Genomic DNA, 524,241 nt, shown 5'->3' on the forward strand with positions numbered 1-524,241 from the left:
CATGTCCCTGGCCGCCGCCCACTCGCTGCCACAGCACCCCCTTCCCAGCACCACCGCCGCGTGTCTGGATACCACCAACTCCCCCGGGGAGCGCCTGGCATGGGGGGCCGCTCTGCCCGCTCTCGCCCCCTCCCAACCCTCCCCGCCGCTCTGCTGCGCTTCCCAAGTCCCCTGCCCCCCCAAGTGTCCTTGTCACCCGAATGCCCACCCCGATGTCGCCACACTCTCGGGGCCTCTCCGCTGGGAGGGGCGTCCCCAGGAACGCTCGACGGGCCTGAAGTCACCCACAACTCGTTCAGAATAACTAGAGACAAAAGCGCCGGCCCCCAGAAAATACCGGCACTTCTTCAGACTCACCCCAAAAGGAGCTGTGGCCCAGGAGCGCCCCAGAGAACGGAGCCCTGGGCCTGCTAAGCATGGAAAGGGGCTCCAGGTCTCAGGGGCAAACGCCTAACGACGCGGTTCCAGGACGCTAGTGGGAGCGGCGGGGAAGGGCAGTGCAGGGAAAGGGCACTCGGGGCGCCCGGCTCCCTCGCGGGGTGCTCCATGCAGGACAGGGTGCCCATCCACGGCACCCACTGCCAGATCCCAGCTCAGCAAACACCCTGCAACTGGGGTGCGGGGAGTGCCTCAGGGCACAGGGAGGGGGGCGGGCAGAGGCCCCTGGAAGCCGGACAGCCCAGTGGGAGGAGCCGCCTGCACGGACTGAACTGGAAAACATGACAGCGGACAGCGGCTGACCATCCCGGCTGACCGCTCTGCTGACCACCCTGCTGACCATCCTGGCTGACCGCCCTGCTGACCACCCTGCTGACCATCCCGGCTGACCGCCCTGCTGACCACCCTGCTGACCATCCTGGCTGACCATCCCGGCTGACCGCCCTGCTGACCGCCCTGCTGGCCATCCCGGCTGACCGCCCTGCTGGCCATCCCGGCTGACCACCCCGGCCGACCGTCCCGGCTGTCCATCCCTGCTGACCACCTGGTTGGGGCGCGGCAGGCCCACCGTCTGCTGAGCAGCAAGGACCCTGGGTGCGATGGGACGAGGGTGACGGGAGTGGGGTCATTTCCCAGACACAGACTATGGAGGCGCTTGGGGCCAGGCTGGGCCCCCAGGTCATGGGGAGATGGGGGTACTGGGTGACCCCAGAGGAACTTCAACCTCATCTCTCTGAAAGGAAAAAAACACTTGAAGTCAACGTACCGGGTGGCCCCGTGAGAACGGAGCAGCAGCCGGAACGTCCCAGACAGCACGCGGGCCCGGGACACGGGGCGGGATCCTGACGCGCGGCGCTGGGGACGCCGCCCTCGGGTCGGTCACGGAGGGGCACGGTGACCCCACTCCTGGGAGGGCCCCAGAGGGGCTGGGTGGCCCCGGGAGGGCATGGGGAGCCCCAGAAGAGCCGGGGGCCCCAGAGGGCCTGGGGGCCCATGGGGACAGGGCCTCCTGTGGAGGCCGCAGAGCTCGGGAGACGCGGGGCAGGCGGAGGGGAGGCGCCCGCACAGCCTCGGGGGCGCACTGAGCCACGGAGACAAGCGTTTAAAGTGGTAAATTGAGTCACCTGCATGTCACCACCACATTCCCTCCATCGCCAGTTGACGGAAGGCCTCGGGGCATGTCATAATGTTCTCGAGCTCTCTGCGCCTCTCATGCTTCCCCCTAAATCCCGAGCTGACGGGGGAGGTTCCCTGAATCAGGCGCCTGGACAGGCTCTGGGGCGGGGACTCGGCCGACTCAGCAGCACCGCCTGGTCCCCGGCAGGGAGGGTGACCTCAGTGTCCCTTGCTGTGCCCAGACCAGGGGGCCCAAGATGGGCTGGCGACCCCCACCCGGTCTCGGGGTGCCCTACCCGTGCCATCAGCCTATGTCCAGTTGCCTCCGTGGCTGTTCGCTCCTCTGCGCGCTTTGTCCCAGGCCCAGAGCGACCCAGCACCACTGCCCACAGGGCTCCAAGCCTCCACCGGGCCCCAGCCAGCCTCACGGGCGCCTCAGCCCAGCCCGCCCGAGGCTGCTGGGGCCCTCGACCTCCACTGGGCTGCCTGCTCAGAGAGGCTTCGCTCCTGGCACTCAGCCTGCGCGAGGCTTCCACGTCACCAAAACCCCCTTCCAGTTGCTTTCCAAAAACGCAAAAGCCATTCTCGGCTCACGCGCTTACAGAATGGGGGATGCCTGGGGGGCTGCGACCGCTCTCAGGATTCTTCGCCACGCCCCGGACACTCTCACGGGGACTCCCCCAGAGCCCTGGACACACGGCCGCTGTCACCTGCATGGAGGAGGCGGCAGTCACTGCGGCCGCACCTAGGAAGTTCTTCCAGCCGTGAGCCTGGAGTCCAGAACTCCACACTGCTGGTCCCCGGGAGGAGGAGCTGGGACCCGCGCTGCCGGGAGAAACACCGGCCCGGCGCCTGCACGCTTCCCAGAGTCCGGTTATAAGGTTCAGAAGGAGCAGGTTCGCCCCCATGTGGGACATCAACCTGCCCCTGCACCCCCAGAGCCACGGCAGCACGAACCCCGTGGGGCAGCGTTTGCAGCCAGGGGGGCAAACTTAGGGCTCCAAAGCCGGGGTGCACCAGGGCCAAGGCACCTCCCAGAGGGCGCTGCCCTCCTCCCTGCCCCCCGCTTCCACAGTTCCACCGTCCAGGCCCCCCTGCCATCACCCCTCCCCGGATTCCAAACACCCCAGGGCTGGCCCGGCTGAGCATTCGAGGGAGTGGGCTGGGAGACTGCAGGGGTCCAACTGCAGCTCGCATCCCAGGTCGGGGGGGGGGGGTGCAACCCAGAGGCTCAACTTGCAGGGGCAGAACAGGTCCAGGGCAGCAAAGCCCTCAGGGAGGAGCCACAGTGGAGAAGCCACAGGGAGGAGCCATGGGGGAGGAGCCACAGGGAGGAGCCATGGGGAGGAGCCATGGGGGAGGAACCACAAGGGAGGAGCCACAGGGAGCAGCCACCCAGCAAGTCCAGAACTGGAGACCTTTGCTCCCCGGGCAGAGTTCTGGCTCCAGCCCCAGCCCAACCCCCTGGCCAGCGGGATGTCCCATGTGGCTCCACCTGCCCCCCCACAGTTGTTCCCAGATGACAATGAGGCTTTGTCTGGGTAAACGTAAAAGACATTTACTCTTCTCAGGCGATGCTCCTGTATTAGGTGCTTGTCCCTCTGTGACCCCCGTCTCCTAAGTCAAGCCCTCCCGACCTCTGGGCTCTGCCAAACTAAAGTGGGGGCCGGGACCCCTTTCCAAGCTTTTTTAATGTTGAACTATGAGGCACGCTGAGAAGAGCAGAGACTGCCCGGCCTCGGGTGACACGACTCAAGGCGTGTGCTCCTGCTCCGACTCCAGTCTGCCCGACACCACCCACAGGGCCCCACAGATGCCGTCTCCTCGGGGCTAGGGGCGGAATCTCGTCCTCCCAAATCGCTGCGTTGAAACGCTCACCCCGTGTGTCAGAACGCGAGCTCACCTGACAGTCTCACGTGGTGACGAGTCAGACACGGGGGGGCTAAGCCGGCAGCCGGCGCCCTTTACAAAAAGGCGGTCCCCACACAGGTCCGTTGAAGCCCGAACATCGGGACGTGGGGCCGCCTGCCGCAAGCGGGGCCGGGACAGGGACCCCTCCGCGGCCTACAAGGAAGCAGCCCTGCTCCCCGGACTCCACCTTCCGGAACCAAGACCCACCGACGTCTGCGGCTCAAACCCCAGTGCGGGGCCTTCGCTGTGGCCGCCTTGGGAGACCCACAGGTTTTGCTACTAACAAATTCTCAGCTCCGCTGCGCCGACCGTGTCGTAACAGCTGTGGGCGCAACCTGTGGGTACAGGGCGCCAACCGGGTCTCCAGAGGCCCACCCTCGGCCGGCAGGTGACACTCCCCTCCCTTCCTGAGCCGGGGCTGCTGGCAGCCAGGGGCGGAGCGGAGCCGCCAGGGGACCTGAAAGACAGGGAGCAAGGCGACACCCCCACCCTGTGCCACAGGCGCCCCCGAAAGGCCCGGGCTCTGCTCAGCAGACACCTGGGCCGGGCGGCTCACACCAGGCCACGTGCCAGCCAACACATTTTTTTCTCTCGCCCTCTCTTCCTCACCCCCTATGCAAATAAGCCCCTTTTGCGTGTGTGGTTCGGGGTCTTGCTCTGCTTCTGAAGGTGAGGACTCACCACCAGCCCCTCGGGGTTGCCCCGTAAGAAAGTCAGCCACCGCCGCCAGGCAGACCCCAAGGACACGGAGGCCATTTAAACCATAAACTCTGTTTCCGCACATCTCTCCGTCTGTCCTCACCGCCCCAGGATGCCTTCCGGGACCCTTGTCTGCTTCCTGGGGAGGAGCACTCAGACCCTGACCCGCCGTCCAGTGGGCCCCAAGGGCACCGGCATGCCCGGGGGCTTGATTCGCTGCCAGTTTGGAAGCTGAAACCGGTTTCCAATGACCAAGCCGCGGCTCAGGTTGTCCAGCCCGGACCCGGCGTCCGCGCTAGCCCAGGCGCCGCGCTCTGCAGGGCTGCGAGCTGGACGTCGGGAATCTAACCAGCGCGGAAGCGCCCGTTCCAGAGCCGAGATCATGGTCCGGACGTCACCGCTGCGTGTGTTTTCCCGAACCTGTGTTTGTCTTTTCATTTATTATCTTGAAGAACAAACATTTTAAACTTCTGTGCAAACTGGCCGTGACCTTCCTTCCTGGCTTCCTCTTACTTCCTCTACGCTTCACACGCCCATCCCCAGGACAAAGCCGGGCACCGGCGGCCTCTCTGTTCTAGGTCCCCACGGCGTCGACTCCTGGTCTCTACGGCGTGCTCAGTTGTTTGTCTGATGTGAACAGGGACCCCAACTATAGCTGGGGTGCCTTTTGGGAAGATTAAAGAGGGGAGCCCTCAGCTGGGACCCCAAGACTTGCCTGGCCCGGGCTCTCAGTCCCCGCACTGCACGCGTGACGGACGTGTGGTAAGCGCGTCCTCACTCCCGCCACACGCAGGCCTCCGAGAGGCTGGAGCGCCATGGATAACACGGCTCACGCGCCCACATCCAGCAGCCAGCCGCTGGATGGGGGACAGTGTCCAGCCACCTGCCCTCCTGAGACCCAGCAGGTCCAGGCTCCCACATTAGGGCCACAGGGACGGGACCCCCAGTCCCTCAGCCGCCTCCCTCCCCGCCATGTCTGCTTGGCTTCTGTTTATCGAGAGGCGAGGCCCGGGGTCCAGGGGCTCACCCCCTCCCAGCCGGGACCCCACAGCCTCCTGTCCACTCTACCTGTGGGCCCATCAAGCTCCTGGCCCTGTGTGTGGGCCCGGGGGGCCTGCTCCCCAGGCCCCGGCCCCCGCTGTGAGAGTCCCGCCCCCTCACCCCATGTCCCGTGGCGCCCCCCAGTGGGGAAGGCTGGGGACCCTCACTCGTGGTGAATGCAGCCTCCGTCTCCCCGGCTGGCAGCGCCCTCCCCTGGCTGTCCTGCCGGTCCTCCAGCTGCGGAGCATGCACCTGAGTTGACCCCCCGCCCCTCGGCCCCGTCAGGAGAGGAAGGGGCGGACGAGGCACCCGGCAAGGCCACCTCCCATGGGGAGGGCGGGGCATAGCCCACCTGCCGCAGACGCCCCCAAATCCAGGGCTTCAAGGCACCCCAGGCCAACAGGGTCACCCCGCATTCCCTGCCCCTGTTCACCACCCACATTCAGCCCGCAGGGTCACACGGGGCTGCAGGGCGGTGCCTGCCGCGGGGTGACCAGGACCGCGCCCGCCGGCGGCAGCAAGTGCCCCACATCTTTGCCCACCCTGCAGGACCCCGGCCGGCTCTGGGGCTCTGGGGCCCAGGTATGGCGTCGGCCTGGCTCATCCGGGACTGCTCCGTGCTTCAAGGCCCCTCCTGTCCAGCAGGGTCCCTGGGACTGGGCTGGGGGCGGGGGCAGTCATGGCCACAGGAGACAGCGGGCAGCTCCCGGAGGGTCCGAGGCCCACCGGCCGGAGCGAGAGGGTCCCTGTGGCCCTGCCAGGGCTCGCGTTCCCTCCACCAGCCCGGCCCTGCGGGTGGGTGGGCTGCTCCCTGCGGGCTCGCAGCTCCTCAGCCTGCCCTCTCCCTCCACCTGCGCCCCTCCCTAACAGCTTTGGGGTCACCCACTTGGTGTCCCATGGAGCCCTGCCCCAGGCATTGGCAGGACAGACCTCCCGGGCCTGCAGGCCACGTTCACGTGACAGCTGCCTCCACAGGGGCGCTGCGGGACGGGACGCAGCCCACGGGGGCAACCCCCGCCTGAGCTGCCGCGTGCGGCTGGCAAACCCCAGTCCATCGGCTTTGCCCTCGGCCCAATGAACAAAATCGAGTGGGCACGGCGATGCCACATAGGACACCAGCCAGACCGCAGACACCTGCTGCAGCACCGGGAAGCACAGTTCCCGCCACCTGCCCGGAACCCAACGCCCACCTGGTCTTCACGGAAACCCAGACTTTGCAGTGAAAAGGATGGTAACAGCAGCTTGCGCCCGCGCCCTGTGGGCTTTGACTGCAGCCGGGTCCCAAAGACCACGGTGCCCGCGGTTTGCGCGCCACCCCACACAGGCCCGGAGGACTCGCCACCCAGGCTAGCCAGACGGGGGTGCCTTTCAGGGCCCTTCCCTGGCGCTGCGGCCACCGAGGCGTCGGCACTCGCCTGCAGAGGCTGTCTTCCCACTTGGGGACCCCCGTGAGCTCGGGAGGGAAGGACATGCTCTCGGCTCCGAGCTGTGACCCCGACGGGCAGCCATGGGGACGCACAGGCCCAACAGCACCACCCGGCCCAGGGCTGGCGCGCGCGCGCATGGGCAGACTGGGGGGATGCCCCGTATTCCCCAGCAGCGGGGAGGGGTGCACACTGGGTTCAGTGGTCTCCGCCTTGGCCTCACCAGCACCATCAGAATAATACAATGTACCCCCGAGGCCCACGACACGACGCAGGCCCACGCTACAACACAACGCGGCACCTGCGGTACAGCACAACGGACGCCTGTGATGCAACAGCGCACGGCCCCGCAAATCCAACCAACCGGTCTTTCCAGCGGGGAGTCAGGTCAGTGAAAAATTCAGGGTCCCTCCGCCGGAAGGGGTGGACCTGCTAATCTCTCTACTGGAGATCTGTGCTGCCAGGCAACGGGGTGGTGTCCCTGGAACGGCAGGCAGGGACCCAAAGTCACCAAGACAAAAGTGCAAACACACCTGGCGCCACGTTCACCGGGGCGGCGCCCACCTGGCCAGCCACACGCCTGGAAGCGAAAACCGACCCAGCGCGTTTTCACCAATCTAGCTACATGCAGAAATTCCAAAGGCTTTTATTTCATTCGTAATTGGGAAAAGTGACAAGAGCCGAGGGTGTGCCGGGCACCAGCTGCTTCTGACAACCTGCGCAGCGAGGGGGCGGGTGGCTCCTTCTTACAGGCGGGGAAACCGAGGCAGGGGGAGTGAGCCATACCGTGGCCAGTGGGGCTGGGCGAGCGCGGGCGGCTCTGCGGACCCGGCCGTGCTAGTGGACGGGGCGACAGCCGGTGGGGGGGAGGGGGTGCCTGTGAGTGGGGGGCCAGTGCAGGGGAGGCAGGTGGCACAGCGGCTTTCCAGGGCTGGACCAGCAGGACCTGACCCCCGGCTGCGTGTGCTCGGGCAACCCCTTCTCCGAGTTCACGTCTGTGAAATGGACACAGTCCGCCCGGGCCTCCGCGGGCTGCGTGCCGGCGGATCAGCACACGTATTTACACAACCGCGCTGGGGCAGCGTTACGGGCACACCCGCGAGGACCTCAGGGTGTGCGAGACCCCCGGCCCGGAGCACCGGCACCAGCACCGCCGCGTCCAGCAGGACACAGCCCCAGCAGCTGTTCTGGGCTGGACAGCCAGACTAACGGGTGCTGCCCGCCTCACCGTGTTTCTCCCCAAAGTCTCGGATTCAGAGGGTCTCACCTTCACTGACCAATTTCCACACCAGCACCATCAGACGTCCCCAGCGGGGAGCTTCCAGAAGGCACACGCGGATGCTTTCACGATCCCTGATCAATCGGTGCCCCCCACAGCCCCACCTGGGGGGCACAAGCGCCATCGCGACACTCTCCAGAAGCGGCCCCCCTCGCCCCCCTCGGCCAGGGAAGGGCCCACGTGGCCGGCAGCGGCGACACCAGGCAGGATCCGGGCTAGACGGTGGCCCCTGACCCGGTCCGGCGGGGCGGGGTGACAGGGTTTCAAGATTCAGGGGGGCGGCTCCTCGGGTTATATTTAGAAGCGTAAGTCGCCTTTTTCTCTTTCTGGTTTTTTCTTTTTTTCCTTTTTTTTAAAGTAAAGAGCCAGGGGAGCGGCCGGGCCTAGAGGAAGTGAGTTGGGGGGCCCGCGGCTCGACCAGCCGGCCCCCCCAGGCCGGGCGCGCAGAGGGTGCGGCTGCTGGGGTGCAGAGCGCACTTGGGGGGCCCACGCTGGCCCGCGCGACCCCCCGCGAGTCCTCATCCGCGTGCTCCGCGCAGCAGCCAGACAAAGACCGCGAGTTCTCGGCCCGCGGCTCCCGACCGGCGAGCCCCGGCCTCCCCGGCGAGGCCGCCCCGCCCGGGACCCCGCCCCGCGGAGGGGGCCGGAGGGGGCCCGGGGCCGGAGGAGCCCCCGCGCCGCGCCCGCCCCTCCGGAGCAGCGCCCGGGCCTCGGCCCGGCTGCGGCCCTCGCGCCCGCGCGCCCCCGCCCCGCGCCCCGCGCCCCGCGCCCCGCCCGGCCCGATACCCACCCGGGTCCGCAGCCGGGCCGGACGCGCGCCCCGGCTCCGCGCGCCCCAGCTCCGCGCCGCTGCAGCCCGGAGGCCGGGGCGGGGACAGCGCCGAGCCCGCCCCGCGCCCGCCCCGCGCCCCGGCCCCGCCCGCCCGCCCCGCCCGCGCCCGCGCCCCGCACCCCGGAGCGAAGGCCGGAGCCGGGTCTCCCCGAGTGCGCGCGCGCTCGGCCCCCCGAAGCACGTCGCCCGAGCATGTATTTCGCGTCTGCCTAGGAAGGGGCGACCCCTCCTGGGCACCCCTCCTCCACCAACGAATCTTCGCGGGGCCCCCGGGGAGGGGGTGCCGAGCCCCCCAAGGCCGGGGAGGGGGAGGGGTGGGGGCACCGCAGGTGGCTGCGCGGCGCCCCCGCCCCCGCGGACCGGCCGCTGCTGTGGCGACGCGGGGGGCGGGGGCGGGGGCGGGGGGCGGGGCCCCCCCGGCCGTGGCGGCGCCGTGACGCCCGAGCGCGCTCGCACGCGGGGGCCCCGCCCGAGCCGCGGGGTCCCGCCCCCGCCCCGCCCGCCCCGCCCGCCCCGCGCGGCCCCCCCGGATGTTGACGCGTCGCCCAGCGACCCGGGATGGCGGGGCCGGGCGGCCGCGCCCGCAGGTGAGGGGCCGGGGCGGCGGGGCCCAGCACCCCGCGTCTCCCCGCGTCTCCCCGCGTCTCCCCGCGTCTCCCCGCGTCTCCCCGCGTCTCCCCGCGTCTCCCCGCGTCTCCCCTGCCCACGGCCCGCGCGCCCCTCCCCGCCAGGCCCCCCCGCCCCGACCCCGCACCCCTCCCCGGCTCCCCCGCCCCCTTGTGGCGCCTCCCCGGCCCCCCTGGAGGCGCTGGCTCCCCAAAACCACGGCTCGGCTCGGGCTCCGGCGCTGGTAACCATGGCGACCACCCGCTGCCCGCGCGGCCTCCCGCAGAGGCGGCTCGACGGGGGGGGGGGGGGGGGGGGGGGGGACAGCCCCCCGCGTCCCGAAGGGCGGCCGGTCCGGCCGGGCTGGGCTGGGCGCCCCGCTCCGGCCCCGCAGCCCTGGCCCCCGGACCCCGGGACCCAGCGGGCAGCGGGGCTCGCCCCCTGCGGGCTCGTGCTGGGGAAGGGGTGAGGCGCCGGGAGGGGACGTGACCCTTTACCTCTGACCCCGCTTGGTTTTTAAAAAAGCTTGTGGGGCCTGTGCCGGCCGGGGGGCGGGGCCTGTGCCGGCCGGGGGCGGGGCCTGTGCTGACAGGGGGCGGGGCCGTGTTGACCGGGAGGCGGGGCCTGTGCTGACAGAGGCGGGGCCGTGCTGACAGGGAGGCGGGGCCTGTGCTGACAGGGGCGGGGCCGTGCTGACCGGGAGGCGGGGCCTGTGCTGACCGGGGCGGGGCCTGTTGACCGGGAGGCGGGGCCTGTGCTGACAGAGGAGGGGCCGTGCTGACAGGGAGGCGGGGCCTGTGCTGACAGGGGCGGGACCGTGCTGACCGGGAGGCGGGGCCTGTGCTGACCGGGGCGGGGCCTGTTGACCGGGAGGCGGGGCCTGTGCTGACCGAGAGGCAGGGCCTGTGCGGACAGGGGGCGGGGCCTGTGCGGACAGGGGCGGGGCCTGTGCGGACGGGGGCGGGGCCTGCAGTCAATGCGCGCTGACTGCAACTGGGGGGTGTGTGTGGAAATGCTTGGAAAGACACTTGAAAGGACGTCCCCTAAATCTCAGCGTCCCCTGGTTGTCTTGAGAAGGGGGAGTCCCTGGGCGTTTCACCGCCTGACCACACACGTCTGCACCCGTTTGCTTAAAGAAATGAGCTTGTATTTCTTTTTTTTTCTTAAAGATTTATTTATTTATGTAAGAACCGGGGTGCAGGCGAGAGGGGCAGGGGGTGAGAGGACTCACCGGAAACAGCGGGGAACACAACAGGCAGACTGACCGACGTGCACTGCTGAGGGGAGCAGTGGGCACGGCAGGAGAGGTCTCCGCCATGTGGGTTGCTCTCTGGCCGGCCAGGGATGGAACTCGTGCCGCAGAGGCTGCGGATGGCCTCCTAGTGCGGTGCTTAACCCCTTGCGCCCCCAGGGAGGCCCAAGCCTGTATTTCTAATTAGAAAAAAATAAAAGAAGACCCAAGTGAAGCGGGTAAACCAGGCTGTTCTTGGACACCCAGCTCAGGGCGAAGCTGGCGGTGCCCGATCTGTCCTTCCGCGGCCCCTTCCCTCCGCGTTGGTTTCCCAGTCTGGTCTGCCCCAGACTCGGGCGGGTCTCGCGGCGTCCGCACTGCCCCAAGGGTCCAGGGACCACAGTTTCCTCTTCCACCTCTGGGGCGCCCCGATGCGGTGGTCCATCGTGGGGGTGGTGCCAGGTGAGGCCCACAGCCTAGAGGGGCACAGGTAGCTCATGGGGAGATGGGGCCCTGCAGCTGAGAAATGACGAGAAAAGCAGCGTGAGTTGGGCCTGTGGGCCGCGTCCAGGTCTCAGCTGGAAGATGATGCCCCCCCGGAGAGGGACCAGGAGGAGGAGGTGGAGGAGCCGGACCAGGTGCCAGACCAGGACCAGGACCAGAAGCTGGAGCTGGAGCTGGAGCCAGACCAGGACCAGGAGCTGGACCAGGACCAGGAGCTGGAGCCAGACCAGGACCAGGAGGTGGAGCCAGACCAGGACCAGGAGCTAGAGCCAGACCAGGACCAGGAGCTGGAGCCAGACCAGGACCAGGAGGTGGAGCCAGACCAGGACCAGGAGCTAGAGCCAGACCAGGACCAGGAGCTGGACCAGGACCAGGACCAGGAGCCAGAGCCAGACCAGGACCTGGAGCTGGAGCCGGAGCAGGAAGGCGACAGGGTAACCTCCCCGGGCCTTTCTGGGCGTAGCCACGAGGAACTCGTGTTGGGCGAAGATCCGTCACCTGCACTGGGGCGCACGGTCCCCGCAGAGACGTCCCGCCCTTCCCAGGCGCTGGGGCGGCCCCGGAGCACCCCACGGCCCAGGGCACATGCCTGAACTTTTCATAATTCACTTCCTATAATGAAGGAAGACACACGCTCACGCACGCGTGCACACACACACAGAGCAGCTACATGAACGCATGAGACAGCCCCTCACTGAGGCCCGAGCGTGAGGCCATCCCCCCAGCGTGGGCGAGTGAAGCGAGGGCCCCCCCCAGGCCTGTCACACTTTGTCTCCTGGTCCCCCCATGCACTGTAGGGCCTGCCCCCTGCGCAGAGCCTGGACCCAATCCACGAAGAAGCTCTCGGTGCTCCAGAACATTCCGAAGGGGAGATGGCAACCAGTGGGGAATTCGGATCGGAAGGCGGCTTCGAAATGGAAGAGGAATTCAAATGGGAAGGAGAATTTGAATCCATTATGGACACCTTGTCCCCGGAAAGGAAGATGAGTTCGACAAACTTGAGTTACTCGGATGCCAGCCCCGAGGCCCTGCTCGCAGAAGAGCCGGCCCTGGGGGACGCGGGCCTCACAGACAGGCGGCAGATCCAGCCGTCAGAATGGGAAGAGGTGGTCACAGCCACGGAGTTCCCACCGCAGGCGCCAGGGCTACCCGAGCCCCCGGGCCTGGAAGCCCCAGCACCCGGGGCTGGCAAGCTGGTGAGTAGCCCCGGCCTTGGCCTGGCCCATCCTTGCCCGTGCCCCCGCCAGGGACTCAGGACACGCTGCAGTTCCCTGGGAAGGAGCTGAGCCAGGCAGGACTCTGGGTCCATGTGGAAACCAAGGGGCCCGGCCCCGCCCTCCCAGTCCCCAAGCCCAGGTCGGTGGTGTCCAGGATGTAGCCTCAGGCTCAGGGCCACCCAAGGGGCTTCCCGGGAGGGGGTGCTGCTTCCCTGCCCGCAGACACCACTGGGTCGTGGCCACAGAGCTCATGAACTGTGGCCTGGGAGGCGGAGAGGCCGACCTGTCCCTTTTAAAGATGAAGATTTCAGTGAATCTGGGTGTTTGTGCCACACTGGACGCCCGCCCCAGTGATGCGTGAGGACAGCAGTCTTGGTTTTTATTTTTAAACAATCACAGGCTTGCAAAAAAAAATGCAAGTGTAATGAGGAGGTTTTTTCGTTCAAGCACTCACGTGTGAGCTTTGATCTGACGCACCACTGTTCCCGAAGCTTCCATGAGTGCTCCCCACAAACAGCCTCCTGCCGTTAGCAAACCAGGTGGTGGCTTTGGGATGTTCCCAAATAACCCTCAGGCTCAGGCACCCCACCCCCACCCCACCAGTCCCGCCTGGGGGAGGGAATGGTGCTTTCTATTTTAACCACAGGCAGCAGCCAAACAATCTTCCTTTCCACGTGGTTTCCTATTGCTTTAAGGGTTGCGCTGAATTCTGAAGCTGTAACGAATCAAAGCAGAGCGCACCCCGCCCCCCCTCCTGACCGGGCCCCCTGACCGGGTGGGGGGGGCTGCTTGTTCTTGCTCTAGACAAAAGCCCAGGGCGAGGCGCCCCTGCTCCGGGGCCGGCACCACCTCCGCCTGAGCCTGTCGAGCAGCACCTCCTCTGGGGCAGAGGGCAGCCTCCTCAACGTGGACGACGAGCCCTCCTCGCGGGAGCCAGGTACACCGGCAGGCCTCGGCGTCCCCCCCGCGGGCACCCAGCACCCCGCGGCCTCGCTCCGGGCGCTGGCGGCCTAAGCCCATGCGGGTGGGCGCTGGCTCGGTCCTCGCCCATCTCGCTGCAACCCCGCAGCGGGCTCCGTGTCAGAGACCCTGGGTGCCCCCCCCAACCCGTGGCCACGCCCTTGCCTTCCCCTGGGCGGGAGCGCTGGCGGAGGCTCGTCCCTGCCAACTCCGGCACCGCTTGGTGTCTCCCCAGGGGAGGCAGATGCCCTCACCTGGGGCGGCTCCATGTCTGCCACGTTCCTGGGCCGGCTGCAGCAGCTGAGCCCAGAGGAGGCCCGGGCGGAGAGGCCGGAGTCTGAGGGCAGCGACGAGGCGGAGGAGGGGTCCCAGCTGGTGGTTCTGGACCCAGACCACGTAAGAACACTCCCCGGTCCTGCCACTGCCCCGCGCAGACAGAGAACCGCAGAGATACCCCTCGCGGGCCTGGCCTGGCCTGGCCGGGCCCCAGACCCCACACCCGTCTTGCACGGTGTGGCCTGCCCGAGGGACCAGCACCACGCTCGTAGGTTCAGCGCCCCAAGGCGGCATTCCCACCAGCACCACGCAAGTGTGGGGCGCCCTGCGCACCGCTGGCCATCGGGCAGCACCCCCGGCTTCTCCCCACCCTTATCCCAGCTAACTCTAACAGCCAAAAGACCTCTGGTCTTGGCCAAGTGTGGGCGGGGCAGGTCGCTGCCCTCTGCACACAGCAGGGGCATGAACGCCATCTCCACCCACCTGGCAGACGCAGAAGGCAAGTCTGGTCAGGTGGACCCGCGCGGGGAGCCACGGAGCCCCCTCTGGCTGCAGCAAGGCTGGAGGCTGCCCTGGGCACTCGCCAGGCACTGGCATCCCTTCGCGGGCTCAGCCCTGCCCCGGCCCCGGGGCTGCCACCCCATTCACTGTCCATGCCAAAGCAGGCTCGCGGGTCGTGGCGCCTTGGAGCCACAACCTGTGCCTTTCACGCGTGGCTTCCAGCTCCAGAATTCCAGGAAGAAGTGGGGCCACCCGGGTGGAAGTCACGTCCCCCCTGCTCAGGCCTGCAGGGGTGGCGACAGGTGGGACAGGCCGTGACCTGTCTGCGTCTTTGTTGCTTCAGCCCCTGATGATAAGATTCCAGGCTGCCTTGAAAACCTACCTCAGCCGACAGACAGAAAAGCTGAAGCTGGAGCTGCAAGAGCTGGTGCGTATCTGCCGGCGTCGCGCCTGCTTCCCGGTCTCCGCGTCCCGTGACCCGGCTGCTCTCTCTGGCGCAGACCTCGGCCACCAAGCAGAGCCGCCTGCAGCGGCAGGAGCTGGGTGTGGAGCTCTACGGGGCACAGCAACACCTGGCCCGCCTGCAGATGCAGCTGGAGAAGAGCCACGACCGCCACGCAGTGGCCGCGTGCACCCGGCGGCGGCGGGAGGAGGAGCTGCAGGGCGTGCGCCTGCGCTACACCCGCATCTTCCAGGCAGCCAACGAGGAACGCAAGAAGCGTAAGGCGGCCCCCCGGGGGCTTGAGGGCCCACCCCCCACCTGCAGCCCTGGGCAACCTCCCCCCGCCCCCCGTGCCCACTTGCCCCCGGAGCCCCCTGGCCACCCCATCCCTGCTGGTGTCCCCAAGCGTGATTCTCCACGTGATTCTCCCGTGGACGTTTGTGTCTTGGGAGGGGCCTCCTCAGGGGCCTCCTGAAGGCACCTCAGGGGCAAAACAGCAAACACCAAAGCCAGAGCAGTCGGGTGTCCCGTGTCAGAGAGGGGGTGCAGGCCGCAGAGCCCCTGGCAGCTGTCAGGGAAGAGGCACCTGCAACACGTGGGTGAGGCCCCCCCTGGCCAGGGCTTGAGCTCGGTCTAGGGGCCGCGACGCCTGAGTGGGGCAGCCGGGGGTGGCTATGGTGCAGACGGGAAGAGGCCGCAGGTGCCCGTGGGAGGCGGCCGGCTTCCTCCTGCAGCTGTCCCTTTCAGCCTCTGCTGGTTGTATTCCCGCGGCCAGCGGTGGCCTCATCTCTCCCACATGTCCCTAAGCCGCCTCGAGGTTGGCGTCCTGCCCGGAGGGCCTGGCCTCCGGGGGGATGGGTCTGAAGCCCATGGCGGCGGCTTCCAGGGACACTGCGTCCACCCACCCTGGCTCGGGAAGCGTGGGCAGCCATTCCGCAGGCTGGTCTGTCCGGCCAGACTGCGCGGCCAAGCTGGAGGCTGACGCTGCCCATGCTGATGCTGCTCGGCCCCCAGTGGCCTCCCTGCAGGCTGAGCTGGAGGGCCTGTCCCTGCAGCTCTTCTACATGCAGAATGTGGACCAGGACGTGCGTGACGACATCCTGGTGATGAAGCAGGTGGTGAGGAAGGCGGAGGCCCAGCGCTCCCGAGCGGAGATGGACAAGAAGAAGCAGGTGCGCCCAGCACTGGGGACTCCCACGGCCCCTTGCTTTATGGCCAGGGGCCCCCAGGGGAGAGGCGGATGCGTCGGGCAGCCCCATGGGGTCAGGGCAGCAGAGCTTGTCCCCCAGGCGCCCATGTGCCCACCGAGCGTCCTGTCTCCTCCAGGACCTGTATGTGGACCAGCTCACCAGCCAGGCCAAGCAGCTGGAGGAGCAGAGTGCGCTGCTGGAGGCCCAGCACTGCGCCCAGGCCGAGGACACCCGTGCACTCCGGAAGGCGGTGAGCGAGGTAAGCGCCGCCGCGGGCAGGGGGCAGGCGCGCCCCAGCAGGCAGCCAGCCCCCCAGCATCTCGAGTGCCTGTGTCCATGACGGGCACTGGGCCCTGTCGGGCAGCACAGCATGATGGGCACCCAGTTCCTCAGGAACTGTGGGCTTGGGGGGAGCGAGGGAGCAGTGGGGACAGCCCGAGGCCGGGGTCTGTGGCTTCCTTTTCTCTGCGCTGTGGTCTGCGTCCAGCCTGCAGGGACACGAGGGGAGCCGAGCTCTCCCCTGCGGGGGGAGGGCCAAGCCAAGCACACTCGGGCCACATGGGAAGCTGCCCGGCCCCTCCGCCCGTGAACATGCTGGCCTAGAGCTCGCCAGCCTGCGGCCCAGAGAGGCCTCACGTTCACCAGAAAGGTCACTTCCTGGGACTGACCAAGTCTTGGCTAGAGGGATGGGGGCATCCCAGCTGCCCCAAGCTGAGGGGCTGCCTGAGATGTGGGACCCCCGTGTGAAGTCTGGGGAGCTGGGACCTCAGCAGGAGCTCTGAAGCCAGAGGCAGGGGGTGTCGCCTCCAGAGCTGGTGACCAAGCCAGGAGCAGCCAAGGCGCGGGCAGGATGTCGGGGGGCAGGGGGCACAGGCCCAATGGTGTTGGGGCATCTGGTTAAACATTTGGGGAGAAGAGATTAAATCTTTTCCTCGTACCACACACTAAGACACTTTCCAGATGGGATCAAGTCTTTCAATGGGAAAATGTATCTGAAGAAAAAGAATGTGCGTGAAACCCTGTGTTGGGGGGACCTCTGTGCCCAAACCAGAAACCCAGCACCAAACACTGGGGGTGTACCTGGCCCAAGCCCCAGCAGGATGGCTCTGGCACTCACCAGGGCCTGGGGGATTCTGAGAGCGGATCAGAAGGCCCCGGCGGGCTCCCTGCTGTAGGGGGATGACGAGGGGCCGTCGCCCCTCCCCCCTTGTCCTTCCACCCCTCCCTGCAGGACGGGGACCACGCTCAGGACCCCCGGGCATTGGCTGAATGAGTGAATGAGGCACCATGACGGTGGGGAGGGGACAGATGGGGGCGTCTACCCAGTGGGCAGAGACAAGCCGAGGCTGAGCAGTGCCCCCGTCTCGGAGTGCTCCTGACCCTCCCCCCGGCCTCCAGGGAGCGTGTCACCCCAGGGCCCTCTTGCAGGATGGATCGGGAAAGGAGCGTCCCTGCCACCCCCAAGTCCCCGTACCCCCCAGAATATCCCCACTTGTGCCTCACTCCAAGAAAACTACTGCAGATGAGCTCAGGCAGAGCCCTGGACACAGACGCCGCGCAGGCATGAAGAGGGGGTGCAGAGTGCGTGGCGAGCAGAGAGGAGCCGCAGCCGCCCCCAGCACTGGACAGAACAGCCCCGTGGTGGACAGAACAGCAGCACCCACACACGCACACGCACGCACGCCCAGGAGGAGGCTCGAGGCCCCAAAATGGCGAGCTCCGGGGGCAGAGATCGGGGCTTCGTCTGCTTATTCTCATTCTGGGTTACAGGGATCGAAGGCTTGTTTTGTTTTTTTAATTGAGGAGCATTTAAAACATTAGAGGTTGGGTTCAGCTTGCTTCTCAGCTCACATCTCAGCAGCAAGCCCTGTCCAGCAGCCCGGGGCCCTCGGAGGCACCCCCTCTGGTCGCACCCCCACGCAGAGCTGGCAGGTCTCGGTTCCGGCTGCCTCTGCCGGCTCCTCTGCCTGGCAGGCGACTCCCGCACGCAGCGGCTGTTGTCCCCGGGAGCAGCCCCGGGCCGCTGACCCCAGACGAGCCCCGCTGGCCCTCGGAGTAGATGCCTGCGCCCTCTGCCTGGGGTCAGAGCCCTCCTCCGTGGGCCAGCATCCCCCTGCTGCCCCGCCTCGGAGCCCTCCCAACCCCACACACACTGTCCACCCTGCCGCCCCTCCAGCCCCTCCTGCCCGCACCCACTCGCGTGGGCCACCTCCTCATTCCAGAGGCACCCCTGCCACCTGCACGGGACGGGTGGGTGGGCACCATGCCCCTCCTGGGTGACCCAACCCAAGCCCACGGGCAAGAGTCCTCCGGACAGTCTCTGGCCCCGCCACCTGAGTGTGGGGTCTGGCCTGGGGGTCTGCCGGGCAGTGTCCTCCAGGCACCCCTCCCCCTCCTGCTCCCCCTCCATGTCCCGGCGGGCCCCTGAGTAGGCCTGGGCCTGGGTCCCATGTCCACCCTTTGCTGCGCCTGATGGGGAGGCGACCTTAGGCCAGCTGGGCTTAGGCGCGCTCTTGGGCTTTGCGTGGAGTAAAATAAGTCAGACCCCGCGTCGTCCCCCGGCCCTCCGCAGGCCTGCACGGAGATCGACGCCATCAACGTGGAGAAGAAGCACATCCTGCAGCAGTGGGCTGCCAGCCTGGTGGGCATGCGGAACCGCGACGAGGCCCACAGGACCGTCCAGGAGGCGCTCAGGTTGTGGGGGGCACTTTCCGGGACTAGCCAAGACTTGGCTGGGAGGGCAGGGGGAGCCCTCAGGGCAGCCAGTGCTGAGAGCCAGAGGTGCGGGAGAGCCTCGAGGTCCCCACCTGCTCCCAGGTGCGCAGCACCCCTCCCGCCGGGCCCGCAGGACAAAGGGGTGCACCTGCAGCCCCGCTTCCGGCCTGAAAGCCCCTTATTGTTCACCAAGATTTCGACATCTCTTAAATCCTCTCAGACTTCCCGTGGCACAGGAGCTGCAAAGCTTTCATGCTCAGATTTCCTGGGGGGATTAAGGGGGAACCGTGAGGGAGAGAAAGAGAAAGGGGTGCTGAGCGTTGGAGGTAAAGGTGGCCCTTTGATTTGCTGTTTCACCACCTGTGCTGGAAACGCCATCCGTCCGACCGTCCTGCCAGGGCCATGTTCCAACCGAGCCTCTGCTTTCATCTCCCAGAGCAGGGAGGGGTGAGCCCCTGCCCCGAGGCCTCCAGCTGGGTGGGCTGCCCCAGGCTGGTGTGGAAGGCCCCACCCGTGACCCTGGCTCGCTGGGGGGGCCCAGGGGCCATCACCTCTCTGCTGGCGTGGGGCTCACCGCCACCCAGGAGGCCTCCCGGCTGTCTCTGCACCTCTGCTCCAGCCCAGGGCCCTGCAGGGGCCCCGAGGGACGCCAAGAGTGAGGGGGCATGGCCTCTGGTCCTGCACGGCAGGAGAGAGCTGCTCCCTGTCCTGTGACCCCCAAAATGCCTACACAATGGCGTTAAAGTGAGACGTTGTACATGAATAATGTCTGGTTAAAACCCTGTTCGGAGTCCACAATATAGCGACACCAGGCTGCCCGGCGAGTCCTGGTTAAGGAAGATGTAGGTGTGGGCACCGGGGCCAAGAGGACGGGGGCGGGGCGGCCAGGGCCCGCGTGCTGCAAACATGGGGCCGCGAGGGCCTGGTCTAGAGAGCACCAGCCGGGCCTTGTGCAGGCAGCTTCTTGTGCTCCATGCTGACCTTGAGCAAGGTCAAGGTGGAGGTTCTCAAGGCCTTGCTGCCCCAGAGGGTCCCGCAGCACGGGCACCCCTGCCCGGTGTCCAGCGCTGCCCCTGCCCCCTCCCCACCTCAACCGACTGTCCCTCCGACTGTCCCTCGTGTCCCCGGCGACACCTGCCGACCCCCTGAACAGATAACGTGGTGGGTGGTTGAGCTTATCTGTCACAGGCCCTCCTGTGTCACCCAGCGCCCTCCCCGGGTTTCCTCCCTGAGGAGTTGATGGGATGGGGGGACGTGGGCACAGCAGCCCGGGGCCTCCCCTCCCGCCCGTGGGCATGCGCTGGGGCCGCTCTGGCCTGGAGAGCTTCCCGGCCACAGCAAAAGGAGCTGATGCCCGCCACCGTCCCGCCTCGGCAGGGAGTGCCAGCATCAGGTCAGGTCCGCGCAGGGGGAGCTGGAGGCCTACAAGAAGTCGATCGTCAAGGAGGAAGAGAGGAACGAGAAGCTGGCCAGTGTCCTCCACCGCACGGAGACGGCGGCCAGCCTGCTGCAGAAGCTCACGGCGCAGTGCCGGGCCAAGCAGGAGGCGCTGAGGAATGAGTTCAACACCTACCAGCTGGCCCTGCAGGAGACGGAGGACACGCTGGAGAAGGCCCGAGTGGTAGGCCCGCCGCCCGCAGCCCCCCCACGCGCTGCCCCCGACGCTGCCCAGGACGCTGGCCCCGACGCTGCCCCCAACGCTACCCCTGACAACACGGGCCGGGCCCAGGCCCTCGCTCACGGCGCCTCCCCCTCTCCCCCGCAGGAGCACACGGTGACCTTCAACGAACTGCAGACCCTCCGCCAGGGCATCCAGAGCGAGCTGGAGCTGCGGAGGAAGATGGACGCCTCGATGGCGGAGAAGCTGCAGGAGCACATGACCTCCAACAAGATGACCAAGTACTTCCGCCAGCTCATCCTGAAGCTGCAGAAGGAGAAGACCAACCTGGTGAGTGGGCGCGGGCCGGGGGCGTCCGCGGGAGGCCGCCCTGTCCATCCTTTCTAGAGGCAGCAGCAAAGCCTCTGACTGCAGAGAACCCGGGCTGGGCAGCAGGGCTGGGTGATGGGCCCCGGAGCCGCCAGCCAGGGCACCCGCCTCCCGCATTCTGGCGCATTTCCTCGTGGAAATGCCTTGAAACACACACTCACACTCACGTGCAAACAGCCCCTGTGCACACAAGAGCCAACCGTGCAAGCCGGCACTATCACGTGAACACTCACTCACACTTACGCCTTGGCCGGCTCCCTCAGGGGACCCCATGGAGGCTTCCACAGCCTGCACCCAGCCAGGCGCACCCCTGTGAAGGGGCTGCCCCACGGTGTCCCCCGTTCTCAGCCCGGGAGGCAGTGCCCCAGCTTCCCCTTCCTGCAGCAGCTGCCACATGCCTGCCAGGCCACAGAAGGTGCCGCCTCAGCGGCTCCAGCCAGGTGGATGACGAGGGGCCCCGCCCCTTGGCCTTCACCCTCTGACCTGGGCCACCCCTCGCAGGTCTCAGGGACTAACCACCTGGGTACACTGAGCGGCGCCTGGGGGGCCAGTGGCGGGGCTCTCAGCATCAGCCCTTGTCCCGTCATGCGGGTCCTGGCCAGGATGCCCAGCTGGGCTGAGTGACCCGCCGCCCCGCCGGGGGGCCGGCCTGCCCCAGGGAGCGCTGAGTACCGGGTGCCCAGACCCCGGGAGGGCTGTTCGCTCCCGGCCTGCTCGTGGCAGGGGAGAGGAAGGCGGGCGGACCTCTGGCCGGCCGTGCACAGCTGGGTCTCCTGGGGGCATCCTGGCCAGCTCGGGTATCGCTGATGTCCCCCAGAGCCCAAGGCGGGCGAGCGCCCCGGCCACAAGCCCCCAGCCGGGCCCCATGAGCATGAGGACTCTGGTCCCATGAGCACCCGGAGCGCTGGGTCGTGCTGGCACCGCCATCAGGGTCAGGAAGGCGGCTGCGGCCCTGGCCACCGGCTGGGCCTGTTCTTTCCCACGCCACGGCGGCCCCGGCCACCGGGAGGGGAGTCACAGTGTCACAATGAGGCAGCAGGGCCGCTGGCAGAGAGGCCACAGGAGATCAGGGCCAGACTCCCCCAGGACAGAGCAGCTTGCACAGCTGCGTCCATGGGGGCAGGGGAGGCCCCTACAGTGGGAGAGGGGAGACCCCAAGGGCAGGGAGAGGGGAGGCCCCTGGAAGGGAGGGAAGGCCCAAGGGGCGGTCCTCTGGCGGCCTCCTGGGCTGGTGCTCAGACCCTGGCCGTGCCCGGCCGTCCAGGAGGGGCGCTGACCGCCAGCGTGGGGCTCGACGGGGCATTCAACGGCTCTCCTTTGCCCACCCAGGTGACGCATCTTTCCAAAATCGACGGCGAGATTGCCCAGGGCACCCTGGACATCACCAACACCAGCTGCCGGCTGGACGCGCACCGAAAGGTGCTGGCGGAGCTGGACAAGGAGGTGAAGAAAGTGAACGACCTCATCACCAACAGCGAGAACGAGATCGCGCGGCGCGCCATCCTCATCGAGAGGAAGCAGGGCCTCATCAACCTCCTCAACAAGCAGCTGGAGCAGATGCTGTCGGAGCTGGGGGTGAGCCCGGCGGGGGGCTGCCCAGACACCCCCGCCGCGCCCCCGCCCACGGACCAGGCCCCGTGTGAGCGTGCGCCTGTGTACGTGCCTGTGCACGTGTGTGTGTGCCTGTGTGTGCACCTGTGCACATGTGTGTGCCCGTGCACGTGTTTGCGTGTGCCGGGTGTGTCTCCCTGGGTGGGGTCGGCCGCCATGCCTGCACTGAGGGCCGCAGTGTCTGTGTCCACCTCTCCCCACGCAAGTGTCCAGTAATGTGGTCTTAGGGACCCTGGAGTCTGACCCCGGGGCGTCTGCACCCTGTGGGCCCCCCCATGTTCCCCTGGCCGCGGGCCATGCAGACACAGGTAGGACCCACTCGCCACTGCTCCGCACAGAGGGGCCCTTGACCCCAAGGCGTGAAGTCCTCCAGGGAACCCGGTAGCTGCAGGTTGCACCACAGCCCCAGCCCTGGAGTAGGTAGGGGCGCCCTCAGCCAGGTGCCAACCCCGGAGGCCTGAGCCGCTGGCTCCTGAGGGGGCAGAGGCCTTCTCGTGGCTGCGGTCACAGGCAGCAGTGGGGACCGAGGCCCTGCCTGCACCCACTGGGCAGTGGCGGCCCACCCAGAGGGAGGCAGGGCCACTGCCGCCACTCCCAGGGGGGTCCCCAGCCGCACCCCCATAAATGCCCATGGTCCCGGGCGCCTCCATGATGGGGAGGAAGGCTCCTCTAGCTCAGTGCCCACTGTGGCCTCCAGGGGGAAGAGGTGGGGCCCCTGGAGCTGGAAATCAAGAGGCTGACGAAGCTGATTGAAGAGCATGAAGGCAGCGTGGTCCAGGCCCAGGTGACGTGGCTGCGGCTGCAGCAGGACATGGTGGCCGCCACGCAGGAGCGGGAGGAGCAGCTGAGCGCGCTGCTCATGTTCCGGAAGGAGCTGCACATCCTGGAGCAGAAGAAGCTGCGCATCCAGAGTGAGCCCCCAGGCCCCAGCCGGCCCCGCCCCCCAGGCGTCCTGGTGCGCCTCGGCCTCCCCCCGCCAGGGCCTGCTCGGCCTGGACACCAGCCCCCCAGACATCCCGCCCTCCTTCCCGCCCTCAGGTCTGTGGCCTGCCTCCTGCCCTGAGCTGGGTCAGCACGGAGGGGGCCGAGCTGCCCGCCCCGCAGGACGGGCTCACCTCCACAGTCCCGGCCACCCCACCCTGCTCGTCCAGGAAGCCCCTTGAGGCCCCCCACGGGGAAGGGCCCTCCTCTCCTCCGGTCCAGCAGGGCTGGGGCTCGCGGGGGTGCCCGGGACAGCGGGGGCGGGGGTATCGGGCCTTCAGCCGGGCCCTGTGGCCCTCTGGGCAGGCCGCCCGCGCAGGGGCCTGACCATGGTGCTCCCGGGCCCAGGCAAGATCGAGCTGGAGAAGCGGGAGCACAAGGAGATCGAGCGGCACGCGCGGGGCCTGGACGGCGACCTCAAGAAGCTGAACGTGCTGATGAGCCGGCAGCGGAGCAGCGCGCAGCAGCTGCAGCAGGGCGCCCGCCTGGCCGAGGGCGAGCTCCTGCGCGCACTCAAGGTGGGCCCGGCGCGGGGAGCGGGGGCTGGGGGGAGGGGGCGGCGCGGGGCGGGGCGCAGGGGGCGCTTGTCCCCGGGCAGGCGTCCAGCGCCGCTCTCCACACCCCCGCAGGCCTCCGAGAGGGAGACACTGGAGATGCAGGAGAAGCTGAGCCAGCTGGACGAAGAGAAGGCCGCCATCCTCAACAGCCTGGTGGAGGCGGAGTGAGTGCCCCGCGGGCCCGCCCTCGGGCGGCCCCTCACCAAGCCGGCACTGGAAGTGGGGCGCAGACTTTGGGGTGAACTCAGCTACACGGCGAGGGAGGGACCCACACCAGCTCTCAGCGTTCTCGGCTAAAACGTGTGCAGAGTGGGAGGGGGGCTCCCGCCTGCCCCCCGCCCCCCGGCTGCGCTTCCCCACAGGACCCCATGGCCCAGGCGACCTTGGAGACCCGGGCGGGACCCCTTGTCCTGGGCCGGCAGGGTCGGCAGGCGCTGGAGGAAGGATGGAGGATGGGGCCGTGGGGCCAAGCTCCCCCTGGGCCCAGGAGGGGGATATTTATTTCCGCGTAACAGCGAGCCGGTCACCAGCCTGGGGACGGTGGCCGCGGCGTCCCGGAGGGGGTCCCTCCCCCCACAGAGGCCTGGCCCCACTGTACCCCGCCCTCACGCCGCCCCCTCTCCCCGGCAGACACCAGATCATGATCTGGGAGAAAAAAATCCAACTGGCCAAGGAGATGCGCGCCTCGGTGGACTCGGAGACCGGCCAGATGGAGATCCGGGCCATGAGGGCCGAGATCCACCGCATGAAGGTGGGGGGTGGGGGGTGGGGGGTGGGGAGGGCGGGGGGCACCCCATTAGCGAGGGGTACCCTCTCTCAGAGCCCCCCCGCTTGACCCCTGAGCCACCCCCGTGGGTCTCATCACTTGTCTGAGGGCTGGCGCGAGGCCACACGCTGCCCTGCAGCCCAGTCAGCCACCCACGAGAGCGGCCGGTATAAATAAACCCGCCTGCGGAGGCCGGGGCCAGGCGCAGCTGCACAGACACGTCTGTGGAGTCCTCCGCAGCTGGCTTCCCAAGCCCCCGCCCCCGCGGCCCCCCCACGGCCGGCAGCGCCTGGCCGTCCTCCCCAAGCCGCAGGGCCCTCCGGGGGCTGTGCCACGACCCGCAGGCCGGGGGTTCCTGCTCATGGTGGGCGGCCGCGCTCTGCGGGCCCAGGGCCGCCCCTCCCTTAGCAGCTCTGTTCTGCGCCCAGGCTGGGCCCGGGAGCGGCGCCGGCCGGGGACCGCAGCTCCGCGGCACTGCCCCAGGACGCCGCACGCCCCCAGCCTCCGCTCGGGGCTGAGTGTCCAGTCCAGCCGCCCCTTCGCCCACACAGACCTGCGGGGGTGACTGCACCTCCTCAGACTCCCGGTGCCTGCGGCCTGCCCTCCCGCGCCCCAGGCGCTGGTCACCTGTCACGCCAGACCCCCAGCTCAGGCTTTTCCAGAGCGTCCCGTGAAGGGCGGAAGCACAGGGGGCCTGTCCAGTCTGGCTTGCCTGAGGGTTGGGGTGAGTCTGGCGGCCCTGTCTGTCCTTTGGCGCCGCTTTCCGAGTGTGCCGAGGCCGACCGGGCCCGTCTCTCTGGCTCCCCGCCGGCTGGCGAGGGCGCTGTTGCCACCCAGACGCCGCGGACTGCGAGTCGCCTTGTTTCTGCGATTTTGCTAAACCCGGCTGCGTGGGTGTTTGCAGCATCTGGGCGGGCCTGGGTGGGCCTGGCGCCGGCTTCCGAGCACCTTGGCACGGGCCCGGCATGCCCCCACCTCCCCCCATCTCCCGTGTCCCCCCGCATGCCCCATGGGCCCGCGTGCGTGAGCATCTTCGCCTTTGTGTTGCCTCAATTTCTTCGCGGGCCAGTTCCGTATTCCCTAACACCTTCTAGGGGGTCTTTCCACACTGGGGTGACCGGCTCCGCCTTCAAGGCCTGTCGGCGGCATCACCCGACCGCTCCCCGTACATTCTCGATGGCGGCGCGTTCCCCACGCAGCGGCCTGGGCGTCCAGCCTCGTATTCAACGCCGTCTTACTTATGACTCCGCCTGCTGGGAAGCTCAGGGGGCCCCGCGCCCCTGCTGAGGCCACACCAGTGCACCCCAAGGTCTTGTCTCCACCGCGGCGCTATTTCATCTCGGGTCCACCTGGCATCTGCCTGGGCCGGCTGTGGCGCCGGCTTCCATCTCCGCTTCCTCCCGGCTGCCCCGGCCCACAGCCTGCTCCTCTCGCTGGGGCTGTCCGCCTGCAGCCCGAGCGCCAGCCTCACGCCGCGGCTGGCCGCGGTCACTCTGTGGTCGGCTCTGACCCCGGGCGGCCGCCTCCGCTCCCCTCGGCTTACCTCGCAGGTTCCCGCCTGTTGATGGTGGCGGGCGGCATGAGGCCGAGGGGCCCTGACTCAGATTAGTGTAAAACACCGCTGGCCCTTGACGCCGCCCCCGCCCCCGTCACACCCCTCACGCTTGGCCTTCCAGAAAGTTCCCTCCTGCCCCTTGTGGTCCGTCTCCCGCTGCGCTGCCCCCACCCCACCCCCACGGCCCTGCCCCCTGCGTGGCCACCTTGCATGGCCACCGGGCCCCACCCAGCGGCTCACCCCACACAGTGGGCTTCCTTCCCTGCCCGGCTCAGCCCGATGCGAGTGCGCGTCCTCTGGAACCGACCATCTCCAGCCCAGCCGAGGCCCAGAGTCCTGGCTGCTCAGCGCCGTTGGGGCGAGGTGTGGGCCCACATCCGTGGCACGGCCCCACCAGCCTCTGCCCTGCACCCCCAGGCCAGGCACAAGCAGCTGCTGCAGCAGCAGGAGAAGCTGATCCACGACATGGAGCTGGCGGTGGCGCGCAGGGAGACCATCTCCACGCAGGCCGAGGGCCAGCGCAGGGGGGACCGGAGGCTGCTCACACGGACGGACTTCCACCACAGGCAGGCGGAGCTGCGGCGCAGGATCCGGGACACACACAAGGTGGGGCGCGGACACTGCCGGCTTCCCCCTCCATCCTGTGCACACGGCCAGAGCATCCCCCACCTCCTGCCCCGTAGGTGTCCCCCTGTCCTGCCCGTGTCCTGGGGGGTGCAGCTGCTTTGTCAGAGGGGTGACTCTGGAGGGGGAGGGGTGGATGCTAGGGGAGGGGTAATATTGGGGGGAGAGGGACATGGGAGGGGGTGACACAGGTGAGGGGTGATGCTGGGGGGTGAGGGGGTGATGCTGGGGGAATGCCCCTGGGGGTGGATGACGCCATGGGGGAGCCCTGCCTTGACCCAGAAAGCCGACTTTCTCATCCCCTGGGCCCTGGATGGGTGCCCATATGCTGCTTTGGGTGCCACGCGGGCTGTGGGTGCCCTTGGGGTCGGGAGGTGCTGCCAGGAGCTCTGTGTTCTGGGCCTTTCCTCTGTGTCCTGGGCTCTCCAGAGACCGCACAGGGGAGTGCGGCATGGGGGGGTCAAGTGTGAGGGGACTGCAGAGGCAGACCAAGCGTGGAGTGTGGATGACGGGTGTAAGCCCCTCGTCACTGGCCCTGAATGGTGCTGGGGGCACCCCCAGGAGTGCTCCAGGCCATGGAGTGGGAGCACGTGGAGTGGGAGAAGCCCTGGGAATGGCCAGGCCGGGGCCGGAGCTCGGGCTCCCTGGGCCCACGTGTGGCCTTGGCAGCCTGTCCAGGCATGGCGGCCTCGAGGCCAGGTGGGCCTCTGTGCCCTGGCCCCTCCAGGGTGGACAGAACCCAGCCTTGGTCAGCTCCACGCAGGCATGGCTTGGGCACGTGGCCAGACCTGTGTGCCTCAACTTCCCGACCTGCGATGGGCACTCGCCCAGAGGAGTCATGGGGGGGAGCTCAGCACAGTGGCAGGAATGGCCCCCCGGGTTCCTCCTGGCTAAGCATGGACCCAAGTGGTTGCTGGGGGCGGCCGAGCTGCAGAGCAGCCCTGTTGGGTCCTGTTTCCAGCCTCCTCAGGACGCGGCCACTCCTGAGGTCCACTCTTCTCCCCGGCCCCAGTGTCTGCTCTTCCTGACAGAGGGTCTCCCCAGCACCCCCACTCCCAATAACAGGACAGTGGTGCCCGTGTCCTCTGCCCTGCGCACCCCGCAGCCCAGGTCCCTGTGCACAAGCCCGCCCCCACCCGCCAGCCCCGCACACCGGCCACGTCCCTGGCAGTCGCTCTCGGCGCGCCTCCCGTTGGAGTCACCCCCCAGACCCTCCAGCCGCCAGTGCTTCCAGAGTTTTCTCTTTCTCGATGGCTCTGCTGCCCTGAGAGCCACTCCCACCCCACGGTGGTGAGGTCCAGCCTCGTCGTCCATCTCCGCAGACCCTCCGGAGCCCGTGTCCCCCCGTGACTACTGCCTGTCACTCCCCCCCACCACCCCAGCCCACGCTCTGCCCCCGGGGTCCCCACGCCCCTGGACGAGCCACCCAGCCCTGCCCCCACACCCGCCTGCGGCAGGCGTCTCAGCTTGGCCCCCCACACCTGCTGGCCACTGGGCCTCAGCACCCGGTTCCCCAGACGCGGGCCGCCGTCCACCTAGGCCGCGCGCCCTCGCCAGCCAGGAGCCGCGCCGCAGGGTGGTACTCTGTCCCCCAGGCCACCGAGGAGTGCTCCAGGACCATCTCTGAGCTGGAAGAAACACAGAAGCTCGTGAGCGACGCCCTCGTGGAGAAGCAGGAGGCGCTGTCCAAGATGCAGGCCGACACGGACGAGCTGGACACCAGCGTGAAGCAGCTCGTGGCCCTCAAGCGGCAGGTGGGCAGGCCTGGCCCCCTGCCCCATCCGGGGGGCCAGGCACGCCCTTCCTGGCAGGGCTGGGCCTGGGCCTGGGCCTCTGCCCTCAGGGCCGCCTTTGTGGGGAGACAGATGATGTAAGGGATGCAGGCGTGGAGACGGCGCCTGGGGAGACGGCCGAGGAGGCACAGGGTGGGCGGCCGGTCGGGCTGGAGGGGGGAGTTGGCCAGCGGTGGGCTGGGCAGCAGTGGAGGCAGCAGCGGAGCCAGGGAGGGTCCCGTCGGGCTGAGCAGGGGTATCGCCCTGGCTCCGTGGCCTCAGGGTGCCCCGAGACCGGCCATGGTGCCAGCAGGGGTGGCGTGAGCCGGTGGAGGTAGCTAAGGGAAGGCGCCGGCACTAGGCCTGGCCCCGGCAGCCCCAGGTCTCTTAGGGGTGAAGGAGAAGCCCCACCCCAGCACGTGTCCGCCTGGACCTGGTGACCCGGCCTCCTCACTGCAGCCCGTTCCCTGCTAGCCCTCGGGTCTGGGCGGGAGACAGTCAGTGTCCTCACGTGGTCTGCGCTGGCTGACGTGAGCCTCTTGTCACCCAAGAACCTGTCGGAGCTGGTGGCCCTGCAGACGCGCCTGAAGCACCTCCAGGCCGTGAAGGAAGGGCGCTACACGCTTCTCTTCCGCTCCAAGCAGGCGCTGAAGGTGGAGCAGAAGCGCCTGGACGACCGGCTGGCCGCGCTGGGCACCATCCTGGACCATGTGAAAGAGGAGTACCCCCAGTTCCAGGAGGCCCTGCTCAGGGTCAGCCAGGCCGTCGCCAGCAAGCTGGAGGCGCCCGGGCCCTCCTAGCAGGCAGCCTGCACCCCAGCGGCCCCGTGTCCCTGAAGGCCATGTCTGCCCCCAGAGGACATCCCCCTGAGGAGAAAGACCCGAGTCACACTGCAGGGGGGCCGTCTCCACCCAGGCAGACCTGGGCAGATGCCAGCGCTCCGGGCTGCCTTCCGCGGCGTCCGCCACCTGCAAATGCCGTGGGTCGAGCACTGGCTCACGGCCAAGTGACCCGGCCTGGGGAGGTGCCATGTCTCCAGGTGGGGGTGGGGCTCCAGGTCTCCCCCAACCAGCGCAGGTGCCGATTCCCATCTGGGGTGAGTACAGAGAACACCGCCCGCTGGAAGCAGAAGCATGGGTGGGCTTGGCCAGGCACCCCCTAAAGTCACCCACAGCCCCCTGAGCCCCCACGGTGTCCCCACCCTCCCCAGGAGAGCCGCGCGCTTCTGCCTCTCCACCCATCGCTGCCCCACCCGCTGGGGCTCGCTGGAGCGGGTGGGGCGAGTGTCCCCAGGACCCGCCGCTGACTCCCGGCCCCCCAGTCACCCCAGGCTTCTCTGCAGCTTAAAAGGAAAAAGGCCTAATAAAGAACCCCCCGCTCAAACTTCAGCAGAAAAATAAAGAGGCTCCTCTGAGCGCGAGAAGGGCCAGCTTACTCGGGACACTTCAGAACCGGCCCCCGCGAGGAGGGGCTCTGGGTCCCCAGACCCCGCTTGGGGGCTGCTCCCTGTGCAGCTGCTTTCAGGCGGGGAGTCAGCAAAGGCCCCTCCCGCGCCCCCGGGGTTGGGGGGACAGTGTCCTGCACCGGGAGCTTGACCTCCCTCCAGATCTTGCCCTCGGGCGGGCAGGCGGGGCTGGACCAAGGCCAGGCCCCAGGGGGAGGCGGCCGCGGCACCCCTGGGGCGGCTCGTGCCCCGCGCCCCTCCCAGCGACTCCGCAGCCCGGGGGCGCCGGGGCTCGAGGGCCCCGAGGTCGCCGCGCATCCAGGGCGGCCGGTGAGGGGCCCCGGCGCGCCGGCTCCAGCGAGGACGCGCCCCGTGCGCGCGCCCCGGCCCCGGGGCCAGGCCCCCCCCCCCGCGCTCCCCGGCCCCGGGGCCAGGCCCCCCCCGCCCCCGCGCTCCCCGGCCCCGGGGCCAGGCCCCCCCCCCCGCCCCCGCGCTCCCCGGCCCCGGGGCCAGGCCCCCCCCCCGCCCCCGCGCTCCCCGGCCCCGGGGCCAGGCCCCCCCCCCCCCCGCCCCCGCGCTCCCCGGCCCCGGGGCCAGGCCCCCCCCCCCGCCCCCGCGCTCCCCGGCCCCGGGGCCAGGCCCCCCCCCCCCGCCCCCGCGCTCCCCGGCCCCGGGGCCAGGCCCCCCCCCCGCCCCCGCGCTCCCCGGCCCCGGGGCCAGGCCCCCCCCCCCGCCCCCGCGCTCCCCGGCCCCGGGGCCAGGCCCCCCCCCCGCCCCCGCGCTCCCCGGCCCCGGGGCCAGGCCCCCCCCCCCCCGCGCTCCCCGGCCCCGGGGCCAGGCCCCCCCCGCCCCCCCCCCCGCGCGCCCCGGCCCCGGGGCCAGCCCCCCCCCGCCCCCGCGCGCCCCGCCCCCCCCGCCCCCCCCCCGCGCTCCCCGGCCCCGGGGCCAGGCCCCCCCCCCGCCCCCGCGCTCCCCGGCCCCGGGGCCAGGCCCCCCCCGCCCCCGCGCTCCCCGGCCCCGGGGCCAGGCCCCCCCCGCCCCCGCGCTCCCCGGCCCCGGGGCCAGGCCCCCCCCCCCCCGCGCTCCCCGGCCCCGGGGCCAGGCGCCCCCCCGCGCGCCCGGCCGAGCCCCCGCCAGGGGGCGCCCGCCGCAGGAAGGCGCCCTCGCCCCGGCGCCTGCGCAGACGCGCTGTCAGGTGACCCGCCGCGGCCCCGCCCCGCGCGCGCCCGAGCTCGACCCCGCGGCCGCCGGCGGGGACGCGCGCGGAGCTGAGGCGCGCGAGGTGAGCCCTGGGGGCCGCGGCCGGGGTGCGGGGCGCCCCGGCTCGGGCGCTGCGGAGGCGCCGGGGTCCCCCGCGGCTGGCCTCCGGGAGGGCGGCGGGCCCGGGCCCGGCCGGGAGGCGGCGGTGAAGGCGGTGGCCCGTGACTTCAGGGCCCCCGACGCGCCGCAGGGTGCTGCCCCCCAGTTGACGGGCGAGAGCGAGGCGCCCGGAGGTTAGCGCGGGGTTCCCCGCCCTGGCCGCGGGCCGCTTCCTGAAGGCCAGCGCGACCCCCAGGACACCCCCGCCCCCCAGGCCCTCTCTGCGGACCGCCCCTGCCTGAGCGGGGCCCCGGGGTGCCCCGGGCCGCACTCCCACGCGCCCGCCTGGCCTGCGCCCAGGCCCCGGCTCTTGTCCACCCGGCAGGCGGGGCTCGCTGGTGTGGACAGACAAGTGTCTGACCTTTGTCCCCGCGCCTGGCGCAGCTCAGGCCCCCTCCAGATTTGGGGCGATGAGAAAGTCTCTCTGCCCGGTAGGTGCCCCAGAGAGCTGAGGGAGGGGGCAGCCCCCAAAGAACTGCACCCTGGACAGTGTGGCGGCCAGAGGGCCTCCTGGTGGTTGGGTGGTTTGCTGGACAGTCAGTGGGGAGCCCAGCCTGGCGGCCTGCGAGGGCCCCCCACGCCAGCATGTTCACGGGAGGAGAGCACTGAGCACCGCCCGGGTCGTGACTCCGGGCCTGGCTGTTGTGGCGGGAGACGGATGCGGGTGCCGGAAGGCAGGGCAGGACCCAGTGTCCCCCTCCCCGGAGGAGGCCCTGCAGAGAGCTGCTGCCTGGTGAGCATCCTGGTGCTGGGGGCATCCCCGAGGGCAAGGAAGCCCCCCGCCCCGCTGCCCCCAGAGGGTCCTTTCCAGTGGACACATCGCAGGAGGACACTTTCCTGGCTCTGTTGCTGTTCCGGCCAGTGACTGACCCGAGGGGCTGGGGTGAGCCCCGGAACCGATAGCACGTGGGTCAGAGGAGCGGGACAGGGCCGGCACGCTCAGCTGTGCCTGGAGTGGGGACGGCTGACAGGTGGGGGGCAGCCAGGGAGCCCCCTGGGAGCCCCAGCCTCCAGGGACCAGCTTTGGCTCCAGGGCTTCAGCCCTGCCTCACTGCCGCCTCCTTAGCCTGCAGGGCAGCCCCGCACCCTGGGGACCTTCCTCTCCGCCCGGTCTGCGTGCGCGGCTCCTTGGAGAGACCAGGCCGCTGCTGTTCCGGGCAGAGTGTTTAGAACAAGTAGCTGGGCTGAAAGAAGAGCATGCCAGGCCTCAGTAATCTCGCCCCGGGGAATCCGGCCAACGCACCCACGTGCCTCCGGCAGCAGGCTCTTGGCGTGGTGGCCGTGTCAGTGACCGAGCGTCCCCCAGCCCCTGACCGTTGGCAGAGGTGCCCGCAGCGGCAGGCCGGGCAGGCCGCCTGTGCCCCGCGTGCACCCCAGGCGTCGGTGTGCCTGTGTCCGGCAGGCGGGAAGGCACAGAGGGACAGCGACAGGCCCCGTGGGCGCCACCACCCACCAGCCACTCCGTGCTCGGGCTCTGGGACTGTGCCCGCTCCGCCGCCTGTGGAGCGCCCGGCCCTGGGCGCCGTTGCTCATTGTCGGCGCCTCGACGCCGGATTCCTCTGTGGCTTTTTGAGGAGTCACAGTGCCCCTGTGTGCCCCACGTCCAGGGCGCTCTGTCCTTGCTCCTTCTCTGCCCCCATCTGCGCCGGCAGCCCGTCTCCCGGCCTAGGTGTGAGAGCCGCGGGAGACGCCTGCGGTGTGAGGGGCGGCGGGAAAGTGGGTGCTCTGGTGCCAAATGCACAGCTCGCTGGGCCAGAGAAGCGGGGCGGGGCAGGGCGGATTCGCTCAAGCACACCCGGCCCCCGCGGTGACGTGCCCGCTGTAGGACCAGGGTGCCCGCAGGGGCCGCTGTTTGCTCCCCGAGTAGACGGTCGTTCCGTTGTGGAATAACACGCTGCTGAGAAGAAGCCCGGGTGGGCCTGCGCAGGGGACGCCGGCTTCAGGCCAGGCGAAGAGCCGTGCAGAGGGCTTGCTGGGGTGCGCGGGGTGCAGACCGCGGAGGTTACCGTGACCGCCCCCAGGAGGCCGACTGTGCGCCCCTCCTCGGTGCCCGGGGGCCTCGCCCTGGGTGCACCGGGCCAGCAAGCTGGAGGCCGCCCCCTGCCTCCCGCCGCCCCGGCTGAGTCCTGCTCTCCTCTCTGCAGGCCTCCAGGACCCGCAGCCGCACCCCGTCATGGGCGCCCGGAAGCCCCCCTGCTCCGGCCCACTGCTGGTGGTCTGCGCCCTCCTGTCCTTTGCCACGGCCGCCTTCCTGGGGTGCACCCTGCTCCAGCACACCAAGGCGGCCCCCCGGGAGTGGCGTGGCTTCTCCCGGGTCTCGGGGGAGAACCGCCCTGGGCGCCTGCCTGCCCCAGAGGACCATGGCCACCCCGGCACCGCACCCACGCAGTGCGACGTGCCCCCCAACAGCCGCTTCGACTGTGCCCCTGATAAGGGCATCACCCGGGAGCAGTGCGAGGCCCGGGGCTGCTGCTACGCGCCTGCCAGGCAACGCCAGGCCCCCAGGATGGGGCAGCCCTGGTGCTTCTTCCCCCCCAGCTACCCGAGCTACGTGCTGGGGAACCTGAGCAGCACAGACACGGGCTACACGGCCACGCTGACCCGCGCCACCCCCACCTTCTTCCCCAAGGACGTCCTGACCTTGCGGCTGGACGTGCTGATGGAGACTGAGAGCCGGCTGCATGTCACGGTGGGCGGGGCGCGTGGGCCGGGCCGGAGGGGGGTGGGGGCGTCTCCCTGGGAGGCCAGCGTGGGCCTGTGCGGTGCCTGCGCCCCGGGAGTGGTAGGGCGGAGACGGTGGCCAGAGGTCCTGGAGCATGCCGCGGCGGGCTCGGGAGCAGGGCGGTCAGCCTCACCCACGGGGGCCCGAGTCCTGCGGGTACCTGCAGGGAAGAGGGGCAGAGGGCGGCCGGGCTCGCCTGCCCGGTGTGGGGTCCCCCACTCCAGGGCAAGGCCTCAGTCAGCCCAGCGGTCTCCCAGCCCCTGGCCTCTGGGCTTCCCAGCACACACGGGCCGGGTCGTCTGCCCCCCCGGACTGCTGCGTGCCCCACGGAGCCGGGTGCCCCTCGCCACCTCACGCCATGACGGGGGTCCTGGGGGCAGAGCCTCGCCAGCGCCAGCAAATACAAACGCAGGGCGCAGTCCATTTGGGTCCCAGAGAACCCGGAGGAGCTGGTGGCTAGGCGGCGCGAGCCGCGCGGGGTGGGCGCTCGCTGGTCCGAAGCGCGGGCGAGCCCCGGCCCCCAGAGGGGTTCTCCGGGCCACAGCAGGTGGGGGAGGGCTGCCCGGCCCCTGCGCAGCCTGACGGCCTCCGCGCTCCTCCTAGATCAAAGACCCCGCCAACAGGCGCTACGAGGTGCCGCTGCGGACCCCGCGCGCCCGCCGCCGGGCCCGGGCCCCGCTCTACAGCGTGGAGTTCTCGCGGGAGCCCTTCGGGCTGGTCGTGCGCCGGAGGCTGGACGGTCGGGTGTTGTGAGTGTCCCCTGGCGGCTTCCCCTCGGCCCTGGGAGGGCCCGGCCGCCCGGCGGGGCCCAGCGGGGGTGGCTGCCCCGGGGACACGCCACAGCAGCTGGAGATGCGGTTGCCACAGCGGGCAGGGGCTGCCGGCGTCCCGCGACTGCTCAGCACCCGGGGGGGTGGGGTGCTGGACGCCCCACATCACAGTGACCCAGCCCAAAGGCCAGCGGCGCCTGCTGAAAACCAGGCAGTGTCGTCCTATTTATTTGTCCTTCCAACGCGATCTTGCTGCATGTCGCTCCGGGGGCAGCCGGGGGTGGGTCTGTGACTTCCCCACTTTACGGGGAAGGGCGGGGGCCCCGCCAAGCCGTGCTGGCAGCGCCGTGCCGGGGCCCTCCTCAGCGCCAGGCTGCTTGGTTCTCTGCTGCGCCCCCGCGGGGCAGGAGCCTCTCCCCCGCCCGCCTCCCTGCCCAGAGCGCCTGACCCTGCAGGAGCGGGAGCAGCTCCGAGGCGCCCGAGCAGCCTGGTCCTCCAGGGACCTGGATGCACCAGGGCGCCTGGGTCCCCAGCGTGTGGCTGCACCTCGAGTGTCCCCCACGGCCCCCTCCTGGCTGAATGGCTGCGGCGCCCCCTCCCCGCCTAGCCATCGGAGGGCCCCGCCCCCCGTGCGTGAGGTCTCTGCGGGGGCCGCGTGTCGTGACACGTAGTTCCCTGTGCGCATCGCTCGGAGCTGGCCGGCACCGCTCTGCCCCGGACCGCAGCCTCACGCTCGGGAGCGAGGCCGCTCGGAGCCGCCCCCATCCGCAGAGAAGGCACCGTCTGGAAGGCAGTGTACCCCCTCACGTGCGGGCTGGGTTACCCCCTGCTCTAGGCTAGCAGCCAGGCATGAGCCAGTCCGTAAAAGCAGTGTTGGGAGCCGTGTGGCTAGAAGGTTCTAGAAACAGGCGGTAGCTGTGGAGGGCAGGGCTAGAAGAGGCCTCAGGAGTGGCCCTTCGGCGGAGAGCCGAGCCAGGGCGGTGCTCTCTGCTGGACAGCAGGAGCCTGCCCGGCGGCCAGCACTTGCAGTGGGCGCGCCCCGACGAGGCTGGCCCTGTGGTGTTAGCCTTACCCTTGACCCCGTGTGACCTCGGGCATACCGTGGCTCTGGGCTGGGCAGCTTGGGCCTGCCGGGGAGGTGGGGGGCAGGGGCCTCTACTCCTAGGCCTTCTCGGGCGGCCTTGCCCGGCCCCAGCTCTCAGGCAGGGCTCGTGGGGCACTCCGGTCCCCTGCCCACCATGGCCAATGTGGGTGCTGCCAGCCCCTCCTCCGAATATGCTCCATGCTCCCCATGCCCGTGCGGGGGGACCTGGCTGGCTGCTTCTGCCCAGGTCAGTACGTCCCGGAGCTGGCCAGGCCCATCCCACCCTCCTTAGAGGGCACCAGGCCCTGACTCGTGGGCTCTGGGAGGGTCCACCTCGGGCATCAGCTGCCCCAGGTGTGAGGCCTGGTCTGTGCCCCGCAGGCTGAACACCACGGTGGCCCCCCTGTTCTTCGCCGACCAGTTCCTGCAGCTGTCCACCTCCCTGCCCACCCAGCACATCACCGGCCTCGCGGAGCGCCTGGGGTCCCTGATGCTCAGCACCGACTGGACCAGGGTCACCCTCTGGAACCGGGACATGGCCCCTGCGGTACGGAGGGTGGGGGCTTGGGGGGGAGGAGTGGGGGACGGCACAGGGGAGCGAGAGTGCCCTACCAGCCTGTCCCGGGTCCCAGCACGACGCGAACCTGTACGGCTCTCACCCTTTCTACCTGGCGCTGGAGGACGGCGGGTCGGCGCACGGGGTCTTCCTGCTCAACAGCAACGCCATGGGTGAGCAGTAGCCGCAGGCCCCGCGGCTCTGGGCCCCGGCCCCAGCCAGGTCTGCCTCCGAGCCCCCCCCGGGGCTCCTCTGGGTACAGCCTCAGCCCCATCCTTCATGGGCAGAGTGTGGGGCTCTTGAGCTGCCCCCACAGGCTGAAGGTGTCCCTAGATCGCTACCCCGAGGATAAGCCCAGTGGTTTCTTCCTCTGCCAGCTGTGCCGGGGCATCTCAAGCAGCATCTCCAGGACCCCCACTCGGCGAGAGAGGCCAGATGGGGGGCTTCCGGGGTCCAGCTGCTCTCCCCATCCTGCTCCAGGGCCCCAGCCGCTCAGCTCAGGGTCACTGCGCCCCCACCCCCATCAGGGAGGACCCGCCGGCGCCGGCGGTCCCTGGGATGTGGTGTCCGTCCCTGAGCCTGGCCACTCCCACCAGATGTGGTCCTGCAGCCCAGCCCGGCCCTCAGCTGGCGGACGACAGGAGGGATCCTGGACGTGTATGTCTTCCTGGGCCCGGAGCCCAAGAGTGTGGTGCGGCAGTACCTGGACGTCGTGGGTACGCTCCGCCCTGCCCCGCACCTCCGCACCCAGCCCTCCGCCGCGCCCCGGCCTGGCCCCGCCCCGCCCCATGTCCCGGCCGCGCCTTCCGCCCCGCCCCCTGCCCTCGCCCCGCCTCCGGTCCCGCCCCGCCCGGTCCCACCCCCTGTCCTTGCCACGCCTTCTGCCCTGCCCTCGCCCCGCCTCCTGTCCCTCCCCGCCCGGCCCCGCCCCCGTCCTCGCCACGCCTTCTACCCTCGCCCCGCCTCCGGCCCCGCCCCCTATCCTTGCCACGCCTTTTGCCCCGCCCCCTGCCCTGCCCTTGCCCCGCCTCCTGTCCCGCCCCGTCCTTGCCGCGCCTTCTGCCCCGCCCAGTCCCGGCCCCGCCCACCGCAAGCCCTGCCCTCGCCCCGCCTCCGGCCGGCCCCGCCCACCGCGCCCCGCCCACCGCAGGCCGCCCGTCCATGCCGCCCTACTGGGGCCTGGGCTTCCACCTGAGCCGCTGGGGCTACTCCTCCGCCGCCCTCACGCGCCAGGCCGCGGAGAACATGACCCGCGCCGGCTTCCCCCTGGTGAGCGCGGGCGGCGGGCGCGGGCTGCGGTGCCCGCAGGGTGGTGGGTGCCCGCAGGGCGGGGGTGCCCGCAGGGCGGCAGTGCCCGCAGGGTGGTGGGTGCCCGCAGGGTGGGGGTGACCGCAGGGCGGCGGTGCCCGCAGGGTGGGGGTGCCCGCAGGGCTGCGGGGCCCGCAGGGTGGTGGGTGCCCGCAGGGCGGGGGGCGCCCGCAGGGCGGGGGTACCCGCAGGGCTGCGGGGCCCACAGAGTGGTGGGTGCCCGCAGGGTGGTGGGTACCCACAGGGCGGTGGTGCCCGCAGGGTGGTGGGTGCCCGCAGGGCGGGGGTACCCGCAGGGCGGGGGGTGCCCGCAGGGTCGGGGGTGCCCGCAGGGTGGCGGTGCCCGCAGGGCGGGGGTGCCCGCAGGGCGGGGCGTGCCCGCAGGGCGGCGGGGCCCACAGGGCGGTCACCGCGGGGCGTCCGTCCACCAGGACGCGCAGTGGAACGACCTGGACTACATGGACGCGCGCCGCGACTTCACCTTCGGCGCAGGCGGCTTCGGCGACCTCCCGGGCCTGGTGCGCGAGCTGCACCGCGGCGGCCGGCGCTACGTGGTGCTCGTGGTGCGTGTACGGGCCGCAGAGGGCAGGGGGTGGGCGCCCCGGGACGCGCGCTCTCGGCAGCCCTCGTGGGGCGTCCTGGCCCGGATGAGAGCCGCAGTCGACGGCCGCCCCGAGGGCGGGTGCCGGGCTTCTCCGTCTCTCGCTGGGGAGAGACGCCCCAGGCCGGCCGGGGAGCTCGAAGGACAAGCGAGACTCGGGCCGCCCGCGCGCGGCCTGCGCCTCCCGACAGTGTCCTCCGCAGGACCCTGCCATCAGCAGCGCGGGCCCCCCGGGGAGCTACAGGCCCTACGACGAGGGGCTGCGGAGGGGCGTCTTCATCACCAACGCCACGGGGCAGCCGCTCGTTGGGAAGGTAGCGCGGGCAGGGCCGCTGTGGGGCGAGGCGCTGGTGCCCTGGGACGGCGGGGCGGGCCGCCGGGGCCTCGAGTCACCTCCTCGGGTGCTTCCTCCAGAGCCCCCGGCTCCTGGGCAGCGGGCCCGGCCTGGGCAGCTCTGCACCCTTGGCCAGAGCTTGGGGCCCCTGGGGATTCCTGAGAGCCCCAGGCCCCCTGTGGGCACCCCACCGAGTTTCTGCCCTCCTGATCCGGGGCTTGCCCAGAACCAGCTCAAGGTGCTCAGCTCAGGGGACGCCCCTGGAGGGCAGATTCCAGGGCCCCAGGCCTAAGTCTGCAAGTGGGGCCAGAGGGGAGTTTTTCCCATGGTCCTGTCACCAATGCTGTACCCACCCCCCCAGGCTGGGACTCTCAGGGCCTGGTACAGGCTGGGGGGCTCCCTCTCAGGCCTCTCTTCCAGGTGTGGCCGGGCCCCTGCGCCTTCCCTGACTTCACCAACCCCGAGGCCCTGGACTGGTGGCAGGACATGGTGGTCGAGTTCCACGCCCAGGTGCCCTTCGACGGCATGTGGATTGTGAGTGGGGGGCCCCCTGGGCCATGGGCGGCACCCCCCACCCTGCCCAGCTGGGCACCCACCACGGGCCTCTCTTGCAGGACATGAACGAGCCGTCCAACTTCGTGAAGGGCTCAGTGGACGGCTGCCCCGACAACGACCTGGAGAGCCCACCCTACGTGCCCGGTGCGCCGCCCGCCCACCCGTGGGGGTCTAGTACTTCCATCGGTGGTTTTTCTTCTCTGGTTTGGGGGACTCCAAGCTCTTGTTCCCGAGAAGAGGGTGGCTGGGGCGGGGGGGGGACACCAGCCCCCCAAGGTGGCACCCTGAACGTAGGGCCCCGCTCTCTCCTCCAGGGGTGGTCGGCGGGACCCTCCGGGCGGCCACCATCTGTGCCTCCAGCCGCCAGTTCCTCTCCACGCACTACAACCTGCACAACCTCTACGGCCTCACAGAAGCCTTTGCCTCCCACCGGTGAGGGCCAGCTTGGGACTTCGAGGGTGCGGGAGGAAGCCCAGGCACTCCAGCCCGCACCCATGCTGGCCCCGGGTGGCTAGACACGGAGTGGGGTGGCCGAGGCTAAGGGCTCTCCTCCGGGACACCATGGCGGTCAGGCGGCCAGACAGGGCCCCCGGCCCAGGTGGTGGCCCCAGCCCGGCCCCGCTGCACCCCGGGCAGGAGGAGGTGCTGCCACGTGGTGACTGGCCCTCCGCGCCTCCCCGCCAGGGCCCTGGTGAAGGCCCGGGGGACTCGCCCCTTCGTGATCTCTCGCTCGACCTTCGCCGGCCACGGCCGCTACGGCGGCCACTGGACCGGGGACGTGTGGAGCAGCTGGGAGCAGCTCTCGGACTCCGTGCCAGGTGAGAGCCGGGCGGGAGGCGCAGCCTGCGGGGTTTGCCTGGAGCGCCGGTGCGGCCGTCGTCCGCGCAGTTCTCTCTGGTGTCTGCGAGGAGACGATGGCCGCTGCCTGCAGACCCCTTCTCCTCGTGCCCTCGCCCCGCGCGGGGGAGACCGTGGCTCAGGCCCACAGCCCGCCCCCCACCCCCACCCCAGTTCACCTCCCAGGGGGAGCGGACTGGTCTGTGGGCTCCTTGGCCACAAGCGGGTCCAGCTGGGCAGCCCGGGACTTAGTCTTCCTCCGCTCTCCCAGATGTCTTGCTCTTCAACCTGCTGGGGGTGCCCCTGGTGGGGGCCGACATCTGCGGTTTCCTGGGCAACACGTCGGAAGAACTGTGCGTGCGCTGGACGCAGCTGGGGGCCTTCTACCCCTTCATGCGGAACCACAACGACCTCAGCAGCCTGGTAGGGCGGGCAGCCTGGAGGGGGGCGGGCAGCCTGGGGGGGGCGGGCAGCCTGGAGGGCCTCACCAGCCCTCTGGCGCGGCGGGCAGGCCGGAAGGCTCCTCCCCGGTGGTCTCCTGCCCATGCGCCAGGCACAGGCTGGCCGGCCAGGAAGCTGGCTCTCCGGCAGGGCCCACAGGGTGGGGGCCCAGAGCCCAGCCCTCCATCCCTCTCCGGGCCCAGCCGCAGGAGCCGTACCGGTTCAGCGATTCGGCGCAGGCTGCCATGAGGAGGGCCTTCGGGCTGCGCTACGCCCTGCTGCCCCACCTCTACACGCTGTTCCACCGCGCCCACGTCGCCGGGGAGACCGTGGCCCGGCCCCTCTTCCTGGAGTGAGCACCCAGGGGAGGGAGGCTCTCACCACAGGGGCAGGGCACCCGGCCAGGAGTTGAGCAGGGAGCGTGTCGCCGCTGAGTGGGTCAGGACCTGGGCCCTCCGTGCTGGGGTGCCCCTGCACCCCCGGTTCCCACCCCTTACTTTCCAGCTCAGGATGGGGGCAGTCAGAGTACGGAAGGACCCGGGTGAAGCACACAGAGGGGGACCCCGAGGGGGCTGTTCTGCTGTGGTCAGACTCGCCTGGTCTGGAGGGCGCAGGGCCGAGGACGCCCGCCGGCCCCGCCCGGGAGGACGCCTCGGGGTTCCCTGGATAAAATGGCGCCGGGAGGGGCGAGCCAGCGGGCGGCTGGCCGCTTGCACGGCGCAGACACACGATCCAGAGGAGCGTCCGGTGTCACCAATGACACTTAGGAAGTTGCACGGGACAGGGCCGCGCTCGCCAGGCCCGGGGCAGCGTGACGCCAAGGGCGGGTTGGGCTGGGGGGAGAAGGCGGCCCTTCCACAAACACGCGGAAGCGGCAGCGTCCGGGCCGGAGCGGCGAAGGATTCAAGGGGGCGCCCGGCCGAAGGGCTCAGGCTCCCTGGGGTGCGAAGCGCCCCCAGGACCAGTGTTCGCGCCCAGTGGGGCGGCAGGAGCAGCCTCGGGCCTGGGCCCTGTGCCGTCCGGCGCGTCAGCTGGCCCCGGTGCCGCCCGCTCAGTGGAGCCCCAGGGAGCAGCGTCTGCCCCTCCTGGGCCTCCTCGGCCCTGCCCGCTGACCCGGGCCCCCCGCAGATTCCCTGAGGACCCCCGCACCTGGACCGTGGACCGCCAGCTGCTGTGGGGCGAGGCCCTGCTCATCACCCCGGTGCTGGAGGCCGGCCAGGCCGAGGTGACCGGCTACTTCCCTGCCGGCACGTGGTACGACCTGCAGACGGTGAGTGCCGGGCGGGGCGGCCTGGGTGTGGCCTGGGGGAGCAGGAACAGGTCTGCTACGTCCTGGCTGCAAGCAGCCGGCGCCCCCCGTGCGGGCCCAGGGCCTGGACAGCCCCTGTTCCGGACGGGAGGCCGAGGGGTGGCGGGCCAGGGCCCCGCGGAGCTGAGTGGGGTCTCTGTGCTCCACGTCCCAAGTCCTGCCCCTGCCCTGGACCTGGGGTCCCCACTCAGTGGCCGGGTCCCTGCTCTGAGCCCCAAGTCCGTGTGCTGAGGGCGGCGGCCCCCAGGTGACAGGACGCCCCCTCCAGGTGCCCATGGAGGCCCTCGGCAGCCTCCCGCTTCCGTCCCGCGCCCCCCGCGAGCCTGCCATCCGCAGCAAGGGGCAGTGGGTGACGCTGCCGGCGCCCCTGGACACCATCAACCTCCATCTGCGGGCCGGGCACCTCCTCCCCCTGCAGGTACTGGGGCCCACGCCCATCACTAAGTTGGGGCCCCCCAGGTTCCCCAGCAGAGCGGACAGTGCCTGCGGGTGGAGGACAGTCTGGACGCGGCGGGAGGGGCACCGCTTCATCTTTCCGGCTACCAACACCCGCAGGCCCTCTGTCCCGCGGGGGTCCGCCCAGCGCCGCGTGGGGTGTGGACGGAGGGCTGAGGAGAGACCCCTGGGGGTGGGGGGACCCTGGGGCGGCCTTCAAGGCAGGGATGCAGAAGCCTCGGGCGCAGCTGGTCTGTGTGTGGCCGGGGCCCGCCCTGGAAGCGGGAGGGACTGGCCCCCCTGGCCGGGGCCACCTCAGCATCCAGGCTGCTCGGCTCTGGGCCGTCCGGCCTCTCGCAGCTGGGCTGTCCAGCAGTCCTGGACCTGGAGGCCGGGCTTGGGACACGACCCGCGCGCCCTCCTGCAGGGCCCCGGCCTTACCACCACCGAGACCCGCGGGCAGCCCATGGCCCTGGTCGTGGCCCTGACCGCGAGTGGGGAGGCCCGCGGGGAGCTGTTCTGGGACGACGGGGAGAGCCTGGACGTGCTGGAGCGAGGGGCCTACACGCACGTGGTCTTCCTGGCCGGGAACGTGAGTCCTGGGCCGGGGGTGGGGGGGTGGGCAAGCGCAGAGACGGCAGTCCTGGCCTGCCGGGCTGGGGAGACCGTACGGCGGCCAGGAGGTGTGTCCTGGCCTTCTCCAGGCGCCCCGGGGTGCAGGGGTGTGGTGTGGACCTGCCCGGCGCCGCCGCCGCTCACGCGGCCCCTCTGTGGACAGAACACCGTCAGGAGCGAGCTGGTGCACGTGGCCAGCGAGGGGGCGGGCCTGCAGCTGAGGAGGGTGACCGTCCTGGGGGTGGCCGCGGCCCCCCGGCAGGTTCTGTCCGACGGCGTCCCCGTGTCCTTCACCTACAGCCCCGAGAACAAGGCAAGCGCCCGGGGCTGGACCCGGGTGGGCGAGGCTTGGGGGTGCCTGGGGGGGGCACGCTGCCCGGGGCCTGGCAGGAGCAGGGGCGTCTGCCCCCCTCCCCCACGTTGGCTCGTGGGCCGCGTCTGGACAGCACCGTGTCCCAGGGCTGAGCGCGCCCGGCCCCCCACCAGCGTCCACCCCCACTGCGTCTGGCTCCTGCCCCTGCCGGCCGGGCTTCGCTGGTTGACTCTTCTCATCTCCAGACCCTGGACGTCCCTGTCTCGCTGACCGTGGGTGTGCGGTTTCTCCTCAGCTGGTCCTGACCAGCGGCCCAGGGCCCTGTGCTCGGCCTGTGGGCTCAGGGTCAGCGCCACGACCTCCCCCAACACCCACATCTGCTGACGTGTCTACCTCCTGGTCCAGGGAGCCCCCGGACCCCACAGCGGGGCCGGCCCCCACCGGCCTCAGTCGGGGGTGGCGATGGTCATGCTGCTACCAGAGCCGCACGTGGACAGGGTGCCCGCACCAAGGCCACGACCTCGAGGCCCCTGCTGCCCTGGCCCGTGGGAGGGACAGAGCCAGCAGCCGCTGCAAACGCCGCCCGGGCCTGCCAGGGGAGGTGTGGCCCGTCCACGAGCGGCTTGATCTCAGGGGAGTTGGCGGGAGCTGGGGCGCTTAATCCCAAGTGCAATGGTTTTAATAATAAAAGGGCATTTGCAACGAAGCATCTGGTCCTTCAGCGTTCAGGGCAGGGAGGACTCGTCCAGCCGCGGACGTGGCCACCCCACCTGTGTCTGGACGTCCCAGGCTGTGCACTCCGAACAGCCCCTCGCCCCCGGCGCGCCGCTCACCCCAAACCTCTCGTGGCCTGATGTCTTCAGTGGTGCAAAACTCACCTTGTACCCCATCACCTGAGCCCCCATATCCCCTCTGCTCCCCCCACCCCCACATCGCGGATCCCAGCAGCTCACACCTGACAGCTCCGCCCATCAGACAGCCCCTCACCCCACCTCACCCCTGCGTCGTCCCACAGCCGGTGACTGTGGTGACTGGTGTCCAGCTGGGCCTGGTGAGAGAGGACCATGGCGGGGGGGACGCCCCCCCAGGGCCGTGTGGATGGCGCTGCCCCGGCCCCAGCGGCCGACAGAGGCAGTCCCTGGCCGAGAGGCCCACGTTCATCTTCTAGGACGTTGTGCAGCTGGACGCTCCCAGCGCGCTTTGTGCCCACTGGCCAATTTAATCACCTTGAGGTCACCCCGCTGCGTCCCCCTCGTGCCTTCCTGCCGCTGGCTTCCCCCTGTGGGTGGCCGCCGCTCACCCACCTTCAGCGACAGCGGGAGGTCTGGGGCGTCGGGTGCGGTGAGGAGCCGCGGGCGCCATGGCGGTCAGCTCTTCGGACGGACGTGTTCCCGCTGCTGTGGGCAGCGCCGCGGTGGGCGAGCGCCTCCGGGAGTGCCGGACGGGTCGCGCCCCCAGCGGGCCCCCTTGCCAGGGCGCTTGTATCAGTCATGCTGGTGATTGTGATGCGCGCATCCCGGGGGACCCCAAAGTCCAGCCTCTTCCCAGGAGTACCCCCCTCGCTGCCGAACCACTGACCGGCCCGCACGCCCTCACCTGTGGCTCACGCAGCCGGGGCCCGGCCAGCGCGTCCTCGTCTGTCCCCGAGTAGGGCCTTCGCTCCCCGTCAGCGCCTGCGGTGCCCGTGATCAGCCTGACACGCTCGGCTTAGGCGGCCCGGCCATGTCCTCCCTCCGTGTCCTTTGTAAGTGTGACGTCAGAGACCCGTGTTGTGTCGCCAGCACTGAGGCTTCAGCTCACGCCACACGCGCCTTTACACGCCGTGGTGCTCGGTGCCATCGCGCTAACCCCAGGGCACCTTCTCCCCGCAAGAGACCCCGTGCCTATTGGCAGCTGCTCCCACACCCACCCCAGCCCCCGGGCGCCCGGCTGCTCTGCCGAGGCTTTGCCGTCTGGGCGCCCCTCAGCGGGTCAGCGCTCCCGCTCCTGCCCGCGGCCTCTGGACGCGGCGTCTCTTCCCGGGCAGCGGGCGGCGACGCGGGCACACCGTGGGCTCAGCGAAGCCGCAGGCTTTCCTGCCCAGCTCCTGCGTACAGTGGCTGGGTCAGGAGCCCCTGAACCACCTTGCAGGCAGGGCCCCGACCCCCCTCGTCACCACCCACACCGCACAGATGGGCAGGGACCCGGACGCCTCCCCCACGCCCGGCCCCGGCCCCGGGGCTCTCGGGAAGCAGGTATCGCTCTTCTCAAAACGTGGGCTCCTGCGCGCAGCTCGCCATGCGATCGGGCGGAGTCAGCTTCCCGCGGGGTGCTGGTCGCGGGGCAGAGGCCGCCACCCTCCTCACCACGCGCCGACCCAACCTGCCGCGTGGACGTCTCCACGAGGCCCGCCATTGCATCTCCACCCCGATGCCGTCCTGGCCTCCCTGGCCGGCTGCTCTGGGACGAAGCTGAAGGCCGAGGGGCCGTGGCCATCCCCGTCCCTCACCCCTACCTTGGGGGGGGCGCCACCCACCTTAAGCAGCTGTGAGCTAGGTGCCCCCAGATGCTGCTCGCCAGGCTGAGGTCTGCCTGGCTGGCAGGTGGCGGGTGACCCAGTGCCTCCTCTCACCTGCTGAGGGAGCCGCAGCAACAGGCCTGGGTGCTCTTGGGTGTGTGTCCCCCCACGGCCGGGCCTGTCTGGCGGGGGGTGCCCCGCTCATGCGCGTGGCACACACTGGTCCTGTGATGCCTTTGCTTTGGTAACAGGCATTTGGCTTTTTAGGGTTCACGTACAGCGAGTCGGTGTCCCCCCCGGAGCGCTCGCGCGCCTGGAACAGGCTGCATCCTCCCGCCCGTCACAGCGGCCGCTGCAGGGCAGGTAAGGATGTGGCAGGACGCCCCCCTCCCCAGGCCTCCAGGCGCCCGAGCTGTGCGGGTACTGCTCCCGCGCACCGAGCGCCTGCTCAGGCTGGGCCCACCGCTGCCAGCGGCGGCTGAATCTCTGTGGAAGGCAGGGGCAGGGGCAGGGGCAGCGCCCGCACACGGGAGAGCTGTGCCTGCGCAGAGGCGGTTCTGCGCTCTTGAAACCTCCCTGCGCTGCTTCTCCTACGACAGCGTACGCCGAAAGGCTAATTGTTTTGAAAAGCAAAAAACAGCAGCATCCCTCACCGGCCACCCTCTGCTCGCGCCGGGGCTGCCGGCTGCGCCAAGCACCGGGAACGAAGGCCCTGCCAGCAGAGCCCCCTGGAGGGCGTGGGGCCTGAGGGTGCTGTGCGTGCCAGGGCCGTCCAGGGGAGCCCCGGCCGGGCCACCTCCGCGAGGGCAGCCGGAGAGGACCTGCCTGGGGGGAGTGTCTGTCCGCGTAGAAGCTTCTGCCTCAAGGGGCACATGTCCGGCCCCTGCACCTGACAAACCCGCAGCCGTGGAAGCTGCCCCTCCCGCGGGCACCGGGCCTGTGCTCGCTACTGGTGTAGATGGACGTCGCCCGACACCAGCTTCCTCCCTCGTTTTCCCTTCAGCTATAACTAAAAAGCCTTTCTGCCAGCAAGAGAAGCCCCAGCTGCTGAGCGGACGCCCACAGCCACTGTCCTCCAGGTCCAGGCCCAGCGCTGCCCCGTGAGGCCCAGGCGGTCCCTGCCGCCCGCACACCCGGCAGCTCGGCCTCACCAGCGCGCCCAGACTGACCGCTCTGCCATCACCTGGGGCCTGCACAGCCCCATCCCGACCCCAGGCCGCCGGCCCACCAGCCACCCCCGAGGAACAAGGCCCTGCGACAGCTGGACGGGACGTTCCTTGCACAGACCCACGGCTTCACGGGCCTCGAGTCCGGATCATCTGACTCACTTCAAAGACCCCCCTGCGCTCCCCGCAATCTGCAGCTCAGGCTGCACAGTTCGCGGCCTGGGGCGAGGCGCTGGCGCGTGGCCACACCCAAGAGGAGGCCCCCAGGTGGGCCCCAGGAGAGCGGGAGGCGCCCTAGCAAACAGTCGGCGTTTAATGGAATAGAGTGAGCACAGGGCACTATTTACAGGAGGTGGGCCCCGGGGGCGCCCGGGGCACCGGGTGGTTCGTGTTTCGTCCAGCAGCGCAGACAGTGTAGGGTCCAATCGGGGTCAGATCAGGTCGGCAACTGCAGAGAGAGGAGGGTGGTGCTGAGGGAGCGGGCGGGCGGGGCGCCCGGGGCGGGGGCGGGGGCGGGGCGGGGCGGGGCGCCCGGGGCGGGGGCGGGGCGGGGGCGGGGCGGGCGGCGGGCTCACCGTTCATGGGCATCTCGTCGATCTGCGTGGAGTAGTACTGCTCGATGTCCCGGAGGATGCGGATGTCGTCGTTCTTCACAAAGTTGATGGCCACGCCCTTGCGCCCGTAGCGGCCCGACCGCCCGATCCTTGGGGGGCGGAGGGTGTCGGTGAGCGGCCGGGACGCGGCGGGGGGACGCGGCGGGCAGGGGCGCGGCGCCTACCTGTGGATGTACAGCTCCCGGTTGTTGGGCAGGTCGTAGTTGATGATGAGGGACACCTGAGGGACGTCCAGCCCCCGGGCCCAGACGTCGGTGGAGATGAGCACCCGGCTGCGGGAGAGCAGCGGGTGAGGCGCCCAGGGCAGGAGGTAGCGGGGCCTGCCCCGAGGGCGCTCGCCCCTGCCTCACCCGCGTCCCCAGCCACCCGGCCCTCCCCAAGTCCGACTGCAGCCCCCAGCCCTCGCCCAGCCCTGCGGCACCGGCCCAAAGCGCGTGGGAGATGCACCCCAACCTCCAGCACTGGAGCCCGACCGGCGCCAGGAGGGGAACGGAAACACCTGTGAGCCAGCACCTGCTCCGCGCAGCCCGGAGCCACCTCCACGCCCACCGCGGCGGTCACAGCCCGGGACGCGGGGTCGCCGTGTGCGGCTGGAGGACGGGTCAGGGGGACGGGGTCGGGGACTGGCTGTCCACACCGCGGGACGTGGCTCGGCCGTAAGGAAGGACAGAGGCCGCGCTGACAGCCAGGGAGGAGCCCGGGGGACGGCGTGAGCAAAGTGGGTGGGGACAGAGGCCGACGCTGGACGCTCACGTGGCCGGTGGCTCCAGAGTCGGACCGGCGTAAAAACCAGCGGCCGCTAATACAGGCTGCTGGGGTGGGGGGGGTGCGGGGAGTCAGAGGGCGCAAGGGATCAGGCAACAAAACCAAACCACACGCCGACTGCTTTCATGAAGACACCCATGAGCTACGCTCGCATGAACGCCCCAGGTCGAGCGGGGTTTGACCAAGCAGGAGAAAGCAGCCCCAAGATGCCTCGCAGGTAACTGGCCCGAGGGGCGGGAGAGCGAGGCGGGGCCGCTGCGGCGTGAAGGCCGAGGGCACCGAGGGGGCCCGCGTGACAGCCCCGCCGAGACACGGCTTTCACAAGGGCAGCGATGGGACAGCGACGGCTCCCCAGGCCCGGGGGGCCCGCCTCGGCCAACACTCCTCCCGGACAACGCAGGTGGCAACTGCAGACCGACTCAGACAGACGCCGTCCCGGGCAGCGGGCCCGGCCCTGAGCAAGAGGAACGAGGAGGCAAGCGCCGGCCAAGGTGGAGGCGCGGCCGCGGGGAACGGCACAGGGAGACGCAGCGCCCGCACAGCCAGCACCCCCGTGGGGAGGAAGGGCTCCGCTTCTCTGATCCAAACGAAGAGAAGGAAGCGACACCCCAGCCCCAGCCAACTGGACCCGCCGCCCGGCCCGGTGGCCGCCACCACGCTGAAGGGAGCACAAAGGAGCCCACCACGCCACCCGGACGGCCGGTCTTGGGCCGGAGAGGCCAGCCATGCCGCGCCCCTAGCCGGCCCCTCTGCCGCAGCCTCGGCGCGGAGCACGGGCCAGGGGTGCTCAGAGGATGTGCCCCTACACCCCACACCGATCTCTGGCCCTCTGAAGAGAACAGAGGCCACAGGTGTCGAGGAGCACCGCCCCAGGAGTGACCGCAGCCCATGGGCACAGCGGGGCAGGCCCTGGCGCTCAGCCCCCGCAGGCAGACGAGGAGGAAGGCGGCGCCCACCTGGCGCCCGAGCGGAACTCCTTCATGATGGACTCGCGCTCCTTCTGCGGCATGTCCCCGTGCATGGACGAGACGGTGAAGTTGGCTTCTCGCATCTTCTCCGTCAACCAGTCGACCTGGACGACACACGACGCCCGTCAGCCTGCAGACCGAACAGGCCGCGCCCGGCGAGTGACCTGAGCACGCGCGGCAGCAGCCTGGGCGCTCCGGGGCAAGCGCTCTAAGGTCCCTGCTGCGGCCAGCAACCCTCATGTGGCTGTCACACGGGCCATATAGGATGGCGTCCAATTCCGCCTCGGTCCAGAAGTACGTGAGGCCTCAGCTCTGCATGCAGCCCAGCACCCTGGGGCCCAGAACTGCTCCTGGACGCGCCTCCTACTGCTCACAGGTGGCCAGGGCGGCCTCTGTGCCCAAGGTAGAGCCCGCAGGTGGGCCTATCCCACCGACCTGCCCAGGAGCCTGGACCCCGGCTCTCCCGAGCCCTGCGCCCGAGGAGCCGGCAGGAGGGCCGCCCACCTTCCTCTTGGTGTTGCAGAAGATGACCGCCTGCGTGATGGTCAGCGTGTCGTAGAGGTCGCACAGGGTGTCGAACTTCCACTCCTCTCGCTCCACCGCCACGAAAAACTGCTTGATGCCTTCTAGGGTCAACTCATCACTGGGGACACAGACGCACCGTGACCACGGCGCCTCCAAACAACGGGCGCAGGTGCTTCCTGGGCCCCACCGTTCCCCCAGCGTCCAGCCAGACAGCAGATGGCTCAGCGCAACACAGTTCGCCCAAACCCAGCCCCACGGCACCATCAGCCAACGCCCTGTTCAGGACCACCAGGCCAGGCCGAGGGAGCGTCCTGCAAAAGCCAGCGCGGGGCGTCGGCATCTTGGCCCCACATGGCCACGCAGGAGCCGGCCGCAGGCACTCACCGCTTCACCAGGATGCGGATGGGGTCGGTCATGAACTTGTTGGTCATCTCCAGGATCTCGTGCGGCAGCGTGGCGCTGATGAGGACCACCTGCGTGGCCGGCGGCAGATACCTGTACACGTCGTAAATCTGCTCTTTGAAACCTGGGGTGCAGAGAGGACACAGGGAGACCATGAGCCCCACACACGGGGCCGGCGTCACCTGTCCACGCCCCACCCTCAGAGGCCGGACCGGGAGTGCACGGGACCAGACTCCCCGCCCCAGGCCGGGTCCTGAGCGCCAGCAGCTGCTGCAATGGACACCCAGCCCAGGGGCAGCCGCTCTGGCCCTCGGCCCCCGCGCCCCTGGAACACGCCCCTACCCTGGTGACGCTCACGCCACCCTGGCCACGCAGGACCTCGGCTACTCTGCCTTCGGCGGGGAGCGCTCCTACATCACCCAAATTCTTTTTTGGAATTTGGGCGCACCGCGGCCCCGTGCCCGCGTCTTGGACAGGCCAGCTGTGCCAGAAGCGCTTTGTCCTCAGGCCTGAGCCGGGGCAGGCTGCTGCTGCAGCTCTGGCGACCAGCCCCAGGCCCCCAGAAGGGTCGTGGTGAGAACGGGAGTCGCCTTGCAACCGGCTCCCCTCAGAACACCTGCACTGGCGTCGCACTTAGGCAATTTTTAAGATGGAGAAGAAAGTCCTCGCCGACTCACACCTTTGTTCAGCATCTCGTCGGCCTCGTCCAAAACCAGCATCTTGATGGCGCGCGTCCTCAAGCTCCTGCGACGGATCATGTCTACAGAGATCCCCGCAGTCAGCGTGACACATCCCGTGGCCCCCCACGCACACCGAGGGCAGGCCTGGCTGCCCGCAGCTGGCCGCCCCCTGGGTCCTCAGCGCAAGCTCACCAAAGACACGGCCGGGCGTGCCGGCCACGACGTGCTGGCCGTAGTCCAGCTTCCGGATGTCCTCGCCCACGTTGGTGCCCCCGATGCAGGCGTGGCACTGCACGTTCATGTAGTCGCCCAAAGCCAGCAGGCCCTGCATGGGAAAGCAGCGTCAAGGCCAGGGCCCACGTCAAGTGAGACGCACCGCAGCCCTCCAGAGCAGAGGCCACCCCGGATCAGTGAGAACTGAATTTCACAACCTAGTCTCTCAGGGGCGTTAGTGACCCCTTAACACGTGTTCCTCCAAAACTTCTATGATATTTAAATATAAAATACCCGTAATGGTCTTCTTAAAAATACTGTATTTTCTAGGGAAAAATTACAATTTTAAGACTAAGAAACTCTCAGGGGCCACAGGCTACACTGAAAGTGGAACTCCTGCAGCACAGCGGCCTCAGGCGCGACGCTGGACACCGAGCACAGGGAGCAGGGGCAGGTGGACCCGGCCAGCCAGTCACAGCCCAACGTCAACACACGACGTGCACACCCGACACAGCCCCCAGCGTCTCACCTTCTGGATCTGCACGGCCAGCTCCCGCGTGGGGGCCAAGATCAAAGCCTGGGTTTCCCGAACCTAGAGAGGTAATTGGTCAGAAACAAACCCCCCAGCACATCACAGCCAGCCGTGCTACCGCAGGCCGGACCTACGTTAACCACCTCGTCTCACGGCGCTGTGGACGAACTGGAGCCCCCCCCACCCCCCAGAGTGAAGCTGGCTTGGCTGGTTTCTCGTCGCACCAGCAGCACGCTACTTTCAAGAGACTTAAGCGACAATGAGTAGGGCTTCAACACCAAATCGGGGGGGGGGGGGGGCGGGGGCGGCGCTGCAATGTGTGTGTGTGTGTGTGCACAGATCAGGATTCTCGCAGACAAGATTTTCCACTAGTTACAAAAAAAATCTCCGAAACAAAAGCCCCCGTGGTGGGGCACTGCTAACTCAGCTGTGTGGAGACCAGCACCCGACAGCACACATAAGAGTCTCAGAAGAGCGCTGCGTCAGGACGACCAGAGGGACGTGAGAAATGCACTTCACAGCACCGCACGGCGCAGAAGGTGGGCCCAGGGGGGGAGGCCCGGCCCCCAAGCCGCTCACCTGAATGTCCAGACACTGCAGCACGGAGATGCTGAAGGTGGCTGTTTTCCCGGTGCCAGACTGAGACCTAGTGACAACCACAGATGCGGGGTTCAGGGCACAGCCCACCCCATCACACCATGGCTCCAGAGGCAGCCCCACCCGGACATCCTAACTGCGGGGACGTGGAGGGCACAGGTGACGACAGCAGATGTGCCTTGAGCTTCGGGGGCTGATGGCGTGTAGCCAGGTATCCCCACAGCTCTCCCAGGTAGAAGGGACTCCCCTTCTGAGACGCTGAACTCAACCACCCTCCAAGTGGACGCGCATTTACATACACGTGCACAAGCACGCACGTGTGCGTACACACGCGTATACATGTGTTTATACTTTTGCACGTTTGAGTCTTTTCAACATGGAGCCATCAGGAGCATTCTGCGCAGCTCCACAGCTGATTGCCAGGTAGTGCTGACCAAGAGGCGAAAGTGCTCAAGACGTGGACGCAAAAATAAAAACGGTGCCATCAGCCTGCCCAAGCGACGCGTCAGGAGAGCCTAGGCAGCGCCCCCCGCGCCCGCATCCCCCCCCAAGCGGTGACTCACTGTGCGATGACGTCTCTCCCCTTGATGATCTGCTTGATGGCCCGCTGCTGGATGGCCGACGGCTTCTCAAAACCTGTAGATCAAAACAGAAAAAATGAGTGCTGACCCGCAGGACACCGGCGGACACCACGGCAGGGGCTTGTGAGTGGCGGGGCCACCCCTCTGCGAAGACCCGGCGCCTTGCTGGCTCTCGGGTGACGGCGAGTGAGCTGGGCAGAAGGGAATGCCGGCTCCCGGCCCTCGTTTACACAGAGAGAATCTCTGTGAAGGACTTCGAGGGCGGGATAGAGGCCCCGGGTGTTCTGAAAAATCTGCGTGTACAAGATCTGGAGCACGGAATGGGGTGGCGGCCCCCCGTTACGCTGTGCCCTTCCACCCTGTGGGTCCGCGTCACAAACAGGTCCAGAAGCGCTGCCGCCGCTGCCCAGCCTACTGACACAAGGCTTGGGCTGCCCTGCGGGACTCCAGTGCTGCCCTCCCTCCCACCCGGAGGCAGCCCCCTCTCCAGTAACCCCAGCCAACGCACAGAAGGAGCAGAGGTAGTTTCCAAGTACAAATACTTCAGCCTGTTGCAGTCTTTAAAATTAGTCCCATGTTACACAAAAGCAATCTTAACAGGGGTGTGAAACCCCCACCATCAAGCATGTGGATGGAAAACCACACTGCGCATTGCAGGAAGCGCACCCTGGGGCCAAGAGGGCAGGCGGGGCTGCCAGCCTGAGGCAGGTGCCTCTCACTCCCCCACCTCTGCGGGAACCTGAGGATAAAGGCGGCCAGGCACCAGACAGGTATCTGCACCCCCACCCCATCTCTTCCAGGGCTCCCACCTGCCTCCCCAACACCTCCACCTGGAGGCCACAGGGCTCTCCAGCCCACAGCAGCTCCCCCAGGCCTCCCTCCTAAGCCAAGGCAGCCTCGCCCACTGTCTCCCCGCACGCCCCGCTGCGGCTCACCGGGGCGACGCTGTCTCCACCGCCCCGGCCAGCCCTCCCAAGGCAGCCCCTGCTTCCTCCCGCCTCACGGGCCCCGGGACCCCAGACACCCAGGTCAACCTCCATCACGGCGAGCCCGGCGCGGCCCCTCCCTGCCGACACCTCCCCACGCTCCGCTGCTCTCACGGCCAAACCGACCTCTCCGCCCCCAAGCGCGGGCCGGCGCCTGCGGCTCCCCCTGCCCAGCAGCCTCCCACCGGCTCCTCCAGCGGGGCGCAGCGCCCGGGAGGCCCTTCCCGGGACCCCGCGGCCGCTCTGCTCTCCACCCCCTTCCCCGCCACAGGCGCCAGCCCGACCCCGCCGGCAGCCCAGGCTGCCCGCGCTCCCCCCGCGGGGGCTGACGCCTCGGGGCGCGCCGTGGGGCCCCGCGAGCCCCCGGGCCGGGGCGGCGCGCCGCCCGCCGCCGCTGGGCGCAAAACGTTGCCGGGACGGCCAGGCGCGGGGGGCGGCTGCGGGGGGCGGCGCCCGCCAGACCCGCCCCCCCGCGCCAGGCCCGGCCCGCGAGGCCCGCGCCCAGACCCGCCCGCCGCCCCGCCGGAGCCCCGGCCGCGGACCGTAGGCGTAGATGCCGCGCAGCAGGTCCTCCCGCAGGCCCATGGTGTCGAAGGTGGGGGTCACGTCCACCTCCTCGCTGGTCTCGAACTCCACCTTGGTCATGTCTTCCTCCTTGAGCAGCCGCTTCCGCGCCGGCCCCGAGGCCGCCATCGTGGCCGTGGCCGCCATGTTCCCGACTCGGCTGCGAGCAGAGCGCGCGCCGCGGCAGAAGGCGGAAGCAGGCCGGCGCCGCCACGGGAACTGACGTCGCCGCGCCTGCGTGCGTGCGTGCGTGCGTGCGTGCGTGCCTGCGTCGGGAGGCTCCGCGAGAGGCCCAGGGGAGGGGCTCCGGCTCGCGCACCGGAACTCCCGCGGGGTCTCGCGAGGGGCGGGGCCCGCCCACCCGTATAAATGGGGCGCCGCGGCGGCGGCGCGGGCGGAGCCAGGCCCCCGGGAGCTGCGGGCCGGGCCGGGCCGGGCGCCCGGGGTCTCGCCGCGGCGGGGAAGCCGAGCCGGGGCCCAGGCCCGTCCGCCCCCGTCCCGCTGCGACGCGCCCCGCCTGCTCCGTGAGTTCACACGGCGTCGCTGCCGCTGGCGGGCGCGGGCCCAGGGGCAGGGGAGGGCCGCGGCCGCGCGTTTGCGGGGCGGCCCCCACAGGCCCCCGGCCCCCCGGCCCCCCGGCCCCCCCAGGCCCCCGGCCCCCCGGCCCCCCCGCGCTGGGGGCGTCCGCAGCGCCTGCCGCGGGGGCCGGCCCGGCGCGGGCTACCCCCAGGGCGCGGCGGACTCCCGGGCCCCTGCGCGGGGGCTGCGGCCAGGCGGCCTGTCCGCTCCCGCCCTGTCTCGGGGACCCGCCCACCCCGCACCCCGGGCGGGACCCCCGCTCCCGTGTAAAAATAAATAAATCTTTTTTTAAAATGCCAATTCGGAACTATTAAAAAGGATTGAACTATTGAAAAAGACCGGGGTGGGCGGAGGCTCCAATCCCGTGGGATGCCGCTGCTGCGCGAGGAGGGGGGCACGGCCCGCGTGGACAGCCTGGCAGGGGGGCATGGGGCCTCCCCTCCGGTGCCCGCTGCGGGCAGAGGCCGCCGCCTTTGCCTCCTGCCTCCTGTGCGTGTGTTCAGATGTTCCCGCTGCAGATGCCCGCCACCCGGCCCTGGGCCTTGGCACCGTGGCGCGCGATGCCGCTTTCCTGGAGTGCCCCCTCGCCGCCCCCTCGCTGCCCCCTCGCCGCCTGGCCTCGTGGCGGGGAGGCCTGTTCTTTTAGTTCCACCCCGGGCGGGGGAAGGTGGGCAGCGCTGCGGGTGGGTTGCGGGGTGGCCCACGCTCTCCGGGACCAAGCCGACTAGGTCTTAGCCCCCGCTTGAGACTAGTCTCATCAGGTGGGGTGCCCCCCCCAGCACAGCCTGGGAAGAGGGGTGCCAGAGACAGGGTGATAAACCCAAAATTAACAGGCAGCCCAGGAGCCGGCCTCCCTGTCCCGGCTTGGACTTGGGGTAGAGACGACGGTAGGGTGGCCCGCCTGGTCGTGGTGCGGGAGGGGCCGGGGCATGATGTGGCTGTGTCCCGTGAGTCATCACGGTCAGAGCTGGTGTCCTGGACGCATGGGGCTGTCCCCGCAGAGGGTCTTCCAGTCGGAGGTCTCTGTGCATCACCTGGTATGAAAGGGGAGGCCATTTCTTTCTGGATGTGGTCCTCTCTACCCCACCCAGCAGGGCGGGACGCCGGAACAGGTGCCTGAACCCTTGGCCGGGGCCCTGGAGCCCTCACTGGTGGCATCTGGCCTTCAGCTCCAGAAGTGCCCAGGCACTGGACGGGCCACGAGCAGGACAGACCGCCCTCGCAGAGCTCGCTAGCCCAGACACCACAAAGCCAGATAACCACAGGCCTTGAAAATAAAGTGAGTAAAGTGGAGGAGACTGGATGGCTGACTTACCAGGTGGCTGGAGGAAGATGCCGCCTGAGTCAGGTCAGTGGCCAGGTCACAACCAGGGAGAAGTGTTCCCAGCAGAAGGGACAGTGGGTGCAGAGACCCCTGATGAGAAGGGCACTGACGAGATCAAGGGACAGAAAGCCAGAGTGTTTGTGGCACCTAGAATGAAAGCAGGGCCAGGAATGGGAGAAGAGATGAGCAAGGTCAGGTCATAAAAGGCCTTAACGAGTAAGGAATGGAGTTTAAGTGTAGGTCGCTATGGGAGCCACTTCCATGTGGCCTCCGGCGGGAGAGGATTGCCTTCTGATAACGCATTTAGAAATGGCACCTGGCTGCAGAGAGGTCGCTGGGATGTGTGGCTGCCAAAGCTCACGGTGCAGGTGGTGACAGGAGGGACGTAGGACCGGCCGTTGGACAGGATGGACAGGCTGCTAGGGTGGGAGAGTGCAGAGGTCGACTTGGCTCCTGGTGTGAGCGTGGGGTGGCCTCGGGGCAGCAGCATCTTGGAGGACAGACAGCAAAACCAACAGACCCAAAAACTGTGAATGGCTGAGCCACGTGGCATGTCTGTCACGCTGAGGACAACGGACTCGCCCTGCGGCCTCCTGCAAGGTCCATGGAACAGAGCAGGCTCGTGGGGGCCAGGGGAGCCCTGGGCTGCTGGGGTGGGGTGCCTGGGCTGCTTTCTGCAGGGACGGGTGTGCGGGAACCGGGCAGCGCGTGTGCCAGGTGTACGGACTGCGTGGCGGCAGGGCTGGACATCAGTTGTGTGACCTTCACCTTGATCAAGACGCATCTTTAAGGAGCAGATCTGACCTCGCCGGGTTGAGTGCGGATGCCTGACATCAAGTGGCGCGGTCCACAGCAGTTACACACGAGGCTGCGAAAGGCAGCAGGGACTGACCAGTCTGACCTGCTCCCATGGAAATAGCCACTTTCTGCCACCCCTGCCCACTCCCCGCTCCTCAAGCCAGAGGTGGGTGTGGGATCCACCCCAGGCTGCGGAGGAGCCCCGCCCAGCCCCACCCAGAAACGCTCACTCAGTTCTCCAGCTGGGTGGTCCAAAGCCTGTTTAGAATGTGCTAGAAGTTCTGGAATCCTCCCAGGCATGAACTGAAGTGAAGACCCTGGTCCTGAGCAGGGTCCTGGGCAATGGCCCTTCCTGAGCTGTTCTCGAGTTTCCCGGCAGAGGCTGACTATTCTCACAGGCCTTCCTCTTACCTGGCTCCTGTGCCATCCCCATGCCAATGCTCCACTTCAGAGCCAAGCACCCACCTGCCCCCTCCCTAAATTTCACGGGTGAATGGTGGGGCACAGAGGGGCTCCATGGCCGCCTGGGTCTAGCTCACGGCCTTGGGAGTGGCCACAGGTAGTGCTGGCCTGCTACCAGCTTCCCCCGCAATGACCCCCACCCCTGGCCCGGGGTTTCTCCAGGAGATGCTCTTGTACCCCGGCAAGCTCCCCAAAAAGCCCAGCCCTGAGGGGGGTGCAGCTGGTCCTGGGTGTCGCTGAACAAGTGTCCGTGGGGTCGTCCCAAGGACAAGGACACTGGTGGCCAAGCGACAGGTTTGCCCTCAGGAAGTGGTCAGGCCCTGGGAATGGACTCCCCCGGCTCCTCTGTCTATTGCCCAGAGCAGAGGCTCAGGGGGCCCCCCGCCTTCAGCTCAGCCTGCGGACAGCATTTCCTTAAGGTTTCGTGACTAGCTAGGAACTCTCTGTGTCCCAGGCAAAGTGAGAAGGGCAGGCCTCACCCCCGGGCTTCAGAGGACAGTCCCTCAGACAGGCCATGGAGCTGTGGACTCCCGCGGCCAGCGCCTGCCTCTGTGGGAAGCAGATGCCCAACCCGCATGATTCATGCACCCACCGGTGCCTCCTTGCTGGGATGGGGACATAGCGGAGAACGAGAAAGACAAGAATTCTTGGCACCGGGGGGTGGGGAGGCAGGCAGGCAAGCAGCAAGTCCTTAGAACGCGCTCTATGCCAGGGGCCGTGAGCCCAGCAGAGGAACATGAAACGGGAGGGCGAGGGAGTCCGGGGTGGGAGTCTGTGATTTTGAACAGACCCACCTGGAACGGCCTCTCGGGAAGGTGCCCCTCGAGCAAAGCGCTGCAGGGGACAGAAGAGTCCCGGGGGCGTGAGCTGCAGGTGCCAAGGCCCTGGGTGGGCGCATGCCCGGAACCGGCGAGGAGAGCTGTGTCCCTGGCGCAGGTGGGCAGAGGTGGCGCCGGCCGTGCTCAGTCAGCAGCGCCTCGGGGTGAGGGGGCTCGAGGACCGTAGACCGCAGGGGACGCGTGGCCGGCCTCGCGTCTGGCGCGCTGTCCCTGCCTGCTGCTGCCGGCGGGCCTGGGGCAGGCTGGAAGGCGTTTGCGGAGGCCCCGGCAGCAGGCGGCGGGGCACAGCAAGCGGGGGGCAGGCTCTGAATGCGTCTGCGGTGGAGGAACTCAGCTTCCCGCCCGAGCGGAAACATTCGGGAGTCGTCAAGGTGGCCTGGGCTGGCTCGCGGGATCGTCTCCACACGGCCCACAGGGAGCGGCCGGAAGCAAAGGCTCCAGAGCTCGGCCGCCGGCCTGGGCCTTTCCTGGGGTGTCTCCGGGGAGCTGCACTGGCCTCGCAGATGGGGGTCGGGCCCGCCCACGGGGACTGTGACCTGCGCCGTGGCCACCTGCTGGCGGTGGACCGGCCGCCCGGCGGCTCCCAGGCCCCGGCGCTGCCGCGGAGGCCCGTGTTGGCTCTCTGCTCACGTCACAGGCTCGGGGCCGCCCCGGAGCCCCGGGACACGTGGAGGCCCGCGAGGCGCTGCCGTGGGCAGGGCCCACACGCCTGGCCCGTCCGACCTGCTGGTCCGCGGCCGTCCCGCCCCAGCGCGGCCTCACTCTCGCGGAGGAGGCGGCCGGCGCAGCTGCCCGGACAGCAGGTCAGCGCGGAGGCCGGGCTCCGGGAGCGGGCCGGGGCCCTGGGGGCCGGGGGGCCGGCCCCGCGGTGCGAGTGGAGGGTGGGGTGTGTGGACAGGAGCAGAGCGGCGTCTGCCTTGCTGGGGCAAGTTTCCAGACGGCCCCGCCGCGAGCCCCACCCAGGCCTGGCGGAGTCGGGGAGCCTCCGCGGTGCCCCGCGCCTCTGCATCTGCTGCGGGCGGGCGAGGCCGGGCTCCGCGTGAGTCTGACCCGCGCCTGCGGGGCGGGACATTTTAAATGTACTTGGGGCCGGACTCGCTGAGGGCGCAGGGCCAGCCTCTGCCCTCCGTGCTGAGGGGAGGCCGGGCCGGGCGGGTCTCTGGGAGGACCACGATGCTGGGGCTCGGGGACCTGGCCCCCCAAAGCTGCCGCCGGTGGCAGCTGCCAGTCCTGGGTCTGGGCCGGCTGCCAGGCCTGGCCCCTGTTGAATATGGGGCTGAGCTGCCAAGACTCTCCCACATGTTTTAATCACCGTGCAGGGACCTGTTGTGAGCGACCACGCAGGGAACAAGACCTGAGCGAGGCCATCAGGCTGCACCCCAAGACCCAACCCCAGGGTGACTTGGGGGGCCAGGAGCAGGCCAGTGGCCATGGCTGGCCTGGCAAGGCAGCTCTCAGCTTTAGCTGTCCCCTGCTTTTTGGGTCCACTTTGATGGGAGGGGGTCTCTGAAGAACAGGTCCTCCCCCACCCCACTTTCCTGGAAATTTCCTCCCTTAAGCAGCACCCATCACCTGGGGCCTGCTCCCACCCTCTCACGGGCCCAGCTGTCCTTCAGGCAGATCCAGGGAGACCAGCAGAGGAGCCGCCTCTGCCCGTGACCCCGAGGGGCGTTGGGGACCCCGAGGGGCCGTGGGGACTGTCAGCCCCATGTCCTCCTCCTCCATCCATCAATGGAGCAAATTGTATCATTTTCTGACTTTATGGGGTTTTTTGAACCATGCTTATGCATTTTAAAAAGCTTATTTAATACCCAAAGGAGAAGAAAGCAACAGACTTTGTAAAATGACACCACAGATACAGGTGTCAGCATTAGAGCCGCGCTCTAGAAACTTCCTGTCCCCTCCCCTCCTGTGTGTGTACAGACGCTGGATGACGGAGGCAGGTGGGGGTAGGTGACTAGGTTGAAGAGAGATGCTGATGCCATTTTATAAAAAGGATCAAGTTCTACGTTATTTAAGTAAAATTTTAATCTTATTTAGACTTAAATGATCTAAAAAAATAAGGATGGAATCCTCAGATGCAGCATAAATGCTTCTGGACGACAAGAATTATTCCTTCCATCAAGGCTGGTTTCTACGTTGAACTTGACCCAGCCCCTGGAGCTGGATACCTGAGTCGGGGGTGGGGCTCAGCGGGCCTGCAGTGGAGCGGGGTGCCAGGCCTCCCCTCTGCGGCTCCCGCCGGGAGGGGTGGGGCGCTAGGCCCACATGGCCTGGTCCTGGACAAGCCCCTCGCTCGGGCCTGGCACAGGGCCGGGCACGGGGCAGACTGACTCTACTCCTTACGCCTGCCTTTCCCAGAAGGCCCGGCAGGGGCAGGCAAACCAAACCACAGCTCGCCCTGACATAGGTGCTGCCCTCGGCCCAGTTAGAGTCCTCCACAGCGGAGGCCAGAGGCTGAGCCCCCAGCCGGCTCTGGGCCACCAGCCAGCAGCCTGGGAGCCGGCGGGTCCCCGCAGGCCCTCCCCAGCAGGGCTCCCAGACGGGACGAGCCCCCAGCCAGGGTGCTGAGAAGCATCAGGAGAACCACATAGAGGGCAACGTTGTTGCCAAAGAATCTCTTGGTGGAGCTGGAAGTTCAGGTGCTAGACACTGGGCTGGAGCCCTGGGTGCCACAGGGCAGGGCCGGCCAAGGCACCCGTGGCTCAGGGCGCGCCCGTCTGTCTCGGAACTCTGAGTCGTCCTTTAACCTGCCACAGTTTCCGTTTTGTGCGGCCCCGTGTCGTCTCGTTCAGAAGGTCACGCTCCAGGGACGCTCCTGCAGGCCTCAGCCAGGGCCTTGTGCCCAGTGTGTGGGCCAACGGATCGTGGGGGGCGGGGCACAGACCCAGCCCGTGAGGGGTTCCTGCAGTGAGCCCTGTCTCCAGGAGCACGCACTGAACGCAGCTCCCCGGTGGGTGAGGGGCTGCCCTTGGAGACAGGGCCTCCGGGCACCACTGCCCGCTTTCCTTAGACCCCAAGGGCTGGTTTGCTCTGGTTTGCAAACATTCCAGCACACAGACCTCTTCAAGAGGCCCTGGACTCCAGCCAGTCCCGCTTGTCACCCCCACGGAGAGAATGAGATGAAGGGCGCTTGAGGGGTGAGCTGGGCTCCCGCTGTGCCCAGAGGTGCCCGCTCCGCTCGTTGCAGCTCTAGGGTGATGGAGAAAAAGTAGAAACCCCGTTGTGCTGACCTCCCTGAGCCCAGGCGACTCGAGACAGAACAGGACGTCCAGTGGGGGGCCTGTGACCGGGCCTGCTGAGGGTGGAGATGGCCCGCCGGACACTGTTGCGGAGGCGTTGTGTCCATAGCTACTGCTGACGTTGGCACCCTGCAGCAGGTGCGTGCGCAGGGCAGGTGCGCACAGAGGCGCGTGCGCGGGGGCAGGTGCGCACACAGGCGGTGCTGGCCTCCCTGCTGGGCAGGGGGTGAGGCTGCAAGGCCAAGTGGGGCGCTAAGGATGCACCTGCTTGCAGAGGAATCTGAGGCACAGGTGCTAAGACAGGTTGAGTCTGCGTGGTCTTGGCGCCATCATTTGCAGGACGCTTTGGAGACGCGTGAAACGGCCGCAGTTGGAGGACATCTTAGAGTCAGCTCCATGGGCTCGTGAGCTCAGCCCTGGTTCAGGGATAGAGGGAGGAGGGAGGCTGAGGTGGGACAACCTCAGAGGCAGCCCCTCAGGGCTGGGCCTCAGGCCGCGTTCCATGGGTAGGAGATGGGCAGGTGGCCCCTGAGGCCCTCCGGAGAACAACTGTAGATTCCAGATGGGTCCTCGCGCCTCCTTCCCAGGGCCTTTCCTTTCACCGGAGCCCAGGGCTGCTCGGGCCACCTGGCTCAGTCCCCAGAGACCCGGACACCTGCTGGCAGCTCGGCCGCTACAGCCCGCGAGCCCCACAGCAGTGCGGTCCTCTGCAGGTCTGGGGCGAGGCCTCGCACTTCCCCAGGCACCACTGCCCGTGGCACGCCGGGCTTGTAGCTGGTCCCTCTGGTCACCGTCCCGCCATCACGTCCTCCTTCCCCGCGTGTGCTGTGTCCTCTCCCCCACGGACCCCAGGATTCCATCTGGGGCCACCCTAATCAGCCAAGACCCCATTCCCGACGTAGTCACCATCTGAGTCTTGAATCTGGGGTGGTGACTGAGCAACGGGCTCACCACCCACCGGGCAGACGCCAAACACGACGTCCGGTTCAGGAAAAGAAACAAGCTTTATTGCCAGTCGACGTGCCAGGAGGTAGGAGAGAAACTCAAATCTGCCTCCCCAGTTAAAAATGGAATGAGGTCGGATAGGTGTGGGGCTGAGAATTTTAAAAAGTTTAACAAATATTTAAAATTTGTAAAGGAAACGAGACTGGGCCCCAGGGCACGACCCCACGCTGCACTGAGGCCTGGCTTAAGGCGGCGGCTCTGGGGACGCTGGCTGTGACAGAAGCCACAAGCTGTTCTCAATGGCGGGCGCTAAGGGGAGCCTGTGTGGGCCTCCGCTGTCCCTCCGGCTCCCCCATCGCCTGCGAAGCTTCCTGTAGTAAGAGTCCGTGCGGTGTGGCCTGGCCTCTGCGTCCCGCGCCCTGAGCCTTCCCCTCCTGCCCCGCAGTCGGGATTCTGGCTCTAGGCAGCCATGCTCACCTGGGCAGGTGCTCCTACCTGGGCAGGCACGCTCACCTGGGCAGGAGCTTGGCATCCCTGCTGCCGGGAACAGAGAGGGAATGTCTGCCCACTCCAGCCACTGACCAGAAAGTAGGGCCCACAGCGCCTCCTAAAGGGGCATCCTCGCCAGGTGTGGCAAAGTGAAAGCAGAGTGTTTTCTGGGCGCCAGCTGACAGCCACCCGGCCCCTCACCGGAGAGCGTGGACGCCACCTGGGCTGCCCGGTCACCCTCCAAACCCTCGCGCTGCCTCTCAGGTGGTGTTTCTTTACCCGTCTGTCACCGTAGCCCTGAGGAGCCCTGTAGACCCTCCCCGCAGTGCTGCCATCACAGGTGGGCTTTGCTCCCCACACCTGTGCTCCAAGTGCAGACGGGTCAGGCTGTTTGCTCACAAGCCAGCGTGGGCCCTCTGGGGCTGCACCACCGTGGAGCAGGCCTCTCCAGACCCATCTCGTCCTAGCGCCGCCCTCGCCTGCTCAGTCTGTTCCAGGCCCCCGGCGCTCCCTGCGTTTGAAAGGCAAGTCCTGCCTCTTGGGGGTGAAGGACTCGACTGGCCTTCAACAGTGTGGATGGACGACCCCGACCCCTTGCACCCCCGGGCCCGGGCTGGCAGGGGAGGGACGGTTCTGTCCAGATGGGTCAGCGCCTCCACAGTGACACGGGGCCAGGGCATGAGCGGAAAGGCCGCGGCTGACGCCCCGGCCCCCTCTCGTCAGGCCGCCGCCATGGGGGAGCTGTGCCGCACGGAGTCCTCCCTGACGGCGCTGGGCGAGGAGGAGCTGTGGGACATGATGGACGGCCACCGCCACCGCATCGTGCGCAGCGTCTGCCCCAGCCGCCTCACCCCCTACCTGCGCCAGGCCAAGGTGCTGGGCCAGCTGGACGAGGAAGAGGTGCTGCACAGCCCCCGGCTCACCAACTCCGCCATGCGTGTGGGTGAGGCGCCCGCCGGGCCGCGGGGCCCCGGGGAGGGCGGGCCCGAGGGAGGACTGTCCCAGCAGGGGCCTGGGCTCCGGCGAGGGGCACCTCGTCACCCCGGGTGGCCTGACCAGTGACCACAGCTGGGAGGCTAAAGTAGCAGAAATGTGCTCTCGGTCCGGGCCCGAAGCGGCTGCCCGAGCATCCAGGCTGTGCTCCCCAAGGCTCTTGGGGGGCTCCTTCCTGCCTCCTCCAGCCCCTGGGCCCGGGGCTCCCTCCACCTCTGCCCCCTGCCAGGATATTTGTCACTGGATTTACTCCCCCCCCCCAGATGCACAGGATGAGCTGATCTCAAGGTCCCTCATTTAGTGACACCTGCAAAGACAGTTTCCAAACACGGGCCCAAACACCGCTGGGCCCGGTGCTCGTGCTTGGGGGCTGCAACCCACCCACCGGGACGGCTTTGGAATCGAATCAGACGGACCAGCTGGTTGGTCTGTCCTGAGACAGGGAAGCTAAGCTCACGTCTGGCGCCCGAAGCGGTTGGCTTAGGGGCTCGTCTCCAAGAGGGCCTGAGAGGGCACAGCATGAGGTCACCAGAGAAGGGGCGCTGTGACTGTCATTGGGGGCCCCGCCCATGGCAGCAGTGGGCCCACCCGCCCCGGGGGCCAGCAGGGTGGGGCCGGGGGGGTCTCCTGCCGGGGCGGCTGCTTGGCCCCCTGTGTTTTGCCCACCAAGACACTGGAAGGTCTCGAGAGCCAAGGCCACCTTCCTCACTCCTTTATCCCCAGCCCTCGCCGGGCAGCTGAGACTGACCGCCACACCGGAGACCGTATGCGTGTGCGCGTTAAATAGATTGCTCAGCGTGTGAGATAAGTGAAGTCCAGGGCTGGCATGAGAGGAGCTAAAGAGCAGCACCCCAGTTCTGCAGAGCTGCCCCCGCCCCAACATGCCAGGCCCCCCCGGGGACCGCCCACCCCCAGTGCTGCAGCTGCGCGGTCTCTCTCAAGGGCACCTGCTGGACCTGCTGCGGGCCCGAGGCAAGAACGGGGCGGTCGCCTTCCTGGAGAGCCTGAAGTTCCACAACCCGGACGTGTACACGCTGGTCACCGGGCTGCAGCCCGACCTGGACCTCAGCAGCTTCAGCGGTGACTGCGCGATCCTCGTTCGGGGGGTGGCCTGGGCTTTGGAGGACCCCCATGGTCTTGGGGTCCTGCCTCCCCCACTGGCAGTGCCAGGCAGCCTCCCTGCTTCCCTCCCGGCAGGCACAGCGCCTGCCCCTAGGCCCAGCACCCCAGGGGTCAGGAGAGCCCGCCACCATGGCGTGGCAGGGGCTGGGGGGGCAGGGAAGGACCCGCCTTGGGCTCTAAGGAAAGGTGTGTCCCTAACCCTCAGGGTGCAGGCAAAGGGGGGCCGGCCCTACCCCAGAAAAGCGTGAGCCTCTTTCCCCGGGGGTCTGGGAGGGCAGCCCAGGCCGCAGGCTGGCGGGAGGGAGGTGGGGAGGGAGGGAGGCGGGCCGGGAGCGTGTCCATCCGGGAGTGGGTTCAGGCGGGGCACTCGCCTTGCTCGGCCTTGGGGGTGGCATTACCTGAGCTGGACGGAGCAGGTCTCGGCTGACGGGGCCTGGGTCTGACAGAGGGTCCCCCGGGGAGCTGCAAGCAGCCAGTCCTTGCAGCCAAACCGTCAGTCCCGCTGTGTGTTCAGCCAGAATAGCGAGTCCAGTTGGGGCCACTGGTCAGGACCTGGCAGACGGCCCCTGCTGGGAGCCAGGGGTTGACTCGAGTCCGCAGGAGGCTAAGGAGCGCTGCCCTGCCTCCCGCCCGGCCTGCAGGCCTCATGGAGACGTCCAAGCTGACCGCCTGCCTGGCGGGGGCCATCGGCAGCCTGCAGGAGGAGCTGAGCCAGGAGAAGGGGCAGAAGGAGGCGCTGCTGCAGCAGTGCCGGCGGCTACAGGAGCGCCTGGGCCTGGCCGAGGCCCGCGCCGAGGGGCTGAGCCAGCTGGAGGCTGACCACGGCCGCATGAAGCGCGAGGTCAGCGCCCACTTCCACGAGGCGCTCAAGCTCAAGGACGAGATGCTCAGCCTGTCGCTGCGCTACAGCAACGCGCTGCAGGAGAAGGAGCTGGCCACCTCGCGCTGCCGCGGCCTGCAGGAGGAGGTGGGCGGTGGGGCCGTGGGGGGGGGGGACGGGGGCGCCCCCCCACACCACCGGCCCACCCGGCTGGGAATCTGCCCCCGTGGGAAGCCGGCCCCTGCCTCCGCCAGCCTCTGCCAGCTCCGCCAGCCTCCATAGCCCAAGGGCCTGCCCTGTGCTTGCCCATGGACTGGCCTGTGAGGGCCACCTTGCCTGTGTCTACACCGCCCACCCGTCTGAGGCCGAGGGCTACGGCTACCTCTGCCTCCCCAGCTCCCGCAGCCCCCACCTCAGCTTCACTTCCTGCCCCTCTGCCTCCTCCTCGGTGGCTCTGGGGCGTGCTTGCAATAGAATCGGGTTCATTTGTCCCCCGTTACTTCCAGCTCGGTCCCCCTCCCAGATCTCCGTGATCTAACTTTCGCTTTTGAACGTGTGGAAGACGAGGCGCCTGGCCCAGCGGCAGGCTCAGGGCTGCAGGCGCCAGTGTCAGGAGGGGACGTCAAGCAGAAGTGTCCCTCCTTCTCTCTGGACCTCAGCCCCGGTGCAAGCTGGGAAAGGCCCTCTCCCCAGACACCATGCCCTGAGGGGAGAGGCCAGGCCGCTCACTGAGGTCCAAGCTCCTCTGGGCCCACTAGCCAGCAGGACGGGCCAGCAGGGCCTGGCCTGGTCGTGTCTGGAAGGCGCCCCGGGCAGAGGCAGTGTCCACACACCATGTCCAGCGTGCGCTGTCCAAGGCCCTGCCCTCAGACCCGATCTGGGTCCTCCTTTTTACTTACTGGTTTCCCCAACCCCAACCCCCTTGATCCAGTGCAGTGAGCAGAACGTGAGGGGTAGGAGCCAGGTTGCACGCCGGCGGGCACTCACTCTCCGGCCTTGCGTGGCTGGCTGCTGGCGCCCCTGAGGTTTGCAGGAACAGTCAAAGATCTGGCCTCCAGGGCCCCTGTCCTGCCCTGGGGATCACTGTCCAGGGGGGCGTCTCTCTGCCTCTCCAATGAAACCAAGCTGAGCGCTCTCTCTGCCCCAGGGGGCCGGGCTGCCCTCAGGTGGGACACTGGTGGGGTGGCCTGGGCTTCGGAAGACCCCCCGCGGCTTCGGGGTCCCACCTCCCCCCGCGCCTCTGGGGGGGACGCCTGGGGCGTGGACGCTCCTGAGGCCTCGCCCGCCTGCCGCCCACAGCTGTACCTGGTGAAGCAGGAGCTGCAGAGGGAGCAGCTGTCGTCCTCCTGTGAGCGGGAGTTCCGGGAGCGGTCCCTGCTGACAGCCGGCAGCCTGGAGCCGGGCGGCGCGGAGCTGGCCCGCCTGAAGACGGAGAACCAGCGGCTGCGGTCCCTGACGTTCAGCCTGGTAGGCCCGTCCCGCAGGGCCGCCTCTGCCCTGAGCGGTGGGGACACGCACACGTGGGGGACAGGCCTGCTTCCTCCCGACTCTCTCCGCCCCGCTGCTCCCCAGTCCCCGACAACAGCTGGGGTCACAGCCCCGACACACACTGGGACGCGGCTCAGCTGGCCGGGCTGCCGCACTCATGACTGATGGGGTCGGCCCTGGGGGCTCTCCTGCCCGCGGAGTGTTCTCCCGTCCAGCCCAGGCTCACGCGGGGACAGAGGGACTATGGGAAACAGAGACTGAGTGACCCCAACCCTGGAACTGCACAAACGTGTTGTTTCTCCCCGCGATGCCTTTCAGTCAGCCGATGTCTCTGTGGAGACGCCACTCTACAGGCGCCCGCGGGGCTCGGGCTCTGCTTTGTTCGCCGCCCAGGTTTTCCCTCCATGCAGAGCTTTGTTAAAGGAACAGCCTGGAGCTCTCCCTGGGGGGCTGCTGTCCTGAGAGGCCCCCTGTGTCCTTGACTCTGCCTCCTGGCCTCGCTAAGCATGTGCGGCCCGTGACATACATCAGGGCGGCGCCCCCGGCCCACACCTGCGCTTGCTGGGGTGCTGGTGCTGGGGAGCCTCGCCAGGGCAGGCCTTTGGGGCGACTGGGCCCTCGTGCTGACTCTCTCTCTGCACCAGGCAGAGAAGGACATTCTGGAGCAGAACCTGGACGAGGCTCTGGAGAGCAAGCAGGAGCTGGTGGACCGCATCCACTCGCTGCGGGAGCGGGCCGCGCACGCCGAGAGGCAGCGGAAGCAGGTGACCGTCGAGGCCGCGCGGCTGCGCTGGGGACCGCGGGCGGCGCCTGCCTGTGTTGAGGCCAGCCGGGCCTGCCAATGTGCCGGCCTCCCCTGCCCCCATCACAGCCAGTCAGGGCACAGCTCAGGCGAGACGGGGTCCCGTCCACAGCAGGCCTGGACACTTGTCTGCGGCGGTACAACCTGAGCGTGAGGCCGAGGGGCCCGGGCGCAGGTGAGGGACGAGAGCGCAGGGGTTTCAGGTGCGGGGGCCAAGGGGAGAGCTGGGGCTGGTTTGGTTGCTACAAAAAACAAGAAGCCACGGAGCAGGATGAGGCAGCGTACTCGGGTCACGGAATAAGGAACACAAGTGTCCCGGCAGCAGCCGCGCCTGCTTGGGAGAGCAGCCAGCTCGGGGGCTGCAGCCGCCCGGCCGCCCACGCTCCCGAAACCAGCCGGCGCATCTGCTGCCCAGCAGCGGCCACTGCCCCGCGCGCCGAGACGCTGCCGAGCACGGCACCAGGTTTCGAGAAGAGAAGAGACGTGCCGGTGCCCTGGCGCGACGCAGGAGGCAGGCGCTGGCGTACTCCCCACCCCGTGAAGAGGGGGCTGTACTGATTTGGGGGAGTGGGGTGGAGAACGAAGCAGTGACATTTTATTGGTTAAAGGGAGGTGGGGCAAAGAATCGTGGACTTGGCTGAAGGTCGCCGCCAGCCACGGGGCCGTTCCCGCGTGGGGAAGCCCGACGAGGCTTTTCTCCGTGTGACTGGGGTTCTGTACCTGGCGCCGCTGACGGCGCCTCACCTCTGGGCGGGCCCCGGCTCTGCCATGCTCCGTCGGCAGCCCGCGGCCTGCACGCGCTCAGCTCGCAACAGCCAGACAAGGGCCGGGCTCTGCTGTGTCTGTGAAAGCAGGTCTCCGGGAAAAGTAAGACAGGTCTCGCCTCGCCCAGGAAATGGTCAGTCTGGCCTCAAATTCACCTGAATTCACCCCTAGAACCAACCCTCTCTCTCTCTCTCTGAGGCCACCCCACCCCACCCCACCCTGACCGCAGCCTGACCTGCCTGGGCTGACCAGGCCACTCGTCCCCTCTGTCCAGTACTGGGAGGAGAAGGAGCAGACCCTGCTGCAGCTGCAGAGGGCGCAGGTGGACTGTGAGATCTTCAGGGAGAAGATGAGCGCCCTGCAGGGCCAGGTGGCGGAGCTGCAGAAGGAGCGGGACCAGGTGAGCGGGAGCGGCCCGCGGTGGGCGCTCAGACGATGCCGTGGGGTCTGGGTGCGCGCAGCTCACGCCGCCCTCAGAGGCAGCTGGCTCCAGAATCAGGGTCTCCTGGGTGCACACCAGGAGTCTGACCTCCCCCACCCCAACGTGCTTGCGGGTAGCATCCTCCCTCCTTTTACTCCTGGCACAAGATGCCTGAAAAAGAGCAGCTGTGTTTTAAGTACCCCCATACTGGCCTGCAGTAAGGCCCCCGCGATTAGTGAACTGTAAACCAGCGACACGCCACGTGTCTCGGAGCAAGCACGAGTCGGGAGCCCCTGGGCGGGGCCGGGATCGAGGCGCACCAGAGACAGGGGCCTCTGCGCCCACAGGCCTACTCGGCGCGAGACGGAGCCCAGATGGAGATTTCGCAGCGCCTCACGGAGAAGGACGCGCTCCGCAGGAAGGTGTTCGGGCTGACCCACGAGCTCTGCGAGCTCCGCCAGCAGCTCCACGGCCTGCGGATCGCGGCGGCGCGCGGGGTGAGCTGCGGCCTGGTGGGAGACGGAGGCGGGGCGCAGGGCCCCGGACCAGCTGTGCGTGGTGGGGGCACGCCGGCCACTCACGGCCACTGGGGTGTGGGGTTTCCCTGCTCCGACCCGCGCCGCCTCCCACGCGGCTCCCATGCGGAACCCTGAGGATGCAGAGCGGGGCATGCTCAGGCCGCTGCTGCGGCGCCTCGTAGGAGGCCGGTCATGGGAGGGGGGCCGAGAGGAGCTCGGGACCTGCAAGGTGAGTATCGTGTGAGGACAGACAGCAGCGAAGCCGTCCGCAGCCGCCTGCGCAGTGGACCGCATGCCCCTGAGGTGTCCGCACCACGGCCCGGCTCTGCACGCCCTCGGCGGTCAGCTCCTGCGAGCGGGGCCTGGGCCGGGAGCAGGGAATGCGATTGCTTCCCCTGGAGGCTGATGGAGGAAGCCTCCGGAAGGGGTGGGGTGGCTCGGCCGGGCCCCGAGAGCCTCTCCTGAGTGGACCCGCCGTCTCCTGGGCAGCCCGAGCCGGAGGCAGGGCCCCGGGAGCCCTGCCCGAAGGGGAAGCAGCGGCTGGTGCGCATGTTTGCTCTTTGCCCGCCCGAGGACGGCAGCTGCCCCGGCGCCTTGGAGGTACGCCCCCCACATCCCGGGAGAGCCCGGCTGCCCCCCCACTATCAGAACAGAGAAGTCCTGGCGGGGGGCCTGCCTACGGAGCCACAGAGCAGCAGGCATCCTCCAGTCACGCGGGAGCACCCATGGGTGCCCGCCTCACTGGCCCTGGCCTCACTGGCCCTGGCCTCTCTGGGCTTCAGTTGCTTTGTCTGGGGAATGGGCCATACGGCCCGCCACACAGGTTTAGCGTGAAAACTGAGCCTCAGGAAACACGGGGAGCAGCCAACGGGGCCTGTGCAGAGTGGGGCTCAGTGACGGGGCCTCCCACGTTCCCCGTGGACCCCCCCCCCGCCTCTGCCCTGACAGCGCAGTCGCTGCTGATTCCCGCCCTCTCCTTACACAGTGCGGGGTGGGGCGGTGTCGGGGCCCCCGAGGCAGCCACGCTGAGCCCCGTCCTCCTTCAGGCTCAGCTCTGGTGCGACCTGAGCGCCACGTCCAGCCGCGAGCTGGGGGACAGCTTCCGCTCCAGCAGCCCCCTGCCGCCCAGCCAGCAGTCGCTGTGCAGGCGGGCCACGGCCGAGCTCTGGGAGGGGCCCTGGGCCTCCAGGTAGGGTCCCGCTGGCAGCTCCCGGGACACCGGTCTGGGCCTCGGCTGGCGGTGCTGGGCTCTGGGGCTGAGCTGGCTTCTCCTTCTGCTTGGCAGCGGCTCCTCGGAGGCCCTGGAGGTGGACCTGGGCGCCTCCCTGGGGGCAACGGCAGGCGATGTAGACCTGGATTTCGAGATCGTGGACAGGGCGGGTGAGTCCACCCCGCTCCCCTGCAGCTGCCCGACCCCCTGGACTGGGCCCCAGAGCTGAGGGAGGGGAGGGCGGGGTGTGCAGGGAGAAGGTGGGTCTCTCCCGGGATGGGGGAGAGGAAGGAGCCCGGCGCCCTGGCTGGAATTCACCCCACAGCCACCAGGGGGCGCGCGGCCCGCGCTGGGGCGAGCCAGGGCGCCAGAGTCCCCGGGGAGCTGCTGTGTGTGCTGACCGCAAGCTCGGGACAGGGACGCCGGAGCCCCACATCTTCCTTCTGCCGGGGCACTGCCCACTCCCCGGATCCGTGCCCTTCTGGTGGAAGCGAGCCACGCACCTCGGCGTCCCGGGCTCAGCGGTCAGGCCGTGACTCGCTGGGCTCAGCCCGTGAGCTGCCACCCGACTTCCCCCTTCAGGGGGACTGAGCTGCATGGGCCCCCCACTTCCCCCTTCACAAGCCGCGTGTTAGCACATGGGGGGCTGGGTGCATCTGGTCCTGCCTGCCCTGGGCACAGCCGGCCTGCCGGCAGGAGGCCACCATGGCCAGTGCTGGTGCCTGCTGCGCTGGGAGGGCAGGCCGGGCAGAAGGGTGGACCCTGCGGACAGGTGGGTCCCTGCAGAAATTCCAGCCCGGGTTCTGGATCCCTGCCCTGTAAAGTGTCGGCGGCTCATTCAAAGGCCGGAGGACACGGTGCGGGCCTCTCGCCACGCCTGTCTCGGCGCCTCGGCAGGGGCTAAGCAGTGGGCGGGGGCCTGAGGCTGGGGCTGGAGCTGAGCTGGTCAGGAGCTGGGGGACAGGAGGGCCGGCCCTGCCCGGGGTCCGAGCTCTCGGTTTCCGCCTAGACCTTCCTGAGTCTGTGGACAGCAGCCTGCAGCCGTTGTCCGGGGGCCCGGCGGTCTCAGCCAGGTGAGCCAGGGGCACCCCCTGTGCTGTGCGGGGGTGAGGCCGGCGGGGGCAGGGCCATCGGAGCCCGGGTGCCAGGGCAGGGCTGGGCCGGCGGGGCAGGTGAGGCGGGTGTCCTACCACTGTGGCAGGGCAGGGTTCGGCCTTTCTGGTGGGGGCTCGCGGGGGACGACCCCAATGTGCTGGGGCCCCGCCTGGGCGCCACACGAGTGTGTCACCTCCCGCCCGCAGCAGCGCCCCGGTGCGGCGCAGGCCAGCCCGCAAGGTCTCGAGCCCCGTCACGGTGCTGGCCTTCCAGGGGCGCGCGCTGCTGGAGCAGATACATGTCATTGGGGGGAACCTCACGGGCATCTTCATTCACCGGGTCACCCCGGGCTCGGCGGCGGATCAGATGGCCTTGCGGCCGGGCACCCAGATCGTGATGGTGAGTGGGGGGGGCTCCGCGGCCTGGGGAGCGCTCGCAGATGAGCCGACGCCCCCTCCTTGGGCGGGCGTGCAGCACGCCCCTCGTCTCGAGTGTCGGGGACCCTCCCCTACCCCTGATATTCCGGTACCCTGCATGAGCCCGGGCTGACCCTGGAACTGGACCACGCCCTGCTGCAGAAGGGAGGAGGGGCTGTGCCCCGAGGCAGGAGCCTGAGAACCCCCTGGCCCCTGGTCCCGGCAGCCAAGGAGAGGCCTTGTAGGTCTGGAATGAAGGCGCCTGAGGTGACCGCCCGTCCCGCTGGCCCAGCTAGCCTCTGAGTCTCAGTCACCAGCCCGTAGCCCAGCCCTCAACGTCTCGGGGCCAACCCTGACTCTGAACGGGGCCAACTCAGCATTCAAACTTGGCTTTTGCCCCACGGTACAAACACATGCCCCCTTGGTGTCCAGCCCGGACGGAAGGAACAGGACGGGGGTGCACCTGTGTGGGAGGGGAGGGGCTGGGGTCGGGCCAGGCCCTCAGTGGGCAGAGCTCAGGGCTCTGCCGAGCACCGTGCCCGAGAGGGACGGCCCCCAGCGCAGCGCCGTCATCCGCCCAGATGTCTGGAGTCCCATCTAGAATGTTCCAGAGCGAAGGCCTGTTTTCAAGAGCGGACACTTCTTTGGTGGACCCTGTCAGGGCGGGTGTGTGTGGCCTGCAGGGCTGGCCGGGGCTGCAGTCCAGGTGGGTGGCGTGGTGGCATAGGGGCTCACCGGCGACTTGCCCTCAGGTGGACTGCGAGGCCACAGAGCCCCTGTTCAAGGCGGTGCTGGAGGACACGACCCTGGAGCAGGCCCTGGCGCTTCTCCGCAGGGTGAGCGGCTTCTGCTGCTTGTCCGTGAAGATGAACATGGAAGGTCTGCACGGCCCCGCCCGCCCCAGGCCGCCCCTGGCTCGCTCAGCTGCCCCGTGTCTCCCGGGCCCTGGGCCCTGGCCATGGAGGCCAGCCCCACCCCGGGGCCCCCTCCAGGCTGGGCCCCAAGTCTGCAGAGGCCCCCAGGGCCCCTCGGTGTCTGGCGGGGTCATGGCTGCCCAAGGCTTTGGCGTTCCGGGGCCCCCCACGCGGGGCCGGCTCTCCATCATGTCCCCTCCCCCAGGCTACAGGAGGCTGGTCCAGGACCTGGAGGCCAAAGTGGTGACCTCGGGGGACTCGTTCTACATCCGGGCAAACCTGGCCGTGGAGGGGCGGGCGGAGGGCGCGCTGCAGGTGCGCTGCGGGGACGTGATGCACGTCACAGACACCGTCTTTCAGGGCGGCAGCTGCTGGCATGCCCGCCGCCTGGGCCCCTACAGCACCGCGGGCGCCGAGCAGGGCACCATCCCCACCTACTCACAGTGAGCTGCGCGCGCCCCCACCGCCCCCTGCTCGGAGAGGCCCCGCCTGGGTGGGTGGAGGGTGGGGCGAGGAGGTGCCCGGCCGCCCCCAGCCCGGCACCCTGTGTGCAAGTGGACGGCCCACGGGGGGTCGCCCCAGCACCTGGGTCCCCCAGGCGCGCGGGGGCAGCCTCTGGGGTGTTGGGGGAGGCCCGGGGAGAGGGAGCCGGGCAGGCGCGCCAGCTGTCCTCTCCGCGCAGGGCCCAGCGGCTGCTCGTCGCCCTCCTTCAGGACCTGGCCCAGCAGACCCCCAGCGCCCGCAAGGTGCGCAGCCTGCTCGCGGCCGCCCGCCCCTCGCCTGGCCGCCCCTCCCGCCTGAGGGCCCGGCCTCACCCGGGGAGGGCCCCGCTCCGAGGGGGTGACCAGGCGTGTCTCCCGTGGACCTCACCAAGCCCTGGCGTCCGCCCAGCCCGCAGGCCCTGTGTGCAAATCCTGGGGCGCGCGCCTGCTGTCGTCTTCACGCCCCTGCCCTGGGGTGGGCTTTGTGCTCTGCAGGCAGCACTCCCTGCCCCGGGACGGCCTCGGCCACGGGGTCCCGGCTCCCCGCTGCCTTGCGCATCCCGGCCCTGCAGGCTCCTGCCTGGTCGGGCTCTGCCTGGGGCCCGCTCCTGTCCCCCGGGGGGCCCAGCCCGAAGGCCCAGGAGTGGGTGCGTCGTGGGTGACCCTTCCTCCCCCTCCCCAGCCGTCCTCCGGGGGGCCCCAGAAGCTGGTCCGTATTGTCAGCGCGGACAAAGCCCAGACCGGCCCTCTGTGCTCGCCCCTCGAGCGTGCCCGGCCGGACCCCAGCAGGGTGGAAGGTGAGTCCTGGGAGGGGCTGCGGGCGCCAGGCAGGTGGGCCTTTGGGGGGCCGCGGCTGGTCAGCGAGGCCAACGCCTGTCTGAGGATGGCCGCTGGCCTGCCCTCCGGGGACATGGCCCAAGCCCTGGCCGGCCTGCGGTGGCCGGGAGGCGGTCCAGGCCGTGGCTGGGCCGGCACAGGCAGTCCCGGGGGCGGGGGGGGGGGAGCTTGAGAACCACCAGCACCTCGCTGGGGCAGCGGGCCCCTCGGTGGGCACCGAGTCGGGGGCCCAAAGGGGGTGTCGCAGTGGGGAGAGCAGAGGGAGGGAGGACAGATGGGGGCGCAGGTTGTGGGAAGGAAGGGGGTTAGTTGGCTGTGCCCCAGATGACGGCAGGTGCCGGGGCACAGCGGGGGCAAACACGGCCCTGCTGGGGGGTGAAGAGGGCCCTGCGGATAGGGGGTGGGGTGGGGATGGTGGACCCCTGTGGGCAGAGGCGGCTCCTGCGGGCGCCCCGCCCCCGCCCACACCCCGCTCCCTCCCGCAGACTCCAGCACGCGCTTCTGGGCAGAGAGCTGCTTCACCCTGGCGCCCTACACCCTGGTGCACCCCCACAGGCCCAGCCGGCCGCGGCCTGTGCTCTTCGTGCCCAGGCTGGTGGGGCGGGTCCTGAGCGAGAAGCTGGGCCTCCTCCACGGCTTCAGCAAGTGCCCGGCAGGTGCGCGGCGGCTCCCTGCAGGCAGACGGGTGGAGCAGGCCCCCTCCTTGCCCTCCTGGTTCTGGGGCGGGCCCCTCGCTGTGACGGCAGCCACCCCGCCCCGCCATTCCTTCCCCGCGCCTCCACGCTCCTCTACTGAGGCCCGAGCTCGGGTCCAGGCCTGCCTCCCGGGCTCGGGGACACGCAGGGTGGATAGGGGGTCCAGGCAGGTGGGCCTTTGGGGTGCAGCGCGGCCAGCGAGACCCTGCTGGGCGGCAGGCTCTGGTGGGGAGATGGAGATTTGGGGTCCAAGAGCCTCTCAGGCCCTTCCCCTCACCACAGACGTGAGGCAGGTTCTGGGAGGCCAGAGAGGAACACCGGAGCCTCGGCGCGGGCCAGGGTGGGGCTCGTCAGGCGACGGCAGAGCTTGTGTGTCCTCATGTCTGTCCACCCACGCCTGCTCCCCTGCCTCTCCCTGGCATCACCCCGAGGATGCCCCAGGCCAGCTGTGCAGGGCAGGCCGGGTTTGTAGAGGCCATGGGGGGGTGTGGGGAGCTTCCTCCAGAGCTGGGGGGCCCCGGGGTGGGGGTCAGCACAGGGTCCCTCAGGCCCCACGCGGCTGTGACGCCCGCCCGCCGCCCCCCGCAGAGCACCTGAGCCAGGAGGAGTACGCCGCCTTGAGCCAGCGGGGGGACGTCGTGCAGGAGCAGGGGGCTGCGGGGGGCCGCCGCTGGCTGACCCGCCGGGCTGTTGAGGCCCTCATGGAAAAGGTAAGGGGTGCGGGGCTGCCGGGGCTCGGGGGCTCCTTCTCCCCGATGAGGGACCAAAGCAGGCGGGCAGGACTGACGGGGCCTCTGGCTCCTCGGGCCTCACACGCCCCTCGGTCTCCAGGGCCCGCGGCGTCTAGATTTCCCAGGTGATGCTCCTCAAGCGCGTGAGCCCTGGCAGGCAGGGAGTCCCTGAGCCACCCCCGACCCCTTGACAAAGTCCAGTGCTTCCCGCCCCCGGCTTCCTCCCGGCGCGCCCTGACTCGCCTCCCTCCCGCCCAGGACACCCACGCCCTCCTGGACGCGGGGCTGGAGAGCGTGCGCGCCCTGCACGGGATGGAGATCTTCCCCATCATCGTCCACGTCGCCGTCAACGAGAAGGCGGCCAGGAGACTCAGGTGGGCGCTCCCTCGGGCTGGGCGGCTGGAAGGGGCCCGCGATCTGGGGGGCCGTAGCACGCGTCCCGGCGCCAGCAGTTGGGAGGGCCGCGGGGCAACCCCACGCCTCTGGGCTCAAGGGGGAGGGCCGGGACCATCTCAACTCAGGCCACAGGTTGGGGGGACCCGCCAGCCTGTGCGGTCAGCTGAGGACACGGACGCCAGCACTGGCCTCAAGGCAGGGGACCAGCCTGGACGTCCTGCTGCCTTCCTTAGACTCTAAGCGAGACCCCAGCCCCTGACGCTGTTAGAGGGGCCACCTTCACCCCGGGCCTCCTTCACTTGGTGCTGTCGCCTGCCCATTAAGCAGGGCCCTCGCAGCCGAGCTGAGGCCTCTCCCCAGCCTGCGCCTCTTCACCCCGTAGGAAGGCCCTGCAGCGGCTCGGCTCCTCGGAGGAGCAGCTCCTGGAGGCCGGCAGGCAGGAGGAGGGCAAGCTGGACAAGGCGCCCTGTCTGTACTGCAGCCTGGCGCCCGACGGCTGGGGCGACCAGGACACCCTGCTCAGCTGTGTCCGCCTGGCCGTCGCGGATGAGCAGAAGAAGGTTGTGTGGACAGAGCAGAGCCCCCGCTGACTTCGAGTCCCTCCCCGGGCTGCAGGGACCTTGGCGCCGGTGAGCGTACGCCTGTCCTCTGAGCCCGGGCCTGAGGGCACTGACTCCCCCGCCTCGCCGGGGCCGGGCTGTGAACCCCACCACGTGCAGGCCACAATCGGCATTCCTGAGATGCAAGTGCCCCCCGAGGTCATGGTCACTCCTGCCCAGAGCACAGGCCCAAGTGGCCGACCTCGGCCGATGGCAGTGATGCCTCCTGACTGCGGACTGGCGCCTGCACCTCCGCATGGTCTCCCTGGTGGCCTGTGCCTGGGTGCCACGGCAGGGCTGCGCCTGAGCCCAGATGGCCCCTGGGACAGCCTCACCACCCCAGGGTCCGCCCAGCCAGCCCGGCCCCCACCCCCGCACAGCACAGGGTCAGCTGACACCTGGCCCAGATCCAGCAGCTCAACAATTCGGGTGAGCGACTTCACTAGGAGGCCAGAGAACGGCCTTGTGTTTTACTGAGATAAAAGGCTCTCGCGGCACCCTGGCCTGCGCTCCCTTCCCCCCCTCCCCCCGCACGCCTGGGGGTGGCTGCTGTCCCCCTTGGAAAGTCGCAATGGAGGCGCGCTCCCCCATGGAGACCACGGCGGGGGTCCTCAGTGGGGGCTGCTGACTCACCAGTCAGGGGAACCCGACCTGGGGCAAAGACCTGACTGGATGCAGCCGAGGGAGCAGCCACAGTCCTCAGGTGTGCAGGCCCCGAGACCTGGGGTGTGTGGCTGCAAAGTACGAAGAGTTCCAGCTCTTCCACCTGCGTGTCCCCGAGCCCAGGCAGGTGGCTGTAGCAGGCGGGGGACGCTGCTGCGGCCGGGGACCCTGGATCCTGTGCCAGGAGCCGGCTCGGACACGGGCTGGCCCGGGCAGGGGCGGGCGGCTCACAGCCCGTTGTGCAGCGGCCGGCACTGCGGGGTGGGCCTGTCCTCCAGCACCCCGCCGGGCGCGCACACCCAGGGGTCCTGTGTGTCCCACTGCCACTTGGCCAGCTGGTCCCGCAGCAGCGCCAGCGCCTGGGCATAGCGCGGGTCGGCCGCCAGGTTCTGGGTCTCGTGGGGGTCGCAGGCGTGGTCGTACAGCTCCCAGCGCGCCCGGTAGTAGTAGCGGCCGAGGGTCTTGTACCAGCCGGTGGGCCGGCCGGCCGCGGTGCGGTTCAGCAGGTCCTGGAAGGTGGGCGAGACGTACAGGTCCTGGTCGATGGGGAAGGGCGCCTGGAAGAGCAGGTTGTGCACGAGCCGCAGGCCCCGCCGCTGCACGGAGCGCATGGGGTAGGCCATGGTGACCTCGTGCAGGCTCTGGCTGCCGAAGACGGTGCTCCAGGGCGGCTCCGCCTCCAGCGCTGGCAGCAGCGACCGCCCCGTCAGGCGCACGGGCTTCGTGCCAAAGATGGTGTAGCTGGGGTAGGGGATGGAGAACCAGTCCAGGATGGTAGGCGTGAGATCTGGAGAGAAGCGGCGTCTCAGGGGCGGGGTCCCCCCCAGGAGCCCCCCCCCACAGGCCCAGCCCAGGAGCCCATCTGCTTGGAGAGCCGCCGGCTGCCCCGGCCGCTGCTGAGCCAGCACAGCCCTGACCGCATGAGCCCCAGTGGCGGCCCCTGGCCCTTCAAGAGTCTCCGGAACCATGGGGGCCCCCGTGGGGGCTCAGGCTCATGTCCTGTGCCATGGCCACTGCGTGCCCCATCGTTCTTTGGGACCAATAGGAGGTGCTGGTCCCGAGCCGCAGGGGCCCCAGTGCATGCTGCCCCGACCCCCCAAAGCAGGGTCCCCAGACCCCCGGGAACTGGCCAGGAATGAAGGCCCAGCCCCCAGACCTGTGCTGCTTGCCCTGGGGGGACGCCTGCACAGGGCCACTCACTCTCTGACCCCATTTTCACCTCTGGAGCATGGGGTGTCCCTCCCTCCTGAGAGGTGGGGGCAGCGCAAGGAGCGGATGTGCAGCAGCCCCTGGAGCTCCCCCGCCCCGCGCGCCCCGCAGGGCCTTACCCAGGAGGCTCACGTAGGCCTCGCTGACCTGGCCCCAGCGCTTCCGGTGCTCTGGGGACGACACCAGCAAGGGCTCCGCGGTGCCCGGCCAGTATAGGTTGGTCCTGCCGCTGGGGAAGGGCACCCCATTGTCGGACGTGAAGATGACCAGGGTGTCGTTCAGGACACCCGCCCCTCGCAGCTCCTGCAGCACGAGTCCGATGCCTGGGGGCGGGGGTGGGCAAAGCTCAGGGGGGCGAGGGGAGATACACGCACAACAGCCGCCTTCCCCGCCCAGGCCTCAGGCCGCGCCGTCCCCAGGGCCAGCCCTGCTCCCTGCCTCCCTATCTCTGGGGTTCCCGTAGTCTCCTCTCTGCTCCATGGAGCCCCGGGCAGGGGTGTGGCCACTCTGCACCCCTCCTGTCACCGTGGGCTGGCAGCACCAAGAGAAAGCGATAGAGGCCCCCACCTCCTGTGTGGGGCAAATGGGGCTCCCCCAAAAGACACGTCCATGCAGGACCTGCGACATGGCCTTACTCAGAAAGTGGGTCCCAAAGCTGGGGCACCTGGGCCCCCAGGTGTGCCTAAACCCTCCTAAGAGGAGAACACACCAAGGCACGGCCACGGGGACCCCAGAAGCGGGAAGGGCAGGAAGGACTCTCCCAGGCCCCAGAGGGAACGCGGCACCCGCAGCAGGATGTCAGACCCTGGCCCAGCGCAGGGGCCCGGCCGGGGCCCAGCCCCCCGCCCGCCCCAAGCCCACCTTGGTCCATGCGCCCGATGGTGGTGTACTGGGCAGCGAGGTCGGCCCGGGCAGCCGGGGTATCAGGGACGAAGTAAGGCACCTGGGGCGGGCGGTGGGCAGAAGGTCCTGTTAGAATACACGCAGACAGGGCGGGTGGCGGGTGATCTGACCCCCTGCCCCCCCCCCGCCCCGGCGGCTGCCCCCCAGGAGGCCAGGACGGGACACCGGAGCTTCCGGGGGCGTCTCTACGCTTCTTTCCCTGTCCACACCTGGGGCCTGGGGCAGCCATGGGGCGCGCGGACCACTGGATTTCTGGGGTGGAGGAAGGGCGGGCGGCTCATGGGCCGCAGGGCGGGGTCCCTACCAGGACGTCCTGCGGGTCGTAGGTCTGGGGCGTCCAGTCTGGGATGTGCCCCATGCCGCTCTGCCCGTTGCCGAACTTCTCGCAGAAGGACCCGTACTGGGGCTGCGAGTGCCCGCAGCGGTGGGGGTCGTGGAAGGCCACGTAGAGGAAGAAGGGCCTGAGTGCGGGGAGCGGGTGTGAGGCCACAGGCGCCAGAGCCCCCCCGGGGAGCCCCTGCTCAGGAGGGAGCCCGCTTGGCTCTGCCTGCTCCCCTACAGCCGGAAATCTCTCCGCGATGCCCACAGTCTCAGCGCCCCAGGTGCTCTTCCCCCGTAACCCAAGTCGTTGCTGGAACCTGCCCCCGCCAGCCCAGGAGCCCCCGCCCCAGGGCTGCTGCGTGTCAGGCTCCACCGCCCAGTCCGGCACGCGGGAGCGGGGGCGGCCGTGGGTACCTGGCGTCCTGGGTCTGCAGAAACTTCCGGACCAGCAGCTTGATCCTGGTGATGTTCCGCCCGACCTGCAGGACCGAGCCGTTCTCCTCCGTGTAGGCGAAGTCGAAGGGGTACACGGCCTCGGGCCCCACATGCTTCTTCCCGATGATGCCTGCAGGCAGGAGGCCCCTGGTCTCCCTCCTCGGCCCCAGGCCCCAGCTGCCTCTGCCGGGCCACCCTGCTTCTCATGGAGCCACCAGGAGGCCCGGTCGTGGGGATGAGTACCCGGGAGGGCAGGAGGGTGGGTGGGGGTGGCTCAGGACCAGCCTTGCCCTCGGGAAGTGGCCCCCCACCTCGGCGTCCCCCACCCCGCGCCTCCCCCTCTGGGGCGCCCCCCAACCTGTGCGCACGCCGGCCTGGCGCAGCAGCAGCGGCAGGCTCTGCACCCGGTCAAAGGAGTTGAAGTGGTGCTCGCCCTGGTGCAGCCCGTACATCCCATTCTGGTGCTGCGGGAGACCACGCTGTGGGTGCGCACGCTCGGGGTCCCGCCGCGCCCCCCGCCGCTCAGCAGCCGCCTCGTTGGGCAGGCAGCACCTGTGGGGCTCTCCTGCCACCCACCCCCCCGCTCGCCCGCCTGGCCCATGCAGCAGACAAGGGGCACACCCCAAAGGGGGCTCGGCTTCCTTCCCTCCACTGGGAGGCCCTCCCAGTCCCTGCCACGGACACTCGCCGGAGTGAAAACACAGCGGGGCCCATCTCGCCGACCAGCTTTTACAGGGAAAGAGACACCGCCGCGCCTGCTCACGGGGCTAAGGACGGGGGCCCCGGGGTCTGCAGCCCAGCAGGGAGCACAGCAGCCGCCACCGGCCCTGGATGTCTGGGTGCCTCCCCCAGGGGCCCCTGCCCCCGCCAGTGCACGCCTCTCGCCCGCCGCCGCTGCCGGCGGACGGAGCACCCGGGCTCCAGCGCCTCCACCCAGTGGCCAGAGCTGGAGGCCAGTGTCACCACGAGCTGCGGCCCAGGCTGCATCGCACAAGGCAGGACGGCAGCCCGGGAGGCTAGTCCTCGGTGCCGTCCTCGCCGGGGCCGCCAGAGGGCGCGCTCGCTCGCTGGACGTGCTGCCCGGGGTCTGGGACATGGACAACCAGAGTCCTTAAGGGGGGGGTGACTGCACCCCACGGAGAATTACTCAGCCCCAAAGGACGTCCCACTCCGCAACCTCATGATGGCCCCAAAAGCTGGAACACCGCGGGACCCACCCCAGGGGGCCTGGGGGCCTCAGATCCGTGGGGGTGGACGGCAGGATGGGCCGGGCAGGGAGGGACTGGCGTGAGTGCTTAATGGGGAGCGAGCTTCAGTTCGGGGGACAGGACCCTGGAGATGGAGGCAGGGACGCGGCGACTGGGCAGTTCAGATGGTCAGTGTTAGCTACGCGCGTCTCAGCGCAGAGCAGCCACCCCGGCTTGGGGGGTGGGGGGGCATCCTGCTGGGAGACTGTGCCAGACGCCACCCTCCCGCTTTGCGGACAAAGTTCGGGCCCGGCCAGTGCAGCGAGGCAGGCACTGTGACCCCACAGGGCCAGTGGGCAGGCGTCACACGGGCCGGGGTCAGCACCTGGAGGAGGGGCGCCAGCGCCCTGGCCACACCTGCGCGTCAGCGGGCCGGGAAGAGGGCAGCGCCTCCCCAAGGCCCGCAGGGGCGTGCCCTCCGGCCTCCTCCACCCGCCTGGGCCTCACCTGGGGCAGGCCGGTGAGGAGGCTGGCCCGGCTGGGCGAGCAGCTGCTGACAGAGGTGAAGGCGTGGCGGAAGGTCAGGCTGCGGCGTGCCAAGGCGTCCAGGTGAGGGGTGGCGATGGCGCTGTTGTTGTAGACACCGCTCTCGAAGCCCCCATCGTCCGCTGGGGAGGCAAGACACAGAGGGCGCGTGGGCTGGGCGGGGGGCCTGCGTGGGGGGCAGTGGGACCAGGGGTCCTGCCGGGCCGGGGTGCCAGGGCAGAGGCTGGGCAGGTCTGATGCCTGGTGGCAGTGCCGGTGGCGGCATGAGCCCGGGGGGCATGACGCCCATGAGGCTGCGCTGTTGGAGCGGGCAGGGCGTCCAGGGGGCTACGTGCTCAGGCAGGCGTGTCAGCTCCGGGGCATGAGGCCCGGCGGCTCTACCCCTGGGAAGGCTCGAGGGCCAGCAGGCGCTGGCAGGTGGTGGCGGAGTGCGGGCCCACAGTGCTACTGGGCAGTGGCGACCCCAGGGTCCGCCCAAGGCAGCGTCTGGGGGAGATGAGCTGGGTGCCGTGAGGCCCGAACGTGGGTGGGTGTGCGCAGCTAGGTGTGTGCTTGGGGGTGGGTGTGTGCACGTGTGTGGGTGTACGTGCCACCGGCACAACCCGCTGGGTAACCCTTCCCTTTAGGGAGGCAAGTGAGGCGGTAGAGGTGTGGGCAGTGCCCAGGCCACATGGCAGAGTAGGGGTGCAGCGGGAGGCCAGATGTCAGGGGCACTCAGAAGGGCCATGGGGCCGGCACCTGCCCGACCCCAGGTGCAATGGGGGAGGGGCCGTAAGGGGGTGGCGGCCCCTGCTGAGCTAGCATCCTCTACCTCTGCAGCCAACCGAGGGGGCTGAGGGCAGCCGAGCAGGTTGGGGGGACAGGAGGAGTGCCAGGTCTCCTGGGTGAGGTCGGGGAGGGAAGCTATGCCCCCCCAAACCCAGGCATCCCGGCACATGGCTGCGGACCCCACAAATGGGGCCCCTGCAAGTTGGTACCGGAGGACCCACCTGGAGCTGCGTTGGGGACCAGTCTTTTTTTTTTTTTTTTAAAGATTTATTTAATTATTTATACAAGCACTGGGTACAGTCAGAAACGCGGGAGGGTGACAGGATTCACCAGAGCCAGAGCAGGGAGCACAACAGGCAGACTGAGGAAATACACTGCTGAGGGGAGCAGCGGGCGCAGCAGGAGAGGTCTGTCGTGCCATGTGGGACCCTCGCTGGCAGCTGGGGATTGAACCTGCGCTGCAGAGGCTGCGGGCAGCTTCACAACCCAGCGCTCAACCGCTGCGCCACCAGGGGAGGCCCTGGGGAAGGGTCTTGATCAAGGCTGTGTGGGGTCACGAGGGCGGGTGGGGCCGTTCTGAGGGGGTCGTGTCTCACAAAAGAGACAATCACGCTTTCTCTCCCCGGTGAGAGCTCAGGGAGCCTCTGTGGGCCAGGAAGGGGGTCCCCCCAGCACCGGACGCTGACCCTGGGCCTCTAGGCCCAGAGGGTGAGGCGAACGTGCCATCTAGGTCCAGCCCTCGGGTCTCTGACCGCGCCTGCGCCCGAGGAAAGTGGGCCTGAGCCGGGGCTGTGCCGGAAGGTTCCCGGGCTGGGCAGGTTGTCCACCCGGGTTCTCCACCGTGCCCCGGGCCCGGCCGGGGCGGCGTCCAGCAAGGGCTGCTTGCGCGCAGTCAGCCGAAGGTCCCGGCCTGGAGCTCAGCAAGGGGGAAGCTGGCCGACGGCCAGACCTCACCGGAAGGAATCAGGGCGCTGGTGACAGCCGCCGCCCCGGCAGGAAGTCCGTGAGCAGCTGGGCGCTGGCGCAACTAGGGGTTTCTGGGGAGGCCGGGGTGAGGAGCGGGGGGCTGGGTCCCCCAGGAGATGGGGTGCTCGGACAGGGCTCTCTGGGGTCTGGACAGGGGAACGGCAGCCACAGGAGGGTGTCACCACTGGGAGGGCGGGAGGGCCCGCACCCCCACATCGCTGGAGACGTGGGTGCAGCCCCTGCTCTGACATCTCGCTGGGGCCTGGGGCCCCACCTCTGGAAAGCAGCCCCGCCTTGCAGCGGCGCCCGCCGCGTTACCCCTGGCTGTTCTGGGGGGACACCGGGTGCAGGCTGCGCAGGGCGCAGGCAGGCCCGGGGCTGGCCCAGGACGCCGGCACCGGCCCCTGCAGACCCCACCCGGGCGAGGCCGCGCGCCCTCCGGGGAGCAGCTCACCAGGAGCGCGGGGCCCGAGGGGGCCGGCGGGGGCGCGGGGCGCGGGCTGACCGCGGCGGGGGGGGGCGGCCGCTCCGGGGGGCGCGGGGCGCGGGGCGCACTCACCGAGGAGCAGCAGCACGTTCCGGGGGCGCGCCCGCGGGGCCCCGCACAGCGCCAGCCCCAGCGCCAGCGCCAGCGCCAGCCCGAGCGCCCCGCAGCCCGGCCCCGCGCGGCGCATGGCGACGGCCGCCGGCCCGACCACGTGACCCGCGCCCGCCCGTCACGTGACCCGCCCGGCCCCGCCCCCGCGGCGCCCCGCCCCGCTGCGGACCCCGCTGCGGACCCCGCCGCCGACGCCGCCCCGGACCCCGCGCTGCGGACCCGGCGCTGCGGACCCGGCGCTGCGGACCCCGCTGCGGACCCCGCGCTGCGGACCCCGCTGCGGACCCCGCGCTGCGGAGCGGGTGAGCGGGGGGCGGGCGCGGCGCGGGGGGCCGGGGCGCGGGGCCGGGGCGCGGGGGCGGCCGACGCGGGGCGCCGCGGGGCCGAGGCCCCCCGCCCCCGCGCCCTCTCCGCCCGCCGCCGGCGCCCGCGGCGTGGGGTCCCCCCCCGGCCCCCGGGGCCCCCCGCGGCTCGCGGCGGGGGCGGGTCCTGCGCGAGCGGCCCCGTCGGGCCGGGTGGGGGGCTGGGAGCTGCTCTGCGCAGAAGCTGCTGCGCGCCCCGATTTAGTGGGGGCGCCTCTGACGTTTCCCAGAGGCAGCTGGACCCGTTGGGGACCCGCAGCCACAGGTGGGGCCCGGGGTGGGGCGCGGTCTCTGCTGGGGAGACCCACCCCCCCCCCGCAGTCCGCGCGGGTGGGGGGCGCGGCCGGCCCGAGTGGGGTGCGCTCCGAGCAATGCAGGGCCCCCCCCCAGCGCCTGCCCCGCCTGCTCCCAGCACGTTCGGGGGGGACAGGGGGGGTGAGTCCCCCGCGGCGATAAGCCTGAGGAGCTTGGGCGCCTCCTGCTGAAATGCGGGGTGCTGTGGGGAGAGGAGGGCGGGAGCGCGGGGGTTGGGATGCGGGGGAGGGGGGGGCCGGCGCTGGCGCGGGGAGCCCTCTGCGCGCTTGCTTTTTTCTCAGACCGGCCTTGGGGGGCAGGAGATTCAACGGCTCAGACGCCCCGGGGAGCCAGCCCGGGCCTCTCTGGGTGGGGGGCGGCCCTGCGCCCCGTCGCTGTCCTGGGGGGGGGGGCTGGGCCCTGACCCGGTCTCTGGCCTGCCCCCCACAGCATGCCCTCCTCCGTGAGCGCCCTGGGGGCGCCCCGGCGCCCGCCCCCCGAGGGGTGCTGCTCCCCCGCGGCCGTGCAGAGGCGGCTGCCCCTCCTGGCCTGGCTGCCCGACTACTCGGCGCGGCAGCTGCGCATGGACCTCATCGCCGGGCTCTCCGTGGGCCTCACCGTCATCCCCCAGGCGCTGGCCTACGCCGAGGTGGCTGGACTCCCGCCCCAGGTGAGGTGTCGGCCTCCCCGTGTGCGGTCACGCCCTGGCCGCAGCCCTGTGCCGTAGAGACCCCTCCAGACGGGGCCCCGGCTCTTGACCCCGGAGCCCAGGGGACCCCGAGGACGGTCCCCAGCACGTGCTGCCTTGGGCAGACCCCGCAGCGCCCCGTCACACCCCCCCGCCAGGACACCAGGCTGGCCCGGGTCCCCATGGGCCCTGGCCACAGACCCGCACACGGGCTCCCAGGCCTCCGTGGGGCGCTGCGGGCGGTGGGGGCGGCCCCCCAGGGGCGCCACTGGCTGGACACGTGCGCGCAGGAGCCGGGCGGGAGACGGCAGCCCGGCCAGTGCCTCACGGCGCCCCTGCCCCCGCAGTACGGCCTCTACTCGGCCTTCATGGGCTGCTTCGTGTACTTCTTCCTGGGCACGTCCCGGGACGTGACCCTGGGCCCCACGGCCATCATGTCCCTCCTGGTCTCCTTCTACACGTTCCGCGAGCCCGCGTACGCCGTGCTGCTGGCCTTCCTGACGGGCTGCATCCAGCTGGCCATGGGCTTCCTGCGTCTGGGTGAGCCCGGGGCCTCCCTGCTGGGGCGGGCCGGGGTTTGTGGCTCCCGGGAGACCCCAAGCACCTGCCCCCAGGGGCGCCCCGTCCCCACTTTGCTTTGTTCACCTCGCAGGGTCTGTTCCTTTGTGCATGTGTGTGATGGGGGTGCTGGGACAGAGACACCTTCAGCTCAGGCTCTAGCTCCCTCTTCTGTTCCCCGAAACCACCCCGGACGGGGTGCGTTGCCCAGCAGCACCTAGCCCCAGTTCACCCGCAGCGCCCTGTCCACCCGCAGTGTCCTGCGGGGTCAGCTCGCTTTCCCTCTTGGCGACAGGGTTCCTGCTGGACTTCATCTCCTGTCCGGTCATTAAAGGCTTCACCTCCGCTGCGGCCATCACCATAGGCTTTGGGCAGGTCAAGGTAGGCCCCGCCCTTGGCCCCAGCTGAGTGTGGGCACCTGCCAGGGCAGGACCAAGGCTGGGGTGTAGCCAGGTGATCTCTTGCCTTGTTCTTCCTGAAGCTCGAAGCGCGTGGTGCTCACGGGGGTCCTTGCTAGGATAGGGGGCCTTGGGGGAGATGGTAGGTGGTGGCCAGACTCTGCAGTGGGCCGCTGGGGGCCAGTGATGACACCCCAAGCTCGTGGGAGCCTGCCCGCCAGCTGGTTCGCCTTGCGGGTGGCCCTGCCCCAGGGTGGCCCCACCGTGCCCCCTCCCCGTCGACCTGCAGGCGTTCATAGCTCAAGCTGACCCCCAAAACCCACGTCCACACTGGTTTAGCTGGAGGATTTCGGGTCTCTGGATTTTCACAGATGGGCTCTTCCGCCCCACTGCTTCGACTGTCCGCGAGGACAAGGGGCGCTAGCGCGGGTCCCCCAGCTTGCCGCCGTGGCAGCTCGGCCTCCTTTGGGTGGACAGCCCTCCTGCAGCTGGGCCCTGGAGCAGGGTTGCCCCCGCCCTGCCTGGTGCCTGGGGTCCTCCCCCGCCCTTCTGGCCGGTGCCCAGCCAGGTCCTGCCCCGGGCTGGCCCGAGACCTCCATGGAGAAGGGCGAGGAGACCTGGGGCGGGGCGGCGTCTTGCCCTCTGGGCAGGGGGACGGTCTCCCTGTGTTTGGTTCTCCTGCCGGCCCCGGAGGGGAGTTTATCGCCGAGGGAAGATGGGGCAGCGGGACAGCGCGCATGGCCGGCACGGCTTGCCCCTGCCACGGTCTGACCTTTGCTCTGAGCACAGCAGCCATATGGGACGGCGGTTCACGTCCCAACGCAGAGGGTGGCGTCTCCAGGCTGGGCTTGCGGCCACCAAGGGCTCCCCAAGTCCTTAACACCCCGATGAGGTCCTCGCCATCCGCGAGCCCCTGGCTGGGCTGGGGCAGCCTCCTGGCCTGCCCGCTCAGCAGAAACAGCCCCAGAATTCACCCTTTCCACCCTCCGCTTCCCTGGCAGGTTTTGGGGCCAGGAATTGGGCCTAGACTTGCCCCTGACGCGCCCCACGGTGTTGCCAGCGGGATAAAGATCTGAGCACAGAGCAGAGCCCCTCGTCCCTCCCAAGGACCCCCTGTGGCCGGCGCCCTCACCCCCTTCCCTGGCGCCCGAGCCGAGCCGTCTGCGCCCTGTGATTTGTCCTTGCCAGGGCTGGTGGGCGGGACCGTGGGTGACGGACGCAGCTTCCGGCCAGTGTTGGCGGGGCCTGGAGGGGGAGGCGGGGGGCCTCTGATGGACAGACGCGCTGGCCGCCCGCGGCCGCAGGGCCCCCCCAGAGGTGGGGGTGGACGCAGGACCCTCCCTGCCTCGGCAGCGCCCAGGCTGATTTTTCTCACAAGTGACAATGGTTTCCGGGAGCCCTAAACGTGGTGAAACGCCTCTCACCCTGGAGTTACCGTGGATGTGTCTTCGGGGTCTGGGGAAGAGCCGGGAGGGGCCCTGGGGCAGGGGCTGTGGGGTGAAAGGAGGGGCGGTGCTCAGGGCCCGGGGAGGGCTGGGGCCTACGTTTCTGGCTGGGTCTGATCGGAACCTCTGTTTGCGCAGAACCTCCTGGGCCTGCAGGGCGTCCCCAGGGAGTTCTTCCTGCAGGTGTACCACACCTTCCGCAAGGTCGGGGAGACCAGGTACCGGCTGTGTGTCTCCCTCCAGGCCCCTCTCCCGCCCCTCCACCCCACGTGTCTGCAGCCAGCACTTGCGGGGGCTCTAGGCGAAGCCCCCGGACACCTCTCTGACTGGGGGCGGGGGTGGTCTGGGGGAGCTGTGCTGGGGGCGGGGTCCTCTCCTCCCTCCTGATGGCTGCTCGCCGTTCCCCAGCCTGGGAGGTGCAGCGGTGGGGGGCAGCCTCCTGGGGCGCAGCAGAAATGGACACTGACGGTCGGCCTTCCAGACAGCCCTGCCGTGGCGGCCTGTGCGGCCTGTGTCTGCCAAGCTGGGCGCGGTTGTGAGGCAGCCGGGGAAGGTTTCTTAGGGGAAAGCCCGAGGGGAGCCTGCGGGCGGAGCAGCCACGCAGGCGGGAGCATGGCCGCCGGGCTGCGCTGAGCGCCGTCTGTCTTCAGGGTGGGCGACACGGTGCTGGGGCTGGTCTGCATGGCGCTGCTGCTGGTGCTGAAGCTGATGCGGGACCACATCCCTCCCGTCCACCCCGAGATGCCCCCCGGGGTGCGGCTCAGCCACAGCCTGGTCTGGACGGCCACCACAGGTGAGGGGCCTCTTCCATGGCTGCCCTGCAGGCCCGAGCTCTGGGCCCGCCCCCTGCGGCCTCCTGCCGCCCGACTGCTGGCGTGACTGGCTCTGGGACAGTCAGCCCCCTGGGCGGTCCTGCTGGGCAATGCCGGGAACGTGGCAGCAAGGCCTCGGCCAGGGGCGACCCCTAGGACCACTCTTGGTGGTGTTTGGGCACGTCCTGGTTGACGCTGCGGGAGGCTACTGTGGGCCTCCCCTGGGCAGAGACAGGCATGCGCTGGCCACCCCACGGCACACCGCCCACTGGGGCCCGGCTGCCTCAGCCCGCAAAAGCCAGATTGCGGCTCAGGCCAGAAAAACCAGATCCCCCGGAACCAATGGGTCCTGTTCTGCCGGGCCGCCCACGGGAGCAGGCATGTTTCTGACGTGGGTGAACTGGCTGGGCTGCAGCAAGTGGGAGGGGCTGTGTGGCCATCGGCCTGGGGACGGGCCATTCTCCCCAGGAGCCTTGAGGCTGAGCTGCCAGCCCCCACCCCAGAGAGGAAAGCAGGTGTGGAGAGCGACCCCGCCCTGGCCCTGCAGCGGGGGGCGTGAAACCCAGCCAGCCGTGGAGGCGTGGGTGGATCGGTTGAGCCCTGGGGTCACCTCCAGCTGTGTGGGTGGTCACCAGTTCCTGGCCTCGCTCCCCAGACCCCAGGCTGCAGGCTGAGGCGGAGGTGAGGGGTGGGCTGGGTGTGCAGGGCAGTGCCTGCTTCCCCGCTGCCCGCCACTCGCCCGCGGGTCGCAGCATCTGAGCTTTAAGTCAGCAAAGTCGCGAGACGGGTCTTGGGCTGCTTGCTAAGGCCTGGAGGTGCTGAGTGTGGCCTCCGGCTGGCCGCCAGCCCCCGGTGGGGGAAACGCAGGCCTCGGGCCCCTGCCCGTCCCACCTTGGCAGACTGGCGTGGGCACCTGACGCCTCAGAGCACATGGCAGCACCGGGAGGTGACCAATGACCTGGCCGCAGGGGGATGGCGGACTGTAGCTCCCTTGCGAGCGTTAAGCAAATTGCAGGACCCTTGTTGAGGGGTTTGTGTGTCCCTGGACCCCGTAACACGCTGACGGGGCCCGTAGAAGCGGCATCGTTCGCCACGTCCGGACATGGTGGCCCGACAGTGGGCGGCTGCCCAGACGCCTCATGCTGCTGTCGCTGAGGGTCCGTCATGGCCTCGCTCATCTCTGCCTTTTTGCCTGCGAAGAAAGTGAGAGTGGAAGAGGTCAGACAGACAGACAGACGGAACAGGACGTGGCGGGGCAGCCCCGCACCCAGCGCTGCCTTCTGCTCAGCTGGGAGCGCATGGCCTGCTGGCCCGGCTCCTGCCTCTCACTCTGCTCTCCGCGCGCCGTCCTGCGGCCCCCGCCGTGTCCGGCTCCCGCTTTGCTCTGGAGGCTGCCCCGTCCTCGTTGGGCCCAGCAGAGCCGCCGCCTCCCGTCCGCTGCCTCCCTGGGGACGCCGTGGCGAGTCCGCCACCGCCTGCCCCTGCACCCGTTCTGTCTCCCTGGGACGTCCCCTCGCACCGGGGCTCACCCGGCGGTGGAGGGCGGTTCCCCCTTTGAGCCAAGGACCGTTGAGGACACAGCTTCCAGTGCCGGGGGGCTGTCAGGCCGTGTTTGGCTACTGGCACGGGGCCCGGAGCGTGTACCTGCGCGCGTGCACACGGAACGTGCCCTCGAGGGGCCTCCGCGCACCCCCCCCCCCCCGCCATGTCTGGCGCGGGCAGCGCTGCTCTGGCTTGCTTTTGACTCCATCAGCGCCGCTTCCCCGCCTCTCGCGTCTTCAGGGCCGTGTGTTTGTGGGGGGCACCTGGGTGGTTCTCAGTGCGGTCTGACGCCTGGGCCCTTCTCTCGGCAGCGCCACCTGCACCCGGTGGTTGTGGGCTTCTTCCATCTCAGATGTCCCGGTTCTCGGGGTCACCTGTGGTTCCCCAGCCCTTAGGTGCCGCCAGCCACTCTGGCCCCCGCTGTGCTCTGAAGCGGGGCCGTTGGGTCCCGCCTGTCTCCCAGCTGTGACGCCGACCGCGGGGTCTCCCGACCGCGCCGTGCCCACCGCCCCGCGCTCCCTGTCGTGTGCACACACGTGTCCGTGCAGGGTCCCAGGCTGGACTTGGGGTGGGGGGTCCTCTGCCTCAGCTGCGGTGCCCCGTGCCCCGGGCGCCGGCCTCACCGGGGCCTCCCTGTCCTGCTCCAGCTCGCAACGCCCTGGTGGTCTCCTTCGCCGCCCTGGTGGCGTACTCCTTCGAGGTGACCGGATACCAGCCGTTCGTGCTGACCGGGGAGACGGCCGAGGGGCTCCCTCCTGTGCGGGTCCCGCCCTTCTCAGTGCCGACCGCCAACGGGACGATCTCCTTCACCGAGATGGTACAGGTGGGCAGAGATGGGGCGCCAGGCCGGGGGGCCCCCGGGCCTCTGCTCAGAGATGGGAGAGGGCGCAGCGGCCGGCTGAGTCCTGGTGGGGGGGCGGGGGCGAAGATGGACATGAGAGACCCCAGGCTGGGTGATCCTTGGGGGCCCCGTGTTTGCTTTCTGCCTCACGCCCGGGGTGTCCTCCCTTGGTGGACGCTGCAGACGGGACTGTGTCCTCCTCTTGTCGTTTGCCCTGGGGAGGAGGAGACGCTGCCTCTCGGCCCGCGGCTGCCCGTGTGGGCTCCATCAGAGGACAGGAGCCAGTCTGGGGGGCCAGCTCCTGCCCACGGGCCCCACGATCCTCTCTCCTCCTGCAGGACATGGGCGTGGGGCTGGCTGTGGTGCCCCTGATAGGCATCCTGGAGAGCATCGCGGTGGCCAAGTCCTTTGGTAAGACCCTGGCCGCCCAGGCCCACCTGCCCGCCTCACCCGCCCTGCGGCCGGGACACCCCCCGCGCCTGGGGTCAGTGGCCCCAAAGGTTGAAGCCAGGGAGCGGCAGGTGTGCAGAGGGCTGCAGGCCGCCGACCGCCCGGCCAGGTGGGACGGGTCCCGTCCTCCTGCAGAGCCGTCTTCGTGTCCCAGGAGCCCCCCAGCCCCCCTGCTGGGCTCCCTTCCCGCCAGGCCTGCTCGAGGTCACGCGCCTGCCGTGACCGCCACGTCCTCCTGCCCAGTTTCTGGCTCTCTGACGCTGTTTGTGGTCGAGCCTGGGTCCTGGGGCTCGCGGCTCATGGGGTCCCGCGGCTTGCACGGTCCCCTTGGCTTGTGAGGCAGGGCCCCAGCCGTGCCCGTCCAGTGTTGCCTCTTGCATTTTTAAACGTTTTGGGGGAGAAACCCTAAAAGTGAGCGTGCGGGGACGCGCACAGAGGGCGCACAGCTCAGGTGCTGGAGCACGGCCGGGCCTCGCTCCCCACCGTCCACGGCCCCAAGCTGCCCCCCCAGTGCCCGGCTGCGCCCGTCTCAGAGCCGCCTCCCCCCAGTCTTGCCTGCTTGTCTCTGGGACGGGCCCCGTGGCCTCCAGTCAGCGAGGCCTTAGTCTGCAGCTCCCTGGACGGCAGAAGCCGCCGTTGCTGTTGCGGGAACGTCGTGGAGAGCATGGATGCGGGCCAGGGGGAGCGGTGGCCGCGGCCCCCCGCTGCTGCCCCTGCCGCTCCCCCGCCTCACATGCTGAAACACGTAGCTCACAGAGGCGGCCGGCGCTCCGCCTCACGCCAGGGCGCCGCGGCCTGTGCCCTCCCTCCTCACCACCCCTTCTCCGCAGCGTCCCAGAACGACTACCGCGTGGACGCCAACCAGGAGCTGCTGGCCATCGGTGAGGCTGCGCCGCGGGGCTGGCACGCGCGAGGTCCCGGGGCCTGGGCTGGTGCTCCAGGTGCCGGCCCGGGACCCGCTCGCTCTCCAGGGCTCAGTTTGATCAGGCGTAGGGCGCAGGCGTGGGCCCTGGGTCCTACCGTGCACCCCGCTCCAGGCCCAGGCCCCTGGCCGTTGACCTGGGGGAGGGGCCGGTGCTGCAGTGTGAGGCCAGGTGCGGCCTTCGGCCTGGTGGGACTCCTGCTGCCTCGTCCCCGCCCTGGGCCTCCCCCAGGCAAGGTGGGTGTGATTGTGAGGCTCAGGCAGAGTCAGGTAGACCCAGGTAGGCCCAGGAGAACGCAGGTGGGCAGGTGTGCCAGGGCTCTGCCAGCTGACGCGTCACATATCTGTCCCCGTCAGCCTTCTCTGACTGTTGGCGCTGAGAACACGCCGTGGCTGCATTTGGTTGCGTTACTGGTGTTTGACGCTCTGTAGAGGGGGGTTTGGTTTGCAGCACGCGGGTCCTGGCACACGGCGCCGTCACATCTGGGCGTAGAGTGTCGTGCCCCGCATGGACTGCGCTGCTGCGTCCCTGGCAGCAGGGCTGGCATCTGGGGGTCACTGGCGGCGCGGGTGCCTCTGCAGCCCCCCGGGGTGGGGCCTCGTCACAGGTGGACGTGGGCGTCTAGGGCCCACTGGTGCCAGGCAGAGCACGTCTGTGGCCTCCCGTGGGCACAGTAGATGTCCCTGTGTCCCGTACCCGCACTCTGGTCCAGGCAGCAGTGGCCAGTGGGGCAGGCGCAGAGCGCTGACCACGGGGGCTGCTGTGCTCGCGGCACGGGAGGGGCCAGGCAGCGCTCAGTGGACACAGCAGCTGAGGGGTCCCCATCTCTGGCCAGCACGAGGCCCGGGTGGCCACGGTGGCCACGGCCTCTGCTGTGCCCTGAGTCTGGCTGTGCTCTTGGCGCGAGCTGGGTGAGTGACCCTGGCAGGCTGGTGCTGAGCAGCTCTCACCCCACCCTGTCTCAGGCCAGTGACCCTCTGGGGTTTACAGGGTGGCACCCATGGTCTGAGGCCATGCTGGTGGCAGATGGGCTCCTTGTCTCGGCCCTGGGGTCCCGGCAGGGGGAGGCGGGGCCCTCCAGGACTTCCAGCGTGACCGCTGCTCCTCGCCTCACCGGCCACTGCAGGGAGTAGGGGCTGGAGGATCCGGGCTGGGGCAGGTCGCCGCAACCCCAGGCCCTGGCCAGTGCACCTGGCTGTCTCGCTGCCCTCCGCTCTGGGCGGTGGGCTCCTCCCTGTTATGGGGGGTGCATGTTTCACTCACACAAGGGCTCGGCTGAGTTGCCTATGACCCCCCGATGTGGAGTGGCTGGCACGGGGCACCCCGTGTGATGGCCCACCCCTGCCCTGTGGGTTCTGTCCCCCACCATCTCGTGTCCCCTCTGCTTTGTGCCCCCTCCTTCCCGGTCACTCTGTCCACCCCTGCTCTCTGCAGGCCTCACCAACTTGCTGGGCTCCCTCGTGTCCGCCTACCCGGTCACCGGCAGCTTCGGACGGTGAGTCGGCCTTTGCTGTGCTCGGCACCTCCCAGCCCCCGGGTCCTTGCTGGCCGTGCTGGGCCTCTGCCCACCCTGACACCGATTACTCTGCCACTGGTCGGAAGTCCGGCCACCCCAGGGCGGCCCCCGGGGGTGGACTCGCGCTGTCACAGTCTTTCTGGCCTCTCCTGCACCTGTGCGGCCTGGCGTGGAGGATGAAGAGTCCCCGCATGTCCGAGGGTCCCCAGCTCGCGGAGCCGGTGGACCCAGGCTGCAGAGCGCCTCTGGAAGGCGGGAGGGCAGGTGCGAGAGGCCTGGGTCTGCCCAGCACTGCATGCCCGTGGGACTCCCCAGCAGCTATGAGCACCCACCCGGGCAGGGCACCCAGCCGCCTCTGGCCCTGTGTGGTGGGATCAGCTGGGGCCTCCTTTGTGGCGTCGCTTGAGGCCATGGGCGAAGGTGCTGGAGTGCCGTGGGTGCTGTGGACGGAGCACCAGCGCAGCTTCCATGGAACCCCCCTGCTCCTGGCTTGCCGGCTGGGCCGTGAGCCCTGTTGTGGGGGGCAAGCACCATGCACCAGGGGTACAGGCTCAATCTGCCAGCCTCCACCCGCCACCCGGGGGGGGCCTGAGAAGGGGCCAGGTGCCAGCAGCACCCGGTGGGCGTGGCTCCGGCTGTGGGGGCTTGGGAGGTGCCTGGGAGGCACCACGGTCCCTGCGGGCTCCAAGTCGGGGTTCCTTGTCTTGCTGGTGGCCGAGCGTGTTCAGGGCCCGGGCTCTGGTTCTCTGGCAGAGGCTTCTGTTGCCTTAGCCGGCGTGCGGGGCGGGTGGCGCTGCTGGGGCCGCGGGCTTCTCCGCTCTGCTCCCTGCTGTGAGCCGGATGCACTGCGCAGCCCACGCGCAGGCCGCGGGAGGTGTGTTTTTGGAATCCTGGTGGATGCCAAGTGGACACCGGGAAGACAAGCTCTAAACCGGGTGATGTGCTGACGGGCCTCGGTTTATTTGGAAAACCCAGGCCCCTTTTGGTGAGAAGGCCCGTGGGGGCCCCGAGCCTCCCCCACTCCTGGAGCCTTGTCGGCAGGGCCAGGTCTGCCCCCGGGCACCCAGCCCCAGAGGAGCCACCGCCATGGACACTCCTAGGGCCGCACGCTGATGGGTCTGTGTTGCTTTCCAGGACGGCGGTGAACGCCCAGTCGGGGGTGTGCACCCCAGCAGGGGGCCTGGTGACCGGTGAGAACCCCACACGCTGTTCCCCTCGGGTCTGCCGCAGAGAGAGGGCCCCGTGCTGCAGGGCTGAGGCGGGGCTCCTGGGGAGACTGCTGCCCGTGGGGGTGGCCGTGCGTGATCGCCCTCCCAGCAGAAGCACTGGTGCTGCCCCGGGGTGGGCCCAAGGGACCGCCCCGCCCGCAGGCGCGCTGGTGCTGCCAGGGAGTGGCACCGAGTGACCACCCCTCCCGTAGGCACGCTGGTGCTGCTGTCACTGAGCTACCTGACCTCGCTGTTCTACTACATCCCCAAGTCCGCGCTGGCCGCCGTCATCATCATGGCCGTGGCTCCCCTGTTTGACACCAAGATCTTCCAGACACTCTGGCGCGTCAAGAGTACGTGTGTTCTGGGCAGGGCGGGAGGACGGGGGGCTCTGCAGCACCCAGGTGTCCACCCTGACCCCCATGGGCTGGCGGGGTGGCCGGCCCAGCTAGGGGGAGGGGCTTCCTCAGGCCTCCAGGGTGCCCGGACGGTCCGCTGCTGCGGAGCGGATGTACGGGGGTGTTCTCCGGAGCTGCCCCCCATGTCCTAACCACAGCTCAGCAGCAGGGAGAAGGGGGTACTCAGGATGACCCGCAGTCTTCGGGGACCCCCGCCCCACCAGCCTCAGGCTCAGGACCCCTCACGGCTCCTCCTCGAACACGGCTGGTGCACGTTTGCTTTTGTTCTGGAGAGTGGGGGTTGGCCTGAGTGACGGGTCCTTGGCTCGGCGGACGGAGGGGCCGAGCTGTCCACAGCCCCAGGCCTGAGTCTCCAGAACAGGGGTTCCTCGGGGCTGCTGAGGTTCGCGGCCCCTTCACCCTGGTGGTCTGCCGGTCAGTGGGCGGGGGCAGCCAGGTGCCAGGCTGAGAGGCGCCCCGCTGGTACAGCCTCTCCTCTCCCTCCCCAGGGCTGGACCTGCTGCCCCTGTGCGCGACCTTCCTGCTGTGCTTCTGGGAGGTGCAGTACGGCATCCTGGCCGGGGCCCTGGTGTCCGTGCTGCTGCTGCTGCACGCCGCGGCCAGACCCAGGATGCAGGTACCGCGTGGGGGACGGGGGGCTTCTGCAGCGTCCCCTGGCACTTGGGAGGAGGTGGCGTGGCACTGCCCAGTGACCTTTCCCTCGGCGACGGCCCTGACCCTCCTGGGAGAGCTGCATGCTCCGGGGGCACGTGGGGAGGGGTTGGTGCCCGGCCACCCCTGCCTCCCAGCACCGGGCCCCCCTGGATGCCCACACCAGGCACAGCTGCCCATGGGACTCACCCCCGGACTCACGGGCTTCCCACCGTCCCCAGGTGACCGAGGGGCCAGTGCTGGTCCTGCAGCCAGCCAGCGGCCTGTACTTCCCCGCCGTGGAGACGCTCCGGGAGGCGATCCTGAGCCGGGCCCTGGAAGGTAGGTGTGTGGCCGGTGGGGGGGGGCTGCAGTCACCCCTGCTCCCCGCCACCCTGTGCACCCATCTCGGGCGCCTCCTGGTGGCCACCGCCTGCGTGCGCGCTGAGCCGCTCCTCCTTGGGGACGTGTTCACAGGGTGGGGGCTGTCTGTCCCCTGGGGGGGTCTGCATGCATGTCGCTGGCCTGACAGCCGTACTGGCATAACCACTCGTGCTGTCTCCCCAGCGTCCCCCCCACGCCACGTGGTCCTGGACTGCGCCCATGTCTGCAGCGTCGACTACACCGTGGTGCTGGGGCTCCGGGAGCTCCTGGGTGACCTCCAGAAACGGGGCGCCAGCCTGGCCTTTGTGGGCCTGCAGGTGGGTGCCCCTGGGCGAAGGCAGTGCTGTGCCCCTGAGAGAGGGAGCCTGATCGCTGGGTGCGCCTGTTGCGGGGGGAGACTGCCCCTGGGGTGCCCAGTCCAGCAGCTGCTGCCCTCCGCCCGCCCCTGGCCCGGCCCGGAGCACAGAGATAGGTAAGTGCTGGTGTTCATGGAAAGTGCACTGCGGGCGGCGGCTTCCCAGGCCGGGGACAGCTGGTCTCGGGGAGGGGGGGTCTGTATGGGGGTGACGGGTAAAAGCCGCCGTGAGAGTTGTTAGAGTCACGTTCTCAGCGCCGGGAGCGCCAGGGGCTGTTCTCACAGTGTTCCCGGTCACCACCTTTGTGCTGAAGGGCCTGTGCGTGCGAGGCGGTGCCCCCCTGGGCATGGGCCCCCCAGGTGTGTGGGGGCTCCCGTGGCCAGCAGAGTGCTGGCTGGGCTGTGGGGCCGGTGCCCTGGCTGTATCGTGGCCCAGTGTCCTCCCTGCCACGGTGCAGGCCTGGTCACGTGGGGCGTGTCCCGTACCTTTGGGAGACGCGTCTACGAAGTCCTCATGGCACAGGACACCAGCAGGCCCAGGGCTGTGAGTGTGGGGCTCACGCACCCCCAAACAACCTTCAGGTTGGCATCCCCTGCGGTGGCCCGGGGCAGCTCGGTAGCCCGCTGAGGTCACCCAGCGAGGAGGGGGCCTGGCTCCCGACTCCATCCACTCTGGTCTTCGCGCGGGAGCTGTGGGCCCGGCCTCTGCAGCGCTGGCCCTGCGGCACCCCGGGGCAGGCCTTCTCCCCGCTGCTGGCGGAGTGCGGGGGGACCCAATCAACGTCCTTGCCCCACAGGTGCCCGTCCTCCGCATCCTGCTTTCCGCTGACCTGAAGGGCGTCCAGTACTTCTCCAGCTTGGAAGAAGCAGGTGGGAGCAGGCGAGTCCCCGACAGCAGGGTGGCCCGAGGGCCGCTCTCCTGGGGTCTGAAACGCTGGTCTTTCCTGCAGAGAAGCTCCTGCAGCAAGAGCCGGGGGCCCAGCCCTACAGCGTCGGCGAGGAGCCCCTGCCGGAGCACAAGGTCGCCCTGCTGCGGGCCTGACCGGGCGCTTGGAGGCCTGCGGCGCGTTCCAGACGCGCCAGTGGACGGACGCTCAGCCTGGCGGGCCCCAGGGACGCGGGCTGCTCCTGGATTGACTGAAAAATCACCTCCCCCTCCCGGCACGCTCCGGCTTTGTAATGGTTGGGAGAGAACCTTCTAGAAGGCCAGCAGGGCAGAAGGAAGGAGCAGGAGATTCCCGCCCGGGCGGGGCCTTGCACACAGCGCCTGTCTGGCTGCAGCGCCCCCGGTTCCGGCCGGTGGGGCGGGGGGCGCGGGCCTGGGACTTGGGTTGGGCCCTCAGTGGCCGGGAAGGCCTCGGCGGCCGGGTGACCGCGTGTCTGTGAGAAGTGATTCTTCTGTGTGTGTCGAGCTCCGTGTCGTTCGTGTGTGTGTTTGTCCAGCTGTTCTGTGACGTCGTCAGTGCTTGTTGTGAAAACGAGACGCCCCCCCACCCGTGACTGGCCCTCGTGCCCGCGGCGGGCGGCCCCTGCGTGTGCGCCACCCCCGTTGATGGGCCTCCCTCGCGCTGCCTGACCCCCGCTCACGCGTCTCGCCGTGCCCTCCCGTGACAATAAACAAGGCGTGCCTGTGACTGCGAGCACTCGTCCCGCGCCACGCGGCTCACGTGGGGGCGTCTGCGCGGCTGTGGCCCCGTCAGCCCGCGCCGGGTCCCGCTCCGCTCTGGGGGGACGCCCTGCTGGGCGGGCGGGGACGGGGGTGCCGGGACGTGGGGTGCCGGGACAAGCTGCCCTCCTCTCCGGGTGAGGCTTCGTTTCCTGACGGAGTCGGGGTCCTGCCGTGCCGGGCTGAGCGACTCCCCGGTGTCCTGGGGGTCACTCCCACCCTGGACACTGTCCAAGTGCGGGGGGGGGGCAGCCCGGCCGGGGAGGCGCGCGGTCTGGACGGGGTGGCGGGGCGGCGGGTGGGACCTGGGGGCTCCCCACCCCTCCCGGCCACCCCGGAGAGCAGCTGGCCGCGCCCGCCCGCCGGAGGGCGCCCCAGCAGGAGTTCCGGCGGCGCCCGGGGGGGGGGGGGGGGGCAGGGCCAGGGGACGGGAGGGCCGGAGGCCGGAGGGCGGCGGCGCCAGGGGACGGGAGGGCCGGAGGCCGGAGGGCGGCGGCGCCGGGAGCGGCAGGTGCGCGGCGCGGGTCTCTGCGCTCGGCGCGGCCGGGGTGGGGGCCCCGCGGGGCAGGGACTGGGGCGCGGGGTCCCGAGGCCGGCCCGGGTCCGTGCGGGGGCGCAGAGCCGTGGGTGCCGCGCGCGTCGGCTGCGGCGGGGGCCCGGGCCGCGGGGGGCCTCGGGGGGGCCGCGGGGGGCTCCGAGCGGGCTCTGGAAGGCCGGGGCGCGGGGGGCGGGCGCGGGGCGGGCCGGGGCTGCGGCGCCGCCTCTTCCTGCGGCTGGTTTCGGTTTCCCGCCCCGCCCCGGAGCCGGGCAGGGGAAGGGCGGGGTCCGCACTGGACGGCGGGGAGGGGGTGTCAGCCCTGCGAGCCCCGCCGCCACCGGCCGGCCAGGGAGGGGGGCGGGGGAGCGGGGGAGCGGGGGCCCAGCTTGGACCCGCGCCTGGCCCGGCCCTGCGCTGCCCCGCCCCGGGCTGCACCCCCTGCGTCCCGCCCCGCGCGTGGACGGGGAGCCCGGCCGCCCCCGCGCGCGCCCGGCTGGCAGGAGGCCCCGGCGCCACCCCGGGCGGCCAGCAGCGGGGCGGGCAGGCGGGGGTGCCCCGGAGCCCGGTGCGCCCGGGAGCCTGAGGCCGGAGACCCCTGAAGGGTCGGGGCGCTGAAGACAAGGAGCGGGGAGCCGGGCCGCTTTCTCAAGGGAGGGAGGATTTACTGCGCCCCCGGCGGCCCGCACGGGCCAGGCGGTCCCTGCGGCGCAGGCCGGGGGAGGCGGCTCGGCGGGCGAGGGGCGTCAGGCGGGAGCCCGGTTCCTACGCGGGGAAAGCTCCAGGGCGGGGAGTTTCTTTGTCTGAGTTCCCGCCGCCCTCCCGCCCCAGGCGGCTGCCCGGCTCTGCACTGGCCTCCCGCAGGCCCCGCCGCTGGCTCCGGTCAGTGGTCAGTGCTGCGGTTGGCGTCCAGGGACGTGCAGAGAAAACACAGAGACCTTCATGATAACGGGGCCTGTAGGCACCGAGGGTCCCTGGCCCCCCCTTAACTAGCTTTCGCTGAAGGCGAGGGCTGGGTGGGCTGCGAGGGGCCCCAGGAAGGAGCTGCCCACGACTCTCGCCCCCCTGACTGTTCAGACACCCCCCATAACCCCGCGCCAGGCCCTGGGCGGGCTGGGCTGTCTGCCCCCCACCCCCGAGGGTATGTAAGGGCCAGTGGGCCCCGAGAAGTCAGGGCCTGTTACTGGGAACCCCATTCCGCCAGTGGCTGCGGGCATCCTTGCAGCACCGATCCGCAGGTCACCTGAGAGCCAGGTACCGTGCCCCGCGCACCCCACCCCTGCCCAGAGCGGCTGAGTGCCTTCCTGGGGGCACTTGTCTCTCTGCCTGCCTGAGCCCCTGCACCCCCCTCCCCCCAGGCCCCAGGCCCCAGCCCCTGGGCTCAGCAGGGGGTGGGGGGGTTTGCACTGCAGAGCGAGGGCATGGGCTGAGCCTGGCCGGGGCAGTGGTGCCCGCCTCCCGGCTGGGGGCTGCAGGAGGACACTGGGCAGAGGCAGGGCTGGCAGTGGCCCAGAAGGGTTTCCTTTCATAGGGACTTTCATTGCAGCCGCTATTTCATTTTCCCAGAAAATGAAACTGAAGCTTCTGTGGTCACATGACAGGTGCTGTGTATATAACGGCGGCTCGCAGGCCGGCCAGCTCGGCTCCAGCTTCCGGACCTGCGGGGCTGGCCGGCTCCTCGGCCCCGGGAGCCATGCAGTGTCCCCGCTGCCAGTTCGTCTCCAAAGAGGAAGCTCCCAATTTCTGCAGTAGCTGTGGGCAGAAGCTGCTCCCTGCAGCCCCCGCTGCAGGTACAACCAAGGGGGGAGCCGAGGGGCAAAGTGGACCCTGTGGTGGGTGGACAGTGCGTCAGGCGCACCTCCCTCTCCAGCGCGGAGACTGCGGTCAGCGGCAGCCTGGTGGGGCCGGAGGACGGTCCTCCAGGATAAAGAAGTCTCTGGAGGAAGCACTGGTTAGAGCATTTTCGTCCCTGCAGGAAGTGCTGCCTCCTGAACCACTTTCATTTCTTAGAGAGCACTTGGGGTGCCCTTCTCCTCGGGAATGAGGAGTGCCAGGCTGAGCCGGGGGCCTGTGAGGGGCTCTGAGGATGCTGCAGGGTGCTGGGGCGAGGGGTCCCCCAGCCTGCACCAGCTCCTCCTGGCGAGGGCAGGTGCCATGGTGCAGGAGCTTGGGGTGGGGCAAGGAGCCCGGTCAGGTGCCTCCCAGCTGAGCGGGGTCCCCGGGCTGGGGCCTTCTGTCCTGCGGCGACTGCGGCAACTCCCTGGTTTTGTTTTTATTATTTTTTAAAAAGATTTATTTTATATATTCATAGAAGAACTGGGGTGCAGGCCAGAGGTGCGGGGATGAGAGGACTCCCCAGAGACAGAGTGGGGAGCAGAACAGGCAGATCCACTGACCTACACTGCTGAGGGGGCAGCAGGAGACAGGAGAGGGCTGCTGCGCCCTGTGGGTCCCTCCCTGGCCGGGGATCGAACTCAGGCCGCAGTGGCTGCTGACAGCTTCATGGTGCTAAGACGCAACCCCTTGCACCCCCAGGGAGGTCCCTCCTTGGTTTTATTTTTTTTATTTATTTATTTTTATTTATTTATTTATTTATTTTAATAGAGGCATGCTTTATTTATTTGTTTGCTGGTTTGTTTGCTTGTTTTGTTTATACAAGCACTGGGTACAGTCAGAAGGCGGGAGGGAGGGTGAGAGAATTCACCAGAGCCAGAGCGGGGAGCAGAGCAGGCAGAAGGACCGAAGGACACTGCTGAGGGGAGCAGCGGGCGGCAGGAGAGGTCTGCGCGCCATGTGGGACCCTCCTCCGGTGGCCGGGGAGCAGCCGGGGATTGAACCGGCGCTGCAGAGGCCGCGCGCAGTTTCGCAACCCAGCGCTCAACCGCTGCACCACCGGGGAGGCCCCCTCCTTGGTTTTAAATGCCACCCATGTCTGCCACCTCCCAGTGACCCCTTGGTCCTGGGTCCCTCCCCTGACAACCACCACAGGTGCCTCCCCGCCAGAGGTGTGCGGCCCCCGCACCCCCTGGACCTGCCCTCTGCTTTCACCTCCACTCGCAGGGCAGCTTGTCCTTTCAGCAGATGGGCCCAGACCCTGGCACTGACCTCACTCTCCCCCTTCACCCCTCACATCCAACTCCCAGGAGACCCCGCTGGCTACACGGACAGAAGCGCGAGAACTGACCACTCCCCCAGGCGGCCAGCGCCTCTCCCTCCAGGATGACAGTGAGGCCCTGTGCTCTCCCTGCCTCCACCTGCCCTCAGGACAGGGCCAAGGGGCCTTCTGAGACTGTGGGGAAGCCCTTCCCTCCCCAGCTGCCCCCTTGGGCTCTCCCTGCCTCCACCTGCCCTCAGGACAGGGCCAAGGGGCCTTCTGAGACTGTGGGGAAGCCCTTCCCTCCCCAGCTGCCCCCTTGGGCCTGCTGGGCCCGCTCTGACCGCAGGGCCTTTGCACTGCCTGCTCCCGCTTCCCAGCACATCGCTGACCTCAGGGGGCAACGAGGCTTCCTCTTTCCTGACTTTGCTCAACCGTGTCCTTCCTTAGCGAGGCCCTGGTCACCCCACTGGAAACTGCCATCTGTCCCCCCTCTTTGCACTTCCCAGCTGTTCCCCAGCTGGTGGAGCACACGAGCCTGTGGCTTCAGAGAGGACTTCTGCCTTCCTGGTCACTACTTCACCCCAGGCCCCTGACACCGCCTGGCACCCGCAGGTGCGGGCGTACAACTGCTGAGGGCATCAAGGAGGGTGTGCAGGACCCGTGTGTTCTCTAAATTTGCACCACCGGTGTGCACACACGTGCACGCGCGTGGGTGTGTGTGTGTGCGCTCGCAGGTGTGTGCCTGCCTCCCAGGCTGGGAGCGCCCGCCCTCGCCGCCCTGCTGCTGTCTCACCAGGTGCTCCCATCGCGCAGGCGTCAGCTGAGCTGCAGGCCGGGGATGGGGGGCCCTTCTGGTTTGATTTATTTATCTCTCGATCGCTGACTCGGGGAGGAAGTCTGGCTCCCGGGCGAACCCAGCCAGAGGGCCCCAACTTCTCTTCTGCAGACACAGGCCTAGGGGCCCCAGTACGGGCGGCCGCAGCCTCTGCCTTGGCGGGGATCTTGGGAAGGGAGGGTTTTTGGGGCCCCAGAGATGAAATAACCAAATAAAGCCATCAGCTGTCTTTCCATCAAGGGAGGGGGTCACCCTAAGCCCCCTCGGCTCTTCGCAGCTGCCGGGGCAAGGTGCAGAGGTTAGGGGCCTGGCCGCGGCCACACAGAGGGCGGCTGGAGGGACGGGACGTGGGGTGAGGCAGGGGCTGTGCAAGGAGAAGGTAGGGGAGCCCCTGCGGGCCTCCTGCAGGGGGAGAGGCTGACCAGGCACCTGCTCCACCTGCAGAACACCTGCCAGTGTTGGAGGCCAGGCGGGCTGGGGCCTCGCTGGCCCCAGGCAGAACAGGGTGTTCCTGGCTGGCGGGAGGGCCCGGGAGCCGGAACCTCCCGCTCCCCTGCCCTGCCCGCTCCCCAGGCAGGGCTCTGAGTCCAGGAACAGAAACTGAAACCGTGAGGTGGGGCTGCAGCTGGGAGGCCTCATCTCTGACCCATGCTGGGGGGGGGGGCGGGGGGGGGCGGGGGGGGGGGACAGGCGGGCGCTGGGTGCCTGGGTGTGGGTGGCGCCCTGGAGTGAGGGTTGAGCTGAGAGCGTGGATGCCCGCTGTGGGCAGATGTGGCCTGATGCGGTGCTAGCTCTGCAGCGCCCGGCTGCCCTCTTGGGAGGGTTTCGTCCAGTCACAGAGCCCAGGGGGCTGGGGGTGGGGGTCGGCCCCAGGGCAGCTTCACCAGGGAAGGCGGAGGGAGGAGGTCCCTGCGCTGTTCCAGAGGGGGGCGGGCTCAGCCGCCTGATTATCATTGAATGTCTCTTCTGGGGTGTGGCTGGGTTAAATTCTGGGGGGGGGGGCTCCGTAGCCCCTCCCTTGCCCCAGGGCGTCCGTTCCTGGGTTAAGGCCTGTGTCAACCTCCTCCACCCCCTGCAGCCCGATTCCCTGCTCTGCGCCAGCAGGGGCAGCGTGCGGAGGGGTCCAGGCTGTCCCGGCCGCCGTGGTGGGGGCAGTGGCCGAAGGCAGAGCCGGCTGGTCCTGGACACAGGCCAGCTCTCCTCTGACCCAGGGTGGGGCCTTCGGGCGCTGGAGGAGGGTCGCGGTCTAACCTCTTCCTTGCCGGTCTGCCCGGCGGAGGGGCGGGGCCCGGCCCTCCTTAAGTCTTTATCACGAGGCTGCGGCCTTTGGGGAGGAGGTTTCTGCATCCAAGGTGGGGCTGAGTCCACGGTTATTTGCTTCCCAGGCCAGGTGAGGGGTCCCCAGGAAACTTCACCTTATGTTCGCAGGAGGCAGGCCCCCGCCCCCGCTGCTGTCCACTCTCGGAGGGGGCGCAGGTGAGGCACCCCACCACCACCCTGCTTGCTGGGAGGTGATGCTGGGCGAGGAGGCGCAGGCAGCATGTTCCTTTCTGTGCTCTCCGCCCCGGCTGTGTTTTCTTGTAGCGTCTGTGATGGGGGTGGAGGTCAGCAGCCCGGACGCCGCGTCCGGCATGCTGTGGGTCGGTCAGTCATCAGAGTCCTGCCTCGGGGGACAGCGGATCTGGGGTTCAGCCGGGCCCTTGGTGTGGGGGTGGCGGAGTGAGCTGGTGAGCGGCCAGCTCTCGTGGGCCCTCCCTGGAGGGCAGGCTGGGTGTGAGCTGGCCCGGTGTGGGAGTGGCCGCCAGTGGCACGAATGTGAGTGGAGACGCTGTGACTCCAGCCCCACGCCTGGGGCTTCCTGACCGCTGCCTGCCGGTCAGGGCGGGGCGGACCCCACCTCCGCCACCCCCCACGGGAGAGGGCCCAGTGACCAGGACAGGGACAGCGGCTTCGCAGCACCCCAAAGGATGGGGTGGAGACTGCAGGGTAGGTGAACCCATGGAGACTTGGGGGTCAAGGCGCCTGCAGGGCCAGGAAGCGCTAAGCCCCTCCCCCACCCCGCGCGCCTCTTCCCTCGATCCTGAATTCACGGCAGCGAAGTGTCTGTTCTCTGAGCTCTGATCTGGCGACTAACCGGAGCTGAGGGGCCATGAGGCAGCCGTGGCCCAGTGGTGCCCCAGGAACGCGGTGCTGTGGGGACCGGGAGCCTCCCAAGGGGCTTTCTGCAACCCCCACCAGGCTCGCTCAGCAGGAGGCGCCCTGGCCACTTAGACTCAGTCCAGGCTGGGGGCTCTAGTCCTGCTCCAGCCACCCCCTCCACCAGCCACTCTCTCTGCCCCCTGGGCCCTTGGAGGCCACCGGGCCCCGCTGACCCCGCGCGGGGTGCCTATGGCTGGGAGCAGACCCCAGTGTGGGGACCTGAGGCCCGGCCCCTCGCCCCACGCTGGCCTGGAGGGTGCCCCGAGGGCCGTCGCGTCACTCCTGGGCAGGGCCTGCCCTGTCCCTCCCCGGTGACCATCCCCCGCTGGTCCTGTGCCTCTGCAGCTCCTGCCGACAGCAGCCCCCAGGCGCCGCCCGTGCCGGAGGGCCACGCGGAGAGTGGGCAAGCGCTGAAGGATGGCGGCGCCTCCTTGCCCCCGGGCTCAGGCGAGGAACGGGAAGGCCCAGATGACGCCGAGGGCCCCTGGATGACCCAGCAAGTGAGTGGCAGCCCGGGAGGGCTCTGGACTCCTGTCCCGCCCGTGCCGCCTGCCCCAGGAGCGGCCTCCTGCCGTGCCGTCACCTCCGCGTCCCGTCCTCCAGGATGGCTCGGTGCTGCCCAGGCCTCTGCGCGCCTGCCGGGCCTGGCCGAGCGGCCCCTCGGGCAGGTCTCCACTCCTGGCCCCCTGGGATCCTCGGCCTCCTCTCCCGCTGGGCTGGGGCCGGGCTGCGGGCTGCGGGCACCGGCTCTGCTCTGGCCACTCACACCATGGCGCCAGCGGGGTGCCTGGATCTCTGGCCGGCAGGTGCTGGTGGGGGACGCCCTTCTCCAGGGGGAGGCCGAGTGGCCCCGTGTCCCGTGAGGGGCAGGCCCTGAGAGTGCTGGCTGAGGAAGGGACCCCTCGGGCCCCGGGGGGCTTGCAAGGGTGTCCCGGCCAGCGAGGGCGTGGGAGGGGGAGGGGTACGCTGCGGAGTCAGCCTGCTCAGGCCGACGCCTGGTCCCAGCTGCTGGCCCCAGCCGCTGGCCCCGGTGGTTCCTCTAATGCCGGGAGGGTGGGGGCGGCAGCCTTGGCTGTGGCCCGCAGCAGGGGAGGGTGAGGGACCACATGGGGATGCGCATGGGGGTGTGGGGTGTGATGTGTGTGGACACCGCTGTCTGTCTCAGGTCTGCGAGGGGTCCCCCGACTCCAGATGGGTGACAGGGTGCTCAGCACCGGGGCCCCCGCTGCACCTGAAACAAGGCTGGGGGACTCTGGCTGTCCAGGACAGCGCCCCTTGGAGGACAGGTCACCGTGGGCTCTCACCCGCGCTGGACCAGACAGCACAGAGGCTGCCGTGCGGGGAGGCGGTGCTGGACGACCAGGGTTGGGCTCCAGAGGCTCCTGCTCTCGGAGGTGACCGGGACATGGCACCGGTCCCCAGTCAGCAGCGCTGGGCAGCACTGGCCAGTGGTGTTGGTCAGCAGAAGTGGTGTCAGAAACGCCAGGCTTCCAGCTCCTGGGGGGCGCCTGGCCCGCACCAACAGCAGCTCTGAGATGCCGGCTGGTCGACTGAGGGGTCTGAGCCGACAATGAGATGAAGGGGGTGTCTAGGGAGAAGGGGGTTCAAGACAAATAACTGCCAGGAGGTGTCCTTTCTGCCCAGGGGATGTAATTGAGGTAACTGAGGCAACACAAGGGGGTGCCTTTGAAGGTGGCTTATGACTCGCAAGAAGAGGGGCACAGCCACATGGGGAGGCGGTGGCTGGAGGGTCGAGGGGAGCCGGACACTGGGCTGCTGACCTTTGTCTCCATGAAGAGCATGGAGTGGGGCTGGCCCCCCGGCAGGCATGGGGTGCACAGGAGGTGCTGTGCAAGGACGCCTGAGGGTGCTCCTGAGGGTCAGAACACCCAGCGGGGCGTCCAGGCGGCGGGGGGATTCCTGAAGGGGCTCAGCCCCTCTCTGCGGAGCCCAGTGCGAGGCACCGGCCCCTGCCTCAGCCTCCTTTCCCAGGTAGAGAAACGCAGGGGCACGCGCCGGCGCGCTGGACGCTCAGCTCAAGTGCCTGAAAAAGCCGGAGGGAGCGCTGTGCAGGGCGGGCAGCCTGAGCGGTGACACTCGTGTCTCTTTCTGTCCAGAAAAAAAGGAGGTCGAAGAAGAAGAAGAACCAGAACACTGCGGGGGGCCAGGAGCCCCTGTCCCTCTCCGGGCCCTGTAGTCTGAAATCACTAGTGAGCCTGGACCCAGCGCCACCCCAAAGCCAAGCTCAGCAGGGTGGGCCCTCCAGCCAGCCCCCAGGCACAGGCAGGATGCCGCTGGAGGACGGGCGCCCCCTCGGGCACCCACCAGCTGGCCCTCTGCGGGGCCAGGTGTCTGGAGGAGTGGAGACAGCCATGGAAGTGGAGCCTGGGAGCAGCCCAGCCGCCCCAAGTCACCCCACGGAGCCTGGGAGCATCCTGGCCCCCCCGGGTCACCCCACAGAGCTGGGGAGCAGCCTGGCCCCCCCAAGCCACCCCACAGAGCCAGAGAGCAGCCCGGCCCCCACAGGTCACCCCATGGTGCTGGGGAGCAGCTCAGCTCCCCCAAGTCACCCCACGGAGCCAGGGAGCAACCCAGTCCCCCCAAGTCACCCCACAGAGCCTGGGAGCAGCCCGGCCCCGCCGGGTCACGCCATGGAGCTGGGGAACAGCCCGGTGCCCCCGGGTCACCCCATGGAGCCGGGGAGCAGCCCGGCCCCCCTGGGTCAGATTCCCGGAGGTGCCCTCCAAGAAGGGAAGGCTCAGGCCCCACCTGACCACTCCGAGGGCAAAGGGCTCTCCCGGAAGGGCGTCGCCACTGATGCCTCTGCTGGTGAAGCCCGTCCTGGGGGGAGAGGAGCTTCCCAGGACCTCCCGCTGCCTGAGCCGAAGGGGGGCAACTCTGCGCCCAGGAAAGAGCCACAGACCGCTGGGCAACAGGCCGGGAGCCCCGGTCCTGGGGTGAGTTGTTGGGGTGATGACCAGGTTGGCGCCTCCCTGGGCCTCGCTGTTCTGCCGTCACCTCCCTGTCTGGGAAGCTGGCCTCGGGGACTGGCCTTGGAGGCAGCGGTGGAAGGGCCCCTCGGCTCCAGCTGCTGCCCGGTCACTGGTGTGGGGCGCCGCCGACCCCGACGCTGCCCAGTCAACCGCCTGTCCGGCGCGTCCCCGTCCCCTGATGTTTGGGGTCTTGATTCTTCCAGCCGGTTGTGGCAGCGCCAGCTGGCCCAGTGACAGAGGCTGCGAAAGGCGGGAAGAGCAAGACTCAGACAACGAAACAGCCTCCAGCAAGCGGCCCTGCTTCCCAAGTAAGCCGGCAGGGGGCGCCCTGCGCCGGCCCCTGAGCGCCCACCCTGCCCTCTGCGCCCGGGCTCCCGGGCCGCTCCCTCCCGTCGCTGCCTGTGTCAGTGTTGGGGAGAGCTGCGGATGAGACCCCGCTCCTGCCTGCAGAAAGCAGAGCGTGGAGGCTTTCGAGGAAAGGTGGGTGGGGGGTGGAGGTGCCGGAGGCGCCGGGGTGACCTGGCCAGGCAGGGTCCGGGAGGACTTCTTGCAGAGCAGGCTGGGAAGAGCCAGGGGAAGCCGTGGATATCTGGGGACACAACACGAGCAAAACTGGCACGTGCAAAGGCCCTGAGGTAGAGGGTGGTGGCCTGTTCCAGGAGCAGCAAGGACGTAGGTGCCCAGGGATCGAGTTGAGGGGATGAGGGGTAGCTGGAGGGGGCCTCTGGAGGCAGAGGTGAGTGGACCAGAGGCTCTCGAAGCTTCCGGCGGGGAAGGCATGTGGCTGCTCAGTGGCGTGGAAGCTGGTCTTACAGCCGCGGCTGGGCTGCTTGTTCCAGGAAACTAAGTGCAAGGACAAGGGGGCTGTTCCTGGAGAGAAGGCAGGTGGGAGGGAGAAACCCAAGCCAGAGGTCCCGAAGAGGCCAGAAAGGAGCCCCGTGACCCATCCTGCTGCTGCGAAGAAGGAGCAAGGAAACCAGAGGGCGGCCACCCAGGACGCCGAGAAGAGGTGGGGTGCAGCCTGGCCGGGGCTGGGGTGTGCGGCGGGGACCCCCCCGAAGGTGGTGGGAGAGGGTGGCACCGGCCTTCCTGACGCAGGAGAGCCTGTTGCACTTCAGGGTGCGCACTGGCCCTTCCAGCCACGCGGGGCCCGTCCCCTCCCTGCACTCACTTTCCTCGTCGGCTGTGCAGGGCGAGACGGGCCCTCTTGGAGGCTCTGTCCCCAGGTGGGCGTGTGCCTGGCGGGGTGCCCCTGCCCGGGAGGGGCCTGTGGGGCAGGTGGGGTGCGGCGGGGCGGGCCTGCCCTGACCCAGCGTGTCCCCCTGTGCCGCCCCAGCACGCTGAGCCCCGAGCAAGGAGTCACCGTGTACTTCCATGCCATCATCTCTAAACATTTCAACTTCGACCCCCACCGCCATGAAGTGGTCGTCAGGGGAGCAGAGCAGCTCGGGAAGGCCGCATGGAGAGGGGACGTCTGCACGATGCATAGCACGCAGTGAGTGCGCAGGGCCTGGGGTCTCCCGGGCAGCCTGCTGGGCCTCAGTCTCAGGACTAGGCGGCCCTCCTTCTCCTCCCGCCAGGGCCACCTCAGCCTTGGGAACAGCCGCCTCGCACGGCGTCCCCAGGGCGCCTCTCTGGCCGTAGTTCACCGGAACCGTGGCTCGTTCTGGAAGCATCCTCTTGACCAGTGCCCTGAGGCTCCGGGTCTGGCTGCCGCTGGGCGGGAGTCCATTCCCAGACGGGCTGTCGTGGTGACCCCCGGCCTCCTTGTGTGTTCGCAGGGACTTGGGCGACAGCGGGTTCCTGCTGGAAGGCAGCGCTGTCATTCCCCGGCGGTGCCTGGACAAGCCCCTCCCTTACAAGTACGTGGTCGTGTACAAGCCGAGCTCCACAGCCCACGAGTACGAGTTCATCTACAAGGCCCAGGAGAAGCAGGGCGAGCACGTCAACCGCTGTCTGTGGCTGAAGCCGCATCTCCTGCACGAGGAAGGTGAGCCAGGCCCGGCCGCAGGCGCCCGCTGCTCTGCCCGCGGCCTGCCCTCGGAAGGCCTTCTGGTCCCGCTCCGCGCCCGCTCACTTGCCGAGCAAAGAAGGGCACGGATTTTGATGAAGGGACAGGAGAGGAGATGGCGTCGCTGGGCCAGGAGCCGGGGCGGGGGCCGGGGCCAGCGGGCGCTCAGGGGCTCAGGACGCCCCGCCCGGGACTCTTCCCGCCTTCCTCTCGTCCGGGTCTAGTTTTCCTTTTCTTTCTTTGATTTGCTTTGCATTCAGTGCGTGTGACGTGGTGGTGAGTTTGTGTAACTGACGTGCAGGTGTGCGTGTGTGTGCAGGAATGTGGGCAGGTGGGCCTGTGCATGCGTGTGCATGTGTGTGTGCGTGCAGCTGTGCGTGCGTGTGCAGGTGCGCATGCGTGCAGGTGTGTGTGCGTGTGCTCTACAGAGTCGCTACTCTCCTTTGGGAAACGGGCCGCCCTTCCTGGGGACCTGGCTCCCTGAGGGGTGGGGAGACACGTAAACTCCACGGGATTCAAACCCCGACACGTGCCTTTTAGCGAAAGCCACCGACTATCCCGACGCTTCTCACAGCAGGGTCCTTCAGCGCTGGGCACTGTTACCTCAGACTCGTCACCCTAGTGGTGATTCTCTGGGGTTGACCTTCGGCGTGTGGTCAGTTGGCCGCGCAGGAAGGCCGAGCCTCTGGGGGAGCAGAGGGCTGACGGGACCCCCAGGGCACCTGGCCGGGGTCTGCACAGCTCTGCTCGGGCCGGGGAGGACCCGGTGGCTGACGCCTGCGTGGCTGCTGGCTTGGGCGCATTTCTGGAAGGTGCTGGAGGAGTCCTGTGCTTTGCTAGTGTGGATGGTCCAGGCTCCTGCTGTAGAGGCAGGGGCGCTTCTAAAGAGACACCCCAGAAACAGAGAGGCAGGGGAATGGCTCCCGGCTCCCTCCCTGCAGCTCCCGCCAGTGCCTCTAGGAGCCATAGCAGAAAGGGGGTTCCAGGCTGCACCCTGTGAGGTGGGGGGCAAAGAGGGCCGGCATAGCCGTCTGCCATGCCCTGGCCCCTTGGGGTGCTGTGTCTGCTCAGCCCCAGCCTCTGGCGTCCGTCCAGCACCTCTTGCGTGGTCTCTGGCAGGCAGGCTGTCTCGCTGCCTTCTGCTGTCTCACTTCACTTTTTTTTTTTTTAAAGATTTATGTATTTATTTACACAAGCACTGGGCACAGTCAGAAGCGCGGGAGGGTGAGAGGATTCACCGGAGCCAGAGCGGGGAGCAGAGCAGGCAGAAGGACCGAAGGACACTGCTGAGGGGAGCAGCGGGTGGCAGGAGAGGTCTGCGCGCCATGCAGGACCCTCCTCCGGGGAGCAGCCGGGGATCGAACTGGTGCCTCAGAGGCTGCGGGCAGCTTCGCAACCCAGCGCTCAACCGCTGCGCCACCGGGGAGGCCCTCACTTCACTCTTTCCGTCCATCCTGGGGTGTCCCTGGCGTGGACGTGACGTCAGGCCTGCTCTGCGCCCGCGGTCTTTCCTGCCCTGTCTTGCTCCTGTCCATCGCGTCACGTCCGGCCTTCTCCCCGACCTCGCGTCTCTGCTTCATGGTCGGTTTCCCTGGGTTTAGTGCCAACTAGCTCCAGCTACCCGGCCACAGCTGCGGTCCAGGAGTGGCCGTGGGGCTCGCCCCCGCCCCATGCCGGCCGTGTGCACAGGGCTCTGTCCATGCCCTGGCAGCCGCACTGCTCTCCTGGGCCAGCGCCCCAGCACAGAGCCCGCTGGCCCTCGCCCTGGGCCTGGGGTCGGCTCCGTCCACAAGCTGACCGCGTGCCCGGGACGGGCCATGTCCAGGTGTGCTGAGCGCCCTGGCTGGGCAGAGACAAGTACTTTCAGGCCAGCTGGATGGCGTCAGCTCAAGTCACCCCATCACGGGGTCTGGGACTCCCGTCCCGAGCGCTCTGTCCCCCGGGGCCCACGCTGCCTGTCGGGGCTGGGTCCGGGTTGGGGGGAGGCTGGTGCCTGCCCTCCAGGCGCCCGGCTTCCTCCCTCCCCGGCTCCTTCGTGTGCTCCTGCCTTCAAGACCAGCGTGCAGGCCGGTCCAGGCCATCCCAAGGACGCTGCTTCTTCCCTCCAGGCTGGCACCAGTACGACGACATAATCTGCAAGAGGGCTGCTGCTGGAACGTTTCAGAAGTTCATGGATTTCATGACAGACAGTACCAGGAAGGACCTGGTGAAGGGGAAGAAGTTTGCTGCAGTGGTTATGCTGGACCAAATCTTCCAGACCCTGCGGCCCTGGAACGCCGTCACCATCGAGAGCTTCTTCGCCAGGTTCCGGCAGTTCTACGACAAGGCCCGCGAGCCCATGGTGTATGAGGGCCGGGCCCAGCCATGGCACGCTCTGAAGTATGGGGAGCAGGAGGTACTCGCGCCCCTGGCTCCCTGGACACTTGGCACCGGCCACTTCCTAGTGCAGAGGACACTCCTGGGCCCCTACTGGCCAGATGGGGACAGTAAACAGCGCCCTCAGGAGTCCTCCTACCCCAACCCCCACATTCTCCCCCAGCCTGGAAGGGGGTGGCAGGAACCCCCCTCCGCTCCTCTGCCTGCCCTGGAGTGGCCTGGCAGGGTGTGGGGGCCGTGGGGGACAGACCCGCCACCCTTCTGGGATGTTCTGCCCCCAGGGCCCATACTGGAGGCGTCAGGAGGCGAGGGGGCCACCTGAGCCCCCATGTCGGCCCCAGGGGTCCTGCTGCTCTGGCCTGGGGTGGTCGCCAGCGAGGCGTCTGGGTTGTGCAGGGCAGCAGGACGACCCCCGGGGGCTCTCTCCGCCCTTGGGGACCTGGCCCCCGCTCATGCGGACGTGAGGGCGGCAGGCGCTTCGGGGCCACACCTGGGTCTTTCTCCTGTGACCAGGTGAAGACACACCTGTGGGAGTATCTGAAGGAGAAAATGGCGCCGTTTCTGAGTGAGAGCAGGGGCGCTCTGCCCGAAGACTTCCCGGTGACGAGCCCGCTGAGAATGGGCCTGATCGTCCTCTGCTTGCTGGACATGGTCCACCTGCCCTTGGCGAATGGCGACCTGTCCATGCTGTGTCAGCTGCTGAGCCCTGGCGCCATGGCCCCCAGCACCCTGCACGACGACCTGGCCACCCTCCTCGGGACGCCCTACAGGCGAGTGTGTCCAAGGTCTTGTGGAAACGGGCAGCGAGTCCATCTGAGCTGTGCGCTGGCCGTGCGGGGCTGCCACCCTGGTGGTGTCCCACGGCCTCATGTCTGCGTCTCCCACCCTGCCCGGCTTCCCGCAGGGCACGTGCAACCCCACGCGTGTGCACTGGGGCCGGGCACGGGGCAGGCCCACAGTGGGACTCATGGGAATCTCGTGGGTGCTGTCCCCGCGGCCGCCGCCTCTGCCGGGCAGCCCTGTGCCCAGTGGGCGCCTCGGGCCCTGTGTGAGGCCTGCCCAGAGCCAGCAGGCTCAGGGTCCGCGTGGGCGCTGGCCTGGAGGAGGACGTCGGGCCACACAACCTGATGGTCTCCACCCCAGGGGGGTCTCTGGGGCCCCTACCCCCTGGTTTTATGGATTTTAGACCGCCACGACATGCCAGGCATTTTCGAAGAGAGGCGGGTCGGGGCAAGGAAAAGCGGGTGACGCGCGAGTGTTTCTGTGAGGCAGGGAGGGCGCCGTGTCCAGCTGCGGCCCCCCATCAGCCGACCGCCGCGGCGGGGGCACGCTCCAGGCTGGCGTGGGGACCGGGAGGCCGCGCGGTCTCGCTCCTCCATGTCCCTGGCTGTCCAAGGACGGACGGAGCTCCGTGCGGGCCGTTTGCACTGCAGCTAGGGTTGCTCGGTGCCCAGCATCCTCGGGTGCTGAGGGCGCCCCGGCTCCATATCACCACAGTGCTCCTGGGTCCAGTGACCCCCTCCTGGGGGTCAGCCCTGCCAGGCATACATGACCCGGTGTCCTCGGCCCCCTGGGCACCGTGTCCCCGCGTGCCATGCCACCCTCCCGGCCAGGCAGCTTCACGGTCAGTTCTGGCAGCCGGGAGGAGGATCCCGGAGCCTTTGGTGGACTCTGCAGGCCTTTGATGCTGAGTCGGGACGGTGTCCACGGGCAGGCGGGTCTGCGAGAGATGCCAGCTCTGGGCAGATCGGCCGCCGAGCTCCTGTGCAGAGCAACGAGCCCGTGGCCGCGCGGGCGGTGTCCGAGGGGCAGGAACAGCCTATTTCAACTCCTTGCCCTTCACCCCGCAGGTGGCGGGAGCTCCTGGTCCACTTGTGCCAGGACTGCATGGTCAGGCAGGTGGACTGGTGGGTGTGCGTCCTGCCCGTGCTGCACCTGTGTGCACAGCCGCCCCCGTGGGGCACAGCCACCAGCCTCCCGCCCGAGGACACCTGGGCGGCCCTCGAAGGGCTCCCCTTCGCAGAGTTCCGGGAAGACAGATATGAGAAGTAAGTGGCGGCCGTGGCCCTGACCCGGTTCTCAGGACCTCACCCCGCTCAGGGGGTGCGGGGGGCAGAGCTGTGGCTGCTGCTTTGAACGTGCAGAGAAGCACAAAGGAGCAGGAGGGCGGCCGGGGAGGTCTTTGCTGCCCACCGCACGCTTGCCAGGCGGCCTCGGGGCTGGAGGGCAGCGCCTCACAGGCCTCTTGTCCTGGCTGTGGGCGCTGTCAGCGGACAAACCCGCACTGTGCCGCCTGCCTGGCAGGTGCCGCAGGCGAGCTGGGTCCCTGGGGCCGCCCCGGAGGCTGGTGCCCGCCCTGCAGGGCTGTTTCCTGGAGGCACCCCGCACCCTTGCTCCCGGGGGACTGAGGGGCTCTGAGGTCAGCTGCAGCTTCTTAGAGCAGACGCTGGAGCTCTCGTCCTGTAAGGACAATGGGAGCTCGATTTAGATACAAATCAAAGACCAGAAATGGCCCCAGCGCCCATCTGCAAGCAGAGAAAGCGTCTCCCTCGCCTTTCCTTGGTGGGGTCCCTCCCCCAGCCCTCCCCTCCCCACAGCGTCCGGCCTGGAACAGGGCGCCCATGAAGTCAGTGTTTTTTCACTGTGCTTTTTCTCCTTTAAAGGTTTGTTTTATTTATAAACCTGTATCTATGCATACAAGAGCTGGGGTGCAGGCCAGAGGTGCAAGGGGTGGGGACGGTAAGAAGATTCCCCAGGGACAGGGTGGGGAGCAGAGCAGGCGGATCCTCTGAAATCCACTGCTGAGGGGAGCAGCGGGGAGACAGGCGAGGTCTGCTGTGCCCTGTGGGTAGCTCCCGGGCCGGGGATCGCAACCTGCTGCAGCGGTGACAGCCTGAGACGGACCTCCAGGCTGCCGGGCGCCTCCCTCTGGCCAGTTTGTGTTCTCATGACTCGGCCTGCTGGTCGGGTCTCTGCGAGCGCCTGGCACCTTTTCTCTTCAACAGGAAACTGCTGCTTCAGCTGATGGAAGAAAGGCGGCACCTGCTGGGTGTGGACAGCGTCCTGTTCCAGTCCTGGTTCAGCCTGATGACGCTGCACGACCTGGTCCCCTACATGGAGGAGGCCACGGAGTACCTGAGCCGCTTCCCCGCGCGGGTCCTGGACTGCCTGCTGGGCACCCACTACCGGCTCTGCGGGCTCCGGGAGGCCACCCTCTTGAACCACGAGGTTTGTGGCCGGGAACGGGCTCGGGAAGGCGGGTTTGTCGGCCAAACCAGACAGACAATGAACCATCCGGAACGTGTCGTTCTTGTGGGGCTGACAGAACGGCGAGGCCACGAGGGCTGCGCTCAGAGGGACGGGGCCGGCGCCGCCTCCACGACCCTGAGTTTTGGGTGGAGAAATGCTGTTTGAAATCCTGAAAAATGAACCAAAAATTTTAAGTCCTGAATTTTATTCGTGAAAGAGGGAAGGTTAGTCTTGGAGCATTTAAAACATTTCGCAGAGAGAAACGGAGGTCAGCCTGGAGTGGGCTCGCCAGCCTGGCTCTGTGGGGCAGAGTGGCTCCATCGTGAGGTCCCCTCTCCGCTCTTTCTCCACTCAGACTATCGAGAAGATTCTGAGGATGCTGCTGCACCTCCTGGACATCTACCGGGGCCAGTAAGTGGGGGCGCCCGCCTGCCGCCCCGGGCTGGCCGGCCCAGACCCACCTCTCCTCTCCCGTCCACGGCCGCCCTCTGTTGTTCAAGACAGAGAATGTGGCGACTGTGGACAGCCAGCCTCCGCCTCTCCCGCCTCCTTCCCGTGGCCCCCCGCGGCCGGCTCCGTCACGCTCGGTCTTTCTGCGGCGGTCATGGCGCAGGCCCCGGGAGAGAAGGGGGACATTGCCGTGTGGCGGCCGCTGTGCGGTGGCCCTGAGGACGCCGGGGCCGGACAGAGACGCACGCACGGCTCCGGTGTCTCGGTGCTTTGTGGGGCGTTTCCATGGTGACCTTGTGTGGTTCTTAGGGTCTGCAGGATGGGGTCATATCTTGGCTAATGTCAATCACCTGGACATCAGGGACCCCCTGACTGCCCCAGACCTTCCTCCCACACCTGGACATCAAGGACCCCTTCCAACCCTTCAGATCTTCCCCACACCTGGACATCAGGGACCTCCTGACCCCCCAGACCTTCCCCTGCACCTGGACATCAGGGACCCCCTGACCCCCACAGACCTTCCCCTGCACCTGGACATCAGGGACCCCCTGACCCCCACAGACCTTCCCCTGCACCTGGACATCAGGGTCCCCCCCACGGCCCCCAGACCTTCCCCCGCACCTGGACATCAGGGACCCCCTGACTCCCCTAGACTTACCCGCCCCCCACCTTCTAAGCTCTGATGGCAACTCCCAGCCAGGCCTGTCCCCATGCCCGTGAGACCTGGTGCGCGGGAGCGCGGGGTCCATGCGTGGCACACGACCTGCCACTTCTCACCTGCCTCTTCACCCAGCTCTGCTGACAGGAGGGAGCAGCCTGGGGAGTGTCGCTCGCTTCGGCAGAACCGTCCAGGACGCAGGCGGCCGGAACTCACTATCCGCCGCAGTGGCACGCCCCGGGCGGTCTGACGCCGTGTGGGGTCCAGCCAGCGCCCACGAGTGGGCTTCGAGGGCAGTGGCATGACGTCTACACTCCCCGGGCAGCCCTGGTGATTGTCCCAACCCTGCCACAGGGTCCTCGAGGCGCCCCTGGGACAGTCCCACCTGACCCTGTGCCAGAAGTTCCACAAAACCGTCTGCAGCATCACATGGGAGTACAAGAGGTTCGAGCTGCCCGCCCTGTCCGCGGAGCTCATGTGCAGGATTGCCTCCCTGGAGCCCCGCGCGGTAAGTGGGTGCAGCCGTGCCCAGGGCTGGCCTGGAGCCCCAGGTGGCCGCAGAGGTGGGTGGATTCTCAGCAGCGGCCCTGAGTGATTCTGTCCCCATATCTGTAGGGGCCTGGCCGCCGCCGCTTCTGTTCTGGGGGGTGGGGGGCTTCAGAGCCTGCCCCAGGCTCTCACTAGAGGGAGGTGGGGGCAGCGCAGGTGCCCGGGGGTGTCCTGGGGAGCAGGAGGCCAGTCGGCCGGCCCCCAAGTGCACGTCCAACCCGGGGAGTCCCCGCCTCGGTGCCCTCGCACACAGGAGTTGGCTGGTCCTGCCCGTGCCAGGCTCCCCTCCCCTCCCCAAGGTGGCCCCACCGTGGGGTCCCTCTGCCATCTTTGAACTGGCACCTTTTGCACCCGCGCCTCGGGGCTCCGTCCACACCGCTCACCGGCGCCCCTTGCCACGGGCCCCGCGCGAGGTGAAGGTGCTGGGAGATTTTCTTAGACCAACCGTTTGTTCATGAACCTTCCCCAAATCAGAACCTCAGTGATGGAAACGAGAAATCAAGTAAGCTTTAGTCTCTTAGTTTTTCCTTAAAACACCACAGACGCGTGTGGATAGAAACGTGCCAGGGGGGAGGTGGCCTTTCCTGAGCTGGGCACGGCTTAGACCGGAGGGCCGTGCCCTCTGTCAGCCTGGCAGGCTGTGCTGGAGGGGTGTCCCCGAGACCCTCTGTCCTGCCGGAGCGGTGGGGACCGTACCTGGGACCGGGAGGCCAGACCCTCCCCTGGGCGCCAGCAGGACACTGTGCAGAACCAGGTCAAACACAGGCCCGTGGCCTGCTGCCCACTCTGCTGGCCCCGGGCAGGGTCCCTGGAGCGGGCGCAGGAGGGGCCCCCAGGGGAAGTTACGGCGGTCCCGGGATGGAGGGGCGCTGGGCGCGGGCCTCATGGTGACGTCGGGGCTTCGAGAGAGGCTGCGCCCCCGGGAGAGCAGTCCCTGCGGGCTCGGGGAGAGGGGGCAGGAGATGAGCCACATTGCAGGCGAGACCACCCCGCGTGGCGTCACTGCAGGCTGGAGCTTCTGGGTTGTTCTAGAAGGGAGGGTGGGAGGAGGGAGCTTGCGTCCTTGACCCGGAGGGAAAGGGATTACTCTGGAGCGGCGTGGAGACCAGGAGGCAGGAGCTAGGAGCGAGGAGCAGGGCTTCACCTCAGGGCCACGGCTTGGGGTCCCCGCAGCCGGAGGCTCTGCCGTGGGGGCGCGTCCTTCCCCACCCAGCCCAGGGCTGTGTCCTGCTGTCCGGGGCCCTGTCAGGCGTGGGGCCTTCGTGCCTCTCCCCACACTGTTCCCTCCCCCACCTACTCTCAGCAAACCTTGAAGGAGCCGGAGAATAAGGTGCTTTTGGGGCCTCCCGTGGTCGGTCTCAGGCTGTCACCTGCGGCCTGAGCTCTGTCCCCGGCCAGGGAGTGACCCACAGGCCGCAGCAGACCTCTCCTGTCTCCCCACTGCTCCCCTCGGCAGCGGATTTCAGTCAGTCCGCCTGTTCTGCTCCCCGCTCTGTCTCTGGTGACTCCTCTCACCCGCGCCCCACCTCTGGCCTGCACCCCAGCTTTTCTACTTAAAAAACAGCGTGTTGCTGGAGCAGGCTGCTCGCGAGGCCAGTGTGTTTGAGCCTCAGCCACGAAGGTCGGTGCGGGCGTGGCTGGTCCCCCGAGCTCTGACTCTCTCCCCCTCACAGGGCCCGGCAGCTGGGAGGGGAGAGGAAACTCGGGAGGAGAACTCAGGAGAAGCAATCTTCCGGGAGACTCTGGAAGCCACCAGAGCGTGGCTCCGGAAAGTCTTCATGCGGCGCATGTACACCGTCGGCTACTCATCAGCCTGGTTCTCCTACGAGGAGGAGATCAAGGTGAGCGCGGCGAGAAGCGCTGCTACCGGGCCTGGCCCCTCCACAGCTCCACACCCAGGCCGTCCCCCACCCAGGCCGTCCCCCACCCAGGCCGTCCCCCGCCCAGGCCGTCCCCTGCCCAGGCCGTCCCCCGCCCAGGCCGTCCCCCGCCCAGGCCGTCCCCCGCCCAGGCCATCCCCCGCCCAGGCCGTCCCCCGCCCAGGCCATCCCCCGCCCAGGCCGACCCCTGCCCAGGCCATCCCCTGCCCAGGCCGTCCCCCGCCCAGCCCGTCCCCCGCCGGCACCAGCCTGCAGGCCGCACTCCCCACCAGGCAGCGAGCAGGGCGGGGGCGCCCGTCTGAGGCGCGGCTGCGGGGAGAGGCGCTGGCCCGGCGCCCAGGCTGTGTGAGGTTCAGGTGGCAGCAGGGCGGGAGGTGGTCCTGGTGCCAGGGCCCTGAACTGAGGGGCGGGTCAGCCTGGAAGGGCGGGCGGTGGGGATGGGTCCAGCGGGAGGGAGGTGCCGCTGCAGGGAGCTGGCCCGGGCTCGGGCGGGCGCTGGGCCTGGCTGGGGCTCCGTGCTGGAGACGCCCAGGCCCTCCCGCCGCCTCCCGGGTCCTCGCCGTGACCCGGCCCCTGTCACCAGCCGTGTCTTTGGGGTCTCGCGGGCGTCTCCCTGTCGCGTCACTGCCCCTGCCCGTGCCCCCAGGTCTGGAGGCGGCTGGTGGAGATGGACGTCCCCGCGGAGCTCGGCTGGAAAGAGGCCTTGCTGAGGGACATGGAAGGGAGGATCAAGCAGGTACCTGGCGGGGCGGGCTGGACGGTGCCAGACTGCAGTGAGAGGCAGTGGACGGGGGTGGCCTGAGGGCACGGGGCAGGGCACGTCATGGCACCGGAGGACGCGCCGGTGCTCCTACCTCCATCCCATGGAGCAGCCGCCTGGCCCAGAGGCCCCTCCAGAGGCGCCGGAGGACTGGCCGGCCTCCGCGTGGGCCCGTCTCGGGCCAATGTGCCCAGCGGCTGCTGGTGACGGGAGCTGGTTAAGCTGACAAACAGAAAACCCTAAATGCCCCTTTTTTTAAATTTATTTTTTACTATTTTTAAAATTTTATACATTTTTTTACATCATATTTCATTTTTGCACAATGTAGGCCTTTTCATCTTGACTATCGTCCCTGTGCAGTTCCCACCCCCCTTGTTTTGATCCTACTCCCTTCTCCCCCCGTAGTCTCTAGTTTATAGTTGCTGTTGATTTTAATTTTTTACTTTATTATAATTAGTCTTTTCCTGGTCCCTTATTTAGGTTTTCTAGACTCCTGCTATGAGTGAGACCATCCGGTATTTTTCTTTTTCTTTCTGGCTTATTTCGCTGAGCATGATCCCTTCCAGCGCCATCCATGTTGCTGCCAGTTGCATGTGTTTATCTTTTTTGAATGCTGAGTAATATTCCATGGTGTATATGTCCCACATCTTCTTGATCCAGGCATCTATTTTGGGGCATTTGGGCTGTTTCCAGAGCTTAGCTATTGTAAACAGGGCTGCTGTAAACATAGGGGTGCAGGTGCTCTTTGGAATGGATGTTTCTGTGTCCTGTGGGTAAATCCCTAGGAGTGGAATTGCTGGATCCTATGGAAGCTCCATCTTTAGCAGGTTGAGGAATCTCCATCAGCTCTCCCTAGTGGTTGCTCCCACCAGCAGCGCAAAATGCCCTTTTTTAATTAAGGACTTCAGGACGACGAGGGTGTTTTCCTGTTAGCCTGGCAGGAGGGCATTGGGCGTGACTGTTGCTGCTGAACAGACCAGGTGGAAACAAGGGACAGGAGCCCCTTCTGCTCTCCAGAGGCCCTGGCCCTGCAGGCGGTTGGCGGTGCTTATCTGCAGAGGGGACAGGAGGCTGAATCTGAACCTGGTGGCCTCATGGGGGGTGGGTGGACTCTGCGCGGGTGGGAACATGGTTAAAGTAATGGGAACCGATGACATCACGGGAAAGTGGACATAATGTCCACCCAGAATGTCGGGGTGCAGCACCCAGGATCCCCAACCCCCTTCTTGCAGGAGCCGCCTCATGTCCAGATCACCATGTTCTGCCGCGTGCACCGCGCCACCACCCACTTGGGAGACAGCGTGTCCAAGTGCTTTGAGAAATGTGCCCTCGAGGCCGTGGGCATGGTCTGCCAGGTGACCGCTGGGCTCTTTGGGGAGGGGCTGGCTGGGGCCACACTGATGGCTGAGGGACAGTTCTGACCCCAGAAGTGTCCCTCAGCGTCCTGCTCCGATGGGTTCCCCCCTCCGGGAATTGCAGCCCCCCGCATGGGCAGGCGCGAAGCGAAAGACACCAGGGGGTGCCGGGGACCAGCCTCCGGCAAAATGTCGTGTCAGGGGTTCATGAAAGGATGGACAGCCTCGGCGACACGTTAAGGGCTGAAGGGAAGGGGATGGAGGAGACGCTGACACTGGATGGGGTGCAAGTATTTTCTGCCGAGAGACTCAGCAGGTCTTGATTTATTCATTTTTATTTATTTATTTTTTTTTATATATTTTTTTTTAAGATTTTATTTATTTATTTATTTATATAAGCACTGGGTACAGTCAGAAGCGCGGGAGGGTGAGAGAATTCACCAGAGCCAGAGCGGGGAGCAGAGCAGGCAGAAGGACCGAAGGACACTGCTGAGGGGAGCAGCGGGCGGCAGGAGAGGTCTGCGCACCATGCGGGACCCTCCTCCGGTGGCCAGGGAGCAGCCGGGGAATTGAACCGGCGCTGCAGAGGCCGCGGGCAGCTTCGCAACCCAGCGCTCAACCGCTGCGCCACCGGGGAGGCCCTATTCATTTTTAGTAATCAGAAAAATTACATCATCATGGGCAAAGCAGAAACAATGAGTGTATTTTCTTTCCATGGGCTACTGGCTCCTGCAGGTCTCAGCTAGACGGTGGCCTTCAAGGTTAATAGATAAAAAACCAAACCTAATACTAAAACTTATTATTCCCGCTGGCCAATGACCTAAGACAGTGGAGAGCCGCCAGGGCACCCCTATCCGCCAAAGCCTCAGCATCCAAAGACTCTTCTATTCTTATGGCCTTCAGCCGGGGACCAGCTGCTGCTCAGCTCTCAGAGCTTTTTCTACCTAGAAACTCCTTAACACAGTCAACTTCATTTAAAAACTTTCCTAAGAAACTTCTAAAAAAGCAAAAGAAGGACTTACTATAATAGTTGTGCTGGATGACTTGTCAGATGTGGACAATAAATCGTCCCCCATTGTCAAGTGGGCCAAATTGTTTAATAACTAATTTTCTAAACAGGCAATTTCCCGTGCCATGTACTTACAGTCTGCGGATGCGTGTCATCTATTGCCTAATGTACTTTCCAATAAATTTTTCTCCTTTTATGACCAAGAACCAAAAATGAAGGGATGTTAAATCTTCAGCCCCACAGGGTGAGGCACAAGGAATCTTCGGCCCCGCGGTGTGAGGCCCTTTAGCTTTGCTGCTTGCCGGTGTCTTCTCTGGCTGGGGCATCAAGGCCCCCTGCAGCAAGGGGGCGGACAGAACATTTGAGGAGGGTTGGGGAGGAGGTTCTGCCAATTCATGTAGGGCTTTTCCGCAAGGGGGGGCTTGCCCTGGCGGCCCCTGGGCAGGGGCCGCCCGCTCTGTGTCCCTGGGGGCGGGGGGGCTGGCTCGTCCTCCCCACCCGGCTGCCTTTCCCTCGTCTGACCACCTGGCTGGACCCGGCGCCGGCTGAACCGCTGAACCGCGCGCTGCGGGCCAACAGCCTCATCTCGGTTCTGGTCTGAGGGAGTTTCAGTGTCGCCCCGAGGGCGCTGTCAGCCGGGCCCTCCATGGGCCTGGCGGGGACAGTCCTCGCTGGTCGGTGTTTTCCTCTTCAAGGGCTGTTGCGTTTTGTCCGATGCTTTCTCTGTGCCTATTGAGGAGATTCTGTGATCTTATTTTTATTCCCGACTTACACGAAGTGATTTTGGAAATCGTGGAGGCAGTCTCCCCTCCCTGGGCGAGCCCACTTGGTTCCGGTGTGGGATCCTCTTGGCTGTCGCTGGGGAAGGCGCGCTTCCGTCCTTCTATCCACAAGCCTCTCTTGGGAACCCCCCTGGCTGCATTTGTTGCTAGGAACTGAAACGCCTTGTCAGCGCGCTGGCCGTGAGGAAGCAAAGCCTCCCGTGTCTTGGAGGGATCCAGAGAGAGTCCTAACGTGGGTGGTGGTTGCAGTAGCCCGGCGGAGGCCTGCAGCTCGGGACCAGAGCGCCTCGTGCCTTAGATGTTGGCTTCTGGGACACGGAGGGCCGGGCCGGGCCGTGCAGGGGGCGCCCAGTCGGCTGGCGTTGAGGGGCGCGTCCGAGCGCTGGCCTGGCTCCGCCCCTGAGTTCGTTTCTAAGGGACACGTGACCCCAGGGATCGGGAATGCCCCAGGAAAAATAAGTGTTTTACTCTTGCTTTTTTTTGAGGCTGGGAAACTTATTCCCAAAGACTTCTGAAAGCCTAGTGGGTGATTTATCGAAAGGCAAGCCGGTCTCTAAGAAAGTCGCTGAGACCGCCCTCTGCCCCCCAGTCTCAGGCCAGCGTGCTGGAGGGGCTCTCCGACTCCGACCTGAGGCACTTCGGCACGCTCGTGTCCGCCGTGGTCTCCCAGGCCTGGCCCCGGCGCCGCGGGGCCGCCGTGGACGACGAGGAGGAGGTCCTCGAGCACCTGCTCACGGGCCCGGACATCAAGCACATCTTCAAGTTGTGCGGTACGTGCCGGGTCTGCCCGCTCGGTCCTGTCCTGCCCGCTCGGCAACCGAGAGCCTCCCCGTGCGGGCGCATGCGGACCCGAGCGGGGGTGCTCCTGGCTGGCGGGCCCGGAGGACGCGCTGTGGGCAAGGAGGCCGTGTGGGAGATGCCAGGGCCGGCGCGGAGGGACACCCGCCCGGGCGGGCTGGGGCTTATGTGGACGAGGGCCAAGCAGCGAGGTGTCCCTGGCCGTCTCGGGCCTCAGATGGGGCAGGAGTGACCCTACTGTCCTGGCCCTCTGCTTCGCCCGCGCAGGAAGCGATGAGAAAGTGCTGGCCGGCATCACCGAGGAGAGCAGGAGGCTGCTGGACGTGGCTGACTCCGTGTTCACCAGAGTGGCCAGCGACCTCCACAGTGGGGCGGTGCGCGTGGGGCAGCTGGAGCTGATCCTGAGGCACCGGGGCCAGTTTCTCGACATCTGGAAGATAAGTAGGTGGCCGGCGGGCGTGACTCAGTGACCAGGAGGGGGCACTATCCCCGCGCCCCGCAGCGTGGACATGGCTGCCAGGGAGGGGCGAGGTGGTGCTGGTTCTACCGGGACATTCTTTTTTTCAGAGAGAAGCAGCCTCCCGCCGCAGCGGGGGCAGTGTGAGATGACGGACGTGCTGGCGGGCCGAAGCCGCGAGCTGTCGTTTCTCAGGACAGAGCAGAGTTACGTCGACAGTCTGCTGAAGACGTGCGGGAAGGTGCAGGACGTGCTCGAAGGTGAGGGCCTGGGCGGGAAGCATTCGGGAGCCGTGGGGAGACGGTCAGCGGGGGCAGCAGGACGTGGGCGCCTGACCGCAAGGGGGGGCTTTTTAAGTGCAGGATGTTCTAGAAAGTGCTGTGGGTCCCGCAGCGGGCAGGCCTCTGCCTAGAGCCCCCGTCAAGACCCCCCGCCCCGCCATGCCCAGGAACCTCGGAGCTGGCCCTTGGCCCCGCTGGACTGACGGCCATGCTGACTGTCGGGCACCCTGGAGACAGCCTAGGTTCTCTGTAGCGTCAGTGTCCGTCTTGTCCTAGGCTTTGCTTTTGATATGCTGATCTCAGGTCCGGTTCCCGACTCTGACAGCTGTTTGTGTCCTGGTGACACAGTCAGTTGGAGACTTCAGGAGCCCCGGGGCCGCAGCCCCAGGCCCCTTCCATCCCGCGTTCTCCTCCGGCTCTAGGAGCGGCCTGTCCCGGCACCGGGTGGCAGGGGCGCGGGTGGACGCTTCCCAGCTGTGTCCTCTCCGCCCGAAGTGCCCGTCTGTCTGGGCGTCGGCGCACGAGCCCGTCTAGGGAAGTAAAGGCAGCGTTTGCTGACGGCTGGTTTGGCGCTGACATTCTTTTTTTTTTTTTTTTGGTTTCAAAAGTGGATTTTGGAGACATTGAAAACAGACATCTGGAAGACCTCGCGAGTCAAAGACTAAGCGACGTCATGGCGGTGGGTGCGCCGGGCGCGTCCTCTGAGCCGCAGGGCACGCGGCTCTACAGCCTGAGCCCCCAGCTGCGGGAGATGGCCCGCACTATGCACCTGCTCCGGGACAGCCTCGTCTTCCAGGCCTTCTGGCGGGAGGAGGCGGTGGCACACGGCTCGCCCGGGGACGTGTCCACGAGGCCTGTTGTCCTGCTCGAGGAGGTCCAAGAGAACGTGTTTTCTCCTTGCTTCCGTTCCTTCATGGAGGTGTACGAGAATGTGGAGTCGGGAGAGGTCACCTTCGAGGACATCGATAACATCTTCAAGGACTTTGTGGACAGATACAACGACCTGACCCATGAGCTCCAGCTCATGTGCCGCCTGAGCGCCGGGGACCCGGGGGACTGGATCCCAGAGCGTGTGCAGCAGATCCAGGAATACCACCGCCTGCACCTGGCGGCCGAGTCCGCCAGGGCCATCTTGACGGTCAAAGAGAATTTGGGCCTCACCGGTGACTTCAGCGTTCTCCAAATGTTGTTAAACTTTGTAAGTGATTTGGCAGAGACCCCTGGGTGGGGCCGGAACCCCAGCTCATACTCCCGGGGACCCGTGGCTTTCTGGTTCTGAAATGCTGGTTGGGTGATTTACAGCTTCTGCCAGGAATTCTCGTAGGGATTTTACCCGGTGCCTAGGGTGCCAAGGGCTTCGTTATAAATACCACGACTGCTTCTGGCTGGGTGTTTCCTGGGTCGTGACGAGCGCCGAGCATTTGGGGCAGGCCCGCGACCCTCTTGTGGCGTCCGATATTTGCGAGAAGGTGTCTGACCCCATTAAATTGTGGCCGGGCTCTGTGTCGTCCACTCCCACGCTGGGGCTGGCGGGAGCCGTAAGCCCCATGGACGCGTGCACAGGGAGCCGCCCTTGTGCTGGCCTGGAGAGCCCATCGGGCACCTGCGTGCCCCGGTCAGGCATGTGCACACCTGGGCCCATGCGCTTAGCTGGGATCCGGCAGCTGTCCTGCCTGGGCTTGGACCTTTGTTTCTTTTGTTTCCCCCTGAGATTTATTTATTTATGTGAACAAGAACTGGAGTACAGGCCAGAGATGCGGGGGGCAAGAGGATTCCCCAGAGACAGAGTGGGGAGCAGAACAGGCGGATCCACTGAAACCCACTGCTGAGGGGAGCAGCGGGGAGACAGGAGAGGTCTGCAGCGCCATGTGGGTTGCTCCCTGGCCGGGGATCAAACTCGTGCTGCAGAGGCTGCGGACAGCTCCATAGTGCTGTGCTTAACCCCTGGGCCACCAGAGAGGCTCCCGGACCTCCCTTTCTTTAAAATACACAAACAAGAACCCCTTCCTGGCAGGCTCCCGTGGCAGCGGCTCCATGGCGCGTCGGTACAGGCGTGGCCATCACTGGCGTGGTGGGGCAGCATCTGGGTCGTGGGGAGCTTCAGAGCGTGTCGCTGCTCAGCCTCCAGGGTGGAGCTGGTTCTGGTCTGCAGGGGAGTCTCTTCTTGCAGACGGACAACTTCAAGGAGTTTTGCCATGAAAAACTGGGCCGGATCAGCCGGCAGCTTATCAAGGCCAGGAAGCTCCTGCAGGACATCTCCGGGGCCCGGCTCGAGTTCCTAGAGGAGCTGGCCAGGCGGCGGGAGTTCATCTGCTGGGCCCAGAAGGCTCTCAGAGGTGCGCCCATCCTGAGGCTGTGGGGGTGGGGGTCCCCCGGGCGGCATGCTGTGTGGAGGACAGGGGAGCGCTGCCTTCTTGATTAGCTTATGCACAGCTGCAGACTGTGGGCTGACAATACTTGTCACATCCTGGCGTGGGAAGGCTTTCCTTGACCACTCCCCGGCCCCACACGCTGGGCAGCGACTGGGCGGGCGGCTTCTTGAAGACCTTGTTCCCTTTGGTTCTTTCCTCTGCCTGATCCTCATGGGTGACGGGGACAGCATTTGCCCACGAGCCTGTGTCCCCATGTCCCGGCTGGCGGCATCTCTGTGCCAGCCAAGGGCCTTGACGTCCGCTCACGGAGGGAGGGGCTGGGTGGGCAGGCCTGCGGGCAGCGGGTTTTTCCACCTTCCCACCCTGGGGTCACCCTGACACCCGTTGGCAAGGGAGTTGCCTGGAGAGAGTTGACTCCGTTCCTGACGTGGCTGCTCTCCACCACGCCTGTTTCACCTTGAGTGAAAGGGAGATGTGTGGGGACAAGGCTAAACCCCGTGGGCCTGCTCAGCCGCCGCCTGCGGCTCCGGCCGGGCTCTCGTCCCGGGGCCCTGCTCACTGCCGCCCCCGCAGGCATCACGGAGCTGAAGGTGTTCGTGGACCTGGCCTCCATCTTGGCGGGCGAGAACGACATGGACGTGGACCGCGTGGCCTGCTTCCACGACGCCGTGCAGGGCTGCGCCTCGCTGCTCTACGACCTCCCCATCACCGCCGGCTTCCGCGAGTTCATGGAGTACCTGGGAGAGCTGTGGAAGGCTCTGGAAAATGACCAGCACCTGCCCAGTAAACTGGTAGGGTGTGTTCCTGGCCCCGGTGCCAACGGCGTTTGATAACCCCGGCCCAGGGCCTCTGGGGGTGAGGGCCAGCGGCCGCAGGCACACAGGGCAGGTGGCACAGCCAGGAGCTGAGGCGGCAGCTCTTCCTTGGTTCTCCTGGCTGTGCTTGGGGCCCCCAAAGGACCTCAAGGACGAGGGGTTCCACGGCACCCCAGTTCTGAGCACCTCTCCCAGCTGGGCTCCCGCAGACGCGAGGCCTTCCCCCGGGCTGGGCCTGGCCTGGCCACCATCTGTCCTCCCGAGTCTCAGCCGGGTGCCTCCTGCACTGGCAGGGCTGGGCGGTGGGGCCGGGACCAGCCCCTTGCAGCACAGCAGCCCACACGGGGACTGAGCAGGGCACTTGGGTCACAGCTGCGGAGGGAGGCCTGCCCTGGGGGTGGATGCCCCGGGGGAGGGCTAGTGGGGCGGCAGGAGGAGGTGGCTGTGCAGGGGGCGGGGAGGGAGGTGGCAGGTGCCAGGAGGAAGACGACCATGGCCACGGCCTCCTCTCCTGTCCACAGCGGGACTCCGCCAGGAACCTGGAGTGGCTGCAGACGGTGAGGGAGAGCCACGGGTCCGTGGAGCTGTCCTCCCTGTCCCTGGCCACCACCATCAATAGCAAGGGCGTCTACGTGATCCAGGCCCCCCCACGTGGCCAAAAGGTGAGCCCCGCAGGCCGCCAGGGCACTCCAGGCTGGGGTCACCAACAGAGAACACCCCCTAAGCGCGAGCTGTTCCCAGATCTCCCCAGACGCGGTCCTGCACCTGCTGCTTCCCGAGAGCCACAGGGACCCCGGGCAGGAGCGGCGCTACTCCCTGGAGGAGCTGAAGGAGCTGCTCAACAAGCTCATGCTGATGTCCGGCAAGAGAGAGCGCAGCGCCACGGAAGTCGAGGCCTTCTCCGAGGTGAGAGCCAGTGCTTCTGAGGCATGTGGGGGCCGCACTGACACCTGGCGTCCACGGGCAGCGCGCCCCAGTGCTCGCTCCTTCTTAAAGCCTGTGCTGTGGGCGAGGTGGTCAGCCGGAGCCCTCCTCAGTGACCCGGCAGGACACTGACGACGTAGCAGCCCGTCCCAGGCACAGGGTCGCTGCAGCCCGGGTTTCGCCTGCATGGCCACGGCCCCTCCCACAGTTTGCTCCAGGCATGGTGCCCATGACTGGGGCAGGCTCAGGGGCGTGGGGGCGTATCCCGTCCTCCTGGCCCACCCGCATGCTGTCATGGACACAGGCCTCACACGGTGTCTCCCCTGGCCCGTCCACAGGTTTTCTGTGGTGTGCAGAACCTGGTGCAGGCCTTCATCGACCTCTACTCGGCCGGGAACATGCTGTTCAGGTCCTGGGCGGCCCGGGTGATCTGCGCCCCCCAGGAGGGCTCCATCATCATGGACTTCCACTTGGGGCCAGTGAAGCAGCTGGCGGGGCGCGGGCCACTGGCTGGCCTGCTGATGGACGTCTGCAGGGAGCTGGAGGCCTTCCTGGCGCACTGGCAGGGCTCCGTGGCCCAGGCGCGGGCCGAGCACATCTACCTGAACTACTACACGGCCGAGCAGCTGGTGTACCTGAGCGTGGAGCTCGGGGAGGGGGTCCCCAGCAAGGCCGCTCTCACCATGCTGTCCTTCCTCAAGGGCGGCTGCACCCCCAGGGATGTGGCGGACGCCTGCAGGGGAGCCAAGAGCCAGGCCGCCAGGCAGCAGAGGCGGGAGCTGGGGGAGCTGCAGGCACTGGTGACCTCCGAGCCCAGCCTGGTGGGCAGTCTGAGGGTGTTCCTGGAGCAGTCTATGCAGTGCATGGGCACCTTCCTGCCCGCCTACCTGGACCTGGACAGCCTCGGCCGCTGTCTGGCTCGCCTGGCTGAGGCGGCTGGGCCTCTGGTGGAGCGACAGCTGCCCAAGGGCCTGCAGGGCGGCCAGCCCAACCTTGTGGTCTGCCCCCAGGCTGAGGTGCTGCCGGCCACCCTGGCCATCTACATGCAGAGCCCAGAGCAGCCACTGCCCAGCTACGACGAGGTGCTGCTCTGTGGCCCAGGCACCACGTTCGAGGAGGTGGCGCTGCTCCTGCGCCGCTGCCTGGCCCCTGGTGCCCGCGGCCGCCGGCTCTACAGCCTGCTATTCGCCGACCGGCTCAGCTATGAGGTGGGCTGCCAGGCTGAGGAGCTGCTCCGGCACCTGAGCTCCCGGCCCCGCCGCGAGGACTACCAGCTGGTGCTGGTCTGCGACTCTGAGCGGGAGCACTGCGGTCTACCCTCCGCCTTCAGCCAGCACAAGGTCCTGGTCACTCCCCAGCAACCCCTGGAGGCCATCCAGGCCTACCTGCTGCACCATCTCCAGGCCCCGACTCAGGCCCCGGCGGCAGGGGCTGTGTTCCAAGACCAGGCGTGCGTCGGGATCGTGGCCTCGGAAAGAGCAGGCGTTGGTAATGATTGCTGTGGGGCAGGCAGGCCCCCTGTGTCCCCAGGCCCTGTCAGCCAGGCCTCTGGAAAGCCCTCCCGCAGGTGGGGAGGCTGAGCCGGGAGGCTTGTGGGAACTGGACTCACAGGGCCCCACTTGGGCGGCTCCCAGCTGGCCCCCCTATCCAGGGACCTCCTCACAGGCTCCTTCTTGGCCCCCTCAGCCACTCAGGTGGCATTGGTGGGGTGACCAGTGGAGGTCGCTTTGAGAAGCCAGCCCCTCGGGACCGGACTGTGGGGCCTGATGTGCCCCTCCCCACCCGAGCCTGGGCCCCATCCTGGCCCTGGGGTGGCATGGAGAAGCCACTGTGAATTGGGGATTCAGAGGTGATGGGGCCCTGTGGGGAGGGGTTGGCGGGGGAGCTCCTGAGGCCCCTGCCCTTGGTGCTCGCAACCCCTGACCCCACGTTCCCGGCAGGGAAGTCGCTCTACGTGAGGAGGCTGCATGACAAGCTGAAGCGGCGGTTGAACAAGGTGGATGTGCCTCTGAAGGTCATTCGCCTGACTGACCCCCAGGTGGACGAGCAGCAGGTCCTGGATGCCCTGCTGCCCTTCCTGGACGCCCACTATCAGGGGCACCCCATGATCGTCCACCTGGACGTGACCTCCACGGTGAGTGCTGCCTGCCTCCCCTGCGCGTGCTGGCGTCAGGCCCCCGGGGCGGGCCGGCTGGGGCTGTGGGCAGGCGGCCGCATGAGTGTGTGTGGCCCACAGGTGCGCACCGGCGTCCCGGAGTTCCTGTTCAAGCTGCTCGTGCTGCGGCACTTGATGGATGCGAACGGGAAAATGTGGCTCCGGAACCCGCGCCACTTATACATCGTTGAGATCCTGGAGGGCTCCTCGGCGGTGCCAGAGAGGGCTGCGAGGCAGGTGAGCGGCTGGCAGGGGCCCCTCACAGGTCAGGTGGACTCGCCTCCAGAGCCCCCCGTTTTGTCCTCGAGAAGCCACTGGGTGGTGTTAGGAAACATCCCTCTCCAAGCTGACTCTCTGAGGCCTGGACTGAAGGTCCTCCCGTGAGATCGTAGTGTCTTGGGTTGATGCTGGATCCGGGCGGCAGGGCTCCGAGGCGCAGCTTGTGTGGAGGGAAGCGCTGAGTCTCGGTGCAGCTGGGACCCGGCGCCATCCTGGGATACTTCTAGCCACAGGGACTTTCTTGCACACGCCCGTGCTCACACCCACACGTGTCCGCACGTATCACACGTGCACACGCATGCATGCACATTTCATGGGAACATTCGTTTCGGAAGACTCACCAGGAATAGGCCTCCCGGCTGCACTGCCCGCCCGTGCGCCTGGACGTGCAAAGCAGGACCACAGCCCCTGGGAGGCGGCCCCACAGAAGTGCCCCCAGAAAGCGATTCTCCGTAAAGGTCTGCAGGCAGAAGGCCTGGGCATGATGCAGAAGTGTTTTTACAAAATCCTGTTGTGACCCTTTTATTTGCTCCCCTTTCCAGAGCGCACGTGTCCCCCAGTTCGGCATCCTGGAGATCTTCCCCAAAGTCACCTGCAGGCCCCCCAAAGAAGTGATCAGCCTGGAGCTGAGCCCCACGCAGCGCCTCAGGGACCCGGGAATGGACGAGCAGGAGTTCTGCAGCGAGACCTTCCAGCGGCCTTACCAGTACCTGAAGCGCTTCTATCAGAAGCAGGACCTGGACAGCTTCCAGTACAAAGACGGCTCCGTGGAGGACACCCCCAGGGAGTGCCTGCAGCTTCTGCTCATCTACTGCGGGGTCCTCGACCCGTCCTGGTCGGAGATGCGCAACTTCGCGGGCTTCCTCAACTACCAGCTCCGGGATTGCGAGGCCTCCCTCTTCTGCCAGGCCAGTGCCACAGGAGACGTGCTCAGCGGCTTCAAGACCTTCGTGGTCACCTTCATGATATGCATGGCCAGGGACTTTGCCACCCCGACCCTGCACATGTCCGACCAGAGCCCTGGGCAGCCCACGGTCAGCATGCGTGGGGTCCGGGAGGAAGATCTGGCCCCTTTCTCGCTCCGCAAGAGGTGGGAGTCGGAACCTCACCCCTACGTGTTCTTCAACGATGACCACACGACCATGACCTTCATAGGCTTCCACCTGCAGCCCAACCAGCAGGGTGGTGTGGACGCTGTGGACCCCGCACACGGGGAGGTGATCAAGAGGAACGTGATGACCAGCAGGCTGTGCCGTGACCTCCAGTGGCAGCGCGTGCCCTTCAACATCAACTTTGACGAGCTGCCCCGGCACGAGAAGCTCGAGCGGCTTTGCCTGGCCCTGGGGGTGCAGTGGCCCTTCGACCCCGATGACACATATGAGCTGACCACGGACAACATGCTGAAGATCCTGGCCATCGAGATGCGCTTCCGCTGCGGCATCCCCGTGGTCATCATGGGGGAGACGGGCTGCGGCAAGACCCGGCTCGTCCGCTTCCTCAGCGAGCTGCGGCGGGGGAGCGCCGACGCCCAGACCCTGCTGCTGGTCAAGGTCCACGGAGGGACCACGGCGGACATGATCTATGCCAAGGTCAGGGAGGCGCAGGAGCTGGCACTCTTCAATAGGGACCAGCACCAGCTGGACACCATCCTGTTCCTGGACGAGGCCAACACCACGGAGGCCATAAGCTGCATCAAGGAGGTGCTGTGCGATCGGACGGTGGACGGCCAGCCCCTGGTCGAGGACTCCGGCCTGCACATCGTGGCCGCCTGCAACCCATACCGCAAGCACTCCCAGGAGATGATCTGCCGGCTGGAGGCGGCCGGCTTGGGGTACAGGGTCCGTGCGGAGGAGACGGCCGACAGGCTGGGCGCCATTCCCCTGAGGCAGCTGGTGTACCGCGTGCACGCCCTCCCCCCCAGCCTGGTGCCCCTGGTGTGGGACTTTGGGCAGCTGGACGCCGCGGTGGAGAAACGCTATATCCAGCAGATCGTGCAGAGGCTGGTGGGCCCCCTGGGGCTGGCCGCGGACAGGGTGCACGTGGTCGCGGAGGTGTTGGCTGCCTCGCAGGCCTTCATGCGGGCCAGCGAGGGTGAGTGCAGCTTTGTCAGCCTCCGGGACGTGGAGCGCTGCACCAGGGTGTTCCGCTGGTTCTACGACCACAGCCCCATGCTGCTGGGGCAGCTGCGGGCCTTCCTGGGTGTGGCGGACGCCCACCAACCCGAGCGAGACCCCGCACTCTGGTCCCTTGTGCTGGCCATCGGGGTGTGCTACCACGCCCCTCTGGAGGACAAGGAGCAGTACCGGGCGGCCGTGTGCGGCTTCTTCCCCGCGCCGTTCAACGACGCCAAGGCCATTCTGGAGGAGATCACGCTGGTCCAGGACCTGTTCCTGGCGGGCGTGTCCCTGAGGAAAGCCATCGCCAGGAACTCGGCCTTGAAGGAGAACGTCTTCATGATGGTCGTCTGCATCGAGCTCAAGATCCCGCTCTTCGTGGTGGGGAAGCCCGGCAGCTCCAAGTCGCTGGCCAAGACCATTGTGGCCGACGCCATGCAAGGCCAGTCTGCGCACTCGGAGCTCTTCCGGCACCTGAAGCAGGTGCACCTGGTGTCCTTCCAGTGCAGCCCGCACTCCACCCCGCAGGGCATCATCGGCACCTTCCGGCAGTGCGCGCGCTTCCAGCAGGCCAAGGACCTGCAGCGGTACGTGTCCGTAGTGGTGCTGGACGAGGTTGGGCTGGCTGAGGACTCACCCAAGATGCCCCTGAAGACGCTGCACCCGCTGCTGGAGGACGGCTGCATTGAGGACGCCCCTGCCCCCCACAAGAAGGTGGGCTTCGTGGGCATCTCCAACTGGGCTCTGGACCCCGCCAAGATGAACCGGGGCATCTTCGTGTCCCGCAGCACCCCCAACCAGCGGGAGCTCGTGGAGAGCGCCAGTGGCATCTGCTCCTCCGAGCCCCTGGTGCAGAAGAGGGTGCAGGGCTACTTTGCGCCCTTCGCCAGGGCCTATGAGGACGTGCTCCGGTGCCAGAGCAAGGAGTTCTTCGGGCTCCGGGACTTCTACAGCCTCATCAAGATGGTCTTCGCCACAGCGAGGGTGTCCAGCCGCGAGCCCTCCCCCCAGGACATCACCAGGGCCATCCTTCGGAACTTCAGCGGCAAGGACGACGTGCACGCCCTGGACATCTTCGCCGCCCACCTGCCCGAGGCCAGGTGCTTGGCAGAGGTCAGCACCATGCAGCTGATCGAGCAGAACCTGCTGGGCAACAGGTCGGCGCTGCCGGACGGCGAGCTGGACGGGGCCGAGTCCCGCTACCTGCTGGTGCTGACCAGGAACTACGTGGCTCTGCAGATCCTGCAGCAGACGCTCTTCAGCAAGGGCCAGCAGCCGGAGATCATTTTCGGCTCCAGCTTCCCCAGAGACCAAGAGTACACCCAGGTCTGCCGGGACATCAACCGGGTGAAGGTCTGCATGGAGACGGGCAGGATGGCGGTGCTGCTCAACCTGCAGAGCCTGTACGAGAGCCTCTACGATGCCCTCAACCAGTACTACGTCTACCTGGGGGGGCAGAAGTACGTGGACCTGGGCCTGGGCACCCACCGGGTCAAGTGCCGTGTGCACCCCGACTTCCGCCTGGTGGTCATCGAGGACAAGGACGTGGTCTACCGGCACTTCCCTGTGCCCCTCATCAACCGGCTGGAGAAGCACTACCTGGACATCGACACGGTGCTGGATGCCCCACAGCGGGCGGTGGCCGAAGAGCTGCGGCGCTGGGTCGAGCGATTCGTGGCCGTGGAGCCGGGCCCCTTCCAGGCCAGGCCCACGTACAGCCCGGCCGACGTGTTTGTGGGCTTCCACGCCGACGCCTGCGCCTCCGTGGTGCTGCAGGTGGCTGAGCGCTTGGGCCGCGGCCCCCCGGTGGACGACCTCTTCTCCGCGGTGTTGGAGGAGGCCAAGCTGGCCCTGCTGGACTGTGCCACGCCCGACGCCATGGTCCGGCTGCGGGGCTGTGCCCTGGACAGCTTCACGGCGCAGGCCCTGGCGCGCACCTACTACAAGGAGCAGCAGCACGACTCCTTCGCGGACTTCCTGGGCGCCCACCTGGGCGCCCACCTGGGCGCCGCGGACTGGGGCCAGCACGCCGTCTTCACGGAGGTGAGACCCTGCGCCCGGGCCCGGCCCCAAGGGATCTTCCCCGGTGTGAGCGGGAGCCGTGGCGTGCGAGTGGCGGACCAGACCCTCGCAAGTGGGTGGCGGAGCCAGGGCCAGTGCCCCTCCTGGGGACATGGGGCAGTGGGCGCAGGCAGGTCTCAGGTGGGCGAGCCCGTGGGGGGTCGGGCAGACCATGAGGGGCCGCGGGGTTGAAGGGACGCCCTCGAGAGGCGGGCAGGTGCCGCTTGCACGGCGGCCGAGCAGAGAGCCAAGGAGGAAACCGCAGTCTGGGCAGGACACGGAACTGAGCCTCGATCATTGGGCTGAGGGCCGGTGGGGGTGCCGGGGGCCCGTCAGCAGCCGAGCAGCTTGGTCTCCCTGCGAGGGGTGTGTGCCGAGTTGTGCCACTGCCCGGAGGCGGGTGCACGGTCTGGAAAAGGACTGCCCTCGCAGAGCCACGCACACGCTGCGGTCACGGGAGGGGAGCTCGGGCGCGGTGGTCATCTGCATGCTGGCTCTGCGATGGCGGTGTCCCGGCTGCCTTGGGTCCTCCCCTGGGCACCCTGGGGTGTGGGAGTCTCAGCCGAGAACCCTGGAGCCAGCGGCATGCCGGGGGTAGAGTGGTCAGCGCCACCTGGCAGGGTCCTGATGCCCCGAGCCAGCCAGGTGGAGGGGCTTGTCTGGCGGGACGCTCGGTGGTCAGGCCCGTCTGGGGCAGGATTCGGCAGCTGTGACAGCCGGGTGCCCGCAGCGGTGCTGGGCAGTGGACAGCGGGGGTCAGGGGCAAACTCGGTTCCAAGTGTGAAGCTAGGCTGGGAGGGGAAGTGGCGTGAGGTTGAGCCCCGGGCATCAAGGAAGCCCTGCCGGAAGAGCCTGGGGTGCTGGGGGGAGGGCCAGAGCCGCCTGCGCGCTCCCTCCTCGGCCTCTCGGGCGCACTGGGTGTGCACCCCTGCTGACTCTGGGCCCAGGAGGCGGCTCTTGAAATGACCGGCTGGCTCTGGGATCTAAACTGGCCTACGCGCCCCCGACCCCGGCCCCACCCCTGTGCCTGTCCCGACCCCGGCCTCTCCCCTGTGGCTGCCCCCGGCCCCAGCCTCAGCCACACTCCTGCCCTTGCAGGTCACCACTTTCTCCCGCCTGCTGACCAACCAGGACTGTGAGGCCCTGGAGGCGGAGGTGAGGGGCAGGGCCCTGAGGCCCATGATCCTGTTCCTGCAGAAGTTCGACACCGAAGTCTCCTTCCTCAAGAAAGTCCGGTGAGGCCCCGCCCGGGCCCCCCGCAGCGTCCACCCTGCAGCCCGCGGGTCTGGCACCTCGGCGGCCCCCAGCACCCAGCAGGGTTGCCTTGCTCCCCTGGGGGTCTATCTCCTCCCTCAGAGAATCCCACCGAAGCCTCGCTTTTCCCGTCACCGAGGGGCCTGCCGCCCTTCCGTGGGGACCGAGGACTCCCTGCTTCCCTCGCAGGAGCTGCCTGACGGGCGCCGCCGGGAGCAAGATCCTCATCATCCAGACGGACTTCGAGGACAGTCCTCGCAGCGCGCAGCTCGTCGCCTCGGCCAAGTATGTTGTGCTTTTGGGAAACCCCGACTTTTATCCAGCACCTCCTCTGGAATTTCTTCCCTGAGAGCGGTGCCCGCCCTGATAGGCGCAGAAGTAAAAATCAGCGGAGCCCTGCCGCGCCCTTCCCCGAGGGTGCCGAGCAGCAGACGAGGCGGGCACAGGCCAGGGGCAGCGGACAAGTCCCGCCCCCCAGGGCTGGGGGTGCACCTGGGGCTGGGGGGGCTGGGGCAGGAGGGGCGCCTGGGGCTGGAGGGGCCGGGGCGGGGGAGGGCCCAGGACTAGGGGACCTGGGGCTGGGGGTGCCTAGGGCTGGGGGGCACCCGCGGCTGGGGGGGCCCGTCTCATTACACAATTTGAATTTATTGCAAGTTCGAGGGCGGTGCGGCGTGGCAATGCCTTTTATAGTCTTCACAGGGGACACAGCACGGGCCGTGCTCCCTCGTTGCTTAGTGTCCGGCCAGAGCGGCTCTGGGCTCCAGCCCGTTGGAAACCACTTTCCACGCGACGGTGGCGTTATTGCCAGACCGTTTCTTGAAGGCTCCGTGGTCTCACCCGTGGTGGTTTGGGCCCAGCCCACGGAGGCCCGCAGGCCGGGCCGGGTCAGGCTTGCCACGCCGCTCGACGGCGGAGGGACTCAGGGACGGAAATTCCACCCCCCGCCCCGCCCCGCCCCGCAGACGCAGACGGCCCCGCGCTCGGGGGAGGGTTCCCGTCACGAGGCCGTGGCATCCGGTCCAGGATACAAACCCGGGCTCGTGAGATTGGACTCGACAGTTCCCGGGACCCTCCTCAGCCCGTCGCGACTTTGGTGGCGCTTATTAGCCTTTGCCTCATGGCGCTTTGTCTTCCTTGCTTTAAATTAGATATTCGACCATCAACGAGGTCAACAAGCTGCCGAGAAGCCAGGACTGTGTCTTCGTCTACTTCATCGCAAAATTGCCCCGGCTGGGGAGCGGCTCGGGCTACGTGGGCTTCCACGGAGGTAGGCCCCAGGCTGGCGGCACATCTGTTCCCCGTGCCCGGCCTGTCCAACGGGGGCCTCGGGACCCCGACGCTCATCCCAGCAGCCCCTGCCTGCCATGGCCGGGCACTGGTCACGCCGGGGGCGGCCAGCGGGCATCTCCCCCTCCGGCACCCGCCAAGCCCAGCCCCTCCCCTCCCATGGCCACGAAGCCCTGGGCACTCGGGCGACTCTGGGGGACGTTGCCTCCTGCCCCCCTCCCCGTTTTGGGGAATGGATCACAACTATTCACGCCACAAGGAGGTCGCTGTCCTAACACAGAAGTCACGGTTTAAATAACGTCATCGATAAGCGGAGGCAAAGCTCTCCAGGGACGGGTCCTCCCACCCATCACCTGCTCTGGGGTCCAGGGGGGTCCCACGTGCACATTAGACCACAGTGCCCCAGGCCTCACAGAGTGGAGGCCTTGCAGAGTGTGGGACCCTCAAAGAGTGGGGGCCTCACAGTGTAGGAGTCTTGCAGAGTGGGGGACCCTCGCAGAGTGGGGGCCTCGCAGGGTGGGAGACCACAGAGTGGGGGACCCTCACAGAGTGGGGCCTCGCAGAGTGGGGGTCCTCGCAGAGTGGGGGCCCTTGCAGAGTGGGGGCCCTTACAGAGTGGGGGTCCTCACAGAGTGGGGGTCCTCGCAGAGTGGAGTGCTTCAAGGCGAGGCTGCGTGTGAGCAGCCGGTGTTGGCAGTTTCTGCCACAGTCGGGGCTTGTCCAGGCCTGGCCGGGCCCAGGCTGGGCTGCGCTGGGGGGACCAGAGTTGCAGCCAGTGTCCCCGCAGGGCTTTGGCGGGCCGTGCACATCGACGACCTGCGGCGGTCCCCTGTCATGGACTCGGACGTGACGCGGCTGCAGAATGTGGCCATCAGCCAGCTGTTCAGGCCAGACGAAACACACACACGTATGTCGTGGGGGGTGGGGGGCATTGGGATGCAGGCGGGGCTGGCCGTGAATGGGGTGGTCAGAGGCCGGGGCTGCCGCAGGTGGACACAGAGGGCCAGGCGGGGCAGCGGTGCTGGAGCCCACATGGCCGGCGCCCCAGTCTGGCTCCAGAAGGAAGCTGGTCCTGTCTGCCCCTCACAGCGGAGACGGGCCCCGGGGCAGGAGGCGTGGAGGAGCCCATGGAGGTGGAGGCAGAGCATCCTGAGGCCGAGCAGGGCGGATGCCACGTGAGTGCCAGCCCCCCGGAGCTGCACCCCCACACCCGAGCCCCAGCGGCTCGGCCTGGCGCCTCCCTCCCCGTGCAGGTGGGGGCGGCTCCCAGGTCCTGGGTCACCGTCCCTTCCTGACGCCCCTGGCCGATCTGTCCCTGGAACCCTGCGGGGTGTCCTGCAGTGGCCCCCCAGGACGTAGAGGGCGCGGGGCGGGCGCAGGCTCCGCAGGGCAGGGAGCAGGCCCACAGCTGGCGCGGACTGTTCCCCTGGCGCGGTGGTAAGCGCGCTGGCCTGGCAGGCACAGGTGCTGGACACCACCAGCCTGCTGAGGAGCTGCATCCAGGGCGCCGTGGGGCTGCTCCGAGACCAGCGGGAGGGTGCCTGGCGCAGCGTGCGGCGCGTGGAGCTGCTCCTGGGCCTCCTGAATGAAGACAGCCCAGCTGCAGGTGGGCCCCCCGGCCAGCCCGCCCCTCACACCCGTGCCGCCTGAGCCCCGGCCAGCTGCTAAGCGCCCACCTCTCCTCTGCCTCGCAGCTGCTTTCCTGCGGGTGGTCAAGATGCGCCTCTGTGACCTGCTGCGGCGGCAGGAGGAGCAGCACCTGCGCCAGATGCAGGAGTGGGTGGTCAGGGCCGCCTGGAACCAGGACGCCCTCCAGGAGGCCGGCACCTTCAGGTACGCCCGGTGTCGCCCCCGCTCCCCCCCCCCCACAGCCTGCTCTGACTCGCCCTGGCACCGGGCCGGGAGGGACCCATGGGAAGCCGGGTGGGTGGCCTGGGCCCCGGTGACGCTGTGTGTCCTCGGTCTCCCTCCCAGCCACCTGGGCGAGGGGACGCCCGGACGGGGTGGGCAGCCTCGCTTCTCACGGTGGCTCCTGAGCCCCTCTCAGTAGTTTGACAAGAGTCCTTCTCCGTCTGTATCTGCAGTTCCCGCTTCCCGCCCCCTTTACCCTGAGTTTGCCAGGTGTTTAGAGGGGCCCGGGGACCCCGCTTTTCTCTGCTGTGCTGACGGGTTGGGGGCTCTGGTGTCAGGCGCCGGGTGTGCTCGGGCCTCGCCCGCCTTTCAGGACTCGCTGTTCACGGCCCCAAGTCTAGGGTTCCCGGAGTCCACACCTCGATGTCAGTTACGGGACGCTACGAGGTGTCCACTAAGCCCCAGTTCAGGGCTGCGTCCAGTCTTGGCCCCTCGCTGCAGGTCCTCCTTGCACTGCAACCCCAGGGGCTGCGTTGCCCATGGAGCTGGCCTGGGCTGGGGCTGCAGGGGGGCCAGGGTGGGGCGGGGCCGGGCCATGCTGCTGACGGCGCTGCCCCCATGGCAGGCACACCCTGTGGCGGCGCATCCAGGCCACCGTGACCCCCCTGCTTGCCAGCCTCGTGGCCACCGTCGACCGGGACGACAACCTGGAGCTGCTGGCCAGGCCGGGGTCACCCCGCTGGGTGGGGCAGCTCTGGATGCTTGTGTTCAGCGACACGAAGCTCCTGGACATCCCCCTGGTGACAGGCGCCACGCGGTGAGCAGAACATCCTCCTCCCGTGGGAGGGAGCGCCCAGTGTGGCAGCAGCCGCGGCCCGAACCTGGGGCCAAATGCGAGGTCCCCACTGCAGCCTGGTGTCTCCCAGCTCATGGCCAGAGCCCCCAGCTATTCCAGGCCGCGGCCGCCTGCAGGCCAGTTTCTTCATGCCAGCCCTCCCTGCCTTGTGTCCACGGCGGGGACCTGTGGCCCCCGAGGCCGGATCTCCTGTGTGGCTGCCCCTGCGAGCTTCTTGTCTGCGCTCAGGGCTCCGGTTCTGGGCTGCACGCGTGCTAGTGACAGACGCAGTGAAAGTTTCTGAATTGCTTGGAGACACTTATGTGGAAGCCAGACGCCGTGATGGACAGCTGGTCCCCGGCCGCTCCACGTGGAGGGTCCGATGGCCATGCGCCGCAGACCCTGGCCGAGACCGTGGGTGCTGGCCGGACACCCCGCTGGGGCTCAGCTGTCCTTGCCTGTGAAGCCTTCCAGACAGCTGTCTGGGATGGCGGAGAGCGGCTTACAGGGGCCCGTGGGAGGGTGCCGCAGGACCGGCCCTCGGGCCCGGTCCTCTGGAGGCCACGTCACCGACACGCCCTGCCCTCCTGCCCACCCGCAGGCCCGGAGGCGAGGCGTCCCCCGTGGTGGTGCAGAGCTTCATGAGCCGGCCGCAGCATGTCTCCTGCCGCGTCCCTTTCAGCTGGAGGATCAGGGACTACCTGGAGGAGCTGAGCATGCAAGCCCAGTACACCACCGGCCACGAAGGTGACCGCCCGTCGGGCCCGGACAGAGCCCAAGCTCACTGGGCCTCGCCCGGAGGTTCCGCAGCAGCGGCTGCCCGCCCGGCAGAGCCGCCAGTCCATGCGGCGGTCCTGCTCCTCGGCCGTGCCCTGCTCTGCTGTCGCCCCAAGACAGCAGCCAGGGAGACAGGGACAGCCCGGGAAACAGTCGTCCCAGCCCACGCGGCGCGCTGGCCCAGTCTGGCCCAGCGGGAGGGCATCTGCCCCTTCCTGTCTCCCGAGGGCTCGGTCTCCGGTCCTCCTGGCAGTGCTCCCTCTGTAAAGTGAGTTTGGGGCCGGCCACATGGGATCCCAACCCCAAGGGCAGCCCCTCTGGCTTGCGACCTTGGTCCGTCTCATGGCAGGCTGGGCTGGCGGGGCTGCTTGTGACCGAGACATCATGTCAATTCTGCCGTGGCCTGTGTGTCCACTGGACAAAGCTAAAGTGTCTGAGCTGACCGTGAAAGCAGGCAGCCTGTCCACAGGCCCCTTGGCCAGGAGCACCTCCCCCGGGGTCGCCACCAGAACACTCCTGGGCAGTGGGCCCGGGGAGGCCGTGGTGCAGCGTTGCAGAGGCAGGCTGGCCGCTCACCTGCGCTGGTTCCCCAGGGCTGCCCAGGAAGCTAGTGGAGATCTTCCAGCAGACCCCACTGGGCGGCTTCCTGGCCCAGCTCCCGGAGCAGGAGTGGCAAGAGCTTCTGAAGTCCTACCTGAAGGACTTCCTCCTCCTGACCATGCGCGTGTCCACCTGGGAAGAATTGCGGGTGAGCACACCCCCGGGGCCCGCGGCACCCGCACAGTGCGGAGGTAAATGCCAGGCTTGTCCCAGCCCCCAGCCCGCCGGTGCTGTCTGCGCAGCGAGGGGTGGGGCGCCCTGGTACCTGGATGCTGCCTGTGCCCCCCACGTTGCCCGGCTGGACCCCAGACCCAGCCACACGGTTGCCCGCACATGAGGGTCCACGTCTGTGGTGGCTCCCCTGCATGCGTTTGGCTCCTCTTGAAAATTGGGTGAGCACCCCCGTCCGTGGTGGCTTGACCTGAAGACTCCAAACGGGACACAGAGGAAAGTGCAAGTGGGAGGTGTCCTGGCACCCATGGGCGCGAGGTCGCCAGGGCCATCTTAGGAGGCAGCAGGAAAACACCACAGTTGTTAAAAGTGGACGGCATGTGGCCAGGTGTCCAGCCCGGGCAAAGCTGGGGTCCCCAGCTGGCCGGGCACACCTGCAGCTTGGTTCTTCCTGTCCTTGTGGCCAAGGGGCTTCTGGAAGTTGCGAGTGCCCTCCCCCCCCCCCGCCGGCAGAGGTGTGCCCGGTTTCTTACAGATGCCGGCAGGGCGGCCACGAGCCCGCCGGCCTATGGCCGAGGCGGCCATCGGAGGTGTGGACGAGGCTCTCCCGCGGCCACTCCTCTCAGTTGTGTTTCTAGAAAACGGGAGATTGGAGACGACTAGTCGTCCGGTGGGAGGCCGGTTGCGGGGCTCGCTGCACCAGGATGCGGCAGGGTCTGCGAGGAGTGTCCGGTGCGCGGGGTCTGGGATGGGCTGCAGCCCCGGGGATCGAACTCAGGCCGCAGCGGCTGCAGATAGCATCATAGTGCTGGGACCTAACCCCTGTGCCCCCCAGGGAGGCCCAGTTTTAATTTTCTTTACTGCTGCCTGAGCAGTTTGGCTTTCCAGAGGGAACGGGTTGTTTGGGGGCAGTTCGCAGGCCGCACTCACGGCTTCTTCCTCCCCCAGTTTCTGCACATGGCTCTGCGGTCCTGCATCCGTGAGCTGTGGGCAGAGAGGCCCGAGGAGGACCTGTCCTTGCCGTGGGTCCACCTTGCCTACCAGCATTTCCGGAGCCGCCTGCACAACTTCCTCAGAATCCTGACCGTCCACCCCCAAGTCCTGGGCAGGCTACAGGAGGGTGTCCAGAAGCACCCCTTGACTGCACGTGAGATGGTACGCCCCCCCCCGTGGGTGTGTGGGGCTCACAGATGGTGTGGCCTCCCCGAGTGAGTGGGGGGCTCCCAGACCCCCTGGGGAGACGCTAGGGGCCCGCCAGGGGACTTGTGCACGTGCCCTGGACAGTGACTTGGGGTGTCAGAGAGATGTGACGGGCGGCCCCTGGCAGGACGTGCTGGGGATATGGCCTCTGGACAGAGGACTTAGCCCCAGGGAAGGGTTGGCTGTCCACGCCCCCCCTGCAGCCTGCTCTCCCCTGCCCAGGCTCTGGATGCATTTGCAGCGCTGGCCTGTGCTGAGATGCTGACCACGGACTTGCTGAAGCCCAGCCCCCAGGCGTGGCTGCAGGCAGTGAAGAGCCTCTCCGTGCCCCTGGAGCTGCTCTGCTCGGACGCGCACATGGGCAGCGCCGGGCCCTTGACCCACAAGGTCATCCAGGAAGTCAGGTGAGACCTTGCAGCACCTCCCCGCTCCCAGGGCTGGCAGAGCCCTGCCTCCTGCCCCCAAAGGGCTGTCACGCACTGCCTGAACACCTGTCCGGCCTCTTAAAGCCGCATCCCGTCCTAGAGACAGAGGAGGCAGGGGCAGGGAGCTGGCTGACCACTGCGTTCCCGTGGGAGAGGCGGTGACAGACGGAGGCTGTAGGGCTCCCGGTGGGAGAGCGGGCAGGGAGCGCAGGGCGGGCGGGGTGGGGCAGGGGGCCGGTGCTGGCTGGAGAGCGAGGCAGCTCAGCAGGGGAGGGCTGTGGGCGGGGCTGCGCGTGTGCCCCTGCCATCCCCCTCCTGGACCCCGGCCTCCTGCCCTCCACCGGCGCTCAGGCTGCCATCCCCTGGGCATGTGGCCCCCGTCTTGCAGGGTCCAGTGGAACCGCGTCTTCTCCATCTCGCTCTTTGTGGAGCACGTTCTCCTGGGTACCCTGAACCAGATCCCCGAGCTGGGCCAGCTGGTGACCAGGCACGTCTCCCTACTCAGCAAGGTGAGTCCCGGCCGTGCCACGCGGGTCCCCGGCTCTCCAGGCGCAGTCGGGACGGGGTGCAGCCTTGGCCTGGCAGCACAAGCGTGGAGGATCGGCTCGGTCCCAGCGCTGGTGTCAGGGTCTGGTGCTGATCCGCCCTCCTGAGTGCTGGCCAGGGCCCGTCATTCTGTAGACTGTCGGTGCATGGGCGAACTCGGCAGGCACAGGAGGCAGGAGCAGAGCCCTGGCCTGGGGGCGTCCCCACCTGAGCCTGGAGGGTGATGCCAGCCCCGCCCCACCCCATCCAGCCTCGCCCACCCTCATCCCAGAAGCCCCTGGCATCTGCCATCGTGGCCGATACGCAGCCCCTAAACCCCAGGGCCACAGAGCAGCCAGCGCTTTGAGGTGATGACCATCTGCTGAGCCAGCGGGCACCAGGCAGCCGGGTACCCTGGACCTCCTGAAGCCCCGCCCCGGGGCAAGTGTGCGCCCCACGCGGGCTGAGCGGGCCTCCGGGGTCACAGGAGTCATGCCGTGCCTGTCCCCTCTTGGGTTTTTTGAAACGGCCCAAGGCGAACACTGTGCCAACAGCCTGTCCTATTACCACCTCAGTGGGGGAGGCGTGAGTGGACCCTAAGCCAGGAGGGCAGGAAGATGAGTGGAGAACTAGCCGCCTCTCCTGGGGGCAGCACCATCCCAGGGAACCGGCCCTGGCCAAGCCCTGCGGCGGGCGGCAGAGTGGATGCTAGGCAGGGCCTGGCCGGCCTGGACCCACGCTCCCACCTCTAACCCCGCCTTCTGCTCCAGTGTCTGCAGGAGGACTCGGATGTCAAGACCCACAGGCCCTTCCTGGCGGTGATGAACGTGCTCCGGGGCTGCAAGGATGAGGCCAGCAGGGCCCTGTCCAGGCGAGCTCTGGGGCCTCCAGGAGGGTGTGAACTGGTATTTGCCCCTCCGCTGCCTCGGAACTGACCGCGCGCCTCTGACTCCTAGGTGTGGGGTGCGGCCATGCCCCGTGTGCCTGGGAGACACACAGGACCCTGTCCGCCTGCCCTGTGACCACGTCTTCTGCCTGCGCTGCATCCAGGGCAGGCTCACCCCCGGGCAGATGATGTGCCCCTTGTGCCGGACCGACCTGCCCGACGGCTTCTCGCCACGGGCTTCCAAGGAGCACAGGTAGATCTACCCTTCTCCCAAGAAACTTCCCTTTTAGCAGATGAAGAATTCAGAAAGGTGCCCTGTTCGCCTTGGGAAGCTGGCGCCAGGCCTCACGGGAGACGCCACGCGCGTCCCTCCCAACACCTGTCCCCGCACAGACAGGCACACGGGTCGGGAGGCAGCAGAGGGAGCGGACGTGAGCCAGCATGTCATGAATCAGTGACACTGTCTGGAGACACCCCCATTGGGGCGGCCCGGCTCCCCCATCTGTGTCGACGCCCCGCGCCCTGTGCTGTCCGCAGCAGGGTTAGTTGCGCCCAGCCTGTGAGCTCCACGCCCTGTGGGTCGTCCCGGCCCCTCCCTCCCCTCTGACGCCTCCTAAACGGCCAGCGGGTTTAGGACCTCAGGGCCCACTGGTGCTGGCTGGTCTGCGGCCGAGGGCCTGGGGGCGCGTGCGCAGGTCTGTTGCCTCAAACCTGCTCTCATCGAGGCGCGGAGACGGGCGCCCCTCCCTTCACTGGTAGCACGCGGGGCTCAGGGCGGGACCCCAGCCGCTGACCCGCGGGTCCGCCCCCCAGGGTAGCCGTGCAGAAGCACGCGCGCTTCCGCCAGCTGTGCGATGGCTTCTTCCTGGACCTGGTGTCGGCCGTGTGCTTCAAGGACAGCGCCCCGCCGCAGAGCAGCGTGGTCCGGGAGCTGCTGGCTCTGCTCTTCGCGCGGAAGGAGCTTGTCAAGGACACCCCGCAGCGTGAGTTTCCCCGCGGCCCCGGGCCGGCGCCCTCCCCCGCCCCCGCCCGCCACGCTGACCCCAGCCCGCCTGCTCGTTGCAGGGCACCGCGAGCACACCAAGTGCCTCTCCCCATTCGACGACGTCGTGGACAAGAGCCCCGTGATCCGCTCCGTGGTCCTGAAGCTGCTGCTGCAGTACAGGTGTGGGCGCCGGGGGGACGCCTCCCGAGAGCTCCGCGGCCCTCCCCGTCCAGGCCAGAGGCCCGCCCGGGGCATCCCCTCCTGCGCACGGGCCGGAGCGCGGAGTGGCCGGGTGGTGTCCTGCCGGGGGCCGCAGCCCCAGTTCTGCAGGTTTGGGGTGGGGAGTCCAGAGCCCCCGCGCTCCCCAGGCCGGTTTCAGCAATTCGGTTTCTCTGACTCTATTGACGGAAGGAGGAGCCGCAGGGCCAGAGGCCCGAGGTCTCGTCAGACTCCATCGCTTGGAAAACCCTTTGAGGGCAACCTCTGGTCAGAGGGGCTCTCCAGGGACACCTGGTGAAGACAGGCGAGGTGTAGATGGTCCGAGTAGGGGCTTGAAGTGGACGCTCTGTCCTGAGATACTTCAAGACTGGCCACGACCAACAGATTTTAAGATAAAAACCTGAGACGTGGACCACCCCCACCCCCACCGCCCTTCTGTGGGCCGAGCACACTGGCGTGTGGCCTCCCTGCTTCACCAACGCCCCCAGCGGCCTTCCACGCTTGTTGGACATGTGGGCTCAGCCCTCAGGGCAAAGCGGAGACCACCTCTGAGGCCCCGGCGGCCCCCCCACCCCGCTGTTTGGGTGTGGAAGGCTGAGGTGGCTCAGTCACCCACGGGCCGGCTCCCATCTGCTCTCTCCGCCGCTGCGTCGGCCCAGGGGTGTGGTTCTCGCTGCACCCCGAGGGCAACACCACTGAAGGGCAGGGTGGTGGGTGCCCACCAGGGTGTTCCGAGACAGGCCGGGAGGCAGAGGACAGCCCTTGTCTGAAGGGACCAGTGAGCCTTCTCCCTCGCCAGCCACGTAATGTCTACGTTTTTCCACACGCTGTGGATGTTGGCAGCCGTGCCCCTCGTCAGCCAAGGCTCTTTGGAGAGCTCCGTGGTTTTCAGGAACGCGAAGGACGCCTGAGACCCAAAAGTTAGGCTGCAGCTCCTCTAAAATGCTGGGTTTACACTCCTCTTGCTTGAGCCAAAGTGTTTTCAGTACAGTCAGGGCGAGCCACGTACATGCAAGGAGCACCCCCAGAACAGCGATGGCGGAAGTGGGCGGACAGCTGCTCTGGGGAGACGCTGCCCGAGCCCCGAGACAACAGCCGGGACATCTCTCCCCACAGCTTCCATGAGGTGCGGGAGTATATCCAGGACTACTTGTCCATGTTGGAGGAGAAAGCCTTCGTGATGGAAGATAAAACGGACCTGTACATGCTGTTTTGCAACTGCCTGGAGGTGAGGGGCGCGCTGCGTTTCCCTGAGCCACTGAGACATGTCCCTCACATGCTGGACATTGGCTCTTAAAAAAAAAAAGATTTATTTGTATTTATTTATGCACACAAGAGCTGGGGTGCAGGCCAGAGGTGTGGGGAGTGAGAGGACTCCCCAGAGACAAAGTGGGGAGCAGAACAGGCAGATGGACCGAAAACACTGCTGAGGGGAGCGGCGGGGAGACAGGGGAGGTCTGCTGCGCCCTGGGGGGTTGCTCCCTGACTGGGGATGGACTCGTGCTGCAGAGGCTGCGGACAGCTCCATAGCGTGAGACTCAGCCTCTGCTCCCCAGGGAGGCCCTGGACATTGGCTCTTTTTTTTTATATATGTATAAAGATTTTATTTTATTTATTCATACAAGCACTGGGTACAGTCAGAAGCGCGGGAGGGTGAGAGGATTCACCAGAGCCAGAGCAGGCAGACGGACGAGGTACACTGCTGAGGGGAGCAGCGGGCGGCAGGAGAGGTCTGCGCGCCGTGTGGGACCCTCGCCCTGTGGCCGGGGATCAAACAGGCGCTGCAGAGCCTCGCAACCCAGCCCTCAACCGCTGCACCACCGGAGAGGCCCAACATTGGGTCTTAAAGTTCACAAACATCATTGTAGTCAACAGGACTCGGGTGCACGGGGGGAAGCAAGTTTCAGACACGCGTGTTAGCATTAGCGTGTGCAGCAAGCCCCCCCGCCCTAAAAGCAGCCCAGAGGAATCTACCAGCAGACCCCACAGGGGTTTCCAGGCAGGGAGTTCTTATTTGCCTCATTTCTTATTTGCTTCCAAAATTTATATGATGCCCATGGACACATGAGATCACGCAGCGATTTCGTCACAAGTTCTCTCGTCCCCTCCTTGCCCCTAAAATAAAAAAGATGTGTTGTCCATGACTCAAAAGACTGGGCCTCAGACCTCCCGCGGGGTCCTCTCTCCTGGGGTCCCCCGTCTCGCTGTGACACGCTGGGTGGTGGCCCTGGCGGTCTCAGCCTCGCCTGCCCGTCCTCCGTGCCTAGGACTCCCTGCACGAGAAGGCGAGCGCTCTGTCCCCCGGCGACCGGCGGGCGTTCCTCCGCGAGGAGACGCACTTCCTCACCACGTACGTGCCCGCCCGAGACGGCCCCACGGCCACCGTCGACCACCTGCAGGAGGTGGCCCGCATCCGCCTGTGTCTGGACAGGGCTGCCGACTGCCTGGCCGAGCTGCAGGACGGCTCCGGCAAGTGTCCTCCCGCGCCGTCCTCTGCTCGGGTCTGGGCGCCGTGGCTGTCGGGGGAGTGTGGGAACTGCTTCTAGAAGCTTCTGCCGTGGGCACGCCCCTTCTTCCGCGGTAGCTTTGCCGGGCTCCTTGCGAGGGGCCCCCACCCCTGCCTGGCGTCCAGGCAGCTGACCGGAGCGTCCCTGCACCCGCAGCGCTGGCCGAGGAACAGCGGCACTACCTGCGGCAGGTGGAGCGCTTCTGCGCGCGGGCGGACAACGGCTGGTTCCAGGTGTACCTGGTGCGGAAGCTCAGCAGCCAGGGCGGCATGGAGTTCGCGCAGCGCCTCTCCAGGGAGGGCAGCCCGGCCCAGTGGGTGTTTCCCGGGGAAGTGCTGGCGCAGCAGGTGAGAAGCAGGCCCGGGCCTCCCTCAGCCCATGAGGGACGACGCGCCTGTCTGCTCTGGGCCTTTCCCCCGGTCAGCTGGTCTGACCAGCGCGGTGTCCTGCCTCAGGGGCCCCCGGTAGGCCGAGCATGACTGGCCGCCTGCGGTGGCCTAGGCTTGCCCCGCCCACCAGCCCGCGTGACTCAGCCTGTCTCTCCGGGCGCAGAGGGATCACCCCAGCCAGATGGACCGGTACCTGGTGTACGGGGAGGAGTACAAGACCCTGCGTGAAGCCGTGGGCCAGACCATCCTCGAGTGCAAGCCCGCCGAGGTCGCGCTGGAGGTAGAGCCGGGCCGCAGGGGCGCACCTCAGAGGCCTGCACCCCTGCAGCGGAGCCGACACCCCGAGGAGGCTGGGGAGGGTGGCCGGGAGGCAGCTTGCCACAGATGAGCCCCCGCAAGCCTGTACAGCGCTGGGGCTCTGTCCAGGGCTCCCGCGGAGCCCCTGGCGCACCCACTGCCTCCGGGAGGACTGGCCGGAGCCGCCGGGTCACCGCCAGGTCCCGTCTGGTAGACGCGTGGCTCCTGTCGCTCGCGCGCCTGTTTCGGAAGGAGGGAGGACCCTTAGCGCGTGGTCTGAGGAGCTCTGCCCCGCTGTTCTCCTCCATCGCCTTTTACCTGGCCTCGTGCCGGGAGAAGAGGGGCTGCAAGCCCCCCGGCCCCATGACCCCCCGGCCCCACGACCCCGTCCCTGCTCAGGAAAAGCCCCAGTTCCCGAGCAACGTGGGCTCTGTCACTTCTGCCAGAAGCTTCGAGGCAGATCCGCACCGCGCTGGCGCGAGAACACCCCCGGAGCTGTGTCCAGCGTCCCGGGGCGCCCCTCCTGCTCCCCGTGGGGCCGGGCAGACCCGCTCCACCTCCATGCGCCAGTCCCTGGCTCCCGGCGGGCCCTTGACTCACGCCTTTCCCTGCCTCCACCTCCAGGCCCTCGGGGGCACAGAGCCTCAGCGCGCCGTCCACTTGCTGCTGGCCCTCTTCAGAGAGGTCTCCACCCTGTACAGGTCCCCCAACGCCAGCCTCCACCCCAAGCCAGAGGTGAGTCAGCGCCGGCTGCCGTGGCCTCGTTCCCGGGGAATTTTTTTGGACAGAAGGAAACACAGATCTCGCCCCGACAGCCTGCCCGTTGGGGCTTTCTGCCTCTCAGGGAGGGGGGCTTCTCCTCGCCCGAAGCTCTTAGAATTCGTGCAAAGAAACGGGAACCCCATGTTCCAGCGCAGCGTGTTGGCGCTGGCCGCGGCGTCTGGCCGCTGCGTTTGCAGGAAGACTCCCCGGGGAATCTCGGTGCTGACAGGGGCGGTGGCCGCGCGTCCCCTGGTCTCGGACGCCAGGTGGCGGCAGGCCGCCCTCCTGCCCCTGCGCGCCTCTGGTCCTCGCAGCCTCCCTGGCCGAGCTGAGCTTTCACCTTTCCCTCGTCAGCAATGCGAAGCCGTGAACAAGCTGATCGACGAGGGCCCGAGTCTGCCTTCTCCCGACGTCCGGCAGTTTGCCAAGTCCCTGGTGACCAACTCGCTCCCGCTGCTGGGGATGGACCTGGGTCAGGGCGGCCTGGAGGGCACCATGAGCGAGCTGGCCGTCCACACCGCCGCCGTGCTCCTGTGTGGGCAGAGCGCCGTCCTGCAGCCCCTGAGGAGCCTGGCCTTCTCCCCGGCCAGCATGGAGGTGAGCTGCTGCCTGTGCCCGGGCACAGCCCGACTGGGCCACGGGACTGTGTGCCCCGACCCCCCTGCGGCCTCATGTCCCTGGGCTCTCAGCCCTCGAGGATGATGCTTCCCCCCGCCTCTCCGCCGTTACCCCTTCCTCCTGGAAGGCTTTCGAGGCCGGAGGTGGGACGCGGGAAGGCCCTGCTTTTCAGTCCTCGTGCTGGGTGTGGACGGTGGCCGGGCCTCTGCTTGCTCCCGAAGCTCCGCCTGTGTGTTTTCCCAGAGGTCTTTTCTCCCCACGATGCCTGAGGACCTGATGGCTCAAGCCAGGACCTGGAAGGGCCTGGAAGGAGTCCGCTGGTACAGTAAGTGCTGCTGCCCGCTGGGGGGTGCCCCCCCCCCCCCCGCCTAGGAGAGCGCCCTGGGGCCACACGGGCCTCAGCCTGCAGCGCACCCTCTGCTGTCCTCGCACCTTTGGGGAGCGCGGCCACCCCCTGGACAGGGCCTCTGTGCCCGCTGACCTGGGCCATTCCTCTGCATGGCCGGGGCAGGGCGTTTGCCACACACTGGGCTCCAGCCCCAGGGCTCTCCCCAGGACAGAACAGGACTGTGCCAGCTCCGCCAATAAGCAAGCCTGGTGTCTAGTTTTAAAAGTTGTTATAAAACAAGTTTATGGCAAAAAAATCAAATCCAACCAAATGGAGGGTGTGAAACACCCCACTCTGCTCCCGGAGGCCAGCGTGAGCCTGCAGCTGGCGAGTCACACTCGGGGCCCCTGCTCTCCCGGCCGCGCCTGTGCTGGCCCCTGCTGTGGCGGCGGCCCCGTGCCTGGTCTCTGCAGCCCAGGCATCCGGCTGCGTCCCCGGGGTGACCGGGGCAGGGCCGTGGCTGTGCCTGCGGGACCCTGGGTGAGACTCACTGACCCGCGTGTCCTCTCCTCTCTCACCAGCGTGTCCCAACGGTCACCCATGCTCCGTGGGAGAGGTGAGTCTTGGTGTTTGGGGTGGGGCTTGGGGACCTCAAATCACAGGGTGCTCCGGGCCTGAAGAGAGGCCCAGAGGAGGATAGTAAGGAGGGGCGACCCCCCAGGAGAACACAGACTCTTGAGGGGGCTGCTCCAGGTGTCCAGTCCCTGCAGCTCCACACACTTGACCCTTTCTGGGGGACTGCCCTGTGCAGCACTCCAGCCCCACTCAGCGGATGCCAGGGCGCCTGAACCCCACTCGGCGTACCAGCCAGCAGCGCCTTCAGATGGCCCCGTCTGGAGGCCCCAGGGGACACGGCTGCTGGCTGGGAGGGGCCCCTGTAGCCACCTTGCTGCACCCCCAGCTGGGATGCGAGATGCGGGACTCGAACAGACGAACCTCGGACACCCTGGGTCACCAGCCCAGAGGCGGCGGGGTCTCCATCGCTGGAGAGGAAGGGGCCCCTGGATTAAGACCCATGGGGGAGCTGAGCCGTGAACCCCGGCATCTGGCTGGGCCTCGTCTCTGCTCAGGCTTGTGGGGCCTGCGCCTTATTTAACAAAGGGCACGTGGGACGAGGAGGCAGAGGTCGGCTGTTCGCACTGCTGCCTCCCGTCCGTGAAACGGCCTCACCCAAGCACGCACTCCCCCGACCCCCACGCCCGGCTCCGAGGCTGTGGGCGGCCCGAGCTGTGGCTGCAGAGCCCTGGACTCACCTCTGCTCTTCGCACACGAGCCCGGGCTGGGAGCAGATCACACGGCACAGCCTTTTAGGTTAAAGGTGCCAGCGGGTTGCAGAAAGCAAGGTTGCCCTGGCCCCAGAGCGTGGAGCCCCGACACCGCGTCCTCAGCGTGTGCGGGGCACGGGGGGGCGGGGGGCTGCGCCCTGCCTGTCTGCTGAGAAGTGTCTGTTTGCCTCCCTGTTTAAAAAAAAAACTAGCCCAAGTGTGCCCACGCACCACACAAGCCATGCGGGCCGCGGCCCTCCCGGATGGCCACGGAGCACGGGAGCCCGGCCGGGCGAGAGTGGCGAGCCCACGAGCCGTGTTCTCTGTCCCCAGTGCGGCATGCCCATGGAGCAGAGCGTGTGCGTGGACTGTGGCGCGCCCGTCGGCGGGGAGCAGCATAAGCCCGTGGCTGGATTCCATGTCATCACGTACGTGAGCACTCGGCCCTGCCCGGCCAGCCCTGGCCTAGGATGGGGCTTTTGTCCCAGCTGGCCCGGGCGGGGGGAGGAGAGGGGTCAGGTGCTGGGCGCCTCTGGGCCCGTGTCATGGTGGGGTCGACGCCAGGTGCCCGTTGGCCTGCAGCTGCAGCCTGTGCCCTAGCATTGGCTGACCCCATGGAGCACTTCCCAGAGCCTGCCCCTGTGGCCGCCGTGGACACAGCTGGCCAAGTTCAGAGGACATCTAAGTCCACAAAACCACACGTGGGCATGTGTCTGAGAAGCAGTCTCACGTGGAAACGCTCAGCTTCCTCCTCTCCTGAGCAGTGTGAGGGAGACGTACCCCGTGCCTCCAGATATCTGAGGGTGGCGTGGCACCTGCTTCGGCCAGCCTGGCCCTCAAGGTGGGGGAGGGGGTCAGCTGCCCTCGGATGGGAGGGGCCTCTCGCCCAACACCTGGCTGCACTGGCCTCTTGTGCACGGCGCAGTGGGGAGCAGCTGCCTCTTCCACGCGCCCTTGGCCAGGGCATGTCCATCCTATGTCAGCCCACGGACCCTGTTTTCAGTGTGAGGCAGTGAGAGCAGGGAGCACACCCCACTCAGGGGGAGCGCCCCAGGCCTGCTCCCCCTCTCTGCGACTCTAGAGGCAGCAGCGTCTGCGCCCGTCCTGACGCACTTAGAGCAGACGCTGCCTGGCTCAGGCGCTGTCACAAGCCCGCGGGCTCCAGACCAGCCAGAGACCGAGGCAGGAGGACGAGGCGTGCCTGCTTCTTGCCGGCCGCTCCGCCTCTGCTGTGCGGCTGCTGCGCCTCTGCTCCACAGCTGCTGCGCTCCTGGGGCTGAGGCGAGCGTGTCCAGCCTCACCTGCGGCCTCTCGACCCTCCAGAAATGAAGCCGACCGGACTCAGACGGGCCATGTGCTAGGGCGGCCGCCTGCGCGGGGCGAGGCAGTGGCGTGTGACCGAGGCCTGTCCCCGGTGGCTGTGGTGCTGCTCCAGCTGCTCACCCACCTGGCGATGCTTCTGGGGGCAGCCCATTGGCCCCAGGTGAGCCTCTTCCGGCATCCCCTGCTCCCGTGTGAGGGTGTCCGGGCCTCACCCATGCGCAGGGGCTGAGGCAGCCCCAGGCCATGTGCACGTGAAATCCCAGGTTGGGACGGCGAGGCCCAGGCCTCGGCAGCTCCCCTCCTTGGTGGTAAGTCGAGGCCATGGTGTTCAGGGCATTTGCGGGTCTCCCACCCCCTTCCTGGGCCTGTGCAGCGTGGCCCCTGGAGACCAGCTCCCGCTCAGGCGCTCCCTCCTTGTGGCCTCTGCCGTGCAACGCCCGTCTCCCGCACAAACCAGAGCTTGGTCCTTCCACCGCAGGCTCTGAGGAACATCATCAAGCCCCGGGTGAGCGACCCTGCAAGCTTCCTGCAGCTGCACATCCAGAGGAACCTGGAACAGCTGACCACTATGCTGGCCAAGAGCGCCGACGAGGCGGCCAGCGTGGTCCACCTGGTGCTGCGACGCCTGCTCTCCGACCAGAGTGAGGGGCGGGCGTGGGGAGGGCGGGCAGGGCCCCCGGGGCCAGGCCACCTCCCCACCCACCGTGGTGCGGGACACAGGCAGGGGCCCTCGGGCTCGGGCTTCTGATTGAAAGTCCCGTCCAGGCGGGGTCCACAGAGGCGTCACCAGCTCCGGGGTGGGCTCCGAGACGTCAGAGATGGACGTGTGTCCCCACCCGAGGTGCACATCTCGGGGTAACACGTCGGGGGCCCTCGTGAGTGGGTGGCTTTCTCACCTCGCACGTCCAATGGGTCCTTACAGGCCCTTTCCATTCCGATCCACAACTGCTGACCAAGGAAGTGAGAAACGAGTGGGAAAAGCTGGTCGAGAAACTTCTCCTCCCTGAGCTGAAGGTGAGCGGGGAGGGCGCGGCCCCTGGGGAGATGGGTCCGGTGTTGGTGAGCGCTGGGCATAGCCCCAGCCAGTGCCTGCGCGCCTCCCCCGGCTCCCAGACCCCCAGACCCGGGCTCTCCTCCGGCCACCCCACTCCTGTCCCGAGGCCCCTCCCCTCCTGAGGCCTTCGCGAGGCGGCGGAGCAGCTGCTGTGAGTGCAGGGAGGGCGGCGTGGGGTTTCTCCCAGCCCCGTGCAGCCTTCGGGCGCCAGGGCTCGCCCCCTGCAGGGGGAGTGTGGCTGGGTCACCCGGCCCACCAGACTCGGGAGTGCCCGGTGGAGGAAGGGGCAGGAATCCAGGTCTGCGTCTCACTCTGTTGGGAGAGAAGGAAACCCGGGGCGGGAGCGAGCAGGCGGCGACAGAAGCCAACAGCGCATCCCTGCGCCGCGCAGAGTGCTCGGCCCCAACTGGTCCCGGCCCCGACCGGACCCCGGGCAGGGCGCCCTGCTCCAGCCTTTCGGGTCTCCCCCAGCAACTGGACCACTCCCTCCTGACGGTGCACACCCGGATCAGCCAGGACGAGCGGATCAGCTCCAACCCCGTGGCCAAGATCATCTTCGGAGACCCGGCGTCCTTCCTGCCCCGCCTGCCGCGGCACGGCCCGCTGCACTGCTCCAGGGCGTGGGGCTGCCGGAGGAGGCTGACCCTGGAGCACCTCCGGCATGTGGTGGAGCAGAGGCGCGGCCGGGACAGCGTGCCCGTGCTCTGGCGGTTCCTGCAGAAGGTGGGGGGCCTCCAGCAGCCCGTGTCCGCGCTCTGCTTGTGGCTAGAATGCGGGCGGGGGACACGCGCCAGGCTGCCGGGAAGCTGGAAGCGCAGTCCCGGGGGAATGAGCAGGACTCTGCAAAGATCCTGAGGGCGGGGGTTCCCCAACCTGGTCAGAGGGGGCAGCCCCTCCTGGCCGTGTCCACTCGTGCGGGGCAGCACTCGGGCAGCATGGTGTGGACAGCGAGAGACGTGTCACCAGCACCTCTGGCAAGTGGAAGAGTGCCCACCCTCGGGGCGGGCTTGGAGGGGGGGCAGGAAGCGGGTGTCCGTCAGAGCCAGAAACACCCGATCCCTGCGGGGCTTCACCTTCTGCATTTGACCTGCGGCCTTGCCCCGAGAGCCAGTGCTCGCGGTCAGCCAGAAGTGACCTGGGAGACCTGTTGGGGGCTGACGGCGGGAGGGCTCCACCATCGCGCAGACGGGCGCAGTGACCGGGCTGCCTGCAGGTGCACACCCTGGCTGCCCGGGTCTGTCCCCCCAGACACTGGCGCGGTCTCTTTAGCGGTGGTCCTGGGTGGGTGGCCTTCTTGTCTCCAGGAAGCAGAACTGAGGCTGGTGAAATTCTTGCCTGAGATTTTGGCCCTGCAGCGGAGTCTAGTGAAACGGTTCCAGAACGTTCCAGAAGTGGAATACAACTCCCTCCGAGGTTTTATCAACAGCCAGCACTCAGGTGTGGCCACCCTGCGAGGCGGTCAGGCCCCTCCGTGGGGCTGGGTGATCAGGGCCCCTTGGGCGGGCAGCTCAGGCCCCTCCTCTCCGGGCCGGAGGCCAGCGGGTTGGTCCGAGGACGCGGAGGCCTGCGGCAGCTTGCACACCCTCCCTCGCGACTCCCGCTTGCCTCCTCGGCACCCGAAGGAGGCGTGGAGTGGGCACATGGAGGTGCCGGGCGGGGGCGTCTCCCAAGGAGCGCGGGGCCCCGCGGATTTGGCCTCGGCGAGGTGGGCATCCTGGCTGCGGTGTGAACGGGCGTCTTGTCGGCAGAGGGGCTGAGGCAGCAGTACTTCGGCAGGATCAACACCTTCCTGGCCACGTGGAACAGGCTGCGGAGGTCGCTGGAGACCCACGGTGAGCCCCCGCCCGCCCCGCGCGGCCTCTCTGGGCTCTGGCGCGCCGTCCTGCGCAGCGCTGTGTGTCCAGCGTCCAGCCGTGGGTCTTACTCGGGTGGAGGACGGCAGGAAAAGCAAGTCCTTGGCCCTCTGGCCCCTCTAACTGCGGGCTCATAAGGGGCTCTCGGCATTGAGAGGGGTCAGACGTGAGAGGCGGGAGGAGGGGCCGAGTGTCCCTCGCCCCACCTGCAGGTGGCTCCCGTGCCCGGCCTGGCGCCCCCGTCTCTGCTGAGGGCCACCCTGCCCTTTCCAGGGGAGATCAAGCTGCCTAAAGAGTACTGCAGCGCCGACCTGGACCTGGACAGTGCATTCGAGGTCGTCCTGCCACGCCGCCAGGGCCTGGGCCTCTGCTCCACCGCCTTAGCCAGCTACCTGATGAGCTTGCACAACGAGATGGTCTATGCCGTGGAGACGTTCTCCCCGGAAAACGGCAGGTAGGCACAGGCCGTGGGGCTGGCGTCTCCAGCGGGACACCCCAGAGCCGGCCCGGGAAAAGCATGCCACCCGCTCAGACCGTGGCCAGCGCCCCGGGACCCGCTTCAGGCCCCGGGGTCCCGGCCGTGTGTACGCCCAGTAGCCGAGCCCCACGCCTCTGTCCTCAGCTATTCCGTGGACGCCCCCGACATCACTGACCTGCACGTCATCAGCTACGAGGTGGAGCGGGACCTGGCCCCCCTCATCTTCTCCAACTGCCAGTACCAGGTGGCACAGGACGGGGAGACCGAGCAGGACTTTGACCTGGAGAAGATCCAGCGCCAGGTCACCAGCCGCTTCCTCCAGGGCAAGCCCAGGCTCACCCTCAAGGTTAGGGCCCTGCTGTCCAGCTCGCATGTGTCCAGGGGAGGCCGGACATCGCAGGTCTTTGGTGGCAGTGACTTGGGTGCCAGGAGCACTGCCAGAGGCACCCCCACCCGCCTCCCGCTGCCCGACCCGCCCAGCACCCCTCTCCCCAGCTCTCCTCCTGCCCCAGAGCCCGGGTCCTGCCGCCCAGCCCACCTTGCTGCCCCTGTCCTGCTCCGGCTCAGGCCGTTAGAGGAGCCCCCCACCAACCCCTGTCCAGCGTGAGTGGCCTTGGGCGGTGCCCAACCCCATCCCAGCTGCGTGACCCGCTGCCCACGGGGTATCCACACACCGGCAGCCCTCAGTGTCCTCCCACACGGTCTCTGCTTGGCCCCCGAAGCGAGTGCAGGTCCCTGTGCTGCTGTCCCCTGGCGGACAGGTGGCCAAGGGCTGCGGGCCAGTGGCATGGGACAGCAGGGCCTGCCAAGCTCCCGCCCGGAGCACGCCTAGGGCCGGTGCAGCCCCCGACACATTTCCAAGGCCGCCTCTCTGTTCAGGGAATCCCCACCCTGGTGTACCGGCGGGACTGGAACTACGAGCACCTCTTTGCGGACATCAGGAGCAAAGTGGAGCAGGTGAGCCGGGGACCCTCGCCCTGCCCGCCCTGGTGTCACAGCGCCTGGTCCCCGGCCGGCCCCGAGATCCCGCCCGCGCCTCCCCAGCCAGCGCTCCTGCCGAAGGGCCAGCGGGACGCCCCGTTCAGGGCAGCAGCCTCCTGTCCAGCAGGAGTGGGTGGACATCTTGGTGCGGACGCCCTGGCCACGGGCGCCGACCAGAGGGCCCTGTCTGTGGGGTGTGCGGGGTGTGTGTTGGGGGGTGTACATGGTAGGGGGCCTGCGCGTTGCCCTGTGTGTCACCTCACAGAGCTGTTCTCAGGACTCGGCGCGCTCACAAAAGTTTCTGTGACGCGTCTGAAATGCTTTCGGCCGCGCTGGCCAGTTGTGGCGGCCCCTGTCCCAGCCCCGGCAGTGGCCCCACTCCTGTCCCCGGCCGGCAGCAGGGCCCGTGCGCAGCACAGCCCGAGCCGTCCTGCTCTCGGTTCCCCAGGAGCCCCTGCCCAGGGCGGTGGCCAGCGCACTCGGGGGGCAGCTGCAGTCCTACAGCGACGCCTGCGAGGCCCTGTCTGCGCTGGAGGTTGCGCTCAAGTTCCTGAGCACGGGCGGCGGGGATGCGAACATGGCCCTGAACACGTACGTGCAGGACATGCTGCGCATGGAGGATCAGACGGTGCTGGTGCTGACGGTGGGTCTTCCGGGGACGGGGCGGCTGCCGGGGCACCCCGCAGGGAGCGCAGTCTGGGCGGCCCCTGGAATGCCAGGCGAGCGCACCCCCGCCCAGCGGCAGAGAGCAGCGGGCTGAGGGTGGACGCCCGCCTGGGCGGTGGGACAGGCCTTTCCCGGCTTCTTGGAGGAGCCGCGGGGGCGGGCGGGCACGGGCCTGCCGGGAGGGCGAGCGAGCCGGGCCGGCCCTCAGGAGCCCCCTGTCCCCAGGCCCTGAGCAAGTGTCAGCTGCGCCACGCCGTGGCCCTCTGGCAGTTCCTGTCTGCACACAAGTCTGAGCAGCAGCTGCGCCTGAGGAAGGTGAGTGCCGGCTCCTCCCGGGAGGGGGGGGTGCCCCCCGGGGGTTCCCCCAGCGGCTGCCACGGGTCGTCTTCCCTCCGCTGTGCTTCAGGAGCCGTTCGCAGACATCAGCGACGCCTATAAAGACGAACTCAGCCCGGAGGACACGAAGCGCCTCCGCGCGTTCCTGAACCAGACCGACCTGGACGCCTTCCTCCTGGAGCTGCACGAGCTGATGGTCCTGAAGCTGAAGGGCCCCCGCGCCCCGGCCGACTTCAACCCCAAGTGGAGGTAGGGAGCCGCGCGCTCGCGGCTGGACGTGCAGCCTGGGGCCCCAGCAGCGGGAGCCGGAGGAGCTGCTCCGGGGCCCTCTCAGGTCTTGCGCACGGGCACGTGTTGGCCAATGAAGGTCAAGACACGTCGTCTTACGTGTTCCCGTTCACTGATGAGGCGGAGACCTTTTCGTGCCCATCAGCTATGTTGTCGCCTCTGAAGGACCACGGGACGGCCTTCGTTTTTCTTGGGGGCTGTGTATCATTGGCTTCATCTTAAAAGAGGGTTAGTCTTTAATCTGTTGGGTTGCAAATGTCCGATCTCAGTCTTCAATTTTATGGGGCTAAATCGGATAGAATTTTCCTGCAAAGCCTCCCTAGACATAACCCAGGAGGCTCTTACGGATGAGGTTAGACCGCACCCCCTCGCTTTCTTCTGCGTTCTTACGCTTTTATTTTGTGCAGTTGTCTTGTTAAACAGATTATTTGTGTGTGTGGTGTGCGTAGGGATTTAACTTGGCTTTTGCTAGATAGATAAAGTCTAGCTGTCCTCGCCAGCACAGCGGCCACTCCTATTTTCTTCCATCGTGCTACACGGCCCACGTCTAGGTATTTGTAGTCTTTGAGCCTATTCAGCACATCCTGATGAAAAAGCAGCCCCTCCCGCGAGGGGCGATGCGATCTGTTCATTCAGAGCGCGAGGTCAGAGCCCGGGTGCGGTCCCCCGCGGCCGGCAGCCATGTGGGCGGGCCCGGCTCCGCGTGCAGGAGCAGCGGGCAGGCGCTCGAACCCAGGGCCGGTCGGGCAGTCTACGGGGGGCTGCCGTGAAGCTGAGCGATCTGGGGTCTTCACGACGGGGCTGGTTCCGCCGGCAACTCCAAGAAGTGAGAGCTGCTGGGCCTCGCGGCCGCACGCACAAACAGACCTAATGCCCGCTTGTCCTTGCGTTCCAGTCTGCGGGACACGCTGCTGAGTTACCTGGACACCAAAGAGTGTGAGGCCCCCCCCGGGGTGGAGTCACAGTTCCCGGAAGAGCTCCCCCTCTCCAGCTGCGTGTGCGTGTGGAAGACGGCCGCCGAGCTGAAGCGGGACTGGCAGATGAGATAGGGGGTGCCCAGCGGCCTCTGCGCGCCCTGGCACCCTTCCGGACCGGCGCCGTGGCGGGCTCCCGGAGGGACGCCCTTGGCCCAGCACTGACCACAGGGCCGTGGACACTCTCCGAGAGTCTCGCCGACTGCAGGACGTTCCCGGCACCCTCGACCGTGTGTGTCGAGAGGCGATGACCACAGGCACCGCCGTCGTCCTGGCCAGCCAGGGCTGCCTGGAAACCGCCTGGCCCTGCGGGCCTGTGCCTGGGCCTCAGCCGCCGCCTCCTCGTCCTCCCACCTTGACGTGGTGGGGACGGAACACGGGTTCACCGATTTTGTCTTTTTGTCTTACTCTGCACGCAGAGAAGAGAATGTGGCCTTCTGCTTTCTTTCACTCCTTTAAATTCTGAATGTTTTACAAAGATTTCTAGGTTTGTAAGATGTGAAAAAGTGCCTCTCTTTTTTGCCTTCCCCCTAATACTCTGCAAGTGCCTTTCGCCCAAGCGATGCCCCTTCCCGACTCACTGCCAGCCTCGGGGAGGCTCAGAAAGTTGTTCTCAAGAGCACCGGGCGGAGCAGCACCTGTTGTCTTACTTACCTCATCTATGCAATGAGACGGCTGGGTTGATGGCAGTTCCTGTCCGCAGCGGACAGCCTTCGACGGGGGCCCAAGGTGCCAGGGGCGTGGGCATCTCCGCGACAGGGCTCTGAGCGACCAGCCGCCGAGGGAGCCGGGACGTGCTCCGTGCGGTGTTTCCCCGACGTGAAGCCAGCGCCTCCTTTTTTGGGGTCTCAGCCAAGGCACAAAACCAGATGCAACAGAACAGAAAACCAGTGACGTCCTGAAGAAAAGAGGCTCCTGGCCCTGGCTTTGGGCTTCTTTTCTCATAAACATGTTGAATCTTTTTTTTTTTTTTAAATCAAAATTCCCTTGGGCACTGAGCACCTCTCTGGGCTGTTCCCGCCCCCTCCAGGGTAGCTCAGCTCCCGTTAGCACTGAGAAGACAACTGTTTACAGGCAGAGGCCACCTGCCTGTCACACACATTCTAGATGGGTTAACGAGCCCATCGAGTTGAAGTCGGGCCTCGGGTGGGAGCCCCAGGGGCCCGCGGTGGGGCTGCCGAGGCAGCGGCTGCCTCCCTCTGCCCGTTCCCGGCGGTCCAGCCCTCCCACTGCTCCCGGACGCCTTGGCTACCTCAGCGCTGGAGCGGAGCCGCCCGGCCGGCGCGTCTGCTCTGCCCCGCGCGTCCGCAGATGCCCCGGCACAGCACAAGCAACCGCACGCCTCGTTGTACGTGTCCGCCTGTCTTAATAAACGAGTTTTGCTGCCAAAGAATCCTGTGTCGGGACTGAGTTTCTCTTTAAGGCAAAGAGACATGAAGGAGGCCTTTGTGAATGGTTGTGTTTGGGTAGAAATGCTCCTGTAGACGTGTCCTAAAGCAGAAGGTTCTGGACAGAAAGTGCACCTGGCCTACGAGGTGCTCGGGCAGACGGCGGGGCTTCCCCTGCCACAGCCACCGCTGCCAGGGCGCAGGTGGTGTCAGGCCCGCCCGAGCCCGGGGGCAGCAGCCGTCCTCCAAGCTGCTGCCCGAATACCTTCCCTGGAGAAGAGCAGGCCTGGCTGGCGGCGAGTGCATGGCGGGAACAGGCTCTTCGGTAAAAGGAGCTAAAGGCAGGTGAGAGACCTAAGACCCCAAACCCGGGTGTAGGGTGAGGTAGAGCATCAGGCTTTCCTGCTCTCCCGCCATTAGGATGGATGACAGATCCCTGCAGTCCTGAATGCCTGATGGCGGCACCTGGAGTGGGGTGTGGGCCTATGTTGATGGGATTCACCTGGGCTAAGACTGGGCCTATAAGGGCGTCGTCACGGGGATGCCAACAGAAGCCGAGAGAAGAGAGGCAGGAGGGCAGAGAAACAGAGACAACCAGAGAGCCCGGACAGAGTCAAGACTTGTTGGGGGCTGGGAGGCCTGCCAGCCTCCCGGCCCCCCGGCCCCCTTGCCGGCCGTGTGCCTGGTAAATCCAAATAAAAGCCTGAAAAGTCACCGAGGGCTCCAGGCCTCTTTCCTCTAACCCGTCTGCATGGGATCATAGAAAACCTGCTCCGTGCCCTTCCTGCCCCTTACACCGGGGAACTGCACCTGCCGCCTGGCCCCCCACCTTTCCCCTGGCTTCACCTTTAGGTCCACGCATCCTGAATCCTTCCCCTCCATCTAGTCGGTCCCTCCTCATTCCATCCTTGAAACCTTCCCAGCTGGCCGCTGCCCTCTGGGGTGATGCCCATGCGCCCCGCCATGGCTCTGCCATCTTGTCTTCCCACTGAACCAGTCAGGAGCCGCTGCAGCTGTGCCCAGGCCCAGACAGCGCCAACCTAGAAACAAGCCTCACTGCAGGTTGTATAGGTGGAGCCTCGGGGCTAGAGGGCGCGGCTGGGGTCTAGGAGGGCCACAAGTGGGAAGGGGGTGTGGGGGGCCTTCGCAGGGGAGGGGCCTGAGCCCAGAGCTGCACATGGAGCTGCCCTCACCACCTTCTTTCTGCCCACTGCCACCGGCGCCGCGCCCTGGACAGGCAGCCTCCAGAAAGGCGCTTTGCCCCAGACAGCAAATGCAGGTGACACTCAGCTCACCCCCTCAATAGAAGGGTGCGGGACAGCAGGACCCCGCTTCCTCGGAGGCAGTGGTGGAGTTCAGGACACCGTCTGGGGCTGGTGAAACCGGAGCCCCCGCCAGGACCTGGGGCGCCCTCCCCACCTGATTGGAGATTTCAAGGCTGACGCTCCTCCCGGCTGGCCCCATGCGCGAGCTCCAGGACCCCCGCCAGCCCCTCACCCCTGCCGCAACCTCCTTTCCGGGGAAGCACTTCAATGCGGTGGCGCAAGGACTGGCCCACCCCCCACCTGGGGTGCATGGGGGCTCACCTAGAGCACTCACCCCCCCAGGCCCTGCCACTTGCCAAACGGGCCCATGAAGCCTTCCCCGAACCCCAAGTCCACTGCTACCTCGGCACTTTCCTCTACATTCCGACTGCAGCCCTTACCCCATCAGCACCCCTAGGAGAACACACAGCACAGTTAAAACGGCGCTCGGGCCTCAGGGGCTACCCGCGGCGGCAGGCCCCGCCCCCACGGCGGCCGGCTCCTCCCCTCCCGGCGGCAGGCCCCGCCCCGGCGGCAGGCCCCTCCCGGCGGCAGGCCCCTCCGATGCCCGTCAGACAGCGCCGTCGGGGCCAGGGGCAGCACGGCGCCTGCGCGGGGCGCCGCCGGAAGTGACGCCACGGAAGGCGCCGGCGCCGCGACATGGCGGAGGAGGCGTCGGGACGGCCGCCCCAGGAGACACTGTCGCTCTGGAAACGGTAACGGGGCTGGCGGGTGCGCAAGATCCGGAGACGGGGGCGGTGCGGCCCGGCGCGGGCCTCCGACCTCGCCCCGCTCCGGCTGTGGCGCGGCGGGCCCGCGTCCGCTTCCGGCGCGGAGGCGAAGGGGCCTTCGGGAGTCGTAGTCCGCGGGGTGGCGCGCCCGCTGCCGGCTCCGCGCGGGGGCGCGGGCGGGGGGGCCGGGGGGCCGGGGGGCGCCCCGCGACCCGGGGGAGGCCGCGCGGGGCCCTCAGACGCGTGTCTGCCGCAGGGAGCAGGCCCGGCTGCGGGCGCGCGTGGTGGCCCGGGACACCGAGGCGTGGCAGCGGGCCCCCGCCTTCGCGGGGCTGCGCAGGGTCGGGGGCCTGGACGTGTCCTTCGCGCGCGGCGACCGCGCCCGCGCCTGCGCCTCGCTCGTGGTGCTCAGCTTCCCCGCGCTCGAGGTACCGCGGGCGCGCGAGGCCGCGACTGCCGTCCCGGGGTGGCCCCGGCCCCCGCCGTCGGCTCCGGGCTCCCCGGCGCCGTGGCGCCCCCCGCCGCCCAGCCCGGAGCCCGGAGCGCGGGCGCGGCGGCTCCGCCTCGGGCTTGCCCGGCCCCTGCCGGCTGCGCCTCCCGGCCCTGGGGGGACCGCGCTGCGCCCCGCGCCCGGGGTGGCCCCAGCGCCGTCCCTTCTGCTTGGTCCCGACAGCGAATGTGGCCTTGTCACCGCCGGGTCCGCTCACGACGCTTGACCTCGCGGTCGGCGGGTGCCCGGAGGAGCCCGAAGACCCTTGGGGCTCTGTTCCTGCGCCGGGCGGGGGGGCTCCGCGCTCCCCAGCTGCTCGCGCTCTGCGCCCGGCGGGCGGGGATGGGTCCGCCCCGGCCGGAGAGCCTGGCCGCCCCGCCCCTGTAGGTCCTCCGCTGACCGGCCTGGTCGGGGAGCGGGAGCTGCTCTCAGGCCTCTCCTCCTCGCCCGGGCTGGCGCCGTCGTCTCCCTGCTGCCGTGCCCTCCCCCCGGGCAGGAGCCCGTCTTCCTGCCGCAGGTCAGCCCTGCCCGGTGCCTGGCGCGTGGAAGGCTCCGGAATAGACAGGCGACCTATGGCAGCCGGAGTCAGCCAGCAGCTCCTGAGGCCTTGGCGCTCCTCACCCGCCGCCCCCGCCAGGCCCTGCGGCGGGTCACAGGCGTCCCTCTGCGCCCATCCACGCGGAGTCCGCTCCTGGGGTGTGGTCAGCATTGGGCTCAGACGGTCTGGTACGGGGTCCCCACGTGCCCAGCCGCACGTCTGCGCCCCAGAATCTCCTGGAGCATGTCTAGAAGTGGGTTCCGCAGGCCCTTTCCCGGAGGCAGGACCTGGGGTCCTGGCTGCCCAGGGCTCAGAGGCGCAGTCAGGTGTGCGGGGGGTGCAGGTGAGGGGTATCTTAGGGTGTTATGTTCTGGGTCAGGTCGTGGCGGCGGTTGCTGCTCCGGAGCCCTGCACCTCAGACAGGTGACCGGCGGTGAAAGGGACCCCTCAATAAAGTTATCTTTCAAGAGGTGACTTCAGAGCCCCCCACTCACCAGAGAAGGTTCCCCAGAGCACGACCAGGACATCGGCCTGATGAACAGTCCCCTGGATCCCGCAGCACGGGCGGGCCAGGCGCTGATCCTGAGGACGGGTCCGCCCTCTGACCAGGAATCCTTGGCCCGCGCCCCTCCCGCAGCCCCCACGCAGCCTCCAGGGCACCGCCGGGTGTTCTGTTCCAGTGGCCAGGGAGTCCCTGGGGCTGCCTGCGGCCATCGAGGCCTTGGGTGGCAGAACACGGCCCCGCCGAGCCCCCGCTGGCGCGCACCCGCTCCCCCAGCCACTCCGTGCAGGAGTTTCCACGGAGGCGGCCCGGCTGGGGAGCTGGAGCGCATCCTTCACGGCTGCAGGCGCTTGAGGGGCCTGCAGGCCGGGGCCAGCCCGGAGGTGCTACTCGCGGAGGAGACACAGGGGCTTCCTTCCCTCCCGGGAGACTCCATGAGTGTGGCCACGCTGCCCCGGGAGCCTTGGTCCATGGGGGCTACTTCATCGCCTGCCCCTGTCGGTGGGGGCGTGTGTGGGCAGCTCCCCTCGGCCCCCAAGCGCGACCTCTGTGGGCTCATGGTGGTAGCACAGCTAAGGCCATACCCCGCCTGGCCCTGCGCCCTGGGTCAGCCCTGGGTCTCGCGGCCTGGGGGCGGGGCGGCTCCCTCTTGGTTTCGCGCGAGCTTCTCTTTCCTTCTGTTTCTCTGTCAGCTCATTCATGGCCTCCAGCTCTTGGACCGTTTCTGTCCGGAGTTCGAGTTCAAGGCCAGAGTGGGGACTGCGGGCCGCGGGGGGGGGGGGGGGGGGGGGGCATTCACCTTCCTCGCCTGTGTTCAGCCCGCCAGAGGGCGGGGCTGCTTCCCCTGCAGCCGCGTCCCCTGGAGGCAGAGACGCTGGTGCTCTGCAGAAGCAGCGTCTTCCCCGAGGCCGCTTTGGCCCCGCCGAGTCCCGGCCGGGTCCCCCGTGGCCCAGCGCAGCGCACAGGGCTCGGTGCCCCTGGCGAGAGATGGGCCCCCGGCCCGGCCCCTTGTCATCGCCACTTCCTGGGGCTGGACGTCCAGACAGAAGTGGCCGCCACCATCCCGGACACCCCGGCCATGCCGGGCCTTCCCCTGCTGGTCGGCCGCCCTGGGGTCACGGGCCCGGGGTTCCGTGGCTTGTGGAAGGGGAGCCCCCCCGAGGCAGGGCCGCTGGAGACCCGAAAGCCCCCATCCGGGCGAAGACCCGCCGGGCCTGCGCTCTGAGCCGGCCCCTTCAGTGCCTCACGGGCGCGCGCGGGGCCGACCCCGCCACGCTGCCAGGGCTGTGCAGTTTGGGGAGCAACCGGCCAGGGAGGCCCCAGAGAGGGAGCTGTCTTGGCAGCTCTGGGGTCTAGCTCCTGGCCGTGTGGGCTCCCCGACCCGCCCAGGCCGGCCTCCTCCAGTTCCCACAGGGCCTCCCTGAGCAGCTGCAGCCCCAGCGCCGCCTTTCTCCCTCGGCGCCCTCGCGGGGCCCGCCTTGCCCTCCCGGCCCTGTCAGTGCCCATCCGGGTCCCCGGGCGGGCGTGAGGCCACTGCTGGAGCTTTGTCCTCCCCGGTCCCCAGGCGGAGCCCTGCTGTGCTCCAGGGCAGGCGGCCCTCGCCTTGCTCTTCCTGCCAGACCCCCGTGCTGGCCCCGGGGGCGGAGGCGGGGAGGGGAGCCGGGGCTCAGGGGGCCGCAGCGAGGGCGTTGACAGCGGAAGGGCTGGCGGGTGCTGGCGGGTGCGGGGCGAGGGCCGCGCCACCGTGACCTGGCGCCTGGTGGCAGGTGGTGTATGAGGACTGCCGCATGGTCAGCCTGACGGCCCCCTACGTGTCGGGCTTCCTGGCCTTCAGAGAGGTGCCCTTCCTGGTGGACGCCGTGCAGCGGCTGCGGGAGAAGGAGCCCCACCTCATGCCCCAGGCAGGTACCGGCTGGGCTGGAGCAGCCAGGAGCCAGCCCAGGGGTGGGGCGCACACGCGCGTGACGTCGCTGTGGTCCTTCCAGGTTCTTCTTGTGGATGGAAACGGGGTGCTCCACCACCGAGGTGATTCTGCCCCCGAGATGGCCTGTGGGCCGGGCCGGAGTGCTTGCTGCCCGCTGTCACCGCGCCCTGCCTGGCCCTCCGCCTCAGCCCAGCCCCCCGCCTCCCGGGCCTTTCCTTGCCAGCACCCCACTCAGTAAAGCCCCCCGCTCCTCCTCGCCCATCTCTCCTGCCTGCCCCGGCCCCAGCAGGCGCTGGCCCATCTCTGAGTGCCGCATCCAGCACCATGCCCAGTGGGCCTTCCCCCCCATGCGCGTCCGCATCCTGCAGCCCTGCCCAGGCCGGCGGGCCAAGGACACTGTACCCCCTACCCCAGCCTTGGGTGGGAGGGCTGAGGGACACAGGCTGTTCCCCTCAGACAGGCCGGGGTGGGGGCGGCTGGGAGGAGCATGTGGCCCCAAGCTGAAGAGGGCAGGTGCAGTGTGGGCCGCCTGGCGGGAGCCCCAGCATGTGGGCATTTGGAAGCAGAGGCCGGACAGTGGCCCCACGGGGGACGGAGAGTGGAAGGTGCCAGAAAACAGAAGCGGTATCGGAGCTCCCTCGAGTTTCTTAGTTGCCGGGGAAGGCCGTGTCCTCTTGGTGCAGTGAGCTCCAGGGCCCCGGCCGAAGCAGGGCCGGCCCTCCGAAGCCTGTCCCCAGCCCTCCTGCCCAGGGCGAGGTCCCGCGTGCCCCACCCCTCCCCTCCACATTGCCAGCTTGCGCCCCGCCTCACCCTTTGTCCCTGCAGGTTTTGGGGTCGCCTGCCACCTGGGCATCCTCACGGACCTACCCTGCATTGGGGTGGCCAAGAAGCTCCTGCAGGTGGACGGGCTGGAGAACAACGCCCAGCACAAGGAGCGGGTAGGGCCGTCCGCGCAGCCTGGGACTCGAGGGCACCAGGCGCAGATGGCCTGGCTGGGTGCTGTCCGTGGGCTCCTCAGTGGGCTGGGCGCTGCCTGTTCACCCCGTCCTGGGGGCCGCTGAGAAGGACCCTCCTCTGTGTGCCCCTCCCTCCTGGATTCCTGCTGGCTTCAGCTTCCCGCCGCCTGCGCGTTCCCAGCCCTCGGGTTCTGTGCCCTCCCGCCCGGCCTCCAGGCCCTGCTGGGCTCCCCACGTCCTGGCACCTGCCTCTTAGGGTGGGCACTGAGGGCGCAGCAGCCACCTTCCCTGAAGCAGGCCCCCGAGCCAGCTCTCCCATCAGCTAGTCTCTGTGCCCACAGCCCCCTGGGCCCTGGCCACCCCTCCCAGGCCCACCATCCATGAGCAGGGGGAGCAGCGCGCTCAGTGGACAGGGTGGGAGTGCTGCCAGGCTCCTGCGGGCCGGGCAGCCATGTCCTGCCGGGGGGTTGAGCTTCAAAGACCTGCCGGCCTGGCGTCCCCAGGAGACATCCCCGAGGCTGTTCCTCTTTGCAGATTCGCCACCTGCGGGCGGGAGGAGACACATTCACGCTCACGGGTGGCTCTGGGGCCGTCCTGGGCATGGTGAGTGGCCTGCCGTGCCCCCCGCATGTGCCGCACGCATGAACCGCGCCAGCCCCCACCACCCCTCCTCCTGCGGCCGAGAGGCGACTGCCCCTTCATTTTCTCCACCGCAGCCCCAGGGGGCTCCTGTGGAACTCACCCACTGCCCCCACTCCCTTCGGCCACCCCAAGACACCCTGTAGGCTCCAGCTGCTGCCCCATCCTGGCCCCCACCCCCGCTGACCCGGTGGCTGGGCCTCAGGCGCGTCCCCCCAGCGCCCTGACCCGGCCTTCCTTGTCCCAGGCCCTGAGGAGCCACGACCACAGCACTAAGCCCCTCTACGTCTCGGTGGGCCACAAGATGAGCCTGGAGGCGGCCGTGCGGCTGACCCACGGCTGCTGCAGGTTCCGGATCCCGGAGCCCGTGCGCCAGGTGGGTGGGCCGCCGGCAGGGGGTGGGCATCCCGGCCATGGGGTCTGGCCCTGCTGCCCCTCCGCGCCTCCCGGGCTGCTGTGCCGTGGACGGCCACCAGGTGGCGGCAGCGGCCTGAGGCTGCGGAGCTCTCCGGGCCCGTCCTGCTCCCGCCAGCCTCAGCCTCCCGCTCCCCTCTCGGGCCTCTGCGGCGTGCGCGGGCACCCTGTGGGACCCGCCCGGGCCCGGGCCCGGGCCCTCGCCCAGCCTCCCTCTGTCGTGCGGGCCGGCGAGGCTGGTCTGTCCCCTCCTTGCGGTGGGGCGGCCTCCGAGGGCCTCGAGCTCTGGCCGGGGCAGGACTGGCCGGCCCCGGAGAAGGGGCTGTGACTCCCCCGGTCGGTGCCCCCGCCCCCATCGTTCCTGGAAGTGGGGTGCAGGCCCGTCCGGCGGCATTGGCCGTTTTCTTCCTGGGCCCGCGCTCCTGCCCACATGCCTCTGACTTCACGCCCAGACTCTGCTGGAAACTTGGAGAGGCGGGTGGCGCCTGCCTTCTCCCAGGCCTTTGGGCCAAGGAGGCTGCCCCTGGTGCCAGGCCTGGGCTTGCTCCTGCCGGGAGGGCGGCCGCGGGGGGCAGGGGGTGTGGCATCGCCTCCCAGGGCGCCACCCCCCAGAGCACCCCTGCCCACCCTGTGCACGCACCTGTTTTCTGAAGGGGGGACCATCAGGAGCTTCCCGTGCCGTGGTCCTGAGGCTGCGGCCGGTGTGGGGAGTCCAGGCAGCACCGTCCTGGGTCAGCCCAGTCCCACCCGCGGCCCACAGGCGCACTTCCTCTCCCAGACCGGGGATGGGGTGGTGGCTGACGCTACTCGGGAGACAGATGACGAGCCCCAAGTGGCAACACATGGCTGGGCTGGGAGGCTTCTGGGAGGAGGAGGATTCAGCAGAGAAACGCTGGACCCAAGCAAAACCTTAAGGCTGAGGAGTGCCGGCGGCTCCAGCTGAAGGGCGGGGCGGGACCCCCAGCCCGTGCCCTCAAGCTGGAGCCAGAGGGGCTGCCTCCCGCCCACACGGCTCCCTGGGCATTCTGGGGGACAGGGACAGTCCACCCCACAGGGGCTTGTCCAGAGGCCGGCTGGGGTCCGGCCACCACATCTCACTGAGCCCTCCCTCAGGCTGACATCCGCTCCCGAGACTACATCCGCAGGACCCTGGGTGCCCCCGCGCCGGCCCTGGAGAGGTGAGGCTTGGCAGGGCCACTTCTGGGGCTCAGTCTCTCCATACTGAAGCCGCAGGCTGGTGGGGGGGGACTGCAGACCCCCTAGAGGGCGGACATTTGAGCCAGGAGGATGCAGGACACCCGGGGCCCACCTCCCCCCAGAGCTGCCCCCATGAGGCACCCCCCCCCTGCCACGAGACTGGCCACGGGCTCTGGAGAGGGGTATCCAGATCAGCTGGGGCTTCAGCCCCCAGCCTTGCACCGCTCACTGTGTTGTGTGCTCCGTGCCTCAGTTTCCCCTTCTGTGCGGCAGGTGCAGTAATTGTCCCACAGCCTTCATGTGGCAGGAGCCCGGCACAGTGGCATAGGGCCAGGCTGTGGTGGGCCTTGATCCTCACACTCCTGCCAGGGACAGCCCCTCGGCTGCAGACAGGTCTTCCGTGGCCCTTTTGGCAGAGGAGGCTGGGGCACAGGGCTGGGCCGTGGCATGTGGAATCCCAGCCCAGCCTTCGCACCTGCCCACACCCTAGCAGGGCACCCAGGCCAGAGCTGCCCAGCCCTGCCCAAGCTGCTCCTCCAGGCCCTGCTGCTTGAGACCCTGGGGAGTTGTGGCCGGGACCCTCACCGCTCCTGGGCGGTGCGACCTGGCTAGCCGGAGGGACCCCTGCTCCACCAGCGGCCTGAGGGTCCAGGGCAGCTGTGGCTCCCAGGGCCCCCAGGGGAATCGCCGGGGCTGCTGGTGCTGGGCTGGCTCTGACCTTTCCCGCTGACCCTGCCCCTTGTCATCAGCAGGAGCCAGAAGCCACAGAAACCAAAAGTGAGCCCCAAGGGAGGCTCAGGAGAGCCAGCAGGTGAAGGGAGGCCCCCCCAGCCCGCTGTCGAGGCCCCAGGCTGGACCGGAGAGCCGCAGACCCAGGCGCCCAGCAGCAGGAGGGCGAGGGCGGCAGGCCTGGAGCAGAGCCAACCCCCTGAAGACCCTCGGCCACCCCCCACTGGGACAATGACCCACCCTCCGGAGGGGCAGGGCCCCCACAGCTAGTGGAGCCCAGGCCCTGGGGCACAGCCTGCCACACCCTCCTCGGGTGAAGCAGGCACCACACTGCCCTCGGGCGCCCCGGGGCAGCTCCGGGTTGCCGGCAGCCGGCTCTGGACTCCAGGGCGTGTGCCGGGCCCGCGTGTGCGCCGTGGCCCACCCCACCCCCCCCCCACCCCCCGCCGCAGTTGAACACACGCTGCTGCACCTCCTGTGCTTTGGCCTATTGTCAATTTTATACCCGCCCAGCCGCACCGGTCACTTCCGTTCTCCTCGGTGTCGAGAAGGAGCGGGGTGCGCGACCCTGCCCCCAACACGCTCTGGCTCGCCTCGCCCCTGGTGCCCCAGCGCTGCCCGGGGCCACACCCCTGCTTTGTCAGGTTTGGGGAAATTTGCCGGAAGGTGGGGGGGGCCTCATCTGCCAAGCTGGGCTTCACACCCTGAACCCCAGGATGCAGGCCGGGCAAGGGCTGGGCAGACCGGGCCGTGCCAAGCGTCCAGGTCCTGGAGACTCGGGGATGTCCACAGCACCCCCGGCCCTCGCGGGAGCGGAATCACGGGCGCCGCGGCTTCTCCCGCCCCGCGTCAAGGTCGTCCGGCCCCGGCGAGGTTCGGCCCGGCAGCTCCCGGCTGAGTCACACGCATCGTCTGGGGGCCCCCGTCGCCTCCGCCCGCTCCCCTGGGGGGGGTCGTCTGACAGGGCCGCCGTGATAGCGCTGCCGTGGGCCCCGAGTTCTGCGTGGGTTTCTGCCCCGGTGCCCGGGTATACAGCTCGGCGTGGAATTGCTGGGTCTTTGGTGATTCTGGGCTTGACTTTCAGGGGAGCAGCCAGACTCTTCACGGGGGCCGAGCCATCCGGTGTCCCCACAGGGCACAGCGCGCAGGGTCTGCGCCCCTCGCCGGCACCTGCCTCCCCGCACCCCTGCTGGCTGCTTGCGCCCTCCCCTAAGAAGTGTCTGCTCGGGCCTCTGCCCGGCCAGCACCGGGTTGTCCGCCCTGTCGGGGCGCTCGCGTGCGTCCTGGCGCCAGCCCCTGCCAGCTGCGGAACTGACAGACACCCCCGCGTGTCGCGTCTTTGCGCCCCCTTGATGTGGTCCCTTGACTCACGGGAGCTTAGCGCGGTGGGGCCGCTCTTGCCTTTCCGGAGGGCACCCGACGCGGCCTGCGCTGGCCTCCCGGGGCCCTGGGCGCGCCTGGAGCAGGGCCTCCGTCTGCTGGCGCCGCTGCGGTCTCCCCGGGCCCCGGGGATGTGGGTCGGAGCTCGCCCCTGCCCACCTCTGACCGTGTGATGCTGGCCCCGGCGGGGTGGGGAGCACCTCCCCTGGGCGGCTTCCCCAGCTCTGTCTGCGCTGACCCCCCGCCCCCCCGCCTTGTGTGCTGGGAGCCTCCATCTCGTCCGCGGCGCCCGGGTGGCCACAGTTACTCCTGATCCTTCCTCTTTCTGCCAAGCGGAGGGCGGTGGGCCCACTCCCACCCCGACGTTCGTCAACCGGGTTTCCGTTTTTCCGGCTCAGCCTGGTCCTGAGTGGCTTCCAAGGCGGCCTCGCGCCTCCCCCGAGGCCCCAGCCGTGACCGCTTGGTGAGCAGCTGGGGGCGCAGTCCCAGGGATGGCGGAAGGGGCATGTCACCCTCTTGACGTGCTTCTGACCCTCCCCAAGCAGACAGGCCCCCAGGGGTGCGAATCCCATCCCACCCCTTGATCCAGGCCCACCGGGGCCTTGGCTGAGGGCCTGCCTCAGGGTGGTGGGTTGGGGGCAGAGGTGGGTGCGAGCCTCCAGCCCAGCCAGGTCGGGGTGAGGAGGAGAGCCCAGCGTCCACACTGCAGGCATCGGGGTGCAGCCCACGGCTTCTAGACGGTGGGGGCGGGGGTGCAGGGGCCAGGGTGGAGACAGGGCCAGATGGGGACTGGGTGGGCACGGTGGCCACTCAAAGGAGACCCGGAAAGTGGGGCGGGGGGGCTGAGCGGGTGGGAAGGAGCAGCCTAAGCTCCCCCACCCCTGGGGCCCTGCCCCACTCCCTCGCTCAGGCGCAGGAGGGCACGGGAGCCCTAAGTGTGCTGGCTTCTCGGCTCCTTCCCACAGAACCTTAAAAATAGGGCTAAGATGACGTCCGTCTCCGCTGGCCACAGCCCGCCCCAGGGCCGAGAACAGGGCTGGAGCCGCTCAATAATTCACGTCGGCAGAGACTCCCTGTGCACGGCCCCTGCGCCTGCCCGGGGCCGCCGTCAGGTGGGGAGAGGCTGCCGATGCAGGCCCACAGCCTCGGGGCTCCCCCTCAGGACCCCGCCGGTCCGCCCTTCGCTCTCCTTCCCAGGCAACCAGGAGCGAGCGGGAAACCACCGGGATTGGGAGTGGCCAGGGCCAGACCCCAAGGAGGAGGCCCAGGCTGGCCCGAGGACCCCACTGCTCCGCTCGTCGGGCCTCCGCCTGATCCTGCTCCTTGGGCCCTTCAGCCACGCTCCTGGGTCCCAGCTGCTCAGGTCCCGGTGGGAGCTGTGGCTCCCGGGGGCGCAGCCTGACCTTGGGGCCCAGTCACCGCGCACACGGCGCTCGGGCTCTGTCTCCCCGCCGCCTCCGCGAGGGCCCAGAGGGGCTTCCAGGGCTCCCTGACCTGTGGGAGGGGCTCGGGCGAGGATGCCGAGCCCCGGGTTCCAGCCCAAGGCCTCCGGCCGCGCAGGCTCTGTGTGCCGGGGTGAGCCCCTCACCGCTGCGCCTCTCTCCTGGCGCTGGGATTGGAGGGCCGGTGTCTCGGGGAAGCGGTGGTGCCTGGGGCAGGAGGGAGGTGTCCGCTGCGGTGCCCAGCAGCCTGGCCCACGCTCCCCTGTCCCAGCTGCACACACCCTTCCCCCACCCGGCCGGCCCCAGGCTGGTGCCCCGTCGGGAGGCAGCGGGGTGCTGTAGGGACCCTTGGGGGAGCCTGCACTTGCTGGGGCGGGGGCCACCCAGCCAGGGATGGCTCAGCCCAGCAGCCACCCCGCTGCACTGCCCTGGCCAGGCCCCGTGTGGAGTTTTACCAAATCGTTAATTAAAAGCACAGACAGGCGTGCGGCAGCGCCGACCCCCAAATGAACGGCGCGATGACCAGGCGAGGTGTCCGGGAATGATGGAGCGAGGCCCGCGGTCCCCAGCTCGCCGCCGGAGCCCGGGGCCACTGCTCAGTGTCCCGTCACGTGGTTGCCGGCGGCGGCGGCTGCGGGGCCGGCCGTGGGGCAGCGTGGGCATCAGGCGGAGGCCGGGGCACAGCTGTCACTGGATGGGGCTGGGCCCTCTCTCCGTGCCCTCCCCGCCCGACAGGGGAATCCCAGGGGCAGGGAGGGCTTTCCTGGCCTTAATGGCCTTGTGTTTGGGGTTTGGTTTATTTTCTTTGTGCTCATTACTTACTTTCCCCCGAGCCCTGCCCTGGAAAGCGAAATCTTTTGGTCGATGAAAACATCAGGCCGCTACAGATGGCGTTTTCTCCGGGCCCGTGGCCGCCAGCCTCCAGGATGGCCCCCGTGACCCGGGTCCGTTGACCACACGGAGCCCGGTGGGCCTGGACAGCCTGTGCAGGTGCAGATTTGGGGGGGGTCACTTCCGACACGAGGCCTTGATGGCCCCCGCCTCCTCCCTTCACACAGTCCCCTCTTGGGCAGCACCCGCCCCTGCCCCCGACGGGCTGGTGAGGCCGTCCACCACCAGCTCGGCACACCCTGGCTCACACCGCGCTCCAGACGGCCGTGAGTCCTGATCTGTGGGTGTCTGAAGCGAGAACTCTCCAGTCACCCGGGATGAACCAGTTCACACCACCCTACCCCACGGCAGGTGTGTGTCCACTCCCCAGGGGCAGAGCTGGCTGGTGGCTGCGCTCACCCGCCCGCCCTCTCTGCGGCAGGTCCCAGGAGCCTCCCTGTCCCCAAGGCCCTGCTGACACCCCGGGACCACACCCGGCTCTGCCCAGGCTTCAGCCACAGGCCCCAGGCATCACTGACGGGGGGCTGGAGTGGGGACGTGTCCAACCTGGAGCCCGAGGGGGAGTCGGCCCCCACCCACTGTATGGGGAGGGGGTGCCTCAGTGGAAAGCCAGCCCCGTGCCGGGAAGGCACACCCACCTGGGGCACCGAGGTGGGCACTGGTGGCTGTGGCGGCTCTCCGGGTGGCTCCGGTCTCGGACACGGCTCCCAAGGCCCGTCGGGCCTCCTGGCCGCCGCCTCGGTGCCGGCGGGGCTCGGCGACCAGGCGTCTGCTGGTCACCTGCAGCTCTCTCTGGGCACGAGCACCGGCAGCCGGGCGGGCGGGCACACCAGGGTCTCCACAGCAGCCCACTCGGGACTGAGCTTGGGAAACGCCAGCTGAATCCATCCCACGACAGCCGGGGCGGCCAGTCGTCCCCAAGCTTCATCCCTCCGCCCCGGCCTCCAGCGGGGCCCGGGCGTCCTCGGACGCCCATCCGTCTCCCCGACGCCCATCCCGGCAGCGCCTGCCTGTGCGGACGTTCGCGGTCACCCGCTGGGTGAGGCTGAGCCAGGCACTGCTGGTTGGGGTGGGGCCGCCGGGCGGGGGAGGAGAGACCAGTGCCCACGACTGGGCGGTCTCTGGAGGACACAAGGTGGGCGAGGGCGCCCTCGGGGGCAGAGAAGCGGGTCACTTCTGGGGAGGGGCGCGTGGGGGAGGGTGCAGGGACAGGTCTCGGGAAGAGGGTGCGGCAGGCACCAGGCACCAGCCTGGACTCGGAGCAGCTCCTGGGCCCAGTGCTCGGCGCCCCTGGCCAAGAACCGCCGGCTGCGCAGATGGTGGCCGCACGCAGCTGAGGGCGTGGGGTGGCTTCTGCAAGCCCCTGAGCCTCGGCGTCCTTGCCTGTAAACAGGGGTGGGGGCCCTTGTTCCCGGGAGGGTCGTGAGGAGGAGCGAGCAGCCCAGAGGGGCACTGGCTGAGTCACCCCCTCCACAGGTTGAGGCCTGGGCCCCGACCCACCAACGGTGGTCCGTGGAGCCTGTGCTGGAGGAGGGAGCAGGGCGAGGCTGCGGCCCGGCAGGAGAAGGGTGTCCTGAGGAGGTGGCACCGGCAGGCCGGGGCACCTGGGCAGCGAGAGGCTGCGGGCAGGTGGGGGCTCTGGCCACGCCCAGGGTCACCTGCCCGCCCGTGGGTTCTGCCTCTTGTCAGGCAAGCCCTGGTGCCTGGGGAGCGTCCCTCCCGATGAGGCCCCGCGCTGCCCCCGCCCCGCCTGTGCTCGGCCCCCGGCCCGCTGCTGTGGTGGGTGGCCCTGCACCCGTGGGTGCCCCACACTCTGAGGATGATTGACAGCTGCCACTTCCCAGCCCCCAGCCCGAGCCTCGTGCTTATTCATGACACTGACATATGGCATCTCGGGGGGTGGGGGTCGGAGGAAGCTGCCAATTGTGAGAGCAGCGTGTCCCCATTCGAGCCCTGCTGAAGCAAAACATGCAAGACGAGGGAGCAGAGGCGGCCGGAGGCGTGTGCACACGGGAGTGTGTGTACGCGGGGGCCGCGGGGGCGCTGGCGGGGAGGAGCCGGCCGGGGTGACCCGTGGGCAGGACTTGGCAGTGAGCTTGAGTCCCCGTGGCTCTGGGGTCTCAGCTAAAGGGACCCTCAGGGGTCACGCCATCTGTCCCCTGCCTGGGCGGCCCGCTCCCACTAGCCCCGCACCTCCCCAAGCTCTCCCGGGGATGCCAGGCGGAAGGCCACGGGCAAGGCAGGCCGGGCAGTCCCCGCGCAGGCCGTGGGGAGGTCCCGTCCCTTCCGGAACCAGGAGGTTCTGCTGAAAGCAAGTCGGAGCCCCAGGCTCCAGGCTCCGCTGATCTCTTCTGTTTCTGTGGGGGATGGAGGAGGCCGTGTGCACCCCATCGGTGGGGGGGGGCTGCAGCCCAGAGCACAGCTGGACTCCCCTTCAGTGCTCTGCAGGGCCCCCGGGAGCTCCTCTGCGCTCCTGGAGCCCGGGGACAGACCAGAGCCCGGCCCTGCCCTCGCAGCCCTCCGCCCGCGCCTCCTCCCGGCCCCGGGCTGCTGCCGTGCACACGAGGCTGCCCGCCCAGGCACCCCGGAGAGAGTCGGTGGTTCAGGGTTGGAAGCCGGGCCCCAGGGCCCCTGGCCTGCCCTGCGCCCTGCCCCCATCCACGGTGGAAGGCCGAGGGGACCAGGTGGACTGAGGGGCCCCGTGGAGAAGCCTGCGGCCGGGAGGCCAGGGCGGGCCTGGGTGGCCGAGAGGGGAGAGCTTGCCGGAGCGTGGCTGCAGGTCCCCGGGGAGAGCTCTGGGCCCCCTTCCCAGGCTTTGTCCGGGGGGCAGGTCCTCAGGAGTCACCCGCGGCTTCCACCTGCCTCCGTGAGGAAGGGCACGCGCGGCCTTCCAGCCTTCCCCGGGCAGTCGGGGAGCGCAGCACCCCGGCCCTCGAGGGGCAGCCATGGGCTCCCTCCCAGCAGCTGGAGCCTGACAGGGGAGGCTCGGAGGCTGCGAGGGCAGCGCTGCCTCCCGGCCCTGGCCCTCGCGCTCAGCCTGGTGGGTGTGGGGCAGGGCGGGCTCCCCTGACCTGGCCTTGGCTGAGGGCCCCGCCCCGCCAGGAGCAGTTGCCGCAGCCCGGCCCGCTGGCAGCTTGCTTCGGGCACCGCTGTGCCTGCAGGCGCCTGCTGCTGCCCGTCTGGGGCAGATGGGCTGCCAGTGAGCTAAGTGTGTGCGGGGGAAGGGGTGCCATAGGAACCCCTTCCCGCCAGGAGCGTGGGGGCGGGAGAGGCAGGCGCCCGCCAGTGGAGGAGCCGGGGAGGGAGGGGGGCTGGGATCACGTGGGCTCCTGTTCAGGGCGCGGCCCATGGTGCCCAGGCCTGGGCGAGGGGCTCACGGAATCCTGGCCCTAGGGCCGTGGGCAGGGCCGGGCAGGTGCCTCCAGGACCACTGGGCGGGGCCTTCAGCAACCCCTTGGCACGGGGGGGGGGCGGGGGGGGCCCGAAGCAACGAGGCTGGGTGTCTTCGGGGCGCCTTCAGGCAGCTCCTAAGCCCTGAGCCCCGCCAGGACGGGGGTGTCCTCAGCAAACAGATGCCTGCCATCTGCAGGGGCCTCCCGCCAGGCCCCGAGGGTGGGGCGGTGCCACACGCCCAGCCAGGCCACCCTGGCCGAGGGCAGCACCCCGAGCTGCAGGGCGCGGCTCAGAGGTCAGGGTCCCACCTGCGGGCAAGGTCCCTGCGGCCACTCTGGCAGCTTCCGTAGCCCCGTCCCGGCCTGCCCGTGGCACCTCATGGCAAGAGGCGGGGGCCGCCCCAGTGCAGCGCCCCAAAGCCCGACCCTCTGGGCTCCCACCTGCAGGGTTCTGGGGCCTCAAAGGGGAGGAGGAGTGTCGAGGTGGCAAGGAAGCGCCTAAGGCCACCCGCAGCCCCAGCTGCCCCAGCTGCCCACTCAGGTGCCCGAGGCTGCAGTCCCCGCGGGAGCCTGTGAGCAGAGCCGCGGCCCAGGCCTCTGTGCGGCCGCCCCTCGCCCTCCGGCACGCCGGCCCCAGACCGCGCCCCCGCATGGGCCCTGACCTGCACCCCGGCTTGCTCCCCCCCACACCCCTTGGGAGGGCCGCCCTCCACCGCTCAGGCCCAGGGGCCCTGCCCCCTCCCAGGGCGGCCGCCCCGCCCCCGCCCCCGCCCGCCGCCCCCCCCCCCCCAGTGACTCAGCGCCTGTGACTCAGCGTCCTCGGTGCGCCGGAGCCGGTGCCCGATCCTTCTTCCCTTCCCCAACGTGTGACATCGCCGCAGGCCCGGCCGGGCTGGGGTCACGGTCTCGGCCCAGGGGCGCCTGTGGGTGGCCACGGCCTGAGGCGCGGGGGCGGCCAGGTGGCGGGACTCTGGCCCGGGCAGACCGTCACCTCCGCGCAGGGGCACCCGCCTGGCTCCGCCCGGCCCGGCCGAGTCACCCTCCGCAGCCGCTCTCCCCTGGGGCCCGCGCCCCGCGTGTCGGCGGCACCCGGGCCGGGCAGTCCTGGGCAGGGCGGCCTGGAGGGCCAGAGCCGCGGTGTTCAAGGGAGCGGGAGACGGAGACGCGGCCTGTGGCCTGAGCCGTGCGGGCGAGGCGCCCCGGGCAGGGCCCCCGGAAGGCGCGTCCTGACACGCGGCCGTGCCGGAGCTCAGTGGCCGGGGCTGAGCTCCCGTCCCTGGGGAGCCAGACCCCGCCGTGGACCAGTCCAGGGTGGCGGCCGGGAGGGCACCCGGGGTCGTCTCAGGCTCGCCTGTGTGGCCTGGGGGGGGGGGGAGCCCGCGCCGCTCGCCCTCCGGCTCCGACCGGGCCTCTCAGGCTCCGTGTGGACACGCGTCAATGTCACCAGGGCGCGTCGGGAGCAGAAAAGGAGACACTTCTGGGTTGCAGGGAGTTGGAGGCCTGGGGGAAGGGGTCCCCCCCGGGTGCTTGGGACCCAACAGGCTGCGGAGCTGCTCCTGGGCTGGGAGGCGCCAGGTGCTCGTGGCTCCTGGGGCTGGGGCAGCCCCGGCCTCGGGAAGACCCAGCAGGGCAGCAGCTGACCCCGGGCTTGGGGAGCGAGCACCGTGGGTGCCGGGCTGGGGGTCACCGGCTTCTCCCCTCTGCCACCCCCCGCCTTCCCTCCTCCCCCCGCCTGCCCCGTGTCCACCTGCCATAGACGGACTGGAAGGCGGCCCCGGGAGCTTCACCGGGGCTCAGAATGTGAAGACCTGGAGGCGTCTTTGCGGGTGGTCAGGCCAGGGCTCTTGAGAGGCCGACATGGTGGATCGAGGTGGCCCCAAGTCCAGGGTCGTGCGGAGGTAGAAGGGCGGAGGGAGAGTCCAGACTTGGGCCTGCAGCGGGCCGGGACCAGGGGGGCAGACCCCCGTGCGGGGCCACCAGCCGCGGGGCCAAGGGTGCAGGCGGCCTGGGCAACAGAGGCCTGGGCTCGGGTGTCCCTCTGGGCTCCGCAGCTGCTGGAGACGGGTAGACACGCCCTCGGCCAGCGGTGTGGTCTCGGGGGGCTGCACCCAGCTGGGCCCGCCTCTTGTGCCCCTCCCGCTTTGGGCAGAGGTCAGCTGAGGGGCGTGCAGGGGAGCTGCCCCTCCAGTGTCGGGGGCGGGACAGCGAGGCCACACCAGCCCTGTCCCTCGAGGGCGTGTGACGGGCCCTGGCTTTGGGGACGCGGGGATGTGAACCCCGGTCCCGTGAAGCTGGCCGGAGCAGGCTGTGTGGGGCCCAGCAGTCTGTGGGCACAGAAACGTCGCCGTGATGCCTCCCAGCTCAGTGCTGGGCAGGAGGTCGTGCCAGGGAGAGGGTCCAGGAAACCTTCCCCTGGACGTGCCCGGCCCGACGAGAGCCGGCCTCCGCCCCGGGCCGTGGAAGTGGGGCCGGCCCGGCCGCCAGGTGGGGTCAGACGAGGGAGGCTCACAGCTGGCCGACCCCCGGGGCAGGACACGCCCCACTGGCCCAAGGGTGGCGACGTCCTCCGTCCCCCACCCCCCCCACCCGCTGCTCCTCGGGGCTCCCTCCCTCTGTCCTCCTTCCTCCCCTACACCCTTCTTAGAAATGAAGTCATCTAGAAAAATAATCCAAAATAGAAAGGAAAAAAGTGAAGAAAATGGGCTTTTTCCCCTTCAAACATTTGGTGAGGCACCTCCCACGCGCATGAGTGGCCACGGGCCTGTTTTTCTAGGAGGGAGACTCAGGCTGTGCCTCTGGGGCTGAGAGCCGGCTGGGCGCCCCCTCCTCCACGGGGGGCCTGCACGGCCGCCCCTGCAGCCCGACCGGGCCCGCCCCCCAAAGCTAGAGACCCCAGACGGATGCCCTCAGCTGGAAACCCGCCGGGCCTCCGAGGAGGCCGGGGCAGCAGGGGGTGGTGGGTTCAGGCCCCGGGGGACCCTGGCTCCCGAGTGAGGCCTCCAGTCTCTCCCCCTTCCCGCCGGCCCACGCCCGGCTGCAGAGTTCTCGTTTGTTTATTTATAATTTATACTCAGCCCGCTTCCAAGAAGGCGCCCGGGCACTTGCTGAAAAGCTGCTTCCGCCTGCTCAGCCTCGGGCCGGGCGCTCTGGCGCCCCTCCCGCGGCTCCCAGCCCCCCCAGCCGGCCTCTCCCGCCATTCCCTGTGTACCCCGGCTTCCAGACACCCCACCCGGCCAGAAGCTTGCTTGGGATGTTCCGTGCCCTCCCCCCACGATGCCGCCTCCTGCCGATGGAAAGGGCCTGGGCGCCGGCCGCACCCCCTGGCCCCGGCTGTCTGTCTCCTGTCACGCCAGGCCGGGCCTAACCCTGTGCGGGCAGCCGCGCCCTTGACGGTGTCGTGACACCTTCGTCACCAGGGCGCCCTCGGCCCCTGGGATGGGGCTCGGGTCTGAAGGGGGTCTCGGGCACAGGTTTCCCACGTGACCGGGAGGGGCTGCAGAGGGGCTCCTGGTGAGCCCCCGCCCCAGGCCAGGGCACCGCCTTTCTGCCCTACTTTGGGGCGCTGCTGGCCAAGTGCGGCCCATCAACCAAGGCGGGCGGGGAGCCGGTGCTGCGCATGAGGAGGTAGGCGCGCCGAGGGCATTCCCTGCCAGCTCAGCTGGGCAGCCTGGAGATGCCCCTGGGGGAGGGACAGGGAGGTGACCCTCCCAGGGAGAAGAGCTCCCGTCCCCACAAGACCCGGGGCCCAGCGCGGCTCGGGCTCAGCGGATGTGGGGTACACCTGGGAGGCAGCTCCCGCGCAGGCGTCTGTCAGAGGCTCCAGGCGTGAGGGCTCCAGTCCCCACGGGCTGGCCCTGCTGGGTCCCCACCTTGTGCTTCTCCTGTGAGCCTTGCCTTTGGCCCTGCCCAGCCTCACGCAGGCCCGTGCGGCTCCAGCCAGGCCACCGGCTCTGCCAGGCCAGCAGATGCCCTTCGCCCCTCCCCTGTGAAGCGCTGCTAGCCACGCCCGCCCGGCCTGTGCTGGGAGCACAGAGGACGCCCCAGGAGCATCCCGGTTCCCGACCCTGGGGGCCTGTCTGGCCAGGAGGCTTCTCCCTCTGCCCAGTCTGGGGCTCCGGCGGACTGCCCGAAGGAGCAGGGGCTGCCCACTGCTGCCACCATCCGTGGGCTCGAGGCCGCTGGCATCACCAGGCACGGCCCAGGCCCGCCCCGGCCCTCAGCCTGCCCGGCCACAGGAAGCCGCAGTGGCAGGCGATGCCAGGCAGCCGTGCCAGGGACGCTGTGCCACTTGGCGGGCACCCAGCCATGCGTGGCCTTTCCCGGTTCCGGCTCACCTCGCCTCCGGGTTCCAGGGGACCACAGAGGCCCTGCTGTGCTCGAGGCAGACCAGATGTCCGTTCCAGGCCTGGCTGCCCGTGCCAGGAGGGCAGTGCCAGGAGGGCAGTGCCAGGAGGGCAGTGCCAGGAGGGCAGTGCCAGGAGGGCAGTGCCCGCGGCCGCTGCTGACACAGCCTGGACGGCGGCTTGGGGGAGAGGCGGGGAAGGTCAGGAGAGGAGCCGGGGACTCTGGAAAGAAGCGCCTGGAGAGCCCCGACGCCCGGGCACCCGGCTGCCTGGCCTGCGCCCCACGAGGTCGGCACCACGTGTCCGTCCGACTCGTCCGGGCCGCACACCCATGAGGAGCGGCCCCTGCCTGACCGTCGGCGGGGAGCGCTGCTGGCCCGCAAGGGCGCCCGGCCCAGCGGCCCAGGGACAGGCCGGACCCCAGGGGCAGCGGGAGGCGTCGGTCCCGCGGCTCTCCTGGGGGGGGACCCTCGAGGACGCCCGCGTGGCGGGAGGAGGGGGCGCAGGGCGGGCCCCGGGAGCCCTCGCCCAGGCCGGGCGGGCGCAGCCCTCGACGGGGCCTCCGCGGCCCGGGGCGCCCTGGGCGGGGGTCGGGCTGGAGAGGCCGCGGGGCGGAGGGCGTGGGGGGGGGAGGGGAGGGCGTCCCGGGACGGGGGAGGGGGCGCGGGGGGCGTGGGGGGGGGTCTGCGGCCGCGTCCAGGTCTCGCGAGAGCGCTGGAGGCGCTCGGCCAATCACACCGGATGCGTTGCCGTGGCAAACCCCCCCCCCCCCCACCCCCGAGCCGGGCGCGTAGCCCCGGAGGCCTCCCCGGCGCCCGCGCCCCCCGCCGGCCCCTCCCTGGCTGCGGGCGGCGGGAGCCGGGCCGAGGATGGACGGCGGCGGGGAGCGCCCGGACGGCGCGGCCGGCGCAAGAGCCCGTCCCGAGGGCGCCGCTTCCTCACGCGCGGTGGGGGCGCCCCGTGCTCCGGGGTCGGGGAGCCCCCGCGGACCCCTCCCTGGCCGGCGCCCCCGCGTCCGCCCCCGCGCCCCCGCCCCGGCCCCGCGCTCGCGGGTCGTGTCCTCTGGGTTCTGGGGCCCGGGGCGGCCCGACCCTGCGGGAGAGCCCCCCCCCCGCCCCTCCCGCCCCTCCCGCCCCCGGCCTGGACCCCGCCGGCCACGCCCTGGTTCGCCTCCCCACGGCCGGGCCTGCGTCGCCCCCTGAGCCCCCTTCTCAGGACCCCCGCCCGGTGACCTCGTGTCCACGACATCCGCAAAGACCCTATTTCCAAATATGGCCAGATTCACAGGTTTGGGGTGAATATCCATTTGAATGTTGGGAGACACCAAGATTCAACCCAGGGTAGCCCCTTCCTTTCATGGGGGGAGCCCCGCCGGCCGACCCCAGGCCTCTGGCAGTCCAGCGTCAGGCTGCGCCCCCGGCCCCCCACAGGTGCCCAGCTCTGCTGGCCCAGCCGGGCAGGTGTGGGCGGCCCGCTGGCGGCTCTGGGCGGCGGATCCCACTGGGGAGCCGCGTCACTGGGGAGCCGCGTCACGGGGCAGCACGGGGCTCGCCCTCCCAGCCCGTGCCCGCCACCTCGCCGGGCTGGGCGCCAGCTCCTTCCCTTCTTCTCTCCCAGGATCTGGGAAAGCCACAGTCCCCGCCCCCTTCCGCCCTGCCCGGCTGCTCAGGACCCCGAGCGGCTGCTCAGGACCCCGAGCGCAGCAGGGGAGCCAGGAGCAGGCCCAGGTCAGGCCAGCCAGAGCCTCGGGCATCCTGCAGCCGACCCCAGCTCGCGCTCCCCCGCAGGAAAGCACCAGTGCTTGTTTCAAGGAGCGCGTCTGTTTTTCTTCTTTCTACATCTGCGCTGACATCCTGCGATTCTTAGAGAACCACGCTTCTGAAGAGCAGAGCCCAGGGCCAAGAACGTCGGGGCCAGCAGAGGCTTCTCCGAGGAAACCAACAAGCAGGGCCTTGGCCTGGCTCACAGGCTGGGTGGGGAGAGGCCGGCAGGCCCAGGGGAAGGGAGCGGTCACAGTGGCCGGGGACTGTGTTTGCTGGGGAGGCAGCCGTGACTAGGACTGAGGCAGGCAAGCGAATTCTCGGATGTGACACCGAAAGGCACTGGGCTTCATTCAGATGGACTGTTGTACCTCAAAGGGCGTGACCGAGAGAGCGGAGACAGTCCGCGGAAGAAGTCTCTGTAGCCAGTAAGGGGACACGCGCCAGCATATGTAAACAGCATCTACGGCTCAACGACCAAAAACCACCTGATTTTAAAATGGGAGAAGGACCTGAACAGGTTTTCTCAAGAAGATATAAAATGATTAATAAGCGATTGGAAAGATCATTCCTCATCAGGGAAGTGCGGTGAGATGCCGTCTCACGCCCTTCGACGGCCACTGTCAGAGCAAACAGAAATGACAAGCCTCGGTGAAGAGATTGGCGCCCTAGCGCCTTGCCGGTGGGCATGTGAGTGGCACAGCCGCTGCAGAGAGACACACTGATTGGTAGTTCCTCAAAAAGCTGAAGGTAGAGCTCTCACGAGATTCCTCTCATAAGGACGCATCCGGAAGCTCTGAAAGCAAGGACTGGCAGGGGTCGTGTGCGCCCGTGTTCTCAGCTACACTATTCCCAATAGCCAGAAAGCGGAAAAACTCGAGTGCTCACCTGATGCACGCTTTGGCAAACGAAGCGTGGTGTGTCCAGGCTGCGGAATGTTACTCAGCCATGAAAGAGAGCGAGCACTGCCGAGCGTACACCATGGACGAAGCTCGAAAACATGAAGCTAGAGAGAAGCCAGACAGGGAGGGGCAGAGGTGGCACAGCTGCACGTCGGTGAGCTCCCTCGACTAGGCAAATCCATTAAGACGAAGCAGGCCAGCCGGGCGGGACTCTGGGCCGCGCGTGGGGAATCAGTCTCCAGTGGGGACGGTTTCTGTTCGGGACCTTGGGAAGGCTTGGGTGGCGGTGGTGCTCGCCCAGCGTGGTAACCGTAGCCAGCTGCACTGGGGGCTCCCAAGGGGCCCCGAAGGCCAGCGTCGCGGGGGTTCACTGCCGCTTAATAACTCACCTGGTTATTACTGTGCCAGAAGCCACTGAATCGCACGCTCGAAGTGTGCGCGTCGTGCAGCATGTGGATTGAATCTCAGTAAGGCATTCCCACAGGGGGAGCCCCCAGCCCCTGCACACAGGCCCCTCTATTTCAAAAAGGGACTTGATGCCTCCGAGGCTCTGGGTGGTGAGCCTGGAGCACAGCGGGGATTGGGGCGGCCAGCTTGGAGGGACCCTCTCCCCTGTGCTCGTCCTGCCCGTGCCTCCCGGCACCCGCGGCACAGCCCAGGCCGTGGGCCGCTCCCGGCTGGCTCTGTGTGAGCACACGGCCTCCCCTCGGAAGCCAATTTTCTGCACAGCGAAGATGTTTCCTCTGTGCCCACTTCAGCAGATGGCCCCCACCTTGGCCTGGATTGAGAAGCACAGGAAGCAAACAGGGACAGCCGGCTTCCTTGGCAGTGTCCTAGGCCTCCAGGCACGCGCCGCTCCGCTCCCCCACCCCCCCCTTTGGTCTCGTGTTTCTGCAGCCTGGAGCCCTGCCAGGGCCCAGCAGAGCTCCAGGGGGCGGGGGGGGGGGGCCTGCTGCCCCCAGGAGGAGCCTCTCCTGGCCCATCCTCTCTGCCCTTCCCCAAAGCCACTCAAGCCCCAGCTCGTGAGGGGTCGTGGCAAGGCTCAGCCCTCGGTGCGGGCACCCTGCCCGAGTGCCCACATCTCCTGATTCATCTGGAAGCTGAGAAATGGTAACGGGATTTCCTGGGCCCTGGCTCCGGTTGCCAGGGCTCGAGACAAGAGTTGGTGGAAGAAAACCAGGTTCAGTCAGGGGCCAGACCCCGAGGACAGGCCGTCTCTGTCTCGGGCCATCCCCGACCGTGAAGCAGCAGGGACGGACGCGCGGGGGCCCGGGAGGGGGGAGGTCTGGTCAGCAGGGATGCCCCCGCCGAGGCTGCATGCTCAGGCCGGCTCCGCCCTCGCCTTCCTCCGTGGGCTCGGCGGCGTGCCTGGTTTGGTCCGCAAGAAAAGATAAACAGGAGCAGGCACAGGCAAGGACCAGGCCAGTGACCGGCTGGTGGGGGCACGACGGAGCCGGTCGCCAAGGCCATGGCCTCCTGTGTGGTCGAGGGCAGGGGTCTGGCCAGCTTTGCGGGAGGCCAGAGAGGCGGGTGCCCACAGTGGCCGGGCCGGTGCTCCGCACCCAGAGCTGGGGGCGCCAGGTGTCCTCGCAGGGGGCTTCGCCGGAGCCCACGGGGTGGGGAAAGCCCAAAGGGACAGTGGAGGCCTTTGGTCCTACCCTGTCATCCCCAAGGCCCCGGGGATGGCTGTCCCCTTCCTGGAGTGACCACGCCAGTCTCGGGACGCGCAAGAGCTGACCCTCCGGGGAGAACCCAGACACACGGGGCTTTCTGGCCGGAGGCTGGGCTGCCGGGACCGCGGCCGGCACGGCAGGGAGAAGGCAGGTCCTGCCTCCACAGCAGGCCCATTTCGTGGAGCCCCAGGGGCTGAGCTGGGCCTCCCCTGGGCACATGACCACCCCCAGGGGCGAGCGTGACCGAGCAGCCAAGCAGGGTGACCGGTGGCAGGGCAGATTGGAGGGCATGGGTGGGGCTGGGCCCCTGTGAGCTGCAGCTGGCCTCTGGGCCATGGCCACCAGCCCTCCCAGGGCCGGCCCCGGCCCCGCCCCCAAGACCCCATCTCTGTGGTTCTGCCTCCTCGAGGTGATTCTGCTTGGACGCTCTGCGCTGAGCCCTCCCCAGCCCCGGGGGCTCTGGCCTGCTGTCTGACCGCCTGGCTGGGGCTTGGGGCACGGAGGAAGCGGGGTGGAGAGCTGGGTGGGGGAGCCCGGAGACCTGGGCGGCCCAGGGTTTTGGAAAGCCAGACCAGGGCCGGAGCCCAGGGCCAGCACCTGCCGTGGCGGGGCGAGGGGCTGTGGGCTCCAGGAGGCCCCGCCCGGGAGGCTGGCCACGCCAAGCCCCACAGGAAGCAGGCTGTGCTCCGGCACCTTCCCAGCGGCTCCTGCTTCTGAAACGCTGCGCTCGGAGCCACGGGCCTGCGGGGAGTGCTGGGCTCTCTGTAACGCCTGTGGCCACCATTTTTACTTCTGCTGGTTGGTTTCTTGGGCCTGGTGGGCAGTGGACTCTGGTCAGAGCCATGGGAGCTCGGTGGTCCCTGGAGGCCAGCAGAGAGGGCCGGCAGTGGCGGGCACCCCAGCCTCTGGACCTGGCACCTCGGAGGCCCGGGGCGGGACCCGCTCCTGAGGGCAGGATGCACTTGCCTTGCAGTTTAAGACACATGCATGCGCTGGCCCTTCCGGCCACGTCCAGGCCCTCCAGGCTTGGTCCCACCTCTGCTGCCCTTCAGGGGCCATCTGATGAGGCCAGGGCCAGCCAGCCAGGTGGTGCTGGCCAGACACAGGATGGAACCCCTGGGTTCCAGGGGGCAGGGCAGGGGGCAGCCACCCAGAGCCCAGCAGGAGCTGAGAACTGGCCTCAAGGCTTCCGCGCTCCCCCGTACTGACTGGCTGCCGGGGGCAGTCACTGCAGCCTGGGGTGGGGGGGGGGTCGACAGTTCGGCCTCAGGAGAAGCCCCGCCCAGCTCCTCGTGGGGTCTTGGCGCCCTCGGAGGGAGCGTCGTGAGAGGGGGCTGCCCCCAGAGGCATCCGTGGAAGGGTCTCAGTGATGCAGGAAGAGGAGCGAGCCCGCCTGGCCCGTCGGCCCCGCATACCCACCTGCCCCATCCCAAGCCGGGCCGGGCCGCAGCCACGCAGCGTCCGCCAGAGCAGGGGTAAAGGCCGTGGCCGTGGGTCGTGGTCGGCGCTAATGTGGTTGAAATGCCCTGACGAGCCCCTCCATGGAGTCACGGGGAGAGCGGCCCGCGGCCTTGGGGCCTGCTCCCCCGAGCGAGGCCTGTGTGGGGGCTGCTGGGCGGTACAGGCACTGCCGGGCAGGGGCTCTGGTGTGTGGCTGGCCTCTGGGGCTCCAGCCTGGTGCCCCCCCCCCCAAGCCCGGCCTCAGCCACGCACAGGCGGGCAGCCCCAGGTGGGCCGGTCACAGCGTCCCTGGGAAGGGGCAGCTCGTGCACCCCGAGCTGGGGTCTGGCTCGGCCCCGAGCAGTCGGGGAGCGAGATCTTCCTGGTCACCCACCCCCCCGCGCGAATCTGGGGCCACTGTCTTCCTGGAGTGCAGGGATGGCCCGGGAGGCCCAGAGGACAGGCGCGGCCAAGGACGGGCTGGGGGAGACAGGAAGAGCAGGGCAGTTTGGGCCACAGGAACTTGGGCCTGGGCCTGGGCGTCGGGGGGCTCCCCCGGTGGGCGGGGCTGTGGGGTGGTGCTCTACACCCCAAGCCTGGTGTGGCCTCGCTGCCTGGGGGGTCACTTTGTCTTTCTGCGTCAGCCCAGCAGCCCGGCGGAGGGGCGGCCGCGGGCCCCAGAGGGGACCTGCGAGTCCAGGCAGCTCCAGCCCCCTTCGGGGGACGCCCCCCAGCGGGCAGGGCGGGGACACCCCCAGCTCAGAAAAGACACTCCAAGGAGACCCCAGTCTTTCTTCACTCTTTACTGTGTAAAAATAAACTCAGCAGTTCATGTCGTTTCAGCAAGAAAATGAGGAGGAGAAAGCAAGAATACCGGTGGGAGTAGAGCACGTCCAGACTGCGGCGGGGCTGGCGGGGCCCTGGTCCCGGCCCGCGGACACCCCAAAGGCTGCAGCTCGTGTGAAAAATGTACAGCTTTGGTAGCAAATAATGGAAAAGTAAGACGCACCGGCTCCTCGTATGGTACAGTATGTACAGCGCGACAGGGCCCACCGCGGGGCTGCTGCTTTGTTTTTTTGTTTTTTGTGTTTTTTGGCAAATGAGACAAACTTGGGACTCTAAGTATTGGGCTTTGTTCCCCTCAACGCCTCGTCCCTCTAACGAGCTGCACCGCGCCCACCTTCCCCACGGCGCCGCCCCGGCCTCCCGGCGCGCATCCCGCACCGTGTTTGCGATGGGGCCGGGCCGGGGCCCCAGGGGCCTCGCCTCCGGGGTCGACTGCCAGCGCCCGGCGTCCCCCGCCGGGGTCGGGGCTGCTAAGCCTCAGCCACGCTGAACAAGGCAGCTCCGAGACACGGGGGACGCCGGCGACGTCCTGGCCCCCAACACGCCTTTGAGAACATGTGGCCCCTCTGGAGCTCCGTGGGATGAATGCGCCCGTGCCGCCCCCCTCGCCGCCCCCACGCCGCCCCCCGACCTCAGGTCCCAGGGCTGGTGATATTCGCAGTCTCAGAAAATAAACGGGGCATCTACGAAAGGAAAAGAAAGCATACAAAATGTGCCTCTTTCTTCCAAAATACACGCTTTCGGTCCTGTTTTGACGGCGCCTGAAAGTATTTTCGAGGGAGATACAGGTTGAATTAATTTATGTTTGTCCTTTTCTTTCATAAAAATACTCTGGTTTGGTAATAAACTTTTTCTTCTACAGTAAGAGAAATAATACTGTGGTATCAAAAGCGAGAAGGCTTACGATTCCAGTGGGATCTAGGCCCCGGGGTCCGCAGGCCGCGCTCCTGCCTCGGACACGCGGGGGGCCGGGGGCCACCAGCTCGGCGGGACACGCGCTGCGGCCACAGCGCTTCCGGCTTCCTGTTCTGTGAACGGCTGACCTGAGATAGGCAGGTGTTACTCAGTGCAAGAGGGAACGTCAACCCGCTGGGGAGTGGATGGCGGCCGCGGCCTGCCGCCGGCGGTCCTCGGGGCCAGCACAGGGCCGCGTGGCAACACAGTGAGGGCGGGGCCCGTGGGGCGCCGCGGGGGTGTGAGCTCAACGTCAGCCTCCGGCCCAGGCGCGCGGGCGCCGGCAGGGCAGGAAGGGGACGGACACGGGCTAAGCGTCTGGGTGAGCTCTGCCCCTCCGGCGGGGGCAGAGAATGGCTTGTGGTCCTGAACGGACGGCTCCCGCGCGCCTGGGCGGCGGGTCCGCGCGCAGGGCGGGTGGCGGCCAGGGACGCCCGCCTGCCCACGCACGGCTCCGAGATGGCTGGAGTGAGGGGTGGGCCTGTCTGCTCCGGAGGGCCGAGCCCAGGCTCGCCCCTCCCAGCCCGAGGGTTCTAGGCTTGTTCTCACGACGGTGGAGTGTACTTCTGGGCGTGTTTGGGGAGCGGGCGGGGAGAGGGGACGCGCGCTCGGACCCCTCCGGCGCCCTCAGCTCGCTCGCCCGGCCATTCGCGGCAGCTACATGGCGGTCACAGGACAACGGCACGTAACAGAACTGGGGGAGTCCATGCAGGCGAGGGGGACACACGGTGACCGGGAGTCGGGGACAGGCCCCCTGAGGAGCATGCACACAGGAGACCCTGCACACCCAGAGGGGCCGCGACCCGACGGCTCTGACGAAGCACAAGGTCTCGGGAAAGCCGCCGCCGGACGGGGGAACCGTGCAGACACCCACGGGACACCCACGGAGACACCAGCACAGACACACACAGACACACCGGTTCCCAACAGCAGGGCGTGCGCACGGGGACGGGCGCCCCCGGGGGGCAGGAGACGGAGCACCTGCTCCTCCGAAGAAATGTCTGCAGCTGCGGTGAGCCAGGCAGCGCAGGAGGGTTTCTAGAAAGGCCGGCCAGCCTGCTGCTGATCAGACTCCTGCTGAGGAGTCCAGGGCGCCCTCGGGGCATGCGGCCCCAGGCAACTAAGCAGGGAGCTTGCCCCACCTACCCTGGCTGATCCACAGGCGTGCACGCGCGCGCACACACACACACACACACACACACACTCCTCTCCTCGAGGACCAGAAGGAAATACCCATGAATGTTTCTCATGGGAAAAGGAAATCAAGGGCCCTGGACGCTGGTCAGGGCTCGGTGTCACCAGCTGGTGACAGGCTTGGGGTCTGTGAAGTCGGCCCCGGCCTCAGGGGGAGGCTTGCCCCCCCCCGGGGCCCCAGGACATGCCCCAGGCTATGTGCCAGGAGGTGGGGGGGCTGCCTCCCAGTCACTGGCGTTTCCAGTCTCAGAAGTTGGTTCTCCATCAAAATGTGGGTTTCTTGGTCTAAACGTCCCCCCCGAGCTGGCCCACTGGAGCCCTGGTCACCCACAGCCAGAGGCAGAAGAGGGCCCTCGGGGGTCTTGGGCTGCGGCAGGTGCCCTGTCTCAGAAGCACCAGCTGGCCACTGAAAGGGAGGGGCAGGGCCCAGTCTTGCTGGGCGCAGGGAGGCGGGAAGGCTGTGCCAGGCACGATCCTGGGCCGGAGCTGGCAGGGCTGGGCATGCAGGCTAGCCTCCCGGGCCCAGCGCTGCCCTCCAGTGCAGGATCTGGCACGGTGCTGGGGGCGAGGGGCTGCGGGCGGGCTGCGGGCTGCTGACCGGCCTGCTCCCGGCCTGCCCCTCCTGACGGGACAGCGGGGCTGGCCCCCAGGACACTGTGCATCTCCGGCCCTTCAGAGAGAATCACTCTCCACAAGATGGCAATTCTCTGGGGAGCACCCCCCGGCCTTGAACGTACCCCAAGAGACGCTTATTTGATCCGCGTAGAGCTGTGTCGCTGGCGAGGCCTCGCAACCCGAGACGGGTGTGTCTGGGAGCCGCAGCGGCCCCAGCGGCAACCGCGCAGACTTGGCAAGCACAGACCTCGGCCCGCCTCGCGTTCCCGCAGCCGCAGAGAGGAAGGAAACGAAATACCTCGCTCCGCTCCGAGGGAGAAGCTGCCCCGACGCACACACGCGGCCAGCCCGGCCTCACTCGCTTCGCGCCGGGGCGCCGGATGTGGGGGCCGGGGCGGGGCAGGGCCGAGCCGGGCCAGCAGCGGGGCGCTCCTGGGGCGGGAGGCCTGGGCCGTCCCTGGAGGAGAGGAGAGGGCAGGGCGCGCGCACACGTGCACACGCACACACATACACACACACGCGCGCAGGGCAGGCGGGCAGGGCGGCCGGCCTCAGTTGATCTGGCGGCAGGCCTCGAATGTCCACTTGGTGGCCCCGCCGTAGATCTCGATGTGGCTCTCGGCCCAGGCGATGACGTTGCCGGAGAGGGCCTTGGCGCTGCAGGTGGCCAGGCTGTACACCTCCCCCGGGGTCAGCTTGCGGTCCCAGATGTTGAAGTGGGCCAGCTCGCCCACGAACGCCTGGGTGGCATCGAACCCGCCGCCCAGAGTGTCCTTCAGGGAAAAGCAGGGGAGGAAGGTGGACGGATCAGGGGGGCGGGGAGAGCGGGGCCAGTCTCCCTGCCCTTCCTGCCTCGGGTACCACTGTCCGTCTCTGCGATCCGCCCCCGCCCTCCGCCCCACAGGAGGCCCCCTGCCCTGCACCAGAGCACGCGGGGACAGCCATGGGGGCACCACCCCTGCTCCCAGGCCAAGAGCTCAGACCCCTCTGCCAGCACCAGATGCCCAGCAGGCGCAGGGCCGGCCCCTCCTCCCTGGAGCCGCACGGGGGACCCACCACTCCAGGAAACAGGCTGTACCCCAAAAGGCAGCTGAGCCTTCCCATACCAAAGCAAGAGCTGCTGCAGTCACCCCGCCTTCCAGGAGCGCCCCGGGAGCAGGCCACGCGCCCTCTCAGAGGGGACTCTCCCCACAGCCCTCACTGTCCCCCTGCACCCCACTCCCCTCTCCTCGCCGGGTCTCTGGTTCTGGGTGCCCCTGCCAGTCTCCCCGGCGCCCCCAGTACCTGCTCCTGGCCCAGCACCAGCACGCCTTGGGGCTTGATGGGGTGGTAGGGAGCCAGGTTCTCGCCACTGCCACCCTGCGTGCCGTCCTGGTAGGCCTCCCAGACCCCGTCCCGGGTGGTCCAGGTGACGCAGATGTGGTGCCACTTGCCGTCATTGATCACGAAGGGCAGCTTGGCCACCTGGGGAGGGCACAGGGCACGTCGGCCCGGTCACCAGGCCAGCTGGTCCGAGGGTCCCCGGAGCACTTGCTGAATGCCCCGGCGCCGGCCCCGGCCCGGTCTGTCCGTCTGCCCCTCCTCCTTCCCCCGCCCCGGCCGCCTTCCCTTGTGCACCCCACCTCTCGCTGCCAGGTCCCCCAGGCACGGCCACCCGCCCTGCGGGGAATGAGCGGCCAGGGAGAGGCGCCGGCAGCTCAGGCTCAGGTCAGCCTCTGGCCGGGGGTTCCACGCACCCTCTAACATTCCGGGGGGGCAGCCCGCCCCGTGAGCCCAGGGAGGTGGGACCCGGGAGGGCCCACCCTTTCATGCAAGGCGTCCAGAACAGGGTTTGGAATCCAACTCCAAATCGGGTGTCAGGCATTTGCTGCCAAGGCTGGCCCAGGCGAGGGAGTGTGGGTGCTGGTGGCTGACGCCCCGACTGACAGCAGGCTGAGGTGGGGAGTGGCTGGGGGGGAAGGTGCGGCATGGCGTCCTCTGGGGCAGGGCCCGCTGGACTGGGGCCTCCACCACCCCAGGGCACCTATGGCCCTGGAGTCTGCAGGAGCAGAGCCTGGCCCAGGCCCTCTGGGGGGAGCCCGGGGCTAGCGTGGGGGTGAGGGAGCGAGGACGGCCCAGCTCCCCCCTCCCCCTCCAGCCTCAGGGCAGGGACCTGCCCCACCCTGGGGTGGGGGCACATAAAGGAGGGCCTCTCGGTGTGTCAGGATCCCCCCTCTGCATCCCCACTACCAGCAGGCCCTCTTCTGGGGCCCCCCGGGCATCCGGGCCTCAGGGCCTACCTTGTCGTTGATGAGGATCTCCATGGGGTTGTTGCCCCACTCGATGAGGACCAGCTCATTGGCCTGGCCGGGCACGGCGTAGGAGAAGGGTGTGCCCACGCCGGGGGCGGCGCTGGACTTGAGCCACATGCACACGGAGAAGGAGTACATCTCGGGCAGGCTCCGCCTCACCTTGGCGTACATGTAGTTGGTGCGCAGCGGGAAGGTGAGCTGGAACTTGTCCCCGGGCCGGGTGTCCTTCTGGCCTGGGAGGACAGGACAGCGCCTCACTGTGCCCGCCTGCGCCCGCTGAGCTCCGGGACACGGGCGGCGCCCTCGTACGGGGCGGGGCGCCAAATGTGTCGCCCCAGGGCCCAGGGCCAGAAGGAAGAGCTGACAGCACCACGGCATCCTCAGGGGCGCCTGGGTGTGGGGGGGTGCCCAGGCGAGGGCAGGGAGCGGCTGTGCACCCGGGTGAACTGACTCTGGAAGGGAAGGCTGCAAGGTGGAGGCACCCTCCCCGAAGGAGGCCCCCTCAGAGCCGTGCCCTGGGCCTGACCCCTGCCTGTGGCTTGCCCCAAGCAGTTCCCCATCCAGATGGCCAGGCCTGTCGCTGCCCCAGCACATGAAGGTCACTCATCTGACCCAGCACCTCCCCCAGAGGGCTCCGGTGCTCCCAGGATCCCACCTACCCACCACAGGAGGGGGCGTTCCTGCAGGCGTTCCGGTGGGTCTGGGCCATGGAGGGAGCCCAGCTCCACAGGGTCAGCAGGTCACTGGAGCCAGTGCCCCCAACGTGATTGCCAAAGGGCCCTGCCACTCAGCCACAGGGGCAGCTTCTGTGAGTTCCCTGGAATGCCAGGCCCCCGGCCTGATAGCCTATGCCTGGGCACGCTGTCTGCCCGGGGCATCTCCAGGGCATACTCTCTGCCCCGCCTGTGCCCATGTGGCGCTGGCTGTGGCTGGGCCTGGTGTGACCTGCTCCAGACCAAACGTGCCACCCTGGCAGTGGGCGTGGGCACCAGCCTGAGCCCAGGAACACACATCTGCCAGGAGCACACACCTGCCGGGAGCACACACCTGCCGGGAGCACACACCTGCCGGGAGCACACACCTGCCAGTCCTGAGCCTGCACAGGATCTGCTGGGCCCACCACTGGCCCCGGCCAAGAATCATTTCTAGAAAGTGTTCCTGCTTGGCCAGCGCCACCCCTTTGACTCCAGGCCAGGTGTCAGGGAACAGAGCGGGGTGCCCTCTGCACCCCCCCCAGCCCGCAGCCCCGCCCCCCGCCCCCGGAGCACAGTCGGCCCCTGGCCTCTGGGTGTTTTTCATTCCCGAGTCTCCCTCCTCCCCCCTTGCTCCTCGCGCCATCCCTCCTTCCCCATCCGTGTTCAGTTACATAACGAGCCTTAAGATGGCACTGTTTAAATCCATCCGGCACATCTTGCAGTCCAAGAAGGGTCACGTGGCCGCGCTCTGAGCCCAGCACCCCCCCTTTTTACAACCTTGTTTGATTTCTGCGACTTCAAGGCTGAGCCGCCTGAGCTCATCCGTGCACCGCAGGCGTGAGCCGGGCGCTGGCTGCGGCCGCTGACCCGGGAATGTGGCCCTCAGGATGCCCAGGCTCGGGAGAGAGCGCCTTGGGGAGGGGGCCGGAGGGGCGGCCCAGAAACCCCGAGAGGACAGCAGGGGTGCCAGTCCGGGAGCGAGCCGCTGCTGGCTCTGCCAGGGACCTGGGGGACCAGCCCCGAGTGAGGCGCTCTCCGCCGGGGCGGGAGGGGCTGCGCCCCGCTGGAGCCGGTGTCCCCTTGGGGGGCTGGGGCCGGCCACACGGCCGCCCAAGTTACCAACGATGAAGCAGATCGGACTTGGGAGAACCCCGCGGGCGGCCGTGTCCCCGGCGGGAGGGCCCCCCACGCAGTCCCTCCCTGTCTTCCCTCGCGTCCCCGCCAGGCCCCCGCCCCGGAGCCGCCGGAGCCGGCCGGGCGGCGGGGGTGAGCGCGCAGGGAGGGAGCCGGGCGGCGGGTCCGGGTCCGCGCCCCGCGGCGCCCCGGGTACCTTTCTCCAGCTCGCTGATGCGCTGGTGCAGCGAGGTCAGCGCGCTCTCGATCCGGCCCCGCTCCTCCGAGTCGTTGCGCGGCCCGCCCGCGCCCTCCTCCAGCGTGTTCACGCGGGACAGCACCTGCCGCTCCAGGTCATCGATCTTGCTCTGCAGCAGCTCCCGGAGGCTGTCGGCCTGGCCCGAGGCGTTGAGGCGGCTGTGCTGCTGCGGGGAAGGGCGGGGGACCGAGCGTTACGCGCGGGGCGCGCGGCCGGGCCGGGGCCGGGGGGCGCGGGGGCCGCGGGCGGGGCCGGGCCGGCGGGGGGGCGCGGGGCGGGGGGCGCGCGGGCCGCGGGGGGCGCGCGGACCTCGAGGCTCTCCAGGCGGGCTTTGAGCGACTGCAAAGTTTGCCCGAGCTGGCTGAGCGTCTCGGCGGCCGGCGTCCGGGACAGGTCGCCCATGGTGTTCTTGGCCGAGCCCGGCTTGCGGCCGCCGCCCGGCCGGGCCTCGCCGGCGCCGGCGTCGGCGTCCAGCGTGCTCTGGCTCTCGCAGCGGCCCAGCTTGGTGGTCAGCTCGCGGATGGTCTCCTTCTGGCTCAGGATGGTCTCCCGCTGCTGCAGCACGGTCTCGCGGAGCTGCAGCACGCTGCTCCGGAGCTCCTCGGCGCCGCCGGCGGCCACGGACGCGGCGCACATGTCGGCGTCCACGGGCACCGAGGTGCAGATGAAGCGCGTCGGCCCGAAATCCTGGGCCGCGCTGCCCAGGAGGCAGAGGGCGAGCAGCGCCCAGGGGCGCGCGGCGCGGCGGGCGGGCATGGCGGGGCGCGCGGGGCTGGGCTCGGCCGCGGTCCGGGGTCCGGCGCTCCGGCCGCGCTGTCCGCTGGCCGCGCTGTCCGGCCCCCACTGCCGCCCGCGCTGCGGAGCCCGCGCCTTTTATGCCGCCGCGGGAGGGGCCGCGCCGACGTCAGCGGGGGAGGAATCCCGCTTTAATCGCCGCGCGGGCCGGACGCGGGGGACAGCCCCCCGCCCCCGCGCCCCCCGCGCCCCCCGCGCCCCGCGCTTCCCCGAAAGCACCGCGCGCGGCCGGGGGGGAGGGGAGGGGAGGGGTGGAGGGGAGGGGAAGGGAGGGGAGGGGCGGGGGGGCGGGAGAGGAGGGGAGGGGCGGGGGGGCGGGGCGAGGGGCGCCGGCGGCGGCTGGGGCGAGCCCCCCCCGCGTGCCGTCCGGATCTCACCGAGCCCGGGCGGGGGGCCTCGCGGGCCGCGAGCGTCGTCTCAGCTGCGCTGAACCCCGCGGGGCCGGGGCGGGTCCCCAGGGCTCAAACCCTGGCGCTTGCTGGGGAGCGCCGGGGAGCGCAGCCTCGAGGCCCCCTCCCCCCGCGAAGCCCAGAGGGGGGGCCGCGCCCACCCCATGCTCCTTAGATGTGCGAGATTGAGAAGCCGCCACGCAGATCTGGGGGGCTGGGGGGCTCCCCGCGCCTCTTGCTTAGCTCTTCTGCCCCCCCGCCCCCCCAGCTCCGGCCAGACGCGCCCCGGGGAATGACACCCTCCTGCCCAGGCGCCCCGGGACCTCTGCGAGCACCCCGCGGAAGGAGCCTTTTCCGCCAGGAGCCAATTCCCGGAGCGGGGGCCGAGCCCCCCCAGGAACCTCGGCCGGGCTCCCCTCCCGGGAGGCCGAGCCCCTCCCTGCTCCCCGTCTGTGTCCGCCGAGCTGTCCCTGCTGCCTGCCTGGGGGCGCTGCGGGTCTGGGGCCCCTCCCGGGGTGATGGCAGCGGGGGTGGTCCCGGCCCGGCCCTCCGCCCTGTGGGGCGCAGGGTGGCACCTTACTCGGCACAGCCCCCCACGCCCCGCCCCGCCCCCCCTTCACGGCCAGCGACCGAGGCGGGTGGGGGCGGCTTGGCCCCGGCCCTGCTCCACCTGTGGAGCAGCCGACGTCCGGAACCGCGCTGGGCCCAGCGCCCCGCCCGAGCGCCAGGCAGCCGCTCCCCAAGCTCCCGGGGAGGGGGACACCGAGGCCCGGGGCACGCAGGTTCCAGCGCACCGAGCCCCAGCCCCAGCCCTCGCAGGAGCCACCCCCTCCCCAAGCCGAGAGGCAGCAGGGGCGGGCCCGTCTCAGAGGCCCCGGCGGGCGCTGGGGGCAGCCCGGGCGGCAAGTGTGGGCTCCGGGGGGGGGGAACCTGTCCCCGAACCCACGGCCGCCGCCCCTCCGGGCTCTTCCCGCAGCCCTGCCCGGCCCCCGCCGCCTCGAGCAGCCCCCGGGCCCGGCGGCCAGCCCGGCCCTGCACACCCCAGGCCGGAGCCGGCGGGGCTTCCCCGCGCCAGAGGGACCCCGCGGCCCGCACGCGGTGGTCCCCGACTCTGCGCCCGGGGCGCTCGCCCAGCACGGAAACCTCCAGGCTCACCCGGACCGGACCGGGGCGGGCGGGCAGCCGGGAGCCTCCCCGCGCGAGGTCTGCGCTGGGCCGAGCTAGCGCCCGACGCCGCCTGCGCCCCAAGTCCCCCCAGGCCGCGCGCGGCCCCAGCCTCGCCCCCGCGCTGCCTCTGGCCCGGCCGCTCCTCGCCGTCTGGGCTCGGCTGGGGGCCCGGAGGGGCCGGCGGGCGGGCAGGGCCGTCCTGGCCCCCGAGTGGCCCGGGGGTGGCGGGATGAGCTTTGCCGGCTGGGGCAGACCTCGGAGGGGCCAACGGGCGGGACGCCCCTCCCAGGCGACGGAGCAGCGGGCGGGGAGCACCCCGGGCAGCGTGGGGGCTGCTGGGGCTGCTGCGGGGGCTGCTGCGGGGGCTGCGGGTCCCCGCGGAGTGCGGAGCCGGAGCCGGGTGGGAGCCCGCGGCCAGGGGCCGGGCCTTCCCCGCAGGGGCCACCTGTGTGGCCGCTCTGCCTGCAGGAAGGGTCCTGCGGCCACAGCAGTGGGGGGAACCCCTGCCTCCCCCCACCCCCACCCGGGACCGGTTCTCACCGGGACACCAGCCCCGGGGGGAGGCGAAAGCCAGTCCTGGGGGTGTTGGGGGGGGGCACCGCTACAGGGTCTCCCAGCCCCAACCCCAGGGCACCTGGCTGCTTGGCCGGGGTCTCCGCCTGCGGTGACCCTGCCCATGCCCTCAAATATGGGCACCCGGTTTTGCCCCCCTGGCCTGGCCCCGTGCCCCAGAACCACCAGTGGGGTGGGGAGGACGTCCAGGTCCTCACCGGCTGGACGCCGGGCGGGCCGTGCTGTGTGGGACGCAGCGCCCAGCCTGCGCGCCCCTTGTTTTTAGTATCGTTTATTTAATTGTAGGTTTTATGATTTAAATTTTAGCGATGGCCGTTTAACAACCAGCTCGCAGGTTCCTGGAAGTGCAGCTGTCAGCTGGCGGGCGGGGTCGCTGGCAGAGAGAGAGCCAGGGGGCTGTCAGGGCCCAGGAGAGGCAGGGGTGGGGTCTGGGCCCAGGAGAGGGAGGGGTGGGGCCTGGGCCCAGGAGGGGGGGGCGGGGCTGGGCTCCACTGGCCCCCACTGGCCCTGGAAAAGGCCGCAGGAGAAAGCTGAGCGCAGAGGCCAGGCCTGTCCTGAGGGTCCTGACCCAGCAGGCCGGGGTCACTGAGACTCTCCCCCACCCTGTGGCTTCCAGGAGGTCTGTCCTCCTCTAGGGCTTGAGCCTGTCTAGAGTCTCTCGCTGAGCAGAAATGAGGCCCCCTTGGGTGGACAATGGGGAGACCCTGGGGGGAGCTGGGAGGGTATCCTGAGGGCCTGGGAAGAGCTGGCTGGGGTGGCACAAAAAGGATTTGGGGGATCTGGGAGGGCTTGGGAGGATCTGGGGAGTCGGGAGTGGAGGGGTCGGGAGGAAGAGGAGCAGCAGGAAGAGGAGCAGCAGCCCTCGCGGACCGGGTGCTGGTGCTTGGCGCGTGCTGGGTGGAGCGCGGGCCCCTGGGCTGGAGGTCGCCTGCCGTGGGGCGCTGCTGGGGGCCCAGGGCCTGGCCCAGGAGGGAGGACTCTCCGCAGGAGCCTGGCAGAGGGTGCTCCAGGCCCACGGGGACCCTGTGCACTGCTCCTGAGTCGTCTCTGTGTCAGCAGCCCCCACCCGGGCCGGCTGCCCTGTCTGAGGGGCCTTTGGGACAGCCGCAGGCTGCCCGCAGCTGGCCGGCCTTGTGCCTCACACGGTGTCACACACCTCGCGTCGTGGGGCCACGGCACAGCCCGCTCTGGACCCCAGGACACGGGCTTCCGGCCGCCCCCAGGAGAACAGGCCCTGTGGGTGCAGCCAGACTGCCAGAGACGGCCCGCCCTGGGCTCTGGCCTCCTGACAGGTCCCACCCGCCGCATGGGCTGCACACCTGCACACACACCACGCTCTAACATGCAGGGCACACACGTGTACACACGCACACATGCTCACACAGCACACCCAGTGCATACCTGCAGGCACACAAATACATGTGCATACAACTGGCACATGTGCACAGGCTCACACGTGTACACAACCTGTACACATACCACGTACACGGTAAAGGCAGAGAGCGGGGTCCTGCCCGGAGCCCTAGTGCAGGACACACCCCACCCCTGCAGGTGAGACAACTGGACCCAGGGCTGCAGGTGGACAACTGGACCCCTGCCCAGACTTGGCATGGGCATGTCCCTGCCACGGGGCCCCTCGCCGCGGGTCTGCCGGCCCCAGCCACGTGCAGATCCCCTGACGCTCGCAGCAGCCATGGGGGACGGGGCTCCGGGGCCTCTGGGCAGGGAGCATCTCCCACCCCCGAAACCACAAGAGGCCGCTGGCCCCATCTGGCCGGGGACTCGGTCCTGGTGGTTCCCTCCCAGCCTGGCCCTCCCGGGACCGGCCCGGAGCTGGCCACCGGGGTGGGCACAGCACGTCTCCCAGTTACAGGCAGTGCGAGCCCTTCTGGGACAGACTGGCCTCGCTGTCCTCCAAGCAGGTTTCTGCGTGGGGCAACCTGGGGCCTGGGACAAAGACCAAGTGCTCGTGGGTTTGCCCGGCTCAGCACGTGTTTCCAGAGCTGCTGCTGCCGGCAGGCGGGGCCGGGGCCAGGGCTGGGCAAGACGGCTCCTGCCAAGAGTGCCAGGGGGTGTGACCACACCTCAGTGCAGCCCATGAATCCACGGGAGGGGCCAGGGATGCCTGGGGGGCCGACAGGGTGCAGCAGTCAGGGGCTCTCCTGAGGGCCTGGGTGAGCGCGTGGGGCAGGGCGGGCTCACTGGAGCACTGCCTGGGGGAGGGCCCTCGTCTCCCAGAGTGCAGTGCCAGTCCGGGAACCCCGGGCGCGGGTGGTGCGCCGGGTCAGGAGGCCTGGCACCTGAGGCAGGCCCCGTAGGCCCCCTGAGGGGAGCAGGCTGCAGGGAGGCCGGCGCAGAGGGCTGCGGGGAGACAGGAGGCTGGGCTGGCGGCTGTGGAGGAGACAGGACGGCTGAGAACACGGAGGAGATGAAGTGTCAGGACAAGGCGGGGACGTGTCTGCCAAGGGAAGCAGGAGGAACGCCAGGGAGGGAGTGCGTCTGGGGGTTCACCCTGGGTCAGGCCCTGCGAGTGGCTGTCAGAGCCAGGGGCGAGACTGACCGGTGAAGTCCGAGTTCTGGTCTCCCAGCCCAGGACCTCAGTGCTGTCTGACAGGAGATGGTCCTGGGCCGAGCTGAGCCTGTGGGGCCTTGGGGTCAGGAGGAGCGTGGCGGCCACTGGACCCCTAGAGCCCATGGGCAGGGAGACCGCCAGGGAGGGCCGGGGAGGGGCACTCCCTGTGCTCAGCCTCGGGCGGGGTGTCCGGTCTCTGAGTCTGGCCACGGTGACCAGGGCCAGCGCTGGCCTCTGCTGCCTGCCAGGGGCCGTCTAGACTCCAAGGACCACCGCACACTTGCCCGCCCTCCCCGGGCACTGCCGGCCGCCCCCAGGCCCGGCTTGGATGAAAGTGCTTGCTCCTTCAAGTTAATGGCATCTGGCTGGCGCGGTGGGTGCCAGCGCGGGTCCTCGCGCATCAGTTTCACCATCTGCCAAACCCCAGGCGAGAGCACATGAAATATAAAATGAGTCGAGGCATAAAAGTGTTTCGGGATAAAAATGGCACCTGCCGGCGAGGGATTACAGTTATTACAGGCCCGGGGGCCAGGCCATCGCTCACACCTGAGCGGCGCGCGGCCTCCAGCTCTGGCCCCGCCGGGAGAAGCGGGGCGGCGCCGGGAGGGTGGTGGCTGCACAGGCGTCTGGGGTCCAGGGCGGACAGAAGCCATGCGTGCTGGCCTCATCTGGCCGCTGAGCCGGGGCTCCTCGCCGGGGCGCGGCCTTCTGCCCTCCACGTCCCGCACCTCGCGGGCCATGAGCGCTCGCCTGCCGGTGCCTCCTGGACCGTGAGGGAAGTTTTCCCACGGAGCTCTCCCTCAGTCGAAGTTTGGAATTTTCTTGGTTTTAGGTTTCACTGTCAGGCACTTCCCTAAATCGGTGGCATCTGGTCGCTGCTGCGGAGCTATATTAAGATCCCACCGGCTGGCGTCTGGCTGGGTCGGGAGCAGCAGCACCGGGTGACCTGCCATTTCCCGGCAGGAGCTCGGGGGTCTCACTGCGTGCCCCGGGCGCCCATCCTGAGTAACGCGTCACCCCTGCGGTTGGAGCCCTGCAGAGGGCCGGTGGCCGCGGGGGAGGTGGCTCTGGGCGGAGGGCCTCGCGGGCTGACGTCAGACGCTGTGTTGTGGGCTGCTCTCAGATGCTGTGACGTGAGCTGACCTCACACTGTGACGCGAGGCTGACATCAGACGGCCCGGCGGCACCGTGGAGGCCTGGCAGGTGGCTGCCGTGGGGCCAGCTGTTCTGTGACCTCGGCGATGTGGCCGGGCAGTTGGTGGGCTCGGACCCGTCCGGGAAGGCGCCCGTCAGAGGGGCACGCACGGGCCGGGAGGCGGGGGCCTGGCGCTGCGTCTCAGCCAGGCTGCACACAGCCCTCTGGCCGGCTGCGGACAGCAGGAAGCTCTCAGGCCCTGCAGGGTGCGTGGCCCCTGGGAGCAGCGCCGGTTGTGCGCGCATGCACGCGTGAGGGAAGCCTCAAACAACACACGTGGCTGGGAGCCAGTGGAAGGAGGAGGTGGCAAAGCCCCCTTTCTGGCAGGTGCTGGCTTCCTGCGCGCCTTCTGCCCAGGCCAGAGCCTTCGAGGCAGGGCTGCGGCAGGGCGATGCGGCCACACCAGCCATCAGTGACCGTTGCTCAGGCTGGTCCCCCACGCTAGCAGCAGCCCGATCTTAGCTCCACTGGCCCTGCCGACCTCCAGGAAGGGCCTGGGGCCAGGTGAGGTTTGCTTCAAGCTCCGTGACGACCCTCTGATCGCCTGCTACGGTGTCTGGGGAGTACCCTGAAGGGCCCTGGCTCAGGCTGGGGGCCCAGCAGGGTCTCCTAGAGGGAGTGACATTTAAGCTGAGCACTGAAGCAGAAGGGGGAGTTGCCAGGCGGACGTGTCCTGGGGAGTAAAAGCAGCCGTGCAAAGGCCCTGAGGCACAAGGTAGTGGGGACACCCGTCTCTGGGCGAGGGCCCCCCAGAGGGGTGGGTGTGGGTCGGCGCCTCCTGCGTCGCCCTTGCTAAGGCTCCAGCTTGCGCCGGGGTCATGGGACGTGACAGGCAGGTGAGGAGCAGGTGACTATTTTATACCCACTCTGCGGCACTTGGTGGAGACCGGGCCAGGGCTGGCACCAAAGGAAGCAGGAAGACCGGTCGGGAGGCCGCCCTGGTGACCGGGGAGCGCGACCCGCCGGCGCTGGGCAGGAGCAGGCACAGCTGGGAGACCCTGGAGGGGGGAGCTGGCCCAGAAACCCCCTCCCGACGGTGCCGCCTGGACAGCCCCTCCGGGCCGAGGCACCATCCGGGAGCCGCGGGGGCAGCGGAGCGCGGGAGCCGGGGCCGGGGTGGGCACCGGCCTCTGCATCCAGCCGCGGCGCAGCAGCCAGCGTGGGCGGCAGCTGGGGGGGGGCCCTGCCCCCCTCCGTCTCGCACTCGGGCCTCCCCCGCGCTCGCCGGGGCGTGGGGCGTAGTATTGGGGTGCGCGGAGTCAGGCTCCTCCCGCCGCGCGCACAGCAGCAGTAATGGGGAGCCCGCGCCCCAGCAGCCCCAGAGGCGCGCGCCCCTTTGTTCCAAGTAATTAATTCGGCTCCTCGAAGCCCGGGCGGCCCCGCTGGCCCCTGACGCGCCGGGCGCTCCTGTTATGCGGGTTCATTAAAAATTTAATTTGAGGTTTGAAATCTGCGTGTTTCCTTTAAAAGGACGGCAGAGATGCTGGGGAGGGAGCCCGGGGATGGGGGCGCGGATCTGGGGGAGGGGGATCCCCCGAGGGCGGGGCCTTCCCAGAGCCTCTCTGATTGGCCTGTCGCGCCGTGCTGGGGGCAGGGCGCGGGGTTCCGGCTGCTCCCCCACCCCAGCGGGCTGCCCCTCCCAGCCGCTGCGGGGAGGCTGCTCCGGGGACGGGGGACAGCCAGGGTGCGGGGGGCTTCCCGACACCCCCTCCCGCCGGTGGCCTTCCCGCTCCCTGTCGCCAGGTGGTTGGTGCCACGACCCCCCAGGAGCGTGAAAGAAGGCGCCCCACCTGCGATCACCTGCGTGGCCGGGGGCAGTGATGGGATGGGGGGCAGTGCACGACACCCCAGGGAATCACTGGTACCCCAAAGAGTGCAGTTGGTCCTGCTTCTTCATCTGGACGCCCCCTCCCAGCGCCCCCTCCCAGCGCGCAGCGCCCACAGCCCCCCCACAGGAGGGCGGGTCCAGCGCTGGGGGATGGGGGGGTAGGAGGCAGCGCCGCCCCCTTTCCTGGGAGGGGGAGGGGCGTGGAGAGAGGGGTGGGGGGGAGGGGCGGGGGTCCCGGGAGGGAGCTCGGGAAGGCTCTGGCCGGCCACCTCTCCCGCAGGCCCGCGAGGCCTGGGCGCTGGGCGGGCCGGGCTTGTGCGTCCCCGCGGCCCCACGTCCTTCCAGAGTGATGAAGGCCAGCGCCTGCGGCCAGCTGGGGAGAGAGGACAAATTGCTTGCAAAATTGATCTGCTGCCCCGGCAGTTACAGCCCGCCGGGCTCACGGGGGGCTCGCGGGCCTGGCCAGGTCTGGCCGCGTCCATGCGTGTGGCGGACCTGGGGACTGGCCGCGGCAGCACCGCGGGGCACTCACGGGGCCCACGGCGAGTCCCTCGGGGGCCTGGTCACCACCTCCCCAAGCTGCCCCTGCCCAGCGGCCGGCGGTCCCGTCCCCTGGTGAGCCGCAGACTCTGAGGACTGAGATGGGCACACTCCCGAAGACGGGCTGGGCCTGCAGCGCCTCCCGGGGCTCCCGCACTGTGCCCGGCCCCCAAGCCTGGAAGGAGGATGGAGCCGGCTGCCCTGGCACACCAGGTTTGCAGAGGGTGCAGGCGCTCAGGGGACCACGGCGAGGCGCGTGGACCGGCCCATGGGCAGAGGGGTCTGCCTGGGAAAAGAGGGTGCGCCCCCAGGAGAGAACACCGGCAGCCCCCACCCCCAGCCCACCCCAGGTGCGCTCCTGGCTGGGAGAAGCCGGCCCACCGCAGCCCCGGGGCACCGCTCTCTTCCCGCCTCCAGGCGCTCCTGGCTCTGGTGCCCTCTGCACATGGCTGGGCAGCAAGAGGAGGCCAGGGCGGCCGGCGGTGAGAGCTGTGGCTTCAGGCCCCTCCTGGGCCAGGCTGACCTCCCGCTTGCCCTCTGCGTGACCTCCTGCTGCAACTTGGCCTCTGCGGCCCTGTCGAGGAGTGCGTCACCCCACAGAAGGCGCTGGCCCAAGGGGCCTTAGTAAGTGCTGAGGTTTGTTGTGTCCCCCAAGATGCTCAGGTACCGGCTGTGATAGGGAGCGATACAGGAGTGATATGGGGGCTGGTTGGTGCCAAGCCAGGACACAGGAAGGAACCCGGGCCTCTGGGCAGCACTGCAGGCTGGGCCCTCCCCCCTTAAATTACAAAAAAAAAAAAAAAAAAAAAGGGATTTGTGGTGAAACAGATCCAGCATAAGATCTACCATTCTGACGGTTTCTAAGTGCACTAAGCACGTCCATGGCTGTGCGGCGTCTGCCCTGTCTCGTCTCCAGAGCTCTCTAGTCCTCCTGAATGAAGCTCGGTCCCCAGGGGACCCCACTTTCCTGCCCTCCCCCAGCCCTGTGCCCCCACTCTCTGGATCTGAGGACATTACATCTCCCCAGTGAGTGGATCCTCCAGGGGGTGTCCTTGTGTCCGGCTTATCTGACTCAGCACCATGTCTCAAACTTCCATCATGGTGTCACGTTCGTCTTTCCTGTTTAAGGCTGTATACTATTCCCCCACATGGCCAGACCACACCTTGCATGTCCGTTCTCCCGACGATGGACACTTTCGTGAGTGTGACTAACCTGCCATGAACAATTGTCTCTTCACCTGCTTTACCTTGCGGGGGTACATACCAGAAGTGGGGCTGCTGGGTCGTGTGCCACCCTGGCCCAAACGCAGAAACAGAGCTGCCCAGAGGCTCCCAAGGGCTTGCTGGGTCCTCGCTCCTGGGTGGGAGGCAGCATCCTCTAATCCCAGCTTGCTTGCTGAAGCCAGGCCTCCTCCACCCACTCCCAGGGCCTATTCCCAGGCTTCTGGAAGGTTCTCCAAAGGGGTGATGCCTGCACCCCGGCATTTATCACAGGAGGAGGCACGCTGGGCCAGGCGCAGTTCTCCTCAGCCTCAGCTCGCCCCCGTCCTTGGTGCTGGGAACCAGCGGGCATGGGCCAATGAGGGCTTCCGGGGATGGACAGATGGAACTGTCAGGAAACAGCAGTGCCTGGGCGCAGGCTTGTCACCCAGACGGGGCGCCACCCTGACCCTCAGCTGCTGCTGCATGTTGGGCGTCCTCGTTTCTGGCTTGGGTGGCCTACATGGCTCCCTCTGCCCCGGCCTGCCCGGCCTGGGGTGGGATGAGGACTCTGCCCTCCCAGGAGCCAGGTGCTGGCCAGGGGCCTCAGCTGGCCACAGCGCCTGCAGATGGGCATGCTGGCCCTGGGGTCAGGGAGCAGACACTGGCAGGGCCTGTCATGCCCAGCCCGTACTCTTCTGCCCTGAAACAGAAGCTGGTCCCTGAGTGACGGGGAGGAAGGCAGCCTCTGCCCACCATGTGATGTCCGGGGCCGGGGCAGGTAGGAGGGCCTGTGGCTCGTCCCCGAGGCCTGCGTGGTAGCTACCGGGCCTGCTGTCCTGCCATGGCTGCAACCTGGGCTCACACTGGGTCCTGCCCAAGCCCCTGCTGTGTCCCCTTGGAGGCCACCACAGCCCTTGCTGCCACCTCCTTTCGCTGATTTTGGCCTTCGCCAGCCTCTGCCCTGTGCAGGCACCGGCCCGGTGGAGGGGGCTGCTCAGGGCGCCTCCAACCCGCACCGCCCCGGACCTCTGGCTGGCCAGGGGTGGAGAGGGGCTGGGCTGTGGAAGCAAGAGTCACGGGAGGGGGGAGATGGGCCGGGCGTGTGCGCATGCGTGCTGGGGACGCCCCGAGCCCGCTGCACAGGCTGCTGCCGTGGCTGTCAGCGCACGTCACTGCGGACGCAGCAGGCACCTGCGTGAAGGCCGGCTGGGCACCTGGACTGCTGGGCGGGAGGAGAGGAGCGTGCGCGGGAGCGGCGTCCACACGACAGACTCTAGATTCACCTCATGGCGCTGTCCGTGGGGCCACGCACCCTGGCCATGTCCTCTCCTCGCTGCTGGCTGGGCTCTGGATGCCCTTGCTCACGCCCGCCCTCCCTCCACAGGAGAGCCGGCAGCCCTCCTGGCCCCCCAGTTCCTCCCCAAGTCATCCTTGGCCTCCCCAGGTCCTTCCCAGGTCCTTATCGGCCCCCCCAGTTCCTCCCTGTCCTCCCCAGATCCTCTCCGGCTTCCCCAGACCTCCCCAGGTCCTCCCAAGTCCTTCCCAGGTCCTCCCTGTCCTCCCCAGGTCCCCCCAGCCCCCCAGGTCCTCCCTTGCCTCCCAGTTCCTTCCCAGGTCCTCCCTGTCTTCCCCAGATCCTCCTCAGTGCCCCCCAGTCCTCCCTGGCCCCCCAGGTCCTCCCTGGCCCCCCAGGTCCTCTCTGGCCCACACCCCGGAGGCTGACCCCGAGCACAGTGCCAGCTCTGGACCCCCGAGCTTGGCTCCCTGAGCTCCCTCCGCTGTTGTTGAAGTATTTTGCTTTGGGGGGGGGGTCTTGAGCGTCTCCAGAGACATAAATCAAGGTGATGACTGGACCTTAGGAGGCTGCTGTGGGTGTCCACCCTGGGGCGCCCCAGGGAGCTGAAAGTGGGGAGGGGCGCTTTCACATTCTCCCTTTCTGGGTCAAATACCTCTTGCCTATGGAGTGGGGTGGGCACAGCAAATGCACCCCCCGGCAGGACGGCACGGGAGGGGAGGCACCTGTCCCCAGGTGGAGCACAGCAGCCCCGGGAGGAGGGGGAGAGGGCACCTTCTCCGGGGGCCACCCCCCGCGGCCCCCAGCTCCCTGCAGCTGGATGTAGGCGGCAGATGGGGCGCCCAGCTCACAGCCAGGAGCCGGAGGGGGCAGCGCACGAGGTGAGGGCACAGACAGCGCCAGCCTGGGCTGCACAGACCCCCCAGCCCTCTAAGTCCGGGTCCCCAGGAGCCAGCCCAGAGCCACGGCACCAGCCACACGCCCCCTGCCACCCGGCCTGGATTAAGCATGCAGGCAGCCTGCCCGTGGGGCCCCTCCACCCCCGCCCCAGCGCAGAGGGGCCCACCGGGGGCGTGTCCGACCCCCCCCGAGGCCAGAGATGGGACTAGACTAGACGAGGGCTGGCGGCGAAGCCCCCGGGAGAGAGCCTGCAGCCCCAAGGGCGGAGGGGGTCCTGGCACAGTCGGGAGGGTCTTGGGTGCTGGATAGACCCAGCGGGCTGAGTCTGAGGGCACAGAGGGCCGGGCTGCCCCGAGGCCTGGCCTGCGCCCTCCCTACGTCACACGTTCTGAAAGCTCAGCAGCGTTTCTGCCCCCGCGATGACCAGGCTGCGCCCAGTTACCGTGCAGGGCCCTGAGGCCCAGAGCCAGCGGCCAGGGGAGGGCGGGAGCCTGGGCGGGGGGGTCTCCCGGGCCTGAGAAAGGGGCCTGGAAGTCTGAGAGGAAAGTTCGAGATGCGGGGGGCGCGGGCACAGGGGACAGGAATTCACTCGGGGCTGGGCCATCCCAGGGCCCCGGGCAGGGAAGTGGGGGGCTGGGGCTGAGTTAGGGAGGGAGGTGAGGCCGCAGAGGGGACGACCTCTCATCTGTGGGTTCGCTTGAGCCCGGAGCCCCCAGGAGTGAAAGCGGGGGGGAGGCAACCCCACACCCAACCGTGTCCCCCACCCCTTCCCGCAGGAGGCGGTCGGTTGGGTCTGCATTCCCGTCCCCCCACCCCAGTGGGGCGGGGCAGCATGGAGCGTGCCCGGAGCCAGCGCAGGCCCGGGAGGCCGCCGACCGGGACCTTCCCCAGGCCCCGCCGCGCCTCTCGGCACACGCGGTAACTGGGTCTTCCGGGGCCTCGGGCCCTGACCTAGTTGTCCGTCCCCGCCTCCCTCTGTCCCGAGTGTTTGCCCCTGGGTCCCGGCCATGTGCCCGCTCTCTCCCTGTCTCAGCCTCCACCCTGCGCCGCCGAGTGGGCCAGCCTGGCACCAGAGCCCGGAGCCGGGGTTCGGGGTGCCTGGCAAGGTATGTGCTTCTCAAGCGTGTGAGGGCAGATCCCCGCCCTGCTCCAGGAGCACCCTACGCCAAGGAGGCCCTGTCCACGCCCAGGCAGCCGAGCAGCAGGCACGCCGGCCCCGCCCCTGCCCCCACCAGCATCCTCCTGCTCCTCGCAGGGCGGCCCAGGGGACGGGGGCGTCAGCAGACCGGCCACAGCGACACAACACAGCGTGCAGGGCGGGGCCGGGGGCTGGTGCGTCACAGCACTGAGCACAGGGCAGCTTCGAGAGGGAATGTCCACCTGTCCGTCTGTCCATCTCCCCCTCTGTCGCTGCCGCCTCTGATGGGTGGAGGGACGGGGCAGTCCAGGGAGACCGTGTCCACTGTTGGGCACTGACGGGGTGGCTGCCACGAGCTGGCTCCTGGCAGCATCTTCTTCAAAGGCGGGCACCCCAGGGAGAGGGGCTCCGTCTGGGAATGGCTCGGGCTGGTCCACGACCCTGGCCCCCCACACCTGCCCCCAGCCCAGCGCCCGATTCCTCGCTGCTCGGCAGTGGGCACAGCTGCTTCCCGCAGCGGCGACCAGCCTGAGACGGGACGGGGGTGCCTGGGGCATGGGTACCTTGTCATCCGCGGGTCACTACCCCGGTGCTGCCCCGCACCCACAGGCTGACAGGCGGCTCCTCGGGACCTCGCGGGCAGGGCCGCGCGGGCACGGGGCCGGCCTCCGGCAGCGACGTCTGCCCAGGACCCCCCAGCTGACACCCTCCATGTTGGATGATCTGCACCGCCGAGGGGGACCCCAAAGGATTGGGGAACACGGGTGACTTTTGAGTTTAAAACGGGCCGCAGCCTCACCAGCACCTGCAGACGGGCTTCCTGTGTGCGGAGGTTTGTCTGACACGAGGTGGGCGACACCAGCGGCTGCTCCCCTCGCGCCGGGATCCCCCGCCGCCCGCCCCCAGGCCCGTCTCTGAATTCAGACTTTGCTCTGCCGTCTCACCGCCTGCCAGCCGCGCGGAGCTGCCCTCCCGGGCTGCATGAATAATAGAACTGAACTCATCCCTGGTTAAAAATAGATACGCTTCTTAATAAATATTTCACCTACTGTCTTCGGGACACGCAGATTCTCTGACGGGAGCTAGAGCAGACCCTGGGGTCGCGGCCCGGGGCGGTGGGGAGGGCCCGGCCGGCTCTGGCCCTCCTGTGGCCACGGTCCCGCGTGGGTCCGCCCGGGCTGGTGACGTCTGCGCCGGCCCACGCGGGGAGGCCGGAACCCGCACCGGGGCGGCTCGGGAGCTCTGGGCGTCTTAGTCACCTCTGAGTTTTATGAAGGCAAGTTCGCGGTGAACTGCCTGGGGCCCAGCGAGCCTCGGTGCCCAGGAAAGCTGGGAGCAAGCGCTTGTGCCCGCCGCACGGGCCTTCCCGTGAGCAGAGCCAGGCGCCCAGGGGCGCCTCGCGAGGGAGCGGGCGTTCGGGGTGGGGCGGCAGAAGTAGCTGGCCCATTTCAGACAACTTTGCAAATGCAGCACCGCCTGAGTCCGCGCTAATTAGGACACGCGCGACCCAGATACGGGAATGATCTTCAGGAGTGACTCGCAGCCTGCACCCCTGCGTGGGCTCCCTGGGCCGGCACAGAGGCCAGCTCAAGGTGCCCCCCACCCTCCAGGCTGCGAGAGCATGCGGGAGGGTCCTGCTGACAGGCAGGAAACTGGGCACCGGGGGCGGGGTGCACTGGGGCTGGGCCCCAGGGGCCCCAGAGACGGGGGACCCTGCTGGAATGGCACCCACCCTACCCACTCTCCTTGGACTGAACCATGGGCCCTTCTCTGCGAGCCCTGCCTGCCCCAGGATGCCCCACCCTCTCCCTTATGCCCAGCGAAACTTGTGGGCATTTTGGCTCAGCACCCAGCACCCAAGATCACATGTAGGGTTCCAGGTCTGTCTCCCTTCAGAGAATGACCTTGAGCACCTGACTTTTAGAGCTTGGCAGAGGTCACGGTAGATGTTATTTCATGGATGTGTGGACGAATAGGTGGACACAGCGGTGGGCGGATGGATGATGGAAGGATGGATGGAAAGATGGGCAAACAGACAGGTAAAGGGGGGTGGGTGGATGATGGATGCGTGGGTGGGTGGGTGGGTGGGTGCGTGGATGAACGCATGGATGGGAAAAAACGTTTTATCAGAGTTTAAAGGTGTAGTGATCACAGGGAGAAAATGGGAGCGCTGTCGCCTCCCTCCAGGGTGATCACGTGGGCGCTGACACGCTCCACCCTGCTCCTCTCCGCTGCCCGCAGCGCTCAGCTCCTCAGTCGTCGACCGAAACGACGGGCACGGGGCAGGGGAGGAGGGCCCAGCCCCTCCTGCGGAGGACGAACAGTGAAATTTCAAGGCCTAGCAGCTTCCCACGAGGCCCACTCGCGCTGGGGGCGAGGGACAGGCCCGCCCGCCCGGCCACAACAAGCCAGGACCCTCGGGGCCTCATGCTGGCCCTCGCAGGGCAGAGCTGGCCGGGGAGGTGGGGGGGGGGGTCCCGGCCTCATGTGGGCCAGCCCCGTGCGAAGACCGAGACGTCAGGCATGAAGACACCAGGTATTTTAAGAGAGAGGGGTTTTTCGAGCCCCGCGCCTCTGTGCCCACCCCACTGTGCCCACCCTGGTTTAGGGCTTGTGCTTGGACGACGCAGGGGAACTCGTGAAATGTTTTCACTTCTCTGTGGCTGAGCAAACTCTTGAAATATTAAACTATTGCTTAATAATTGATTAAAACTAACCTCAGGGGAGCCAACCACCCATTTGGCAGGATCGCCTTCAACTTTTAGGGGCTTTTAGCCCGGCCGCGCCTCTCCCACTGACTCCCTGCGCCGCAGCCGGGCGTCCTGCGCTGCTGCCCAGGGCTGCGGGAAGCAGGCTCAGGCCCATTCAGGGAAGCGAAGTCTGGGGGATGAGTGTCTATGAGGCTGCGTGGGGCGGCGGAAGGGAGTCAGGCGCCGTGGGCATCTACGCCAAGTCCCGGGCCTCAGCAACCGGCGTCAGAGCAGCCTCGGAGCCGCTAGCTGCCAGGTCTTGGTTTCCGGCAGGATGACGGCCGTGCCCGCCTCTGCGGCTTTCACGCCAACACGGAAGCCATCAGCAAGCGGTTCAGAGCTGGGCTCAGGAGGACCGGGAGCCAGGACTCCCCCGCAGGCCCTGCCTTGCGCCCCGGAGCCTGTCCTGCCCTCCCTCGGCCGCCTGCTCGGTTTTCCCCAGGCCGGGGAGGACTGGGTAGCTCATCAGCTGGGAGACTGGCTTCCAAGCGGCTCTGAATTCTGCGAGCAGAGGGGTCCACTCTCCCCAGCGGCCCGCGGCTCTGCTGTGGACACAGGTGTGCACCTAAGCACACCTGCACCTAAGCACACCTCCCGCGGTGCGTGCCAGGTGGACAGGAGCACAGATGCCGGGCAGGGCCTCTCACTGGCCCTGGAGGGAGGGTCCCACTAAGCGTGGCTGAGCCTCGAGGGGACGGAATGAAACGGGCCAGCAGGGAGGGGCCAGCGCTGGGGTCCCCCTCTGGGAGGGCCGGGGAAGGGACACAGAGACACAGACGGGGTGTCCAGTGGTGGGTGAGCTTAGTGCCGCTGAAGTGAGCTCTTAAAAATGGTCAAGATGGGGCCTCCCCAGTGGCGCACGGGTTGAGCGCCGCGCTGTGAAGCTGTCCACAGCCTCTGCAGTGCGGGTTCGATCCCTGCCAGCCGGCGAGAATCCCACATGGCGTAGCAGACCTCTCCTGTGGTGCCCGCTGCTCCCCTCAGCAGTGGATTTCTGTCGTCTGCTCCCCACTCTGTCTCTGGTGAGTCCTCTCACCCTCCTGCGCCTCTGGCCTGTACCCCAGCTCTTGTATAAAAATAAACAAATCTTTAAAAAAAAAAGGTCAAGATGGTAAATTTTGTGTTGTATATTTTACCGCAGCTAAAAATATTAACGAAAAACAAAACAAAGCTACCAGCCCCCCAACCTGTGTCACAGTGCATCCCCTCTTGCCCGGCCGCGGCTCCTTGGCTCTCTGTGGGATGCTGTGGGGGGACTCCCAAGGGTCAGTGGGGCTGCGGACGCCCCTCCCCACCTGCAGGGCGGGTGGGTGGATTGATGGATAAACACACTCATCAAGCTGGGCCAGGTCAGAAGCCACCAGAGTATCATTTTCTGGGTTTTATGGAATCTGACCTGGACCTCGGCTCAGCCTGCTCTCCGTCCCCACGGCCAGTCTCATCCTGCAAGGCCTGTCCCTCCGCTCTCCTTGCTCCGAGGGCACCAGCTGCCATGGTGTGAGCTGGAGAGAGGCAGCAGCCAGCAGTAGGTGGAGGGGGGGTGCCCAGCCAGCAACCAGGGGGGCTCAGCCAGCAGCCGGGGGGACTCAGCCAGCAGCAAGGGGGCTTGGCCAGCAGCCAGGGGGCCTCAGCCAGCAGCTAGCAGAGAAGTGAGGCCCGCAGCCCGCAGCCCACGCAGCCCATCCAGCCCACACGGGAGTGAGCTGGCGAGTGAGCAATTGTCGCCCTGATCTCAGCCTGGTCCAAGCCTGTGGGCCCGTGGGGGGACCTGGGGCTGAGGGCCAGGGGAGCCTGAGCTCAGGCGTGCTCCCCCACAGGAAGCAGGAGCTAAATGAAGTCTGTTGTTTTCAGCCTCTTAAAAAAGAGAAACTATAGACCCTTCGCCTTGTAATTCCCTTTCCAGGGCTGTGTTACGAGGAGACAGAAATACTGGAAAGCGCGTAGGAATCATGGTGTTCGGAACGCGGCAGCGACCGACTGACCGACTGACGGAGGGGTGGGTGAGATCGGGCGCGCCTGCAAGGCTGCGCTCCTCGTGGGGAGTTAGAGCAAACGAGCGCGTGTGTTTGACAACGGGGCACAGACAGCGAGTCCCCGGGCGCGAGGTCCACCCGCGAGAAGGCACCAGAATTTTGCTGTGGCAGTTCTGTGTGGAGAATTTCCCTCCTGCTTAGAAAAGTCTAACCCTCCCACGACGACCACGAGGGCCTCGGGGTGTCCCCCCAGCACACGCGGGGCACACGCATGTCTGACGCGCTCCCGGGGCAAGAAACCCCCATAGATTTAAACCAAAACCACTCACGGTCTCCGGTGCCGGGGCTGGAGCCACCCAGGAGAGTGGCTGGGCACCCGGCGATCCAAGGGCCCCAGACAGGCTGGCGCGGCCCTGCCAGAGGGCCTCGGGCACTGGTGGGGGCAAGGCTGGTGGCCGGCCGTGCAGAGTCTCCACGCTGGCTCTCCCGCTGCGCCCCCGGCTGCCCTTGGAAGTGAGGTTGGGCCACGGCTCCAGAACAAGCAGAGCCCCCACAACCTGACTGGACACCACGGATGCCAGTCGCCAGGCCCCTCGATGGATGCTGCTGCGGCCATGCCAGGCAGTTCGCGCTGCAGGAGGCCATGGCTGGCGTGTCTGAAATCTGTGGGTGGGATGGCACCCGGGGTCCAGCGGGCCCACTGCCGCTGGGCCTCCCTCGCATCCCACCAGGCATCTGGGGGCTGGGCCTCCCGCGTGACGGGTCGTCTTCTTTGCTCATAGCCACCAAGTCGACTGCATCTGAAAACAGCCACAGCCCCGGCCAGGCCCAGCCAAACCCCCTTTCCGGGGTGTTGTCTGCCCGCTTCAGGCCCGGCCCAGCACCACCCGCTCAGCGTGTGGTCCCCCAAACCTGTGATCACCAAAGAAAAGCGGCCCCCCCGACGTAGGCGGGGCTCTCCTGGGTGGAACCCTCGGTGCAGCGGCCTTGGGGGGGCAGCCTGTGTGGGCTCCAGCTCTGGCACCTGGCTCTGGGGTCTCAAGCTAAGGGAACACCCCCCGCTGCTGGGGCCTCGTGGGGCCCCCACGGTGACCAGCCGCCAGGACCCGGCTGCCTCTGGCGGACACCACAGCAGGGAGCTGGGAGCCTGCCCGGAAAGGGGGCGCCCGTGATCGCCCACAGCCACGGCCGGCTCGGGACGGAGCGGCGGACAGAGCCATTGTCCGCCCCGCCCCCAAGGTGAGTCCGCGGCTCGGGTCCGAGGCTCAGGGACGGCAAGGCCCGTGGCGTAACCCTTGGTGTTGGCCGGCCTCCTCGGCTCACGAACCCCAGGCCCGAGCGTGCTGCACCCTCCCCTGGGCTGCGGCGGGCTCCTTCCTGTCCGGCGGCGCAGCGGGCAGCCGCCCAGCGCCTCAGGGTGCCCTGAGAACAAAAAGTGGTGCTGAGCACAGCCCCCCTTTCTTTCCCAGCCCCGCCTGGGTGCCTTGGTCCAGAGCCCCGACCAAGTCAAGGGAAGCTCTGCTCCCCGCCGCGTGCCTGGGGACGCCCCCACTGGCCCGGCCAGCGCCCAGCGGGGTCAGCAGGGACAGGACCCACAGGGAGGCGGGGACAGGGACAGAGACGCTGGCTCAGGGGATGCTGTTCCTCCTGCTTGGCTGCAAAGCTCACCGCCCCTCCCCCGGGCCACCGGCCTCACCCTCTCCTTCCTACCCAAGGGGCAGGAGGAGCGTCCAGCCTGTCGCAGCAAGCGGCAGCGGCTGCCTGGGGGTCACCGCGACTCCAACAAGCTGCTGCAACTGGGTGTTTCCGTGCTGGCCGCCGAGCCAGGCTCTTGGTATCAACGGGCTCACACACAGCGAGGGGCGCCCCCCACCCCGTCCCCTCTGGAGTGCAGGCCCCATGTCCTGCCTTCAGCTGGGGTTTAGGGGAGGAGAGAGTCAGAGCAGCGCAGGCTCCAGACCCAGGGCTCAGCGCGTTCCCCGCTGGTGTTTCCGCGGCGGCAGCGCGAGCATCCGGCCTCCCATACCGTGGCTTGCTTGTTTTCTGGAAAGCGCTGCCTTAGGGATTTGAGTGCCTACTAGTCTCTCTTTACCACGAGGACAAGGACAGGCCTGAGGCCCGGTGCCCACCCCTCCCAGCTTGGTCTTGCAGGAGACAGATGAGGAGCAGGAGATGACCCCAGCCCTGTGGGTCTGGGGTGTCAGTACAACTGCAAGAGGCGGGGCGCAGGGCCGGCCGGCCTCGGGGCCGTGTGTGAGAGGCTTTCTGGCCTCTCTCTGGACACTACGAGGCAGCAAATCTTCTTTGGATGGATTAATGGACCGAAGTGTCACGGGGGCTCCTGATTCCCTGCCTGCGCCCCGGCAGGATCCTGGGGCGGTTCTTGGGCAGCAGGGTCGAGTGAAGGTTGATCTTTAGAGGGAGTGGAGAGCTGTGCCTGTGCAGTAGCCAGGTGACGGGGCCGGGCGGGCAGCCTTCACGCTGCCGGGGGCGCGTCAGGGGGCATGTCGGGGCGACACTAGCGCTCGGGCTCTGGACAGACTTGGGGTACGCCAGCCCCAGAGACTGAGTGATGAGCCGAGTGGCCCAGGCTTCTTTCTCTCAGGGGGCGGGCGGCCCTGGAGCCCGGCTCCCCTGGAGCAAGCGGAGCCGAGGGCGCATCACCCTGCCACCCCCAAGGCCTTCGGGGCCGGCAGGGGTGGTGTCTGACGGTGGGGCTGCAGGCCCGGGTGTGTGTGCAGGTGTCGCATGCGGCCAGGACTCCCTCCCACTCTCCCCTCCGCCCCCTCCCACAGCGGCTCCCGGGCCTGGCCCTGGCAGGGGGTGTTGGGGGGCTCAGTCCCCGCGCCTCCCTGGGAGACGGCGGTGCAGGCCGGAAGTCTGCTTGTGTCGGGCGCATGTATGACCTGGGGCTTGAGAAAGCAGCCGGCGCCCATGGGTGCCGCGAGTCACAGCCGGGATCAGCGGGCCTGGCCGAAGGTGGGACCAGACCGGAGCGCCTCAGCCGGGCGTCCTTAGGAGATGCTTGGGGAGCGCTTCCGCTCAGAGGACAAGGGGCATGTGCATGTGTGCTTGGTGGGTGTGCGGTGTGTGGCGTGTGTGTGTGTGTGTGTGTGGTGTGTGCCATGTCACTGGCCGCCAGTGTGGGGCAGGGCTGAGCGTGGGGCTGGGGAGGGGCCAGGTAGGAGGTGGAGCCTGTGGGGGGGACGGAGGGGGAGGGGGGCCGGCAGAGGAGCCACAGCAGGGGCGCCTGGACTCTGCCTCTGTGTCCCGCCGGCTTCCCACGCACCGTCTCTCGTCCTCCACAGAGTCCTTTGGGGGCAGGTTCCCCTCGGCTCCCCCAACCCTGGTGCCCCTGGCCGGCTGCCCTTCCCGAGGGCCATCACCCTGTCCCCCCACACCCCCCGGGAGCGGGCCGGGTGGGGAGACCTGGGAACTGGCCCAGACAGCTGACAGAAAGCCAGCCGCCCGCATCTGAGGCCGCCCCGCCTGCGCCCTGGTGGGGAAGGGCCGAGCTGCCAGCAGAAGCCCTTCCAGAGGTGAGGAGGGACGAGGGTCAGCGGTTCTGGGGAGCAACGGCCAGCTGCCAGAGGTGGGGCCTGGCCCGGTCCTGAGTGGTCGGTCGCTGGCTCTGTAACCACGCGTGGCGCCCATCCCTCCCTGCCCCCGCTATGCCGGGCCTGGGGGCCCTTCACCCGTGTTCAAGTTGGGCGTCTCGTCCCCTGTGGGTGACCGGCTGGCTGAGCAGAGGCGAGAGCCGCCACTCAAGCCCCGCCCAGCTGCTCTTGTCCCCCTGCCAGCGTCTCAGTGGCCCAAACGGGGCTGGGCCTGGGCCCTGCCATCCCTCCCACACCCGCAGGAACAGCTGCAGGACAGTCAGCAAGTCTGCCCCTTCCCGGAGTGCCCAAGGAAAGCCGAGGACTGCGGCTTACCCCCCGCCCGACCCCGGGGGGCCGCCCCCTCCCGGCGCTCTGCTCCCAGCCTCAGCCCTGCGGGCCTGGTCAGCGCCCAGTGAGCCGCTCGGCAAACACACCCGCTCTCCCCAGGGCCGGGCCGGCAGTCCTGGCGCCCTGCAGATTCATCTTTTTTTTTTTTTTTTTAAAGATTTATTTATTTATTTACACAAGCACTGGGCACAGTCAGAAGCACGGGAGGGTGAGAGGATTCACCAGAGCCAGAGCGGGGAGCAGAGCAGGCAGAAGGACCGAAGGACACTGCTGAGGGGAGCAGCGGGCGGCAGGAGAGGTCTGCGCGCCATGCGGGACCCTCCTCCGGGGGCCGGGGAGCAGCCGGGGATCGAACCGGCGCTGCAGAGGCTGCGGGCAGCTTCGCAACCCAGCGCTCAACCGCTGCGCCACCGGGGAGGCCCAGATTCATCCTTTTTATTCCAGGCTTACTAGGAAATAAAAGATGGTGACTGAGCGCTGGTGGGTGTTAGCAGAGCTGCCCAGGGCTCGAGTGGAAGGCAGGGCGAGCAGATCCAAGCCGGCTGTGCGCCCGGGGCTGAGACCTGCCTGAGTGGAGGCTGTGAGAGTGTGTGTGTGAGTGTGTGTGTGTGTGAGAGTGAGTGAGTGTGTGAGAGTGTGTGAGTGTGTGTGTGTGAGTGTGTGTGTGTGAGAGTGAGTGAGTGTGTGAGAGTGTGTGAGTGTGTGTGTGTGTGTGTGTGAGTGTGACGGGTCATGCGGACGTTTCCTTGCTCTTGGCTTTTCCGTGAGGGGCTGCATTACCGAGGAGACCCCACGTCCAGGGCCCGAGCAGCCTGTTTATGTGCAACGCCCACGCTCCGTGCTCTCCTCAGCAGGATTTACGTCTCCCCAGATGGAAGGAAAGCCGGGGACGTGGCGTGTGCAGGAGGCGCTGCAGCCAGCACATGGCTGGCCAGATGCTCGGTGCAGATGCTCGGAGCGGGGGTTTCCCCGTGTGCTACAGATGCTGCTGCGGGGCCTGCCCTGCCCCTGCCCTGCCCCTGCCCTGCCCCTGGCGGCAAGTGGCGGCTCCGGCCTTTCTGATGGGAGCTGGGGCTGGACGGGGGGCCAGGTGCCGGCGCCACGCCCCTCGGTGGGGCGGGTTGACTTTTGGGGCACTCAGGCACATGTGGGGGAGACCCATGTCTGCCTTTGGAGATGAGCCTGCCGGGATACAAGCAGTCCCGTCTTCACCTCCCCTTTCTCATCCTGCCTGTGCCCTGGGGGTGCTTGTGGCCTTTGCGATGGGAGGAGGGGTGTCTGCAGCGCCTTGAGGCCCGGCTGGGGTGCAGCTGCCCCTCCAGGGCAGAGTGCGTGTGACAGGGCCTGGGGGTGTCGGGGGCGCCAGGTGTGGGGGGCCAGGGACGCCTCTGGCGGCCGGAGGAGCTCCTGCTCTGCGGGTCTCACTTCCAGAGTCTAGCCTCCCGGTGCCCTTGCCGCCTCGCCCGGCATGTATGAGTCACCAGGAGGGAGCCCAGGTGCCCCCGCTGCCCCCACCGCCCGCCGGCCATCAGAGGACACCAGAGCGAGGACATGTGGGAGGTGGCCCTGCGGGGAGCAGTGGGCAGGGCCCCAGGGAGTCGGGGCGGCCAGCCTGCCGGGGGCTGGGAGGAGGGGTCCCGGCAGTGGGGTGAATGTGGCTTGGGGTGTCCTCGAGTTGTCCCGAGGTCGGCGGCAGCTCAGACGGGGACCATGGAACAGGGGAGAGAGGCTCCGGGCGGGGTGATGGCTGGGCTGGCTTGATCCTGCAGCAGGGGCGGTGGGGGGCAGAGCGCGAGGGTCCTGCCTGGCAGAAGTTTCAAGAGGATCACTCTGTAGACTCGAGGGGCTGGTCTGCCTCAGGACCCCTTCACCGTGCCCGTCCTGCAGAGAAGAGCCCTGCCGGGGGAGGGAGAGCTCTGGGGGCACCAGGCCCTCCTCATTCCCAAATCCCTGCCCCCCTGCAGCGTGGACGGCGTGGTGAGGGTGGGGGCCGTGTGGCCAGCCATGGGGGGTGTGCACCGGGTTCTTGTTTTGGTTTTTTTTTTAAAGATTTATTTATTTATGCAAGAGCTGGGGTGCAGGCCAGAGGGGCAGGGGTGGGGGTGAGAGGACTCCCCAGAGACAGAGTGGGGAGCAGGACAGGTGGATCCACTGAAACTCACTGCTGAGGGGAGCAGCGGGGAGACAGGAGAGGTCTGCTGTGCCCTGGGGGTGGCTCCCTGGCCGGGGATGGAACTCTTGCTGCAGAGGCTGCGGACAGCGTCATAAGTCATGACTCAACCCCTTGCGCCCCCAGGGGGTCCCTCTTGTTTTGTTTCTATAATGAGGATGTTTGTTACCAAGGGCTTCATCTACACTCAGCGCTGAGGCGAGGAATCAGTCAGCGTGTTTCTAGGCATCACACTACTCAGCAGAGCCCCACCACTGCGGTTTGTGACTGTGACTAACTCCTGAGGCAGACGTTCCTGCTCCAGGGACTGGAGCGCTGGGGGCGCCTGGGCGAGACGGCCCCTCGAAGGGCCGGTACCCTGAGCACGCGGTCGGGGTGGCCGCAGGTGTGTCCACACTGTCACGCCCCCACCGCTCCCCACGCCGCAGGTGTGTCCACGCTGCCCCCTGCATGCGCTGCGGGCATGTCCGCGCCGCGCACCCCTGTGCCTGGCCCCGCGTGGTCACCAGGCGGCTGTGAATCGGGGCAGAGAGCTGGCCTCGGCCTGGCCCGGTCACCTTGCGGGAGCCAGTGGGGGGGCCGGCAGCAGTTGTGTCCCTGCGAGAGGCGAAGGGCAGAAGAGGCCCAGGGAGGCTTGTGCTCAAGACGGACCCTCTCAGTCACGGTTCCCCCCGCCTGGCCGGCGAGCTCGGGCCTGCAGCCCGGAGAGTCTCAGTGACCCGGAGCCCCGCCCGCCTCCGCCGTTTCCGGGCGCTTCCATCGGGATGTGGCAGTGACGCCGTCAGCCCCTGTTCGGGTGAGGCTTGGCGCCCCTCAGGCTCGTGTGGGAGCGGGCGAGGGGGGTCCCTGCTGGCCCCCAGGAGCTAGCCCGGTGGGCATCCCTTTGGGGGTGGCACGAGAGGCAGTTTTGCTGCAAGTCTGCCCAGCCGCCCCCCCTTCGGGGCGCAGGGATTGAGAGCTGCGTAAACACCCAAACCTACTCAGAATAAATGAAAGGAAAACACACTGAAGGAGGCGGTCACGCAGCGATCACGTTCACTCACAGGTAATAAAACCCGTGCCGCAAACAGCAGCCCGGAGCTGCGGGCCGCGCCGGCCCCAGGGAGCCGCGGCTTCCGGAGAACCGAGGCGGGCTGGCAGACAGCCCTCTGATTAAAGCCCGACGTGGGAATTACGGCGGAAGATGGAGTCGTGCGGGAGAGTAACGACCGGAACATGACGAGGATGGAGGAAACAAATCACAGTCACGGATTCCTCCCTGGCCACGCTCGGGGGAGGGAGCCACAGGCGGGCGCGGGCGCGCTGGACCGGGCGCCTTCTGGCCGCGCTGCCCCCTCGCTACCGGGGCCGCTGGCCTGTCGGCCGCGCCCTTCACCCGAAACCATCAGCCCGTCCTGGTGGCGACGGACCAGCCAGGCCCCTCCCGGCCACATGCCGTCATGGCTCGGCAGCTGCTTCTGATATTTACCGTCTGCAAAGAGAGCGCTGTGGTCTGGGCCTGACCCGCCGCTGGTGGCCTGCTCCTGACCCACAGCCGGGCTCCACGCCCCAGGCCCAGCCCACCCGTCCCGGCCAGTGACGCTGGGGCCACACGCGCGCGAGGCCCTTCCCCGGATGCCTCCGGAGGGAGTCTGGCAGCACGCAGACAGGTGCTCTGTTCCCGGATGACGTTGGCCAAATCAGAGACGAGGCTAAGGAAGGAAGCCAAATGGCGCTTCTTGGATTGGGGAAGGTGGGGCGAGGCCTACGCCTGGCGCCGTGCAGGTGTGGTCTGGGGACAGCGGCCGGGGCCACCACTGCCGCCCGCACCTCTGCGCCTCCCACGCCGGACACACCTGCCTTGGGCGCAGGCCGAGCCGCTCCGGAGCCTGCGCGGGTCCCACCTAGCCATGACGGCCCCGCCGGAAGGCTCAGGCGAGTTTCCGGCCTTTCTTTCCTTCGCGGCCGCCCCTGGCCCTGACAGCCTGTTCCTGTTTTCTCCCTGCTGGGAGGCGCATGTGATACCGGACGCGACCTCAGTGCCGCCCGGCCAGTAAAAGGAAAGAGTTTGAGGAAAAGGAAAGTGGTTGACTCTGTGGGCAGACGAGGAGGGCAGCTGACCCGGCCTGCTCTAGGGCACAGGGCGGGTCTTTATGCGGAGGGAGAAGAGGGCGAGGGTCTGCAAAGGGGCGGCGCCGGATGGCGCGGGGCCCTGGGCGTCAGCTCGCCTTCTCAGCCGCGGCCGCTCACAGGCCTTCGTCTTGGAACGCGAGGGGCAAACCTGTCAGACAAGGGGGACATTGCAAGAAATACGGGAAAGACAAACTTGTTCGTTCTTCTGCGAGAGACGGGTCCTTTGTAGCTGCATCTCTGGGGCTCCGGCCGGGCTGGGCACGCGGCCTCACTGCGGGCAGAAGGAAGGTGTGATGTGAGCGGGATGTTACTGACACGACTCTGAAACTGCCCATCCCTCGTGGGCAAATGCCCAGCCAGAAAGGCCTGGCCTTGGCTGGGGCTGCTGGGTTGCGGCTTTCGCGCGTCCAAGGGCCCTTCCTCAGCAGACCAGGAGGCGTCGGGCAGGCGCGGCGAGCCGGGAGGGGAAGGCGCAAAGCATGCGCTTCGGGATGCAGCTGCCTTGGTCCCCGTCGAGGCCAGGAGCTGCCCTCCACCTGCTTCTCACCCGCTGTCTCCCAAGTGTCCCTACACATCTCGCCCCACGTCACCGAGTGCGGGCTGAGCCTCAGAGGTGAGAGCCATGGGCCCGCCCGCCTGCCAGTTACATGGGTTCAGCCCGGTGCCCAGTGCTACATGGTGAGTCCAGGGCGTGACACACCAGGACTTGTGCGCCAAGGAGGCTGCGTGTGGGGGCAGGGAAGTGGCACCTTCCTCGTGGAGGAGAGACAGATGCACGGGAGACGAGGCCCACGCGGTGATGGAGACAGGGCTGGGGTGAGGTGCTCCCGGCTGGGAAGCTCCGAGGTCTGGGGTGACGCCTGCAGCTCATGGAAGCACCGACAGGTTCCTCGGGGGGGGGGGCTGCTTTGTTTCAGACATCCGGCCTCCAGAGCCGGGACATGACGTGTCTCCGTGCCCTCGGCCTCGCCTGCGCCTCTGGCTCAGGGAGCTGAACGGGCCGGCGCAGCCTTTGGCTCTCGCTCTCTCTCGCTCTCCTTCCGAGGAAGGACCTTGGTCTGCTAAAAATAAATTGAGACAAATGAATTAAATGAACTTATTAAAGCCTCGAGTGAGGACTCAGGACCGAGAACAGTCTCCAAATAGTTCCAGCTGCCCCAGTTCTCAGCACTCAGCGAGGCTGGTCTCTCATTCAAGGGTTTCTGCAGAGGCCAAGAGACTCGGGTAGGGGCTGGGCAGCCTCCGGATCTGACCTCACCTATGTGTCCAGGGAAACAAGGAGGGCTGTGAAAACCCCGGCAGCTTGGGGCCTTGTCTTCGGGCAGTTTTGATGGCTCATGACTATCTAGAAGTTACTGGTTTGCCTGGAGGCAGGTTTGGGGTGAGGGCGGGCAGGGGTGCCCTCTCGGCTGTTGATCGTAGCTGACTTCTCGTAGCCCCTTCTGTGTGGAGCGCGCTTCCCATGCCTCCTGGCGCACGCCGCGTTTCCCAGCCTCCCTTGCTGCCAGCGGCGGCCACATGGCCGAGCTCCGGCCAGTCGAACCTGGAAGGGATGTCAGGCCCTGGCCTGGCCAGCGGTGACGTCGGCTGCCCTCCCAGCCCCTTCCCCTGCTGGGTGTAGACCGGCAGAGGACGCTGGTGTTGCCAGACCAAAGGGTCTGTCCCTGAGGCCCGCCAGGCCTGCGTGGAGCTGCGGTGTGGGTGGCCAGCGGCCCTCTGACACAGGGCCAGACTGGGTTCATCTAGGGAAATGCTGGCAGACGGTTGGGGGTGGACAGTCCCTTGTCCCTTGTGCTTGCTTGGGTGTTCAAAGCAGCCACTCCTCTCCCGGCCTGGGTCGGTCCTGTAAGTCTGGCCCTCCCCCCGCCGTACCCCCACCCCCCGCAACTGTTTTCTCCCCTCAGGCTCAGTCCTCATGGCCCTGGCCCTAAAATGGGATGACTGTCCAGGTTGGTGCCGCCCCGGCTCTGTCCAGCCCCGGCACCCTGGGGCCCTGCCCAGGGGGGTCATTTAGCAAGGCCTGAGCATGGCCGCCAGTCCACCTGTCCTGAGCTGGCCGCCGGCGCCAAGCGGGCAGGGAGATGCCCCGGCCCTGCCTTCACAGCGCTGCTGTCTGGGCCCAGGGAGTTAAAACCAGCAAGGGTTCTGGTAGGGCAAAGGGGCAGCGTGGAGGAGACAGAGTGGGGCGCACAAGGCGGGGTGGTGGGGCCTGGCTGCACGTTGCGGCCGAACCAGAATGTTTTGAGAACGCAGGTGCCACGGCCATGGTGTGTCGGCGCCAAAGGGTAAGGCCTGGTCTGTCGGGGCAGAGACCCAGCCTCGCCCGCCATGAGCCCCTGCCAGCTCTCTGCCAGCCTTGGGGTCAGGCCCCCAGGTCAGCGGAGACTGCACTGCCCACGCCGGGCGCCAGCGAGGCACGTTTCCCCTAGCGTGACCAGGGCTGGCTTGCGGGCAGTGCTCTCATGCTCCCGTGTCTGCAGACAGCCCAGAACAGCGCTGCATCTGGGCCCACGCTCCCCAGGCCCGGAGCTCCTGGGGATGCAGGCTGCTGCCCGGCTACGGCCCCTCCACCTAGTGGGTGAGGGCAGCCCGGGCACGGGAGGGCAAGGCCAGGACGGAGCCCCTGGGCTCTGGAGCTGAGCTGCTGGCTGGGTCCTGGGGGCGCCTGGCAAGTTCCTCCACTGGGCGGCAGCCCCTGGTCTGCAGGGACAATGGGTGTATGTGGACACTGAGGACCACCAGGGTGGGCACGGGGCTGGGGCAATGTTGCTGCAGCTGTGATCTTAATCCCAGCTTCTGCAGGCGTGTTGAGGCACCCCTGGGCACCTTCCCAGCCATGCGTGGGCGGTGCTTACCTCTTTGTGACCTGACACTACACCTGACAGGGGCCTCGGGCAGCCGCAAGGGCTGCGCCCCAAGGAAAAGTCAAAATCCTTCATTAACAGCCCCTCGGTGTTTTCTAGCTGCCATCTGCACCAGGGGCACGGAAGCCCCTCAGGGCTGCTCGGGAGAGCGCCGGGGAGTGGGAGCTGGAAGATGCTGTAAGTGCAAAGGACGAGTCACCGGGACGAGTCCGTGGGGTCCCCTTGCTGATGTAAGAGGCGGGGGCTGCGTCTGTATCCACCGGTGACTCACCGAAACAGTGATAATGACGTCTGGGCAACAGTGAAAGTGTCTTTGTTCTTTGTCTTATTTTCAAAACAATGTTTCAGAATGTTATTTTTCAATGGACAGCAAGTAGAAATAAGTATCTAGCTGACCCGGCGCAGGCCAGAGGCAATAGGAGATGTCGCTGTGAAATGAAATGGATTGTCTAGAAAGCACGCGTGTCTCCAGGCCCCGGTGCAAGTCCACGCCCCGTGTTCATGGGGTTTTGATAGACGCGCTGGAATTTGGCTCTTGGCGCAGTTCCGTGGAAACTCGTCCGCCTTTTCGCACACCCACCACGTCCTGCACGCGCATTTCACACAGTGTCTCTGCGAAGAAGCGGCGTCGGTGCCCCTCTTTCGTGAAATCGAGGCTGAGTCCAGCTCGCCGTGCGAGTCCGGGTCTGAGCTGGGAGGTGCCAGAGTGGCTGTGAGCTTGGGCCGGCGACGCCAGGGGCACGGGGAGCCCCATCCTGGCGACAAGGGGGCCGCAGGGTCCCGTCCACTTGGCAGGTCCGGGTTGGCTCCTGTCGGCACCCCCAGGCCTGGGCAGCAGAGAGCTTGAGAAACTGCGTGGTCCCCTGTGTCTCGTTTCCTTTCTGCTGAGACGGATCTAGAACACGAGCTTGCAAATGAGGATATCAGGAGATTAAGCGAGTTAATGCCCATGAAAGGGCTTGGCTCGCCGTCAGAGCTCTCATGCTGTCCTGGAAGCCTCGCTCCCCTAAGCCCCTAATTCCAGCAGAGGCAACGACTGGCTGGCCTTGGCCCCCCAGGATCTGCTGTTCCCCGAGAACCTGCGCATCGTTGACGAGACGTGACTATTACATGAAACCTCGAGTGGGAGCTTAAGAAGAGGCAGCGCTTCTCTCACCGCATTTTCATAGAGGAAGGCGCGCTGCAGGCAATGCTGTCGAAGGAAAACTCCATAAATTCAGTTTGCATATTTTTTATTGGATAACGAATTTGCTCGATATAGCCCCTACCCTACAGCCTTTCCTTCCCCTTTTTGTTTCTCAACCCAGTCTTCAGGGGCCACGTCTTGGTGGTGGTGCCACCAGGACCCTGAGACTTGGGCCGACGTTGCCTTCACTCCACAGAGAGCTCCCCAGGGCCCTGGCGGCGGCGCCTGACTGGGAGCGCTCAGAGCTGGGGCGTTGGCCATGTAGGTGCACCTGTTGGGGGCCTGAGCCGGAAGCAAGGCCCATGGCCCTGTCTGGGCGGCTCCCTGGTGGCCTTGCCGCAGAGCCCGAGCTCCGGGCAGGCCGCGCACGGCCCTGACCAACAGCCCCTGGCATGGGCAGGAGTGCTGGGTGGGCTCCCGGGTCTGAGAAGTTTCCCTGCTGTCCCTTGGCTCTTCCTGGGGCTGCGCTGTAAACCTGGGGCGCATCAAACTTCTCTGCTGTGAAGGAAGGAATGTGGGTGACATTTCTTCATAGGCGGTGCTTTTCACCAGAGCCCTGAGAGCCTTAGGTCACCCCTTTATTCAAACGGAGAAACAGCATTTCAGTGTATCAAATCATGCCCCTCGGTGCAAAAGATGGTAAGCTGGAAAGGAGCTCGCAGGGCCGGGAGCCACGGAGCGAGCGGCCCTGTATTTCCAGGTGGCTGAGCCGGGAAGCAAGGGAGACGGCCTCGTGGCGGCGCGACCCCCAGGGGCTGCCCCGCCCGTTCCTTCTGTTCCGCGCTCTTCTCACTTCGCTCTCGACTGAACACCTGACCTGCGGGGGGCGGGGGGCGGCTTGGATCCTGCTAAAAACAGTAATGAAGCTCTGACAAAAGCAAAGCACTTCGTGTCTATTTTGGTTACCTTCAAGCTAAGCATGGGTTTTTCTGGAAAGAAGGGGCGCTGGCCCGTCTCTCTGCGTGGAAAACAAGAGCTCAGCACAGCCGTGGCTCTCCTGGCTGCCTGACCTCCAGCCCAGCTCCGGATTCTTGATGACAAAACACATTCAATGCCCTTGATTGACTGAGCGGAGAAACCGCAGTCCCGAGGGGGACTCAGCCAGCTGGGGCGTCGTGGTGGGCCGGCCGCTCGGCTCGGAGGCTGCGGGCATCGGCCTGCTCTGTGCTTTCTGGGAGACATGATACAGACCCCCGGCATTCGCTCAGACCCCTCCCTGCCCCCACCCTGGCTTCTGCTGCATCTGGCCGGCACCCCGGGGCTTCATGCCTGCTGGCGCCCACCGGGCTGTGTCTGTGGCTGCTGGTGGCCAGATGTCCACGCTTGAAGGCCGGACACAGGCATCTGCATATGCTCACTCTCTAGGGTGGGTCCCCCTCTGTCCAGGGCATCAAGGTGGTTCTGTTGTTTCAACCAGAGCTGGGCCAAGAGGCCCCCTCCGTAGCCCCCCAGGTTCACCCCACACGGTACCACCAGCACCCCACCCCCTTCCATAGCTTGCCTTACACAGTCTGGTGCGTTCTGAGATTTGTAGAACTTATTTTCAGATTAAAGCAGGGTGTCCTTGCTGGTGGGGACAGAGACGCCGACAGTTGGAAAGTGGCCGCTCGCCGGCGCGGGACCAAGATCAGCCAGGTGAGACTCGTGGCCCTGGAATTCCCAGACTGTCATCAGTCATGGGCGCGCTGCCTCCTGGAAGCCCGGAGCCGCTGTCCCAAGTGCATATCTGGGGCGTGAATAAGTTTCCTTTGAATATTGTGCTGTCGTGAAAGATTCCAGCCGTTCCAGAAACTTCAGGCTGGGGTGGGCGGCCCCTCCCCTGCTGGCTTTCTCTGCAGGATAGGCTTTTGACCTGAGTGTCCTTAGAAATTCACCTTTCCAGCTCCTCAAATCACGGACATGGCAGCCAAGGACGCAGGGCAAAGGCTGCACTCATGCGAAGATGGATGGGAACCCTGACATGTGACTCTGACCCTCATTCTGGGACAAGGACCATACAACCTCCTGGTTCCAGGTCACGTTTGTGAAGCAGTGCAGGCAGGTTCTGTCCTGCAGTTTGGGGGGCGCTGAGTCTCCTGCTGCTGCTGGAGGGTGGCTCTGTCCTCGGCAGAACGTCATCGAGGGCCTGTGTGTGCCCCAGACGTGATCGCCGGAGGAGACAGCAGCAACAGCTGTTGCCTGCTGGCCCTAAGCCCTCAGGGGTCACAGACTGGACAGAGTGGACCTGCCCACACCCTGTGGCTCAGTGGGTCTGGGGGCGACTGGCAACTTTGGCTGTGGTCTCCCTGGTTACTCTGACAACTTGCCCCAGGGGTGCGTAGGGCCCTTCTCCACCCGCCCTGAGAACACCCAGCCAGGAGGCTGAGGCTCTGCACCGGTGGGTTCAGCACTGTGGCGATGCAGCTGCCGTGGCCTCCGGGGAGCATGTAGGGGCAGAGCGCCTGCGGCCCAGGGTGCCTGGGCCTCACTGCCCTCCACAGGGTGACAAGGCCGCAGAGTCCCAAATCTCTGCAGGTGACTGTGAGGGCATTTTGCAGACAGAGAGCTGGAAAAGGATGGTTCTAGATGCCACGTGTGTTGGTGGATTTGCCTTCGGTTCTAGAATTGGGCTGGAGGGGGGTAGTGATGGAATGATGACGTTTAACCTAAGGACTCTTACTAAATGCTGTAGGTGCTGGGTGAGGGAGTCGGGTGGGGGGCAGCGTTCCCTGTGATGCTGGCGGGACACGCCTGCTGGGCACCCTGCGGAGCCCTGGATTCCTCTGGCCCCAGACCCAGGGTGGAAGGAGCGGGTCGTGGGCACACCCAGCCCCGTGCAGGCCATGCCCGCTGCCCCCCTCCCCCCCCCCCCCCCCCGCACATGCTCCCCGCCTGAACCCCAGCAGGAAATGGAGAAATCAGAAATCTGTCGGTCTGCGCGCGGCTCCATCAAAATTCAAATGAACTGCTCTGAAAACAAGGCGGCTGGAAGCAAGATTGGAATCGAGCGACGCATTTTTTTCATTTGCTGTCCCCTAAAGAAGATAGAAAAGAAAATCCGATTGATAAGGTGGAGACACGATGTGCACCAAAAAAAAAAAAAAAAAAAAACCCAACAAAGTCGACTAAGGGCCGCATCCGCCCGTGGCGGCCGGCGGCCTCCGGGCCCCGCGGCCTCAGCGCCGGCAGGACACGCGCTGCGCCCTCCCAGAGGCCGCGGGGCCGAGGCAGGGACGGCGCCTCCCCCGAATCAATCAGTTCACGTGGTCGCGCTGGCGGGATCGGCCTGGAGCGCGAGCTGGTCTGAGCCCGGGACTCGGGGGGCGGGGGGGGTCCCCCCGGGTGGTAACCGTGGCAACGGGGGCGGGGACTGGCTCCGCCGCCGCGCGGGCCGCGCGGCCGGAGCGCGCCGGGGAAGTTTGGCCCGTCCGCCGCGCCGTAGGCCGCGGTGCATGCTGGGTCCCTGCAATATGGCGTCCTCCTTGATGTGCTGATGAGAGGAGTTTCACTGTAGCCCCAAACCAGAGGGCAAACTCCCCTCGCCCCGCCAGCCTGCGCGACTCGTCCCCTCCGCGGCTCCGCGTCGCCCGCTTCTCAGGACTCGCTCCCGGGCAGGGGAGAGCCACGGGATCGGAGGCCGGGCCCGGCTAGGCCGCGCGGATCCGGGGCGGAGAGCCGGCTGCGGCGAGCACGATGGGCCGGTCCTGGCTCTGGGCGCAGCAGCCCCGGCGAGTGCGGGACCCCCAGGGCTGAGAGTGGCCGCAGGAGATCCGCGGCGCGCTGGGCCTCTCCCCGCGGCCGAGACTCAGTCCCGCCGGCGCACCGGCGCCGAGAGCGGGCGGCCTGCCCGTCCTCCGCTCGGCCGAGGCGTTGGAGGCCGGGAGCCGGGTCACCGCGACGCCCGGAGCCGCGCGCGCCTCTGACAGCTGCGATCGCAGCCCCACCGGGTCGCGCAGCCGCGGCGGCCGCCAGGGACTTGGGGCCCGGGGGCGTGAGTGTCCGTGCGGAGCTCCTTGGGCTGCCCTTTACTCCACGTCTCCCCGCCCCCCACCCCGACTTCCCGCGCAGAGCTGGAGATAAGGATCTCAGACTTTTGCCCGAGTAAGGGTCTCCGCGCACTCCCCGTCCGTTTCTTTTCCTGCTCTCCCATTTCTGGTTCTTATTTCACCGGCACTGGTACACACTAGTTTTTAAGGCTGGAGGTTCTCGAGCGCTTGCTGCCCAGGACTCCCCCACCCCCTCCCCCCCTGATGGAGTCCGAAATGCTGCAATCGCCTCTTCTGGGACTCGGGGAGGAAGATGAGGCCGACCTTACCGACTGGAACCTGCCTTTGGCTTTTATGAAAAAGAGGCACTGTGAAAAAATCGAAGGCTCCAAATCCTTAGCTCAGAGCTGGAGAATGAAGGATCGGGTAAGTGGATTCCGATCGCGCCCCTTGGATCGTCGTAGTTTTTTCAGTGAAGAAAGTTCAGAGCCGGGTAATTGTTCTTGGGAAAGCCACGATCTTTTTTCCCCAGCCACAAGTTGCAAATTAACTAAGAAACAGTAGCCATTTCAGACTCCATTTAGGGGGTTAAAAATGGAAAAGACTCTTTTGGTTAGTAGTTATCCACTGGAGTAGTTTTAATTCAATTCAAACTTAGTTCTAATTCAGACAAGGTTAAGTGAGTTAGAAAATACAGCCTTGAAAGTATTTACAGACTCTTTGATATATTATACTAAGTACTGTCAACACATAGGGGAACTTGGGATACAGCACTTGTACCCACCCCAATAGTCTGCTTTTTATTGTCCGAGCCAGGTGAAGTGCAGAAGTCTAATAAAGTATGCTAGGAAACAGGCTTACTTACAAATGTTCAGCTAGTAACAAATTAATGAAAAGTTATTTTAAAGTTACAATGAACTCCTCACAGCAGTCTGAGCATTTATCTTCTATCCAAACTTTCCTCCCCTTATGTGTTGTCTTGTCACTGTCACTTGCAGACAGCATTTCTCCTGTGGGAGTTAAGAGTACGAGGGGTTCATGGTTTAAGGGTTCCCTGTGGCTTTGCAGTGTAGACAGAGATTCGCAAGCAGCTGAGCCTGTTTTGCTGAGTCTGTCCTTAACCAACCACCATCAATTTCCTCCTTAGCAAAAGTGGGACTGTCTCAGCTATGCACAAAAAAAGTAAATGTCTTTTTGTGATTTATCTTCTCCTTTAAGACTGCCTTTATTTACTTGAACATGTCAGTGGTGGCAAAAGGGGAGTGGCTGTTACAACTCTGGGCTTCTGAATGTATTTATAGCAGGTTATTATTTTTAAGTATATCGTGTCAAACAGATGCAAGATTAACTCAAGGCAATTCTAGTTAGTCACTAGTAAGCAGTATTTCAGTTATTGATCTGGTCTACTTTGAAAAGGGTTAAGAAAATTTGTTTAATCCAAAAGTAGTTTAAGGAGTAAAAGAGATGATCATCTTAAGTATTAGTTTTGGAGTTCAAAACTGTGGTAGTTGCTATGGGCAGATAAAAAAATATTTTAAAAAGTCACTGTCTAACTTTTTAAAGTTCTATCTGAAGGGTTTTTTTTTTCCTTTTGAAATGTGGATCTTTCTGCTATCCTAAACCTGTGCTCAAACTGGTCAAAAGTAACTAACGGCTGTATTTTTGACCTTTTCATTAAAATATTAACGTGCGAATGATCAGTGTTCCCTGATAAGCCCCTAGTAGGTTGTTTAGAGAGGGAAAGTCCTGTGAGTCCAGGCACCTACTGAGAAGGCGCCTTGGAAAATGCTGGGGCGAGGCCTGCTGGGTCTGACTGGGCAAGACCGCGCGGGCTCCGTGGAGAGAACTGGCAGCCAGGATCCCCAGTAGCTTGCAAGAGTTTGGCATTTTAATGGCCCCTGTGGTCCCTCTCCTCTAGTTAGACTTGAGGGATCTTTTTGGCACATCCTTCTAGGCCGGAGGTTGCGATTCAAGTGATGCTCAGGCAGGCGGCATATCTCAGTGGAACAGCCCAGACGTGAAAATGGCGTCCGGCCGCAGGGAGCTGGCAGCTCACACTCAGCTCTGGGCGCTCTTCAGGAGGGAGGACATGGACTGCAGGCCGCTGCTAAAGAGCAGCTGGGCCTCGGGCACGTCCTGCTCGCTGTCCTTCCTTTTTTCTTTGAGAAGTCAGAAGTAAAAAAAAAAAAAAAAACAACAAACCAATGAAGACTTCCAATTTGAAAGTACTGGCTCTAATTCAGATATTGCAAAACATGAAGCAGCCCAACACCGCAGGCCAAACACACCCGTTGGTGGGGCTGGTTCTGGCAGGTGGCAACGTGCGTGGCTCCGGCCGGGTGATGGCTCCTCCAGGCAGCCGCTCTGGCTCCAGGCAGCTGGGGCCAGAGGTGGCGACCGCACTACTGTGTGGACCTGGTTGTCCTGCCCTGGGACCGCCGCCCACACGTCTCCTGGTGGCCCACAAGCTTCATCCTGGACCCGCGAGCGGCCCCAGGTGCTTCCCTGTTCTGTCTGCTTGTGGCGCTGGGCCTGCTGAGTCAAGTTGGGGGTGCCTGGAGCTCACGGCTTTCCTGAAGTGGACAGCGCGCCAGAGTTTCTGCCTCTTGGTTTTCGGCTCCTGGTGGAGCCACAGAACTTGCCTCTCGGCTGGGATGCCCGCGGTCTTGGTTGTGAACCAACCCTGGTTTTCACATGCCAGTGCAATTGTGGTTTCATTACTAAGTCACAGTTACTATCAAGTCTGCATGGCGTTGGGCCGATTGTCTGTGTGGTGAATGACAGGCCCGGCCTCGGGACACTTTGGCTTGTCATTTTCAAATGACTAGACTTAGAGGAACAACAGCTGAAACGAAGCTGTCGTCGGCCTCTGGCTGGGACAGATGTGTGTTCATTGCCCCGTTTGCTCTTGCTCGTCATGCTTCAACATCAGCGCAGCGCCTGATGTAGGGTTAGTGGCCTTGGTGCCCTCTGGCCTGTGTCCGTGGTGGGCTTGGGTGGGAGAGCTGCTGCCCTGGGAGCCCGCGGTCAGTGCCCGCTGGTCTCTGAGCCCGGTCAGCCTGCTTTGAGGCCACATGTGAGTTGCAGGAGCAAGCGGGACGGCCCATTAGCCATGGACAGAGTGAAGCTCGCCGCCCCTCATGCCCCCATGTCCTCCGGCCAGGACTCCAGGCCACTCGGAGGCCTCCCACCACCGTCACCGGACCCAAGGGGCACACCCCTGCCCTTGCTGGATATCAGCAGCGTGCGGCAGTGGGCCATCCCCTCCCCAGCTCGCCTGCCTCCAGGGCTCCCGGCCACCCCGGCTGGTGCATCTTCCTCTCTTTGTGACCCCAGACTCTGCTTCGAGGCCCAGATCCCCTCAGCCCCGACTTCCTTCTGTGCCTTTGCTCTCTCCTCAACGTGCCGCCCTCGGCATAGAGGCTAAGGTATAGATGGTGGCCCGGCCTCAGCCCCTCCCACGCTCTGCTCGTGGCCCGCCGCAGCCCTGCTGCCAGGCCTGTCACCTGCCATCCTCGCCTTGTCCCTAGCCAGGCCGGTAGCCGCCACCTGTGGCCAGACCCCTGCGGTCCCATGCTGACCGGTCCCCCTCCGCCCCTCGCGCCTCCCTGACATCACACGGCGGTCACAGGGGTCTGTTCCAAGTCCCTCCCTCCAGCTGGCCCCACCTGCTCTCTCAGCTTCACCCTCTGGTCCCGCGGCCTTTTCTGCTCTGTGGCTGGGGAGGCCCGGGACGCGTGTCCCTCCTGCATGTGCTTCCTCCGGTCGCCTTCGCTCTCAGCCCGTCCACCTTGTCCCCAGAGAGCCACCCCTCAAGCCCAAGCAGCTCCCCAACGGCTCCCAGGCCTCTTCCTCTGGTGGTGCTCTGCTGCCCGCCCCCCCCCCCGCCCCGAGAGTGCTCTTGCCTTAGAGTGAGGCCGAGTCCGCGGGTACGAGGCCCACAGAAGGGGCGCAGTGAAACGGACTGGCAGCCGGGGTGCCTGCCGGGGTGGTCCCTTGGTGCTGAGCAGCCCCGTCATCCTGTGCCTGATGGGGAGACTGAGACGTCAGGGGGACCATGCGACTCACAGCCCTCCCTGCCCTGGAGCCGTCCTGCCCTCGGCATTTGTCACCGAGTCTCAGCAGCCACAAAGCAGCATCTGTGGACTTTTCCAACCTGCTTTATTTATTTATTTATTTATTTTTAAAGATTGATTTATTTATGCATACAAGAGCTGGGGTACAGGCCAGAGGTGTAGGGGGTGGTGAGAGGACAGAGACAGAGACAGAGTGGGGAGCAGAATGGGTGGATGTACTGAAATCCACTGCTGAGGGGAGCGGCGGGCGAGGCAAGAGAGGTCTGCGCCATGTGGGTGGCTCCCTGGCCAGGGATCGAACCCACGCTACAGTGGCGGCGAACAGCCTCACAGGTTGCGTCTTAACCCCTTGCATCACCAGGGAGGCCCTCAACCTGCTTTAAAAAAACGCGCTGCGCTCCATTTTGGAGGCTGCGGGCTGCGGGCGCGTCCAGGAGTGCTGGGAGCGCCTCCTCCTCGTGTCGCCTCGCAGAACGCTGGAGGCGCTGCCGCTGCTGGACGTCGTGGCTGCATGTTGGGGGCGTCCTCGGGCCCCAATATCCATCTAGGCTCGGGCGGTGCCAGCACCTGGCCGCTCGCCCCGGCAGAGCCTGCCCCTCCCTTCTTTACAGCCTCCTTAGAGAGGCGCACGTTAAGGAGTTGGACGGCCGCTAAAGAGCCAGCGGTGTCCCCAGTGCCTAGCCGACCTCGCCGCACGGTGACCCGCAGCACGCCGAGGTCAGCAGATGGCAGCGGCGGAAGCCACGTCTCCCACTCCTGCTGAGACCGCGCAGGGCACACCCGCTGTGGAGAGCATGCCCGGGCCCCGGCCTGGCCTGTCACCCCTCCCAAGGCCCGGGGTCCCCCGAAAAGGCGATTCCAGGCATGAGGCCGGCCTCACCGGGCGGCTCCTGCGCTGGAGGGGTCTCGGCTCGGCCACCGCTTGCACGTCCTCCCGAGAGCTTCGGCTCTGGAAATGGAGCATCACACTGAAAATGGCCGTGGCGCTACAGAGAGGCCCGTTGTTTTCATGACTTCCCTGAAAACCTGATTCTCTTCGCTTATAAAAATAGCGCCTCATTGCAGACACGTGTCAGTAAGGGGTGGACATAGGAATGGCCGACCCCGCTGGGCTGTGGTTCGCTGGACGTGCCTGCGCCCCTTCCCCCGCCCTCCCCAACTGGACTTGCCCCGGGTGCTTCAAGGATTATGGGGTTGTCTGGTCTTGAAACGCTTGCCCTTGTGGGATCTGAGGCCCAGTGATGCCCCCCACCCTGCGCCCTCACAGGTACTGACCCGTCTTTCCTGCCGCCCGAGTGGTGGGGGGCGAGATTTCAGGGGAGCTCGGGCCCTCGACCCCCCGGGCAGCCCGGAGCGGGTTGGCCCCACCCTCTGCAGTGAGGAGTGGGGGCCAGAGCGTGCATGGTGGGACGCCTGGCTCCGGCCCTCCCCCCCGGTGCGGGCTTCTCAGGGAGGACGGGCCATAGGCGTCCATCCCGGCGCGCGGGGTCCTCAGCGTGGGCCGTTGACCTGCCTGCCACCGTCGGGGACCCGGGCAGCACCTCCGGGAATGACAGAGTCACCGTCGGCCACCGCAGGAAGAGGCATTCTGGGCCAGTGCTGAGACCCACTCACAGGAAGGGGGGTTCTACCGCGGGCGCTCGGGGAGGGGTCCGGGGAGAGGGGTCTGTGGGGGAGACTTGGAGGGGCGGGGTGCCCCAGGTGGGGTGGGGAGGCAGGGTGGTGCCGGGGGCAGCCCGAGGATGCTGGCCAGGCAGCGTTAGGCTGACACATGGCCTGGGCGGCTCAGGCCTTGCGGAGTGGGAGTGTGAGTTGGATCCAGTTAGAACTTTCTGCTGGGGGGGGCGGGGCAGAACCCCCCACACTGGGGGAATGAGCCAGCCTTGGGGGCTTCTCATGCTGCATTTAAGGCAGGCAGAGCCACGTGCCACCAGGGTCTGCCGGGAAGCGGATGTGAGCGGGAGGGGCCCTGGTGCCCGAGGTGCAACTGGGCAGGGCACAGGGACTCCCGGGGGCAGCCAGGCCGGGGGAGCACGCCTGGGGTCCTCCCAGAGAGGCGGAGATCCCTGGCTCCACGATTCGTGGCCCCAAACCCGTAAGGCCGCCGCCTCTCTCTGGAGCCTCAGCTGACTCAGCTGTAACCGTGGACGGCGGCCAGGGTGCTGTCAGGCCCCGCAGATTAATCCACGTGGAAAAATGCCCGCAGATCGTGAAGCAATAAAGTGGGACCGTGGACGCCCTGCCCGACTCCCCGCCCCGGCCCCTGCCTGCCTCCCCCAGCCCCTGCCCGCTATCCCCCCGCCCCCCTCCCCTGCCTTGGCGCCCGCGCTCCAAGGTGCCTTACCAAGCAAAAAGCAAAAACACCCCCCCATAAGACAACAGAGCAGACTATATGCGCAAAACCATAGCCCTATTTATGTTTTAAAAAAGCCACCTGTAAAGACGATGACAAGTGTTCAGTCTGCGTGACACTGTTCCAGCAAGTCACCCCGGGGCACGGGCGGGAGGTGCCGCGGTCAGGGCTGTGTTTGCAGAGGTTGAGGTAAACGCACCCAAGTTGTCCTGTCCTTAATTTAAAAACCACCTTCATGACTTTTAATATCAGTTCTTTTTTAAAAAGGGGACCTTGGGCCTCCCTGATGTAGTTGAGCGCAGCGCTGTGGAGCTGTGCGCAGCCTCTGCAGCACGGGTTTGATCCCGCCCTGCCGGGGAGCTACCCACAGGGCGCAGCAGACCTCTCCTGTCTCCCCGCGGCTCCCCTCAGCAGTGTAATTCGTCAGTCTGCCTGTCCTGCTCCCCACTCTGTCTCTGGTGAATCCTCTCACCCTCCCCGCCCACAAGAAATTTAAAGAAAAGCCTTTTTGAACCCACCCACCATTTCCCTATCCCCCCGCCCGGCCTGGAGCAGGGGCCACCGGGCCTCCGCATCCGCGGTTTGCATTCCCGCAGCATTGAGCTTTGCTCTCAGGGGCCACGCGCTCGCGCGCCAGCCTCCCCCGCCCAAGCCTGGCTCCTCGCGCTGTCAAAGCAAACTGCGCTGCTTGTTTTGGGAAAGTGAGTCTCTTGGAACTGAGCCCGTAGCTTCTCACCGTCCCCGTCGCTCCGGCTGTAACGGCAACGGGGAGCAGGACACGAGACTCTGTGACCCGCGGAGCCTAAAATATTGACTCTCTGGCCCTTCCCAGAAACAGGATTCGACAGGTCATGGAGAGAAGCCCGTGGCCTGGCCCCGGCCGTCGGGGGCCCTGCTGGCTGTTCGGGGTGCTCAGTGAGAGCCTCTGTTCTGGCCTGGAGCCCGGTGATTGTTCCCTGCCTGGCTTCCCGGAGGCTGCCCCACTGCATGCTCTGCCTGTGCTCGGCCCAGGTGGAGGTCCCCCCATCCCGGGCTCCGGGATCCCCCTCCCCAGCCCCCGTAGTCTCCTTTCTGCTGCCCCGGCCCCCAGGCCCAGCTGCCACAGCTTCCACAAACATGGTTTCTGCCTGAGCTCGCGACCCTGCATTGCTCACTGCAGCTGCGCCTCTGGGTGCAGAGCTGGGGCGCACCCATATGCCTTCCTGTGGGGACCCCACTCCCGTGTGCGTCCTGATTCCCGTCTGACAGCGTGTGATGTAGTGTGGGGGGCGAGGCTGGCACAGTGACTGCGTCTTTCCGAGGTGTGGAGGTCCCTGTGAGTGAGGCGGGCCAGTCCGAGCCGGACTTGGTCGACCCGGCAGCTTGGGAGTCCCCAGTGCGGAGCGGCCCTTCCACTGGACATTGTTCTGCAGAGGGTCCCTTCTGGTTTAAGCGTGACCCGGAGGTCTCGGGGTGTATCCATGTCTCAGCCTCACAGTGGAGACTGAAGTCGGAGGTGTCAGCCCGCACGACCCCGGACAAGGACCCCACGGGCCTGGAGCAGGGCCCGACCGCTCGGCCGGAGCCCCTCTGTTCCAGCTTCAGGGGGCCGGCGGCTCGGAGCTGGGGACGGGGGTGCTGTCGAACGTGTGAGGGAGTCAGGAATAAAACCCGCCTGTTTGGGCTGCGGATCCAAATCGGGCACCTTGTCACGCTGCCACCCGCCCAGATCCGACTCGCCTGCCTTGCGGGCTTGGCTAATTATACAGAAGCCTCTTCCGGCGTTGATGTTCATTAGCGCCCCAGAGGGTTGTCTGATGACTCCTTCTGGTAGCCGAGTTGTTTAGGAAGGTTCTTCCTGGTCTTGTGTGATTTGCTGTTTTTTCTTTTTAAAAAATGATGAGGTAAAAATGCCTGAGCCATCCCTCCCTGGTGGCGCAGCGGTTGAGCGCTGGGTTGCGAAGCTGCCTGAGGCCTCTGCGGCGCCGGTTCGATCCCCGGCTGCTCCCCGGCCACCAGAGGAGGGTCCCACATGGCGCGCAGACCTCTCCTGCCGCCCGCTGCTCCCCTCAGCAGTGGACTTCGGTCCTTCTGCCTGCTCTGCTCCCCGCTCTGGCTCTGGTGAATTCTCTCACCCTCCCGCGCTTCTGACTGTACCCAGTGCTTGTATAAACAAAAACAAACAAGCAAATAAATAAATAAATAAAACATGCCTCTATAGAAAAAAAAAAATGCCTGAGCCATCCGTGTACAGTTTAATCAATATTTATAAAAAGGCCACCGTCGTGCCCCCGCCCAGGCCTAGAGCAGACTCTGTCAACCCCGCTCTCCCATGCTGACGGGTGCACTCACCCCTGCACTCCTGCACTGTCTCCGTCTAGGCCTGGCCTCTGCAGAGGAGTGGGCTTTGTGGGGTCCTGCCCACAGGCTGGGGGCCCAGACGAGGCCCGCCTGTCTCCCGCAGAGCAAGGGTCGGCGAGGGCAGGGCCTTGTGCCACGGGTACCCCGCGTACGCGCAGCTGCCTCCACTGTGGGTGGACATGCCCCGCAGTGCCTGCCTCTGTGGGGCCCAGACCCCGCGCCGCCTGCTGAGTGGGAGTGCCCCACGCGCTCCTCGGGCCGCGCTTGTCCGGGGGACATTTTCGTCAGGAGAACATGGGAATGTGATGTTTCAGCTTTGAAATCAGTCAAATCTGTGGTGGTTGGTGAGTCATGAAATTTTATAAAAACAAAGGGTCTCTCGGGTGTTTGCAGACCAGATGCCACCAGCGCCCAGACATGTAAAACGAGCTGTATCACTCTGGTCGGCTGGTGCAGCGGGGCTGGGCGCTGTCCTTCCCCGACTTCTCGATGCTTCTGCGCGAGCGAGCGGAGGTGTGCGCCTCTGAGCCCGCGGGGGCCAGGCATTCGGCTGCGGGCGAGTCCAGCCAGTCGCGTGGCTGTTCCGGTCTGGGCCACCTGCGGCGCGGGCCTCCGGCCTTCCCCAGCGTGGCGGAGCCCTGGCCCCGCCGGCCCCACGTCGCCCATCCAGCGCCGCTGACCCAGTGGGTGCCTTGGGACCACGTGGCTTAATGGGTGTCCTCAAAGTGAACGTTACTTCGGGGCTCGCGGGTGGTCTAGGAATAGGATGCTTCACGAGGTGTGTTTGTGAAGAGGAACAGAGTCTGGCTTGACGCGGAGGCTGTTATATTTGATTAGGGACTTAGAATGTCTGCGCACCTCTGAGATTCCACAGCGACTCGAGGCCCAGCTATTGCAGTGTCTGGGCATAAACACGCCCCACACACGGCCCTCAGTGTGGCCCACGCCTGCCTTGTGCCCTCAGGCCCCCACGCCCCCCAGGCTCCCGTGCCCGCTGCATGCAGTGTGTGGTGCTGGCGGCCGGTGGAGGGGCAGAGGCAGCTGCCGAGAGCCTGTGGGCCTCGTCTCCCTCTCGGCGGCGCAGACCTGATTGTTTGGCTCGGCGGGAGCCATCCGTTACCTCCCCCCGCAGCCCCTCCCACCGCCGCCGAAGCCAGCTTTATATGGGCCTATTTGTCACTGAAATGGAGCCCGAGAGACCAAATCCACACTTGGCTTGTCACAGGCCTTGCTAAATTGCGCTCGTGGACGGGCCGGGCGCTTCCGCCTGCCCTGGCGCCTGTGCGGGAGCCGCGTCTCACCTCGCGGGGGTAGGGGGGCTACGCTGGGGCGCGGGCGTCTGTCTTTTACTCCACTGTCTGCACAGCCACACGTCTGCGCTGAGGTTTCTTCTGAAGAACGTGGAATTAGAAGATTGTGCAGAGAAAGATGTGGGGGAGGCCTGGCCCTCCCATGCCCTGGGCCCTGCCCCCCACACCTGCTCCCCTGGGCCCGGCTCCAGTCCCGGACAGATGCAGCGCCGCCCATGGGGCCGCACCGGGTCGCGCCCAGGCTGGTGTCCACCGCGCCAGCTCCTGGCGGTCCGGTCACATGCCCATCCCACATGTGCCGCCTTGGCCAAGGGCGCCCGACGGGTGTGCACGTTCCCGATGGCGAGAAAGCCCTGCGCCCCGTTGGTGAGCAGAGCGCTGGTGACTGGTCTTCAGAAAGTTGTTTTTTGAGCAAAAACATGGACAGTCCTGTGCTGCTTCATCTGTTTCTGTGACCTTTATACATTTTTAAATGCGCGCTATGTGCAGAAAGACATAAAACAAACATACAGAGAAAGGGCCCCCGACAGCAGCGCCGGGTCGGGTGGGCCTTGAGGTAAATCCACGCTGCTCAGTGCGGCCATCGGCCTCGGCACCCCAGGCAGACACTGTCCTCTGGTCGGGAGCAGCCCGCTGCACATGCTCCTGCACATGGAGTCCACGTTGCATTCCTACGTCACGCTTGTGGGGTCCCGCCCGCGGCTGGTTCCTGCACACAGCTTCCTTTCCGGCGTCGTTGTCTATGCGGACTCAGGAAACGATCGCAGTAGTCTTGGCTTGTGACAGACCGGCCCAGATGTGAGACCCGAGCCAGCGGCTGCGCGAGAGCCCACCCCGCACCCCACGGTGAGCCCTCCCCTGGGTCCCGGCCCCTTCGCGGCCGTGCTGCGCCGAGTGGGCGCTCGGGCCTGCGCGGGCTCTGCGAGGGCGCCCGGCCTGCCACTCACAGCTTCCGGGTTCTTGAACCGTGTGACCTGTCACATAGCCACACAGAATAGAAGTAGAAGGTAAACAAAATAGCCTATCACTCTCAAAAACCCAAGGAGTTAAGTGACACTAAGTTAAAAGGTCTTAAAATACCCGTAAGTTCTTCTAACCGTTAACTACCGCGCTAGCAATTTACCATCAGCAAAACCACAATTTGTCACGTTAAATTTATAGTGTTCATTTGGATTTTACTGGCTCTGTGGCTGGATTTATATTTAATTTGTTGTTTGTTTTGCATTTATAGCTGCATAAAATTCTTACAACCATAAAGAATTTACACCTAGCTTTGCCCTTACATACTTGAGTAGCGCTGTGATGACGCTCGCATCTCCTCCGGTGAACAAGGGCTTAATCAGTCCATGAAAAGGAACACGGGGCCCCCGGGCAGGACGGGTCCTGGCCTCTAAGCGAGCCGGGCCCAGGCTCTGGGGCGCTGGCACACGTGGGGTGCGAAGCCGAATCCAACTACGAGCTGGTGAGGGCGGCCGCCGCCCCCTGGAGTCGGGCTTGCTGCCGTTGGTGGGGTTTTGTGTGTTGTTTTTTTTTTAACTTTCCTGTGTTGTTGCTCATTTTTGTACAGTATTTGATTTCTCCCCTCAGGCGTAGTCCCTATAAACTCCCACCACCACCTCGCCAGGGCCCCGTCTCTGCTCCCCACTTGCCCCCCGCTGCCCCTCCCCACGGAGGTCCGTAGCTGCCTGCCTGCTTTGTGCTTTGTCCCCTTTCCCTCGGGGCTGTTGTTGGGCCCCTCCCCCCCACCGTTCAGGCGCCCCAGGCACCAACCGCTGGGACCCTGCTCCGCTGCTGCCGCCCCTGGGGCCCAGCCCACAGTCTGCGGACGTGGGGCCCCTGCACTCAGCGACGCCCGCTGCTGCCAGGCGGGGTCAGGGCCGACCTGCCCCTTGGCGCGCCTGGACGGAAGTCTCCCTGCAAGGGACACTTGTCTGCAGCGGCGTCCAGGGCCTGTGTCGACACCACAGCCATTTGAGGGAGACACAGATAGGAATGCTCGGGTCTCCCCCCCCCCCCCCCCCCCGCGCCTTCTCTTTTCTGCTCATATTTAATTCATAACAACGTTTATATGTGGACATGTCCGAGGCCTGAAGTGCTGCCGGGGGGCCTCTGGTTTCACAGTGGGAGGCGTTTCTTGGAAGGGCCCTGAGACTCGGCTGGGCCTGTGCTGACCACGGGGTAGTCACCTCAGCCCTCTGTGCTGGGCAGCTGGTCAGGTGGGTTTACTTGGAAGAGCGATGTCCTTCTGCTGTTTGTCCCCTGAGGCACGGCTGGGCCGTGGGGTGTGCCTGGCTGGCTTCTGGCTTCTGGAAAAGCCCAGCCCCCCTTCGTTCCGAGCCCCCGCCCCACCTCCAAGGGGACGGGTGTGGCCGGCGCAGCCTGGTGGCCTGGAGGTGCCCCAACAGCGGTGGCACTGCCCTGGAGGCGGCTGCCGGGTGTCAGAGGCCTGACCCCGTCGGCACTTTCCTGAAGGGGGCATTTGTGACATTGGTTTGTTTTCTGTTTGGGGTTTTTTTTTTTTTTTTTTTTTTTAGAGAAAAAATAATCTAGATGCTGTGTTTTTGAGGTTCTGCTTGGATTTGTCTTCAGAATTACTCTGTGCGAAGCGCTGTTTCTGCATCAGCATTAACTCTAGTTCTCCTTCTTCCCTTTTAAATGATGTTTTGCTGCAGATATTAATGATTTTGTGGCTCCTTCAGGAACGCTTGTGCGGAGCCTGGCTGCGGGGGCAGGGAGGCCGGCCCTTCCACAGACCCCACCTGGGGAGCTCTGCTCGCTCAGATGGGCCCCGCTCAGATGGGCCCCGGGTGTGCTGAGAGGCGGCTGTTGGCGGGCCCCACGCCTTCCCCTGTCAAAGACCAGGCGAGGGAGACGCAAGAGAAGCCTCTGGCTGTCGGGGCCTTGGAGAGGAGCTGCAGGGCGGGGGCTGCCGGTCCCTGGGCCCTGTCCCTGGGGAAGGTGGCTTTGAGGCCTGGTGGAACGTCTGCCAGGCTGCTCAGAGGGGGGCCTGACATACTATTTGTCATCATGTTTCCTACACTCCCGGCTCTCTGTGCGCAGGACAGGGGGAGGGGGCGCTGTCTCACGGTGGCGTTGGGCCTTGGCCACGGCCTCCTGTCTCATCCGTGCTGAGAGCCCTGGCTGGAGGCTCTCCCTCCTCCGGAGAGCCTCAGGATGGTGCTCTTTTCAAGTTCAAAACTAGCCTCCGGGGGTGTCGCTGCTGCATCCTTAATTGCACTGCGTTGGGGAGAAAGTTTTGAGGCGGAGGCGGCCTTTTGAGCTGCCCGGTCTGTCGCGGAGCTGGCCGGCCCTCGCGCTCTCTGTGCTGTGCTGTGTTATTAAAAAACATTCATCTGGAATTTGGGAATGAACTTATCACAGAAATGAAAATGAAATACCAGAAAGAAGCTTTTGGGTACAGCTCAAATTTAAAGGCGCCGCGTCTGAAGTCAGCGGCGCCCCGAGGGCCAGGACTCGCCTTGTGGCCGGCTCGGGCCCTCCTCGAGTGACTTCTGCCTCCCGCAGGCAGCGAGGTGCGGGTGGGCTCGCGTGCCGATGTGTTCTGGAGGCTTTTCCCTCCACACGGCTTTTCCCTCCCACGGGCAGGCGGCTGTGTGAGAGGGGGTGCTGCGGGTTCCACTCTCCCTCGCCCTGGCGTGTGGAGGGGCCCCGGTTTCACCCTTCCTCTCCGAGGGCCTGGGGCTCACCCCCAGAGCGTGTCGCTCAGCGGGACTGCAGGGGTGATGGCTGGGGGGCGGCGGGACTGTGGGGGTGACGGCTGGGCGTGGCATGGAGGCAGGCGCTCTGGCTCCCCGAGGGCCCACTGCAAGTGCCCGTGAGTGTGGTCTGAGGGGCTTGGAGGGTTCTGGAGCTGGTGCTTTTGTAAATCAGAACTTATGTATTTTGCCTAGGGTTGTTTAAGCTCATTGATTGCCACCGAGGTAGAGGGAATGTCATTTGGCTCGAGGGTCAGCCGAGGAAGAAGAAATAGGCTGATGACCGGGATGCTGGGCACGCTGTGTGGACGCCCTGTGCCCAGAGGAGGGCCGGGAGGATCCACCAGCAACAGCTTTGCAAGGCCAGGGCTCGGCTTAGGCCAGTGGCCCCAGGCCGGCCCCGGGACACCTGGGAATCCTTGCTTCCCCCACATCCCTGGGTCACGGCCCTGCAAAGTGCTTAGTGATTTTAAATAATCAGAATGGCGGCTCTTGCAGGGGAATGTGGCGGCATGGACCCGGTGCCTTAAGATGGCCGTATCTTTTGATCTTCAGTCTGTTTCTGGAAATCACAAGGAAACCTGAGACTAGCCCCTCCTGCCACGGTGCACACGGACCCCTGCATCTGCTCCCCCTCGTGAGAGGAAAGTTTTTGCTGAAATCACCTGGGGGTGGGGGCGGAGGCTGGAGCTGTGCCGGGAACAGCTTTTAAAAAACCTGGAAAAATATATCAGGGAGTTTCATAGTGATGTACTTAATTTTTTCTGTGTTTTTCCAGATGAAGACGGTCAGTGTTGCGTTAGTTCTGTGTTTGAATGTTGGCGTGGACCCCCCAGACGTGGTGAAGACCACCCCCTGTGCACGTTTGGAATGCTGGATCGGTAAGCAGGGCCCTCCTGGCCGGTCGCAGAAGTCCCTGTGGAGGGCTCCGGGTGTGGGGGTCCAGAGTGCAGGGCCTGGCCCTGCTGTCCCCATCCAGTGCGGCCTGGCACTGGTTTGTGTAAGCCTGGGAGTTTTATTTCCTCACAGGGTGATACAGCCTTTTAGTTATTTTAGGTGCATTCACTTGTGATTAGTAGTAGAAAAAGTACTTCAAGGAAAATGAATGGGGTAATGATTATTGAATTCCGTTATTCCTTAAATTTGCCCTGTATCTGGCACACAACAGTAGCTATATTCACTTAACAAAGAGCGGAAGGACCAACACTGCAAACACCCACATCCACAGCAGGAGCCTTGGGTCTGAGGAGGAGCCGGCCCTGCTGCCCTCCCCGTGGGTCTCCAGGACATGCTTAGGGGGGTGGGGAGACGTTCAGAACCTGCACTTGTATCTGATCGCGGGAGAAAGCACTGTGCTCCACCATCAAGGTGATACCAGCCAAAGGCTTTTTTTAGACGTCTTTTTATAAGATAAGTTTACATCTATTCTTAGTTTGCTGAGAGTTTTTGTCAAGAATCAATGTTGAATCTTATAGAAACACTTTCTCAATGTCTATTGGCACAAGCACCTGGCTTTTCTTTTAGTCTCTTGATGTGACTTATATTGATTGAATTTAGGCTGTTGAGCCAACCTTGAATTCTTGGAATCAGCCTCATCTGAATGATCATTTTTATGTATTTCTGAATTTGATGGCTAATAATTTGCTAAAGAAATTTGCATCTTTGCTTATGAGGGATAGTGGTTACAGTCTTCTCACAATTTGTTTGGTTTTGGCGCCAAGATAACGCTGACTTCATTCAATGAATTGAGAGACAGCCACATTTCTTGAGTCTTGGAGGATGAGGTAAATGGTATGTGGGCATAGAGATGGGCATGGACGCAAGGCCACTTGGGGGTTGGGCAGTGGTCAGCTGGCAGCCGGGATGGGTGGTGGTGTGGGTCAGCCTGTCACCGCAGCAGCTGAAGGTCTCAGCGGATCGTGGCTTCTCGTGTCAGCCAGGGCTCTGCAGAGTGGGAACTGACAGCGCATGGCCTGCGTGTGGCCCAGCTCCTATGTGCGCCTCCTGCAGCAGCGGGGGACCGGCCCACCTTGGCACCCAGCAGCGACAAAATGTAGGCTGAACCCGAGAAGCCTGCTGTCCACAGGCAATAGGGAGAAGTTCCTTGTTTGTGGGTGCTGCTGCCATATCGCTGGTGAGATGCCACCAGTACCCCCAAGATGGTCACCCTCCAATGATCTGGGAGCCAGAAAAATGCTGCAGGATTGGGGAGGGAGGGCAGCAAGGAGACTGGAAAGGATTTGTAGGAACTATGTCCTTTTGGCCCACTAAATGGGTCAGTGCTGAATAGTGTTTACACTGGTATTAATTTAATTCAGATGTCAGGTGGCTGTGCTGGAAGAATGGGGGAGGGGAGAGAGGCCGGCCCTTCTCCCCCGACAGGGGTGTGGGACATAGCTGCAATGAGAATAAGGAGGGGGGTGGACAGGAGATGGGCCCTGGAGGGGCATGCCGGTCCTCCTCTGCCCTGACATGGACTTGAGGGGGTAAGGGAGCCTGCCAGAAGACATGGTGAAAAGGAGGGAAGACCAGGTGAAGAGGCCAGGCTGAGAGCTCAGGAGCCTTGGCAGATAGGGTGGTTCCCAGGAAGTGAGACATTTGGTGTCCGGCCCCAAGGGGAAGAAGCCGTCTCCCCCAGAGGACTTGATGAGGGACAGCCCCAGCTTGCACAGCCAATCTGGGGGTCTGGCCTGGGAGGCGTCCGGAGGCCTTCAGGGCCCAGAGGGAGGAGCTAATTGATGACTTTATGAAACTGATCCTGACCCCGGCCTTTGCTGCCCGGGCCCCGCAGGAACAGAGAGAGGGTCCCACCGCCAGCTGCTGGCCGCCCCTGCTGTACAACAGCCCCAGCTCCCACAGAAAGCCCTTGACAGAGCAATAAAGCCAATGAGTCTGCTCAGCTCCCCCACAGGCTGCATTCCCCGAGAGTGCCTGCGAGAACCGGGGAGCGGGCTGTGGCGCAAGGCTGTGAGTGGGCGGTGCCTCCTGCTCACCTGTTCTACCGGGAGGAGACACAGACTGGCACTTGCAGATGCTTTCTGGAAAGTGAGTGAAGTGAGCCAGTTGCTCTAAGGAAAACCACGCAGGATTTGTTGCCAGGGATGGGATTTGTGGGGTGCGGGTGTGAGCCTCGGAGACCTGCAGCCCAGGCTGCAGCTGTCCCCAGAGCCGTCAGTGGAAAAGACCATCCACCGCGCAGGGCGGCAGGGCCCTCGGCCATGCCTTGGTCAGGGCTCACTGACACACTGTAGGGCGACATCCGCCGGAGCGGTGGGCAGACCCACGGGGCGGTGGGGGGGGGGATGCCTGAGGGGGCTGCACTTGCTCCTGGCAGGTGACACAGGACAGGGCTCGTCGGGCAGGAGGAAAGACCTTTGCTCAAGTGCAGAACAGGCTCTTGTCAGGTTGGGGGGGAGGAAAACTCACCTGATGTAGTAAGTGTGTCCGTGTGTTTCCGTGTAAATGCGGTGGAGGTTCTTTTTCTTAAAAAGAAAAGATTTATTTATTTATGCATACAAGAGCTGGGGTACAGGCCAGAGGCCCGGGAGGGTGAGAGAATTCACCAGAGACAGAGTGGGGAGTGAAACAGGCAGAAGGACCGAAGACACTGCTGAGGGGAGCAGCGGACAAGGCAGGAGAGGTCTGCCGCGCCATGTGGGACTCTCCCCGGCTGGCTGGGAATCGAACCCGTGCTGCAGAGGCTGTGGACAGCTTCACAGCGAGGCGCTCAACCCGCTGCGCCCCAGGGATGCCCTGTAGTGCAGTGTTCTTGTGCTAAGTGAATGAAGAATTATCTTTAATGTTTCCACCTCGGTCTCTGGCATAAGCGATAGATACAGTATCTGCCCAGCCAGGACCCTGCAGGGAGCCTGGGGACATGCTCCCGGGCTGCTGGCTGGAGAGCATCTGTTCCAGAAGCCCTTCCCGGGCCTGCGGGCCCCCCGCACAGGGCACACTCGCCAGATGAGCCTCCGAGGACACAGAGGGCCTCCGCCATCGCCTTGCTGTCCTCGTGCCCGTCCGGCCCTCCCCGCCACAGGCCTAGCGTTTGGGTGGGAAGGAAGGGCCCCTGGCCCATGGAGCCCTGTCTTGATGGAGGCACAGCCGCTGCCTTGTCAGGGGACGCCAGCGTGACGGAGGAAGAGTCAGGCCGCCGGTGGCTCTGACGGGGCCAGCTTTTTCCAGAACGGTGGGCTTGGGGGCCAGTCGGCCTGTGTGGGCGCCCCCGCGGCAGAAACTCAGACAAACCTGGGCCCTGCTGAGCGGTCCCGGGCCCAGAGGCCCGAGGGGCTGGGCAGGAGGAGGCTGCAGGGCCCAGCCGGGCGGAAGAGCGCACGTGAAGAACCATCTCTTCTCTTTGCCCCCCAGATCCCCTGTCGATGGGCCCTCAGAAAGCTCTGGAGACCATCGGTGCCAACCTGCAGAAGCAGTATGAGAACTGGCAGCCCAGGGTAAGCCATCCGTGTTTGCTCTTCTCCTCCCGCGGCGCCCCAGCTCGTTGGTGGGCAAGGCTGCACCCCCTGGGGCCCGCCCGGGCCGTCGCGCGCGCCTCCTCCCCCAGCCCGTCCTCCGGCGACACGCACCCCCGGGGCAGGAGCCGGTTGGCCTCGGTTTTCTTTCCCACGTTTTCCTCTAAAATCTTTAAAAAGGAAAGTATTTCTCACCCTCCCCCCGAGCTGTGGTTTTTATTTTACACAGAAAATGTGTTCTCGTAACTTCGCTGCAACCTCAACTAGTTAGAGTTATTTCTCCCCTCTTCAGTTTCAAACAGCGAGAAACAGCACTCGGCGTTCAAAGGATGACGCCTGTGCGCGCCTTGTCTTTGATTCTGAAGGTGAGGTTCTTCTAGGGAGCCGGTCCCCAATTACTGTGTCTTTCATCGCGTCGCTCTTAAAGCTTGTCTCCCCTGAAGGAGGCGGCCTGGGCCGCGTGGGCCGTGTCAGACTGCCTTGAAGACCCTGCGCTGTTTGTGCGCCGCCGAAGACCTAATTCCTTTAGCTTTTCTCATTAGCAGTTTTGCGGCTTTAACCATTTAAATAGGAGAGTAGACACTGGGGGTGTTTACAGAGGTGCCTTTCCATCCGGCTTGGCGCGATGGGCAGCTTCTGGACTCCACTGAGGGTGGGGAGAGGGTGGCCTCTCGGGCGCCCGTGGAGCCTGCTCTTGCTCTTTGGATGGAGGCAGGCGCTGAGGGCTCACCTGCTCGGGCCCAGCCGCAGCCTTCCCGCCTGCCTGGGCCCGGGCGCCTGCACCTCACCCGCATCCTGGGAGAAGCGGGGGCGGAACCGAGCCTCTTCCTCACGTAAGGGGCCTGGTGAGTGCTAGGACCTTTGTGTTGTTTTTAAATGCAGGGAAAGCAAGCGTTTCCCGCTGCGGCTTCAGAGTCTCAGGCTGCAGGGGGCGGGTGGGCTGTGCCGCCCGGAGCCCCTGACCTGCTTTTCTGCTCTCAGCAACCTCCTGGGGCCGTGGGCCGGGGCGGCTGGCACCACAGCAGGGCCTCTCCTGTGGGCACACCTGGAGCCTCCCCCAGCGCTGGCACGGGACACCGGGCAGTCACCTGCTCGGCTGTCTGTCCTGGGTGCCACTTCCTCACGTCGGTCACGCCTCTGAGTCAAGGCGGAGCTGAACACGCGTCCCTGTTGCGCGCCACGGGCTCTCTTTGCTGCTGCAGGAAGAGAGGCTGCTGTGCCGTCTGCAGCGAGGTGACAGGGACCTGATTACACTTCTAGACCTTTGGCGCAGGTGCTGGAGGGAGGCCTGGCTTTGGCCCTCACTGTGTCCTCGCGTGGCGTCCTCGCCAGGGCGGGCACAGGACGTGGCGGCAGGACTCACGGAGCAGCCCCTCGGCCCACTCCCCGTCCTCCTGGTTTCCCGCCTTATTCACATTTAAGCATTTTGATAGAGGTGGTTTGGGGTCAAGAAGGAATTTAGAGGAGTCCTGACGATATTTTTTCTGGAGGCTGCCAGACGGTCTGGCCCAGGTTTCCCTGCCAGGCCCATCGAGCCCTTTGCTAGATAATTTACCAGCTTGCCGCTGGCGAAGTATTTCTTCTGATTAAATGTAAGACTTTGCCTTATTACTTCCTGGATGGCATAAATATGTGTTCTGTAGGAGATTGAAGGGAAATGCCAGCTGCTGTTTCAGCTGGAAGTCGTGCCGGCCAGTGACCTCGCGGTTTGCTCAGCAGGCTCCATGGGCGCCTCCCCCTCCCCACCCCCGATGGAAAGGCTGGATACTGCGACAAGATTTGCGACATGATGCTTGGGCCTTGCCTGCGCACCCTCCCCTGTCACCGTTGCCCGGAGCGTCCCCACAGCCTGGCAGCGTCTCCACCCACCCGCCTCAGCCCTGCCCACCTCCTGTCGCCTGTCCCCGGAGCCCTTGTGTGCAGGCAGCACCTGGTACAGAGCTGGGGCTCAACCTCTCCCGGCCCTTCCTGCAGGCCCCCTTCCCCGCAGCGTTCCTCTGTGTCTGCCGTGGGGAGCCCCCTTACAGAAGCCGCAGACAGTCGGGGGAGGAGTCTCTTTGTGTACCCCCTCTTGGGCAGGGAGGGGCGCGGCCCTCGCCTGGTGGCGGTGGACAGAGTCTGGGCTGGCTGGACTTTGGGAGGGCCCTACTTAGTCTGTTAAGTTGCGTGGATGCGTCCACAGAGCCTGCTCCCAGCCCCTCCCCTGCCGGGTGCTGGAGACCCCTCGGCGACCCCTCCCAGCTGCTCTGCCATCTCAGCTCCAGCCTCGGCCTGGACGCCTTTCCCAGCGCTCCCCGGGGACCGACCTTCTTCAGGGACCGCTGCTGGAGAAGGGAGGGCCTCCCCGTGCTCCCGTGCTGAGCGAGCCCCTCCAGGCCGTCGTCTCGCGCCTCGGCAGCCCTCCCAACAAGGGGCCGGGCTCCTCTGCGCAGTCAGCTTGAGGACTAACTCTGAGCCCAGCGTCTGGTGGGGCTGGCACCTGAGTGAGCCGGCACCCCTGGCGGGGGCACCACATGTGCATCTGGGCCTGCGTGGGTGGAGGAAGCTGCCCCAGCTCACATGTGGGCCAAGGGGAGCTGTCGGGCGCCCTCCCGGCACAAGCCGGCACTGACAGGCGGGGGCCCTGGGGGGAGGTGGCCACCCTCCAAGCTTGGTTCATTGTGGGGGAACCGTGTCTCAGGGCATCTGTGAGCCTGGGGGCCACAGAGACTTCTGGACAGCCCTAGTGTCAGGGACTTGCTGGTTGGTGTGATGGGGGCGGGGGGCACGAAACAACTGAGCTGAAGCTCACACCCCAAACACCCCGAAACATGGACTCAGACAAGGCAAGGCCTTAGGTGTCTGCCGCCACCTCTCAGTGCCTGGCCCTCCTGGGCCATCTGAGCTGCCGCCTTCCTGCCGGCCTCCCTGCCACCCTGCTCCCTCCCACCACCCCCTGCCCTCCTGCCTTTGGTTGTCACAGGCTGAGCTGTGTGGGCTTCTGGTGTGCCCCAGGTGTAGCCGCAGGGCACACGCGACCCCCCCCCCCACTCCAGCTCTCCGGGTCACTGGTGTATGCCGGGGTGCAGCTGTGGGGCGCACACAGCGGCTCCCTGTTCTCCACAGCGGCCCCCATTGCCCCTTCCAGCTGGCAAAGCACAAGCACCCCCCGCCACCCCCGCATCCAGGACTCCACGCGTGGGTCCTGTGCAGGCCCTGGGGCGCAAGTGTGGGTCTCCCCAGAGCGCGGATGCAAGGCCCGTCTGGGGCGGTGCTCTCTGCCCGCAGCTGTTTGGAGGCGGATCGTCTTCGCTGTCTGCGAGGATGCCCGTGTGGCCGCGGCCCTCCTGGAACTCACTTGCTGGGACATCGTGGCCTGTCGGGTCTGCCCCACTCAAGACCCCAAGCGTTTCTGGGGTGCCCTGACTCGTGGCAGGCCCGCGGCTCCCGCTGCTCTGCCTCCTGTGACCTGACCGTGGTGGGCAGTGGCAGGCGGGCAGCGGAGCCATCCCAGGCCAGGGAGGGCCATCCCTCCTCTGCCAGTCTCGGCCCGGGTCGGGAGCAAGGAGCCGTGTGGGGCGCCGGTCACTTCATTATCATGTGGGCCTGGCCGGTGGCCTGCCCCAGGCCGCTGGGAGCCCGTGTGTTTCACGCTGAGTGTCCCGACTCCTACGGGATCCTGAGGGGCTGCAGTCCTTGGCCCCTGGGCTGTGCGCCGGGAAACCCCCCAGTCGGCCCCTGTACGAGGTCGGGGCTGGGTCTGGGATGGGGTGCGGGAGGAAGGGCGTGTTCCCATCCAGGCCTGGCCTGCAGCTTGCCCGAGTCTCCTGCATTGTGGGGGCTCAGCCGCCTTCCTGTCACCCTGTGACACCCGCTGGGGCGCCACTGGGGGGGGGCCCTCGGGTGGGTAGCCGGGGCCCCCGCGTGCACTCCTGCCTGGTTCCCTGCGACTGTCCCCCGCAGCCTCCCGGCCTTCCCGCTCTTGGTCCTCCACGCCAGCTCTCTGCTAACTGCATGTTTTTATGAGGTTTTCAAGATTCAATTTCCTCCGAAGAAGAGGGTTTCATCACTCACGGGGCAGCCAGGCTGTGGGCCAAGGTGAAGGCAGCTGAGTGCCACTGAGGGGAAGCGGGTGCAAGAGGCGGGCGGCACAGCGCTCCTCGGGGTGCAGCCTTGCCCTGCCGCTGGGGGAGGGGCACCGGGCCGCGGCTGCGTTGCTGGCCCCAGGCGCCTGCCCCTGCCCTGGGTGTAGAAAACTGGCTGTGCCCGGGTGCCCTGGGGGGCGGGTGGGGGGCAGAGGCTGGGAGCGCACGGTGGCGGGAGCTCTCCCCTGGAGGGAGGCGTCCATCCCGAGGCTCAGGGCCGGTCCCCACCGCCTTCCCACAGGGCTTCGGAGCAGCCCAATGCCCCCTTTCAAAATTTATTTTTACTGAGGCTCTGCAGTAGCTGGCCAGCCCGCAGGCCAATCCTGATGTCAGAGGCAGGTGAGGCGATGGTGGCGCCAGGCTACGGGCTGAGCCGGGCAGGGCGGTGCCCGTAGGCAACTCTCTGAGAGGGCCCGCATCTTGTTAGCTTTGCTCCACGGAGAAGTCTGAGCCAAATTTTCATAAGAGCCAAGGAAAGAGCACAAATAATCAAGGAAGAATTTGAGGAAATCAGGATTCTCCAAAACTGCAAATACCTTGGGAACTTGCGTGAGGCGCAGATTGCCCGGGAAGCTGGCAGGGCCGTGACTGACCTCAGAGCAGGTCAGCCAGACCTGAGCACGCAGGATGGCTGCGAGCGCTGTCGGGAGTCCCTTCGTCTCCTCCGCCCGAAGGGTTCAGACTGGGAGGGACATAGGCTCTCGTGGCTGTCACCCCTGTCGTGGCGGGATGTGAAGAGCATGTGTGTGGAAAGCAAGGTCAGGGAAGAGACCGCTCGGCGGCGGGAACCGCACGGGGCCTGTCGGGCACCCCCCCGAATGCTGGCGTTGGGGTCTCTCCAAAATTCATTTCGTCTGTAAACTAATGCAGTTCAAAAGGGGTTTCTCTTCGTTGATTTAGCGCGGCAGAAAAGCCTGTACCAACAGTTAAAGTTGGATCCCACGTGGAGCAGGCCCCTGTGCGGTGGGGCTGACTCCCACAGGACACAGGGTGCGTGTCGGTGCCCCTTGCTCAGTCACGTGGAGAATGAGAGGTTCCTTTATTCTCCCTGCTCTGCGAGTGCCTGTTTCGATTGGAATGTGTTTCACTGGTATGAATTCTTCACCTTTTAAGTGGAGGAAGAAGAAAGGAGAGGTCGCTCAGACCCCGTTGGGGAGGGCCCTGGAGACAGGCTTGAGTCCAGGGGAGAGCGGGCCCCAGTTCCGAGAGTGGGCATCTGAGAGCGCGCTCTGACCGCGGCCAGGCTGCCTGCCTCAGGGCGCAGAGAGCCCAGAGTTGCGAGGCTGCGGGGCCTGGGCGCTCGCTCCTTTGCTGCAGGCGTGGTCTGTTAAGTCTTTCCAGAGAGTAAGCGGCTGGCTTGTCCCCCCACAAAGTACACAGTCGGACAGCAAAGGTACGCATACAGCCAGCTGTGGCCTCTTGCTTTCCGGGGCAGGCCCAGGCTGCTCCTGTCACCCTCAATGATGCTTTAGAGCCTGTCTGGAGGTGCAGCCGGGAGTGGAGGGCTGGAGGCCGCTTAGCCTCCCGGGTACTAGGATTTTAATTGGCTTATTTAGCGCATTTACGTTTAATGGAATTATTGACACAGCTGGGTTTGATTCTGCCATTCCATTTATTTTATTTTTATCTTGGCTATTTTTTTTTTTTAATAGAGGCATGCTTTATTTATTTATTTGTTTGTTTGTTTTTGTTTATACATGCACTGGGTAGAGTCAGAAGCGCGGGAGGGTGAGAGAATTCACCAGAGCCAGAGCGGGGAGCAGAGCAGGCTGAAGGACCGAAGGACACTGCTGAGGGGAGCAGCGGGCGGCAGGAGAGGTCTGCGCGCCATGCGGGACCCTCCTCCAGTGGCCAGGGAGCAGCCGGGGATCGAACCGGCGCCGCGGAGGCCGCGGGCAGCTTCGCAACCCAGCGCTCAACCGCTGAGCCACCGGGGAGGCCCATCTTGGCTATTCTTGATTTACTTTTACCCTTTCCTTGATTTCTTGTGATTAATTAGGTTTTGAGACATGACTCGTCTTCCCCTCTGTTGGTGACACCTGCATCGGGTCTCAGTTTCGCATTAGCCTAATGTCACCCCCAGGGCCCCGGCGGGCGTCTGTGAGCTCGGGCCGGCTCTTCCCGCCTGCCGCTGTGTCTTGTCGTCTGGTGAACACCACAGTCGGCAAAGCGCCGCCCCTCAATGCCGGCCGCGACCCGCCCCTGAGCGCGCTTCCTGCCTATGTCTGTCCTTGTGTCCCGGACTGGTTTCCCTCAGCCTGAAAAGCGTTAATACTTCAGTGTGAACCAGCTGCCCACAAATCTAGGTTTTACTTGTCTGAGAATGTTTTGATTTTGTCTCTATTTCATTTCTGAAGGCTGTCTTTGCTGGTTATAGAGTTCCACAGTCACGCGTTTCATTTGCCCAGTGGAGGCGTTTCCTGTAGGAGTGCCTCGGGGCGGGAGCCACAGGCACAGGCGGAGAATTAAGCTGGGTCACCAACTCCCTGACAAGAATCGCTCCAATTGGTTTGAAGGTTTAGCTGTGAGGCCTGCAACAGTGAAACACACAGAGGAACAGTCTTGCGCTGCCTTCCCCGACCCCAGTGACGGCAATGTTTCCGCAGCCTCGCCCTCCGCGGCAGGGGAAATAAAAGCAAAATTAAACTATTGGGGTTGCCTCAGATGACACGGACGGGGCATGCAGGCCCTTTGTGAGGTTCTCACTGGCCTAGACCCGCGGGGAGGAGGCTGCAGGTTCACGCTCTCTTCTTGCCCCAAGATCCTGGTCCCACCACAACCTGACCCAGCTCTGGACTGTGCAGACCCGTTCCCAGCCCCCTCTGCTTGCCCCTCAGTTCTGGATCAGCTTCCTCCAGTACCTGTGCCCCCGCAACTCCCAGCCTCCCCGCCTCTCCTGCGTTCTGGGTTCTCCCTCATGTGTCGGCCCAGATTGGGAGCTCAGGAGCAGGACGGGGGGAGACGGTCAGGCTCCAGCCCCGCTGAGGGTTCGGTCGCCATGTGGCACGTGTTGAGAGGTGGGAGACCTAAGTGACCGTCCTTGGAGTCAGTGTTGACCCCGGAGCCTCCAGCTGTCAGGGGCCAACAGAGCCTGGGCGGGTGGGTCAGCGGGAGGCGGACCCTGGGGCTCTCCTTGCTCCCCCGCCACCTTCCTCGTCTCTGCTGCTGTTGCGAGCGAGGCTTTTCCTTGCGCTTTGTCTGGTGGGTTCTAGGACGGTGTGTGGCGCTCCTGTCTGTGGTGTGCCGGGAGCCGCTGGCCCGAGTCTCGGGCTGTGCGTGGGGTCTCCTGTCTGTGTCCTCAGGCGGTGCCGAGGCCTGGCCTTCACTGCGGGCAGCGCATCTGATCTGGGCGCTCCGCGTCTCCGAGCCTCCGGGTTACTCTGAAACCTGCACTTCAGAACGTCTGTTTGCAGGAACTTCGGGTCGCCCGCACCCGGCAGGCCTGGGGTGCCACTCCCTGGCCCCTAGCCCTGTGCCCGCTGGGGTACCCCAGGCTTGCTCAGGCGCTGCGGGTGAGGTCAGGGAGGGCTCCGAGCACACCTGCAGGTCCGTGCCGGCCGACAGCTTGACCCCACGAGCGCGGCCGGGCGCCCCCATTGTACTTCGTGAGTCGACAGAATGGCAAAGTTCCCGTTTCTCCTTGCCAAGCCCGTGACCTGCAGAGAAGCCACCGCTTTCTGCGGACTCTGAGGCGCGAGAACGAGCCTGGAGCCGGGTGGGGTGGGGTGAGGTGTCCGGTTGCTGAGCGAGGCCTCGGGCGGGCCTTGGGCATCCTCCCCCACCGCCCCTGCCGTGTGGCGAGAGCAGGCCGGTGCCTTAGGGGTGCCTGCGTGCCCCCACAGCGGCCCGCTTCGGTGCTGCCACCCAGCGCGGCGCCCAAGACACAGAGGGGCCTGTGACCTTCCGGCCCCGCGACCCCCACGCGCCCACACCCTTGCCCAGAGACTCCCTGTGGGGCGGCCCGGCCTCCCGCAGTCATCCTCAGAGCTTGAGACAGACCCTGACGGGCCTGCTGTGGCTCTGCGGCCCACACCTGCCCTGGATGCCCGAAGCCACTGGTGGTTGGGCCTGGCAGAGGTGGCCACCTGGTGCAGAAGGCCGGGCGGGGCATGTCCTGCAAGGCCTGCTGGGTGGTCATGCTGGGGGAGAGGTGGCAGCGAGCTGAGAGAGCACTGGGGACACGGTGGCAACCTTGTGCCCTCTGAAGGAGCAGCCCGGCCAGCTGGTCAATGGCGGCTGGGGTGAGGGCAGGGCGGTCCGAGAGGAGGGCACCCTGGCCACCTGCTTGGTGAGGGCAGAGGCTCCTGGGGACAGGAGCCGCAGGACAGCCCAGGTGCCTGCGAGCGCCCCGTACCCGCCTGCGCCTGCGTTTCCAAAGTGCATTTCTCGAGCTGCTCTGACGAAGACGCACAGATTTAATAGTTGAGGTTGAATAATTTATTTCCCGGTGGAGAGGCCGATGGGAGCCCTGTGCTGAGTCATGACAGCCGTCGCCCGCTCTGCTGCCCCTCAGGGCCCTCCGGCCCCTCGACCTGTGGCGCCGGCCTCCGGGACTGAAACCATTCGCTGTGGGCAAGTCAGAGGCGATGCCAGCCTTCTCCCGGCTCCCACGGGCGGTGGGCGCTGCCACTTGCGGCTCGGGCGGGTCGGAGGGGCTGGGGCCCGCCCGCGTGACTGTCAGCGCGGCTCTAGCCCTCGGCCCCCCAGGCCCGGCCCCTCCGGCAGCGCAGCCTCCTGGCGCGGCTGCAAGAACGGAGCACCCTGGGGGCCGAGGGCTGGTCCCCTGCTTCCCCCGCTCCCCTATCTGCTGCCTTTCATGACGTGCAGCTGAGTTTCACCGTCTCTGGGCTGAGGCCCCGCGCCCAGCCCTCCCCAGCCGCCCGCGTTCTGGGCAAGCAGAGACGGCCTCTGGGGTCGCGGGGCCCCGGCGGGGGTGAGCGTGCACGTGTCATGGTGGTGCCCCACTGCGCCCCTCTCGTAGTCCCTCTCCTCGTTGCTCTTCCTTCTGCGCGTCCTGTTTCTTGTCTGTCTGGCTCCCCTGCAACCTTTGCTTCTGCCTGTCTCTGTCCCCAGAGCCCCATTTTGGGGCGGGGCAGCGGTGTGGTGTCCTGAGGGCGGCGGGCAGGCTGGGCGGGTATCGCCTGTCTGGGCCCGGCGGCTCCTCTCCGTGTGGCAGCTGGGCACGTGCCTGCCGCCATGTTCTTAAAGGACGAGCACGGGGAGAGTTGTGGGGTTGCGGGGACACCGCGGCTGCCACCCCCCTCCAACCCCGGGCGCTTCCCAGACTCCCTTGCGGCCAGGCCGCCTCCAGCACACCCAGAGGTAGGGCCTGAGCCCGCTCCCTGCACAGCGACAGCAGGTGCTTCCCTGCCCAGGAGGCTGTCCGCCCCCCCCCCCCAAGCCCTGCCACCGCCTGTCCCTCAGGGCTTTGCTCTTGGCAAGGAGTAGACCAAGGTGAAGGCCTGGGGGGTTGGTTTAGGAACCAGTTCAAGGCAGACCGGGGACCAGAGGTGTAGAAAGGCCCTGGGCCCTGGGTCCCTGCACCCACCCCCGCCCGCAGGGCTCTCCTGCGGGTCCCTGGGGCCCTCCCCTGGGCGCCGTGGTGGGAAGGAGGCCCTCCTACCCCTCTGCCGGGAGCACACCTCCCTCTGACCTGTCTCCGTCCCATGAGCTCTTGGGGCCACTTGGTGCTTTATGCTTTTCAGGCTGCCGGCACTTCCTGGGCGCGTTTGCAGTGCAATGAAGAAAGTGTAGCCCTGAAACCACAGTCATTCCTAGACTTGGCACCTCTTCTCCACCGGGGACATCAGCGCTTCCGTCCAGAGGGGCTGGGCCAGCTTGAAGCATTAGAGTGGCTGTTCATCAGCCCCTGTCCCTGAGGCCTGTCCCGAGCCCGCCTGGGCCTGCTCAGCTGCCGGCGCCCTCTGGGTGCGTCTCCCCTGGTACTGTTACCAGGCAGGGAGAGGGCGCCCCAGAACCCCCAAACCTGCCTGCTCTAAAGGGGCTGCCATCCTCGGCATCGAGACAGAACACACGCTCGCGTGCGAGACCGTCAGCGGAAAGGAGCTTGACCACGATCCGCGTGCCGCGCAGACGGGGAGGAACCAAGTTTCCAGATCCAGCTCCCCGGTCCCCCGTCCCCTCGCGGGTGAACGCCCAGCCGAACGGGGCTGGCCCAAAGCAGGGGGCCTAAGGCACCTCCCGGGCGCTCAGAGAAAGGGGCGTATCCGGGAGGAGAAGAGCAAAATCAGATCAAGACCCACGCTGCTCCGTCCCCTCCCCACGGTCTCACCGCGTCGGCTCCACCCGTCCAGGACCCAGAAGCCAGCGCGGCCTCCTCCCGCGTCCCTGCGCCCCGCGCTCCCCCAGGCCCCTCCTGCTCCCAGCCGCTTCCTTCTGGCCAGCTCCACCCTTTCTTGGGGCCTCCCCTTTTCCTGGGGACCCCCCGCCCCGCCGGCGCCTGGGGCATTCGTGAGCTCTGTGCTACACCCACTGCAGCTCTCAGGCGGGACTCCCTGGCCTAGGAGATGGGTCCATGTGGCCCGTGCTGCTGACCTCCCTCCCTGGGTGGGGGGATCGCTTTATCCCATTCAAACTTTCAACCTGGAAATGAAGTGTGGGTAGCAGCGCATTCAACACTGGGTGTCTCACCACCCCCCAAGTCCACTGGCTGCCCCGCAAGTGTCTTTCTGTGCCTGTCTCAGAAGGTGAGGCTGAGCCTGCACCCTGACCGCCCGGGTGCCAGCCCCGTGCCTGCGCTCGCCCGGCCGCCCGCCCACCCCTGCGCCCGAGCGCACGGCCTGACCTGGGTGCCTCACAGACGGGAGCCGGGCAGGGCTGCTGCGCTTTCGTGCCTCGTGCCTCGTGGTTGTAAACACTGCACACTTGAAAGTTTTAATTTTATGGAAAATTATAGATGTTTTAGGCTTTTATTGATATAGATACAGCCAACAGTGTTGGTTCATTTACATATGTTTCATATTAAGTGTCTGTTGACTCTGTGAGTCAGTGTGCTCGGCGCTGTGACAAACGCAAAGAAATGGGGAGGCCGGGAGGCCCCACAGTCTGGAGGAAGCAGCCGGCGCGTGTCCTGGGTGGCAGCGCCAGGTGCAGGCGGCAGCCGGAGGGGTCAGGGCGTATCCCAGAGACACCCACTTCCAAGTAGGGGGGACATTTTAAGAAGGGAAGCCCCGACGGGCTGCGCGCCCGGGGCTGGGGGAGACGGTGGTATTCAGAGAGCCAGGCTCTTGCTCCTGGCTGTCAGTGACTGGTGGGGTGCGCTGAGCCCTGGGTGCTGGCCTGAGTAGGTCTCCAGCGTTAGCTCTTTTCCATCTTCACGAGAACCCGCCCGTTTTGCAGAGGAGTGAGCGGAGGGAGGGAGAAGTGAGCGCACCTGCGGGGTCACGCTGCCCCCACTTGGCACGTCCGGTTCCTCCACAGCCGCAGGAAAGACATTTCAAGAGTAGCTATGTGAGCAGTTTGGTGGGTCAGGTCCGATGAGATTCTCGTTTCTTGACTTTACCCTCACGATGGCAAACCGGCTGCTGCAGCTCCAACATCACATCATCGCAGTTGCGTTCAAAGGAAGAGAGAACAGCCGTGGGTTTTCATCAAGGAGAACGTTGTTCCAGGAGCCTCTGACTCTCTCCTCCGGTCTCCCTGGTCAGGCTTGATGTCCAGGGGACTCCAGCGGGGTGTGGCTCTGCTCGCAGAAGGGGCTGGAGAAGGCCCCCATGTCGGCCCCCGCTACCCCACTTCCTCTGAGCCAGATGCGTCCGGGGCCTTGGCAGGGGCAGCCTGTGGCCTCTCGAGGTTTGGGCTGCAGCCTGGGAGGACGGCCACGCCGCTTGTCCCCCAGCCCTGGGCCCTGGAGGCCGGGCCACCTCCCGGGGCTGCTGCCCCCCCCCCCCCCCCCCCCCCGGTGCCGGCGTTCTGGGCGGCTCCACCCAGCTGTGGGAACTCTGAGGGCCGCTGTGTGTCTCTGTTTTCGTGGCTTATTCATTTGTGAGTTTTATTATGGAAAATTCCCGCATCTCCCGTCATCTGCCTTCACGGTTACCAGCTTGTTCCTCTTCATCTCTGCCACCTCCACTCCCGCCCCCACGCCCGCCCCTGGCTTATTTTGAAACAAATTTCAGACATCATATAATTTCATCCCGAACGCTTCAGCGAATCCGCAGACAGTCAGGATTTACACACACGCAGGGCGGATTTGTGTGCACCAGGGCTCGAGTGAGGGGGCCGCGCACATCGGCCGTGGCGCCCACTCGCCCTCAGAATCCACCCGCAAGTCGGGCCCAGCCGTCCTCCCGCCCTCCCTTCCCGCGTGCCGGCCCCGCCGTGTGCTCCCAGGGGTGCTTGCCGCTGCATTTGGCCAGTGCTGCTCCCGGGGGCTCCTTGGTGGGCTGCGCGGCTGCCCCAGAACCCCCGGTGGGCCCACCGGCGTGGGAGGCATGTTGGGGCCGTGCCCCCGGCGGGCAGCGCCCCGCCTTTCAGGAGTACGCGGCGGTGGGCTTCTCTCCGGAACGCCCCGCGGTCCCCAGCGAGCCGGCCGCCGCGGCTTCCTCTACGCACCGCTTCCTGCTCGGGGTCAGTTTTTCTCCCAGTTTTGTCCTGGTCGCGCACATTCCCTTAAATGCTCTCCGGCCGGGCTTCTCCGGTGGCTCGGGGCGGGAGGACACGGCTGCCGACAGGACACGCCGAGCACGTGGCGTGTTGGTATAAGGTGACCCCTGTGGGCGGGGGTGCCACGCGCAAGCCGCTCTGTCTGGTTTTCAGGGGCCACGACACCCTTCAGAGCCGCCACCGCCCCCCATTCCCACAGACTGGACTCCGCGGCCGGTGGGTCTGACCTCGAGGCCCTCAGGTCCCCGCAGGGGCGCGGTACCGGGCAGCTCGCTTCAGCTCTGAGAGGGTGCGGCAGGCACATGGGAGCTGCCCCTGTGGGTGCAGAGCTCTCGGGGCAGGAGCTGGCCTGGGAGGTCCCGGCCTCCCTTGGCGTCCCCCCTCCCTAGCTCGGCTCGCGCAGCCCGCCCTCCGGAGGCGTGACGAGTGACGAGTGATGCTGCCGCGCACGCGGCCACTGTCTCAGCCAGGCCGGCCCGAGACCCGGCCCTTGGCCACCTGCCTGGGCGGGGGCGCCGGAATGTTCCACAGGCCCCGGGCTGGCAGGTGAAGCCGCAGGGAGTGCAGGAAGACAAGCTGGAGCCTGGGTTCGGGATCACAGGGGGGCCCTTAGAAGACAGAGCACGTTTTTTAAATAATTCACGGCTTAGCAGCAGCGGGGAGCCCTGGGCTGCGAAGCAGACACAAGTCTAAGTCAGCCCGGCCCCTGCACAGCCTCCGCTGCCCAGGGTGGGGAGTGAGTCTGTGGGCTCCCTTGGGCGCCTGACTCCGCCGAGGCCTTCCCGGCAGGCAGCCAGCTTGAATTCCTTGGGCCCAGGTGTCCTCAAGGCCGTTTACGGGCAGGACCCAGCACCTCGTTACCTCGTTCCGCACTTCAGGGGCTCAGGGGCCCAGGTAGCCGTGAGATGAGTGGCCGTTGGATTTTTTAATTAAGGGATTTAGGGAAAAGCTGTCACAGTGAAAGCACCCGGAAAGCCAGGCAAGCTGACGTCTTACTATGAAATAAAAAAAACACCTAAAGAGAAAGCACAGGTGCAGGTGGGGGCATGTTGCGGTGCCCCCTGGTGGCCAGGGCCCCAGGCACCCTGGGACGGGTGGGCCCTGCGGCTGGTCAGGGCGAGGGTGGAGGCCGTGGCAGGGAGCAGGATACTGGTGGTGATGGCCGCAGCTTACTGGGCACAGAAGGGACCAGCACGGCAACAAGGGGCACCCCTGCACTGCCAGGGCTCTCGCTTTCTCGTGTGGGTCACCACGTCTGCCGCAGGGGTTCTCTGAGCAGGCCCCCTCCCGCCCTGCCCAGGGTTTTCCCGGGAGGCCCTGCTTCCTGCCGGGGCAGACCAGGGCAGGACTGTCCCGTCCCATCCCCCCACCCCCCGGTGGCCTGTTCTTCCCGGGCCACCGCGCTCACAGCCTTGGATCTGAACTCCAGATGTGTCCATGGCCAGAGAAGGACCGAGGGCAGCAGGACAGGGTCCAGCCCCGCTCCTCGCCGTGCGATGGCCGTGGCCTCGCCCAGGAGCCCGAGAAACTGGCAGGTCCGGCCCCATGGGCTCCGTCCAGAGAGGAGACCCCGCAGAGCCCGGTCTACCCTTCCCCGCCAGCTGCCTGTGCGGCCTCTAAGGCGGGCTGGCTGCAGGCGCTCGCCTCTGCATGGCAGGGCCAGGGGAGGACCGCCAGCCAGGACTGCAGCGCCCCAGCCCCCACCTGGGCCTCACTAGCCACAGGGCCCCCGAGTCACCGGGCCAGGCCACACCAGGAGGGAATGAGCGGGCAGCGCCGTCTACGCCCGGGGGGCTCTGTCCCGCCTCTCACTCTCGGCTCCCCCAGTCCTCCTGGGGCGCCCGTGTCCCTCACCTCTGCAGGCTGGGCCCAGGGCCGCCTCGCCCGCCCAGCAGCCGGCAGCATCCCACTCACTTGTCACATCAGGCCTCGGGCTGCCGCCGTCCCTGTGGGTGCCCCCTCCCCACGCTCCCCTCGCGTGCTGACACCTACTGTAGCGCTGCTGTCCCGGAGTCCCTGGGGTGTCCCCCGTGAGGCCCCAGAGGTGGCGTGGGCATCAGCACAGGCCTGGGCACCCTCGGCATGGGGGCAGGGAGGGCGAGGGACCAAGGGCAGATGCGGGGCGGGAGGTGGGAGACCTACATCCTGTTTGGGACGGACCTGGGGGGGCGCGGGATGGGATGGAGTCTGGCCTGCCTGCTGCCCCGCACGGCTGCGGCCCCTGCCGGCTTGCTGGTGTCTGGGCCTCACCCCCAGCGGCTTCTTCTTGTGTCCCGCGGGCTCTGGACTGGGGCCAAGTGCGCCGTAGGGGTGCGCCCGATGCCTGGGGTTGGCCTGCCCCTCCCTGTTCTCTGCCCCCTCCCTGCACGTGTCCTCGATGCCCGCTGCCAGGAGCTGGCACCCCGTGCACGTGTCTCCCCACGGCCCCTCCTGGCTGGCCCCTGCTGGAGCGGCCACCCCTCCCCGCCGTCTGCCTGAGGTTTCAGGGCTCAGGTGATGGTGCTTCCAGGTGCTGTGCCCAGATGGCCGAGGGCTCAGCACCCGTGGCACCGAGTGGGCGCGGTTCCAAGGAGAGTGGTGAGGCCCCAGCCACGCCACGGGGCCACTGTCGCGCTTGCTGGAGCAGAGGCCTTGTGGGTAGGGGTAACACGGCGCTCAGGGCTCCCCTGCTGTGTTGTCCTACAGCTGGTAAGCTGCCAGGGCGCCCGAGGTGAGAAGGGCCACCCCTGTCACCTTGCGGAGGGAGAGGCCATGCCAGGGTGGGGCCAGCCCAGCCGCTGTGGCCTCCAGCCCTTGCCTCAAGGGGCCGGAGTTCTCAGCAGCCCCGCCAGCTCTGGCCCCCTGGCGTCTAGTGGTGAGAAGGGCAGCCCCTCGCCGCCTCAAGGGCTGGTCAGGCCTGCGGTGCTCTCAGGGGAGGGGCTCATGCCTCTGTGCGTGCTCCGGTTTGCGGGGGTGGCGCTGTGCTGCCCAGAGTGACTGGCCAGCCGGTGCTGGCCCCTGCCCTCCAAGGGCCCAGGGAGGCCACCAAGCCCATCGGAACGGGGTTCCCACAGTACCACTTCCCGGGGCTCTCCCGGCACTAAATAAAACGCTGTCAGGTCTCTGTGCTCAGGGGGCAGGAAACCGCAATGACTTTGCGCTTTGGCCTCTGCATGGAGGCCGCTCCCCACGCGACCCCCGAGGCGTGCGCGGCATGGGAGCCCCCTGCGTTCTTCCCGCCCCGCTGCCCAGCCCGGCCCAGGGCCTCCCCGGGGCTTCTGACAGGGACGCACTCATCCCGATCCCTGGGCGGCCCCGTCCCGCGGCCTGGCGTGCGGAGCTCCCGCCCCAGAGCCCAGCTCGGAGGCCAGGCCGGCGCCCACGTGGCTCTGGGTCAGAGGGGAATGTCCACTCTGGCTTCCTCCAGGCGTGTCCCCTGGCCCGCGGGGTCCTGTGGAGGAGGGGGCGAGCCCCCGGGGCAGCCCCTCTGCAGGCCTCCCCCTCCTGGAGGCAGAGTCTCGGCTTCAGCGCCCTCTCCTGCCAGGGAGCCGCGTGGCGGTGAGGACGGGTCCTGGCCTGGGTCTGAACACCGGCCCTTGCCGCCTGGCTCCTTGCCAGGCACGATGGTCGTGGCACAGCCGGTCCCCTCTGCCGGCAGACGGTAAGCGCGAGCCTTGGCTCTTTTCTGGGGCTCGAGCCGTTAGAAGGCCCTCGAAACCCAAGGGGTGGGAATGTGGAGCCCCTCTGCTGGGACCCCCACGCCTGCACCCCCCCCCCCCGGCTCATCGTCAGCTTCCCACAGTGTCAGTGAAAGGAAATCACGTCCCGGACACCAGGGCCCCGGGGGCCGGTTCGGCGGAGCCGTGGGACGCGGGCCTGGCGCCATTCGAACGTGGGCTCGTGGCTCCCCGCTCCGGACCCTCCCCTTGAACCCCGATCTGAGTGGCGGGGTCGCGGGAGCCCGGGTGTCTGGAGGCCCCTGGTGCCCCGCAGTCCCCGGTGTCCTCCGGCTGCTTCCCTAGTTCGTTTCCCACGTGACCCTTAGCTGCCGGCTGCGCCCAGGAGGCGGCGCCCTGCTCCGGGAGGGGCACACCGTGGCTTTCTTGCAGGCATTTGGGTGCCGTTGCTTCAGAACGGGTCCTCTGGCCACGCCGCGTGGCTGTCCGCGAGTGTGAGGCTGTCGGCGCTTGCGTGTTAGCGTTGGGTCCTGACAATACCCTCGTCCTGTCACCGGCGGGGTGCGGCCACGGGCTGGGCTGGGGGCCTGGGAGGACCCCGTGCCGTGGCCCTGGCCTACCGAGTGTGTCCGTGTTCACGCACGCCCGCCTCCCGTCCGGGAGCCCCACGCTCCTGGGGGTGCTCTCGCGTCCCTCAGCCGGGGTGCGGGCGGCGCGGACGGCTGGGCTCCCTGCAACCCACCCTCAGAGTCTCGCTTGCTCCCACCAGGCCCGGTACAAGCAGAGCCTGGACCCGACGGTGGACGAGGTGAAGAAGCTGTGCACGTCCCTGCGCCGCAACGCCAAGGAGGAGCGGGTGCTGTTCCACTACAATGGCCACGGGGTGCCCCGGCCCACCGTCAACGGCGAGGTCTGGGTCTTCAACAAGGTGGGTCCCGTGGCGCCTGCTGCTCTCGGGCCGAGGCAGCCAGATGAGGGATGGCAGGCAGCGTCTGCGGGGCTCGGGCCTTCTCAGGGACCCAGAGTGACCACCCCCTCCCCGCCCCCGCCCCCTGTGGCACCTGCGCTCTCACCGCCCCCCCGGGGATTCTGCTCTACTCTGCGGCCTCGGGACCGTCTGCTTCCGACGTGACCCCGGCAGGATTTCTCAGCCGACAGTCTTCTTTTGAGAATCAGTGATTTTCCTAGAAAATAAAATGACGCAGCATTCCAGGGGGCTCGTGCCCAGCACGGCCGCCACGGCCTCTCCCGCACCCTTGGGGGGTCCTGGTGCTGCCTCTGCTATGGCTCCTTGAGGCGAAGACAGCGCGGCAAGGGTTGGAGGCCCCTGTGCGCCTTCCTTGCTGTGGGGTGGCGGGTGGGACCCTGGTCCCCAGGAGCCGGGCTGTGTGGCTCTCGGCTCCTGCGCGAAGGCCGCGCGGTTTGCAGGCTCAGCCCCACGGGCCCCTGCTGGCTCAGGAACGGCACCTTCCACACCCCTCGGACGCCCCCCTCGCTTCCCTCCCCAGGAGAGCTGGGGCCGCAAGTCCCATGCACGTCACCCCCGGCTTGTGTCGGTGCCCCCCCAGACTGGGGCGGGGGCCGGGGGTGTGGTGGACAGGGCTGCACCCATCCCTCAGGGCTCGGGGAGACATCGGAGATCAGGGAGACAAGACGGCGGCACTGGGGACAGGGCGGCGCCAACACCCGCCCACAGACAGCACGCGGGCAGGGGGAGCGGAGATTTTAGACCCTAAATTGCATGGGAAGTGCCCAAAATGAAATAGAAAATCTGAATTAGCTTCGTATCAAAGAAAATGGGTTTGGAGACGTTTCCCCTCACAAAGACTCATCGGCGTCAGCCCTGACAGGCTGGACGCTCCTCATCCGCCGGCACCTGCAGCTCCCGAAGCGGCGTCTGCCTTGAGCGGCCTCGGCGCAGCTGCCTCCTGCCTGGGCGGGCGAGCGGCTGTTTTGATGTAAATGCCATGAGCTGCGGGTTCCCGTCACCGGGAGAGCGGGCATGCGCGGCCTCTCAGATGCTCTTGCTGCCAGCGTGGCTCGTCCCCGCATCCCTGTCCCCACGGGCCTGTCGCCCCCGCCCCCAGCTCGTGGGCAGTTGTGGCCGCGAGGGCGTCTCGGCGTCTGGACTGCTGCGTCAGGGCGTCCACGTGGGCCTCGTGGGTGTGCTTGCACGTCCGTCAGGGTCTAGAGCTCCGTGCCCACGGCAGAGTCCACTGGGGTCCCGGCAGTGAGGAGCGGAGGCGTCGGGGAGCCCCGAGGCGTGTGTAAGCGGTGCTTCGCTGCTCTGCTCTCCCGGCTTCTCCCGCTGGCTTTCCTTCCCTTCTCCCTTTGCCTGGTGTGTCATCGGGGATGGACGAGGCTGCGGCCGCGCAGGTGACCTCAGCATTCAGTGAGACCCGCGGTCCCGTGGCTAGGCCTGCCCGCTTTCAGGCCGGGCCAGTGATGCGAGCCGTGAAGACCGCCTGCCCAGGGCCCCTGGCCGGCCTGGAGGACCAGAACAGAGTCCGCTGTGGGATCACAGTGGAAAACCAGGAGCAACTCCAGAAGATGCCTCCGAAACCCAACCCGCCTGTCTAAATCACACAGGGGCTGGGCCTCCCTGGTGGCGCAGCGGGTTGAGCGCAGCGCTGTGAAGCTGTCCGCAGGGAGATGCCCACATGGCGCGGCAGACCTCTCCTCTCTCGCCTGCTGCTCTCCCGTCTGCCTGTTCTGCTCCCTGCCCTGTCTCTGGTGAATCCTCTCGCCATCCCGTGCATCTGGCCTGTACCCCAGCTCTTGTGTAAAAATAAATGAATCTTTAAAAAACAATCACGTTTAAAAAATTAATAAATAAATCACAGAGGGGCGAAAGAAGCCGTGAGAAGTTCTGAAACATTCTGAATGACATGAAAACGACACAACCTGCACAACCTGCGTGGCGTGGGCGGCGGCTCTGAGGGCACTTGGCAGCTTGTCCGGAACCGCGCGCGCGGGCAGTCGCGCTTCAGGCCTGCACTTGAGAGAGCGGGGAGAGAAGAGCAAATTAAACCCAAAGTCGGCAGAGGAAGAGAATACGAGGCGCTAGAGCAGACGCGGTGACACCAAACATGGGAAGTCAGCAGAGAAACGGCGCTCCTGTGGAGAGACCCAGGAAGTCCGCGTGCTCCTACTGGGGGCCCAGGGGGAAAGGCAGGGGCCCGAGGGGGGCACTGGCACTCCCAGGGCCGAGGGTGGAGCACGGCTTCCCTCAGGCCCGTGCCAGGAGCCAGCTGCGGGCCTGGGCGTCGGCCGCGCACACCTGCTGTGCCGCCAGCACCACGCGAGTCTACCAAGTAGGAGCAAGAGCTGTGGGGAGGAGACAGCTCTGGCGAGTGAATCAGGACGAGTCAGCGAATGGAGAGTCCACAGGCCTGGGCAGCAAAGCCCGTGTCGCAGGATGCAGCCCAGCCTCGACCCGGCCAGCTGTGTGGACATCGACAAACTGACTGAGGTTTCGGTGCAAAGGAAGGTGACCCAGAACGGCCCTCGCCATGGTGGAGCGGAGCGGTGCCTGCCGCAGGCCAGTGCCGCCCACGTGAAGGCTAGAACCACGGCATCCGACAGTGGACGACAGAGGACAGACAGACAGAGCGGGGCATGGGACAGAGCGCCCGAAACAGGCCTGCAAAAGGCCGCCAGCTGACCCTGGACGGAGGGGCCCCGGCCAGCAGGGGAGCGAAGCCAGGACCTCTGCGGTGGTCCCTGTCACGGAGCCGCTGTTTCTGGCCGCAGCCCGCCAGCATGTCACGGCCGCAGACAGCACGGCCCCGGGAACACGCCGCCCAGGGTGCCTACTTGCAGGGAGCAGCTGCCGCGCGAGCTCCCGTGAGCCCAGCCCCAGTCCTCAGCCTCCGGGCCGCCCTCACTAGCTGCCCGTGCAGGGGAGAGCTGGCGCCTTCGGGCGGCGGCCACCCGCGCTCCTCCGCCCGGGCCACGGCCGGGAGCTGTGCTTGGAGCAGCTCACGTGCCAGGCCCCGGAGGGAATTCCAAACCCATCGGTATTCAACCAGGCGCCCCGCGGGGAAAGGACTGAGCGCGAGCTGCGCGGACCGGATGCTACTGCCCCATGGCGCGGGGAGAGCCGGGCAGACGTCGGTGCCCGGGACCCTCGGCTCGCCCAGGCCGCCTGGTGACGCGTTGCAGGGAAAGCACAGACACCGCTGGGTGGTGACCCCAAGCCCCGGCGACTCCACGGGGAGGCGGCGGCGCCCAGAGGACACCCAGGGGTCCGTCTGCCGCACTTCTGCCCGCAGTGGGTGCCGGCAGTGAGGACACATTTCATTGTAAAATATTTGATGCTGAAAAATAATGAACAAAATCAAAGAGGAACAAACTGGATGGAGAGACAGTCCATACTCGTGGGTAGGAAAACTCAAGAACTCTGAAAGAATCCAAGGAGAAATGTCTCTCGTTTTTTTGCATGATGAAATCTCAGCATCTCACCAAATCTCTGTTGGAACGTTGGTAAATTTGGTTGCACAAAAATGGAAGCTTTTATATCGCATGGAAATCATCGTGAGGTCACGTGAAGGGAGCGCTGGCTTTGCGTGGGGACGCCGTGCTGGCCTCAGTGCACAAGCCGCTGTCTGAAGCCAATGAAAGCTCCACCAGAGCATCTCAGGAGTGGACAGCACGCAGCAGGGCTTGGAGGTTCAGAAATGGAAATGTCCAGAGCATCCAGAGCACACAGACTGAACTCGCCGTGACAGCTGATGAGGAGGCGGGGGCCCCAATGGAGGCAGGGGCCGCTGCAGCCGCAGCCTGGGGGCCCGGCCTGTGACCTCGTTCAGCATCTAGGAGTCAGTTCCGTCGACAGGTGTAGGATAGCGACAGAGGTGTAGGATAGCGTGTGGCTCAGCACAAAGACCATCAGTGCCAAGCTGTCCCCAAAGCAAAGCTTGGGGAGCAGCCGCCGAGGCCACCGGGGCCTGCTAAGCCGCCTCGAGTCTCGAGCTGGAAGCCGCATGGGGTGAGGCGGTGCCGGCAGCGTGCGCACCCGCAAGTGTGCAGGGGCTGCAGGGCGCTGCCAAGCACGTACCGTGTGCTTAAAACTACACGGCCTTCCAGAAATGCACATGTGAGCACGGCCGTGGAGTGGGGCGCAGAGGCTCCCGCCAGGGAACAGGACAGGACTCTGTTCAGGCCACCCTACCTGTGCTGGAAAACTTAGGGATTTTATAACCAAAATCAGACACCTGGTCTGGCCTGGCAGCTCCGCGCCTTCAGATCTGTGAAGACAAGACGGCGCTCGCCCCCACCCGCGGCTGTGACGGCAGGGCCAGGCCTGCGGTGCAGGGGCCACGGCGAGGGCTGGGGAGGTCACTGACTCGCCCTGGCTTACTAGAAACCCGGGTAGACAAACAAGCAATCTGACAGATAAAACGGATCATAATGAATAAATTATCTAAAACCTACTTTTGTTTCTTTGAAATGAAAACACGGCCTTGAATATATTTTTCTTTTTTAAAAATTTTTTATTTTTAAAGATTTATTTATGCACACAAGAGCTGGGGTACAGGCCAGAGGTGTGGGGAGTGAGAGGACCCACCAGAGACAGAGTGGGGAGCAGAACAGGCAGACTGACTGAAACCCACGGCTGAGGGGAGCGGTGGGGAGACAGGAGAGGTCTGCTGCGCCATGTGGGTAGCTCCCTGGCCAGCCGGGGGTATCGAACTCGTGCTGCAGAGGCTGCGGACAGCTTCACAGGTTGGGTCTTAACCCCTTGCGCCACCAGGGAGGCCCTGAATATATTTTTCTAAGAGAAAGGAGAGGTGCAGCGATTAGGAATTCTCTGTGCTTGCTGCCTTATTTGGGGGGGCAGGGAGGCAGGAACTGCAGCTTAGTCTGAAAGGCTCTTGGGGGCTGCTGCAGCCCTGGGTGCACGCAGGGGTCTGAATATACTGGCTGTCAAGGCCGGTGCAGCCAAGAGGACTTGGGGTCACGCCGCACCCCCGGCCTCTGCATCTGGGCTGCAGGGGGCCTGGAGCCTGGAGCTGCCCTTTGCAGGCCTGCGGGGCCATAATTCTGCCCCAAAGGAAGCTTGACAGGCCACCCGGGACCTCTGGGAAATGAGATCTCTGCGCTCAAGTTCTAATAAGGGTTCATTCGCAAAGGTCGTTTCCTCAAAGGTGCTTCTGCGCTCCCTCGGGGGCGGGTGGCCAAGGCCAAGCTGGCTCGTTAGACTTGACGGACGCGGACCTGGGGAAACGGCCGCTCCTCAAAGTCGTCTTCTCACCGGGGAGAGTCCCCGTCGGGACACATTCTACCGAGTCCTGAGGCCTTCTTGGTCCTCATGGTGGGGAGGCCGGGTGCCGTCCAGACCAGACCGGTGCCGTGGGGCGGGGTGGGGCAGCAAGTATGGTGGCCCGTGGGGGCCATGGTGTGCCCAAACCCTTCCCGGCAGCAGCGCGTCCCCTGGAAGGCACTGGGCGAAGGTCCCTCCCGTAGAGGCCATGAAGCTGAGCCCAGTTCCGGGCAGGCCCAGCCCCTTCCTTGTCCAGCGCTTGGGCATTGGAGAACCCAGAGGCACTGGCCTCCAGCAGGACTGGGCCTGCCCGGAGGCCTGAGCGCTGCCCATGGCACCGCGTCTCGGGATCCTCCTGGAAAGCAGCATCAGGCATCAGGTTTCGCCTTCACAGGCGAGACTCAGGACAGGTGCGTGGTTGACACCTGGCTTCGGGCACCGGTGCCAACCTGGGCCCGGCGGCCTGGCCCCGCCCCCTCTCTGGACCCGCACTGCAGACACGGGCGCTCCCCAGGCCAGTGCTGAGGCCCCTCTTCGCAGCGTGGGGTCCCTGGATTCAGGAGGCGGCGGGCTGCCTCCGTACCCAGGGAGAAGGGCCTCATGTCCTCATGTCCTCGCCAGAGCCCGCATTTGCTGAGGGCTCTTGGCTTATTCAGATGAGCGTGTGTCACCCCACCCGTGATGAAATGTTCCCGACCTGGAACAGATTCTAGTAAGCCCCGGGGCTCCCCCCATCCCTGTGCGGCGTGCGCATTTTGTTCTTTGAAGAGACACGAGTCATTCCTGTCACCAGAGCTCCCAGAGGTCAGCCCGACACCCCCACCCCTGGCCCCCGACCCCAGGCATCCCCTGCCTCCCGCACCCCCGCCCTCGCCCCTGCCGCACTGTTCTCCTGGCACTGCCTGGAGCGCGCGCAGTGGAGCGGCCAGCCCCGGGCCCCCCCCCCCCGGCCGGCAGTGCCACGCGCAGGGCGTGCTTTGCACGCGGCTTTTCCTCCTCTCCCAAACGGCATCATGTGCACGTGGTGCCCAGCCTGCGGGTTACACCGTAGTCGCCTCTGACAGGCCTCGCCCCGCCACACTTGCAGGGGTCTCGGGCCTCAGCCTCCGCAGTGCCGGATGCCGCAGCCACCGACCCCCTTATCGTGGGCATGCAGGGCCCCGACAGCTGCGGTGGCCCCTGTGCCCCCGGGCCCGGTGCTCTGCCCACACCCCCCAGGAAGCGGGGTGCGCAAGGCGGCTCGAACGTGGGCCCTGCCCTGTCATCGCACCTTTCCTGCCGTGGGCGTGTCTCGAGGGGTCTCCCGCTCACACTCGCGGCCGGGGCAGGGGCAAGGCCTGCACTTCCCGTGCCCTGGGGTCCCAGCGCCGGCCCCAGGAAGGCACCTCCTCTCGGGAAACAGCCGTGCCCAGCCCTTGGGCTGTCCGCGAGCTGTGGCGTCCCGATGCGCTGAGCTCTCTTCACGCCGTGCCAGAGGGGACAGACCAGGGAGGCCGTGGGGCCCCTGCAGGCTCCAGGCTGTGCACCCCGAGCTGCTGCCGGCCACAGCGTGTCCGCTGCCCCGCCCCGGGAGCGCACGGGCGGCCGTCGGGCCTGCTGACGCCGCGCTGTCTTACAGAACTACACGCAGTACATCCCGCTGTCCGTGTACGACCTGCAGACCTGGATGGGCAGTCCGTCCATCTTCGTGTACGACTGCTCCAACGCCGGCCTCATCGTCAAGTCCTTCAAGCAGTTCGCGCTGCAGCGGGAGCAGGAGCTGGAGGTGAGGCTGCGGGTTTGGGCGCGCTCCCCGGGGCAGGGGCGGGGTCAGGGGTTTGGGGGCTGCCAGGGGGAGGGGGGCAGCCAGGCCAGGGGCAGGAGGGAGGGTTGCAGGGTGGGGGGGGCTCGTCCTCCAAATGAGCGCCGGCGGCGGCATCATTGGGGCTGCCCGTGCCCCCTCAGCTCCACCGTCTCCCCTGCGTGTCACGAAACAACCCGCTAAGCTGAAGAGGCGGCGTGCGGCCCTGCAGCCCTGGCAGGCGCCGGCCTCCTGGCCCCCAGCCTGCAGCCAGCGCGCTCGATATGGGGCGGCCGCGCGTGCGCCTAGGCCTGCGTGGGGTGTGGCTGGGCCGGCGCAGGCAGCGACTGGGCAGGGGACAGGGCCTTGGCCTCCGGGGGCGGGCTGGGCGTCCTGCGTTCCCAGCTCGAGGAGGGCGTTGCCGGACACCCAGCAGGGGGTTGAGCCTCTGCTTGGTAGACGTGGATGCCACGTCCGCAGGGTTCACGTTCTGTCGCGCTGGTGAGGCCTTCTGCAGCTGCGGTCAGGCGCCGGCCGCCCAGGCTGGCCTTGAGGTGGCTCCAGCTCCTGAGGCGGCGCCATCGCCATCGTCCCGTTGCCGTCGCCTCTGGAGTGGACAGCAGAGTGGCCGCGCGCCTGGGGGCGTTGCCGGCTGTGGGCCTCTCCTGCGTTCATCCTGGGGGGCGGATCCTCGGGGGGCTCGAGAAAACCCACAGCCGGGAGGCCCCCGCCCGCCCCGCGTTGGCCATCGGTAGGCAGGGTGTTTGCGCTCGGTGCACGGCGCCGGGGGGGCCCCCATGTTCACGCCCGCGTTTGAGTCAGGGCGGGTGGAAGGACCTGCCCATCGGCCCCGCTGTGGGAAGCCTGTGAGACACAGCCCCCCAGCCCCAGAGAGAGCCCCTGCCCGCTCTCCCCCGGCACACGTGTGGAGACGGGCCGGCCTTGGGGGTCTGCTCGCGGCCCGCCTTCCCCGTGCGCGGCCAAGGGTTAATCAGCCTCGGAAACTGCTCATGTCCCTGAGCGCGAGGAGATTTCTGTGCATCGTTGTTGGGGGAAAATGTTTCATTGCCTGATTCCTCGTGGAGGAAGCAGTGAAGACTCGGCTCTCCGCGAGGCGGAAGAGGGTGATGAAAGTCCTGCCGTGTGTTTTATAATTAGCTCCGACTTTTATCTTCATTTTTTTTTTTTAATTACAGTGGCCTACGTCTGTGTTTTCCGTGAGACTTACTGGTATTGGCTGTTGTGCGTTGGTCTCTTGCATAAACAGCGGAAATTAAAATGATAAAATTGGCTCCTGGCTAATCCCGGGGGACTCGCTGTGCAGCGTTTCCCGCGGACGGCCGCTCCCCCGCGTGGCCTCTGAGGGCTAATCTTTTTTTGAAAGCCCCCCCTTCCATGAGCCCAAAACCTTCATGACAGGAATGTGAACGCTTGCGCTGGGAGACAGTGATGTGCGAACAGAAAGAAATTGGCAGCAAACCGGCGTGTGCCAGTTTTCAAAAAATAAAGAGTCAATAAGTGATTGAGCGAAAAGAAGAAAATGATGCCCTGGGCCGGCGGGCTTCGCGGCAGTGACCGCGGGCGCGGGTCTGAGCCCCGTCCAGAGCGGGCGCCCTGCCAGCCCCGCCGCCCTCCCGCCAGCCCGCGCTGTGCCGGTGGCCCTGCGTTGACGATTAGGGAACCTTCAGATCGCTCCTCTTCTGGTGTTCTTTAAAACAAGATTTTGTTTGTTTGGCTGTTTGCCAGTTTGGTACCTGCAGGGTTTTAAAAATCAGCAAGTAAAAAGGGCTCACTTGGGGCTGCCTGTGGGCCGTCTGCTCCCCTGCTCTCGTCCACCCCAAACCCAGACCTGCCGGCTGCCTGTCCTCGGACAGAAGAAGGGCGGCGCGGGATTGGACGGGAGGAGACGGTCTGCCGTCCGTGCTGGGGGCCTTCCAGAGGGGCCGGGGTGCCCCTGGCTGCGCTCTGCCCCCACTGCCCCCCATCTGGCTGAGCACCCACGTCCGGACTCGTCTGCTCTGGAAGCTTTGCGATCTGCGGTAATGGCCTCGTGCTTTGGTCGCTGCTTCCGCCAGTGATCAATATCTTTGGGTCTTCGGGCTCTTAGCTTCCCTCGATTTGCCTTTGCCTCTCAACCTTCCCAACTTCTGTCCTCTGCGCTTTGGCTTCCAAGAACACCGTCTATTCCCCAGGCGCCCTGGGGGCCCGTGTTGGGGGCTGGGGTTCCTAAAAAATGTTTTCTGCTTCCCTGACTATGACCAGGCAAACGTCGTTCATCCAGAGGCTAAACGGGTGTCGTGGTTCAGCCATTTGTCGGCCGGGCCTTGTGGCTTTACCTTTCCTGGAGATCCCCTCTTCTTCCTTGAGCTCCAGCTTTACATGTCCTCGGTCCCCACATTTGCAGGGGGCTCAGGGCCCGGAACACGTCCTTGTCCTCGGGGCCTCTTCTCCCCGTCCCGTCGTTCTGCCCAGACCCGCTCCAGACCCTGGGTCCTCGGCGGCATCCTGGGTGTCGCTGTCTTCCAGATGCCGCGTTTCTTCTCTTGATTCTCCCCTTTGTTCCGCTAGAGCACGTCCTCAAGCAGCACCCTCGAGGGGGGGTCTGGGATTCGTCCTTCTCAGACCTTGAATGTTTCCATCCGGTCGCTTGTCCCTGTGAGGAACGGAAAAGCTCACTGTAGGTCCTTTACAAGCAGCAGCTTGCTGTGTCCACTGCGGTCCCTGAGGCTCGTGCCTTACTCACTCGGCGGTGCCGTCAGGACCACCTGGCTTTGACTCATCCCTCGGCATCCTGAGCCGGCGTCACGCTCTTGGTTACAACATTCCTGCCATGGCTCCAGGCGTTTCATCAGCCTTTGAGGCAGGAAGAGCTGGGAGGGGCAGTGCTGCCCACTTGTCTACCTTCCTAGGACAGGGGTGCAGACTTCCTTGACCTCTCACGCCAGCCGGGTCACACGCCACCCCGCCTGTGCGCCAGACGCTCATTCTCTCAGAAGCTGCTGGCGTTGGGGTCGTCGGGCGCCTTCATGAGGGCAGGCGCATCCTGCAGAGCGTTCGGGCTTGTGTGAGGCCCCTCGGGCCAGCGGGAGGGGCTGGTGCTGGCCGGGCGTGGGGGGTCTGCGAGCTGGACGTCACAGCTGGCCCTGGCGGCCCCGCGGGTCTTGTCGCTGCCGCCTCTCCGGGGTGTGCGTGTGAGTCCGCGGGCGTCCCCTGTGCACGCGCCCTCGTGGGGCACTGGCGTCCGCGGGACCCGCAGCTGCTCGCTGGTCGCCGCCCTGGCGTGGCGAGTCCTCTCTGCCTCCCGCCCTTTCTCCCGCCCCTTCTCAGGAAACACTCGTAGGCAGGAAGGGAATGAGCAGGCGTCTGTCATGGGATAACGTTATTCACTTTCCCCCTTAATTTTTAAATATCAATTTGTGGGTTTTTTCAACGAGTTCCCCCTTTTTCTAAGTTACCTCCGTTTCTTCCACAGTGACTTTCCTCGCAGACCCCCCCAGCCTCACCCGCGCGGTCCCCGCAGGCCCTGGGCCGATGTGGGCTCAGGGGCCCTGATTTCCCTCTCTGGCCTGGTGCTGCCCCTGGCCTCCAGCTCCGCGCTGAGTTAGAGGGTGAGGGCGGGCTGCCTTGCTCCAGATCTTGGGGCGCCCCATCTGAGGACGGCTCACGCTCGCACTGGTGCTCTCCCCGTGGGGTGAACCCGGCCCACGAGAACTCTCTGGCTTGCCCTGGCCATTGGGGTCACCCCGCGGGGGCTCTTCCCGACGCGGGCATCTGCCAGCCCCCTCTTCCTTTCTTGTTGATTGGGGGAGGGATTGGCTGGACTTCCTAGTCAAGCATTTTTCCTACACTACAGAAGGTTCCAGAACATGGTAGAAGCAGTGTGAACAGCTACACTTTAACACCGCCTGCCCATCTGGGTAAACGTGCAGTGGAAGGTGGGCAGAGGGTTTCTCGCTGCCACTGCCAGCCCTCGGCCCACCCAGGGGCCCTTGGCTCTCCGGGCGCAGGCTTGGGCCCCACTGTAATGTCGGGCATGCGGCTTCCACCCACCATTCTCGGGGGCCCATCAGGTGCAGGCTCCCAGCACCCTCGCCCCTTTGCCACCTCAGCCTCCCTGAACTTGGCGTGGGTGTCACTGGAAGTCAGCGTTGTTGCATCGAAAACAAAAGCTACCTTCGGCCGGAGCGGGAGTTGCTGCGAGTGGGTGCTGTTTTAGTCTTGCTGGAGTCTCCCCCGGAGCGCCCGCGCCTCCTCTCTGCGCCTGCGCGGGGAGGGAACAGTCAGGGCCTGTTCGGGAACAGGAGGCGCAGTGCCCAGCCCAGCACGTGCCGGAACAGATGTCTCCTTGGCCCAGGTTGCTGTTTATCGTGTACTCTGGACCCTTCCCAAATTCTCCAGAAGGCTCGAGGGAGCTTTTGGAGATGACAGTCTTCCTGGTGTCTGCATCTCAAGAAACCCTTCGGGAGCAAGTGCCTCTGGGCTGCCCGGGGGGCCGGCTAGGGGTTCCCGGAGGGCCCCCTTCTCTGCCTGCTCCTCCCAGGCCCCTTGTGCACGCTGCTCACCCCCCCGTAGGCTGTTTCCAGAGCACACTTTTAACTGAAGATCAGTATTTTAGACACACACAAACTGACAACAGCGCCTGGGAACTAGCTCGGCCATTAAGATAGTGGGTTCTATGCCCCCGGGTTTGCAGGCCGGAGAGCGCTGGCTCCTGCGTGGAACGCGTTCCTCGCACGTCACCATCATCGGTTCCGACCGTCCTCCCTTGGCTCGCCGAGCCCGTGTGCCCTCTGCGTGGCGGGGCAGCTCCCTTCAACCCCCACCCGCCTCCTGCCCCCGCGGGGCCAGGTACCGGGCCCGGCCCGCGCCCCTCTCCCGGCACGAGCCCGAGCCTCAGCGCGCGGTCAGCGCCTCCCGCGTCAGATTTCACCGCGCAGGCGCCGGAGCCCCATGTTCCCCGCCGTTTCCAAAAAGGCAGCAGAACCCGCGGGGGTCTTGTCACACGCAGGAGACCCGTGGGGCGGCCGTAGGAGCACATGGACTGCGGCGCCTCAGGGTCTCCCGAGCTCAGGGCGGCTGCGGGGACGGCGGGCTGCGAGCCTGCCCTCGAACCCCTCGCCGCGCTGCTTTCCAGAACGATTTACGGTTTAATCCGTCTTCATGCGGGTGGGAATGGGGCCCTGTGCGCACCCTGCGGACGATCAGACAATCAGCTGGGGTTGCCCCAGGCTGCAGTGCGCCCGCTTCCAGGTCTCTGGAGGAAGCATCGGCGAGAGCCGCTCTCCCGCCTGCTGGACAGAGAAATTGGATTTTTGGCTCAAGACAAAAAAATTGTTTCTCCCTGATTCCAGCAAAGGGAGGCGCTCGGCCGGGGGTGAGCCCACTGTTGGACAGGCCTGGGGCGCACCCTCGGAGCTGGCCCCTGCTTTCGGCGGGGGCACTTTCTGAGCCCCAGGTCGCATCCCTGTCATGTGGTGGATGAAAGGCTGAGCCCAGATGCCGGGGAAGACGTGGAGGGAAGAGCCCGGGCAGGACAGCTGTGGGCACCGTGGACGTGCCGGACCAACGGCCGGGTGCTGGCCGCCACCCCTGTCAGGGGCCCTTGGGGCCCACGCTCCACACCAGGTTCTGTCTTCCCTTTGCGTCCCGTTTCCTCCCTTCACGTTCCTCACCAGTGCTGTGTCCCCGCAGGTGGCCGCCATCAACCCCAACCACCCGCTCGCGCAGATGCCGCTGCCGCCGTCCATGAAGAACTGCATCCAGCTGGCGGCCTGCGAGGCCAGCGAGCTCCTGCCCATGATCCCCGACCTCCCAGCCGACCTGTTCACCTCGTGCCTCACCACCCCCATCAAGATCGCCCTGCGCTGGTAAGTGTGCCCACCCGCCCCGTGACACCCGGGCCTTGGGGCCCCGGTGCCAGCGGGGCCAGCTGGCGGTGGCCAGGCTGCCACTGGCGTTCCCAGCTGTACCCTGGCTGAGCTGGGAGGGCCGGTCACGCCCAGAGCGGCCCTGGGGGAGGTGGGCTCGTGATGAGGGCCCGGTGCCTGCACGGCCGCGGCGCTCCCGTGCTCAGCAGCCAGGGAGGACCGGCTCTTGCCTCAGACACGCCGCCCTTCCCCCCCAAGTCCAGTGCCCTCTGAGCTGGCTGAGGAGAGCCTGGTGCCAGGCGGTGGCAGCTGCGCTGGGCCGTGTGCAGAGAGCACCCTGGGGTGGACCCCTCCTCAGGGTCAGGACTCATGCGAGGCCGAGTGCACGGCCGGCCCTGGCCCTCTGCCCCCCTGGCTCCCGCTTCCCCATCTCACATTCTGCTGGAGCTGTGGCTGCTGCCAGCCCCGAGGCTGCTCTGCAGTGAGGCGGGTGCCTGAGAGCCCAGACTTAGCCTCGGTGCCTCCCCCCACCCTTCTGGACACAGCAAGACCAGTGTGGACCCGGGCAGCCCCGCAGCTGTCTGCCCTGCGGCCCAGAGGACGGCTGCGGCAGGGTGCCCAAGGCCCTCTGAGGTTCTGGCTGGTCAGAGTGCGACGGGTGCTCAGGCTCCGTGTAGCTGGCCCAGACCCGGTTCCCCAGTTTCCTTGCAGACCCCTCGGCATGGGGTGGGTATGTCCACCTCAGACCCTCCGACTCGCTTAGCGAGCATCACTGGGAATGATGGCCTCCCTCACGGCACCCGTGTCCACATTTCACATGGACCGTTCCTGACTTCGGATACAGGTATTTCAAGGTAGAAAAGCTCCGAGTTGCTTCAAATAGGAGGACACGAGCTTGTTATGTAACAGGCCAGATGGTAAATGGCTTGGGCTGTGGGCCAGAGGTCCCGCCAGAAGTGGTGAGCCAATGCGTGCGGCATGTTCCAATAAAACTTTATTTACAAAAGCAGGCTTGGGGCCAGACTTGGCCTGTAGACCAGCTTGCCAACCCCTGCTGTAAAACTGAACCAGGGTTTTAACTGCGAACATGATGGCTGTTCTTTTCTGATGCTCAGTAAATAACCTAAAAATGTTTTTTACCCAGTAAGTTTTCCTCCCTTCCTCTCTTACCCCCCAACCCCCTGACTCCCTTGGTCACTAAGAGGACAGCTTTTAACTGCACTTGTTACATAGGCACAGCAGCTTATGCCTTAGCTTGCTCGTAGACAGCCCTGCGTGCAGGTTCTTGCGTGTGTGACGGTACAGTGTGTGTGTGAGATGCGGTGGTGTGTGTCTGTACAGTGTGTGACGGTACAGTGTGTGTGTGTGTCACGGTACAGTGTGTCTTGTTAAAGAGCCGAGGGAAGCGCCTGCTGTGTTCCAGCCCAGAGGTCCTCCGAGTGAGGCTGTCTGGACACGGCTGATGGAGTGGTCTCATGTGCGTGTGCTGCCGCCGCCGCTCTAGCCACAGTGGCCAGCGGGTGTATTTGGGATCAGTTGAGAGGGTTTTCTCCCCGGGAGGCCCCACGACGTGGCCTTGGCCGCAGCTGGCCCTCCTACCCGCCCCAGCCGCGCTGTGCTCGCTCGCTGTCCCGGTCCCTGGCGTCCACACGGGAAGGGGATGCCACGGTGTGGTGATGGCTCCTGTAGGCAGACCGGCCTGCAGGCGGCCCAACCCTTGCTGCCAGGCTCAGGGCACAGCGGCCACCACCCTTGGACGCCACCAGGGTCATAAGCTCGAGGGTCCAGCAGGGAGACCCTGCAGCACAGCCCCAGGGTGCAGGGCCCGGGGAATGCCGAGAGCACTGGGCGGGGAGAAGAGGCAGGCGCAGGGAGGATGGCTGCAGGCGACCGGGTAGGGGTGCCCCGGGCTCTTTGCCCACTGCCCTGCCGGGCACAGCTTGTTTTGCTGTGTCTGAGGCTGAGAAGGAAGGGGGCAGGGAGGCAGGAAGGCAAGAAGGAAGCGCTGCTTTCCCTCGCAGACTGGCCGGCACCTGGGAGGCCAGCGAGGGGAGCCCACACGCTCCGCAGGCACAGGAGTATGTGGGCTGGGGACAGAAGCCGCCCTCAGGAGGAGAGGACCCCTGCAGGCCCGGCGAGGGCCCCGCCTGCCCCCAGCGCCTCTGCGCAGTTTCTCCAGGACTCTCCCCACCAGGAGGAGACACCCCGGGACCTGCACACTCCTTTCTGACGGCGCCCACACGCGATCCTCCCTAGGGTTCCTCCAGGAGCTGCTGCTCCCCCTCCAGCTCCTCCCACCAGTGTGGGGGCCAGTCCCCTGGCGGCCACTGCGGTCCCTGCAGCGCCCATGTTCGCTTGAACTTTCCACATTTCGGGAGTGAGAGCAGTGGACTTTTCCTGTGCCCTTGGTGCCCTGGCGCAGACTGCCCCCGCCCCTCCCACAAGTCAGGAGGTGGCAGGACGGTGCCCGGGAGAGCAGCTGGACCCCAGCCCGCCCACACCCACAGGCCGGCCAGTCCCCGTCGCACTTCGCGGAGCCTGAGGGCCGGAGAGCCCCGGCACGTTTGGCCAGGCCCCGGGGACCCTCGGGCCCTCGGTAAAGGGGACACCAAGCTCTGTGCAGACACCACCCCAGGGGCCCACGGGGCCAGGGCCTGCGGTGGGGGGGGGCGCTCGCAGCCTGCTCCTGGGTGTCTCCGGCGGGCCCCCAGCTCCCGCGCAGGCCAGCAGGGGCAGCTGCTGGACGGGCTCCCGCTCGCCGACAGTGACTCAACGTCGCGACTGTGGCGGCGTTTATGGATTTTAATTAGGAAAGTCTGAGACCTGTGGCCGAGCTTTCCCCGAAGACAGAGTGAGCAGCACATGGAACGGGGAAGAGCGGACACGGAGAACGCCGAGGCCCTCGAAGACCGTGAGCTCGGCAGGCAGCAGCGCGGTGTGAGCTCTGGCTAGCGAGGGCCAGAAGGCAGAAGACCCAGATCACCTGGACCAAAAGTGGGTGGGCCACCGCAGACCCCACGGCCCTGAGGGCCTCAGGCGCCTCCACACCCGAAGCACCAGGGCCAGTGAGCGCCGCACTCCAGGACGGCCGAGGAGTCCGCAGGAGACGCGAGCCGGCGAAGCTGACCCCGGAGGAAAATGGAGTCTGGGCGGTTGAAGCAAGTGTAGAAACAGAGCTCCCTCGAGAGAGAAGGCCAGGCGCCCTGCGCTTGCCCCAGCTCTGCCGACACTCCCCAGCAGCGCCCCAGCCCTCGCACAAGCTCGTTCAGAAATGGGGTTCAGGCGGCGCCTCGCTGCTGCCCAGCTCACGGAGGCAACACTCGTCACCAGCCCAGGAGACCCCATCAGGACCCAGGTGTGGCTCCCTCGGGCCACAAAGTGCTGGCGCCGCCGTCCTGGGGGCCACCCGTGTGGCGCGTCGCCGCCTACCAACGCTCGGGGCGTCTGGGAACAGTGGGTCACGCGGAGGTGGACACGGGCCCCCAGCCAGGACGGCCGGGCTGCGATGGGCTATGGCCCTCCCGGAGCCAGACAGAGGGCTGGGTGGCCAGGAAGGAGACAGGCAGCGGTTGGGGTGACGGGAGAGCCAACGGCGACTCAGGTGCTCCAACTGGAGTCTCAGACCTGCCTTCCCTTGTGTGCCAACCGCAGCCCATTCACGGTGATTGAAGCGGCTTTAAGCCTTGAGCGGGAGGACGGGTTTGGCTGCACGTGTACGTGAAAGCATCGAAGGGCTCAGCTCAGAAGGTGTGGGAGCCGGGGTGTCAGTGGAGCCTGGGGCACAGGAGAGAGGCTCACGGGACGGAGGGGCAGGCCCGGTCCTGCGGCCCTGGGGTGGCGGGCGGCTTCCTCGCCACCGCAACCTCTGGTTGTGCTGTGGGACGCTGACTAGACAGCCCTGGGGGGTGCCCGTGGGTCAGCCGAGGCACACCGATGCAGGACCAGGGGTGGTGACGCCAAGGAATGACGCTTGCTGAGTTATTGCACGAATACTGACTAACTTGGCCAAACTTGAGGCTCCTGTGGCCTCTTGGAAATCAGCTGTCCCGAAGGGTATCGCGGTGAATCCTTCCACACGCTTCCGCACGCTGGCTGCCTCCTCGGTTGGCCTTGTCTGTACCTGGCGGCCGGCCCTGCCTCTCCCCTCCAGTGCCGTCCCGCCATGAAGCGCGGCCTGGCTGGCTGTCCAGGCCTCAAGTGTCCAGGCCTCTTGTTTTCTCCCTCGCGTCCCACAGACCTCGAGTGACGGGGCCGGGCCAGACTCAGGGTGGCCAGCGGGGGGAGATTCGCCGCCCCCTGCTCGCCAGGGCCCCGGGGCAATGGCTGCAGCCCCCATGTGCCCGAGGCCCTCCCCGCAGCCGCGTCAGACAGACCCGGAGGTGCAGCCACGGCCAGGGTGGGACCTGCTCAGCTCTCCGTGTCTCGTGCCGCGCTGCCCTTCATCACGGGCCAGCCCTTGCCCACGCGAACTCCAAAGCGCGCCCCAAAATCGGGGGTGCGGAGCTCGGAAGCCAGAGCTGTTGTGGCCTGTGTGGTATGTGGGGGCGCTGGCTCGGCAAGCCTGTGGGGGAGCAGCTCTACCTCCTCCTTTGGTCCCCACGCCTGGCATCACCAGAGGAGGCGGTTCTGGCTTCCAAGGCGGGTGGGGCTCGGCTCCTCCCTGGTGGGCCTCGCCGACTCCTGGCACCCGTGCAGGTGTGGAGGCCTCGGCGGCCAACCCTGGGCCCTGGCCTCTGCCGACATGGGCAGCAGCCAGGAGCCTGGCAGGAGAACGCGCCTCCTGGCGGTGCCCCAGCTCCGGTGTAGCCTGGGCATCCGGGACACGTCACGGCACGTTCACGTGGTGACGGCCATGGGGAGACCCATGGGGCTCACATGTTGGCGTCCAGCCCATCCCCGGGGCTTATCCACAGCCCCTTGGCTCGAGCTGGTGGCTCTGACAATGCTGAGGGGCCGAGGCCCCTCGCCCAGCAGTGTCACGGCCCTGCCGCCTTCGCCACCTCGCGCCCCGCGGGCAGCTGGTGCCCGGTCTGTCAGGGGCTCCTGAGGACGCGCCATCGCGTTGGTGTCTTACTGCTCGGACACGGCCGGGCGGTTTCTGCGCCGTGCGCTCCTCAGGTGTGGGTGGAGAAAGGCGCTGAGGGGAGGGCGCTGGCGGGGGCAGGGGAGCATGCGGGCTGCTCGGGCTCGACTTTCAAAACTAGGCGTGAACACAGCTGTCCCCCACGGGCCTCCCCTCCCGCCCACTCTGACCAGCAGTGGCCCAGCCCTCCCTTCCTTGCAGCCTTCACTCCCTGGGTTTAAGACCCAGCCCTGCAGCGCCTCAGCCTGCTCCCCTGTGGGCGCTGGGGACTCCCGCCTCGGCTGGGCTGTCGGGGTCGGTGCCATCTCTGAAAGCTCAGTGCCCTGGCAGCCTGGCTCCCCGGGCAGGCGCCTCCTCTGGCCTGCCCTTGCCCACCCTGTGAACTGTGGGGCGCAGAGGGAGGTGGGGGGCCAGGGGCGTGGGTTTACAGTACAGAAAGAGCAGCTCAGAAGCAGGAGAGAACTGGCATTAAGAAGGAAGGAGGTGGCAGGGCTTCGGGGCTTGTGTTTAAAACATCGCTTGTTCTTCATGTAAGTTGAGCAGATGGGCCTGTGGCTGAGGACAGCGGAGGCCTCGGCGCCCTGGGGCCTGGCTTTAAAAAGCGCCCCTGGCGGCCCTCGGCTCTCTCCCCTCACGCCACAGCCCTGTTCCCAGTGGCCGGCCCCCAGCCATTCTCCGCACGAGTTTCTGGGCTGTGAAGACGCAGCTGGTCATCAGGCCGCCCACTGTGGGCTGTGACCCGCCGGGCAGCCTGGGCGTCCCGCGTCCCAGCACGCTGGACTGCAGGTGGCACCCCTGCGGAGAGCAGGCTGGAGACAGAGGTAAAGCCGTCGCCTCAGAGCTGACTATCCCCAGAAGTCCAGCGCCGTTAACAGCGTCGATGGCTTCAGAGCTGGCCAGCTATCGTGCTGAAGTCATGGGCCAGAAAGGCCACCAATGCCCTCGGTACTCAGGTGTGTGCTGAAAGCGACACCACCCCAGAGGCCGAAGCCAGGGGTGCCCGCCCAGGTGCCCTGTCACCAGGCCCTCATGGCACCGGGGCTGCCCCCGCGCGCTCGCAGACAGGGCCGGCCTGGGGTAGTGTTCACGTACACGGTAGGGGGCCAGGCGGGACGGACGGCCTAGTCGGAGGACCTGTGGCGCGGCCTCGTGTGCCGGGCTGGCCGGCGGGAGCACAGAAGCCAGAGCCGCCGTGTGGGTGTGGCCCGCGAGCCTCCCTCCCAGCACCTGGGACAGATGCGCTCCAGCCAACTGCTGGCGAAGTGGGAAACCACAGCAATAAATCTTGTGTAATTTAGAAAAATAATCTTTCTCCTTTCAGAAAAAAAGAAGAGAAGATCCTTGCGTGAGGGTTCTTAGCCGCGACCCCAGAAGCGTAATCACAGAAGGAAAAGATAATGAGCTGTGCTTTATCATAATTAGAGGCCTTTGCTTTGCAAAAACACTGTAGAGAATGAAAAATTAGCCAGATTGGGAGAAAATATTTGCAAATCACAAGATAAAGGACAAGTACCCAGAATTCACAGAGAACTCTCAACACTCAACAATAAAAAATAACCCATTTGAAAACTGGGCAAAAGATTTGAACAGATAGTCTGCCAGGTGGGGAGCTGAGCTGCAGAGGCCGGCGGGCGGGCGGGTGGGCGCTCGCCGGGATGCACCTGGAAAGCCACGGCCAGGAGCCCACAGCTCTTCCCGGAGACCTGCTGTGGTGCGCCCGCCCAGGGGCGCCCACCCCCAGTGTGCCGCAGTGTGCCCGCGCCCACTCGCAGTGTGCCGCAGGGACTGAGGAGGAAGCGGCGTGGCCGGCGGGCGCTGCGGGGTGTGCTCTGCCCCCACAGCCCTGTGCTCCAGCAGCCGCCGTGCGTCTCACCAGGGAAACACGGGTCACGGGCGCATGGAACCCAAGTGCACTGTCCGCAGCGCGTTGCTCACGGCCCCAAGCAGGAAACCGCCCTGAGGCCTGTGGCATGGGGAGGGAGGAGCGGGGGGTGCTTCCACAGATGGGGACCCCCGAGCAAGTGAGGCAGCCAGCGGGGCTCTGAAGCTCCGGGGCGCGGCCGGCGGAGAGCACTGTGCCATCCCAGCCGCCCGGGCTGCCCAGAAGCTCCCTGGGTCATGCGGGCACCCAGCGGACTGGGACTGAGGCACAGGCTGCAGCCTCCAGAGATGGGCGGGCACGGGGTGGCGGGGGTGGGGGGTGGTAGCCCAGAGCCTCAGGCGGCCAGACTCAGCAGCTCTGTGTGGGCTCTGGGATGATGGGATAACACACCCGGTGGGAAGAGAACCAGCGGGAGGAAGAAAGCTTTAAGAGGTCGTATTTAGTCAGAAATCACACGCGAGTTTAAAATCAGCCAGAAGGGGAGCAGGCACCGTGAGGACAAGGCAGCGGGGGCCAGGGGGCACTGCAGGGCCAGGCCGCAGGTCGCAGAGGCCAGTACAGCATGTGCGGGGCACTCGCGGGGACACACTCACCGTGACACAGACAGACACAGCCACTGGAGGTGAGGGCTCAGCACGCCCGGCTGGCGAGCCCCTTCTGGCTGTGCCGGCCTGTGTCCGGGCTGCCTGTTCGCGGGGTCTGTTCTCCTGGTCGGCAAACGGAAAGGGTTGTTTGGTAAAATTAAAAATGAATTTGAATGAGAACCCTACCAGTGCAGACAGAGGGAGGCGCCTGGCCCGCAGCCGCCATTGGGCGCCCATGCCCATCAGGACAGGGAGGCCGTGTCCGGCTTTAATTCATTCATCAAACTGGTCTAGAAATTCTGGGCAGTGTGATAATTACCCGAAATGAAAGACATCCATATTCTAAAGCAAATTTGAATTATGTATAATCTGATTTCCTCTTTGCCCAAAGAATTCCAATAAAATCCATTAAGAAAAGACCAGCGATGACGGAGCGTTCAGCCGAGGCGGTCACAGCTCCGTGAGGGTGGACGTGCAGGTCCACACCTGGGGGCGGGGCCGCCGGTAGGGTTGTTCCCCCCCCCCCCCGCATCCCCCCGAGTGGTGGTTCTGTCCACTTCGGGGCGGTGCTTGTGTCCACTTTCTTATTCCCCCTTGTCTTACCTGCGCTTCTGCGCGGAGGGCTCCGAGTAGCTCGTACTTCCCTGGGTCCAGGACACCCAGCCAGGAGATGCCGGGGAGGGGTCGGCTGCTGGAGCCCCGCGGGGGCCGTCCGCGGGAGAGGCGGGCCTGTGTTCCGCGGCGGCCGTAACTTCTCCCTAACTGCAAATACTGCGCAGTATTGACAAAGTGATTTTAAAGGTCACCAGGGAGACTAGATGCTTGAGCATCACCAAACGTTTATTAAAAAAAGATGGATTTATGAAAGACTCGTCCTGCCAGCTCCAAAGTGCATTTCGAAGGTGCGGTTGGAATGAGAATAGCCTCGAGAGCCCACGGAGCAGGACGGAGAGTTCCAGAAACAGCATCTGTGCAGAGAAGGAGCTTTTCTTCTGGGGAAAGAACGAATATTGTTCCCTCTAGTATTGGGGGCACATGGATGACTTCAAAAATGTTAAATTCCTACCTCTTGCCTTAAAATAAACGCGCAATGTACTGAAGATCTAAATGCAAAAAGAGCCTGCAAGCATCCTGCCAAGATTATCGGCGGTGGACTCAGAATACCATGAACGCGGCGACTGGGCTTTTTATTTTCTGTCGGGTTCAGCTTAGTTGAAGGAACGGCGCCGACGAGGCACTGGAGTGGATGTTTCGCACAGCAGGCAGGAGGCGAGGCCTCCCCCATGTGCATGCCCTGCCTTGGGGCCCAGACGCGCCCAGGACGGAGGGAGGCTTGTCGGCTGGCACCGCCACACTGGACTTGGCCCCACCCCGGAATGCGTCTACCCGACCACCCGCTTCTTCGGTGAGGTGGCCTGCCCGTCCAGGGCCCGCCTCCGGAAGCCACGGTGGGCGCCCCAGTCGGGCGAGTGCCCGGGCCCTGCGCTCAACCCAGTCCTCACACCAGCCCCTGGGCTCGGCACATCTGCGCCTCCCCGGTTTCCCAGCGTGCTCCCTTCCTCGGGAGACCGGTGAGGGAAATGCTTGACAAGGTTCTTCCAAGCCACATCCTCAGTCAAAGCAGTAAGACTTGGGTGAGAGTGAGACCCGGGCGGCAGGCGGAGCGCCGCTCGCTGGCCCTGAGTCGGCTCGGCCCGGGTGGCTCCCGCGTCCGCCCGGGGACTGGTCTGCAGGGCAGGGGCGGCGGCCCCAGGCTGGCTTTGAGCAGCCGGCCAGGCAGGGTCGAGCGGGGTCCTCCAGCCTGGGGCAGGACCAGCATCCCCTGCCGCCTGTCCGGGCCCTGCCTCCGTCCTCCACCCGCGCCGCGTCTGCCCCGAGCTCGGCCCGGCTCACGTGTCCTGGCCCGGCTCCCCCGTTCCCCCCCGAGCCACACGCCTGATGCGTCGGTGAGGGTGAGCACTCGCCGGTGTCCCTGTTCTTAGAAGGGTTATTTGCTCTTCATTTTCTGGGCGAACTCAACATCCCCTTGTGCCCGTGAAAACAGGAAGCAGCTTTTCCTCTCCCTGCGCCGCCTGCGAGCGGAGGTCGGCGGCCACACTCCCGCGCTTGGCACCCGCGCGGATGCTCGGCCGCACACCAGCTGGCGTGACGTCACGATAATTAAAATGACACGATCGAGCACGCGCCTCTTTGCCTTCTCCCGCATCTTTCTTCTGTGCGCCCGGCGGCAGCTCCCCCGGCACCTTCCGAACAGGGAGGACAGCCAGGCCGGCGTCCAGCGAAGCTTCCTTCCCGGGCCCTGCCGCGTGGGCGCCTCCACCCTGAGCCCAGGCCGCGGAGGGGGAGGGGCGGGCGGCGCGGCGGGCTCCCTCTGCGCCCACCCACCCTGACCGCGACCCCGTGGCAAGCGCCCGATGCCCTCGGTGTGACCCGCTCTCTCTCCTCCTCTGCAGGTTTTGCATGCAGAAGTGCGTGAGCCTGGTGCCCGGCGTCACCCTGGACCTGATAGAGAAGTGAGTACCCGCCGGTGCCCCCCAGGAAGTGTGGGCCCGTGCAGGCCGTGCTAAAGACAGCCAGAGAGCTGAGTGCTCTGATCGGTGAAGGCCCCACACGGAGCCGGGCGGGGCCGGCGCTGAGGGGTCTCTAGACAGCGTGTCACCGCGACCTGAGTGCCCGTGAAGGGGTCTGGGTGACGCCCCGGGGAGGGGCCATGGGGTGCGGAGCCTGAGATCGCGTCCACCTTTTAAAGAAGCTTTTGCAAGGCCGTGGACTATCAGGTGCACGTGTGGACGCGTTTAAGGGGAGTCCGCCTGCCGCGCAGGCCGGGAGCACGACTGCCCGGGGCTGGGTGCTGGGGGAGCCGGTCGCGTGACCACCACTGCCCCAACTGCCCGTGACGCGGGGTCGCTCCCAGATCCAGCTGGCCCCGGCACCCTCTGTTCTGTCGGGACCGGCCCACGCCGCCCGGGGCCGGTGTGGGAGGCGCGTGGGCCGCGGGCCGCGGTCACAGGCTGTGCGGGCTCAGGTTCAGGGCCGGAGCTGCCGCGGGGCAGGCGCAGGCCTGCTGGGTGTGGCCTCAAGCGCAGGACACCGGGCTGGGCAGTGTGGGCCGAGATGCTCCACGAGAGGCTGGGGGGCACATCAGCCGCGGCACGTGTGGGTGTCTGCTCTCGGGGGGTGCAGCCCAGAGGGGGCGTCTGTGAACATGTCGGGGGTGAGGGATCGTACCCAGAGTGTGGTTTAAAAACAGACAAAAGGCAAGAGACGCCTTCCTTGTGGGGCTCAGGGCGGCCCTTTACCCCTGGAGACGCTCAGGCTGACAGCGTGAGGGCGCCCCTGCCGTGCCCTGCCGGGCCCCCCACACTGGCGACCTCTCGGGAGGGCGCCCTGGGAGACGCACCCGCCCCACTCTCACGGCTCCTGACTCCACCGACCCCTCCCGGCAGCACAGGAAGCCCATGGGGGGACGCCCCCAAGAAGGAACTAGCAGGGGTCCTTGGGGTTCTGCTCCCCAGAAGGGAGGCCTTGCCTTACCCCACACGGTCCTGAGGCACCGCGGGGTCTGCTCTTGCCATTCCAGGGCAGACAGGCCGGGCAGAGCACTGAGGGGCTGGCAGGAGCCAGGAGCTGCGAGAGGGGCTTGGGCCGCACCTGCGGGCTCTGGGCCGGGCCAGAGCCGGTGGCCACATGGCAGCTGGGACGGCGGTGGGGCTGTGGGGGGGTGGGGCTGTGGGGGGCTGTGCAGCGTAGGGGAGAAGCGCTGAGGCCAGGCGGGGGCATGAGGCCGGGGTGGAGATGGCCCCATCCTCCTTGGAGTCTGCGGCTCCCTCCCCAGCGGGAAAGGGCGATGCTAAGTCTCCCTCTGGGAGACTCCAGGCACCCACTCCCACCGTCCTGCCTGCTCTCCTCCTGCCTGCTCTCATCGGGGCAGTGGGGGGGGGGGGGAGGTGGGGGCTGTGCTTTCTCCATTTCAAAGGCACCCAGCACTGTTGTGGGGCAGGGGTGGAGTCTGAACTCTGGGGCTGGGCGGGGCGGGTCCTGCCCCTCCTGAGCGGGGGCACCACAGGGTCTGCCTGGCAGTGATGGCCCCAGCAGCAGGGCCCAGCTGTGCCTCCCGAGAGGGGAGCTGGGCTTCTGAGGCAGCTGCAGAGCTTGCCGCAGGGATGGCTGGGCTGCGAGTGTGGGGGAGGGAGCTTTGTGGCGCTCCAGGTGGGGTGACAAAGAGGGAGTAAGAGCCAGTCACCGGAGGAGCCACAAGTCCTCGCTGTGACTCACTTCCTGAGCCGTGTGGACGAGGCCCTGAGTCACCGCTCTGCACACAGCTCGGCAGAGGCCCCGCTGCGGGACTCAGCCCCCCAGCCCCAGGGCCCCGAGACTCGCGTGCCCCTCCTCCCCCAGAGAGCCCTGCTGAAGCCTGGCTGGGCAGAGGTGGGGAGCCTTGGGGCGAGTCCAGGTTTCCACCCCCTGGCGCCCTCGGGTGGGAGCCTCGGCCCCCCGGAGGAAGCTCCGGCTCCAGTCCTCTGACTCTCGGGCCCCAGCTGCCCCGCGGGCTCTGCGGAGGAGAGCACTGGCGCTCAGCCTGGCCGGGCTGGCCCGGGACGGCTTGTGGAGCCGCACCTCAGCCCCAGAGCCCCAGGAAAGTGGCTGGTGCTTCCACCCGGCTCAGTACCGCTCTCCCCCTACCTCTCCCCCTACCGGAGCTCTCTGCCCTGAGGGCACCCCCTCAGCAAGGGTGGGCCTCCGCCAGGCTCCTGCTCTGCCTGCCCGGACACTGCTCTGGCCACCTCACCTCCCAGCCACGGGGCAGCGCGGCCTTTGGGAGGCCACAGGCCTTTGCCCATGGCCATGTCGCTGAGCTGGGCTCCACGCCCCACCCAGGCTGGTGCTGCCCTTTAACTCAAAACACGAGTGGGACTGCTGGGCGCTCCCTCACCGGCCATGGCCGTGTCCAGGCTGCCCCTCTGTGGGCGCCACTCTGCGTGGGCCCAGTAGGGCCAGCTCCCGGGATTGCGGTGCGGCTTTGGGTGCCGACATTTGCCGCCCGCCTGCTGTGACCACGTCCCGGGAGCCCCGCAGCCCAGGACCCCAGGAGGACGAATTCTGTCACGGCCATGAGATTGGTCACCCCTGGAGCCGTCATCTGTATTGAGAAAGGAGAGGCGCTGGCCGGGGAGGCCAGGGTGGCGCAGGGCAACCGCCTCCCTGCTGCCCCGCCCATCGGTGTCACGGCCCTCTCAGTCGCTGCGAAAACGGGCTGACCAGCGCGTGGCGATCCTGCACACGCATGGCGTGCTCTGAGCAGCTGCCCCGGACCCGGACCCGTGCCCCTCCGCCCTGCCCCTCCGGGGTGGCGGCTCTAGAGAGCGGCCGCGGGTGTCATGATTATTCACCACGCTTTAAAGCCCAGGCAGGAGTTTGTTTTCTAATTAAGCTGCTGTGTCTGGAAGTAAATCACAGAGCGCCTCCGCAGCCCGGCCCCGGTCACTGCACCGCGGCCGCCTGGCCCTGCGCGTCACGCCGGGTCCTCGGGGTGGGCGGCGGGAGATCCGTGCTTGGAAATGAGAGGCTCTTTTTCAGCCCTGAAACACAGTAATGAAAGGCTTAAACAGTGCGGGGACCAGGGCGACGGGAGCCTCTGGGAATCGGGAGGCTCACACCGGCCGCCAGGCCAGCGGGGAGCTCCCCATTCCTCAGCTGAGCATCTGGGTGTAAACAGCGTATTTGAAAGCTGAGACCTGCACCTTGAACAGGATGAGCCCCACACCCCGCCCTCGAGCCCGCCCCGCGGCGGCGGCCAGCAGACGTGTGCCCCTGACCCCGGCGTTCTGCGACCTTCCTTCCGTCCCCCTCGTGGGAGTCCTGGTCGGTGCCTCCTGGAGCCGCGGCGAGGCCTTTCGGGGCGTGAGGCGAAGGCTCGCAGTTTCTGGTCGACAATTAGGGAGCATTTGCTGAGCCCTGTTCTGCGCCAGGACCATGCCCAGGCGTTTTCCATGTGAACCCTCCACCTCCAATCTCAGCTGCAGCCCTAAGGGGTGCAGCTGCCGTGACCCGCCTCTTAAAGATGGGGAACCCGAGCACCCAGATGCCAAGTAGGGTCAAGGAGTGTGCTTCCCCTTGCTGTCGCACTGCGCCTGGTGCCAAGCCCCGCCTGGATGGGGAGCAGGAGGGGACCAGGGCCTGGTGGGGGTGGGGCGGGTGGGGGCTGCAGGGGCGGGGAGCTGCGCCTTGGGGGCCATCTGCGGCCGTGGGGGCTGCCCACACCGGCTAGCACAGGCTCAGCAGCTGTGATTATAATTTGCTCCACTGTCAAGGCGGAATTGTACACATGTATTATGTTTGAAGAAAAACCATCAAAAGATACCAGTCTCGGTTCACAAAGTACCTTTCTTCCCAACATAAATATGCTGTATCGGCTGGTTGAAGGTGAAAAATCAGTAATTCATTAACGCCTGCCAGTCACTGATGGGATGAGTGATGACTCACTGGCGCTAATTCAGAAGTGGGGCCGCTGCCAGGCACCGAGCACGGCCCCTCCTGCCTGAGCGCCCGCCGGGTGGCCGGGCGGGCCTTCCGCAAGGTCCGGAGGTGGCATCAGGCCGTGTCTGGACTCGCCCTCAGCCAGTCAGCCAGCGCCCTGCGCCCAGGCCCAGGGAACGCTGCTGAGGCTCACAGTGCTGCCCCCCGCAGGGAGGCCGTGCCAGGCTCCTCCTGCTCCCCCGTTTTGTCGCCTTGCACTGAGAGCTCGAGGTTCCAGCTCCAGAACAGGCCGGCAAGAGCAGGGGCACCCTGCTTGACCCCTGGGGGGGGGCTCATAGGGCTGTCCCGCCTCCCGTGGAGAGGAAGGAAAAGGAGGCCCCACAGGGGCCTCCACACAGAGCCCAGGAGCGCCCGCGCCTGCCCTCCTCCCGCCGCGCGCTGCCGTGACAGAAACGGAACTGGGGACGTGACCACTGCAGCGGCCTTTCCAGCGCCGTTCGTGGGTCCAGCCGAGGCATTTTGGGTGGTCTCACTGTATTTTTCTATTAGGATCTAATTTCCACGCTCCCCTCGAGCGCGCGATCGGCGCCGCCCAGCGGTCTCCTACGCGAGCCGCCAGCAGCGACCGCTCTCGCACACGCCACCCCTCTGATGCCCCGGCCAGGAGAGCAGCCCCTTCCCACCCCGCTCCCGGCAGCCTCAGCCCTGTGGACGGTCCTGGGTAAGGGAGCCAGAGGGCGGCCGTCTGGCCGCTCGGTGGGGCATGGGCGTCTGGCTTCCTTTCGCTGCTGAGTGCTGTCCCTTGAGCCTGCCTGTGGCCGTCACCCAGCGTTGTCACCAGCTGTTAGGGGCCTGACGCTGCGAGTCTCCATGCCAGCTTCTGTGTGGACGTGTATTTTCATTTGTCTCAGGCAGACACGTAGGAGCAGAATTGCTGGGTCCGACAGTAAAGTCAGACGTGATGTCTCAGTGACTGCCATGCTGTTTGCCAAGGTGCCTGTCGGCAGTGAGTGCGGAGCGCAGGGTTTCTTGCACCCCCCAGTCCCCTCGCGTCCCGTCCGCTGCCCCTCTGGTTCCACCCTCCTTGCTGGAGGCAGGTCCACTGTGGCCCCCTCGGGTGTTTCCCCAGTGGCTGAGCATGTTGGGCATCTGCTATGGGCGTGTCCTCCTTGGCGAGGTGTCTGGAGGCCGTTCACCCCTTCTCTACGCGGGCGCTCTCGTGGTGTTCTAAGAGTCCTTTGCATGTTTTGGATATAAGGTCACCATCAGGCCCAAGGTATTGTCTCTGAGGCCACGTTTTAGATTACAGACATGAAACTGTGCTGTGTGTAACTCAGATCTCACGTAGCCCAGCAGGACTATCCCACAGCTAAGAGTGCATTGGTTCAAAATTTCAATGTCATTCTTCAAAGAAATAGAACAATTATTGATGAAATTCATATGGAATCACCAAAAACCCTGAATAGCCAAAGCTCTCCTGAAAAAAAAAGAAGGGAATGGAGGCATCACACTCCCAGACTTCAAACTATACTACAAAGCCATAATCATCAAAACTGCATGGTATTGGAACAAGAACAGACATACAGACCAATGGAATCGAATAGAAAATCCAGAAATAAACCCACAGATTTATGGTCAACTAATCTTTGACAAAGGAGCAAAGACTATGCATTGGAGCAAAGAAAGTTTGTTCAATAAATGGTGCTGGGAAAACTGGGTCACTACATGCAAAAGAATGAAGCTTGACCACTACCTCACACCATACACAAAAATCAACTCAAAATGGATTAAAGAACTAGACATAAGACCTGAAACCATAAAATACATAGAAGGAAATATAGGCGAAACACTACGGGATTTGCATATCAAAGACATCTTTACAGACACATCACCCAAAGCAGTGATAGTGAAGGCAAAGATAAACAGCTGGGACTACATCAAATTAAAGAGCTTCTGCACAGCAAAAGAGACAATAACAAAAACAAAGAGAAACCCCACCAACTGGGAGAACATTTTTGCACCCAACACTAATGATAAAGGACTGATCACAAAAATCTGCAAAGAGCTGATGAGACTCAACAACAACAAAGAAAATAACCCAGTCAAAAAATGGGCAGAAGAGCTAAAAAGAAACTTCTCTGAAGAGGAACTGCAAATGGCCAACAGGCATATGAAAAAATGTTCAACATCACTTGTCATCAGGGAAATGCAAATCAAAACTACCATGAGATACCATCTCACACCAGTGAGAATGGCACATATTAAAAAAACTAGCAACAACAAATGTTGGCGAGGGTGTGGAGAAAAAGGAACTCTCCTGCACTGTTGGTGGGAGTGCAAACTGGTCCAACCACTGTGGAAAGCTGTGTGGAGATTTCTGGACCTACTAAACATAGAGCTTCCATATGATCCAGCAATTCCACTCCTAGGTATTTACCCAAAGGACACAGAAACATCCATTCCAAAGAGCACCTGCACCCCTATGTTTACAGCAGCACTGTTTACAATAGCTAAGCTTTGGAAACAACCCAAATGCCCAAAGATAGATGACTGGATCAAGAAGATGTGGTCCATATACACCATGGAATATTACTCAGCATTCAAAAAAGATAAACACATGCAATTTGCAGCAACACGGATGGCGCTGGAAGGGATCATGCTCAGCGAAATAAGCCAAAAAGAAAAAGAAAAATCCCGGATGGTCTCCCTCATAGCAGGAATCTAGAAAACTTAAATAAGGGACCAGGAAAATGAATAACTATAAGAAAGTGAAAATCAAAATCAACAAAAAACTATGAACCAGAGACACATTTTGGGGGGTGGGGGCCAGGAGGGGAGGGATTGGGGTCAGAATGGGGTATGTGCAGTTGTATGGGGGAATATAAAAATAAAATTTATTATTTAATAAAATAAATAAATTAAAAAAAAAAAAAAAGAGTGCATTGGTTTGGGACTTCCAACATTTGGTTTGCCCAGCAACGCACGTCGGCTTACTGTGCCCTGCCAGGAACGCACAGAAAAGAGCCATTCCAGAAGACCTGCTCCTGCTGGGGCTGTCTGTGGTGCTTTCACAATTCAAGGAGGCAGCAAGGCTCTCCACAGGCCTCTCCTCGCTCCAGGAGTGACCATGTGCTTGGTCTTCCAGGACAGAGGATCACCCTCAGCTCGGCAGGGGAGGGCGTCCAGGGCCACCACACGGAGGCTCCCAGTGCTCCACGCCCTCCTCCCACCTCCCGCCTTCTTTGGATTCAATTTTTACAAAGATGCTCACTGGGGAGGGCGTTCAGCACATTCCAAGGGCGGTCTGGGGCAGGGGAGGTTCTCCCGGGGGCTAGTCTAAGGCAGGGGTGGTGCTCCCGGGGGCTGGGCTGGTGCTCCCGGGGGCTGGGCTGGGGCAGGGGAGGTGCTCCCCAAGGCTGGTCTGGATTCTGCGCTGCCACATTTTTTAGAAGCTGCCTCTCCCCGAAGGCCGGGGCTCCTTGGTGAGCTCTGCTGGGAGACTTCCCTGCTCGGGCCTGCAGTTCTCAGGAAGGCATCTGGTGAGGACCCCTCCTGATCCCTCCAAACACAATCAGCGTTTTCAGGAAATGCGTGAGGAATCAGCTCAGGCTCAGCCATTTCCTCAGGGCCCAGGCGTGCTGTGCATTGGCAAGGCGCCTGCCCCCCCGCCCCCCCGCCCCCGCCAAGGACGTGCGTGGGACTGCCCGGCTGGCCTGTCCCTGTGCTCCGGTCACAGCCCCCAGCGGGGTTCCGTCCTGTGCTTGGCGCCGCTGCTGACCATTTCCTGATCAGTCCTGTGCAAGCCCCAGCATCCCGTCACTCCGCTCAGCTCCGAGCCGCCGCCCCGCAGAGTCGGGGCACGCTGCCCTGTCTGCACGGCTGCCTTCCCCGGGGGCTTGCGGTGCAGGCAGGTCTGAAAGGATTGGCGCAGTAAATAAAAGGGAGAGCCAGGTCAAAATTTCTAACAGGCAGAAATTTTATTTGCGCCCCCGGGCGAGGCTCACCAACCCCTACAGAGGTCAGAGAAGTTGCTGGTGGGGGATGAGGGTGAGCGTTTATAGCCGGTGGGGGGTGAGGGTGGGAGGTGGAGAAGGTGGCGTGAAGTTGCTCTTTAAAGAAGTTGCTTTCTCACGGCCCTGGTGGTTCTCTCATGGCTGTTCCCGGGATGCAGGTGGCAGCACTTTAAAGTTCCCCTTTTCTACCCCATCCCTGCCCTGGCCTCAACCTTACAGGTCCCGGGCCCCTGTGGGTGCTCTGTGGCTAGGTGCAGAGACCAGGGCGGCCCTCAGCGGCCACCGTGTGGCTCCCAGGTCTGCGTCCTCCCTGGGCGGCAGAATGAGGCGCCCCTAGTCGCTGCCCACCTGGGCCCGAGCTCGCCCCCCACCACCTTCCAGCTCAGAGCCCGCGTCCAGGCTGAGTCTTCAGGCTGCGGCCAGCCCATGGCCCACAGGTGGCGCCAGCCCTGGTCCCTCCGGCCACTGGTCTCCAGGGTCAGCCCCAGCTGTGGTGTCTGCCCGGACATGGGGTGGGCCCCAGATCGTGGATGTGCCAGTTCCTACCCGGCTGTCCCGAGCTGCTGCCCTCTGAGCCCTCTCCCTTCCCCTGGGGCCAGTTGGGGTGCCCTTTCCAGTTGGGGTGCCCCACCACCTTCCTCTGCACCCCCCTCGGCCCCGCCTCTGTCTCCCCGCGGCTGACTCGGAGGGCTCTTCCGAGCCGTCTTCCATCCCCCTCCGGCTGCGCCTGGTCTGCTGTCAGCTCTCTGTCGGGTTCCCATGCAGCAGACCCTGCTGAGGGGGGTCCAGTTCTAGAATTTAGGGGGCTCTTAAAAAATGACTTTCCCGTTTGCTACCAAAATTTTCCATCTTGGTCTTATAAAAATTAAAATTTTTGTCTTTAAAAATCACTTTCCTGGGCCTCCCCAGTGGTGCAGCAGTTGAGCACTGGGCTGCGAAGCTGCCCGCAGCCTCTGCAGCGCCGGTTCGATCCCCGGCCCCCGGGTAAGGGTCCCACATGGCGCGCAGACCTCTCCTGCCGCCCGCTGCTCCCCTCAGCAGTGTCCTTCGGTCCTTCTGCCTGCTCTGCTCCCCGCTCTGGCTCTGGTGAATTCTCTCACCCTCCCGCGCTTCTGACTGTACCCAGTGCTTGTATAAATACATAAATAAATCTTGGGAGTCTGGCGTTTTCTGGGGACTGGTTTCCCAGCCTCTTCTTTCCTCAGAGCTTGCAGGCTGTCCACGGGGCTCCCTCGCTCTGGTCAGCGCAGGGGGCGGCCACTGTGCCCTCGGCCTCGTTCTCATGGCGCTGGCCCACGTGAGGATGCAGCAGGCACTGGGACTCTGGCCAGGTGCAAGGGGCGTCTGCCAGGAGGCAGAACTTGAGCTGGACTTGACGGGACACGCCGTGGCCCAGCGCCCACCTGGGCAGCGTGTCTGAGAGGCCGCTGAGGTGACCTGCTGGACGGGGCTCATCTCTGGTGAAAGGTGGCAAACGTGCAGGTTGCAAATCCCCCACACACCTCGTGTTCCAGTTGGGTGTCTGGGGAGCAGACGCCGAGACAAGGGGACCTTGCAGGGGCAAGGCAGGGAGGAAGCGGGCCCTGCACAGCCCAGCACAGCCCTGCAGCCACACAGAGCCGTGGGCCGTGGCGGTCCCTGGGCCAGAGAGGCCAGCCCCCATGCCTGTGGCTTTTGCTGGGAGACCTCAGCCAACCCCTGGGAGGACTCCGAGTGTTCCTGAGGGCTAGGACAGGGCACCCCCACGCGAACCGCAGCCCTGAGGCGCTGGGGAGTGGTGGGCGTGCATGGGAACAGTTGTTTTTAAATAGGGAAGCGCCGTGAGTCAGCCAGGCTGTGGCGCGCTCAGCAGCCCTGCGGGACCCCAAGGGGCTGCTACTCGGGAGCACAAGCTGCCATGCTCAGGGCCCAGTCACCAGGAGGTTGGCCCGGAGGGTCCACTGGAAAGCGCAGAGCCGCGGCCAGCGAGTACCAGGTGGCCAGACGCACGGTGCATCTCCGTCTGCTTGAATAGGGCGCTCGTGCCAAGCAACCAAGGGGTGGGCTTGTCTCCTCTGGGGATGGGGCTGCCCAGGACAGACCTTTATGTGAGCCGGGCGAGCCTGGCCTCCTGTCAGCAGCACGGGGGCCTGGCGAGCGGTCAGGCGTCAGGCCCTTTCCGATGGTCCCAAGACCACCCCATGGGCCTGCCTGCAGCCCCGCTTGGGGGCAGGTGGAAGAGGCCGGGAGGGCCCCTGAAGGTGGGAGGACAGGTGAGGGGCCACAGCGGAGGTCTCCAGCTTCCATGAAAAGCCCACAGGGGCTCTTGAGGGGGACTGACCAGGGCCTGGTGACGATCCCGAGCTCACTTGTGGGGAGTTACCTGGGAAGACAGGTGAGCGGGGGCGTGGAAGCACCTCATTGCCTGGTCTTGTAAGCTCCGCAGGGAGCGCTGGGGTGCCTGTGTGGGGAGGGCAGCTTTTGCAAAATCAGTGGCGATCCAAACTGGCCAGGGCAGGGCCTGGCCGGCGGTGGAGTCAGTGGCTTCTCAGGGGCTCTTGAGGACAGCGAGGACAGACCAACTGTCACGCGGTGAGTCTGCGGGGCGGCCCGGTTAGCAACGCCGGGAGAGACCTGCAGCCACAGCTCCGCAGCCAGCTATGCCCTGGACCCCTGTGGCCTCCGCCCTGCATAGCAGTCATGGCCGGGACTGAGGCTGCCGAGCACCTGCCTCAGCACCCCTCGGTGAGACTCATTGTCCTCAGTGTGCACCGGGAGGCTCCGGCAAGGAGGTTCGTGGGGTGGGCAGGAGGTGAAGCCCCAGGCCGACCTCCAGCTGGATGTCCGAGCCAGCCTGCCTGGGCCAAACTCGAGCCCACGCTAGCTGGCGGTCAACCCAGCCTTCCCTCCGGCCTCTCCGCTTGCCCCTCCAGCTGGACATTCATGTGTGAGGCCCTGAAGCGACCTAGGCCGGGCTGTGGCCTTGCCCTGCTGCAGTCGCCATCTGTGTCCTAGTTCTCGGAGCCATGACAGAAGCAGCTGGCCACGCAGAGGCCGTCAGCAGATGCGGACGCCAGAGCAGGGACGAAGGAAAGATGACAGGCAACGGCTCTGGGCCAGCACGCGCAGCCCTGAGTTGGCCCGGGGAGCAGTTGCTGTGGCCCACAGGGCCCAGCGGGGAGGCCGGACATGGGGGGATACCACTCGACCACCGGGGCTCCCCAGTGGCTGCCGCGGCCCAGGGGGTCAGCCTTTCGTCTCATTCTATACCCTTCGGGTGGGGAAGCGGGGCTGGAGGCCAGCCACAAGGGTGGCCAGGCAGAGCTGGAGCCGTCCGTGCCATCTCTGCCAGGTCTGGTCGGGCGATGACAGCGGGCTGGGGCCACTTGAGCAGCTGGGTGACCGGCCCCTGCTCACGCCTGGCGGGGGCTGGGGAGCTGGCGGGCAGGAGCCTAGCCCGGGACCGGCCACTCTGGCCTGATGCTTCCCAGCACCACGAAAGGTGGACGTGGACACTGAGGCACAGCAGGCGTGTGCCGACCATCTCGGGTCACCCTGACAGCCTGGGATGGAACCACGGAGGTCAGCCTGTCCGGACTGAGCCGGAGGGGAGCCAGATGTCGGGGAGAGGCAGAAATAACCCTGAGCTGCGGCGGCGCTGAGGGTGAGGAGGCGGTGGCAGGAGCCCCGAGCCGCGGCCGCGTGTCTGCTGTGGGAGCTGCCACTTTATTTCCGTCCCCGCTTGGCACGGGAGCTCGCAGCCTCGTGACTCAGAGCAGGGAGCAGCGCCCGCGCCGGCAGCACAGCTGGCACCAGCAGGGCCGCCACCGGCTCCTCGCGCACCTCCCAGCACTTAGTCCTTGACGGGGCGGAGGCTGAGCCTGAGGGCGAGCCTGAGGGCGCCGCTCACTCATGAAGGGACATGCACGGCCCTCCCTGCAGCCCTTCCCCGCCCGCCCTCCGGCGGCTCTGCTGGGCTGAGCCTGACTCGCTTCCTTGCCCCGTGTGGCCTGCTGGTGTCAGCCATCCAGGCCCCTTGCCACCTGCCCTTGTGCCCTGCCACTCCGGCTCAAGGCACGGACTTCAGAGCCGCCTCTGCTCCCCAGGAGCTGCTCGGGACTTCACCCGCAAGGCACAGGCCCTGCAGCAGCCTAGCCACCTGCGGACACAGGGCTGGGCCCTGGGCCTCAGCCTCGGCCTGGTGCTGGACAGTCTGTGCCAGAGGAGGGCCTGGTCCACAGCGGCTGACCTCCGCCTCCGTGCGCAGGAGGCCATGATGGTGACCTGGCCATCCTGACTAGGCGGAGCCTCCAGCAGCCCAGGCTTGAGCAGGGTCACCCCACAGTGCACCTCACTGGAGGCTGAGGTCAGTGTGTGGGTCCTGCCAGCTGGGCTCCGTGGGGCTCCTGGGGGCCCGGCGGGCACACCCCGTGGCGCTGTCACGCGGGTGCTGGGGGCTGAGTCTGGGGCCCCCAACGCCGCCGCAGCCCTCTCTGTGCTGATGCGGGCATGTTGCTCCAGCTCGTCCTCTGCAGTGACCGTCACCTTGAGGGGCCAGCCATCCTGGGTGTCCCGAGTCCTCGTGGTGAATTTCCAAAGCAGCGGCCGGTTCCCCAACCTGCTCTTGGTGTCAGAGGCGAGGGTGTGGAGGCCCTGGGTCGGGGCAAGCCTCCTGGGAGCTTGCTCCAGGGACACGCAGCCCAGCGCGGGGCACCCTCAGCAGCAGCCGTGGGCCCAGGGACTTGGCGGTCTGTCCGGAGTGTGGGGAGGGCAGGCAGGGCCTGGCTGATGGCGACGGTCTCGTGTGCCCGCTCCTTGAAGGTTTCAGCACGAGGGTCCTGGTCTCCACAGAGGCCTGGACACAGCCAGGAACCTGCGGGCTCCACGCCCACCGTGTGTGCCCAGCCCGTGTGCCCACTGACGACTCTTCCAGGCCAGTGACTGGCGTCCATGGCGTGCAAGGCAGGGCTGGGCCTGGTCAGGTGCCTTCCCGGCTGTTTGTTCACGCCCCCCATGCCCACCGCCTGGCAGAGCCCCTTGGCTGTGCTGGCAGAGGTCCCGGCTCTGCTCCCGGGCACTGGGGCACTGGAGCGCTGGTCACCTGGCACCGGCCTGCATGGCTCTCCCCTTTGAGGGCAGGAGGCCCCTCCTGAGGACTCCAGTCCGTGCATCTGGAAGAGGCCCCAGAAGAGCCTGCGTTTGTGTAGCTGTGGAGGGACAGGCTGGTGGGGAAGGGGAGCCAAGGGTGCCGGCCGCGCTGCTCCCTCAGCCTCGAGACCCAGCGGGCCAGGCTCCCCCTACGGCTGCTCAAGCCCTCGGCCTGCAGCTGTCCGTCCCCCGCCCCGCTCTCCCACGCCCTCTGTCACCTGTGCAAGCGTCAGGACGCCCCTGAGGCCGACCCTTGTCCCCCAGGATTCCCGGCCGGCTGAATGACAGGAGGACTCCGCTGGGCGAACTGAATTGGATCTTCACGGCCATCACGGACACCATCGCCTGGAACGTGCTCCCCCGGGGTGAGGCTGCAGCGCCGGGGTGGGGGTGCGCTCGGGCCGCGAGCTGCGAAGCCGAGTGGCGGGACTCCCGGGAGGAAGCCGTGGGCTGGCGCTGGGGGCTCGTGGAGGGCGAGCCGAGGAGCCAGGAACCCCGGGTGCTGGGGCGGGGTCACGAATGCCGGGAGGGCAGGGCTCAGCGCCTGTGGGCCGCCTCCCTGACCCTGCTCGATGCGTCCTGACAGCCGGGTCACGGCACCGGACTCGTGGCGTCCCCATGCACGCTCACCCTTCGCTGCAGCAGGCGTCGACAGTGCGTGTGTGTGTGTGTGTGTGTGTGTGTGTGTGTGTGGCTGGGGACGCCCTTTCATGTCACATCTGCCCCCAGATCTCTTCCAGAAGCTGTTCAGGCAGGACCTGCTGGTGGCGAGTCTGTTTCGAAATTTTCTGCTGGCAGAAAGGATCATGAGGTCGTACAACTGCACGCCCGTGAGCAGCCCGCGCCTGCCCCCCACGTACATGCACGCCATGTGGTAAGTGGTCACGGCAGGCGCGCGGGCGGCGGGGCCGGCATGTCTGCGTGGAGCAGCTCTGTGGGCGGCGCAGCCTGGAGAGCGGCCCCGGCCCAGCAAGGCGGGACAAGAGCTAGCGGGTCCCAGCAGGGGCTTCTAGGGTGGCCGGACGCGTTCTGGGGCCCGCAGCTCTCAGACTCGGGCTGGGGGGTAAGATCAGGAGCTGCTGCCGAGCTCTGGATGCGTCCTGAGGCTGGTTCCTGGCCCGAGGCCTGCTCGTGGCCCTGCGCCCGCACACGCCCGCGGGCCACTCCCCAGCCGGCTCCCAGCTGCTATCCCCGAGGGCAGCAGCGTGCAGTGTGTCCGTCGTTATCTCCCGGCCCCAGCTTCTCCCCATTTCCCAGCTCTTCTAACACCAGTGGAGTTTGAGGCCATGCCCAGAGGTGGAGGGGAAGCGGGCGGGGAGGAGCCTCTGGGGGAGCCCTGGCACCGTCGTCAGACAGAGCGTCCCCGACCTGCCCACCCCAGAGCCATTCCACAGTGCACACCTGTGGCTGGGCGTGTGGGCGGCCCCTCCCGACGCGGGCGCCCTGCCCCTCCCCAGCGGCCCACCGGAGCCGGCCCTGTCATCTGGGACGTTACCCAGACGCGCCACACAGGCCGCGCCACCCCGCGGAGCAAGACCGTCCTGCGCTGCCGGCCCCTCAAGGAGCTGGGCACAGGGTCAACGCGCAGCTCCTGGACATGACCGGGAACCCAGGCTGGGCCTGGAGAGGGCGTCGTGCGGAGCCTTCCCAGTGACAGGATGAATAACGAGCAGGACACACGTTCCTGCAGGAAGAGACCCTCAGAGCAGCCTCTTCCCTTAGGAAAGCGAGGCGTTAAGTCCGGCCTGTTTGCTCTGACCCAGGCTTTCCGAACACCTGCTGTGAGAGACGGGAGGAAGGAGAGGCTGGGTGGAGGCAGGGCCCTCTGGCTGCAGGAGCAGCCGTCAGGCTGTGGGAACCGGCGCCGGCGTGGTTGTGGCACGTGGGCTCCTCCAAGGCGGCGGGAGCCGCGCTGCTGTGGGCAGGAAGCAGCCGCTTCGCCACCCCACCAGGCCCCTGGATTCGGGCGTCAGCTGCAGTGTCTGGACGGGGCGGGACGCAGTGCTGCCGCCGCTGCTGCTGCTCTCTGCCGTGCCCGAGCCCAGCTGCCCCTGCTGCAAGGCCCCGCGGACCTCAGGGCCCGCTTACTGTGTGCGCGCACGTGCGGGGCGCTGCTCAGACGCCTGATGAGAACGCCGCCGTCGGGAGCACGTGGGCTTGGGGCCCTCACGGTGGACTCAGCTTCTGCTGCGTTCCTAACCGAGCGCAGGCCGCAGGCGCAGTAGGAGCCACCCGCCTTGGCCTCGGGCTCTGCACTGCAGAGCACTGCGTGGCCTCGCCCACCCCCTCCAGGGGCCCCTCCCCTCTCTCCCGTGTGTGCTGGAGCTTGGCTTCCACAGGGAGCAGCCTGTGTGAGGCTCGCCCTTGGGTGCTCCTGGGAGCAGGACCATGCGGCCTGGAGGCAGCCTGAGGGAAAGCTGAGCTATAAGACTGTCCGACTGGGCCCCGGGGCCCTCCCTGGCAGTCCGAGGTGCACTGCCCCGGCAGAGTGCTCGGGTGCACGTGGGCGTGAGGCAGGCTTCGCAGGGCCTGGCCCCGAGCACCATCTCTGCAGTGGCGGGAGAACCTTGCCCCGGCCGGCCCCGGCCCACGCCCAGTCGCCTCGCTGGGAGAAGCCCCCGCCGCCCCTGCGGGCTCCCTGTCTGGGGCTCATCTCCGGGCCTCGCAGCTCAGAGTGGAATTTTCTCCTCCAAGCGTCCAGCTCTGTGCCCCCGGCAGCCTGTTCGCAGGGAGCAGCCCCTTCCGGACCAGAGCAGCAGCCTCTCCCGGGGGCTTTGCTGAGGGGTCGCCAGAGCTGTGGGCCCTGGTGGTGGCAGCAGGACACTCTAGACCAGGGCACCCCTGGGGCCAGCTGCCTGCCCGGGGTGCAGGTGGCCTCTTTTCAGGGGAAGTGAGTCTCGTCCGCCGAGTGTGTCCTTCGAAGTCACCTCCCACCCAGATCTTGAATGGTCTCAGTTGTTTAAACGCTGTCCCTAAGCTCCTCTTCAAGAATGACCCCCATCCCAGGGTCCTCAAGCACGCCGGCTCCACGCCCAGCCGCGCCCCCACAGAGCCCCTGAAGCCTCCCCACCCGGGGACAGCAGCTCAGCCTGCCTTCCCCTGCGAGGGCGGTCACGCTAGGCTTGCTGGTGGGGCTGTTGTCTGGCAAGTCTCCTCCCAGCAAACAGCAGGGACACTCCCACCGTGCGTGCCCACCCTGCCTTCCCACCACTGGCCATGGCGAGACGGGGTGATCGGCTCGACTTCCTCCCCGTGCCGGGCACTGCGAGGTCCAGTCAGTGCCCCCCACCCCAGCCGCCGCTGCGCCTCACTGTGGAGTTACACCTGCTGCTGACCCTGCATGTCCACACGCAACCTGACTGCCACCGTGATCCTGACTGAGCCAGTTTGGTGGGCTGGGCGCAAGAGAGGGCCCCGGAAGATGAGACCTGGGCCCTGGCATGCACCGTCAGCCAGGCCCAATGCATCCTCGCGGCAGGGTCGGTGCCGGTGGCAGGGCCCATCGCATAGGCCCAGCTGGCCCAGCACTCAGCCTGGCCATCACCTAACTTAGAGACTGGTCCCAACTGTTCTGCCGAGTCAAAAACACTGGAACACTTGCGGCCCAGGGTCTGGAAGGGAAGACGGGGCGCCGTCCACCGTGGGGAGTGCCAGTGGGTGGAGACCCCTAAGGCCATGGCCTTGCCATGCAGCCCCTCTCGGGGTCACGTTCACTTCCACTCCGTCCTTCATCCCAGAGGCTGGTGGTGTGACCCCAACCTGGATGGCATGTGCCAGGCGGGGAGCATCGGCCTCACCCACGGTCACTGGCCAACTGGCATGGAGGTGTCCGGTGCCAGGTGCCGGCCAGTGCCAGCTCCTGGCCAGGATGACCAGGCCCCATGAGGCGCGCCCAGGCGCCCGCCCCTCCCATGAGCAGGCCCAGCTGCCACTCCCGGGGAGCAGTGAGGAGCCCCTGGAGTGACTCATTTGCCCCTGGCCATCTCGGCCTGGCTGGTGCCGGAGGCTGAGTTGTTACTGGGCGAGGAGAGAACAAGGCCTGATGGAAATCAAGGTTAAAACACCAGGTGACAGGCCCCCACCCCCCGCGCAGGCAGCGGTGATGAGGCGCCGGGCTGCGCCCTGTTTAATTTTTGATGCGGAGCCATCAGGGAGCCGTTCTCCTTCCTTCCAATTCAGCAGGTCTGGAACCCTGAGTCCCGCCAGTCACCTGCGTGGGGCCCCATCGTGGGGGCTGGCGCTGCCGCCCGGGCTGAGGGAGCTGCGAGCGCCCCCCGGCACGCTCCCCGCCCAGCCTTCTGCCTTCTCAGGCCTGTTTCCTGAAAACCCCAGCTCATGCCCGGATGGCACGTTTGCAGCAGTGACTCATGCAGCAGCCCACAGCTCCGCGTCCTGCGCCGCGGTGCCGGCCGGGACTCGCTTAGCTGCTCACAGCGCCTGCCTCCCGGATCCGCGCCGAGCCCAGCGCCCCTCGCGCCGCGTGGGAGGTGCGAATCCAGACACCTCCGCGGGGCTCCCGCACCAGCCTCCGCGCCAGCAGCCCACCCAGCGGGATCCTGAGGCCCCTCTCCCACCCCCCTGCTGAGAACCCCAGATAAGGCTCCAAGTTCATTTTGACTTTACCCCAGGAGATGCAGCCAGTTTCAATCAAGAGTAAAACGCTCAGTGGAGGCGAATCTGCAGATGAAAGGGGTGCGCAGGGGGTCTCTAGCGCCTCCCACCCCACCCTCTCCCTCTGTAAAAAAGAACCCAAGGGGGGGCCTCGCCCCTCTCCCCTCTGCCTCTGCTCAGGGCTGACTGCCCCTCCCCAGGGCCGGGCGCCGCCACCTGGCCCTAGCCCCCTCCTGCATGGCTGCCCCCCACCCGCAGCCCCCCAGCCTGCACATGAGCCGAGGCCCTTGGGCTGTTGCGCAGGGGGTGGCTGCTCTGGCTCGGATCCCGGGATTGGCAGGGATGGGGCCAGCCTGACGGAGCTCAGGTCGCGCTTACTTGCGCGCGCGCGCGGGGCCACTTTGTGGGTGTCTGCCCCCCCCGCAGAGGGGTTGAGCAGCCGGAACTGGCCTCTCCATGGCCTCGTTCTTCACAGCCTTCCAGGGAACAGCCGCCCGTCCCCCGGGGAGCCGCGGGAGGCTTAGCGGGCCATCAGCCTTCCAGCCTCGCGGTCTTGACGACTGGCCGAGGAGGGCCCGGAAACTGGCTTTGCGGGAGGGAAGGCTCCAGTGGAAGGTCCGGCAGCAGGACCCCAGGCTCAGGGCCCGGCCGGCCTCCGCCCCAGCCGCACGCGCCTCCTCCTCGCTCTTCGGGGGGCTGCTCCGTTACGTTCCGGTGTCGCCCAGAGCCGGGCTGCCGTGGTGGACTCTGCCTCCCTCCCTGCTCCGCGTCCTGCAGGCCCGCTTTGCGGAGCCCGTGGGAGCCCGTGGGGGTGTTTATCACCCGTGGCTGAAGGCACTTTTGATTATCTCCTGATTGCCGCTTAATTACGTTGGCGGGGACGGGCACACTTGTGCGGAGGGCCAGCTGGGAGCGAGGTTTATTCATGTATTTTAATAACGAAAGGCTTTTTCATCTTGTTCGTGCCAGATTCTTGCTCGGGCCCTTATTAAGGGGTCCTGAGAGGCCACCTTCTGGCATTCAGGCCGCAGGCTGGACGCCCAGTCCCCATGCTGACCGCCACCCTGTGTGCCCCAGTTCGGAGCGCGAGGATCAGGAGCCGCTGCGTCCCTGGGAGGCCACCTGGCCGGTGGCCATGAGAGCCTGGGCCACGTTTGCAATGTGGTGGAAGGACACGCAGCTCCGGGTCCTTGCTGCGGCTTCCTGGCCTCCAGGGCCTCCCACAGGCCAGCAAGGGAGACATGGTTGTGACCCCAGCCCTAGGGAGGCGAGCACATGCGCGGTCTCACAGCCACACCCGAGGCCAGGGCTGGCTGCCAGCGCGGGGTGGGGGTGGAAGCCCCTTCTCCAAGACTCCTTAGACCGCTCTGTGGGCGTTGAAGCTGTCGCCCCCCCTCTCGTGCAGTAAGTGCTGGCGAGGCCCCCTGGCCTGGGCCTTGGTGGCAGTGAGGTCCGGCCGGACACAGCAGCTTGGGAAGCAGATGCGGGGCCTGGCACTGTCGCATCCTCTGCGGGGCCAAGCGTTCCTTCAGAAGGTGCCTTCAGTTCTCACGCGGCACCCTGGCTGCCTGGCTCGGAGCCAGCCCCGTCGGTGCTCCGGCCTCCCAGCTGCACAGGGGCCTGCCTCACAGGGGTGGAGGAACACCTTGGAGTCCCCGGGGTGTCGGGAGCCACAGCCACCCCTCAGGCTGAGCCCGGAGCCAGAGCTGGAGTGGGCTGTGGCCCCTCCGCCTGGGCTGGGGCGCCAGGTCGGCACAGGACGAACTGGGAGGATGGTGCCCAAGAGAAGGTGTGGAAGACCGTCACCTCCGCACACCAGAGAGTGGTCTTTCCACCTCAGGCCGTACCACCAGTGCTTGGGCCCCCCTGTACACCCCGCCTTTGGGGGCCCAGGCCCTGACCCTGGGGCTGCTGGTGCCCACACCCGCCCAGCTGGCTCTCCGGCTCATGTCTGGGGCTGCGTCTGCTGCCACCCAGGGCTCTGCTCATGGGCGCTGCCGGGCCAGGGGCACGGGGGTGGGGGGATGACCTTGGAAAGGGGGGGGGCATCCCTCTTCCCCCAAGCTTTGTTCTGACGTTGGATACCAACGGCTGGCAGGTGCCGTGGGTGCCCGTGCAGCTAAGCTGGGGCCGCCCAGTGGCTGCTGGTGACCCCTGGGCCTTCCTCTGCCTCCCTAGGCAGGCCTGGGACCTCGCCGTGGACATCTGTCTCTCTCAGCTGCCCACGATCATCGAGGAAGGCACCGCGTTTCGGGTGAGTCCCCAGGTCACCGAGGTTGGCGGGAGCCCCTGCAGGCCCAGCCGTCTGACCGGGCCCAGAGAGGAGGCTCTGGGCTCCCAAGGGTTCCCCATGGCCTCCTCTTCTCAGCAGTGAGGTGCCGTAAGTGGGGGAGTCTCAGCCCTGACACCCAGTCCCTGCGTGTTTGGACAGGGCAGCAAGCGGGACACGGGGGGGCGCTGGGCTCACCCACCACTTAGAATAGCAGAACCTCCCCAGGGCCCGCCACCGCGCCGACCTCGCTGCCTGGCTCCCCAGGACTCTGCACCGCAGCTCCGGCTCGGGATGGGCTGGTGATTTGGCCCCAAATGCAGCTCTGACGTGCCCCTCAGACATGTGGGGTGTTTTCGGGTGCCCTTTACCTGCCGGGAGGCTGCTCTGTGCATCAGCCGCAGCATGAGGAAGCGCGACAGCTGGGCCGGGGCTTCTCCCGGCAGCTTTGGGTGGAAAAGGTGGGGTGTGTCTGCGTGTGGCAGCGTCTCCAGCTGCGGACACCTGTGAGCCCGCCCGCAGGCCAACCTGGGAGGAAGTGGGGCGGTGGGGCCCCTGACTGCCCACTCTGTGTCCACAGCACAGCCCGTTCTTCGCGGAGCAGCTGACCGCCTTCCAGGTGTGGCTCGCCATGGGCGTGGAGAACCGGAGCCCTCCCGAGCAGCTGCCCATCGTCCTGCAGGTGCGTCCCAGGCCAGCCCAGGCCGCGAGCCGGCGCGCGCGTCACCAGGGAGCCCTGCCGTGTGCAGCCAGCCGGCCAGGCACGCACACTTCGGGCGTACAGCCCCGGCCTGCTCCCACGGGCCCGCGGCGGCGCGGGCGACTCTCACCGGCCCCGTGGGACTCCCCTGCCAGCACCTTGAGGTTTGGGTCCCAACCCCACTGGGTGCGGTCTCGGCTGCAGCCCCACCTGGCGTGAGAGTGCTTTCTGCAGGGGCTGGCCCATCGCCCCAGGGAAGGGAGGAGGGAGTGGCGGGGGCGGGGGGCTGCCACTCTCACAGCCCGCTGTGCTCGCGGGGCAGCCGCAGCTCGGGAGGTTGGCGCCGCAGTGAGTGGGGGCGGTGGCAGAGAACCGACATCCATCGCAGGTGGGCGGCTCAGGGCCCCTCGGGCTCCGGCCTCTGGTGTGTTTTTGGGGGGTGGCAGTCGGGTCACCACCGAGAAGAGCCGTCTGCTCTGGAACAAGCCTCAGACCGCGCTTTGTGCCCCGAGGCTGATGTCTCGCTCTTGAGCCTGGAGATCAGTTTGCAGTTGGGGCGGGTCCCCGCAGCTGCGCCAGCCGCCTGCCCTGTGGAGGGGGGCGAGCGTCCCCACGTCCAGCTGGAGGACCCGGGCCTCCCTCCCCACAGGACGCTGCCACCCTGCAGCACTGCCGCCGCCACCCACGCCCGCCCTCCAGCCCCCCTCGCCCGGAGGGTTCGTGGCACACAGGCGACCGCTCCCTGTGGCCCTAGCGAGCGTGGCCGCGCCTTCCCGCTGCTGGGCTCTCCCCAGAGCCACCCGGCATCGCCCCGGCCAGGTCACCCCCACCCTGGCGGGAGGAGTGCTGACCGCCCCGCCCTCTCCACAAACATCGCCCCCTCCCAGACTGGGGCGCCCACCCGTGCCGCAGGCCCTCGTGCACATGCGGACACAGCCACCCCACTCCTGAGCAGCCCCCATGTCCGTTCTGCTTGTGTGGACAGTCGTGGGGGGCCTCCAGGACCTGCCGAACTGCAGAGAAGGTAGAACCCCAACCCCTGGGGAGAGGACAGAGGGGTTTGGGAGGACTGTGCAGTCGCCCCGGCGGGCGTCCGCCCAGAGCTCGTCCCCGGGTCGCAGCCGCGGCCGCTGCAGCGGGCGTGTGGGGTGTCGCCATCACACACACGGGGCACACTGGTGGCTCCCATCTCACTGACCTGGGGGGTGCCTTGGCCCCCGCGGTAGGCACCTCTCCAGGCAGGTGCCGAGTGCTCTCCAGGGTTGGCACCTGGCTCACAGTGGCACCTGTTGCTGCGGACGGGAGACCCCAAGGCCCACTCTGTTCACCCGCGTTCACCTCGACTCCCGCAGGCCCGGGCGCGGCGGCAGGAAGTCTGCTAAAAAGTGCGGACTCGCCGAAAGGGTCCTTGTCGTAAAAGTCCTTTGGACTTACACCGGCTTCCAGTTTTTAAAAGTGCGAATAACGGAGGGACGGGAAAGAGGCTTGCTTGACAGCTGCGCGGCCGGGCCTGCTGGGGGCTGCAGCAGGACTCTCCCCGCGCCCGGTGATGGCCCCGAGAGACCACTCATGGCGGCCCTGGCACCGCCGAGTCCAGATCGCACAGGGACCCTGAGGCCGGGCCCGCCTGCCAGTCTTGGGATTGCAGCCCATGGCGCTGGCCGCCCGAGGGGAAGGCCACCCAAGCCACACTCACGGCATGAGGGCGCGTTGGGCCCTCTCGGCGTGACTCCGGCCCCCGCTGTCCAGCTCTGCCGACTGCACCCTGACCCTGGGCAGCTGGCAGGTGACGAGCAGAGGTAGATCAGGAGGTGGACCCACGGCACCTGCCAGCTTCCGCCCAGACCCCCTGCGCCCCAAGACGCCACTCAGGCGTCGTCCGAGAAGAGCAGGGTGGCCGTGCCCCAGACCACGGGCCCCGGTCTGAGAAGCCTCCCCATGGCTCTGGCCTACCCAGCGGCCCGCCCGGTGGAAACCTCAGCATGCACCCCTTCTTGACTCCTCCCAGCCCCTCCCTGGAGCCTGGTGGCGCTCAGGCCCTCCCTGCTCTGTCCCCACCTTGGGTGACCCTCCCTCCACCCTGCCCCTGCACAGGGACCCTGCCAGCCCCTGCCCCACCCTGGCAGCCCCTCTGCCCCACCAGTGCCTACCCATTCTGCACCTGTCCCCAGGCCCACACGGAGCCCAGCAGGTCCTCTGTGCAGGGCCGCCGCCCCCCGGGCCAGAGGCCCGGGGCCCAGGGGTTGGGGCAGAGCGGGCGCTGCCCCACAAACACCCACGTTACAGCGGGCCGTGGCCGTGGCCGTGCGGCCACCTGGGGGTGGGAGACGCTTCCCAGCCCACATAAGCCAGCACCCCAGAACCTCTCGGGGAGTGGCGGACGTCGGGCAGACATGCCGGAGGGCCCCGTGTAGCGGCGGACGGGGCAGCATAGACGGCACCACGGAAACTTAAGACTTTGATGTAACTTAAAAAAATCGTGTCTGCCAGAGGCTGCCCTTTCTAATTTGTAAGACTCTTTCATGGCAATTAGGAAACGCTGAACATCGAGTAGGAAATACGGACACGCGTGGGCTGTTTACCAGAGAAACAGCCAATTAACCTGTGGGAAAAAACCCAACCTCACTTGTCATCAAAGAAATTTAGATTAAAAGGGTATTTTATTTTTACCTATCAGCCGACAGCCACGCAGCACAGGCTGTCACTGTCCCAGGAGCTTTTAATTTGTGAGCTAATTGAATGGACCGGCTGGGCAGGCTGTGGCCACCCGCTCTGTGAGTGAACATGAGGGGCAGAGAGGTTCAGTGACTGGTCCGAGCTCACACCTCTCCCCGGCCCGCCTCCCCCGGGCCCACCTCCCCGCCCACCGCCTTGCTGCCCTGAAGGGAGGCCATCCTGGGGGTGGCGCCACGTCATGGGGGCGACCGAGGTGGGGCGGGTAGCGAGCGGCGAGTGCAGGCTGTGTTCTGTGACTGGGCCTGGGCCTCGGAATTTCCCAGGCAGGCACTCAGAGCGCCAGGGGGTCCACCCCGAGCTGTCGACAAGAGCCTGCCGGCCTCGGGCCCCGCCCATGCCTGCCCGGAAGGGCGGGAAGGGCACTGTGGCCATGCTCCCGGCCGGCCGGGTGAGGAGGGGAGCGGGAACAGGTGCAGACGCCGGCACGGCAGCTGCGGCACGGCTGGCCCTGCCCCGGTGCTTTGCAGCGGCTCTCCCGCGGCTGGAGAACAGGCTCCCTGACAACCCCCTCCCGCAGGTGCTGCTGAGCCAGGTGCACCGGCTGCGAGCCCTGGACCTGCTGGGAAGGTTCCTGGACCTGGGCCCCTGGGCAGTGAGCCTGGTGCGTAGCTGTGCCCTGACCACGGCGGGCGGGCGGCCACCTTCTCCGTGGGTGGGTCTCAGCGCTTCTGTGGCCGTGGGCGGCCGCTGCCTTGCAGACGCTGGCCCCGGGGTTCTGCACCGCGGAACCCACGAGAGGGGGGCCCTGATGGCGCCGCCTCATCACCTCAGTGAAGCTTGGCGGTGGCACCACGCTCCTTAGAAGCAGGGGACACGGCCACCACTCAGAGTTTGGCTCACGCGATCACTTTTGGTTTTGATTGAACTTGACTGGCGCCTTGACTGGCGCTTCTGCCACGGGAGCTTCTGCTCGACGTGAACAGAGGCTGGCACGTGAGCCGTGGCTGCAGCCCGCCAGGTTGGCCTTGACCAGAGGCGCCGGGGGAGGCGGGGGACACAAGGCCCAGCCAGCCTGGTCACAGCCCCAGGTGCCAGCCGGCGCCTGTGGGAGGGCAGCCGGGCTGAGGGCAGAGCAGGAAGGGAGGCAGCCCTGGGCCAACCGCCCTCTGATAGCCCTGCCGAGAGGGCACCTTAGTGGAGCACCCGCACCAGCCCCACCCCACCTGACAAGACCCCAGCTTCTCCTGCCGTCCCCAGAAGGAGGTCAGCTCAGGGAGGTGGGCACAGCAGGGTGCAGGATGGTCCATTGATGACCGCAGCCTCGAGGGGCCTGGGTCCTGCCTGACAGCGGTCCCTGCGCCCTCCGGGGGCCTGCCCGGCTGAGCTCTGCCGCCTCGGCTCGTGCCCACAAGTGAACGAGGCGCCCCGCCCCGCCCCTCTCTCCCCAGGCCCTGTCTGTCGGCATCTTCCCCTACGTGCTGAAGCTGCTGCAGAGCTCGGCCCGAGAGCTGCGGCCGCTGCTCGTCTTCATCTGGGCCAAGATTCTCGCCGTCGACAGCGTGAGTGGCCTGCCCTCCGTGGGTGGGAGCACCGTGGGGTCACCAGCTGCCTGGCCCCCAGAGCCGAGCCGAGCCCGGCCCTGCAGTGTAAGGGCCAGGCCTCGCCGCCTCCTCGCTCCCCTCTGAGGGGCCCAAACCGCTCATCCTCCCCCCTCCCCAGACCTCCGGGCTTGGCACCCACCACCCTCCTGTGGCCAGGCCAGCGCGTCCCTTCCAGAACAAAGTCGTGCTCCCCTGGGGCCTCTGGCCCTGCCCTTGCCCCACACCCATCACCCCCCCCCCCCCGCCGCCCTGACAGGAAGGCTCTCTGGTCAGCAGGTGACCCTGACCCCACTTGCCCCCCGCAGCCTCCGGGGGCATGAGAGCTCCACACAGGGCTGGGGCACGCGCCGGGGGGCAGGGGCAGGAGGTGGGTGTGGCCGGGAGGAGGCTGGTAGGCCAGCTACCCTCCCGGAAGGCTGGGGGGCCGCGTCCTGTTTGTGGTGACGGACCTCGTGGCCCCAGGCCCGCTCTGTGCTCAGCTCTCCCGGCTGGGGCCCCTCGGGGTGCTTCGCCAAGGTGGAGAAGGATGGGGGCCCCCTCAGCAGGACCCTCCTCTACCAGGCACGTGTCGCGCGCCCACCGTGTCATGGGGGGCTCCTGCAGAGTCAGGGGAGACTAGGAGGCCTCTACTGCAAAGGCAGGCCTGTCTGGGGGAGGAACACCGCTCCTGGGGGTGCAGCATGGGAGAGCCCCGAGCCACCAACAGCAGGGCCGGGAGCACTGCGGGGACGCAGGGGGCGCAGCTCAGGGCAGCCCGGCCCTGTACCCTCAGGGCGGATTTCTCCAGAGAACCCGTTTCCAGAGGTCTCTTCCCAAACCAGCCGCGTGCACGTGACGCCACGCTACGCTTCTGCGGGAGACCGTCCGCGGAGCGGAGGCCTGGCCTGCGCCGTCGCATCCCATGATGCCGGGGGCGGCAGGCGGCGTTAAAGCCCTTACGATACGTCTGTTCTGCGCCAGACTGTTCAGTCAGGACATGGAAGACGTTAACTTCTAGAGATGAAAACTACAATACGTGACGTGAAGAATGTACTGGACGGGATTACCGGCCAAGTAAACAGCGGAGGGAAATCTGGTGGGCGTGAGATGCGCCAGACGAGGCTCGGGGAGATGGCCTTGGGCCCAGCGGGCGGCCCGGCGCGGGCGGGCGGGCCCTGGAAGGGCCGGCGAGAGAGTAGTTGAAGACGTGCTGGCTGGACACGTGCAGGTGTGGCCAAAGCTGTGAGCCGAGCTCTTTAAATCTCTCAGAGATCTGCCCGTTCAGCCAGAGTGGGCCCCGCGCAGTGCTGGCCGCGTGCGCCCGGCGGGGCGAGGAGACAGCGGCCCGCGGGTGGGGGGCGTCGGGTCAGCCTGGCCGGAAGCCTCATTGCAGGAAACTCTGGAAGCACAAATCTAGTCTGTGCCGTTCCTGCCCTTGGGGCCCTTCAAGGAACGGTGGGTTTAGTTGGAATGAAACGACGTTTCTCCTCGGCGGCTCCTAAGCCGGAGCTGCAGCCCACGCCTTGCAGCAGCACACGATGGCCGCAGACCTGTAGCCGCCACTGCGGGGCCCAGGAGAAGCCCCTGGGGCTCCTCCTCGGGCCAAGCAAAGGCTTCCACACGCACCCCAAGCTCGGCGTGGAAGAGCGAGCTCGGGAGCTGGGCCTGCCGAGCGCGGAGTCTGCTCACCACTCGAGCTGCAGGGGCAGGAGCGGGTGGAGGGGCGCGGGCAGCAGGGCCACGCGGACATGGCGCAGGCAGGGGCAGCGGGCGGGCAGGGGCTTCGACGGTGCAGTGTTGGGGGGGGCACGGGGGGCCGGACGGTGAGCACCACCGTCAACAGGGAGGTCAAATGAGCCCCTCCGTCAGGTCCACTCGAGAAAGCCAGCCCTTGGCTCCTCGAGACCACGCAGACGCCCCCGCCCCAGGGCAGCGGTCAGAGGACACCGCCAGCCCCCAGGGGAGGTGCCGTGGCCTGAAGTGTTACCAGGCTCGCCGTCCGAGGCCGTCACAGGGCACCACGCCGAGCGCCATCTGTCAGCGGGCACAGGAGCGCGGACTCCCAGCGTGGCCGCCCCCAGCAGCCTGCCCACCGCCTACTCTGGGCCCTGCTGGCCGCCTCTGGGAACCCACACTCAGCCCGCGGGTGGGCGTGCTCAGGGCCGGGGCCACCCTGGGGCTGGTGGGCAGGCGCAGGGAGAGGGTGGGAGCAAGAGTCCTGCTGAAGAGAAAGGTGGCAACGCCCCCACGGCTCCACCCCGTAGTAGTTCCCATAGGGTCCAGACCCCAGAGGAACCGTCCTGCCCACTTACCCCGTGGGGAGGAGCCCGCAGAGGGGCGCAGGTGCATCCCTCGGGGCGTCTCACGTGGACGAGGGCCCTGGACCCCCGCCCTGCTCTCTTGTCAGGCGACAGCTGCAACTGCGGCCTCTCGCCAAGGACAGGCCCCCGCCCCCAAGCCGCCCCGCGGGGTATTCCAGGGGCCGTTGCTTCTGCTGTTAGCCCCCAGGTCCCTGTACTTGCTGGGGCTGCTGGAGGAGAACGTGGCTGCGACCCTGTCCTTCCCCGCCCCGCCTTTGGGCCCTCCCGGGGCGCGTCGGGAGCCTCCTTCTAGCTGCTCTTTCGGTTGAGGCCACACAGCTGCGGGCGCTGTGTGGGGCGCCCACCCACCCTGCGGAGACTCAGGCCTCCTCTGCTCTCTCCCCAGTCGTGCCAGGCCGACCTGGTGAAGGACAGCGGGCACAAGTACTTCCTCTCCGTGCTGGCCGACCCCTACATGCCTGTAAGTGGCACCGCCCACCCGCCCACTCACTCACCCAAGCGGGCCGAGGTGGGCGCGGGCGGGTGTCCAGTGGCCCCGCCCAGCTGCACGCTCTGCGGGCCGCGTGTCACTTCTCTGCTGGGCGCAGTCCTGTCTCCTCGGGCCCGTGAGGGGCCGGCCCAGGCCCCGTGCCCGGGGACCACGCCCAGGCGAGCCCGCACATCCCTGCTGCCGAGCCCTGAGCAGGCCATGGGGAGGGGGGACGCCGTGGGGTCGCGGGTGCATTCGCAGCGGGAGGCGGAGGAGCTGGGCGCACCTGGCCCGCGCCAAAGAGCAGGGGCTGTGAACATGGAGAACAGAAGCCTCTGGGGGTGGAGCGGGAGGGGCCGGGTGAAGTCTCCTGGCAGCCGCGGGCGATCCAGGAAGGCCAGGGATTGGCTGCCTGGGCTCGTGAGCCGCGGAGGGCACGACCGTGAGCCACCTCGGGGAGCCAGCGGGGGAGAGTGGCCAGAGCGGGCCGGGGGACAGCGGCTGGGGACTGGCTCCTTCCACCGTGCACGCTGGCCAGGACCCCCGGCCCCCTCACCGGCCCAGGGTGAGGGGAGACGTACGGAAGCTCGGCAGGCTTGGTGGCGACGTGGCACATCCTGCGGCCTCGGGGCCCAGAGGACAGCCGGCCCCTGACAGGCCTCCTTCAAGAGGCTGTGCCCACACCACAGAGCTGGCCGCTGCCGCAGCAGAACTCCCCCTGGGACCACCAGGGCAAGCAGCCTCTGTCTTGCAGGCGGAGCACAGGACCATGACAGCCTTCATCCTGGCAGTGATCGTCAACGGCTACAGCGCAGGGCAGGTGAGCCGCTGCCCCGGCCTGGGCGTCTGAGCGGCAGGGGGACGGCCATGCGCACCCCGGCCCCAAGGGGAGCGGCCCTGCGGCTTAGCCAGCCATGGAAGTTGGGGTTTGAAAGGGACGCGCACGAGCCCTGGGGGTGCACGGTGTCCTTGCTCCCCCGCAGGAGGCCTGTCTCCAGGGCAACCTGATCGCCATCTGCCTGGAGCAGCTCACCGACCCGCACCCGCTGCTGCGCCAGTGGGTGGCCATCTGCTTGGGGCGGGTCTGGCAGAACTTCGACTCGGCCCGGTGGTGCGGCGTGCGGGACAGCGCACACGAGAAGCTCTGCAGCCTGCTGTCCGACCCCATCCCCGAGGTGAGGGCGCCGGCGCTCAGGGTGCGGGGAGGGGCCATGCAGTTCTGGGTCCTGGCCGGGGGGCGAGGTGCGCGGGCTTCAGGCTCTCTCCAGTTTGTTTGGTTTCCCAGTTTGTTCAGAGAGATGCAGGGCACCCCGAGTGCAGCCTGGCGTCGTGGGGGGAAGGTGGACAGGGAGAGGAAATGCCGGCGCGGCGCGTGTCCCTTCTGCCCGCCGAGCGTGTCCCTCAGGCCCTGCCCACCCACGCTCCCCGGACGCTCTGTCCACACCCATTTTAGCCTCTTTCTGGGGGTCACCTTCAGGGCTTCCGCGATGTTCCCCCCACATGCTCTGACCGCGGGCCCAGGTGAGCCGAGGGCGGCCCCTGCCTCCACCCCCTGCGCCCGGCCCGGCTCATGGGTCAGAGCTAATTCCAGGTGGAGCCCAATCTTTCGGGACCCGGGGGCCCGATCCTGAATTGCTCCACATGGGTCTGCCAGGAGCCGCCAGACGGGCCCGGCTCCCTGGCGTCCTGGGCGCAGTGTCCAGTGGGGCCATCGCAGGCCATCTTACCCCTCCCCCAGCTGCCCAGGACAGGACATTTTAGAAACCAGGGGACGGGTCAGCAAGGTGGAGCTTTTCTCCTGCATCCGACGGGCCAGAGGCAGGCGTGGAGCACAGATCCAGGCCCCATGGGCGGCCACACCCGAGGCCCGTGGGCTGGGGAGCGGGCTGCTGGCCTTTTGTTCAGGGAGTTTGACCTCCACTCCCCATGCCTGGGCCGGGCCGCAGGACCCCAACCTGCTCCAGTGCCTTTCCTGGCTGTGAGAGGGGCCTGGGCCAGGCGCTGGTACCCCACGTCCTGCCCGCCCGTCTCACAGGTGCGCTGCGCGGCCGTCTTTGCCCTCGGCACCTTCGTGGGCAACTCGGCGGAGAGGACAGACCATTCCACCACCATTGACCACAACGTGGCCATGATGCTGGCCCAGCTCATCAGTGACGGGAGCCCCGTGGTCCGCAAGGTACGTGCACCTCCCTCCCCCTGCCCGGGTCTGGCCAGCGTCTGTGGCCATGGGGCAGGCCTCTGGTGTCTGTCCAGTTCCCTTGCCGTGGCCTCTTCACCAGAGACTCGAGTGGCCTCTGGCAGGCCCCCGCCCGCCCTGCTCGTGGCGGCCTTGCTCACCGCACCAAACTCACAAGGGCAGCCAGCGCGCCGTGCCCTTCCCACCCCATCCAGAGATCGCTGCTCACCGACCGCGCCCACTCGTGCCATCCCCACCGTGACCCGCCCCGCCAAGCCGCCCTCGGGCAGAGCATACACCAGTGGGCAGGGAGGCCGCCGGGCAGCGCCATGATCCCTCTTCCCCAGACCCTGGGGTGCCTGCTTTCCCGGGTGCTGGCGGGGAGACTGGCTGCGGGAGAGGGCACGGTGGGGGTGCTTGCTTGTTTGGGGGCAGACCCCCAGTTTACTGGGGTGGCTGTGACCTAATGCACATCCTGCAGCCAGATCCCAACCCCTTTGGCTTGCCCCCGCTTGCGTGGGACTTACAGAGGCGAGCTGAGGGCCTGCTGACCCGTCCTGGGCCCTGCGCTGAGCAGCAGGGCCCAGCTGCCTCCCCAAGTCCAGCCGCTGGCATCAGAGCCCCTCCCCCACCCCCAAAGCCTCCCAGGGCCTCGGCAGAAGCAGCAGATCCGCCCTTTCCTTGAGTGTCCATTAAAATTCTTCTTTTTAGAAAGAAAAGCTTTTTCCCCTCACAAGAAGGAGGGGTGAGGAGAGGCCACCAGAGAGGCGGCTGGTCTGAGTCCCAGCGTGGGCTCCGTCCCCTGCAGGACTCAGTGGCACCAGGTGCCCAGGGCCTCAGCTGCACGGCGGAGCCGGGTGTGGCCCCCGTGGGGTGAGAAAGGCTCCCTCCTCTGTCATCCCGGCCCTCCTGGGCTCACAGGGTGTGGAGGGGAGGCCGCGCCTTCCCTGAGCCGGCTCGGCTCAATGAAGCCGAAGCCCTGGTCCGGAATCAGGGCCCAGAGGCTGGCCTGGCACTGCCACAGGCCCTGGGTGGCACTTGCCCACCTCCAGGGAGGCGTCTGCGGGGGAGTGGGAGGAGCCCTGTCTCAGTCCCATCCTGCTGCCCTTGGGGCATCTGTGCCCGCCCTCAGCCTGCTCCAGCCTCAGTCCTACCAAGGAGATGCAGAGGCTTGGGGGAGCGGGGCCACAGCTGTGGGCATTCCTGGGGTGTCCAGGAGGCCTCCCGGGACCTTGCGAGCCTTTCTTCACTAGAGGACCCAACAGCCAGCAGCTCCTGTGAGTCGCCAATCACATGTGACACTGCAGGGCCCACGGCCTGAGGCCTGGGAGCCAGCGCCAGGAGCCCCGGGGCTCCGTGCCCCAGCACTCGGCCACTACCTGGCCTGTCCACCCACTGTGGGGCCACAAGGCGCCTCTGCTGGCCCCAGCCAATGGCCAGTGAGGGAAAGAAGGGCCTCATCCCAGGTCCTCAGGAAGTCACGGGTCCAGCATCAGATAGGCCATCCCAGCAGCAGAGGGCTCTGCATGCAGACCCAATGGGGTCTAGTCAGCACGTCCCGCCGCCCCCCTCTGCAAGCTGTGCAGTCCCGGCTGCCCACCAGCGGCCGCCCCTTCGAGCCCAGGGCCAGGCTGCAGGCACCGTGTGACCCCCACGCCGGCCACTGTCTGAGGCCTAGTGGGGCGGGGCCACGGGCCTCTCCCTGTCACCACTTCAGCAGGGGGGCACATGCGCCCCCACAGGCAGTTTGTATTTGTAGATGTGGGTGACCTCAGGCCTCCCAGGTGGTGTCCTGTCCACAGCAGCATCCAGCAGCGCCTCCCTGACCAGCCCCTGGCCACACCCCTGGCATGACAGTGCCTGGCCCCAGAGCTGGCCTGGTCTCCAGGCGGGTGCCCCACTCTCCCCAAGAACTTTCTGGGCAATGGGGTTGGAAGTGAGCAGCCCCAGGTGGCAAGGCGGGGCCCTGGGCGGGAAGGCAGGACAGCAGGTGGGGCAGAGCACCCCTGGGGCCAGGCCAGGCCGAGGGCTGGGGGGCCAGCCTGGACTGGATGGAGAGAGCTGGGGCCCAGCGCTTTTGAGCAGCCCACGGATGCGGCGGCTGAGCCCCGTTGCACCCCGGCGGCCCCGGCCCGGAGCTCCCGCAGACTGGCTTTCTGCCGAGTCTTCCTGAGACAGAAGTGGGAGCTGCTGGGGTTTTTGGACAGCCGGCCGGCAGGCTTGCAGGTCCCCGAGTGCTGGTGCAGGGTCCATCTCCCTGGACTGAGCTGTGTGTACCTGGGCAGCCCCTCGGGCCGCTGGCCCCTTCCTGACCACACTGTGGTGGACACCGGCGCTCGCTGAGAGGCCCGAGCCCCGCCAACCTGGCCGTCTGAGGCGGCTCAAGCGTCGGGTGCTGACTTTCCGGGCTCGCTGCCCCCGCAGACGGCTGCCAGCGCCTAAGGGTCGCGCTCTCCTCCCGCAGGAGCTGGTGGTGGCGCTGAGTCACCTGGTCGTCCAGTACGAGAGCAACTTCTGCACCGTGGCCTTGCAGTTCATGGAGGAGGAGAAGAGCTACCCGCTGCCTTCCCCGGCCGCCACAGGTGCTGCCGCCCGCGCCCTGCCCACCCCACCCCCATCCCGCCTGAGCCCTGGGTCCCGCCCCCGCGCGGGCAGCCCAGAAGGGCCCTCTGGGCCTCTGCCTTTTTCCCTCCTTTTGACCCAGTGGGGGGAGCAAATCCCTGGCAGCAAAGAGCCGGCCTCCCCTTCACACGCGAGCCCCAGCCCCACGTGGCCGCCTCTGCGGGGCCGGGGCTGCTGGTCAGCAATCTCTGCTCGGGCACTGGGGAGGGGAGGGCCGGGCGCGCCCCCCGAGACCGAGAGCGGCGCCTGTGCTGCCCCTGCGAGCCCACTTCTCAGGGCCCTCCCCGCGGCCGCCGGCTTGGACGGCCCAAGCACACACCCAGCCAAGGTCTCTGCTCCTGGCAGCCGGGCCTCTCCGGCCCACCCCCACGGTCCCCGGGGCCCCGCGGCTCCGTGGGCATCGTGCCGTCCGGGTTCGCCGCTGTCCCGGCGCGTTGGAGCTGCGACCCGGGCAGTCAGCTCCTCTCCTCTCCTCTCCCCAGAGGGCGGGAGCCTGACCCCGGTGCGGGACAGCCCCTGCACCCCCAGACTGCGCTCAGTCAGCTCCTATGGCAACATCCGCGCTGTGGCCACGGCAAGGAGCTTGAACAAGTCTCTGCAGAATCTCAGCCTGACGGAAGAGAGTAAGGGCCGGGCCGTGGGGGTGGACTGTCCGGGACTCCTGTAGGCGCCCTGCCCTGCCCGCTGCCCCCATGTGCAGCCGGCAGTGGGTCTGCTGACCCGTGGCGCCCTCTCCCGGGCCGGCCACTGCGGGCGCGCCACACCGCAGCCCCGCCCCAGCACCAGCTCCTGGTGGGTGCCGGCTGCACGCCCAGCAGCTTCGGCCAAGGTGGGCGGGCGCTGGCGCTGACCCCTCCCTCTGTCCATGGCCAGCGGGCAGCTCGGCAGCCTTCTCCCCCGGGAACCTGAGCGCCAGCAGCAGCGCCAGCAGCACCCTGGGCAGCCCTGAGAGCGAGGAGTACATCCTGTCCTTTGAGACCATCGACAAGATGCGGCGTGTCAGCTCCTACTCGTCCCTCAACTCCCTCATCGGTGAGCCCCGCGCCAGACCCCCGCAGGCAGCTCCTCGCACTGGGCTAGCGAGGCCCGGCCGTGCTGCTGAGACCAGGACGATCTGGGGTGCACGGGGGCAGGGCTGGCCGCCCAGCTGCAATATCCCTGCATGGTCCACCCGGTGCGTGTGGGCCGGCGCCTCCCTCAGCACACACGGCGCTCCCAGCAGGTGCCTGGCCCCTTGCTGAGTGTGGCGCAGGCGGCTGGCATGGGGCTGCTGGCTTCCTGTGGGAAGGCGGCTCTCCCCATGCTCTGTGCTGCGTGATGGGCCCTACCGGGCTTCAGGCCCCCTCAAGATCTGACAGCCCCCACCCTCAGCGGGGATCCCAGCTGGGGCTCAGCTCTGCCTCCTGCTCACCTCGAGGGGCCTGCACGGCAGATGAGGGGCGGGCGTTCACCCACCACCCCCATACAGGACGCGCCCGGTGGCCCCTCTGCCGGGGTCTGACCCAGAGCCACGGCATGGGCCCAAGCAAGGCCCTCCTCCAGTGGGGAACCCCGAAACTCTGGCGGTCGAGACCCACAGAGCCAGCTCCAGCCATGCACCCCAGGGTGCCTCTTTGCAGGCACACCCTTGCACATCAACTCTGTCCTGAGCCCCGGGAGTACCTGCCCCGGCACAGACTTAACCGCAGCTCCGGGCATCCCACCCTGGCTGTAGGAACCGAGGTTATGCCAGCCTCGCCCTCTGTTTACACCTGCTCATGGCAGTCACCGCTTCCCCATTCACGGTCAGACACGGTCCGCTGTCCACACCTGTCCATTGTCCGCTGCCAGCCGTCCTCCTGCAGGGGTGTCAGGCCACCCTTTCTCGCTCCTTAGCTGCATACTGGGGGTGCGGGCCCCCCCTCTGGGCCCCTCGCCAGCACCCCACGCCCGCACACTGGGCCGGCCCCCACCCACAGAGCTCTGATCCAGACCCAGCGCGGCTGCCCGGGGCCCAGCAGGGTTCTTCCCCCTCACCCGGGACCTAGCCAGCCGCCCCACCAGTCATTCTGAGGGTGCTTCCTCGGCTCCCTGGCCCCGGCTCCCTGGCCCCGGCTCCCTGCCTGCTTCTTCTCCTAAGAACACCCCACTGCCGTCCTCGCCTGCGCGCATCCGCCGCCGTGCCTGCCCTCTCTCCGGACACCTGCCCTCGGCTGTCCCGGGCTCCCCCCCGCCCCAGCCTGTGCCGGGGGTGGGCGGGGTCGCGTGCAGGGCGGCTTCCCAGGAGTGAGCGTGCTGGGAAGGAGGGCGCGCCGTGCTGCTTGCTCTGCAGCAGTGGCTAGCGGGCCTGCCCCTCCCCTGGCGTGAGGCCAGGCTCCAGGTCGGTTGGTCTGTCCAGTGTCCACTTGTGTCAGTCACCTGTCCAGAACCTGACACTTCCCAACGTGTGTCACCTGTCTGTTCATTTTTAGCAGTGTGTCACAATTCTGTTTTGTTTGTTTGTTTTCCATAGAAGAACTGGGGTGCAGGCCAGAGGTGTGGGGGGGGGTGAGAGAACTCCCCAGAGACAGAGTGGGGAGCAGAACAGGCGGATCCACTGAGATCTACTGCTGAGGGGGCAGCAGGGAGACAGGAGAGGTCTGCTGCGCCGTGGGGGTCACTCCCTGAGGGGGATAGAGCTCAGGCGCAGTGGTGACAGCCTGAGACTGACCCCGAGGCCACAGATACTAGTTGCTGATCACGCGGAGCCATTGAAACGCCCCTTCCCAGCTGTGGTTTTATTTATCTGATATTTTTATCTGATCTAAAAGTGTTACATTTTAATTTATCTTTTTCTTTAAAATCTACCCTTTGGGGTCTTGAATTCTTTTTTTCCTCACTGTCTCGAAGATATTTTTCTACATTTTCTATGAAATTCAGGACTGGCGTTTTCCTTTTTCTCCCTAAATAAGCATGCGCTGGATCAAGTCTCTGTGGGGAGGTTGTGGGTCCGGCGTTGTTGTCCCACGCGGGTCTCCAGCTGTCCCAGCCCCTTCCGCAGAGGCCTGTCCTTTCTCCAGCAGGTCTGGCCAGGCCCGTGATGGATAGAGCCCCCCAGGATTGGGCCAAGCGCCCAGAGAGTGGCTGGCGGGCTACAGCCCGGGCCAGGGCCTCACTTGGCGTCTTCTCCCGTTGTCCGCACCTGTCCTCTGCCCCACTCTGGGGGGCTGTCCCCTGGCAGGACGCCCTCCCAGGATGCGTGTGGCTGGAGGAGACCCCTCTTCGTAGAGTGAGCTCTCGACCGGGCCTGGGCTGGGTTCCCTTGGCCTGAGCCTCCGCGTTCTCAAGTCAGCGTGTGACTCGCGTAACGGCACGACCGCCTGGTCGAGCCACCTTGTCGTCCTCTGACTTTAGGTCGAGGTCTCTTCTGGGGCTGTGCGCTGCTGCAGGGGTGCCAGGAGGGCCCCACTTCACTCCTCACCTGTCCCCTCTTGATGTGATGCTGGCTCTAGATTTTCTGGGGATCCCTTCCGCGGGTGATGGGAGCTCCTGTCCAGTCGGTTAGGGTTTTAGTTTTCCATACGTGAAGTGAACTCACGGTGTGTCTCCCATGACCCTGCGTGTTGCCGTCCACCCCCCGCTACATGGCGGTCACAAAGCTGGGGCCTGGCCCACCCTGCTTAGCTGCCATGCCCTCACGGGGCATCCCCTGTCCTAAGTCTCTGCAAGCAAGGCCGGCCCGTGCTTCCCACCACGCCTTGCAAGCTTCTGGGGTTTGTCCGCTCTGGCCTCGTGGAGCCATGGAAGCCATGTCCATGCTGGCCTCGTGGAGCCGCAGGGGCTGTGTCTACTCTGGCCTCAGGGAACCGCGGGGGCGAGGAGGGCGTCCACTCTGGCCTCGTGGAGCCGCGGGGGGCGTGCCCGCGCCTGTTCTCTGGAGCGATCTGTGTGACACGCGTGTCTGTGTTCTCTGGCGTATGAGTGGAATTTTTCCCAGCACCCCGGGGCTAGTGGGCTTTGTGTGGATGGCCTTCGGCGCCTGGCTCCATTTCCTCAACGACCACGGCGGCGTCACGTCAGCCCTCCCTCGCGAGCGCCTTCTCGTGGGCCTGGGCCTCTGGGCAGCCCCCGCTTCAGCCAAGCTTCCTCACTCCCTTCCCAGGGTCTCCTGAGCAGCCTCACGACCTCACTCGCTGGTCTCTGTAGATTTGCCGCCTTTTTCATTTCTATTATGTTTATTTGTGTTTTCTCAATCCTGGGAGACGTTTGTTCACTTTAGTGTTTTCGAGCTCCAGCTTTGGCTTTGCTGTGTCGGTCCATTATTTACAGCTTTAGTTCACGTCCCGGTCATTTCTCTTTATTTCCTGTATGTTCTTTGGGTTTGTGCTCGTTCTTCCTCACTTCCGCAGTGGACAGTAAAGATGGCGCCCCTTCCGTCCTTCTGAGGGCATCCGCAGTGGCCCGTCACCCCTCGTCTGCATCCCCATTTGGTCGGCCCTGTCTTCACGGGTGTGGAGGTAGCCGTCAGGCCCCCCTAGGGAGTAAGAGTTGGCATGGGGTCCCTGCTAGCCAGAGGCACCCCACACCGAGAACCAGCTCAGAATCTGACCTGTCCACTGACCTTGAGAGTTGAAATCCAGGTCTGTGTGCCCGGCGGCGGGGTGCGGTGCCCCAAGTGCCCAGCAGCGGGGTGCGAGCCTCAGCTCAGCACAACTGTGTCTGGGCAGTAGGTGCTCCCAGCGGTGCACCGCAGCCCGCATGAGGCCATCCAGCCTTGGCACTGCAGGTGGAGGGTGTGAGGGCGTCTCATTGCCCGCAGGTGGACAGCCCCGGGGCCAGAGCAGGTGTACCCCCCAGGAGGAGGCCTGCTTCCTCACCCTCCCGCTCACACAGTCAGGCTCACCGGCGCTTCTAGTCTGATTCAAGTCTCTGAAAACTTGGGTGGGAAGGGTCTGGGGTGCGGCAGGTGCTGGGAGACGGGCTGAGGCCCAGTCGGCCTCGTTCAGTTCTGGCGCCCACTTTGCCTGAAGCTGCCGTGTTTAAACTTCACGGCCTGCATAGAAGCCTCACCGCATGCTCGCCTGTTTGAAGCCCATTTTTCCTTTCATTTCAACCAAAGAGCAGCAATCTCTTCAGCCACTTCCACTGACTGCTGCAAAAGAGGCTTTCCGGGAGGGCCTGTATGCCCCGCGCCAGCCCGGGGGGCCTCCCTGGCCAGACCCTCATCGGCACAGGGGCCTTGCTACGAGGCCTGCGTGCGGGCTGCACGGTGCGGGCAGGGCCCCAAGAGGCCTTGCTCACAGGGCAATACGATGGCGGGAGGGAGGCACACCCCGCCCCGGCTGGGGCTCCGGGGCTCGGGCAGCAGCTGCGGGTCTTCACTTTTGGCAGAGGAGCAGCAGGTAGCACGCACCTGCCAACTCGGGGAGGCCGGCCGGGGCCCCCGTCCCCAGGCAGGCCGGCTTCCCTGGGGCCCCTCCTGTCAGCACCCAGCCCCCCAGGTCGGCTGTAGCTTCAGGGCCTGTCACTAGAGTGTCCCGAGGGGATGGCAACAAGGCTGACAGGACATGAGACACGGGGGCGCCTGCCCACGGCCCCCAGAGGTGTCCCCGCAGGTGGCCACGGCCGGGCTGGCAGGCCCAGGTCTCCTCCCTCCCGGGGCTGGACCCAGAGGTGGCTTCAGCGCTCTGAGCAAGTTTTCCCGTGTCTTATGCAATTTAGAAAGTAGCTGCTGTTGCTGTAAAAAATAAATCCTAACACCATTAGTTACCATCTTTTATTACTTTTAGTCTAGACGTGCAGATAGGCCCTCCGCGCCTGGGGAGTCCAGCCGCGCCAGCTGCACGCCGCCGCCTCCAGTCCCTCCCCGGGGACTGCAGCTGCGCTCGGCAGGTCCAGAACGTTCCGCTTTGTAGCAGCATGTTCCACAGCGAGGCCGAGACGGGCGGTGGCGGGCCGGGAGAGACACCGCGCAGGCGGCCCCGTCCTCGGCTCACTGTGGACAGTGCGGGGCTGTGTCAGGCTCTGGCAGGAGTGGGTGCCGCGCTATCGCAGCGGAATCTTCCTCGAGGAAGCCAGCAGCAGCGCGGGAGGGAAGGCTGGGTGCAGAAGGGTTCTGACAGGCAGGACCCAGCAAATAGGGCCCCACGTCGCTGGGCTGGCGAGCAGAGCCCTGGCTGGTAGTGGGCTTCTGCCCTGGCCTGGTCCCCACCCTGCACCTCTGTCCGGGACCTCCTATGGCTCAGCCGGGAAGGGGCAGAACTGGGTCCCTCTGGGGGTCAGCACCGCTGCCGCTGCCCCGCTCCGTCTGCTGAGCCGTCTCCCACGGCGGCCTCCCGCACTGGGCGCTGGGGCGGCTCTTCCTCACCCGCCTGTGTGGATGGCCACGTGGGCGGCCCCGGGACCCCCGGGCTGCTTTATGCAGACGCCCCGCACCGGTTGGCTTCTCCAGACCTCCACGCAGCGTCTTCCCCTGGATCTGCCCTGCCTGCCAAACCCCGTCCTTGGAGCGCGGGTCCCCTTCTGGCGCACCTTCCCCCGAGCGCCCAGGACAGGGCCTGGATGGGAGCGTGCGCCGGCAGGCGCACGGCCTGTTGGACGTCTTTCCCGCTCCTGCTGTTGAACAAGCTCGCTCTTTCCAATAACCCGCCCAGCGTCCTCTCAAGTGAAAGGCCTGCAGTTGGATGCAGCAGAGGCAGCTGTCCCCCGGCCCACACTCCCTGGGGGCAGGAGAGGGGGCGGTGCCCAAGCTCCGGCGCTGCCCCTCCCTGCCGCCCCTCCCCGCCGCTGCCTGTGCAGCCGTGTCCTCTCCCAGGTTGCCCTCAGCCCTCCGGGACCCAGCCTGGTGCTGACCCTGCTCCCTGGCCCCGGGCACCCTGGCTGTCCCTGGCAGGTGCTCAGCCCGCCGCTGACCCTCCCTTTGGTCTGAGCCCTCACGTCTGCTGGGGCCTGTGATTAGGCTGTCCAGTTCTGGTCAGCTCTTCTCCAGCCACTCCCCCTGCATCTGGTTGCTGTTGGCGCTGCTGACCTTCCCTCCTGGAAGGTGTTTTCCAGGGCGCATCCCACCCCCAGGAAACCCTCTGCTGCGCCTCTTCCGTGGGGCCCACGGCCCCTCCTCTTCCCATACCAGCTGCTGTCACAGGCTGCGGGAGGGCTGCAGTCAGGGCACTCACAGCCCTCGGGGACTCCTGGGATCTGGGGGTGGCATGGCATGTGGCGTGTGGGCCAGGCCAGCAGTGAGGTATGGCATGGCCTCGTCCCACTGCGCCACTCCCAGGGACGAGGACCTCTGGTGTCTCAGCACGGACCCAGAGGGAAGGCCTGCCCTGGCTGCTTTCCAGCAGGGGGGGCCATGAGGCCCAGCCTGCGTACCTGCAGGGGACCTGGCCCTGGGCTCGTTGCCAGAGTAGCCAGGCGGGTGCTGGCCCAGCTCTGGGCACCCCAGGTGGGCAGGTGGGGCTTCGGGACAGGCAGCGGGCGGCAGCTGCGCAGTGCAGTGGCGCGGCGCGGCTGCTGGAGCCTCCTGTCTCTCTCCTAGGAGTCTCTTTCAACAGCGTCTACACTCAGATCTGGCGCGTTCTCCTGCACCTGGCGGCAGACCCCTACCCAGACGTGTCCGATTTGGCCATGAGGGTGCTCAACAGCATCGCCTACAAGGTGGGTGCAGGCCGCAGGGGCCGGCCAGCACAGCCCTGCACGGGTGGGCTGTGGGATCTCCCCCAAGTGGCGGGACTTTTGGGGGCACCCGCAGTCCCGGGGTCTGCATGACCCGGCCGCCCCCGCTCGATCGGCGTCACTGCTGTGGCCACCCCACCACCGGGCTCCGCACACCTGCTCTTACCATCAGTGTGTCTCTTTGCTGACTTGGTGTTTGATTCTCCTGATTCTAGAAGCGTCAGTCACAGGTTTTAGTCCTGTCTGCTGGGGGCTGTACCCCTCCCCCAGCCCCTCTCTCTAGCTCTAGGCATGTTCAGCCTGTGTTTGGGGGGGCTCGTCCTGCCTGGTGATTTCACCCCACACTCGCATGAGCTCAAGGACACGGCCCCTGCTGCCCACAGGGGCCCCTCCCTTGCAGACCACACCACTTGGCGCCCCCAGCTCCCTCTGCTGCTGCAGAGACCACCGGGGTGCCCGGGGCCTCCCCATACACCCACAGCCTGGGACGGCCGGGCAGCCCCTGCGGAGCACGGCCCCGCGTGGCGCCGGGGTCCGGGAGCAGCGGCTTCCTTCTCCCCCGGCCCCCAGCAGTGGGCGGTACCTGGACAGCTCCGCGGTGGGTCATCTCGTGAGAGGACCCGAGTCATCCACGAGTGCATTTGGGATCATCCTGTGTTCGATCCCGCGCTCTGCGTCTCGCGCCCTCCCTGGTGCCTGCACACGCCTGCCGGGCCTGTGGGGCGCGTTCCTCCACCGAGGGGTGTCTTCTCGCCCCCGTCTGCTTTCCTGCCTGAGCCATCCCCGGCCTGCGGCTGAGACCTCAGTGTCCTCTCCCTGCGGGTCCCTGGGGCGCCAGCAGCCCCCCTTGGCCACAGCTCCGAGCCCGTGAGCCTTGTGGGTTTCGCTGACGTCTTTGCTTCAACCCCATCGGCGTCCGTCTTCCTCATCACCTCCTGCTGTTTTTCTGGAAATTTTGAGGCGGCCCGTGTTAGCCTCAGTTCCTTTCCTCCCCGGACTCCCCAGGCTTGGGGGCCTGTCTGGGGCCGGCAGGGCCTGGGCCCCTTTCGTCACTCAGAAAACGACAAGCGTCTTTCACAGACTGACGACGCTTTCTTGCCATTTTGATCTGCGAGAAGAGAATACCCGGAAGCGCCGGTATGGCTTTGCCTGTGGCGTCAGCGACCTTCTTACTGTTGGCTGCCCACGGCGTGAGAGGCCACTGTGGGCGGCCAGCCAGGCCAGGCCCCGGCTTCCCGCCTCGTCCCCCCACCCAGACAGGCCCCCCGGCAGCACAGGCCCTGTGACCGCTCGGAGCAGGAGGCAGGGAGGGAGGCCGGCCGCGGGCGGGTTGTCAGAAGAGCCGCACCCCCTCGTCAGCTCCTTCCCTCGCCATCGCTGACTGGCGGACATCCGGCTGCCAGCCTTCCGGAGAGCCCAGTTAAAGCACAGAGCGAAACCATGTCCCTCCTGGACACCAGCTCTCAGGCCAGGCAAATCTTTCTCCTGGCAAAATGTCGGGCCCGCGGACGTGGGCGGCAGCTTACCGCGGCCGCTGTCCTGTCTCCATCCACCAAGCGCCACGTCCAGAGACACTGTTGCACCTGCCCCTGAGCCGGAAGAGGAAGCAGCGGCCGGGCCGGCGTCCTTCCTGGACGCCATGGTCAGCCGCGCTCGGCCCCGTCCTGCCAGCCCGACGGGTGTGTTCCAAGCGTGTGGCCTGGGCAAGGAGAGGGCTGAGCCCCAGCCGCCACTTGTCCTGGAGGTGGCCCCTGGCTGGCCAGGCAGCACAGGGCCCAAGCCTCCAGGGGCATAACTGACTCCGCCAGCGCCCACTGGGGAGCAGCGGAGGGCAGCTGCCCACGGCCGCCCTCGTGGGAGTGTAATGGTCCTCGGCCCCTTGTGGCCTCTGGAACGAGGGCCGGGACAGCTCAGCAGAGGGGACAGGCTGAGGCGTCCCAGGAGGCTTCCTTAGAGGGGGAGGCGGAAGGCCAGGTGCCTTCCTGAGCGCCACCCCGGGGGACTCCCCGGGACCCCAAGTCCTCGTTAGCTCTCCAAGGAGGCCACCCTGGAGCCTGGCCCCCAGCTCGCAGTTTCTAGGAAAACGCAACAGCATTCTGTGTACAGGCTGACATTTGGGGACACGCCTCGCAGGAAGCCCCACAGGTGCGTGCTGTGGTGCCGTGGAGGCTGCCGCCCACGGCCCTGCTGCCCTGCTCTTTCAGGCCACCGTGAATGCCCGGCCACAGCGCATCCTCACCACGTCCTCCCTCACCCAGTCAGCGCCCGCCAGCCCCACCAACAAGGGCATCCTCATCCAGCAGGCGGGGTGAGTGCTGCCCCCTCCCCGCGCGCCTCCTCATCCTCCCGTCAAGCTTGTCCCAAAGCAGTTAGGAGCCACCAGTGCCCCCCGCACGCTGTCACCACCAGAGCTAACTGGACTGGCTTGTGGCCCCCAAGTTCTACGACTGAGGGCCAGTGCCCCTCCCCGTGGCGACCAGCAGGGCCCTCCCTCCGGCAGTGCTCATATGTGGAGCACCCTTAGGCACCCGGCCACGTCTGGGGAGCCCCGACCAGCCGGCCCCTGCCCCAGAGCTCCCACAGACGGTTCTGCACCAGCAGGCCCAGCTGGAAGGGGCCGGACTGGGCGCCCACGCTGGGTGGCTTGAAGTCACGTGGACTTGCTGGCAGGGGCGGCCTAGCTGGTGGCCCGGATATGCTCCTGAGGGCTGGTGTGGGAGCCCAGGTTGCTCAGAGTTTCCTTTTGGGGTAACCCAGTATCTCTCCCCCGCCCGTCCGATGGCAGAGGCTCCCCGCCAACATCCAGCGCCAGCAGCTCCAGCCTGACCAACGACGTGGCCAAGCAGCCGGTCAGCCGGGACCTCCCTGCAGGCCGACCAGGCACCGCCGGGCCCGCAGGGGTGCAGTACACCCCCCACTCCCACCAGTTCCCCCGGACACGGAAGATGTTTGACAAGGGCCCTGACCAGGTATGGACAGGGCTGTGTTGTGGGGGCGGGCAGCAAGGACCAAGCCGGGCAAGAGGCAGGCCTCAGCGCCAGGGGTTCTGCCAGGCCCACAGACCTCATGGCATGCCCAGCGAAGGTGCCGTCCCACGTGGGCAGGGCCCTCCTGTCCGCAGCCCCGCTTAGGCCGTCACCGGGCGTGCTCTGCTGCCCCTTTCCCAGCAGAGGCCACTGCCGCCACAGTGGGGCTCATCGTGACCAGTGGTTTGTTTCTCCATAAACACCCCTTCAGGCTGCTTGCGGCCTCTGCCCTGGGTGGTAGGAGGAGTTTCAGGAGGGGCTGCCTGGCACCTGCCTGAGGCCCTCGAAGTACGGGGAGCCAGCATGCCCCGGGCCTGCACCACCTTGTCTGGACAGCGCCTGGGCTGCAGAGTCTGGAGGCAGCTCGGGATGCCCCCAGGGCCGCGCTGCCCAGTGCCTCAGCTCAGTGCCCTCACAAGCTCCGGAGATGTCTTCAGAGGAGGCCTGTGGGAATAGGGTGTCACCTTGCTTGCCAGCACCCACTTTACTGCCCGGGTGGCCATGCAGCAGGACCGCCTGCCCCACCCAGGGTAGGCTCAGTTGCCTGGCTGGACGCTGGCGCAGGCAGCAGGAACAGGGTGTCACTGCCCCGGGCCAGGACCCCTACAACAGGAGGCTCGTGGCTCTCCCGGCAGGAGTTGGGTCCCTGTACCGCGGCCCCTCTGGGATTGTCCCCCGGGGGCTGCCCCAATGAGGGGCTCCTGGTGCTGGCCACGTGACACGCCGGCAGTGGCGCCCCAGGTCCAGCCTGGGAACCAGCTGAGAGCACACTGTGCGCTGGTGCCATCAGGCCTGGGCCTGCGCCCTCTCGGGAGCCTGGGGGGCCAGCGGCAGCAGCACTGCCGTGCTGGGCTCCCAGGACTTGTGGCCCCGAGGCAGGCGGCAGACGCCCCAGGCAGGTGAGCTGGGCCGGGCCCCCTCCCTCGGGCTCCAGGAGCCCCTCATCACCAGGACGCGAGGTCACCGTGGCCTCTCGCCTCTTGCAAGCTCGTCGTTGGCCGTGAGGGCCTCACTTTGTTCCCCTCCTCTCCAAACGCCCGGAAGACGGCTGAGGACCCCGATGATGCCGCGGGACACAAGGGCTTCGTTTCCGCCGCGCTGCAGACGGGGTTCTGCGACTGGAGCGCCCGGTACTTCGCCCAGCCCGTCATGAAGGTAGAGTGCGTCCCCTCTGGGGGAGGCAGCATCCCCTCGGGCCTGCAGGGTCTCCTCCAGCGCCCCCCCGCCAGTCCTCTGGCCTCAGGCCTGGCCATCTGCCCCTCTCTGCTCTGAGGTCACCGTGCAGGCCCCGTCCCGGCCACTCTGCTCCTTCCACCCGGCCTGGCCTGCCCCACCTCTGGGCTCCCATGCGGCCACCCCCCAGCACAGGCTGGCGCCACGTCCCTGTCACGGTGGCTGCCGTGGGCAGTTACAATAAAGCAGCAGGGGTCGGCCTCGCTTACCTGCCCGCCCTCTCGAGGCTGCCTGCCCTTCCGGGCCTCTAAATGTGTTGCCGGCCCGCATTGGCCTCGTGTCCCCGTGAGGACAGCTCGAGGCCTGTGCCTCCGCCCCCGGGCCTGCACCTGGCTGGGCTGGTGGACAAGGGGCTCCAGCTCTCTGAGGTCCCATCCCCTGGGCTGCTTCTAGTGCATTCTGGCTTGTTCCTCGAGAGGCTGTTGGGTCCGGTTCTGCAGTCACGAGGGGCACATGTCCCGTGTCAGCAGGTGACGGGGGCTCATATTCAGCCCCATATAGCGTGAGGCACGATTAGAGACCTTCCCCCGCAGAGGCGCCGTCAGGCTGCCCCAGGCGAGCCCCGTGGAAAGTGTGGAGAGCCCGCCGCAGCGTTTCTCCCCCGCCCGCCCCACGAGTGCACCTGAGTCCGTGAAAACGCCTCGTCGCTGGTGCCTGAGCTGGGAACAGGCTGCTAGTGGCTGAGCCCTCTGTGAAAAAGGCGCTAACAGGTGTCAAGGGGCCTGACTTTTCCAGAGCGCAGTTTGGTCACAGGTGCCGAAGCCGTATCCCACCCTTTGGCTACAATGTTAAGAAGCACCGCCAGGGCTGCGGGGCTGCCTGTCGCCCCCAACAGCGAGAGCCGAGATCGGCCAAAACGCCCGCCCTGGAGAGGCTGAGAAGTTGTGCAATACTTGCTGCATCACTGGCACTATTAAGGCTGAGCCCTGAAATGAACGCCACAGGACATGCGTGTGACGAGCGTGTCAGCGTGGACGCAGAGCAGGGTGGGCATGCTCCAGGCGTGCCCTGTGCGCTGAGGCCTGCAAGGCAGGGAGCAGGCCCGGCGCACCGGCCCTGCGGGCGCCACACTGGTCTTCCCTCTGCTTGCTGTCTCCTCCAGCCCCTCTCTGGCAGAAAACCACGCCTGTGCGGTCACGCCCATGGGCCGGGTCAAGGCCAAGTCAAGGCCACGGAGCAGGCGCGGGGCGGAGCTCAGGTTGCTCGCCGGTGGCATTTCTTTAACCGCAGCCTTGTGCCTGCCAGGCTGTCCCTGTGGGCACCTTGGTGTGGCGACGAGCAGCCTGAAAAACACCTCCGTGACCTGCCCGCAGTGCTGGAGTGGCAGCCGCGTCCAAAGCACTCTATTTTTTTTTTTTTTTTTTTTTTTTTTTTTTTTTTTTTTTTTTTAATTTTATAGAGGCATGTTTATTTATTTATTTGTTTGTTTGTTTGTTTTGTTTATACATGCACTGGGTACAGTCAGAAGCGCGGGAGGGTGAGAGAATTCACCAGAGCCAGAGCGAGGAGCAGAGCAGGCAGAATGAAGTACACTGCTGAGGGGAGCAGCGGGCCGCGGGCGAGGTCTGCGTGCCATGTGGGACCCTCCTCTGGTGGCCGGGGAGCAGCCGGGGATCGAACTGGCGCTGCAGAGGCTGCGGGCAGCTTCGCAACCCAGCGCTCATCCGCTGCGCCACCAGGGAGGCCCCCAAAGCACTCTAAACGCTTGAGTCTCCCCCAGGGACCAGCTTCCTGTGCTGAGCACCAGCGCTCCGACGGGGTGAGGGGCCTGCCCCAGAGCCTGCTGGGGAGCAAAGTCCCCGAGGCGGCGAGTCCAGGCTGGGGCCGAGGTCTGCGGGTGCGTCCTTCTCGCTAGTGTGTCCCCGGCGCCCTGGCTGAGCTGCGCCAACACCCTCCCCCACTCGCCCCACGGCCCCCGGGGTCTCTGAGAATCCCGCAGAGCATCCCGCCTGCCGCCTGTCGGGGGAGACAGCATGCCTGTGTGTGTGCGCGTCTGTGCGTGTGTGTGCGCGCACACATGAGCGTGCAGGGGCTGCACTGGGCGTCCCTGACACCAGATGCTGTGGCTCCAGGAGCTTCTGTCAGCACCGGGCGGTGTCCGGGGCCCATCAATCACTCGCGCAGTCACACCTGGGAAGCAGAGACGGGGCTGTCCTTTTTGCTTCACGTGCTTCTGGGTAGCCTTAATTTCTTAGAAAAGCAGCTGTTAGCCTTGTGACGGCGAGCAGAGCGTGTCGTTCCGGACACGAGAGCCTTGACAGCCTGTGCCTGACGGTGCAGGGGTGTGCGAGGGGCGAGTGTTGGGGTGAGCATGCGAGGTGAGTGTGAAGGGGTGATCAGGAGACCGTGGGAGGGGCTGGGCTGGCCCTGCACGCCCGTACACAATCACACCAGTGCGGTCCTTTATAAAGTGTGTTATTAAAACCAGAATGGAGGAAGAAGCTGAGCGTCGGCGCCATAGGCGCCAGCTGGGCCGCAGGGCCTGTGTCGCCGGGACCACACTGGGGCCAGGCAGCCGTTTCCTGCGGCCCCAGGTGGGCTCCAGGGCTGACGTTCTGGGCCTGCTGTGGCAGCGACACCGGGCTTGACGGCCTCGTGCATGGAGCTCAGCAGGCGGGGCCCGGACTGTGGTGGCCGCACCCTCAGTCTCCCGCGCCTTGAGGGGAGACCTGGTGCCTGGCCCGCTAGGATTCTGAAGTGGACACTCCCACGGCTCTCAGGGATGCCTGGAGGACAGCGGGTGGCCAGGAGGACAGCGGGTGGCCAGGACAGCAGGAGGGCCCGCTGCCGGAGGAAGCAGCACTGGCTTGGGGGACAGCCGTGAGAGCACCGACCAGCTCGGGGGGAGCGGAGGCCCGAGCCCTGGAGCACGCGGCCTCCACCAGGCCCTGCTCAGCTGCAACCAGCCAGGGACGCAGGTGACGTCGTCTCTAAACATCCTTCAAACACAGAAGACCACGTGGAGACGGCAGCCCCCGCCCCGCGCGCCCCCTGGCGTCAGCGCCGCCGGCTGATCGTCTTTGCAGAAATGGACTCGCTGAGACTGAAGTCAAGAGGGACACTCCAGGGCCCAGGTGAGCACAAGAGAGTCGGGCCCATGAGATCCTGGCCCAGGGGAGTGGCTCGCCCCGGCGGTGGGGCTCAAGAAGGCTGCGCCGGTTGAGCCCGGGCCAGTGATGGGCACGGACAGGCGTGTGGACGACGGCTCCAGAACCCGCCCTCGATGCCGGGGCCCCGCCCCTCGGCCGCTAAGGTGAAGCAGCAAATGCCCCGGGAGACTAAGCTGCCGGAGGTCACCCGGGGCTCAGAGGGGAGCTGGAACAGTCGCCCCAGGAACCTTCCAGCCAAGGAGAAGCTGCGGAAGGAGCAGGCCCGTCTGCACCAGCCCCGCAGGAACGAGGCGCCGGGCACAGGCACGCCGAGGCCAGGAACGACGCGTCCTCAGTGGTCAGCATGGGATGGACCAGTGTCCGGCGATGCACTGGGGCCGGGAGCCTAGCCCAGGTCGACTCAGCTGTTCCCTCAGCCCTGACTCAGCCAGAGGAGAGCCGTGTGTGAGCGCCGCAAACCACAAAGCACGTGGCAGAATCCAGCAGCCACTCGTGATGGAAACCACCACGAACAAGGGGCAAAAGGACCCACCGACCCTTGCCAAGGGCCCTGCAAGGGCCTCCAGCGAACGTTGTCCTCCCTGGCAAGGCGGGGGATGTTTCTCTAAAATCGGGATCCACCAGCAATTCCACTCCTAGGGATCTACCCAAAGGACGCAGAACCTGCACCCCTCTGTTTATGGCAGCACCATTTACAATAGGTAAGCTGTGGAGACAACCAAATGCCCGAAAATAGATGCTGGATCAAGAAGATGTGGTCCATGCACACGATGGAATGTTACTCAGCCATCGAGAAAGATAAACTCATGCCAGTTGCCGCAACATGGATGGAACCAGAAGGGATCATGCTCAGCGACATAAGCCAGAAAGAAAAAGAAAAATACCGGACGGTCTCACTTCCAGGAGGAGTGTGGAGGATCCAGTTAAGGAGCCAGGAAAAAGGAAGTCATCATACTGAAGCAAAGACCCAAGTCACCAGGTGACTGTAAGCAGAGCCGTCCTCAGGGGAGGCGCGCAGGGACCGCGGTGACGGTCGCGGGTGAATGGGGGTGGGAATTCCACGGGACTAACCCGAGACCGAAAGGCACACATTGTACAAAAATGAAAACTCGTGTGAAAAATATATGAAATAAAATAATAATAAAAAATAAAATACAATCGGGATAGAGCGGGGCTGTCGCTCAGGGCTGCTGCCTACAGACCCGGCAGCGGCGGGCGCGGGACACGCACCACGCGCGGGGCTGGCCTTTCCGCGCCGTCTGATTTCGGCTCTGGCCGCAAGCCGCACCCCGCCAGGGGACCGGGTGCCTCTGTCCCCGAAAGCAGGGGCGGAGCAGGGGGGATGGTGGCCGGGCGCGGCCGGCCCGGAGAGCCCGCGTCTGCGGCCAGGAGGAGGCATGTTCGTCGGCAAATGGTTGTTTTCAGTGGCTCGGCGTAACCTGCTGTCTCTGTTGCTGAAGATCCCGGAGGAGCACGACCTGGAGAGTCAGATCCGCAAGGAGCGGGAGTGGCGCTTCCTGCGAAACACGCGAGTCCGGAAGCAGGCGCAGCAGGCCATCCAGAAGGGTGAGCCCCAGGGGAGGCGGGAAGGGCCCCAGCGCCCCGGGCCAGCCCTGGCAGGTGGGGGGAGCCTGGGCGGCCTGCCCTCCAGGGCCCTGCGGGGAAGGCCCCGGTGCTGGGCGGGACCGTGACTTCTTGGGAGCGGCCCCAGCCCTCGGTCGGTTGTAGGACGGGAGCGCGAGCTCGCTTCCAGCAGCCTCGCTGAAGCGCCAGCCTCTCCTGTCCCCTCCCCGGGCTGGGCTGGCACGGAAGACGGGCTTCTGCCCTGGGCGCTGGCCCCCCCAGTTCCAAGCGCACAGTTGTCAGGGGTCTCCCCTCCTCCTGAGCCTCGCCACCCCCCCGCACCCCAGGACGGGCCCGCGGCTGCCCCGCTGGGCTATAAGGTATAGCCCAGTGAACCACTGATTGACGGTCCCGTAAAATCCCGGTGTCGTTGAAGTTGGTCAGCCTGGCCCGTCCTCTGCCGCTCACTCCTTCGCCCCTGGAGAGCTCCGGTGCCTCCTAGACGGTCCTGAGCACGTCCTCCCAGCCTGGGCGTCTCAGGCCCCTGTGAGGTGCCGTGGGCACTTATGCTTCTGACCGTGAGCTGAGGGCAGCTGCATGGAGGCCCTGCCTGCGCCTGCGGCCTGGGACGCTGCTGAGTGTGCCGCCTGGGCCCTTTTCTGGGCGTCTGCCCAGGTTCCCGCGGAAGGCTGGGGCAGGGCTGCCACACACACGGCCAGTCGTCCACCTAGGGGGCTGCGCGAGAGCTGCGCTGGCCGGCCTTCGGGTCAGCACTGAGCCAGGAGTGGTCACAGCCGGACGCTCGAGAAGCAGCAGCTCCACTGCACCCGTGCACGGGTGGTGGTGGGGGGGGGCCCTGCAGGGTCTGCATCTGGACTCGGGGCGCCCTCCTCAGTGCAGCCGCGCTGAGCATCGGGCCCGCGTGGGCTCTCTGAGACCCTGTGTGAGGGCAGGCTGGAGGGCGGGCCCTGTGCCAGCCACCCCAGCCAGCCTCAGTGCCCAGGGGCGTGGCTACCCTGGCGGCAGGCTCACCCAGCGCCAGCAGGGACGGGCCAGGGCCATGGCACGGTGGGCACTCCCGAAGCCCACCTGCCGCCACCCCAGCCACGTGCTCTCTGGCCACACGTGAGCCACGGCGCCGCCCCTCCCGACTGCGAGCCTCAACCTGTGCCCCCCTGAGCCGCCTGACCGTGGCGCACCCTATGCGCGCGCGCCCCAGGGCCCATGCACCCCTGCACTGCCGTGGTGGTGGACAGGTGGCGGGCCTCAGTGGACACGCGCCATGTGCAGCTGGCCAAGCCGTGGGGCCCGGGGATCAGGGAGCACCTGGTCACGCACCCCTCCCGCCTCCTTCATCCCCTTGGCACCCGAGCACGAGGTGCTGGTGCCCCCTGGGGCCACCCCACTGGCCTCCTGGCCCTTAGCTGCCCGGTGGGCTCTCTCCGCAGGCATCACGAGGCTGGACGACCAGATCTTTCTCAACAGGAACCCCGGCGTCCCCTCCGTGGTCAAGTTTCACCCCTTCACGCCGTGCGTGGCCGTGGCTGATAAGGACAGCATCTGGTGCGTGTGCCCCCCAGTGCCACCGTGAGGGAGGGTCTCTGGTGCCGGCCCCTGCGGAGGCCAGTGTGCGGGGGCGGCACAGCACAACGAGCACCGCGCCGGACACATAACCCGCCCCTGCCCTCAGCAGCCAGGGCCGCCACGGGGCCTCACCCCTCTTGCTTGCGCCTCATTTTCTTATTGTGGCAAAATACACAACAGAGACGCTTCCAGGGCTATTTGTTGGGTGGTTGGTTTGAGTAGAACTGGGGTGCAGGCCGGAGGGCAGGGGTGAGAGGACTCCCCAGAGACAGAGCGGGGAGCAGAACAGGCAGATCCACTGAAATCCACGGCTGAGGGGAGCAGCGGGGAGACAGGAGAGGTCTGCTGCGCCCTATGGGTTGCTCCCTGGCCAGGGATCAGACCTAGGCCTCAGCGGTGACAGCCTGAGCCTGACCCCGGGCCACAGGGAGGCCCAGAAGTTTCCACTTTAAGTGCATGATTCTGTGGCACTAAGCCCATCCCTGGGGTTGTGCGGCCTCCCCCCCGTGTCTCCAGAGCCCCCATCCTCCCACACCAGGCTTTGTCCCCGTGGGACCCCCACCCCCTCTCTGCAGAGAGGACCCCTTGGGGGCCCTCAGGCAGGTGTGGCCTGCTTCTCCCACTTGGTATCGTGTCCTCAAGGGTCCTCCACACGTGGCTGGACCTCCCCTTTCCAGGCCGGCTAGCAGTCCCCCCGGCGTGCACGTGCCTTGGCCCCCACCCCCGGCAGGCCCTGGTTCTCCCTCTGGTCCTCCCCCCACGCCATCCCCGCTGCCCCTCCCGTCCCTGGCGGAGGCTGTCCTGGGTGTGGGCGGGTCTCCGTGGGCTCGTCTGAGCTCGCCCGGCTGCGGGGAGCCTGACGTCTGTGTCCCCTCAGTTTCTGGGACTGGGAGAAAGGGGAGAAGCTGGACCACTTCCACAACGGAAACCCGCGGTACACCAGGGTCACCGCCATGGAGTACCTCAACGGCCAGGACTGCTCGCTCCTGCTCACGGCCACAGGTGAGTGGCGCTGGCCCTGGCCTCTGCTGCCCTCGGCGCCCAGGTTCCCGGGCAGAGGCCGCGCCCGGCGCTCACCTAGGACGCTCCGCGCCAGAAGGCACTGCGGCCTCGTCCCCTCCGCGGGCCAGGCGAGGGCAGGCTGAGCGACCGTGGAGGGCAGGGAAGAGGCTCCCCCGACACCCCCCGGCCACCCACCCCCCGACTCAGCCCGCAGGGGTGCTGAGACGGCCGCCCTGCCGGCTCCCGCCCCTCCCTCGGCGTCCGGCCTGAAGTGTCACCATGTCCCCTCCCGCCGAGTGGTTTTCTGAGCGCTCACCCTGGGCCCTGAGGCCGGCGGGAGGGAGGCGCCCCCTGTGCTGCCACGGCCGGGCCGGCCCACCCTGACAGCGCGGCCAGCGCCAACCTCCCCCTCCCCTCTCCCAAGACGATGGCGCCATCAGGGTCTGGAAGAATTTCGCTGACTTGGAGAAGAATCCAGAGATGGTGACGGCCTGGCAGGGGCTCTCGGACATGCTGCCGACCACCCGAGGTGGGTCCCTGGCGCCTCCCCAGGGCTGGGGGCTCGGGCCCGGCCCCCCCAGCTCACTTCGGCTTCCCTGGAGTCGTGCGCCCGCAGCTTCCCCGCGCATCATGAAGGCCCTTCCCCTCGGGCAGGAGACACCGAGGCGGGTGGGGGTGGGCCGAGGGGCGCGCAGGTGCGTCCAGGCAGGGGGGCAGGTGAGTGGTGGCCGCAGGGCAGCAGGCCCAGCGAGTGGCCAGCCCGCGGCAGGTCCCTGCTGCGCAGCTGTGAAGGGGCGCCCTCCCTCGGCCGGCCCGGGCTGCTCTGCACGCTCGTCCACCCTCAGCTGCTCGGTGTGAGTCTGGCACGTCCCTCTCCCTGCGTCCCAGCACCCGGGGGAGGCTCAGAGGGCAGAGCTGCAGCCAAAGCCCCCCTGGAGCAGGCAGAAGCCCACCTCCCCGCAGCCCCGCCGCTCGCCCCCCGCCGGCACTCAGCTCCCCGGGCAGCGGACACCTGCAGGCTGATTTCCGTCACCTTCTGGCCGTGGGGCTTCCTACTCCTCTCCAGCAGCTGACCTGCCCCAGGCCTGAGGGTGGCCCTCGGAGCCCCCGTTCGAAGGAGGCCAGCTGAGGTCAGGGCCGCCCTGGGTCAGGTCCTGTGGCGCGTGTGCAGGCGTGTGTGTGAGTGAGCCAGCGGGTGCGGTTCCGGAAGACGAGAGGGGTCTTGCCTCTAACTATTCCCAGAAGCTCTTCAGGGAAGAGAGGGTGCAGGTGGGGGCGTCGAGAGGAGGGGGGTGTTGGGGCGTCCGCCTGGGAGGAGAGGAAGCCGAGGGGTGGGCAGCAAGCACCCCAGCAGGATACCACTGGGGGGCCCTGCCCTCTGCAGCCCATTGAGGCACCCGAGGTTCGGGTGCTGGGGTGCTGCCGGACCGCCCAGCCCCACCGAGGGGGCTACTGTGGGGGTGTTTCTTACCCCTGCCCCGGCCACCGTCCCCTCACCCCCGCGGCGTCCCCGGAGAGCCCGCTGGCGCGGGCAGGGCTTGGCACATCACTCTCAGCCGCCAGCTGGCGCCTCCTGGGCCTCGCGGCCCGGCCAGGACGATTGAGCAAAAAGAAAGATGTGGGAGGGAGAGGGAGCCTGGGAGACCCCCGCTCTGCGGATGGTGGGGGCCCCAGAGGGGGCGCCCGGGAAGGGAAGGGCCCAGGAGCCGGCTTCCCGCGGGCCGCCCAGCGGGGCCTCCTGCGGGGGCTGAGGCTGGGGAGCACCGTGTGGGCAGGTCCCCTGCACGCCCATCCAGGCGGCCGCCCGCCACCCGCTGGCCCCCCTCGCCGTGCAGGGCCTCTTGAGGAGCCTGGGGCAGGCGCCGTGTCTCCCCCTCGCCCCCCAACGCGCAGTGTCCCCGCAGGGCTCCTGGGCGAAGGGCCGGGCGCTCCCTGAGCCCGCCTCCCGCGGGCCCCACACAGGGGCGCTGGCCGCCTGCTAACACCTGCCGGGAGGGAGGCCCCCGTGTGCCCGCGCTCCCGTGCCCGCGCTCTGGGGGTCGGACGCGGGTCCAACCTCAGCCCGGCGACCCGCTGGGGGGGGGGGGAGGCCGCGCTGCCCGCACCCGGCCGTCCCCCAGGAAGCGAGCGGGGGCGTCCGTGATAATGCCCGCGGGACCCCAGGCCCCAGAGGGCGAGCGCGGACCCCGCCCCTCCGGTCCAGAGCCGAGGCCCGCTGCGGCCAGCGCCGTCCCTGGTGGCGGTCTGGCCCGGCGGCTGAGCCGAGGGGCGGGCGCGGCGTCCCGGACACCAGGCTCGGAGGCCGGGTGCTGTGTGGCTCTCCCCTCCCAGCGTCCTACCCCACGACCATCCCTGCCCCCGCGCCGCCATTTAAGGGGGAAACGCCTCGCCTGAGAGGCTTCGGAGGCGGACCCCAGAGCCCACACCCAGCGCCCAGCCAGGCCGGGGTGGGAGCCCACGGGGCCAGGGCCACGCGCCCGCGCGGTCAGCTTCCGCGCCGTGGCCCCGTGCGCCGGGCTCTGGGTCCCTGTGCTGGGGGCGCGGCCGTGTCTGCCCCGCCTCTCCCCGGGGGACGCTCCTAGGGCCCCCGGGGTGGCGGGGTGCCCCTTGGGGCCGCCGGGCTGGCGGCAGCGCTGGTGGCCAGCAATGCCTGTCCCGCAGGCGCCGGGATGGTGGTGGACTGGGAGCAGGAGACCGGCCTGCTCATGAGCTCCGGCGACGTGCGCATCGTGCGGGTCTGGGACACGGACCGGGAGATGAAGGTGCAGGTGAGGCGGCTGGGGGCGCGGGGCTGCGGGGCTGCGGGGCGCTCGGCGCCCCACGTCAGTCACGGCCGACCTGCACTGCAGCGTGATCAAGCCTGTGCTCATCCTCATGTTTTCCAGTATCACTTTATCTCTGCAGATGAGGAAATATAGAAGGCGGTGGGGTGAGACTATTTTAAATTAAAATGATTAATTATTTGACTGTGCGCTTCTTAAAGTAGCTTTTATTTTCAGTTTCAGGGGAGAGAGGGAGGCCTGGGCATCCTGGAAACGTGACCAGGGCCAGGGCAGGGGCTGGAAACCTCGGTGACCCCTTTGTCCACAGCGGGGGCGAGGGGGGCAGCTCCAGAGGCCCGGGAACCCCTTCCTCCCAGTCCTGGGGGAGCAGTTCCAGGATAGAGTGAACCCCCCAGCCTCTGCCCACCTGCCCTCAGGGAAATCGAGGCAGAAAGGAGGAGGGAGCGGAGGGGCCAGCTGTGGGGTACTAGGCCCCCCCACTCTCCCCACCACCTCCACTGCCGGGATGGGCTGAGCCCTAAGCCCCACTCCCCGGAGCTCGGGGCCCCCAAGGCCCATCCTGTCTCTGCTGCCCGCCAGGAGGGAGGGAGAGGTGGTTTATGAGCAGTGGAGCCCGGGGACCCTCCCCCCGGCTAATTGGGGGCCTTAGGAGGGAGCTACCGGGACGCCTCCCTGGAAGTGCGCGCCGCGCCGTCTGCCTCCGAGGGAAGCGGGAGGCTGCAGGCAGCTCCCCCGGGGCCAGGGCCTCTGGTAGCGTCTGCCAGCTGCAGCCCCAGCTCTGCGCCCCTGCCCTCCCCACGGGGCTCAGGCCCAAGGAGCTCTGGGCTCGGGCCCTTGGAGGGTCTTCCTGGAGGCCAGGGTGTGACGGCCAGGCCCGGCGGCTGCAGAGGGCCACCGCACCTCACTGTCCGTCTGGCCCTAGGACATCCCCACGGGTGCCGACAGCTGCGTGACGAGCCTGTCCTGCGACTCCCACCGCTCCCTCATCGTGGCCGGCCTCGGCGACGGCTCCGTCCGCGTGTACGACCGGAGGATGGCGCTCAGCGAGTGGTAATGCCCGCCCCCACCCCGCCATGGCGCCAGGCCGCCTAGACACACAGCGACGCTCTAGCCCCACGGAGCGAGCCCTGAACCAGCTGTCCCTGCTCCGGGCGCACAGAGCAGCTCGTCCCCCCCAAGCCTCGGCCATAAGGTCGAAAGCAAGGGTGGCCCTGGCTGTTTCTCACCTGAACCCCAAGCCAGCCGTCTCCCGCCGCCTGTGGCCGAGCACGTGACCAGCCAGGCTGTGGTGCTGGGCACGGGCCCCTGACTGCTTCCCAGCCTGTGCTGTCGCCTCGCGGCACCTGTGACCCCAGTGCGGCCCCGGCCGCCTGCCCGGCCCCACGCGGGGAGCTCAGGCCAAGGAGCTCCTGCGCCGATGTCTGCCTATAGGGGTGGGTGAGCCCGAGACGGGCCTGGAGCAGCAGGGACGGCCTTGTTGGCGGAGGGCTGGGGGCAGCAGGGACACACAGCAGGTCTGAGCTGGGCTGGGGGCTCCCCCGCCCCCACGGGGAGGGGCTGGGCCCTGGACCCCGTTCCTGTGGGCTCCCTGCCGACAGCGAGGAGCACCCAGCAGGGTGGGGGGATGGAGGTAGGGTGATGCAGACCTGGGGTTCGGCCGCGGTGCAGTGCTAGTGCTGGGCGCCGAGCCCCCGGCCTGCGCGCGTAGAGGCGGGGCGAAGCTCAGGCTGCTGTTGTAAAGGCCTCCCTGGCCTGGCGGAGGACTCGAAAGCTGACCCGAAAGGAGCTGAGGGTCACGGAGCACCTGAGGGTGGGACTGGTCTGCACTCCTCTTCCTATGGGCAGCAGAGACAGGGGCACCTGTGGCATCCCCAGGGCCACGTCCTGGCCTGACCCATTCTGTGGGGCCTGTGTCCCCTCGGGACCTGGCCCGCTCGGCCACAGTCTGCGCCCCTGGGCCAGCCCCGTGGCTCTAGTGGGTTGGTGGCCGGGGGTGCCCGTAGCCAGGCCCCACCCCACCCTGCCCAAAGACAGCCCAGCGGGCGGCGAGGCCGCCCAGCCCGCCCCCCTGACCGTGCCCTCCCTCCAGCCGCGTCATGACGTACCGTGAGCACACGGCCTGGGTGGTGAAGGCGCACCTGCAGAAGCACCCCGAGGGCCACATCATGAGCGTCAGGTGAGGCGCCGGTGCCGGCTGGGCTCCGCCGCCACCGCTGTTTCCCTCCGGCCCGGGTGTGTCCTGGCGTTCAGACAGCTGGCACGACCGTGCTCGGGCAGCAGGAACGCGCCCCAGGCCTGGCCGGAAGGGCAGGGCCAGCCGGGGCCGGGGGAGGTCCCGGGAGCTCTGCCAGGGGGGCGGGCAGCTGCCGCGGGGGCCCTGGGCTGAGGCCGCGGTGGTTACCTGCCCGTGAACAGGCCGGCGAAGTGTGATTTACCGCCACACAGCCGCGCGCCTCCAAGGGCTTCCCCCGCTTGTAATGGGGAGCAGAACACAGCGCTCCCGAGGGGACGCCTCCCGGGGTGGGGGCAGCCGGGCCAGGGTGGAGGGCGGCGGGGGGGGGGGGGGGGGGCTGGCCGCGGTCCCCAGCGCGGAATCTAATCTCCGGGACTGGAAATGAAGCAGATCACTCACGCCCTCCCCCGCGCCTGCCCTGCGGCGGCAGCTCCCGGCTTCTGGCCTTGGGTGGGCAGCTCTGCTGGTGGGGGCAGTGCTGGGGGGGGTACGCGGGGGCTCAGCCCGCCCTGCAGCGTGTGTGCGGACGGCAATGCCCCCACGGCCGTCCCCCGGGCGGGCAGCACCCCCCAGCCTCACGGCGTCTCTCGCAGCGTCAATGGGGACGTGCGCGTCTTCGACCCGCGGATGCCGGAGTCGGTGAACGTGCTGCAGATCGTGAAGGGGCTCACGGCCCTGGACATCCACCCCCAGGCCAACCTGATCGCGTGGTAGGCGCCCGCTCCCCCAGGAAGGAGGCTGGCCCGGGGCTGGGCGCGACCTCGCTGGGGTGGGGGAGGGTCCGGGCGTCCCCCACAGCGCCGGGGCCTGCTGCGGCCTCCGCCGGCCCGTCCTCCCGGGAAGGGAGGAGGCGCTCAGGGCAGACCTCCCGCCCCCAGCGGCTCCATGAACCAGTTCACGGCCATCTACAGCGGGAGCGGGGAGCTCATCAACCACATCAAGTACTACGACGGCTTCATGGGCCAGCGGGTCGGCGCCATCAGCTGCTTGGCCTTCCACCCACACTGGGTCTGTGTCCCCCGCCGGCCGGGGAGGGCTGGGGCGGGCCCGGCAGCCCAGAGCAGGGGAAGGGGGGTGGGGTGGGGGAAACGCCACAACCCGCCACCCAGGCCGCCTCCCGCCCCGGCTCGGCCCAGGGCCGCCGTCCCCCTGCCCTGGGAGCGGGCCGCGCGGGGAGGTACCTGGCTCTGCCCTTGCTCGTGCCCCTGCCCCGAGGGGGGGCCGGCCCTGGGCCCCAGTCTGGCGGGGCAGCGCAGGCCTTTGAACCCCGACTCACGCCCGCCTCCCCCGCAGCCGCACCTGGCCGTGGGCAGCAACGACTACTACATCTCCGTGTACTCGGTGGAGAAGCGCGCCAGATAGCGGCGCCCGGCCCGCACGCCGCCGCGAGAGCCTGCCCCGCACGGCACCGAGGGCTCGCGGAGGCCCACGCTGTCTGTCTGTCTCTCTGTGTTCCCTGCCCCGCCAGGAAGCCCGGGAAGGGGGCGGAGGCCTATGGGCGCGGCCCTGCCCGCACCTGCCCGGGGCAGCCCCTCCACCCCGGTTGTCCTGGGATCTCTAAGGGGGGAAGCACCTTCCTTTTGTCCTCCGAGCGACACGCAAGCAGCAGCTGCAGAAGGTCCCCGGTCGGAAGCCGCCTCCTGGCCTGCCGCCGGGGCGACGGCTGCTGGACACGCCGGCTGTGAGCGCGTGGAGGCCTCCTGGCCCTGGCACCCCACCCCCACCCCCGGGCTGCCCTCGGACGTTCCCACCAGCTGGCGGAGGCTGTGGCTTCGCGGGGCCCGGGAGGCGTCCAGCCGCGGCCCCGGCCATCTCTGGCCAACTTGGCTCAACGGTTAGCCCAGGCCGTCCCTCCCCCGCGCAGGCGAGACCTTCGTGCTGAGTTTGGGGCCCCCGCACATCCCGCCAGCAGGAGGGGGAGGCACTGGACGCTGGGCCCCCGCCTCAGGCCGGGCTCTGCTGGAGCTGCCTTCCCCGCAGGTGCCACGGGCACGACCCCCACACATGGCGCACATGCGTGTGCGCACCGGGTCTTCCATCAAATGTGCAGGCAAGGGCGTACACGCGTGTGCCGGCCTCCCCAGGCGCGGGCTCGGCGAGGTGCAGCTCCTGGGTGGCCTCCACAGCCTCCCGCGGGGTACAGCGGAGCGCCGGGGCGCAGCCGGCGGAGCAGCTCCTGGGAGCGCAGCGGGCATGTCTGCGCCGGTCGGCGTGGCCGGAGCCGGAGGACAGTGCACCCGGGAAGGATCCGGAGGGTGTGCTGAGAGCCTGGGGACCGGCACCCACAATGATGATATTCTGGAAAACATTTTCCACTTCTCTTGGGAATCAGGATTATCCAGAGAAGTGACGGGCCCTGCTGAGTCTGCCGGCAGCGGGGTGTGTGCGGACGCCGCGGCGGAGGCCTGGCCCGGGTGCAGACCGTGGCTGGTCCCAGATCTTGCGAGGGACTGGACGGGGCGGGCCGAGGGGGTGGCCTTCTGCCCACAGGACGTGCTGCCCCTGGGGAAGGTCCTGGGGTGGGGCCCGGAGCCCGCGCCAGCCTCTTGGCTGGGTGGCAGAGTGGGCTCCGGAGAGCTGCAGGAGGCCCCGCTCCCACCGTCACCCGTCAGCCCTGCGCCCACTCCAGCCAGTGACGCCGGAACCTTCTGGAAGTGGCCAGAGCTGACTCAGGGAGGGCTCCGCCGCAGGCTCTGGGCTAGCTCGTGGTTCTGCTTGTTTGGGTCACAGCCACGCCTGGCAGGTTCAGGGCTGGGGCCCTGCGCACCTGGGGCGTCCGGGCGGCGCCTTCCCAGCGCCTGTGGGAGCTCAATCATGAAGTGCCTGCGGCTGGAGCGAGCGCGACCCAGAGGCCGTTACCCCTATTTATTTTACCAAGAGGAGGAATGAGAAAGACGGACAAACGTGGAACCGCGACGGGAAGGAAAGGCAACGACAAGCAAGAAACTTAATAAAAAATAAGTGCAAGAGACGCGGCGCGCTTGTCTTCCGGGACCCTTGCGCTCGCTCCCCTCCCGCCGCCCCTGCCCACCAGCCCACTGACCGCCAGACCCTCCCGCCCGTCCCCCTGCGCTGCCCGCCCGCCCGCCCCTGCGCCCACAGCCGCCCGCGGGGCGAGGCGCCCGCCTGGGCACGGCCTCCCGGCGGGCTCGGGGCCCGGCTCCTGGCGCCGCGCGCTGGCCGGGTGGGCCCGCGTGGAGGCCGCCGCCGCTCGGGGTCCTGCCCGCAGCCCGGAGGCCCCGCGGGGCGCACCAGGGACCTGCCCGGAGGGCGCGGCCGGAGGGCGGGCAGCAGCGAGGGGCGCCCCCCAGCCAGCCGTGCGGGGTTTCCCCGCGGACTCGGCACCAGCACCCCACTCCACCTGCGGCCTCAGCCCTTCGCCGGCGGACCCAGCACCAGGACGGGCATCCCCGGGGCCTGCTGTGTAGACGCCGCAGGGCCCGGGCGCCCTTGGCCGCGGGGACGACCAGGCCTGGCCGGGGCAGCGGGGCGGGGCCCTGGGGGCGGGGCGGGGCCCTGGGGGCGGGGTCTGGGGCCGGCGGGGCGGGGTCTGGGGGCGGGGCGGGGCGGGGTCTGGGGCCGGCGGGGCGGGGTCTGGGGCCGGCGGGGAGGGGGCGGGGTCGGGGCGGGCCCAGCTCCGCCCGGCTCGCGGGGGGGCGGTCGCCATGGAAACCAGGGCCGCGCGCCGGAAGCCTGCGCGGACTCCCCGCCGGCGCCGACCGAGAGGGCGCCCGGGTTTCGCGCCCCGCGCCGGCGAGCGCGGCGGAGAGCGAGTTCCCCGACGAGCCTCAGTCTGCGCGTGGCGGGGCCCGCGCGCGGGACCCGAGGGACCCCGAGGGCGGCGGGGCGGGGCGGGGCCGAGGGGGGCGGGCGCCCCACGTCCGCCCGCGGCCCCCAGGCGGGCGCCCCGGGGGGGCCGGGACGGGGCTGGCGGGGTCGTCCTCGGATCCGCTCCAGCCCGCGGCGCGGCGGCCCCCGGTGACCCTCCCCGGTCTCGGGCAGGTGGGCGGGCGGGGCCGGAGGACGAGGCCCGCGAGAGCCGCTCCTGGGGCTCCTGGGGCTCCCGGGGAGGGCTGCCGGCCCAGGCGCGCACCTTCCCCTCCCCCGCACCCCTCCCTGGGGGAGACCCGAGACGCAGCTGCCCCTGCTGGCCCAGCAGACCCTCAGCGCGGACTGGGGAGGGGGGGACGGCCTCTCCGCGGCTTTGCAGAAGCTTCTGGACCCTCCGCGGGAGGCGGGGGCCGCGGGGTGGGGCCCCGAGATGCTCGCAGGGGCGTGTGCCCGAGAGCCTCAGCCCAAGGGGCCCTCTCGGGAAGACTGGCCAGCGGGTCACCCCAGGAAGGAGGGGGGCCGGAAGGGCCACCCAGGGCCTGACCAGTGCACAGGGGCCAGTCCGGGCCAGGATCCGCGGTCGGGGAAGGCAGCAGAGTCTCTGGCCCAGGCGCTGCCTGAAGTGCACACGTGGAACCACGGGGGAGGGGGGTAGAGGGGGGCGCGGGGACAGGTCTGGGGCATCAGAACCTCCTGGCAGTATCCCCTCCATGGGGCGCTCCCCAGCCTGGAGGGAGGGAGGGCGGCTGCCCAGAGCTCGCCCCAGCTCTGTGTGGGGACCCAGCCTCCCGCCGGACACCCCCGCCCCCCCAGCCTGTGCAGCGTGGCGCTGCCCCTGGCCAGAGACCAGCAGCCCCCGGAGCAGAGGCCAAGCGGGAGCAGGTGAGGGTGCAAAGACAAAGACGCCCGGCTCGCTCGCGGGAGGGGTCAGAGCCGGCAGAGCAGGGAATGGGGGCGCCAGCTCCCTGCAGGGCCCACGTGCGCCTGGGCTGCGTACCCCCGTGGCGCCCACCAGACCTGCCCTCAGGGCGGGTGAGGGCTCCATGGAGTCTCAGAACGCACCGCGGACCTGCGGGCACCAGCTCGCCAGCACCAGGGCGCACAGATGGCGCTCGCACCGACCCACACCTGCGCGGGTGCGCGGCTCCCCGGGGCCGCGGCTCGCCCGTGCGCAGGAGAAGCCCGAGCCGCAGCGCCGCCGCCGGGGCCCAAGGACGGCGCTGGGCAGCAGCCCCCACACCGGGCCTCGGCCCACAGCGGGGCACTTGCTGCAGAGGGAACCCGATGCCACACACGGGAAAAGTGTGTTTTTTCACGAAAGCCTCGTGTGCTTCAAAAGGCCTCGTGCAGGAGGAGGGGACACCCGCAGGGGCCATCCCGGGCCGCCAGCCACGCCTGCTCAAAACGGACAGAGGAGCTGGACAGACGCCCCCGAGGGCCGGCGCGGGCCAGCGGGCGCAAGGAGCAGCTTGGCGTCACCTGTCACTGGGGGACACCAGGACCCCCGGGGCGGAAGGACGGTAGCCAGCCCCCCACACCGAGGTGGCGGCCCCCAGCAGGCCGGGCCAGGGAGCCCGCGGCCCCTCCTAAGCATCTACTTGGGAACGGAAAGTGGGGTGCGGAGCATGGGGGCGCCTCAGCCCCAGGTCAGGTGGCCCGGCCCGTGGGGGTCCGCCCAGGCCTCCAGGGGCTGCTGCCCAGCGGGGGCCACCACCCAGGCCCCGTCCGCAAGCGCCCCGCCGCCCGACCCAGCCACACCACACGGCCAATGCGGGCTGGACAGTCCAGGGCCCCAGGCACAGCCCCAGCCGTGGCCCCAAGCCCAGGCACCCCTGCCCACGGGGCGGCCCTCAGGGGCGGGTCTGCCAGCCCCCGCCCCTGCCCTCGGCCCCAGCACTCCCGCGCCCAGGCCTGCCCCACCCTCGCCCCGCCCCGGGGTGTGAACCCAGCCCTGGCTCCGCTCCAGGCCCTCTCCCACGGCAGGGCAGGGAGACCTTGTAAAGATCAGGCTGCGTCTGCTCCCCCCGAGGGCCCACAGCCCCCCACAGAGGATCAGCAGCGGCAGGCCGCACCCCGCAGGGTGTCCCGGGCAGCCGGCCGCGCCTCCGTCTCCCCAAGGGAGCGTCCCAAGCACGGGCCGAGTCCCTCGGACCGTCACCCCGCAGGGCAGACGGGGGCAGTGGGGTCGGTGGCCAGGCGAGGGGGGTGGGGGGCAGCAGTGGACAGAGGGCGCCCGGTCGGGCACTTCTCCCAGCGCCAGGTCAGTGGCACAGGAGGGCCCCGCGCTGTTCTAGGGCCACCCGCCTTCCCGCGAGGGCCCAGGGCCACTGCCGGCCAGTGCCGGCCTCTGGGGGGGGACAGCGCGGCGGGCGCAGCCGGAGGCCGAGGTGCTGGCCCGACGCTGGCCGCCCTCCCCGGGCTGTCCTGCAGCGCCACCGCGTGGCCACCGCGGCCGCTCCCACGCCGGCCAAGCCGAGGGGGTGGGCGTCCAGGGGGTGGGCGCCCAGGGGATGGGCGCCCCGCGCCGGGCCCCCGCGGCTCTCGCCCTCCGCGCCGCGGCCCAGCGTGGCCCAGCCACGGCCCTCGAGGGTCGCCGCGGGCCGGGCCCTCTCCCCGGGCTCCTGCGGCGGCGCCTCTGCACGGCCCCGGGGCCAGAGCCCGCCGCCCCCCGCGCCCCGCCACGGTGCCGCTCCCCGCCCGCCCTCAGGCCCAAGGCCGCCGGGAGCCCGAGGCACCGGCCGGGGCAGTGCGGCCGCGGGGGTCGCGGGGACAGCGCGGGGTCGCGGCCGGAAACGGCCCGTCTGGGAGGAGACGAGACGCGCCCCCCGCACCCCTGCACCCCCCGCCCCTGCCCCGGCTGCTGCGGGCGGCGCCTCCAGGCCGGGCCCTCCCTTCCTTCCGGCAGCGCCCGGGCGGGGACACTCCCGGCCCTGCAGGGGCGCCGGGCGGACAGCGAGCAGGGCAGTCCTGGGTCGGCCCACGCGGGTCACCTGCCGGTCACCAGGCCCGGGGGCCCAGCCCGCCTGCCTGCAGGTCCCCTCCATGGAGCCGCCCCTGCAGCTGGTGGCCCTCGGGGCACTGGGGGACACTGCAGGGCTCCCCAGACCACGGGCTCCCTGCCGTGGCCTCCGCTATCCTCCTGCTGCAGTGGCCCCGGATGGCAGGCGGGAGGGGCCTTGGGGTGCCCCCACCCCTGCCCCCAGGGCTGTCCCCCAGTGGGGTAGGGTGTTGGCCCCTGGGTGGGGTGCACTGCCCAGCCTCAAGCACCCCAGTGGCTGGTGGCTCTTCCCACGGCCCCCTTGGTCCTAGGAAGTCGCCGCTGCCAGCAGCCGCTGCTCCTGGCCCTTGGGGCCCTCCCGCTCCCCAACTAAACACCCCCTCCGCCCCCAACTGGACACCCCCTCCGCGCTGACGCGCCTGTTGTTGAGTTCACCCTTCAGTGTTTCTGACCATCCGTTCCCATGGGGCCCCGCGAGCGGCGGCTGGCTGGGGCTGGGACGGCCCGCACCCCGCCCAGGGAGTCCAGCGGCCAGTGGCAGGGCAGGCCCCACGCATCGGTCCTGACAGCGGGCGGGTGGGCACCCCCTCCCATGCGGCAGCCTGTCTTCTCCTGAAGACCCTTCTCTGGAGGCAGCGGGGGGTGGACTCAGCCCCTCCCAGCCTGCACCCATCGCAGGCGGCGCGGGCTGCTGCTGACCAGGACAGCGTCTCGCAGAGAGCGGAGGCGGCAGGCCCGGCCTTCTCTGACCACCACCCCGCTCTGCAGGCCGGCGCCGGGTGGGTGACGGCTGCGGGGACTGGGGGCCGGGCCGGGTCCTCCCTGGGAGAGGAGACCCAGGCGGGAAGCCCAGGTGGAAGCGGGGGGCTCCGCCTGACCGCCCCGACACCCCACGAGGGTTTCCTGCCCAACAGACGGTGGCTTCTGTAGGGGGGCTGGGGCCCTGACCACAGGCTGGGCGCCCGCAGGGCTGGAGGCAGAGAGGTCAGCGAGCCACGCGGGCAACACTGCCCAGGCCCGCTTCTGCAGACACCTTTTTTTTTTTTTTAAGATTTATTTATGCAAACACGGGGTACAGTCAGGAGCGCGGGAGGGTGAGAGAATCCACCAGAGCCAGAGCGGGGAGCAGAGCAGGCAGAGGGACCGAAGGACACTGCTGAGGGGAGCAGCGGGCGGCAGGAGAGGTCTGCGCGCCATGTGGGACCCTCCTCCGGTGGCCGGGGAGCAGCGGGGGATCGAACCGGCGCTGCAGAGGCCGCGGGCAGTTTTGCAGCCCAGCGCTCGACCGCTGCGGCGCTGGGAGGCCCATTCTGCAGACACCTTTTAGTGCAAGAGGTTGTCGGTGTCTCCGCGTGCGGCGGCCGGTGGGGTGCAGGGCGCGCGATGACTCCCGCACAGGACTTTCGAGGTGGGGCAGACTGTCCCCTGGTTACCCCGCAGGAGACTGGCCACGGAGTCTCCCCCTGCACAGCTAGAACTTCCCGGAATCGCACACCTGGAACGTTCCAGGCGCCACCGTCAGTCCGGCCGCGCGCGGCGGTGTGTGCGGGGCGACCGCCGCGGCCGGGGCTCGAACCCGGGCGCCTCCGCAGGGCCGGCGCGCGCTTCGCGCTCGGGGCTGAGCCCGCGCGGCCGCCGTAGCGGGGCGGGGCGGGGCTACGGCGGCCGCGCGGGCGGCGGGGACGGGCCGGGCGGCCGGGGCGCGGGCGGCGCCGCCATGGGCAACCTGCTCGGCCGCAGGAAGCAGAGCCGCGTCACGGAGCAGGACAAGGCCGTGCTGGTAGGGGGGCGGCGGGGACCCCGGGGCGGGCGGCGGGGGGCGCGGCCGGACCCCGGCCTCCGAGGCCCCCGGGGCGGCCTGAGCCCCAGGCGCGGGGCGGGGCCGCGAGAGCCGCGTCGGGCCCTTGCGGGGAGCGGCCGGGCCCCCCGACCCCGAGCCGGGCGCCGAGGCGGCTCCGGGGCTCCCTCGGGCTCCCCGCGAGCGGGCCTCGTGCCCGCGGCGGCGTCCGTCCCGGCGGAGGACACGGTCCCCCGACGGCCCCTCGCGGGCGGCTGCGCCGGAGCTTCAGGCCGGGGTGCCCCGCACCCCCGCCGCCCGCCCCCGGCCCCCCGAGTCCCGCGCGCCGGCCGGCGGAGCCAGTGGACGGGCGGGCGCCTGGAGTGGGCGCCCCGTGGGCAGCGGCGCGCGGCCCGCCCGGGTCTCCAGCCGTGGGCCGGGGCGGGCGCCTCTCGCGGCGGAGAGAGGCCACCCCGTCTCCAGGCCTCGCCAGGTCTGCGCTGCCGGCCCCCCGCTGCGCGCGATCGGCCCTGAAGACAACCCGGGGGGTGCTTAGCCTGGCCCGGGATGGGGATGCCGGGCCCGCGCCCACGCGCGCTCGACAACACCCCTTGACACCCGTGACAGCGGGGAGGGAGCAAAGTGCACGCTGCCGCGTCCAGGCCGCTGGGGAGCAGCGGGGCGGCCTCGAGGCGCAGGTGTGGCTGGCGGGAGCGGTCCTGAGCCCAAGGCATTGGCAGCAACTCTCGGATGCAGCAGTGCCTGGGGCGGGCTCCCCTCTTGGCTGTGGCCAACACAATGGGGGCTGCCCTGGGCGCTGCTCAGTGGCGAGCGGTGGCCCCCGCTGGGGAAGCCAGGCCTATCTCCAGCACTGCCCCGCAGCTCAGGGGCACCCTTGGCCCCCTGAGAAGGGCCGAAGCCCCTGTCAGGTGGCTGCCGTCAGGGCCCCCTGGCCCATAAGGGGTCCCCCGGGCCTGCGTGGTGGCCTGGGCATGGACGCAAGGCCTGGTGTCTCTGCAGCAACTGAAGCAGCAGCGGGACAAGCTGAAGCAGTACCAGAAGAGGGTCACCCAGCAGTTGGAGCGCGAGCGCGGCGTGGCCCGGCAGCTGCTGCGGGACGGCAAGAAGGAGTGAGTGGCCGGGGCTGGCGCGGGGCTGTCCGGGAGGGCGGCGGGTGGCGCTGGGCGCAGGTCCATGCGCGGGCTCTCCTCTGCAGACGGGCCAAGCTGTTGCTCAAGAAGAAGCGCTACCGAGAGCAGCTCCTGGAGAAGACAGAGAATCAGATCACCAGCCTGGAGGCCATGGTAGGTGGACACAGGCCCCAGTCAGGCCGGCCTGTGGGGTGCCTGGGGACCAAACTGCTTCCTAGCCGGAGGCGGGGCCAGGGAGCCTTGGGGGGGGGCCGTGGGCAGGGCATGGCGGGGCTGGGTCCCCTCTGGTGCCGATGGCACCCGCTGCTCAAGGCCTCCACTGAGTTGCTGGCCCTCACCACACCTGGATTCCCCTGTCCCCAGTCCCGCCCAGAGCCCCCACCACTGGGGGGGGGCAGCAGGGAAGGACAGGGAGGAGGCCCCTCGGCCCTGACGCCCCTCGGCAGCGCCTGACCCTGAGCTGGTCTGGAGGGTCCCTACCACATCGGTCTGCTTACCTCAGGTCCAGAGCATTGAGTTCACCCAGATCGAGATGAAGGTGATGGAGGGGCTGCAGTTTGGAAACGAGTGTCTGAAGAAGATGCATCAGGTAGAGCTGGGGCACGGGGCTCTCCCAGGCAGGGCCCAGGCTGTGCCCGGTTTGTGTCCGACCCAACCTGGGGGAGCTGGTCGCAACCAGGGCGGGTTGCCATCTGGTGGGACAGACTCAGCGTCGCAGTACCAAGAGGGCTGCTCTGTGAGCTGAGGCCGGTTGGGGCTGGAGGGCTTCCTGGAGGAGGAGCACCCAGCCTCTCAGCATGTAACAGGACTGGGTGGCCAGAGGAGCCCCTAGACCGAGCCATGGCCTGCTGCCCTGAGGGTCATCGGGGAGCTGGTCAGCGTGCATAGGTCACGTGCAGTGAGCCTGGCGGTCAAGCCAAGGGCTGCTTGGAGCCAGCTACCAGGGAGGCCTCTCCTCGCCGAGAGACCGCTTCTGCCAGTTGCTCTTCGCCTGCGACGGCTGGGGCTGGCTGGGCAGGCCTGGTGAGGGGGCCTGTCAGGCTTCGGAAAAGGTGCCCCGGCCGCTTCCTCGCCTCTGGGCGGGACCCTGCTGGGACAGGAGTGAGCGAGATGGTCCCGGGCCACGGGCACCAGCCCGCCTGCAGCGGCACAGGTGGGGTGCGCGGTGCCTGACTGGCCAGGGGGCCGTGGCCCGGGTGTCTGTGACTGGCTGACCAAACCCAAACGTCTCACTGCCCAGGTGATGTCCATCGAGGACGTGGAGCGGATACTGGATGAGACCCAGGAGGCCGTGGAGTACCAGCGGGTGGGTGTGGCCGGGCCCTGGGCGCTCCCGCCCGCTCACTGGCTGGCCCCTGAGGGCCTTGCCTCCCCCTCCACCCCCGCCCCGGGCTGCCCTTCCCCCATCGCCCACCTGCGCGGCTTCACCTCGGCTCCTTCTTTGCAGCAAATAGACGAGCTGTTGGCAGGGAGCTTCACCCAGGAAGACGAGGACGCCATCCTGGAGGAGCTGGACGCCATCACTGAGGTAAGAGCCCTCCCGGGGCTGGACGGCCCCCCCCCCTCGCGGGCGCCGCCAGGGCCCCAGCACAGCCCTGGCTTGGGGCTCCCTGACGCCACCAGCACTTGGCTACACTGAGGCCCGCTGCCACCCGGCGCCACGGGGAGAAGCTGCCCTGGGAACGGGGCCTGGGGTGGCCCCCAGCGCCTGGCGAGTGGGGAGTGGCCACGCCGGGGCGGCAGGGCCAGGGTGCCCCCCCCCAACACCCCCCCCACCGGTCCCGGGCCCCTCCTCCCCAGGCCCCCCGCCTGGTGCTTCACTCCGGCCACGCGCAGGCCTCGGGTTTGTGTGCTCCAGCCAAGGGTGTCACTGGCGCGCCCCAGATCTGCCCGTCCCCCACCCGCGGGAGCAGGGCTGGCGGCCTCCCGGCGCCTCACAGCCTTGCCCGGTCTCCCGCAGGAGCAGGCAGAGCTTCCGGACGTGCCCTCAGAGCCCCTTCCTGAGACGAACCCAGGTACCCCCCTCGCTTGCCCTTTGCCGCCGCAGGAGAACAGAGCCGGGCGCCCGCCCCGGGGGACCTGCCCCTGGGGGACCTGCCCCTGGGGGACCTGCTGGCGCCCGCCTGAGGCTTCGCCCGCCTGGGAGGGCCGAGGGCCGGGGGTGGAACCTGGGCCCCTGCCGTGTGCTTCTGCGCCCGCCTGGGTCCGCGCCCACCCCGCGTGTTTGCCGACTGCCCTTGCGGAGCCGGCCTCGCGCTCCAGCGCTGAGCAGCCCGGGCGCCCGCGGGGCCTCCACACTGGCGCCGTCTCCTTTCCTCCGCAGAGCGCGTGCCGGCCAAGGCCAGGCCCCGGCAGGCGGAGCCGGTGGCAGCCTCGTAGCGGCTCAGGCGTGGACTGGCAGGGGCTCCTTGCAGCCGGGCGCACGGAGCAGGCGTGGCCAGCCGCCGGGCTCCAGGAGGCCGCGCCCCCAGGCTGGCGGGGAGGCTGCCCCAGCGCCGCTGCCGTCTGGCCTGTGGAGTGAACGGCCAGGCCAGACGGGACTAAGGCCGGGCCCGGGGTCCAGCCGCCAGGACTGCTGCGTGCGGCCTGACCCTCAGCCGACCGTCCCACCGGAAGGCGCCACGAGCCTGCGGCCCGCTCCCTCCCCGCGGCTTCTCCCCCTGTCCGCTGAGGCCTGTACCCCTCCCCCGCCCCCGGCTGACGCCCGGTTCCCACGTGGTTGCGGGGTGCAGCTGCAGGGGCGCTGCCCCAGCCCCGCCTGTGGAGCCGCACCCGCCCGTGATGGACCCTCAGGACGGCCAGCGGCCAGGCTCCCAGAGGTGCTGATGGGACCCCGCTCTGGCACCACAGACCCCCATTTCCGTGGGTCTCCCTGCGGCCAGCACGGAGCCTGAGAGACCGAGGCTCCCGGCCCCAGCCGCAGCGCTGCGGGATGGACGCGGCTCCCGGCCCCGCCGCTGGGTGGACGACCTTGCTGGGCTCCGCTCCCCACTGATGCGCGAGCGGGGCAGGGCCTGGCGCCTCACCGCCTTTGGGGCCCGATGAGCCTCGGAAATGGGCCCACCTGGCCCCAGCCAGGGCAGCCCCTCATTAAAGTCGGAGCCTCAAGGCCTGCTGCCTCTTGACCTGGGGACCTGGGGCATCTCCCCTTTGCTGTCCCTGAAACATGCTCCCGGCCCTCCTGGGGCAGCTGCTTCAGGGCTGCTGGAGCCGCAGAGGGTTGGGGGACGGAGGCGCTTCTCCCCCGAGTGGGCCTTGGCCGAGCCGGCCTGTGCTCGGGCAGCCGCCCCCAGCCACTGCCCTCGCCGAGGCTCAGGGTGCGCCACCGCCTGCTTCCTGGGGTGCTGGGGCCCCTCCTCACTCTTGAGGCTTTGATTCTGTGGTGGTGGCCAGGGCTGGGAGGCCAGGCCTCAGCCCCCTGCGCGGCGAGGAAAGGTGGCCGCCAGCCCTGGAGTGCCGGGGGGGAGGCCCCGTGCCCAGGGGAAGCCATCTGTCCCGGGCTCCGGGGTGACTGAGGGCGGCGGGCAGAGCACCCAGGCCCGGGGCGGGTAGGCAGGATGTGTCCCTGGTACGGCGCATGGGAAGTGGGAGGTCCGGGTGGAAATGGGGTGCATCACACAGGGGATTGGGATGGGGGGTGCGCTGGCCATATCATACCCTGTTCCGGGCAGGGGCCACCATCTCTCTGCAGCCAGCTTTGCCACAGGGTGCTCCCTGGCACCGGTGCCACCTGTGGGCTGCCCTGCGCCCACCCGCTGGGAGAGTCTGGACCAGCGGTTGTCACAACCCCGGACTTCCTCGGCTGCGCGCACCGCCTTTCCTGGGGAGACCAAGAGCCACACAATTGGCCGGCCGCACCCACAACTTGGGGGTTCCCGCCACCGGCCTCCTCCCCCTAGACTCCGACACGCTGGCCTGGGGGGAGGGCAGCGCTGCGGCGGAGCCGGCCTCACAGACAGACCCAGGCCGGGCCTTGACCGCGAGAGCCAAGGCGCTCGTCTGGGTCTCCCCAGTGGACACCCGGGCCCCCGCCAGGCCACTTGTGACCCTGAGCTTCCCCTGCCCCTTCCCTGGCGTCCGGCATCCTCAGCCTCCGTCCAGCCCAGCCGACCACCCCTGCGTGCTCCTGCCCGTGCAGCTCACCTGGGTGACCGTGGGTCCGGCTGGGCCCGGAGGCTGGCGGTGGCCCTCACCTCGGGGCGGTCTCGCTCCAGGGCCCCTGGGAGCCCAGCTCCCCACCCTCTGGGTGACCCCGAGCCAAAGCCAGCCTAGGAACCGGCCCTGGGGGAGGGCGCGCCCTCCCCACCTTCCTGCGGGAGCTTCGCATCCTACGAGGGTGCCGGGGCCGGCTTGCGTTGCGGTTCTGCGCCGAGAGGGGGACCGCGGTGCGGAGGCGCCGAGTGGATGGGAGTCCGGGTGGGGAGGCCGCCGTGGGCACCTGGCGAGGACGGCTCGCTGGCAGCAGCGGCCTGGCTGGAGCCGGGCGTGGGCGAGCAGCCGCGTCCCAGGGCAGGGCGCGTCGGCCGTTGTCCCGGGGACGGGCGGCCGTTTGCTGTCTCCCTCCCTCCCCAGGCCTGGGTTTGCCCGTCTGGACGCTCCAGCCTGTGGACGGTGTGTGTCGGGGCTTGGCAGGGGCTGTGGCCGGTGAGGCCCAGCGCTTCACCCCTTTGCTCCTGACGCCCCCCATGGGGAGCAGAGAGGCTGACGTTCAGCGTCGCGAGTCTGGGCCTGCCCCGGAGAGTGCGCGGGGCTCGAGGGGCCCCGGGCGGCTTCCTGGCTCCCTGCCCTGCCCTAGGCAGGGTCCGGCCACGTAGCTCTGGGACCGCAGGAGGCCACGCGGGGCCAGCCCACACGCCGGAGCACGGTCTCCGTGGCGTTTCCCACATCCCCGCGGCGCGAGATGGGGTGTTCCTGGAGGCGCCTCTGTGCGGCATGCGAGGGCCTTGGGGGCAGAGTGAGGCGAGGCCGGCCCAGGGGGCCGGCGGCGAGGGCCAGACACAGGCCCACCCACAGGCCGGCTTTTTCCGCACCTGTCACTCAGTCCTGCCCACCGGGCCAGGCCACGTGGGCTGTCCCTGCCGGGCCGGTGCTGTCCCTGCCCCGCCGAGGCGCCTGGGGAGGGACCGTGGGCCATGCGGCGCATCTGGAGCCTGGGGGGAGCTGCCTGGCAGCCCCCTCCGCTCATCCCGCCGAGTCCTGGCCGGCCTGCTCTCGCCTGTCCACCGCAGCGCCAACCTGGGTTGGGGGGTGCTCCCGCGGCCCGGGGTTCCCTGGTGATGACGCCGGCAGGTGCCAGCATGTGCTTGCTGGCCCGCTCAGACCTTCCAAAGATGTCCGTCTGCGTCCTTTAAGTTCTTATTTTTAAGGCTTATTTATGCTACAAGAACTGGGGTGCAGGCCAGAAGTGCAGGGGGAGAGGACTCCCCAGGGACAGAGTGGGGAGCAGAATAGGCGGATCCACCGAGACACACGGCTGAGGGGAGCAGCGGGAGACAGGAGAGGTCTGCTGCGCCCTGGGGGCTGCTCCCCGGCCGGGGATGGACTCAGGCCGAGCCGACAGCTCCATATGCTGAGACTGGCCCTGTGCCCAGGGAGGCCCCTGTTGGTCTAAGTTCTTAAGCCGGGGTGGGTGTCTCTTCGCTGTTCAGTCCTGAGAGCTCCTCACGTGCCCGGGACGCCGGATTCTGCTCAGGTAGGAGCGGGAAGCTCCCCCCCAGTGTCTCCTCGCTTCCTGGGGCACATTTTTTGATGACACCCAGGTTGTTGGGGTGGTTCTGCTGGGCAGCCAGCCCCATCTGCGGCAGTCTTCACCCTCGCGTCTCGGTCTTCGGCTTGTCACGCGCGAACTCGTTTCCGAGCTGCGGGGGCACCCGGCGTGGACGTCAGAAGGTGACGTCCCCCCTTCTGCAGGCAGACGTCGGGGTCCCGGAGCCCCTGGAGAAGACGGTCATTTGTTGGAAGTCCAGCGGCGTGTGCTGAGCGTCTGTCCCCAGGCTCCGTCCCCACGGCCTCCCTGAGCTCCGGGCCGTGGCTCCCCGCCGAGCATCCCAGGCGGGTCAGTGGCTAAACTCTGCAGAGCAGCAGCAGCAGCGTCTGAGCAGCCGGCAGGGTCTGTCCTGGGCCTGGGGGCGCTGCGTCTCCCGCTGAAGCATGGGCGCCTCTCATCGGGCTTTTATTTATTTTTTTAAGATTGATTTATTTATACACGCGCCGGGTACAGTCAGAAGCGCGGGAGGGTGAGAGAACCCACCAGAGCCAGAGCGGGGAGCAGAGCAGGCAGAAGGACCGAAGGACACCGCTGAGGGGAGCAGCGGGCGGCAGGAGAGGTCTGCGCGCCATGCGGGACCCTCCTCCGGTGGCCGGGGATGGAACCAGCGCCGCAGAGGCCGCGGGCAGCTTCGCAGCCCAGCGCTCCACCGCTGCGCCACCGGGGGAGGCCCTCATCGAGCTTTTAGCCCCTTCAGGGTATTCCCTTTCTGCTTGTTTTCTGAATTCCTGTGAGCGCTTTCCTGGCCCCCGCTTTCGGACTGTCTCCCACGCAGCGTCCTGCGCCTTTGCCGCCCCCGCGGGTGCGTCCTGGGGTGTCAGCGGCTCTGGGGTCTTCCAGCCACGCGATCCCGATGGAGCCGCACCTCCTTCCCAGTCCAGGCGCCTTTTGTTCCGCGTCCTCGCCCCCTGGCTCTGGCGAGATGCGCACAGCAGTGCCCGTGTCTGTGCCGCAAGGCGGGAGGCGCAGTCCCCGCGGAGCGAGTCCATGCGAAGCTGCCACCCCTTCCCCTTCCCTCCTCTCTCTCTCTCTCTCCCCCCTCCTCGGGGGCAGGTGGTCTCGGCGGCACCTGGCATGCAGACGCCATCCCGAAATGTGCAGATCGGAGCCGATTTGCCCCGTACCGTGAGTCCATGTTCCCAGGGGAGCCGCTGCGGCTCAGCACAAGCCCCAGGACGTAGCACTCCTGTTGGGGCTCAGTGTGGCGGGGTGGGGGGGGCAGCTGAGGGAACAGCAGAATCCTCAGCCAGAGCTGTGTGTGGGCGGGGGTGCAGCAGGTCCGTCAGGGGGCTCCAGGCACCCCTGGGCTGGGCTGGGTTTTGGAAGCGGCCTGGGGCTCAGTGCTGTGTCCCCCGTCCCCCGGCTCCCCCGCAGACAGTCATGTGCCCGCAGGCTCGCGTGAGAGCGGGCAGCACTGTGTGCAAGCCAGGCCACTCGGAGGCGCTGATTGCAGCGCCCCAGGCACCCGAAGCCACATGAGGGGATGAACCACCAACAGGCCTGCACGGCCCCTGGGACGAGCCGCCTCTGCCCGCGCTGCCCCCGCTGGACGAGCTGCTGTTTCTCCAGATGGTTCTGCGGTTTTGTTTTTAATTTTTTTAATATTTTTTTAAAGATTTATTTATTTATGCACACAAGAGCTGGGGTGTGGGCCAGAGGTGCGGGGTGAGAGGATCCACCAGAGACAGAGCGGGGAGCAGAACAGGCAGATCCACTGAAACCCACGGCTGAGGGGGCAGCGGGAGGCAGGAGGGGTCTGCCGCGCCCTGGGGGCCACTCCCTGGCCGGGGATGGACTTGTGCTGCAGAGGCTGCCCACAGCTTCGGAGAGGCCCCCTCCTTCGTCCCGGCGCTCCCTGGGACGGCTGACGGCTCCGGCTGGAAACCTGTGAGCTGCCAGGTGGGGACCGGGAGGGTGACAGGCCGAGTCAGGCAGCTCCTGGTTTTTCTCTTCCCTCTGGGCCTCTCGGGCAGGCAAACAGAAACCCCTGCAGTAGCCTGAGCGGGCGGGAAGCCTAGGGGGTGGGGAGCCCCAGAGAGGGCGGAGTGGGAAGGACCTGAGTGCAGCAGGACCGGCTGCCCCACCCCGAGCCCACGAAAGGCGTTGAGAACTGCGCTGGGCTGCAGTCGGGCGCCGAGGCCTGGCCCCAAGCGGCTGGTGCACAGGGAGCTGCAGGTGTGGGTCTGCAGGGGCAGGCGCCAGCCCCAGTGGCGCGGGTGGTCAGCATCCGGCCTGCGGTCAGTCCGTGCCCGTGAGACCGACGGGACTTCTCCGCTGATACCAGCCAATGAAGTGGACACCTCAGGATGAACACATGGCAGAGACGCCCACCGCCTCGAAGGCCCTCCCAGAGGCTCTCAGCGGGAGGAAGGCGCGAGAGGGTGTGCGTGGAGAAGGCTCGCGGGCGTCCAGTCCTGGCAGGGGCCGGCGTGGGGGCCGCTCCCGTGGGTCAGTGACCCTGACAGGGCGTCCCAGTGGGGCAGGCGGAGCAGGAGGAAACCTGAGGAAATACTGGCCGTAGATTTTGCAGATTTGGTGACATTAATCTACAGGTTCGAGAAGCCAGCACTTCCCAGACAGGAGCCCAGAGGAAACCAGGCCTGGACACGCCGAGGCTCGCCGCTGCAGAGGGACAGTCTGAATGAGGCCGGGTTGGTGGCCGGAAGCCGCACGTGCCGGTCAGAGCGACAGCCCGGCCAGAACCACCTCGGAGTGAGGAAGGCGCCAGACAAGAAGGGACTTGCGTGTCCACCCGCTGCCGTGGACACGGCCGGGGTCGGGGGCGGTGCCGGCACGCAGCGCCGCGGTGGCTGTCGGGGTGGGTCTGTTCCAAGCGCCTCACGTCTGTGCCTGTTTTACGCAGACACTTCCTGGGGGGTCGGGCAAGGCATGTGGGTGTCCGGCCCAGCCCAGGGCTCCCACTCTACACTGTCAGGGCAGGGCTGGCCGGCACACGAAGCCCCGGGTGGCCGTGCGGACGCAGACATACCCGGAAGACCGCAGAGGCGTCCAGGCACCTTGGAAGAAGGCGGGAGGGGACAGGAACAGAGAAACCGGGAGCAGTTACACGGCAGGCCAAGGCCGGCCGGCCACTGGCGTGGACAGTCCCCACGCAGCTAAGGACAGAGACATCAAGCGGGGCCTCACACCCTCTCTGCTGGAAGGAACCACTGTGTGAAGCAGGATGAGGTTAAGAGTCAAAGGTCGGGGAGCTGCGCCGAGGCAAACGGCGGACGGAGCCGCGGCTGCGAGGTGCTGCCGGTCCGTCTCCCTCGCCCGAAACTCGGGGCAGGACTCAGGGAACCCCACACCCCGGTGTCACGCCCGTGGGAGCGAGTCCGGACCTTCTGAGGACCTTTCGTCCTCAGACAAGGAGAAACTGCTCCAGAAGCCGCCGGCCCGCCAGGCCCACGGGCTCTGGGAGGGCACAGGGTGCTGGGAGTCACGGGGACCCCACAGAACGCTTGGGAACGGATGGAAAGGGAACAAATGTAACATGGCGTCGGGGTGCGCCTGGAGCGGGGCTCGCTGGGAAGTCGCTGATGGTAAATGCTGATGTCACCAAAGAGCCTCACGTCGATGTTTTTTTTTTTAAGATTTGTTTATGCTGCAAGAACCGGGGTGCAGGCCGGAGGTGCGGGGGTGAGAGGACTCCCCAGAGACAGAGCGGGGAGCAGAGCAGGCGGATCCACCAAAACCCACGGCTGAGGGGGCAGCGGGAGCCAGGAGAGGCCTGCTGCGCCCTGGGGGTCGCTCCCTGGCCGGGGACCACGCTCAGGCCAAGGCGGTGACAGCCTGAGACTGCCCACAGGCCACAGGGAGGCCCTGAAGTCAGTCACTTAAACCTTTCACCTTAGTTAATTAAAAACCAACAAATTAAACCCCAAATAACGAGAATAGAAATCACTGAAATGACAGTGGACACCTGAAAGCCATGGGAGCCGCTGGGCCCCTGGGAGGCTGCCGGAGGGGGAGGGAGCAGGTGAGCCCTGGAGGACGGAGGCCAGGCCTGGGCTGGGGAGGGGGACGGAGCCAACTGCGCGGGCCCAGGCCCTCCCTCCCTCCCAGCTCAGAACCCAGAGCTCAGAGCCCCTCCGGGCAGAGGTCCTGGCAGCAGGGGGCGCCTTCCCTGGCAGCTCCTTGGGCTGCTCCCCCACCGCACGCAGGCCTCAAGGCGGCTCGCCCCGCGCCTGTCTGGCGGTTTCTCGTGAGGTCTTGGGAAGTGTCCCCGCCCTGGGCTCTGCGGGGCGGAGGGGGCTTGGAGGACCCCTTTGAGGAGCAGCCTCTGGGGGCTCACTGCAGGGGAGATGGCTTGGAGCTTCCACAGTGCCCACCTGTGACCCTGGGGTTCAGCACGGGGTAGGGGGAGTCCGGGGGGGGGGGCTGGGTTCCTGGGGGAGGCCGGGGGTTCTGGGGGGCGGGGCCATGCCGCTCTCCCTGGCTGCTCCCTGGCTTCCCAGAAGCTCCGAGCCCCTGACCTCCCTTCCTCGGGCCCAGACTGCTGGGGGCTGGGGGAGGGCCCAGGGGGCAAGGGCTCTGCTCCCCCCCACCCGCCCCCGTGGTGGGGTCCAGAGCCTCAGGCAGGTGGTGGAGCCGCCCCCCCTCTTCGCCGCCCCCCCTCTTCCCCGCCCCAGCGCGCAGTCCTGCCAGGGGGCTCTCCCCGCCAGGCTCCTGGGGCAGCTCCTCGCATGGCCCCTCGCCTTGAGGAGACCCCACTCCCCACCCCCCCTTGCAGGCCAGTGGCTCCTCGTCACGCACCCAGCTGTCCCGCTGCTCTGGACTCTGCCTGGCCGGGACGCACGCTGTCCGGGAGACCCCGGCTGCTGGGGCGCGGGGGCCAGACCCAGACTCGCCTGGGGGGGCTCTGACACAGGGGTGCTGACACTCCAGAGTCTGCTCCTTTGGAAAGGCCGTCGCCAACCCGCCCGCGTGACCCCCACCTCACGCCAGCCAGCCTGGCGGCACTGGGGACCCTCAAAGCCAAGCGGAATGGCCAGCGGGTCACTCCGGAGCGTGCGCGAGTGCCCCACTGCTGACTCAGGGGCCGAAGGTGGGGCGCCGGGACCCCTGTGCTGAGGGACACGCCCTGCAGGCGCGTCTGGGCCCTGGGGTCGTAGGGTGGCTTCCCCTCGGGAGGGGGATGAGAAGGTTCTGGGACAATGTGGGGTCCCCCAAGGGAATGCCCTGTGCCACCTGGTGTGCCCCTGCGGCGCTGAGCCGCCCTTCCGGGACGCCCCTCGGTGCCTTGGGCATACACATCGCAGCCCAGCCTCGCCGTGGGGCGAGGCCCCTCTACTGCGCTCAGAGGCAGCCGCCCCCACCAGCCCCTCTTCCCCCTCCAGGGGTCTGCGGCCTCCCCACCCAGTCACACGCGCCCTGGGGAGCCCTCCAGCCCCTGCCCAGGCTCGGCCCTGCGCCCGCGGGCTGTCCACCCCTGCGCTCCGGGGCGCCTGGCTCAGCAGCCCATGCTGGCCTTCCCGGGCTGTCCGCCAGAGGGCAGTGAAGCCTCGAGGCGCCGTCCCTGCGCTGCCGTCTGGCAGGCCACGCCGCAGGTGCCCCGTGGGACAAAGCTTCCCGTGACCGCAGGCCACAGAGGCCCGGCTCCAGGCACCGGGGCTGGACGCTCCCGGGCGTCTCAACAATGAATGCGCCAGCCCTGGCCTCTCGGAGACTGGACGCTGGCTGGCCCCTGGCGGCTGCGGTGGTCTCTGCATGGGCCCGGCTGGCGGAGTCTCGGCTTGGACATTGCTGGTGCGGGACCCGCGGCCTTCCCGGCAGCAGCTCTGCCAGCCCAGGGCGGGAGGAATCAGCCCGGCCACGCTCCTGCCGCCAGAGCAGCCGCCAAGTCCGGGGACACCTGGCCGCCGCCGCGCCACGGGCCGGGCTCACCAGCCTGCAGACCCCGGGCGAGGCCGCGCCGCACCGAGCCCCCCGCCAGCTGCGCCGCTTCTCCTGCCCGTGGGCGCCGAGCCCTCGTGACCTGCCCCGCGGCACGCTGGCCCCCACCGGCCCCCACCGGCCCCCACCGGCCTCCGCGGGAGCTGCCCTCGGCTCGGAGAGGCCAGACGCGCAGGTGGTTTTCTTAAGTTTGAAGCTAAAGTGGCCTCTCTGGAGAGCACAGCCCTGGTGGGCGGCAGTCCGCGCCCACACCTCCCGGGCACAGAGCACGGCTGCCGTTCCTGGGACACGCGGAGGCTGGGGTCGCCCTCCCTCGGTGCCCCCCGCCAGCCCGGCGCCCTCCTGCTGGACCTGCGGGGGCCCAGCCGGGCTGCGGTTCTCGGGCTGCTTTCCCGCCGGTCCCGGCTGCTCCGGCTTCCCCAGCGCCTGCTGCGGGCTCGGCTGCGTCCTGGGTCGAGGGTCCTCTCCCGCAGCCCCGCACTCTGAGGGGGGCGCGGGGGTGCTACTCGCTCCCCAGAGAGGCCTCCTGGGCTCCAGTGTCCCGAGCGCAGGCGGAGCAGTGCAGGGAAGACCGCGCCACCTCCAGGAGCAGCTGCCTGCGGGCCCCACGCTTCTCCAGGGTCCCGCGGGACCAGAAGGGCACCGCGCCGGGGCCCAGGACAGGGAGGGGTAGGCGGGCCCAGGTGCCCCCCACGGCGACAGCTGCTTCGGGCTGTCCTGCAGCAGCCGCCACCCCAGCCCCCGCCCCGCGGCTCCGAGCCCCCCTGGGGAACCTTGGGTCTTTGGACAGAAAAAAGTCAGATCTCAAGGCTGAAGACAACAGTTTAAAATCTGGCTTTAAATAAACGTGGAATAAGAAAGAGAGCGCGCAGGCCTCCCGCAGCTGAAATTAGAAGCTGCCATCCTGGGAGGCGCCATCTGCGCGCGTCTGCGCACGGCCCAGCCGGCCTTTCCCGGGCACCCCGATCCCGGGCTCGAGGGGAGATCCCCGCCCTGCACGCCCCGCGGGCCGCTCAGAGCCCCTGGCGGCTCCTAGAGGGCGAGCGACGAAGCCAGAGCAGCTGAGCGGGCTGGAGGCCTCGCCCCCGCAGGGCCGCCCACAGCTGGCCGCCCTGTGCCCCCCGGCGAGCCTGGGCTGGGGCGCGTGGGACCCGGCGGCCCGGCTGGGCCTCGCCTGCCCGTACCCTCCTGAGGCGGCCCCGGAGGCCCCACCGCGAGCCGCAGGGTGCGCTGGCAGGGTGCGTGCTAGCAAGCGGGGGGCAGAGCTGGCAGACGCGGGTGACGCGGAGATGTGAGGGGGGCAGCGCCGTGGAGCTCTGAGACTCTTCGCGCCCCTGTGCGCACCCCCACACGCCCACGGCGCTGCAGTCACGCAGCGGGATTATGTAAGGGCCGTTGCCGGGAGCCTCCCCGCCGGGCCGCAGGGGCGGCACCTCCCGCCCCCACCCCCGGAGACGGCCCCTCGGGCCTGACCTCTGGGGAGCCCCGGAGCTGGGCAGGCTGGGCGCTGGACCGTTCTAGGCCGCTCCCCCACCCCCGCCCCTCCCCACAGCGGGGGCCAGGAGGACCCCGACTTCCAAGCCACCCTGCTCCTGCCCTGCTGCCAGCCCTGGCCCCTGCAGGTGGCTCAGCTGGCCTCTGGGGTGCCCACGCCACCCCCAGGGAGGGAATCCTGAGCCTTAGGTCAAGGGTCAGCAGGTTTTAGGAGCAAAGACAAATTTGCGGGGAAGACGAGGGGAGAGGCGGCCGCACTGGGCGGCCGGGGAGCAGGCAGGGCAGCCCAGCAGTCAGGGCGCGGCAGGGGCCAGGGCCTCCACCCCCGGCCGGACAGCAGCGTGGGCGTGCTCCGAGGGGTCGGGGCCACCGCTCCACCCGCTGACCCCGCAGGAGACCGGGAGGCACGGGCTGGAGTCTGTCCCGAGGCGCTCGCACTTCCTTCGTGGCCTGGGGTGTGGGCATGTGAGGCCCCTCCGTCCCTGCAGAGGGTGGGCTGGCCCAGGACACGCAGCGGCTGTGACGGCGAGGAACCGCGTGCGTCCACCAGCCAGGGCGCCGCGCCACGCGGCGGTCACCTCCTGGGGCTGCCTCTTGCCTCCTCCCGCCCCCGCCCTCCTGGGCTCCTGGCCGGCGTCCATGGGCACGCTGGGGGTGCCCGCTGCAGGGTCGGGCTGCCGGTCTGTCCATCGCGGTATCTGGGGGGGGCGCCGGTCAGCCCCTCACTCTGTCACGCCCAGGTGGGCGCTCTGATCCCCGGGCGGGGTCTCCTGCACCCGAGGCCCCTTCAGGGCCACTTTGCAAGTGCCATCCTTGCGTGCCGGCTGGTGGCTGAGCCTGAGGATGCGCGGGCTAGTCGTCCGCCTCAGCTGGCACCTGTGGCAGTGCCCACGGACAGCCGGTGCCCCGTCCCGTGCTCACAAGCCCGCGGGTGGGCTGGGCCTTGCGGCCAGAATCACGCGCTGCCTTCTTGGGCAGAGCCCTGGGCCGGGGGCTGCAGGTGCTGCCCTGCCCTCCTGCCACTGGTGCCCAGGGGAGGGCCGCAGCCGGCCAGGAGCCCCGGACGCCTTGGGGGCAGTTGTGCTTGTGACCGGCGGCGTGGCCCAGGGCGGCTGGTGCGGAGGGAGGACGCGCGGGCAGCAGAGAAGGGAGAAGGGGCGTCCTCACTCCAGGAGCCAGGGCGCCTGCCTCAGTCTCTCCCGCGCTGGAACTTTCTAGTTACTGGTGACAGGAGCGCTAATCCAGGAAGACGGCGGCGGCTGCCAAGAGGAAGGGGGAGGGCGGCAGGGGAGAGCAGACGCTCCCCGACGGCCGGAACTTCCTGGTGATCCGAGACCCCCCGGCAGCTCCCCCCCCCCCGCCGCCCCCCGAGCTCCGCCGGAGCTGGGCCGCGCTGGCCAGGGAGGTGGCGGCCCGGCGGCCCGGGGTTCTGCTGGGCGCTCACCTCAGAAAGAAGAGAGCTCCTTCTGTTAGCAAAATCCAGCAGCCCAGCGCCGCCTTGCCAGGAGAACAGCTTGCTCGGGAAGCAAAGGCTGTCATCCTGTAATTAAATCCGAGACCCCCTCCCTACTGACGCCGAGATGGAGCCACTTACATAACGCGACTAAAAATAAGCTGATGAAGAGATGCGCGCGTATCCTCCTGCCTCCAGCCCTCGCCTCCCGGTGCCGGGCGCGGCTCCCGGGTCAGACGCGCCCGCCGGCCGGGCCCCCCGCGCGTCCCGGGGCCTCCGCCAGGGCCGGCGCCGAAGATGGCCGCGCGGCCTGCTGGGGCGGGCGGTGGGAGCGCGGTCAGGGGTGGCGGGAGCCTCGTGGCTGGGCCCGCCGCCTGCCGCGCTCCCACAGACCCGGACCGGCCCTCTGCCATCATCCGGCCCGAGGGTGGGAAGAGGGGTGCTGTGCCTGGGGGGCTGGGGCCGGGGTGCTGGTGGACACCAGCGCCTTGGTCCCTTGGGGAGGAGCCCAGAGCTTCTCTGTGGCGCCGATGGCTTCTTACTGGTCTTGGGGGGGGGCGGGCCCCAGGCCCAGGGGCTGGTTTCCCAGCCATACTGTCCCCCACAGATGAGGCTTCTGACGCCCCCAAACACTTCCAAAGTAAAGTGCTGGCCAGGGGTCATCTCCCCCACCCCGGAGCAGAGGCCGAGGGACCTTCCACCCCCCGTCAGGAGTGTCCACTGCTCGGGCCCCGGTCCTGCCCCCGGTCCTTGGCCGCTGCTGCCACTGGAGGCTCGGGGGGCGCTGGGTGCCCCTCGTGCTCTGAGCCGGCCCTGCCCCGCCCTGCCCGGCCCGGGCCCCCGCCGGGAGAACAAGGGCGTCCTCTGGCCCCGGCCTCCGGCTGCTCCCGGCCAGCTGGGGGCGCAGCCCAGGCCGGGGGGCCGGCTCCCCGCGCCACGTGCGCTCGCCCGCCGGGCAGGACCGGGCGGCCCCCAGCCAGGCCCGGGGCCCAGGGCTGGCCCCGCAGGCGTTTCTGCGCCCCCGCCGCGTCCACCGCCGCCGGCCCGGCCGCCGCCCGCCGCCAGGAGCGACCCCGCCGGGCTGCGGGCCGGGTCGCGGCCCCGACCGCGGCCGTCCTCGGCCAGCGCGGGCAGCCGGGCCCGGGGCGTGGCCGGCGGGGCCGGGGCAGGACGGGGGACGGGGGGGCGGGGGGGGCGGGGGGGCGGGCGGGGGCCCGCGGGGAGCCGGCTCAGGCCCGAGGCCGGGGACGCCCGCCCGGCCGCCCCGCCGCCCCCGGGGTCCGCCCGCGGGGCCGTCGGGGTCGACCCCCGCCCCCACTGGCCCCCCAGGCCCGGCCGGCGCGCCCCGCCCCGCCGCCCCGCCCCCGCCGCGCCCCCCGCGCCGCCCGCCCCCGCCCCGCCCCCAGCCCGGCTGCCGCCCGCGCCCCTCAGGCTGTTCCCGGGCCCGGCCCGCGCCGCGCCTCCGCCTCCTCCCCCGAGAGCGACCGCGCGGCCGGCCAATCGCCGCCCGCCGCTGCCCGCCGGCCCCGCCCCCGCCCCGCCCCCGCCCCGCGCCGGAACCCGCCAATGGGAAGGCGGCGCGGGGGCGGGCCTGCCGGTTGCCTAGCAGCGGCGGGGCCGGCGGGGGCGGGCGGCCGGGGGCGGCGGCCGGGGCCCGGCGGGGGCGGGCGCAGGGGCGGGGCCGGCGGGCGGGGCCGGCGCGGCTATAAAGGCGGCGGCCGGCGGGGCCCCGCGCTCCCGGCCCGACCCGCGCCGCCGCCCCCCGGCCGAGCCGCCGCGGACCGGCACCATGTCGCTGTCGCGCTCGGAGGAGATGCACCGGCTCACGGAGGGCGTCTACAAGGTGGGCCGGGCCGGGCCGGGGGGCCGGGGGGCCGGGGCGTCGGGGCGTCGGGGCGTCGGGGCTCCGCGGGTCTCGGGGCTGCCCGGGCCGCTCTCCGTGGCCCCCGGGCGGGCGCGGGGCGGGCGGGCGCGGGGCGGGGCGGGGCGGGCGGAGGCCGCGCTGCCCGCTCCCCGCCCCGGCCCCCGCCCCGGCCCCGGCCCCGGCCCGGCCGCGCTTATGTAAGCGGAGGCGCCGGGGCCGCCGAGGGCCGCGCGTCCCGGGCCGCTCCCGGGGGACGGGCCGCCGCCCCCGCCTCCCGGCCGGGGCTCCCGGCGGCGCCGCGCTGAGCCCGCGGGCGCCCGGAGCCGTCGCGGCCGGGGCGGCCGCGGGTCCCGCCCGACCCTGAGCCCGCGGGGCGGCGGCGGCCGGGCCGGGCCTGCGGGGGCCGCGCGGGGGCGGGGGCGGCGGCCGCGGAGCAGGAGCGGGACCGGCCTCGGGTGTCGGCGCCGCCCGCAGCCCGCGGCCCGTGTCCGCCGGGCCCGCGCCGCGTGGAGGCCGAGGGGCCGCGCCGCCGGGTCAGCCGGGCCCGCCGGGCCAGCGGCGCCCCCCGCCCCGCCCCGCGCCGCGAACTTTGCTGACGGGACTCGGGGGCACCTGGCGCGGATCCCCGCGCGCCCGGCACGGCCGAGCCGCAGCCCCGCCGCGAGGAGGCCGGGGGGGGGGGCGGCCGGGGCTCTTCCCGCGCACGGGCGAGGGTCTCCGACTCCTGGCTCCCCGGGCCGGCGTGCGGGCAGGCGGGCAGCCCCGGCCCCGCCGCTCCCCCCGCCGTCGCGGGAGCACAAGGTCCCGGCCCGGCCCAGGTCGCAGCCTTGGCGCCGCCGGGCAGAAACCAGTCGCGCCCCGCGCGGGCAGGACGCGGCCGGGGCCACCGCGCGCGGCCGGCCGGCGAGTCCCGGGACAGCGCCGCTGGGCACAGGCGGCAGCCCGGCCCGGCGTGACCTGCTCCGCGCCCCGGCTCTGGCTCTGGCTCTGGCTCTGGCTCTGGCTCTGGCTCTGGCTCTGGCGGAGTCTCGGGCTGCGGCTCCGGCGGTGCTGGCGGGGGCTGCGGGCGCTTGGCCTTGGCCTTGGCGATTAAACTGCGCGGCTCCGCCGCTCCTCCCCCGCCCGGAGAGCTGCCCCGACTCCCAGCTCCCGCCCGCGCCCTGGCCCAGCCTGTCCGGGGAGCTCACAGAGCTGGGGGGGAGGAAGCGCCTCTCCTCACGACCGAGCAGGGGGACAGGGACTGAACCCCCCAGGGGCCTCCTGGGCGGGCGCCGGGCTGGGGTGCAGGCAGCGGAGCCTGGAGCGCTGGTCAGTGCCCGGGACCCGGGAGGAGAGCAGGTGGGCCAGGTGCTGCTCAGAGCAAAGCGAAGCTGCCCGGCCGCTCCCCGGGGCTGCCTCAGCTGCAGCCTCGCCCCAGGCGGCGTCGGGGGACAGGCGGTGACCCTTTGTGTTCCTGAACCTTGAGAGAAGGCCCGGCCCTGCGTGACCCGGTGACCCATCGGGAGCCCGGAGGAGCCCGTAGTTCTCAAAGCCCGGGCTTGGCCGTGGGGGCCTGCGGGCTGGGTCGTGCTGCCGCGAGCGAGGCCGCGAGTCGTCTCCACCGGCGTGCTCGGGGCTGGCTGCCAGCGGGGCGGGAGCCAAGCAGGGTTGCCCCGCCTGGTTGGGGCGGTTGGTAGGGCTGGTACAAGCTGTGGGCGCCAGCACAGCAGGAGGGAGCCTGGGCACCGGTGCCTCCGCCGGCTCTCCCGGTTGAGAGCGGCCACCGCCCTGCCCTTGCCGCGTCTCGTCCCCCCTCACGCCTCAGCAGGGGTCTTGGGAGAGGTGCAGGGTGCGGCCCCAGCCCTCGGCCACTGACCGCAGGCATCGTGCCCTCACCCGCGGTGGGTCACGCCAGGCCGCCGGCTGCGGTCAGAGTCTGGCCTCCCCAGCGGACAGAGCTCGGGGCGCCCGTGGGCAGGACGAGAGTGCAAATGCCTGCTGGGGAAGCAGACGAGGCGGCTGTTCTGCCAAGGAGGTGCCGGCCCCGCCTGAGCACATGTGTGGGTGTGTGCGCGTGTGTACGTGTGTGCACCTGGTGCGTGCTTGAGTGTGTGCTTGTGCATGTGTGGGCTTTGCTCTGGAGGTGCTTTCACGTGCCCAGCAGGGTCACCTCTTCTGCTGAGACCAGGGGACCCGCTGTCCCAACGGGCCCTCGGGGTCTCCCATCCCGGAGCCCGCCGTGCGCGCCTGCGCCAGGCAGCCTTTCCTGGCGGGACCTCCCGCCCCCTCCCGGGCAGCCCCAGGCAGCGCCTCCCGGGCAGCCATGGGCTCCACAGCCCGGGAATCTTGCACTTGAGGCGCCCCGAGCCGAGGGTGTGCTGGCCCGCGGCCTCCACGCTGGGCGGGGCATCCGCCTGTGCCGCCTCCCTGGGCCTCGACTCCAACACACACCCTGCGGGGGTGACTCAGCTCTAGACACCGTCCGCGGGCACCCGGGTGCCCCTGCGCTGGGCAGAGGAGCGGCAGCGCCCTGGGGCCCCGGGCCTGGTGGCTTTGGGCCGAAGTGTCCCAAGGCAGCCCCGTCCGCAGCCACCGCTGGGCAGAGCCCATCCCCTCCTCCTGAGCTGAGCCCCAAGGGCTGGCTCCGCCATGCCCCCCACTTTCGCAGATCTGGGTCCTGAGCAGGGACTGTGGTGTCTGATCCTCTGGGCAGGGCGTGGGCGGGGCTGCCCCGCTGCCGCCCCCACCAGCCGCATGTGACTGCCCTCGGTCCTCTGGGTTGTCATCCGCTGGGGGGTCTTCAGCCAGGGCCCCCCCGGACTCCCGCTGCTCCCAGCGGTTCTCCTGAGGTCTCTAGCTGGGGGGGTCCTCGTAGCTCTGCTCTGTACCCTGGAGCCCAGGGGGCAGCCCCAGTTGCTGCCTCCGACGGAGTAATTACAGGGGCGGGGGAGCCCTGCCCCAGCGCGGCCCAACTCCTCTGGCCCCGAGGAGCTCAAGGGCGCCCACCCGGAGGGGCGGGACCGGGCCCCTCACGCACGCTCCTGCTAAGCCCAGGAGCGAGGCTGGGGACGGTGTGGCTCCCTGGCCCAACGCCTGCCTGGCTGCGCTCTGGGCTGTGTTTCCCTGTCATGTCTCTGGGGTTTTCCTCGAAGCGCCTGGGCCCTGCCCTGCAGGTCCGTGCCAGCGCGTTTGTTTCTCAGCCGCGGGAAGGCCGAAGGCCGGTGGGCCCGGGGCCGCGCTGGCCCTGCCTGGCCATGCTGGGACGGTCACGGTGGGCTCAGCGGGTGGAGACGCCGGGGAGGGCTGCCGTCAGGCCCGGGGACGCGTCGGGGTTCCGTGGACAACTCGCAGGACGCGCGTGGGGAGGCTGTGCCCCCCCGGGAGCTGGGCCGGGCCGCGGGGCGCTGGCGCCGGGAGGAGCCCGGTGTGTTGAGGGCCTCGCTGCTCCGGCTCGCTTGGAAAGGAAATGGGCTCGGGAGGCCGCCGCGGGCCCGCCCGCCGCCCCGTCCCCCTGCGCCGCCGCGAGCTGGCCTCTGCTCTCCGCCGCGGATGCCCGTGTCCCTGTGCCTGCCGGTGTGCCTCCTGCTCCCGCCCGCGGCCCGTCCTGCCTCGCGGGGCCCAGCGGGGCTGACCTGTGTGGACGACCCGCGCGGTGTCCTCACCCTGGCTTCCCTGGGGCGGCCCGGGCCGGGCCCGCTCGCACTGCCCGAGGGTCGGGCGGCCAAGCAGCCTTCCGGGGCACAGGGCCCGCCCGCCCGCGCCCTCCCGTCCCGGGGCCCCCGCGCAGGTGCCGGCGTGTCCTCGCGCTGGAGTGCAGGTCCCCCCAGCCAGGCCTCCAGGCCGCTGCCTGTCTCCCTGCCCCGGGGCCCGGTGTCCCGAGGGTTTCAGGCAGGGATTCCAGCTCCTGCTCCGGGACGTCCTCGTTAGCGGTTCGGTGAAGCAGCGGAAAACTCCCGGCCGCCGAGCTGGGGGCCGCCGCGTGTGTGGGGTGCAGGCCGCGGGGCGGCGGCCAGGCTAGGCCGCTGTGTCTCCTCTGGGGGCTGAGCTGGAGAGGGGCCGGGCGTGGGCCCTCGGGCCCCTGCGGCCTCACTTTACCGCCGGCTTCCGGTCACCGCCCTTCCACGGTGCTGGGGTGGGGGCTTCAGCCTGCGAATCATTGGGGACACTCCGGCAGCTCTCGGGGTTCCCCCAAGTTCCAGCGGGCCGGCGTGCTGGGGGTGGGGCGTCCTGGCCTCGCTCTGAGGCCAGTGGGAACTCGGGCGGGCGAAACCTCCCTCCCTCGTCCTGACGACTCCACCGGGCAGGCCGCGCCCCCCGGAACGCCAGGCACGGCCCGGCTTCCTGGGGACACAGCCATGGGACCCGCGGCCAGCCGGGGTGGCGGCGAGGGCGGGGCGGCAGGACGCGCCTCTGCCATGGGAAGGAAGGGCCGGGCTGTGTGTCTGGGCCGGGCCGCGGGGCTCCTGGATCATCCGGTTCTGCTGCGGGCGGGCAGCCCCACCCGGCCTTTCTGGGCGGGCTCCCCAGCGGAGCGCAGCTGCTTCCTGTCGGCCAGGGGCCTGGGCGGGGTCTGCGCCTGGTTCAGGAGGTCAGGCTGGGGAGCAGACCCCGAGAGAACACGCGGGCGGGGGGCAGGTGTGCCGGACCCCGCGAAGGGCGACTCCCACCAGCCCTGGGAGACACAGGCCTCAGGAGCTCTGGCTGCCCCTCCCCCCGGGGCCCGTGCCACGGCCTTGGGCCAAGCCCAGGACAGTCCTGCAGACTCTGTCTCTGGTGGGTGCTCCAAGGCCCGCGCTCAGGCTGGGCCGAGAACTGCCGTGGGCCCTGGGGTGCCTTCCCGGCCCCTCGCACCCGGTGAGCTTGGGCAGCTGGGGCCCCTCAGTCCTCGGGCTCTCCCCCTGCACCCCTTCCACCCCAAGGCGGAGACCAGCATCTCCTGCTCTGGGCCAGCAACACTTGGCCAGTCCTGGCGCCCGGGGAGGGGGTGGTGGCTGTGGCGGGCAGCCCCTGGTGCCTGGCAGATCCGTGCAGCTTGGCTGGGCGGCGTGGGGCAGAGCGGCTGGTCCCAGCACGGAGGCCGCGTTGCCCTGGTCTCTCTGTAGGACGGTGCTCCTCCCCGGACGGTCACCCCTGGTGGACTGGGCAACAGTCCCGGTGCTGGCCCTGCTCACCCTGCCCGGTGTGGCGGAGGAGGGAGGGGCGTGTGGCCAGGCAGTTAGGCGAGATCCCTCGAGGCCGCAGGCCACGTGCACCTGCAGGCCAGGGGCACCTCCAGGCCTGCCCTGGATGGACAGTGCCTGGCCCGGCCCTGTGGAGGAGCACGGAGCTGGGCGGCCGGGCTCCTGCTTCTGTCCTGCGAGCTGGCGACCGTGGGGACGCCTGGGCCCAGGTGGAGAGAGCCACGGGCGGCTGGGCCCTGGAAGCGGGGGTGCAGATCTCCAGGAAGGGGTGTGGAGGAGGCAAGGCAGTGGGTAGGGGCCTCCCCGCCCCGCGTCCAGCAGACCCTGGGTGTCGGGCACGTGTGGACCGAGCAAGCCTCCTGCCGGCCACGCCGGGCCCCGGCCCCGCGGCCGCCCTCCCTGCGCAGGGCGGGGGCGGCTGGGGGGACGTCACTTCCCTCCGGCAGAGGGCAACTGCGCGGCCGCCTGCCGGGAGGGCCTGAGCAGGGCCGCCCAGGCCTGTCCGCGCTGGGCAGAGGCAGGAGCCGGCCGGGCAAAGTCCCTTGGCCGCGCGCCTCTAGAAGCGAGCTGGCCGCTCTCCGGCCCCCGGGCGGGAGCGGGGGTGTCCGCCGCCCTTTGTCCCGGCGGCCGGGCCGACCCAGGACCCAAGTGGATCAAAACGCTGTCACCGTCAGGCCGGCCTCTCCTGCCCAGGACGCCCCTGGCTCCTGGCCTTGGGGTCCTGCCAGCAGCTGCCCGAGTCGCTGGGCTCCGGCCCCGCCCTGCCCGGGGGTCCGCGGCTGCGGGCGAGCAGGGTCCGGGCAGGGGCCACGTCTCCGGCTGGGCCGGGGTGCGCGTGTTCTGGGGAGCCGCAGCGCGGCTCCTGGAGGTGTGTGTTGCCAGCGCCCACCGCGCAGGCGCGGGCTCAGCCTGGTCCGGGCCCAGACAGCCCCGGCGGGCGGGGCGGGGAGTCCCGGCTGGCGGGGCTTGCGTGGGGGCCTCTCCCTGGCAGGGAATGGGGTCCTGGGGCTCCTCTGCTCCCGGCGTCCCTGGGGCCAGCGTGAGGATGGCACGGGGAAGCCCAGGGCACCCGCTGAGAGTCGCGCGGGGTCCGGGGCTCAGCAGCTCATTGGGGCCGGGCCGCCCGCCTCCCCTTGTTTGCGGACCTTCCCTGCCGCACGCCGAGGAGGACACTGGGGCGGTTGGGCTCCAGAGCCCCCCTTAGTTGCCGTCTGTCCGTCCGTTTGCTCAAACGAGCCACGTAGCTGCCGGCAGGGCTGGTCCCGGGCCCCGCGGCAGGGGTTGCTGTGAGCACGTGCGTGGGGGGCTCGGGGGCCTCTGCGGGAGCGTGGGCCTGCCCCGAGCCGGGGCGGTGGGGGGACCTGGAGCCCCCGTGGCAGCAGCGCCCTCCCAGCACCTGCACGGCCACGCGGGGCCTGTTCCCCGCTCCCCAGGAGGCCCGTCCTTGGGCCCGCGGTGCTCACACCCTCGCCCCCGCCCCGGCCTCAGCCCCCCACGGCCACGCAGAAGCCGGGCCTACCGGGCGGCTGGAGCCCCCTCGCCGGCATTCCTCGTGCGTGAGCTCAGCTGCCGCGGCGTGGAAACAAAACTGGGTCCATCCCGCGTCACCCGGGGAGCGGCAGGCGCTGTGGGGCCCCGGGTGCCGGCAGCTCCCGGCCTGTCTCTTGCGCTCAGCGTACGTGGTCGGGGCTCAGAGCGGTGAAGCCTCCTTGGAGGGGAGGCCGGAGCTGCTGGGTCCCGCAGCCGCCAGCTCCGGGTCTGCTCGCCACCCCTTGGGGCCCTGCCGCCGCCGTGTTCGTCACCGAGAGCAAGACGCGTCCCCGCTGGCCCCCAACACCCGCACCCGCACCCCAAACCCCGGAAGCAGGGCCACAGCTGCCCTCGGGCCAGAGCTGCTCCCATCCGTCCCCCCAGTGCCCGCCGGGCCGCGCCTCCCTCCGCCCTGTGTGGAGCCGGTGGCGGCGAGCACTCAGCCCAGGCCCTGCTGCCCAGAGGGCCTGGCCTGGCCCCCAGATGCGGCCTCCGTGCGCCCCTGCCCTGCACCCACCACACCCCGCCCCGCGCCCCTCCCCGCCCGCACACCCGGCCCCCCTGGACCCGACCCCAGCCCGCCCTGCACAGAGCCAGGGGGCGCCGCTGGCGTCCTCAGCCAGGCCTCTGGGCACGTGCCGGGCGGGGTGGAACTGGCCCCGGCGGGGTGGAATTGGCCGTTGCCCGCGCACGTCTGTTCCCGGCCTTGTGAGCCAAACGTTCACTTGGCCTCCGCGGCGAAAGTCTAATCTGTCGGAGAGCGGCCGAGACCGGCAGCGCCGCCCCCTCCGCCGGGCACGGATCAGGGCGCCCGCGGCGCGGCTCACGGCGGTGTGGAGCCCGGCCGGAGAGCCCCCAGGCCCGCCGGTGCCGACCCTCGCAGTGGGTCGCCATCCTGGGCGGCCCCCACCCCCGGGGACAGGGGCGTCTCAGGGCCGGAGGGCCGGGTGGCGGGAGCCTGAGGGGCTGGCGCAGGGCGAGGCCCGGCCGCCGTGTGCGCTGACCGAGCCCCCGCTGCTTCCCCACAGGCCGTCATGGAGCAGTTCAACCCCAGCCTGCGCAACTTCATCGCCATGGGCAAGAACTACGAGAAGGCGCTGGCAGGTGAGCGCCGGCAGCTGCGGGGCATCCCGAGGGCCCGCCCAGGGGCACCCGGTGGGGCGCATGTCCCCCAGGCCCTCGGAGCTGCAGGCGGGGCTCGGTCTCCCGAGACCCCCACCTGGCGCCCCAGGGCTGCTGTGGCTGCTCCCTGCCGGGGGGTTCGGGCCCAGACGGGGGCGCCCCCTTGGCCATCTCTCCGGCGCCAGCGTCACCGCCTCTGAGCCCGGCCGGCCTGGGGGCAGGGAGGGGGAGCCGTGCTGCCTGCCGGCCTGTCGCCTGGGACAGACCCCGAAGCTGCCGTCCAGGTCAGGGCCTCCTGGCTGGTCTCCTGGGGGCGCTGACCCCAGGCCTTGGGCACGAGTGTCTGTTCCTCAGGGCCGTGTCCCGAGCAAGGCCTGAGGTGGTGGCCGCACAGGCCCCACCCCGTCTCGGCCCGGCAGGCCGCGGGCAGCAGTGTGGGGCCTCTGGGGCTGCCGCCGAACTGCCGGCCCGACCCGGCCTGCTCCCCGCGCGTCGGGAAAGCCGGCGATACCGGCCACGTCCAGTGCTCCCGGGCCCGGCTCCGAGTTCTCCACGTGAAACTCATGTCCCCCCTTAACGCGGCCCGGCGGCTGGTCGAGTCTCCTGGCCAGCCGACCCCTTGGGCAGTGAGGGTGGGGGTGGGTCCCGTGGCCGCCCCACACTCGGGGTGGGGTGCCCAGGGCGAGGCCGCACGCCCTCGGGACTGGTCGAGGCTGCCGGGTGATCGGGCTGGCGCTCTGCTCAGCCGCGCGCCAAGGAGTCACCCCTCTCTCCCCCAGGTGTGACCTATGCGGCCAAAGGCTACTTCGATGCTCTCGTGAAGATGGGCGAGCTGGCCAGCGAGAGCCAGGGCTCCAAAGAGCTGGGTAAGCTTCTGGGTGGGGCACCGGCAGGCGGGGTTGCAGTCCTGACAGCTGCACCCTCCTCAGGCTGGGGTGACGATGTGGAGTCCCTGGGAAGTGAGTCAGATGGTGGCGCCCCCACCCCAGCCCTTTAGGCCCAGGGACTAGGTGGGGGGCGCAGCCCCGGGCGGCCGCCCACCGGGCATGGCAGGGGGCGGTGGTCACTGCAGTGGGGCCGCGGCCAGGCCCCCACGCTGCAGCCCGGGCAGCGCTCGGTTCTCTCCGCGTCCAGCTGCCCAGCCCCAGGAGCAGCCGTGCACACACTGGCCGCCCGCCATGGGGCCTGCGGTGGCCTCTGTCTCTCTCGTCTGGGCACATGGTTCCTGGGCCGCGCGGGGCCCCTGCTACCAGGGCGTGCTGCCCGCTGACCACAAACCCCGGTGGGGCCGCGGCAGCATCGGGCTTTCTCTGGGGCTGGAGTGGAGATGCGGCTGCGAGTTGAGAGGTGCGCAGGGGCCCCCCGGTGGCAGCCCGGTCAGGCCTGCTTGCGACACTGAGGCTGGAGGCTGGGGCCCCGCGGTGAGGGCCAGGTCGTGCCGCAGCCGGTCTGGGACCCTGGGGGTCCCGCTCCATGCTCTTGGGCTCCAGTGGCAGCTGGGGGGCCTGGACCCCAGAGAGCAGCTGGGTGTCGAGCGTCTCACGCACAGCTCCCGTCCGTCCGTCGGCCGGAAGGGCCACGCCTCGCGCGGCTGTGCATGTGGGGGCCGTGCAGGGACAGGCCACCCTCCCTGCTGCTCTGCTGTCCCTGGGGCTGCCCGGCCCCTCCTGGCGGGGGCCCTTGGCGCCCGCCTCCCCCCACCTGGCGTGGGCTGCGCGTTCGCTCCAGACACAAGTGCGGCCGAGCAGCCCCCACCCAGGGCGTCTGTGTCTCTGACGGCCAGTGGTGTCCCCGGGTGAGCCGGGAGGCTGGGGCCGGGCCCGTGGAGCTAAAGGTGCCTCCCCCACCCCGCGGGGCTCCAGCAGCCGGTCTCCTGCCACGGGTCTAGGCCTCGCGTGGAGCCGGAAGGCCCCCTGTGGGTGCGCGCTGCGTGACCAGCCGCCGATGCGTCCCCCACCCGCAGGCCACAGTGGCCCTTCGCCGCCGGCTCACTTCCTCTGTCGGGGTCTTCAGTGGCCCCGGGGGTCCTGGGGCCCCGTCCTTGGCATGACGCCCATCCTTTTTTTTTTTAAAGATTTATTTTTGCACACAAGAGCTGGGGTGCAGGCCAGAGATGCGGGGGGTGAGAGGATTCACCAGAGCCAGAGCGGGGAGCAGAGCAGGCAGGCCGAGGAAGTACCCTGCCGAGGGGAGCCGCGGGGAGCCAGGAGAGGTCTGCGGGCCGGGCCGTGTGGGATTCTCGCGGGCGGCCGGGATCGAACTGGTGCTGCAGAGGCTGCGGGCACTGGGGCAGCTTCAGTGCGGCTCAACCGCCTGCGCCCCCAGGGAGGCCCCCGGGCTCTTTCTCTTGCTTTTTCTCTCCAGATAGGGCAGCAGCTGTGCCCTGAACCTCACCCCCTGCTGCCGGCCCCGCCCTGTTCCCCCCAGAGCCTGGCCCTGTCCTTCCTGCGGGGCCCCCCTCCTCCTGGAGCCGGCTGCAGGCCTCTGGCAGCCGAGCTTTGAAGGCCCCAGCGCCGTCCCTCCCCCCCACGGAACAGCCGCGACCTCCGGGGCACCTTTGCGGGACTTCCCTGCAGAGCAGCAGCTCGGCCTGGGCTGCCCAGGGCTGCCCGCTCGCTTTGATGCCCCGCCTGGAGGGGAGGGGGGACGCTGCCCCGCCCCGGCCTGCTCTGGCCGCCGCCGCGCCGGCTCTGCCTCCCCGGGCCCTCGTTGTGCTTCGCGGGCCGGGCTTCCGCTGGGGCGGCCGCCCCTGCACAGGACACACACGGCTGGGGCTGCCGCTGCAGAGGGCTCAGGGGCTTGGCAGGGAGCAGAGGACACACGTCCAGCTCAGTGGCCGCTCCGGCCTCCTGTCCTCCCTCAGGAAGGGCGGCGGGCCCCAGCCCGTGTTGTCGCGCTCGCCGCTTCCTCCCAGCCCCCCGAGGTGTCCTGTCCCCGGGGGGCCTTCGGGCGCCCTGGCTCCAGTCTCTGCAGGGGGGGCCTTCCTGGGCCACGGCAGCCTCTGTGCCTTTGGGCATCGCCCCGCTCTCACTGGCGTGGTGGGCAGGGCTGGGCAGGCGGGGGCGGCCACGCCCGTGCCCCTGGCTCCTGGCACCGTGTGACCCTGGGCAGGTGACTCAGGCTCTGTGCACACGCTCCGTGCCTGCCCGTCCCCTGCTGCTCCGGGAGGCGAAATCAAATAGTCCTCTGGAATGTTCTGGATCCGGGGGTGGCGGCACCACCTGAGGTGAAGCTGCCAGCAAACATGGCCCCTTGCCTGCTCCTGGTACCCGTCAGCCCTTGCTGTCCCTGAGGCCCCTGCCCTCCGGGAGCCGTTGTTTGTGGTCCGGGCGTGTACACGCCTGCCCGCCCCACCCGCAGTGCCAGGAGGGGTGCCGGGCTCCCCAGCTCTGCCAGGAGGTGGCTCCACACCTGAGCCCGGCAGCTCGGCCTGAGTCACGCTCCTGGTGTGCCTGCGCCCTGGCACTGGGCAGCCCCCTGCCCACCCTCGGCCTCCTTCCTGAAGGGCACCTTCTGGCTGTCCGCCGTGCCCGTGCAGGGCTAAGCCTTGGCCGCTGGACCCCGGCCTGCGAGGCAGTTTCCAGGCACTCCCGCTCCCCAGCAGGGCTCTGAGGGTCTTTGGTGGGGCCATTGGGCTTCTGTGCGCTCAGGGAGGCTGCCGTGCACACCTGGCCCGTGTGTCCAGCCCCGGTGCGAGTGCAGCCTGTGATGGCCGCGGCCTCCACCGACGGGGCCCGGGGCCAGCAGGACGTGGTGGGGTACCAGGGTCTCCTGCCTTCCCTGGCTGCTGGCCTGACGGGCGCCCCCTGAGAGCATCTGCTCCTCAGCTGGTGGCACCGCCCAGCACAGGCGTCGGCCGGCCACGGCCTCTGTCTGGGGCTGCTGCTGGCCCAGCTTGGGGGCCGGGGGAGCTGCACCCAGGCCCCAAGGTGCAGGTGACAGGCGCCTGCAGCCTGCCTGCCCTGTTGAGGGGCGAGTGGCGGACCCCGTGTGCCCACCGTTCTGGGCACCCACACAGGTGCTGTCACGTCCCCTGTGCACCTGAGGGCCCGAGGGCACACCCCTCCCGGCTCGGGGGTTGGGGGTCTTGCGCTCAAGCCCCGCCCAGACCTGACTGTGGCGCCGGGATGCCAGGTGTCCCCGGGTCTCGTAAGCACCGGTCCTGGCGTCCTCCTGCTTGAGAAGAGTCGGGGGGCGCGGTACCGATGTCAGGCGCGCCCCACCTGTGGCGAGGCTGTGGCCGCTGGGGGCCTGGGTGAGGGCCCAGGGGCTCCGCAGTGTCCCGCCAGGCCGGGCAAGCCGCGGGGAAGGCGGCTGTTCTGCCTCCGCGCCCTGGAAGACTCGCTGCAGCCGCGACACCCCTCGGGTCTGGGACTCCCACTGGTCGCCTGAGGTGACGGATGGGGGCCTCCGGGTGTTGGCCTCAGCCCACCGCCATGCCCTCCTCGGCCCGCACTCACCCCTGCGAGCTGTGCCGCCTGCTGCCCGCTGCCCCCACCCGGGCTCCCCCCCAAGCTCTGATGCCCCAAGGGCAGAGGCGGTGGGGGAACCCCAGTTTACTCTGGCCCCGCCGGGGTCTGCTGCACGTCACGAGGACGGGGGTTAAGCGGACCCCGGCGAGCTGGCACCCGAAGGGAAGGGCCATGCCCGGCACAGGTGGCCGCGCAGAGGCAGCCAACGGGGGCGCGCGAGACCAGGTTCTTTCTGGGGGGACACACGGAGCGGGGGGCTTGCTGAGCGCGTGCCGAGTGACAGAAGCGGCCCACGTCCACGAAGGGAGCTTTCTCGGTTCCTCGGAAGAGCGCCGGCCGCCGGGACGGGGGCGGGCCGCGGCGGGGCCGATGGCAGCCGAGCGCCCCCGGGCAGTCGGCCGTAGGGCGCAGCCCCAGGCCTCACGTCATACCGGCCCGGCCGAGGGGGCATGGAGGGCCTGGCGCCGCTCTGGCGCCCAGAAAGCCACGGCCCTCGAGGGCGACGTGGTGCGTGGTCAGCTGGGGACCGGCCCTCCCCAGAGGAGGAGGAGCCGGGCCTGGGGTGACTCCGGCTGAGCCCCGTCCCCCGCTGCTCAGCCTCCTCTGGGGAGCGGCCCGCGGGCAGGCCGGGAGCAGGTGTGGGCCGGGCCTCCTGGGCTGAGGCGGCCCCCATGGGCGTCCCGGGGCGTGCTCCGGGGCCTGCTCGCTCTGCTGCCGCCAGGGCCTGGGGGCAGGGAGGGCCCTCCTGCCCTTGCCGTGGCCCTCGGCTCTGGTGGGCCCTGAGCACCCCCAAACACACGTCTGAGGCCTGCTGTCTTGTGTGGGGTGTCACCAGCCGGCGCCGTGCCCGCCGCCTCACCTGTCTGGCCTGGCGCCCCCGGGCACCGCCTGGCACCCTGGCCCTGTCCGCAGGGTGCTGCGGCGACTCAGGCGCTGACCGCCCCCCCTTTGCTTGCACGTCCAGGCGACGTCCTCTTCCAGATGGCCGAGGTGCACAGGCAGATCCAAAACCAGCTGGAAGAAATGGTGAGTCCGGCCGCGGCCGAGGCAGCCGCTCGAGGAGGGCGGGGTCAGCTGCGGGGGCTCCTCGCCCGCCCCCTGGGCGTACCGCTGCCCTCCGGGCCGGGCCTGTGTGGGCCACGCACCCCGGAGCAGCTGGCGGGGCCTGTGACGCGTCTGGGCGCCAGGGACGCTGGCCGAGGCCGGAGCCGCCCCCGGTTGGGAATGGGGGGCGCGGCGGGCCCGGGGTGCTGTGCGGCCCAGCCGGCCCTGGGCTGACCCCGCCTCCCCCGCAGCTGAAGTCGTTTCACAACGAGCTGCTCATGCAGCTGGAGCAGAAGGTGGAGCTGGACTCCAGGTACCTGAGCGTAAGTAGCGCCGCACCTGCGCGTGGGCGGCCCCTCCCCGGCCGCCTGAGCCCGGCCTGTCCACGGGAGAGCCGGTCCCGGGACGCCCCCGGGGCTGCGGCCGCCGCCACCCCCACCGAGGGCCGGGGCCGCGGGGCGCCCAGGGAGGGCTCAGGGGTCTCGGCCACGTGCCCCCCCGCAGGCCGCGCTGAAGAAGTACCAGACGGAGCAGCGGGGCAGGGGCGATGCGCTGGACAAGTGCCAGGCGGAGCTGAAGAAGCTGCGCAAGAAGAGCCAGGGCAGCAAGAACCCCCAGAAGTACTCGGACAAGGAGCTGCAGGTGGGCCGGGGGGCCGGGCGCGGGGGCGGCCGCAGCGGGAGGGGAGAGCTGCTCCTCAGCCGGCCCCTGGTCCTCCGTGCAGCCGCTTGGCTCCCGGGCCCCGGGCCCACTGGGACAGCGGACTCGAGTCCCGGGAGTCGGGGTGAAGAAGCTCCTTGGGGGCTGGGCAGGGCGAGCCATGGGGGTGTGCAAGCCCCACGCGGCGTGTCCTGGCGTCAGCCCGAAACCAGGGCAGCAGGACGCGGTCACCCCTCCGTAGGCCGTGGGTGCTGCCGAACCCCAGCGCCCCGGGCAGCGTGTGGGAGCGCGGTGGGCTGCTCCTCGTCCGGGGGCCACACGCTGGAGACACCCCACCGCCCAGGGGTGGTGCCGGGAACATCTCCAGGGGCCCTGGCCTGCAGAGGCTGCTGCGCCTGGGTGTGGGCGGGCGTTCTGGCGGCTGAGGGCCTTGGGCACCTGGAGCTGCGCCTCTCCTGACCCTTGACCTTCACACGCCCTTCAGCAGCTGAACCCCACTTGGCGGGGGGGGGGCAGCAGCAGCACTCGGAGCCTTCCCCCCGCACTGTGTGCGGCGAGGGGGGCCGCACCCCCCTGGCTGGACCAAGTGGGTGTGCTGGGGTGTGGTGCCCGCTGCGCCCAGCAAGGAAAGTGCCCCTTGGGGCTGCTCCCCACCCACGAGCTCAGCCACAGCCAGGGCCGGAGCGTCCAGCCGTCAGGGGTCCTGGGAGCAGGACCGGGTCAGAGCCCGCCGTTCCCGGCTGTGCCAGGACTCCCACGGGCTCGTTCTCGTTGTAGGTCAGGGAACGGGTGCTCGCGCGCATTCGGGGCACAGACTGGAGCGGGTTCCATCTGGAAGGGCATGGCCGGAGGCCGGGCCGTGGGCACTCGGCAGGGGGCAGGTGGGGCGGCCCTGGGCCCTGTCCTCATCCTGAGGAGCCGAGCTGCTCCCCGCAGCCCACACCCTCCGCTTCTCGCCCCTCATCAGGGCTCCGGGGGTGGCCAGCTCTGGGCACATGCGCCCTGAGGTCCCGTGGGAGCGGATGGGGACTGCTCCTGGCTTCCTGTGTGCCCCCCGGGCAGACCGAGTAGGCCCCGTCCCCTCCCGCCTGCCCTGTGATTTCTCTCCCTGGTCTCTCCCTCCAGGGGTTTAGGGCTGTTGGACTCGGCCTGGGGCTTCTTGGAGGTGGGTCACGGGGAAGCCCTGCCTGCTGCCCCTCAAGCAGGCTGACTGCTGGGGGAGCGGGGCCCCCCGCGCCACAGGCGGGCCAGGAGGGCATGGCCTGGGCCTGGCCCAGAGGCGGCAGGGCCGAGAGCCGCGTGGCGCCCTCCCCGCGGCACACTGGGCTCGCAGGAGCCCCTGGGGGTTGGGGCCCCCTCCATGCCCGCGGAGCGGGCGGAGAAGCGTGGGGGGGGCCACGGCCAAGGGCGAGGAGCTGCGGGTGGGGCTCGGGCGCCCCCCCCCCTGAGTCACCGCTGAGCGGCCTCGCGGATCACTTTTGTCTTCTGGGATTACAGGCTGCTCAGCCCGGTGACTAAGTGGGAGCCAGTGTGGTCCTAACCGCTTCCAGCTGGGTGTTTCCAGGCGCGTCGCCATGGCACCGGCGGCACAGCCGAGGCGGGTGGGACCCAGCACAGGCGCGGCCTCTCCACCCGCTGCTCTTTCCCAGGGAGCCGGCCACTCCTCCGGCTCGGGGTGTCCCTGCCCCAGGCAGCCTGGAGAGGGGGGCAGCCAGCTCTCACCCGGCCTAGATTCCCGGATCCGCCCGAGGAGCGGCGGCCTCCCCCGGGAGCGGGCGACCTAGAAAGGGGGTCAGCAGAGCGGCCGCGCCCCTTGGCCAAGGGCAACGCGTGTCCCAGCGCTCGAGGACAGGCCTTGGCCCAGGGTGAGGGCAGGGCCGGGGCGCACAACCCTGGTCCCACCCGGCTGGTCCCTCCTGCCTGCTCCCAGAGACGCGGGGGCACTGCCCACCCCGGCCCGGCCCCCTGCCGTGCCTTGTGTCCCCAGCGTGGGGAGCTTGGCGAGCGAGCCCCTCCTGCCCGGCGCGGCAGCGGCAGCCCCGCTAAGGAGGCCAGGAGCTGTGCGCACACGCCCCACTGGCTCTGCCCCCCCACCCCGGGGAGCGAGGGGCGGTGGGGAGCGCTGCTGCAGCCTAAAAACCCAGAAACCGTGCACGGCCCGGGGAGGGCTGCTCTCCAGCAGGCAGGCCCAGGGGGCCCTCGGCCCGGTTTAAGCCGCCGCCCCGGGCCACTGCGGACGTGGCGCCTGCCCTCCTGCCCGCCTGGCCTCCGCTGGCCTCCCTGCCCGAGGCTGCCTGCGGCTCGGGGCCCACGCCCCTCTTCCCCGCCCCCAGGCATGGGGCTCCTTGTGCCGGGCTCCCCGGGAGCCCCCACCCCGGGCCGGCTGTGCTGGGGTTGGTGGGACTCTGGAGGGCTGAGGTGCTGGCCCAGGGGAGGGCACACGGGCTAAACCCCCACCCACGCTCTGCCTCTGCCTCTGGAACTGCCACAAGTCACCCCTGCTGCGGGCCACGGGGCTTCCAGGTGCCGGTGCCAGCCCTGCAGGAGGTGGGGCGCCTCTGCCTGCTGCGCCGGGCCTGGCCCTCCAGACCCTGTGTCCTCCGGAGGTGCCTAGTCCCCAGGCCTTTGTTCTCACAGCCCCTCCTCGCCACCCCCCCCCCGCCCCCCACACCACTGTGCCTTCGGGCACCCGAGTCGGGCAGGCTGAGCCGCCCACCTGGCGGGGGTGGCAGCATAGAGTCCTGAGGCTGTGGGTTTTGTAACCAGAGGAAAAGTACTGGGAGCGCCGGGAGGGGGAGGGGCGCCGGGAGGGGGAGGGGCGCCGGGAGGGGGAGGGGCGCCAGGAGGGGCGGCGGGAGGAGCAGCCACGGGCTCTCACCTGTGCGCGGGCGCCGCCCCCGCAGCCCGGCCTGCGCCCCCGCCGCCCAGGGTAGGGTGCTGCGCAGCCACCTCCGGCTCGGCTGGGGAGCCTGGGCCTTGCCCTTGAGGCTGCAGACCTGGTGTGGATCGGGGTAACCTTTCAGCTCCCCGGGGGGGTGAGTGGGGGGTGTGGGAGCAGGTGCCAGGTGCCCCCTGGGGACGGGCCACGGACAGGTGCTGGCGGGCGGCCAGGCTCGCGGAGCCCGAGCACCGCGCGGGGGAGGCGGCAGGAACAGCCTGCTCCACTCCCTCCAGCCGCCCACCCAGCTCCGCCGCCCACCCACGCTGAGTCAGAGCCTGCGAGGAGGCTGTGAGTCAGGGGGAGGCCCCTGCTCGTCCCGGCTGCAGGCCGGGGAGCCCGCCGGGCGCGTGCGGTGGGCTTCCGGGGGCTGGTGGGAGGGGAGGCGGGGCGAGCAGGGCAGAGGCTGGCACGGGGGCTCCCATGGCAGGCGGCCTCTGGCGGGGGCTGCTGGGGCCCTGCAGATCTGGGGCGTCGGGCGCTCCCGCAACAGCCGCCCACGCCTCACGGGGGCCTCGCAAAGCTCCAGCCCGCAAAGTCGGAGCGTGTCGGGTGCAAGGCAGCGGCTTCCGGGGCTGGGCTGCCGTTGGTGCCCGTGGGAGGTGTCCCCCGACTCTGGCCCGCCCGGCCCGGAGCCCACGTGTGCAACCACAGGGCCCCGGGGTGGGACGCGCGCCCCGCGTAGAAAGCCCCGCCGCGGGCCTGGTCTGCTCGCGCCCTTCCCCTGCTCTGCAAGTTGACAGCCGCGCCCCCCAGTCGGTCGCTGCCCTCCCCAGAGGGCCCCGCGTCCCTGGCTGCCCCCAGGCCCGGCCTGCCCTGACAGCGGGGTGCGGGGGCCTGGAGCGGCTGGGCTTCCATTTTTGTGGGGGACTCGCCTTCAATCCCACGTCGCCGATTCTCCGCCTGCGACGGCGCCCCAGGGACAGCGGCAGGGCCGCTCTCCCCCACAGGCCCGGCTCCCCACCCACCGTGGCCCTGGCACGTTCTAACCACTCACCCCCTGGAGAGGGGACGCGTGGTTTTCCCCTCAAGGATCCCTGCCGCCCCCATCTCGCCCTCTCCTGAGCCTCCTAGGGCCGGGGCCTTCAGCGCCCCCATCACAGGAAGAGCCCCAGGGAGACAAGCCGGGCCTCTCTGCTCACAGTCCTTCGGCTGGGCCGGGGTGCAGCATCCCCCCCGGTCAGCACGGGTTGCTGGGAGCTGCTCCAGGCCGAGCCTCCAGCTCCACCGTGGGGGGTGGCAGCCCCGTGCCTGCGCCAGCTGACCCCCCCCGCCCCCTGCAGTTCATCGACGCCATCAGCAACAAGCAGGGCGAGCTGGAGAGCTACGTGTCGGACGGCTACAAGACGGCCCTGACGGAGGAGCGCCGGCGGTTCTGCTTCCTGGTGGAGAAGCAGTGCGCCGTGGCCAAGAACGCCGCCGCCTACCACTGCAAGGTGAGCGCCCAGGACGGGCCGTGGACGCTTGTCAGTTCCCTGTGGGAGCTGCTGACCTCAGGGCCTCCTGCCTGACGGGCCCACATGCCTGGAGGCACCACCGGCCCTCGTGCCCTGCGCCCTGGCCTGCCCCTCACGGGGCCTCCGGGCCCACAGCTCTGCTCACCCTGTGGAGCAGTGTCGCCCGGATCCTGAGACCAGTGTCTCCCTGGGCCTCCCTGGCCCGTGTCCACAGCTGCCACAGCTTGGCTGGCCCTCACCCGCCCCCACCCCCTCCGCACATCTCCATCAGCTCTGGCCAGCCTCTCCCTGCGCCTGGGGTACAGCAGACACTGGGCACTGCCCTGGAGGCCCACGGGGCCAGGGGACGCCCCCTTTGCCAGCCCCGCTCAGCCTGGCCCTTGGGCCCTGCTCAGCACCAGCTGCCCGGCTTGCAGGCCGCTCCCTCCCCGCTGCTCCAGAGGGGCCTCCTGGGATGCAGGCCTGGTCACTCCCAGGGCCGCACCCACTCCGTGCCCAAGTCCCAACCCCGCCTTGAGGCCACACTCTGACGTGCTCCCCCCAACCCCTGTCACAGCTCCTGGGGGTTCTGCCCCGGAAGGCTCCATCATGTCCCAGGACTTGGCCAGGCCTTGAGCGGTTCAGACGCCCCTGGGCCAGCCCCTGGGCTGGAGACCCCCATGACGGGAGCTGGGGTGGGAGCTCTTGGGGCGTCGGAACATTCTGGAACACTCCAAGAGCTTGAAAGCGTGGCTAGACAGCTCAGCCAACCAGGGTGGCCCTAGCTCCTGCTCCGTTCTCACCAAGGGGCTCTGCAGGTCAGCAAGGCACACGGCCTGGGCCTGGCCTCCAAGGAGACCGCTCCCTCAGTCCACGGACAGCGGTGTCCCTGGGGAGGCTGGGGGCAGGGCTGCCTTTGTCCTCCTGCCCTGTGCCGGGGCTCACTGGCAGCCAGGGGTGGGGGGATGCAGCAGGGGAGGCCGGGCGGCTGCAGCCTCCAGGCTCAGCGGCAGCAGGCGGCAGCGCCCTCTGGCGGCAGCGCAGCCCTCAGACTGGCCTGGCAGGGCTGGGGGGCGGGGGCACGTGCCTGTGGACCACCCCAGCCAGGGGTGCAGGCGCCCTCCAGGCCTTGCCTGGGGCTGGAGCGGCGCCACTGCCCTTGGAGCATTGGGGGTCCCGGTCCCCTCAGACACAGAGCCCCTCCAGAGGCGACGCCCCACTCCCCCGTGCGCCCCGGAGAGGTTGCCAGCCTGTGGCCTCTGCTTCCTCCGGCCCTGGTGGCCACTGCCCTGCACGGCCCCGGGGTACACCAGCCCCTCCCAGCCAGGGGCCAGAGACACACCGGCGCCCGCCACCTCGTGTGGCCCTCTCCCCCCGACGGGGCCGTGCTCTGCCTGGCGGGCGGCAGGGGCCATGTCCTGCAGGGCGCCCGCGCCCCACGTGCCCACCTTGACTCCCGCCCTGTGCGGCTCCCTCCTCAGGGCAAGGAGCTGCTGGCGCAGAAGCTGCCGCTGTGGCAACAGGCCTGCGCCGACCCCAACAAGATCCCGGACCGCGCAGTGCAGCTGCTGCAGCAGGTGGTGGGCAGCAACGGCGCCGTGCTCCCCAGCGCCCTGTCTGCCTCCAAGTCCGACCTGGTCATTTCGGACCCCATCCCGGGGGCCAAGCCCCTGCCAGTGCCCCCCGAGCTGGCCCCGTTCGTGGGGGTGAGTCCGCGGCCGCCGGCAAGCTCGCCCGGGGTGGGGGGCCGGCCCCGGGGGGGGGAGGGTGCTCCCGCCGGCCGCGCCTGGGCCGCCTGCAACGCGCGCCCTTGCCGCCTCTCCCGACAGCGGCTGTCAGCCCAGGAGAACGTGCCCATCCTGAACGGCATCTCGGGCCCGGACAGCGAGGACTACAACCCCTGGGCTGACCGCAAGGCCGCCCAGCCCAAGTCCTCGTCTCCCCCACAGTCCCAGGGCAAGATGAGCGACTCCTACTCCAACACGCTCCCCGTGCGCAAGAGCGTCACCCCGAAAAACAGCTACGCCACCAGTAAGGGCCCGGCGTGCGCCTCCCCCCGCAGTGGCGGCACCCCAAGGGAGGCCTGGAGGCCCAGTGCTCATGGCGCCGGCCCGCACCCCGGGGACCCGTGGGCGCCCCCTTCCTGGACCGGAGGGCTGCACACATGGGGCCCATCAGCCCTGGCGATGGGCGCCAGGGGGGGAGAGGGAGGCGGGGGGGGGGGGTCCGGACGCCCGCCGACCTGGGCCATGGGGTCTGCCGATGAGCAGGTGGGAAGGCGGCGCCCCCTCAGGCTGCGGGGGGCCAGCGCCCCTCACTGCTGCCCTGTCCCGCAGCAGAGAACAAGACCCTGCCCCGCTCCAGCTCCATGGCGGCCGGCCTGGAGCGCAACGGCCGCACGCGGGTGAAGGCCATCTTCTCGCACGCGGCGGGGGACAACAGCACGCTGCTGAGCTTCAAGGAGGGCGACCTCATCACGCTGCTGGTGCCCGAGGCCCGCGACGGCTGGCATTACGGCGAGAGCGAGAAGACCAAGATGTGAGTGGCGGGCGGGGGGGCGGAGGCGGCCGGGCGGGGCCAGGCGGGGCCGCCTCTCACGGGCCTCCTCCCCAGGCGGGGCTGGTTCCCCTTCTCCTACACCCGCGTCCTGGACGGCGACGGCAGCGACAGGTTGCACATGAGGTGAGCGGGCGGGAGGGGCTCTGGGAGCCGCGGGGGGGACTTGCTGCCGGAGCCGAGGGGCCCGAGCTGAGCCGCGGCCTGCAGCCTGCAGCAGGGCAAGAGCAGCAGCACAGGCAACCTCCTGGACAAGGACGACCTGGCCCTCCCGCCGCCCGACTACGGCACCTCCTCGCGCGCCTTCCCCGCCCCGACGGCCGGCGCCTTCAAGCAGAGGCCCTACAGCGTGGCCGTGCCCGCCTTCTCCCAGGTGAGCCGTGACCGCGGGGCCAAGAGGGGGCGCAGCGGCCCGGGCGCTGACGGGGGCCTGCCGGAGCCCCCGCGGGACCAGGCGAGTGTGCGCGGCGCTCCTGGGTGTCCCGCGGCCAGCCGGCGGCCAGCGTGGTGGGCAGGGGCCCGGCGGCCCCCGGGCAGGGGGAGGGTGGCCGGGGCGGAGGCCAGCTGAGGGCGCCGCCGGCGGCGAGGCCCTGGTTGGGTGTCGGGGCAGCTCCCCGGGCCCCTCTGTGGCCGTCGCAGACCCCCGATGCCACAGCGCCCCGCCGGGGCTCCGACAGCCGCCCGCGCTCCTTGGGGGCCTTCCCCGGCCCGGGGGCTACCCGTGGCCAGCAGGCGCCCTCCCGCCAGGGAACGGGGGAAGGTCCTCGCCGGCCCGGGCGGGCAGTGTGCGAGGGCTCCGGTCCCGTCTGGCCGGACAGGCAAGGTCAGCTCGGCGCAGGGGCCGGGCCCGCCGCCCGCACACCCTGACCGGCCGCCGTCTCCTTCCCAGGGTCTGGACGACTACGGGGCGCGGGCTGTGAGCAGGTAAGGGCCTTGCGTGCGTGCGGCCTGGGCCGTGGGGGGCGGGCGCCGCCCTGCAGAGGGGCGGGAGGGGCGGCGCGGCCGCTGAGGGCCCGGCTCGGGTCTCTGAGGGGGCGGCCCCTCCCGGCTGAGCAGCCTGGCCCCGCACCCCCAGGCTGGGGGCCCCCCCCCGTCACTCTGCTTCTCTGGGCCGCCCCTGGGCTGCCTGTGGTCAGCAGGGACCCGGCCCAGCCCTTCCCCGCCGCCTCCACGCACAGACCCCAGACCCATGGGGCGGGCGCTGCACCCCCCGGCCGGCCGGCTCCCTGCCAGGCCCGTCGTCCGCCCCCCGCCGGCGGTCCGCAGCGGCCTGTCTCTCTCCGCAGCGGCGGCGGCACGCTGGTGTCCACGGTGTGAGGAGCTGCTGGGGTGGCTGCTGCTCGAAGCCCCCCAGCGTGTCTGGACTCCAGCGTTCCCGCCTCCGCTCTCCTCGGTTTGTCTTGGTTTCTCCTCGTCCACCTGCCCCTCCCCTCGGTTGGTGCCCCCAGACTCTGACCCCAGGGTCCATGGTGCTGCCCCTCTGCTCCCCGCGCGCGGCCGGGCGGCCTCGGCTCCTCCCGTCCGCGTGCTCGCGGCACGCTGTCCCTGCCGGCCCGCCCGGCGCGAGACGGGGCTAAAGTTGGAAGAAAAAGGCAACGATCTGGCAAAAACACCCGCTCTGGGAGGCGGTAGAAGGACTTTCCCTCCCGGCCACCAGAAACACCTGCATGGACTCGCGCGCCCGCCGGCCCGCGGGCCTCCCGAGGAAGCTGGCGCTCCTGTGAGGGAGGCGCGGCCGGCTCCAGGGCCCCTCGGCCGCGGACGGAGCCCGGGCGGGCGGGGGCCGGGGCAGGCGCCGACCTCCCAAAGACCGCGGGGCGCCCGCCCTGGAGCCCGCAGCTCTGCGCGGCCCGGCCGGGGGCGCCCCAGGGTGCGGCGCGGGGCGCGCGGCCCGTCCGCCCTGAACGCTCCCGCCTCCGCGTCTCGATGACTGGAGAGACGCGCCGGCTCCGCTGCTCCCGCCTCCGCCCGCGCGTGTCCTGACCGGGCAGCGGGCGGCCTGCGAAGCTGCGGACGCTCCTTTTTCTGACGGGGTTTGGCAGGGCCCTCCCGCGCGGGGACGGGGCCGGCCGGCGGCAGCGCAAGCAGCGGGGGGAGGGCCCGGCTCGCCCGGGCCACGGTGGCCGGGGGCGGCTCGCGGAGGCCGAGCGCTGGAGACGCGTCTCCTTTTTTTCTTTTTTTTTAACCTCGGTCGTGCCCTGTACTGCAGTCGTTTGAATAAAAGTTTTATTTATTGCACTGAGCTGGGTGTGGCGCCTCCTTGCAGCCCCGTGGGCGCCCCCGCGGCCCAGGCTGGAGGCCCGGCGGGGCCCGGTGGCCGCGCCGCGGGGACGGTGCTGTGGGCCGCCGGCCTCTCCGCCAGGCGCCGGGGCGGGGCCGCGAGGCCCCTCCCGGGGCGCCCCCGCAGAGACCCCCTCCCGCCCCCGCGCCCCCACCAACCCCCTTGTGTTTCCTTGCAGCGCCGAGGTGGAAGTGGCCCGGTTTTGAGCCGCCCCGGCAGCGTAGTAAGTGCCCTGGCTTTCGCGCGCTGCCTCCGCGCTCGGCGCACCCTCGGCCTGCCGGCGGGCGGGCACAGCAGCAGGCCCGGGGTCTGCCGAGGCGGCCTCTGCTCTGGGCTCTGGGCTCTGGGCTCTGCTTCCCTTCCACCCTCCCTGGCTGCGTCCTGCCTCCTCTCGACACCGGCGGGTCTGACGGGCCGCTCGCTGCGCCCGCCCTGTCTGGGTGCCGCCCGCCTCTGCTGGGCGCTTGGCCGCTATCGGGGTGAAGCTGGTGACGGGCCGGCCGTGGCCCCCTTGGCTGAGGGTCCCTGCACGCTGGCCTGAGGCCGGGGCTCGGGGTTTGGGAAAACTCGCACCGCCCGGAACGAGGCGCTCGGAAGGCCCCGCGCTCGTGCCACAGGCAGAGGCCCCCACCCGCGGGGACAGGCGCCCCCCCCCACCACGAGGCCTCCCCGCCCAGGCGCTCAGCCGCACACGTGGCGTCCACACGCCCGGCCCCGCTCTGGTTCTCGGAGGACTGCCCTGCAGAGGCAGCAGGGGACGTGCGAGGACGGCGCTCGCTCTGCCCACCGGACGCACACGCCGCCCCCTCGCCCCCACGCCGCCGAGCCGCCGCATGTGCTCCGGGAGGCGCGGGAGACACCGGCCTCCTCCTCAATGCCCGTCTCCTGCCCGGGCTGTGCAGACCCCACTGGGCTGCCGATGGAGCCCTCCCGCGGGGGAGCCCGCCGCCAGGGAGGCCACGCGGCTCCCGGACGCGCCCCGGGTGTGGGGCGGAGACCAGGCTCCCGGAGGCATCAGCAGAAGCGGCCTGCCCGGAGCAGCGGTCAGGAGCCCCCGAGAGACGGGCACGGCTGCGTCCTCAGCCCCCGGGGAGGCAGCTGGGAAGGAGAAGACTCGGCCCCGCAGGGGCCGCCGTCCTGAAGACGGAAACCGCTGCCGCGGCAGGAGAAAGTTCCGCAGGAAGCAGGAACCCGCCCTCGCTCCAGCTGCTTCGCAGCCGCTCGGACCGCGCCTTTGTGGCCACTCGGCTCCTCTCAGAACCGCCCTGTCCGCTCCAAGCACAGGCTCCGAGACCACCGGCCGGGGACCTGTGACCCCACCACGCAGAGCCCTGGGGCTGCCCCGGCGCCCACCTCCTGTACCGTGCGGTCTGCAGGGACTGCCGGCCCCTGCACCCCGGCTCAGGAGGCCCTGGGGAGAGCCCCATGGTCCCGGCTGGCGGCAGCCCCCACCCCGGCATCACCTCGGGCTCCTGAGCGATGCCCCTCTGCCGGGGCAGGACCTGCGTGTCTTCCGTCCGGGGGCCTGTGGCCAGTGTCTGTCCCAACTCCGGGGGGCCTGGAGCCTGGGCGTCTGCCCCAGCAGTGACCAACGCCCACGTACCCCCCAGAGACCCCAGCCACAAGGGACAGCGCTGCTGCAGCGGACTGGCTGGAATCTTGTCCCAGACGCCACCTCAGGGTCAGGGCCCCGGGCGCCCCCTGGCCCAAGCAGGCGTCTTATGGCACCAAGAGGCTGAGCGGCCACCGGGGGTCTCTAGCCGGGCCCCTGAGGGGCTGCAGAGGTCCTGGAGAGTTGTGCCCCAGGCTGAGGTCTCAGGACCCGCCGTGTGGACAGTGAGGCAGCTGTGGCTTTGGGGGGAAATGAAGAAGGCAGGGTCAGAGATCAGAGGCCCTTGGGGGTGGGGAGGACAGCCCTGCAGTAGCCCCTCGGGCCCAGCCCGCGACGAGGGTCTCTGAAGCGCCAGACCATGAGGGCCGGGGCGTGCCCCCACCTGGCCAGTGCACAGCTCGCCCCCCTCTGCGAAGCCCGGCCGATGGACAGCCCAGCGTCCTGGGGCCTCCGCCGTGTGCCTTGGGTGGGGACCGCTGAGGGCACAGCGCCCTCCTGCAGAACCAGCCCCGCCTCGGGCCAGACATGGCCGAAGCGCGCCTGCGTGGCCAGAACTCAGGGGGCCCAGAAGGAGGTGTGCGTGGCCCACAGGATGGCGGTGGCTTTCCGGGGCGCTGGCGTCCACCCGGAAGACACTCTGAGCGTGTGGCGCGCGGCTCTTGGGCCTCGAGACAAGGCGTGCGCGCTTGCCTCCCTGCTCGTTGCTCTCCTCAGCGCCCGCCGCCTGCTCTGGCCCCATCCTGGGGGCACAGGCACACAAAGCCGTCGCCCACCCTAGTTTCCAGCCAGCACCGTCCTGGGGAGCTGGGTGGGCCCGCGCCTCTTCTGGCGCTGGACGGAGCACCCGCACGGCGCCCGAGGATGCCAGCCCAGCCGGCGGAGGCAACGCTACCCAGGTAACGCCCGGGCGCCAAGCGCTGCCCGGAGTGTCCTGTCCACGCGAGCCTTTCGTGTCCACGTGCCATCCGTGCTGTCCCTGGAGCGTCCTGTCCGTGCAAACCCCGTGTGTCCGCACGCCATCTGTGCTGTCCCTGGGCAGCCCGTCGTCCCGGCCTGAGGCCCGCGGCCGTGCCTGCGCAGGTCCTCCCCGGGAAACTCGAGGTGGGGCTTGGCGAGGACCAGGCCGGCGCTGCCCCGTGCTCACCTCGTCCATCTCGGTCTCTCGTCTGGCGAGTCTGTCTGTCCACTGTGGCCCTGGCAGCGGGGAGGGCCTGGCTCATGGATGGCGGACACGAGCCCTTGTCCCCGTCAGTGTGTCCGCGGTGTCGGTGGGGGGGGGCTGCGCCCCCGTGCCCACCCTGCCACCGCGAGCCGAGTCCACCGGACACGCCTTTCCAGGCAGGCGGCAGGCGACGGGCATGGGGGGGGCAACCCCTCGCACAGCCGCAGGCGTGCACGGGCCTCCCCACACCCGCCCTGGGGGCCGGCGGTGCTGGTGAGGGGCACGTAGGGGCAGCTGGCACCCGGGACAGCGGCCCTGCCTGGCTCTCCCCGGCAGCCTCCACTGCCCACCACCCTGGTCCCTAGGCCCGGCTGTTGGGGCGGTGCCTGCGCCTGAGCGCGCGGGCAGCACGGGGACGCAGCAAGCCCCGGGCCCGCCCACCGAAGCCCCTCTTCCCCCCTCTCCGCAGGAACCCCTTCGCCGACGTCCAGCTGAAGCCGACGGTGACCGACGACAGGTCCGCCCCTCTCCTCAGCTGAAGGTCGCGCGTCCCCCCGCTGTTGTTCGCGCACACGGTCTGCATCTGCTGCATCTGCGGACAGGCTGCCCCCCAGCCCTTCGCCCGCCCGGCTCTGCCCGCCCTGGCCGGGCCCCGCCTCTCCCCGCGGAGGTGGCTCTGCAGGCACCAGGAGAACACGCCGCCCTCTCGTGGCCACCGTGGCCGCTGTCTACTCAATAAAGAGGCGCTCCCGGTCCTGGGCCGCCGGCCGGGCCTCTCGAGGTGAATCTCCTAGGACACGCTGCTTCCTCCGCCGCCCGCCAAGCGCTCCGCCTGTGCTCCGCCGGGCCTCCCGCTCCCGCCAGCAGCTCGGGGGGTAGGAGGCTGCCGTGGGACCCCAGCTCTCCGCCCTGCCCCGGGGCCGGGTGGGCGTTGCTGAGGCCTGGGTCCCCACGCCTTGTGTCTCTGCGGCCGAGATGCCGTCGCCGTGACCCGCGTGGTGCCAGCCCCTCTGGGGGGGGGAGGTCTCGGGCTGAGCGGCTCCTCCCGACCTTCTCAAGAGGGTCCTGGAGCCTGAGCCACTGCAGCCCGCCCACACCCCAGGCTGGGGGACAGAGCCACAGGGCAGGTGCTGGGGCGGGGGCCGTCTCCAGTCCACCCCCTCCACGCTGAGGGACAGGTGTGACCCCTTGGAGGGGCGGGAAAGGGCCGCGGGGGACAGTCGCCCTCCCTGGCTCGGGAAGAACCCCCAGGGCACGTGGGGCCTTGCTCACTGCAGGGTGCTGCGCCCACCCCAGGCAGAGTGGCAGCCGGGCCCTAGCACGGCCCACGCACCCTCCCGCCCAGGGCATCACCTGCAGCCGCAAAGAAAACACAGGCCACCGTGAAGGCTGTTTCTTAGCTCCATTTCTCTTAAAAAACAAACCAAAGAACAGGAAAACCATTGCGCCAGCATCCTAAGCCTCGAACTCAGAAACAACAGAACGCAAACCCGAACACAAGCCCCAGCCCCCACAGCCCCCACCTTTACGTCTCTTTGGCAACAGTGACGAGAGCCGGGCGCGCCCACTCCCAGGTGGCAGTTCCGCTCCCAGCGCCCCGCCTTGGCGGGAGGCGCCCTGACCGGGCTGGGCAGCAGCGCGGCCCCTGCTTCCTCTGCCAGCCGAGCCGGGCAGCATCCTGCAGGGCAGCTGGCGGCACCGCCCTGCCACAGGCACCTCTAAACCCGGCGTTGGCAGGGGGTGGCCTGGAGCAGGCTGCCCGCCACCTGGGCTCCAGCGGGAGGGGCCGGGCAGCAGCTGGGCAGACCCTGTGTGCAGGGGCGCTGATGGGTCTGACAATGAGGAGAAGTACAGCCACAGACTTGAGGTAAGGGGGCACACGTGAGCCTGGGGTGCTGAGTAAACCCAAAACCAGGAAAGGGCGGAGGAAGCAGCGCTGGCTCAGTGACCAGCACTTCCCAAGGTGAGGACACACGTCCCGCGACGCGCCCAGCCAAGAGCAGGTGCCTTGGCCGCAGAGGTCAAGCAGTCCAGCAGCGATGACCGGGGGAGGAGCAGCAGCAGGATGGGCACCATCAGCCCTGAGGGCGACACGCATCTCTGGGGGCTAACAGCAAACCCGAGTGTCCGCGACAAGTTCTGCCCCCAGGGCAGCACTGGCGAGTAGGCACAGTCACTGCCCGTCAGGGCCAGGGAGGAACCTCTCGTCCTGCTCTCCTCTCCGAGCACTGCGCGGAGCACTGAGGCACCAGGAGCTGCCGCCAGCCGCCACCAGGAACGCAGCTCCCACTCACGCAGCGTCACCATCCTCGCTGCTGCCCGAACAGGACAGACAGGGGCTCCGGCCACGTAGGCTCCAAGACGGGGCACCACCTGGCCTCAAGCCTCTTTATAGCCGCCCCCAGCACCTGCCACGGAGCCTGGCAAACAAGGGGTGCCCTGTGAGCACTAGGGGAGACGCCGAGACACAGCAGGTGCCTAGAGAACCCCAGCTTGGACAACCACTGCTCCCCAGGGCTCCCGGGCCGAAGCCTCACGCCCTGCCCGGTCTGCCTCTCATGTCCAACGGGGCCCGTCCTCTTCCTGCCATAGCGGCAGAGCCCAAGCCAAGCCAGCTCAGCAATCGTCCCCAGAGCCCTCGCAGGTGGAGAAACTGAGGCTGGCCAGGGCCCCACACTCGCCTTCCAGCAACCGGCTTGTTCGCACAGACACCCGTGGACGGCGCACCCGTGCTGAGGCACAGCAGCCGGCAGAGACCCGGCCTGCCCAGGTGGAGGGGGCGGAGCGCACCTCCCGGCGCGGCGGGCGGCCTTCCCAGGGGGCCTAGCACAGTAGGGGCGTGGGGGCTGCCTGGCAGGAAAGAGCTCCCGGGTGCCAGGGCCGAGAGTGCGGCAGGGAGGGGAGGCTACGGCCCTGCCCCCAGGCTCCCACGCCCGAGGCCTTAGCCACGGGCTGAATTTGAACCTCCGGACCCCCAGGCCCCGGGCCAGTGCCGCGGGGGTGGGCGTGGAGGAGGGAGACCCGCAGCGGCGGGACGGCCCCGGGGGAGCGGCCGCTGTGGGTTCGGGGGCTCAGGTCAGGCGGAGACCAGCCTGGGCAGGCGTGTCTGGGACCCCGCGCCTCCCCGGAGGACGCGGGGCCAGAGCGCGCCGCCGTGGCGCCCCAGCACCTGCGAGCCTCAGCTTCCCCCCGACACCCGCGCGCGGCGTCAGAGAACCAAGCGCAGGGCCTCGCCCTCCGGGCCCTCCCGGCGCCCGCGCGGACCCCCGCCCGCCCGGCGGACTCACCTCCCACGGACCCGGCGTCCGAGTCGGACACCTGAGTGATGGAGAAGCGGGACGCGGGCGCCGGGGAGACGGTGAAGCGCGAGAAGGGGCCCGGCGCGGCGGGCTTGGGGGCCGCGGCGGCGGCGGCGGGCGGGCCGGGCTCCTCGGGGCGCAGCAGCGCGAAGCGGTCGTCCCACTCGAAGCTCCCGCCTGCAAGCGGCGTCCCGCGCACCGCGTCAGGAGCCGGCGCCCTGACGTCAGCGACACGCGCCGCGGCCCCGCCCCACTCGGGCCCCGCCCCCGCCGGTGACAGGCCCCGCCCCACTCGGGCCCCGCCCCCGCCGGTGACAGGCCCCGCCCCACTCGGGCCCCGCCCCCCGCCGCGGGCGCCCCGCCCCCAACTCACCCTCGGGCGCCGCGGAGCCGTCCGGGGAGCCGTGCGCGGGGCGCGGCCGGCTCGGGGCCGCGGGGGCGCCGGGGCTGCCGGCCGGGAGCCCGGGGGCCGGCTCCTGGGCGCCGGGGAAGGGCTCCCCGCGCTCCCGCGTGGGGCTCTCCTGGAGGGCAGAGCGGCACGTGGTCGGCGCCCGGCCGGCGGCCACCCCGCCCCCGCGGCCCGCCCGGCCCACCTGGTCGAAGAGGTAGACGGTGACGTCGTCGAAGAAGGACACGGCCTTCTTCTTGCGCGCCAGGTCGGCGCGGAGCGCCGCGGACAGCAGCCCGGGCACCTTGAGCAGCCCGCGCAGGCCGCGCGCGCTCTGGCTCTCGGCCACCACCACGGGCACGGGCGGCGCCTCCTCGTCGCTGTCCTCGCCCGGCTCCTGGACGCTGTAGCAGCGGAGCTCCTCGTCCGACTCGTCGCTGTCCTCGCTGTCCTTGTCCTCCTCCTCCGCGCCGCCCCCGGGGGCGGCGGGGCGCCCCGGCAGGGCCAGGCGCAGCGGCGCGCGGGGGGCGCAGGGGCCTGCGGGCCGCGCCGTCGCAGGCGGCAGCGCCGGGGCCTCCCGGGGCTCCGGGCCGGGGCCCTCCGAGCTCGGAGGGGCGGGGGTCAGCAGAAGACTCTTAGAACACCCAGGGCTGGGGAGCAGCTGCAGCGGGGCTGGGCCTCGGGGCCCGCGAGGCTCCAGTCCGGGGTCAGCATGGCAGGTGCTTGGCTCCGGGGGTGGGGGCACCCCCCTCAGCACCCCAGACTCCAGGGACTCCTGTGCAGGCTGTGGCCCGGGCCCCTGCAGGCCCTCCAGGCCCGGCTCTGACCCACAGACCGGCACCTCCCTGAGCTTCCGCTCAGGGCCCCGGGGCGGCTCGGGCTCGGCGTCCAGGTCCGAGAAGTAGGCCGAGTCGCGGTAGGGGCTCTTCTCTCCGAGGCTGCCCAGGGAGGCGGAGAGCCGAGTCTCGGGCCCAGGGCTCACCACCTTGGAGGTCTCCCCGAAGGCCTCGGGCTCACATGGCTCGTGCGCCTCCTTGAGCACAAACTCGGGGGACTCATAGTTCTCGGTGTCATAGCCACTGTCCAAGGCTCGGGGCTGCCCCCCAGGGGTGCTGGCGGCCAACGGGCTGAAGACCTCGCGGCTGCCATAGTTGGCTGAGGATGGGAGGTGCAGGGAGCCCAGGCAGCCGGGAGCCCCCACCTGCGGCTGCAAGTGTAAGGCTGCCGGCACATCCAGCTTCTTGGCCCGGGGGCCGGCGCCGGCTGAGCCAGCAAGGATGCCAGGGGTGGCCACGGGCGCGTCCTCGGCCTCGCTGCCCAGCGCCACCAGCTCTGGGTCACTGCCACTGTGGTCCAGGGCCCAGGCTGGCTCAGGGCCAGTTGTCTGGCTACCGGTGGCAGGTGAAGCGGGCAGCGTGGTGGGGGCATTGGCCCTCTCAGCAGGAAGGGGGGCTCCCTCCTGGGATGGGGAGGGAATAGAGGGAAGGGGCAGCTGGGATCCAGGGGTGCTCTCGGCCTCCTCAGCAAGCCTGGGCTCTGCCTGGGGGTTGCCACCCCCAGCTGTGGCTGCTTCTGCCCAGAGGGGTGTAAGCGGGCAAGCGGCAGGTGCCACGCCCTCAGCAGACAGGTGCTGAGGTAGATGGGGGAAGCCGGAGCAGCGGCCCAGCTCCTTGCTAGGGGAGACCACCTGCAGCCCAAGGAGAGGCTCCCTGGGGTCCTCTGAGGCCAGGAGCTGGCCCAGCTCTGCACCCAGGGAGCAGCCAGCGCCCCAGGGCTGCAGTGCCCGGCTGGTGCTGTTGTTGTTGGCCGACATGTTGGAACTCCAGTGTCTGTGCTGGGCAGTCCTGAGCGCCTCGGCCTCCCCTTGCTCCTCCCCCAGCTCCGCCCCACCCGGGGATGTCTCCGAGGGGGATGTACCCAGTGGGTCCTCAAAAAAGGGGGGGCAGAAGGCTGCCTCCCTCCAGTCGGGGTCCTCGGCTCCAGGCTCTGCCAGTATCAGGGCACTGGGCGAGGGCGAGCACGAGGGGCAGGCTGGCCCCTGGCCTTGGCTCCTGCACAGGGAGTCACCGCAGTGGTCCCACGAGCCACTGGTGGGCACAGGGTGGCCCAGTAGCTGCTCCGTGACCAGCGAGTTGGTGGCGCTGCCGTCGGAATCATCGCCCCGGGCAGGGCCGTCCAGGCGCGAGGCTGGGGCACGGGGACTGGGCATGCAGTCCGCACAGTCCGGGTCGTGGCCGGCGGCGGGCGCGGGCTCCTCCAGGCGGATGAAGTACTCGCTGCCCACGGAGGGGCTGTGCGCGCTGAGCACCGGCACCACGCCCGGGGGCGCGCCGTCCAGCGCACACAGCTCCTGCAGGCGCGGCGCGCCCCCGGGCGGCGGGAAGGCCTCAGCACCCCGGCCCACCTCCCATTTGTACTCGAAGTTGAGGCCGCGGCTGGTCTCGGTCACCGTCAGCACGTCATCGCCGTCCCCGTGGAAGCCGTCGCCCGCAAACTGCTCCAGCAGCGGGAAGGACGAGGTGGCAGCGAGCTCACCTGCGCCCCCGGGCGCCGGCCCCGCGCCCCCCCTGTCTGTGCTGGGCCGCAGCGCCCGCCAGCGCCGCTCGAACTCTTCCTCCTCCTCCTCGGAGCTGCGCCGCGCGCACAGGTAGGTCAGCAGCAGGTGCACCTCCTCCGCCGTGGGCCGCTGCTCTGGCTGCAGCCAGCAGAACTGCATCACCTCATACCTGCGGGAGGCGCCCGCCAGGTGGGCAGTTAGGGCCCCGGCGGGACTTCAGGACTTTCCCACTTAATTAAAGGACACCCCCCAACCTGCTGAGGTGGGCATGGGGGTGGGTGACCCCCGTGCTGCGGCCTCTCCCCTTAGTTCAGCCCTCCCCGCGGGCAAGAGGCTTGTGTTGGGCGGAGGCGGCCATTTCCCTGTGGACAGCGGTTGCTGCCCAGAGGAGGCTGCCGGCCAGAGAGCAGCCGGGGGAGCCACTGCCCTAGGAACTGGGAGCACCCGTCCTGCAGGCGCCTCCCCCCAGCGCCCAGGGCCCTCACCAGCGGTCGGACAGGGTCAGCTGCAGCTGGGGCTTGGGCAGCTTGAGCTGCTGCTCCCGGACAGCGAAGGCCAGCACCTGCCTGTCTGAGTGGTGGGGGTAGGGCTGCGCGCCCAGCTCGAAGAGCTCCCAGATGGTCACGCCCAGGGACCTGCGGGGCCACGAGCACGCTCTGAGCCCTGGGCGCCCAGGGGCAACTCCCGTCACCCCGTGGCACTGGGGCCAGGACTCCCCCGCCACGCCCTCCCCGAGGACAGCCAGGCCCAGCCCGCGCCCACATGAGCCCAAATAAAAGCCAGGCGGCCTCCGTGACCATGTGCGTGCTGTGCTCCTTCCCTCGGCCCCGCGAGACGCGCACCATGCCAGCTGCGGAGCCCCCCCGTCCCGCCGGCGTCCCGGTGGCTGGGAGGAGGGAGCGGGGCCCAGGGACGGAAGATGAGCTGCCTGGAGGCCGGGAGTGGGCAGGGCAGCCAGCGCCCAAGGGCTGGAGCAGACAACACCGGGCTCTGTCCCGGCACGTGGCCTCGCCCAGCTCCGCCTGACCAGCTGTCCAGGGTGGCGGGCGCAGACAGAGATGTCACAGCGGCCTGGGTTAGTGCCACCTGGGTTAGCGGCGAAGGGGCGGGGAAGGACAGGCCGGGACCAGAGGGCGTGGTAGGCCCGCAGCAGGCACTGAGCTGGCCCATGCATGGGCCTCTGTGGGAGGCCAAATAGGCCCTGGGAGCAGTGGGGGTAGCAGGGCCCGGTCAGGGTGGGAGCCGGGGCCACCCTGGCAGCGACGTCCAGGGCCTGTGGCGCCTACACCCGCCCAGTCGCGGGCCTGGCTCGGTCAGCCCATCTGGAGGTCCCAGGTCCAGATGCCCACCCTGTGCTCAGTCCTGTGTCAGGGCTCCTCAGGGGTGCACAGGCTATGGTTCCGGGGCCCACCCACTGCCCCTCTGCAGGAAGAGGTGCCTTGGCGCCCTGGCTACCAGCGCCCGCCGGTCAGTTGTCCCCAACAGGCGTCCCCGCCGAAAGGCACATCCCCTGGGGCGTCCACGGTGGGCAGGAGGGGCGTGACTGGGCACTGGGCACTCTGTCCCGCAGCCACACCCTAGAGCCACGAGGCTGGGCAGACCAGCCTGCCCCTCAGCACCGCCGGCCTGGACAAGCAAAAGCTGGAGGGTGGGACTGGGGCCCACCCGCCGCTCACCACACATTGCTGGCCCGGGTCTGGTCCACCACCAGCAGGTTGCAGTGCACCTCGTCCACCAGCTCGGGCGCGATCCAGCGCAGCGGCACCCACAGCTGGTCGGCCGTCACGAAGTAGTCCTCCTGGGGGCGAGCGCAGCGTCACCCCGGCCCCGCGCCGCCCGCCGCCCGCCGCCCGCCGCCCGCCCACACTTACTCTGTATCGGTGATGGGCCAGGCCGTAGTCGCCGACCTTCACCGTCAGGTCGGCCGCCAGCAGGCAGTTCCTCAGGGCCAGGTCACTGGGGGTGGGAGGGCGGGGTCAGCAGCAGGGCCGCTGGGGGCGCTCTGACCCTGGCGCCTGGCCGCTGTCGCTGGGGGCTGCTTGGCCAGGCAGTAGCAGGAGGGCACAGCTGAGAGGCCGCTCACCCTCCCTCTGCCCACGCCGGCCCAGGCCCCAGCAGAGCAGGAACCAGGCCCCGAGGGGCTAGGACGTGCCAGAGGCCGCAGGGACCCTCTCCTGACTCAGCCCACCCTCCCCTCCAGGACACCGGTCAGCCGACTCCCCTCAAGGGCGGGTGGGCCCAGGGACACCTGCACGCCTGGAGTCAGGAACGGGCTGGCCCCAGGGCAGGTGGGGTGCGGGGTGTGCTCTGCGGCCGGGTGGGCCACCCCCACCTCCAGCCCAGCGCTGGCCCTTGGCCTTCCGGGGTGCCGGGTGCGGGCGACCGCGGGCCAGGGGTGCGGGGCAGGGCCCGGGCCGTGGAGGCTGGCGGCTGCCCTCTGCAACAAAATCACTGATGCTGGAGTCGCGGAGTCATCACTCAGCACCAGGATGTTGTTGGGGAGGACGGCCCGAGCGGCGCCGGCTGGCGGGTCACGCGTCCTCTTCTTCCGGCCCACCCCCCGCTCAGCGCCCTGGCCCGACTCTCCGACCTCAGGGGCCGGGGCGGCAGGATAGAGCCGTCCACCCCCCGCGGGCCTGGGTGAGGGGGCAGCCTGGCCGGGCCTCCACCCCGCTGCAGGCCCCCGGCCAGCTGGGCAGTGTGCCTCCCGCCCAGGACCCCGGCCCTCAAGAGCAGATGCCACGCCCGGTGCCCAGCCACTGGCGACTCCTGAGGCAGACCCAGGGCAGCCCCGCGCCGCCCTCCTGCAGGCCAGAGCCCTCACCTGTGCACGTAGTTGTTGCGATGCAGGTGCAGGACGCCGCAGGCCACCTCGCAGGCCATGCGCTGCAGGGTCAGCGGGTCGGGCGCCATGGACTCGGCCCCCCGGCAGCTCCGCAGGTAGCCCTTGAGGTCCCCCTGCCGAAGGGGCAGCACCATCACCCGCCGCCCGCACGCTGGCCGCCCAGCCCAACCGCCCTGGCCGCAGCCGCGGGAGAGCAGGCCGGACTCCGGCCCAGCAGGCTGGCGCGCCCCGGAGGCTGGGGCGGTGCAGCTGGCCGGGGCCTCCCTGACATGGCCGGCGCCAGGCAGGACCCGGAGGGCGGGGAGGCTCTGGGGGTCGCGGCAGGGCCCGAGTCCCCTCCAGGGAGGGGGCTGCCCTGAGCCTGAGCACTGAGCTGGGTGTGGGCGGCCCCGGGCCGGCGGGCTCCAGGCGCGGTGAGGCCGAGCGCGGGCGGCTGAGCGGGCGGGGAGGGGAGGGCGGCCAGGCCGGGTCCCAGTCTCCACAGCCACCCGGAGCGATGTGGGCGGCGCGGGCGCGCGGCGGGAGGCCCGACTCACCAGGGGGCAGGACTCCATCACCAGCAGGTAGGGCGTCTCCTCGGCACACCGGGCCAGGCAGCGGAGCAGGTTGCTGTGCTGCAGCGCCCTGCGGAGCCGACAGCTGCCCCTGACTCCCGGCCGGCGGGCAGGAGGGGCCGGCCCTGCGGGCCAGGAGCGCCCGCCCCCGCGCCACCCACCTGTAGGGCTGGGCCTCCTCCAGGAACTGCGTCTGCTCCTGCACGCTGGCGCTGGCCTTCAGCTCCTTCACCACCACCCGCGCGCTGCCGCCGCCGCCCGCGCTCACCTCCCCCAGGAGCACCTGTGGGCGCCGCGTCACCACCACCGCGGCCCCGCCCCGGGCTCCTCCTCCCCCCAGACAGGCCACCTCGCCTTCTGCGCCTCAGTCTACTTGGCCGCGAAGTGGGCTCCGGCCCTCCAGGGGGGCCTCCTGGCTGTCATTCTCTCTTATGCTCACCTCCCCCCAGGCTCAAGGGCCCCCGCTGTTCTGGGCTCTCTCTGGGGGTGCTGGGGGTGCGCAGTAAGGAAGAGGGACCCGGCCCCCCCCAGCCAGGGGTCGGGGAGCAGCCAGGACGCAGCATCTCCTCGTCCTCCCACAGCCCTCAGGAGCCCCAGGAGACTGGCCCCCGCGTCTGGCACCGGGAGCGACAGAGAAAGGACTGGGGAGGGAGGTCCCATGAGGGGCTGGGCGGGGTCTGGAGAGGGGTCCCAGGGCCGGGCAGCTCCCAGGAAAAGCAAGTGTCCGACCCCTTGCCTGCCGGGCCGGGGTGGCGGGGCAGCTCACCTTCCCGAACCAGCCGCGGCCGATCTCCTCCAGGTACAGGAGGCTGTGCCGGCCCAGGTCCGCCGACTTGAGCAGCTGCACTGTAAGGGGTGGGGGCGCAGGGCTCCGGCTCAGCCCCCTCCCCACGCCCGTGCCCCCCGCCTGCCCCTGCGGGGGCCGCCTGCTGGCTGGGGAGCCCCCCGCGCCTGGAGACTGCCATCAGGAGCGGGGCGCCGGGGCCTCCTTCCAGGTGTGTCTGGGAAGGCCGTGCCCCCGGCTCCAGGGACCAGCCAGGCCAAAGACGGGGCGGGAGCTGGGGCGGCCAGGGCAGTGCTGCAGCAGCGGGGCCGGGCGAGGCCCCGGGGGCCCCAGCGGCCGCCCCTCACCCCACACAGCCTGGCACTCCGGCGCCACGCATGCCATAGGCGCCTTTGTTGAGGGCTGCCTGGCGCTGCCCTGCACGGAGCACACTGGGTCCATTCTCCTGCCCAACAGACTGGGTGAGGTCAGCGGGAAGGAAGGGTCAGCAGGGCCCGCAGGGCAGGCCGGGACTGCTGAGCCCACTCGCGCCCCGCCTGTGCCCTGAGGATTCCCTGAATTCTGCTCCCACGCCCAGTGCCCCGAGGCCAGCCAGGGCCAATGGGAGTGGGCGGTGGGGTGGGGCCGCTCCCTGGGGGCTGTGGGCCCAGATGCTGGGCTCCCTGCCCAGAGACCCGCCCGGGTCCCAGCCTGCAGAGGCCCCTCTCCGCCAGGGACGGGCGGGAGCTTGCAGGCCGCCAGCTAGGGCACCCGGGACACACCGCAGCCGGAGGAGGCACGGGGCCCGGCGCGACCACAGGGTCTGCCCAAGAGCTTGGGGTGCGCCTCCTCCTGGGTGCCCGCCCGGTGGTTACCCTTGACCGTAGCTGGGCTGCCCTCCCAGCACCCCCTGAAATCCCCCCACCCCAGAAGCAGGGCTTCGGCTGGAGACAGAGAAAACCAGCAACCATGAGGACAGTCCCTGGCACCTGCCCGGGCAGGCGTGGCCCTCGACCCCTCTGGCTCCCAGCGCCCAGCCACGTCAGCGTCGCCCACTGGCCGGGCCTCAGCCAGGAAGGCAGAGCCCACCCTCGAGGCCTGGGGGGGCAGGTCTGGAGTCCTGCCTCGGGCGGACAGTGGGGCAGGGGCCCTGGGCAGTGGCCTTGTGGTCAGGCCATGAAACCTCAAGCAGAAGCAGGGGGCGGCCTGCTCTGGGCTGCAATAACAGGCCCCTCTGCCCTGGGGGCTCCCGGGGGAGCTGCAGCGTAGATCCCCTAGGAGCTGCCAGAGGACCTGGGGTCAGGGACCCCTGCTCGGAGACAGAACTCCAGCATCAGGCGCCAGCCCGGCCGTGAACGGAGCCAGCTGTGCTGATGGGTAGGCCGCAGGCCACCTGCCCCACCCCGGCCTGAGTGAGGGAAAGAAACGCTGATTCACGGCCCCGCCCGCAGAGGGCACCCCTGAGAGACCCTGCCCCGTGGCGCCCTGCCCTGCAGGCCAGCTGGTGCTGAGCGTGTGCTGGGACCCGGCCTCCCCGAGGCAGCGAGGGGCCCTGCCCCCCAGCACAGGGGGCCACCCCCGGGTGTGCCTCTGCACCGAGCCCCGGCAAGAGGTGGTGGGCGGGGGGCTGTCCCCAAGCCCACCCGTGCCAGCCTCCTGCCACTCCCCCAGCACTGGCCGCCGAGCCAGCTGCCCCCCGCACCCCTCACCACGCGGGCCTGGCCAGCAGGCACTGACCTGATCTCCCCGGCTGCTTGGCCATGGGCAGGGAGACCTCGGTGAGAGGCAGGACATACACGTCCGGCCCGTTGGGGGCCGGGGCCGCCGGGGAGTCCTGCACGCAGAAGCCGGCCGCGTACTCCTCCCCCTCGGCATTCTCCAGCTCCTGGGCCAAGGAACAGGCAGTGAGCGGGGGCGGGAAGGGCCGGGGGCGGCCGGGCTCTGAAAGGCCCTTTTCTTCCTAGGCCGGCTCCCACCTCCCCGAGAGCTGGGGTGGGGAGGGCTGGGGGCCCGACCCACAATGGGAGCCCCACCGCGGCGGGACCCCAGCTCGCGCTCTCCCCACGTCCGGCCCCTCCCCCAGACGCGGCTCTCTGGCTGGTGCCAAAGGCAGAGCCCCAAAGCTGGGCTGCCCCTCGCGCACCAAGCTCCCATTCCGTGGGGGCAGCACACCCACGACACAGGGGTGCTGGAGGCCAGGGCCAAGGCCAGCCGCCGCCCAGGGTCAGACCCCGGCCCTCACGGCCACCTGGTCCTGCCCGGTCCTGCTCGCCCTGGGCAGCTGCCTTGGGGCCAGGGGCTCGGGCAGACCAGGGGCTCCCTCCCCAACCCACCTGGCTCAGTGGACGAGCAACTGAGAGCCCCAACAGAGGGATGATGGGGACCCCACCACCCCACGGCCTGGAGGGCACCTACCCTGGCCATCTGCCTGCAGGCCTGGACCTTGACCCTGGGGCGCAGTCCGCCGACTCCCAGGGCTCCTTAAGAGCACGCCCCGGCAGCCCCGGGCTGGGCCACACCTGGCCAGGCTGCTATTTTGAAATGGGGCTGCCACACCTGCCCATGGGGAGCCCCCACCCTGGGTCCAGAGCACACTCCTGGGCCAGAGTCTCCGGAGACGAGCAGCGCCAGGCCCCAGCCACGCCCCCCGCCCTGCCCCGCCTCTTGGATGGCACCTGCTCCGACCCGGCCCAGGGCCCGGGCAGGGAAACTGAGGCCCAGAGGGTGGAGGCCTCCTGGGGCGTTGCTGCCACTGCCCACTCAGCAGTGCCAGGCGTGCAAGCAGAGGACCGGGGCTGGGGGCCTGCAGGCACCTCCCTAGGGCTGGGAGGCCGCCGGGCCAGACCCCCAGCTGGCTCCACGGGGCACACTCCTGCCAGGCCTGGTCCCCGTTACCTGGCGCTGCCCCCAGGGCGCCCAGCCCGCGGCGCCGGCACAGCGGGCGAGCAGGTAGGACAGCGTGAGCATCGCTGCAGCCGGTCCCAGCAGGCGCTCTGAAGGCCGCCTCCCAGGCGCGTTGGCGCTGGAATGTCCGGCACCATGTCCCCGGGGGAGGGGGGCTGAGGCTGGGCCTGGTCAGGGCCTTGTTCTCCAGGGCGTGGGGGGGCGACTCAGCCTCTGAGGGCCCACCCCTGGGTGCCGCCCGCCCTGCCCCATGGCCTGGCCCAGGGCTGCCTGTCTCGGATGAGGCCTGCAGGCAGGCGGTGCCGGCCGGGCCCCCACCCCGGCAGGAGCAGAGACAGCCTCGGCGCAGCTCCGGCCGGTGCCAGACCCCTGGAGGGCCGGGGATAGCAAGTGCCCACAAGGCCTGGCCAGGAGGCAGGTGCCGCTGCCCAGGCCCCTCGGCCGGGTGCTGTGCCGTGTGGGGGTGCGCCCACAGGGGAGCAGCAGGTGGTGGCCGGGACCATGGGGCGCTCGCCCCCCTCCTGGCCCTGCAGGAACTCGCCCTCCAGCCCGCAGGGGCAGCCGAACGCCCCGGCCTGGTCAGCAGGAGCTCGTCCCGGCTTCTCTGCCGGGTGCGCCCCACGGGGCTGCAGCGGGCGGGGGCAGGGCTGGGGGCCCAAGGGTGGTTCTCGGCCATCTCGGATGGCTCCGCCACACAGCCCCCGGGGGCTGGGCCCTGCCCGGGCACTCGAGACACTGCTGCCCCGTGGGCACTGCCCCGCGGCCAGCGCGGCCCTCGGCCCTGAGGCGGGGGTGCAGAGCCGCGCAAGCCGGGCCGAGAGCTGCTCTTGGCTCCCCAGACGCGAGCCCGGGAGGCCTGGGTTTCCCTTCGCCGCCGGAACGAGCAGGGATGTGGCCTCCAGCCTCGCAGCGGCTCCGGGAGGCCAGCCCACCCCAGGCTGCTCCGGCCCCAGACCTGCGAGACCTTCCCTGCCTGGGGCTGACGTCGGGGGCGGGGGTCTCCCCGGGAGTCTCCAGAGGGGCACCGGGGCCGGGCCTGGGCCCCGAGCAGCCGCCTGGAGGCCGGGGGGCCGTCGCCCGGCCATGCAGGGAGCCCTCGGCCCTCACCTTGAAGCCGACGCCACCCTTCTTGCAGCACAGGCAGGCCAGCATGAGGGCGACGGCGGCGAAGAGGCCGGAGAAGGACACGGCCACCACGGCCAGCGAGGACGACCAGGAGAGCTCGCCGAGCGGGGCGCCGCCTGCGGGAGAGGGCAGTCAGGGCAGCCTCGACCGCCAGGCCCCACGCACCCTTCGGGGGCCACCGGGTCCCACCCTGCCCTGCTCCCAGCCCACCTGGACGGGGCCTCCGCGCCCGACCCTCGCTCCGAGGCCAGCCTGGGCCCCACATGCGGCCAGGCGGGCGCAAGCTGCAGCGCCTCGGCTGGCCACTGGGGGCCGCTCTGGCCTCAGCGGGGGCACCTGCCAGGTTCCCAGCCTGGGAGGTTCACAGACACCCCCAGAGGTCAGGGTCTGGAACAACAGGGACGCCCAGGTCTCCCCCAGAGTCCAGTCACCTGGCCCCACGGCAGAGAGCGAAGGGGGGAAGTGGGCACTGCAGACCCCAGGGGGCCGGGAGGAGCTGCTGCTGTCCACTGCCGCGTGCGGGTCCGGCAGCCAGGCCAGGGCCGTGAGGCCCGTCCAGCCTCTGGGGTGAGGGGCCCTTTGTCACCAAGGGGGTGGGTCTGCTGGGCAGGCACCAGAGTCCCCCACTCCCCAAGGTCTGGGGTGTCCCGCCGCCCATTGCCAAATGGCCACCAGGAGCCTCCCAGGGGCTGCTACTGCGGATGGGGGGACTCCCTCTGCAGGTCCCTCAAGGCCAGCCCTCACCCAGAGGGGGCGGGACGTGGCCCCCAACACACAGCAGGGCACCGGGGTCTGCCCCAAGCCAGGGACCCGCTGCCTTCCCCTCCCGCCCCGCCCACCCGCCAGAGCCAGACACACGGCCGGGGACAGAGGGGGGCCGCCGGCTGTCCACCCGCACAGCGCAGGGCGTGCCTCCCCGCACCCCCTGTCCAGTCCACCCTCCCTCCCTGGAGGCCTCCCGCTTGCGCCCCGCCCGCTCTGCTCCCCCCGAACAGGTGTGGCCAGGCGGCCGCACCCTCTGGACTCCCCACAAGCAAGCGCCAGGGACCCCGGCGCGCGGATCTGGCCCATGGGCGCACGGAGGCCCGCCCCGCTGTGGGAGGCCGCGGTCCCGCCCCAGAGTAAGCCGCCCGCCCCGGCTCTGCGTCCCGCCCAAATCCCACCCAAACCCCGCCCGCTCCTGTGTCCGGCCGCGGCGGGACAGAGAGGAGAGAGGGCGAGAGGGCGGGGCGGGCGCCACCGCAGTCCCGAGGCCGCCTCTCTGGGCCGCGGGGCACAAAGGACACGGCTGGGCTACTCGGTCTCTGGGAGGCCCCCGGGCACGCGCCGTCCCCCTTGGGCTGCCCGGGCCGGGCCCCTCTCGCCTCCACACGTCCAGCCGGGCCGGCCGCCGATGGCCACCGGTGCTGCGCTGCCCCGCCCCACCCTTCAGGTCGGCTGAGCCGGGCCAAGCCCCCCAGGGCTGGGATGCCAGCCCCTGCCGCCCCCAGCCTCGTGGAGACACGCAGGCATTTCTGGGAGCGGCAGGCAGGGCCGGCAGGGCCTCCCACCTCAGTGCCTCAGTTTCCCCACTCAGCTGGGAGGGGCCTCGCCCGCTGAAGGGTCTGGAATTCCTCTGAAGAAGCAGCGGCCACGTGGCCCCCGGGCTGGCCGCGACCGTGAGCTGCCCCGCAAGCTGGCATCAGGGGCCTCGGCCGCCATCGGCAGGACTGGGGGCGAAGGGTCGGCAGAGCAGGCGCGGACCCGGCGGCCAGGACCCCCGCGCAGGACCCCGGCCATGGAGAAACAGGCAGGCCCGTGCGCACGCGCGGCCCCCCAGAGCCGGCTGAAACCACCACGCGTCCACGCCGGCGGCAACGCGGGGCGAGGGAACCAAGAAAGTGGCTCTGGCTAGAATCCATTCAGAGGCAGAGCGCCCGGGACGCGGCCCCCGAGGAGGGGACACCCGAGGCGGAGGACGTGCGCCCCGAGGGCCGGGCAGGGCCGGGCGCCCACAGGGACACTCGCTGGCCAGGGTGGGCCCGCACGCAGCCCCAGCTCTGCACGTAGGCGAGCGGATAACCACGCGCACGTGGGCGCCGGAACCCCAGCTGCACACTCACCCAAGAAGGCAGACGACGGCCAGCAGCGGCCACGCGCCCGGGTCCAGACGGTGCAAAAAGCAACGTGGCGCCGGCCCAAGCAGGCAACTGGCCCGAGCGCCGAGTCAGCCCCACTGGCCAGCCCTGGGCCGCGGTCAGGCGGGCTGGCCTCTGTGGCCCCCGCGCAGGGAGGGCCTTGGGATGGACGAGGAGGGCCACTCGCCAGCCCCCCCACAAGCCCAGGACAAGGCTCAGGATCAAGACTGGACAGCAGGGGGCCTCCCCGGTGGCGCAGCGGTTGAGCGCTGGGTTGCGAAGCTGCCCGCAGCCTCTGCAGCGCCGGTTCCATCCCCGGCTGCTCCCCGGCCACCGGAGGAGGGTCCCACATGGCGCGCAGACCTCTCCTGCCGCCCGCTGCTCCCCTCAGCAGTGTCCTTCGGTCCTTCTGCCTGCTCTGCTCCCCGCTCTGGCTCTGGTGAATCCTCTCACCCTCCCGCGCGTCTGACTGTACCCGGTGCTTGTATACATAAATAAATAAATAAACAAACAAACAAATAAATAAAAATAAATCTTAAAAAAGAAAAGAAAAGACTGGACAGCAGGACTCACGGAGAAGACGCCGTGCGGCCACGACCCACACGCAGGCGCTACCGGGGCCCCTCCCGATGGCGGGAATCGGGTCAGGTGACCCCCCGGAGGGCAAGGGCGGCAGACGGCCACGAGCGGGGCCCTCGTGGGGTTCATAGCCGGAAACGGAGCCTACTGGGTGGACCCCGGAGGCCGATCGGAGGCATCTGCAAGCTTTCGCCGAAGTGGAGGGAAGTGCGTGCCCCGCACGGCTGCCGCCCACAGGCCCTGCTACCTCCCCGCGGCCTCCGCTGCCAGCCCGGGCAGCCGGTGCACTGGACCCAGACGGAGGCAGCCGGAGCCACCCAGGGGTGCCCCAAAGCCCCCTGGAGGCGGACTTCTCCCCGAAACCAAGTGTGTCCCTCGTGCCCAGCGCCCCACCCACCCCTGCTCTCCCCAGCACCTCTGCTCGGCACCCTGGGCCCAGCGCCCAGCCAGCACCATCCTGGGGCCTCCGCCACACCAGGACCCCCAAGGCTGAGCTGCTTCAAGTCCCCTGGGGAGTCAGGGCCGGCCCACCCCATGCACCCTGGATGGTGTTCCCCCCAAGTGCAGCCAGACCCCCAACTTGGTGGGTGCTGGGCGACCTCCCGGAAGCACGCCCAGCCCAGGCCAACATCCACCTCCGGCCCAGCGGCCCCTGCAGCTGCCACCACAGCCCCGCACCACCTCGGTCCCGGTGGGCCCGGCCCAGCCCCCACCCCGGGGTGTCCCGGCACCACCTCACCTGAGGCCCACGGGGCTCCGTACGGGGTGGGGATCCCAGCAGGCCTGGGTGGGGCCCCTGAGGACACCCCGGCCCCCTCCCCCGCTCCCCCCAGCTGTGACACAAACAGGATCCCGCGCAGGAAGGAGCTCACGCAACAGGGGCGTGCCGGGCGCGAGGGGCCCCGGGTCGGCGCGCAGGCACTGGCCGAGCCCCGGGAGCCCCGCCACAGCCCCAGCACCCCCTCCCACACTGGCTGGAGCAAATGGCAGCACCTGAGGGTCCCCAGGCAGGAAGGAGAGAGCTGTGCCGTGCCCCATGGGCATCTGGGGGTGTCCCCTACCAGGGGAGGGGCCCCGCCTCTGTCCCCTCCCACCGCCCCATCTGAGGTCGGGGGAGACAGAAGGGGGGAGACCCAGAACCCTTGTGTGTCTGACTAGAGAGCTCCGGGGCGGGCTGCTGGCCCGGCCAGCGCGTCTGCCCGCCGCCTCTCGCTGCAGAGGCCCCACGGACAGGCCACCCCCAAGCGCCACACTGCGAGGGGTGGTTATGGAGGGCAGCGGTCCCAGCTGAACCCCCAGTATTCCAAGTGGAGACACTGAGGCACTTTCCACCTGGTGCGCTCTGGACAGAGGTCCAGCCAATGCCCCCTGGTGCTCTGACTCCACCCCCAGCAGGCCAGGAGTCTGAGGGGTGTCGGGGTTAGGGCCACAGCCCCCGACCTGCCAGGCCTCCCCCACAGGCTTCACAGCCCCCAACCTGCCAGGCCTCCCCCCCTCAGTCGGGCCTCTTCACCCAGAGTCCTGCTGTCTTAACTGCCGGGGCACACGTGCCATGAGCAGGGCTGGGACTGGTGCAGGGGACACCGATCATCTGGGCAAGGATGGCGGCAGCGTGAGTGTCCAGTGCTAAGAAATGACCACAGTCGCCCTGCCAGCCAAGGCGTGACCCAGCGACAGCCCCAGCTGCAGTCAAGTCCACAGGACACATGGCCTGATCCACCCAGGCCCAAGCTGCCAGGCCCAGGCGCCCCAACAGCTCAAGGCCCTGGTGAGCGCCCCCAGGGCAGGAAGGCCTGCCAGGTGGCTGTGGCTGCATGGTCACACAGCGCCCACACCAGACCCTGGCCACACATCCACAGGGGGCCGAGAGACTGAGGCCAGCACCGTGCCTGCCCTCTGCCACCCAGGCCAGGTGCTGCCCGTCCGGGGGATCCAGGGCCTGGGCCCTGCCCCAGGGACTCGGGAGGGAGGGAGGCAGCTCACAGCCCCCGCCCCACCCCTGCACGCGTACCCCCGTCCCTCCCTTGGGCACCCACGCCCTGCACATACTCCCTAGTGGCCTGTGTCCACTCGCACTGCGGTTATCCCACCAGGGCCACAGCAACGCCCCGGCCCCACCATCAGGCCGGCCCAACGGGACCGCCCGCACCCACAGGCACAATGGAAGAAGTTCCCCAACTTCACCCCAAGGTGACGTCTCTCCCACCGGCCTGAGAAAGCCCGGACAGAGCAGCGGACACTCACCCAGGCCCCCTGACAGCTGAGGTCGCCCACCCCAGGGCCTGCCCAACACCGCTGGGCACCAGGCAGGGGGACAAGATCTGGAGAAGTGGGTCCCTCCCAGCAGGCCGGCCCCTGAAGGCCGAGCCCACCGCCCCCGGGGGAGGGCCCCGCCCGGCCAGGCGCAGGAGGCCCAGCCCGGCTGCCGTGACAGGCCACCAGGGTCCCTCCGCTCGGCCACATCCCGCCTGACCTCACTGCCCGTGACAGGCGGCCCAGCGCACGTGCCCGTCCTCAGGTGCTGACCGCACACCCCGCCCTGGGCCTGCCTGTGCCCCCGGAACCGTGTCCCGGGCTCCGGGCGCACTCCCACTTGGCTCCAGCGGCCGCGCCACCCCCGGGGGCCCTCAGGATGCCTCCACCCAAGGCCCAGGCAGCCCCGGCCCTGGCAGAGAGGGGGTACTCGGTGGCCCCATCCCCCGCAGCGGCCCAGACTGGCAGCTGGGAGCCGGCCCCGCCTGCGCCCGTAGCCCTCGTTGCCTCGCCAGGGACAGGGCGGCCGGGCAGCGCGGGTCTGCCTGGCTCCTCACGCCAGGGCGGGCCGGAGCGAGGCCCGGAGGTGCTGGCGTCCCCCTGTAGCTGCAGTCGGGCCGGCGCGCGGCAGATCCGGGGCGCAGCTCGTGGGAGGGAGCGCAGACCAGCCCCCACGAGCCAGAGCCGCCCGGAGGGGGCCCAGGGCCAAGCACACAGAGCCACAGGGGGTCAGGCTGGGGCCCCCCGCGGCGCCCCAACCCCTGGGCCCCCTGGTCCCTCTGCCTCTCTCCAGGACCTGCCACTGGCCGCCGGCCCCTGGGCCCAGGAGACGAGGCCCCCACAGCCGCACAGGGTCTCGTCCGGAGCCGGGCGGACGTGGCGGGGGCTCCGCAGCCAGGCCCCCCGCCGGGGAAGGGCACGCGGGGTCAGGGTGGACATAGGGGCTGAGGGCGGAGGGTCGGGGCAGCCACCTCAGGACAGGCTCCGAGGCAGGCAGCAGCAGGCGCAGCCTTTGCACGGACACCAGGGGGACCACCTGCGGGCACAGGCGTCCCTGCCCGCCATGACGTGGGCCGCTGCCCGGGACTGGCTCCCCCTGCCCCCCACGACCCTGCCCCCATCCAGGGCCCAGGCGCTCGGAGGTCAAGGTCAGGAGGGCTTCAAGGGGCCCAGCACGCCAGGGCCAGCTGGGATGGGGCCGAGCAGGAGGCGCTGCAGGCCGGGCGGGCCTCACAGGCCCAGACCCAGCAGGCGAGCTGGAGGTGGGGAGAAAACCCAGACATAAAGCCAGACTCCCGGCACCCCGCTTCACAGCCCCCCCAGTGGCAGCGGGCCGTGGGGGAGGACACGGCAGCAACTCAGCGGAATCAGGCCCGCCCCAGGCGGCAGCGGCCCGCACTGTGTGCACCAGGGCACATGTGAGTGCTCGCGTGGGCAATGCCAGCGTGGGCGCCCCTCACGGCAGGCGCAGGCAGGTGTGGCCAGGTGTGGCCGGTCACGTCCCCTGGGTGGGTGCAGGTGTGCAGCCCGGGCTGCGGGCGCCCGCGGGTCTGCGTGCTCACAGGTGAGAGCCCCGCACCTGAGCTGCGGGCACAGGCGACGCGGGCGAGGGCCCATTGGAGAGACGTCCCCTGGGGGGACGGGCACAGCCTGGCTGTCCAAAGGATGCCCCAGAATCCAGAAATATTTTCCCCCAGGAGAGGGAGGCCCCTCACTCCCCACGGCGTGCACCCAGAGACACAGCCCAGCTCGTCCAAGGGCCGCCTCGCCCCCGCTGGGGCTGGCCGGGGAGGCCTGGGCAGGCCCCACAGACCGCTGGGCTCGAGAGCTGCTGCCGGTGAGCCCACCAGCTGGGCAGCAGGACCCGTGCGCCGCACCCATCCCCTGCTCGGCCCCCAGACCGGGACTGCTGGGCCTCGCTGGCCTGCGTGCCCATCCACACCGGGGTGTGGCCTGGCGGGGAGGGCACGGGCCAGGACACGGCAGGGGCACAGCGTGAAGCTGAGAGGCTGGGGGAAGCCGAACCTCCCGGAGCTGCCCATGCCTGGGTGGGCAAGGCGGCCGAGGCAAGGCCACCATCGGACGCCCCCGCCCAGCCAGGCCCAGCTGGCCTGAGGCCGGGGAGCCCCGGTCACCCTCAGGTCTTGGATCCCACGCCCCGCCCGCCGGCCCCCAGGTGAGGCCCCTGTGTGGGCGCTCAGAGGGGCCGCCAGACACAGGCTGCTCTCCCGCCTCAGACCCCAGCATCCTGTGGGCGGCGCCCGAGGTGGGGCAGGCCTAGGGCCCCTCCAGCCAGCAACCAGGAGTTCCGGCTGCAGGCCGGGAGAGCCCTACTGTGAGTGCTGGGGCTCAGGGCAGGCCAGGCGCCCCACTTTCCTGCCCACGGGCCCCCGGAGCTGCCACCCCGCCTACAGCGGGCCGCGCTCCCCCCTCGCCTGCCGGCGCAGTTGGAGCCATTAACTGGCACCTTGTAATTACAGCGACCGCAGCTGCGGAGGCCAACGTCAGCCAGCGCCAGGTCTGAGGGTGGGGGCTCCCCGGGGCAAGGAGGGGCGGCTCTGGGCCCATAAGACTCACGGTCCTGGGGACTGCCCCCGCCGCCCCCCCTGGGGGCCAACAGCTCCGAGGCCCAGAGCCATCTGGACAGCTGTCCCTGGAGATGGCCTGGGCCTGGAGCCGCCCTGCACGGCCACCCCCACCTGCCCTCCGGCCGGAGGCCACCGCTGGCCTTTAGGACTGCAGGGGCTCATCGCTGAGAGGACAGGACACCCTCGGCCCAGCAGGGAGACCTGCCCAGCCCTCTCCCTGGGGGAGCAAATGCCTCCAGCTGGAGCGGGGGCCGGGGCCTGCTCCAGGGAGGGGTCCGGAGAGCCCCGGGCAGCTGGGGCAGGAAGCAGCGGTGTGGGCGGGACCGTGGTCCCCCTGGTCATGCAGGCCCAGCTCAGGGCCGGGGCTTCTCTCCCACTTGGCTGGGCCGGAGCCCGACAGGCAGGGGAAGCGAGCGCTCGGCCTGCTGGTGTCCGGTGCGGGCCTCCAGCTGCCCCATCCCTTCAGCCCACCCACTGCCCCCCGGAGCCGGGGCCAGCGGCCTGGGAGAGCCTGCCGCTGAGCCACTGGCCTGGAGGGTGAGCGGCCCGGCCCGTAGCCTGCTGGACGGGGCCACCTTGGCTCCCTGCCATCGGGGGTCTGGGCACCCACCCCGCGTGTCTCTTCCGAGCCTCCGCCCAGCGGGCCGGCCACTGCTCCCATCTTCCCACGCAGGCGGCCAGGTAGGGCTTCCCGCACGGCCCCCACCCTGGGGGAGCCTCCCACGCTGAGACCAAGGCCCGGCAAGGGCCCGGCGGCCGCACCGGACAGTGACGCTCCCACGCCTCCCCGGGGTCCTAGTCCCGGCCACTTCCCCCTCTGGACGCCTGGGGCCAGCACAGGCCCTCGCGCCCGCTACCTGCCCTGGGAGGCGCCACCCAGGCCCCTGGGGCCGCTGCCCAGCCCCAGCGCGGGCGGGGGGTGCCAGCCCCAGGCCTGCCCGGCCCGACAGGGTCCCCGCGGCCGGGCCGCTCGGAGCGCTGGGCGAGAAGGGGCGCCCCCCCCCCCCCCCGCACAGCAGGCGGCGCGGCCGCGGACTCACCGGGGTCGAGGTGGGAGCTGAAGGCGAAGCTGGGGTTGAAGAAGGACGACATGGCCCGGCCGGCGGCGCGCGGGCTCCCGGCTGCGCCGCGCTCAGGACGCCCGCGGCCCCGGCCCGCGCCGCGCCATCGCCGGCGCCGCCGCAGGTGGAGCGCCCCGCCCGGCCGGCCGGCCCGCCGCAGCGGCCGGGGGCGGGGGGGCCGGCGGGGGGCGGGGGGGCCGGCGGGGGGCGGCGGGGCCGGCGGGGGCGGCGGGGGGCGGCGGGGGGCGGGGGGCCGGCGGGGGCGGCGGGGAGAGGCGCGGCCGCCGCGGGGCTCGGCTGGCGCGGCCCGAAAACACCGGCGGGAGCGCGCGCGAGGCTCCCCCCGCCGGGGGCCACGGAGACGCGCGCGGGGAGCCCGGGGCGCGGGGGGCGCGGCGCGCGGGGCGGGCTCGGAGACGCAGCACCGGAGACCCGGAGACGCGGGGGAGGCGCGGAGCCGGCGGGGGTCTCGGAGGCCCGGGGCTTGGGGGGGGGCACGGAGGCGGGGGGCACGGAGGCGGGGGGCACGGAGATTGGGGGGCACGGAGGCGGGGTCACGGAGGTTGGGGGGCACGGAGGCGGGGGGCACGGAGATTGGGGGGCACGGAGATTGGGGGGCACGGAGGTTGGGGGGCACGGAGGTTGGGGGGCACGGAGATTGGGGGGCACGGAGGCGGGGGGCACGGAGGCTGGGGGGCACGGAGGCTGGGGGGCACGGAGGCTGGGGGGCACGGAGACTGGGGGGCACGGAGATTGGGGGCACGGAGGCTGGGGGGCACGGAGGCGGGGGGCACGGAGATTGGGGGGCACGGAGGCTGGGGGGCACGGAGATTGGGGGGCACGGAGATTGGGGGGCACGGAGATTGGGGGGCACGGAGGCTGGGGGGCACGGAGATTGGGGGGCACGGAGGCGGGGGGCATGGAGATTGGGGGTCACGGAGATTGGGGGTCACGGAGATTGGGGGCACGGAGGCTGGGGGGCACGGAGATTGGGGGGCACGGAGACTGGGGGGCACGGAGATTGGGGGCACGGAGGCTGGGGGGCACGGAGATTGGGGGGCACGGAGGCGGGGGGCACGGAGGCTGGGGGGCACGGAGATTGGGGGGCACGGAGGCGGGGGGCATGGAGATTGGGGGTCACGGAGATTGGGGGGCACGGAGATTGGGGGGCACGGAGATTGGGGGGCACGGAGACTGGGGGGCACGGAGATTGGGGGCACGGAGGCTGGGGGGCACGGAGATTGGGGGGCACGGAGGCGGGGGGCACGGAGGCTGGGGGGCACGGAGGTGGGGGCACGGAGGCGGGGGGCACGAAGGTTGGGGGGCACGGAGGCGGGGGGCACGGAGGCGGGGGCACGGAGGCGGGGGGCACGGAGGCGGGGGGCACGGAGGCGGGGGGCACGGAGGCGGGGGCACGGAGGCTGGGGGGCACGGAGGCGGGGATCACGGAGGCGGGGGGGCACGGAGATTGGGGGGCACGGAGGCTGGGGGCACGGAGGCGGGGGGGCACGGAGGCTGGGGGGCACGGAGATTGGGGGGCACGGAGGCTGGGGGGCACGGAGATTGGGGGGCACGGAGATTGGGGGGCACGGAGGCTGGGGGGCACGGAGATTGGGGGGCACGGAGGTGGGGGGCACGGAGATTGGGGGGCACGGAGGCTGGGGGGCACGGAGATTGGGGGGCACGGAGGCAGGGGGCATGGAGATTGGGGGTCACGGAGATTGGGGGTCACGGAGGCTGGGGGGCACGGAGATTGGGGGGCACGGAGATTGGGGGGCACGGAGGCTGGGGGGCACGGAGGCGGGGGGCACGGAGGCTGGGGGGCACGGAGATTGGGGGGCACGGAGACTGGGGGGCACGGAGATTGGGGGCACGGAGGCTGGGGGGCACGGAGATTGGGGGGCACGGAGGCGGGGGGCACGGAAGCTGGGGGGCACAGAGGCGGGGGCATGGAGGCTGGGGGGCACGGATGCGGGGGCACGGAGGTGGGGGGCACGGAGGTTGGGGGGCACGGAGGCGGGGGGCACGGAGGCGGGGGCACGGAGGCTGGGGGGCACGGAGGCGGGGGGCATGGAGGCGGGGGGCACGGAGGCGGGGGGCACGGAGGCGGGGGCACGGAGGCTGGGGGGCACGGAGGCGGGGATCACAGAGGCGGGGGGGCACGGAGATTGGGGGGCACGGAGGCTGGGGGCACGGAGGCGGGGGGGCACGGAGGCTGGGGGGCACGGAGGCTGGGGGGCACGGAGGCGGGGGGCACGGAGGCAGGGGGGCACGGAGGCTGGGGGGCACGGAGGCAGGGGGGGCACGGAGGCTGGGGGGCACGGAGGCGGGGGGCACGGAGGCGGGGGGGGCACGGAGGCCGGGGTCTCGGAGGCGGGGGCGCGGCAGCGGCGCGGGGGGCACGCGCAGGGGCGGCTGGCACCTGCCGCACTGGCGGGGCGGGGGCGCGATTCCGGCCGAGCAGCCCGCCTGGGCCCAGAGGCGCCAGCCCCTCCCGCGAGGGCCGGTTCCGTCGGGGCGGCTCTGGGCCGGCCCTCCCGCCACAGTGCCATCTTGCTCTGGGCCGGTGGCGGCGGGCGGGGCCGCGGGCAGGGCCGGCCAGGGCGGGGGCGGGGTTCCGAGTGCTGCTGCGAGGCTTGGGCGCTCCCCGGCTGTCCCCTGGCCCCGGAGCGGGCCCTGGGCCGCCCCTGCAGGGTGGGGTGGGGAACGGCAGGAGCAGGTTATGCGCCAGGACCCAGACCCACGGGGACAGCAGGGACCCCAAGTTCCTGGCGGAGGGGACAGAGAAAGGCGGGAAGGCTGGCCTCTTCGGAGAGGCCGCCATGACGCCCCCTTATCCCAACGTGGCCCCTTCCCATCAATGGGCGAAGGCAGGCGCCCCCCCTTCTCCCTGTGTGGGGACCCCCAGTGCCCACCTCAGGCCTTGGAGGTGGGCAGGGCCTCCAGGAGCTTCTCCAGGCCCTGACGGTGCCCACGGCGGGTTGAGGGCCAAGGAGCCACGGGCACGGGCCCCAGGGCCAGGTCCCCCAAGACATCACCCAGATATGGGGAGGCCCTTGAGAACAGGCAGGGCAGGACCAGCAGCTCCAAGCTCCTCTGCCCAGGCCCTCCGCCCGCGTGGCCGGGTCACTGCCCGGCTCCACCGAATGCCCAGGACACGCGGTGGCCACCTGCAGAGAGGGGCCTTGGGGCGGGAGGGCCTCTGTGCGCAGAGCTCCTTCCTCGGGCCCAGGTGGGGCAGGAGGACCCCAGAGCTCCGGGCCCAGCACCGCACCCTTGGAGGTGTCACAGGAACCAAGGGCCCTGCTGCTCCCCAGCAGGCCGGCTGCAGCTGGGGTGCCCTGAGCAGGCGCCCTCCTGAGAAGGGGCGGGCCCCAGGCTGGGGCTGGAGAGGACTAGGAAAGCCCTAGACCCGGCCCGGGGCCCCCTGAGGCCCCACACGCGCGAGGGACCGAGGGGCAGGCCCGGTGGCAGAGAGCGGCCGACGTGAGGCCCAGGACAGCGCAGGCTCAGCCGCCCGCCCCCCGGCAGGTGCTCGGACCAGGCTGCCCCGGAGAGGAGGGCGGCCCCGGTCACCCGGGTGCAGCAGGTGTCCAGGGGCCACGATGGGGGACGGTGCCTCTCGTGGGGGAGGCGGGATATTCTGGAATTTGGTAGAAGTGGGGGCGCCTGCCTGGGTGTGCGTGAAGCCCACAGCCCGGCACGCTGGCCGGGGCTCTGCGGCCCGTAGCCCGTCGCTCCGGCTCCTGCCGCGCCCTCCACACGGGCTGCGCAGCCGAGGTCGCTGCTTCAGTGTCGTTCCTTCAAGGCCAGCGAACACGGAAAACCCGTGACGCGCAGGAGCCGAGCGTCTGGGCCAGGCAGCAGTGGAAACCGGAGCCCCTGGCCCTGGGCGGCTCGCCCGCGCCGGCTCCCGGCCCCCGGCCCCCGCCCCGCGCCCCCGCCCCGCGCCCTCCAGCCCCTGCTCTGGGGCAGCCCCTGCTTCCTGCTCGGCCCTCGCGCGACACCGGAGCAGAGAAGGGCTGGCAGGGGGTCCGGCCACAGCCCCGGGGGGCCTCCTGCCGCCCGTCCCAGGTCGGGGCCGCCGCGCTCGCCCCCTCAGCAGCTCGGGCAGGACCTCCGGCTTTGCACGGACGGAAGGGTCCGGGGCGCCACTCGCCCACTGCGGGGGAAGGACGGCCGCACCTGAGGCCCCCTAAAGTGACAACCACGTGAGCATCTCCGCACCAGCGGCGGCCCCTCCCACACACGCCGACGCCCCGGGGAGCGCCGGCCCCGCCTGTGGGACCCCACGGGGCTCCCCCGCCCGCGCGCCCAGATCCACCCACCCTTTCCCACTGCCCCAGCCCGGGTGGCGCTTGTGCCACCTGCTGTGCTCACGCTGCCCCCCAAGCGTGCTCTGGACGGTGCAGAGGGGACGGCTGGGCCCCATGCGGCGCACCTGCCTGGAGGGAGCCCCACCCCCCAGAACCCCCAAGCCCACCCAGTGCAGCTGTGCGCTGCGGGGTGAGGTGCGGGGGGTTCTGGTGTTTGCCACAGAGACCCAGAGGCAGGGTGAGGCCACCGAGAGAAGAGGAGGAGGCTCTGGGTTCCCAAGGGCCCCCGCTGAGGTCTGGGAGGGCCTGGGGTCCTGGGGGGGGCCGGGAGGCCGAGGTCTTTGCGCAGAGGTGCCCGCGGAGAGCACAAGCTGTTCCTCTCCTATTTCCACGCCCCGGGGGTGCCAAGCTGAGGGGTGGGCAGGGCGCCATTCCCACGGGTGTTCCGGGCAGCTGGGCCCGGCCCAGGACAGAGATGGCGCAGCCCCAGGGACCGGTCCGCCGCACACAGGCTGCTGTGGGCTCACCTGCCGGGTTCCAGGGGCTGGGGGGTCAGTGTGCCCAGCCAGCGTGGACATGCCCATGCCAGCGAGCCCCCAGGGCAGCTCAGACCAGGTGGAGGCCCAGGTGCGGGACAGCTGCCACCTGAGCGGTGAACAGGCTGGGAGGGCAGCGGGTATGAAAGCGCAGCCCCCGGCCTGGCGGCGCCGCCCTCCCAGGAAGCAGCCTGTGGGCCCGGGCGGAGCTGCCCGAGCGAGCGGCGTAGCACCAGCCCCAGGACAGGGGCCCGGGGAGGCACGGGGCCGGCAGGGGAAGGGCAGTCCTGGGGAGCCCCAGCCCGAGGGCCGCTGGGTCTGCGGGGGCACGGGAGAGGATGGCCGGGAGCAGGGCCCGCAGGGGAAAGTGGAGCCTGGCCGGCAGGCCCGGGGCTGAGTGGCGACAGGCCCAGAGGCCGGCAGGTGGGGGACCGAGGCCAATGGAGCCCCACCACGGGGCTCTGCCGCCATCACCCCTTTCCACCTCGCTCTCCCGTCCTGGCACTGGAGCTGTGACTCGCTGGCAGGTGCTGGCTGCAGCTCACAGCCCTGGGAGGCCTGGGGATGAGGGGTGCGGGGGTCCCTGCCGGTTTGGGGGGCATCCGGGACTCTTAGCCAGAACTGCAGGCGCTGCCAGCTGAGGCCGTGGGGTGTGGCGGGACGGGGACGGAGGGAGCAGTGTCCACGCGCTCTGCAGACAGGACCAGAGCCTGGGCTCTCCAGGCCTGGCCCTGCAGGATGGACCCCAAGATCCCAGGTGGGGGCGGGGCATCAGGGGCTCAGCTCAGGAAGCCCTGGGGCACAGCACGGCCTGGTCCCCGCTGCTGGCCCCTTGACCTGTGCAGGGCCCGCCCCGCCGGCTGACTGCCCCCCGCCCCAGGCTGAGTCCCGGGGAGCCGGCTCGGGCTTCCTCCTGAGGCCGGCAGGAGCTGCAGGCCTCCTTGCTCTGGGGCTGTCTGGTCAGCTTGAGACAGGCCTGGGCCCAGTGGCCTCTCTGTGCAGACGGCATCCAGCCAGGGCCCACTGGCCAAGCCCCTGGCCTGGGTTGACAGGGAAGAGGTGGCACTGGGGGCCACCAGGAGGGCTTCCCAGAGGAGGTGACTGTGAGCCGGGCGAGGGGCCCTCCTGGTGAGGCCTCTTCTGGTCCCATGCTTTGCCCTCCACACCCCAGTCTTGTCTTCTGAGAAACGGGGGACCGCCCGGTGGCCACCTAGCAAGAGGGCATCAGAGGCGCCTCCTGGGGCCACGGGCATGGGTGTTTCTGCCACGCTGGGACCTCAGGGCGCTGAGAGGCTGCCCCTGTGGCCCCTGCAGCCGGGGTTTGGCCTGGGCTGGGGGCCCTGAGGAGGGGCAGGAGCGACACCGTGGGGGGCCGCGTCTGGGCTGGCCTGAGCCCCCACACTGCGCCCACCCAGCTGCCCCTGTCCACGGCAGGGCCGGGATGGACGAGGACTTCTCCCAGACGGCCCTGCCGGACAAGGACATTGAGCTGCTGCCCAGCGACCTTAGGCACCATGGTACCCCACGGCGGTGTGGGGGGGCGGCCCAGGGCCCCCTGAAGCCCCTGTCCCTGCGCTGACAGGCCAGACGCCCCGGGGGCAGCGGGCTGTGTCCGCACGGGGCTCCCAGGGTCCTTCAACTACCTCAGGCTCCTCCCGTACACGCGGACGTTCCGGGCCTGCCCCCTGCCTGCCCCCCACATGGGCCCCATCAGCTCATTCCAGGGGCCCCGCTCTCCTCCACCCGACTGTCAGCCGCGGCCCCCGCGGGCCTCCAGAGCCCGGACCCGCACAAGTGGCTCCGTCGGGTGGAAGCTCAAGCAAGGGCCGGAGCGGGAGCCCCTCAACCAGCCACAGCCCCCCACCCCCCAGAGACCACGGCCCCCGGGGAGGCAGGGCTGAGCCGGAAGTGGGGTGCAGGGTCCAGCTTCCCTGCCTGTAAAGTGGGGGTGAGTCTGCAGGAGCCCCTACCCGCACCCTGTGGACTCCACGCCAGCCGGTCCCGTGGCCACCAGGGTCCAGCAGAGCCGTCTCAGCCCAGGGACACTGCACCCCCAGGGTGTGGCCTGTGGGGGCCAGGCAGGCCCTGAGCTCCAGCTGGAGCCTCCAGGGCTTGCACCCCCCTCCCCTTCTGCCCTGCTCTTCCTGAGGGCCCCTCCCCGCACTGGCCCGGTGGGTGAAGTGCCCAGGCGCTCTGGTCGCCCCCACCTGGCCTCCCGCCCAGACCCCCAACTTCTCGCCCATTTTGGCTCCTGGACTCCTCACCTCTGGGAAGGGAGTGTCTCGCCCAGGCTGAGCGCCGGCCCCAGGCTGAGCACCGCCGACCGGGTTCCGGCCCAGGCGCAGAGGCCGGGGAGGCCGCAGCCGGTTAGCGAGCCCGGGTGGTGTGCGGAGGTGGTGGCCCTGGCCCCCCCCCGGGCCCTCTCTCCTCCTGGGGGCTGGTGGTGGGGAGAGGACCGGCCCCGCGCCCCGCACGCTCACGCGGCGGGCACGGGGCCTACACGCCGGACCGTGGGGGTGGGTTACGCCCCAGGCGCCTGGGCCGGGAGGGCCAGAGGAAGGAGGGGTCTGAGCCCGGGGCCACCCGTGGGCAGGGCCCCGCAGGGGTCAGTAGGGACCCGCAGGGGTCAGTGAGCCTGACCACGCAGCCCCCTCACCTCGCCAGCGGACGCGCCCCCTTCCGCCACCACCTCTTACCCCCAGCTGGGCCCCCTAGTCCACCTGGGCAGCCTTCCTCGGGACAGCCCCGGAGCGCCCCCGGGGGCGAGACTGGCCCCTCCCTGCAGCACAGCCCAGCCCCCCACTCAGCCTCTCGGGGCCCGTCCTCACCCAGACGGCGGTGGCGGGCAGGTCCCGTGGCGCAGAGACCCGGGCGTGGAGACCTGAAACCACGAACGTCAGGAGCAAATGGCCTTTATTATGGGCGAGGGCTGGCGCGTGGGGGTCACCAGCGAGAGCACGGCGGAGGCGAGGGGGCTGGAGGCAGAGGGCACGGCCCCCCCGCAGGTGAGTGGACAGGCGGGTGGACGAGGAGGGGAGAGTGAGCAGGTGAGCGGGAGCCGTCACCTTAGTTGGGGGGACACAGGCCCTGTCCAGGGGACACACTGGCATTCCCAGGAGGGGTGAGGACAGTGAGCCAGGTGGGGGTGCTCTGCCTCAGTTTCCCTACAAGGCACGGGAAGGGCAATGCCCGCCCTGTGATCCAGCCCCACGGGGTGCCATTTCCTCGGCCTGGGGATGCCCCGGCGCCACCCAGCTGCTCTCGCTGCCGCGCCCAGCTCAGGTCGGAGGGCTCCGCAGATGGGGAAAGCGAGGGCCGGGCCCTGGGGTCCGTGCTCTGGGGTCCGTGCTCCCGCAAGTGGCCTCGGCCCTCCACGGCCTCGTGGGTTGGGGCCGAGAATGTCCGCTGCCAGGACCGTCATTGGACGGTGCGGGGGCCCCCCCATAGGCATGGGACCCCGTAGGCAAGAGGAAGCTCCCCCCCATGAGTGTGGGCACCCCACACTGCCCCGGGCCAGAGCCCAGACAGGGAGCAGCGGGAGGGAGGCAGCGGCTCGACCCAGCCTGCTGGGACCTTCAGGCACATCCATCCGGGTGGGCAGGTGCTCGCTCTGCAGCGCCGACTTCCGGGAGCCGGGCAGGAAGGAGGGGTCTCCCAGAGGCGTCGGCCTCTCCAGGGCGGGGGGTTCAGGGGTGCCGCGGCCTCTGGGCGGCAGGCACAGTGGGTGGAGACTCAGAGCGCCTTCCTGGGGGCGCGGGCCACAGCGCCCCGGAGCCCGCCCTGTCCAGCTGAACAGGGAGCCATTCCCTCTGCTCTGGGCGGGGGGCGCGAATTGGGCCCACAGGCCGGGCAGCCAGGGGCGGGCTGAGAGCGGGCAGGCCGGGCGCCCCCTCCCGGCCACCCGAGGGAGGGGCCTCCGGCCTCCAGCGCTGCCGCCAGCCCGGGAGAGACAGGCAGGGCCACGCCGGCTTAGAAACACTTCTTTACTGTTACACACCGCGCGGCCGTGGCCTCCACGCAGGGCCCGGTGGGCGCAGAGGAGGGGCCCCCACCTGGGCCCCCCAGCAGGGCGGCGGCCAGGTCCCCCGCTGCGGTCACTTGGCGCTGGGGAGGGCTCGCCTGCGCTGCTCCAGCAGCTCCTCCAGGTGGTCGGCCCGCTTCACGGCGGCCTGTGGCAAGGTCCACGGTCAGCCGGGCCCCACGCCGCCCGCCCGCCTGCCCCCCGGCTGGCCACGCACCTCGTGCTGCCTGCGGAGGCTGCTCACCGCCTCCTCCTTCTTGGCCAGGGCCAGCTTCACCCTGCAGGGTGCACACGGGGCTTCTGGGCAGCTCCAGCCCCGTGAGGGCCCCACCCCACCAGAGGGGCAGCTGTCCCGCTGGGAGAGCGGGGGGTCAGCGCAGGAGCTGGGTGTGTGGCTGATCCAGGCCACACCGAACAGAACCCCAAGCGGGGCCATGACGCCCCCAGAGGCATCCCTGTAGCGCCGGGCTCACGGAGCCCACCCACCCATCCTTCAGAACACGGGGGTGGCTGACCCAGGAGAACTGAGTCTGGGGGAGCAGCGGGCTATGGACCGCATGTAGCTGGACTCCGGAGCTGTCTCCAGAGCACCGCAGACGAGAGGCCCGCCCTGCCCAGTCCCCCAGTGGCCTCCCCCAGTGGCCGCCCTGCCCCGGTGCCCACCTCCCGTGCACAGCCTCCAGCTCCGCCTGCTTCTCCCGCGCCAGCTGCTCCAGTTCCACCCGCTGCCGGGCCTGCAGCTCAGCCAGCTCGGCCCTGGCCTGCCGGGTCGCCTCCTCAGAGGCCGCCAGCCGGTCAGCGAACTCCTGCCGGAGCACCTGGGCCAGGCTGCTGCGCTCTGCGGTCAGCTTCTCGCTCACCTGGGGGCAGGGTCGTGAGCCACGGGAGATGGCCGGAGCACGCCCACCCCCCGCCCGCCCGCCCGCCCGCCCGCCCGCCCCACTCACCGCTGAGGCCTCGGCCAGCTCCCTCTCCCTCTGCCGCAGCAGGCCCTGCAGGCGCCCAGCCTCGCCCTCCGCCTCGCCCAGGCGGCCCCTCAGCTGCGCGCACCGTTCCTGCAGCTGCCGCTCCGAGCGCTCCAGCTCCGCCAGCTCCGCCTCGTACTTGTCCCGGATGCGCTTGACACTGCGGGGGGACGGGTCAGGGGCGGCTGGACGGCCAGCTGGCCGCGCCTCGCCCGCCCGGGGGGCGCCTCACCGGCTCTCCGCAGCCCTCTCGCTCTCCTCCCGGGCCAGCGTCACGTCCGCCTCCAGCCTGTGCACGACCAGCTCGATCTCCCTGTCGCGCGCTATCCGCGTCTCCTCCTTCAGCTCCCGCTCCCGGGCCAGCAGCCGGGCTTCCTGCAGGGCGGGGGCTCGGTGGGGCCGGATGCTCCCCAACTGGACCACAGGACGCAGGACAAGGACAGAGGGGTCTCCCCAGCCCCCAGCTGGCCTCCAGGGAGGGGCTGGCCAATCCTCACCCAGAGACCCAGGCTGCCACCGGACTGGCCTGTGTGAGCATGAGGCACCGCCACGCCCAGGGGTCAGCATAGGCCGCCCTGGGGCCCGCCTGCTGTCCTGACCCTGTGAGCCCGCGCCTTGGACGCGCCCCTGCCATGCAGCCAGTCAAGCTGGACCGAGGCGGCTGGCCAAGCGCCCACGCCTCTTGGGTGGGCCTGACGCTGTCCTGCAGGGTTGGGGAGGGTGCAGGCGGCGTGCCCCCGGAAGGCACTGGAAGACGAGGGGTGTGGCCCCACACGCCCCGCACGCTCCGACCCATCACGCCCACGGCAGCTCCCTGGGCCCAGCCAGCGGCTGCCAGGGTGTCAGCTCCACACCAGCCCACCCACCCCGACGAGCGCCTCAGGGCCCCATGTGGCCGGCTGGAAGCCGGGGCGGGGCAGCACCTCCTTCCTGGCGCAGCTGGCCTCCCACGCCTGCCTCTCCGCCTCCAGCTGGTCCTTTAGGGCTTGCAGCTCCATCTGGGGGCAGCGACAGCGTGAGCCTGACCCGGAGCCACACGCCCGCCAGGCAGGGCCCGGCCAGGCCCAGGGTGGCCCCTCAGGTCAGGCTGGCCCTGGTGGTGCCCGTCATGCCGGGGCCGGGAGGGCGGGCAGCCGCGCACCTGGTGGCGGCGTTCCTGGCCCTCTCTCTCCTTCTCAAACTCGGCCCTCAAGGCCCGGCCCCCCGCCGCGCTGCTCTCCTCCAGCTGCTGCCGCAGCTCCTCCAGCTCCGCGCGCTGCCTGCGGGGCCGGGGCCGGGGGTCAGCACGGGCGGGGCAGGGCCGGGGAGGAGGCTGGGGGCTTGGGGCGGGGAGCAGGACGGGCTGGTGGGCAGGGCCTCCGGGCGCACCTGGCCGCCTGCTGGCCCAGCCTCTCCTTCTCCTCGGCTACCTCGCTGTAGAGGCGCCGCCGCTGCTGCTGCAGGGCCCGCTGCTCCTGCTCCAGGTGCTGCTCGAAGCTGCGGGGCAGGCACCAGCTCAGAGCGGCCCGGCCCAGGCCCTGCACCCCGGGGCCCCCGTGGCCTGGGCCGCGGCTCAGCTGGTGCGCGTCCTGCCGCCCTGGGGTGCGGGTGCCCACACTTACCGCTGCTGGGCGCGCTCCCGCTCCTGCTGGCCCAGCGCGGCTTTCTCCCGCTCCAGCAGCTCCCGCAGCTCCCCCAGCTGGCGTGCGCAGTCCTGGGCTGCCCGCTCGTCCGCCCGCAGCAGCTCCGCAGCGTGCAGGCCCTGGAGCCGCTTCACCTCCTGCCTGTGCTTGGCGATCAGCCTCTGGATCTCGGGCTCCAGGCCTGGGGGGGGCACTGCACTCAGCGAGCCTCACCCCCGGGCCCGTAGCTCCCGGGCCCCAGCCCAGCAGGGGGACCCCCAGGAGGCCCGGGCTAGCCCGAGGAACTGTCCGTCTCGGCTGGGGGGCCGCGGTCACCACGCGCATGCCTGGCGGCGAGGGGCCTGTGAGCAGGAGCCGCAGCTGCCCGCCCAGGCCCCTGTACCTTCCCGGCCCCCGGCGCCATGGCTCCCAGTGCTCTGAGCTACGGGGTTGCCCCTGGCAGCACCCCAGCCCCCGGAGAGGGGCCCCTGCAGCAGGCTGGAGGCCCCCGCCTCGCGGCCCAGGAGCCCTGTGAGGCCCCCACCTCTGACCGTGATCTCCTTGATCTTGCGGGTTTTCTCGTGGATCCACTTCTCCCTGCGGACTTTCTCTGTGGCGCTCATCAGCTCTTTGAGCTTCTGGATCTCCTGCCGGCGAGAAGACAGGAGGCTGGTGGCGGAGACGTAGGACGCAGGAAGAGGCCGAGGGCACCCCATCCCTGTCCCTTGACCCCCAGGTTCTGGGAGGCGCCCCCCGTGGCCTCCACGTCCTCTGCTGCTCTCTAGGGGCTGGGGCGGGTGGGTGCGGGAGGGCAGCCGTCCAGCCCTGGGAGCCCCAGGCCCCCTGCTCCTGCGTGGCTGGGCCCCCACCCTGGCTGTCCGAGGCAGCCACTGGAGCCTTTAAAGACAAAGGTGGCACCCCCACTCCCAGAGCAGGGTGTCTGCTCTGGGAAGTGCTCGGGACCATGGCCGCCCCAGGGGAGGAGCTGCTGAGCCCTGGGGAGGTGTACGTGTTGCCATGACAAAGGCCCCAGGTGCCTGGAGCCAGCAGGGCGGTGCCAGGCTGGTGGCAGGCGGGGCTAGCACAGAGCCCGCCCTGCCCAGGGCCTGGCAGTCCACAAGCCCTGGGGAAGCAGCCCCAGGAGGAGGGGACGGAGGCCGGGCTGCTGCGGGCCTGTTCCAGCGTCCAGGGGTCTCGCTCCGTCCATCACAGCCCAGACTCGCTGGGCTGGGCAGGCGGGGGGCCCGCTGGGCCTCACCAGCTCGTGTTGCTCCTGCATCTGGGCCACCTTCTGCTTGTGCCTCTGGTCCCCCTGCGTCAGCTCGGCCACCAGGGCCTCGCACTTGCCGCTCAGTGCCTTTTTGTCTTCGATCAGCTGTGGGTGGAGCAGAGCTGATACCTCTGCGGGGCCCCTCCAGCGCCCAGGGTCTGCGTCCCACCCTCCTACCCCCACCCAGGAAGGCCAGCACCGCCCGGTCTGCAGAGGGCCCTGGGGTGGGGTGGCCCTCAACACCCCAGGGTCCAGCTGACATCAGTGAAGCCCCATGGCCCCGACAGGGCCTTCGGGGGGGAGTCCCAGGGCACCCCACCGCCACGTTAGAGAAGGACATGCCCGCCACCCACCAAGGCCCTGACCACACCAGCCTCGCCAGGGCTCCAGCGGGCCTCACCCGGCCACCCACAGCCACCAGCAGAGCACGGCCAGCAGCCAGCAGAAGCCACGGGGCTCCCTATCCCTGCAGGCACCAGGCCCGGGGGTTTTTCCAGGAAAGGCCCCACCAGGGACGGCTAAGCTGGGGTGGGCTGGAAGCCCCCTCACCTGGGGACCTGGCTGCCCCAGTGGCCCCAGACCAGGAGCAACGTCCCAGGACGTGGTCAGCCCAGAGCCACAGGTGCTGTCCTGCCGGACACCTCCCCCAGGCACCGTCACGGAGCGACTCGAACTCCCTGGAGCATCCACCCAGCCCCGGGGTCCTCCACAGACTGGGGGGCTGGCACTTGGGCTCACGACCCCGCCTTTCCGGCGTGCTGCCTCCCGGACAAGGGAAGCGACCAGGTCCTGAGTGCCCGACGGGGTGGACCCGCTCTGAGTGTCTGCCCACCTGCCCGTCCCCCTGCCGTGCTGCTGGGAGCACTGTCGTGGGGCCTCCGCTCCCCAAGTTGTGGACGCTTCCCCAAAAAGGAGCATCAAAGAGGCCGCGGTCTGGGAAGCCCCTGGGGCCCGGGCGGCCTCTCCCGCCACAGGCGCTCCCCGGCGCCGCACCTGGTCGATGAAGGACAGATGCCGCTGCACGGCGGCCTCGTAGTGCTCCCTCTGCTGCCGCAGCTGCCGGCCCAGCTCCCGCTCGGTCTCCTTGACGCGCCGGACGGCGAGGTCCCGCTGCTGCGCCTGCAGGGCCGGGGCAGGAGGCGCTAGCACTGAGGACCAGGACCGAGCGGGGCGGGCAGGGGCGCCGGGCAGCCGGGCGGGCGGGGCGGGCCGGGTTACCAGCGCCCTCTGCAGCAGCGCCGCGGCCTGCTTCTTCTCCTCCACCTCGAGCTGCAGCCGCATCACCGAGGCGCCGGACTCTGACACCTGCTCCGGCCGGCCCGGCCCCTCCTCGGGCCCCTGGGGACACACGGGGTCAGGCGGGCCCTCCCCTGGCTCCGCCCGCCCGCCCTCCGGGGACCCGCGCACCTGGGGGGCTGAGGCCGGCCAGTCCTGCCCCGCCTCCTCCATCTCGTGCAGGAAGCTCACGATGCTCTGCAGCTTGGCCTCGGAGAGCAGAGTCCCACCCCCGGGGGGGCTGGTGGGGGCACTGAGCTTCCCAAGTTTTTCCAGGTTGTCGGCAGTCAGGGAGCTGCCGTCGTCCCCCTGCGCGGGCAGCACGTGCGGCTGTTAGGCAGCCAGAGTGGGGCTGGCAGGCCCGGAAGGAGGGGCCTCTCGGGCTGCCCAGACCCGCACCGGGCACCTGGCCGCCCTCATTCTCCCGAGGTCCTGCGCTCGCTGGTCCCTGGGTGAGCGCAAGACTCAAGAAGGCCCCCCGGCCCTGACCAGGTCCCAACGGGCAGGAGGGCCTGCCCGCCCCGCAGCACCCGGCCCTGGAGTCACCTCATCGGTCCAGGCGTATTTGTCCTTCTGGTAGGCCCGGGGCCGGGGCAGCGGCTCGGGCTCCTCCTCCAGTAGCTTTAGCGTGTCCAGCAGCTCGTCCAGGGTCGCCCTGGACTTGGCCCTGCCCCCAGTGGGGTCCACCACCTCCGGGCCCTCACCTGCCACGCCCTGGGAGCAGGAGGGAGAAACCCGCAGGGCCGTGAGAGGCCAGCCCAGCAGAGCGGGGGCCTGGCTATCCTCACACCCTCTGTGAGCACCAGCTCGGCCGCCACCCCAGGGACAGGGCACGGCGATGCCAGCCTCAGCGCCTGCTCTGAGCTCGCCGCCTGCCGCAGCAGAGTTGAAGGCCAGGAGCACCAGAGCGGCCGCGTGCCCGGCCCGGAGGAGGGGGCAGGCCCAGGCACGCCTGCGCGGATGAGCCCAAGCCAGGGAGGAGGGAGGGCCGGGGCCCCACCAGACCTGCGGCTCGTTCTCCAGACGCTGCTGGGGCTCTGCAGATGCGCCAGGGGCAGGGCGGCGGCGGTCCCTCTGGCCCAGGGGGCACAGCTGCGCTCCTGCCACAGACACAGCATCACCACAGGCGCCCCAGGGAAGGGGCCCGGCCAGGGGCCACAGACACCCCAGGGCCGGGGTCACTGCAGACCCTTGGCCTTCCGGGGAAAAGTTGGGGGTTTGGAGTGACGTGACTGCCTTCCCCACAGGGCACGAGGCCAGCTCCAGTGTGAGCAGGACGGGGGCGGGCACAGGCTGGGGTTTGCTGCAGAGCGAGGGCCACACGGGGCGGGGCATGCTGTCCAGGGGCCACACTTTTAGAGGCCACTGTCCTCACCTGAGGCAGGGGAGAGCCTGCACTGGGGGTGGCCAGGCACGGGGGTGGCCAGGCACGGGGGCAGCACACCAGGGCAGCCATGTATGGACGGAGGCAGGTGGGGGCAGCTCACCAGCGTTGTTGGCCTTGAGGGTGTGGTGACCGGTGCCCCCTGGCTTCGGGGGCGGCTCAGGCTCCAGGCCGCCTGCCTTCCGAGCTCGCTTCTGCTGCAGCTCCTAGGGGACCTCCCGTCAGCCCTGCCCTCCTGCCCTGCGTCCAGGGTGCCCTCAGGGCCAGCATCCTTCCCGCCCGGGCCCCCGCTGCTCAGGACCCCCGGCACCTGGATGGCCGCCTGCCTGGCCCGGCGCGCCTGCTCCTCCCGCGCAGTCCTCCTGGCCGCCGCCCTCCGCTGCTGCAGGTCCAGGGGGCTCGCCTCGCCCGGCCACCGCCGCTGCCCCTGCAGACCCTGAGCCCCAGCGGGTGTGACTGGGGTCCTGGGCCCAGGCCTGGGCCTCCAAAGGGCCCCCACACGCCTCTGTCCTGCAGAGGACGGGCTTCCTCCCCGGGCTGTGGCTGGGTGAGGGCTGGCTCTGCGTCCCGGGGCGGGCTGGGACCGCCGGCCCACAAGGTGCCCCCCACCCTGGCCCTGCCGACCCGCGGGCGTGGGCGGGAGGCAGCGAGGCCCCAGGTCAGGCTCGGGCCCTTGGGATTCTGAGTTTTCGACAGCCCACGTCGCAGGACCCCCGGCGCGCCCACCTCTTGCTCAGATGCCAGCAGGTGGCCCAGGCAGGCCGCTCCCGCTCGGCGCCGTGCCCGCTGCCGGCGGAACCAGCGCTGGATGGTGACGGCCGCGCGGTTCACCTGGTGGATGAACCTGCAGGCGGGCAGGGCCCAGGGCCCAGCTGTGAGGGAGATGCCACCGGCCCCGCAGCACCCAGCCTGGTGAGCAGCCACGGACAGGGAGGGGCCAAGTGGAGGCGGCCCCACCCCCAGGGCCACAGGCGGGGCCAAGGCGGGGCAGAGGGCGAGGGGGCGGCGACCCCTCTTGCCCTGGCTCCTCTGCAGCCCCAGGCCCGCTGCGGCCTCACCAGGCAAACCCCGCCGCGGCCCACACTGCGCTCGCATGTCCTACGTCCACTCCTCATTAAAGGCCCCGGTCTCGCCCTTGGGCCTCCTGTCCATGCGCCGCGCCAGCCAGACCCTCCTGCTCCCAAGTGGAACCGGGGCGCTGCCCACGCACGCGCATGGCGGGGGCTCCTGGCTGCGCCGGCGCCTCCCACCCCCAGGGCCTGGGCCCAGGCTCTCGCGGGACACGGGACGGTCACCGCCCATCCAGCTGGAGGCTCGGGGGCCACATTCTGGTCACTAGCGGCTGCGGGTCAGGCGTGGCCATCACCAGCTGGGGTCATGGCAGAAGGATCCCCCAAGCCTCAAGGGCCCAGCCCACCCGCGGGGAGCAGCTGGCCGAGGTAACCGCCCGCCGCAGCCCCGCCTCGAGGAGCTGCCAAGCAGCTGCCACCCGGGCCCCGCCCGCCGTGGGGTGCGCGGGCCTCTCCCCTGGACCCGCGCTCCTGCCCGCCTCCCACCCGCAGCCCAGTCACCTCTCGGCCTCCTCCTCGGTCACCTCCGAGCGCCTGCCGGGCGGCCCTGCGCTGCTCCAGGCCACCTGGGCGGGACTGGCGAGGTTCTTGGGTGGCTTCTGGCAGCTGCTGCCCCCGCGGGCCTCGCCAGTGGCCGCCTTGACGATGTTGCTGGCGGGAAGGGCAGAAGCGGTCGCGCCGGCCCCGCCGCCCGGGAGGCCCTGCCCTCGCCGCCCAGCCGGGCCCCGCCCGAGGGACACCCCGCACCCCAGCCCCGGCGGCAGCAGAGCGGTCTCACTTGAGGGAGGGGGGCGCGTGGTTGGAGCTCTTGGGGGGCGGCGCCTCCTCCGCGGGGCTGTGCTGGTTGCGCACCATGGCGGTGACGCGGTTGCCCACGGCACCCTTGCTGCTCCTGCGGGAGAGGCGAGGCGGCGGCGGCCGGTCGCCGGGTGTGGGCCGGGGCAGCGGCCACTCAGACCCGTGGCCCGGCTGGGGGCCCGGCTCTGGGGTGTGGCTGTGCTGGGGCTCCAGGGGCGGCCTTCGGGAGCAGAGTGGGCGCTGCCGCGGGGCCCGCCCTGGAGGAGGGCGGGCAGACCAGGGCGAGCGGCCCCTCGGGCCTGGCTGGGGGACACCCCCCCACCCCCAGGGGCCCTGTCCTGGCCGGGCGGGATGCAGAGTCGCAGGGCCGGCGGCCACACCTGTTGTTGGCCGTGAAGCTGGGGGCCAGGGTCACGGGGCACTCTCTCTTCCGGGGGCACGCCGGTGCCGCGGGGGTGCGGGGGCGCGGGGCTCCGGGCGGCTCGCCCTGTGCACACAGACCTGTCTCAGCCCCAAACCGCTGCCTCCCCCTCGGCGCCCGACGGCCGGCCCCGGGGCTCAGCTGCAACGCGGGCAGTGCTGACCGGGGACACTGGCCTCCCCACGCGGCCGTCTGTGGCGGCGAGAGCCACGGCGGAGCCAGCAGCAGCCGCCACGGGAGCTGCCCACCCACGCTGGCCCCCCTCACCGGGACATTCCCCGTGGCTCCCTGGTCACTGGAAGCTCTGTCCGGGCTGGCCAGCCTCTGTCTCCCGCCCGGGCTGTCCTCAAAGAGCATCAGGAAGTCGGGGGGCTCTGCTGGCCTGTGTCGGAGAGAGGACAGCAAGCAGGGCCCGTGGCTTGGTACAGGGAGGCCGAGGGCATGGCAGGGTGGTCAGCCTCCACCTCGGCTCCAGCCCTGACCGGCGGCCAGCGGGTGGGGCAGTGCTGGGGCCAGAGCAGAGCGGCCCCCGTCAGGAGCCGCAGCAAGGCAGCCCCGTGACCACGGACCCCCGGGCGGACCTAAAGATGGCCACGGCGCCGCCAGAGTCCCCCCCGGGGGGAAGTGCGGGGTGGCGGGGGAGCCAGGTTGGGAGGGCTGGCTCCAGGGCGCCCCTGTGGTCTCCCCTGCGCGGCTGGAGGAGGCGACGCCCAAACACCTGCGGGGGACGGGGCTGCGGGGTCCCCACCGGAGCTGACCAGCCACAAGCAGGGGACCCACGACCTTCCCGGAGCGGGACGTGGGGCAAAGGCAGCTGATCAGAGGGGGGCGGGGGGGCCAGATGGGGGCAGAGAGGCAGACCCAGAGACAATGGCAGGACACTGGCGGGCTTACTTTTGGGGTGACAGTCTTTCTAGCATTGACCTGGTGGCAGCGCCCCGGCTCTAGATGCCGGAAGAGCCGCTGAGCCCTGCGCTCCTCGGGCCGGCGGCCTGGAGCTGGGTCTCAGCAAAGCAGCCCTCGGGGCCTCGGCCCTCCACGGCCCGCCCGCTGGCCCAGCCTCGCCTGGGGTGCCTGAGTGCCACAGCCGCAAGGCCGAGGCTGGCGCGCAGGGAGGCTCCGGTGGCCCCTGTCTGCTCCCGGAGCAGGCGATGGTGCCGCCACCTTGGCCAGGACCCCGGGCCACACCCTGGGGCCGGCCACCCAGGGAAGAGGCTGCAAGCTACCACCCTGGGGTTGTTGAGGCAAGGCTCACCCCCTGTACCCCGGAACCCCAAGAGAACACGTCCCTCACGTGCAGCGGTGGGTGCTGACCCAAACCCGCCCAACCTAGTGGAAGACTGACCAGGAAGCCCCGAGCAGTGAGTTTCCCTGCGGGCGGCGGCCGGACGCCTGCGTGGGGGGCCCGGAGGCCAGCTGGGTGCAGGCTGCGATGGCGGGGACACTGAGCTCGGATGTCGGCACCCGCCCTGCGGCCAGCAGCGGACCGTAAGGCCCTCACCACAGCAGGGGAAGCTGCCCACAGGGCAGAAACGGCACAAGCCCAGCTCAGCCGTCCCCGGACCCCCTGCACCCCAGGCTGGGCTTCAGAGAAATGCTACAGCTGACCCTAAATCTTTAACCGGGGGGGGGGGGAGTCCCCAGAAAAGGGGGAGGTTCCAGGTTCCCTGCCCCACCCAAGGGAGGGTGGAGCTGAGCAAGGAGAAGCAGCTGCAGAAGGGACACAGAAGGAAGGAGCAGGATGGAGTCAGGAGGCGCCTGGAGGAGGCACGTGGAGCCGAGAGACACGTGAAGAAACTGTCCGCCTTTCGGTCGTGGACGGGGTGACACAGACGTGGGCGGGAGCCGCGGGGAGGGGACAGTGGCAGTTTTTGTCTTGATTTTGCTCTTTTCCTCCCAGACTTGTCTGGTTGTTTCTGACCCTTTTCTGTGGGTCCCCACTGGAAGGTGCTTTAGACTTGGGGCAGCTTTGGGGCCTTGCTCTGGGCCAATCCTACTTGGGTGGACTTTACCCACGAGGGGACGGGTCACTCTGGGTGCTCAATTTAGAAACTATATTCTTTGCCTTTTCTGTGTTGTTTCCCAATTGCATTAAAGTTTGTTTTCAGCAAAGCCTCATATGTTTTGTGTTGATGCGGCGGATGGCAGAGCCTATTCAGAGCAGGCAGGTTTGGGAGCTCTGGGGCGCCCCTCTCTCTGCCCCGTAACAAACCCACACGGAGGACACCGCCCGGGCCACAGCCACAAGGCCCAAGCAGGGCTCTCCTGGGCGGCTGGCCCCAGAGACCAGGAGGCGGCAGGGGCCGGTCAGGACACAAAGGCGGGCCGAGGCTCTCAAAGGCCCAGGAGCCACCAGGCTCAGGGCGGTCAGGACGGGCTTCCCCGGTGTGACCAGGCAGCTCAGGCCTCAAAGGAATGGCCTGTGCGGGCACAGAGTGACGGGGGGGAGGGGGCGTGGGGCTTAGGGCGGGGGCGCCGGCGGCCAGCAGTGGCTGTGACAGGGCCAGGGCTCCCGCTGTGTGTCTGCCTTGCACGGCTGGCTCCCCGACAGCGACAGCGGGCGCTTTCCCGCCAAGCCTGTCCCCGGCCGCAGCGCGAGGGCACAGGGCCACAGAGCGGCCAGGCGGGGCAACGGCTCCTGAGCTCGAGCACGAAGCACAGCAGAGACCTGGTTTCTCAAAGGTGCGCGCATGCACGGGGCCAGGGCTGCGGGGCCCCTCCCAACCGCGTGGCCTGAGGCAGCCCCCCACCCTCATCAGGAGCCCTAAGCAGAAGCGGGGCTCAGGGGAGGGGCTCTGGGACCACCAGACACTGCACCTCCTTCCTGCCATCAGCAGGTCCCGGCACCCCAGGGCAGAGCCCACAGGCTCCCAGATGAGCCCCAACTCGCCCCCGCCACCCACGCCACCAGACATGCACCAGGGACATGGGGCAGGGTGTGCGGAGCTCCAGCTGGGGACAAGGGGTGCAGCGTCTCTGTTGGGGTGGAGGCTGGCTCTGGGGCACAGAGGCCTGATGTCTCCAGGGCGCTGGCGGCCCCCCACCCAGTGGACGCCACAGCGTGCAGCTGGAGGAGCTGCGAGGCGGGAGGGGTGTGGTGGAGTTGCCAAGGGCTGTCCCCGGGGCGCGGGGTTACCTGCAGGAGCCGGTCCACGCCGGGCCGGCCGGCGGCTGGCTCACCTGGGTGGCACTGCTGGACCTGCGGAGGTTGTTGGCGGCCAGAGGGCCCCCAAGCCCCAGGCCCCCCTGTGAAGGGAGGGAACTGGTCAGGAGGCGGTAAGGCAGGGCTGGGGTCTCCATGCGCCTCACTTTCTCACATCCGCACCGCCCCCCGCAGGTGGAAGGGGGGCACGCTGAGGCTGGGCCAGGAAAGCCGCCCGTCCAGGTCACCACGCGCGAGCAGGGCCCGAGCCGGGCCCCAGCCAGCCCACACTTGAGGGCACACAGCCTGGGGCGGCCCAGCAGACTCACCAGTGCCCTCCTCCTCGGCTCGCTGCCCACCACCACGGAGACGGTGCGGGCAAGTGGCCTGGTGGCCGAGGCGCTGTTGGGGCGCTGGGACACAGGTGGGGGGAGGCCTGTCAGACTCAGGTCCACACCTTCCGGACTAGCTCGCGGGGGGCCAGCGGGGCTGCTGACGGCCCGGGAGGCCTTCATGGTGGACGGGAGCCCTGAGCAGACAGGAAAGACGTGAGGAAAACGCCCCAGGGCCAGGACCCGCCGCCAGCTCTGGGCCAGCCTCTGGCACCTGGGGGCACTGGCCTGAGAGCCGGCCACCACACCCCAGGGCAATGTGCGTGGGGAGCAGGATAGCTGCACAGCCAGGGGGGCCGCCTGAGGACAAGATGCCACCTCCCAGGGGGCCCTGCCGGCAGGTGCCAGCGCAGGGGCGGCGGTGCACAGGGCCCAGCACTGCTGTGTCCCCCCACCTGCTGCAGACGCGCCTCGCTGTCTTGAGCTGTGCCCCCTGCTTCCCGGAGGCCGCCCAGGCCCACGGTCCCGACCCTGGATTTGGTCTGGAAAGTTCCAAGAACCTGCTTAATTCTGTCCAACCCAGGGTCCCCAAACTTTTCTGGTGAGGGAATCCCTCCCCTGAACACCGGGAGCTCCTGGGGCCAATCCCGCCGGCCCCCGCCCCTCTGGGCATCTGCACCCCTCTCCCTTCCTCGCCCCCCAGGACAGAGAGCGCAGCTCGGCCAGCGTCACCTGCTCAGCAGGGGCCTGGGGCGCCTGCTCAAGCACCCTCACCCTCTGCCCCAAGCCCGCCTGGGGTGACCGCCCACCACCTGGCTCCTCAGCCCCTCCCGCGGTGCACACCCACCGCCGCGGCCCGGCCGGTGCGGGGGCGGCAGGAGCACGGGGGCGCGGGCGGAGGGGGGCGCCGCCGCTGTGGGCGCTGGCGCCCCGGACTGCCCCGCGGGGCCCGGCAGGCGCGGCCCCCGGCCGCCCCCCCCGCCCGCGCCGCGGCCCCGCTGACCCCGCGCCGGCCCCAGCGCCCCGCAGCCCCGCGGCCTGGACCCCGCGGACAGGCCGCGCGCGCCCGGACCCCAGCTGGCCGCCCCGGCAGGAGGGGGGCTCGCGGCGCGGCCCCCCCACCCGCTCGGGTCTGGGGCGCCCCTCACCTGCGCGCCCCCGCGCGGGCGCGAGCCGGGCTGGCGCGCGGGGTGCGGGGTCCGGCCGGCGACGGGCAGCGGCGGGCGGCGCTAGCAACCCCGACCAGCAACCGGCCGCCCCGCCCCCCCACCGCGCCGCCCCCGGATTGGCCCGCGGCCGCCCTATCCGGCTGTTCTGGGAGCCCATTGGGCCGCGGGGCTGTCCTTCGGGAAGCCCGGGTCTGGGCGGAGCCTCGGGGAGAGAGGAGGTGCGATTGGACGCGGCCGGAGGGGCGGGTCCGTGGGCGGGGCCCGGGGTAGCCCCGCCCCCGCGGGCGCGGCGTGGTCCCCGACGCCCCTTCATCCTGGGCGCTGTGTTTTGGTGTTTCCCAAAGTTTTGGCGGCTCCCCGCAGCCCACGCCCGCCCGCGGCGCCGCCCCTGCGGGATCCGACGCTCGAGGCCTTGAAACTTCTTTTTTGCGCAGGGCTGGGGCGCGGGCGGGGGGGGGGGGTGCTGGGGCGCGGGCCGGGGGGGAGGGGTGCTGGGGCGCGGGCGGTGGGGGGGTGCTGGGGCGCGGGCGGTGGGGGGGTGCTGGGGCGCGGGCGGGGGGGGGGAGGGGTGCGGGGGCGCGGGCCGGGGGAGGGTGCTGGGGCGCGGGCGGGGGGGAGGGGTGCTGGGGCGCGGGCGGGGGGGGGTGCTGGGACGGGGGGGGTGCTGGGGCGCGGGCCGGGGGGGAGGGGTGCTGGGGCGCGGGCGGGGGGGGGTGCTGGGGCGCGGGCTGGGGGGGAGGGGTGCTGGGGCGCGGGCTGGGGGGGAGGGGTGCTGGGGCGCGGGCCGGGGGAGGAGGCTGGGGCGGGGGAGGAGGCTGGGGCGCGGGCAGGGGGGGGAGGGTGCTGGGGCGATGGGCGCGGGGCGCGGCCTCCCGGGACAGGGCGGGCGCAGCAGGCGGGCCCGCTGGACGCGGCCGAGGGGAGCGGAGGGGGGGAGCCCGGGTCCGCTGGGCCGGGGTCACTCCCTGTCGGGGGCTGGACTCGGCCCCGCGGGGACAGCCCGAGACGACCCTGGGCCCCAGGGCGGCCCTCGAAGTCCGCCCGCGCCACGAAGCCCCGTGGAGGCGCGTCCCCCTCTCGGACCCGCCCTTACTCGGTAACCCTCGCGCTCGGGCTTCTCCACCAGCCCGTCTGTCCCGCGAGCCGCCGGGGCTGCGCACTGGGGGTCCTGTGGGGAGAGGCGAGTCTGGAAGGGAAGCCGCCGGGTGCACCGACCAGGCCCGCGGACTGTCCCGCCCCCGCCCCGGGGCGCTTGCCCGTCTTCTCCTTCACCGGACAGCCCGGGGCCTCTGCCGCCCCTTCTCGGGGCAGGCGTGGGGAGACGTTAGCGCGGGGCTGGCGTGATGTCTGCCGGGCAAAGAAACTCTACTTCGAGTTTGCTGAGCTGTTCTGACCTGAATGTTGAATTTTGTCTCTTCCTTTCGCTGCATAAAATGACCACGTGACTGTGGCGTTACTGGGGAGGGTCACATGACCCCCGATACTGGACCCGCCCCACAGCCCAGGATAAAGGCCCCTTGGCGGGACTCGGCGCTCTCCCTACAGACTCCGGCTGGCCGAGGGCCCTTCTTGCCTGTCAGAAGGACGCTGGACCGAGCGCGAGTGGAATGTGCACCGGGACAGGTTAAATTCTGGGCCGGGAAACAAACTTTAACAAGTCACCAACGTTATACGGTGCGTTCCCTTACTGCGTCAGGACTACAGTAGAAATAACGGAAACCCACACTTTCAAATAACCCTGGGACAAAAACACTGAAAAATAGTTCGATCTGGGGCTCCCCAGTGGCGCAGGGGTTAAGTGTCAGCGCACTGAAGCTGTTGGCAGCCACTGAGGCCCCAGGCTGATTCCCGGCCAGGGAGCCACCCACAGGGCGCTGCTCCCCTCCGCAGTGCTGTCCGCCTGTGCTGCTCCCCGCTCTGTCTCTGGGGAGTCCTCTCACTCCCCACACCTCTGGCCTGCACCCCAGTGCTTCTACACATAAATAAAAATAACTCAAAAAAGAAAACTCAATCTGAATAGACGTAAAATACAGAAATTCACAGGACGCAAAACAACACCCAGAGAAGAATTTACAGGGGATGAAGAAATGGAGAAACAAAGGCAGTCGGAAAAACAACCCCCAAAAGCTAGTTCTTTGGAGACTGATATTAACAAACTTCAAGTCAGACTGACCGAGAGGGGAGAACGGCGCCGACACGAAAGAGGGTCCCCTGGCTCATGGGGAACGACCGATTTCCTGAAAGACAGAAGCTACGGGAACCCGCAGAACCAGGCGGCCGCGTCCTTCCGTGTCGGCCTCAGAAACTCGAAATGAAGAAAATGGCCCCAGAGCCCACTGGGGCGTTTAGGGCAGAAACAGGCCCTGCCCGAGGCGCGGAAAGAAGCTGTCGGCACCGTCTGTCCACGCGTCTGCACGCCCCAGGCAGCTCGCAACGTGCCCAGACATGCCGGCCCAGCAGAGGCGCAGAGTGTGCAGGCGGCCACCGCAGCCACGCTGCGCGCAGGGGACTGGCCCCGAGGACGACCCCGGCTCAGCAGGACCCAGGCCGAATCCACACGTCAGCCTCGTCCCTCAGGCCAAATGGCCAGCATCGGCCTCTCAGAGTAAGGTCTCCTGGCGACACCCGCGGCCTGCAGGCAGGGCCAGGCCCGGCCCAGGGCCCCAGTGGCTGATCTCAACAGGCTCCGTCCTGATGCTGCCAGAGCTGCCCAGCTCCATCTGCCCTCCCCACGTAGGACCCCCCGGGGCCAGGCTGGGCAGGCAAGGCCACTGCCGCCCACGTGCCATGCTCTCCCGAGGCATCTGGCGGCCGCTCCGGCTGCTGAACGGACCAACGCTGGGAACACCTGCAGGGGAGGCGGCGCACGGTGGCAGATGCTGCGGGCACCGGTCGGTGCGCAGGCCCTCAGGTGGGCCGGGACCAGGCGGGCCCGCAGGCCCAGCCCCCACCATCACACGTTCAAGAACGCAAAAGCTGATGGCTCGGAGCCAGGAGGCCCTTTGGCTGCTGCCCTCCGCGCCGATGTCCAGGGGGTCTGGGGGCCCGGGAGGGGCTCCTCCGCTGCTGTCCCGGCACCCGCCAGGCGAGGACAGGCGACCAGCTCCATGCCAGCAAACAGGGAGCTGCCGCTGTCGTCAGGGGTGTCTGCACCCACCGGGCCGGGCTCAGGTTCAGCCCCGTGGTCTCCAGAACCTGCCAGTCTGTTCTCAATCCCTGCGGTGTCCTGTGGGCCTGGAAGGGGGGCGTCCCCCAGGGGAGTGGAGGGCGCGGGGACTGGGTGCGGGGCAGGACAGGGGGGTGAGAACAGGGTGGAGCTCAGCGGCTGCAGGGACGCTGGGCCGCCCAGGAAGGGCACAGCGTCAGCCAGCAGGTCAGACGGGCCCCCGCAGGCGGCGGCGGGTTCTGGGCTGGCCGCGGGCCTCCGGGCAGGGGGGCGCTGTCCGCACGAGGCTTCAAAGTGCCGCAGCACCTGGACGAGGGAGGGACGGGGGACGGTGAGGGCCCTCACAGGGCGCAGCCAAGGTCAGGCGGTTAAGGGCCTGAATTTTCAGCGGCCAGAGAAGCGGTGGGGGGTCTGCGGAAGGAAACCAGACCCAGGAGCTGGGCCCCAGAGGGGAGAAGGTGGGGAAAGCCGCCTCGACAGTCAAGAGGGCTTCCTGGAAGAGGCCCTGAGGCCCGTGGGAGCCAAGCTGCGAGGGGGAGGGGCCCCCGGGCAGAGCGGTGGAGAGAGCTGGGGCCCAGGGCCCTTAGGAGGCTGTGGCGGGGCGACGGCTGTTCTGAACCGGGAGGGACTGGGAACCGGGGGCTCCCCACGCCTGCTGCCCACCTTGGTGGCCTTGCTGGTCACAGGTCCCGGGCTGCCTGCGCTGAGCTCCTGCAGCCGCGGCCGGGAGAGCAGAAGGACGTGCTCCTGGGCCAGCAGGTCGGTGCCCCCGAGGGCGGCCAGGGCTCCCAGAGCTCTCTGTGGGGCCGAGGCAGTCACAGGGACCCCGGGAGGGAGGCCCGTCTCACCGGCCACCGCCCTCCTCTGGGCCCCGGGCCAGGCCAGCCCCCAGCGCTGGAAGCCAGGGCGCACCCCTCCCAGGGAGGCCCCGCGCGGAGCCGCCCCTCTCGCCGCTCACCATTTGCTGGCACTCGCTGGCCCCGTCCAGGCGGTGGATGAGCAGCTCCAGGACCGCCTCGCAGTTGAGCCGCCCGCACCTGCGGGCAGGAGGCGGCTGGGCAGGGGAGGCCCTCCCGCGGGGCCGCGGGGCCTGGGACACGGGGGGCACTCACTCGCGGACGAAGCGCTGGGCCTCCTCTCGGCTCAGGAAGGCTCGGGGCCCCCGGGTCACCGCCTGCACCAGGCTCAGCTCCGGCTGGCAGTCTCTCAGGGTCACGGCCTCCGCCCTGCGGGACCCGGAGTCACGGCGGAGCGTGGCCCCCAGCCGGCAGGCCCCAGCGCAAGGCTGAGGGACACCCAGAGGCGCGCCTCACCTTTCCGCCAAGTCGCTGGGTGCCCCGCTGGCCCCTGGGGGGCTGTCGCTGCCGGACCGGCTGCCGGCACCGGAGGCCTCGCTCAGGCCGCTGCTCCCCTGCGAGGAGCTCTGGGGGCGGGGACTGCTCTCCGGCTCGTCCCAGCCCCCCCCGGCCTGCCCGGGCTGGTGTCTGGCGGCTGGAAGGACCCGCAAGGGCCCGTCAGAGCCAAGGACCTCAGGCCCCCACGCCCGCCTCCCGGAGCCCCTGTCCCGCAGACCCAGAGGGGCGAGCGGGGCCCTCGCGCCCACCCCGCAGCACGACCGTCTGCCCAGCGCAGGTGCCTGTTCCCTCCGCCCGCGCCCGCAGAGCCTGGGGGGCTCGCCCGGGGCTCGCCGCTGCCGACCCCCAGGTCCCGCAGGGGCCACAGAGCAGCCGGGAGGCCCTGGGCTGTTCAGTCCCGGTTCTGCTCCTGGGGAGCTGGGGCCCCGGGAAGCCTGCCCCGCCCCTCGGGCGGCAGCAAGGAGAGCCCAGTGTCCAGGAGCCCGCGGGCGGCGCCGTCCAGCAGGGAGTCGCCGGGCAGCGCCCTCGTAGCCCCCTTGCCTGGCGCTCCACCCCCAGCGGGTGACGAGGAGAAGCTCGCTGCGCGCCCTGCGGGGGAGCCAGACCCCTTGACAGCTCGGGCACCTGGGGTGGTGCCAGGGGGCGGCGGCCGAGCCGGGGGGGCACCGAGGCTGGCTGAGGGCGTCACGGCAGGCTGGTAGGCGTCGCCCCGCGGCAGGGGCCTCTGGGCTCCTGGGCTGCCCGGCCCAGGGCGCACGGCGTGAGCCACCGCCTCGGCGGCCTTCTGGATGGTGGAGAGGAAGACCTCGCCTGCGGATCCTACACGGAGGGGGAGGGGAGCTGGCCCTTCCAGAAGCTTCCCGGTCACCGCACTTCAGCGCACTCCCCGGCTCCACGGAGCCCAGGGCGCACCGCAGAGCGGCTCGCCTGGAACTTGGGCCCGCAAGGTGCTCACGCGCAATGCTGGGGAGCCCTCTCCTATGACAGTGCTGGCACCCCAAAGAGAGGGAGGCTCGGGGCTGCAGGAGCGCCGGGGGGCCAGCGGCCGAGGCGGCACGGGGCCGGGTCGCCCAGCACGTTGGGCCTCGTGGGCATTCCCAGCCAAGCCTCCGGCCGGCCCGGCCCCGCCTTCCCACCTGCCACCTCTCACGCAGGCAGTGATGGGCAGGGAGATCGGCCCTGGGGGCTGCCCGGGGCCCACCCCGTGGAACCCGGCCCCCACCCCTGGGGCCCATGCGGCACTCACCCGTGTGGGCCCGCTCTCTGCTGTAGCCAAAGCCCTGGGGAGCGCCCTGGGGCCGGGACTGGGAGCCCATGCCTGTGGGGGGCGGGGGGGGAGTGTCAGTGCCAGCAGCCCCCACTCCCCGCACAGGTGGAGGGAAGGGGACCGGCTGGCCCTGCAGGGGCGGGGGGGGGGGTGGGGGGCGGGCTGTACCTGCAGGCGGCAGGGCTCTGGGGGGCGGGGCAGGTGGAGGTGACGGGGTATCAGAGAACAAAGCGCTGCCCAGGTCCTGGACGAGAGAGCAGAGGGCTCAGTGGGGGGGTTGGGGCGCTGCCCCCTCCCCTGCAACTCGGCTCCGCCGCCAGGCCGGCTCCTCAGTGCCCCCCAGGGCTGTTCTGGGAAGCGGCTGGCCTGGCTCACCTGGGCGGCCGCCCGCACCTTCTGGTACAAGCTGTTTCCGTGGAGCGGGTCCGGGGGTCCTGCGAACACTGCGGCGGAGGCTGGGGCTCAGGGCGTGGGGCTGCGGCCTCCAGGGGGTGCAAGCCAGGGGTGCAGAGCCTCCCGGCCCCACCTCTGCACCCCTCCCGGCCCTGACTTGAGCCCCGAGGTACCACCCCCAGGACGGGCTCTCCGCTCCCCAGAGCGCCCCAGCCCCTCCGGCTCCGCCACTGGCCCCAGCCCACAGGCCCCGTGGCCCTTGCGCCGCGTCCACGTCACGGCCCAACTCACCCGGCGCCCACCCAGAGGATGGGGGCTCGTCCCACCCCAAAACCCTCCGAGTTCCGGGGACGCGCCGCGGGCCCACCTTCCGCCCCCTCCCCAGAGGTCCCCCCAGCGCACTCGCCCTGAGCCCGGGCAGGCTCCCTAGCTCAAGAGCCCCAGCGTGGGGTGAAGCCACCCCCGAGCTCTTCCGGCCTCAGGCCTCTGCCGCAAAGGGCACCCGCCTCTGTCAGGGGCCGTCCGAGGGCGACCTCCCGGCTCCCGTGTCACAAGAGTCTCCCTTCCGCCCCCTCCCCGCTGCCGGCCCCGAGCTGGCCCCGAGCCGCGCAGCCCGCCCTGTGCCCGGCATGGCTGGTGGGAGGCGAGTCCGCAAGCGGGTCGCGGGGGCAGAGCCGTCCCCACGGGGCCCACCGCCAGGCCCCAAGCGCAGCCTCCCCCCGTGCCAACCTGCGCCCCCGCACCCCTTCGCCAGCCCGAGCTCAGCACAGCGAGCCCTGGGGGCTGCCCCGCCAGCCACGCCCCCCGCCCTCCAGCCTCCCGTGGGGACGCCCCAGCCGCCTGGCCCTGGAGAGCCCAGTGGAGCGCCGGGCACAGCTCCCAGCCCCGGGGCACCTCCCAAGCGTGCGGGCAAGCGGGGTCCAGGCCGCTCCTGCCTGTGGGGGGCCGGTGGCGGCCCTGCTCGCGTCCCCGGGGAAGGGGCGATGCGACCCGGGGCCTGGAGGACGGACACGCTCGCCAACCGCTGAGCCTCTTCCGGGCGACGGTGGCCTCTCGGGGAGCGGCCTGCGTGCTAGGGCAGCCGAGGGCGCCGGGATGGGAGTCCAGGAAGTGGGTGGACGCTCGCCTGAGAGTCAAGTCCTTCCAGAGACTCCTCAGGGCCAGGTGGGGGGACGGTCCACGCGGAGGCGACACCAGCTGGGACCCCCCTGGGCCCCCACAGCCTCCCGCGAGCCTTCCCAGAGGTCCCGCTGAGAGCGCCGGCGGGGAGTGCCGGCCAGGGGAGGGCGGTCACGGCCAGGACCGGGCAGGGCACTGGACGGCCCAGTGGGCGGCTCAGACAGAGGCAGGGCCTGGGATGAGCTCGGGAGGGCCGCGCCCCGGGACGGTCCCCGCACCTGTGGCCTCCTGGATGAAGGCGGGGTTGCGCCTGAGCAGCAGCAGGAAGGCCGGGGACCCGTGGGCACACAGGTGGAGCAGGATCTTCAGCACCTGGGGGGTCAGGGGGGGCTGGGCCTGGCTCCTGGCAGCCGCTGGCTCTGCCCGCCCCCCCCCCCAGCCTCACCTTGAGCTTCACGTGGCCGGAGCCGCCGTGCAGACGGCTCAGCAGGTACTCCAGGAGACACTGGCTGCTGCCCGGGGACTCGTGGGAGATCTCTGGGAGCGCCGGGTTAGGGGAGCAACGTGCTCTGGACACACCCCTGCCCCGCCCCAGGTCCCCACGAGGCCCTGGGCTCCGGGCCGCCCCCAGCAGTAGAGGAGCCGGGGAGCCTGGACGGGAGAACCGGGACCCCCCTGCGGCCCTGGGCCCGGCGTGGAGGCAGGGAGGATACTGGAGATCTCCTCGAACAGGTAGCCCGGGCAGGGGACCTCGTCGTCCGACGTGCCCTTCAGGAGGATGGGGAGCTGCCGGGCGAGAGGCCCTGGCGGTGAGTCCAGCCGCTCGGGAGAGCCCCCAGCGCAGGGCCTGGCTCCCAGGCGGGGGTGGGCCTGGAGAAGGTGGCCTCCAGGCAAGGGGGGCACGGCCGGGGCTTAGACCCGCCAGCAGCGTCCACAGCCCCACCCAGGGGCTCCCCGGGCGGGACCCCACCGAGAGGACCCAAAGCAGGACTGAGCCCGCGGTCCTGCTCGCCGCGACGCCCGGCCTGGCCGACCGGGCCAGGGGGCGGGAGTCCCGGCAGGAGGCCCCAGGAGGGCAGCCGGGGAGGGGACACTGGGGGGGGGGCAGCGAGCCTGGAAGAGGCGGCCGGCGAGGCTGGGGGGGGGGCGCGCGGGTGAGGGGCGCGGGTGAGGGGCCGCGGGTGAGGGGGCGCGGGTGAGGGGGCGCGGGGAGGGGGCGCGGGTGAGGGGCGCGGGTGAGGGGCCGCGGGTGAGGGGGCGCGGGTGAGGGGGCGCGGGTGAGGGGCGCGCGGGTGAGGGGGCGCGGGTGAGGGGCGCGCGGGTGGGGGGGCGCGGGTGGGGGGGCGCGGGTGGGGGGGCGCGGGTGGGGGGCGCGGGTGAGGGGCGCGCGGGTGAGGGGGCGCGCGGGTGAGGGGGCGCGCGGGTGAGGGGGCGCGCGGGTGAGGGGGGCGCGGGTGAGGGGGGCGCGGGTGAGGGGGGCGCGGGTGAGGGGGCGCGCGGGTGAGGGGGGGCGCGGGTGAGGGGGGGCGCGGGTGAGGGGCGCGCGGGTGAGGGGCGCGCGGGTGAGGGGGCGCGCGGGTGAGGGGGCGCGCGGGTGAGGGGGCGCGCGGGTGAGGGGGCGCGGGTGAGGGGGCGCGGGTGGGGGGCGCGGGTGGGGGGGCGCGGGTGGGGGGGCGCGGGTGAGGGGGCGCGGGTGGGGGGCGCGGGTGGGGGGGCGCGGGTGAGGGGGCGCGGGTGGGGGGCGCGGGTGGGGGGGCGCGGGTGGGGGGGCGCGGGTGAGGGGGCGCGGGTGAGGGGGCGCGGGTGGGGGGCGCGGGTGGGGGGGCGCGGGTGGGGGGCGCGGGTGGGGGGGCGCGGGTGGGGGGGCGCGCGGGTGGGGGGGCGCGCGGGTGAGGGGGCGCGCGGGTGAGGGGGCGCGGGTGGGGGGGGCGCGGGTGGGGGGGGCGCGGGTGAGGGGGCGCGCGGGTGAGGGGGCGCGCGGGTGAGGGGGCGCGGGTGAGGGGGCGCGGGTGAGGGGGCGCGGGTGAGGGGGCGCGGGTGGGGGGCGCGGGTGAGGGGCGCGCGGGTGAGGGGCGCGCGGGTGAGGGGGCGCGGGTGAGGGGGCGCGGGTGAGGGGGCGCGGGTGAGGGGGCGCGGGTGTGGGGCGCGGGTGAGGGGGCGCGGGTGAGGGGGCGCGGGTGGGGGGCGCGGGTGGGGGGCGCGGGTGAGGGGCGCGCGGGTGAGGGGCGCGCGGGTGAGGGGGCGCGCGGGTGAGGGGGCGCGGGTGAGGGGGCGCGGGTGGGGGGCGCGGGTGGGGGGGCGCGGGTGGGGGGAGCGCGGGTGAGGGGGGCGCGGGTGAGGGGGCGCGGGTGAGGGGCGCGCGGGTGGGGGGCGCGCGGGTGAGGGGCGCGCGGGTGAGGGGGCGCGGGTGAGGGGGCGCGGGTGAGGGGGCGCGGGTGGGGGGCGCGCGGGTGAGGGGCGCGCGGGTGAGGGGGGCGCGGGTGGGGGGCGCGCGGGTGAGGGGGCGCGGGTGAGGGGCGCGCGGGTGAGGGGCGCGCGGGTGAGGGGCGCGCGGGTGAGGGGCGCGCGGGTGAGGGGGCGCGGGTGAGGGGCGCGCGGGTGAGGGGCGCGGGTGAGGGGCGCGCGGGTGAGGGCGCGGGAGGGGCGCGCGGGTGAGGGGGCGCGGGTGAGGGGCGCGGGTGGGGGCGCGCGGGTGAGGGGCGCGCGGGTGAGGGGCGCGCGGGTGAGGGGGCGCGGGTGAGGGGGCGCGGGTGAGGGGCGCCGGCCCCGACGCCCCCGAGCAAGGGCGGCGCGTCCACAGGGCCCGGCCGCGCGGCGTCCTCCTCGAGGGCCGAGCCCCGGGGACACCGCCCGGCGGGGCCGCCTCCGCGCAGGCCCTGGGGCTCCCGCCGGCGCTCCGCGGGGCTGCGGTCCCCCCGCGGGCGGGCGGGCTCGGGCCGGGCTCCTCCCGGGGCCGCGTCAGGCCGGAGGGCGCCCCGGCCCCGCGCTGCCGGCAGTCGGGCTCGTCTCTGGGCCCGCCCACACCCGTGCGCGAGGGTCGGCGGGGGCCGGGGCGGGGCGGCGGCGGCTCCGGCCACGGCCGCCCGCGCGCCCCGCACTCACCCTGTGCAGGAAGCTCAGCCGGTCCCGCAGCGGCGGCGCGGCCGCCATGGTGCCGGTCGCCTCCCGTCCCCGCCCACTTCCGCCAGGCCCCGCGCCCCCTCCAATCACCGCGCGGGGCGGGCCTCGCTGGCCTATAGCCCGCGCGGGGGCCGCCTCCGGGAAACAGTTTGAGCCCGAGCCAATCCGAAGTCCCTTTCAAAGACTGGCAAGCCCTCAAGCCAATCATAGGGTCCCGCAGGCGCAGCGCGCACTGAAAGCTGGCCAATGAGAGGCGCGGGAAAGACTACGGGCGGAAGCGCCGACCTATGGACCCCCTTATGCACCGGAAGGGGCCTGGCCTAAGATGGCGGCGCCCGTGGGAGCCAGGGAGCGCCTCTCATGTCGGGGAACGGAGCGGTGTGGGGGCGCGTTCGAGGCCGCCTCCGCGCCTTTCCCGAGCGCCTGGCGGCCTGCGGGGCCGAGGTGAGGGGCGAGGGCGGGCGGCGGGGCCGCGGGGCGGGCGCTGGCGAGCGGGGGCCGCGGGTGACTCCGTCTGCGCCCCCAGGCCGCGGCGTACGGCCGGTGCGTGCAGGCCTCCACGGCCCCGGGCGGCCGCCTGAGGAAGGACCTCTGCGCGCGGGAGTTCGAGGCCCTGCGGAGCTGCTTCGCCGGCGCGGTAGGTTTCCCCACCCCGGCGGCTCGCGGGGGCCCCTGCCGCGGGGCGTGCAAGCGTCCAGGGGCGCCGCCGAGCCCCCGCCCCCGGCCGGGGATCGGCGCTGCCCCCTGGCCTGGACGCAGCCCACCCTGTCCTCGCGGGCCCGGGCCCCCGGCGGGCGGGGCGCTGCGCCGAGAGGCTCGGGAAGGTCGCTGCGTGCGCGTGAAGAGCCGCAGCGACGTGTTCACACGTTTCCACGAGCGACCCCAAGATGTAGGCTTGAGGGTGGGGGTGCTGGAGGCGGGAAGAGCCCCCTGGGGAAGCCAGGAGAGGCGCCTGCGGGGGCTGGCTCCAGCGACTCCTCCGGGAAAGCTGGGGAGGGGGCCGGGGCCAGAGGTCCGCAGGGGCCGCTCCCAGGTGCCGCCCGCACGGCTGTCGGGTTGCGCGGCCGGACAGCCGGCCCTGGTCAGTCACCACCTCACATCCAGTGTAGGCGTCCACCCGGCTGCCTGGTCCCCGGCCGCGTCTCCCTGCAGCCCCCTGGAGGTCGGAGGGCCCATCACCCGTGTCGTCCGGTCACCTGCCCCCCCCCCAGGCACCCCTTTGCTCCACCCGCACACCTGGCACCCAAAGGGTGGGACTAGGGTGCTGAGATGTGCGAGCAGCCAAGAGGGGCTGTGGGCTACCGTCCGCTGTCTCCTTGCGGGCCCGCGCCTGCTGCGTGCAGCTTGACTCTGCTCTCCTCCATGGAAAGGGGTTCCTGAGCCTGGCCCTTGGGGGTGCGCCTGCAGGTCTGTGCCCCCTAGCAGCTGCAGGCCTCGGCCCAGGGGGGCTGAAGTGCAGCGTCCACCCCGCCCCTTCGGCCATGCACCCACACAGCCGGGCGCCCCGCCGCCTTGGAAGAAGCCCCTTCAGATAAAGCACTTTTTCTTTCAGGTCAAAAAGACCCTGGAGGGCCATTAGGAAGGACCTGCTGCTGGTCTCCATGAGCTGCCTGAGGCCACACCGTTGGGGGTCCGACGACCCCAGTTCTCAGGGCCAAGAGGAAGAGGACCTGGCCGGTGTAGAGGGCTGGGGTGAGGACAGGCATTGGTGACGAGCAATAAAGCAGGGGTCAGCGCTCGCGGGGTGTCTGTGTTGTATTCCGTCTACAAGCTTGTCTGACGCGGCTGCAGCTGCAACCGCCAGCTCACAGGACACGCCAGGTGTACGCCACGGGGGCCTGCAGGGAGCCCTCCAGACTCGGAGGAATGCGGGGGGCCCTGTGGGCCCGAGTGCAGGTGGGGAGACCCAGGGTGGCTTTGGAACCCAGCTGCAGGGCACAGGCTGAGCTGCCCTTCTGCAGCCCCTGGAGGCCTTGCCTTGCACGCCCTGCCCGACAGCCAGGTTGGGGCCGTGGGTCCCGGCACCCACGGCCAGAGCCACTCGTGAACCCCAAGCGGGTTCTGTGCTCCTGTTTCCGCCTCACAGTTCCAGAAGTCTGGAGCCCCCAGGCGTGACCGCGCACCTCTGAGGCGAGAGCCTCCCTCCTAGTGAACTGGGTCCCAGGAGCCTGGGGGCTGCAGGTTAGGCAGCCAGGTGGACAGCCAAGCTGCACAGTGACCACAGGAACTCAGGACAGCCGAGGCCCAGGGTGGGCTCTCCCGTCTCGCCCCTCACCTGGAAGGCCGATGTCCAGGCCTGCTGGGCCCCTCTCCCGGCCCTCCCAGCCCCCCTGCTCAGCCGCACACCCAGCTCCCTGCTGCCTCGCTCCGGCCTCCAGGAAGGAGTGGGGGCACCTCAGCCCTGCCTGCTGCTGCAGCTGCGTCGCCCGGGCCTCACCCCTGTGCTCTGCCCACTTGCATCTTGGCCAGGGTGGGCGGCCCAGACTCCCATCCTCGGGGTGGGGCGGGGGCCCTCGGGGCTGCACCTGGCCTCCACCCGCTTATGCCCCGTGCGGCTAGGTGGCTGGCCATGCCGCTCTGCTCTGGGACGGAGCCCTTACAGGCAGGGCTGGCCCCCACTGCCCGTCAGGGGACCCAAGTGTTGGGCGCCCCCTGTGGTCAGAAAGCACAGCACAGTCCCGGCCCCCAGACCCGCCCTGGGGTGCTGCCGGGGAGGGCAGCGTCGCCTGCGGTGCGGTGGGAGCAAGGCACAGCAGAGCCCGCACCAGCCACACGTCCTGCCTGGTCCTGGCTGGCCCTGCTCCGGCACCATCTAGGCAGCTGGGTGTGAGGGGCGGGGGGAGCTGCTCCCAGGCAGAGGCCCAGGAAAGCCCCGCCCCACCCAGCAGGAGCCCCGGGACACCTCCACCAGTAGGCAGGCCGGTGGGCCATGCTGGGGCAGGCGGGACCAGCCCAGGGCTCAGATGCCAGTGCACCAGCAGCCCCGGCCGGCGGCGCTGTCCCTGTGGCCTGAGTCGCGGCACCTGAACCTTCCGTAGGGAACTTGCCTCAGGAGCTGCCCAGATGTGGCTGCTTTGGGGCGCTTCCTGGCACCCCCCAAGGCTGCCGCCCCCATGGGCCCTCCAGCGCGAGCGGGGCCGCTCCGAGCAGCAGGGAAACAGCGTTTATTAGTCTCCAGGAGGCTCACAGCCGACAAGAGTGAGAACCAGCCGCAGGGAGGTGGGGCGGGCCCAGGCGGCCATGGGGGCCCTCAGCCCGGCTGGCACGCGGGCCCCTGGGGTCTCTGCTGGGCGCAGCGGCTCTGCCGCCAGTGAAACCCCAGAGGGCTGGCTGCGCTCTCTCCAAAGACCCGGAGGCTGGAGGGCCACCACTGGCCTGCACTTGGGGCGCCCCTCGGGCTCGCCTGCTGACCAGGCTGCAGCCCCGGCGCTCAGGCCTCCTCCAGGGCGGGCGCCTGCTTGACCCGGCGGCCGTGCAGCACCCGCAGAGTGCCCCCTGCGGCCTGGTGCAGCTGGGCCTCCAGGGCGCTGCGCAGGTCACTGAGCTGCACGCCAGGCAGCGGGTCAAGGCTGATGAGGACCGAGTCCTCCAGGGCTGGGCCCCCGCCAGCAGGAGGGGCTGCGGCACGCCGCCGCCTCCGCAGGTCAGCGTCCCCCTGGACTTTCAGCTCCCGATTGGGTCTGGCGTTGTCTGGCTTCGGGGCCCCGGCGACGGCTGGCCTGGGCCCGGGCCCGGCGTCCGGCCTCTGTTCGGGCTCTTGGACAGCAGCGTCCTCCCCAGCGGCAGGGGCCTGGTCCCCGCCAAGCGCGTCCTTCCTGTCCAATGGGCGGCCGCCCCGCTGCCCGCCCTGCCCCCTGTCAGAGATGGCCGGGCGTGCGGGCGGGGGAGGCGTCCTCCCTGTGGGCGCGGCGCCCCCTAGCCGGCCCAGGTCTCGGCTTCCTGGTGGGGGCTTCCCAGGAGGGGCCCCAGCCCCGGCCTCTGCCGCCGGGACATGCGCCTCCTCTCGAGCGACGCCTCCAGTGGCCGTTTCCTCCCGGGGTTTCTTTCTTTCATCGGTGCCTCCGGCAAACACGCCCTCACTTTGCCCGAGGGGGTCCCCAGGGCCATGCTTCTCCGGGCTCTGGGGTCCCCGGGCAGGGTCTGGCTCCAGGACCTGCTCCAGCAGGCTGGTGCCAGCGCCCTGGGGTGCAGCAGCCCTCGGCTGGGCCTGGGCAGCATGGGGCTCTGGACGCAGTCCACCCCCAGGAGGGCCTGCCGGTGGGGGCCTGCCTGGAGCCCCCTGGGGTTCCTCCCAGGGGCGCTGGCCAGGCCCTTGGGGAGGGGCGGGGTGCCGCCCCAGTGCAGATTCCAAAGGCTGGGCAGGGGTGCGTGGCACGGTGCCCCCCGCCTTCCCATCCTGCACCTCCTCCTTACTTCGGGGAGCGGCCGCCCCAGGCTCTGGCGGCCCGTCTGCTGCAAGCGAAATTGGCGTCAGGTCAGCTACGGGCCCGGGCAGGAGCCACCGCTGCGGGCTGGGGCACCACTGGCCGGCAGTGAAGGCGTCCGAGCCTCAGCCGACCCCCAGCCCGCCCAGGGTCTCCGACCTGGGCCGCCCCGGCCCCTCCCCGCGCGGTGGGTGCAGCTGCCGCCCGCGAGCCCACTTGCCGTCCTCCCCGTCCTGCCGCTGCTGGTGGATCTCCTTGTGCTGCTCCTCGATCACGGCCAGCAGCTTCTCCTGCTGGTCCAGGAGGCGCTTCTGCTGCACCTGCTGCTCCTGTATCACCTGCAGCAGCACCGCGTGGTCCAGCATTTCCGCCCGGCCCGCCCCTGGGTGGGGAAACGCCGCGCTCAGGGCCCGCGTCCTCCCACACGCGCCTGCAGCCCCCGGCCAGCTGCTGCGTCCTCGCCGCGTGTGGCTCAACACGCCTCGCGGGCCCCGTCCCCTCGACTGTTGCCTCTGGAACCGACCCCCAGAGAAACCCTGCGAGGCCCCGCGCCAGCGGGCCAGGCTGCTGACCGGTCCCGGCCATTCAAGCCCGAGCGCCTGAAGACCTCCGGGCCTGAGGCTTCCCCCAGGTGGGAGTTTCAAAGGAGAAAACCACTTCCGTGGCAGCGGGGCTGGGCAGCAAAGTCCACGCCCGCCCAACGGTGCCCCCACACCTGCCCCGACACGGGCACACGCGAGCAGACCGCTGTCCGGGCGCGGCTCTCGTCAGCTGGCGGCCGGGGGGCTGGGGAGCGGGTGGCCCCCGGTGAGCAGGAAGGCTGCGCTGGGTGGGCAGCCGAGCCTCGGGCCCACGGGCACGCTGCGCCCCGGCCTGGGACTCCACGTGAGGCCGGGCAGGGACAAGAGGGGCATTCCCAGAAGCACGCGCACAGAGGCTCGCGGGAGGACGGGGCCCCGCAGGGCAGGGCCTCTCGGCCACCTGGCGCAGCAGCCCAGGCCCCAGGACCCTCACGGCGCCTGCCTGAGAACACCCGGGTCTGCGGCGGCGGGTGCCTCCCTCCCGAGGCCACTGGCACTCCGTTCCCGGGACTGCAGACCCGACCTCCGCCCGGCCACGCTCACGCTGCTGCCCTGCAGGGCGTGACCCCGAGACGGCCTTCGGGGCAGGGACGGCCCCACACGCCACCTGTGCCCTCCCAGGGCGGTGTGGGAGACGCCGGCCGGAGAGCGCCGCGGGCAGAAGAGAGGGTGGAGGCGGCTGGCTCTGCCCACAGGCGGGCCCCCGCCCCACCCAGCAGCCCGGGCACGCGGACACCGCGCAGGCAGGGCGGGGGAGCCGCCCGCAGCGCCCCGGACGCCCTCCAGTTCGTACCTGCCACCAGCTTTTTGATCTCAGCTGCTCGTCCCATGGGGAGGCGCACAGGAGAGAGGCAGAATAGGACACGTGAAAACCCTCTTTCCAGAAAGGAAAACGAGTCAAAGGGTCAAGCGGGTTTCGGCGGCTCGTGACGAGGACGGGACCCAAAAGACAGGCCCGAGGAGAGACACAGGAGCCCGTGCGCCCCCAGAGCCACCGAGCCCAGAAGACCCACGCCTCCGGCTCTGCCCCCGGCCAGGCGGCACCAAGCACATCGCTCGCCACGCGCGGCCCGGGCGCAGGGGTCACCAGCCGCCGCCCTGCACCGCAGAGGCCACACCCGAGCGGCGGCGCGCGAGCTGGGGCGACACCCCAAGGGGCAGCCAGAACACGGCTCCCCGGAGAGGGAGGCCCAGCCAGCGTCGTCTCAGGACAGGGCCGGGCTCCCGAGCGGGGCCAGCTACCCTCGGCCCGGCGCCCACCCCCGCGGCTGCGGGCACAGCGCTGGAGACGCCAGCCCGGCGCGAGCGAGACCGGGGCCCCGCGCCCGAGCACGGTCACCGCAAAGGGGCAGCGGGCGAGAGGAAAGGCTGCAGGGAGCGGGGTGGGAGAGGCGGCAGGTCCTGCCCAGTGGCCAGCCGGGACACGGGAGGGGGCGCAGCGGCCGGCCAGGCCGGGCAGGGGGACGCGCGGGCGGCCTTACCCTCCAAGCGGCTGCCGGCGCGGTCCCTGGCCTGGGCCTCCGCCGTCCTCTGCTCTCGTGGCTGGGCCTGCGCCCCGGCCGCAGGACCCGGCTTCTCCTCCGGGAGGGGAGCCTGCCCAGCTGGACACACGGGAGACTCGGGTCTGTGGGGGCTCGGGAGCACGGGGCGCCCAGGAGATGGAGGGGGAGGGACAGGCGGTGGCACCTGTTCCCTGACACCCCGCCACCTGCGCAGCCCCGCCCGCCGGCCCAGCCTCCCCCGACCTGGTGACCTGGGACGCCGGCGAAGTCACAAAACATCCAAGCCCTTGTGCTCAGGGCCGCGAGCCAGCGCCCCCGCCTCGCCGCTCACGCCGGCAGCCGCCCCACCCCGAGTGCCCCCAGAACACGGGGCAGAGCAGCCCAACCAACGTCCAGGCCAGCCACACCCGAAGGCGTCCCAGCGGCTGCAGAGCCCCAGGCGGTGGGTCCCCCGCGGCTGCAGACAGCTCCACACCCACGTGTCACGGGGGTACTGGCCGGGCCCTCCCGCCTCTCCCCCCAACCCCCCATGTCCACTGCAGCCACCGGCCAGGTGGACACCTACCGGGCTCACTCTTCTCCTGGGCCCCCTGGGCCTGGCCTGGCTGCAGGTCGCCGTCTGCTTGCCCCCCCGCATCGGCCGGGGCGGCCCGCTCCTCAGCCAGTGCTGTCCGGGGCCCTGGCTGCAGACCCCTGTGGCCAGGCCCCAGGCTGTCCTCCTCGGGCGCAACAGCTGCCTGACCATTGGCTTCTGGCACCTTCCGGGGATCTTCAGGATGCTCACGTCTGGGGTCCCCCTGCTCAGAGTCCGGCGGCGGCAGCACCCTCTGGCCCTCGCCCTCTGGGGCCTGCCCGACCCCGAGTTTGGAGGGACGCTTGTTCTCCCCCAGCCCCTCCTGGTCCTGACCTTCGTCCACCACCACCTCGTCGCGAGGCACGGGAGGCTCATGGCGGTGGGCCTCGCCCAGGGGGACGGCGACGCCTGGAAGGAGAGGGAGAGCGTCGGGGAGGGCCCGGGGGACTAGACGCTGGGCGGGCGCCCTGGGCCCCGCTGTCTGGCCGCAGAGAGGCGCTGCTTCGAGCAAACATCAGAGGCCGCAGAGCAGACGTTGGGGCAGAACGTCCCTGCGGATCCCCGTGAAGCAGGCAGAGGCCAGACTCCTCCGAGATGCGGGGCCCTCCCGTGGGCACCACCCACCTTGCCCGGGGCGATCCAGCTGCGCCTCCTCCCGCTTCTCCGGGGGGTCTTCCCTCTGGGGCGCGTTCACAGGGCCCTTGATCTGGGCCTGCTCCATCTCGTCCTTCTCGCCTGGCAGCTTGGGCTTGTCGCGGCCGTCCTGGGCCGCTTCGGCGACGGGGTTCTGGCCTGCGGCAGACAGTGAGCTGAGCGCCTGCGGGCTCCGGCGCTCGGCCCGCCCCGGGCCGTGACCGCATCTCCCAGGCAGGTGGCGGAAGCGAAGCAGTTGCTCCTTTTCCCGGCCAGTCGCGAGCAGTCATGTAGCACAGGACACTGTCCTTTTCCCCGTATTCGTAACAAAACACGTCAAAATGCAACTTACACCAAGCGGGAGCGGGAAGGGCCCCACACGTGCAACACCGGCCATCCCCACCAGAGGGCGGCATGTGCCCGCCCAGCCCGAGGGGGCGGCCCCCAGACCCCGGCCCGCAGGGGGGCACCACCAGCCACACTTGAGGAAAGAGCCCAGCAGGCTGATGTGCAACCCTGCCACCCGGCTGCCCACTGGCAGGGCGGCACCCTGGAGCCCGGGGCCAACGGCTCACAGGACTGGGCTGGGGAGGCCGAGGGGAGCTGCGCCGTGTCAGGCGGGCGCGTAGAGGCTAACAGGCTATCCGGTGAGAGAAGTCTCACAAAGGGAGGCCCAGGGGCCGATGCTGTGCCCCAGGCGCAGGCCCTACTGGGCAGGCCAGGTCCTGTTCAGGACAAGGGCAGCGCGGTCGAGGGCCAGACTGGCCAGGCCGGGGGGAGCCCTGGTGTCCATCGGCAGCCCCGGCCAGGCCGCGCCCCCAGCAGCAGCCATAAATCAGGAGTCTGTCTAGCACGCAGAGTTAAGAGGGGGCCCGAGAGGGAAGGGAAACACGACAAAACAAACAAAGGAAACCCCTGCTCGGCCTTGGGACTCACGGCCTCTGGGCGGGCAGCCGCTCAGTGGGGGACAGGCCCGCGTGCAGAGTACCGAGCAGCATCAAGGCCAGGCGGGGTGACGCTGGAAGGGGTCCTCCAGAAGCCCTGGGGTGTGCCGCTCCCCGCCAGGGCACTGGGCAGCACAGCAGAGGCCCCGACTCCAACCCTGGGCCCTCGGGCGCTGGACATGGTGTCTTTCAACTGAAGGGGCTTCTCAGCAGGCCAGTGCCCTGCCAGCCCCCTTGGCCACAGTAAAACCAAAGTCAAACTCCCCAACGGGCAGAGAAGTGGCCTGTGCAGTGCCCCCGGCTCGGCTTCCCATGCCGCCTGACCCGCAGGTCGCGGGAGGAAACGCGCCCCAGTGACTGGCAGTGATCGCGTGGCCGGCAGGGGGCGCTCACGCCGGGCGCAGACACAGGCTCACCCCCCCACCCCCCACCCCACCCCCGGCGGGCTAGGAGCAGGGCATCCAAGGCTTGTCCCCTTCCCGGCCCATGGCTCCCCGCTCCTGAATTCTGGCTGGGGGAGGGGGCTAAACGCCCTGAACCCCGGGCCTGGGGCCCTGGAGTGGGACAAAGGGCAGTTCTGGGCTGCAGCTCCCGGAGCAGCCCCTGCCCACCACGACGGGGCCGCCACTGAGCAAGACGGGCCAGGGCTGACACCGAGTCTGGGCCACAGCCAGCCGGCGGGCCTCGAGGCCCCTGCCCTGGGACTGCCGGCTGCACGGCTCCTCTCCCTGGGCCTTTGTGTCCTGCCTGCTGGAAGACAGCTCCCTGGACCCAGCGTCCCTGGACAGGCTTCTCACAAGCTGCTGCTTGCGGGTGCCGACGCCAAACGCCCCAGCAGCACGGGGAGGCGCGCCCGCGCCACCCTGGCCTGGGGTCGCCCTCTGCCCCGCGTGGCCTGACGCGGTGCTGCCCGCAGGCTGCCCTCCCGTCCAAGCAGCGGAAGTTTGGGCCCCGTCCAGTGCATACCCAGAGGCGGTCCTGGCTATTCACCCTCCCGGCCGGTGGCAAGTTGGGCTGCAGGAGGGTGCAGCTCCCCACTTTTGGGACGGGGTCACGGAGGGGGAAGGACGGAGCCAAAAATGTCACAAAATTCGAACCCGCCTGCAGGGCCCTCTGGGGCACCCGCGCACTCAGAGAAAAATGGCCTAATTAGCCTTCTTTACTGGATAATTGCTTTGGTGAGCCTGGCTCTGCCGCACCCTCTCTCCTCCGTGCTCCCCGGCCCGGGGCCCTGCAGGTCGGTGCAGGGCTGAAGGCAGCGGGCACGCTCTGGCCCCCGAGAGCCTCCCGAGGGGGCAGCAGCCTGATGGGGCACGTGCACGCGGGGACCCCGCCCAGCTCTGCTCCTACCAGGCAGCCCATCAATTACGGGGGAGGCCGGGCGAGAACAGCGGAGGCGCTGAGCAGGGCACGTGGTCCGGCCATATGTTCCGCTGCGGCCTCGGGATGGAAACCAGCTGTGGCCGGGGCTCCAGGTGAGCCAGCGCCCCACCACCCCGCGCAGCTGCTGTGGCCCCAGGGAGGCAGCTGGCCCCGCAGACACCCAGGGCTTGCCAGCGTGGGGGCACCACTGGCCGAGACAGGGTGCAGGCAGGGCCCACCCCCTCTTCAGGGCTCTTCCCGTCAATTTACTGAATCCACAGCATGCAGGGGGCACTCCGCCGGCCCGACCGCTGCCTTCTCTCTCCGCCGCGTGGGGCTCCCCACCCTATCAGGCCTGCCCTGCAGGGCCCACATGGGGTCTGGGGCCACCCCCCCATCCTTGAAGGCAGGGCGCAGCTTCTTCAAGGTCTGGGCTCCCCAGGAGGCCCAGAGACTGTCCCTCCACTGTGTGGCGGGAGGGTGGACAGCCAGTTCCTCCAGTAGACAGGAAAGCCCTCAAGGGCCCTGTCAGAAGCGGCAGGCGAGGCACAGGCACCTGAATGCACCAACAAAAGGCTGCAGGGGCAGGCTGGGGCCTTGGGGTCTGCAGGGGCAGGCTGCAGGCCTTGGGGCCTCCATCTCACCCGCACCACAGGCTCTGCAGCGAGGCAGGCACGCCCCCCAGACCCCAGTGCAGTGGGCATGTCACCGCAGACAGCACCAGCACAGCCCGGGGCCCCGCACACTGGACAGGCCCGGCAGGAGAGACACCCTGGCGGGCGCCATGTCACCTCTGCGCACGGCTAGTGTGTACCTGACAGCCGGGCTGGCTCCGCCTTCACAGCGCCCTCCACCTCCACGCGCCGGCCCCCGGGGGCGTCCTGTGCCAGGTCCACAGGGGTCTCCTCGCTCACTGACAGGGTGCTGTGTGTGCTGACCACCAGGATGCCCAGGCCGACCCAGAGCACCACCTGGGGAGACAGAGACCCCAAGGGCAAAAGGGGCACCCGAGCCGCAGGCCACTTTGGCAGAGCAGCCCGGTACGTGGTGTGGGGGAGCGGCGGCCGCCTGCCAGGGGCCATGGGCCTGGGGCCCGCCCACCTCTGGCCGCAGAGCTAGGTCTGTTGACAGCTCCGGCCAACCTGGAGGGGACCTGGCACCTGCCTCGGCTGGTGGAGGGGCTACGCCTCACAGGCCTGCATGGGGCAGGACAGTGCCCAGGGCCTCCGGGTGCAGGACTGAGGGGTGGGCTGAGAGGGGCCGGGCAGGGTAGGGCCTCAATGGGCACCCTGGGGACACAGGGAGGCTGGCGGGGCTGCCCTTCAGGGCTGGCACCTGGACCAAGAGTGAGGTTCCCGGCTGCCAGACGTGGGATGACCCCGGAGAGGAGGCAACCTCAGTGGGACCCGGTCTGAGTGCAGCCCCAGGCAGCGCCAGCTCCAGCGCGCACTCAGGGAGAGCGGGCAGGTGCGAGGCAGGGCCGCCCCGGTGACAGCCCAGGACGCCACGGGGACCCGAGGGCTGGCCGCAAAGCACAGGCTCGCGGGACGTGAGACACACATAGAGTTCGGGCATCCGTGAGGCATGAACCACACCGAAGGCCGGAGGAGGGTAAATGGAGCCAAATCATCACGGGACACGGGCCTGGGCTGGAAAGCGGAACAAGTGGATTTGGGGGCGACTCCAATAGGTCAAGGTGCCAGCCACGGTGCCCTTGTGCCACCCAGGAAGCGTAAGCAGGCAAAAAACTGCTTTATCTAAAAAGCAACAAGAAAGAAACAGAAAAAGGAACAGATGGAACAAATAAAATCTAAGAGCAGACGAGAGCGTGCACCCCCGTCGGTAACCACGCCAACCGCAAACAGCCCCGGACACTCGTCACAAACGGGAGCAACACGAGACAGGATCAAAGTCCCCCCGCACCAGCGCAAGGCACACCTGACGTGTGAAAGTGGAGAGCAGAGAGGAGGAGCGAGGAGCAAACCGTGTAAATACAGCCCGGGATGCAGCGGGGGGCCGCCAGGCCAGCGCGGGGAGGAGGCGCCTCCACAGACAGGAGGGGCCTCGCGGGACACCCCTGCCCCTGCACGCCCCCGTGACACGGCTCCACGGGGAACAGCAGAGCTGGGCCGCCGCCGCCACTGCCCCCGCCACACCGCAGGCGCTCGGCCCGACGGCCACAGCCGGCCTCAGGCAGCCGCAGGGCATGCAGAGCACCCTGGGGCGTGCAGACATGACCGGGAGAGCCCCGAGGGGTCGGGAGCTGGAAGAAACCACAGGAGAGAGACGCGGCCGCGTGGAGGCCCCCCCACGCCGCGAGCAGAACGGCGGCGCCAGCCTCACAGCCACCCTGGAGGACGCTGGCACCAGCCCTAAGACCTCACTGGAAGGGAAGGGCCAGAGCAGGAAAGGCCGTCGTGCGGAAGAACAAAGCCGGGGCCTCCGGCAGCCCGCGTCCAGGCCTGTCCCGGCTCCACGGCGTGGACCCAGCAGCGCCGGCCCCAGCAGAGGCCGCGGGGCACAAGGGAGGCCGAGGACAGGTGGCCGGGGGGAGGGGCCAGACGGTCGCTGAGAAGGCGAGGCTGCCCCTGAACAGCAGGCGGGCGGCGGGGCGGGTGCACTGCGGTGCCCAGGGAGGCCTCAGGGCCTGAGCGCGGCGCCACGGCTACCGGCGGCGGTCACCGAGCTGGAAGCGCGGGCTCACTATGGGCACCGGTGCTCTGCCCGCGCCACGCCTCGCCTTACGCCAGGGGCAAAGCCACCCTCCTTGGACTGCCGGCCGGGAGAGGCCTCAGGGAGCAGCCCCAGGCCCACACGGGGTCCCTGTCTAGGAGGCGCAGACACCACCCGCATCCTGAAGCACCCGTGGCACAGACACCTGGCCCGCAGGCCTCAGGCACGAAGAGAAGCGGCTGCAGCCTGGCACGCAGTCCGGGGCGCCCACACCCAGGCACCCGCTGGGGGCTGGGCAGCACCAAGGCCTCTCCCAGGGAGACCTGCGCCGGCGGGGCTGGACCCTCGGAGCCGGGGCTCACGGCCCGCTCCAGCCACCACCGGGGCGCTGCCTCCCGCCCTGAGCAGCCCCACCTGGGAGGAGAGCGCGTTCTTGTGGATCTTCTTGTAGATCAGCGCCGGGCAGATGAAGCAGATGAGGCTCCCCATCGTGGCGCCTGTGAGCCCCAGGATGGTCTCCACTGGGGAAGGGTGGGCGAGAGGGACGGGAAAGGGTAAGTGGCGGCCCGGGTGCCCAGCGAGCCCTCCCTCGGCGCTGGACGCTGCCAGGAGCAGAGGCGGGCCAGGCAGAGCCCCCAGGGCCTGAGGGCCCAGCGGACAGCACGGACGACGCAGGCGGGATCGGCTTCCCAGGGACCTGGGTGGGCCTCCCCCGCAGGGCGTCTCCTCGTCCCCGCGCAGGTGGGGCCCGTGGCAGCCGGAGGGCAGAAGCAGGGGCTCTGGGGGATGGCGTGGTGGGGGAGCTGCAGCGGCCCCCACTCACCATTTGGGATCATGATGCCGCCGATCATGGTTCCGAACACCACGAAGAGGGTGAGCGCTTTGAACCGCAGCGGCGGCATGTAGCCCCCGGCCGCGAAGGTCCCGTCCTTCTGCTGCGGAGAGAGGGCAGACCCGCTTGGGATGGTGGCCTCCTTGGCCACGCCCACCAGCCAGCCTCCCCTAGGGTGCTGCCAGACCCCCCGGGGCTCCCAGGAGGCTGGCAGGGGCGCCCCGACAGGCAGATACAGCCAAGCGACCCAGCAGAGTCGCAGCCAAGCAGACGCCCACTTGCCAGCGCCACCGCAGCCCTGCTGCCCAGCTAACGGCCAGTGCCAGCCCATGCTTTCCTGGCAAGGGTGCCAGCTGGGTCTATGGAATCCACGTGGGCACACGCGGGCCAGGCACACAAAGGCCGCCATCCTCATCTCAGCAGGCGAGTGAGGCACGGTCCAAGAGGAGGGGCGGGCAACACCAGGAGGTGCAACCAAAAGCCCCTACCTCCGTGCCCCGCCTGTGAACATGGGGTGCCAGGACCCAAAGGGGGGACAAAGGCTTCCAAAACACCGGGCACAGAGAGCCGGTACCAGCCAAGGCGAGGAACACCAGCCCTCGGTGGAGCTGCAGCTCACTGGGGCGGGGCAGCCCACAGGCGCTGGGGCGGCGGAGGCTGGGGACGGCGGGGGGACATGGCACCACGGGGCCAGCCGAGGACGGAGAGGCATGGGAGCTGTGCGTGGCCTCGAACGCCGCCGCGGCTTTCATAAGCAGTACGGACGCGGCACACGGGGACACAGAGCTCCCCGCAGAAGCGTGTGCCCGCAGCAAACAGGAACGGCGGGGCCCACAGCCAGGGGCCCATGGCCGCCCGCCTTCATCCCGAGGGGCAGAGCCTGCGCCCGCCCAGCTCACAGGGCGAGGGGCAAGCGGTGGGGTCCGCCCTGCGGGGCCCGGCCTTAGCCCATAGGGTGGCCGTGGGCAGGCATGCTGGCCACAGGACAGCAAGCTGAGTCCGGCTGCCCCCAGGCCCTGGGAGGCCCTGGCAACGCCACAGCCCGACGGGAGATACAGCCGGGATGGGAGAGACCGCCATGCAGAACCGTGCGCCTCCAGGACCGGGTGGAGCCGAGCACTGCAGACCTCCGCCCACCTCCAGGCCCCCAGGCGTCTCCAACCCTGGCTGTGGGCTGGGGTCACAGGCCACGGACGCCGTGGTGGCCTCGCCACTCTCCAAAGGCCACTCAGCCCCGCTGAGAGACTCTGTCGCCATGGTAGCCCTTCCTCACCCCTGGAGACACTGCCACGGCCGCCCGGGGAGGCGCCGCGGGGCCTGGGGAGCGGCCTCACCTGCTGCTCGAACAGCAACGTGTTCAGGGCCTGGCGGCAGGGCAGGATCATCATGGGGAAACCCACGGCCACCGACAGCACGAAGCCAGCGCGCATCATCTCCGTCACCAGGTTGGAGGGGAAGTGCATGAGCACGTTGCCCGCCGTGGCCTCCGCAAAGCTCACATACCCGAAGAAGCCCACCTGCGGGGGACAGCAGGCGTGGGCCCCCGACCGGGCCGAGAAGCAGGTGGCCAGATGGATGGCGAAGGGGCCCCGGGGTGGCTGTCGGGGCGGGCCAGTCCCCATCTGGCTCAAAGTCCCAGCAGGGGGCCGAGGGCCAAAGCCCCGGGCATGCAGGCACCCACCACCCCTGCACCTCCTTATGACCCCTGAGGGCATGGGGCGGGCTGAAACCCAGCCTGGCGCCGTGGTGCCTGCTCCTGGGGTGGGGGTACTCCCGCGTCAGCGAGCTGGCGGTGCTCATGGACACTCCCTCGTGACAGCGGGTCAGGGAAGGTCTCAGAGAGGCCAGAGGACAGGAAGAGGAGCCCAGGGGCCCAGGGGCCCAGGGATGCCAGCACCCCAGGGTGGGGCCTGGCGACGAGGCCCCGCCCCCTGCACCAGGCCGCGGTGGGGGGGGGGGGCGGGGAGTGCCAGTGCTGGGGCCCACAGGGGCTGAGGACAGGGTCCTACCATGACATAGAAGGTGGTGACCACGTTGAGGGAGGAGGCGAATATGGAGCTCATGGTCTTCACCGACGGCTCGTCCAGGCTATCGTAGGTGGGCAGCACCTGGCTGTGTGGAGACAGGGCTGCACACCCAGCAGGACGCCGCGGGCCATGCCCGCCCAGCCCCCTACCTGCCGCCTGCGCTGCGGACTCAGGCCGAGCGGCTGAGACGCCCACACACAGGCGCCACCCTCGGCGACAGAGGACAGGCTAGTGGCTGGAGCCCTGGGCCCGGCACAGCTGGGCGGGAAGTGGTCCCGTGTGGGCGGCACATGGGGCCAGTGGCCACGCTCTGGAGGGGCGGCCGGGGGCGCTCTGTTCTCTGGGGTGCACAGTGGTCAAGGGAGCTGGGGCCGGTGGTCACACCGTGTACAGGCTGAAGCCTGGACCACCTTCAAGGCAAGAGGATGGGATTGCTCACTCCGCAGGGGGCGCCCTCAGCGCCCTGCACACCCCAGGTCACCCGTGGAGCGGCACCCTACCCGGGGCCCTGCGCCAGGCCTGGCTGCTCATCCCTGAGGCCCGGCCGGGGGGCAGAGGGCCTGCAGAGAAACACGGGACATCTGGGGACTAACCGCTCCTTGGGCAGTGGGGGCACCGGTCCCCAGCATGGAGGTGGAGACCCTTGTGGGTGCTGGGGTGCACTGCCGGCCCGCACCCGCGCTCCAGGGCCCACGGCCGCACCCCGCAATGGCCCACACGCTGACTCTCCAGCGGTAAGAGGCGCTGCCCCCAGCCCCAGACCAGGCCTGCCTGTGGACAGCCCCTCTGCCCAGGCAGAGCCCGGGAGACCCACGTCACCAGGACCTCACCAAGATATAAGACCGGAAAGGGCCGCCAAACAGTGACTGCAAAGGGAAGGCCCGGCCCCCAGAAAGGAGCCCCGCAGGCCGGAGAAGACAAGCCAAAGGGCAAGGGCGGGCAGGAGGTGCCCTCTGCCCGGGCACACACAGGCTCCAGGACCGCGGTCAGCGAGCTGGCTGCGCCTGCCCGGGGGCCCTACGCTCCCACGGCCCAGCACCGTTCAGGGCAGCCCGCACTCGGCAGGCCGCGCACCCCCCCCCCAGAGCCCTGCCTGCGCCGAAGCCACACCCGACAGGGGCCACTGCCACGTGCCGCCATGCAACAGCCCAGCGCAGGTTTGTTTTTAAAAGCAAATGTGCAGACCAAACGGGTCACAGATGGGCAGGCACGCAGGCCGAGGAGGCACCGCCCGCTGCCGCCGCGGGGACTCCAGCAGTAGAGCTGGCGCACGCCACGGAGCGGGAGCCGCATCGCACGCGCATGGGTGTGAACCAGCGGCGTGAACAAACCTCCCCCCAGCGCTTGACGGCTGGCACAGCCAAGCCCACCAGAGCCCAGGACCCACGCTGCCAGCCCCCGCCCCGCACTGCTGCTCTCTTCCTGTGGGCGCCGAGCCCCCACCAGGCGCCGGCAGCCATCGCTGGCTTGTCGCGTGGTTGAGAAAGTGACGCGGCGGGACCGTGGAGGGGCCTGGTCGGTGCCGACAGCACCGGTGCCCTAGAGAGGCATGTGGGCGTGCACACACATCAGCACACACTCAGGCGTGCACGCACAGCACACGCGTGTGCACACACCTGCACAGAGGTGGGCAGGCGAGCGTGCACACACAGGTGTGCATATGCATGCACGCACACAGGCGCGGTTGTGGCAGCGTCCCAGCGGCAGCCTGGAGTCAATGTTTGCAATTTCCTTCTCAATATTCTCCAACAGCCTCAGTGCTGGCAAGGGCTGGGGCGCGGAAGTCAGATGGCGGGGTGCTCCGCGGCTGCACAGCCGCTCCCTGGCAAGTGAGGGGTTGCCAGGGTGCTGGCGACACTCATCAGGAAGGCTGAGAAAACAGCTCCCCCTCGGCTTCAGGGGGAGGAGGCGGAACTGAGGACGTTTCTCCTGGGCCGGATCTGTCCACCCAGGGCAGAGGGCTGCGGCGGCCGGGCCGGGCCGGGCCATGCTCATGGCGGTACTTACGACTGGCAGGCGAAGGACATGCCAAAGATGGGGATGCAGCGGAAGATGCCCTCCCAGCGGAAGTAGCCAACCCGCCGCAGCCACTGCCCGCCAAAGAGGCCGTGCTTGAGCGAGGACAGCACGATCTGCGGGAGAAGAGGGAGCTAGAGGCCAGAGCACAGCTCATGCCCATGCAAGGCGGCCTGGCCAGCACCCAGCAGCCATCTGGCAGGCGCCCCCACGCACTCCAGACAACAGGACGCGCCCCGGGCAGCTTCCTCCCCGACAGGCGTGAAGACAAGCTAACAGGGGCCCGGGGAAAGACCGCCGGGCTGACCCTCACAAGCAGCGGGCTGGGCCTACCCCGGCCACCTCCTAAGGCCCTGAGCCCAGAGATGGCCCTTGCTGACCTGAGAGGAGCAGGTCTGGGCTCAGGTCCTGGCAGGAGCCCCTAGGACAGGCCACCCGTCTCCGTGGCCACACGCCTAGCGGGGCTCCCGCAGGAAGGGAGACACTGACTGCGCCTCTCTGGGAGCTCCTGCCCCGCCGCGCCCGATGCCGCCGTGCCTGCGCGCATGCCTGGAGCCGTTGCCTGGAGGCCAGGCGGACTCACCACGAACAGGAACACGGCGTAGAAGACGAGGGCCATGGCGCTGAAGGACTGGATGGAGGCCATCATGTTCCTCTGCAGGCTGAGCGGGAGCACGACACACAGGGACACGGAGGACAGCAGGAGCACGCGGAAGGCACCCGTCACCTGGGGGCGGCCAAGTGCAGGCTCGGGCTGGCTCTAGCCATGGCCAGTGGGGTACAGGTGGCACTGCCTCCCAGGGATACCGACAGCTACTGGGTGGCTGTCTCTGCGGGCATCCCCACCTGGTCCCCTGGGGCGCGGCCAGTTCCCAAAACAAGATCACCCAGAGCCAAGGACCCCCGAGACACGGGCCACAGCTCAGCTGCGGGCCGGGTGAAAGCCGGAGGCCAGACGCTGCTGACACGTGGGCTGATCAGCAGCTTGCCACTGGCTGACCTCTGAGAGGGCCTTGGAATTCTGACCCAGAAAGCAAATCCAGAAGCTCCAGCCCGATGTCTCTGGCAGCAGAACACACGAACGCCTGGGCGGCCGTGGCACAGCACGCTGGCAGGCCCCGAGAGCTCTGGGGCCCCCAAGCATGCACGGGCGCACAGTCCCAGCACTCAGGAGCCTTACACAGCGGCCAGCGGGGGCCCTGGGGACATGGGCCGTGTAGGCACTGACCCGCCGGGGGTGTGGGAACCACTACAGGGCCAGCGTCACTCCTGGGTGCCCTGGAGCCTGCAGGTGGGCGCAGGGCAGGGGAAGCACAGCCTTGCGCTGTCACGCTGCGCCAAGCTTGCGGTGGGCAGGAGGCGCCCATGATGTAGACGGCCACTTCCCAGGCCCGCGAGCCGCTCTGAGAGCAGAGGTGGCACGGTCCGCTCACACAGAGCCCCACCCACCCCACTGGTGCCCAGACGCCAAAGCACCCTCCAGAGAGGAGACATACGGTGCCCACGCGCCCAGCTTAGGCCGGCCAGGCCCCCCACGCGCTGACTCCACGGCACGCCTGAGGTGCCTGTAGCTCAGAGCCGTTGCACAAAGTCCCTGCATCTGCACCCAGGCCCCCTCAGCCGGCAGGAGCAGCTCTGGCCAATGGCCCTGACACAGGACCTCACCTGGAGCAGGCCTGAGCCGGCCGCAGCCTGCAGGTTTCTGTTGCCCTCGCCCCTCCCCCACCCTGGCTCTCCGTCAGGTGCATCACTCCGGGAGCCCCGTCTTCAGCTGGCGCCAGGCCCACGAGGCTTCCTCCACTGCACGGCCCAGCGCCCTGCCCCACCCGCGGTGACTTACGGAGGGTCACTCCACACGGCCGCAGCAGCAGCCACGCGCACCCAAAGCACCGGGCGCCCGCCCGTCCTTACCTGCAGCCCGAACAGCCGGGCGAAGAAGCTGGAGCCCAGGTCGCCGATGACCACGTAGAAGGCGACGCAGGTGCCCAGCATCAGCCCGATCATGCTGCGGGGGGAGGGGCGTGTCAGGGGCCGGCGTGGGGCCCGGGCGTCTGCTGGGCCGGAGCCCCGCAGGCTGGACGGGGAGGCGTGGAATTTTGACCTTGACGGGCCACAGCCGGGGCGTGTTCTGTGGGCTCCGCCGGCCGACGCAGAGCGAGTATCTAGTGACACTGCCTTTTCCTCCACGGGCCTGAGTGTTTCTCTCCATGGGAGGTTTGAAGAGTTCTCTCAGGCGCTAAACGGCTCTGCGGCCTGAGCCCGTCGGCTCTCTCTGAGCCGCTGCTCTTTGGAGCTCACAACTCCCCCACTGAGAAGCTAAAAGTGCAATTTCCCAGCAATTTTTCCATCTCATAAAATTTTACTCCAAAGGGGGAAAAACATGACATTTTCAATGTAATGCCACCTCCATGCAACGGTGGGGGCGGCCGAGAGTGACCACCGCGGGGCAGCCAAGGGGTTCCCCGAGTTTTCCGTCTTTACAAGTAAGACTCTCAGCCTCGCCGCTGATGCCTCCGGGGCGGGAAGGGCTGAACCCCAGCTACGTGGGCGCCAGGCTTCCCCGGGGGCGGCCATGCTGTGCGTCTGGGACGCGGGAGTGAGGACAGGGAGGGCCGAGGCGCCGCCCACCTACCTGGTCTCCACCAGCATCTTCCCCGCTTTGCCATAGGCGTGCAGCGCTGGGCGGGAGAGAAAATGAGGTTGGTGTGACTGGGGGTGCGGGGTGCTGTCCCGTAACCACCCCCAGCGGAAGCCGCGAGGACAAGAGGCAGCGAGCGGGAGACACGGGCGGTGTGTTCACACGGAGAGGAGAGAGAGGGAAAGGCCAGGAAAGGAGGCCAGAAAACCATGGCTCCGAGCAGCCGGGCCCCCTGTGGCAGCGCAGGGAGGCTGCAGGGAGAGCCAGGCCTGTGTGTGCGTGGGCGCACACCCATGTGTGCGCAGGGGCAATTTCACAGCCCACCCAAGAGCTTTCACGTGTGCACTTGTGAATTCAAAAGCGCACGAGGGGGCCTCCCTGGGGGTGCAGCGGTTAGTCTTAGCGCTACGAAGCTGTATGAAGCCTCTGGCCTGAGCTCGATCCCCGGCCAGGGAGTGACCCCCACGGTGCAGCAGACCTCTCCTGTCTCGCCCGCTGCTCCCCTCAGCAGTGTATTTCGTCAGTCTGCCTGCTCTGTTCCCCGCTCTGTCTCTGGTGAATCCTCTCACCCCCACACACACCCCTCTGGCCTGTACCCCAGCTCTGGTATGCATAATAAGTCTTTTTTTTTTTTTTTTTTTTTTTTTGGTGGGACCCTCGCTGGTGGCTGGGGATCGAACTGGCGCTGCAGAGGATGCGGGCAGCCTCACAACCCAGCGCTCAACCTCTGCGCCACCAGGCGAGGCCCTGCATAATAAGTCTTTAAAAAAAAAAAAAAAAGGCACGAGGCAGACCCTTCCACATGGGCCCTTCACAGGAGGACATGAGCGCCGGAAGCCCCTTGGGGTGGGTGTCTGGCCCACACACCCCACAGCACCTGCCCCAGCTGGTGAGGGAGCATACGCTCCCAGGGCCTGGCAGAGCCCTGTACCCCTGCCTCCCCACGGCCCTGGTCCAGCCAGGCCAGGGCAGAGGGTTCCGGTCTCCCAGGAGCAAGCAGCAAGCGCTGTGTGGGCCACGCAGCCCAGGCACCCAGGGCACCCCTGCCCCAGGGCTCGGGAGAGCAGAAAAAGCGCTCCAGTGGGCATGATGAGCCCAGAGGCCCTTGCAAGGGTGGTGGTCCTAAGGGCAGACCCCACCCCCACCCCCCCAGGGCTCATCTGACGAACCCCAGCCGGCCACGCCCATCACAAGCCAGGACGGCAGCCCAAGGCCACGCTGTCCCCCCAGGAGACCCCAGCGCCCGTGGCCACTGTCAGCAGGCAGCTCTGTCCGAGCCGGCGGGACGTGCTGGGTGTGCGGGGTAGGGGGACCGAGCTACTCAGCCTCACGCCCCAAGGCCAGTGGCAGCCTGAGGAGGGCGCGGGCTGGCAACCTGGACGGCAGGCGCGGGAGGCGAGCGGGCGCCATGCTCTCAGGCACCCTCTGTGGCACGGCACAGCCAGCGGGGGCGTCTGCCGCCATGAGACCCGCCAGCACCTCCGTGAGGGCCGGCTGGGCTGGCAGCTGAACTGCAGGGTCAGGAAGATGCTCCCTAGTCGCGGCTCCTGCCCAAGTGGGGTCCCGGGGCCGAGGGGCCAGACAGGACAAAGGACAGCAGCTGCTGCAGGCAGGCAGGGGCCCTGGGAGTACCCAGCACGCGAGCTGCCCCAGGCCTTGTGGCCCGACCTCCCTGCAGCAGAAACAAAACAGGCTGCAGTCACCCCCTGACTGAGGCACCCCGCCCGCCCGCCGTCCGGGCCGACCGGTCTGCCTGCTCCGGGCTTTCTAGGAATGGTCAGACAGGGCCGCAGCCGTCCGCCTAGAGTCACGTCTCCTTCAGGGCACAGCCAGCACTTTGCGGGGTGTTCCTAGAGACACCTCTGGCGGGGAGAGGGGCCGCCCACGGCTGCAGCCTGGAGCGGAGGGAGGGACCGGCCAGAAGCGCATCCCAAACTGAACGGGGCAGCGGCTGTGGGGCTTTTCACCTCCTCAAGTGACTCCAAAGGAGAGTCCACAGCACCAGGCTACTCCGAAAAGAGAAGGATGCGCCCCGCTTCTGGGGCCAGAGCGAAGCCAGCCCCCCCCACCCCGCTGGCCAGCCAGTCGGGGCGCATGGGTGGCGCGGGTGCTCAGCCTCCCCGCACCTCCTCTCCCGCCGCCTCTGGACCCGCCCTGGGAGCTGGGGCCAGCGCAGGCCGCCACAGTCCGCCCGAGTCCAGGCCACAGTGCTGGGCGGACACTCACCCCCGCAGCCCGGGGCAGTCTCTCCAGAATGGATGTGGAGCCCAAAGGCCCACCGCCCTGGGAGAAGATGCGGCTGCAGAAGGCAGGGAAGGCAGGGCCCTGCCCTCGGGCCAAGCTGCCGAGGTCCAAACTGACAGGAAGCAAAAAGCATCCCCTGGGCAGAAAAAAGAGCGAGCTCATGGCCTACAGCATCAGGAAGGCCGGGTGAGGCCCTTGATCTGGACAGCAGGCGTCCTGAGAGCCTCAGAAGAGAAGCCTGGAAAGGCCAGGACGCCCAGGGGGATGGGGGGGAGCCGAGGGCAGGGGCTCTGGGCGCAGGGAAGGAAATCTGAGCAGGCTCTAAGCACGGGAGGCAGACAGCAGTCAGGGGAAGAGCGTGAGCAGCTCGGGCCCACCTGAGTTGAGGGCGCCCGTCCACGCGCCTTGACCTGAGGGGAAGACAGGAGGCAGGTGGGGGTTTCACCTCGGCCCCCTTGTGACAACGCAACTTTTTAAAAAGATTTATTTATTTATGCATATATTAATTTATGCACAGGAGAACTGGGATGCAGGCCAGTGGTATGGGGGTGCGAGGACTCCCCAGAGACAGAGTGGGGAACGGCAGGGAGACAGGAGAGGTCTACTGTGCCGTGTGGGTCACTCCCTGGCTAGGATCAGACTCAGGCCGCAGCAGTGACAGCCTGAGACTGACTCCCAAGCCCCGGGGAGGCCCTCAATGCACTTCTGAAGCATGTGACTGTGTAACTGTCTTCAAAAGGGCATTAACAGGTTTTTTTGTTTGATTTTAAAGATTTATTTATTTATGCATACAAGAACTGGGGTGCAGGGCAGAGGCGCAGGGGTGAGAGGGCTCCCCAGAGACAGCGGGGAGCAGAACAGGCAGATCCACTGAAACCCACTCTGAGGGGAGCAGCGGGGAGACAGGAGAGGTCTGTTGTGCCATGTGGGTGCTCCCTGGCCGGGGACCGGACTCATGTTGCAGAGGCTGTGGACAGCTCCACAGGTTGTGTCTTAACCCCTGTGCGCCCCCAGGGAGGCCCAAGGGCATTAAGTCTTAGAATGAGAAGTGAAGGCAAACAAGAGGCCCAGCCGGCCTGGGAGCTGCCCAGGCGCAGCGCTCACCCAGACCGGCGTAGGTCCTCCGCTTGCTCAGGCTGGCCGACTTCACCAGGAACATGCAGGACTGGTGTGTCATCCAGGAGCAGAATACCAGGAGCAGGGCACCCAGGACAATGCCACACTGGGGGAGGAAGCAGCCACGTCACACGCAGCCAGCGCAGGCACGGCTGGGGGACCTTCCTGCTGCCCCGCCCCCGCCCGGTGGGGACCACGGTCCAGTGTGGCGGCCAGAAATGCTGCCTGGGGACTTAAAATGTGTACGTGAAAGACCAGCAGGGGCACCGCTCCCAACTGGCCTCCTGGGTGGCTCACCAGCCCCCCATCCTCTGCACACTCCCCTGTGGCTCAGCTGACGGTGATAAACACATTCTGGAAGGAGCAGAACAGGAAGAGAGGTGCGCCCCTCTCCTGCGTTAAGCAGACCCCTGGCGGCTGCACCAGAGCTGACAAGAAACCGTAGGCACACACAGAATAAGTCTACCAGGGCTCACAGTGCTGACCCACAGCCCTGTCCGTGGCTGGTGAGTGGCCGGACACCGGGCCAGGAGGGGCAGTCAGCAGAGAGAGCCAGACACGCTGTCCACCCATAGGGCATTTGGGAACCATGGGGCGGCAGACCCGGGAGCCGCCCGTGGGCAGGGCTGAGGAGTGGCGGCTCTCAGGACACTTCAGGGCATTTCAGGGCGACAGCAGTGGCCCCAGGACACATGCCAGCCCAGAACCAGGGCATGTGCGCGAGGAGGGGGCAGGCTGCTCCCTGGCTGCACCTCGGGCTGTGCCACGTGGACACAGGGGCCAAGCACTGCCAGGGCAGAGGCTTCCTGCTGCCCACCCCGCCGCTCTGCACTGGGAAGCTCAGGAAGCACCTCCCCAGGCACCCACCACAGCCCGCCCACGGCACTGAGCAGGCTAGGGGTCACGGGCGGCAGCACCCAAGTGCAGATTCTGCACTGGGGCACTGCCAACTCCACCTCCCAGGATGCAGTCCTGGGCCAGGCTGGTCGCAGTGCACACTGGGACATGCAGTCCTTCCAGAAACACCCGGAGGGGGCCACACTGCACAGCGGGACTCGCAATGCCCACACAGACGCTGCTCCAGGGGCTGCGGAACTGGCCGGCAAGGCAGAGTCCCTGTCCTCCGCTGACACGGCCACCAGCCTCAGCCGACGGACACCTCACACGGGCACCCTAAACCATTCTCACCCCCATGCGCTGGAGGCTCTAGATGCGGGATCCGCTGGTCCGGTGCCCGCTCGAGCTCATCACAGACCGGCCTTGGCAGCCTCCTGCCCTGGCAGCCCGCCCGGCCGGCACTCAGGGCTGGCAGCTGAGCCCCAAGGGGGTGCGGCACCTCCTCCCACCGCGCACCCCGGACGCTCAGACTTCGCCCAGGAAACCCAGCTGGGTGGGCCCGCCGCCGGTGTCCGCAGTGCCAACGCCCGCCGCGGCACTGAACACCCCCAGGCGCCCACGGCTGAGACGGGCACGCTGGCGGGGTGTTCGGGGCTGGCACGACACGTTTCTCAATATTTCGGGGTCCTGCTGCTGCGGTAACAGGGCAAACTCGGGCGCGGGGGGGGCCGCCCCGCCGGCGCCGGGCCCGGGCCGCGCCCGCGGGGGCCGCACTCCCCGGGGAGCGTCCGCGCGGCGCCCCGGGGCCGGCCCCAGGCGCGGCCGCCTCCCGCCGCCCCGGGCCGGGCCCCGGCAGCGCCGCGCCGGACTCACCTGCTTGAAGCAGAAGGGCATGGTGAGCACGCTGACGCCCACGATGCTGTTCACGACGTTCGTGACGAGGCCCCAGTTGGAGGCGGCGGCCGCGGTCATCGCGCCGCTCGAGGGCCCGGACCCGGAAGGACGGGCGGCTGCCTGGAGGAGGCGGCCTCCGGCCCGCCAGGCCCGGCGGCCGCCTCACGGCATCCTCCCGCGGGCTCTCGCCGCCGGCCCCGCCACCCGCGCCCTGACCCGGAGGACGGAGGCGCCGCCGGGGCCCAGGGACAGCGGCCGGGCTCGCCGCCGCCGCGGCGCACACACACTTCCGCCTTCCGCGCGCCGCCGCCGGAAGTGACGCCACGGGAGCGGGCGCGGCGGGGGCGCGCCCGCGGGAGGCGGGGCCGGGAAGGGGCGGGGCCAATGAGCGGCGGGCGCGGGCCTGGGGGCGGGGCCTGGGGCGGGGCCGGGCTGGGCGGGGCCGGGCTGGGCGGGCGGCCGCGCACCTGCCCGAGGGCCGCGCGGGTGCCGGGGGAGCCGGGCCGGGAGCCCCGCCTCGGGGGCCCCGTCCGGAGGCGCGGGGAGGCCGGAGAGAAAGGGCTGCGCTGCGCCTTGGAAAGGAGCGGGGTCTTCAGGCCGCGTTTCCGGCTGGTCCCCCCTTAGGGTCGACTTCGAGGCCCGAACTCGGCGGCCCGGCCCAGGCCCGGCCTTGCCTGTGGCGCTGGACGCTGCCCGCCCGGGGGTTAGCACCGACGTCTCGCCTGAAACACCCAGGGACAGGGTTGGGGGACCCGGCTTAGGGCACACAGCGGTGGGGAGACCTGGGCATGTGCCTCCCGGGCGCCCTCGAGCCCCGGGGAGAACGTCCCAGCTGATCAGAGGAGCAGGCGAGACGGCGGTAAGCACGGACAGAACAGGGAAGCCCGGAGGGCTTCAAGAGGGAAGGTCCTACGGGCTGGGCTGGCCCCTGAGAGACAAATGGAAGTAGACGGGGAGGGGAGGGCTTTGGGGACGACACACCTCACGTTCCCGAACCGTCCGCAGAATGGGCACTTGGAGGCAGGGCTGGGAAAGGCAGTCTTCAAGCCAGCAGGGGCCGGGCGGGCGGCTCCCACTCACATGGCGTCTCAGACAATTTTCAGAACACGGGTGGTGGTTAGTCTGAACCCATCCGGGTGATCTTGGATAATCTCCCACCTCAAGGTCCGTACCCTCATCCTGTCTGCAAGTTCCCCCTTGCCAGGTCCCGGGGTGAGGGTGCGCACATCCTTGGGACACCATTTCTCTGCTACCATTGCCTTTTTTCTTTTTTTTTTTTTTTTTTTTAGAATATAGGTTTTTTTTAAAAAAAAAAAAAAGATTTATTTATTTGTACAAGCACCGGGGTGCAGGCCAGATGCGCGGGAGGGTGAGAGGATTCACCAGAGACAGAGCAGGGAACAGAACAGGCAGACTGACAAAATACACTGCTGAGGGGAGCAGCGGGCGCGACAGGAGCGGTCTGCGCGCCATGTGGGACCCTGGCCGCGGGCCAGGATGGAACCAGAGCTGCAGAGGCTGCAGACAGCTTCACAGCGCGGCGGTCAACCTCCTGTGCCACCAGGGGAGGCCCCACCATTGCCTTTTTTCTTAAGGTTTATTCATATGTAGAAGAGCTGGGGTACAGGCGGTGAAAGGACTCCCCAGAGACAGAGTGGGGAGCAGAATAGATGGATCCACTGAGACACATGGCTGAGGGGAGCGGCGGGGAGACAAGAGAGGTCTGCTGTGCCCTGGGGGTCACTCCCTGGCCGGGGATGGACTCAGGCTGCAGTGGCTGCGGTCAGCTCCATAGCCTGAGACTCAACCCTGCGCCCCCGGGAGGCCCTGCCCACCACAGTCTTCATGCGCTCGGTGCGCTCTGTGAGGAGGGGTGCTTTTGTTCTCGGCCTCCTGGCAGGGGCCGGTGCCTGCCGGCTGCCACCCTGCCCCGCGTCTCTCCCTCTTGGCTGGCAGCTGCCTTTCCCCTTTGCCGTTGGCTTGACTCCCTGTCCCGAATCTGACCCAACCGCAGACGGATTCGCCCGGCTCCCTGGACGCGTGGGCACAGGTCGACTTGGGCTACCGGCCATTTCTCTCACCGCTCTGTCCAAGAGCTGGCCCTTCAGCCGGCCCCCCGTCCTTCCACATGGCCCCCACTCTTTGAGCACGTTGTGCTTTCTCCATCGACAGCCGCTCCTGGCCAGTGTCGTCCCAGAACTGATCACTTTTCCAAGGAGCCTGGGCCCCCGGCGGAGGACAGAGCTGGACCCTGGGGTTGGGCGCAGCCTCAGTGCTCCCCGCTCTCCGGAGACCGCAGCTGGAAGGTCCGTGTGAGGACCTCCTGGTTCACGGCCCCCAGGCGTGCGCCTAGTGGCCTCCCCTCCACCGCCCAGCTTCCTGGGGGGCCCTCCCTACCTGCTCCCGCCTACTCCCTGGGCTGCCCTCCTGCCTGCGCGCCCGGCGGCCTGCACTCCCGCATCCCCCGAAGGCAGGCGGGAAGGGGAGGAGAAAGGGCGCTGGCAGCCGAGGTCCGGCCCGCAGCCCACCACGCCCTTGCCCGCGGGGCGAGCACCCGAGCTGCGGAGCCCCGCCGCCCCCCGGAGCGTGCCACGCTGGGCGCAGGACGCACCTCTGAGCCAGCTCTGGGCACCCGCCACCGCAGGGGCTGCTCTGAGCAGGCGGCTTTCCCATGGCCCCGGGGAGGGCTGTCGGGCTGTCTAGGGCGCGGGGCGGGGGGGGGGGGGGGCGGGCGCCGGTTTCGGCCAGGTCTGGTGCTGGCATGCTGGTCTCAGCCGGGTGCTGGCGCCCACTTGCCCGGCGGCAGCTCGCAGCCAGGACCCGAGTCCCCAGCCAAGTGGGGAGCGTGCTGTTTTGCCAGGGGCGAGTCCCTCCATCACTTGGGTCTTCCCAAATTTCAGGGAGCCAGCCCGGATGAAGGCATGGGCTCCCCCCAGAGGAGCTGGCTCCCCCCAGAGAAGAATGGGGGGAGCATGCAGGCAGGGCCCCGAGAGCCCGGCCCCAGAGCAGCCCCGCCATGAGCGTGGCCCGTCCCCGGGGCGGGGGTGGGGTGGGGTGGCGCTGCCTGGGGTGGGGTGGCACTGCGGATCCCCATCAGGCAGCACGTAAGTCCCGGGACTGGTCCCTTTTCTCCTGGTCTCCAGCTGCCCCGCGGGGGGGCCGGGGGCCCTGGGGAGCGCACGGCCTCCCTCCCGGCTGGCAAGGGCCCTGCCGGGCCAGGGCTTACCGGCCCGGCAGACAGGGTACCTGCTCGCTCCTGCCTAGCCCTGAACTGCCACCCTCTCCGTGTTCAGAGGGAAACCAAGGCTCAGAGAGCAGATGGCGCTCGAGGCCCGGCCCTCTAAGCGAGAGGCCGGGTTTAGGCGCCGGCCCCACACCCCGGGGCCGCTCACTGACCCCGCAGAGGTGGGGTGGCCTCTCCGAGTCCTTGGCTGACGGGAGTCAAGCGCGACATGGAGCCCTGTGGGGCCAGGAGAGCCCAGGGCACGTCCCGTCAGCAGCTGGCAGTGGGATGTGTGCCTGGCAGCGGGCTAAGGGGGGCGGCATGACCTCTGCCCTGCCCTGATCTCAGACACCAGCTGTGATGGTGCTCCCGCCACCAGAAGGTGCTCCCTGGTCCTCAGGGCATCTTGCCCTTCGAGGGAGTGGGGGACAGCGGACGCGAGGGAGCTGCTTTCGCCTCCAGTCTTCCCCTTTCCTACACTTCCTGAAGAGGGCGAGCTGGACACGCAGGCCAGACCCCCCACAGCCCCCGCATGGGGCTCCCCGCCCGGCAGTCGCCCCTCTGTGGGGCTGGACATCGGAGCTCGCTATCCACCTGGTCTCACCTCCCTCAGTGCCAGGGCAGCACCCCACTCTCTGCCACAAGGTCCCTCTTCCCGGCAGGGGAGGCCTCGTGCCTGCTCCCAGGCTGCATCTTGGGGTGCTGGTGGTAGGGGGATGAGGAGATCTCTGGGGGCAGCTATAGGTCCCCAGACTCACACGGTGAGAGACCCCAAAGGCTCTGGTTCCGGAGACGGGGACTGCCACCCCATGGGCGGGGGCGGGGCCACATTGGCCGGCACCGTCTGGTGGCCCGCAGGGCAAGGCAGGGCTGGGGTCCCCACTGGCCCCTTCCGGCCCCTTCAGCTAGAGCTGTCCATTTTGCAGCTGCCCCATCAGGCCCCAGAAGCAGGGAGACCTCCTGGAGGTCTGCGACCCCGTGGGAAAACAGGGTCTTCCCTAAAGAGTGACGCTTGTCCAGATATCACTGGCCAGGGTCACTGCCCAGGCTCCAGAGAAGGCTCTGCCCCCCACAGTCAGCAGGCCCCGCCCGGAGCAGGAGAGCCCCCCGCTGGGGAGTCCTTCCCTTGCGTGGCCATCAGAGCTCCAGCTCCTCCAGGCCTGGGGGACCCCAAGCAATAAATCACCCACTTGGGGGGAGCACAGCTGGGAGGCCTGAGGCATTGTTGGGCTGGGTCCAGACTCCCCCATCCAGCAGCTGCAGGCCCCGGGCGGCCCGGCTGCTGCGGCGGGCAGGACAGCGGGCCTGGGAGTGCGCAGGAATGTGACATGCCTGGGCGCGACCCCGGGGCCCCAGCTCGGGCCGGCAGAGGGGGCCAGGTAATTAGAGCCAGGGACAGCGGGCAGGGGAGTCTGTGCAGGTGGGAGCTAGGACGGCCTCTGGGGACCGGTGCTCGGGGCGGCTGGTGCGGCCCCGGAGGGCAGCGCACGGAGCTGGGTCCCGGGCAGGAAGGCGGGCCCAGCCAGGGCCTCCCTGGGCAGCCCTCAGGCCCCATGCATGGCGGGACTGGGGCTCCCAGCAGGAGCGGGAGGCCGTGACAAGGTGGGGGGGCTCGTTCGCTCTCACTGCTCCTGGGACCAGGTGCTCCCGAGAGAAACGCGGGCCCTGGAGTTGGAGTCCCCCCGCCCCAGCTAGGGGGCCAGGCCCGCGTCTCCACCTGAACCGTCCAGCCAGCCCCGACTGCAGCCACCACAAAAGTCTGCTGGGAGCTGACTCAGGGACACCCCCACCCCACACGGTCTCCCTGTCTCCTGGGGTGGCCGCAGGGCCTGCGGACCCAGCTGCAAGGCCGCTCGTCCCCTGGGAAGGGGGAGCTGTGGCCATGCCGGTGTCACGGAGGCCGTGTGGCCGGCGTAGGAGGCAGCAGGGGCGTGTGGGACGGGGTGGGCACCACTGCCAGCTGGTCCAGGTTCCAGGCAACACGGAGAGTTGATGAGTCTGGGCTGGGGCTGAGCCCGAGGCTGGCACGCGATGGCCCCTCAGTGATGGCGACGGGTAACAAGGGCCACCCGGACCTGTGCCCCCAGCTCAGCTGTGCCCACACTCCGGGCACCGCGGGAAGGGAGGGGCCCATCCGCCGCCTCACCTGGCCTACCAGGGGCGGGCTGGTCTCGCCTACCAGCCGGGCCTGGTGCACCACGGCCAGGAGCCCGGCCCCCAGCGCAGTCAGGGCTCCGTGCAGGGAGGCCACAGAGGAGGAGAGCTGGGCGGGGACAGCACTGGGTGGGGCGGGCGGCAGGGGGCAGCCCCGCGGCCTGAGGCGCCAGCTTCTCGTGCAAGAACAGAAACCCCACCGTCCACTCTGAACTGGGGGGGGCCCAGGACACTCCCACGGCCTTTCCTCCTCCCCCGACGCCCGAGAACAGCCCCAAGCGTGTGACAGAAGAGGGGAGGCCGGTCCCCTCTGCCCGTTCATCCAGCCCTGGACTCGCCCTCCCCAGGTCGGCCCCGCTCAGGCTACCACGCTTTGGCGCAGGCTGGGCTGGAGCCCGAGCATCCCCTCCCCGGAGCTGGCCCTGCGCCTGAGCCTGCGGGAGGCCTGCCCTGGGCCGGGAGGGAGGGGCCGAGCAGCTTGTGAACAAAGACCAGGTGAGGACATAAATCAGCCGCGGGGTCACGTTTCCTGCTCCAAGAGGTCCTGTAAAACACGGGAGAAAATTGACCTGTCAGGGGGATAGATGGGCAGCGATAGAGGCTGCCGGGGGCAGGGACTGCCCCTCAGGATCCCGCCTGCACTGGGCACCCCCCACCACGGGCCGGGCAGCCCGGAGCAGAAGCCGGGTGCTTCCTGGCCGCCCTGGGGGCCAGGACCTCACCCCACCGCACGCGGATGGCGCCCAGCTGCCCGGCCGGCAGACTGGAGCACGCCGGAGACCAAGATGGTGCCGGCAGGCGCCCTGCGTTTCCCCTCCCCCCCTCCTCCCTCCTCCTGGACACCCTCCCCCTTTGCACGCACAGGGTGGCTGACCTTGGCGTGGGGGCTGGGCCTCAAGGACACACTCCTCACCTTGAGCCAGCGCTGGCAAGGGGGAGCCCACTCAGCAGGGCAGGCCTCGGGCACCCCACGCCTGCCCCCAGGGTCCAGGTCCACACCTCCCGCCAGTACGTCCTCAGGGGGCTCAGGAGACCCAGCCAAGGGAGGGGGCTGGTCTGCAGCCCCTGCGTGGGGGTCCACCGCAGACGCGCACTCGCCCCACAGTGGGCCTGGGGCACACAGGCGCTCATACCCTCGCAGGCAGCCAGCAGAGTGGGCCCAAGCAGCTGGGGGGCCCCCAGGTCTGGGAAGGCGGTGCCTGCCCAGGTGAAGCAGCTTGGCCACCTGGTCCCGGGGTGCCCGCGGTTTGCCCCTCGCTCTGCCAGAGCCGTGGCCTGAGCGCCCCCTCCCTGCCCATCTGTCCGCACTGGCAGACGCTATGGCCAGCGACACCCCATCTGTCCTCCCCGCTGGGCCAGCCCGTCCCCCTTTTCCTCGCCCACCTGAAAGCCCGGCCGTCTGCGTGGGCCGGGCCGGCACAGACCCATGCCGGGTGGGCCTCGCCGCCAGGGCCGGCCCGGGAAGGCGGGCTGCAGCCGGACTGTGGGACACACGTCCTCCGTGGGGAAGCTGAGCGGGCCAGGCCACAGGGCGTGTGGGCCAGGCCCCCGGCATCTCCCGCAGCCCAGGCGGCGCGCCGGACCACGCCGGGGGCCACCACACGCCACCCGCAAAAGGGCCACGTGGAAAGCAGACGCTGGACCCACAATCGGCACGTGGGTTTCTGAAACGCAACTTTATTTTCCCACTTCTCAAATAAATTTTCTAACTAATGAGACAAAGAGCAAACTCCCCAGGCCAGTGAGGCCAGGAGCAGGCTTGCCCCGCGGGCCTCAGGGGCACAACAGTGAGCCCCCGGGTAAGAATTCAGGGGAGGGGCATGGAAGGGGTTGGGGGCCACCCCCAGGGGGGGTGGGGGGCTGGCGGGGAGCTCATAGCCCTGGGGGCACCTCCTGTTCAGCCCCTTCTGGGTGCCCCATCCTCTTCTTGTTCTCTTGGGGCTGAACAGCTGTAGACCCCCATCCGAACTCGTGGCAGGGGGTCCCCTGCCTGCCCACACCTGACCTCAGGTCCCCCGGTGGATCCAGATGGGCCCCCTCTTCCCAAACACACCTCGCTCCCACAAAATAATTTAATGCAACTTAATGGCTTGAAGTTGATGTAAAAATTACAGGCGTGTGGGGGTGGGGCGGGGTGGGGGCGAGTAAGAAATCCTTTTGAAAATATAATTGAGTTAATGGAGCCGTAACTGTGTCTCATTTTGGGGGTAATTGGCCTGCTTTTTGTCACTCTGTCCATTTACATAGTCCTGTTTTCTTTTCGCTATTGATTTTTTCTTTATAAAGTGGGCCACTTTACTGCAATTTTTAAAGCCCCAGTGATGAATAAAAACCTCATCTCCCCACTCATTAAGAATAGGAATTAGCAGGCTCAGGGCCCCTCTGGTTGGTCAATTTGCCTAACAATCCTGGCTGTGGGGGCGGGGGGCTGCCTGCTAATGGCCAGGGGCCTGAGAAGGGGTTGGAGCTGAGCACCGCCCCCTCTGGCCTGCCCCCTGCTCTCCGGGGCTCCAGCCCCTACCTCCTCACGGCCCACCCACCTGCCTCTGAATGCACAGGGTCACCTTCCCTTTGGAAAACACCCGTGAACTGTGAACTCCTCGACGTGACAAAAGAGTAGGGGGCAGTGGGGTGGGAGCCAGAGGCTCACGGAGCACGTCCTGGACGCCGTCTGGGGGCTTGGCTGCTGCACGTGCTTGTTCTGTTTAGTCTCATCGCCTCCCAGGCATCTTCCACGTGGGTGCCGTCCGGGCCTCACAGCCTTCCCTCTTTTTCCTGAGTGTGTAGTACTCCCTGGTTCTTCTGTGCCATGAGTTTGGGGCTGGCACCAGTCTGGTTTGAGGGGCTGAGGGGGTTCCCAGGACGTGGGGTGCCCGCTGCTAATTCCGGGGTGGCTGTCAGCATCCAGGTCTTTACCTGGCGTCCACTGCTAGGCGGTTAGTCTGTGTCTCGTTTCTCTTCATGACAAATGTCGCTGCAAAAGCCGCCTGGGCCCATGTCTCTGTGCCCTTATGCAAGTGTCTGGAAAATAAAGCTCCTAGCAGAGGCTGCCAGGTGGGAGGCGTGCGTGTTTTGAGTTTTGACTGCTATTGCCAAATTGCCCAGAGAACTGTGCCACCCCCACCGGAGGCCAGCCTCCTCCCTCATCCTCGGCCGAGAGCCGGGTTCCATCCCTTTGTCCTTTGTCCTCTGTAAGAGACAGAGTGTCCCGTTGGAGTTTTCTTTTTATCAGCTACACTGACACAACTTTGACCCCATCAGGGGTGTTGTTGGGAGGCGGGTCCCCGAGTCCCCACGTGTGGGTGCTGGAAGCCCACCCCGCCTGCCCCGCGGCCCCCCCCCCCCCGCCGCAGCCACGCTCTCTTCCTGTGGCTCACGCATGTGGCCTGTTCCACAACCTTGTGGAAATGGAGCTGAGTGAGCTGGCAGCCTGGGGCCTGGCGACTCCGGGGCGGAGCCGCAGGGCAGAGTGGAGCCCGCCCAGCTCACACGGGCCTCTCAGGCCCTGGGCTCCCCACCCCCTTCCCCAGCAAGGCCTCACCCTAAGGAGCTGGGCCCCTGACACCTGGCACCCTCACCTGCCTCCCCTGCCCAGCCGCGGCCTGTCGTGTTTGTCAACAACCACGTTTCATACACCCTGTGTAACAAGTTTCTCTTTTGTGGTTTTTGGGTTTTGTCACAGCTCCCTCTTCTGCCCCAATCCTGATGACTTTAGACCCAGAAATGGACCCTGCAGGCTAACCCCACTTATTTTTAACGTTTTTGAAAAGCCACGTCCAGACTCCTATCTCCTGCTCCTCTGTTGCTGCCCTTGGGGGACTTGCTGGAAGGTGGCGTGGAGACCTCCGCGGTGGCCCCCAGGGGCCTCTGACACCTTCCCCAGGCATCAGTCCCCAGAGCTGTGGGGGACAAACGTGACGGCAGCTGGGCCCAGGGCGTGGGGCCCTCATGGTGGCCCCTGAAGCAAGCGTCAGGGCGAGAGCACCACAGTGGCTGGGAGGGAACCTGGATGCAGCGGCCATGGGGTGAAGGTGGGCAGAGGACCCCAAAGGCCTCTCGGGAACAATCCAAGGCCATGACAGTCCTGTGCCCGACGCAGACCTACCAGTGGGCGAGCGCCAGACCCCGGGGTCCCAAGGCCCCACCCAGCAGCCGGGACCTCTCCTGGCGGCAGGCAGACGGCCTGTCTCCTGGGGACCTCCCCTCAGGAGACCCCCAGTCCTGGCCCCGCTCCTCCCACATCCCCACCCCTGCCCAGAATCAGAGCCCTCCCCTTGGAGACTCTCCAGGCCCAGGCCCTTGGGTGCAGACCTCACCCCAAGGTCCCGGCACGCTCACGGTTCATCCTCCCCGGAGGTTCCGGCCAGAGCTGTGATTAGGCCTGTTTGCAGGTGGGAAACTGAGGCACAGGGCGGTTAGGTAAGGACACACGGCACCCAGGACAGTGGGACTTCAGGGCTCAGCAACACGCAGGGCCCCAGCACCCCATGGCCCCATGCCCCATCTCCCCCCAAGGCGGGCTCCCTGGCTCCACCTCCCCCCCAGGCGGGGGTGGGGGGGTCGGGGGGCCCTCCCCATCTTGTTGCCAGGAGAATCAGCCCTTTTCGGGCAGGGTCACGGGTCTGAGAGCCCGACCTGGGCTGGCCGCACCCCGTTGGCATAAGGAGCCCCGCCAGAGCTCCGGGCACAGATCAGGGCGCCCCCAGACCTGCGGGGCGCTGCCCTCCGGGCTGCCCCGCCATGTGCGGCGCCCCCTCCCCACGCCGCGGGGGGTCACCTCTGGGCGCAGAAGTCCAGGGGTACCCCGCACAGAAGCGGAGGCGGAGGCCCCAGGACAGGGCCCGGGTGGCTCCTGCCACGAGGCCCCGGGCGGCCGCACCCCGCCCCTTCCCCGCGCCCAGGGCGGGCGCCTGGCCGAAAGGGACCTGCTCTGATTGGCCGGCGGGGGGCACGGCCCGCCCCCGGCTCTGTGATTGACAGCGACCGGGAGGGGCTGCGGCCGGTCGCGGAGCCCCTGAGCGTCCCCAGGAGACGGCTCTGCCCGCAGCGCCCGGCCAGGGGCCTCCTGGGGCTGCGGGACCCTCGAGGCGGCCCATGCCCCTCATCCCGGGAGGCCCTGGGCCTCACCGGTCACCTTGGCCAAGGGTGCGGCCTCCGAGCCCAGGCGGCCTGCCTGTCCTCAGTCCGTTCAAAGTCCCAGGGCTGAGGGGCTCGGTCCCCAGGGCGCCCGGCACCCCGGCCCTCCCTGCTTCCTTGTCCCAGCCCCGCGGGTCGGCCCGGGCAGGGGCTGGGGCCCACAGGGGGGTGCCCTCACCCAGGCCCTCCTGCCCGCCGAGGCCGGCCGCCTGGTCCCTTGGCCGAGCGTCGCAGGGCGGGAAGTGGCCGGCTCCAGTGCCGTCCACCCTGGCCCGGTAGGGCCTGGCTCGGCGCAGCGAGTCTGGTGACAGGCGGCCAGCCCACTCCCACTGGCCAGCGCAGGAAGCCACGCCCAGGGCCTGGGGCGCGGGCTCAGATGCAGGCTGGAAGGGGGCTGCCCCGGCCTCGGGTGCCACCCACCATCCCAGGAGCAGGTGCCCAGCACGGCAGGGGAGGGGGAGGGGGAGGCCGTCTGATCACCCCAGCCTGGGCCTTCATGGCAGACGCTGCTCTCAGGGGCACCCTCGTCCGAGGGCCATGGGATCAAGAAGTGGAGCCCCGAGCCTTCACCCGGTAGCTGGGGGGCCTTCCCAGCCGGCACTGGCCCAAGTGGTTGCCAAGAGTGACGTGACCTGCACGAGGGGGTCCGAGCCCCTGATGCTGCCCTCTCCGCACCATGCCCATGGCCCATGAGCTCCCAGGATAGAAGTGGGCCCCGCTGAGGCCAGTCTGCAGCGGCAGCTCCCCCGGCCGGCCCTGTCCAGGCCCGACAGCCCCATGCTCCCACCTGCCCTGCACAGGCGCACCCAGGCCCCGCTCTGGAGCCCTCAGCACGCCCCGAGCAGCAGACAGGGAGGGTGTCCCCCGCGGCCAGACCACCCTGGGCTCACCGGGCTCGAGCCCCACTCCTGAAGCTGCGGACTGGGGTGATGTCCGCCAGGGGTGTCCCTGGACTGCTGTTGGGGACCAGGCAGGGCGTGCCGAGACAGGTGCGGTGGGGCGCGGGGCCACCCCACCTGACAGTCCACTCCAGGCCCCGCTACCCTCCCACCTGCCGGGAGGGATCTCCCAGCAGCTGTTTTCGGGAACAACTGGAGGCCGAGGTCAGCGGGTGGCCAGAGCTGCGAGCAGTGAGGGTGGGAGGCCCAGCCCTCTCCAGCGGGAGGCCCTGCCCCTTTCCTTTCGGGTGGGAGGGGGGCCGGGGGCGGCCAGCCAGCTCGGGAGCCGCAAAGGGCACGGAGAGTGCAGTGGGCCGCGAACAATGTGGTTTCAATCTAATTGTCCCAAAATATTGTTACAACACAAACCACGTGCCATCCACTCACCTGCAACTAATCAGCGGCACAGCTACCGAATAAATCGGTTCCACACCCGCGGGGCCGGGCAGCCCGGCGCACCGCCAGGGCGTTTCCTGCCGGGCCAGAGCCCAGGACAGTGGGGGCGCCCCACTCTGGGGAGCAGAGCCAGCGCCGTGCCCCAGCCTTCCCAGGGCCCTGCAGCCCCAGAGGGGCGGGACCACATGGGGCGGCGCAGGGCCCAGGACCCAGGGAGCCTCCTGCAACTTCTCTCCAAAGTCCCACGCCGAGACCGGGCCTTGGGGACCTGCACGGGGATACGGACAGCCCACCTGGAGTGCAGTGACTCGGGGGATGCCCCAGTGTGCAAGGCAGCTATTATGTCCCCCGACTTAGCCCAAGAGAATATGGAGGCTTCCACGAGACCCTGCACACCAGGCCCATGGTTGGGGGGTGCAGCTTCCCACCGTGCCTCTTCCTGAGGTCCCCCCACCTGCTCCTTCCCTGCTTCAGGCCCCCCAGACAGGAGCCCCAGTGGGGCCTGGGCCCGGGGAACCAGGGCTGGGCTGGGTGCTGAGTAGCAGGCATCCCAGGCCAGAGGCCCAGCCTCAGGGCAAGGTGCCTGCGCAGACAGAGAGACGTGGCCAGCGTACGCTCACGGAGTGACGGCTGCTCGCGGCGGCCAGGGGCCCCAGGAGGAAGGACCCGTCTTCTGAGCAGTGGGGTGTGCGGTGCCCGGCCGCCTTGGCACAGCAGGAGGGCGGCGACGGCCACCGCCCTGAGGGCACTGGGTGTGCACAGCCATCCCGAGCCCACCGGGGCCTGCGGTGATGGCGTCCATCCACTCCCGTGTCTGTGCCAGGTCCCTGCAGTGCCTCTGAGTTCCCCACCCCCCCCCCCCCCGGCTCAGCCCTCCAAGCGCCGAGCGAGCCCCATCACCGTCCGGAGGCGCACAGCCCCCTGGAACCAGCAGCAACAGTGGCCCCCACACGGCCGCCCAGGGCCCCTGAGGGCGGGGGGCAGGGGGCACAGCAGCTGACCGCACAGGACGCGCCCTCCCTCGCCCTCCTGGTGGCGCGCAGCTTGGAGCAAGCAGCAGAGGGAGGAGAGGGCTTCTCCTCGCCGGGCGGCGCGCGTCTGCCTGGGGGGCGGCCACAGGGTGGCGGGGCCGGAGCCCCAGCGGGTGTCCCCGGCCCCTGCACGCCTCTCCCAGCCCCTGTGCTCCCCACCCTTTCTCCCGCTGTGGCAGCGCTCAGCCCTGCGCCAACCCAGAGCTCCTCGCAGCCTGAGGCCGCTGCCCGTCCAGCCCCCGGGGAGCCCTTCACCCCAGCAGAACTCTCCCGTTGGGCAATCCTGCTCCCCCTGCCCGGCCTGGTCACCTCTCATCCACTTTCTGTCCTGGGTATTTCACAAGCACGCCTGGTGCCCTGGTCCCCTCACGAGCCCCCCGCAGCCGAGTGCACCCACCCCCCCGCCCCCCCTCCTGGTGCCCAGAGCCCGCGGGCACTGCCATCACCCCCACCTGTGGGTGGGCCGCTGCTGCGAGGCAGGCAGAGAGGGCCTGGCCAGCTCCCTGCCGCCCGCGCTCTGGCTTCCACCGGGAGGGGCTGTGGGGTGCACGGCCGGTGCTCCGTCCGCACTGGCCTCCTTCGGGCGTCTCAAGCCTTTGCAGAGGGAGAGTCTGTCTCTGCTCCTCCCATCTCGGCGGGGGGAGTCCGGGCAGGGGATGCACCCCGCTGAGCCCACTCCACTGCCCACAGCCCCCACCGGGGAGATGAGCACCCGGGGGCCCCAGGCCCCCCTCACTAGCCTGCGGTCTCCAGGGGCTGCAGGGGAGAGGCAGCGCTGGCCGGGGAACCAGCTCAGTGGGAATAAGGCCCTGGGGGACAGGCGGGGAGCCGAGAGGGCCTCCTTGGCTCGCTGACCTGCACCCAGCTCTAAAGGACCAGGCGCCAGCTTCAGGGCAGGGGTGCAGGTCCAGCCCGCGGGCGGCTGTGTGCACCGGGCAGGCCCCGCCAGTAGGGGGCGCCTCGCGCTCTAGAGAGGGCTGAGGACACCTTCTCTGGTCCAGGGGAAGGCCACCCCGGGGGCTGGGGGGGGAGCGGGCTGGGCAAGGAGTGCTGTCCCCCAACAGGGCTGGGCTCCCCCAACAGGGCTGGGCTCCCCCAGCTTTGTGGTTCTGCAGGGCCGGCCCCTCGGGCACCTGCACCCTGCTCTCCAAAAGCACGGGCCTGGGGATGTGGAGAGGGGCTGGGGGCCGGCCTGGGCCAGCCTGGAGAGGCTGCCTCTGGGTCAGGCCAGCCGAAGGTAGGCCAGGGGCGCTGGGCGCTGCTCTGGGCCTCCGCCCAGCTGGTCTCCGTGTGGCCAGCGGCCTGCCACGTCCACAGAGGGCCCCACCAACTTCTCAGCCCGCACTGCCTTCAGCCTGCCAGGAGCACGAACCAGCGCATGGCCGGTGCCCCGGAGCGCCGCGCGGGCGGCAGGAGGGCTGCCCTGCACGAGACGGTGGCGGCGAACGGAAGGCCAGCAGGAGGGGTGCCCCGGTGGGCAGAGCCGCCCGGGGCCCAGGGAGGGAGGATGCTCCCGGCCTGTCCTCCCGCTGGCTCTTCCTGGAGCCAGGGCCCGGCAGGCCGGGCGGTGACTCACGCTGGTGGGGCGCTTTTGCCGGCGCCCTGCCCCAGGGGAAGTGAGAAGCCGGACCTGACCCCAGCACAGCCGGGAACCCCCGCGGGCGCGCGGCAGGCAGGTGCGGCAGCCCCGGGTGCCCTCCCACACCCACTCGGGCCCCGGGCCACCCGTCCCTCACAGCAGCTGCCTGTCCCGGCCGGGACCCAAGTGTCCAGCCGCCCCCGGGCGCTCACCTCAGGGCCTGCCCGGGCAAAGAGCACCTGCTTTGAGGGCGCGGCCGAGGAGCTGGGTCCCGGCCCCGCTGTCTCCCACTGGCCCTGGGGCCTCGGCCCTCCGACCTTAGTGTCCGCCTCTGCTTGGGCCACCTGCCTGTGAGCACGGGGGGTGACTGCAGGGGCTCCCTGGAGCAGAGGGGCCGGCGTCCTGGCCCCAGAGCGGAAGGGCCCACCACGCTCGCCATCTCCCTGGACTGGGCAGCCTCCAGCACAGCAGGCCCCGGAGTGACCTCCTTCAGTCACCCCAGGCACTGGGACACCCGGGGAGGGGCGCCCGGAGTCGCGAGGCCTCACACGGGGCGGCTGTCGGAGGGCGAGGAGGGAACTCCTGGCACAGCACAGGCACCGCAGGAGCCTGCAGGCGGGCAGCGGGCAGGCATGTATGTGAAGAAATAGGATTCCCGAAGCCGTTGGGGGGCCAGGGTGGGCTGAGTTTGGGGCCTCCGCCATGGGGGGCTGTGCCAGGTTCTTGGGGACATGACGTGAGCAGTCCGTCAGGGGAGGCAAGACCCTGGGGCTGGAGTGAGATGGGCCGAGCAGGCTGGCATTGTGGTCGCTGGTAGGTGGGTGCGGCCTGCCCAGGCGGCTCAGCAGGGCGGGGGCTGACCCAGACAACAGCTGAGAGGAGGCCAGAGTGGCGGCCAGGGCCAGGGCAGCGGAGAGCTGGAGCCTGCAGCTATCGGGGCCTGTGTCTATGCAGTGGCACCAAGACCTGGGCTCCAGAGCTGGGGGAGCTGGGCCCCGGAGCTGGGGGAGCAGGGCCCCGGAGCTGGGGGGCCTGGAGCAGCAGGGAGCAGGGTCTGGGGCTGTACAGACAAGAACCTGCTTGCTCAGGGAGAAGAGGGGACTCGGGGTGCTGCGGAGGCAGGGCCATGCCCTCACCGCTGGGTTCACTAAACTTCCTTCCACCTGCCCCCCTCGGAGAAGTGCAGCCTCCTAACCCCTGTGTTCTCAGGGAGGCTGGGGCGCTGGGCGGGCGCAGCGAGGGGAGACCACTGAGCCCCACCCCCAGCCTCCTCGGGCCGCCATCTTTCTCAGGTGCAGGGTCTGACTGAGTCTGTCCTTGCTCCCCGCTGTTCCTCTCCAGCACCTCCCCGGGAGGCCACAGACCCAGAGGACACCCCCACGGCTCTCCCTGCCCACGAGGCCAGCAAACAGCACAGCGGCAGCAAAGGGCGCCAGGCCTGGTGGGCCGCAGGGACACCCTCTCACAGCGCCGCCGCGCACGCCTGCGCCTGGCTTCGCACCCCCGCCCCTCCTCACGCGGCGGCCAGCTGCAGGGTCGGGTGCAGGTTCCCTGGCCAGGGCGCCCGTGCATCCTCGCGCCCTGGGGACAGCTGGCACCAGCTGCAGCCGCACCTCCCTCGGCGCCCAGGCGTGACCTCAGCACTAGGGCTGCGTCCACCGACGCCCCAGCCCGGCCCCCGCAAAGCTCCCCGGCTGGGACTCCTGCCAGCAGTGCTGAGGATGGGCCCCTGGGGCCGGGGGGAAGGGCTGGAGCCCCGGACACCTGGGTCAGAGACTCTGGGCCAAAGGTCGGCATGGGCAGTGCGACACCTGTGTGGCCCTCTGCTCCCACCGCGGACGGGGCCCCGATGCCCCCCAGCCCCCCCAGAGTGGCCCGGCTCCAGGGCGGGGGCTCTGCCGCCCAGCAGGCCCTGCACATGTGGGTCATGAGCCAGGGTCACCGGGTGGGGCAGGCAGCCGACCCCACGCTGTCCTCTTCTGTGGGGTTCCCTTCCCTCACCGCCCGGAGGCTGCTGGGCATTAAGGACTGGCCTCTTTCCCCGCCTCTTGCGGGGAGGCTTTTCTGGTCTATAAGCAGGAGGGGGGGGGGCTGCTCAGCGGTGCCTCACATCTCCCAAAGCACCCTCACCCCACTGTGAGGGCCGGCACTGGGGCTGCAACTCCTAAATTGCGTAAGGGCCCCCTGGCCCCCTGAAGGTCTTGCTCATGCTAATGGCTTTTCAGGGGCCCTCTGCGCCCCCAGCCCCCTCCCAGCTGGCATGATTAGCAGGGAGCGCAATGCGGGGGAAATTATTAATTTCCATCCGTCAAGTTTACTTCTGGGAAAGTTTGCCAATTAATTCAGCAAGCCAGAGCGCCCAGAATAGGGGGGAGGCCCGGGTCCTGGGGGAGGGACAGGCAGGAGCCGAAGGGCCTGGGACAGAGGGGTGGAGGCTGTCCCAGCACGAGCGGGGGGCAGGTCTGGGTGGGAGGCCGGCCCTGGCGTGGCCACGTGTGGTCAGTGAGCAGCGAGGCTGACAGCTGGGCATGGGTCTGAGTGGCAGGCGGGAGCGGGGCCGTGGAACGGGGCTGTCGGGTGCCCTGCCCCACGGCCTACCCCTCCCTGTGCAGCGTGGCCCCTGCACGTTGGGTGCCCATGACTCTGTGGCAGGCAGCATTGGAGCCGGCCGGAAGGCTGCCCCCGGGTTCATCCCATGGCCCCCACAGAAAGTGGGGGAGCAGAGGGAAACCAAGGAGACACCGCCTGGGCCTCAGGCCTCTGCACAGGGCATGGGGGGAAGTGGGTTCTGGGGGGCAGCCGGCCTCTGCAGAGGCTGCCTGAGCCACACAAAGGCCCAGGGAAGAGGGACAGAGGCGGGGGCTCCGGGGGGGGGCCTGGCAGCTCCTGAGCCTCCCTGGGGTGGAGTGGAGGGGGCCCAGCACCCGGAGTCCCAGGGGGCAGCCCGGCCCAGGTGGCTTCTGGAGCCTCCCCAGGCCCGCCCCCGCCCCAGCCGCCCTGCAGCGCCTTGGCCTTCCCGCACCCCAGCCCCTGCCTACCACATGGAGGGGTGCAGCCGCCCCGTACTGAAGCCCCAGGGCCCTCCCATCAACCCCACAGGTACCTGGAAACATAAATTAAAATAAATTGCATTTTTTAAATCGCAAATAGGGGCATCTCATGGTTTTTATTACGTAACAGCCATAATGAAGCATCGGCCTGCCGCCCTCATTGTCTGGAGAGGCAAGTTCAACTCCCGCTGGCGGGTCGGGGTCCACGCTGCTGGCAGGATGCAAGAACAAGTGAATTCACAGCGGGAGGAGGGCCGCGGGGGAGGCCAGGGAGCTGGGGGGGGGGGCCAGCAGCTGATAGGGGTCCGGGACCTCCCCTCCCCCACCCGGCCAAGGGCGGTGAAGGCAGGGGGGCCCGCTCAGGCGGGTAGTGTAGGCCTGGCAGCCCAGCTCTCGCCCCCACCGTGGTGCAGAAAGGGTGGCCCTGCCTGACAGCCCAGCGGGCAGTGCCAGAGCCTCCCCCCACCCCAGGGGCCTCCCGGGGTTCTCCCAGCACTGGGGGCAGGGCAGGGGCCTGGGCCCACTCCTGGGTCCGGAGCCTGCGGGCTGGAGCTGGAGCTGGGCCTTGTTTGCAGACAGCAGCCAGTGGCCCCTGCCTCACCCAGGACGGGCCCCCACTGCTCCCTGGGTCACCCTCAGCTGGGGGCAGGGCAGCACAGTGACCCGCTCTGAGCCGGGCCCTGAGAGAGCTCCCAGGAGAGACCCGAAGCCTGGAGGGCCATGCTCCTCCCCGACTCCCTCCCCCAGCCCCAGGCCCATTAATCCCCAACTGCCTCCAGGCAGGCACTGACCCCAAAAGCAAACAGGACCGGGTTGGCAGTGAGGGACTCCCCAACGCTGAGGGTGGGGGCCCTGGCGGACCACATCCCCACGGTTGCTCCCCAGTGAGAGGGCAGTGACCCCCGACCTGGCGGGCAGGCGGGCAGGAGGGGCGCAGGGGGGCTGGGAGGCGGGGCTGGAGGCCGGGGCACAGGCGGGTGAGGTCCCCCGCTGCAGCCGGGGCGGCCCCGAGAGCGCAGGGGAGGGGGCGCTTCCTCCAGAGCCCGGGCTATTGTTACCCTTTCCGAGGCCGGCGGACACCGGGGAAATATTCCAGGAGGCTGTGACAACCAAAAAATAATAATAATACCGCCCCTCCCCCAGCAGCAGGAATTCTGGAACAAACAGCTGCTGCTGCTATCGGGGCTCAGGAAAAACAAGGTCAGGCTCTGTGGAGATTTAATTTGAGGCGCACCCGGCCCCGCGCCCACCCGCACGCGGCCCTGGCTGGCCGGTGTTGGGGCCCAGCGCCCGGAGCCCGCGTCGTGCAGGTGGTGGCCGAGGCCCTGCCCGCCTGGCCGTCGCTGGGACCAGGCCCAAGACCCACCTGGAAGGGCCGAGCGCATGCAGTGGGGGGAGGCCAGCCCGACCCTAGCTGGAAAGGCCAGGGGAAGGGCCGGACCATCCCACCCCTGTCCCCTGCTCCGGCCGGCGGCCACCCGTCCCCGAGCGCCGTCCTCACGCGCCGAGGTGGCCTGGAAGGTTCCGTGCGTGCTCCACGCGCCGCCGGCTGGGGGTCTGGGCGCAGCGCTGCCCGCTGGAGCAGCACAGGGAGGGGGGGCCTGCTGGGCCCGGGGGTCCCGTGGGGCTTGCGAGAGGCCGCGCTCCCCGACAACACCGGCCACCGAGGGGCATTTCGGGCTCAAAGGCCGGCCAGGCCCGAGCTGCACAGGGCGGCACCGCCTGGGCGCCTTCCGCGGGGCCTGCAGGGGGGGCGCCCCCCTCCCCCGCCCCCCCAGGGCCGGACCGGCCTCTCCGCCGAAGCCAACACGCAAATCTCGGTATTTCCCAAACTGGGGAACAGGGCACCCGAGGAAGGACGGGGGAGGAGGGGACAGGGTCGAACCCGCCGGATTTTTACTTTAAAAATTATATATTTTATGTCACAATCGCTTTTCGTTAAGACCACAAACATCCAATTTGGCTTGGCGTAATAAAATCAGCCGGAGCGCCCCTAAACGGAGCCATTCCGGCGAATTAAGTTGTGAAATCTAATCTATCCCACCCGTAAAGGAGACGCGTCCGCTGTAAATCCAGGTTATAAAGCGGCTCCACCTGGCCGCCCGCGCCCGCCCGCCCGCCCGCCCGGCCGCCCCGGGGCTCCCCCGGCCGCTCCGGGACGGGCTCCCGCTCCAGCCGCGCGGCGGCGGCGCCTCCTCCAGGGTGGGACGAGGCCGCGCGGGGCGGCTTCCCCGAGCCCCGCTCTGCCCAGCCGCCGCCCTGGGAAGGGCCGGGCCGTCGCCTCGGCCTCGGCGGCCGCGCGGTCCCGGCTGCAGCGCACGTGGCCCGACCCGGGTCCGGCGCTCGCCGCCCGCGCGCCCACCTGTCCGGAGACAAAGCGCGGCCGCGGGGGGTCCGCCGCCCCCGGACGGGGGTCTCGGGCCGGGTCCCCGGAGGGACAGGCCCGCCGCCCCGTGGCCGGTGAGGACGCCGCGGTCGCCGGCGGCCGCCCTGGCCGAGGGGCGCGCGGGAGGCGCCGGAGCCCCGGGGCCGGGCCGGGCCGCGCCGCGCCGCGCTCGGGGCGCGGGGCCGCGGGGCGGCGGCCGGGCCGGGCCGGGCCGGGCCCGCCGGGCTGTTCCCGGCCGCCCTCGGCTCGGGGCGCGGGCGGCGAACAAAGGCGTGGGGGTGGGGCGCGGGCGGCGCGCGGGGCCGGCGGGTCCCCGGTCGGCCGGGCCCCTCCAGGCCGCGCCGGCGCCCGCGGGCGAGGGGGAGCCGGTCGGCCGGGGACGGCGGGGCCCTCCCGGCGCGGGGCTCGCCGCGGCCGCCGGCCCGGTGGGAGCCGCGACCCCCGGGGCCTGGAGCCCCAGGTCCGCGCTGGCCGCGGCAGGCGCAGCGCCCGGGCCCCGGCAGGAGCCCCGGCCGCCCCAGCGCCGGCGCAAGCCCCGCGCCCCGATTCCGCCCGCAGCTCCGGCGCGGAAGGGGCTCCGCGCGGCTCCGGGCGGCGAGGGCGGCGGCCTGGCCGCCGGGGACGGGGCCGCCCGCGGGCGCAGCGAGCCAGCCGGCTTGCGAGGTTCGGGTGAAGAAAATTCCAAGAAGCAAAAATGGCCCCGGCGGCCGCCGGCCGGGGCGGCGCGCGCGGGGCTGCTCCGGACCCGGGACCGCGCGGCGCCGCGCTTCGCTGCAGCCGGGAGGCCGCGCTTCGGCGCAGGCGGGCGGCCCGGGACGCCGCTCCCCGCGGCCGCGCCCCACGACTCCCGCGCGGCGGCCCCCGAAGCGCCCGCAGCCCCGGCCCGGCCCGCCCGGGCGCCTTTGTTCTGACTTACGGGGGCTCCGAGAACCCCCCGGGAATTTCCAGGTCCCCGCAGAGCGGCGCGGAGGACCCGTCACCCCACGGCCCCCCGGGGGCGGCGGCTTCCCGGCTGCCCCGGCCGGGCTCCCCCGGGCGCACACGAAGTCGCCCCCGAGGCGCGGGGGGGGCCGCGCCGAGCCGGCGGGCGGGGGGCGGGGGGCCCGGGTGGGGAGCGCGCGCCCCCGGTCTCCCCGGCCCGCGCGGCTGCCGACGCCCAGCCCCGTCCGGAGCCCGGGAAGGGGGACCCGCCGGGCTCCCGCTCCGCGAAGCCCCCGCGGCTCCCCGGGGCTCCTTTTGTCTGAAGGGCCCGGGGAAGGGGAAAGAGGCGCCCACGCCGGCCGCTACGCCTCCCAGACCCCCGAAACAAAGCCCGGGCCCCAATTACCGTGCAAGTCCGGGTTCGCCCCGGCCGGGGAGCCGCCGGCCCCACCGCGCCCCGAAGTCGGGGCTCCCGTCCGCGCGTCCTGAGCGCCCCAACCCCGGCGTCCGGGCCGGGAAGGGCCGGGGACCCCGCTGCGGCGACGGCGCTTCGCTCCAGCCGGGCTCTCCCCGCCGGGCGCGCGGGAGCAGAGACGCGCCCGGCCCCGGCGCCGGCCCCTCCGCGGCGGGGCGCCCCGCCCGCCCCCCACCCGCCCCCCACCCGCCCGCGACCGCCCCCCACCCGCCCGCGGCCGCCCCCGGGGCGCCCCGCCGGGACGGCGCTGGGGCCGCGGAGTCCCGGGCGAGGGCCGGGTCCACCCTCCGGCCGGCCGCGGCGCCCCCCGCGCCCCCCGCGTCCCCCGGCTCCCCCGGCTCCCCCGGCTCCCCCGGCTCCCCCGGCCCCGCCGCGCGGCGCACACGGACGCGGACCCGCGGGGAGACCGGGCGGCGGCCGGGGCAGGAGCCCCGGGGCGGGAGGGGCGGGCGCCCCGCGCCCCGCGCCCCGCGGCCGCCGCCCTCCGGGGGTGCCCGCCCCGCCCACGCGGAGGCGCCCGCGCCGCCCGCACCCCGCAGGCCTCCCCCGCGCCCCCCACGCCTCCCCCCGCCCCGCGCCCGGCGCCTCCCCGCCCCCAAGCTCGCCGCGCCCCCGCCCCGCGCGCCCCCGCCCCGCGCGCCCCCGCCCCGCCGGCGCGCGCCCCCGCCGCTCCCTTTGTCTGGGCCGCGGGCGCCGGCCAATGGGCTCGCGCGGAGACGGCGCCGCGGCCAATGGCGGGCGGGGGCGCGGGGGCGGGGCCGGGGGCGGGGCCGGGGCGCGGGGGCGGGGCCGGGGCGCGGGGCGCGGGGCAGTCGGGCGCCCGCGCCGGAGGCCCGGAGCCGGGGGACTCACCCGCCCCAGCCCCCCGCGTTCTTCCCCGGCGTCGAGCGCGCCCTGAGCGGCAGCCACCGCGGGGACTGCGTTTCTGAATACGGCCTCCCCCCGCACGTCCAGAAAAGCACCCCAGAATCCGGAGGGAGGTGGGGGTGGCATCCTCGGGCCCGCAGCCGGGCGGGTCAGCCCGAGGCCCCCCGGGGCTTGGTCCAGACCAGCAACTCGTGTCCAGCCCCGACCTGCTGGGCCGCCCCGCGCGCTTCTCGAGATGCAGAAAGGCAAGCGGGGCGCCCCGAACCACACGCGGAGCCTCATGGGGCTCCCCCGAGGCAGGTGCTGCTTCAAGGATCCCTGGGTGGCCGCGGAATTTAGGGCCCAGGGTGAGGAATTTAGGGCCCAGGGTGACTGTCAGGAGCTGCTGGCCAGGGGCTCTCGGGTCTGGGGCCTCGGGGCTCTTAGACTCGGGGTCCGCATGGCCAGGGCTGAGCCCCCTGCTCCTGGTGCGCCTGGGAGGCAGAGCTCCTCCAGCTCTCGGAGGGGTGGAGGGACGGGGGGCCAGGTGGGCCTGTGCCCTGGGGCGTGGGCCGCGCTGGGCTCTGACCGGGGCTGGCTTCCTGCCCCCTCCAGCAGGGACCCTCTGGGGCGAGGGCACAAGGCCTCCTGAGAGTGGGGTGAGGGCGGCGGGGGGCACTCCCAGGCACAGCGGCACCCAGACTTGCCATCTTTTCCAAGCCAAGCTCAGAACAAGATCACAGACCAGAGCGGAAGCCCGCACAAGGTGGTGGTGGGGGACGGCTCCACCTGGAATGGCCGGGCAGAGCAGGGTTGCCCTGTGGGGTGGGTCCCGCACCCAGAGGTACCTGGAGCCCCAGACATGGGTCTGGCGCCACCTGGCACGGTCATCAGCCGGCCCCTCTGCGAAACTGCTGGGCAGCAGCACGGACAGGACACCTGGGGGGGCAGCTCCCTGGGCATCTCAGGCGACCTGCAGTGAAGGGCCACTTGGAGCACGGCCTGTGCCAGGCCTGGGGGCAGCCCCCAAAGCTTTCAAAGGCCTTGGGCACTTGGCTCCCATGGCTCGAGCGTCCAGCAGGCTGAGGTGCTGGGAAGGGACCGAATCAAGGTGCGATCCATTTACTTCCTGATAGCCCTGGAAGCCACCCAGGGAAGTGGGCCCTCTGCACCAGAGAGCCCCAGAAGAGAGTCGGGGGGCAGACTGGACGGTGATGGCCGTCCTAGGCGCCCTTGGGTAACCAAAGGGGGTCCTCGGGCCGGCCTGCCCTGGCTGTGCTGGCCGTGGGCAGTGGACAGCCTGGAAGGAGCAGCGTCCGGTGTTCCCAGGGCAGTCTGCTGGATTCTGCTCACGTCTTGGCGGGATGCTGACCACGCACTGATGGGCAGGCGGGGACCTCACGTCGTCAGGGACAGGGCTGGGGTGGCCGAGACAGGAGGGCACTGCCCACACACGAGGACCTGGGCTTGGAGCAGGTGGCCGCCCACCACCACCACCCCCTCCTCCTGGGCCTGCGTGTGGGCATGGCCACGTGCCCAGCCCCTCTCGGGGGAGCATGAGCAGGCGTGGCTGGGCCCTTGCTGGCCTGGCCAGACCCCTCCCCACTCCTCCTTCCTGTGGGCCCCTCCCCTGGGCCCTGATGGCCGCAGGAGCTGAGGCCACGGAAGGGATCCTGGCCCTGTGGGCCAGGAGGGTGGGGAGAGCCTGGCCTCCGCTCAGAGGACCCATACTCCCCGGACTAGGCTGGGCAGGGGGCCCGTGGGCTGGCGGCCGTGCAAGATGACAGGCTCAGCTGTGCTGGCACCGGCAGCCTTGCCCTGGGGCAGGCTCTGCCGGGGGAGCCGGGCTGGGGCCGTGGCCCAGGGCGGGCCTGGCGACTGGGCGCAAGGGCACCAGCACTGCTGTCCGAGCCCGCTGGAGAGCTTGTTACCCGCGTCGCTATGGCGACCGCTGACTAATCCACCCCCCCTGGGAGCTGGGGTGACAAAACCCAAAAATATGTGACACTGGCTTAGCGGGCGGCTGGCGGGCGGCGGGGGCACAGCGGCGGTGAGCCCGGGCCCCGGGCGGCCTCCCTCGCCAGGTGCCAAAACACCCGGACGGGCGGGAGACGTGCCGGGGCCAGGGCCACGCTGCCGGGAGATCCCAGGCGCGCCGCCTCGCGCGGGGGGAGAGGACCCTGGCTCGGGCCTCCCCTGAGGACAGCTGGCCCCGGGCGGTGGGGCCCAGTGGGGAGCTGGGGCCGGGTGACGGTGGCTCCGGCGCGAGGAGGCGCGCACAAGGGCAGCGGGTGGCTGAGAGGTGTGGGCTCTGGTGGGGTCTCTCCCTCCAGACAGGGTGACCCTTCCTGCGCGTGGGCCCGAGGCTGTACTCCTGGCCGTCTGGAGGCAGCAGGCAGACGGGCAAAGGTCCTGCCGCCACCCACGCAGTGACACCTTGGAGTCACCCTCCCGGTGCCGTCGCCCCCTCCCGGCAGCACAGGCAGGGTGAGACCTGCCCCCTCAGCCACGGCCCGCCCGGGAGCCTCCCTCTGGGTCCCGTCCCTGCCAGAGCGGGCAGCTGGCGTGGCCCCGGAGGCACGAGTTTCCACGGGCGCCCCTCGGGGAGCGTGTGCCCTGGCAGGTGAGATGAGCACGCCACGTGAGGGGCCCCAGGGCGCCACAGAGCCTGCAGGCGCGGGGAGGCCGGCTTCTCGGGGTGCTCTGTGGGGCCGGCACGGGGAGCAACGCAGAGGGCAGGCTGGCGCCACCCCCAGTGGCCTGGGGCGAGCCCTGGGAGCTGGGGCTGTTTTCCTGGCGGGTCACGGTGGCCTCATTTTTACCAGAACCGTCTTATGTGTCCAGAGAAAAGAAGCCGGAGAACCGTGCTCGTCGTGAAGGACAGAAACTGGAAGTGAGCCTGGAGGTCTCCGGGGCAGAGGGCCTGGCCGGGGGCTGGCCTGGAAGAGCAGGTCCAGCAGCGCTGCCCGGCGCACAGGGAAGCCCCCGCCGCTACTGGCGGGGAAGCGGGGTGCCTGCAGCTGGCGTCCCGTCTGAGTCCGGGGAGCCCACAAGCCCCCCGGGGGACCGCTGGCTGGGACCCTCAGCCGAGGCAAGAGATAAGTGGGGCTTTCCAGCGGCGGCCTGCGGGGGAACCGGGATGATGGAGGGGCCCGCGGGACCGTCTAGATGCTGACCGGTCCTCACCGCGGGCAGGAGAGGTGAGGCCGAGTGTGCGAGTGAAAGACGCCAGCGGCGATAGATCCGCGATGTCAAGCCGGCAGGCGGAAGGGATGGGGGCGCGAAACCAGCCAGCGCCTCGGACAAAGGCAGGAAGTTCGGCGGGGACAGGACGGGAGGCCAGCGGGAAGCCTGCAGGCCAGCCCCGGGCCCGGGAGGGGTCCAGGCGCAGGCCCGAGCGGGGGGGCACGGCACTGCGTGGAGGCGGGCGCTCAGAGGCTGCCGCGCGGTGGTCAGCGAGGCTGAGCCCGCAGGTGGCCGGCCGGGCCCAGGAAGACCCCCGGAAAGGCCCCCGGTGGGCAGCTCGGGGTCCGCGCCTGGCCCTGGGCCAAGGCTTTCTCCTCGCTGCTCTCGTGCAGGCGCCGGGCATTTCCTTGGGCCGCGAGCTTGTGACTCGGCCACGGTGACAGTGGTTTTCAAGTCAGATTTCTTGAAGCACCATTTCTGTTCCAGGCGCTTGAAGGCTGCCGGCTGCTTCCCGTGTTCGCCAGGAGGCCCAAGCCCCACATCTCCTGGGTTCTGTGGCGGAAACTGCGGGGACAGGCTCCCCGGGGGCCCAGCGCGGCCGGAGTCTCTAGAGCCCGGGCCGGGCCGGCCTGGATGGCTGGGGGTCCGGGCCAAGGCCCCGTGGGCCGGCGGGCGTGGCTGGGCTCCGCCCTGGTGAGGCTCCAGGGGAGGCCGTCCCCGTCCGCCACCGGACCCGGCCCTCCTTGCCCACGTGAGGGTCGTCGGGCAACGTGGGCGGACAGGCGGTTCTGCGCCTCCCTCAAGCACTCGCAGACGCGGAGTGGAGGCAGGAGGCGGCTGGCCGGGGCAGCGCGCACCGGGTCTGAAGAGCCTGGCCCGGCGGGTGGCCACGCTGAATCCGGCCGTTTGGTCCTGACACAGCTGCCGCCAGCCCCGGCCGTCACCCTGCTCTACGGGCACCAGCAAGAGGGGTGAGTGGAGCCACAAGGGTAAGACACAGAGCACTCACGGGCCTGCAGTCCACTCGCAGTGCTGGCTGGGGGCCCACGGCCGCTGCTCCGGTGCCCCCCAGGCGAGGCCCAGCCCCAGCTGAGCACAGCCCAGGAAAGCCACAGCTGCAGGCGGCCCCCTCCTGTCCTCAGGCCGCCGGGCTGCTCTCCACCTGCAGCCTGTGTCCAGGAGGGGGTGCACCTTCTCCCCAGAGCGCCCCTGTGGCTGGGAGGAGTCCACGGGTGTCCACTGCACTGCCCTGGCCAGAACCCGGACGCCCTGTCCTGAGGGGGCACTGCGTCTGGGCGGGTCCTTTCCGTGGGGGAGGGGCGAGAAGGCTGGGGAGCTGCCCCCCCCTCCGCGGGTTCGTGCGCCCCCACATGACTCCCACGTGTCAACACAGCCGCATGCGTAGGCGGAAAGCGGGGAGGCGCAGTGAAGGCCTCGACTGTGGGAGCAGACGGCCAGAGAGGCTGTCCGCAAACCCAAACCCCTCGCCGCTGTGCCGGCGCGTCCGTCTGGCAGAGAGGTGCAGGCCGGCCGCGGCCACAGCCTGGGAGAGAGGGCCGCGCCTTCTGACTGGGAGCCAGAAAAGACGAGCGTGGGAGCCCCACCTCTCAAACTCACGGGGTGCTTCGGAAACGGGGTGTGCACGCCCCACGTCCACTCCGGGAGGTGGGACGCTGAGGGACGTGAGAGCTTCGCACGCACGCAGGGGCAGCAGGCTCGCTGGGAGACTGGGCACTGGCTCCTGCTGGACACCATCTACACGCCTGGAGGCCTCACGCCCGCGACCCTTGGTCACCTCCCAGCAGCCACCGTGGGCTCTGCATCTTGGGGGCCGACCCGCGGTTTCCCCAGAGAGCGACCTGCGCCGGACGCTGTCGCCAGCTGCGCCGAGTGCGCTCCTCGCTGGGAACGTGGGCCTGCCCTTCCCGTGCATGTCTGCCCGCGGCCGGTCCCCCCTCGCTGCCCAGCGGGGACCCTGCTTGTGAGCCGTGCCCGCCCGTCATGGATGGGGACTCGTGACAGAATAAAATGGACTGCTGGCACCGTGACACCGACCCCGGGGACACGCAGCGCGCAGCCCCCTGGTTTCGATGATCAGAGTGGACAGACACAAATCTCTGCGTCATTCCCCGAAGCTGCTGGCCCTCGAGCTCGCTGCTTGGGGGCTGGCCTGGGGCACCTGGGGGACCCCCAGCTCCTTCCCGTCACCAGCCTCCCCTCCGCCCTCTCCCGCGGGTCCTGGACCAGCCCTGTCTCTCGGGTTTGGACGGTCTGGACAGCCGCGGGTCTGGCCCTCAGGTTGAAGGTCCTCGGGTGGCCCAGCTGGGTGCCCTGCACTCAGGCCTGGGATGGTGTCTGGGTGAGGCCGGCCAGGCTCCCATGGGGTTGAGCGGAGCCCGAGGCGACTCCCAGAGAGGCCGCGCCAGCTGGATCTGCCCCCTGCCGGCACCGCGTCACCTACGTGCCCTCGGTGCATCGCCGCTTCCCGCGGCAGTCACGCCCCACCCGGCTCCGTCTCTTCTCCCCCGGCCGGGGCGGGGCTGTTGTTTCTGTCTTGAACGTTGTACTTCCGAACAATTTCCACTTTACAGAGAAGTTGTCAGAGTCGGTGCAAAGAGCCTCCAGACGGCGCCCACCAGGCCCCCGCGACCGACGCTCGCCCTTTCCAGTGCCTGGAGGAAGACTCTGGGTGTGTGCACCCCCCGCCCCAAGAGCCCCCAGGACAGAGGGGATCTTGCCACGCGCACCAAATGGAAGGAAGCTGAGGGGCTGTGGGAAGTGAAGCCGGCCTGAGCCCAGCACGGACAGGGAGGCCGGGTGACGACTGACGGGCAGCACAGACTCCCCCGGGGACCCCGCCGTGGCCGACGGGGCTCTGCCCCGTCTGGCTGTTGGGTTTGGGCCTGGCCCTAACCCGGGGCCCCCGTCCACCATCATAAAGAGTATACAGGGTGAGACGCTGTGGACCGTTGGGGATGCAGGATCCCCGCCAGGGCAGGCCGTGGGGGGACCTGTACCTCAGCCCGGAGTTCCAGCTCGCCCCTGTGGGCCAGGGCCCACGAGGCGCCGGGGTGCTGCCTGCATCCCCCTCAGCCCAGCAGCTCTGCCCCCTGCCTGAGTGGCCTTTCCCGTCTCTGCTCTGCTGGCCACGCTGGGCCTGGAGTCCAGGGAGGAAGGCCCTGCCGCTGGAGCCTGCCCAGAGGCGGCACACGGAGCAGAGGGGGGGTTGCTCGGATGGCCCCCCCAGGAGCTCTCGGCACACCAGCCCCGCCCCAAGACCCGTAGACGCTGGACTGGCCCCTGCTGTCAACTGTCCACTTGTGAGGCCCCCAGAGAGTCAGGCAGCCCAACAGTCTCTTAAAAGTCTAAAGTGGGGCCTCCCCGGTGGTGCAGCGGTTGAGCGCTGGGTTGCGAAGCTGCCCGTGGCCTCTGCGGCGCCGGTTCGATCCCCGGCTGCTCCCCGGCCACCGGAGGAGGGTCCCGCATGGCGCACGGACCTCTCCTGCCGCCCACTGCTCCCCTCAGCAGTGTCCTTCGGTCCTTCTGCCTGCTCTGCTCCCCGCTCTGGCTCTGGTGGATTCTCTCACCCTCCCGCGCTTCTGACTGTACCCAGTGCTTGTATAAACAAAACAAACAAATAAATAAAACATGCCTCTATTAAAAAAAATTAATAAAAAATTAAAAAAAAAAAGTCTAAAGTGTTTGGGAACATTTGAGTTCACCGGGGTTTGCGTGCAGCGACGCCGCAGCCCCCGCTGGGTTCGTTGGATGTTGCCCGAGACGCTGGCGCCAACGCCTGACCCGTTGCCGGTCCCCGCGGGCACCTACGGCCGAGTCTTCCCTGAACCGATTATTCAAATGCTGGTCGTGGGGCCTCCCCGGTGGCGCAGGCGGTTGAGCGCAGGGCCGTGAAGCTGTCCGCAGCCTCTGGAGGGCGGGTTCGATCCCCGGCCGGCCAGGGAGATTCCTGCGTGGCGTGGCAGACCCCTCCCGTCTCGCCCGCTGCTCCCCTTTCAGTCCATCTGCCTGTTCTGCTCCCCACTCTGTCTCTGTGGAGTCCCCTCAGCCCTGCACCTCTGGCCTGTACCCCAGTTCTTGCATGCGTAAGTAAATAAAAAATAAATCTTTACAAAGAAGGATAAATATATAAACAAAGGACCCGTTCCCGTGGCGTGTCTCGTGGCTTCTGTCCTCCACGGTGGTCCAGGCAGCTGCCCCGCAGGCTCTTGCACCCACACGTCCCTCTGGCAGAGACGGCCACCCCCACGCCTGTCCTTGGCCGCTCAGCCTGTCCCTGGGCCCCTGTGGGAGACCCTGCTCGCCGCTCCCCATGCGGCCGCAGCCCTGGACACGTCCCTCTGTGCCATTCGCAAGCCCTGCCCCGTCCTGGCAGAGCCCCGAGCTGGGAGCCAAGATGTGGGCCAGTGTGCCAGCTGCACAGGACCGCGCACACTCACACCCACACGCCCAGACACACACTCACACCCACATACCCAGACACACACCCAGATACACCCAGATACACCCTTATGCCCAGACACACCCACACGCCCAGACACACACTCACACCCACATACCCAGACACACACCCAGATACACCCAGATACACCCTTATGCCCAGACACACCCACACGCCCAGACACACACTCACACTCAGACGCCCACACTCAGCTTCCTCACCCCGCAGCCGGCGCTGTCCACGTGGCCTCCCCTGCCCCCCGTCCCTGAGCGCCGGCTCGGCGGACCTTCCCACATCTGAACCCCCTTCTCCAGGGGAGAGCCTGGGCCTGACCCCCTGGCAGGTCCTGGGCACGGCTCCTCCTCGAGGCGCCGGGCAGGTCTGTCCGCCTGTCCGCTCTCCGTGTCGCCCTCTCCTGGGGCTTCAGGCATCTCTGGCACGTGGCTGCCTGGCCCGGCCCGGCCCCCAGCCCCTGGTCTATGTGCAGGTCCCTTGCCCCCCACCGCCCTGTGCAGCTTTCCGGCGTCCCTTCTAGCCCAGTGGCCACGTCCACGTGGGCAGCCACGGCAGGCGGGTCATCTTCAAAGGCCCAGGACATGTCCCCAGGTCCTGGGTCAGGGCTGGCTGCCCTCTGGGGACACAGCCCACCCAGGGTGGGAAGAAGCGGCAGAAGCAGGCACGGGGATGCCTCGGCGCAGTCTCGAGGGCCCCTGGGCCTGGCGTCCACACCCCACAGGAGCCGTGCAGGGCAGTGCGGCCTGTGGCCAGGGAGACCAGTGCTCCCCGCAGGTGGGGGCGAGGGCAGCTGTGAGCAGAGTGGGGAGGCCCATCTGTGGTCAAAGTTGCCTCTGGGTGTATTCCCGGGGACCCTTGAGCTGGGCCTTGAGCCCCCGCCCCCCAGGGGGAGACCATCTGGCCCTGGGGTGGTCAGAGGCCCCGAGTCCCGTCTAGCCGGGGCTGCCCGCCTCAGGCGGCTGGTCGGGCTTGGCCACGGCGCCAGGGCCTTCCCCGGCTGCTGGGCTGTGACGCCAGGACAGCTGAGCACAGAGCTGCCTGCTGCTTGGGCCGTGGGGCCTGGGGCATGTCGGGAGGCCAGTCGGGGCGCTCCCCAGAGGGCCTGGAGGACGGGGGTTCTGGAGGCTGCTCTCGCATGCAGCTGGCCAGGCGTCCTTCTAGGCCTCAGCCTCGGGCCAAGTCTGCCTCTGGATTCGAGAGGGGGAAGTGGAGGCTGCTGAGCCAGGCTCGGAGGGGCAGTTGCCGGAGAGATGGGGAAACTGAGGCCCTGGGGAGCACGACGTGCTTGCGGCGTGCCCGGGACCCCACCCGGCAGCTCCGTCAGCCCTGGGTGAGGGCCTGGAGCCCCAGGTCCTGGGGAGGCGGCCTGCAGCCCCTCCTGGGCTGTCTGACAAATCTGTCAGGACTGGAAAGGCCCAGCCCCAGTGGGTGCAGCGCCCCAGAGCTGTGCCTGACGTGGCTGCCAGCAGCATCCCAAGGGGCCCTGCTTCACAAGCCTCCCTGTGAAGAACCCGTGGACGCCCCCGTGGGTGCCACCCGTCTCCAGCCACGCTGTCCCAGCTGGGCTGCTCGCCAGGCAGGGCTGTGTGCCCCCGAGCTGCATGCTGAGTCCCCAGGCCGTGGCCTGGCGTGGGGCATGGGAGTGACCAGGAGGCCCGCGGTCTTCGGGGCGGCCTGGGACGTGTGCCCCGTGGCAGAACACAGCCAAGCAGGCACTGTGGAAAGAGAATAAAAGGGAGCGTGGCGATGACGCAGAAGAGGACGGTCACGTGACCGCAGAGCCCAGGTGGGCCAGGCGGGGGCCGCGGCCACCAGGGCCAGGACGCCCGCGACCGGCACATCCGTCAGAAGGGCCTCGGGGAAGAGCCTGCCTGGCCGGGTCCGGGCCGTAACCAAGGAGACGCCTGGTCACCCAGGGGACAGCGGCTTGCAGGGTGGAGAGGACACTCCCCAGGCTGGGCCCCCAGGGCCAGGAGGCAGGTCAGGGAGGGCCGGCCCTGAACCAGAGGGGGAGGGGCCGGCCTCGTGCACAGGCCTTAGCCCAAGGGGCGGGGGACAGGGCTTGTCCAGGCGCGGGGGGCCTCCCTGACCGCAGTCCTGGGGTCAGTGCCCAGTCCTGCTCTGGGCCAAGTGGGGATCGTCCTCTGGGCTCCCAGGCTGCACTGCCTGGCCACGCTCTGGCCTCTGTCCCCCTCCCGTGCTGACCTCAGCCACCCTCTGCTTCCTGCCCAGGTCCCGGCCTACAGCTGGGGTGGCCCCCGCACACTACAGACTGGCTTGGCTGCTTGGCACCCCTGCCCAGTGCTGAGCCTCCCTGAGACCTGCCAGCCCTGGCACCCACCACGGCAGGAGACTCCCCGAGTCGGGGTCCCTGCCTGACCCTGCTCCTCATGCCCAAGCAAAGTTTCATAGAAAATTCCAATCTAGGGGGGCCTCTCCTGGTGGCGCAGCGGTTGAGCGCTGGGTTGCGAGGCTGCCCGCAGCCTCTGCAGTGCCAGTTCGACCCCCAGCCACCAGCGAGGGTCCCACAAAAAAAAAAAAAAGAAAAGAAAAAATAAGAAAACCCCAGTCTAGGGCCTCCCTGGGGTGCACGGGCAGTTGAGCACAGTGCTGTGAAGCTGTCCACAGCCGCTGCAGTGTGGGTTCGATCCCGGCCGGTCAAAGAGATACCCACAGGGCGCAGCAGACCTCTTGTCTCCCCGCTGCTCCCCTCAGCAGTGGATCTCAGTGGATCCGCCTGTTCTGCTCCCCGCTCTGTCTCTGGGGAGTCCTCTCACCGGCACATCTCGTCTGTACCCCAGCTCTTGTGTGCATGAATAAATAAATCCTTAAAAAAAGAAAATCCCAGTCCAGCCCCCCAGGGCCCCTTCTCTGGAGCAGCCCCTCCACCAAGGGGCTCGGCCCGGAGACGACTAGCTGGGCCTGTCCGGGAGCTGCCGCAAGGCCCCTGGCCTGGCCGCTGCTGCCGCGGGTCCGGGCCCTGCCGAGCCAGCTCGGGCTGCTCTGCTCTGCGGTTCGTTTGGTCGAGAGGCCTCGGGATGCTGGTGGGTCGGAGGCCCAGGGCTTCCCTCCGGCGCAGCCTCATCAGGGCCCTCTGTCCCCCGGGCGGGCTGACCGGGCAGCCACCGGAGGCACAGGCAGCGGGCATGGGAGAGGCCCGGTGCGACTGCCCCAGAGACCAGCGGGGCCAGCGGCCTCACACCCACCCGTGTCTGCAGCTCTCGGCCGAGTGTCACCCCCACGGCGAGCGAACACCCGAAAGTCAATAAAAAAGGACAAATACCTTTTCTTACAAAGGACGGGCACTTCACAGGTCCGCGGGCACGCACGGCCATGGGCCACAGGCGGAGGGGTGACCGGGAGGGGTCCCTGCGTCCACCTCTGGCCCTGCCCCAGGCTGTTAGAGTTGCCAGCCTGGGGGCACTGGCGAGTGGGGGGCCCTCCACGGGGCCTGGGGGGAGGGCCCAGTGCCCGGGGCCCGCGAGGGCATGTTCTGCGCTCGCCCCATTGCAGGCCGCCCTGCCCCAGGAGCCGCTGTCCTGGCGCTGCCTACTGGCCAGGGCGTGGCGGGCGGGCGGCGCGGGGCTCTGGTGCGGGGTGGTGGCCTCAGCTGGGGGACCCCGGCCAGCTCCGTGGACGCCCCTTCCCAGACCTCAGTGCTCTCGGCCTTTCCTCATTGGGCTTTTGTTTTCCGGAGACGTCATTTGGGGTCTGCGGGGCCCGGGCGTGGCTGGGGGGAGCCAGGAGCGCCCCACTGGCCTCTGCCTCCCCGGCCCTAGCAGGCACTGTCCCTCCCACGGCCGCACCCCACCAGCTTCTGGCTGGGGCAGGAGAGTGGCAGATGGGTAACCGGCCGGTGTGTGGCCTCTGCCCGGGAGGATGGAGGGACCAGACACTCCTCTGGAGCCCATCGCCCAGGGGACACTCTTAGGACTGACCGCTGGGATCGGAGGCCCCAGAGCAGTCGGGGAAGCCCTGCCCCACCCCCGCCTGCTGTGTGGCCCGTCACCCGCCTCCGGCCTGGACGCCACGTCCTCCTCAGGGGCGGTCTCTTCACCCTGAGGGTGGCAGGAGTCCGGTCAGATGGCAGCTCTGGGAAGCCCCAAGCACCCCAGAAGAGTGGGGGCGGAAGGGCCCGTCAGGACCCCTGTGGGCACAGACAGGCCTGAACCAGCAGGGACACTGGGTGTGGGTCACACTGACCCACCACCGCCCCGGCCTGCCCAGCATCTGCCCTGAACGTCCAAGGAGGGCGCTGCATAGAACACCGGTCAGTCAGGGAGGCCGTGTAGGGCCATGGCAGGCCAGGGTGACCCCGTTGCCCGGCGAGCCCCCAGCCCTGGCCTCTGACACTGCTCTGCCTGTGGCTGCAGCTGGCAGGAGGCCCCAGGGTCTGGCACGGCCAGGTGGGCTGTGGCCCCAGAGGGAGGCAGTGCCTGCCCCACCCTCAGGCGTGGACAGTAGGAGAAAGGACGGGGCTCCTGGGCCTGCACCCAGATGCCCCACAGGTTGGCCCGCCTCCCTCAGCCCTGCCAGAGACACATCAAACTGGCCAGGACCCCGACCCAGGTCCCTCCCACCTCAGCCCTGTCACCCGCTGGCCACCCCTTCCCTCCAGAGGGGGGCCCTGCATGCTCTCAGGCGGAGCTGCTCCCTGGCCAGGGCCAGCTCGGGGCCCAGGAGCTGCCCAGGGCCACACGCCTGGCACTGAAACAGCCCTCAACCCCAAGGCTCCACACAGTCTGCCCGGCCCTCAGACTGGTGCTCTGGGACGTCCCCGGCCAATGCCCCCACTGCCGGCGTCCTGCCTCCCCCTTGGCTAAGGACAGGTGCTATGTATGGGGTTTGGGGTGCCCTGGCTGGCCCAGGATGGCTCCATCTTGAGATCCTGACCTCGGTTCCACCTGCAAAGACACTCCCAGTAAAGAGGGCCCAGGCGGACATGTATTTTGAGGGGCCACAGCTGGGCCAGAGCTGCCGCTGGTCCCGGGGTCACAGCTGGGGTGGGGCCGAGAGCCTGAGAAGCCCTGGCTCCGCACTGACACTGGCCTGGTGGGGCGGGGGGGTAAGGCGGGGGGGCCCGACCACCTGCCCCAGTACTTGGGACCGCCCCACCTCTGGGGATCTCCCACCAGCTCTCAGGACCCAGAGCACCTGGTCAGGAGCCGTGGCCCACAGATGCCCCGTGGGGGTTCGGGTCTGGCCCAGGCGGAGCCCTTGGCTGCTGGCCATGCTCGGACTGTCAAGGGGGAGCTGGCCACGCTTGGGCCAGCGGGGAGGGGGTCGCTGGGGGGAGTGGGTGCTGAGGGACAAACACCCATGGGCCGAGATTGTGGGGGGCTGGTTCAGGCCTGAGCAGCTCCCCGCGGGTGGGTGGAGGGAGCATACAGGCCCTGCCCATGGCCGATACCTGCTCGGACCTTCGCCCTCAACGTGGTTTATCGATGATGTGAATCACCAGACAGGAGGAGCAGCAGGGAGGGGCAGCCTGCTCCCCAGTGCTATGCCCCCATCCGCCCCCTGGGGCTGGGCCCCACTAGGTGGAGGCGAGTCCCCAGGTGAGGACAGTGTGGGCGGCAAGAGCATAGCCTCACCTGGGCCAGGTGCAAGCCCTGAAGCACCTCCCACCCATCCCTGTCCCCAGGCCTGAGGCGCTTCAGGGCCACAGGGAGGGGTGCAAGACTCAGCGCCCCAGAAATACTGCACAGGTTACGGTGAGGGCGGCAGCCAGAGCTGAGCTGGGCCCTCAGGTGTGTTGGGGCTCAGGTGTCTTTGAAGGGTCAGTCTGTGGTGCCCAGCGGGAGGCTGCAGGGTGGACCCCAGGCTGAGCTCTAGACCCTCACTTCCTCTGACTCTTGGGGGGCCATCTTCTGGCACTCCCTGGGTGCACAGGGGCTTGGGCCTGTTCAGGCCATACCACCCAGGACTCTCGGTCCGCATCCCCTCACCCGCAGGGTCCCCAACCCTGTGGCTCTGGGTACTCAGGCCAGGAGGGGCCGGGAACAGCCCAGCCTCATGGGAGGAGCCCACCAGCGCCCATGCTGGCCACCCCGTCCTCAGAGTCCACTCACCCTGCCTGTGGGGAGGTTGGTGTCAACCCAAAGACTGAGCCCCAACGCCCCCCACCCCAGGGTGCCCTGCAGGCCTCTCAGGACAGGGCCTGGCCATAGTGCTCGCCTCAGGGAGGCCACAGGAGGCTGCCACGCAGCTTGGGGGCACGCAGACATAAGCTGGTGGCCTTGTGAAGCCTGGGGAGGCTGGGGCTCCTCCGGGGGTCCGTGGCTGGGGTGGAGTGGAGAGGGCTCTGGAACAGGTGAATTCACAGCACAGCAGGGCCCTGGGCTCCCCACGGCATGGCTGGATGGGGGCCTCTGGGCCTGGAGAGTTTGGGGGTGCTCACTGGTTTTGTTTTCTCTGATTACATGTTGAATCCTTTTCAATAAGGAAAACGGGAAAATACAGAAAAGTATAAAGAAAAGCTCATGCCGCCACCTGGGTGGCCTCCCAGCCTCCAAGGCCACCTGTCTATTGGCCACAGCAGGGCACAGTCCGGGACCCTCTGTACCCCCCAGTGACTGAGAGGGGCCGCCGACTCAAAGGGAGGCCTCTGCTTCCTAGAGGCAGCTCACACGACCAGGTCTGCAGCCCCCCTCTCCTCCACCTCCTCCAGGAAGCACTCCCAGACTGACCCAGCTTGCTCGGAAGTCACTGCGAGTCTGGCTTGAGGAGCCCCACAGGTGCCCCCTCTCTGTGTGAGGTCCTCGGGCCTCCCCGTGGGGGCCAATCCATGCCCAGTAAGGGCCCTGCTCTGGAGGACTCCCCAGCTGCAGGTGCAGGGATGGCTGCTGTCCCCGCCGGGCTGAGCGTGGGAAGGCCCAGTGTGTGTGGGAGTTCCCTGCCGGGGCCACCGGAGCCCCACTGGCACCACCCCAACACTGCAGCCATTTGACAGAAAAAAATGGGGTCTAGTGAAGCTGTTCAGACCTTGGGACCTAACACTGACTTGTATGCTTCTCCAGCATGCCCTGGGCCCCAGAGACAGCAGCCGGGAGAGACTGGCCCGAGGCCCACTGAAGGGCTCACGGAGGCCAGAGGCAGCCTCTGTCCTCGGCCCCGGCGGCACCGAGTGTGGGTGCACACAAGGCTGCGTTCATCAGCTTCGGCCCGATGAGAGCCGCACAAGGACCCCATTCTCTGCTGTCCCCAGCTGTGTCCCCTCCCCCAGAGGTCCCGGGAGGCCCGAGGGCGCAGGCTCAGCTGCTGGGGCTCCTGCAAATGCACAAGGGGCCTTTGCTGCGCTTCTGCCTGGAGGTGCGGACAGCTGTGCTGCCCGGGCCCGTGGGCGAGGCGCCTGCGCGGCCACAGCTGGTTTTGAACCTAGAAGTGGGCGTTCACAGCCAGCGGTGAAGGTGCTTCGCTGGTGATGGGGTCAGCCCAATGTGCCCGCTCAGCGCCTGGCTCTGGCTCCGCCATCTTGGTCTCTCCCCAGACACCCTGCCTGCCTCCGGGACAGGGCAGCAGCTGGGCCTCGGAGGGGCCTCCCAGGAGGGGCCCCGCGTCCTTGGGGGCCCATGGGCTCTGGGTCTGCCGGGACAAGGGCTTGTGGGAATCGGGCTGCTGCAAGTGCGTCCAGCCTCAGGGCTGTGGGCCCCACACACCGTCCTGGTTGTGCAGAAGAGTGGGGTACACTGGGCCCATCCCCACAGCTCACCTGTGACAAGGCCTGCCCCCCAGGACATCATGCCCTGCCCGGGGCCCTGGGCATCTGGATGGCATCTGGCAGGCAGACGCCCACGCTGCAATCCCTGGCCTGGCCCTGGGGCCCGTCTGGCCCAGCAGCTGCCCCTGACCCCTGAGCTGGGGCCGCCTGCCAGGGTGGTGGGTGGGGTGGGTGCGTGTCTGGGTGTCCTCCCCCACCACAGGGTGCTCCCATTCATGCTCTCCCCAGTCCCACTGGCGGACATGGCCTTCGGCCCAGCTGTGCACCCCAGCAGGACAAAGCTTGAGGGGCCACATGCACTTGTGGAGGGGTCTGCTGGAGCCAGGCTGCCTCCAGGCCAGCAGACTGGGGGAGGCCAGGCGGGATTTTGCTGGGGTGGGGGGTGGGGGTAGAGGGGTGAAAGAGGCGCCCTCTGCGCCCCCCCCCACTGCCCCCTCCCCCTGGCGTGAACTTCTGAGCTGCGCGGACAAAGGCCAGCAGGGCAGGCGGCGCCTTTAAGGACTCAGCACGGCAGGTTCCGCTGCCAGGAGGCGCGGGTGCGCCCCAGGGGTTCATCACGTGGAGAGAGCAGGCACTGGGGGCCAGTGGAGCACCCAGTGTCAGCCACACCAGGCGCTCTGGCCCCACTTGCTGGAGGGAGGGCGGCCGCGGTGGGGGTGGCCTGGGTGGCAAACCCCCTCTCCCCGACCCCAAGGGCAGCTCCGCATCAGAAGGTGGGCTCCGCGGAGTTGGGGCGCCGAGCAAGTACCAGGACGCCTCGCAGGCTCGGCTGTCCCCGGGGCCGTGCAGCCGGCGGAACTGGGGTGCTCAGCGAGGGCCCAGGTGCTGCGGGTCGGCGGGCCGGGCCGCGCGCACGAGCTGGGGAGCAGGCGGAGGGCGCGGGCACCCCCTCCCGCGACCTGCCGGCCCAGCCCCTCCCGAGGGCGAGGGCAGCCGCGCGGCCAGAGGGGCGTCCTCTCCGACCAGCAGTTCTCTCCTTCCTGTCGCGGCCCATTGTGGGAGGGGAGCGCCGCCCCGGCCAGACATCTGCGGCGGTGGCGCCTCGGCCGCCTCCCGGTTCCAGGGGCCGCTGCCCGGGCCGCGGAGCTGCCGGCAGGGGCTGCGCCTTCCCCGGCGCGGGGCCTCCCGGCGGGCTTTGTCTCGGCTGGGCCGGCGCTTTGCTCCCCGGCGCGGGATGCGAGAGACACACCGAGCCGCGCCCGCTTCTGGAGACAACCGCCTCCCCGGGCACCGGCACAGGCGCCCGCCCGAGAAAGGGGCCCTGCGGGGCGCACACGGTGTGGGGGGCCGGGAGGCCGGGAGGCCTCCAAAGGCGGGAGGGAGCCGTGGCCCAGGCCCACCCTCAGGCTGCTCTGCCACCCTGGCCCGTCGCTGGAAGAGGGACTTTTCTGAAGAGTCGCCTTTTGAGCCGCGCTCCCAGGACTGCGTCCTCGGCGCCTGCAGGGCCGGCCTCTGGGGCTGGGCGCAGCGCGTGCGGTCAGGGAAGAGAAGGGGCTGGGATGGCTGCTCGCTGAATGGACTGTCCTCAACAAAAGAGGCCGTGGCCAGCCCCGGCTGGCGCTGGGGGTGTGGGCAGCCGGCGGCCCGAGCCTCTGGGGGCTGGGGGCACAGGCCTCTGTGCTGTCTGGACTTTGATGCCACCGTGATTTCTGGTCTACAGATGTGCAGGTAACAGGTGAGGACGCCAGCTCCCCCGGACGCAGGGAGCTCCCCGGCCTGCCTGCCTTCCCTGCCCTGCGCCTTTCCCAAAGGAAGCCTGGGAGCCAGCCCTCTCACCTCCCCCCAGCAGAGATGTGGGGGCTGCGGGACAGGAGGGGGAACCGGTGGGCCACCCGCCCCCAGGAGCCAGGCGTGGGGCACCGGGAAGCTCTCGAAGCGGGCGCAGGGCAGCCAGGCCCGGCGGGGTGGGCCAACGAGGGAGGGTCTGGCAGGCGCTGGGGCTCCAGGTCTGGAGAGGGGAGGACAGTCAGCAGGGAATCGGCTTTGAGACCCCAGACGCCCCCTGGATGGAGTGGGGGTGGATGCCACGCGGCCCCCAGCTCTGGAATTGGCGCTTAGACTGGGCCTGGGTGCCAGCCCCTGCCTCTGGTCGCTGCCCCAGACCTGCCCACTGCAGCTCCGCAGAGCTGGGTGGGGTCGGGGGAGGCCTGACACCAGCCCGCACCCCTCAGGGCCGCCTACCATGAGGGGGGTGGGCAGACAATCCCTGAAGGCAGCATGTGTAAACACACCCCGGGAGGACAAGGGGGGGGGGGTCTGCTGAGTCAGCACTTCTCGGCTGGGCTATGGGGCCGAAGGCAGGTGCCTGGGGGGCTGCCAGGCTCCATCTGCACCCCCCTCACTACTCCCACCCATCCCTGGCCCCCCCAGGAGAGCGGCTCTGGCCTGGAGGCTGTTACCCATTGCCGCAGCTGCTCAGGCTGAGGTCTTAGCAGGGCCCTCTTCACGAGGCTGGAAGTCTGAGGACTCAGTTTTGGAGTCAGTCTCCTACAAGGCGAACCCCTAAATCACATCCCCCTTGTTTGAGCCTAGATCCCCAGGGAACCTGCTTCCTCTCCCTCTGCCCTCACACATACACCCCAGGCAGAGCAGAACAGGCTTCCTGTGGGGAAGCACGATGGTCTTGGGGGGCCTGGTGCAATTTCTCTGAGGCGCCCCTGCCTTTCTCCAGCTTTCCTGAGAGTGACCAGGAGGCTGGGCAGCCAGGAGGAAGGGGGGCCTGTGGGGAAGCTCCTCCCTGGGGTCCCTGTGCCCCCTCCTTTAGTTCAATGCTTTGACAGTAAAAACAATCATATTATTGTTCATAAAAAGGGGAGCCTGGTGAGGGGCCCGCTCTTGCCCGGCCGTGGGAACCCCACGGTCGCCTCTACGCTGCGCTCCAGCACCTGAATTAAACCTTCTGTGTGAACACACCGGGTTATATTTAGGCACAAATTACACCGCGCTCAACAAACACCTTCCAGGTCGGGAGGGGTCCAGCCGGCACAGCACCACTCATGAGGGGGCAGGCCCTGCCGGCTGCATCCAAGCCGCCCCCGCCGCTCTTGCTGCATCTTTGAACTCCGGCACCCCCAAATCTGTCTCAGAGCATATGGCCAGCAGGTGCAGCTGTGCCTCCGAGGAGCCTGAGCCCCGGCCTTCTTGGGAAGGACCAGGCCTGGGGTGCAGGGCCCAGACGAGCCAAAGGGAGGCCCCCGGGGGGCACGTGACCCCTGGCCTCTGGGCCAGCTGCACGGCTGAGACTGGGGCTTCGCTGTCCTGGGGCGGCCCCCTTTGCGCTGGGGTCCTGGCAATTGCCTTCACCCCTCACAACAGGTCTGCCCCGTAAGCGTCACCTGGGGAGACAGCACGGCGAGGAGCAGCCACCAGGCCTAGGCGCCAGCCCTGCAGCATCTGGGGGTGCCCGGGGGGCTGGCCTCCTGATCTGATGCCCACAGCAGGGCAGGGCCCCTGGGAAGCTAAGGGCCCAGGCAGGTGGTGACTGGGAGCCTGGGATGGGGGCTCCTTGGACGCAGGCTGGCTGGGGTGGTGGCTGCTGACCCCAGAGAGCGCCCCACAGCTGGCCCAGAGGCCAAGGGGGAGGCTGGCCCTCTCACCAGCCCAGGAAGGATGTGAAGCCCCCACGCCCCGCTCCGTTTCCTTTGGAAGTGCTGGGCAGCCAGACAGGAGGGGCGCATGATGCTCCCTCCTACTGGAGGCCGTGGGGTGTGGCACCTCAGCTCCCCTGCGGCCTGGCCTGCATGTGTCCTGCAAGCCCGGTGGCCGGCGTGGCGCGGGTCCCCAGGTGCAGGGGCCGCGTTCTGTGGGCTTGTCCCCGGCCCCTTCAGAAGAATTAAGTCAGTTTTTGTCAAGAAATTGTTTCTAATTTGCCTTTTGACTGCCGGCCTGGGAACAATGGAGACGGCCGCCGGCCGGGCCCAAGCAGGCGCTCACCCAGGCAGTGGCTGAGGCCCCATTCTATGTAACTCACCTGACCCCCCACCGTGTGAAAGGACAGTTTGTCATGACTCTGAGCGCGGGATCACGGTCTTGGGGAGCAGGAGCCCCAGATCTGTGCCACTCTGGGGAGCAATGTCCGGCGGCGGTGGGGCTCCAAGTGCGTGCACTGTGCCTGGACGCATCCCTAGTGCGTGCGGTGGCGGTGCCTGTGCTCGGGCCACGCGTGCGGTGCTGGTGGGTGCCGGGGCGTGGGTGTGTGCGTGCACAGAGAACCCGTGCATGCCCAGGTGCCAGGGCCAGCTGGCTGTGGGGGTGCCCTTCTCCCAGGCCAGGGCAGCACTGGCAGCAGCGCCTGGGGCTTGTAGCGCTCGGCTCCGGCTGCCCTGGCGCGCCTCCAGCTGGGTGTGTGGGCCCAGCCCGCGGGGAGTCCACCGGCTTGGAAACTGTAGGCCTGGCCCAGGCGGGACCCTCCGGTCACCCCTGACCTCCTCGCTGCCCCTCTCCGGCAGTCCCAGCCCGCCCTGGGCGGGAGTCTGCAGGGCCTACTCCCTGCCCCTCCAAAATTAAAAGCGTTTGTTAGCTCTGGACAGCAGGGAGAGTAAAAAAGGAAACGGGAGGTTCCCTCGGAGCCGAGCGCCCGGCCCGCAGGAGCCTCTGCCGCAGGCCTCGCGAGGGCCGGGGAGCTTATTTTGGGACTCGGGAGCCGCGAGGCCGAGGCTGGGCAGCTGCCAGCCCCCGCCGCATCCAGCAGCCCGGCCGCAGCTATTTGCTGGAACAACTGTTTTGAAGCAGAGTGGAGACAGGGCCGCTGGCTTGTTCTAAGTGACGCCGGAGGGAAGGAGGCACGTGGGGGAGGCGGGAGGCGGGGCGGGGGCTGCGCGGCGGCCGAGGCGGCCCCCGGACCCCCGAGCTGGGCCGTGGGCGCGTCTCAGCCCGGCTCTGGCCGCGGCTGCCCGGGGACGGGCCCCGAGTTCTCCCCCCGGGGCAGGGGCAGGGGCAGGGGCAGGGGCAGGGGCAGGGGCAGGGGCAGGGGCAGGGGCAGGGGCAGGGGCAGGGGCAGGGGCAGGGGCAGGGGCAGGGCCAGGCTGCGGGGCCCGCGACTCTCCTGCCGGGGCGGGGCAGCGTGGGGCCTGGGGAGCCCCCGGCGGCCCCCTCCGCGCGCGCAGGGGAGCGGGGCTGGGCGGGGGGCGCGGCCGGGGCGGGGCGGGGGCCGGGGCGATCTCGCGCCTGCGGCTCCGTCTCTTTATTCCAAATGGAGTTTTTAAAAGTGAATCTTAAAAAGAGGCTCCCGGCCGGGAAACCAGCTCCCCGAGGAAGGCGGGGGCTCCGCGCCCAGACCCCGGCGGCGGGCGGCGCGCGGGGCGGGGGCGCAGGCCGGGGTCCCCCGGGGGCCGCGCGCGCGTGGGAAGCGGGCGCCCCCCGCGGCCCCGCGCCCGGCCTCGCCCGCCCGCCCGGCCGGCCGGGGGGAGCCGCGCCCAGGGGTGTCCCACCCCGCTCCCGGGCCGGCGCGCCGAGCCCCCTTACCTGCGCCCGCCCGGCCCTCCGGAGCCCCCCGCCGCCCGCGCGCGCCCGCTCCCCCGCGCCGCGATCCCTTTGATCCGCGCGCTCGCCGCGGCGCCTCGGCCCCGGGCGCCCGGCCGGCCGCGGGGGTCCTGGAAACGGCCCCGCCCGGCGCCTTTCATCCGCGGCGCGGGCGCCTGGAAACCGCCGGGCCCGTAATTGCTTTTTTCCAGGAGGCCGGTGCGGACTGGCCCGCAGCCAATCAGCGCCTTGTTTACACTCGGTGACTGACAGCCCGCGGGCGCGGCGCCCACCAATCCGGGCGGCCCTGAGGGGCGGGGCGGGGCGGCCGCCGGGTTAACCCCTTCCCCGCCGCGGCGCGGAGGGCGGCCGGGGCTCCGGGGCGCGCCGGCCCGGGGCGGCGGGATCGCGCGGCCGCCGCCACCGGGCCGCCCCGGACGCCCGGGCAGGAGCGCCGCGCTGGGTCCCGCGGCCGCCGACAGCGGGGGCCGGCCCGGAAGGCTCCACCTGCGCGCGACGGCGGCGCCGGCCCTTCTGCACCCGCGCGGGCTCGGCGGGCCCCGGCGGCTCCGGGGCGCGGCGCGGCTCTCACGTCGCGCACGTCCAGGCGGCGCCCACGGCCGGCCGCAGGGGGAGAGCGGCCGGGCCCGGCCCGGGCCCCGCGCGGGGCTGGCGGAGCGGGCGGCGGGAGGCCGGGGCGCGCGCCCCTGAGCCCGGGCCGGCCGGCGGGGCGCGCACCGCCCGGAGCCCCCGGGGGCCCCCGCTGGCCGCCCCGCGCGCGGGCGGCGTCACCTGCCAGGTAGGTGCCCGGGAGCCGGGAAGGCTGCCCGGGGGCGTCGGGGGCTC

At 68.9% G+C, this 524,241-nt stretch overlaps 17 protein-coding genes across 23 annotated transcripts; 10 read left to right on the top strand and 7 right to left on the bottom strand.

The window, feature by feature from the left end:
- Positions 1-13,403: 13,403 nt before the first annotated feature.
- Positions 13,404-29,566, top strand: CCDC40 (coiled-coil domain 40 molecular ruler complex subunit). The gene is made up of 16 exons (XM_084236919.1): positions 13,404-13,654; positions 14,379-14,462; positions 14,536-14,755; positions 15,492-15,649; positions 15,804-15,926; positions 18,240-18,361; positions 19,760-20,003; positions 20,148-20,330; positions 21,699-21,944; positions 22,678-22,891; positions 23,310-23,479; positions 23,591-23,682; positions 24,149-24,269; positions 26,257-26,445; positions 28,059-28,217; positions 28,787-29,566. Exons 1-16 carry the CDS (start codon positions 13,526-13,528, stop codon positions 29,033-29,035), a joined length of 2,703 nt encoding a protein of 900 aa, XP_084093045.1. The 5' UTR covers positions 13,404-13,525; the 3' UTR covers positions 29,036-29,566.
- Positions 29,567-33,211: 3,645 nt separating this feature from the next.
- On the top strand, positions 33,212-43,535 carry GAA (alpha glucosidase; the record flags this gene model as incomplete). The annotated part of the gene is made up of 19 exons (XM_084237070.1): positions 33,212-33,727; positions 34,364-34,509; positions 35,996-36,161; positions 36,247-36,343; positions 36,767-36,886; positions 37,321-37,439; positions 37,910-38,041; positions 38,283-38,393; positions 38,834-38,947; positions 39,028-39,112; positions 39,283-39,400; positions 39,653-39,786; positions 40,077-40,228; positions 40,450-40,598; positions 41,375-41,516; positions 41,824-41,973; positions 42,418-42,582; positions 42,769-42,918; positions 43,164-43,535. The coding sequence occupies 19 exons, from the start codon at positions 33,212-33,214 to the stop codon at positions 43,221-43,223; spliced, it is 2,826 nt and encodes a 941-aa protein (XP_084093196.1). The 3' UTR covers positions 43,224-43,535.
- A 3,347-nt stretch (positions 43,536-46,882) lies between these two features.
- On the bottom strand, positions 46,883-54,155 carry EIF4A3 (eukaryotic translation initiation factor 4A3; the record flags this gene model as incomplete). The annotated part of the gene is made up of 12 exons (XM_084237411.1): positions 46,883-47,029; positions 47,157-47,284; positions 47,360-47,467; positions 48,917-49,032; positions 49,433-49,571; positions 49,838-49,979; positions 50,535-50,615; positions 50,728-50,860; positions 51,278-51,340; positions 51,860-51,926; positions 52,441-52,513; positions 53,987-54,155. 12 exons carry the CDS (start codon positions 54,153-54,155, stop codon positions 47,013-47,015), a joined length of 1,236 nt encoding a protein of 411 aa, XP_084093537.1. The 3' UTR covers positions 46,883-47,012.
- Positions 54,156-63,418: 9,263 nt separating this feature from the next.
- Positions 63,419-76,981, top strand: CARD14 (caspase recruitment domain family member 14; the record flags this gene model as incomplete). Its single annotated transcript, XM_084238696.1, has 20 exons — positions 63,419-63,629; positions 64,622-64,759; positions 65,443-65,768; positions 66,921-67,088; positions 67,754-67,873; positions 68,951-69,076; positions 69,445-69,594; positions 70,105-70,215; positions 70,662-70,804; positions 70,901-70,995; positions 71,835-71,898; positions 72,127-72,319; positions 73,089-73,215; positions 73,456-73,693; positions 73,933-73,996; positions 74,415-74,529; positions 75,055-75,225; positions 75,853-75,974; positions 76,254-76,369; positions 76,774-76,981. 20 exons carry the CDS (start codon positions 63,419-63,421, stop codon positions 76,979-76,981), a joined length of 3,006 nt encoding a protein of 1,001 aa, XP_084094822.1.
- An 899-nt stretch (positions 76,982-77,880) lies between these two features.
- SGSH (N-sulfoglucosamine sulfohydrolase) lies at positions 77,881-84,662 on the bottom strand (the record flags this gene model as incomplete). Its single annotated transcript, XM_084238100.1, has 8 exons — positions 77,881-78,440; positions 78,982-79,185; positions 79,724-79,805; positions 80,070-80,226; positions 80,501-80,651; positions 80,880-80,985; positions 82,216-82,376; positions 84,548-84,662. 8 exons carry the CDS (start codon positions 84,660-84,662, stop codon positions 77,881-77,883), a joined length of 1,536 nt encoding a protein of 511 aa, XP_084094226.1.
- A 995-nt stretch (positions 84,663-85,657) lies between these two features.
- SLC26A11 (solute carrier family 26 member 11) lies at positions 85,658-99,043 on the top strand. The gene is made up of 16 exons (XM_084236530.1): positions 85,658-85,912; positions 86,278-86,470; positions 86,784-86,869; positions 88,470-88,549; positions 88,982-89,124; positions 91,333-91,508; positions 91,865-91,937; positions 92,807-92,857; positions 94,334-94,394; positions 95,550-95,605; positions 95,836-95,976; positions 96,531-96,658; positions 96,915-97,014; positions 97,240-97,373; positions 98,209-98,281; positions 98,362-99,043. The coding sequence occupies exons 1-16, from the start codon at positions 85,694-85,696 to the stop codon at positions 98,451-98,453; spliced, it is 1,806 nt and encodes a 601-aa protein (XP_084092656.1). The 5' UTR covers positions 85,658-85,693; the 3' UTR covers positions 98,454-99,043.
- A 2,262-nt stretch (positions 99,044-101,305) lies between these two features.
- RNF213 (ring finger protein 213) lies at positions 101,306-161,340 on the top strand (the record flags this gene model as incomplete). The annotated part of the gene is made up of 69 exons (XM_084238104.1): positions 101,306-101,402; positions 105,129-105,188; positions 106,089-106,243; positions 107,861-108,700; positions 109,576-109,745; positions 109,855-109,962; positions 110,073-110,231; positions 110,518-110,726; positions 112,856-113,142; positions 113,637-113,893; positions 114,974-115,171; positions 116,129-116,351; positions 116,728-116,783; positions 117,835-117,988; positions 119,703-119,870; positions 120,556-120,645; positions 121,902-122,024; positions 124,405-124,585; positions 124,881-125,054; positions 125,181-125,330; positions 125,960-126,549; positions 127,522-127,687; positions 128,297-128,514; positions 129,060-129,200; positions 129,280-129,444; positions 129,801-130,950; positions 131,403-131,596; positions 131,699-131,854; positions 132,439-136,053; positions 137,170-137,306; positions 137,515-137,610; positions 138,474-138,592; positions 139,400-139,519; positions 139,702-139,865; positions 140,071-140,218; positions 140,307-140,445; positions 141,089-141,280; positions 141,900-142,045; positions 142,669-142,823; positions 143,795-144,001; positions 144,269-144,450; positions 144,860-144,980; positions 145,767-145,867; positions 145,953-146,135; positions 146,696-146,865; positions 146,948-147,047; positions 148,203-148,314; positions 149,354-149,555; positions 149,750-149,940; positions 150,146-150,341; positions 150,494-150,702; positions 150,904-151,014; positions 151,396-151,638; positions 151,903-151,984; positions 152,569-152,603; positions 153,646-153,740; positions 154,636-154,795; positions 155,114-155,276; positions 155,558-155,649; positions 156,161-156,412; positions 156,994-157,126; positions 157,438-157,521; positions 157,816-157,996; positions 158,165-158,366; positions 158,900-158,977; positions 159,450-159,644; positions 159,893-159,982; positions 160,074-160,252; positions 161,187-161,340. The coding sequence occupies 69 exons, from the start codon at positions 101,306-101,308 to the stop codon at positions 161,338-161,340; spliced, it is 16,173 nt and encodes a 5,390-aa protein (XP_084094230.1).
- A 3,277-nt stretch (positions 161,341-164,617) lies between these two features.
- On the top strand, positions 164,618-172,547 carry ENDOV (endonuclease V; the record flags this gene model as incomplete). Of its 2 annotated transcripts, none has more annotated exons than XM_084238426.1 (8): positions 164,618-164,673; positions 164,945-165,116; positions 167,985-168,243; positions 168,968-169,080; positions 169,633-169,701; positions 169,985-170,113; positions 171,265-171,329; positions 172,098-172,547. In XM_084238426.1, the coding sequence occupies 8 exons, from the start codon at positions 164,618-164,620 to the stop codon at positions 172,345-172,347; spliced, it is 1,113 nt and encodes a 370-aa protein (XP_084094552.1). In that variant the 3' UTR covers positions 172,348-172,547. The 2 variants fall into 2 exon arrangements, with proteins under 2 accessions (XP_084094552.1, XP_084094553.1); XM_084238427.1 differs by having other exon boundaries at positions 172,101-172,547.
- A 20,913-nt stretch (positions 172,548-193,460) lies between these two features.
- Positions 193,461-198,023, bottom strand: NPTX1 (neuronal pentraxin 1; the record flags this gene model as incomplete). The annotated part of the gene is made up of 5 exons (XM_084238547.1): positions 193,461-193,682; positions 194,194-194,373; positions 195,189-195,433; positions 197,226-197,433; positions 197,577-198,023. 5 exons carry the CDS (start codon positions 198,021-198,023, stop codon positions 193,461-193,463), a joined length of 1,302 nt encoding a protein of 433 aa, XP_084094673.1.
- Positions 198,024-232,092: 34,069 nt separating this feature from the next.
- Positions 232,093-348,527, top strand: RPTOR (regulatory associated protein of MTOR complex 1; the record flags this gene model as incomplete). Of its 2 annotated transcripts, XM_084238929.1 has the most annotated exons (34): positions 232,093-232,254; positions 246,402-246,504; positions 249,992-250,074; positions 267,267-267,425; positions 274,381-274,527; positions 280,234-280,409; positions 290,412-290,471; positions 303,840-303,940; positions 304,305-304,449; positions 310,365-310,440; positions 311,036-311,137; positions 314,409-314,492; positions 315,280-315,390; positions 318,118-318,192; positions 318,956-319,021; positions 319,185-319,376; positions 320,237-320,377; positions 322,842-322,959; positions 323,482-323,622; positions 323,873-324,031; positions 330,495-330,613; positions 332,836-332,939; positions 333,417-333,600; positions 334,702-334,812; positions 339,461-339,566; positions 341,012-341,126; positions 342,025-342,149; positions 342,574-342,678; positions 344,811-344,917; positions 345,855-345,982; positions 347,022-347,108; positions 347,759-347,875; positions 348,044-348,173; positions 348,459-348,527. In XM_084238929.1, 34 exons carry the CDS (start codon positions 232,093-232,095, stop codon positions 348,525-348,527), a joined length of 4,008 nt encoding a protein of 1,335 aa, XP_084095055.1. The 2 variants fall into 2 exon arrangements, with proteins under 2 accessions (XP_084095055.1, XP_084095056.1); XM_084238930.1 differs by lacking the exons at positions 318,118-318,192; positions 318,956-319,021; positions 319,185-319,376; positions 320,237-320,377.
- A 7,184-nt stretch (positions 348,528-355,711) lies between these two features.
- On the top strand, positions 355,712-360,018 carry CHMP6 (charged multivesicular body protein 6; the record flags this gene model as incomplete). Its single annotated transcript, XM_084237286.1, has 8 exons — positions 355,712-355,774; positions 356,792-356,901; positions 356,988-357,075; positions 357,425-357,511; positions 358,163-358,228; positions 358,370-358,450; positions 358,883-358,937; positions 359,246-360,018. The coding sequence occupies 8 exons, from the start codon at positions 355,712-355,714 to the stop codon at positions 359,299-359,301; spliced, it is 606 nt and encodes a 201-aa protein (XP_084093412.1). The 3' UTR covers positions 359,302-360,018.
- A 13,305-nt stretch (positions 360,019-373,323) lies between these two features.
- BAIAP2 (BAR/IMD domain containing adaptor protein 2) lies at positions 373,324-400,007 on the top strand (the record flags this gene model as incomplete). 5 transcript variants are annotated; one of them, XM_084238327.1, is made up of 14 exons in its annotated part: positions 373,324-373,377; positions 381,116-381,191; positions 381,989-382,075; positions 386,646-386,707; positions 386,977-387,048; positions 387,230-387,367; positions 391,607-391,759; positions 393,241-393,465; positions 393,589-393,790; positions 394,096-394,297; positions 394,373-394,441; positions 394,526-394,688; positions 395,205-395,239; positions 399,840-400,007. In XM_084238327.1, 14 exons carry the CDS (start codon positions 373,324-373,326, stop codon positions 399,907-399,909), a joined length of 1,608 nt encoding a protein of 535 aa, XP_084094453.1. The 5 variants fall into 5 exon arrangements, with proteins under 5 accessions (XP_084094453.1, XP_084094454.1, XP_084094457.1 ...); XM_084238328.1 differs by lacking the exon at positions 399,840-400,007 and adding an exon at positions 395,602-396,548; XM_084238331.1 differs by lacking the exon at positions 399,840-400,007 and adding an exon at positions 395,602-396,548 and having other exon boundaries at positions 393,709-393,790.
- Positions 400,008-400,098: 91 nt separating this feature from the next.
- AATK (apoptosis associated tyrosine kinase) lies at positions 400,099-413,847 on the bottom strand (the record flags this gene model as incomplete). The annotated part of the gene is made up of 14 exons (XM_084238105.1): positions 413,788-413,847; positions 411,514-411,661; positions 409,780-409,859; positions 409,175-409,296; positions 408,996-409,083; positions 408,439-408,572; positions 407,486-407,570; positions 407,291-407,412; positions 406,100-406,249; positions 403,263-405,783; positions 403,043-403,190; positions 402,658-402,846; positions 400,704-400,723; positions 400,099-400,380 (listed from the first exon to the last, which is right to left on the bottom strand). The coding sequence occupies exons 1-14, from the start codon at positions 413,830-413,832 to the stop codon at positions 400,099-400,101; spliced, it is 4,134 nt and encodes a 1,377-aa protein (XP_084094231.1). The 5' UTR covers positions 413,833-413,847.
- Positions 413,848-431,247: 17,400 nt separating this feature from the next.
- On the bottom strand, positions 431,248-443,717 carry CEP131 (centrosomal protein 131; the record flags this gene model as incomplete). The annotated part of the gene is made up of 24 exons (XM_084238106.1): positions 431,248-431,424; positions 431,494-431,554; positions 431,940-432,136; positions 432,224-432,401; positions 432,474-432,655; positions 433,165-433,239; positions 433,383-433,500; positions 433,610-433,717; positions 433,843-434,044; positions 434,387-434,489; positions 435,101-435,217; positions 436,106-436,231; positions 436,331-436,450; positions 436,520-436,696; positions 436,934-437,101; positions 437,393-437,487; positions 437,875-437,977; positions 438,082-438,207; positions 438,498-438,615; positions 439,343-439,492; positions 439,620-439,733; positions 440,020-440,442; positions 443,197-443,306; positions 443,532-443,717. 24 exons carry the CDS (start codon positions 443,715-443,717, stop codon positions 431,350-431,352), a joined length of 3,432 nt encoding a protein of 1,143 aa, XP_084094232.1. The 3' UTR covers positions 431,248-431,349.
- A 3,652-nt stretch (positions 443,718-447,369) lies between these two features.
- Positions 447,370-455,153, bottom strand: TEPSIN (TEPSIN adaptor related protein complex 4 accessory protein; the record flags this gene model as incomplete). The annotated part of the gene is made up of 13 exons (XM_084238107.1): positions 447,370-448,175; positions 448,533-448,667; positions 448,828-448,906; positions 448,982-449,095; positions 449,183-449,353; positions 449,830-450,043; positions 450,471-450,542; positions 450,660-450,735; positions 450,867-450,934; positions 452,282-452,375; positions 452,449-452,540; positions 452,717-452,789; positions 455,106-455,153. The coding sequence occupies 13 exons, from the start codon at positions 455,151-455,153 to the stop codon at positions 447,657-447,659; spliced, it is 1,755 nt and encodes a 584-aa protein (XP_084094233.1). The 3' UTR covers positions 447,370-447,656.
- Positions 455,154-455,456: 303 nt separating this feature from the next.
- Positions 455,457-456,803, top strand: NDUFAF8 (NADH:ubiquinone oxidoreductase complex assembly factor 8). Its single transcript, XM_084238697.1, has 3 exons — positions 455,457-455,567; positions 455,650-455,760; positions 456,676-456,803. Exons 1-3 carry the CDS (start codon positions 455,484-455,486, stop codon positions 456,700-456,702), a joined length of 222 nt encoding a protein of 73 aa, XP_084094823.1. The 5' UTR covers positions 455,457-455,483; the 3' UTR covers positions 456,703-456,803.
- A 1,510-nt stretch (positions 456,804-458,313) lies between these two features.
- On the bottom strand, positions 458,314-480,498 carry SLC38A10 (solute carrier family 38 member 10; the record flags this gene model as incomplete). The annotated part of the gene is made up of 17 exons (XM_084236920.1): positions 458,314-459,575; positions 459,768-459,929; positions 460,922-460,945; positions 461,610-461,729; positions 462,196-462,612; positions 462,829-462,996; positions 465,958-466,114; positions 468,231-468,337; positions 468,640-468,751; positions 469,983-470,165; positions 470,658-470,760; positions 472,683-472,807; positions 473,275-473,418; positions 474,603-474,696; positions 475,324-475,369; positions 478,678-478,795; positions 480,400-480,498. 17 exons carry the CDS (start codon positions 480,496-480,498, stop codon positions 458,554-458,556), a joined length of 3,201 nt encoding a protein of 1,066 aa, XP_084093046.1. The 3' UTR covers positions 458,314-458,553.
- Between the last annotated feature and the right edge of the window lie 43,743 nt (positions 480,499-524,241).

This window comes from Talpa europaea, assembly GCF_964194135.1.
Source record: "Talpa europaea genome assembly, chromosome: 7".
NCBI lineage: Eukaryota > Metazoa > Chordata > Mammalia > Eulipotyphla > Talpidae > Talpa > Talpa europaea.

Coding starts and splice junctions, on each gene's coding strand:
- CCDC40 (XM_084236919.1), top strand. CDS start 13,526: ATGTCTGCCACGTTCCTGGGCCGGCTGCAGCAGCTGAGCCCAGAGGAG. Junction 14,463..14,535: donor AGCTGGAGCTGCAAGAGCTG/GTGCGTATCTGC, acceptor TCTCTGGCGCAG/ACCTCGGCCACCAAGCAGAG. Junction 21,945..22,677: donor AGATGCTGTCGGAGCTGGGG/GTGAGCCCGGCG, acceptor TGTGGCCTCCAG/GGGGAAGAGGTGGGGCCCCT.
- SLC26A11 (XM_084236530.1), top strand. CDS start 85,694: ATGCCCTCCTCCGTGAGCGCCCTGGGGGCGCCCCGGCGCCCGCCCCCC. Junction 95,606..95,835: donor AGCAGGGGGCCTGGTGACCG/GTGAGAACCCCA, acceptor CCCCTCCCGTAG/GCACGCTGGTGCTGCTGTCA. Junction 97,374..98,208: donor TGGCCTTTGTGGGCCTGCAG/GTGGGTGCCCCT, acceptor CTTGCCCCACAG/GTGCCCGTCCTCCGCATCCT.
- NDUFAF8 (XM_084238697.1), top strand. CDS start 455,484: ATGTCGGGGAACGGAGCGGTGTGGGGGCGCGTTCGAGGCCGCCTCCGC. Junction 455,568..455,649: donor TGGCGGCCTGCGGGGCCGAG/GTGAGGGGCGAG, acceptor CTGCGCCCCCAG/GCCGCGGCGTACGGCCGGTG. Junction 455,761..456,675: donor GGAGCTGCTTCGCCGGCGCG/GTAGGTTTCCCC, acceptor TTTTTCTTTCAG/GTCAAAAAGACCCTGGAGGG.